We start from the raw sequence: 549,557 nt of genomic DNA, 5'->3' as shown, positions 1-549,557 counted from the left end.
AAAGGGGAGAACAGATGTTGGACAGGCAGACAGCAATATCTGTTGTGCATCACTAGGCATTTGCTTCTGTGGTTATGATTTTAAAGAGCTGGTCTCCTTCTTTCTCTCTTTTCTCATCTCTGAACCTCAATTTCCTCATCTGCCTTCTGCACCTTGCAAGGCTGCTGTGATGATCAAGTGAGATAATGTGTATAAAGTACAAAGTGCTGTGTAAACCTTGCATCTGAAGAACATGAGTTTCTCTACCACTGCCAAGGGATAACTCACTCCAGACACTAGTTGTTGTTTGCAAAGTTGGTGTAGTTCTTATAAGACTGGAAACCAGAAGCATCTCATCACTAGGATGGGTTCTTCTGACCTCTATATATAACAAAAAATGTGAATTCAAATTTAAAGCATATTAGGTGAACATGAAAAAATGGTTAAAACCATAACGAGATACCATCTCACAACCATTAGGGTGTCTGCTGTCAAGAAAACCCCGAAACAAAGCAGAAAGTAATAAGTGTTGGTGAGGATGTGGGGAAATTGGAACCCTGTGCATTGCTGGTGGGAATATGAAATGGTATAGTCACTATGGAAAACAGTATGGAGGTTCTCAAAAAATTAAAAATAGAACCACTACATGATTTAAAAATTCAATTTCTGAGTATATTTATCTCCCAAAGGATCAAAAACAGAATCTCAAAAAGATATTTGTATACCTGTGTTCATAACAGCACTATTCACAACAGCCAAGAGGTTGGAAGTGCCCATCAATGGATGAATGGATAAACAAAATTTGTGTTGTAAACAAAATATATACACACACTCATAATGGAATATTAGCCTTAAAAAGGAAGGAAATTCTGACACATGCTGCAACATGGATGGATTTTGAGGACATTATGTTAAAGGAAATAAGTCAATCCAAAAAGACAAATACTGCATGATTCTGTTTACATGAGGTATCTAGAGTAGTCAAATTAATCGGAACAGAAAGTAGAATGGTGGTTGCCAGGGGCTGGGGGAGGAGGAGATGAGGCATTGTTGTTTAATGCACATAGAGTTGAAGTTTTGCAAGATGAAAAACTTCTGGAGATTGGTTGTACAACAATGTGAACACACCTAACACTACAGAATTGTACGCTTAAAATGCTTAAGATGGTAAATTTTGTGTAATGTTTTTACCACAATAATTTCTTTGTAATGAAATAAAAATTTAAAAGTTTGATAACATGCATGCAGTCCTGGATAGTAAGTTGGGAAATAGGCATTCATATCCACCCCACAAACAGATAATGGCACTTTAAATGTGCTTTCTTTTGTGGATAGTGGTTTGGCAATATCTCTCAAAATTAAAGGTAGAGGAAGGAGGAAAATCAGAGGAGCATTATCAAAGAGGAAGTCCACAGGGCTTAAAAGAAGGGCTGTCAAATAATAGGAGCAGGCAGGACCCCATGAACAGCACTGGAATCAGTGTCCAGAGACTGCCCAGCCTCTGCCCAGCAGGTGCCATTTGCAGCCAACATTAGGAAGTTTAAAGCAAAACATCCCTTGCCAGTGGAGAAAACACTGAATCTTTCCAGTACTGAGGGTCTGTATTACCTCTCCTTCTCATGACCATCAGGTAAAAGCCTCCTACCTGTCATGTGCTGATCATCTTGATAGGACTGCCATTTACCCATGCCCTCAGATTTTGCTAAGCCATCTCTTTGACATCCATATTAATCAGGGTAGGCTAGCTAACAAACAGACTCAACATTTTAGGTGTTAATGTAGTAGTAGAACTTTATTTCTTTCTCACACGAGGTTCAATGCAGGTGTTCTTGGTCAAGCAGCTCTCTAGAGCAGTTTTCCTCCAAGCAGTGAGACTCTGGGATTCAGGCTTCCTTCATCTGGTGGGTTTGCCTTGCTTAAGTCCTCCTCAGAGTCTTCCACTGGAACTTGTAGATTCAACCAGACAATGAGAGAGAGACCATGAAAGATTGCATGGGCCATTTTAGGGGCTAGGCTTGGAAGTGGAGTTGTACATTATTACCACCTATATTCCACTGGCAAGACCCAGTCACATGGCAGCACTTGTAGTCTTCTCGTGTGATCATGAAGAAGATGAGATAATAAGAACACATAATGTGTCTGCCATAGTACCTTATATGGATGGACAACCCTCTTTATAACAGCCTGAACACTTAAGCCCCTGAAACAGAGGGAATGTCTGGATACCTGGAGGAACATGGTGATGAGTTCAACATCCCCTCTGTCTCACAGCTATACTTTGTTGGGCTTATAAAAACCATCTTGAAATGCTCCCAGCCCATCCCCAACTGCCACTTGTGTTTATTCATTTTATAATCATAGAAAAAATGAAGAACTCATTTCCACTTGGACAAAACCAACTTTTCTCCTCTTCCACCCACCATAATTTTATTACAGAGACCACATTTCCCAACAATTACAAAGAAACCCTCAAACATACTACAATGAGTAGAGGAATGAGAAACAGATCCCTGCATCAGCTTAGTCCTCTCCATGGAGGAATTCCCCCCAAGCCAACATATCCAAATTCTACCTATTAGTTGGGGCACATCCCAAGACATAAGTAGCACTTATTTCTTCTTTACTTCTTTTCTTTCTCCTTCTTCTTCTTCTTTTTTTTTTTCTTTTTGATAGAGTCTCACTCTGTTACCCAGGGTGGAGTACAGCCTCACACTTTTGGCCCCAAGCAACTCTTCCACTTCAGCCTCCCGAGTAGCTGGGACTACAGTTGCGTGCTACCATACCTAGCTAATTTTTTAATTTTTTGTAGAGGCAGGGTCTTGCTGTGTTGCCTAGCCTGCTGTCAAACTCCTGGGCTCAAGCAATCCTTCGACCTCAGCCTCTCGAAGTGCTGGGATTACAAGACATGAGCCACAGTTCCCACCCTCACTGCTCCAGCCCAGAGAGATCCCATCCCTTTCTGCCTTACTTAACACTGATTGCTTTTGTTACCATCATTTGACTTTTGGTTATCATTTGTATTGAATTTCACATCTTAATGCAACAAATATCTCCTAAGCACACTTTGTTCCAGACTAGGGGATTCAAAATTATAAAGAGAAGCAGCCTCCCTGGAATATGCCATCCCGTGAAGGAGGCAGATGAGCGTGCTGTAGAGTGGATGTTTTGGTGCCATCAGGTGTACACAAAGCATCTTGGAGACTCAGGAGGGCAGAGAGTCCTTCTGAATGAGGATAAGTTGGTGCCTTTGAATCTGGACTTTGAAGAGTGTATAAGACCTTAACAATATAGTTTGGGGAGAGCATTCCAGGTGAAGACAAGAATGAGAGAAGGCACCAAGGTAGGACTGTGAGGGGAAATTTCAAGAGAAGCAAGTTATCCTGTATGGCTGGAGATAAAGCTGGAAAGATGAATATATCCGCTGGGATTCTTTTAGCTGCAAGTAACAAAAGTATGTCTTGACCAGGCTTAGGCAACGGGGAAATGTATTTTACACAATGGAGTCCAGAAGCAGGGGCTTTTCAGAGCAGTTCGGTCAGGGTTCCTGGTCTGTTTCTTGGTTCTTCTCTCAGTTCTCCTTTGACTTCATGGTGGCCATCCTTGTGGTTGCAAGCTGGCTGTCAGCTGCACCTGGGGCAAAAGGTGTTTGCATTGAAAAGCAGAGAGGGAAAAAAAAGTAGTATATATTTCCCAGAAGCCCCAAGCAAACTTCTCCTCAGATCCCATTGACACGAAGTAGCTTAGGACTGCCCATTCCTGAACCCATTACTGACTAGAGACCTACCTTGAATGGTACAAACAAACTGCATGAGCAAAATGCAAGGTCAGGCATCATCCATGGTGATTCCTGTAAAAAGCTTAGGCCAGACTGTGGAAAGCCTTGAAACCCAGACTCAAGAATCTGTGTGAAAAATAAAAGGCATGGGTAGGGGGGCATTGATTGTTTTTCAGGAGAGAAGTAAACAGAATTGAGTTCAAAGAATAATTCTTTGGCTATCTTGATGGGAAATGACCAACCACAGGGGAGTGGATGTGGAAGAACCATGTGCCCCTCCCTTCCTGGCTTCTTCTCATCAAAAGTGGCTCCCAGGGAAGAAGCTGCAACACTCACTCACACCATCTCTAAATGACTGATGAGGTATATGATGCCAGTGGGAATGGAAAGGACGGTTTTGATGGAAGAAACAGTCCCAGACAGTACTGACAGGGTGATTGTGGAGGGGGAAAGGAAAATTATAAATAATTCCAAAGTTACAAGTTTTGATGACTTAAATGTGCAATGCCATGAATACAAATATGGTCATCTAGAGGAGAGAGCGAGGTGGTTTCGAATCCATAAATCAGATGCATGACTAGTAGTCATGGTAATAAATATAAAATTGTGCTGATAGTAGAGGAATAATAATGAAAAGTAAAACCCAGAACAGTTGGTATGTGCCAGGGACATAATAGATACTTAGTAAACATGTGTTGCTCTGAAATATGTGTGTGCATTTGTATACTTATATACATAGAAGATACACATTTACTCCTTATGACAATCCTATTAACTGAGGCACAGAGTGATAGAAGTGAGTTATCCAAAGTCACACAACTGCTAAGTAGTTAAGTTAGAATAAAACTCAAGCATCTGACCCAGGGTACCATTCTCTTAGTCTTTATAACAAGAGCTAACATTCATGAAGCACCTGCTAAGTGACAGTACTTTATATACCTTCTCTTTAATCCTTAAGAGTCATCTCTATAAAGTATACAACATTCCCCCTGTTTAAGAGAGGAGGATTCTGAGGCACAGAGAGGATAAGAGACTTGCCCAGAGTCACAGGTAAGTGGCAGATGTGGGATTCACATTGCAGAAGGCATGGCTCAAAACACACACTCCATGATGCCATGAAAAATATAAATGCCCCCTGGAAACTCAAGATCTGTATCACTCATCTCATCAATGAAATATTAAACTTCCAGCACTTGAAGACCAAAGCTTACACATTTTGGGTACACTGTTGATGAGCATGGGACCTAGCACCTAGATGCCTGGAACTGATAGAATTTCTAAGCCTCTGGGAATCTCTGCATATAAGGAAAAACTGAAACTACAGTGGGAGGTTCCTGCCCAACTGGAGCATGAAGCTTTGAGGAGATGGAAAGGCCAGGTGGATAAGAGGCCAAGCTTAAGAACAGATGTTCTGAGTCCAAATCGTAGCCTAGCAACTCATTGCTAGGGAGCCTTAGGCAAATAGCTTAACCTCTTGGAACTTTTATTTCCCCAGCTGTAAAATAAAGATAATACCAACAAACAGCTCATCTCAAATAAGATGAAGCAAGTAAAGCATTGGGCTCATTGCCTAGAAGATGGCAAAACTTATTACATGGTAGCTGTATTGCTATTATTGTTCTTGCTGTTGTTGTAATTTCTATAAAAGAGTATAGAAGACAAACAGCCCAAGTGCCAGAAAAAAAGATTCTGCTGTTTATACTTCATGATGCTCCGATCCCTCAAAACCTTCACACAGCAGCTGCCTCAGCCTTCTAGTTTCTTGGCAGGACTCTTCACATCAGATTAAGAAAAGCCAGCTGCTATTCCTGGATCACAGGAGGAAGGGAAAACAGAGGTGAGGAAAGCCTGCCCACCCAACGCCCTTTTCCTAGGCCCTTTGCAGCTCCCAGAAGCCCCAGCTCTACCACCTGCCCAGCCTCCCAGGCACTGGCCCTGGCACTGCCTGAGATGTCACTCTCTGCCTAGTCACCTGGTTTGCATTTCAGAGAGTGACCAGTAGCTATTGGCTGCTGCAGGTTCCAGCTGTTAATACCATGACCAAGAAGCAGTGGAGTTGTGAGCTCAGTGCTGGCACAGGACGGCTGCTTCCCTTTCCCAGAGGCAGGGAACAGGAAGGTGGGGAGAACCCAGTGATCTGTGAAGCCCTGGGAACCATAGCATAGGGTGCTGGCTACCCCAGAGAGGTTTCAGATCTTCCAGACCAAGATGCCTAGCTCCTTGGTTAGCCTTGAGCCAGATGCCAGCTTACTGGCTGGGAAGAGATAACTTCCTCTCAGCAGCCAATGCTCCCAGAGGCTTCTGGAATCTGCCTCAGTATACAAGTGCTTAGTCATGGACATTAGAGCTAGCAAAGCCCTCAATCCGACCGTCCCATTTTATAGATAAAGAAACTGAGGCCCAGAGGGATGAAGGGACAAGTTTAAGATGCACCATGAGTCAGAGCAGGGCTGGGGCAGGAACACTTGTGCAAACAATGAGCCTAGGGCTTTTTTTATTACTCAAAGCCACAGAGCTGCCCCCGCACTCCTACCTAAAAAGGGCTGGATCCGGTGATCCTAAAAAGGACTGGATCCGGTGATCCAGTTGGAGCCTAGGACCCCAATACACAGAAATCCTCTCCAAGTTCCACACACCTTTGGAAGAGGACTTGCCAAAAGCAGATGATAGGCAAAAATAACGGCAAAGAAAAGTTTGCTTTGGCATGGAAAGATGTTCACCCTACAGTGTTAAATAAAAAAGAAACAAATTCCCCAAGCAGCATTTATCCTATGATCCCATTTGGATAGGGAGCACACATGCATAGAAAAAAAGACTGGAAAGAGAAGAAAAACAGTTACTCTTAGGAAGCAGGATTACGGGTCATTTTCATTTTTTCTTTTGTCATGCATATTTTCTAAATTTTCTACTTTGAGAGTGTTTATTTCTGAAACAACAATTTTAAAAGGATATAAAGTAAGTAGGCAAGTGCCAGGGTCCCCAGTCACCCTCACTCAGACAGGCTTGGCTTGCCACAGCTCCCAGGACAGACTGCACCCATTGCATAAGGCGGGAGCATTTTTCTTTCCGGTGAAGCCTAAACAAGCTCAGACCTGCAGTCAGGCAGCTGCAGCTGTGGTTTTGCTGCAGTCTGGGAACAGCAGCTCCAGTGCGGGGCACTCCTGGGTCTTCAATGTGCACCAAGGAGGAAAGGCTGGATGCCGGACCCCAGTCTTACAGCTGGCTCAGCTGAGAGTGTGTCTGGCAGGTGGGGGCAGAAGCCAAGTCTGAGGTCTGAGATGCGGGATGTGAAGAAGAGGGAGATAAAGCCTAGTTGGCCCTCAGGAAATCTCCCAGTCCCAGGCCGCACCCTTCAGGAAACCTCCTAGCCCAGTTTTATCTTTCAGGCATGCACCTCTCTCATTTTGCTGCTGCTTGTCCAGTATGATCCAAAGCCCTTGAGACCAATGCACCTTTCTGTGTTATCCCACGAAGGTGATCTGCCATGTGGGAACCTCCCAAACTTCTTTCTGACTACAAGCCAGAGAATCAAGAGTCTTGTCACCAGTACCACAGAGCTGGGGCAATGACAGAACCATTGCCCTATGCCACGTACCAAATGAGTACGAAGCACCTGCCCCATGGTGTGGCTGGGATCTGCTATTTCCTGAAGCAACATGTCCTGAACATCAGCTGATTGACGTTGCTTCCCTAAAAGGCTTGAGTATGGCAAATGCCGTCATCACACACTGAAGGGGCATGTCCATTAGGACGGTTTCCCTCGTCCTATAACAGAGGGTCTTGCAACCTTGTCACACAGTGGTGACAAACACAGAAGGAACAACTAGGTCCAAGAGCATCACAGAGGAGATGGAAAGAGGAACTGAATCCTAGCTCTGCTCCTCACTAATCTGCCTTGTAAGCTGGTGATGGAAGCCCCTGAGCCTCAGTTTACTCATGCATAAAATGAGTCTCAGCAGTGCTGGTAGAATTAAGTTAATCTCAGCCTCTGCATCAGGGGTCAGCCAACTACAGCCCCCTGGTATCTGTCTTGCTGTTTGCTTTTGTATGCCCCTCAAGCACAGAATTGCTTTTTCATTTTTAAATGGCTGGAAAGAATCAAGAGAAGAGAAATATTTCACCATACATGAAATATAATTCTACCTAATTCAAATTTCAGAATCCATAATAAAGTGTTACTGGGACATAGTCATGCCCATTGATTTACGTATTGCTCATGGTTGTTTGTGAACTACGATGGCAGAATTGAGTGGTTTTGACAGAGACCAGGTGGCCCGCAAAGACTAAAATATTTACTGTTTGGCCATTTACAGAAAAAGGTTTTCCAACCCATCATCTAATAGTCCAGCAGAGAGCAGAATGTTAATAAGCATTGCTATCCCTTCTCCTTGGGGCCTCATCATCTGCTTTTTAAGTCCTCTCTGCCAGGCACTTTTTTTTTTGTCATATTTAAAAGAAAGGGTCTTCACAATGATTATCACTGCTTTGAGAGGGTGGAAGAAGAGGGAGAGCCTTCCTCATTGTGATCATCAGGCTTCAAGTTGGAAGACCAAATTGCAGAGGTTAGATCTTCATTCTGCCATCAACTGGTGGTGTGACCTGGAGTAAGTCACTTCACCTCTCTGAGCCTCAGTTTACCTCACCTATAAAATAGGATAATGATAATTGCTAATGTTTACATATCACTTGCTGCATGCTAGACATTGTTCCAATCACTTACATCAGTAGTTTATTTAATCATAGCAGCTCTCTGAGGTAAGTACTATCATCACCCCACTTATGGGCAAAGAAAACTAAGGCGCAGGGAGGTTATGTGGGTGGCCCCGGGTTTCATAGCTAGTCAGAGATGGGATTCAAACTCAGTCTGGCTTCATCACTTGGGTGCTTAAACAACTACATTCTAGAGCCCAGCATACTTCATAGACCTACTGCAGGATTCAACAGATATAAGGAATTGGAACCCTTTTTAAATTTATTTTTTTAATTGACAAGTAAACTTTATGATTACAGCATGATGTTTTGGTGTTTGTATACATTGTGGAATGGCTAAGTCAAGCTGTTTAACATAGGCTTTGTCTCACACACTTACTTTTTGTGGTGAGAACGCTTAAAATCTACTCTCTCAGCAGCTTTCAAATATACAATATATTGCTATTAACTATAGTCACCGTATTGTAAAATAGATCTCTTCAACTTATTCATGTTGTCTCACTGAAACTTCATGTCCTTAGACCAATATTTCCCCAATCCTCCCAGCCCCCAGTCTCTGGTAACCCCATTTCATTTTGTATTTCTATGAGTTCAACACTTTTCTTAGATTAGACGTTGAGTGAGGTCATATGGCATTTGTCTTTCTGTAGCCTGGTTTATTTCACTTAATATAATGTCATCTAGGTTAATCCATGCTGTTTCAAATGAAAAGATTTTCTTCTTTTTTAAGGCTGCTGTGTATTTCATTATGTATATGTACCATACTTTAAAAACCCATCCACGAGTCTCCATGGATACTCAGGTTGATTCCAAACCTTGGCTATTGTGAATACTGCCGCAATGAACATGGGAGTGCAGATAGCTCTGACTGATTTCATATTTTTTGATATATACGCAGTGGTGGGATGCTGAATCTTGTGGCCACTCTATTTTTAATGTTTTGAGGATTCTTCATACATTTTTCAGGAGTCTGAACACTTTTTAGTGACCTGTCAAGGTCTATAGCTATGTAAACTTTTTTCATCTTGAATGAAGAAGGATCAAGTTTTCAAATCCCTTACTAATGGTGGCATTTCCGACAGTGTGGCAGCATCTGAATGGAGAGGCGACATTTTTGCAGCAAGTCCTGCTTGCATGGGTTCTATTTCTTCACTCTCCAGGGGTAAGAGAAAAACAAACAAACAAACAAATCTGCCCTCCTCCCAAAACCAAAGCAATGTCTTATTAAGACCTGTTCTTAGTTAAATATTTGATGGATAAACAGGAGCTACCTTTCTCCTTATGTGGTCAGGAAGCTGGTGACACCTTCCCACCTTGGCTTTGGGTCTCCTCCCAGTCACTGCTCCCATACCATCTTGGTGAGATGGCCATCAGACAGCCCATGCTCCTCAGCCAGGTGTGCTGGTCTTGGCTCTGCTCGGCCCCAAGTTTAACTGAAGCCAAATGCTTCCAGTAGTTTCATTTCTATGCATCTCTGAAACTGTGGCTAAGTTCAGCTAGCCTCCTGCACACGTCTTTTTGGAAGAAACCTGAAACGGGTTGCTCACCCCCCTCCGCCCCCCGCCCCCCGCCCCCATCACCTGCTGGTCCTGCTCCTCCATGTCTCTCAGGCTGGATGAGGCACACCTTTCTGTGGAAGCCGTTTCTGGCTCTCCCTCCAGTCCAGTCCTCATTATTTCTTCTGTACATTAGCATTTGGGCAATAATTGAGTGTTAAGTGTTGGGGCAGGCTCTGTCTTGCTTTTTCGTCTAATTGATCCACTTGAGAATGTCTCGCCTGTGCTACAAGCTCCTGTGTGGCTGGGAGGGCGGGGAGGTGGTACTAAGGACACAACATGCATGGCAGAGGGTTAAGAGCTTGAGCTGTGAGGTCGAAATCCCTCTATCTTGTCCTACTGTGGGATCTTGAGCAAGTTACTTAACCTTTCTTAGCCTCTGTTTTCTCATGGGCAAAGTGGAGACAGCGCCTACCTTGTAGGGTTGTGGTGAAGACTTAGTGAGCAAATACGCAAAGTATGCAAAAAGCCATACTAGTGCTTGGCAACTATCAAATACTCAACAAAAATGTGCTATTAGGATTTCTGTCCCTCTCTACAGGTACCTCACCTTAAGGTACCTCAGGAATGTGATAAAAGCTTTCTCTACATGCTCCTGTAGTGTTCTGCACCAGGGCGCATCCTGGATTCACCCAATATGTACTGAGGGTTTACTAAGTGCCAAGGCACTGTGAGAATGCAAGGATCTCACAGTCAAAAGGAGGGAGGTGAAAGACAGAAACAGATGTGTCCACTGGAACCAGGGGTTAAGTGCTCTGAGACCTGTGGGATGTGGGAAGGGATCTTCCAGCTCTGGAGAGGATGTGGTGGTGGAGTGGGCAGGGAGCAGGGAAGATCTGCCAAGGGAGATAAACTTGAACTGACTCCTGAGTCATATGCAGGCCTTGGAGGCAGGTAGGAGCAGAAACAGTGGCGGAAAGGCATGACACAGCACACCCCATTCACACAGCCCCCTCCATGAGCCTCCATGAGGCCCCGCCTTGGTGCCCAAGCTTAGTGCCCCAGTGCCAGCCCATGGGGGAAGGATGAATGCTCCTTTTGGCATCTAACATGAAGGCTATTGCTGCCCAGGACTGGGCTGGAGGAGGGAAACTCTGTGAATGCCACAGCTGGGAGGGAATGAAGGGAAAGGGAAAGTGCCAGGGACAAGGCCAGGGCCTCTCCTTCCTAAAGTAGTTCAGAGCAACTCCACCCTGAACCAAGCCAATGTGCTACTGGCAGTCAAGAAGGCCCCACAGGAATCAAGAGCAAGGAGGGACCATAATAAGGCCAACCTTCCCAATCCTGCTGCAGAGGGAAAGGAGCCAGCTAGGCCTGACTGGGAGAAGAGATTATTTCAGGGAGGTGCTGCCTTAGCAGATGAATGATGGAATTCCTTCCTGATTGCGGGGAAAACCACCACCACTTCCTCTTGCAAGAATATGATGAGAACAGAGCAGTGGCTACTAATCAGGCCTCCTGGTTCAGAATATGTTCAGTTGCTGTAATGCCTGGGACCACAGCACCTTCTCTTCCAGTTCTTTCTCTCACCAGAGTGAGGCTTGGGGTAGGGGTTGGGGAGCAGAAAGGATTCTGGAGAGGAGAAAGCACTGAAGTGGGAAGCAAATCCTATTCCAGTCTTGACCAGTAGTGTGAACTACACAAGTTTCAACTCTCTCTGGGCTTCCAGTTCCTTATCTGTATAATGAGACACTTACTTTCCCTACTGTTGGCTTGGAGGAATGAATATGATATGAAAAAAATATCAAAATGTCTTAACTGAGAATGGTTGGTTAGTTATCTTCACTAAATGTGACTTCTCTGGAGGTGGGGGCTGCTTTGTCGGGGTCACTGTTGCATGCCAGTGCAGAGCATGCCTTCCTAGCATGTTTGGAGGTGATTCTGCGTGAAACGGCAGGGGTGGGAGGAAGTCATCTTCAGGTTTCATCAAGTCCCCCTTCCCTGTTCCAGCCTTGTGATCACCTACAAGGCCAGAGTGAGACTTGGTCCAGAGTGGCAAAAGGGACCCCAGCGGACAAAAGCAAGGTGCCTAGGAACTCAGTGCTCACTTCTTCCTTCTGTTCTGACCCATGAGGCAAAGAATTATAATTGCTTCTGCAGTAGCCATTTTGCCTTCCTGATTAACAGAAATCCAGTTTTGTCTGAGTTGTCAAAGTTTAGAGCCAAAAGCTTTATTTCTCAGCACCCTTGGATCCAGAGCAGCCATGGGACACAGGTGTAGCCAAAGAAATAAAACATTAGGTTGAGATTCTGGAAAACCTCTGACAGGTTCATCTAGTGTTTTGCCATTTGTTCTTCCTCTTGTTCCTGCCTGGAATGTAGAATTGATTCCTGGAACTTTAGGAGCCATCTTGCCACTATGAGGACAAGAACCATATGCTAAGGATGACCGAGCAAAGGCCCTGATGGCATTTTTGAGCTGCCATATAAGCATGGATCACCTACTTCTGGAAGCATATAATCTCTCATTGTTAAGGTCACTATTTTGTGGGGGACATTCAGGGGGTAGGGGGTGAGTAGAGTTTACTATTATAGACAAGCACAATTATAACCAGTATATCATTTCTTCCAAAGATTGGGTCAGTGCCTTTCTCACCTCTACCCCCACATCAAAGGACTTACCACACAGCATTTTAAGAGCCAGTTACTTGTAGGTACTCCCCACCAACTGCAAGCTCAGCCCATGGGGGACTATACATTCTGCATGATTGCTGTTGCATGCCCCAGAGCACCACAGTTTCTGGAAAACATTAGCTGCTCTGTGCTTTTCTTGAATCCATAAATGAAAGAACACTTTGAGCTCTGATTCCAGCAGATATAGCTAATATTGGGTTTCAGCTGACATGTGGAAGCAAATACTTATTGAGCACCTTGTACAAACATGGCATCATGTAATCTTTCTTTATTTCTGTCCTTTAGTGAGGGGAGTTCTACTGTCCACATTAACAGGTATCTGGAATCCTCTCCCTCTTCTGTAAATAGAGGCATTTCCATACATCCTCTGAAATCTAGGCAGAGGCACCCCAGCCTCAGTTCTTGAATTCTGTGTACCTACAGGCCCATCACCATGTGTAAGCCACCAAAGCTTGGAGCTTACGCCTTCTGAAGGAAGGCCAGAGCTGTTCGTTGGCTCCTTTTAGGCACTGCTGGAGTCGAAGCAGCTGGGACACAGGGTCCCATGTCCTGGGGCTACATAGAGCAGGGGGGCCATGGTCCTGATCCACAAAATCATTTTCCCTCCCAGGCCTCCAGGCCTGTGATGGGTGGGTCTCTGATATGCCCTGGAGGTATTTTCCCCATTGTCCTAGTGATTAACATTTGGCTCCTCAATACTTATGCAAATTTCTGCAGCCAGTTCAAATTTCTCCCCAGAAAAATGGGGTTTTCTTTTCTATTGCATCCCATCAGGCTGTGAAGTTTCCAAATTTTCATGCTCTACTTCCTCTTGAATGCTTTGCTGCTTAGAAATGTCTTCTGCCAGATACTCCAAATCATCTCTCTCAAGTTCAAATTTCTACAGACCTCTAGGGCAGGAGCAAAAGGCTGCCAGTCTCTGCATAGCAAGAGTGGCCTTTACTCCAGTGCCCAATAAGTTCCTCATCTCCATCTAAGAGCAACTCAGCCTGCACTTTATTGTCCATATCACTATCAGCATTTTGGTCAAAGTCATTCAACAAGTATCTAGGAAGTTCCAAACTTTCTCACATCTTCCTGTCTTATGATCCCTCTAAGTCTCTACAAGTTCCAAACTTTCCCATATTTTCCTTTCTTCTTTGGGGACCTCTGAACTGTTCCAACCTCTGCCTGTTACCCAGTTCCAAAGCCACTTCCATGTTTTCAAGTACCTTCACAGCAGCACCCCACTACCCAGTACCAATTTACTTTTCCCAGTCTGTTCTTACACTGTTATTAAAGGCATATCCAAGACTGGGTAATTTATAAAGGAAAAAGTTTTAATTGACTCACAGTTCAACATGGCTGGGGAGCCTCAGGAAACTTACAATCATGGCAGAAGGGGAAGCAAACACGTCCTTCTTCACATGGCAGCAGCAAGAAGTGCCAAATAAAAGGGGGAAAAGCCTCTTATGAAACCATCAGACCTCATGAGAACTCACTCACTATCATGAGAACAGAGCCATGGGGGTAACCAGCCACATGATTCAATTACCTCCCACTGGGTCCCTCCCATGACATGTGGGGATTATGGAAACTAAATTCAAGATGAGATTTGGGTAAAGACACAGCCAAACCATATCACTCTCTGACCAAGAGACATAGGTGGGAAATTCTCCAAATATAACAAGAGGGTTTAGATGCTGGGCAGTGAAACAGAATGACAGATGTCCATTTTGCTAGTTTGAGGAAAGTAAACATTATATAATTTTCATTTCCTTAAAAAATTCTATTTTCACACTGCTATAAAGAAATACCTGAGACTGGGTAATTTATAAAGGAAAGGTGTTTTAATTGACTCACAGTTACATATGGCTGAGGAGGCCTCAGGAAACTTACAATCATGGTCAAAGGGGAAGCAGACACATCCTCCATGGCAACAGGAGAGAGGGGGAGTGTTTGAAGGAGAAACTGTCAAACACTTACAAAACCATCAGATCTTGTGAGAACTCACTCACTATCACAAAAGCAGCATGGGGGAAACCACCCCCACGGTCCAATCACCTCCTACTAGATGCTTCCCTTGACACGTGGGAATTATGAGGATTACAATTTAAGATGAGATTTGGATGGGGACACAGCCATACCATATTACAGACATTTAAAAAATAATAAATTTACATGTTAGCCCCAAAGGAGCCAGTGTTTCCTTGGCATGAAAAGTGCTTTCTCAAAGTCTCTGCATCTTGGGGAGTCCAAAAAAATTGATTGTGTAGCTTTGAACATTTTAATAAGAAACTAGTATGTGGATACTGGGTAGAAACAGTAGACCTTGTCTAGACTAGCTATCTGGATTTTAGCTCATTATATGTTCACTTTTGAAATTTCACTAGTCTTATCTATCAGAGTTTTAGCACAAAACAGATCCAAAGGATGATTGAAGAGAGAGTTAAGAGGAGCTATTACAAAAGTATAGACCTCCTTAGAGGAAGCAAAAAAGAGATAATGAAATACCCTGGGACTAGTAAGGACAGGATCTGTTATGATTATGTCTGAAACAGCAAAGAGAAGAAGCAAACCCAGGAGTCCTGCATCTGACAGAGGGCAAGAAGGTGCTGGTGATGTACCACAACATATACCATCAGTCCGCCTGACTTTAGCACCACAGGGTGGACAGTTGCACACACTTTACCTGAGTCCCACCTCAAGAGCAAAGATAGATTGTTCAAGGTCTTTCTTAATTGTGCTCCTTGGGGCTTTTTCCAAAGGTTCAGAAGGCCACTTAGCCAGCACAGTTACAATGGAGAAATTCGTGGAATATATGTCTCCAGGCGCAAACTCAATAGGTAGGTGGTGGAAGTGAGTGGATAAATGCCCGGAGCCCATCAGCCTCTGTGGAAATCATTCTGGGGCACATGCTCGTAATTCCTCAGGGAGCCCCCAAAGTCACTGCACCCCAATTGCCCACAACAATAACCAGATCATTTATAAACACTCCATTGGCTTTTCTTTCTTCTTTCTGCTCCCTGAGTCAACCTCCAACACTCAAGTTGCACTGCTTTCAAAAGAACCCAAACTAAGACACAGAAAATCAACTTTTGGCAGAGCAGCTCAATCACTGACAATCTGCAGCTGAACCTGAGGAATAAATAACCCTATATATCTCCTTCTACCCTCTGATATCCTGCCAGTTCCTCTCAGAAACCAGAAGTGAAAACATCTCGTTGATGTGGTCTGCAGAGACCAGTCTCCCAGGGCCCAGAGGAAGACCGAGAAGGGCAGAGAGTAGATTGGGAAGAGCAGATAGTAACTCTTCATCCTAGCCCATCTCTTTTGCCTTTTGGCCTCCATAAAGTCCCTCAAACACTGTATCATGTCAGGGTGAGTTCAGTCACATTGTCACCTGCAATCTAAAACTTTAATCACCACCTGTGCTCTTCTTAGAAGGTAGTGGGAGGAAACATAGGCAAAGATATAATTAACATAAAATATGGCTTCTACAGACCCTGTTTCTGTGCCTAGTCATTGGGATTAAGGTTATAACCATACTTTCCTTCTTCTACTACCCATTCTATGCTCTCCATACCTTCTGCCAGCACCCTGGTTGAATATGGTCCTTTACCTGTTGTGACCCAAACTTTCATGGCCACAGGATATGAGTCCTGGGTGGTACTCTCTTAATTCGGAAGCTGTAGTTTTCCAAATGATCGGGATTACAAGACAACACTACCAGAATGCACCTCTGGTCTTTTATGTTTGAAATCTTCCAAATTTGTAACATAGTCCTTGCTTCCATTGCGCAGCAGCACCCAAATTCTTCCTTGGTAATATAGAGACTCTCTTTTCTATTGGTTCAAGGATAGGTGCTCATAATGGCCAGAAGTAGGCTCAGCTTGTAATTTATTAGAACCATGGCTGTGGTCTCTAGAGGAAGCATTCTATCCCTGGGCATTAGGTCCTTCAAACCCATTGAACCAAAGGACACAGGAAACAGAGGCAACAATTTTTAAGTTGGTCATTTCTTAAAATAGTGAGAGGGGACACTTTTACCTCTACCCCTGGTTTTCCAGACTTGTGCATTCTCTGGATACAGGAGATGGTACCACATGTTGGCTGTTAGCCATATACTGCAGACTGTAGGGTAGCACCCAAACCTCACAGGGTGTTGCCTGCCAGAAGCATAGCTGAGGCTTTAGCAGGCTATTGTGCTTTTATTTCTAGGGTGATAGGTAGCCTCTAAAGTGGCTCCCAGTGATCCTTGCTTTCAGGTGTCCTTGCCCTTGTGTATTTACCTCTCCTTGAATGTGGGCTGGACCTAGTGACTTGCTTCTAATGAATAGAATAAGGCAAAAATGAAGGGATGTCACTTTCAGAGATTAAGTTACAAAAAGACTCTGGCTTCTGACTTGCTGCTCTCTCTGACTCTCCTGCTTGCTTGCTCTGATAGAATCCAGTTGCTCTGGTGTGTGTTGCTCTCTGGGGAGGTCTACATGGCAACAGACTGATATCTCCAGCCAGCAGCCAGAGAGGACCTGAGGCCTGCCAACAGCCACATGAGTGAGCTTGGGAGTGCCCACTCCCTTAGTCAAGTATTGAGATCACTACAGCCCTAGCCAATGTTTGCAGCCTTGTGAGAGACCCTGAGTTAGAGGTCAGATGCCTGACCTACAGAAACTGGAAGATGATGTTTGTTGTTTTAAGATGCTAAGTTTGGGGTAATTTGTTATGCAATAATAAACAACTAATACATAAAACCAGCTCCCTATAGATGAGAGGATCAATGGAAACACCAGGGAATTCTGCAGTCATGAGCCCCATGCTACACTTTTGTTGTTGTTATAAAATGAGCTCCTTGCTTGGCACCAATGTTGTGTGGAATATTATGGCAATAGATAAAGCCCTCAATACAGCCCCCAAAAGATAGTGCTGTTAGAAGCATTGTGGGTAAGGAAAGCAAATTCTGCAAGTGACGTAGATATATTTTCCTATGAAGACAAAAACCTTGCCTTCTCCATAATAGGAGGGATCCGATGAAATCATCTTGCCACCAGGTAGTTAGCTGATCCCTTGGGGAATGGTGCCACATTAGAGGCTTATACTGGCTTCTTTTTTGTAGCACAGCAGTCTTAGCAATGAGGATAGCCTGATAAGCCTTGGTAAGGGTGTGTCTTTTTGTTATCTACATGCATAAATACCATCCATTTTTGCTGGCATGAGCACTTTGCACATGGAATACGCACACAGTTATCTAAAAGAGAGACTGACATCTCTTAGACAGATCATCTTGTCCATCTGATTACTTGGTGCATTATCTGCAGTAAATGCCCTCAGTAGGTAGGTATGTACATAGGACACAGTCATCTTTACACTTAGTATCTATTCCCAGGGATCCATATACAGACTTCTCCCCAGACCTCCTTGTCACCAATCTTCCAATTCTGTTCTTTCCATGTCCTTGGACTTCCGAAAGTTCTACCCACCTGGAAGATTCACCACTACCACTATTTTTTAGGGCCACCCCGAGTAGGTCTGTAGGTAGTGGCCAGTACTTCTGGTTGGTTCCAGAACACCTCGTAGACCCATGTATAAACTGGTCTGTCATTGTCATCAGAAACTTCTCATGAACCATAGACATGCTTTCAAGGCAAAGGAGTAAGTGTCACGGGAGTCTGGGCCATCATCTTACCCAGGTTACTTGCGTCATTCAGACCACAGAGGCTTTCTGATATTCTATTTGTATTCTCAGTTGCATATTTAAAACTTTTCATTTGTTCTTTTCTCTATGAATATTCTGTAGGGTTTTCAGAGGTAACAAGCTCACACCATAATTTTTGCAATCATCATTGTCACCAGATTGACTAAAGACCCATGGCTCCTGATCTCAAAACATAATGCCCTTCATGCATATTCCACACCATCCCATGCCAAAATGAGTGATGATTTAAGTAATCGTAAGCCTACTGCAAACCACTATAACAAATGCCCCTCCCCATACCACAAGATACAGTGTGCTTATGTGTGCTTAATGAATGTGTGAGCAATCCAACCTCAGAATCCCATTTTGAGGGGTGTTCTCTGGGCTACTTCCAGTACCATTTACTGTAAGTGTCCTGGCAGGAAACAAATGATTCTTTGATAAAAGGGATTAGGAGAGCCTAATGATGGCATTAGTTACAAATGTATGGCTGGGATAGTAAAGAACGCCGGGGTTGACAAATGAGGAAGCCACGGCACTCCTAAGTCTGAGGAGAATTAGAGCGTGGAGTGGTTCCCAGAACCTAGTAGATCTCTAGCTGTAGGGTCCGCCTGCTTTGGTAGAAGAGCACAGCCATTGCCAACATGAGGTCTGGTGGGAAGGGAGCTGGGGAAACAAATACCCTGACCACACTCTCATCCTGCCTTCCAATTCCCTCCCTTGCTTGCCATTGGTCAAATCCAACCAGAAGTCAGAGGGCATGGAAGGTTGGTGATGCAGTACTCAGATATCAGCCTGCAGGGCCACAGAGCAGATGGGCAGGGTGGCAGCTGTGTCTGGAGGGCAGACAGAGACTGTTCAACAACACTTCTAATCTTACCACAGACTAATTTATCCTCCCAAGAAGTAGGAATGGAGTTCTCCTAAAGGTAAGGAGCTTCATTTCTATTGCCATCTCTGTTGGGCCTTCAGTATCCTCATCTGTTAAAGGATACACTGGATTAAATTTCCTGCTTTCCAAGCTGTCTCAGTACCAGTGGGTATATGGGCCTAGGCAAGAGTGTGCTAAGGATAGAGGTAGACTGTGATTTTTCCTCAAAGATTGTAGATGTGTGGTTGCCATAGCCACACATTTTAATGGAAAAGGTTCATTATTTCTTTAAAAATATATTATGAGATAGAATACAATGTTCTCATGGATTATTGAAATAAAATGAAGTTAGAGTAGTATAGTTTATGTATCAACCCCATTCCCTCCTAGGGAAATATGTCACTGTTATCTGCTACTAGGCCAGTTTTGATGGGGAAGTTTGAGAGGTGTTAGATGATTCCTAGGAGCTCCCCCATATCTGATAGCCAGAGCTTCTTAGATTCAAACTTCTCCCGGCCCTGGGGTTCCATTCTCTGAGAATCTGAATTCATTTTTCAAGTGGTCTCAAGTAGAAAGGCCCACTTAGGAAAGTATGAAGCTCCCTCAAATATGTGTCTGAGTTTGAGTCCACCAGACTTCCAAGTCCTACCTGGAAATACCATAGAGGAATGCGCTGTTGCCCTTTGATTGGCTTTCTAGCCAAGAGCTGCTCCCTGGAGGGCTGCTGGTGCCATGGAGGGCCAAGAGCTAATTAGAAAAGTATAAAGAGTAAAGGGCAAGAAGACACTGGTATCTGGGGGTGTCAGAGCAGAATCAGAAGAGGACACAATGAGATGAAGGTGGGAACAGAGAGAAGCTTGACAGTTGGTCACGGGGGTGTAGAAAGAACCATGGAGATGGTGGAGTTTATTTTAGGATTTGCACTGAATTTTGTTATTGCTTCAACAGTGCAAAAGGAAACAGACCTAAATCCATCCAGCTTACCGTTATTTATTGGCTCTGTGTCAGGTGCTGTGCTAAGAACTAACAAAAGCACTGGGATCAAGATAGATGAGACCTTCAACTTGCAGGCACTTACATTCTAGTGGGGGAGAAAAATAAGGCAGAAAGAAGCAGATTGATTTAGCAATTCTGATACTGATAAGCAGTGTGAATAAAAGATGCTATGGGATAGGCAGGGATTCTTAAACTTTCCCTGTAAAGGCCAGATGGTAAATATTTTCAGCTTTGTGGGCCATCCATCTCTCTTGCGGCCACTCATACATGGAACTCAACTCTGCTGTTGTAGCCCAAAAGTAGCCATAGAAAATGTGTAAATAAATGAGAATAGATTTGACCCAAGACAACAATTTGCCAACCTTTGAGACAGAGCAAGCTGGCTGAAAGTGGGGCAGATGTCAAGCAAGGAACCTTGGGGACCCGAATGGTGAGAGGTTAGTCATGGGTTACCTGGGAGATGAGCATCTCAGGTAGGACAATGAACACTTGCAGAAGCCCTGGTGTGAAGGGGCTCAGCACATTCCAGGGTCAGAAAGAAGACTAGCCATCTGGAGTATATGAAATAAAAAATGAGAGAAGAATGAGGTGATAGCACTGAGGTAGGATGCCACTCAGCCTGGATTCTTTCCAAAATATGACAAGAAGTCACTGGAGGGTTTTAAGCAAAGTGATGACCAGAGAGGCCGGGTTCTTGTCAGAAAGATGAAAGAAAATAGCAATTTTCCATTTACAGAGCACCTAGCTAGTGCTTGATACATGGAAGTACCTAATATATCTTCTTGTGTATTGCTTGATAAAGCACCATGCTTCCAAGGGGTCAGCAAACCCTGGAATAGAAGAGACTCTAGAAGATATCTAGCTCACATCCCCTATTTTATAAATAAGTAAATTGAAACCCAGAGAGGTTAAATGCTTTGCCCACCATAAGTCATCAGATTGGGACTGGAACTCTAAGGAGAGAATTTCAGCAGAGAAGCGTGCCCAGATGACAAAGCATTTGTTGTGTGAAGGACGGGATGATTTTGGATCCAGGATGGTGACATCATGACTATGTCAATATTGGGTCCAGTGCCACGTGGACTCAATGTGAGAGTTCTAGGGAAAGACAAGCTGTGAGAAAAATCTGAGCAGTGAAGATTTCCCATTGTCATGGAGCTGAGCCTTGAGTGCACAGAGGAAGCCATGGGTATGAGGGTTCTCCCAGTGGTTGCCAGCTAAAGAATCATGGCCATGAGACTCCACTGAGGGGCCAGAGGTGCACAAGAGGAAAATGGCAGGCACCAAATGGAAATGGCAAGGGCTTATTTAGGAGCATATTTGACATACCCCTAAGAATGCTCAGAAATACTCGAGTGACACTTTGAGAAGAATTGAAGTATGAATAGCAAGGGGGCCAGTGAAACATGATTTATGGCTGTCTACTGCACCCCACCTTTGCCACCCAGACTCATGTCCTCTCGGGGAAACACAAGTCATGTTTCAAATTCATGTGAGACTGTATGGGCCCACATCCTGTCCATCCAGCAAATATATCTGTCACCACCTTAAGTATTTATGTATTACCTCTTCCAAAATATTGGTTATTCTTGGAGCTAATACAAGTAGTATTAATGACCCCAGGTCTGTCCCAACGCAAGCTTTGGCAACCTAACACACTGGTCTGGGCAGCATGGTGAGAGATGGAAGGGTCTTACCCTTCCTGTGGAATATAGCGGGCTGGGCAGCAAGAGGGCTATGCTCAGTGTCCTGAAGTCAGATTTCAAGAGATGAGGCTCCTACTGAAGCAGGGAAGTGGTGTCTCAGCAGATTAAGACCCTGCTGCCTTGCTGACCAGGACAGCCTTCCTCTCACCCCTGGGCTAGAGCCCTAAAATCTTGTCTCTTGCACAGCAAAGCTATCTTTAATTTTTTTTTTTTTTTTTTTTTTGAGATGGAGCTTTACTGTTGTTGCCCAGGCTGGAATGCAATTGTGCGATCTCAGCTCACTGCAACCTCTGCCTCCCAGGTTCAAGCCATTCTCCTGCCTCAGCCTCCCGAGTAGCTGGGATTACAGGCATGTGCCACCATGCTCGGCTAGTTTTGTATTTTTAGTAGAGACGGGGTTTCTCCATTTTGGTCAGGCTGGTCTTGAACTCCCGACCTCAGGTGATCCGCCCGCCTTGGCCTCCCAAAGTCCTGGGATTACAGACGTGAGTATCATTCTATTTTTAGAATAAAAAACTGCTATGAACCATACTTTCCATTCTTCAGGCCCTTGCCTGGGCTCTATTTCTAGTGACCAACTGGAAAAATAACTCTCATTCTGCACGGACATACTTGAAATTTGGCCAGTGGTTTTACAGTCCACTCCCTGGAGAATTGTTTCCCAAACAATGACAGGGCTGTGCTGTTAGGAGAATGTCATCCTGTAGTTTGCAGAGAGAATGTTAACCTCCACAGTGCCAATCCCACTACCTTCAAGCCACAGGGAAATTTGAATTGTATTGCTTCTCTCAAAGATTCAATTACAGACTTGGGGCTTTCTGCTAATGAAGATGATGAAACTTCAGGTCATGTAAATAAGAAAAGTTGAAGTTCCCAGAAAAGAGTGCTGGCTTTTTCGTGACTTTTTCCCAGTGGCTTCTATTTCTAACGGGAATTATTAGCCATGACAGAAGAGAGGCTTGATCCTTTACTGTAAACAAAACTGGACATGAAATGTGCTGAATGAACCTGAATTCCTCTGACTAGATAGGAACTAAGCCTGCCCTGGGAAAAGGTGGGACGAAGACATGGAAACCGACATTGGTGTAAGCATTAGGAGATGTGTGTTCATAGTGGGACTGGTGATTCTAAAGCCATTAAAGGGCATCAGTTTCGTGAGCCTAATATGATAATTTCATACCTGGGATTATTCAAATTGCTTTGAATGTGCCTCCACTCTTAGGAGATGGAAACTGTACTCTCTTTCTGAGGATGACTCATCTCTAGTACATTCCATGAAAACGGACAATGCCTCTGGAGGGCCTAGGGCCTGGATTTTCAAACTGCAGTGCATGTACCCTTGGGATTACACAGATTATGAAAGATACACAAAGCTTAGAAAAACAGGGTGTATGTTTCCAAAACATTCACTTTACTTGCAGATAGGTGGTTTAAAAAGAATGTTAAGATATATAATGTTTATGACCACTAAGTGTGTATTCAAAGTCTTTTCTGTATTGGGAAAATGTCCTACATTGTGAGCCCTGCCTTCATAAAGTAGAAATTGGAATTTACTATTCCATCCTCTCTTGTAGTTGGGCTATAGGCTGGGTCTTAGGCAGTACCATGCAGATACAACCACTAACGACTTCAATTCGGTCAAAAGCAATATGAGGAAGGAGCCTTGAGAAATCTGTTTGGGCAGCACTGTGACAAAGCCACACGCAGCAGTAGCAGAGCCTCTGTATCCAGTCCCCAGTGGGATCAGAGCAAGCACCTCTGTCTGGGGCAGGCTGGGGTGTTTGTGTCCAAGGCCAACACCACTGGACATTTGCTGGGGCAGCCCCTGGGGACTGGCTTCATCATGTTTCCACTACGTGGGGAACCCAATGCTTTAGATTTCCTAGAAGATCCACGGTTGCCCTTAAATTCTTGTTCTGCCTGAGCTACCTAGAATGGACTCCATTATTTTCAACCAAGAACTAACTGTAAATGATTCACATGAACATATTATGGAATCAAATTCAAGATTCACATGTATCTTAAAAATAAACTTTAAATGTCAATGAAATTTCACATTTGTGTCGGACACTTTGGGCTAAACCTTTTTACATATTTTTTTGCTTGTTAGGGGCATTTTTGGTGGAAACATTTGAACATTTTTGGCCTGAGGTATATGCTTATGGAAAAAAAAGGAGAAATAGGGATTAGGTAGGACAAAGGGAAAAGTTAAAGAGAAAAAGACAAATAAGCAAATGAAATATTTGTGCACATAACTGCCTGCCTTAAAAAAGTCCAAGACATACGTTATTCCATGTGATCCTCATGTCAACTTTGTTATTGTTCCCATTTTACAGATGTGGAATCTGAGTTTGCACAGAGAGACTACAGGACTTGGAGGAGAATATGTAGGTGGAAGACAGCAGCGGCCAGTATTGAAGCAGAGCCACCACCATCAATTCTGATTATTTTCCCATTCTGTCACACAATTGGAGAGGTGCTCTGTTTTCTGGTCTTCTTTTTCCAAAGAGTACAGGAAACAAGCTCAGAAAGCAAGAATCAAAGTGTTTCTTTCCTGCCTCCCTATCCAATGTAACTTCTTTCTAAAACTTGGCCCTACCACTCTGTCGAGGTCAGTCTGACAGAGGTGGCTCTGCTTGTACCTTGTGGGGTCACATATTGAAATCCTCCTCCCCTGAACAGCAGGCCTCGATGTCTGCAGCAAAGTGTAAACAGCCTTTGGCCAGATACAGCAGCTCCCGGGGTGCTGCTGGCTTTGGCTGGAGCAACCTTCTCCCTCCTCCCTGCCTGTCCCTCTCATTATACAGTGTCACAGTGGCCTGGGTTTCACACACACCGGCCTTTTTCTGGAGTAACACATGCCAGAGGGGTCTGGAAAAGTAAACTGGGCTGCTGAGAAAACATCATGACTTTTTTAAAAAACATTTTAATTTTTATTTTAAGTTCCAGGGTACATGTGCAGGATGTGCTGGTTTCTTACAAAGGTAAACATATGCCATGGTGGTTTGCTGCACCTATCAATCCATCACCCAGTATTCAGCCCAGCATGCATAGCTATTTTTCCTAATGCTTTCCCTGCCTCAACCTTACTGCTGGACAGGCCCCAGTGTGTGTTGTTTCCCTCCCTGTGTCCATGTGTTCTCGTTGTTCAGCTCCCACTTATAAGTAAGAACATGCAATATTTGGTTTTCTGTTCCTACATTAGTTTGCTGAGGATAATGGCTTCCAGCTCCATCCGTGTACCTGCAGAAGAAAAGATCACAGTACTTTTTATGGCTGCATAGTATTCCATAGTGTATATGTACCATATTTTCTTTAATGCAGTCTATCATTGATGAGCATTTGGGTTGATTCCATGTCTTCGCTATTGTGAATAGTGCTGCAATAAACATATGCATGCATATATCTTTGTAATAGAATGACTTAGATCCCTTTGGGTATACACCCAGTAACAAGGTTGTGGAGAAATAGGAATGCTTTTACACTGTTGGGGGGAATGTAAATTAGTTCAACCACTGTGGAAGATGGTGTGGCAATTCCTCAAATATCTGGAACCAGAAATACCATTTAACACTGCATGACCTTTTGGAAGCCAGTGTACCACCACATGGCCTGTGCTCACTGGGGCAGCTTGAGGCCAGGCTGGGAGAAAGAGAAGAGGAGAGACTCAGCCCTCCTCAGGGCCTGCACCCAGAGCTTCTGGCCAAGGGGCATTAAAGCCCAACTGGCACAGTATGTTCAGACCATTATAACAAAACACCATAAACTGGGTGGCTTATAAACAACAGAAATTTATTTCTCACAGTTCTGGAGGTTAGGAAGTCCAAGATCACTGCATCAGCAGATTTGCTGTCTGGTGAGAGCCCACTTCCTGGCTGATGGACAGCCAATGTGTTGCTGTGTCCTCACATGGCTGAAAAGATGAGTCTCTCTGGGGCCTCTTTTATCTATTTATTTATTTATTTATTTATTTATTTATTTATTTTTATTATACTTTAAGTTCTAGGGTACATGTGCACAACGGGCACGCTTGTTACATAGGTATATACGTGCCATGTTCATTTGCTGCACCCATTAATTAGTCATTTACATTAGGTATTTCTCCTAATGCTATCCCTCCCCCTGCCCCCACCCCATGACAGGCCCCGGGGTGTGATGTTCCCCCGCTGTGTCCATGTGTTCTCATTGTTCAATTCCTACCTATGAGTGAGAACATATGGTGTTTGGTTTTCTGTCCTTGTGATAGTTTGCTCAGAATGATGGTTTCCAGCTGCATCCATGTCCCCACAGAGGACATGAACTCATCCTTTTTGTGGCTGCAAAGTATTCCATGGTGTACATGTGCCACATTTTCTTAATCCAGTCTATCATTGATGAACATTTGGATTGGTTCCAAATCTTTGCTATTGTGAATAGTGCCACAATAAACATATGTGTGCATGTGTCTTTATAGTAGCACGATTTGTAATCCTTTGGGTATATACCCAGTAATGGGATCACTGGGTCAAATGGTATTTCTAGTTCTAGATCCTTGAGGAATCGCCACACTGTCTTCCACAATGGTTGAACTAGTTTACAGTCCCACCAACAGTGTAAAAGCGTTCCTATTTCTCCACGTCCTCTCCAGCACCTGTTGTTTCCTGACTTTTTAATGATTGCCATTCTAACTGGTGTGAGATGGTATCTCATTGTGGTTTTGATTTGCATTTCTCTGATGACTAGTGATGATGAGCATTTTTTCATGTGTCTGTTGGCTGCATAAATGTCTTCTTTTGAGAAGTGTCTGTTCATATCCTGTGCCCACTTTTTGACGGGGTTGTTTGTTTTTTTCTTATAAATTGGTTTAAGTTCTTTGAAGATTCTGGATATTAGCCCTTTGTCAGATGAGGAGATTGCAAAAATTTTCTCCCATTCTGTAGGTTCCCTGTTCACTCTGATGGTAGTTTCTTTTGCTGTGCGGAAGCTCTTTAGTTTAATTAGATCCATTTGTCTATTTTGCCTTTTGTTGCCATTGCTTTTGGTGTTTTAGTCATGAAGTCTTTGCCCATGCCTATGTCCTGAATGGTATTGCCTAGGTTTTCTTCTAGGGTGTTTATGATTTTAGATCTAACATTTAAGTCTTTAATCCATCTTGAATTAATTTTTGTATAAGGTGTAAGGAAGGGATCCAGTTTCAGCTTTCTACATATGGCTAGCCAGTTTTCCCAGCACCATTTATTAAATAGGCAATCCTTTCCTCATTTCTTGTTTTTGTCAGGTTTGTCAAAGATCAGATGGTTGTAGATGTGTGGTATTATTTCTGAGGCCTATGTTCTTTTCCATTGGTCTATATATCTGTTTTGGTCCAGTACCAGGCTGTTTTTGTTACTGTAGTCTTGTAGTATAGTTTGAAGTCAGGTAGCATGATTCCTCCAGCTTTGTTCTTTTTGCTTAGGATTTTCTTGGCAGTGCGGGCTCTTTTTTGGTTCTATATGAACTTTAAAGTAGTTTTTTCCAATTCTGAGAAGAAAGTCATTGGAAGTTTGATGGGGATGGCATTGAATCTACAAATTACCTTGGGCAGTATGGCCATTTTCACGATATTGATTCTTTCTGTCCATGAGCATGGAATGTTCTTCCATTTGTTTGTGTCCTCTTTTATTTCACTGAGCAGTGGTTTGTAGTTCTCTTTGAAGAGGTCCTTCACATCCTTTGTAAGTTGGATTCCTAGATATTTTATTCTCTTTGTAGCAATTGTGAATGGGAGTTCACTCATGATTTGGCTCTCTGTTTGTCTGTTATTGGTATATAGAAATGCTTGTGATTTTTGCACATTGATATTGTATCCTGAGACTTTGCTGAAGTTGCTTATCAGCTTAAGGAGATTTTGGGCTGAGAGGATGGGGTTTTCTAAATATAAAATCATGTCATTTGCAAACAGGGACAATTTGACTTCCTCTTTTCCTAACTGAATTCTCTTATTTCTTTCTCTTGCCTGATTGCCCTGGCCAGAACTTCCAACACTATGTTGAATATGTGTTGAGAGAGGGCATCCCTGTCTTGTGCCAGTTTTCAAAGAGAATGCTTTCAGTTTTTGCCCATTCAATATGATATTGGCTGTGGGTTTGTCATAAATAGCTCTTATTTTGAGATACATTCCATCAATACCTAGTTTATTGAGAGTTTTTAGCCTGAAGGACTGTTGAGAATTTTGTTTAAGGCCTTTTCTGCATCTATTGAGATAATCATGTGGTTTTTGTTGTTGGTTCTGTTTATGTGATGGATTACGTTTATTGATTTGGGTATTTCGAACCAGCCTTGCATCCCAGGGATGAAGCTAACTTCATCGTGGTGGATAAGCTTTTTGATGTGCTGCTGGATTCGGTTTGCCAGTATTTTATTGAGGATTTTTGCATTGATGTTCATCAGGGATATTGGTCTAAAATTCTCTTTTTTTGTTGTGTCTCTGCCAGGCTTTGGTATTAGGATGATGCTGCCCTCATAAAATGAATTAGGGAGGATTCCCTCTTTTTCTATTGATTGGGATAGTTTCAGAAGGAATGGTACCAGCTCCTCTTTGTACCTCTGGTAGAATTCGGCTGTAAATCCGTCTGGTCCAGGACTCTTTTTGGTTGGTAGGCTATTAATTATTGCCTCAATTTCAGAACCTGTTATTGGTCTAGTCATAGATTCAACTTCCTGGTTTAGTCTTGGGAGGGTGTATGTGTCCAGGAATTTATCCATTTCTTCTAGGTTTCCTAGTTTATTTGCATAGAGGTGGTTATAGTATTCTCTGAAGGTAGTTTGTATTTCTGTGAGATCGGTGGTGATAACCCCTTTATCATTTTTTATTGCGTCTATTTGATTCTTCTCTCTTTTCTTCTTTATTAGTCTTGCTAGTGGTCTATCAATTTTGTTGATCTTTTCAAAAAACCAGCTCCTGGATTCATTGATTTTTTGAAGGGTTTTTTGTGTCTCTATCTCCTTCAGTTCTGCTCTGATCTTAGTTATTTCTTGCCTTCTGCTAGCTTTTGAATTTGTTTGCGCTTGCTTTTCTAGTTCTTTTAACTGTGATGTTAGGGGGTCGATTTTAGATCTTTCCTGCTTTCTCTTGTGGGAATTTAGTGCTATAAATTTCCCTCTACACACTGCTTTAAATGTGTCCCAGAGATTCTGGTATGTTGTGCCTTTGTTCTTATTGGTTTCAAAGAACATCTTTATTTCTGCCTTCATTTTGTTTTTTACCCAGTAGTCATTCAGGAGCAGTTTCCATGTCATTGTGCAGTTTTTAGTGAGTTTCTTAATCCTGAGTTCTAATTTGATTTCACTGTGGTCTGAGAGACAGTTTGTTGTGATTTCTGTTCTTTTACATTTGCTGAGGAGTTTTTTACTTCCAACTATGTGGTCAATTTTGGAATAAGTGAGATGTGGTGCTGAGAAGAATGTATATTCTGTTGATCTGGGGTGAAGAGTTCTGTAGATATCTATTAGGTCTGCTTGGTGCAGAGCTGAGTTCAAGTCCTGGATATCCTTGTTAACCTTCTGTCTCATTGATCTGTCTAATATTGACAGTGGGGTGTTAAAGTCTCCCATTATTATTGTGTGGGAGTCTAAGTCTCTGTGTAGGTCTCTAAGAACTTGCTTTATGAATCTGGGTGCTCCTGTATTGAGTGCATATATATTTAGGATAGTTAGCTCTTCTTGTCGAATTAATCCCTTTACCATTATTTAATCGCCTTCTTTGTCTCTTTTAATCTTTGTTGCTTTAAAGTCTGTTTTATCAAAGACTAAGATTGCAACCCCTGCTTTTTTTTTGCTTTCCATTTGCTTGGTAGATCTTCCTCCATCCTTTATTTTGCGCCTATGTGTGTCTCTGCACGTGAGATGGGTCTCCTGATGGGTCTTGACTCTTTATCAAATTTGCCAGTCTGTGTCTTTTAATTGGGGCATTTAGCTCATTTGCATTTAAGGTTAATATTGTTATGTGTGAAGTTGATCCTGTCATTATGATGTTAGCTGTTATTTTGCCCGTTAGTTGATGCAGTTTCTTTCTAACATCAATGGTCTTTACAATTTGGCATATTTTTGCAGTGGCTGTTACTGGTTGTTCCTTTCCATGTTTAGTGCTTCCTTCAGGAGCTCTTGTAAGGCAGGCCTGGTGGTGACAAAATCTCTCAGCGTTTGCTTGTCTGTAAAGGATTTTATTTCTCCTTCACTTATGAAGCTCAGTTTGGCTGGATATGAAATTCTGGGTTGAAAATTTTTTTCTTTAAGAATGTTGAATATTGGCCCCCACTCTCTTCTGGCTTGTAGAGTTTCTGCCAAGAGATCAGCTGTTAGTCTGATGGGCTTCCCTTTGTGGGTACCCCGACCTTTCTCTCTGGTTGCCCTTAACATTTTATCCTTCATTTCAACCTTGGCAAATCTGACAATTATGTGTCTTGGGGTTCCTCTTCGCGAGGAGTATCTTTGTGGTGTTCTCAGTATTTCCTGAGTTTGAATGTTGGCCTGCCTTTGTAGGTTGGGGAAGTTCTCCTGGATAATATCCTGAAGAGTGTTTTCCAACTTGGTTCCATTCTCCCCGTCACTTTCAGGTACACTAATCAAGCGTAGGTTTGGTCTTTTCACACAGTCCCATGTTTCTTGGAGGCTTTGTTCATTTCTTTTTACTCTTTTTTCTCTAACCTTGTCTTCTTGCTTTATTTCATTAATTTGATCTTCAATCACTGATACCCTTTCTTCCACCTGATTGAATCGGCCATTGAAGCTTGTGCATGCGTCATGTAGTTTTCATGCCATGGTTTTCAGCTCCATCAGGTCATTTAAGGTCTTCTATACACTGGTTATTCTAGTTAGCCATTCGTCTAATCTTTTTTCAAGGTTTTTAGCTTCCTTGCGATGGGTTTGAACATCCTACTTTAGCTCAGGGAAGTTTGTTATTACCGACCTTCTGAAGCCTACTTCTGTTAACTTGTCAAAGTCATTCTATGTCCAGCTTTGTTCCCCTACTGGCGAGGAGCTGTGATCCTTTGGAGGAGAAGAGGCGCTCTGGTTTTTAGAATTTTCAGCTTTTCTACTCTGGTTTCTCCCCATCTTTGTGGTTTTATCTACCTTTGATCTTTGATGTTGGTGACCTAGAGATGGGGCTTTGGTGTGGATGCCCTTTTTGTTGATGTTGATGTTATTCCTTTCTGTTTGTTAGTTTTCCTTCTAACAGTCAGGTCCCTCAGCTGCAGGTCTGTTGGAGTTTGCTGGAGGTCCACTCCAGATCCTGTTTGCCTGGGTATCACCAGTGGAGGCTGCAGAACAGCAAATATTGCAGAACAGAAAATATTGCTCCCTGATCCTTCCTCTGGAAGCTTCGTCTCAGAGGGGCACCCGCCTGTATGAGGTGTCAGTCGGCCCCTACTGGGAGGTGTCTGCCAGTTAGGCTACACGGGGGTCAGGGATCCACTTGAGGAGGCAGTCTGTCCATTCTCCTAGCTGAAACACCATACTGGGAGAACCACTGCTCTCTTCAGAGCTGTCAGACAGGGATGCTTAAGTCTGCAGACGTTTCTGCTGCCTTTGTTCAGCAGAACAAAGGTGGAGACTATGCCCTGCCCCCAGAGGTGGAGACTACAGAGGCAGCCGGCCTTGCTGAGCTGCGGTGGGCTCTGCCCAGTTCGAGCTTCCCTGGCCACTTTGTTTACCTACTGAAGCCTCAGCAAAGGCAGGTGCCTCTGAGGCCTCTTTTATAAGGACACTAATCCTATTGATGAGGGCTCCACTTGCATGGCCTAATAATCTGTTCCAAAAGGCCCCACTTCCTATTACCATCACCTAGGGGGTTAGCATTTTGACTTATGAATTTTGGGGGTCATAAACATTCAGACCACAGCACAAAGCCTTTTTGTGAGTAGAAAAGAGAAGGTGGAAAGGAGATGAGGTGAGTGATGATTCGAGTGTCCAAAACTCTAATGTTAATGATTATGTCGACCATTCATTGAGTACTTACCATGTGCCAGACTTTCTGTTGGGCACTTTACACACTCATTCAATCTTCAACAAAACCTGGAGACAAGCATTATTATTATCCCTGAGTGTTTCAGATGAAGACCCTGAGGCTTATGGCATTTGCCCAGAGTCACACGAGTAAAGAATGACAGAGCAGAGATTTGAGAACAGGTCTTGCAGATGACAAAAGCTATATTAGATTAAGTTCTCAGCCTTTTGAGTTCTCATTGGCTCACAAAACAAATAGACCTTCTAGAACAGAGTAGTAGAGTGAATTGAAAATCTTTTGTCTCCCCACAATTGTCTGAGTAGTAAGCATCTAAATCCAAGTGGAACTTATCAGCGAGACTACTGAAGAGTCAGCCACAATACTATCAAATGTGCTTTGAGAGCTCTGCCCATCACTCTATAGTTCCTGTAGGCTCCCAAGCTGTCAACAGATTAACCACATTCATACCAGACAAACCTGGCTGGTTGGATTTTATTTCATTGTCCATACAGCACCAAGTCAACATGGGCTCGTACTATTTCATGCTTACTTTCAAGGCTGGGTTATGGTCTCACATCCTCAAACCCTTTATCACTCTGTAGGTGGAAGGCGGAGTACTTTTTGTCATTGTACATGGATTTTTATTCTCCACACCCCACCCCCCCCACCCCGTCCTAAGGATTATCTTTCTGACTTACACGGGAGGAGTTGAAGTAGATACAGAGAAAATATCATTCTCTTTTGTTTGTCAAAAAAGAAGAGTGACAACTTGGAACCTCCTCTCTTGAGATCAGTTCATCTCTTTGTCCCTCAGCCTCAGAAGAGGAAGTGGGAGAGGGATTTTTCATATAAGACATGCAAATGGCCTAGTTCATAGGTCTCAAACTACATGCTATTTATGGAGCCAGACAGAAATCCAGACCTTCAGGGTTACAAATATGTGGCCAAAGCATACATTGCTAATCAATCACAGCACTTCTCTGCACCAGGATGTGGCTCTCAAATGTTCCTGGAGTGCTGTAAGCAGTCATTACCAATCAATCAAGAGAACACAAGAGAAAAAGTATATTTTAATGTGAACCAGTCCTTGGGCTTCTTATGGATAGGAATCCTACCTTACGAAAACATTTGATCCCCGTTCATCATAACCTTACAAAAAGTAATTGGGATAGCCCTCAATGTTTGTCGAATGCATAAATGAATGAAATAATAAATTAATGTAGCTATTTAGACAGATGTTACTAAGTCTCTTTCTGCTGGGCACCATCTTCTCCTCCTGGGCATTGGCCTTTGACTAAGATGCTGAAATCATCTGGGTGCTGAACTTGTAGTTCGTTCACAGAGATCCTCTCTTGCTACAATAGCTTTTATTGTTATATTTTTGAGATGGGATCTTGCTCTGTCACCCAGACTGGAGTGCAGTGGTATGACCATAGCTCACTGCAGCCTCCAATTTCTGGGCTCCAGCAATTCTCCCACCTCAACCTCCCAAGTCACTGGGACTACAGCTGTGTGCCACCATGCCTGGCTATTACTTTTTTTTTTTTAATAGAGATAGGATCTCACTATGTTGCCCAGACTGGTCTCAAGCTCCTGGCCTCAAGCAATCCTCCCACCTCAGCCTTCCAAAGTGCTGGGACTATAGGTGTGAGCCACCACACCCAGCCTGCTGCAATTGTATTACTTTTTTTTTTTTTACACTAATCTTAATGCTGTGGAGCTTGTGTCTCGGCGTCCTATGGAGCTGTTACTGAAATAATCCTTTCTACCTACACCTTGCCTCTACCTTCAACTGTAAGAGTCAGACAATAATCTATTGAGCCTAAGCCAGAGGACCCATTAGAATGACAGACACCGGGGTGGATTTTCTCAGCCTCTCTATGACTAAGTCTTTGTTCCCTGGCCAGCCTTCTCTCCTTGACTTGTTCTTGCCTTAGGACGTTCTCTTCCTGGAGGCATCACATGCAAATAGCCTTCTAACAGACCTGCCCAGTCAGTTTCTCAGAGCTTCCTAGTCAGATTGAATGTCAACAGTGAACACAGTTTAAGCCCAATCTATGAACCCTCCCTCTTTACCCTTACATGAAGAAGACCATTTTTACTAGTTATTGCTAAGTAACAAACCACTGCAAAATTTAGTGACTTAAAACAACAACCATTCCTTATTTCTCATAATTCAACAGGTCAGCTGGGTGATTCTGCTGATCTTGGCTGTACTTACCTTGTGCTGTGGCCAATTAGTGAAGTGACAGGGAACAACTGGTCTAGAATGGCCTTGGCTGAATGTGGCTCTCTTCCGTGTGCCTCTGACTTCCTTCCAGCAGACTAGCCTGGGCATGGTCTCATGATGAGGGCAGAGCTTAAGGAGGGCAAGCAGAAATGAACAAGTGTTTTTCAAGCTTCTGTTGGAGGTTAAAGCAAGTTACATGACTAAACCAAGAATCAGTGTGGGAGGGTACTACCAAATGGGTGGCCTCAGGGGAGAATGAAAAACTGGGGCTGTTAATGCAATCAACTTACCTCACCATGAAAGGGAATGTTAACTTCATTAGTGCGAAACATTTGAAGTAGACCCAGTCCCTCTCTTATGATGAGGAAAGTTTGAAGCCAGTGACAATCATGCTTCAGATGAATGTCTCAAGATCAATAGCAATGTCACAAGACCTATCGCAAGCCCTCAGTTGAATCTCTCTGGTAGGGAGCCATCTTCGGCCTTGGTCAGTCTGACAGGTGTCCCTCTAGAGCCTCAGCAGAAAAAAACAAGAATGAAGAACTTTCCTGGATAGCCCAAGCTGCCCTTAAAGTCCTCAGTCACTTCCTGTCTGTGTCTCAAAAGTACTTCCTTTGTATCCACAGTGACACAGAAAGCTGACCTCCCATTGTTCCCAGACTCTTAGCTCTTGTACCAAACTTGGCCAGCTCAATCTGGATATCCCTCCACTTGCTTAGATTTCCACAGCAGCTGTCAGCATCTGGTGGTTTTGAAGCTGTGGGTATCGAGAGTGGGAGTGACAATTCATTTTAGTGCTTCCAGAAGCTTACTTCCTATCTGGTTCCAGCTGCAAGTCTTCAGCCAATGCAAGTTCTCAGCCTCAACCTCAGCAGGGAAAACATTCAGAAAACCCAGATGATTTTATCTTTCTGAATGCTTCATTCCCCTCACTCCCCCATGGAACAGCTGAGTCTTATTGGAGATTTGATCATTCTCATGGGATGGGCTTGATGGCCCTGCTAGTGTGATTGTCTGTAGCAAGATTGCAAATTGGCAATCACCTTTTGGGAACCATTTCAATTGGAGAGCTCCAAAAAAAGTAGTTCTTTGTAGGTTTCTCCCTTTTGGGTGGGGTCCTTGGTTCAAAGATAGACAGTAGGATTTTTTAAATCTCCTGTTTCTCAGGTGGGCTGAACCAATTCCGGTTGCCTTTCCCACTAAAGGGAAAAAGATGTCAACTCACATGTCTTCACACAACACTCCAGGTAATGACTTTAATTGATAAGATTTAGCAACTGAAATGAAAACTATTTACCATCTTGGGTCAGACTGGACCAAAGATTCTAAGGTAGAAATGAATAAACCTAGTTGTTATGGGTTGAATTGTGTCCCCCCAAAATTCATAAGTTGAAGTCCTACTGCCAATACACCAGAACATGGCCTTATTTGGAAATAGGGTCTTTGCAAGTGTGATTAGTTAAGACGAATTTATAATGATGTAGGGTGGGCCTGTAGTCTAATATGGTTGGTATCCCTATGAAAAGGGGAAATTTGGGCACAGATACACAGAGGAGAACATCATATGAACACGAAGACAGGGATCTATAAGCCAAGGAATGTAAAAAATCTCCAGCAAACCAGAAGCCAGGGAAGAGTCATGGAGCAGATTCTCCCTCACAGCCCTTAGAAGGAACCAACCTGCAGATACTTAGATGTCCAACTTGTAGACTCCAGAACCATGAGACAATAAATTTCTGTTGTTTACGTCACTCTGTTTGCTGTACTTTCTTTTTTTTTTTGAGACGGAGTCTTGCTCTGTCGCCCAGGCTGGAGTGCAGTGGCGCGATCTCGGCTCAGTGCAAGCTCCGCCTCCCGGGTTCACGCCATTCTCCTGCCTCAGCCTCGCTGGGACTACAGGTGCCCTGTTTGCCGTACTTTCTATGGCAGCCCTAGAAAACTAATAAACAGGTCAAAGGGAAGCTTGCCTATCGGGGGCTGATTATTTCTAGGAGGCTCAAAGAGTCAGGGAATTTTAACAGAAAAGTCAACTTGGAGACCAGATAGACAAGTTCTTTCTCCTCAGCCACACATCCATTTTACAAATAAAGAAACCAGAGCCCAGAGAATTTGCAGGCATTGATCAAAGTCACTATGCCAGCTGAAGTCACAGCTGAGATTTAACTGACTTTTGACTGTCACTTCCCCAGTGCCAAGTTCCATACACACTTTAGTCATTTGCTTACATATCTTTTCCAACTTACCATGATGCCCTGAGAGCAGGGACCAGAGGCTTAGAATCCAGTACGGTGCCTCACCTATAGCAAGCCCTAAGTAATATTTGTTAATAATAGTTAATATTTCCAGCATCTACCACAAGGGTAATCTTCATGCTGACCCAAGAAATGGTGCTTTTCCAAAAGCAACTTCTATAACAGACAGAGAACAAAAAGCAAGGCGTTCTATGTGTCAGGCTGCAGACAGCAACTCCCAGTGGACCTCAAGTTATCAAGACCTGTCCACAGTCAGCCTGGGCCAAGCGGCCTCTTCTGCTGACAATATGGTGCTCAGAGAGGAGTAAGGCACTAAGCAGTGCCTGCCAGCCTCCTTCTAGCTCTTGGCCATCTCCTTCAGCAGCTACAGATTTATGTCTATTCAGCAACTAAGGGTCTTAGATGCTTTTTAAGGGCAGGGACCTTCTAATTTATCTGTATATTTTCCACACTTCCTGGGGCCCAGGGTTTGGCTCACATCATGGCAGATGTCCAATGAATGTGTGTTGGCTTGGGCCAACCTCCTATGCAGTCGCCTAGCTGTTGAGCAAAAAGAAAGAAAAATTTACCAGGTATTAAATTGCTAAAAATATACCTTTGGGGGAAGTGTCATGCCTTGTTATTTGTAATTCTTCCTTCGAAAGCTGGAAAAGTGTTGAAAAGAAATCATCATCAAAATGATACTTTTCAACATGTAAAATGTTTGCCCAAGTTTAAAGAACAAAGCTTCAGTCAGTCCTGTCTCTGCAGGAAAATCTCTCATAAGCCACACTTAAGATGTAAATTTTACATTATGCTTGATTTTCCATAATAAACAAGTGCCTTTAAGAGCTGAGGTGTGAAACCCATTTTATACAGAGAGCAAGTTCTAAAGATCGTGATTATATAAAATATATTTATGAGGTGATGTTATACTGAGATCAAAATCAATTTTTCATGTTTTTATGGTTGGAATGGATTCTGAGGAACAGAATGCAATTTTTAAAAAATTGAACTGATAGGAAATCAGAATTGGCTTCATTCATGACAGTTGTGCAAGACCTGCTTAGATTGGAAAGAGGGAGTCACTAGAGGCCATTTGGTCCAGGACCAGAGCTGGCTACATAATGGTGGGACCTAAGTGCAAAGTGAAAATGAGGCCTAGCCATGGCAGATAAGTTAGTTTCTCCTTCCCACAGCCTGTCTCTCCTCAGTCTATCTACAGTGCCCCTACCAAGGGATTGCAACCTCCACACCAGGACACACCTGTAACCTGGATAGGAGTGGGTGAGAAGGCCCCATCCAGTTGCCTTCCAAATATACCACCGTGCTGTCAGCCCAGGGTAGGGACAACACCGCCATGCTCTTTCCCAGGATGCCATGGTGTGCATACCCAGCAGAGCCTCTCCCCACAACTGCTCCCAGGCCCCTGCAGAGGGTGTGGGCAGAATGTTGCCTCCCTGTCTGCCAACCTGACCTAGTAGTCACCCTGAGGGAAGGGTAGCAAGTGTTGTGGAGCAGAGGGTGGGGAGTAGGTAGAGTGGAGCCTGGGACACTAAGGGCCCAAACAGAGGGTGGGTAGGAGGCAGGACCACGAGTGAGCTCCTTTGTCCCATGAGACTCCTCTTACAAAATACACATTGAAAGATAAATTAAGAATTGTGCATTAAACCCCAAGCAAGGCCTTCTGAGCAGAGGTCCCTGTGCAACTGCACTGGTTACCTGCCCATGAATCTAGCCCTGCCTGGGAAACTTGAATAGGTGCTCAGTTTTTCACGTGGGCTTCAATATATGTGTTGGTCACATGCTGAGTGTGCAGTGATTGGTTCAATGCTATATAAGAGCTTAGCCAAATGGGTTTTGTAAGATCCTTGGTGGGATTGCAGGGGGCAGGGTGTGGTTAGGAATGCTTTTATTCTTGTTTCTCTCAAAGCACTTAGAAAGGTGCTTTTGACCATAATGCACTAACAAACATCTCATGAATCATTTAAGTCACAAATTGAGATGCTGAGAGATAAAATATTCTGCTACACATATGTTGAGTTGAACCCCAGTTTTAATTGCTGCAATATAGACTTTCTGACCAAGAACCTTTGAGCATCTCTGGTAGAAGGAGTAACTTCAAGGGGCAACATGGGAGAGGAGAACAAGAGGGAGGTTTCTGAGAAAGATGTTTGCTGGCTCCGAACCTCAGCTCACATCACTAATACATATGCATCATAAAGCAATTTCGATTCTTCAGGGAGAATTAGGTAATGATGTACACTTGGAAATTATAAGAAAAATGGAGCCACGCCTTAAATGTTGTGGTTAAAGACTAGAAACCACAATCTCTCAGCCCCTTACTATGGAGACTCCTTGAATAACAGAATCCTCTCCTGACTCCATGAATAATTGCCTGGAAGAGGGAGCAGGAGATGAGGGCTTTCCATTCAGTACATTTCAAATACCTATCCGGTGGACTCACTGGCTCCCTGCTGTTTGAAATCCTCATGCCAAACGGCTGCTGGGAGAAGTCACGAAGCCATGGATGGAAATAGCCCTGCCCACTGGGAGAAAGAGGATCTTGGAGGGCTTTCTTCTCATCCTCTTACAAATACCAATGAAGCATTTTTGCACCTCTGCCAGTTGCTATGGATACCAAGTGGGGAACACATGTAAACATTCGGCATGCGTGAGACACGCTGAAGTCCGCCAGTGCAAAGGTGGTTCCTCTTCTCCTTAGCTTGTCCCCTTTCTGGCTTAGAGCTGCAGCTTGCAGCCACATCAGTAAGCCCTGTAGTTTCAGGCCTCAGCGTGGCTCATTTTTAAGGAACTCATTTACCATGAGCCACTGGGAAATACCCTGCATTTAGGGTCATGAGACTTGAATTTGAAATACTTTCCTGCTAGTTCTTTAGTAGTAGAAAGTCACTCTACCTTCCTGAGCCTCCACCTTCTTATCTGCAAAATAGGGGAAAGAAAGAGAAGCAACTCATATGGGGAGGAGAGTGAGAACAAACACGACAGTCTTTGTAAAGATGAAAGCACTTGTCATGTTTGGGAGTGCTATTATGTAATTACTGGATGTTCCCAAAGGCTTGTCAAACTGTGGTTGGATTTTGACATTGGCATGTGGAAACGGGCCTGCTCACCTTCAGAATTAGCAGTTAGACCCATTGCTCCCTCTTAAGGTTTGGTGTGGATGCCTCCACCCCACAGAGAGGTTAGAGGAGGAACCCCGACCTTGGGGCTTGCTACTGGCACCTCTCCTCCCAATTTCTCGGGACCTCTAGGCCAACAGAGGCCCCATCTCACAGCCTTGCATCCAAATGAGAGAACAGCTCAGCCGCCAATCTCTTCCTACCTGTGAAAACACCCAGGTGTTTTCTTGTTACATAAATGCACTCTCAAGGTGAAGAAGGCAGCAGATCCAGCAGCAGGAACCTCCCTAAAGAGGCGCAGAGGGCCGGGGAGTGTGTGTGGACAAGCCCTGGTGTGCATTCCAGAGGCAGCCCCTCTCTGGCTAGCTGTGTGGCTTCTTTTGGGGTGTGGGAGGAGGGGCGGAGCCAAGGATTGGGTGTAGTCCTCCCTGGCTGACTGTGGCTGCCACCCACCATTGGAGAGGTCTCAGAAGGTTCCTCCCTATCTCCGTGGTAACCCGACACTGTGCTGTGGTGAGAAGAGGAAACTGCAAACAGAGTTGGCTCCTTCCACCAGACCCGTTCTGGAGTTCTAGATTTCTGCTTGTGGTGTGTCAATCATTCAATCAGACCTAACAGCAACTCCAGATTGCGGCTGTCAGAAGCCGTGGCCTCGCACGCCTTTCCTGGGCAACACCATCAGTCCACCAGGGCAGGCTGGACACATGGAGCCTGCGACTCTCCCCTGCCCAGTCCAGCCCCTGCTCCACTGCTGAGGAGCAGAACTCACCACATAGGAATGTGAGCAGCCAGGATGGGAGGGAGGTGAAGGATGAACGGGGAGCTGGGGCCAAAGAAGAGCCCAGCCAGGTCAAGAATTCCCCCAGTTCTCTTCCTTTGACACTCCACCCTCCAAATCGCACATCTGGAAGGAAAAATGAATCCCATATATATTTCAGAATTTCCATGAAGTTGAGAAGGGAGCACTATGGCATCTTGCAGGTTTTTCTGTTTTGCTTTTATTTTTATTTTTTTTTTTTTTGAGGTGGAGGCTCACTGTGTCACCCAGGCTGGAGTGCAGTGGTGGAATCTTGGCTCACTGCAAGCTCCACCTCCCAGGTTCAAGTGATTCTCCTGCCTCAGCCTCCCGAGTAGCTGGGATCACAGGCGCGCACCACCACACCTGGCTAATTTTTGTATTTTTAGTAGAGACAGGGTTTCACCATGTTGGCCAGAATGGTCTTGAACTCCTGACCTCAAGTGATCCACCTGCCTTGGCCTCCCAGCATCTTGCAGATTTTTGTTTGTTGTGTTTGCTTTGCCAGGAAAAGGAGGAGGTGAAAAGGGAGCCTTGAGGGAGAGAAGACATGATATTGACCATAACAGGTAGGAGGGGCTGGTGGGAGCTGGGAACATTCATTTGTTTAATTAGTCAATATGATGTGAGTAACCACTAAGTACCGAGCTCTGCTTTAAAGATTGAGGGGACAGCAATGAAGACAACAGGCTCCTGACCTCATGGAGCCTCCATTCTAGTGGCAGAGGCAGGCAATAAAAGTCACACATTTATTTATTTGTTTATTTTTTATTATTATACTTTAAGTTCTAGGGTACATGTGCACAATGTGCAGGTTTGTTACATATGTATACATGTACCATGTTGGTGTGCTGCACCCATTAACTCGTCATTTACATTAGGTATATCTCCTAATGCTATCCCTCCCTCCGCCCCGCACCCCACAACAGGCCCCAGTGTGTGATGTTCCCCTTCCTGTGTCCAAGTGTTCTCATTGTTCAACTCCCACCTATGAGTGAGAACATGCAGTGTTTGGATTTTTGTCCTTGTGATAGTTTGCTGAGAATGATGGTTTCCAGCTTCATCCATGTCCCTACAAAGGACATGAACTAATCCTTTTTATGGCTGCATAGTATTCCATGGTGTATATGTGCCACATTTTCTTAATCCAGTCTATCATTGATGGACATTTGGGTTGGTTCCAAGTCTTTGCTATTGTGAATAGTGCCGCAATAAACATACGAAAAGTCACACATTTATTTAAACAACAAAAATACAAGTAAGTAAACGATATTATGCCCACACACATATACATGAAGCAGAGCAAGAGATAGAGTGGAAGAGGGTTTGCAATCCAAGACAGGATAACCTGGGGAGCCCCCACATTGAAGGTGGCATCTGGGTTAAGTCTTGACAGAAGAGGATGTGAGCTGTCATGGTGTCTGGGGAAAGAACATTCTGAGACCAATCAAGAGTCCACTGAGGCTGAAGCAGTAAGTGAGGGGGTGGGAAGCGGGGAGGCTGGAGTGTGAAGTGCCAGGTCAGGGAGGGCCGTGAGGGCCACTGGGCTTTTCCTCTGAGTTAAATGAGGAGCCATGAGAGTTTCTTAAGTGAAGAATGGACACGATTTGACGTCTCTTTGAGGGTCACTTTGGCTGCTGCATGGAGAATAGAGGCAGCATTGGGATGGGGGGTGCTACTGAATCTCTGAAGTCTGATCTCACTGTCAAAAAGGGGAATTGGAGCTGGGCACGGTGGCTCACTGTAGCTCACACCTTTAATCACTCCTTGACTCTTTGGGAGGCCAAGGTGGGAGGATCGCTTAAGCTCAGGAGTTTGAGACCAGCTTGGGCAACATAGTAACACCTCATCTCTACTAAAATTCAAAAAAAAATTAGCTGGGCATGGTGGCACATGCCTGTAGTCCCAGCTACTCAGGGGGCTGAGGTGGGAGGATCACTTGAGCCTGGGAAGTTGAGGCTGCTGTGAGCCCTGATGGTGCCACCACACTCCAACCTGGGTGACAGAGCTAGACCCTGTCTCCGAAAAACAAAATGCTAGGAGAAGGACAGGAATTGGAAGGTTTTAGAGAGGTTGAAGACCAGAGTGCCACAAAAACTTTCTCTTATGTCATCAGGACTTATAGAAACTGGAAATACTTTGGGCGTATTCAGTGTTAATTAATGGTGTCCACACACCCCCTAAAATCATCTTGGTTATCACCAGTAGTTCATTTCCCACTGCTTGGAAAATGTGGTCTAGAGAAAGGCCAAACGTTCACCACACAGAGAGACTATAAGTTTGTCTGCCCATGGAGGTTCCCTTCAGGTGGCTGTTATTCAGATGTGACTTAAGAGACCCTAAGTTTGACCCTCTTAACTGTATAGCTTGGACTAAAATTCAAAATGTAAGCTGTTTTATTCAAATGCAGTGGGGTCACTAATTGATTTACACACTCTCAGCTGTGCGAAAATATGCAGCTTCTTTGTTTTCTGTAACTGATCAAATCTTCCCTGTGCGCCCTTAACCCTGTGGAGAAACGAGGAAAAGACCAGACTTACACAATCAGGGACTCTTGGTCTCTTCCAGCATCCTTAAGTTCCCCAACGTTAGCACCTGTTTCTGTGGTTGGTGGGAGTGGCATTACCATGTGACTATGCATGTGGGAATCAGGTCCTATGCTAGTTCCCCTGAGGTGATCCTGGTTTAGGCCCTCCATTGGCATGCAATGGCATTCATAGCTGTGGAACACTGACAATGTCATTGTCCCTAGAAATCAAAGTCCTTGATCTCAGTGGCTTCCACTTCCCAACCTCAGGCCTCTACATTTTCAGCAATCTCCCTTGAATTTCCCTGACCTTTACCGGGGCCTGTAGAAACATAGGGAAACATCACATTGCTGTCTATGAAGGTTCCTCTGTCTGCTAATGCTGCACTATCTCATTCAAGCCATGTTAGACATGGTGCCAAGACAAATACGAGGCTTCTCCTAGGTGCTTTCAGCCTCCTCCAGGCCATGTGTGGGAAAGTATGTCACTTGCCCAATGTTCTTAGGTTCCTAATACCTTTCTAAATGCTTCTATAGCCCGCCCCCAACAAGGCTTGACCCCAAGGAAGAGTGGAGGCAAGACCCTAATATTTGAAGGTCACACTCTGCCTCTATTTCTTTCTCATTCACAATCTCTCTTGGGCAGGAAGGACTGAACTTAACCTTTTGTCCCCTTCCTTTCTGGTAAGAACTTTCCCCATAAAATTTATTTTCTTTTGTTAAAATGGCACCCATTCTGCCTGCTTCCTTGAAGCCATGATAGTGTGTCAGATGTGCTCTCAGGGAAGTGGCCAAGAAGGCAGAATTAGGAAAGCAAGAGGTTTCTTGGGTGTGTTAGTTCTGGCTGCTGTAACAAAGTATCACAGACTGGGTGGCTGAAACAACAGAAGTTTATTTTTCACAGTTCTGGAGGTGGAAGTCTAAGATCAGGGTGCCAACATGGTTGGGTTATGGTCAGGGCCCTCTTCTGGGTTGCAGATTCCAACTTCTCATTGTATCCTCCCATGGTGGAAAGAGTGAGAGAGCTCTCTGGGGTTCTTTTTTATAAAGGCACTGATCCCATTCACGAGGGCTGTACACTCATGACCTAATTGTCACCCAAAGTCCCCACCTGCTCATACCATCACCTTGGAGGTTAGGATTTCCACATATGAATTTTAGGGGACACAATCATTGAATCAATTGCATTGGGAAATGAAGACAAAATGGGGAGGAAACAGGATTGGACTGCATGAGCCTCAGAGCTCAGTGCAGACCTGACAAAGTTTTGGCTCACTTCATGGGCATTTCGAAAACAAATATTGCTCATTTGAGGAGCCCCATGTTGAAAGAAATGGCCAAGCCATAGCAACCCCTCTGTGCTCAGCCCTTCTCTGGGGGCTGCCCAAGAAGAGGATGGCCTGAGCTTCAAAGATGAGACAATGCTAAGGTGCAAACAGCTGGGGGCTGCAAACTAACTGCACTCCTTGCAGCTGAACAGCAAGTTCTTTCTCAGAGGGAGATCCTCATGGGTGCCTCCAATACTGTCACAGTGGTGGAAAGGTCACTAGAGAATGATTGGTAGGGAAGAATAATGAAAATCCCATCAGTTTAATGTTTTGTAAGTGTTTTTTACATATTGCCCAAGCTTCTAAAGTCATCACTGAGCATAATCTTTGCCCACATCCTCTTCACTGCAGGTGAGGTTTATCCACTGTGACCACAGCATACAGCAAGTTACACAGATTTGACTTCTCTTGAACCTTTCCCAAGAACATCTTCACAGAATATAGTGCTGGGGTGATGCCTGAAAACTGTGAGCGTGGTTCTCACAGAGTCTTCTGCTTTTTATCTCAGAGATTTCCATGAAACCCAAAAATCTCCATTTTAATTTAATGTTTGGAACCAGGAAGTGCCCAGCAGTTAATCTAAACCTGTTTTTACCACGACAGCATTCTGTGTACTGCCCGGGAAATGTCAATGGTTTGTTGATACCAAATTAATGATGCATATCTCTAGCAAAGAAATCTCCAGTGAGTCAGAAACCAATCGTCAAACTGTCCGTCCACCAGGTTTCCTTCCTGTGAGTCACTTTAAGAAGGTTGACTTCTTCTTTCTCTGTTTCCAGCCTTTCTCTGGTTTAATCAATGAGAGTTAAAGCCATATGATAATTCTTGGAAGTATTGACAGATGTGACTGGTCCTCCCTCCTGGACAAGCCTTGAAATGGAAGTGATAGAGAGGAGATAAAAGGAGGTGGGAAAGGAAGTATGTAGACAGAGGGAGAAACAAAAAGGACCAGAGGTCTAGAAATTTCTTACTGCCCCAGAAGTTAAAACATTGTTTTGTTAATCATAATTTATCACAAAGGTGGCCAGTTTCCGGGGAATTGTGTTGCCAGACAAAATGCGGGACTCTCACTGAAATTAGAATTTCAAATAATAAATAATTTTAGTATAATTATGTCCAATGCAATATTTCAGACAAACTTACATTAAATTTTTTTCTTTGTGTATCTGAAATTCAAATTTAACTAGGTGTTCTGTATTTTTATTTGCTAAATCTGACAACCATATCTGGGAGATATTTTAATTTCCATTGCATTCCTTTTGTTGATGAGTGTGATGAGCTACTATATTGAACAGGAAGTAGAGAGGATAGCGCCATCCTCTTATTGTCTAGCAGAAAGATCCAGGTTATTTGGACTTAATAGTTCCTTACTCCCGGGGCAGTCTCTGCCTTCCCAGCCCCACTCAGCACTGAGCATTTCAAACTGACCATTGGCTGAAACCCATCAGCCAATCATTGAAACTGGACTTGCTGTCCTTGCTTTGGAATTGTCTATATCTATTATAAGGTGCGCTTGGATTTCACAAGCCTAATGAGCCTCATTCTTGCCTTAATCCTCCCCATGTTTGTCCAATCAATAGGAGAGATCTTTTGCTTTGGTTTCTGCCTACACCTGGGGTCTTGGACTCTAGACTATTCAGATACGGTCTTGACATCCTGCCTAAACCTTGCCATTTCCTTCTTTTCAGTGGTTTCCCTCAGTCCATGATAAACATATCACTTGGAAACACAATACTGCCTCCAAGCCTCACCATCTTCTAGGACAGAGGTTGCCAAACATTTTCTGCAAAGGGCTAGATAGAGTATATTTTTGGCTTTGCAAACCCTGCAGTATCTGTCACAACTCCTCAATTCTGTCATTGTAACATGTGAACAGACATGTGCTTCTGTACAGCATTATTTATCAACAAGTAAAGCTGTGACAGGTCACGGGCTATGTTTGGCCCAAAGGCCAAAGTTTGTTAACCTCTGTTCTAGAAGAGCCTGGGATCTTGCCTTTCTTGCCAAAAAGTTTCCACTTAGTTATAGATGCTGGCCTATTAGCTCAAGGAGCCACGTATTGTTTACTTAATGTGATGCTGATGGCCTCTCTATGACTCCATCAGAGACCAGTCCTATTTTACAGCCTTGGCACCCTCATCTTGGGCTTGGCAGTTCCAAGCTTTCTTCTCTTCCCTCTACCAGCTTCTGAGGTCCCTGCATGACTTGCTGATGAGCACACTCAATAAGCCAACTTCTACTTGTTTCCACACTATAGCTAGGATCCACTACCCCCTTTATTTCCACAAATGCTACCTTACTTTGAGACTTAGTTGCCAATGCTTTGGACTGACTCTGTCTCATCTTTGTACTTCTACCTGAGAAATCTTCAACTGCTCATCACTGCTGATATGATTTCCTTTGCATAATAAGTCCATGAAACTACCCACCAGTGCTGAGAATGGTTTGCCTTATAATAGCTATGGATTTAAAGAAAAACCCTTCTCTCTCAAATGATTAAAAATACCTTGCAGTAGGACAAAAAACCAAACAATGCATGTTCTCACTCATAGATGGGAATTGAACAATGAGAACACCTGGACACAGGAAGGAGAATATCACACACCAGGGCCTGTTGTGGGGTGGGGGGAGGGGGGAGGGATAGCATTAGGAGATATACCTGATGTAAATGATGAGTTAATGGGTGCAGCACATCAACATGGCACATGTATACATATGTAACAAACCTGCATGTTGTGCACATGTACCCTAGAACTTAAAGTATAATAAAAAAATATATATATATATATATATACTTTGCCGTAACCAGGCAAAGGCAGCTAGTACACGGCTATAGGGATACATGTAAAGCACTTTAGCATGAAGAAAAATCAACATTATGAATTGTATTAATGTTGTTCTTAAAAGTAATTCTATGACCTTAGAACAACATTGCAATGGTGTGAAAATGCAAAGCAGATTTTATAAACAACCAAATATGTGTATGAATACATCCATTTATTCACAAGGGCAGGACTTTGGAACCCAATGAATGAATTTCAAAAATAAAATTTTAAATTAGGAAAAAACAACAATTTTGAAACCAAGTCCACACAAATCTATAAAAATAATGTTGATTGGCTACTGTTCTGGGTCAGTGTGACCACTTTGACTACACATCCTTTTAAGGGATAAATATTTCTCACAAAAGTTAAGTGCAATTGAAGGCTTTGTAAGCCAAATCCTATTTTAAATACAGAGAGCTCATTTTTTAATTTTGGAGATGTCCTTCCCTCATTTTAAAAAATATGTTTTTAATTTATTTTCTTACATTATAACAGATTTTCAATAACCATTATATCTGTAAATTGAAACTCTCTATACCTTCCTAGGAAGAATCTGTTTTGAGTCATCTGAACTCCTTCAAACCAGTCAACTATTACAATTTAATTATGATGAGTTTGGAAAAAATCTAAAACCATCAGATATTTACATTACTGCCATTTTGTGGTTTGATTATAGCTAATTGCATTACACCAGTGCTCCGCAAATACTGGTGAATTGAGGTAAATGGCTATGTAATAATTGTGATCAATGGTCAAAACTTTATTAACACACTTTTTAACAGGTGTATTTGGGATAATCATTATACAATAGACTGCACATATTTAGAGCATACAATCTGATAAATTCTGACATAAGTATAAACCCATGAAACAATCACTACCTTCAAGATAATGAACATATCCATATACCCTAAAAGTTTCCTTATTCCCCTTAGTAATCCCTCCCTCTCATGTCTTCCCATCCGTTCCCTACCCCATCCCCATGTAACCACTGATCTGCTGTCACTATAGATTAGTTTACATTTTCTAGAATTTTATATAACTGGAATCCCACACTATGTACTCTTTCTTGTCTGGCTTCTTTCATTCAGCAAAACTATTTTCTCCATATTAACGTGTGCATCAATCATTCATTCCTTTTTATTGATGAGTAATATTCCAATTTGTTTGATAACTGTTTTAAATACAGTTTGTGCATTCATCTGCTGATGGGCTTTTGGGTTGTTTCCAGTTTGGGGCTATTAGAAATAAAACTGCTATGAACATTCATAAATAAGTCTTTATATGGTTGTATGCTTTCATTTATCTTAGGTAAATACCTAAGAATAGAATGACTGGGTCGTATGTTAGCTATGTGTTTAACTTTCTAAGACACAGCTGAACTGTTTTCCAAAGTGTTTGTACTACTTTACACTCCCTCCAGCCATATCTGAGAGTTCCATATATGAGAATCCCAGCTCTCCTACATCCTCATTAACATTTGGTATGGTCAGTCTTTTTAAATTTTTGCCATTCCAATATGTGCCCATATTAGGTATTTCTGATGTAGTTAGGCTTTGTGTCCCCACCCAAATTTTATCTTGAATTGTAATCCCCCAGGTGTTGAGGGAGAGATCTGGTGGGAGGTGATTGGGTCATGGGGGTGGTCCCTCTCATGCTGTTCTCATGATAGTGAGTGAGTTCTCACGAGATCTGATGATTTCATAAGTGTTTGACAGTTCCTCTCTTACTCACTCTTCTCTCTCCTGCTGCCATGTGAGAAGGTCCAAGCTTACTTTCCCTTTGCCTTCCAACATGATGGTAAGTTTCCTGAGGCCTCCCCAACCAGTCAGAGCTGTAAGTCAATTAAACCTCTTTCCTTTATAAATTACCCAGTCTGGGGTATTTCCCTATAGCAATATGAGAACAGACTAATACAATTTCATTATTACATTTCATTATGTAATTTGCATTGCCCCAGTGACTAATGGTGTTAAGAACTTTTCCATGTGCATATTTGACTCTGATGTATTCTTTGGTGAAATGTCTTCCCAAATATAAAATTTTTTAAATTAGGTTTTTTTGTTTTCAGTTTTGAGAATTCTTTATATATTTTGGATCCAGATATCATAACTATATAATTTGCAAATATTTTCTCCCAGTCTGTAGCTTGTCTTTTTATCCTCTTAACAAAGTTTTTCACAAAATGTTTTTAAATTGTTGATATAGTCCAGTTTTTAAATGTTTTCTTTAATAGATCATGCTTTTGGAATTCTTTGCCTAGTTTTAGATCCCAGATACTTTCTCTTCTGTTTTTTTCTATATGTTTTATAGTTTTATGTTTTATATTTAAATCCATAATCCATTTTCAGTTAATTATTGTATAAACTATGAGACTGAAGTTGAGGTTGTTTTTTTTTGTTTTGTTTTGTTTTGTTTTGTTTATGCTTATAAGTGTCTGTTTCTGCTTTTTGAAAAGACTATCCTTCCTCCATTGTATTGCTTTTGCACCTTTGTCAAAAATCAGTTGGTGCATCTGTTTAGGTCTACTTATGGGTTCTGTTTCTTTGATCTGTGTGTCTGTCCCTCAACCGTGTCATACAGTTTTGATTACTATAGCCAGATAAATAGTCTTGAATTGGAGTAGAATGATCGCTGCCACCTTATTTTCTTTTTAAAAATTACTTTAATTAGTTATGTTGCCTTTTCATATAAATTGTAAAATAATCTTGTCTGTATTTATAATATATCTTGCAGGGTCTTTGATAGGAATTGGGTTAAACCTGTATGTCAATTTGAGGATAACAGACATCTTTACCATGTTAAGTTTTCTGATGCATGAACACAATATATGTCTGTCCATTTATTTAAGTCTTCTTTAATTTCTTTCACCAGGCTTTTGTAGTTCTCAGCATATACTTCTTGCAAACATTTTGTTGGATTTATACCTAAGTACTTTACTTCTTTTTAGCAATTGTAAATGATATTGTATAGTTACATTTTATATCCACATGCCCATTGCTAGTTTGTAGAGATAAAATTGTCTTTTCTTTTTCTTTTCTTACCTTCTTTTTTTTTTTTGAGACAAGGTCTCGATCTCACCCAGGCTGGAGTCGCAGTGGCACAATTTCAGCTCACTGAAACCTCTGCAACCTCTACCTCCTAGGCTCAAGTGATCCTCCCACTCAGTCTCCAGAGTAGCTGGGACCACAGACGCTTGCAGCCACACCTGGCTATTTTTGTAGAGATGGGATTTCACTATATTGCCCAGGCTGGTCTCAAACTCCTGAGCTCAAAGCCTTCTGCCCACCTTGGCCTCCCAGAGTGCTGGGATTACATGTGTGAGCCACCATGCCCAGCCAAAATGGCCTTTCTATGTTTATCCTGTATCCTGTAACCTTGTTGAACTCATCTTTCAGTTCTAGGAAGTTTTTGTAGATTCCCTCGCATTTTCTACATATACATTCATGTCATAAGGACGATTTTACTTCTTCCTTTCCAATACATAGGCCTTCTATTTCTGTTTTTTGGGGTTTTTTTGTTTGTTTGTTTTTGCCTTAATGCACTCACTAGAACTTACAGTACAATGTTGACTAAAGATGATGTTGAATAAGGGTGGACATCCTTGCCTCTTTCCCAATCTTAGGGGTAAAGCATTCAGTCTTTCACTATTAAGTACAATGGAAGCTGCAGGTATTTTGTAGCTACTCTTTATCAAGTTGAAGAAGTTTCCCTCTCTTTGTATTTTTCTGACAGCATCATGAATGGGTATTAAATTTTATCAAATACTTTTTCTGCATGATTTTAATATGATCACGTGATTTTTCCTTTTTAACCTGTTAATATGATAGACTACATAGATTTTCAAATACTGAAACAGCTTTGCATCTGTGGAATAAATCCCATGTGGTCTAATCTATAATTCTTTTTACATACTGTGAATTCTATTTGCCAATATTTTGGTAAGGGTTTTTGTATTTATATATATGAGAGATATTGGTCTGCAGCTTCTTTGTTTGAGCTGTCTTTCTCTTGTTTTGGATCAGGGTAACACTAGCTTCAGAAAATGAATTAGAATGTGTCCTCCCACCTCACTTTTTCTATTTTATGGAAGCTATTGTTATTCTTTTTCAAATGTTTGTTAGGGTTCTTCAGTGAAATCATCATCAATGTGTGAAAATTTCTTTGAGAGGAACAGTTTTTATTTTAATTACTAATTCAATTTCCTTAATATTTATAGTGCTATTAAATTATCCATTTCATATTGGATAGTTGTGGTAGTTTGTGTTTTTTGAGAATTTGGTCCATTTCATTGAAGTTGTTCAATTTATATATGTAGATTTGTTCATAGTATTTCCTTATTGTCTTATTTATTTATTTATTTTGAGATGGAGTCTTGCACTGTTGCCCAGGCAGGAATGCAGTGGCGTGATCTTAGCTCACTGCAAGCTCTGCCTCCCGGGTTCACGCCATTCTCCTGCCTCAGCCTCCCGAGTAGCTGGGACTACAGGCGCCTGCCACCACACCCAGCTCATTTTTTGTATTTTTAGTAGAGATGGGGTTTCATCATGTTAGCCAGGATGATCTTGATCTCCTGACCTTGTGATCTGCCTGCCTCGGCCTCCCAAAGCGCTGGGATTACAGGCGTGAGCCACCGTACCTGGCCCCTTATTGTCTTTTTAAGTCTGCAGGTTTTATAAAGATTTCTCTTGTTTCATCCCTGATACCAGTCATTTGTGTCTTCTCTATTTTTTTCTTTATCAGTTCTACTAGAAGTTTGTCTATTTTATTGATCTTTTCAAAGAACAAACTGTTTCAGTGATTTTCTCTATTGTTTTCTGTTTTCCTCTTCATTAATTTATGCTCTTTATTATTTCCTTCTTTCTGCTTGCATTGTATTTATTTTTGTTCTTTTTTATTGAGATGTGAGTTTAGATGACTGATTTGAGGACATTTCTCTTTTCTAATGTATGCTTTTAGTGCTATAAATTTCCCTCTCAGTACTGCTTTGGCTGTGTCCCACAAATTTTGATACTTTTTATTTTCATTTTCATTCAGGTAGGTGAACAGTTTTTTAAAAATTCTCTTGAGCCGTCCTTTTTGATCCTCTTTCTAAATAACCAAGTTTATTTAAAAGCTTGTTATTTAGTTTTCAAGTGTTTGGAGAATTTTCTGTAACTTTCTATTGTTTTTAATTTCATTCCATTTGGGCTAGAGAACACACTCAGTATGATTTCAACTCTTTTTAATTTGCTAAATTTTGGAGGTTTTTTTGTTTGTTTGCTTTGTTTTTATACACTAGGATATGGCTTATCTGGCGATATATTCTGTAAACACTTGAAAAGAATTTGTATTCTGCTGATGTTTGGTAGAGGGCACTATAAATGTCAGTTCCATCCTAATGGTTGATGATGTTGAGTTCTGTTGAGTTCTTCTATATCCTTGCCAATTTTTTGTCTAAGTAGTCTATCAATTGTTAAGAAAGGAATATTGCAGTATTCAACTATAATTGTGAATTTGTTTCTTTTTTTTAAATTCTATCAGGTTGGGTAATTTTTATTATTCCCTCTTCTAGTTCACTGATTATTTCCTCTTTCCTCTTTATTCTGCTGTTTAGCTCATCCACTGAGTTTTTACATCAATTATTGTATTTTTCAGTTCTAGAATTTCCATTTATTAACTTATTCCTTCTATTTCTTTGCTGAGACTTTCTATTACTTTCCTGAGACATTCTAGTTTTACATTTTTTCCAAGTATGTTACTAATTGCCCCTTGAAGCATTTTTATGAGGGCTACTGTAAAATAATTGTAGATAATTCTAACATGTCTATCATCTTGATAAGGGAATCTATTGTCTGTTTTTGTCTTGTTCCATTTGAGATCCTGGTATGACGAGTGATTTTTAAATTAAAACCTGAACATTTGTGGTGTTATAAGACTCCGGATTTTATTTAAACCTCTGTTTTCACTGGCTTCCTCTGACATTGCTCTGGCAAGGGAAAGAGGATCACCCCTCATTACTGCCATGTGGGGACAGACGTTCATGTTCCACATTTAACCTCTATGGACACTCAAGGAAGCTCCTCATTACTGCTGGATGGGGGTCAGTGTTTTAGCTCCCCAGTAGGGCTCCACTCATACCTCCCTGGCTGGAAGGAGTATGAATGCCTTATTACCGCATCTCCCATGGCCTCCACTGATGCCATGGGGAGAGTCACACTACTGCTGTGACAAAGGTCCTGACCCTGCACTAGGCATCCTCTGACATGACACTATTTGGGGAAAGAGGGAGGGAGAGGCACCTCTTCACTGCTGGGTGGAGGTAAAACTCCAGGCTCCCACATAGTCTCCACTGATACTGTGGTGTGGATACTTCTTCTCGCCAGGCAGGAATAAAGTCCTGATTTTCTATTCAGCATTTTCTGACACCACCCTGGAGGAATGGTGGAGGTAAGAAATAGTGTTGCGGCCCTTATTACGGCCTAATTAGGGTAGAAATCTAGAGTCCCCATTAGGCCTTTCCTGGTATGACTGGAGATGGGGCTACAGTGTTTTTCTTGTTGTTGTTGTTTTGTTTTTCCCTGTTGTGTCTGACTGGAGTAGAGTGGTTCTGGTCTAAAGGTCCTCTGTCTTGCTGGGCTACTCATTTCCTGTTCCTTGGCTAAAGAGAACAGTCTTTTGTTGTGGCTTTTTTTGTCTGTGCCCATTGGCATTTCTAGGTTATCATCTTCCTTATTCCCAAGTCTGGAATAGCTGCGGCAAAAAGAAAGCCCAGGAACCCAGAGAACTCACCATTGTTTTGTTCCATGGTCCCTAAGTCCCCAGCCAATCTACATTCTTCTCTTCCCTTTAAAGCCTTTCTACCTTTGTTTTATATATAATGTCCAAAGTTTTCCATTGTACTTAGAGGGAAAAAATAGGAAAACATGTATCTACTACATCTTCTTTGAAGCAGAATCACTCATTTGGTTTTTAGGGAGTTATTCTCAAATTTTATTGTGAAAAATAGTATGTTCCAGGAAGCAATATTTTTATCCCAGGTTTAAAAGAATTAAACACTGACTTCTGTTTTCTTTTCTTTTTTTCTTTTTTGTTTTTTTAGCACAGGGTTTCACTATATTGCCCAGGCTGGTCTTGAAACCCTGGGCCCAAGCAATTCTCCCACCTTAACCTCCCAAAGTGCTAGAATTACAAGAATGAGACCCCATGCCCTGTGGAGACTTCTGTTTTAAAAGCAAATAGTTAATTCCCAGTTTACTAATCTTTCTTTTTCTTTAATAAAGCTTTCATATTGGGTTTTCTTTAAGTATTATATACTTGCACCCAAAAAGAAAGTCCTCTCAACAACAATATATTATAGGAGGTCACTTAACAACTGCACAATCACTCCCCAAGAAGGTTCTTTAAAATTAGTTTGACCATTGTGGAAAACAGTGTAGTGATTCCTCAAAGACCTAAAGACAGAAATACCATTTGACCCAGCAATCCCATTAGAATACCCAAAATAATATAAATTGTTCTACCATAAAGACACATGCATGCATTTGTTCATTGCAGAACCATTTACAATAGCAAAGACATGGAGTCAACCTAAATGCCCATCAGTGATAGACTGGATAAAGAAAATATGGTGCACATATAGCCTGGAATACTATGCATCCATAAAAAAGAAACAAGATCATGTTCTTTGCAGGAACATGGATGGAGCTGGAGGCCTTTTTCCTTAGCAAAATAACATAGGAACAGAAAACCAAATGCTGCATAGTTTCACTTATAAGTGGGAGCTAAATGATGAGAACACATGGACATGTAGAGGAGGACAACAGACACTGGCTGGGGCCTATCAGAGGATGGAGGGTGGGAGGAGGGAGAGGATCAGGAAAAATAATTAATGATTATAGGTTTAATAGCTGGGTGATGAAATAATCTGTACAACAAACCCCTGTGACATGAGTTTACCTACATAACAAACCTGCACATGTGCTCCTGAACTTAAAATAAAAGTTAATATAATAATATTAATAATAATAAAACAACTATTGGTAAAATTAAAAAAAAATTTTTATGCGACAACTGTTGTTCAGACATGGTATCTTCCCCAGATGAAGTAGCATGTTCCAACAACAGCAGATTCTAGATGAGATTCTAGGTGGCCAGGAAATACAGGATGATATTTCTATTAAGACACAAAATTGTTCTATAGTGGAACACCAGCCCCTTTGATTTCCCCAAGTGGACTGTCCACTGGCTGCTATATTACCTACGGTGCTCAGCAAGCTCTTTTCCCATTTCTTTGAACAACAGAGCTTATCAGTCCAACCTTGTTCTAATTACTTGCTACCAAGTTTTCACACCTAGAGGCACAACTATGTACTAATGAAACTTTGGGGTCAGATGAATTCAAATTTGAATTGTATGACTGGTCTCACTCCCACTCTTGTGGCTACAGATGGGCTAGATCCCGTGACTGAGCAAAAGGGGAGAGAGAAGGAAGTGGTTTCTCTCAAAGATAAAGTGTTTATCTCTGAGCAGATAAACACAAGCCCATTCTGTACTAGATCAGGAGAGAGAATGTTGGTTCAAATCTAAGATGCAGAGCAGATTGGTTAAGGACTAAGTTAGTTGATCATTTCCTAAGACAAGACTAGGACTAGCAGCAAAGGTGGTATGGATACTATCAAGATGAGAGGAGAAGTGGACAAACTGAAAACTAGTTCAAGGTCTAACTTTACAAACATGACCTACCCACTGTGGCATCCCTCTTACGCTTAGCCTGATGTGCTTTGGTAGAGGAAGCACCACCCATATGAGTCTGCATTTGCCAAAGGTGCCTTAGAAGAAAGGGAAAGAACTGGAACAGGTCAGCAAGTCCCATGCTAATGGGACTCATGTCAAGCTGGGTCAAGTTGGGGTGTAGATCTCTCATTGAGAGCTAAAGCATGGCGCTAAAATAAGGGAAAGCAGAGACATAGAAAACAATCAAATCTGAAGAAACCAGAGGATGGAGATGGAGGCTGTAGAACAAGGTGGGAATGGAAGCTGGTGGAGAACAATAAGGTAAGGACCTGATCAAATCCCTCAACCATCAGGGGTTGCTGCTGGTTTGGATCTGTGGACAAGTAGGACTATAAATGTGGCTTGATCTGGTGGGACAGTTTAAAATACCAGGAACAGGAAAAAAAAAAGATATACTTTGCAGACCACCTTTCTACCCTAACATAGGAAAGCTTTAGTTTCTCTTTCTTATCCTGGTTTACCCAAGAATGAACTTAATGGTTCCATGAAAAGGATATGTACAGTTTCTGTTGATCTAAAATCAAGTCAGGTTTAGATGAAGTCTCTAAAGAGCCTTTGTCACACTTAGAACTCCAACCATGTGAGGTCAGACTGGGGAGGCTAGGGGAAGGCAACTAGGGTTTACAGGTCTCTCTAAAATATGATCACTTACCCTTTCCTCACCATGCAGAGCCTTAGTTACCAAAGAGTAGGAAAATGGCCACGTGTCTGGGTTGCCACAGAAGAGGATTTGTGGCTTGAATCCTATTAAGAGGAACTGAGAAGTCATAAGCCTATGGTATAGATTTCATTCTCTTAGTCCAGGGAAAACAATTTAAGAAGGGCAAGTATCAACCTCCATGCCTTTATTTGGACCTCCCAACATCTCTTTCAAGTAGATGACATGATCCACTTCTCCCCAAACAAGTGCCTAATAATGAGCTTTAGACCATTCTCTCAGGTACAATGTCACAAAGACCTCCTCAGACATGGAAAAGGGGATGGGGCAAGGAGAGAACAGCTGTTCTGTAGACAACCAGTAGTGCCTGTTGCTGGGGCGATTGGGCTGTCTTTTTGATTTATTTCCCGAATAGAGGCAAACTCACATCATTTGAAAGGCATCTTAGGAGATGAAATCTGCCTCCATGAGATCATGGATATTGTTGATGTCCTAGCTCAGGAGTAAGCAATTCCATTTTAAACTCTTGCTGTGATGTGACTCTCCAAAAAACATTTCCTAAGTTACATGTAAAAGCAAGTCATTAAAAAAATGCAGCTTGCTTTTATTTCTATGTTTAGCCTGCAGTTCATCAAACCTCACCCTCTGGGCTAGCAGCCCGCAAATATCTCATAGCACTTACTAAAGTGTGTAATGATTTGATGAATTTGTTTATTTCTCTGCCTCTCCCTCCACCTTTACTGTAAGATTCATCTGTCTTGTTCACCATTCTATCTGAAGCATGTAGCACCAAACCTAGCCATAGTAGTCATTCAATAAAAAGGCTGAATGAATAAGGGAATGAATGAAAATTTTGGATTGGTAAATTGCAAGGCCTCTCTTTAGAGCAGAAGAGACACCTAGCACTAGCAACATCTTTACCAAATTTTTATTGAACACAAAGGACTATTTTTAATGCTTGCCCCTGTAGGTCCTGCTGAGGATCCCTGGTGCCCAGTAGGGAACACCGTGAGGAGGAGGATTAAGAAAGGCACCCTTTCCACTGATTTGCATCGCCATTTGTACATGGAGTTTGGCTACAGCAAAATCCGTTGCTATCTCACCAGCTACAAGAAGCAAAGAACGAATTGCAATTCATTTTTGTGCTCTAGGACCCGGTTGAGGGTAAGAGAAAAGAAGTCTTGTCTTTCCAATTCTCCAGGGATCTCAAACTCCTCATTTTTTATTGCTGTGTACCAAGCTCCCAGAGGTGACTTAAAATGAGCTCCATCCTGAAACAGATGAAACACTGGCTGCATAAGTACTGCCCCAGCGTTAAGATGTGTGGTCTTTGGACCACTTTTCCTCCTGGGCAGAAAAGCAGAGTAGAGTCCTAGTGAATGTGAGAGGATGAAAGAATGGGAGGGCTTCAGAAAGGTACTAGCCAATCAAGGCTCTGATGATCATGGAATAGTTATATCTGTTCAGAAAGAAGGAAAAAGGGATCAAGCTGAGAGTAGGAGGGCATGGGTAGGGAAACCAAGTGTATGGAAGAATCCTTTAAAAGAATGACAACGAAGGTGGGGAAATGAGTGAGTATCTGGACAGCAAGCCGGGGGACCAGAAAGTTGAGTACAGTAAATGCTATCTCTGCTACTGTTGTTTCTCCAGCTTCTCTGCTCTTCCGTGAGTGCTTTCTGTGGCTGGGATTCCCTCAGGTGAGTCCTGGGGAGCCTGAGTGGTGACACGAAAGCTGAGGAAGGGAGAAAACTGGGAGGTATTTCAAGAGCTTCTCCCCCCACGCTCTTGCTTCATTTCCTCCTGCAATCTAGTTTCAGGACTAAAGATCCACTGAGGAAAAAGATTCAGATTGCCGTCTTCCAGGGCCCCAGACAGCCAATTTTTCTCTTTGCACAAACCATAAGATCCTGTATGGTTTTTATTAACCTCCCAGCAGGGGCCCTGCTCATTTGATGATTCATTATAAGGGGAATGGAAATCGTTAGAAAAGATTTTCAGCTAATGGGTAAAATGTGTGGGGCAGCTCCTAGCCAGGCTGCTGCTGCCTCAGAGTTCACTTTCTTTCGGTGGTCAGTCTCTAGCTCAGTGTGGAAAGGACACCCTGCTTGCCTAGAGACCAGGCTCTCTTCTGGGGAGCAGAATACCCTGGGCTGGACTAGCATGAGCAGGCTGAGGGTGCTTGGAGAGCCAGTAGAGGCATGAAGACGCTTATCTTCTAGGTTGCTAGTTCAAATCTCAACTGAGCTGAGGACAGGGAGAGGAGATGTTCACTGAGGATGTTTGCTTGTTTCCCTCACAGAATGGTTGGTCTCCAGTGAGGATCAATTTCCAGGACATGGTGTTGCCTCATTTATCCTCACACGTTAAGGAATCAGCTATCTGGGACAAGGCAAAATGGGGTCAATTCCTTCACCATGAGGATATTCTCTTCCTGCAGCATAAGCAGGATTTAGGGCAGGGCTGATCTCAGAGGACCAAGGCCCGGATGACTTCTCTTTTCTGTCTATATCCTCTCCCAAGGTGATCTCATCCAATCCCATGGCTTTAAACACCAACACCCAAATTTATATCTTCAGTCCCGACTTCTGCTTTTCAACTTCAGCTTCATTATCTACAATTGCCTCCTTGTCATCTCCATTTGGATATCTAAACATGTGCAAACAGCCTTCCGGAACCTTCTACTCACACCTATTCTACCCATATCTCAAGAACGTCCTTCTTCTAGTTGCTCAGGCCAAAAACCTCGACTCCTCCATTTGTCTCACAACCCACCTCCAAAGTGAATCATTTGTCAGTACCATGAAACATGTCCAGCTCTCTGCCATCTCCACTGCTATCCCCTGGTCCAAGGCACTGCCGTCTAGCCTTTGTCACTGTCATGGCTTCCTAGCTGGTCTTCTTGCTTCTGCCCCACCTGTCTTCTGTCTATTCACACCCAGCAACCTGGGTGACTCTTAACACTTAGGTCAGGTCATGTCACTCTTCCCATTCACAACCCTCCAGCACCTCCCGTCTAATGCAAAGGAAAAGCCAAAGTCCTTACAGTGGCCACAGAGGCTCTGATGATCTGCCCTGGCCCTTCCCTGTCTGACTTCATCTCCCACGGCTCTCAGCTTTGCTTTTTCCCCTTCTGCCACTCTGACCTCCTAGCTATTCTCACCTCAGTTTCCCTCCACGGGAGTTCCCTCCCAGATATTCATGTGGTCACTCCGTCTTTTCCTTCAGGTCCCTTGCCTTTAGGTGAGACCTTCCCTGACCATCCTCCATACAACAGCAAAATCATACCTCTGGAACTGGTCATCCCATCACTGCAGCATAAAGAATTCTCTGTGGCATTCCCTCATCGTTCATGTATGCTTTTATTCTTTTATGTGATGGTCAGTCAGGTGTGGCCATAAGAGGAGACGCAAGAGAGGTTCAGGGAAACAAAGTTTATTTACTCACAGGTCCTAGAGACAGGAGACACACCACTCCATGGAGAACCACATGGGGAAGGCCTGGGGCAGTCAGGAGGCAGAGGATGGAAGAAAGGGAAATGCATTAGGCCAGAGCCTTTTGGGGGCTTTCCATGGGAAAGGCAAGCAAGGGGGGTAAACTGTTCAGAATTGGCTGGTTTGACTCTTTCCAGCAGGCTTTAAACTCTAGGGGTGGTGCCTAGTTGCCTGATACCTGGCTCTGGGATGATTAAGGCAGATGGATATTGCCTCTTGGGGAGACATGGGCAAAATCAATGAGCTATAGCTCTGGATTCATTAGTTTGCATATCAAAAGCTTATGCCAGATGAGCATTTTGCTACCTCTTAAGAATCAGCTAGGCCTAGGAGGGACAGTCTCTCCCCAGCCAGAACAGTTTTTAAAGATGTCAAAGCATCATAATATACAAAGTTAAAAATACTTACAATACAGTGTATTCTCCATCTCTACCACAATGTAAGTTCCATGAGAACAGGGACTTTTTCTGTTTTGTTCACTGTTCTATCTGCAGTGCCTAGAATAGTGCCTGAGATACAATAGTTGCTTAATAAATATTTGTCAAGTGAATGAATGAATGAATGAATGAATGGATTTCTAATCTCCCCCCACCCTCTGATCCCAGGAGCACTATTGTTTCTGGAGCCACCATTTCAGCTTCCTTAAAAATAAAGGAAGGCAGGGCACGGTTTGATAGTTTTATTTGAAGGCAGAGCTTTTAATGACGTTATAAGGACAACATTAACCTTAAAAAACATCTATCAAGATCCATTAATTTTTTTTTCCATTTTGCCTGACTCATTTGATGAGAACAACAAGTTCACATGCAGTGAGGAAATCAGATTTAGGAAGGGTGTCAGAAGCAGGGCGGGAGAAACATTTTATTGTTTACTGAAATACGGATCACCCTCTCCTGTTTCATTTTATTAGATAAATCTTTTTTTCTTTTCTTTTTTAAAGTAGAGAATACATACAGAAAAGTCCACAAACCTTAAGTGAATTACTGATGAATTGTTGCAAAGTAAACACACCCATAGAAACACCACTCAAGTCAACAAATAGAACATTGTCAACACCCAGAGCACTCCCTGTGCCCCTTATGGAATCAGATGACATGTATTCTTCTGTAACTAGCTTCTTTCATTCTACATGATATTTATGAGATTCATCAATGTCATGCGTAGCAGTGGTTAATTTATTTTCATTGTGTACAGTATACCATTTTATGAATATACCACAGTTTATCTGTTCTATTCTTGATGAACTTTTGGTTGTTTCTATCTGGGGCTCTTATGAATAACGCTGCAATGAATATTTTTGTGCATGTCTTTGATGAACACAAGCTCTCATTTCTGACAGATAGATACCAGGAATGGATTTGAAAGGTTTTGTACAGACTACATTTAGGTTTAGTAGATATGCCAAACTTCTCCCTAAATGATTGTTTTATTCTAAGTTCTCACCAATGAGAGTTCCAGTTGTTCCACATTCTTACCACCATGTAGTATCATCTGAAATTTTAATTATTTTCATCATTGTGGGTGTATAGTGATACCTCAATATGATTTTCATTTGTATTTCCCTGATGACTAGTGAGATTGAGCACCTTTACACGTGTTCATTGGCCATTCTATTTCTATGAGGTGCCTGCTCAAGTCTTTTGCCTGATTTATTTTCAATTAGGCTGCCTGTCTCCTTTTTTTTTTTTTTTTTTTGTAGAATTCTTTAATTTCTTAATTTTTAAATTAGAGATGGGGTCTCACTATGTTGACTAGACTGGTATCAAACTCCTGAGCCCAAGTGATCATCTCACCTTAGCTTCTCAAAGTACTGGGATTACAGGTGTGAGCCATTTTGCCTGGACTAAGAGTTCTTTATATATTCTGAATGTGAATCATCTATCACTTATATGTACAGTGAATCTCTTTTCTCCCTCTATGACATCTTTTAAAACATCTTCTTAATGGTATCTTTTGATGAACCAACATTTTTAATTTTATGAAATTTAATGTATAAATATTCTTCTTTATAATTAGTACTTTTTTTGTGTCCTTTTTAATAGTATTTGCCTACCCTTAGGCCAAGAAGCTATTCACCTCTATTAGCTTCTAGAAGCTTTCATGTTTAAAGCTACAGACCAAATAAAATTGATTTTTTTTTTTTTTTTGGTATGGTGTGAGACAGGGGTTGCGTTTCATTCTTATTTCCACTCAGATATCCATTTGACTTAGCACCACCTATTGATTAAGACCTACTACTCTGAGGTGCCACCTTTTTCATAAATTAAGTGCTTGTATATGGCATGAGTCTGTTTCTGGGCTCTCTATTCTGTTCCATTGTTGCATTGTTCTTTGTTTGTTGTGCTGATGCCACATGGTCTTCATTACTGTAGCTTTACAATAGATCTTGATGTGTGGTCAAGTACATCCTCCAACTTTGTTCTTCTTTGATGTGAGCTTAGCTATCCTTGGCTCTTTTTTTCACTACCTTACTTTTACGTAGGATAGAAAGCATTTTTTTTTCTTTTTGAGACAGAGTTTCACTCTTGTTGCCCAGGCTGGAGGGCAATGGCAGGATCTCAGCTCACCGCAACAAATGCCTCCCGGATTCAAGCAATTCTCCTGCCTCAGCCTCCTGAGTAGCTGGAATTACAGATGCCTGCCACAATGCCCAGCTAATTTTTGTATTGGTAATAGAGATAGAGTTTCACCATATTGGTCAGGCTGGTCTTGACCACTCCTGACTCCTGACCTCAGGTGATCCGCCTGCCTCGACTACCCAAAGTGCGAAGATTACAGGCGTGTGCCACTACACCTGGCAGAAAGCATCTTTAAAGGTAAAGTGTCTTCTCATTTTGAGGTGCCCTCACATCCACCTAGACTGCCATCTCTGGACATCATAAAGTCATATCCCCACACTTCGTTCTACAAGTGGCCCCTAGCATAGGCCTCACTGCCATTCCAGGCAGTGCCTGGTACCTGGTTCTTCTCATCCTCCCTGCTTTATCTCCACTGGCACTTTCCTGTGTGCAGCAGATTTATGCACCACAATACTCTGCAAGTTTCAGCTACTAATACTACCTCTAGTATTTCTAATAATAAATAAAATGTATTGTGTTCTGACTGTGTCAGGCATTGTGATTAGTGCTGTGCCTGAATTACCTTATTTAATCCTGACTACCACCCTAGGAAGTAAATACCTTTTGCCTGCCCCTTAAGGATTTACACTATCCTCTCAAGTATCCTGATTTCCCCACTCATTTTTTTTCCTTCTCTGTTAGTTTCAATGTTTCCATAGAATATAGCTTTTCTGAGCTAGAAAGGACCTGAGAGACATTTGATTTGACAAATGAGGAAATGAATGCCCAGAGAGAGGATGGATTTACCTCAGGCCTCCTCACCTCATGATTGGCAGAAAAAGGATTAGAATTCAGGTCTCTTGACTACAGGACAATGTGCTTCTCTCACACACATTTCCCAGGTTCAGCACCCGGCAAACAGACTAGTCTCCTCCTACCCAATTTACTTCCTTCCTGTTTCCATTTAAATTTCTTCAGTCTTGTCTATGATGATAGCTACTTCCACTTCCTCAACTTCTGTTCTCTCTTTGACCTCTCCAATCTTACTTCCTCACTGCAACTGCTCTCACTGAGACCACCCATGACTTTCATGTCACACAGCCCTGTGGCCTCCCCTCTCTCTCATCTTCCTTAACCTCTCAGCTAGCCTCGACCCACGTGATTGTTCCCCTCTTTTTTTTTTATTATACTTTAAGTTCTAGGGTACATGTGCCTCACAAACATGGTTGAAGGTGATTGGGGAGCAAAGTAACATCTTACATAGTGTCAGGCAAGAGAGCTTGTGCAGGGGAACTCTCATTTATAAAACCATCAGATCTCGTGAGACTTATTCACTACCATGAGAACAGTATAGGGAAACCACCACCACAATTCAATTATCTCCACCTGGTCTCAACCTTGCCATGTGGGGATTATTACAATTCAAGATGATATTTGGGTGGGAATACAGCCAAACCATACTGATAGCTCCAATCCTGACTTTGCTCTTGAGTTCTAGGCTTTGAACTTCTTACTCGATATCTTTGTTTGGATGTTGTTGTAACTGGGTTTTCTATAGAACAAAGCCTGAAGCAAGAATTAAGGTGCCAACAGTTTAACTGAGAGGTGCAAGTTCAAGGTATTGCATGTAGGAGTAAAAGGGAAGGGAGGTCAGGGAAGGTACATAATACATGTATTGTGACATGATGAATGATATGATGTGGTAAGCCACATTACCATTTTGGCTACCACTTCACAGGGAGCTGCAAAGAGACCCAGCAGGTCACTTGGAATTTGTGTTCACTCAGCATGTGGGACTTCTTCAGAAGAGTTACTGGAAGATATTGAGAAGGGAATGAAGAATGTAGCTGGCTGGCTCCATTTTGGATCCCATTGTCCTTTGGGATTTACCCTTGAAGAGCTAACTGTATACTTCCAGTATGCATAATCATTATCATAATATTTATTCCTTTACTATGCATGAAGCCACCTTGTTGTGTGATGTTTTATTCAAGTCTGAAAGTGAAAAAGTGACCCAGAGCTGATAGAGGCTTGGCCAGGAGAGAGAGAAAGAATGAGGCTATATAATGTTTGTGGCTCAATGCAGATGTCTATTAGACATTTCAAACTGAACATGACTAAACAGAACTCAACTTCCTTCTCCCAGCTGAACTGATTTCCTCCTCCCTCATAGTGTTTCTCATCTCAGAAAATGGCACCCTTTTCTCCATTGCTGAACCTGGGTCAATAGAACTATCAACTCGGGAGGAAGCCCCTGAAATAGCCTGTGAGCCAGTCCCCTCATTACCTTCTTGTTTCCTTTCTACGTATTTGTCACATAAAAAGAGTGAACTTTTATTTTTATTTTTTTAAGACAGGGTCTCCCTCTTCACCCAGGCTGGAGTACACTGGCGCATTCACAGTTCACTATAGTCTCAACCTTCCAGGCTCAAGTGATCCTCCCACCTCAGCCTCCTAAGAAGTTGGGACTATAGGCATGTGCCACCATGACTGGCTAATTTTTGGATTTTTAGTAGAGACAGGGTTTTGCCATGTTGCCCAGGCTGGTCTCAAACTCCTGGGCTCAAGTGATCCATCTGCCTTGGCCTCCCAAAGTGCTGGGATTACAGGCATGAGCTATAACTTGGGGCCAAGAGTGACCTTTTAAAAGGAATGCAGGAATGTTCTCTTTAGCTTTGGTGCTCTGTCCCATCATGTAGCCCTGAAATCAAATCACTAACTAAGAAAGGCTTTCCCTGACTCCACTATTGAAAAAGCCTTCCCTCCCATGACACTCTGCATTACCCTGTTTTATTTCATTCTTAGTACTTACCACTCTCTGAAATTCCCTTTTTATGTATGTGTAATGTATTGTCTCTCTCTCCCACTATAATGTAAGCTCCATTTAGGTACAGAGGGTCTATTATCTGTCTCCCTGTATCCACAGCACCTAGTATAGTCCTGGGTACATAGGAGGGCCTCTATAAGTGTTTGCTGAATGAATGAGTGATAGGATGAACTGTAGGTGAACTGAGGGATTAACTGTGTGGCAGGGAATATATATGTTTGCCTGAATTTTCATCTGGTTAGGTCGTTCTACAACTAAATTGAGAGCAGGGAATATGGGCAAATTGAAGGGTATTATTTAGGTCCTGCTAGAGTTCAAAGTGAGCTTAGGGATCAGTTAACAGCCTTTCTCCTGCCCCCAGTTTTTAAAATTAGACTTTTAAAATTGAGATAATTATAGATTCACATCTAATTTAAGAAATCATATAGGAATTCCTTATACTCTTCTCCAGTTTCCCCTAGTGGTGTATCTGGTAAAAAAAAAAAAAAAAAAAAAAAAAAAAGATGTAATATCACAACCAGGATGTTGACATTGATACAATAAAATACAGTGCATTCCTTCACTGTAAGGATTCTTCATGTTTTCTTTTTATAGCCACACACACCTCCCTCCTGACACCACCTCCTTAACCCCTGACAAGTCCTAACCTGTTCTTCAGTTCTACTATTTTCTTATTTCAAAAACCTCATGTAACTGTTTGAGATTGGCCTTTTTCACTTAGCACAATTCTCTGGAGATTCACGCAAGTGGTTGCATGCATCAATAATTCATTCCTTCTTATTAATGAGTAGTATTCCATAGTATGAATCTGTCACAGCTTGTTTAAGCATTTGCCCATTGAAGGACATATGAGTCATTTCCAGGTCTTGGCTATTTTGAATAAAGCTGCTATACATATTCAAGCACAGGCTTTGTGTAAATATAAATTTTTATTTTTCTGGGATAAATGACTAAAAACAACCCAACCATTGTTGGGTTGTATATTTATTTAAGAAACTGCATATTGATTTATAGGGTGGTTGTACCATTTTATACTCCCACCAGCAATATTTAAATGATCCAGCTTCGACACATGCTCACCACATTTGGAAAAATCGAGGAGTGTTATTTAGATCCTGCCGGAGTTCCAGGTGAGTTTGGGGATTCCTTAACAGCCTTTCTTTTCCCCCAACTTTTAAAAAAGACTGATGTTCCATCCCTAGTTTGGCTCAGATGGCAGATTACATTAACGATAAAAGCCAACCACCATCTAGATAAAACAGTCCACCAAGCCAAGTCCACCATTTTCCTTTAGGACAACAAGAAAGGAAACTCATACACTTTCTGAACTTCCTAGTTAACTGTAAATAATGTCAGAAAAGATGAACCATGCTTTGAGGTTTTTGAGGAGAGTATGTGGCAGGACTCAGGCCGAGACCTTGATAAACCATAGGATACCACACAGGCCAAATCAGGCAGGGAGGAGACACCTTGTATCAGTCCATTCTCATGCTGCTATGAAGAAATGCCCAAGACAGGGTAATTTATAAAGGAAAGAATTTCAATTGACTCACAGCTCCGCAGGGCTGGGGAGGCCTCAGGAAACTTAACACTCACGGTGGAAGGAAGAGCAAACATGTCCTTCTTCACATGGCAGCAGCAAGAAGGAGTACAGAGTGAAGCCAGCGGGGAAGCCCCTTATGAACTCATTCATTATCACAAGAACAGCATGGAGGCAACCGCCCCCATGATTCGATTACCTCCCACCGGGTCCCTTCCATGAAGGGGGATTATGGGAACTACAATTCAAGATGAGATTCAGGTGGTGACACAGCCAGACCATATCACACCTTGACCATGTTTTTTATAAACTCCTGGTAGAAGGACTTTGCAGATGGAAGTGGCAACAGCAGAAATGCATGTCTGAATGTATATTACCTTCCCTGAGCCCAACCCGGATTAAAGGCTGCTTCTAAGAGGGAAAAACTTAGTTTTAATGTTTGGAACTGGGGTCATCCTGGAATTTTCTTTTTTGAGGGGCTTCAGAAGACAAAATAGAGAGGGAGAAAAATCTGTCTTCAGCTCCTTTCATGGTGGCCCACAGTGTCTTAGCCTTGTTTCTACTTTCTCTGGGTGTCTAGCTTCTCTGGAGCCCTCCCTCTCTTCCTCAGCCTTGCCCTTCTCTCATCTTCTCAAAGTCATCTGTTTTCCAACACCTTAATGATTACTATTTTATTTAACATATACTTATATAGTGATTGCTATTTCCCAGGTATTGTCTTATGGTTTTATAAATATGAGCTTCATTAAAACTTATAACAATCCTATGAGGTAGAAATTATTAATTTCCCAATTTCACTGATGAGGGAACTTAGGTGCAGAGAATTCAGGGATCTTGCTCATAAGTGGCAAAGATGAGATTCAAAATCCAGGCAATTGCTCCAGAATCCATGCTCTTAATCACTACGGTATGATGACTTTCTATGACTGACAAATGTGCTTTAAAACAGCAGTCCCCAACCTTTTTAGCACTAAAGACTTGTTTTGTGGAAGACAATTTTTCCATGGAGCAGGGGCAGGGATGGTTTTGGGATGATTCAAGCACATTACATTTATTGTGTACTTTATTTTTATTATTGTTTCATTGTAATATATAATGAAATAAGTTCACTCATGATTTGGCTCTCTGTCTGTTGTTGGTGTATAAGAATGCTTGTGATTTTTGTACATTGATTTTGTATCCTGAGACTTTGCTGAAGTTGCTTATCAGCTGAAGGAGATTTTGGACTGAGACAATGGGGTTTTCTAGATATACAATCATGTCGTCTGCAAACAGGGACAATTTGACTTCCTCTTTTCCTAATCGAATACCCTTTATTTCCTTCTCCTGCCTAATTGCCCTGGCCAGAACTTCCAACACTATGTTGAATAGGAGTGGTGAGAGAGGGCATCTCTGTCTTGTACCAGTTTTCAAAGGGAATGCTTCCAGGTTTTGCCCATTCAGTATGATATTGGCTGTGGGTTTGTCATAGATAGCTCTTATTATTTTGAGATACGTCCCATCAATACCTAATTTATTGAGAGTTTTTAGCATGAAGGGTTGTTGAATTTTGTCAAAGGCCTTTTCGGCATCTATTGAGATAATCATGTGGTTTTTGTCTTTGGCTCTGTTTATATGCTGGATTACATTTATTGATTTGCGTATATTGAACCAGCCTTGCATCCCAGGGATGAAGCCCACTTGATCATGGTGGATAAGCTTTTTGATGTGCTGCTGGATTCGGTTTGCCAGTATTTTATTGAGGATTTTTGCATCAATGTTCATCAAGGATATTGGTCTAAAATTCTCTTTTTTGGTTTTGTCTCTGCCAGGCTTTGGTATCAGAATGATGCTGGCCTCATAAAATGAGTTAGGGAGGATTCCCTCTTTTTCTATTGATTGGAATAGTTTCAGAAGGAATGGTACCAGTTCCTCCTTGTACCTCTGGTAGAATTCGGCTGTGAATCCATCTGGTCCTGGACTCTTTTTGGTTGGTAAGCTATTGATTATTGCCACAATTTCAGATCCTGTTATTGGTCTATTCAGAGATTCAACTTCTTCCTGGTTTAGTCTTGGGAGAGTGTATGTGTCGAGGAATTTATCCATTTCTTCTAGATTTTCTAGTTTATTTGCGTAGAGGTGTTTGTAGTATTCTCTGATGGTAGTTTGTATTTCTGTGGGATCGGTGGTGATATCCCCTTTATCATTTTTTATTTTATAATGAAATAATTATACAACTCACCATAATGTAGAATCAGTGGGAGCTCTGAGCTTGTTTTTCTGCAACTAGACAGTTCCATCTCGGGGTGTTGGGAGACAGTGACAGGTTATCAGGTATTAGGTTCCCATAAGGAGCACGCAACCTAGATCCCTCACACACACAGGTTGAAATAGGGTTGGCATTCCTATGAGAATCTAATGCCACCACTGATCTGACAGGAGGCAGAGCTCAGATGGTAATGTGAGCAAGGAGGAACAGCTGTAAATACAGACGAAGCTTCAGTCGGTCACCCAGGGGTTTGGGACCCCTGCTTTAAACTATTCTGTTTCTCAAGGCCTTTGGTATTTTGGAAAGGCAAAAAGCCTTCCGCTGAAAGAATGAAACATTTGGGACTTCAGATGGCAAATGACAGGTCTATCTGGGGCCACCCCTGCCTTCCAGGTGCCCATCATCCATATCATATCCTATCACCCAGGCTGAGGGTTGCCCAGGACACCCTCACAGAAGAATTTAGTGCATATAGCAGCTCTATCTTGTGCAGGTTATTTCGAAGAAATGCAACTGACATTTAGGAAATGGAATTACTATGTGCCAGAGATTGTGCTAGGAGGTGTACTTGTGCTATATCATCATCCATGTAGGGCAGATAGTATTAAGTCTCTCTTAAATAAATTAGGAAATCGAAGGATCAAGTGGTAAATGGGTAGGTAATTAACATAAGTCACACAACTTGAAATGGCAGTCCCAGGTCTGCCTGAACCCAACACTTGGTCTCTTTTTACAACACAAACTTGATTATAGAAAGGTTAGAGCTTCTAGTTTTGTGTTCTTTATTTTTAGTCACAATGCCAGTTTTGGCAAATGACAAGGTAAGAATAGAACCTTCCATTTCCTTGCCCATGAATCAGTTACTCCCCCAGATTTTTTCATTTTAGACCATGGCTCTACCACTAGCCTAGGGGCCCAAATAAAAAACTCAAGACTTGGCCTTTCCTTCTCCCTTACCCTGTCTTCTGTTTTTGCAGTTTATCATCAAGTTATGTCAATGCTATCTCCAAAGTACATTATGAGCCCATCTATTTCTGTGCATCCCCACCAGCAGACCCGAGTCCAAGCCTCATCATCCATTGCCCAAACTACATCAACAGTGCCTTCCTCTTCACGCCTCGTCCACCCTACAATTTATCTTCATAAGATGTGTATGCTTTTCTTAAGATGTGCATTGGATGTTGTCCCTTTGTTTTTAAGAGTTTTCCAGCTGGATTTGATGTCACTTTCCCATGCTGTCACTAATCCCCAGCCACAACAGAATGGGTCACACTCTTCTGCACTTTGGACCCTTTGCCCATGCCAGAGTTATCCGCTGACCCTCTTCCCATGGCTGTCACCTCTTCAAAAAGGTCCACTGAACCTGAAGTAGATGTCCTCCCTCTATTAAGATTCAACGTATCAAATCCACCCTTTCAAAGTCTTAGACTAGCACCTGGCATACAGTAAGTACTCAATTAATGTCAGCTTTTGTTTTTGTTTTGACCGTCGTTATAGTGAATATTCTAAAAATACATGCCTAGGTGATTAGATAAATGGAGCAGGGAAGAGAAATCACATCAATATCTGGGCCCCCAGGGCTTCTAAGAGAGGCAGCTTAGATATATTTTAAGGAGAAACAGTTTAGGCTTCTAAATCCTCCTTCCTGCCTTAAAAATAAATGTTATTGGTATGATTGTCACATAGACAAGTACTATGTGCATAATGGAGGCATGTTTTACAATAGTAGTATAAGATGTATTTTAAAAAATACAAGAACACTTAAACTATATTTTTAAAAGCAGTGTTCAGACCTGTCTGATTGATTTTCCTAAACAGGTTTTGCCCCAGCTCTTGCAGATCCTCATCAAGTTTTTTCTGACTTAGCAACAAATATCTAAAATAAAGTTTATCTTTTCAATTTCCAGTCTCCTTGCTGACAAAAAAGGAAATGACTTCTGAAGACATGAAAAAAAAAAAACAGGGTGAAGACAAATTGGGTTAGAATAACCCATGACCTAGATCATTAGACTTTGACTAATGAAGAACTGCCTTTTAACAGAGTTAAAATTGACAGCACCATGGCCTCACACCCAACAGGGTTTGAGGCTGGACCCTTCTTTGACAAACGATGCCCTGATTTACGCGCAAAAATACCCATCACAGCATTATTTATAATATTCCCTGTCCAATGCTGGGGACCTAGTTCAATTAGCTATAGAACAGCCATTTGATGAAATATTATAAAGCTATTAAAATAATAGGGGCAAAGAAATTTTAAAACATGGGGAAAGCCTTGATGTTGTAATATTAAATGAATGAAGGAATTCTATGAATGAAACTCATTAAAACATGTCTTCACAGTAGCTGCATTGATTGCACATTTACTATCGTTCAGGCATCTTTTCCAAATGTGATACAGGAGGGCAAGCTTGGAAACAAGACGGGAACCTCTTGATCCATGGCACAATGCTGTCGACCCCTAAGTTCTTCCTCTTTATCTAAACCCAGGTTTGGAAGTACACCAAAATATTAATACTATACATCATTGCAAGCTTTCCTTCTTTGATCCTCTGTATTTTGTAAATGTTCCAACACCTTTTAAAATACACTTTTGTTCTCCTTTAAAGTCTCCCTGAGAGCTTCTAGAAGGCAGCTGCTGTGGGCTCACATCATCCATCCTTCCCCCCGCAAATGTGTAAATAAAGAAACACCTCTGTGCCTTTAAATTATAACAGGCTAAACTTTCCCCTGTAAGTTGATACTCAGACCAGAAGTCTGTGGGTAGGAAGAGTGTTGTGTTTTTTTGTTGCAGCTTCTTTTGGCTGATAAACTAGCACTTAAGTGTTTCCCTTTTCCAAACCCCCAAATGACAAGTATCTTTGTGGTAAAGTGATGGCCCAACTGTCATGGCCATCATAAACGGTGCTGAGGACACTTATTTTTAGTTTACTGTCTAAGGAAGCACTAGGCTTGCTAACCAGAGACCTTGGGGCCCAAACCCCTATGATCCCCAGAACGGAGCTTTTAAAGAGAAAGAAAGGTGAGGCAACCAAAGCTCTTCGGCGGAGCGCAAGCTCCTTTTCTCCAGATGGGCCAGAAAGACAAGGCAGAGATCTTACTTTTGGTGAGAAGACTGTAATCCTCATTTTACATAGTATAATTTTACCAAAGATGCTATGAAACAGAAACATGTTGATTCTATTTAAATAAATGTAAACTCTGGCAGCCTTGGGGAGCCATTACAGCAATGAGGCTGATGACAAGAAACAGAAACACTTCTGCAGACATCTGTTCCTGTGGTCTCCTCAGCAACCTTTTCTCCCATCAGCTAACACAGCTTCATTATTTCACTGAGGAGCTGCTATTCTCTTTGGCATTCACTTTTAAAGCAAGGTGCCTCACCTTCCCTTGGTCAAGTAATTGGCATGTTACCAAGTGCATTAATTCGTTTTCATGCTGCTGATAAAAGCATACCAGAGACTGGGAAGAAAAAGAGGCTTAATTAGACTTACAGTTCCACATGGCTGGGGAGGCCTGAGAATCGTGGCGGAAGGTGAAAGGCACTTCTTACATGGCAGCAGCAAGAGAAAATGAGGAAGAAGCAAAAGTGGAAACCCCTGATAAACCCATCAGATCTCCTGAGACTTATTCACTATCATGAGAATAGCATGGGAAAGATGGGCCCCCATGATTCAATTATCTCCCCCTGGGTCCCTCCTACAACACGTGGGAATTCTGAGAGATATAATTCAAGTTGAGATTTTGGCAGGGACACAGCCAAAGCATATCATTCCACCCCTGGCCCCTCCAAATCTCATGTCCTCACATTTCAAAACCAATCATGCCTTCCCAACAGTCCCCCAAAGTCTTAACTCATTTCAGCATTAACCCAAAAGTCCACAGTCTAAAGTCTCATCTGAGACAAGGCAAGTCCCTTCCACCTATGAGCCTGTAAAATCAAAAGCAAGGTAGTTACTTCCTAGGTACAACAGGGGTACAGGTATTGGGTAAATACAGCCATTCCAAGTGGGAGAAATTGGCCAAAACAAAGAGGTTACAGGCCCCATGTATGTCCAAAATCCAGTAGGGCAGTCAGATTTTAAAGCTCCAAAATGATCTCCTTTGGCTCCAGATCTCACATCCAGGTCACGCTGATGCAAAAGGTAGGTTCCCGTTGTCTTGGGCAGATCTTCCCCTGTGGCTTTGCAGGGTACACCTTCCCTCCCAGCTGCTTTCACAGACTGGCATTGAGTGTCTGTGGCTTTTCCAGGCTCACGGTGCAAGCTGTCAGTGGATGTACCATTCTGGGGTCTGGAGGACAGTGTCCCTCTTCTACAGCTCCATGAGGCAGTGCCCCAGTAGGCTCTGTGTGGGGGTGCCACCCCACATTTCCCTTCTTCACTGCCCTAGCAGAGGCTCTCCATGAGGGCCCCACCCCTGCAGCAAACTTTTGCCTGGGCATCCAGGCATTTCCATACATCCTCTGAAATCTAGGCAGAGGTTCCCAAAGCTCAGTTCTTCACTTCTGTGCACCCACAGGCTCAACACCATGGGTAAGCTGTCAAGGCTTGGGGGTTCCACTCTCTGAAGCCACAGCCCAAGCTCTATGTTGCCCCTTTTAGCCATGGCTGCAGCAGCTGGGTCACAAGGGAACCAAGTCCCTAGGCTGCACACAGCACAGAGAACCTGGGTCCAGGCTACAAAACCACTTTTTCCTCCTGGCCTCCAGGCCTGTGATGAGAAGGGCTGCCGGGAAGGTCTCTGACATGGCCTGGAGACATTTCCCCATGGCGGTAGGGATAAACATTAGGCTCCTTGCTACTTATGCCAATTTCTGCAGCCAACTTGAATTTCTCCTCAAAAATAGGATTTTTTTTTCTACTGCATCATCAGGTTGCAAATTTTCTGAACTTTTATGCTCTGTTTACCTTTTAAAATGGAATGCTTTTAATAGCACCCAAGTCACCTTTTGAATGCTTTGCTGCTTAAAACTTTCTTCTATCAGATACTCTAAATAATTCCTCTCAAGTTCAAAGTTCCACAAATCTCTAGGGCAGGGCAAAGTGTCGCCAGTCTCTTTTTTAAAACACAATGAGTCATCTTTGCTCCAGTTCCCGACAAGTTCCTCGTCTTCATCTGAGACCATCTCAGCCTGGACTTTATTGTTCATATCACTATCAGCACTTTTGTCAAAGCCATTCAACAAGTCTCTAGGAGGTTCCAAACTTCCCCACATTTTCCTGTCTTCTTCTGAGTCCTCCAAACTGTTCCAACCTTTACCTGTTACCCAGTTCCAAAGCTGTCTCCACATTTTTGGGTATCTTTTCAGCAACTCCCCACTCGACTGGTCCCAATTTACTGTATTCATTCGTTTTCCTGCTGCTGATAAAGACATACCTGAGACTGGGAAGAAAAAGATGTTTAATTGGACTTACAGTTCCACGTGGCTGGGGAGGCCTCAGAATCATGGCGGGAGGTAAAAGGCACTTCTTATATGGTGGCAGCAAGAGAAAATGAAGAAGAAGCAAAAGTGAAAACCCCTGATAAACCCATCAGATCTCATGAGACTTATTCACTATCATGAGAATAGCATGGAAAGACTGGCCCCCATGATTCAATTTTCTCCCCCTGGGTCCCTCCTACAACACATGGGAATTCTGAGAAATGCAATTCAAGTTGAGATTTTGGTGGGGACACAGCCAAACCATATCACCAAGCAAGGCCAATTGACTTTCTCCAGAAAAGAGAATCCCTGAGTAAAGTGACATGAGGAACCACTAGCTAATGAATAGTTTATGAATGTCTCCAACGTAGGTTTCTAATTTCCTGTCCCATATGCAGCCAGATTCTTTAGCTTTTTATTTGATTCTGTGAGATATCCTGTAGTCTTCTAATATGTATGTGTGTATGGTACAAATATGTGTATGTGTGTTTTAATTTTCTTTTTTAAAATTAGCTAAAGTTGGTTTCTTTTGCTTGGAATAAAAAAGAATTTATCTAAAATGAGAGTCCCAACATATTTCACTGCCTATGCAAATCTATGCCTAGCTCTGAACCAGAGTTCTCCTCCTCACTAAATATTTTCAACTTAGGGGTAAATGGTCCCTCCTTCTTAAACAGGAAGTGTGTAATGCTGAACTTTATAAAAGCATTGGTGCTTTTTTTTCCTTCCTTTTTCTATGAATGCAAGCTTCTTACCACTTCCTAACCAGCAGCAGCCTCAGAGGAGTCCCCCACCACAGACAGAAGAGGGAGCAAGGTCCTCCCCATCACCTGAGTCTCACATGGTTCTAGGACCCCATGGTTCTTGAGCTGGAAACCAGACCCCAGTATCGACCTCTCAGAGACTGACAACCCCTGACAGAGGTGCCTCAGACTCCATGATAGAAATATTGGATGTCAAAAGCAATGCTCTCAACAGCACAAGGTTCTGTCAAAGACAGTGCAATGAGAGCCAGCTTCCCCCACCCCTAATAAAACAGGGCCTCCTCAATCCCAGTCACACACAGAGACAGCCTCAACATACATGCCAAAAGGATGGACAATGATACTCGATCACCACCACTGCCATTGCTGCTGTTACTTTGTATGAGATGAGCAGAGCACTCCAGTCTGAATGTTTGGGTGCCCCCACATTCATATGTTGAAAGCTAATTACCAAGGTGATAGGTAGGAGCTAATTACCAAGGAAAGGAGAGGAGGTGATGGTTAGGAGGTGGGGCCTTTTGGGAGGTAATTAGGTCACGAAGGTGGAGCCCTTATGAATAAATTAGTGCCCTTGTAAGAGGCCTTGAGAATTGCCTTGCCCCTTCCATCCTGTGAGGACACAGTGAGAAGGTGTCATCTATGACAAACTGGACCCTCAGCAGAAAAAAAATCTACCCACACCTTGATCTTGAACTTCACAGCCTCCAGAACTGTGAGAAAGAAATTTCTGTTGCTTACAAGCCACCCAATCTATGGTGTTTTGTTATAGTAGCCCGAATGGTCTAAGACAATGGACAATATCTCATATCTACAATAGTATAAATATATTTTCAAGCATCTTTTACTTCACTTATGTATTTATATATCATAATCCAGTAAGGCAGGAAGGGCCAACAACATTAGTCCTATTTTATGGATTTGGAAAATGAAGTACATGCCAGTACTATCATGTTAGATCTTGCGTTACTACTGACAATGACGATGATAGTCATAGATGTCAAATTATCAGATCCTCTCTCCAGAAATCTTTTAATTTACTCATTATTTTTAAGAGATATAGTCTTGCTCTTTTGTCCAAGCTGCAGTGCAGTGGCACAATCATAGCTCACTACAGCCTCAAACTCCTGGGTTCAAACTCCTCCTGTCTCAGCCTCCCAAGTAGGTAGGACTACAAGCTTGCACCACCAGACCCGGTGATTTTTTTCTTTTTTGTAGAACAAAGGTCTTGCTATGTTGCCTATGCTTATCTTGAACTCCTGACCTCAAGGGATCCTCCTGCCTTGGCCTCCCAAAGTGCTGGGATTAAAGGCATGAGCCTCCTGGCCCTGAAATATCTTGAAAGCACAGCAAGAACAATAAGAGTTCATATTTATTGCACGTCTCCTATGTGCTTTGAATGTATTGAAGTAGATGCAATTGTCCTTATTTGAAAGTTAAAGAAACTGAGGTTCAGAAAGATTAAGTATATTGCCTACGACCACATCATTAGTAAGTGATTGAACCAGGATGTGAATCCATGCAGTCTGACTCCAAAGTCATGCACTAGACTAATAAGTGACACCTCTGTTAGCCCATTTTTTAAAGAAAACTCCATTAGAATATGTCAACAAGACCCTTAGATCTTGTTCTTATAACATTTATAGCACTTTTTAGTCTGAGAGTAAACATCATACCTGCTGAGGACAGAAGTGGCTCTTCACTAATATTTTCAGCTCAGAGTGAAAAGGTGGGAGAACTCAAAGAGAAGAGTGTTTAAGTCCATCCCATAGTCCTAGATGGCTTAAAGGACTTGGGTAAACACTCAGCTGTGAAACATTAACAAAGCTCCCAGCCTTGGTGGGTTGCTTCACCTGGGTATGCCAGGCCAACAGAAGTATCTGTAGTAGCCTGGAAAATATCAAGGATCTAATAAATCAACTGATGCTGAAAACAAGCTTGACTTCCTTCCGCAATGTGTATCTCTGCCATCGCAGTCTTCACAGCACGGCAGACACTAAAATGTGACAGGAAACCCAATCGTCTAGCCTAGCGAGTTATTTTCAAAGCGTTGCTAGGGTGATGGGGAGGGAAGGCACATCACAGACAGACAGAAAAATCAAAGGTTTGATAAAACTTGGTGTCATTCAAGTGATATCCACAGACATTTGAAAGGTGCTCTGCTCACATGGACAACGTGGAGGAAATTCAAGGACGATGGTCATGACAGCCTCCATCCTCTTTCAGCACCTTCTTCCCTTGGAAAGTCCTCTCTCTGACATTCACGGCCTCAACCACCATCCATCTCCAGTGCTGTTCCCCCACCCCGGAAGTGCCTCCCATATAATTCTGTCCCGCTTCACTAAATCCCTGGACTGCTTTTTTTTTTTTTTTTTTTTAATTAGAAAAGGAATTTTAAAATTCATTTTTCCCCACAGCTGTTTAGTCCTTCAAAATATTAGTTACTAAATCAAAACTGATGAAATAATTTATGATTTATATGCTATTGGGTGATAATGACTTAATAAATTAATACTGTCAGAGAACTTTTGAAATTTACCCTAACAATAACTAATGGAATTTTCTAGCTCCCTGGGAGGGTGGTACGGTGGAGATGTTTAGTGCTTCCTCTCATCCCATTCTCCTCTCTTTTTGGAAAGGGTCATGTGCCTGTGGTCTGTGTGTCACATGTAGACCAAGGCATTTAATTGCCAGTGAGTGACCCTCCAGTATGCTCCCTCTCTGCTATGACAATGGTGAAGTTTTTTTGTTGAAATGAAGGTGTTGTTAGGTTAAAGCAGCCTGCATCACTGAGCCACCATGTGGAGGCAAGTATCTTAGAGAATCATTCCAGGCTACAATGGACTTTGGATGAAACAGTAATAAAATTCCTTTATGTTAACCCACCAACATTTTTTGGTCATTTTTTATAGCAACATAATCTAGCATATTCTGACAGATAAAGCTAGTAATTTTTGATCACTTCAAATCACAATCCACAGTTTGATTCTGATAAAAGACAAAATTACTAAAAATTACTTAATTAACCAATCAAGATCTACATAACTAGATTTGTTGTGTAGATCTTAATTGGCTTTAATTTGCCATTCTAAAATTGGGCAGCATGTCAGACCAAAAATGCTCTGCCTCACCACATGTGCAGGTTGTATTTCTCTCCAGAGAAAAGGCAGTGACATACAAAAAAATGGAAGTGAGGTACAGAGGCAGACTGATTGGTTACAGCTTGTGTCTGTCTTATTTGAACCTAGTTTGAACAGTTGGCAGCCATGATTGGCTAAAGCTCAGCTGCTGTAATTGGCTGAGAACAGTTTGGCAGCTGTGATTGGCTGAAGTTCAGCTGCTGTAACTGGCTGAGACTCAGCTATATGTTACAAAGGCAAATTCCTAAATTAGGTTTTCAATTTGTTTACATACTAAATTAGGTTGTAGTTCATTACGTAAGACTTGGAGAAGGCTTCTTAAGCCCAAATTTAGTTTAACAGTTCCTGTCTACTGTTAGGAGAAACGTGCTCTGCTTATTAGCTGTGTGGCTTTGGACGAGTTATTATACTCCCCAGAATGAGTCTATGTCTTCCTCTGTAGGTAGCTGGTCCTTTTCAGCTATAAGATTCCACTTAACTGGCAATCCAAAATTACATGGTATCTGCTCCCTAAAAATAACTATTGTATGCAAAGACCAAGCAATTTGTCCCCAAACAAGCAGAGATGTTTAACCCAAGCCAAATACTTTTTACCTGTCATCTCTCTGAACAGGAGGGTCAGGATCCCAGGTTGCCAGTAAAAAAAGCACATGTTTTAAAAGGTCTGAGATTGAACTAAGAGGCCACACGACATCTCATTATCCTCTAGAATTGGTCATTCTGCGCCTCTGAGTTATCAAGATTTATCAAATTAGAGCTGTTCAATTTGGGAATCAGGTAGCCTTTCTCAAAGTTTGTTTTTTGTCTTTGGGGAAAGTATCCGTTAATGTATGAAGACAAGAGGGTCACATGTGAAACAATGGTTCACAGCCCTTTTAACATATCTCTTCAAAGCAAAAGCTTTTCTTGGATGTATGTGTGGTGTGTGTGTGTGTGTGTGTGCGCTTGCCTGTGCACACGTGTGTCTGGTACTATTAGCACCCACTGATCTAAAAATGCAGTATTAGAAAAACTATTTTAGTGAATTGTTATTTATATATTTGAAAAATAGCACACATATTATTCAATATATTTAGACATATTATGTATTCAGGCTACAGGCAATGTTGGGCATGTGTGTATATTTGCAGATCTCTTGCAGTAACTCTGAGACTTCCCAGAGGCTATTCATAGCCACAGGCTGGGAATAGTATACTTCAGGAGTCTAGGAGCATACTGCAACCTATATTTGGTTGTCACTTCCTTTCCCTCATCCCCAGCCTCTTGTTCTCAGGGAAGCAGACGCTAAGGCAGAATTACGAGTGCATAAGGCTTTGGGGGGAGTAGCAATTATGAAAGGAATTGGGAGGAAATAGGATTGGGCATGGGAGAGCCATGCGATCATGATACAGTCTTTATTAGACTAACCTGCCTAATTACCTTTTGGAGCCAAGTTCCCACCGGACAGAAATAGTCAAGCCCTCCCTTCATGTCCCTGCTCAGTCATGGGGCCATTCTGAACAGAGTATGAGATGGGCTCAAAAATTGCTAATAGGTACACTGTCTGCTGACTACCCTCTTAGTAGCTGCACAGTGAGACCTTTCTTGAAGAGAAGTGATATATCTCCATCTGCCATACCCAACATTTCCCCCTAATGCTATAAGGTAATTTTGCCCCTTAAGGTTATTCATGAAGACAACATAACTTTACAAATGATAGTGTAATGTGCTTTTGGGAAACAGGCCATCTCTAAACCAGCAAAATAAGAAATAAAATCATAGCCAAACATGAGCCTAATTGCATTGGCCAGTGGGCAAAGTGCTCCTAGGATATGGGATTGCATTTAGTTTAAGCAGACTCTCCTTCTGCAGAGGGAGCTATCTGAAATCAGAAATAAGATCAGAAAAATGTTTGCTGCAGGGATCTGGTTATACTGTGCAATGCACATGGTCATGAGTATTGACTGTTCACTGCAGGGAAGTAAACTGTGCAAGAAAAATGAAGCAATAAGGGAAAACAGGAAATGGCATGGGGAAAACAGGTTCTTTTAGGAAGAGGAATCCATTCCAAGTGTCAGACCCAAGCAGCTACAATCCTTTCTCTTAGCCTGGGCTGCGACGGTGAACAGGTGTTTAGCATGTGCCATGAAGAACAGCTAGAATGAATACAGCTAGTGAGAAATTCTATAAGATTTAATTGAAGAAAGGGGAGGGGGGATGTGTTGTTAGTCCAATTTCAATCACTGAACCAGCCACTCTCCAAGGATGCATCTTTCAGTAGTTTCCACAGTGGTTTCCAAACAGGAGTTTACACTGACCACAGACAGCAGAGGAGACAGCAAATGAAAGGGGAACCCTGGAGGACTGGACCATCCGAACCCTGCCTCTAGCCCTCCTGCAAAAGAGTAGCCCATCTTGATCTGTTTTACATGGTAAGATTTTGTGTAAGGTTACATCAAATAAAAGGTTAACAGAAATAAATGAGCCTGATAACTACAGTTTCCTAGTCTCACCTAAACCTGCTGGAATAGAATCTCTTATGAATTTGTATTTCTAAAAAAGCTTCTTAGCTTTTTTAGAAAAGCTGATAGAAGAATGGCTAGACAGATGACATATGGCAGATGTGATAGAGAGGTGGGGGACAGAGAGAGAGACAGAGAAGGCATGAGTAGATAGATAATATTCATTTACCAATATACTAATAAACATATACACAACATATACACAAAATAGATACACAACATATACACAAAAATAGAAAATGTAAAAGGATAGCTTAAAAAATAAATATAATAGAAGCTCTAGTATTTTCTCTTGTGTCCAAGGGATCATCTTGATTTTCCCTAATGTAGGCACAGCTTACATTAGAGGATTCTCACGGTATTGAATGTGATAGAAATAATACATGGAAATAAGGGAATGACCTACCATGACTTGCAGATGTAAATCCATCTCACTGATTTTTAGTGGCTTCTGAGCCACTGAGATAGTGGCACTCCCCATCCTAGCCTATTTCTTCTTCTGTGCTAGGGGTAGAGGAAGCGGGTAGAAAGGATAGCAATTGTAGTTGATTACTACAAGCTGAGAAGAGGGTACTTGTTTTTCTTTTCCCAACAAGATGATTCTTTCTCCCACTTCCCTTTAAGCACACATAAAATCTAACATAAGCACAGTTGAAATTCCAACGATGAGCTCCGTTTAATTCCCAATGTTTGGAATAATGAGTGGAATAGCAGATGCTTTAGTTGGTGAAATGCCCTATAGCTCAACTCTGAATGTCAATCATGGAAACAAGTCACTTATATGTGGGAGAATAACTAGTGAAGGACCAGTTTGAGGGGCATTCACACTGAGCAAGGTGAGCGGATATCAACCAAGGAGATTTCAAGGCTTGAGCAAGTAAAAGCAAAGATCGCCAACACCCTGTGGCATTTGAAGGCATGAGACAGACACCAGATGTGTTTGTGTCGCTCCTGTGACTCAGCTTCTATTTCAGCTACTGATAAATAAAGGACCATTTCCAGGTATGCTATGTTTGGTTAAGCCCTAAACTTGGACATAAGTATAGCCCTAAGGTTACCGAAACTACATTGCTTTAAACCACAATTATTTCACGTGTTGAGCTGAAAAGAAATTAAAATTAGAAGCATGAAAAAAATGAAATGAATGTCTCTGGGTTCCCTATGCAATCTTCAAATCTCCCTTCACTATCGACACGGCACTGAGTTCTGCTTCCGCTTTGATGGCTCCTTCTGCCTCAGAGACCCGCTTTCGGTACTATGTGTTTTCCCCAATGTGTTTTCCCACTTTTCATTCATTCACATTCTCTCTCTCTCCCACTGCTTTCCTCCAAATACCCATATGCCAATCTGTCTTTCCAACTCCACCCCCAGATACATGTACAGACTTTGCCCCAAAGACTCCCCAGTGAGCAATATCTTTTTCTGGGGATGGTAAGCACTGACTCATTGCCTCCTTCTTACCACAGTTTCCAAAACACAGTCTTATTTCACTCTTGTCTCTATGCAGATCTCGGTAGGTCGGGGCCACGATGTACATAAACAGACTCTTGATGGGTGATTCCCTCCTCATCTTTCGATCTCTCACTCTCTAGCCCTCTTCTGTTTTTATTTTTTTATTATTTTTAATTTTTGAGAGTACATAAAAGATGTATATATTTATGGGGTACATGAGATATTTTGATGCAGGAATGCAATGTGAAATAAGCACATCATGAAAAATGGGGTTTCCATCCCCTCAAGCATTTATCCACTGAATTGCAAACAACCCAATTACACTCTTTAAGTTATTTTAAAATGTACAGTTATCATTAAGTGCAGTCGCCTTTTGTACTATCAAATAGAAAATCTTATTCATTCTGTTTTTTGGTACCCATAATCCTCTTCTGATGCTTATCCTCCAAAAAATTCTGAAGAAAGCAGAGTTTAAGGAACTAGAATCCTTAGAATTTGTTTTTTTTTTTTCTGCATCTGAAAATTTTGGTCAACAAAGGAAAACATACTTCTGCTACTAAAATACAGACTCCAAGACTCCTAGAGAAATGGCATTGACAAAAACAGACAATAGTGCAGTCAATTCCATCTTACCTTCACCTGGGCAGGGAAAATATAACCTAAGGAGGAGCCAGGACTTTTCTAGGAATCAAGTAACTGGCATGGTTCTCCCAGGCTCAGTGAGAAGCAGCAAGAGATTTAAATGTGGGTAGCTGAAAAGGAGCTAGGTAATTCATGTCCTTGAATAGGCAGCATGTGAAGGTTTTCAAAATTTTATGTTAAGTGTAAACATATTTATTCCTCTATCAGGTCCATGCCAAGCAGTACCTTTAGGATATGGTGGGGTAAGAGTTACTCATTTGAGGATGACGTTACAAATGAGATAGGTGATATTCAGCAAAATCAATCAGATTATCGTCTTTGGTTGTTTTCATTGGGTCTTCCTACCTGCAGACACTCTCTTTTCTCTGATTAATTCTTTTAATCTTTCCCCATCTGCAAAATCATTCTTGGTGACTCAGAATTAGCTTGGGATGCTCCCCCATATCCTGCCTCTTTGAACAAGACTGAGCCAGTTCCCTGTCAATTTCCAGCACTGACCCCAGAACACTCTCAGGTTTTATCTCTACCAAGATGTGCATGGCTCTGTGACTCGGGAAGCATTATGGCAACCTTTGCCTTTAAAACTTCACAAAGCTGTTGATGGTTCTGCAGCAGCCTTCCTGAAGGAATTTATTGAGGATTTTTTTGGCCCGCCACACCTTCATTTTCCAGAAGAGGAAATTCCTTCTTGTTTTCCAGAACTTCCCTATGTCTTGGTTTAGATTTTAGAAAAAAATGTTGTCTATAGCATTTAGCAAAGGATTCTCATCTAAGAGAATTGTAACGCCACTGAAATAAAACAAAATGAACAACAAAATAGGGTATATGGGACAGTCCCCTGTGAGCAAAGTAGAGACATTTCAACTGAAATGATGCTGATGGGGCTATGGCTAGGACGGGGCCCCTGGTGGCAGTTTGCTTATTGAGTTACCAGGTCTCAAAGAAGGACTTGCATTCCATGTGGCCTCCACATGGCTTCCAGATAGTGCACTGCAGATCAACTAAGGTTCTTTATCAACGTGTTCCATCATATTTGGGAACTAGCTTCTGACTCTGGGTAGTTTCCCAGCAGTACAGAAGCCTGTTTCAGGGTTGACCCATAAATACTACATAAGCCCAGTGCTAGACAGTCCTTCTGATCCAAGGAACCAGAGACAAATCAATCCCTTTTCTGATGCCTTTTTTCCAGAACCTTTGAAGGATGCAGACCTTAAGGAATCAGGACTTCCAGGATCCAATTTTCTTGTGCATCTCAAGACATTTATCAGATAAAGAAGGAGCATTTTTTGCTGTTCAGTGAGATTCCAGGGCACTTAGTCAAATAGCACCATAAAAACAAAAGGTATTATGTACCATTATTTCCAACTTACGTTCACTACACGGGCAGGAAACTCAAAGACAAGACAAACTTTCTCTGAAGAAAGATTTTATTCATCACTCAATTAATATGATTTGTATAGTCCTGTAGACCTGACAATAAACAGTCACCAATGCCCACAATTCCTCCTATCTCCTTGAAGAGCATTGGTCATACAAGCACCTCTCCAACCTTTTTTTTTTTCCCTAAAACCAGTTACTTACGTACACCATTGAGACTTTCTAGGGTTCCATTTAGAAGAGTCCTGAGAAGGAGTAATTCATCTCACCCACATGGTATGATCTAGATTCTTTAAACACAAGCAACAGAAATCAACTCTAGATTAACTGAAGCAGGAAATAAATCTATTGGAAGAATTCAGAGAAGTTCACAGAATAGACAGGAAGGCAGGAGAGCGAGGCTTGGAAAAATGCAAGAGCTGAGCTGCTCTAGGGAGTTAGGGAATAGCAAACACGATCAAGATCGTGTGTTAAGAAGAACATGTCTAAAACATGTTGAGGATGCTGCCAGTGCCACAGCCATTATCTCCTGCTGCTGTCACCACCATTACTGATGTGCCACTATTGCTGCAATGATCCTATTTCCATGTATACCTGCAGCCTTGTGTCACATTGAAAAGATTCCAAGTCCTACATATCCAAGTATCTGATTGGCTAAGCACAGGTCACTAACCAACACTGCCAGAATTCAGGAGAAGAGACAAGTTTCCTCTTCCCAACTTCTATACCAGGAAATAGGGCACTGGGTTTTACCAACACAAAACACAATAGGGTAGGAAAATCTCCCCACATAGAAGGAGTAGAATGGTGGACAGCCAAAAATAGAAAGGGGAGGGAACATCCATCACATATTTCAGTTTTGTCCAAAAAAGTCAAACCTGTAGTTCATTCCTTAGACAACTGTATCCAAATCCTATTCCTTTTTGCTCAAAGGATCCAGTTTTGATCTGTAGAGTCTATCCTTCTCACATGATTTGGTTTTCTTTGGCAAATTCTGTCACATTAAATACATTGTTTGTGGTCACATCTATTTATTCCCTGATAAATAGGAATATGTGTCTATTTCTTCCAAGAAAGATTTGAGGTGGCTCACAAATTTTAATATTCTGAAAAATGAAAACAGATTGTAGCAATGGGAAATGCCCTTGTACTCTGTGTGATGGCTGCTTCTCAGTGTTTCTAGGATAGAGGAGCCCAACAAAGAGGATGGAAGTTGCCTGGGCTTTTGTATTCTCTTGGTGGTCAAAGGGGCGTGCTGTGCTGATGGGTAAGCCTTTAGGCAATGAGCTGTTGGGTTGGTTGGGTCTACAGATATTGGGAATAGCCAATGTGTGTTCAGGAGAAGCAAGAACTATGCTAGTAAAGGGGTCTACAGTCAAGCTAGGGGTTGGCAAGATGACTAAGGGGGAACCACAAATGGACAGGCTGGAGGAGGAACCCAAGCAGGCTGGCTGGTGGTTGATAAGTCATGGCTGAAACCAAAGAAACTAAAGGGTGAACTGAGGTCAGAGGACAAGGCTGGGATTTCACCTAGAATATACGACTTTTGCTGACAATCGCTTCTGCCAAGTGCTGCCTCTTAGAAAGGCAGCTGGAAGTCATCCTTCCAAGGCTTGACAGAACCCAGAACACCCAGAATGGCAGCTGTGAATCTTCCCTACGTATTCCTCTTTAACCAGAAAAAAACAATCAAATGCTGTTTTGAAATGGACCTTCCAGACATGGAAGTGTGATCAAAAGAGACCTGGCTTTTGTCTGAATCCAGTTTTCTTTTCTTTCTTTTTTTTCCTGTCTTTTTTTATTTCAGACATCAGTGTTACTTGTCAATAAATCCAGCTTTTCTATCAACTAGTTGTGTGACACTGGGCAAGTCAGATTTCTCACGGCCTCAATTTCCTTCTATAAAATGAGAAGGTTGGGCTAAATATTGCCTAAAGACTCTTTGAGCTTTAGAAATGACTAGACCACTTCTAGTTGCACACGTGTTCATGCACATACGCATGCAGACACAAACACATCAGGGTGATTCTAGAATTATCTCCAGGGAGAAAGTCACAGAACATGATTCTTGCTGTGCATCTCCTTTTCCCCTGAAGCTGGTTCTGGGAGACAGGAACTTCCTCAAAAACCACAGCTGTTGAAATGGCCCCAAGGGAGTTATACTTAATTCCTGTTTCCTCACATCCTGAATGTGAAGCCTAGAAGAACTGATAATGGGGTTAGTTCCGCCATATTGCAACCACCAACTGAAAGGGGGAAAACCATGCTACCCAGTGACTTACTCAGTAGTGGATAACTGTAGCCAGAAATAACAAGTCTGGCCAGTTCATAGCTCAAGAATGCATAGTGGCAGCCCAACAAGGATTTCCCTTTTTCCAAGACAAACCATGTCAGCTCTGATTAAACTCCTGATTATGGCTAAATCCCTCTCCTTTACTCATATTATTCTTCCCAAGATTGCGTTCCATCATCAGGTGTTGATTTGGGAAATCTTTGAAATTATTCAACCACTCTAAGTGACATGCAATTAGCAGCCTCTTCAATGAGTGATTTACTGCCTTTATGCACCAGGCACTGTGCAAATTGTCAGAGACCCCACAGTGAACAAGCCCTGTGGGACTTACAGTCTAATATGGTAGATGGAAAACATGCAAATGGGCACAAATGCATATATAAATACAATGAAGAGTATGAAAAAGGAAACCGGGTACTGGGTATGATGGAGAATAATGGGGTGAGGGCAGGTGGGAACTTACTTGCATTGGGTGATCCGAGAAAGTCTCTCCATGAAGGTGATGTTAAAGCTGAGATCTGAAGAATGATAAGGAGCCAGTTTTGTGACATGCAGGATGGGGTAGAAGTAGTATGTAGAATGTGTGTGTGTGTGTGTGTGTGTGTGTGCACGCACTCATGCACGCACACATGCACATTGAGGAGAAGGAGAAGAGACAGATTTTCTGCCACAGGGAAGAACAAGTTGGTAGAAAGCTCAACTGACTCCAGAGCTGAAAGAACTCCCATATGGGTTAAGCAAAAAGGAAGATACTATAAGATGAGACTGAGTTTGGCAGAGGCCAGATCACACAAAGCCTTTGTAAAAATCGGTATTTTCCCTACATTTTTAATAAATCTGATAGGAAAGTATTAAGGCATTTTAGATAGATAGAGGAATAACATAATCTTATTTCCATTTGCTGCTTGCTTTGTGGACAATTAAAAAAAAGAAATAAAAGTGGAAGCAAGAGGACAGGTAAGAGATTAGTGTAGTTCAGGCAAAAGTTAATGACGTCTCAGACTAGGTTAGTTATTCTCAGTTCCTAGGGGACACTTGGCAATGTCTGGAGATGTTTTGATGATCACAGATGCTACCAACATCAGCTAGGTAGAGGCCAGGGATACTGCTAAATATCCTAAAATACACACACCAAATAACTATCCAGCCCAAAGTGTCAACAGTGCCAAGGTCAAAAAACTCTGGACTCAGCGATGGCAGGAGAAATGGAAAGAAGCAATTGAATTCAAGATACACTGCGAGGCTGAAAGGACCAGGAATTCTGAATAGATTACATGCGAAAGTAAAGGAAACAAAGAACCTGAAGATGGCTTTCAGATTTCTGTCTAAAGTAACATCTCATAAGATTATATTGGAAGGATATATAAAACAATTTCTGTCTAGTAGATAGATTTTAGTTCTCAATCTACTGCTTATCAATTGTAGGTTGCAAGATACAAAACTATGTATTTATACCTCCATTTTCCCATCTATAAAATGGGGATGACAATGAATCTACTTCAAAGTATGTGATAAGTATCTATTATCCAATCACGTAAAGTGCTTCAAATAGGCCTGGAATGTAGCATATCACTTACTTTTGTTGTTCTTTACTATTGTTATTATTAGAGTGAGGATGTCATTACAGCTATCAAGGTTGGATACATGAATTTGAGAGTGGTCAGATGGCATTTAAATCTTTGAGATGAGTGTATAGACAGAGGAGACAAATTGTCCGGCACTGAACCTTGGGTACTCTACTGTTAGGATACTGAGGTAATGAGAAGAAACAGCCTAGGGGACTGAGCAGGATTAGACAGTTAGGTGAGAGAAAAGTCAACAGAAGAAAGCATTTTGAGGAAGGTTGAGTAAGAAGAGTATCTCTTGAATTTCCAGGTCCTGGGTAACTCCAACAAAAGCAATTTCAGTTAAGAAGTGGAGATGGAAGTCAGTCTGAAATGAGTTGAGGATTAAATGGGAGAAAACATGGAAACAGAATATGTGGGAGCTTTTTATGAATTTTGGCTAAGAAGAGTAGAACAGGTGGAGGACTGTTCAGTTAATAAGGGATGAAACTTTTTGTTTTGCTTTTTAGAGAAATACCATTACATAATATTTACATTCTGATGAGAATATTGTAGTAGAAAGGAAACATTTATAGCTATCAGAGGGAAAGAAGGCGGTAAGACATCAAAGTCTTTGAGAGGACAGGAGGAGATAAGAGAGGCTAGCCTCTGGTGGGAAGAGGAGCACTTTGTGCTTTGCAACAGGAGGCAAGTAGCAGATCAGTGCCACATAGAGAGGTTTGTTGTTTTTGTATTAGGGAAATGGAGGTGATACATGTCTGGCCACTTTTATTTTCTTAGTGAGGTTTGGGGAAAAGTGCCCCCAGAGGTAAGTGGAAGAAAGCAGGATGTGTTTTGGGTACAAATAGTCACCTTGAAACTGGAAAGGCTAGATTTCTAGAGAAAAATGGTAGGATTGTTAGACATCTTTTGAGACTGATGATCATGAATGCTATGTGAAACCAATGAACTTCATTCTTTGGTTTTCTCTTGCAATGTCCAATTGTTCAGAAGGTAGAGAAGAAATAATTCTCCTCTCATTCTCTTTGACAATGGAATTTGGCCTTGAGAGGAAGACAGATGTTTAAGTCCTCAGAGAATGAGGTGTGACCAGCAGACTGAGGATTGAGGGCAGAAAGGAAAGAGGGTACCGGTAGCAAGGAAGTATACATTCTGAAGGGGCAGGAGGGACGCGGAATGAGATCTGGCACCTCCTCCACTTCCTGAACCTGAAGTATGTGAGGTGTGAGCAAATAAAGAGCCTCTAATCATGAGACTTGGAAGTCAAGTGGCGGACCCAGGCGCTGCCAGGTCCTCATTAGGGCAATGAGATGGAGTTCAGAGAAGAGGTCATGCCATCTTCAATCCCCATTGGTGCAAGGCAAAGTCTGTTCCACTATACAAGGTCAAGCCTGCGTGGTTAGAGCTTCTCTTATTCCCACTCCTCCATTCCCTAATTTTAGTGCAGGGGGAGGATTTTCAAAAATTTTCAGACTAAAAACAACGATTGAGCAAGCTAATTAAGTGGTATGAGTGGTTTCAACAAAACCCCACACTTAGCGGCCAACATGGATTAAGGTGGAGGCTGCTTTTAGGTAATCCACATTGTTTTTCAAGCATCCCCTCCAGCAGTCAGGCTCAAAACACATGTTAAAGTTTTGTTTTAAGTACTCTTGGTTCAAAACACCTTTATAGACATTATCAGAAAAAGAGAAGTTGTCCAACTAACCCCAAGTTTGCTATGCCCTTTTAAATCTGATCCTCATCCTTACATATCGCAGATACTCCAAAGCTTTTCATAGCAAGTGTCCAAGACCAGGGATAGCACTGTCATAATAGTTAACATATGTTGAGTGACGACTGTGTCCCAGGCATTGTTCTAGGCAACGTTCCTATATAATTCTATTTAATGTTCAGAAAACCTTTATGAGTTTTTACCCATTTTTCAAGCTGGGAAAATGAGACAATGAAGAGTCAAGTGACTTGTCCAATGTCACCAGCTATAAGGGGCAGCGATAAGACCATCTGCAGTTTGCACTTGTAAGCATTTGGCTATACTGCTGTAGACTGCAAATATGCAGCACTCATACATTTACTCTCCTTTCCTCATCCAGAGCAGACACCACTGGCCATTTACACAACAATCCTACCAAGCTTAATCACTAATCCATTGATCTGTGAATTCCTACAAGTTGATGAGTGTGAGCACTAGAATGGAAATCTCTTTGCAGTTCCCTAGACCCTCCTTCTTTGCTTTCTGTTCTGCCTCAAACCTTGTCTCTGCTCTACTCCAAAGACTGATTCTACTCTCACTCTGGGCCTCCACACTTGATGTCCTGGTCTCTTCCCAAGTTTGACTCAGGCTAAGATTTAGCCCCAGGCCCCTCTTGCCCTTTTCCTGGTTCACTCGTCATCACATGCCTATCATGAGCTGGCTCTGTGATTCAGTCAGTGTTGATTTGTATCTGAGATGCAGAGATAATGTAGTAGCAATAGGCAGGACAGAAAAGCAAGCCTCCATAACAAACTCATTTGAAGAATCCTAAGCTTTGCACCATCAATACAAATTTCTGTGTGAAAACCATAAAGACAGAACTAACTTTACATGTTGAATCCATCGAGTCAAGTAAACTTTTAAAAGAAAATTTTAAAAAGAAAGAAAAAGAACTTTAGATGTGGTGTCAAATTCAAAAGATCTTATAGTTGGAGATATACCACTGAATGATTCTGTCAACGTCCTTTAAAATGGCAAAAAAAAAAAAAAAAGCCACCTCAATTTTAATCAACTGAATCATGAACACAAGGAAATTTTTTAATTTTGGAGGAATACTTACTATTTGTTGGGCATCAAAGATGCTAGATGGAGGGTTGAAAAGCTATAGGTTCTAACTAGCTGTGCAATACTGGAAAATCACAGTCTTTCTGAGCTATAGTTGGTCTGTGAAATGTAGTGGTTAAATTTAGGGCCTCTCAGTCCTCTTGCAGTCCCAAAGTTCTGGGTCAATGCAGTTTTTATTTCAGAAGCTCTTGTCCTTATCTGCTTTGTCTTCGAGGAGTCACTAGAGGTGCCCCAAATGGACTTGCAAGGGTCCTGTTCATTTCCACAGGTGGGAACCACGTAGAATCCTATGTTACTTTCCTTCTCTGCTCTGCCCACTATTTTGCCCACTGCTGTTCCCTGTGGGGTGCCTGGAGAGCTGGTTTTGTGGGGTCTAAAGTCTATTACCCATCATTACCACCACAGCCATTGGGCATTATGGGACATTAACATCCTCAGGATGCCAAAGCTCTTTTAGGGATTGTACGCTGTAGTGTTGGAACCTGAAGCAGGGTTGCCAAGCTCTGCCAAAGACCATTTGCTCAGAGGCACATTTGAGATGCTGTGACAACTTTCAGGGGCACCACTGAAATTCTTGATGACTTGTCAGTCTCTTCTCTATTTCCGCCCAGAACACCACGGGCTGCCTAAACACCCAAGTCCCACAAAATATAGGACTGGTCTAATGTGTCCCTGGAAACTATTGAGACAAACCCATTATCTGAGAAGCCAGGACGAGTTATAATTAGAAGCCTGATGAGTCAGAGCTCATGGGCACTAGCTCAGAAGCCCTCACTCATAAGATGACACATCAGCTTGACGTCCGCTGGAGCTCATCCTGGGCGTCAGAATTCAGCCTCGTACAAGGATGGAAGGAATCGGCTGGAGAGGTGGGAGAGTCGCTGAGCACAAGGACAGGCCTGCTGGGCCCAGCCTCTCGCCAGGAACACAGAGCATCTCACACAGGAAGCCCAGGCAAACTGATACAAAATTTCACTAGAAAAAAAAAAATTCCTTTTACCACACACAATTTCTCTTTAATTTTTCTTAAGGTGCTGCAGTTGCTAATTTAAGCCTTTCACATAATTTCCCAATATTGACTTAAATTTATGATCTTTACCACACATCCTCCCCAGCCTGGTGGATTCAGAAAGAGTAAGGGGGTTAAAATCCTATCTCCATTACCTACTGGCTTTGTGACTATGATAAATCCTGTCAAATTTTCCAAACCTTAGTCCCCTTATTTATAAAATGGGTTTTTTATGAGGATGAAAAAATAATAATACATGCAAAGCACCTGGCATACGATCTGCACAATTCATGATCAATAAATGTCAGTTTCCTTCCTTCCTGGTAGAAGTCATCAGATGGTACTAACTCTAGGTTTTCTGTCTGACACAGAACACACCCTTCAAAGTGCTAATGCTGTTCCAGCTCAGCAGACACCTCGTCTCGGGAAAGCCATTAGAAACCCCCAAAATACTACATTTTTCTCCTGGTAAGTAGCTCACTTCCCACAACCACTTTGCATAAAGTGAGCTCAACAAATGAGTCACGCTGCTTGCAGAAGCAAATTCGGGAACCACACCCAAAACAGAGGCATCTTGACTTTTCCCAAGAAGCTGTCATTATCACCAGAAAGAGGGTTTGGGGGACCTATAGTTAGAAAACCTCAAACTCCCAAGCTACCTCTGAATTCATGTGCAAACCTAAGAGCTCATTTTTTTTTCAAGGATTTTTTTTTTTATCCACAGCATTCAGTGACAGCTGAGAGTCACTGGCCATTTATGATTATTTACTTTTTGAAAACTTCTATCATAGCATTTAAATTATAATTATGATTTTCAAGAAAAATTTCAAGAATTTATTCATTGCATAAAAATAGACACAATTTCATTTAGACCAACCCTTTCTGACCTGCAGGCTGCAGGATAAAGTAGACAGTGCATGGGATTATAGTCAGAAGACCAGGATCCAAGTGATGGTTTTGCCACTTACTGAATGATTTAGGGCAAGCTTCTGAGACTCAGAGGTTTATCCATAAAGTGGAAAGAACTATATATATTGTATGATTCAGAAATAATGAAATATATGAAAGTACATGGAAAACTTAATGCAATACAAAACGTTAGATTTTTTTAAAAAGTAATCTTTAATCCTTTATATTTACCCAATAGTCCTGGTACTAATTTTTTTGAATTAATTTTGTTGGCTCATTTCTGCATCCTTCTAAATTAATGTATATATTTTAAAGCTATTGGCTTTCAAAATGAATGGAAAACTCTGCATTCATGATTGATTGGCTAGAATAAAGACTGTTAAATAGTTTTGAATGATTATATGTCTAAAAATTTTGTTTTCCAATGTGAGATACCTTGTTTGCCAAAATGTCCACATTGTTCCCTTCTCAGTACAGAGCTCTTTTTAATGCTACTGTGCAACTCTTCCCCATTCTTTGAATCTGGGCTGGTTTGTGACCTGCTTAGGCCACTATAATGGCACAAAATTGACGCTGTGACAGTTCTGAGTCTTGGCATCAAGGGGCTGTGCACTTCCAATCTTACTCTCAGAATCTTGCCAATGCCACATGGATGAGTCTGGGCTAGCTTCTGGTTGATGAGAAACATATAACCTCATTACCAGAGACTTTAAACCCACTCAATAAATAGCTAATAGCCATACATGTGAGTGAGGCCATCTCAGATCAGGCAGCACCAGGTTGACCTATCAGCTGAGCACAAACACATGACTGAGCCCAGCCAAGATCAACTGGGTCAGACCCTAAGAATCAGCACCATCCCCTCATTTGTGAGTAATGATTGTTTAAGCTACTATATATTTTTTTTTAACACAGCAACAGATTGACTGATATACAAGGTTTCTATATCATTAAAAAATGAACTCCTCATAACATGCCAGACTAAGGTAACAGAAATGGGGTCCCTCCCTTTATAAACCTAAAGAAATGCTGGCTGAAATACATGGCCAAGTTCAAGAGACATAAAGGAAATCTCCAACGGCAAAATAAAGAGAACTCAAACATACTATATGGCAGTAAGCAAAAGCGGATATTGTCGCCTGTGGGCACATAACTTTGCACATGGTTATAGGCATTAGTGACTGGGGGACAAAGTTTTTTTTATTGTTATTATACTTTAAGTTCTGGGTTACATGTGCAGAACGTGCAGTTTTGTTACATAGGTATACACGTGCCATGGTGGTTTGCTGCACTCATCAACCCATCACCTACGTTAGGTATTTCTCCTAATGTTAAACCTCCCCTACCCCCCCACGCCCCACAGGCCCCTGTATGTGATGTCCCCCTCCCTGTGTCCATGTGTTCTCATTGTTCAACTCCCACTTATGAGTGAGAACACGCAGTGTTTGGTTTTCTGATCTTGTGATAATTTGCTGAGAATGATGGTTTCCAGCTGCATCCATGTCCTTGCAAAGGACATGAACTCACCCTTTTTTATGGCTGCATAGTATTCCATGGTGCATATGTGCCACATTTTCTTAATCCAGTCTATTATTGATGGACATTTAGGTTGGTTCCAAGTCTTTGCTATTGTGAATAGTGCCACAATGAACGTACGTGTGCATGTGTCTTTACAGTAGCATGATTTATAACCCTTTGGGTATATGCCCAGTAATGGAAGTGCTGGGTCAAATGGTATTTCTAGTTCTAGATCCATGAGGTATCGCCACTCTGTCTTCCACAATGGCTGAACTAATTTACACTCCCACCAACAGTGTAAAAGCATTCCTATTTTTCCACAACCTCTCCAGCATCTGCTGTTGCCTGACTTTTTAATGATCGCCATTCTAACTGGTGTGAGATTGTATGTCATTGTGGTTTTGATTTGCATTTCTCTAATGACTATTGAGGATGAGCATTTTTTCATATGCCTGTTGGCTGCATAAATGTCTTCTTTTGAGAAGTGTCTGTTCATATCCTTTGCCCATTTTTTGATGGGGTTGTTTGCGTTTTTCTTGTAACTTTGTTTTTAGTTCTTTGTAGATTCTGGATATTAGACCTTTGTCAGATGGATAGATTGCAAAAATTTTCTCCCACTCTGTAGGTTGCCTGTTCACTCTGATGATAGTTTCTTTTGCTGTGCAGAAGCTCTTTAGTTTAATCATTTATCAATTTTGGCTTTTGTTGCCATTGCTTTCAGTGTTTTAGACATAAAGTCTTTGCCCATGCCTATGTCCTGAATGATATTGCCCAGGTTTTCTTCCAGGATTTTTATGGTCCTAGGTCTTATGTTTAAGTCTTTGATCCATCTTGAATTGATTTTTGTATAAGGTGTAAGGAAGGGGTCCAGTTTCAGTTTTCTGCATATGGCTAGCCAGTTTTCCCAACACCATTTATTAAATAGGGAATCTTTTCCCCATTGCTTGCGTGTCTTAGGTTTGTCAAAGATCAGATGGTCGTAGATGTGTGGTGTTATTTCTGAGGTCTCCGTTCTGTTCCATTGGTCTATATAGCTGTTTTGGCACCAGTACCATGCTGTTTTGGCACCAGTACCATGCTGTTTTGATTATTGTAGCCTTGTAGTAATGTTTGAAGTCAGATAGCGTGATGCCTCCAGCTTTGTTCTTCTTGCCCAGGATTGTCTTGGCTATGCAGGCTCTTTTTTTGTTCCATATGAAGTTTAAAGTAGTTTTTTCCAATTCTGTGAAGAAAGTCAGTGGTAGCTTGATGGGGATAGCATTGAATCTATAAATTACTTTGGGCAGTAATGCCATTTTCATGATACTGATTTTTCTATCCATGAGTATGGAATGCAAGAACAAACAAACAAAACCTTTCTAATGTCAAAGCATTTTCCCTTTCATATCTTTCTTTAATGGTATATTTGCAGCTGTTTCCTGTTAATCCTTTGTCTGTCTGACTTCCTTCTTTAGGGTGATGGGATCCTTAAGACAAGCACAGAGTATGTCCTGCTGTGGTGTCCTGCAGGACAGGCCACACTCTGGCCCATTAACGGTGTTTGATGTGACGATGCACATGAGCCCATGGAGGTCTGTGCCTCAGGCCCCGTGGGTGTTTGCAGGTTGAAGATGGAATGATACACGCCATCTCTGAGATTTTTATTTGCTCAGACCTTCCCCTGTTCTGGCCCAAACCCACTTAATTCTGTCTAATAAGTGGTGGTGGGTTTTGGGGGGCCTAGTTTGTTTGTGTCCTCTCTTATTTCCTTGAGCATTGGTTTGTAGTTCTCCTTGAAGAGGTCCTTCACATCCCTTGTAAGTTGTATTCCTAGGTATTTTATTCTCTTAGTAGCAATTTTGAATGGGAGTTCACTCATGATTTTGTTCTCTGTTTGTCTGTTATTGGTATATAGGAATGCTTGTGATTTTTGCACATTGATTTTGTATCTTGAGACTTTGCTGAAGTTGCTTCTCAGCTTAAGGAGATTTTGGGCTGAGACGATGGGGTTTCCTAAGTATACAATCATGTCATCTGCAAACAGAGACAATCTGACTTCCTCTCTTCCTATTTGAATACGCTTTATTGCTTTCTCTTGCCTGATTTCCCTGGCCAGAACTTCCAATACTATGTTGAATAGGAGTGGTGAGAGAGGGCATCATTGTCTTGTGCCAGTTTTCAAAGGGAATGCTTCCAGTTTTTGCCCATTCAGTATGATATTGGCTGTGGGTTTGTCATAAATAGCTCTTATTATGTCGAGATACGTTCCTTCGATACCTAGTTTATTGAGAGTTTTCAGCATGAAAGGCTGTTGAATTTTGTCGAAGGCCTTTTCTGCATCTATTGAGATAATCATGTGGTTTTTGTCATTGGTTCTATTTATGTGATGGATTATATTTATTGATTTGCGTTATGTCGAGCCAGCCTTGCATCCCAGGGATGAAGCCAACTTGATTGTGGTGAATAAGCTTTTTGATGTGCTGCTGGATTCGGTTTGCCAGTATTTTATTGAGGATTTTCGCATTGATGTTCATCAGGGATATTGGCCTAAAATTCTTTTCTTGTTGTGCCTCTACCAGGCTTTGGTATCAGAATGATGCTGGCCTCACAAAATGAGTAAAGGAGGATTCCCTCTTTTTCAATTGATTGGAATAGTTTCAGAAGGAATGGTACCAGCTCCTCTTTGTACCTCTGGTAGAATTCAGCTGTGAATCTGTCTGGTCCTGGACGTTTTTTGGTTGGTAGGCTATTAATTATTGCCTTAATTTCAGAACCTGTTATTGGTCTATTCAGTGATTCAACTTCTTCCTGGTTTAGTCTTGGGAGGGTGTATGTGTTCAGAAATTTATCCATTTCTTCTAGATTTTCTAGTTTATTTGTGTAGAGGTGTTTATAGTATTCTCTGATGGTGGTTTGTGTTTCTGTGGGATCGGTGGTGATATCCCCTTTATCATTTTTTATTGCATCTATTTGATTCTTCTCTCTTTTCTTCTTTATTAGTCTTGCTAGCAGTCTATCAATTTTGTTGATCATTTCAAAAAACCATCTCCTGGATTCATTGATTTTTTGAAGGGATTTTTGTGTCTCTATCTCGTTCAGTTCTGCTGTGATCTTAGTTATTTCTTGTCTTCTGCTAGCTTTTGAATTTGTTTGCTCTTGCTTCTTTAGTTCTTTCAATTGTGACGTTAGGGTGTCGATTTTAGATCTTTCCTGCTTTCTCTTGTGGGCATCTAGTGCTATAAATTTCCCTCTACACACTGCTTTAGCTGTGTCCCAGAGATTCTGGTATGTTGTGTCTTTGTTCTTATTGGTTTCAAAGAACATCTTTATTTCTGCCTTCATTTCGTCATTTACCCAGTAGTCTTTCAGGAGCAGGTTGTTCAATTTCCATGTAGTTGTGTGGTTTTGAGTGAGCTTCTTAATCCTGAGTTCTAATTTGATTGCACTGTGGTCTGAGAGACAGGTTGTTGTGATTTCTGTCCTTTTACATTTGCTGAGGAGTGTTTTACTTCCAATTATGTGGCCAATTTTAGAGAAAGTGCAACGTGGTGCTGAGAAGAATGTATGTTCTGTTGATTTGGGGTGGAGAGTTCTGTAGATGTCTATTAGGTCTGCTTGATCCAGAACTGAGTTCTAGTCTTGGATATCCTTGTTAATTTTCTGTCTCATTGATATGTCTAATATTGACAGTGGGGTGTTAAAGTCTTCCATTATTATTCTGTGGGAGTATAAGTCTCTTTGTAGGTCTCTAAGAACTAGCTTTATCAATCTGGGTGCTCCTGTATTGGGTGCATATATATTTAGGATAGTTAACTCTTCTTGTTGAATTGATCCCTTTACCATTATGTAATGGCCTTCTTTGTCTCTTTTGATCTTTGTTGCTTTAAAGTCTGTTTTATCAGAGACCAGGATTGAAACCTCTCCTTTTTTGCTTTCCATTTGCTTAGTGGGTAGATCTTCCTCCATCCCTTTATTTTGAGCCTATTTGTGTCTTTGCAAGTGAGATGGGTCTCTTGAATACAGCACAGCAATGAGTCTTGACTCTTTATCCAGTTTGCCAGTCTGTGTCTTTTAATTGGGGCATTTAGGCCATTTACATTTAAGGTTAATATTGTTATATGTGAATTTGATCCTGTCATTATGATGCTAGCAGGTTATTTCGCCCATTAATTAATGTAGTTTCTTCATAGCATCGATGGTCTTTACAATTTGGCATGTTTTTGCAGTGGTTGGTACTAGTTTTTCCTATCCACGTTTAGTGCTTCCTTCAGGAGCTCTGTAAGGCAGGCCTGGTGGTGACAAAATCTCTCAGCGTTTGCTTGTCTGTAAAGGATTTTATTTCTCCTTCACTTATGAAGCTTAGTTTGGCTGGATATGATATTCTGGGTTGAAAATTCTTTTCTTTAAGAATGTTGAATAGGGGCCCCCACTCTCTTCTGGTTTGTAGGGTTTCTGCAGAGAGATTTGCTGTTAGTCTGATGGGCCTCCCTTTGTGTGTAACGCAGCCTTTGTCTCTGGTTGCCCTTAACATTTTTTTCCTTCATTTCAACCTTGATGAATCTAAAAATTATATGTCTTGGGGTTGTTCTTCTTGAGGAGTATCTTTGTGGTGTTCTCTCTATTTCCTGAATTTGAACGTTGGCCTGCCTTTCTAGATTGGGGAAGTTCTCCTGGATAATATCCTGAAGAGTGTTTTCTAACTTGGATCCATTCTCCCCGTCACTTTCAGGTACACCAGTCAAACATAGATTTGGTCTTTTTCCATAGTCCCACATTTCTTGGAGGCTTTGTTCATTTCTTTTCACTCTTTTTTCTCTAATCTTGTCTTCTCACTTTATTTCATTAATTTGATCTTCAATCACAGATATCCTTTCTTCCACTTGACTGAATCAGCTATTGAAGCTTGTGTATGCTTTACGAAGTTCTCATGCCATGGTTTTCAGCTCCATCAGGTCATTTAAGCTCTTCTCTACACTGGTTATTCTAGTTAGCCATTCATCTAACCTTTTTTCAAGGTTTTTAAGCTTCCTTGCAACGGGTTAGAATATGCTCCTTTAGCTGGGAGAAGTGTATTATTACCAACCTTCTGAAACCTAATTCTGTCAACTCGTCAAACTCATTCTCTGTCCAGTTTTGTTCCCTTGCTGGTGAGGAGTTGTGTTCCTTTGGAGGAGAAGAGGCCTTCTGGTTTTTGGTGTTTTCAGCCTTTCTGTTCTGTTTTCTCCCCATCTTTGTGGTTTTATCTACCTTTGGTCTTTTTGGAGACCTATGGAAGGGGTTTTAGTGTGGATGTCCTTTTTGTTGATGTTGATGCTATTCCTTTCTCTTTGTTAGTTTTCCTTCTAACAGACAGGCCCCTCAGCTGCAGGTCTGTTGGAGTTTGCTGGAGTTCCACTCCAAATCCTGTTTGCCTGGGTCTCACCAGTGGAGGCTGCAGAACAGCAAATATTGCTGTCTGATCCTTCCTCTGGAAGCTTCGTCCCAGAGGGGCACCTGTCAGTATGAGGAGTCTGTCAGCCCCTACTGGGAGGTGTCTCCCAGGCAGGCTACAAGGGAGTCAGGGACCCACTTGAGGAGGCAGTTTGTCTGTTATCGGAGCTTGAATGCCATGCTGGGAGAACCACTGCTCTCTTCAGGGCTGTCAAGCAGGGACGTTTAAGCCTGCAGAAGCTGCCTGCTGCCTTTTGTTCAGATATGCCCTGCCCCCAGAGGTGGAATCTAGAGAGGCAGTAGGCCTTGTTGAGCTATGGTGGGCTCTGCCTAGTTCGAGCTTCCCAGCTGCTTTGTTTACACTGTGAGCATAGAACCACCTACTCAAGCCTCAGCAATGGCAGATGCCTCTCCCTCCACCAAGCTCCCGCATCTCAGGTCGATCTCAGACTGCTGTGCTAGCAGCGAGCAAGGCTCTGTGGGCATGGGACTTACCAAACCAGGCACGGGAAGGGATCTCCTGGTCTGCTGGTTGGGAAGACTGGGAAAAGCGCAGTATTTGGGCGAGAGTGTACCACTCCTCCAGGTACAGTTACTCATGGCTTCCCTTGGCTAGGAAAGGGAAATCCCCCAACCCCCTGCACTTCCCAGGTGAGCTGACGCCCTGCCCTCCTCACTCTCCATGGGCTGCACCCACTGTCCAACCAGTCCCAATGAGATGAACCAGGTTCCTCAGTTGGAAATGCAGAAATCGTCTGTCTTCTGCGTCGATCTCCCTGGGAGCTGTAGACCACAGCTGTTCCTATTCGGCCACCTTGGAACTCGTCCCTTGCGGGGCAAAGTTTTAATGCACACACGGCAGAACGATGATGGCCAGGCTCGCATAGGGGGCCTGCTGCTTCTGGCACTACCACTAACCACACAGTTTTGTTCAAATCAAACAACTGTTGTAAACTCTTTCAAGGAACTCCTCCCAGAATAGCACTGCAGCCCCAAATCCAGCTCACACCACTACCAAGGCAGGCGGCACAGCTGCCGGTCACAGCTTGTCCACATGATCTCCTGCTCCTTCTACTTCTCTAACTGTTAAACAGAAACTCAGACCAAGAAACTTCAGTACTCCCCTATCCTCTAAACTCAATCCAAATGGCTTCTAGAAGTCCAGTGCGGCCAGGAAAAAGCAGGTCTTCATCAAATTTTATACCATACCTTATTTTATTAATACAGAAAATGTTGAGAATCCTTAGTTTGATTGGAAAACATGTAAAGGTTTGACCAGATGATAAATGCCAATATTAAATCTGCTGGAATTCCGTGTACAGAATGAAGAGACAATACCAAAATTAGTTAAAGACATAATTTCTTTAACTGTGGCTTAAGAAACAATGAACGCTTAAAACCCTACCTTATGAATAAGAATAGATTTTATCTTATCTAGTGATAAAGAATGAGATGTGGAGTGGAGGTTCAGTTTTATTTGGTTTATTAAATCTGTAAGACCACAGAAGAGGCAATATAAAAAGCTTCCATGATTCTATTTATATGTACATTAGAAGGAATTTCCAGATGTTACTGTAAATCCTCAATATATTGTTTCAGCAGTACTAATTTAATGTCAGTATACTTTAGTTTTACATTAAATTATCACTGTTCTCTTGGGAATTGGATTCTTTTTTTTTTTCTCTGAGGCTTTGGATTTGACATTGTATTTGACTTTATATGTGGTAATTGACATGTGTCAGGACAATGATGAATTGGAAGCTACCCCAAACTCACACATCATAGGTAACTGTTGCTTATAGACTTTTAAAGCCAAATGGTAGACATTTCCCATTGCTTGCTCCCATCTAACAAAAGCGATAGGTTCATTGAGCTATAAAATTGTACTTATAGTTGGTTAAAAAAAGATGTAAGCCATCATTTTGTACAAACAAGCTACAACATTCTACTAATAAAAACAGAAGCTCTGTTTGTCAAAATTTACACACACACAACAACTAAACTATCAATTTTTTTCCACAAGGCTAATGTTGAATTAGAAAAAAATCTTGACATAATCATATGAGATTTACCTCTTCACTGCCCATAATCAATCAGATATTAGAAATTTTTAAACCTTTGAATTGTTTTGGAAATCAACCTAAGTGTCCTATAATGTACTGAACTTTTATTTATTTACTTATTTTAAAATGAGAACTCTAAATTCAATTTAATTTAAAATCAGTTGGAAACCTTTAATTAAAGTATACAATAAATGGAAAGTTCCCAAAGTGTAGCTCTTGAAGATTTTGGAGAACTGCCATTAATAGAAACAAAGCTAGTAAACAAGAAGACACTGAAATATATTCTTATTTGCGAGGCTGAGGCAGGCAGATCATCTGAGGTTGGGAGTTTGAGACCAGCCCAGTCAACATGGTGAAACCTCGTCTCTACTAAAAATACAAAAATCAGCCAGGCATGGTGGTGGGTGCCTGTAGTCCCAGCTACTTGGGAGGCTGAGGCAGGAGAATCACTTGAACCCAGGAGGTGGAGGTTGCAGTGAGCCTAGATCATACCACTGCATTGCAGCCTGGGCGACAGAGCCAGACTCCATCTAAAAAAAAAAAAAAAAAAGTATTCATATTAAATCAAAGTGTTTCTAAACACATAAAATAGTGATCAAATAGTATATGAGATTTTATTAGGAAAATTAGTCATTGAGCTTCAAGTATCTTGACATCTAGGAAGAATATTTTGATGGGCTTCTATTGTTAATTAATTAGATAAATTAGTACTCTGTGCTGGAATAAAGTAAAATTCAGAAAACCTACCATTTTTCAGCATCTAAATTTGATAAAGCACTTAAAACAGAGACAACCTTTTTGCTAAATTTTGTTTTTAAAAATATTTGTGGGGGAGGCGAGGATAGTTAATGTGTACAAAAAAACAAAGAATGAACAAGACCTACTGTTTGAGAGCACAATAGAATGACACTAGTCAATAATAACTTAATTGTACACTTTAAAATAACTTAAAGAGTGTAACTGGATTGTCTATAAAATTGAATTGGATTGAGGGGATGGATTGAGGGGATCATTCTCCATGATGTACACGCTTATTTCACATTGCATGCCTGTATCAAAGTATCTGATGTACCCTGTAAATATATATACCAACTATGTACCCAAAAACATTTAAAAAATTGTCAAAACAGTTACTCTAAGTGGAACAGTATCTGCGAAATATTTAGTTTTATCAATACCAAATACAGAATTGAGAATATTCTCCATCCAGCATAAACTGCCCTGATCTTACCAGTTACCTCAGCATCTGTAAAACTGGATATTTTCTCAATTGAAAAACATACTTTTTGCTACAAAGAAGAGTCAATTGATATATCAATAATTTTAAATTTATTAGTTATAGATTATAACTTTGAAGATCTCAGGAACTTTATTTTTTAAAAAACCACAAAACATTAAAACATACTAAAAAATAGAATCTTCAGAAAAATATTAATGACTCAGTACTAGAGCTAAAAATGGCTCAGAATGAATAGGTGAAGAAAAAAAGATTTTTAGGACAGTGAAACTACTCTGTATGCGTAGATACATGTCATAGTGTATACACGTTATTATACATTTGTCCAAATCCATAGAATGTATAACACCAAGGGTGAATCCTAATGCAAACTATGGACTTTGGGGATAATGATATGTAAATTATTTTGATCAGTTGCAACAAATCCATCATTCTGGTGGGGGATGGTGCCAATGGCGGAGACAATGCCATATGTAGGAGCAGGGGGGATACGGGAAATCTCTACCTTCCACTCAATTTTTCTGTGAACCTAAAACTGCTCTTTTAAAAATCTGCTAAAAAATATTAAAGCATAAAAAAGTGCTAAAGTTATGACCTAATAAATGAATTTGCAGAAATGCAAGCGAGAAAAATTTTATGATCAATCAAGATACCACATTAATAAAGTACTTCTACTTTTTGTATTGTATAAAATTCAGACACTAAAAATAACATTTCTGTAGGTTTATTTTGTTACTTACGTATCACAATTACACATATTACATTTTATAAGTAGTAAAATTTTTTAAAGAAAAAAATAACTAAGAAAGTGATTACAAAACAAGAATAATTTCTGATTATATTATTTTAATGGTCATATAGCCAATATATAGGCGTTTAAATTTTATTACATTAATGTACAAGGATATATAATTTGGCTTATTAGAAATTATTTTTGAAAATATTTTAATACGATAGTTTTTGTCATTACACTAATATAACAAAATCTTTCTCATTTGACAAATATTTCAAAAATATATAACAAATTATTTTAGCATTCCTTCTCCTCTCAAAAGCATGCTGTCACTCTGTTTTTGAAGACAGTTAAAAGAATTCCATTTCTGAACACTGTTAAGAAAAGTGGGGGAGTCCCAGCAGAGTTTTGGGCAAAGGCAATGGAATAAACATGGCATTTCTGAAAAGAGACACTTGCAAAGGCCCAACACTCGCAAAGCATACCAGGCATAATGTAAATAGGAAAAAGAAACTATTCCGTTGATTCAGTTCATTTGTAAAAGGAGTTTTCCCAAGGTAGATCACAAACAAACCAGTCCATGTGAATCACTTGCAGAGCTTTGAACCCTGAACCCAGCATTCTGAGAGTGGGAACCAGAAATGTGCATTTGAAAAGACTCCCCAGGCAATTCTGATGAGGAGCCAGTGAGCCTGCTGAACCAGGTGACTACTGACATCTCTTCTTTGAGTGACTTTCGACCATCCCACAAATGTCTGCTCGACGGTGTCCTGGAAGAGCTGGGTCATGGCTCTCATTACACACTACTCAGCATCATACACCAGGTTGTATCACACATCTCATTCACACTACTGAGCATCATACACCAGGCTGTATCACACTTTGTCCGGACTTCATGAGTCTTCCAGTACAGTGATGGGACGTAGGTTTTCTAGACTTGCCTATGGGCTTCTCCTCTTTCCTAATGAAGCTTCCACTCATCCAAACGTCCTTTGAGGAGGAAATTTATCCAACTCACTCCACTGCAAAAGCTGGAGAACTGACAAGATTCTTCCTGACCACTTCAGTGGCTATGATTATAGGCAGTATTGTGGTTTTCATTTGCAAAATGAGGAATAAAGCTGCAGACATTTCCAGTACTAGAAATGGTCTGTTTGTAGCATGAAGGTGCATATTCATTTCTTTTTCTTTTTTCCTGACCCTTAATCATTTATTACATTTTTCTCCTGTTAAACAAGCTATATAGGCTGAATACAAAGAAGTTTGAAAACACAGAAAGGTAAAAAAATTAAATTAAATTAAGATCATCTGAAATGTTAACTTCAAGAGAAAGTTAACAACTGTGAGCATTCTGGTTTGTATATTCTTGCAGTCTTATTTAATTAATTGCATTTATGTACTTTAAAAAAAGTAGAATTATATTGTATATATGGCTTTGATTTCTTAAAAATTAACATTGTGAACATGTGCAAGGAGTGTTTCTTAAATTGCTCTTTCCATTGTCACTTTTACTGGAGATTAAAGTCTCAAAGTACATTTTTTGACTTAGCAGAGGGAGAGCTGAGATGTCTCATTAAAGCTTGGCCGAGCGCCTTCTGTTACTGCTTATTTACATAAGTAGCTTTCCTAAAATCAACGGCTCCCATGAACAAGACATATATATTAATGCCTCACAGTCCAATATATGATGAGATAAATGACCACTGCTTCCTTATATAATGCGCACACACTTGCCTGAGACAAGTCAGCTGTTCTGAAACACAAGATTAGGAAATTCAATTTCATGTATACATTTCCATGAATCAAAAGTCAAAATCAAAGGACAACCTTCTGTGTTACAGTGAACTCTGGAAGTAAGTGTAAATAAGATAATAAGATATGCCCTACTTTGTTGTCATCTTTTTTTTTTTTTTTGCTTTTTGTTTTTTGTTTGTTTTGAGATGGAGTCTCACTCCGTCACCCAGGCTGGAGTGAAGTGGTGCAATCTCGGCCCACTGCAACCTCCACCTCCTGGGTTCAAGCAATTCTCATGCCTCAGCCTCCCAAGTAGCTGTGATTACAGGCGTGTGCCACCACGCCTAGCTAATTTTTTGTATTTTTACTAGAGACAGGGTTTCACCATGTTGGCCAGGCTGGTCTTGAACTCTTAACCTCAGGTGATCTGCCTGCTTCAGCCTCCCAAAGTGCTGAGATTACAGGTGTGAGCCACTACACCTGGCCAGCTATGCCCCACTTTGAACAAACATTGCTAGAATCTGGAAGAATCTTCTGTTAGCCAAGGATTGCTTTTGAGGTTCACTCCAAAAACTGAGCTACCACCGGGGACAAATGGTCTCATAATTTTGAGTGTGTAAAGTGCAGCGATTCCAGCTCATGAGCACTAATATAATTTTGGAAACAATATACCCACAACAGGCATCGTCTAGAAAACTAACAGGATCTCTTTTCCACTAGAGTGTATTGTTGTTGACTAAGTGTTTTCAGTTATTAAGCTGGAAGAGACATGCTGGGGAGAATGCTTTGGAGGAACAAGTAAGCACAGAACACAGAGAATCAGGTAACTTATTATTTCTCACCTTTCTCTTTCCTTTGTAGATAATTAGCAAACATTCCTTTCTCCACCTTATCTCTTTGTTGAGGTCATATCAGCAATTATCTGCCCTCTGGTTTATGCAAAACTACCTGAATAAGTCATAATTCAGAAGAGCTTATCAACTTTCTTCCATGTCCCGTTGCCCAAAAATAATCAGCAATGAAATATCTCAAACATACAGAAAAATAGAAGTAAACAAAACCACCTAGATTTATGAGCAGTTCACTCTCTATCTACATGCTTAATATATTTTTAATAAAGTCTTCAGTCATCACTGCCACATTTACAAGAATACTTGGCCTTTTGGCTTGTCTTCTGAACATATTTTTGCATGTAAGCCTTTTACATATTTCTCTGAAGTGGTTCGAAATCCATCAGCTCGATGGTCTTTATTGTTTCAATATGGCCCAATCCACAGGGCAGAGCATATGACTGGTGTGGTGGTTGCTGCGTGGCTTTGAAGTCACACGGATTTGAGTTCCAGTCCCTGCCTACTAGCTGAGCAAATGTGGTCAAGGGTCTGTGACTGAAATTCTCATTGATAAAGCAGGGATAATAATACCTACCTTGTTGTCGAGATGTCATGAGGTGATGTAAGCAAAGCATCAGAACAGTACCTAGCACATAGTAAGTGGTTATCATCAGCTTGTGTGTCTGCTGTATATGCTGAACTGCTTGAGTCCATCTCCAATTGAAGCTGTATTTACCAGGATCCACTCAACCACTACCTTGATCATTAACACCTCCTTATTTGTGGACTCATGAATACAAGGCACTTGCATCTGCGGGGCTTCAAACTTAGCCCAGTGAAATGGCAGTCTTTTTTAGTTTTCTAAACACCTGGAGGTGACTTTTTCCCTGCCTCTGACTTTAAAAACATAATGAAATTTTACAGAGTTTTATAGCACTGAACTTTATGTAAAATCAAAAGAGCCCGTGAAATAAGAGAGCAATTGGTTGTAAGCAAGCCCCTTCATGAACATGGGCATTTTTTTTTTAACGTCTTTGTATCTGTGAGCATCTCCTTCTCTTCCTATCCTTAAGTGTATTATTTGTCATGAAAGCAAAGTGCTTTTAAAAAATTGTGTTTGATTCCATGGTTCCCAACAATGGCTGGACTTCAAACTCACCTGTGGTGCTTAAGATTATATATCTGTATACTTTTGTTTAAAATGAATATTATAAAAATTTATGTTTAAAAATATGTGTGTATATACATACATAGTTACATACACCCAAGGCACATATGTGCATGTGTATACATAACATATACACATACATACATACACGCACACCACCACCAAAGCCCCACTAAAAAAATACTGGAATCTCTGGGAGTAATGGGGGCAAATAGGAGGAGTTAATGTTCAGGTAAGGCTATTATGGACCCATTGTTGAGAATCACAGTGGGTTAATTACTTGAAACAGTACCTATCTAAAGGACAGTTAAAGATTTTGGTATTAACCAGAAAGTCTTTTTTTTTTTTTTCTTAAATAATTTTGCAGGCAAGATGCTGCTGTTACAAGTTTTCTGTTCTGAATTATGTCTTCCATAGGAATGAAGCATCCACACAGTCCATCCAAGCATACTGTGAATCAAAACACATGTCATAGCTGGAACGAAAGCATTAGGACCATCTAACTGGATTCCACTGGAATGAGTCTCTGTGAAACCATGCCGAAGTCTTTGTAAACAACCACCCTAAAGAAAGCTACATGAAGAATAGCCAATAACAAAAGCACTGGATTTAACTCAATTTTGTGAAAAAACAAAAAAAACAAATATGATGCACACACTCTATCCTTTTGTGAACAAAATGCCACCAAACATTTGAAACTGGCCTAAGCATACATTGACATGTTTGACATGAAGCCCAGCCTTATTGATCAGCCTTTCCAATACCCCCCGCCCCCCATTCTTTATTCCCAATAGATACATCTTCTCACAGGTAATTGGGCAGAAAAATGCTTATTGACTGATCTTGAAAACTTCAATGCATCTAAAGCTGGAGAACATTCAAAAACCATGCTTCTCTTTATTTATTTCAGTTTCCATGGCAAGAGGAAAATAAAAGGCAACTGTTTTGAAAGCAACAACAGTAAACGAAGCAACATCTCTGGCAAGCAGGCAAACCTTAAAGAGTAAAAGTTATAAATCCCCATGTAGACAATACCTTGTAGGTATACCTTCCCCCAACCACGGGGATGACTCTTAATGGTGCTGACTAGGTATAGACACCAACTTGGGACCAGTAAGTTATTCTTAGAAGGTGCTAACTTTTGTATTTTCTTTTAGGTTCTTGCTGCTATGTTTCTCTTTCAATTGACTTCCAGAAATCAGACAGTGAAATCAATGGGGCTTTCCAGGCCACTGAATTCAAAGTAATCAGGGCAGGGTCAGAATGCTGATTGACTGTTTTCAACACACAGGGACCTGGAATTTGGGTTCTAGCTCTATCCCTCAGCACAGAGTCAGCAGACACAATGCCCTAGATGGTTGGATTTTCTAGTGTCTGTGACAGGCATCTTCAAAGCTGATTCCTCTCCCTCTGAGAAATCAAGGCCACCACCTTTAACTACTGACACAGTAGTGTACTTCCCGTACTGCAACCTCAGTCCCTTTTGTCACTTTTGCTTTGCATTCAAGTGCCTTGGCCAGTGTTAACTGCAGCACTTTGATTTCTCTTTCTATAAAGACTATCAAGTACCAAGTCATTTGTTTCTGCAACCATGTAACCCAAGGACATATTCTCCTGGATGAAATTCCAAGACCCCCCCCGCCACCAGAAGTCAGTGGAGAATAGGCACAGAAAAGATGATGAAGGTCATAGTTTCTAATAATTTGTTTTCTTTTTAAAAAAAATTTTTAATTTTTATTTTTTTGAGACAGAATCTCACTCCGTCACCCAGGCTGGGGTATGGTGGCATGATCTCGGCTCACAGCAACCTCTGCCTTCCAGGTTTAAGTGATTCTCCTGCCTCAGCCTCCTGAGTAGCTGGGATTACAGCCGCATGCCACCACGCCCAGCTAATCGTTTGTATTTTTAGTAGACACGGGGTTTCACCATGTTGGCCAGACTGGTCTCGAACTCCTGACCTCAAGCGATCTACCTGCCTTGGCCTTCCAGAGTGCTGGGATTACAGGCATGAGCCACCAAGCCCAACCAGTTTTCTTTCCTTTTTTTTTTTTTTTTTTTTTTTTTTTTCCTTTTTAAGGGAGGGGATTCCCTCAGTGGGTTTACTTAGAGTGAAACGGTATCTTGGCTTTGGACTTGCCCCTGCCTTCATTCATGTGGGTACTTTTTATTTAACTTTTCATTGTAGGTAGGCTCCCCTCTACCTAAAAAACCAAAGGGAAAAACCCCAATTCTTTAATTTACTCACATCCTGTTACGCTTTCACAAGCTGTTCATTTTCATACCAAGCCTCATCTTCTGCTGCCAACATCCTAGTTTGAAGGAAAGGGGGAGACAGGTCAACTGGTAGTGGTCCTGTCCTCAAAGGGAGAGAACTCCTGGGTACCTCTTTCCAGCAGCCCTAGGCTATTTCAAAATGTCAGCAGGTCTAATCCTAGAAGAAAACACCATTTACTTCTCAACCTGCTGGGGCATGGTGAGGTCTAAACAATACATTAACCAACAAAATCTGCCAGTTCCTGAGAACTGCCAGAGAACTGCCTGAGAACTCAGAGATAAACAGTAAGAGGTATGGTCAACCTTCAGGGGAATGAAGAGACTATCTCAATGCAGCAAAAATAAAGGAATTAATGTGCTCTGCAGCTTTAGAAAGGAACTCTCCTTCCTGGGGGTGCCTCCGTGTCCCTGGCTCTAGGAGACTACCTAACCAGCAAGGTTGATAGCATGACCCTGGCTCCACTGAAAACTTGGGCCTATAGACTGTCTTATTCTAAAGGGTGCTTTTTAATTCTAATTTTTTTTTAATTTTTATTTATTTTTTTTTGAGACAAGTTCTCACTCTGTTGCCCAGGATGGAGTGCAGTGATGCCATTTAGGCTCACTGCACTTTTGACCTCTCAGGTTCAAACAACTCTCTCACCTCAGCCTCCTGAGTAGTGGGGACTACAGGCATTCACCACCATGCCCGGCTAATCTTTTTTTTTTTTTTTTTTTTTTTGTAGAGACAGGTTTTTGCCATGTTGCCCAAGCTGATCTTGAACTCCTGGGCTCAAGCGATCCACTTGCCTCAGCTGGGACTATAGGTGTGAGCCACCGTGCCCACTCGAACCACTGGTCTTTTAATGTTTTCAGCTCCAGCTGGCAAACCCATTACCTGCTCTTCCTAGGCAGCATCCCTTGGTCACTATCCAGCCATCTGTTACTGCCAAAGCAAAAGTCCATGGCCCTCGAAGTGTGGGAACTCTGGCCATCGGCTACTTATCATTTTGCCCTCTGAAATCCTTATATTTCTTTCTGAATTCACACACTCAGAATTGGCAGTATATTCTTAAGCTATGAAGTCCTCCACTATATGCCCATCCCAAAAACCTAAGCGAGTAAGATTATTTAATCTAGGAAATGGTTATTTACTCTATAGAAATCTGATCTTCTCATTGCCCAATAACCATGGAATGCTGAAGAGTTGCCTCAGATGGCAGGGAGCCTGCATGCTAGCTCACACACTATCCCTAATAGCCATTTAATTTTGGGAAAAGACCCGTCTTTTCTCTGGACTTTAGTTTTCTCCTCTTTAGAAATAAGAAGCTGGTTAGCCAATCAGTCATGTCTCTTTCAGGTATATGTTCTACGCTTTGCAACTGCAAAGTTGACAATCTGAGAATGTGTGCACGCCAAAGGGGCTTAAAAAATAATATTATCTAACACTTAAGCACTTGATGTGTATTAACTCATTTAATCCTTCAATAACCATATGAGGTAGGTATTATAATTATTACCCCTATATTTTAGATGAGAAAAGAAGAAATAGAGAGAGGTTGAGTAACTTGACCCATTATCCAGTAGTTTTAAGGCTGGGGTTTGTATTTTTAACCACCATATGCAGGATAATGGGCAGATCTGAGGACTAAGCTTCCTTGACGTTTGCATGCTTAGAAGGTTACAGAGGGAGTGTGAGAATCACAGTTAATCTGCAAATCAATGGTATATACCGAAAATCAGGACAGGGGCCAGAGTGTCCTCACTGTTACCTGTTGGATTCCCTTGGCATTATTTAGTGCACAACATTACCATAGGAAAATCACAAGCACTTTTATGGCAATGGTGTAAATTAGGAGGATTCTGACAGTAAAGCCCAGAGTCATTCCAAGATAAAACGATCAGTTTGGGATCTCTTGGCCACCTACTGACCTGTCAGTGTATTGAGGCAGTTTGGGGTAGGAAGTATGTCAAATGATACTGGAGGAGGGAATACAAGAGGCCGGGCAGAGAGTGACTTATTTATTAATTATCTATTTATTTATTTTTGGTTGAGGCAGAGTCTCGCTATGTTGCCTAGGCTGGTCTCGAACTCCCACCTTGGCTCCCAAAGTGCTGGGATTACAGGTGTGAGCCACCATGCCCAGCCCCAGAGAGTGACTCTTGACTAGTTTGGAGAAATAAACTGACTTCAAGGGTCTTCAAAACACAGCCACTTGGAGGTCCTGACTGCCCTTTTCTGATCTCCAGCATGAGCCTCTGCAGAAGCAAGTGCCTTTCACTGAGTCTGACCCTAGCTGAGTGAGATCTTTGCAGAGGAAAGGACAACATGCTTATTTTTTTTAAATGGGCCCATAAGAACCCCGAAACCAAACAAGAAAATCAGGAAAGTTTCTTGTTAGTCTACTACAGACAGGTAGTGATGAGAACTTGGAATACTATCTAGATTCTGAGCTCATTGCTCTAGGGCCCAGGGTCCCAAATGGTGCCTCTTTTCAATGCTTATTTACCATAGTTTCATAGAAACATGACCAAGTGTCAGTTAGTTCTTTACCCTTCGGGTTTTTTCCATCATTAATCCTCTTGGCACAGGGTGGGGCTGAGCTGGGAACAATATCATATAACTCTAGTTGCAGCTGTCCTTATGCAAACCAGCATATCCGCAAGTTACCATGACCTTTTGGGGGAAACCAACATAACAGTGCTGGTGGACACAGCTTCAGGCTGCTAGAGGTCACTGATATGTACCATTGCAACTTGGAAGGAATTCCATATATTGATACTTTCTTTGATTCTATCAACCAAACGGCTTTGTGGGGCACATGCTATAGTACTGAATGAAATACCTTTCTTTCCCTTGAGCCAAAAGCACATAATAAGCTATAGATTCTTTGCTGCTATGCCATTGATTTACCTACTGTACTTTGTAACCCAGGAGGGCTATGAATCATCCTTCCTAATTTCAGCTTCACAAAACAGGTTGCTTTTAATACAATCTCTTCTTTATCTAGATTTATTTGTTCTGAACCCTAACACATTCTTAGGGCATTATTTCTTACTGAAGACAACTCTCCCTTAGTGTTTGTTTAATGGTAATTTTTTATTCAAGTTCTTCCTGGGTGTCCGCTTGCCCTTTAATTTTCTTTTTCACAGTGCTTTATATTCCTAGGAATACCTGAGTCACAAGTGGTCAGATTGCCAGCATTCAGCAATCCCAGGCAGGGGGCAGATTTTATTGCCTTTCTCTCTTCTCCTCCACGGGTTGCTCAACAGTGTTAACATTCTGATTTCTTTTAGGAGTGGAGCTCCAAGATAATCTCTTACCCTGCCCTTCTTACTCATTAACTTTAATTTCCAAAAAATGCCGCCGATACCATTCAAACACTAGTTCAGGAATTACCACGTGCTGGGCACTGTACTGGGTGCTGGAGATACTGAGAAGAAGAAACATGATCTGTTCTCAGGAAGCTCACAATATGGTGAATGTGATAATTAAGGTCATGATTAAACAAAGCAGGAAGTACTCCAAGAAAGGTGAGCAAGGCATTACAGGTATGCAGAGGATTGCTTGACCCAACCTGGAAGAATCCAGAAAAACTCATCCAAGGCTGGGCACAGTAGCTCATGCCTGTAATCCCAGCACTTTGGGAGGCTGAGGTGGGCGGATTGCCTGAGGTCAGGAGTTCAAGACCAGCCTGGCTAACATGGTGAAAACCCATCTCTACTAAAAATACCAAAAAATTAGCCAGTTATGTTGGCGTACGCCTGCAGTCTCAGCTACTCGGGAGGCTGAGGCAGGAGAATCGCTTGAACCCCCCGGGAGGTGGAGGTTGCACCGAGCCAAGATCATGCCATGCACTCCAGTCTGGGCAACAGAGGGAGACTCTGTCTCAAACAAAACCCATCCAAGAGCCAAGAAGAGGTTATGCTTGACCTGAACCTTAAAATACAAGTAGCTGTCATTTTGGGGGAGTCCAAACAATGGATGGGTTGATGTGGATACAGCAAAGGACATAATTAAAGAGTCATGGCCAGATCATGAAGGATTTTGTTCCTCGGGCTAAGAAATTTTAGCTTTACCTTAAAGTAGAGGAGCTACCAATTCCGAGCTACAGCGAGGAATCGTAATATAGCATTGTATCATGTATGAAAGGACAAAATTCATGCTACTTTCCTAAAAGTAAGATTCTGTGTCCCCGTTTGCTTCATCTAATATTGCTTCTTGGCCCCAGCAATAGCACACAGAGCACCGGAAAACTAGTTCAGGCTTATCACCAATTCCTGAAGCCAGTCTACCTCTCCAGGACACTTAGAGCCATGACCTTCTCCAAGCTCTCCAAGATCGCTGTGCTTGTTGCATATTCTGGTCTGCAGAAGGTGAAAGGGTACTAATCATCCTAGAAGCCTTCCTGGAACAGGATCTCTTTGCCTAGGGTCATAAAATGAGGGATCCAGATGGTACAGGGAAGTGTAAATGGCAGTTGGAGATGGGACAACAGTAAGTGCAGAGGCAGAGACACAGGTCAGCAGACCCCACATGTGACATGTCAAGTACAGGGAGTAGGGGAAGAGGTGGGAGACATGGTACAAGAAGTCAAAAGATCCACTGGTTCCCTGTATTCCATGAAAACGTTACTGTACAGAATATTACACATTTCCAAGTTGGAGACACTAAAATACAAAGGTACAAATTGTCTAAGCGCAGATATGAGGCAGTGGCAAATTAATAAAACAAATCACATGCCTGTTTCTAACCTGTTTACCATGGCCAAGAAGAGTCTGTGAAATCAAGTTAGACATTCTGTCTTTGAAATCATGCATTCACAGAACTTATGGAAGCTTTCAAGTGGAAATGTCTTTACTCTTTAAAAAAAAAAAAAAAGCTCAAGTAATGCCCTAATCATCTCTTATTATTGTTTGTATCTGCAGGATTTGGAAACTGCTCAGGAAAACAACTGGATTCCTAATAATCCCTGAACAATTCTTTTTTTTTTTCTTTTCCTGTGGACATTAGCCTTTTAATTTTTCCACAAGGAATTCTGGGCCAATTTAACTAATAAATAATAACAGAATTTTCTAAGTGCATGGTACTTTTGCTTTATCTGATTTCATGGCTTTCCTGTTCCATGACAACCCACTGTCTTTTCCCTCACATGTATGTTTTATGATGGTTTTTTCAGGCATTTGAAAAAGCTTTAACACTTTCACTCAAGCTAAGACACCTCAATTTTCATTAGTGACTTTATTGTCCAGGAGGTGTTACAGAGACTACCAAATAGTTTCAAAATTACTTGCTCAGTCACGATGCCCACAGTTGACTCTCAGCCTAGCAAAAGAGAAGAAAAGAAGTTCTTGTGTTTACTGTCCTGAACATACCCTTATGCTAGTATGCAATCTCCTCAGGTCCCCTCAATTAGGGTCACATTTCCGTTTTACAGTGATAATGCAAGAGACTCTGGGTACTGTTCAATGAATATAGGTTTAATGTAATATATGTATTTCTGCAAATATATATATATATATAAATGAGGATTTTGTAAGCACCATTTAAAATTACCTGAGGGGCATTTTCTAAGTAACTGTGAGTCTTTTTGTAAAGCAAAAGCCCTTTTAAAAAATAACATCATTCCTTATTTCATGTGTTCTAAGTTCAGGTTTTCATGGACTAATTTCAAAAAATGATGGAGGCCACCATTCTTTTTCATTTGTTGAGTAAGCTTTACACCAACACAAGAGGCCATCACGCTTTGCCCTTAAGCTTTACTTAACAACGATATTTGAGCATGTGGGCTACTGAGACAGAAAAGTTCCCCCATGAGTCAGCAGCCAGCCCCAGCAAAAGATTTCATGGTCCCAACTAACTAGCCCACAGCCTTTCATATTCAGTTCTGCTTTCTCAGTGGTCTCTAGGAGTCTAATTTCTGGTTAGGAACTGAGAAATTGGGTTGATTTCCACTTCCGTAGGATAGCAAGATATCCGCAGGATGTCAAGGGGGCTGGGCCAGTACCCCAAGTTAGCAGTAGTGAAAAAAGTGGCTGAGCCCCAGGATCTAGAGCACATGAACTCTTTCCCACCTCAAACCCCCATTCCACCCTCTACCCCATGAGGTCCCAAAGGAGATGAGCAGAGAACAAGACCTGGCAAAGAGAGGTTGTTAATGGAGCTCCGACCTCAAACCCTGATGTCTCACCTTAGACTCATTTCCAGGAGTGGGGCCCTGGGTTTCATATTTTAAAAAGCATGGCATATTGGCGTATGTCTCCCCCGACCCCCACCACCACTGCCATTGGAATGCCTAAGGCCAGTGGTGTGCTGAAGCTGGCTTGTACCAGCTCGTGAGAGCTGATTGTTAAACTTTTAAGAACTTTGCAAGCTGATTATTAAACACAGCTATTACTGAAAGCTAAATTATATAAGCTTAGGATTCAATAAATTATACCGGAAGCAAAGATAATAAATACCCAAAGCTCACCACTTCCTATTCATTTACTATTATCTATGTTCTTGAGGTTTTTACCTCTATTGTATCTTTAATGGTGGAAATACTATGTAATAATGGAGAGCTATGCATCTCTTCCTAATTCTACACTCAGTAACATTACATTGGAAGCTTGAAATCAGAGCATTTATACCACCGAAATCAGCAAATACTACAAATCAGGGATTGATTTATTGTGGATTGTCTCTAGACTTAAGAAAATAATAGAGAAAAATGTAAATAATGCAGATTAAACTTAAAAATGTCATGTTTGTAGTTGGTACACTATGAATAGCACAAAATTTGAGAAAATATTCCAGTATTTGAAAATTATCTGATTCAGTAGAGAAAGTACTCTCTTCATGGACAAACATGTAAACTTCTGTGTCACTGTTGTTTTAACTTTTATCTTATTCTTTTGTGTAAAGGAAAATGTCAACCAACATTTAGGTCAGTAACCTACTTATTCATCAACTGCAATCATAGTTTGGCTGCAAATAAAAGCGTTCTATAAAATCAGGTAAAGCATTCCGTGATAACATACAATAAGGAGTATTGTATGTTCTATAGTTCTTAGTAAGTCATATATTTTACTCCTTGTAAATCAGTAAAATTTATAACAGACTTATAATTGGTTATATATCCATATGCATTTCTTCTCCAAAGAGCTGGTTGTTAAACATTTACCGGCACACCACTGCTTAAGCCAAGAACAGAAACAGGTTAAACAGCCTCCTGGGCTTCTATCCCATAGGTTCACACCCTTATCTCAGCCCTTTAGTTTACCATTCTCCTGTCAAGAAGAAAACAAAGAATAGAAACCTTTGTACAATTAAATCAAAAGGAAAAGAAATATTCCCTAAGATCTAAGGCAGATAATTTAATCTGCCTAATCCAGCCCTTCCTAAGAAGGCTGCCTCTCAAGTAGGAATGGCTTGAGGCTGATGTGACCACACCTGCCATGTGGAAAAGCTGAGAGCAATAATAACAGATGGCAGACTTGGCACTGTAGCCTAATAAATATTCTCCCTTTTAATGAGTCCACATCAGATGGCTCCTTGGGGGCAATGGGGGAGAAGCAGGGAACAAAAGCAGTTTCTCTTGCTTCCTGGTCGGATCTCGTACATGTTTGGGGGTACATAACAAAAGATCAGTGAGCATTTCTGCCTTCCACCAAATGGAGTACACATGAACATCACAGCTTTGCGTACAATTACTTTAAAATCATCAATACTTGTATTTGAAAACATCTTTGTAGACTTGGAACCAACCCAAATGCCCATCAATAATAGACTGGATAAAGAAAATGTGGCACATATACACCATGGAATACTTTGCAGCCACAAAAAAGGATGAGTTCATGTCCTTTGCAGGGACTTGGATGAAGCTGGAAACCAGCATTCTCAGCAAACTAACACAGGAACAGAAAACCAAATACGGCATGTTCTCACTCATAAGTGGGAGTTGAACAATGAGAACACATGAACGCAGGGAGGGGAACATCACACACCAGGGCCTGTTGGGGGGTGGGGGGCTAGGGGAGGGATAGCATTAGGAGAAATACCTAATGTAGATGACAGGTTGATGGGTGTGGCAAACCAACATGGCAAGTGTATACATATGTAACAAACCTGAACGTTCTGCACGTGTATCCCAGAACTTAAAGTATAATAAAACAACAAGAACAACAAAAAAGAAAATCTTTGTAAAGTGAAATAAAACCCAAATACCAGACAAATACATGGAATCTTGAAAAATCCTGTTACTCAATGGTGTTGTTTGGTCTTTAGGCCAATGCTAATAATCAACACTAACCACTAAGGAGTGTCCTTCAGTGCAGGAAAAAAAAATGCAGTGAAACTTTACATTTTCTTTTTAAATGGCCAGCTCTGTCTCTCATCAAATCAGATGACTGACTGACCATATTATTCTTGAGCTCCTGTGCACGTACCTATTCAATTTTTCTACATACTTCCACGAAATTTATGTTCTATATTTTTCATGAAACATACCATGAGTATTTTCCATGTTGTTAGTCTTATTCCCCCCTGCATGTTCTCCTTAATAATTTTTCTCTTGAAAAAAGCAAAAGTCCACCAAATATCTGTTATCTGAGTATCATAAGGTAGAAACCTTAGGTAAAAAGTCATTCCCCAATTAAAGGGAGTGCAATTTTTCATTTATGAAAAAACACAACTGGGGGATATTTTTAAAAGGAGGCTTCAGGTTAGTTGCTTTTGAATGTCTTATTTACCGTATCATAAAAAATAAATATACAAGATGACTTATCTGGTCTCCAAATAAGAAATGAGTCAATGCTACGAGCATAAAATGTTCACATATCCACCCACCATAAAAGGGAAACTGGCCTCAGAACATTTTACAAAAAAGCATAATGTTATGGGCTAGTCTTGACAAATAGTGCTTTTACTTAATCGAGTATGTTTTTGACAGCTAGGCACAGAACACTCCAGCAAGATTCCCCCAGTCCCTTAAAAAAGGAATGCATTTGGTGGGGGTCAGACTGACTCATTGAAAGGGTTGGAGCAGGGAAGAGTGAGAAATCCAATCAGCCTGTCATCCTTACAAGGTGTGAGCCTTGTGTTAATACTGTACAAAATAATTGTGTTGGTGATAGTAAGGATGAGGGAACAAGTGACATACTTTAAACTTGCAAAATAATCTGGGGAAAACCAAGGAGGTACTTCTACCTCCCAAGCTCTGCTAACTGCATAGAAAGAACATGTACTTTCAACCACAAAGACATTTATTACATTTTCTTTTTAAAAATTTATTACTTTTCCTCCTCTGTAACTTGTCATCCCAGACCAAAACTAAAGAACTCTTTGGTCATCACCCAATAACATGCCCTTTAAATAAGAACACTGAGGTATTATTTTCCTGTTTGACTCTTAATTAATTCACACCAGCTACCACCCCTTCATGAATCAGAAGGTTGAAGGAATACACTATACATTAATATTAAAATCTAAAGGAAACCAAATGTCAAATTACTGTGGTTTTAGCCACAGACTTATTTCTATGGCATGTGCAACCCCTGTAGAAGATGCTCCCGAGAAGTTCAACAGGCTGTGTTCACTATATCAAAAGAGAACTATTACCCAACTTATAAAAATCTTTTTAATGTGCTGAACTCCAAAATTTCCTAAGAAATAGATGTTTTTAGAAAGGAGACTTGTGAGGCTCTGGGGCCAGGCTGCCTGCCTTGAAATACGGTCACTGCTACTTATTAGCTGTGTAATCTCAGATTTAAGTTACTTAATGAACCTTCTGTGAAATATTGATAATACTAATACCTTTCTGTGAAATACTGATAACACAACCTATCTTATTGGGTTTTGGTGAAGACTTAATGAGTTAATAATATGTATAAAGTATTCAAAACAATGTCTGGAATACAGTAAGTTAGCTATTAGTATATTATATTTTCATGGTCAACATATGTATAATTTGAAGAAAAGGTCTTTATCTACTTAATGAGAACCAAGTAATTAGATAACTATAAAAATATCTACCTAGAAAAAGTCCTATAATTTCCCAAGTAAAATACTTATTAATCTATGTTTACCAGTTTTTCCATTTTTAAGACTTTTTACAGCTGGTCATGGTGGCTCATGCCTGTAATCCCAGCACTTTGGGAGGCCAAGGCAGGAGGATTGCTTGAGGTCAGGAGTTCGAGACCAGCCTGGGCAACATAGCAAGACCTCATCTCTACAAAAAATTTTAAAAACTTGCCAGGCGTGATGGTACGCACTTGTAGTCCCAGCTATCAGGAGGCTGAGGTGGGAGAATCTCCTAAGCCCAGGAGTTGGAGGCTGCAGTGGAGCTATGATCACGTCACTGCACTCCAGCCTAGGCAACAGAGAGAGACCCTGTCTCAAAAAAAAAAAAAAAAAAAGAAAAAAATTTAAAAAGCCTGGGCGCGGTGGCTCACGCCTGTAATCCCAGCACTTTGGGAGGCCAAGGTGGGCAGATCACGAGGTAAGGAGTTTGAGACCAGCCTGGTCAATATGGTGAAACCCTGTTTCTACTAAAAATAAAAATTGGCACATGCCTGTAGTACCAGCTACTCGGGAGGCTGAGGCAGAAGAATCGCTTAAGCTGGAAAACGGAGGTTGCAGTGAGCCGAGATCGTGCCACTGCACTCCAGCCTGGGCAACAGAGGGAGACTCCATCTCAAAAAAAAAAAAAAAAAAAAAAAACTTTATGAAGCTATTACTCTCAATATTTTCCAAAGTTGCAAGGACTCATTTGCGAAATGAGAAAACAAAAACAAACACACAAAAGCCCTGTACCCCACTGAATCTTGAGTTTCCATTTTGTCCAAGTCATAGTCTCCCGTATTCTCAGTTCATAGGAATAATGACTTCCAGCATTCTCCAGTAAAAATGGCTAAAATTGCACATTTTTAAAGGCGGGATTAGCGTTTGCTCTCAAAATAGGTACATCGACAAAAGTGTCCATTCTCATTCTTCTAAAGTTGTATCAAACATTGAAAGTATAAAGAGAATACCTGAAACTCATCATGACATTCTAACTAGTATTTAACAGGTTAAGGCAGAATACTTTCTTATTAATTTACCAATAATAGACAATTTGGTGTCAAAATGAAATGCCCACAAATAACATAAGGTATTTAGTAAGTAATAAAATCTACTTAACTGTGGGAGCTATGCAATTCATGAAGAGCTACATGGTACTAGCAGGTGAGTAAGTTGGCTTCCACACCTCAAACATTCATTTTGAACTAATAAAGAGCATATTAACTTGATTTTTAGCATTAAAAATACTGAATGTTAAAAATAATATTTGATTTTCACTCACTCCTATAGTTTTGCAAGTTAGCTCGAGAGTCCAAAGATGCTTATGATTCTCTGAAAATAAATTTAACAGATGATCCCCTTGAGAACAAAACAATGAGCGTCAAGATATGTAAAGATGCATTTGCACACACAGGACACCTTCAAAAAAAGCAGGGGCCAGGGAAGAGGTAGGAGAGTTGAAGAATTAAAATACATTTTGATTAGACAACGGTAAGTGTCTATTCCTCATCTTTCTTTAGGACGGATGACTTAACAAAGAATATTTTCTTTGCGAATAGTAGGGTGTAAATAAAACTTTCTCTGTACAACTAACATGCCATATGAGTAATTTTCCTTCCAACTAAAAGTTTCTAGGCTTTGTGGGAATTAGTTATTGTTGTGATATGTACACACAGGTATTGAGCCAAGGTCCTGGAAAAATGAACTGATGAATTTATGTATTTGGGTGTTAAATATTTGATTACTGAAATTAGGGAAACCAGACAAAAAGTGGGGTGGGTTATACTCAGTAATGCAAAAAGCTGGTTCAAATGTCACCTAGTCAATGAAGCCATCTTCTCAACTATGCACATGCTTTGATTATAGAATCTGCTGAATTATGTTTGGGCATGTAAATATCACTTACCTATAGTTTAAATTGATTGAGGGTAAAGGCTGTTAGCTATGCACAGCAGATATTCACAACTGTTGAATGCATAATATATTTCAACATTTTACTTTTGCTTTACATTTTAGTAAATGTCTCACCCAGCAAATCAGGTAATTTACTTAAAACAGTGACAGTATTTTCAAAATAATATCTCTAGCTTAGATAGATTTCTACCCACAAAACAGTTCTAATATAGACTGCTATACCTTACTAAGCTATCCTATCATCTGGTATTATTCCCAATTATAAGATTACATTTTATTTCCCAGCCTCAGGTTGGGCTTTGTGCTAGTTATTAATTTACTGTTTCTCAGCTTCAAAATGGTGGACATCCAGTGGTGCTTTGACCCTGCCTTTTGCCCAGAATAGCAGCCCCAGCTTGGCCTTATCAATACCTTTGCATGGTCTTCTCAACAGACACCACATACCCCAGGCCGCAGTGGTACCCTGACCCTCAGCGTGCCAGCTGAGGCTTACGTGTGCCCTGGATGGTTGCTTCCCCTTCACTGGACAACTATGAACAGACCCAACCTGGCGACCCAATGAACTTCTCCACCATAAACTACTGAACCCTAACTGATTAGACCATGACTGATACAGTAATCAATATAGAAGCCTGAGGCCTCAGAAATGAAAACTAAGGTAACCACTTTTGGTCTTAACTGGGACAAGAATCAACCTATTTATTGAAAGTAGCAGCTTCTAGGTCATTTTTTTTTTATACCTAGAGGCACTAAGCCCCATCAGCTTCTATTTTTCTACTTAGAGGTACAAGTGATGACACTTAACATTAGTTACTTCAGGTTAAGAGCTGTCCATAATGAAAAAACAACAACAAAAAATCCCTCAGTACTTTCTGCACACTAGAAAGGCACAAAGAGAGCCACTACAGAGAAAATATGAATTAATTTTAAAAGTGGTTAGGTCGTAAACACATTAGCTTTAATACAGAAGAACAGGAACTCAGGAACTTCAGTTACCATAGGTGGAAAATACTCTTTGCATACAGAACTTTCAGCCGCAGCAGCACAACTTAGAAGGTGTATATTGCAATGCAGTGAGCTTGAGCTTTGGTGCTGCACAGATCTTGGTTCAAATCCCAGTTGTCGTACTTTTGAGCTTTGGCCAATTTACATAATCTCTGAATTTGTATGTGTAATCTCTGAGATTCTATGCGGGAGGTAAATGTTACATCATCCATGATGATTGATAAGTAGCATACACTTCCTGCCTATAACTGAAGAAATTAAAAAAGATAAGCAACCAGTACAGTGATTAATTTTCCCCCTTGCTTCCTCATTTTATAGGTAAGAATACTGAGGCACAGAAATAAGGTTTTGCCAAGAGCGCAGTAACTTCTAAAGCTGAAACTAGCCTTAAAAGTCTTGATTTTAAGAGTATGCAAACTTGGGAAACAAAGTTACATACAATCACCAGTAGTTCCACTGGGAAGAATAACTTAAGTTATGGTATTAAGTACCATCTTATAAGTTCCTGATATACCATTCCCCATCAGACTGATGAGCTACTAAGTGCAATTTATGAGATTAAAAATTTAAATTTAACATCTTACATTTCCATAATACTTTATGCTTTATAAAGTGATATAATCAATGTTATTCCACTTGATCACAAGAGTCTTATATTTAAAAGGCTCATCTTTTAGTAATAGGAGTAACAGAATTTCATAAACTAAGAAATTTTAAAATATACATTTTAGGTATTAAAAAAAGCAAATCATGACTAATTAATGATTTTGCTAAAAGTTTCTCAACTTTTAATGAAAACCCATTTTCCTTAATGGTATGTATCATACAACAGAGGTTAAACTGAGAGATTCACAAAACATTCATTTTCCCAGGAAGAAAGCTGCTTGGACTTGTTGCAAAAAAAGCAAAGATACGGATAAAATGTGAAAATAGAATTTATATGATCAAAGAAACAAAAGACTGCTATTGAGAGGCTAATAATTTTTCAAAATACATCTGTAAACCTTACAGTTTCAATTAAATGGTGTTTCAATATTACAAGTCTAGACAAACCATATCCTCCCTCCAACCCTGTTTGCCCCCCATCTCCTGAAACCAATGGAGACACACACACATTTTTGTAATATAAAACTATGTAAAAGGATTTTATAGAAAGACTATTGCCTTTTCCATTCACAAAAAGTTTAAATGTCTACTGAAATACACTATTTGCTGTACATAACTTACTGGAATCTTATTCGTTTTCATATTGGTGAACGTGAGCCATGGAGGACTAGTGTTTTGGATGGGAAATTCTATCACTGTTCCTGCATTATCTGACTGAATACATCTACCCCATATATTCATAAGACACCTCATAGCATGGTAACATGCCAACTTTTACCCATTTCCTCCTTCTTTAAAGACACTGACCTAGTGCAGATCCTAATCAACTTATACTTTCATTATGGCAAAATCTTCCAGTTCTTTTCTGATGACTGCTATCCTCTCCCTGTTTTGACCTACTGACTTGCACATTATGGCCAGACTGATAAAAGTAAATCTGCACTGTTACTTCCTTCTTCAAAAATCAGTAAAAGTTTCCCACTAATAGCATCCCATTTAAATTAATGGTTAATTCTTACCGGCCATACACTTGATTCTTTCACTTCTTCACTTCACCTGAGACAAAGTCCATCATAATGCAGTATGTGCGGGACACGTTTTCCTTGAAAACTAAGATTTAAGTGCCAATTTAACTTTTCTCCCACACTTTCACTACAATATATTAACTTACAGCACCACCTATCTTTCAATAAAAGCTTAACCAAGAACTAGATTTACATTTAGCATAATGCCCTTAGGCTGGCTGATACAATTTAGTGTAAAATTAAGTCCAAAGTGCAAAATATTTTTTAAAAATCTAAAAATAAAAGTTTCATTCGACATTATATAAAATACCCATTAAGAGTATATATAAAGTTCTCAGTAATGTTTAAAACCAAGGACTCTGGCCAGTCGTATACCAATGACTTAAATTTAGCACAAAATAGTGAATGTAACTAAAAATTGCAATCAGCGAGCAGAGCCAGTTTGACTTATAAATTCTAATATTCATTGATATTTTCACATCCAAGTGTTAACTGGAATGTGTGTTGCCTTTTCCTTAGAAGTACTCCCAATATTTTGGTCATTTTTTCTGTTCAAACAAGAAACAAAAATGAAGAGGCAGAAATTTTTTTTATATCCTCTCAGTGTGATACCTATCTATTTTAAATAAATTAGTAGTATAATGTGGAAGGGGCCTGGTAGTGTAGCACACAGTTCAAACCAAGTATACCATACTCCTTTCTCAGTGTTATTCTTTGATCTCAAACTACAACAAAATTCTTTTTAGAAATGAAAACTTCCTTAATCTAAACCACCTCATCAGTATAGAAATACCAGAGACAATATTTTTGGTCAGAATGAACAAGCATTTGTACCAGAAGCTGAGAAGTCAAACCATGAGAGGCAGGTGATTATATGAAAAGCCTGGTTGTGAGGTCCATGAATTAAAACATCTTAAATTTATACAGCGATTTCCCTTGTACAGTTCAACTCTCTAAGGCAGGCTGAGTAAATATTAATGCCCATTTCACCTATAGGGAAACAGATGCACTACTGCTTATGTACGTCAGTTCATGAAAAGCAGAACTCTGAGTCAGGCTTATTTATGGCTGCCTCATCATGTTCTGTTCCTCAGATATAAAAATTAAAATGAACAAACAAACAACAACCACAACAAAAACAACGGCCTAGCACAGTAGCTCATGCCTGTGTAATCCCAGCACTTTGCGAGGCCAAGGTGGGTCGACTACTTGAGCCCAGGAGTTTGGGACCAGCCTGAGCAACATGGCAAGACCCTGTCTCTAAAAAAAAAAAATAGAAAAATTAGCCAGGCATGATGGTGCATGCCTTTAGTCCTTAGCTACTCGGGAGGCTGAGGGAGGAGGATCACTTGAGCCTAGGAGGTCGAGGTTGCAGTGATCTGTGATCCCAGCACTGCACTACAGCCTGGGCCACAGAGCAAGACCCCATCTCAAGAAAAAGTAGTAATAATAATAATAATTTCGATTAAAACTGACCTTGGAAATAATGTAACATAAAAATTATTTTGAAAATAGCCTTTGGTTATAATTTTCAGTGTAACTGTTAATATGACAAAAGTTTTGAAGACTATTTTTTTTAAATGGCTTGTTAAACTGAGTTGGATAGTTGGATTAAGCATTTTCTTAACAATTAATACACCAGGGTGCTAATTATTTTAGAAGGCTCTTCTGTTAGGGTTTATAATTCATCATGTCATACCATACAACTTGTACTATATTAGCCTTTCTTCTATTGATTCATGTCAGCTGACACTAACATAAACCTTTTTGTGACAAGTTAATTAAATTACCATTCATTACCATCCAACTTAAATATAGTTATCTTGACAGTTATAGCAGAGCTGCCAAAAGAGAGAAACAAACTCTTCTAAACTTTATAATAATTAGTGAAAATTTCATATTAGTGAAATAAAAAGGATAGTTCTCATCTGTTTGGCTTCATAAGTCTTCTATTCTCTTTCCAAAGTTTTACATTTCCTATCAGTTACTTTCCTAATGTCATACTAATTTTAAATTCCGTCTTTTCTCCTGTAGAGCCCTTTTAAAGGTGTTCTAGAAAAACTACTAATCAACTTCAAGGTTTATTGAACTTTTGTGTTTTAACATTTAAAATACAATAGAAATGTTTATATTTTCTCACATTTTACTGCACAATACAAAACTGATTTAAATGCATTAAGAAACAACATTTTGTTTTTAAATAAACACTAACAAAATGTTTGGCAAGAGATAACACAATTTATTTAAATATATTCCGACTCAAGATGAAGGCAAGCGGTTTACCTAGAAAGGTTTACATATTTTAGCTATAGTTTTTCATTGAACCATTTTTTTGAAATGTCATTCTTTTCATTCATGCTTCTTTTATCCTCTTGCTTTAGAAGTTCACAGTGTTATATAAGTGAAAAACAAGACAGATAGAAACCACCCTAAACATATGGCTTTATGTACATAAAAAATTCAATAATGTTGCCATAACCCCTAATACAGTGTGATCCTTATTTATTTATTATCCAGAATAAACTTCTGTACCTATTAAATTCTTCAAGTATATCTAGAGCAGTGCTTGTAAAAGTGAGGTCCCACTGCTAAGTTAATGGCCATCTCTTTGAAGATCACTTCTACCTTCAACATAATTATGGTACAGTTCTAATAGTTTTTTTAATTTTACATGTATCATACATTCTCAAATATTCCAAAATGCTCAAATGAGCCAAACATATACTTTGATTTACATCTAGTTTAATATTCCCTTTATACAGCACCAGAGGTTAAAAATGGATCTGAGTAACCAAATATTCTCTTTCCTTTATTAGTTAGAGTTTATCATCATTTATTTCTATAACATTAAACCCAAATTGAAGATGAAGACACCCTGGGTCAAATGCTTTCACCTTAAATAAATAAACATTTCATCCACTTCATACTTAAATACCAAGTTGTTTTCCTATAACATATGTTTCTTGGTAACAACTACTGAATCAACTAAGCTGAACACCAACTTCTTATCTTTGAGGACTAGGCAAGTCGGATAGGATTCTCTAGGTTTGCTTTAAAACTTTTAAGAAACCTGGTTGCCAGTTCGTCATCAACCACTCGACTGTCACTTGACATTGTGACTGTTATGAGCTGGCGCTGCTGCAGTTTGGCATTTCCCTCTTCATCCTCAGTGAGCTTCAGCACAGGTCGGAACCTCCCAACCGCCAAAATGCAGGCCTGAGGAGGGTTAATCACTGCAGTAAATTCGTCGATGCCAAACATCCCCAAGTTGGAAATACTAGGGGGAAAAGAAAAAGCTCTGAAGGAGGCATGTCCTTAATCAAAGTCCCCTTTCCGTGAAGCACATATTTTATATATTTTACTAGGCAGTGTAGTAAGGCAAGAAAAAAATATATGAGTAATGAAAAAAGGAAACATTTAGTATTTACAAATAAATTAATTGTGTACACAGGAAAAATGAGACTATAGATAACTAGTAAAATTAATAAGTAAATTTAGTTAAGTCATCAGATAAAAGGTCAATATAACAATCCATTTTATATCGAGTCATGTCCCACATAACGAAGGATCACATATACAACGGTGGTCTTATAAGATTATAATGGAGCTCAGGAATTTCTGCTGCCTAGTGGCATCATAGCTGTCATAACATCATATTGCAATTACTTTATTTTAAAAATAAATTTAGTGTAGCCTAAGTGTGCAGTGTTTATAAAGTCTACAGTAGTGTATAGTGATGTCCTAAGCATTCACTCATTCACTGATTCTTCCAGAGCAACTTCTAGTCTTGCAAGCTCCATTCACGGTAAGTGCCCTAAACAGGTGTACCATGTTTTACTTTTTACATTTTTACTGTACATTTTAAAAATGCTTAGATATGTTTAGATACCCAAATACTCATCATTGTGTCACAACTGCTTACGGTATTCAGTAGAGTAACATGCTGTATAGGTTTGCAGTCTAGGAGCAACTGGCTATATCATACAGCTAAGGTGTGTAGCAGCATGTACCATTTAGGTTTGTGTAAGTACACTCTATGATGTTTGCATGATTTGCGTAAGTACACTCTATGATGTTTGCATGATGAAACTGCCTAACAATGCATTTCTCATATCCCCATCATAAAGTGGCACATGACTCTACATACAAGTTGCTATAATTAGAAAATAAAAATTTAAAACAATACCATTTATAATAGTATCAAAAAACAAATACCAAAGAATAAATCTAATGAAACATATACAAGACCTCTACACAGAAAATTATAAAACATAACTGAAAGAAATCAAATAACTGAATACACAATGGTTTCTACCATATTCACAGGTTAGAATACTCAATACTGTAAGGATGTCAATTCTCAAATCATCAAAAGACTTAATGCAATCCCAATCAAGAAACCAGCAAGGGGTGTGTGTGTGAAAAATGGCAAATCAATTTTACAATTTATTTGGAAATACGAAAAGCCAGAAGACAATCTTGAGGGTGAACAAAATTGGAAGACTTCATTACCAGCTATCAAGAGTTATAGCTTGGTGGTAGTAAACAAAGGATAGACAAACAGGCCAGTGGAAAAAAAATAGCACAGAACTAGACCAACACATATATAATCACCTTTTCAATGCTATGAAAAAGGAGAAATCAATATTCAATACATGATGCTGTGTAAATTTAGTATCCATATGGGGAAAAAAGAGCACTTGAAACTTCACATTATATACAAAATCCAATTTCAGTTGAATTGTGATCTACATGTGAAAAGTAACGTAAATGCTTTTAGAAGATAACACAGAAGAGTAACTTCATGACTCTGAGATAGGCAAAAATTCCTAACAGAAAATGAACAGTACCAACTACAAAGAAAAATACTGATAAATAGGAATTCATTAAAACTCAGAACTTCCGTTCATTTAAAAAAATCACCGAGAGAGTCCCAAAGGCAAGTCACAGAGTGTGAAAGCTATTTGAAACAATATATATCCTATAAAGGTCTGTATATCCAGAAATAAGAACTATACATCATTTTTTTAAATGGACACCAGATTGCAGTGGGTACTTTATCTCATGAATTACCAGATACCCAAACGGCTGATGAGTGAAAAGTACTCAACATCACTAATTTGCATTTTCCTACAAAGAGTACCACTACACACCCCAAGAATTGTTAAAATTTAAAACCTAACATTATTAAATAGTGGCAAGAATGTGGAGCAATGGGAATTCTCAGGACCGTTGGTGGAGGTGTAAATTTGTATAACCATTTGGAAAATTGTTTGGTAGTAGCTGCTAAAGCTTCTAACTTAGGAATTCTACTTTTAGGTCTATACAACAAAAAATGTACATACATTCACTATAAGACACTAATAAGAATGTTCATAGCACCATAATTTGTAATAGCCCCGAACTGGAAGCAACGCAAATGCCCACCAACAGTAAAATGAATTCTGGTATATTTATACAATAGAATATTATATGCTGCAATAATAAATAAGTGGTTGTTTCACATAGCAATATAATATTACAGACATTAATATTGGGGGTGGGTCAGATACTAAAGAATACATAATATTTATCATTCCATGTTAGTCAATGTCCAACGAACGTTTAGTTCAACACTAATAGGTTCCTACTAGCTTTAATATGAAAGCCTGACTAGTCTGAAGAATTTTTTCAGATATTCTATTGTCTAAATAAAGTATTTTTAGCTTAAATTTTAAAAAATATTTCAGATAAATGAAAGGCTGACAGGGACTTTATAAGTCTTACATCTATCTGTTTGATGCTATGGATAATTAAGAGTTTAAATTTTACCTAAAAGATCCTCCTTGGTATTCTTCAGGCAACAATTTTCCATCTCTTGCTTTCTTTGATAGAGCCTGAGAAAAATACAAACAGAATAGGACAACCAACAAAATGTTATACAGTTGATCTTGTCACTTGAAATATTTGTACATCATATACTCTCATCTCTGATATGCCTTGATTTGATTTTGTTACCTATATAAAAATAATTTTCTCTAATTATAAGAACAAACAAGAGCACAGATAATTCAAGAAACTAAAGCTGTTAATCAAAACTCTAGAAAAATCACTTCCTTTAACAATTTTTCAAATGTGGGAATTACCCTGTGTACCATCAATTATTATGCAAAATGCTTTAGAGTTTCCTATATGCAAAATGAAATTTTCTATTTTGCCTATAAAACTTTATGGTAAGAAAAAAAATACAAGAATCCATTCTGGTCAATCTAGTGTTTTTTAGTTTTTTTTTTTTTTTTTTTTTTGAGAAGTCTCACTCTGTTGCCCTGGCTGGAGTGCAGTGGTGTGATTATGGCCTATTGCAACCTCCATCTCCCAGGTTCAAGCAATTCTCTTGCCTCAGCGTCCTGAGTAGCTGAGATTTCAGGCACCCACCGCCACGCCCAGCTAATTTTTTATATTTTTAGTAGAGATGGGGTTTCACCATGTTGGTCAGGCTGGTCTCCAACTCCTGAACTCAAGTGATCCACCCACCTCGGCCTCCCAAAGTGGTGGGATTACAGGTATGAGCCACCATGCCTGGCCAATCTGTGTGTTTTAAATAAATTATCCAATGGCAACCAAAGTAGTATACCCACAATCCCACAACCAACATTCCGTTTTTATCTTTCAGAGTTTGCTTCATCTTTATCCACAATCTCAACCCCACACAATGGTTATAAAAAATAAATTTTATATTTAATTGTTCAATATTATATGTATCTTCTGTGTTGTCAGCCTTCAGAAATGATTTTTTAATGTTTGTTCCTAAAGACTGCACCTGCCTAATTTACTTGGTTATTTCCCAGTGTTATAATTTGGTTCACGGTTTCTTCTGAATTATTTCAGGTAAATTTTCAGAAGTGGAATTATAGTGCCCTAGAGAATAGACTTCTTTTGGTTCTTGATCCTATAGCTAAATCATTTCCTGAATGAGCTAGTCCAATTTACACTGCCACAAGGAATATAAGGATGTACTTGATTCATATCACTCTTGACCACAGCGATTTCTAAAAATCTTACAGAAGACAAGACAGATGACATATTAGTTAAATTTTCCTCTCACTTGTACTTGGAATTAACCACATTTCTGTTAATTTTTATTTTTCAGTGCTTAAAAGCAAGGGAACAGAGGTTGAGTCATCATATATAAAAAATTAATAACGAATTAACTTAAGAGGAAGGGTACAGAAAAATGAGGTCACTGTCATTTGGGTAGATAAAATAAATGTGGAATTTACTTAATATTTTGTATTACATAGGCAACATAGGCACTATTACAATCACAGTTGATAACTAACTTTAATTCATAGATGATTTAATTTTTTAAAATTGAAAGTCTTTAAAAATATCAAAAATCTAAAAACACATTACTGTAACGTACTGCCAACAGAAACAATTACAGGTGTATGCTATTTGGATGTGGTTATTTATAAAACTATTTGGATTCAAGGTAAAAAATGAGATGAATTTTGACTTATACAGTTCTTGGAATAACGGGAGAGAGAATAATCTATAAAAGCATTTTTCCTCCCTTAAGCAATGTAATTGTTCACATGATTTGAAAAGACACATATATGAACTTTAAAAGGCATTTTTTAAAGGCAGATGATCTCAACATATCCTGATGAACTACCACACAATTACCACAAATGAAAAAAACTCACTTTAATAAGTAGATTGCACGCACACATACTAAAAACAAAAACTCTGTAGATCCTAAATACATCAACAGGAAATTCCTGTCAGTGAACTCTAGTAAGTCTGAAATAGGTATGGAATCTGAGAAGGATCGTTGGTTTTATAAATTTGTAATCATCACTGGGATCTCCTGGCAATGTGGACTCAAAATCAAAGTACATGTTACCTGAAGCATCCAGCTGAAAGAATAAAAAATGACCACTAAATATTTCTACAATACATCGAATGCCTTGCTATTCATTAAAAAAATTTACTGGGTACTTATAAGGTAAACTATGCCTCTGCCTTTTAATACTGTTATAAGTAATGAAGAATTAAGAATAACACAGGATCCAAGGTGTGTCACTACATTACTTTATTCAAGGAATACCAACTTGAACTTGGCTGGGGTATGCCTACAGCCCCCACAGTGGCATCCTTGGGATTACAGAGGGTCAAGAAGTAAATGCGTAGTACAGATATTCTTAACTTGGGGTTCATGGATGAATCTGCAGAGAGCCACAAACTCTTGAAAAATTAATTTCAATGAAACAAGTTTTACTGAAATTTGTTTTAAAATAAATTCACCAAGCAACTACTGTATCCCAAGCACTCTTCTAGAATTAGATAAATGGCAATGGACAGTGAACATCAGACAGTAGGGAACACAGAAGGGTGAACAAATAAATAAACAAGGTAATTTCAAAGACTAATAAACCATATGAAGACAATAAAACAGGGTAATGAGATAAAGAGTGTTAGGAAACTATTTCAGCTACAGAAGCTGCAGAAGGCCTAAGAAATTAGCAACTGAACTGAGAAACCAATGATGAAAAAAAGCCAGCCAAGTGACGATCAGAGGGAAGTGTGTACTGGATAGTATGTCTCTTAGTGAGAATCCAGAGCTCAACCTGTCCATGATCCCACAGTCTTTTCAAAAAGACTACTCCTGCCTCACCAGGTAGAGAGCCTTGGTTTCTTTGCTGCAGGTTCTCTTATCCACTGCCTACTTGCTAAGACCACAACCTCACATTCCTCGGGGAATCTTCACTGCTTCTTTGGCAGAGTACTCTCCCGTTTGACTCAGGTCTCTTCTTTCTTAACCCTTTTTTTCTCCCAGTTGCATACAGTAGTCCCCCCTTATCTGCAGGGGATACTTCAAAGACCCACAGTAGGTGCCTGAAATGGCAGATAGTACTGAACTCTATACATGCAGTCATGTGCCGCATAAGGACACTTAAGACAAAGACATAAATATATGACAGTGGTCCCATAAGATTAAAATGGAGCTGAAAAATTCCTATCACACAAATACGTACCATTGTATCACTATTTCCTTATACTATTCAGTACAGTAATAGGCTGTACTGCAGGTTTGTACCATACAAAGCCTAGGCGTGTAGCAGGCTATCCCATCTAGGTTTGTGTAAGCACACTCTATGGTGTTCACACAATGACAAAATCGCCTAACCATGCATTTCTCAGAATGTATCCCTGCTGTGATGCATGACTGTACTATTTTTTCCTACTCATACACAATTATGATAAAGTTTAATTTAAAAATTAAGCATGGTAAGAGATTAACAATAACTAATAATAAAACAGAACAATTATAACTCTAAAAATCATGTGAATGTGGTCTCTCTCAAAATAGCTTGTACAGTACTCATCTATTTTCAACTGTGGTTGACCACGGGTAACTGAAACCACACAAAGTGAAACCTTGGATAAGAGAGAACTCCAATATTTCAAATTCCAAACCAAAAGATTGGTCTTACAGACACAGAAAACCAATGATTGTACTCCTTTTCTTCTACCTGGTGAATCAACTAATTATGGTGCATTTGGTATAACTGTTGAGTCCTTAGCTATTCTTCTTGTTAATTTCTGAAAATCCAGGAGCTGCTTCTCAAGTTTCTTTTTTTTTTTTTTTTGACAGAAAACATTACTGATTCTAGAAGGCTGATAACCTGACCTCTATAGTCATACAGTAGTTATGTAACTAGTATGTGGGAAGCAGCAAAGCTGAGTGGTTGGGAGGAGGCTCTAGTCTACAGTCTGATTGGGTTCAGATGCTGGCTACATCACTTAATAAGATTTGGGGCAAATTATTTAACCTCTCTTTTTTCCCATCAGTTGCTTCATCAACCATATCAAATTATTATCTTGTACTTGATAGGGTGGTTTTAAAGAGGATTAATATATATAAAAGGCTTACAGCAAAAACTGGTACAAAGTATGCCCGCTGCTATTATTGTTAGAGTTGTTAAAACATTAAGCAGTACAAATACTTCTAGAACTTGCATGTCTTTAAACAAGAGGATTACAAATACTATATTCATATATGAATTAGTTTTTTCTCTCTGGTCGGAGCAGATTTTACCCTGGAATTAAAATCATTCTAAATTTTATCTGTTTAAATACATAAACATTCTACTTTTTAAATAAGCCATAGTACAAAGCTTGATGTAGAAATACTGACGAGACTCAAACTGTATAAAATGGCACTACTATTCCATAAATGTAACATTTACTGTCTACCCTTTTTGGGGGATGCGGTAAAATATAACCACATTAAAGCACAGGACAGAAAATGCATTTATTACCAAAGGTGACTCACTACTATACGTGGACACTCAGGCAGATGCTGTTTTTTGCACAGTAAAGCTGAATTCAATATAATCTTGCTTAACTTGGAATTGAGTCAAAATCTATATTGGACGTGAAGAACACACACACACATACACACACACACACACACACTCAGGGTTTCTACTTGGTGCATACTTATTTTTAATGCCTATTCATCCACAGCAGCTAAATGAACATATCTCTATAGAGCCTATCTAAAATATTTAGTTTTTAAGCCACCGTTTAAACAATCCAACATTTAAGTTTTTAAGATAATCATGCTTACAAGATAAACCACTTCAACAAAAAACTAATTTTGCAGGAGCTCAGATCTCTCTCTCTTACACATACACACACACACATAAACTTTCTTTCTCTTTTGCTCTCTCTCTCTCCTGTAAACTACAGAACTATTATGTTAAATAGGCCATGCAAGGTGCCTGTTTCTCATGAGAGGCCTCAGTGTGCTTCAATGTCCCCTTATTTTTTCCGAGTACAACCAAAGGTGATTATATTCATCAGGTTGTTATGCTCTGTACCATGTGACACACTGGCCTGGCATGACAGACCTGCCCAGCAAGAGTACTTCATACAAGAAAGTACTACTTGAGGACCAAACCAAACCCTCCTTTCTGGTAACTTTGCGGGAGAAAAAGACAAAGGGGAGGTAAAGAAGTGAATGATTAGACAGGAAAAAAGAAAGGTAAACAGTAAAAGCAAGGAGAGAGGTGGTATAATAGAAAGCTCATTAAGCAGTGGCTCTAGAATCAAACTGCCTGGGTTAACTAGTCCTCATTGCCACTGCTTTCTAGCTGTATTGCCTTGGGCAAATTTATCAAAGTTGCTAAAACTGAATCTCCTCAATTTCATGGAGAAGTTAAGGTTCCAATTGTACTGGGTTAATAGGATTAAATGAAGCACTTAGCCCAGTGCCTGGCATAGCGTAAGAACAAGAGTGAAGAGAGCAGGGTGGGAAAGAGAAGCAGGTAGAATGAGAAGCTAACGGGCAGCCATAGCTCAGCAAACCCTGAGTCCCTGTTGGGGGTTACAGGAAATGCCCAAGGCCCGCCAGAGACCACTACACTCCAAAGTGGTATGACTGCCCTTCCCATTGCTGTGAGGCCCAACTGAGAGGCTGGTGAGACTGCGTTCTTACCTCTTAAACTTAGAGTCTTCAGGATGCAAGGAATAGAGAAAGCTAACATAACTACTTACGACTTATGTATTATAGCAGTAAATTTGGTAAATTGCTCAGAATCAAGGAAATCTTCCTATAATGGTTAATTTTTAAAATTTAATGTATATAAAAATAAGGAAATTCTAGCTCTACAATAAAGTTCCATAACATTATAATAGTACTTTATATTTTACAGGTTGTTTCAACACTTAATCTCATTTAACCTTCACAAAAACACAGACACAAATATTCTCATTGTCGCTGAAAACCCTTGATAAACACAAGGAACATACTATATCTCAGTAAACCAATCTCTATTACTTTGACTTTTGAACTGACCAAATAAACGCTACCTTTCTTTTTTTTTTTTTTTTTTTGAGATACAGTGTCTTGCTCTGTCATCCAGGCTGCAGTGCAAATGGCACAATCTCAGCTCACTGCAACCTCTGCCTCCCAGGTTCAAGCAATTCTCATGCCTCCGTCACGCGAATAGTTCAGATAATAGGTGTGTGCCACCATGCCCAGCTAATTTTTGTATTTTTAGTAGAAATGGGGTTTCGCCATGTTGGCCAGGCTGGTCTCAAATTCCTGACCTCAAGTGATCTGCCTGCCTCAGCCTCCCAAAGTGTTGGGATTACGGGCATGAGCCACCATGTGCAGCCTCATTTTTCAATTAACAATTGCATTTTTATCGATCAAACACTTTCTGCAAATCTTTTCAAAGAGGAGGGAAGAAAGACCTAAAAATATTGATTCTAGTAGGTTCACCTTTAATTATATCTACCTCTAAAATTCCAAGTAAACTCAGTATTTATGGGTATGCTTTTAAAACCAGATTAACTTGCACTTATTTCTTTTGAGCAAGAAGGTCTACACATTTATGTACTGTCGGCTCCCCAAAGAAGTCTTACGTTCTACCTCATATCTCCCTTATAAATATACAAATTGTTCTACCACTATACATACAACAGGTCCTTGGCAAATGGAAAGATAATCACTTACCCAAATGAATCAGAAATTTTCGATGCAATCACTTTAAGACTTGTGATACTTCTGTCAAAAAATACCCTTGGAAATTACTGAGGCTGTCAAAGCTGCCCTACTGCCTGTGTTCTTGCCTATTCGATGTACTATTTTTTGGTGAAATAAGATTCCTACACATTGGAGTTACAAAAACTGCTTTTCAAGAAATCCTGAAAAAATAAAGTAACTTTGCCTCTGGAACATTACGTCCATTTCTTTTTTGAGATGGAGTCTCATTCTGTTGCCAGGCTGGAGTACGGTGGCGCAATCTCGGCTCACTGCAACCTCTGCCTCCTGGGTTCAAGTGATTCTTGTTCCTCAGCCTCCCGAGTAGCTGGAATTACAGGCACGCGCCACCACACTCAGCTAATTTTCGTATTTTTAGTAGAGATGGGGTTACACCACGTTGGCCAGGTTGGTCTCAATCTCCTGACCTCGGGATCCACCCACCTCGGCCTCCCAAAGCGCTGGCATTACAGGCGTGAGACACCGCGCCTGGCCGCTAAGTTCTTTTAATGGTCTCAATTTTAGAGAAGAAGTAAATACACTTTAAGAATAAAATGTTATTAATATTGAGGTCCATAGAAATACAGTTTCAGCTTAACTTCAACTTTAAAACCTACCTGATATAGCATCTTTATGGCTGAATTCTGGACTTTGGAAAATAAAGCTTGTCTTTAGCATGAAGTTGTTCCCTAATTTGTTTATATATTATCTCTTAATTTTTGAATATTAAATTTTCTTACAATGGGTCATACTTGGATAAAAACTTTAAAAACCTATATATATGTGACAATCACTTGATGAAATAACTCTCCCCTTCACACACACAAAAATCACAGTCTGACTAGATTACGTCACAACTTTATCAGAAAGTAATTATCCAAAAGTATATGCTAACATTTTGAAAGCACACTCTTTCTTAAGACATACCTTTACAGAGTCAGCAATTTCCTGGATACCTTTAGCAGCAGCATCTTTTATGATTGGAGTAAGTAAGCCTTTATCTGTTGCCACAGCCACTGAAATGTCAATAAATGGCAGTTGCTTTGGGCCCTCTCCATCCCAGCTTACATTAACATCTGGCATTTGCTAGAAATAGAAAAAGAAAAATGTTACTAAAAAAGCAGCTTTAGACCAAGGCGGTTACAGAAAAATAAAATCATTGTGCATTTTCCAAAGTGAACATAGCTAGATAAGAGAAAATAAATAAAAATTTCGTTTGAAAAAATGGTATGGAGTTCTGTGTCAATTATCTTTTATGTTTGCCAAGAATAATTAAACATACCACCTTTTTGAAGCAAGTTTGAAGAAATTCTGATGAGGTACATGTTTTGATCCTTTATATCATGGTGGGGAAAAAGGGCTTTCTTTCCTGATTGCAAGAAGTTATTTAATGTCTGTTGTACTTCCTACCTCATATGATAACGAACATGATCTTGAGGGGAGGAGGAGAGTGGAAACAGGTAATAATATTAGATCACATTATTCCTTACTTTCTAGCCCAGCTCTGGGATATATATCAGCAGGCCCTCAATACATGACATCCCTATTTAAAAGAGATATCTGTTCCATTGGTCTATATCTCTGTTTTGGTACCAGTACCATGCTGTTTTGGTTACTGTAGCCTTGTACTATAGTTTGAAGTCAGGTAGCGTGATGCCTCCAGCTTTGTTCTTTTGGCTTAGGATTGACTTGGCAATGCGGGTTCTTTTTTGGTTCCATATGAACTTTAAAATAGTTTTTTCCAATTCTTTGAAGAAACTCATTGGTAGCTTGATGGGGATGGCATTGAATCTATAAATTACCTTGGGCAGTATAGCCATTTTCACAATATCGATTCTTCCTACCCATGACCATGGAATGTTCTTCCATTTGTTTGTATTCTCTTTTATTTCATCGAGCAGTGGTTTGTAGTTCTCCTTGAAGAAGTCCTTCACCTCCCTTGTAAGTTGGATTCCTAGGTATTTTATTCTCTTTGAAGCAATTGTGAATGGGAGTTCACTCATGATTTGGCTCTCTGTTTGTCTGTTATTGGTGTATAAGAATGATTGTGATTTTTGCACATTGATTGTGTATTCTGAGACTTTGCTGAAGTTGCCTATCAGCTTAAGGAGATTTTGGGCTGAGACAATGGGGTTTTCTAGATATACAATCATGTCATCTGCAAACAGGGACAATTTGACTTCTTCTTTTCCTAATTGAATACCCTTTATTTCTTTCTCCTGCCTGATTGCCCTCGCCAGAACTTCCAACACTATGTTGAATAGGAGTGGTGAGAGAGAGCATCTCTGCCTTGTGCCAGTTTTCAAAGGCAATGCTTCCAGTTTTTGCCTATTCAGTATGATATCAGCTGTGGGTTTGTCAAAAATAGGTCTTATTATTTTGAGATACGTCCCATCAATACCTAATTTATTGAGAGTTTTTAGCATGAAGTGTTGTTGAATTTTGTCAAAGGCCTTTTCTGCATCTACTGAGATAACCATGTGGTTTTTGTCTTTGGTTCTGTTTACATGCGGGATTAAGTTTATTGATTTTCGTATGTTGAACCACCCTTGCATCCCAGGGATGAAGCCAACTTCGTCGTGGTGGATAAGCTTTTTGATGTGCTGCTGGATTTGGTTTGCCAGTATGTTATTGAGGATGTTTGCATCGATGTTCATCAGGGATATTGGTCTAAAATTCTCTTTTTTTGTTGTGTCTCTGCCCGGCTTTGGTATCAGGATGATGCTGGCCTCATAAAATGAGTTAGGGAGGATTCCCTCTTTTTCTATTGATTGGAATAGTTTCAGAAGGAATGGTAACAGCTCCTCCTTGTACCTCTGGTAGAATTCGGCTGTGAATCCATCTGGTCCTGGACTTTTTTTAGTTGGTAAGCTATTAATTATTGCCTCAATTTCAGAGCCTGTTATTGGTTTATTCAGAGATTCAAGTTCTTCCTGGTTTAGTCTTGGGAGGGTGTATGTGTCGAGGAATTTATCCATTTCTTCTAGATTTTCTGGTTTATTTACGTAGAGGTGTTTATAGTATTCTCTGACGGTAGTTTGCATTTCTGTGGGATCGGTGGTGATATCGCCTTTATCATTTTTTATTGCGTCTATTTGATTCTTCTCTCTTTTCTTCTTTATTAGTCTTGCTAGCAGTCTATCAATTTTGTTGATCTTTTCAAAAAAACCAGCTCCCGGATTCATGGATTTTTTGAAGGTTTTTTTGTGTCTCTATTCCCTTCAGTTCTGCTCTGATCTTAGTTATTTCTTGCCTTCTGCTAGCTTTTGAATTTGTTTGCTCTTGCTTCTCTAGTTCTTTTAGTTATAATGTTAGGGTGTCAATTTTAATAATGCGGCATATCTACAACCATCTGATCTTTGACAAACCTGACAAAAACAAGAAATGGGGAAACGATTCCCTATTTAATAAATGGTGCTGGGAAAACTGGCTAGCCATATGTAGAAAGCTGAAACTGGAACTCTTCCTTACACCTTATACAAAAATTAATTCAAGATGGATTAAAGACTTAAATGTTAGACCTAAAACCATAAAAACCCTAGAAGAAAACCTAGGCAATACCATTCAGAACACAGGCATGTGCAAGGACTTCATGTCTAAAACACCAAAAGCAATGGCAACAAAAGCCAAAATTGACAAATGGGATCTCATTAAACTAAAGAGCTTCTGCACAGCAAAAGAAACTACCATCAGAGTGAACAGGCAACCTACAGAATGGGAAAACATTTTTGCAATCTACTCATCTGACAAAGGGCTAATATCCAGAATCTACAATGAACTCAAACAAATTTACAAGAAAAAAACAAACAACCCTATCAACAAGTGGGCGAGGGATATGAACAGACACTTCTCAAAAGAAGACATTTATGCAGCCAAAAGACACATGAAAAAATGCTCATCATCACTAGTCATCAAAGAAATGCAAATCAAAACCACACTGAGATACCATCTCACACCAGTTAGAATGGCAATCATTAAAAAGTCAGGAAACAACAGGTGCTGGAGAGGATGTGGAGAAATAGGAACACTTTTACACTGCTGGTGGGACTGTAAACTAGTTCAACCATTGTGGAAGTCAGTGTGGCGATTCCTCAGGGATCTAGAACTAGAAATACCATTTGACCCAGCAATCCCTTTACTGGGTATATACCCAAAAGATTATAAATCATGCTGCTATAAAGACACATGCACACATATGTTTATTGTGGCACTATTCACAATAGCAAAGACTTGGAACCAACCCAAATGTCCAACAATGATAGACTGGATTAAGAAAATGTGGCACATATACACCATGGAATACTATGCAGCCATAAAAAATGATGAGTTCATGTCCTTTGTAGGGACATGGATGAAGCTGGAAACCATCATTCTCGGCAAACTACCTCAAGGACAAAAAACCAAACACCGCATGTTGTCACTCATAGGTGGGAATTGAACAATGGGAACACATGGACACAGGGAAAGGGAACATCACACACCCGGGCCTGTTGTGGGGTTGGGGGAGGGGGGAAGGACAGCATTTGGAGATATACCTAATGTTAAATGACTTGTTACTGGGTGCAGCACACCAACACGGCACATGTATACATATGTAACTAACCTGCACATTGTGCACATGTACCCTAAAACTTAAAGTATAATAATAATAAAAAAAAAGATTTCATCAAATGATGAAATGCCTGGAAACCCTGCCTATTAATAATCTTGCCCTGTATCACAGGTGAAAATGATGCTGAAAAACAGAAACTGAAAACAAATTTCTGTTCTCAAAAATTCTTTGTTTTCTAAAGAAAAAGATCCAGGCCTCCTGGTATGTCATTTAAGCATGGCAATATACAATTTGATTCCACTCTATCTATCCCATTTTACTTGTGACCACTCCCCTGAGATGAATTTTCCACTTGGCTCACTGTCATGCTACGCTCATTTCCATTGCAAGGCTACCTTCACATTGCTTTTCAATTGCTCTTCCATTTTTCCATCTTTCAAGGCTGAGTTCCTTCACTCATTCAACAATATCATTATGTTAAAAGAATAAAGTCCCAAACCCTCAGAAGATTTGAAATTCTTCATAGACAACACTAAAGTAAAAGAGAAACTAAACAAAACCCTCATGAATGAAGAATATATGGCAAATAAATTTAATTACAAAATGTAAAGAAGACTTATGGGACACGGTCAAAGTTGCATTAAAAATCTATTATCTTAGGGCAATCCACTCGGGTCCCCTTCCATGCTGTGGAAGCTTTGTTCTTTTGCTCTTCACAATAAATCTTGCTGCTGCTCAAAAAAAAAAAAAAGAAACTATCTTAAACCTTATTAAAAAAAATTAAAATGAATTACACATTAAAGTTCTGACCAAAATGAATCTAAGGAAATGAAGGAAAAAATACATAACAAAACAATACAAGCTAAGAATATATAAATATGCAATAGAAGTGAGATAGAGGTCAGAATAACCCCAGGCACTGAGGATGTTAAAATAATTATAAGAAACAAAATGACTCTAGGCTAGTAAGTTTGGGAATCTAAATTAAATGAGTGATTTTCTGGGAAAATATAAGCTTTTAAAATTGATTTTTTAAAAAAGCTGAAAATTAAAACAGATCAGTAATTATGGTGAAAGAAAAAAAAAAAGGGAAAGCTGCCAAGATCCCCTCCTCAAAATAGAAGCAGGTTCAGATATTTTTACTGGTGAATTCTATGAAACTAGAAAATATAAAAAAATTTATAATATTGAAATGTGTACAGAGGAAAGAAAAGAAGAAATAATCCAAATTCATTTAATGAAGCCAATGATTAGGGAAAAAAGGTCTGATAATGTTGGCACAAAATTTAAATTACCACTACTTATGACTCTGGATACAAACATTATCCAATGAAATATTAACGAATAGCTTATGCCCATTAGAGATTTATTTAAGGAGTGCAAAAATGATTCACAATTAATGATATCAATCACAATAATAGTCAATTAATTAAATCATTAATATAATTCAAAATATTTCATCAAAAGAGAAAAGTTATATGAATAATTAGATACTGCTGAAAGGGCATGCTTTTTAAGTTCTGTATTAATGTAATTTTCAGAATACAGAGTGCTAACCATTACACCATGGAACCCTCATTAATGTATTTTTCAAGAAATAAAAAGTTAATTATAAATGTACTTTAAATACAGTCTGTTAACAAGCAGTGATCCCAGAAAATAGCCTCGTTACAGAAAGGAGGCATGATGAAAAATAGTGCCAGGCAGGAAGGCAGGAAGCCTGGGTTCTAGATTTACAACTCCAGCCAGCTAGGTTTACATCACCTCCACTGAACTGCAGGCTCATATGTTCACCTGCCTTCCTGCCACCTCCACTGGAATATCTGTTAGGCTCCTCAAATGTAACATGTCTAAAACCAAACTCTAGATTCCTTAACCCAAAGCTATACCCCTCCCAGTTTTCCCAATCTTAGTACATGGAAAACTCATTCCTCCCATTGCTTGGGCCAAAATGCTTGTTTCTCTTTCTCACACCCCATATCCAATCCATCAGCAAATCCTGTTGGCTCTACTTTTGAAACATAACACAAATCTCCACTTCACCCTAGCTCCATTTGCTACCACATTTGTCCAAGCCACTGTGATCTTCTAAAGCCTCCCAGGGGAGCTCATCGTCTCCTCCCTTGCCTCTCCACAGGCTACATTCTACACAGCACCCAGGGCAGCCTCTCCTTTTCGTTTCTGAAGTATAAGTCAGATCACATTAGTTATTTGTTCAAAACCCTCCAAAGGCTTCCTTCTCACCCATAATAAAATCCCTAGTCCTCACCATGTCCAACAAGGCCTCATGTACTTGGGTTCCCCTTCATGCTCTCCCACTGTTATTTAAATCTTATCTCCCACCTCTCCATACTAGGCACATTCCACCCTCAGCACCACATCTTTGGTTAATGCGATCCTCTGCTTGCAGCCTTGGTGTTTGCTGGTCCCTCTGTGTGGAATGCACTTTTACCACATACCTATGTGGCTCACTCCCTCTGTTTTCTCAGGCCGTATCTAAATTATCGCCTTGTCAGAGGGGCTTCCCTCGCTTCCCTTTTGAAAAATCACCCCTAGTTACTTTGTCCCCTTATCCTTTCTTTTTCTCCTCAGCACTTTCACCATCTGACATATAATAGTGTTTGTCTCCTCCAACTAGAATGTAAGCCCCAGGGACAGCAGAAATCAAGTAAGCTTTTGTTTACTGCTCTATCTCTAATGCCTAGAATAAATGGTTTTCATCCTGCTCTAATTCATTGTGAGCCCTTTTGATTTACAGTTTCTTCATTTGTAAAATGAGGGAGATCAAACGATAGGATATTTTTAGCAAGACAATTATAAAATTTTTGTGATTTAAAAATAAGAGTTCTATTTGTCATTGTAAAAATTCCACGACATGAAACTACTTAAGAAGACAAAATCATTTGAAGTCTGCTACTTACTTTAAGGGTAACAGCTGCTGCCTTGATGATAAAATCATTTACTGATACTTTAATGTCATCTGAAAGAAAAATAAGGTTAGTAAAATTAGTATTCCTAATATAACTTTAACATTGACCATTACAACTTCAAACTTGTAAATTATGGAATGTACTGACAAACAATGATAAAAAATTACAAGCTTTTGTTTGCTTAGTCAATAAGGTTCCCATGATTAGAAAAACTTGCATTATATGAGGTCCTGGATCAATAATATTAACCATGAATGTAAGTTTACTTCTGGGCCTTGGTTATCAATTTTTTAAATTGCTTAGATATCATACACAAGAACCTGAAGGACCCATTACAAGCATAATCAGAAAAAAAGAACTAACTCCTATGTCTCGAAAAAGACAAATGATCTCTCTGTGGTGTGTGCAGTCAGGAAGTTTACAAGATGATTCATTTTCTTCCTCGTTCTTTTCAAATACCCTTATTCTCTGTATGCTTTATAACATACTGATTATACTAGAACAGTGATACATGTAGGTACTTTATATATAAACAGTTATATATACACATATGGGAAAGTGTTCGAAAATTTCTTTTTACTAATGGGGTGTAGGTGAAAAAAAATTTAACTGCTTTTTAACTTAACAAAACAGGATATAACAAAAGCCAAAGATGAAGCAATGCTGGCATAGGTCCTAGTGTGATTAATAAAATGAGGTTCTCCATCCATAGTTTTATGGTGAATGCATTTGAATCAATTTCTTTCCAGTATACATAATGATTTTAAGATAAAGCTGGGGTCCTCCCACTTCCTACGAGCTGATCATAACTAAAGTATTTGTTTATGTCTTTGCATTTGCCACTGGGTATAACAGTGTTAGAAAATGTAAACAACACTTGATTCTTTCTTGCAAGAGCTTATAGAAAAAGACTCTAAGATCTAGATCTAGTCAGTGGTATGTGGCAAAAAACCTATCCTATTACTAAAGTATCACGGAATTTTAGGTGAATAACAGCTCATTCCAAAGGCATCCTGGAGACTACAGAAAGGGATTAGATGAATTACCATAAACCTAAATACTGTCAAACTGTCACGATAACTGTCAGCTGCAAAGTATCAAAGCTCCTCTAATTCAGAATTCCAGAAATATATAAACATTTTTGCTTAAAACCCCTTTAGGAATAGAAATATAAATGGACTTACAGTGCTTACAAGCTTTTAATGATAACCACATAGAAAGATTTGGTTTGTACAAATTCAAATGTAACAGTTCATGAACTTACTCTGCTTACCTTTCATGGCTCTCTCAGCTTTCTCTTCACTTTATCTACTTACCCACAGGTATTCACAGTGAAGACTTCTAAAACCATCTGCCAGCTAATGACCCCCAAACCTACCACCTAAGTCCACAGTCCTCACTTAAAATTCTGTATTCAGCATACTCCCACATTTAGGAACATTCTTGAGTTGAATGAAATATATTCTTTTACTGGCTCCTATGTCACTATACTCTCCTGGTTTTCTTCCACTTTCTGCCCACTCACTCATTTTTATTCCTTTCCTCTCAATGTTGGCATCTCCCCAGGCTAGAAGTTCCAGTTCCAATTCCAAGGTTTTGATACCATTTATATAATGATGACTCTTCCAAATTCTACCTCTAATTCTGAGATACTGAGGCTTCAGACTTGTATATCCAACTTCTCACATGAAATTTCTACTTGCATCGCTTACAAGCATCTCAAATCTAACATGTGTAAAGTAGGTTTCTCTTTGAATTCCTTTATTTTTAACTCTTTATAATGGAGATTTTCCAAACATATTGAAAGGAGATGCTGTTACATTTACTGAGTAGAAAACAGTTTGTAAGGTAATATCAAACATTCTCATTTACACATTGTCAAGACAGAAAAGCAAAGTGTGAAGCATGCATACAGAATGTTATGTATTGTAACTTTATATGAGAAAGAGGAGTGAAGATAGATAATGTGGGGTGTAAAGATTTTTAAGAAAATTCCTAATTACCAAGGTGTACCAAAACTGGACCATGCAAAGATAATAAACTAATCCATATCTCCTCTGAAATATTACTGTTTTCTGCCTTATTAGAGTAAGAAAACAGGAAAGTGATTCCCATATTAACCTCTATATCATGACTAAGCAAGTATGATCTGAGAACTACAGGAGTGTTTCCAGGGTTCATTTTTTAGAAACTTCTCACTTTCTTTAAAATAGCTTTCCATTTAGTTCCTTGAACTTTTAAAAGCTCTCAAGTTGTCTTTATATGAAATCTTGAAACTCTGTATATAAACTGATAAAAGTCCTGCTTTCACCTGGGATGTAGAAAGTTGCAAAAGAAAGCTGTTCCCATCCTGACAGGGTGAAAGAAAAAGCAGGATAAATTACAAAATCGTAACTTTTCTTGAGCTCATTAGGGAGCGGAGGTTACAAAGCAAACAGGTGAACTGAATGCCAAAGAGTGATAATCCACTCAGAGGAGAGACAAACACAGGAAGTAAATACCCACTGTCAGAGTACAGGAGTAAAGAGGGCAGAGTATGGTACAACATGCATAAACAGATGGCGACTAGCAGCAGAGAAATGGAAACTAAAAAAACATTCAATTGGAAATCCAGAGGGGAAAATCCATGCTAACCAAGATAAAAAATATATATTTTGCTAAGCTTTGCAGACACAGCTAAGAAATCAGTGAACTTGAAGCTAGGTAAACAAAAATTATCCAATATGAAACATAAAGAGAAAAAAGAATGAACAAAAAAAATAGAGCATTTAAGAGCTTTGGGCAATTCAAAAAGTCTAACATTTAAAATTGGAGCCCCAAAGAGAAACCACATGGAACAGAAGATATCATTAAAAATAACTGGAAATTTTTCACAATTAAAGGAAGACAACAAACCATACATCTAAGAAGCTGAGAGAAACCCAAACAGTAAATACAATAGAAAAAAAAATCTAGGCATACAATAGCCAAATTGGTAATGCAAAAATCTTGAAAGCAACCAGACAGGTGGAAAACATCATATACAATGGAACAAATATTAAGAACGGCAGCAGACATTCTAAGACAGAAAATAAAGAAATAGTATCTTTATTTAAAGAACTGAAACAAAACCCCTATTAACTGAAAAATCTATATCCAGCAAAAATAATTCTTAAAAATGATAAAGATATATCCATTAGGGTGACTACTATCAAAAACCAGAAAATAACAAGTATTGGCAAAAATGTGGAGAAATTTCAACCTTTGTGCACTTCATTTTTGTTTTTGGAGACAGGTCTTGCTCTATGAGCCAGGCTGGAATTAAGTGGTGCAATTATAGCTCACTGTAACCTCCAACTCCTGGGCTCAAGCAATCCTCCCACCTCAGTCTCCCAAGTAGCTGGGACTACAGGCATATGCCATCTGCCCGACTAGTTTTTCAATTTTTTTGTAGAGATAGGGTCTCGTTCTGTTTCCCAGGCAGGTCTCGAACCCCTGTCCTCAGCCTCCCAAAGTGATAGGATTACAGGGATGAGCCATCATGCCTGACCCATTGGTGCGCCATTAGTGGGAATGCAAAATGGCACAGCCACTAAGGAAAACAGTATGGTAGCTCCTTAAAAAATTAAAAATAGAATTATCATATAATCCAGTAATTCCACTTCTGGGGATATACCTAAAATATTTGAAAACAGAGACACAAAGAGATATTTGTACAGCCACGTTCACAGCAGTATTATTCACAATAGCCAAAAGGTAAAAACAACCTAATGTATTTATCCATTAACACATGAATTAACAAAGTAGGGTAGATACATACAATGGAACACTGTTCAGCCTTAAAAAGGAAATTTTTATACATTCTGCAACATGCATGAACCCTGAAGACATAATGCCAAGTGGAATAAGCCAGTCACAAAAGGACAAGTACTATATGATCCCACTAATATGATGTACTTAGAATCATCAAATTTATAGGAACAGAAAGAAGAATGGTGATTGTCAGGGGTGGTGGGAAAGAGGAATGAAGAGTATACAGAGTTTCCATTTTGCAGGATGAAAAACGTTCTGCAGATGAATGGTGGCAATGGTTGCAAACAATGTAAATGTACTTAATGTCAACGAACTAACTGTACACGGAAAATGGTAAGACTCATGTTATATATTCAACTACACTTTAAAAAATTGTTTTAAAAAGGAACAATGTGAAAGACAAAATAGACTTTTTCAGACAAAAACTGAGAAAATTTATTGTCAGTCAATCTGTACTATAAGAAGCATTAAAGGAAGTTCTTTGGGTAGAAGTATAATAGCAGACAGCACTTTAATTCTATACAAAGAAATGAAAAAAAGTACAGATAAATATAAAAGACATTTTTTCCCTCATTTTAAAACTCCAAAAGAGTTTATTTGCTAAAGCAAAAAACATTAAACATGTATTCTGGGGCTTACATCATATATAGAAGTAAAACATGACAACAGCAGTACAAAATATGAGAGGGAGGAAGTGCAAGTATATAGTTATGAGGTTCTTATATTAAACATGGAGTGGGGTGTAATACAATTTGAAGCCAGGCCGTGATAAATTAAAGAATTACATTGTAAACCCTAAGAAAACCATTGCAAAGCAGGTAAGAAGAGAAAAAAGAAGATAAAATGAATAAATACAATAGAATGATAACAAAATAAGTAACCAAAAAGATAAGGAAAGAAGAATAAAAGAGGTGGGACAAAGAGAATGCAAAGAAAGAACAAAATGGTAGATTTAAATCCAACTATCCCATTAAATGTGAGCGGTCTAAACATCTTAAGAGACTAAAGAATTGGATAAAATAGCAAGAACCAACTACACGCTGCCTTCAAGAAACCTACTTAAATAAACATATTTACATTTAAAAAGTAAAAAGATGCAAAAAGATATACTATAGAAACACGAGTCAAAGAAATCTGCAGTGGCTACAGATGTGATAAAGAAGGCTTGAGGATAAGGAATATTACAAGGAATAGATAAGGACATGACATAATAACTGGTCTGTTCAAGAAAACAAAATTCCTAACTGTGTATGTGGCCAATAATAGATCTTCAGGATACATGAAGCAAAAACCGACAGAGCTGAAAGGAGAAACCACAAATAAACAATTATAATGAGGAATATCAACACTGCTCTCAAAAGACATAAACAACACTATTAACCAGCTTGGCCTGACATTTATAGAACATTCCTTTGCAAAAATAAAAAAATTCTTTTCAAGAACACATACCAAGACAGACCATACTACAAACATAAAATAAATATCAACAAATTTAAGAAAACTGAAATCATATAAAGTGTGTTCTCTAAACACAATGTAGTTAAGCTAGAAATCATAAAAGAGAAATGAATAGTTCTCAAATATTTTGAAATTAAGTGCACACTTACAAATAACTCATCGATCAAAGAAATCACAAAATAAATAAATGAGAAAACATTTTTAATTGAATAAAAGGAAAAATAATGCCAGGCGTGGTGGCTCACACTTGTAATTTCAGCACTTTGGGAGGCCTAGGTGGGTGGATCACTTGAGGCCAGGAGTTTGAGACCAGCGTGGCCAACATGCTAAAACACCGTCTCTAGTAAAAATACAAACAATTAGCCAGGCATGGTGGTTTGTGCCTGTAATCCTAGCTACTCAGGGCACTGAGGCGTGAGAATCATTTGAACCCAGGAGGCGGTGGTTGAAGTGAACCGAGATCGCACCACTGCACTCCAGCCTGGGTGACACAGCAAGACCCTGTCTCAAGAAGAAAAAAAAAAAAAATCAACATTTGTGGGATACAGCTAAAGCAGTGCTTAAAGATAATTCAAGAGTACTATATGCTTATATTAAAAAATAAAGGTCTCAAATAAATGATCCAACTTTTCACCTTAAGAAACTAGAAATAAAAGAGCAAAGTAAACTGAAAGCAAAGAGAAAAAAAAAATAAAGAACAGAAATCAATGAGATCAGTATCACAGAAATACTAGATAAGTTAATAAAACCAAATGCTGGTTCTTTGAAGAGATCGAGATCAACAGAACTGATAACCCTTTAGTCAGAGTGATCTAGAGAGTAAAACACACAAATTACTAATGTCAAAAACAGAAACATTACTTCAGATAAAATGACAGTATAATAAGGTAATGTGGTGAATAACTTTATGCCAATAAATCTGGTGACTTAGATGACACAAATTTCTTGAAAGACACAAACTACCAAAATTCATTCAAGAAAAAAAAAGCTGCACCCATTTTTAAAATAAAATTCATAGTTAAAAACCTTCCCATAAAGAAATTCACTAGTGAATTCTACTAAACAATTAAAAAAGAAATAATACCAATTGTATCCAAACTCTTCCAGAAAATAAAGGAGGAGGACATGTTTTCCAACCCATTCCACTAGATAAGATAACAAATCTGAAAAAATGTCTCCAGAAAAGAAAACTACAGGTTAGCATTTCTCATGGGCATAGGTGTAAAGATTCTAAACAAAATTTTAGGATACAGAATCAAACAATATATGAGAAGGTTAATCATTAAGTGGATTTTATATGAGGAATACAAAGTTGATTCAACATTTGAAAATCAACCAATGTAATTCACCTTATTAACAGACAGAAAAAGGAAAAGTTATCTGAAAAGATGCACAAAAAGTATTTGAGAAAATTCAACATCTATTCATGTTTAAAACTCTCTGCAAGTTAGGAATGGAAATTCTTTCAACCTGAAAATAATATTCTACAAAAAACCTATAGCTAACATAAAAGACTGAATGCTTTTCCCCCAAAATCAAGAACAAGGCAAAAATATCTGCTTTTACCATCTATATTCATTATACCAGACAGAGGTCCTAGTCAGTGCAATAAGACAAGAAAATAATATAAAGGCCATATAGGTCAAAAATAAAGAAATAAAACTATCAGTTCATGCTAAAAAATCTGTATGTCTCTCAGCAACCTTATTTATAATTGATTTTTGGAAGAAATATTACAAATTTAATAATCTGTAAATGCATTCTGAACAAGAAATATAAAATCAAAATTTGTATAAAGAAGAATATATAAGATATTTATAATCTAAAACATCCTTAAAAGTTTTGGATTTTAAACTTAATGAAATATTGACTGCTTTGTTTAAATACCATACCAAAAAATATTCAAAACAAAAAATAACCATTTGGTCTACACAACTCATTCATGTGTTCTTACAAAAAAATTGACCTATGTAAATGCTAAAGCACACCAAAACATTAAGCCCACTTTTGCTTTTAAAAAAACTAACCAACCAAATTATAGTACTTCAGATTTCAGTATCCCTTATCCAAAATACTTGGAACCAGAAGTGTTTCAGATTTCAAAATTTATTCAGATTTTGTAATATTACATTTACTGTTTTGGCATCTCTAGTCCAAAAATCCAAAATCTGAAAAGCTCCAATGAGGACTTCCTTTGAGCTTCATGTTGGCACTCAAAAAGTTTCACATCTTGAAGCACTTTGAAGTTTTGGTTTTGGGTTGCTCAACCTGTATTTTTAAAGCTCAGTATGTAACAGAGAATTGAACTCAGTAATTGCCTGCTAAATAAATGTTAACTAACTGTACATTATTCAAATATGACAAAGAGGAAATAAAAGCAAGGTAGAACAGAATGCTTTTTTCTGCATAAAGGCATCTGTGATTTATTTAATACTGTGGAACCAATTCACTTTTTCAAGGAAACCATTGCTAATTTTTTTCCTCTAGCACAAATATACCCAGAGTAGAGTGCAAGTACATTATGAAATTGAAATTAAAAGCTACACAATGTAGCTTTTAATTTTATAATTTTATAAAGGATTTCATGAAAGTTAAGTTAGCATGTGTTTTGTATTAAGTAAATTCAATTTTACTAACCTTTGACCAGATCTTGCCTAACTTTTAAAACAGCTCCAAGGTCACAGTCAGCAGTAGCATATGCATGAGGTACAGTACTTTTAGATTCAGTTAATCTCTTGGCAATAACTCTTCGAATATTGCTGGCGGGGATTTCAGTGAATGTGCCCTGCAAAAAGACAGCAACCTGTCCGTTAAACCACAAGTGGAATAGAAAAATAAAACAAAAAACAAGCAACTTTATAAATGAAAAGAAATTCATTCTCAATGACCTAACTTATTAATTAAAGATTAACACAAGAAAAGCACTATTAAAATTCTTAGTATAAGGGAAGAATATAAAAAATCTGAGACGCTTTGGTTTTATAGCATATAACTACAGAAAAAAGTAATAAAATTCATGTTTCAATTGTGAATGGGATATCTTATGTTACTATATTTAAGATGATAAGAAAGAAACCTACCAAATAATGAACAATTCCTTCACAGGTGTGTTTGTGTGTGTATATATACGTACACACACACATACCACACACACACAAGGAGCAATATATGTGTGTGTACATACATACACAGAGAGAGAGAGGAGAGAGAAGACAGACATAGACATACACCATCTGTAAGCAGCTTTTGTTACAAATATCACTTAATAAAACTGAAATGGGCTGGGCACGGTGGCTCACACCTGTAATCTCAGGATTACTTTGGGAGGCTGAGGCAGGTGGATCATGAGGTCAAGAGTTCAAGACCAGCTTGGCCAACATGGTGAAACCCCATCTCTACTAAGAATACAAAAATTAGCTGAGTGTGGTGGCGCGTGCCTGTAATCCCAGCTACTCAGGAGGCTGAGGCAGCAGAATCACTTGAACCGGGGAGACAGAGGTTGCACTGAGCCAAGATCGCGCCACTGCACTCCAGCCTGGGCGACAGAGCAAGATTGTTTCGGGAAAAAAAAAAAAAAGAAAAAAAACCACCTGAAATAAAACAGCCAATAAATCAACAAACCAACTATTAATATATAGTTGCCCTTTGACTTATGATGAAGTGACACTCTGATGAACCCATCGTAAGTTTAAAATATCATAAGTCAAAGTGCATTTAATACACCTAACATACTGAACATCACAGGTAAGCCTTAGCATAGCCTACCATAAATGTGCTCAAAACATTTACATTAGCCTATAGTTGGGCAAAATCACCTGGCTACACAGTACACTGCAGAGCAGTGGTTGTTTGCCCTGATGATCACATGGCTAACTTGGAGCTGTGGCTAGCCGCTACTGCCCAGCATTGCAAGGAAATACTGCACTGCTTTCTACTGAATGTGTATCACTTTTACACCATCGTGAAGTCAAAAAATTATAAGTCGAACCATCTTTTCAAGTACACATGGAACATCCACCAAGACAGGCCATGTTATAAATATAAAATAAATCTCAATAAATTTGAGAAGATTGTTTTAAAATGAAGTGTGTCTCAAAGTGTATTCTCTAAACACAGTGGAGTTAAACTAGAAATCATGAAAGGTAACTGAAGGGTCTTCCAATATTTTGAAATTAAATTCACACTTATAAACAACTCATGGATCAAAGAAATCACAAGGGACATTAGAAGATTAGGGACCTTCTATACAGGCAATTCAATTATTTCTATTTGGATTTGTAATTTTTAAAAATAACATGAGTATCTTATTTCTTACAGATTCATAATAGAAAGTATGAATGAGATAATAAAATATTCCTATAACTTCACTGTAGTTTTTCCATTCTGTTCCTTGGATCTCTCAAAAAAGCATGACAGATTTTAAATTATATCTAATTCCTTTCTTGTCCTTCACTCTATTTTGGGATTTCATTACAATCACTTCAAGATAATACAAAGCAAATGAAAGTGCGGCTGATTTCATTTTTACAAATATCATTAAGAAATTAAACATTTTATGTTAGCAAAGTACTTGGTCAAGTAGAATAAATGCTCTCTACATACCATAAGAATTTGAAAGTAAGGTTTACCTCCTTAATTTGAATAACTTTTTTTTTTTTTTTTTGAGATAGGGTCTTCCTCTATTACCCAGGCTGGAGTGCACATAGCTCACTACAGCCTCAACCTCCCAGTCTCAAGTGATTCCCCAATCTCCACCGCCTGAGTAGTTGGACTACAGGCACACACTACCACATCCAGCTGATTTTAAAATTTTTTTGTAGAGATGAGGTCTCACTATGTTGCCCAGGCTGGTCTTTGAATGCCTAGGTGCAGGCAATCCTCCCACCTCAGCCTCCCAAAGTGCTAGGATTACAGGTGTAAGCCACCACACCCAGCCTTGAATAACCTACTTTTAAAAGACATATGATTGAATTATACATATTTCATAGTCCATATACATTATATAGTCAAAGAGTGGACTATACACTCAATATACATAGTATCTTATCCAACTGCATGTCCTTAAAGAGCAGGTTATTCAAGTATGCAGTATATTAATCATTAATGGATATTTAAAAATCTGTTTCCCATGAAAGTTGTACTGTTTTCAACTCTTTTAAAATATCATATGGTATATAGTTCTCCACTAGGAGTACACATTTATCTATTTATTTTTTTAAGTGCCCATTCGATTTTAAATAAACTGGGCTATCCTACATTTCTTCTGATAGGAAGAAAATAACCTGAATAGGAAAGGCACAGAGAGGCAAAATGGAGTAATTTGAAAACAAAAAGGGGCTGTTATACTGCATGCATCTGAGAAGGAAAGAATGACTAGCTACATAGTTCTTCATAGTGAGATTATCAATTCCCTAGTTAAAAAGTAGAACATATCCACAAAAGGGAGCTAGTGTCAGCTACTAATTATTAGTATCACACTTAAGACATGAAACATGAGATTGTAGAGAATATATATGTTACTGAAGTTGTGGAACTTGTGGTAACTTTAAATTGAATTATAGTTCTAATGTTTATTTGGAAGTTAACACACAAACAAATTTTGGTTTCTGATAGGAAATCTGTAAAACAAAGCATTTGGAGTGTTTTATCCTTATCACTTAGCTACTATTGAAACGGATTAATAAAACTAATCTGTTTTAAATCTACTCTTAAAACACATAGTAATTGTTCTTATTTTCTCTCTCACACTTGAATCTGAAAAATAAAAATCTAGGCCAGGTGCGGTGATTCACACCTGTAATCCCAGCACTTTGGGAGGCCAAGGCGGGTGGATCACCTGAAGTCAGGAGTTTGAGACCAGCCTAGCCAACATGGTGAAACCCCGTCTCTACTAAAAATACAAAAATTAGGTGGGTGTGGTGGTGCGTGCCTATAATCCCAGCTACTCAGGAAGCTAAGGCAGGAGAATCACTTGAACTTGGGAGGCAGAGGCTGCAGTGAGCCAAGATTGTGCCATTGCACTCCAGCCTGGGTGACAGTGCAAGACTCTGTCTCAAAAAAAAAAAGAAAAACAAGAAAAAGAAATAAAAATCCACTTAGAGAACACTACCACTGCATTGGGTTGTCCAGGAGTTGATACTGGTGGGATCACAGGCCGGGGATAAGATGGTCCAGCTGTGGCCTGTAGGGGCGAAGGTGCTGTGGGAGTGGCTGTGGGGGCTGGAGTTGGTCTGGACTCGGTAATCTTGCCCGTTTGTTTCAACTGGACAAGTTTGAGAGCATCCCTGGAAATAAGAGCAAAGTAGATAACCATAATTAGCAATAAGGAATATAACAGAACTTTCAGAAAACGCAGGTGAGATGTGGAGAAAAGATACAGAAATATACAGATGTCAAGGTTATAATTAAAAACCAGTAATTTGAGCTAGAAAATTAAATCCTGTCTCTTACCTGGTCTGCTGACCATTATTTGTCACGTTCTAATATTTGCATATTTTCAAAAGCCAAACAATTAAAATGTTATTAAAATTGGGCATAAGTAGTGATTTTTAAAAAGGAAATTAGTCTTTTTTTCTGTGCAGTGGACGTTATTTGGTAGATGAACAATTAATTAAACCACTCTCATCCTTTATACTCATGAAATAATATTCACATGGCATTCAAAAAGTGTCAAGTTTATTGTAAATATGGCTTTCACCAGGATACTTCCTACATCATTGTTCACTTATTGTTTATTCATTGTTTATTATAGTGCAAATCAGCTTATTTATGACCAGGAAATCAAACCATTTTTAATTTTGCTAATATGCCATCAGTACAATCTAATATAACAAATCTAACCTATGATATCTTTTAGAATGAAAAATAACTAGTTACAGACTTGCCTTTGTATTACTCTGTAAAACAAAGGTATTTTTGTCTTGTAAGAGGATATAATTAGATTACTAAATATGCTAAGCCCTCAACTCACTATGCTAAGTTACAGTGGTATTAGGCAATATATTTTCTTAAAATAATTTTTGGAACATTTTAATATCCAATAAGTATTTTGGAAAGTATTTTTTCCAATTTAAGAAAAAAAATTGTTTTATATAATCTAAAAAGAACTTCAGGATGACACAAAATCTAAGGAAAAATTATTTCTCAGTTAATATTTTGGTATTATTTTTCCAAAAATTTGATGAAAGATAAAAGCTAGCACCTGTTGAGCATATTTGAGAAGACCCCTTTACTTATGGCAACATGGTAGGAAGAATTCTGAGATGGCCCCAATATTCCTGCCCCTGGTGTACATGCCCCATATCATCCCTCTTGACTGTATCTGGCCTGTGAATATGATGGATGTCACTCCCATTATTAGGTCCTATTATGTGACAAAATTGGTGGCATTTTATAGATATATGAGGCTCCAAATCAGTTGCATTTGAGTTAACCAAAAGGCAAACTACCCTGGAGAGGGCAGATATATCAGGTAATCTCTTAAAAGAAATTAGGCCTTCCTGGAAGAAGAGACTTGAAGTAAAGAGATAAAACTGCTGGCCCGGGAGAAGCAAACATGCATGTTGTGAACCGCCTATGGAGACCACGCATGGCAAGGCCCTGCACGTGGCCTCTGGGAGCTGTCAGTGGTTCTTGGCTGAGAGCTAGAAAGAAAACAAGGGCCACAGTCCTACAGTCCCAAGGAACTGCATTCTGTCAACAACCACATGAGCTTGGAAGAGGACCCCAAGCTTCACATGAGTCCCCAGCCTTGGCCAACACTTTGATTTCAGCCTTGTGAGACCATGAGTTCAGAACCTGGCCATGCTATGCCAGGACTTCTAACCTATTGAACTGTTAGAAAACAAACAGGTATTATTTTAAGCTGGTAAGTTTACTGTAACTTGTTATGCAATAATAGAATATCAACACAAGCAGGAACAGTCTAACTGGGGTGCAAAAATCTGTATCGTTAATGCCCGAATACATCTATTTAAAAAAAAGGTTGCTGACACTAAATTGACACATTTTTAGCATAACTATTACTTATTAGCATATTTAGTAATATGTAATATTTAGTTATGCTAATAATATGCTAATAGCTAGCTAATATTAGTTATGCTAATAGCTAATATTAGTTATGCTAATAGCTAATATTAGTTATGCTAATATTACATATTTAGCATAACTATTACTGCTACTTTATTTTTTAAAAAGCAGTTTAGTTTTATCTCTGTAGTAATTAAGGTTCTTGGGTAGGTTAATCATAAAGAAGCAAGAACAAAATTGCTTCTTCTTGCTCACAAAAACTTGTATTGCTGATTTTATTTTTTTTTTATTTTTTAAAGAGTCTCACTCTGTCACCCAGGCTGGAGTGCAGTGGCGCGATCTCAGCTCACTGCAACCACCGCCTCCAGGGTTCAAGAGATTCTCATGCCTCAGCCTCTTTAGTAGCTGAGATTACAGGTGTGCATCACCACGCCTGGCTAATTTTTATATTTTTAGTAGAGATGGGGTTTTACCATGTTGGCCAGACTGGTCTCAAACTCCTGGCCTCAAGTGATTCGCCAGCCTTGGTCTCCCAAAGCACTGGGATTACAGGTGTGAGTCACTGCACCTGGTCTTTTTATTGCTGATTTTATACTTACATACCTATGAAGTATAAATCTTAATTATTGTTTAGTAACAGCCAATGATTTAGTTTTTTGTGAGGCAGAAAATGGTTTTAATGATTTCTGCACATTAAATAATCAGACTAAACTTGGAGCATTAGGTAGACATTAAAAGCTATAAAAATTAGGAGAAAAATATACCACACAAATTCATTCTGGCCACTGGCAGAAATAGGCAGATAGGCAGAGGATGCTCTGGAAGTTAACTCAGGTACAACCTTCTCTACTGGGTTCCCTGAGAGAGCAATTCATTTGGGTGTGACATGAATTCATTTTGAAAATACCACTAAAACACACTAGGCACTTGCCTGTCATACTTACCTAATTTTTGATGCTGTGTGATGAATACAAACATTACTACAACTATGATTTAGGACACAGATGTACCAAAGACATTGGGGCTGCAGGCAAAGAAACTAAATGTGTTCTGCTTCTAATTGTGGCCTCGACACTGCTTTCTTAAAACAGTCACATGTACAAGCAAAGTCAAGTCTATATTCTTTGGTACAACATGTATTCTGAGCAATGCTTGTTTTAAGGCAAAATTAAAATAGCAGCCCTGATACCCAAGATTTTCTTCACAAATACAGTGGGCTGGAGGCATTTCCTTCAGCATTTGGAACTGATTTTTCTACCCAGACTTTTAGTGGACATGGTATGGAGCATGTCCTCACCGTGTCAAGAACGTGTGTTGGCTGGGCACAGTGGCTCACGTCTGCATTCCCAGCACTTCGAGAGGCTGAGGTGGGAGGGTCACCTGAGGCCAAGAGCTTGAGACCAGCCTGGGCAACCTAGTGAGAAACCGTCTCTACAAAACTGTTTTAAAAATTTAGCCAGGCATGGTGGCACACCTGTAGTCCCAACTATTTGGGAGGTTGAGGTGATAGGACCACTTCAGCCTAGGAGTTCAAAGCTGCAGTGAGCTATGAATACACCACAGCACCCCAACCTGGGTGACAGAGTGAGAGCCTGTCTCTCTCTTAAAGAAAAAAAAATTCAAAACGTTAAAAAATAAAAAAGTGTGCTAAGATATTTTGGGGACAGCTATGCCAAAGCCTGCAATTTTTCAACCATAGCAGAAGACGACATTAGGCTAAAATTTTTTCCAAAGCTCACCTTAATGATAAACTTAAAATGCAGGCATTTTTAGCAGTATAGAAAAGCAAAAATCCTCAATAATATATGCTTTCAGGATCCATTTTTCTCATGAAATCTTTTGTACTAGTTCTTATTTTGAAGACCAAAGGCTGATGCCTTTCTCGTGGAGAGTTAAGGAATAAAGGCAGGGAAGAGAAAAGGGTAACAGGGTAGAAAAGATGGCAATAATACTAAAAGCCTAACTCTTTAATACTGCTTCCTTATGGTATTCAGGAGATAATACCATTTTGTTCTTAAGAAATGTTTCATTAATATTATAACTTTCAACTCAGGTTTAAAAAAAGATATTTGCGCATCATATATGTATTAAGCACACATGGAAAGAAAAGGAAGGAAGAAACCTTTATTTCTTTATTTTACTGCTGTCACACTACTGAACACCATATTACCAAATTTAAGAGGCTTTTCTTAGATCCTACCATCCTTGACTTTTCCCACATTTCCCAGGTATCCTCCAACTCAAGGATTTTAACCTCTAGTTTCCCTATTGATGATCTCAATTATAACTATTGCTTTATTATCTACCAAATCTACCTCTCTAATCCCCAACTATCTCCTGAGATACATCTTCATCTCATTGATCCCAATACCTACATGGCTTCTAAGTCCTGACAATAAGCTTCAAACATTACTAACTCCACCAAAACAAATGCTTCCCAAATCCATTATTTCTATTTATGGAGACCAAACTATCATCACCTAGACCAGATCCAAATTCATTCCCTTACTTGTTGCTACTCTGGCCTACACTCCACATTTAATCTGCAAAGGCTTCTGGACTTTATCCTTACAATGTTGTCTGTATCAGGGATCTCCCTTTTAGTTCTTCTAACCACATTCAAGTATTCATTACCTCTTACATGGATTACTTTAGGAGCCTATTAATTTATCTCCTTATCTCATCTTTTTCTGCTCCAGTTTATCTTACACAAATTTGCAGAACTGATCCCCCTAAGGTGCAGCAATCATTATTTTACATTTCACCAAATCCTCAAAGATTAATGAATTAAATACAGACTCTTATTCCTAATCCTCAGAATTATGAGCAAGGCAAATCTACTTTGTTATAAAAATAGTTGCTTTCTCCCATTTTTACAGAGAGTGCTACTAAGGCACAGACTGGTAGAGACTAACAAGATTAAGATACCAACAGTAGACACAAATCAGGATTGGTGTGGGGAAAAAACTGGGATTAACTGGCAACCAAGGTTCTTAATTTTAATTTTTTACAGCTAAGTGTAACTTTTAAATCCTTTAACTAAAAATCCCATGGTCTGGGATGTTGCCTTTCAGTCAGCTCTCAGGACAGCTGATTTCCAACTCATGCAGTGTGGCACGAACTTCACAGTATGTGTGTGATAGAACCACATACATTCAGTTAACAAATTAGTAAGAGTGTAATACACATAAATGAGGATATCTAAGAATTAAATCTATATACTGCTTTCAATAAAATAAACACCCAACAGTAAGCCAAAGCTTTCATGAAGAGTAAAATAACCCAGTGGAAAAAAGAAAACATTGCCTGGCCCAACACTGCCACTTATAATTTAACAACCATTGCTCTCTCTCGACTTACAAAAATTCTGGCCAATATTATTTTTTATTTCCTATCAATATTAGATAAATATGGAATGAGTACATTGCTTTAAAACATAAACTCAATTTGAAACATTTACTATTACTGCCAATAAAAATGTAGCACATAACACTACTGAAATCTTACATTAGTTCATAAGCCTATTTGATTAATCTTTGTCTACCCTACTAGACTAAGTTTCAACAGAACAGGGGCCATCTGTTTTGAAAGACACAAACATTTAAACTAATGGAAAGACACAAACATTTAAACCAGTGTTGCAGAACAGAAAGACCCATCATGATAAAGATGTCAGTTCTCACAAAGTTAATTTAAAATGTGATACAATCCCATAAAAATACCCCTCACTCCTACCCATGGAGCTAGACGAACTGCTTAAAATTCATTTGGAAGAATAATAAAATAAGAATGAACTAAGAAAACTGATTTAAAAAAAGAGCAAAGCTATTGTTATCAGATTTTAAAGCATACAATAAAACATTTCTAATTAAAAGTGTGGTACTAAAAAAGTATGGTACTAACTCATGGACAGATGGATCAGTGAAATAGAAAAGAAAATCTAAAAAGAGACCAAACTGTATATGGAAATTGCTTTATAACAGCACAAGTGAATAAAATTCAAAGGGATAATGAAAATAATTTTTTAAAAATATATTTCCTTGTTTTAGAAATGTAAATGTTATTGCATGATTTCACATATTTAATACTGTATAAAGTTTCACTGTTCTACGCTCTAATTTTCTGCATTTATTACCACTTCTAAGGATCTTGCTTAGTTACCAAATTAGAGCTGTTCTTCAGTAATGCTATAATTATTCAGAAAACAACTCTTGCATAGAATACAATTTACAATGATAAAAGCAATTAAAAGTACAAAAGAAGAACAGTGTACCTCCTTTTAAATCTTAAGACTGAATAAGCTCTTTTTATTTTCTTTCAAAAAAACATGATCATAATAAATAATGGAACTGGTTATTACAAAAAGCAAACACATACTCTTTAGTGAATATCCCCCGAGGGCCAGTGGCTGTGCCCTGGCTAGCATCCAGTGAGTGTTTTTCCAGAATATTGCGGGCAGCTGGACTTAAACGGAACCTAAGAAAAAAATATGAAGGTTAATAGAACCAATTAACACTTACATTTGATTCAAATAGATCTAAATGTCAACAGTTTCGCAAATAATTAAAAAAAAATCTTATAATAAAGCTAAAATGACTCCCACAGATGGTCACAGTCAAATAATCTGTACCAATTTGGTTTATTTTATTCTTTAAACACTTTCGTAAAAATTTAGTTACTATTTCTAAATATGATTTTAATAAGAATAAATATTAATTAGGGGAAAGAGCTGCTATTTCAACTAATTACTTTCACATGGGTGCTCATCACAACTACCAATTGTTTCCTTCGTATATTTTGTTCTATCATTTCTTCATATATTTTGTATTGTGGCAAATGATACCTAAAATTTATCATTTTAAGCATTTTTAGGTGTACAACTGAGTGGCATTTAGTACAATCACACTATTGTGCAACCATCACCACCATCTATCTCCAGAAATGTTCATCTTTCCAAATTGAAACTCTGTATCTATTAAACAGTAACTCTCCATTCCTCCTTCCTCCCAACCCCTGGTAACCATTCTCTTTGTCTCTGTCAATTTGACTACTCTAGGTAACTCACATAAGTAGAATCATACAGTTATTTGTTTTGTGACTGGCTTATTTTACTGAGCATAATATTCTCAAGGTTTATCCATGCAGCATTTATCAGAATTTCCTTCCTAAAAAGCTGAATCACATTTCATAGCATTTTGGACTTATGAGTTGTTTCTACCATTTTGCTACTGTGAATAATGTTGCTATGAACATAGATGTACAAATATCTCTTTCCAGTCTTTGCTTTCAGTTATTTTGCATATATATCTGGAAGTGGACCTACTAGATGATATGGTAATTTTAATTTTCTAAGAAACTGCCATACTGTTTTCCACAGTAGCTGCAGCATTTTACACTTCCACTAGGCAACAACAAGGGTTCCAAATTATCCATGTCCTTGCCAACACTTGTTATAATCTGGGTCTGGTTTGGTTTTTGTTTGTTTGTTTGTTTTGATACTAGCCATCCTGAAGGGTATGAAGGGGTGTCTCATTGTGGTTTTGATTTTCATTTCCCTAATGGTTAGTGACGGTGAACATATTTTTCATGTGCCTGCTGGCCATCTATGTATCTTCTTGGGAGAAATGCTATTAAAGTTCTTCACCTGTTTTTTAATTGGGTTGTTTTGCTGAGGTTGAATTGTATGTATACACAATTATATATATTTATTATATATATAGGATACCTCAGATTACATGACTAATGGTATATCTCTTGTATGCAAAGTAGTAAACAAATTACTACATGGTCAGATAAAGAAAATAAGCCTGATTAGTACAGATTAAAACAGGCTGGATCTAGAAATTAAAGCTAAGAGACAGAAACAACTGTGGAACTTGCTGCATTTCAGGGAAGTATTAAATAACTCTGATATGGGCCCAATGTTACTAAATCTTTAGATTTTTCAAGAGAATCTGAAATTTTAGATTTTTATATAGGATTAGTAACCAACCAACCAAAAAAAAATTTTTTTTTCATTCACTGTGTGCCCAACAGTATGCAGAGTTCACAGGTCAGTAGGTTTTTAACCTACACAGTGGGGCCTGATTCATGCGAGTCTCTGATGATGACTGATCTTAATTAGGGTACATACTATTATTATCTTTGCAAGGGCAGAAGACCATTAGTTAGAAAGCATCAGTGAGACTGTCTTCCAATTTTTAGGGTAAATGAAAGAGGAGACAGTAAATGGGAGTCAAGGCAACAGAGTCAGAAACACTGCACTAGGAATTTAAAATCAGTACTTCAAAAAGCAGGCCAGGCGCAGTGGCTCACGCCTGTAATCCCAGCACTTTGGGAGGCCGAGGCAGGCGGATCATGAAGTCAGGAGTTCGAGACCAGCCTGGCCAACATGGAGAAACTCCATCTCTACCAAAAATACAAAAAAATTAGCCAGGCATGGTGGCACATGCCTGTAATTCCAGCTACTCAGGAGGCTGAGGCAGGAGAATCGCTTGAACCCAGAAGACCGAGGTTGCGGTAAGCTGAGATTGCACCATTGCACTCCAGCCTGGACAATGAGATCAAAACTCCGTCACCCACCTCCGCACGCCCCCCCCTAAAAAAAGCACTGTGGATTCTTTTCTGACAATGATAAACTAAAGGAAAAAATGTTTAAGAATGAAGAGGTCTACTTTATGAAGATCTTTTTCTCGTAAAGAAAAAGTAATGTTGTATAATTATATAGAATACTAAATAAATGAAATGTTAGAATTTACAGAGTTCTTCTATTAAAGCAATGTAAAACTAAAGTGAAATGATGTGTATTAAGTTATCTGTTTTGTTACAGAACAGACAAAATTGAGCTCTAGTCTGTGCCGGAAAGTCATAATGCAGACTAGTTTGAAAACGAATGCATGTTAAAACATGAATTCTATTTTATATCAGATAGACATTTGAGCTTGGAATTCCTGTAACAGTAATTAGAACTCCATAAATGGGAACAGAGTATCAAGTTTGGTATATTGAATACCATTTTAGACTTCTAAAACCTAATTCAACCTCAACATGGACACATACTGTTTGGTTTTCCATTGTGCAAGCAGGGCTTTTAGAGTACCTGGAACATAGCAGATATTCAGTAACTATTTATTTACTGAATGAACAATGATGGTTAAAAAAAAAAACACACACTCTAAGGTCTGAGTGTGCTGAGAACAGCAACTTCCTACGTGATGTACAACGATGTGCGAATATGATAATGATTACAATTCCATAAGAACTGCCATAACTTTTTTTTTTTACATCATCCTTTGAATAAATATATACTCACCGTAGTGTCCCGGGTATGTGTTCCTTCTTGACAGGGATGGAAATCTGTGGTTCTGGTGAGGGGCGAGGCTCTGAAGGTTTTGAAACTGGTGGTGGAGGACCTACGTCTTTGGGAATTTCAACATGTTTCCAATCTTCTCCTTCTTCTACTATCAAACCAATTAGTGAACCTAGCCGTATATTTTTACTTCCTTCTTCAACCTATATTTAAAAAAGAAGTAACTGTAGAGAAGTAAAACCCCATGACTGCATTAAGTAGTTTGTTCTTTTGTTGGGTAATTCTCCCCTTAAGATATCTTAATTTGAGCTAAAAGCTGCTTCCAAGACAGTTTGCCTCTGCCTTCCACCTGTCACCTTCTCCACTTTCTCCCACTTATGCCTTCCTTCACCATTCTCCTCTTCCCACTTGCTAATGCTACCTTCTGAAATAAAGGATAAATCTAGAATGTATCCTCTTTCTGAGAGCCTTCAAATAAACATGTAAGATCCATCATTATCATCTTCTTTTTGATGTCAATACAAATCCAAACAGGAGCCTGTGGCTACATATCTTAACCATTTGTCTTTCCCAGAGAGTTTCTATGCAATGGCTTTAGAATTCTAAAAGCTCAGAAGGGATTAACTCCCTCAACTTAGTCCAATCTACTAAAATTTACCTAATGCAAGAATCTTTTCAGTAAACTTAGTCTGAAAAGATGAACATTCTAATGTATAGATAGAACTGGTTAACTATTCCAGTTAATGTTAAATATAGTCTACTTCTTTATATTTAATTATTTCCCTGTATATCTATTTACAAAACCTGAAAAATAAAATAAAACCTCATGAGTTTTTTTATAAGTATATCAGAAACACAGTGGTGTCTCAGTTAATAAAGCATTTCTTCCACAGATAATGCCAATTAAACACTTAAATAAAATCAAAGATAATGTTTTTAAAAGTTAAGTATATTTTAAGCATTTCAGCAGCATTAATTTATAAAGAAAGGGCTAATTCTAATTTACTTACTAAAAAGAAGTCCCTAGAAAACCTTCAAATAACAATATTTTATAAGTTCACTCCTGGAAGAAAATGTCATTCCCTTAAAATCTTCTATTATTCCCTTTCAATTACTCTAAATAAGGTTCATTAGCTGTATTTAATGAACAATAGAATGATAGGCTGCAGGACGTCCACTAATACAGTAATGGTAAGGAAAAGCATAACTTCTAGAATGAGTTTGACATATCAGAGTAACACTAATTTCAATGCTTACTGGTATGTTCACTATCGTTAATAAGGCATAAGTTATAAGGGGTTAGGAAGCTAAGTTTACTAATTACTGATGAAGAAGAAAAGCAGCAATGCTTTCATGAAGCAAAATACATATATATATATATGAAATTAGTATAGAAAGCTGAATAGGAATGTTTAATGAATTACAAGCTATGGAAGAATACTAAGAAAGCCAAGAAAAATCTAGTTGCTTAGTTGTTTGCCACATACTAAAAAATTTTGCTTCTGCAGAGTTCCTTTTTCTTTACTATGTCAAAAAGATGAGTTAAGATTATTATTAGACCAATATTTTTCTTCTAAAAGTGTTTAATTACCTGCTTGTGAATTGCTAACTCAAAAATCAAAGTAAAATGACTAATTTTCTTTAAAAATGTATACAAAAAAGCACTGTTAAGTGACATGAAGTCCACTTGATGTTAATTCCTTTCAAAACTGAATCAGAAATAGGATCAATATCCAAGTACAAAGAACATCATTCAAATGTAAAGCATTAAAAAAAGTTTTGCTTTAAAAATATCAATAGATTTCTAAAATCTGAGTCAGACAACTGTACTACATCTGAAAGTGGTACCTCACCTTCTGTTTCATTTACTGTAAATCATATAAATGATTCCATATATACTCTACCAACGTAACATTGACACCTTCACAAGTAGGCAATAAACAGCATTTATCATCATTTCAATTTTTACCATTATCTAAATATCAAATAAAATTTATTTTTAACTATTCACATTTTTTTCTATTTAAAAAAGTGACACCATGAAGCATGAAACCCAAATACAATGGACAAGGACAAGTGATATACAACCATACAACTTGAATATATAACAGAAGATAAAATACAGTTGATTATAATTCCATTTAAAGTCATTAAAATCTCTATATGAATTTAAGATAATTTCTTCAACCTTTTCTATTCCTTTGGTGCAGAGATCTTTCAGAGGTGTGCTAATTTCCTGTAAGCATTTGCTTACACTGTAGTAGGCAAATACTCAAAACTGGTGTAGACTTAGTATAAATACGTAAATAATACTCTTTGCAAAACTGTTTAAAAACCAAGCAGGCCTCTGTTACTGTTCCCTTTCCTCTCTGAGCTACCTCCATGGTAGCTCATGGTACCTCCATGGATACACTCTGCCCTACCAAAGCATCTGGAGCTAAGGACACCTCAAATGCCAGAGTTTTCTTATGCACTCAGCTTACTTGACCAAAGCCCTCTCTTACTCTTCTGCCAATGATTTCTTAATATTAAATGCAGGGTTTTTACACATAGCTCTATCAACTTAGAGCTCATCGATACTGAAATATTGAATGTTGAGTCTATCATTTCAAATATTAGCCTTCCCTCCCAGTTGTGTACAGACTTCCTGAGTTTCAACGCTGGCTCCACCACTTACTAGTTATGTGACCTTAGTAAAGTTTCCTTATCTCACCATGCTTGTTTTCTGAGCTGTAAGATGCAAATAACAGTAGCTACTTCACATTGTTGTTATGAGGAATAAATGAGTTATATGTAAGGCCCTTAGAATAGTGTCTGATAGCTAGTAACTTGTTTTCATTTTCATTGTTAAAGGCATTATTATTGCTGTTGTTATTGCTGTGGTGTTTTCCTTCAAATTATGGATTTTTTAAAACAATACATTCAACATGGATCAAGATTAGACTACAGGGGACTGACCCCTTGGTATGGGTTAGAAATTCATGCTTAAAGGCTTAGCATGTGGCTGGCAGCACTAAAGGGCAAACATCAACATATACGATAATGGGTAGTAAGGTCTGTGACAAACTATTTCTTCATAATTCTCAGACAGAGGCTGAATTCTATCCCTCAAGCCCAGGTCACTAGTGTGAGGCTTCTGTACCAGAGACATTCTCACATCTTAACCAATCAATCACCTGCAAATGTGCTACAAACAGCTCACCTAATCTCATCTGTGTACACAGGGATATGAGATGCAAAACATTTACAGCAGTATGTCCAACAGAGAAATTGAGAGGGCTCATTCCATTAAAGGCACAAGTAAATATTGTCTGTTTTAATTCTGATATTAAAATCAATATATTAAGTAATTATTTAAGTACTTTTATTCTTTAAAATAGAGCAGTTTGAAAGCTACCTAGTGACTACTGACAGAGCATGTGCAGCAGTGAGTGGAGATGACCTGAGTCACGTGACTGACTTATCTGGTTCATCACTATGATTTTCCATCATGGTGTGAATCATTATACAATTTTGAACTGTTTTGATTCTTCAATGTATACTGTTTATCTTATATGAACAATGAACTTTGGTTTATAAGGAAGTACATAAGAAATACTGAAAATGAGAACAAACCAATGATAAGCTAAAATACAGAGGGGAAGAAGAAACATTCATTAAGCCCTTGAATAACAGTTGTCTGGCTTTCAAGTGCCAAGCACTGTTCCAGCACAGCATTAACTCATTTAATCCTAACAACCTTCTGAGGTAAATACTATCATTATTCCCATTTATAGATGAGAAAATTAAGGCACGAAGAGGTTATGTAACTTGCTCAAGATCACAAGACAAGTATGTAGCAGAGGCAGGATTTAAATGTAGTCTAACATCAGAGATGGTATCCAATATAATCGCTACCAAATCAATAATTTATCAAATCTGTAAATTATATCCAACTGATCAAAATTATCATGCAGCACCTCAAGATGGTGTCTGTATTTTAAAAAAACAAGTTTAAAAGGTATAAAGTGGATGTAACAATTTAGCTTTTGATTCATGGGGAATATAAACTATCTTTCCTCACAATCTGTCATAACTATTTCAATATGAAAAAATTAGAGTTGATAGCAGTAGCATGCTGTTTTGGTTACTGTAGCCTTGTAGTATACTTTGAAGTCACGTAGCATGATGCCTCCAGCTTTGTTCTTTTGGCTTAGGATTGACTTGGCGATGCAGGCTCTTTTTTGGTTCCATATGAACTTTAAAGTAGTTTTTTCCAATTCTGTGAAGAAAGGCATTGGTAGCTTGATGGGGATGGCATTGAATCTATAAATTACCTTGGGCAGTATGGCCATTTTCACAATATTGATTCTTCCTACCCACGAGCATGGAATATTTTTCCATTTGTTTGTATCCTCTTTTATTTCATTGAGCAGTGGTTTGTAGTTCTACTTGAAGAGGTCCTTCACGTCCCTCGTAAGTTGGATTCCTAAGTATTTTATTCTCTTTGAAGCAATTGTGAATGGGAGTTCACTCATGATTTGGCTCTCTGTTTGTCTGTTATTGGTGTATAAGAATGCCTGTGATTTTTGTACATTGATTTTGTATCCTGAGACTTTGCTGAAGTTGCTTATTAGCTTAAGGAGATTTTGGGCTGAGACAATGGGGTTTTCTAGATATACAATCATGTCGGCTGCAAACAGGGACAATTTGACTTCCTCTTTTCCTAATTGAATACCCTTTATTTACTTCTCCTGCCTAATTGCCCTGGCCAGAACTTCCAACACTATGTTGAATAGGAGTGGTGAGAGAGGGCATCCCTGTCTTGTGCCCGTTTTCAAAGGGAATGCTTCCAGTTTTTGCCCATTCAGTATGATATTGGCTGTGGGTTTGTCATAGATAGCTCTTATTATTTTGAGATACATCCCATCAATACCTAATTTATTGAGAGTTTTTAGCATGAAGGGTTGTTGAATTTTGTCAAAGGCCTTTTCGGCATCTATTGAGATAATCATGTGGTTTTTGTCTTTGGTTCTGTGTATATGTTGGATTACATTTATTGATTTGCGTATCTTGAACCAGCCTTGCATCCCAGGGATGAAGCCCACTTGGTCATGGTGGATAAGCTTTTTGATGTGCTGCTGGATTCGGTTTGCCAGTATTTTATTGAGGATTTTTGCATCAATGTTCACCAAGGATACTGGTCTAAAATTCTCTTTTTTTGTTGTGTCTCTGCCCGGCTTTGGTATCAGGATGATGCTGGCCTCATAAAATGAGTTAGGGAGGATTCCCTCTTTTTCTATTGATTGGAATAGTTTCAGAAGGAATGGTACCAGTTCCTCCTTGTACCTCTGGTAGAATTTGGCTGTGAATCCATCTGGTCCTGGACTCTTTTTGGTTGGTAAGCTATTGATTATTGCTACAATTTCAGATACTGTTATTGGTCTATTCAGATTCAACTTCTTCCTGGTTTAGCCTTGGGAGAGTGTATGTGTCGAGGAATTTATCCATTTCTTCTAGATTTTCTAGTTTATTTGTGTAGAGGTGTTTGTAGTATTCTCTGATGGTAGTTTGACCCTCAGAAATAACGCCGCATATCTACAACTATTTGATCTTTGACAAACCTGAGAAAAACAAGCAATAGGGAAAGGATTCCCTATTTAATAAATGGTGCTAGGAAAACTGGCTAGCCATATGTAGAAAGCTGAAACTGGATCCCTTCCTTACACTGTATACAAAAATTAATTCAAGGTGGATTAAAGACTTAAACGTTAGACCTAAAACCATAAAAACCCTAGAAGAAAACCTAGGCATTACCATTCAGGACACAGGCATGGGCAAGGACTTCATGTCTAAAACACCAAAAGCAATGGCAACAAAAGCCAAAAATTGACAAATGGGATCTAATTAAACCAAAGAGCTTCTGCACAGCAAAAGAAACTACCATCAGAGTGAACAGGCAACCTATAAAATGGGAGAAAATTTCCGCAACGTACTCATCTGACAAAGGGCTAATATCCAGAATCTACAATGAACTCAAACAAATTTACAAGAAAAAAACAAACAACCCCATCAAAAAGTGGGCAAAGGGTATGAACAGACACTTCTCAAAAGAAGACATTTATGCAGCCAAAAGACACATGAAAAAATGCTCATCATCACTGGCCATCAGAGAAATGCAAATCAAAACCACAATGAGATACCATCTCACACCAGTTAGAATGGCGATCATTAAAAAGTCAGGAAACAGGCCGGGCGCGGTGGCTCACGCTTGTAATCCCAGCACTTTGGGAGGCCGAGGCGGGTGGATCATGAGGTCAGGAGATCGAGACCATCCTGGCTAACACGGTGAAACCCCGTCTCTACTAAAAAAATACAGAAAAATTAGCCGGGCGTGATGGCGGGCGCCTGTAGTCCCAGCTACTCGGGAGGCTGAGGCAGGAGAATGGCGTGAACCCGGGAGGCGGAGCTTGCAGTGAGCCGAGATTGCGCCACTGCACTCCCACCTGGGCCAAAGAGCAAGACTGCGTCTCAAAAAAAAAAAAAAAAAAAAAAAAAGTCAGGAAACAAAAGGTGCTGGAGAGGATGTGGAGAAATAGGAATACTTTTACACTGCTGGTGGGACTGTAAACTAGTTCAACCATTGTGGAAGTCAGTGTGGCGATTCCTCAGGGATCTAGAACTAGAAATACCATTTGACCCAGCCATCCCATTACTGGGTATATACCCAAAGGACTATAAATCATGCTGCTATAAAGACACATGCACATGTATGTTTACTGCGGCACTATTCACAATAGCAAAGACTTGGAACCAACCCAAATGTCCAACAATGATAGACTGGATTAAGAAAATGTGGCACATATACACCATGGAATACTATGCAGCCATAAAAAATGATGAGTTCATGTCCTTTGTAGGGACATGGATGAAACTGGAAATCATCATTCTCAGTAAACTATCACAAGGACAAAAAACCAAACACCGAATGTTCTCACTCGTAGATGGGAATTGAACAATGAGAACACATGGACACAGGAAAGGGAACATCACACTCTGGGGACTGTTGTGGGGTGGGGGGAAGGGGGAGGGATAGCATTAGGAGATATACCTAATGCTAAATGACGAGTTAATGGGTGCAGCACACCAGCATGGCACATGTATACATATGTAACTAACCTGCACATTGTGCACATGTACCATAAAACTTAAAGTATAATAATAATAATAATAATAAAATAAATAAATAAATAAACAAACATTAAAAAAAGAAAAAATTAGAGTTGAGAATATCTTCCATTTAATAGAACTGCTCTGAGCTCTGAGAGGCTATTTTCTCAATTAAAAATATCACGGTCTAGACAGAAGAATCATTTGAAGCCTCTACAACTTCAAATTTCAACCATAAACTTTCAAACCATTAAAAGGCAACTTTGAATGGGATTGTGGGCAACTTAATGAAAAAATAAGGGTGGGGAAGGGGTATCTAACGAATACAGTAATATTTAAAAATGTATTCTTTAGAAAAATACCAATGACAGTATTTGAGTGAGATAAAGTGAAGAAACCAACTGAAGAAGGTGAATAGTACCGAGAATAATTATTCTGCTATTTTTAGTATTCAGATGATCAATTAAAAAACCATTTTTTTAAAAAAAATTTGTTTTAATATCCATGGATGCTATTTTTTAGAAAAAATTCTACTTTTGAAAATTGTTTTGAATAATGGTCTATCAATAAAAATCTATCAATAAATATATTGCTAGTCAATAAATACATTGCAAACATTACATAAATGTAAATAATTTTGACATCTTATACCCTTTTCATCCTCACAAATATCCTAATTGGTGTGCCAAATTATATAGCAACCCCAAATACACTGGAAGCCAAATTAGAGAACCTCTAATAAACCCTCCAAATATGTCATCCTAAGATTCTACTTTATTAATTTATCATTTAAAACAGCTGCTGTTCAATTTGCTAAATACTAACTTTAAGAATAAGCTGATGAACTGATCTTTAAATGTATAATAACTGAAGTATTTTTGTATCAAAATTTACTAGTTTTGACAGGGCATGGTGGTTCACGCCTATAATCCTAGCACTTTGGGAGGCCAAGGTGGGCAGATTACTTGAGTCAGGAGTTCAAAACCAGCCTGACCAAATTGGAGAAACCCGTCTCTACTAAAAATACAAAATTAGCTGAGTGTGGTGGCACATGCCTGTAATCTCAGCTACTTGGGAGGCTGAGGCAGGAAAATCATTTCAACCCAGGAGGCGGAGGTTGTGATGAGCCAAGATCGTGTCCAGCCTGGGCAACAAGAGCAAAACTCCATCTCAAACAAAAACAAAAACAAAAACAAAAAACAGAAGAAAAAAAGATTTACTAGTTTGTCCCTGATAAAATTGCAACATCTTGTTGTGAAGAGACTCCCAAATATTATCCAAAAAGCATGTGGAATAATAATAAAGCCACAAAGGCCTAAAATATACAGTCTTTTCTTTGGCAAGAAAATAGCTGTGCCACCAAAGCCACTATCAACTATATGCACTCCCACTCCCAACCTTTTTCAGAGCATAGGGGCCAGATGAATTGGCACTGCTGACCCACTGACATGGTTAGCAATTTGAAATGTATTACTAAGCAGCTAAGTGGAAAAATGCTATCAATTCTGGAAGATTTCCACAGCCAAACAATCCAGAATTGGGGCCAAGAACACAGTTTGCCAAAAGCACACATAATAAAATGTAGCTGGGTTTATTACATGGTAATTCAAGCAATCTGTTTCAATATGCTGCATAAATTAGTCAAGAAAACTATTTTTGGTATGAATATTTATATTTTCCTAGTTACAAATGTACAGAAATTTTAGGCTTTGATTCATATTCCTACAAGGAAGTTAACTGTATTATCAACATGTTTCAACCTGGAATGTTATATCTAGTATCTAATATGAGAGATGACAAGTAAAGGAGTTTGACATATTCGAAGTTAAAAATACAACATAAGTGGCTAAAAAAAAAAAAAAAAGGAAAAGAGGATTTTCTAGAAAGAAAAACAAATAAAAAATTGTCTCTAGATTTGCACCTAGTTAGAGTATAGCATTCTGAAGTGTAGTCTTTGAATAGAATATACAAAGGAAGGTGTTACATCTATGCTCAAAGCAGAGGTAAGCTGGTGGCTCAGAAATAAAAACACATCCACAAGGGACTGCTAATAGACATGCAGCTCATCTGTACAAATTGAACTCCAGAGGCACAAATGGATACTTATTATCCAGTTGCAACCAACCAATACAAATTATTAGGCAAACATACAGACTGACTTGGGGACTAATGGTCACCAAGAGCTGAGGAAACAGTTCTAATAATGGGAAAAGTAACATTTATTGAGCAATTGGGTAACAGGTCTTGAGATGAGCATATATGTACTCTCTCAATCTTCCCTACTGTCCTATGAAGTAGGTATTATTATCATCTCTACTTTAACATGAAGAAAAAGGCACAGGGGATGAAGAATTTGCTTATCATTACGTAACTAATAACTGGCAGAACTTTTTAGATATAACATGAATCAGTCAGCGGGGTGATTCCAGAGTCCACAGTCTTAGATGCTCCACCATACTACCTAGTAAAGGTTCTGGAAGTTAAGAAACAAACACGCTGGTTGGCTCAATCAGGGAATATACCACACAATGCTAAATAGTCATGTTTCTACCATATGTAGCTCTACGCATTTTATTTCACTTACTTTTCACATAAGCTCTAATATTCCATTATAAAAATAACGCACATTACAGAAAATTTAGAAAATACAGAAAAATAGGCTATTAGACCTTAACTCTAAAACATTTTAAACACTTGAACTAAAAATGTATTATGTAGTAGACAATACACATTAAAAATAAGGAGGCAAAAATAAAAGGTAATTTTACTACAATGAACTTTCCACTCAAGAAATCTTCATCCTGTTGAAGAAAATTAAAATAAAAACTTACCACGATTTTGGCCAAGATTCCATCATCACTTGCATCTAAGGTAACCACAGCTTTGTCAGTCTCAATTTCACATAATGCATCTCCAGCACTCACCGCTTCACCTACAAAACAAGACTGGGTTTGTTTTGTTTTTTAAAATATAAATATTACTATGTATATATGTACGTATGAATAAAACATAAATAAATACCAAAATATTCCGTAGCTATTTCTGGGTTGTGGAAATACAAGTAATTCTCATTATGTGTGGGTGTTTGTGTGTGTGTGTGTATGTGTATGCTTTGCTGTAATTTCCAAAAGCTCTATAATGGACATAAATTATACTTGTGATAATAAAAAAGCTATTACAAAGATTACTGAGCATGTAAAAATGAAATCAACCTTAAAGACATCAGCAACAAATGTGTATCCACCTCTGAACAAATCAATTCCAGACTCCATATCCCCCTTACTTTTTCAAACATTTTGACTATATTCCCTGAAGAAAAGTTTTACAATTAACAGTACTTCTGGGTTCACATCTTAGGGCAAGTTCAAAAAACCTGTTGGCAGCACACAGTATAAATGAATAAAGCATATAAAGCATAAAAAGAGAAAATCAAAGACACAACTGAAGTCAAATACAGATCATTTCTCTGCAACAGAAAATATCTGGAAACTCAAAAATATGGAGGAAGACCTGAAGTTCCAGGCTTACTAGCTTCTGGATTTAGGAGCAGGTTTGGAGCAAACAGGGGAAAAGAGGTACAACAGTTTCCTTTGGGGATTAAAGGGAACTAAAAGTAGTCTGTTGGATATAGGGGACTCAAATCAGATTCACTATTTGGAGCTAGGGCTAAGTCAGGGTTCTTCTACTCATAATGTGAGGCTGATAAAATGCACAATCAAAACCTGTTGACTGAGACTATGATTTTAATCAGCAACCATGGGTCTAGGAAGGTGGGGACCAGAATACTGCCTCAGTACCAGGAACAAAGTCAAGCCACCCTCTGGCTCCGGGGCTGTATCTGCCAATATCCCCAATATCAATTGCAAAATTCCTTGGATGGTGGCAAGGATCGAGGGGGGACTGCGTAGGAGGGAAGACATTAAAACATAAACTTTCCACTTAAAAGTAAATTGCACAAGAAAGTTCTGAGACACACGAAGAAATCAAAAGCTAAGAAAGCAAGCCACAAAATCAGTAATTGTAACAAAAATTCTTTTCAGAAGCAATTTATTTAGTGCAATCTGTCAAAGATTGTAAAATAAGTACTTGAGGACATCCAAAAACATAAATGAAAGTAAAAGAGCCATCACAAGAACAAGAAATTAAAAAAAAATGGTATCAGGTAGAAATAAAAAAACGAATTAGAAATCTTAAAAATGAAAAATTAAGTAATTGAAATAAAAAGAAACAACAGAATATATTCTAGACAGGGAATAGTGAAGGTATGAATTAGTAAATTGAAAGGTAGCACTAATGAACTACGCAGAATTTCATACAGGCAGACAAAAAGATACAAACATTAAAAACAAAAAACAAAACAAAACGAAAAAACAGAAAAGAGCAGTTAAGTGACAAAGACTGAGGCTGCAATGTTTGCTAATGGAGTTCTGAGGGAAGACACTGGAGGCACTGGTGGAGAAGCAATACCTGAAGAATTAGTGGCTGAGAATTTCCCAGAACTGGAGATGTATACTCTCATCATCAAAGAGTTTTGAATGAATTTAGGATAGGTGTACTGACTAGCAGGGGGCATACGGATCTGTGTAGCTTGCTAAGAATGTTCTAAATCTTGATCTAGGTGGTGGTAACATGGGTATACATGTATACAAAATTTAATTGAGCCTAAAGTTTATGCAAGTTATACCTTGATAAAAACTTAAACAGAAAAAAGAGTATTAGACTATATAAACATGAATCCATATTAGATACAATGTAAAGAAACCGCATTCTATCAACGATAAAAACATAATCTTTTAAAAATCTATCAAAGGGGAAAAAAAACAGATTACCTCAATGGAAAGACTGAGAGTACACTTCTCAGCAGCTGCAACAGAGGTCAGAAAACAATGAAGTAATATCTTCAAAAAACTGAGGAAAAATAACTGTCTAGAATTTTGTATGCTGCCAAACCATCATTTGAGAATGAAAGAGAAGTATTCTTTAGATATATAAAGGCTAGGAAATTTTACCACCTATTAAAGATCTCTTTAAAAAGCTCTTACAAGATGCAGTTCATCAAGAAGAAAAGTGGAAGCAGATGGAACCCATGGGCTATAAGAAACAAGTTATTGTGAAAATTACTAAAATGTTAACTACTAGTATTTTTAAAGTAATGTTTGAGGGTTTAAAAAGTGTAAAACTCAAACTCTAAAAAATAATAAGATAGGTAAGGAAATGTTTAGATGGTAAGGCATGCTAACAACTTTGATATATTCAGCTGGTGCAAAAGTAATTTTATTTTTACCACCTTACTTTCAAAAACCCCAATTACTTTTGCATCAACTTATAATAGGAGAAAAATACTGAATAATACTAAACTTTATTGGCAAAATTTAATTTAAAATTTAAAAACAGAAATATAATCTACAGCATTAGAAAAACAGAGGAAAAATAAGAAGTTGATTATCTAACTGAGGGCAGGCACATGGAAAGAAAAGGCAAAGGATAAAAACAAAAATGCACAAAAAATGGTAGAAATAAGTCCCCATGTATCCGTAATCACAATAAATATAAATGGATTAAAATCACCCATTAAAAGTAGAGATTATCAAAATGGATATGAAAATAAAATCTAGGTAAATGTAGCTTACAAGAGATAGCCCTAACACAAAAACAGAATAAAAAACAAGGGGATAAAAAATATGTAACATATAAATACACCTCCTCACACACCAAAAATAGCTGGAATAGCAATATTAACAGGCAAGCATCATAAGAGAATATGAAAGAAAATCTAAAACACTAAATTAACAAATATGCTCTGAACGTTCACAGTACAGAAAGTACTTCATTGTGTACCAAGATGATCAAATTGATAGTTATATCTTCAGGTTAAATAGTTCAGAGACACTAATATAAGTTATTTTTAAAAATAAATTGATATGTTAGATGATATTTATTTACCACCTAAAAGGTCCTTTGTCTAACTCCAAAGAGATGTCCCTAGTCAACAAACATTTATTAAAAATGTATTGGGGTGGCCAGGCGTGTAGGCTCACACCTGTAATCCCATCACTTTGGGAGGCCGAGGTGGGTGGATCACCTGAGGCCAGGGGTTCAAGACCAGCCTGGCCAACATTGTGAAACCCCGTCCCTACTAAAAATACAAAAATTAGCCAGGAGAGGTGGCAGGCACCTGTGGTCCCAGCTACTCGGGAGGTTGAGGCAGAAGAATCACTTGAACCTGGGAGAAGGGGGTTGCAGTGAGTCAAGATCATGCCATTTCACTCCAGCCTGGGCAACAAGAGCAAAAACTCTGTCTAAAAAATAATAATAATTATATAAATATATTTTATATATATATACACACACACACACATATTTGTATTATATATTTATATATTACATATAAAATATATATACATATGTAGGCACTGAGGATACAGCAGTGGACAGTAATAACAGCAAAGATTTAAGATTCCTGACCTCAAGAAGCTTGCTTAATATCCATTGACAAGTAAACTGGAAAATACAGCAGGATAAGGTGAGGTCAGGATGCTTTGGGAATGTTCAGGAGGGGCATCTAATTCAGTTTTTGTAAGGTGAGAAAAGGCTTCCTAGAATACAATGACCACCTATTCTGAGCCTGAAGAGGTGAGGAGGAGACAATCTGTAAACAGGCAGTGATCCAGGTAGAAGGTAATACACTTATAGCCCTGGAGGCAGAGAGAACAGGAAACTTCAGAGAAACTGGCAAATAGTATGCGAGAGAAGTGACGAGAGATTAGGCTGGTAAGATATGCAGGAAGAGACCAAAAATGACCTTTGTATGTCATAGAGAAAGCTACAGTGTCAGATTATATCATCTTACATACTTCTTTAAATGTTTTAGTGGTTAAAACAGATTGCACTTCAAAAGGGAAAAAAAGCACACCCTCAAAGATTTCTGCTATAATCACGGGAAAAACTATAGAACTAGTAAACCCAGCAATTAAATACCTCTTAGATGCCTAGAAAACAGACTCTAGCCACAGAAAAACAAAATGATGCTATATCATCATTTGTGTTCATCAGTATTCAAATTCCAACCACACTTTAAGAACTACAGATTCGACTTCAGCTATATAACTTTCTCTGAGTAACTTGACCTACATAATTTTGTTCATATTCCAGATTCCTATAGTAGGTCTAATTTATTTAAAAATCACAAATTGCATATAAAATGTTATATTACTGCTAATTACTTTTTTAAATTGTGATTTCCTCTATTTACTAGACTATGAGCTTCTTCACAATACGGACAGGACACTTAAATGTTTTATATTCCCATCCCCATTCCTCAGGTTTCATGGCCAATGCACCATACCCAATGAATTTTAGATTAAAATGCTTTAGAAAAAAACATGATAACTTCACGAATCCTTATTTCCTCATAAGGTATACATCAAATTATCTTTTACATTTCTTTTGCTTCTAACATTTGATTTGTAGCATGCTTCTGATATTTAAAAAGATAGCCTTTTTTTCTTTTTTAAAAAACTATATCTATTCACATAACACAGACATATATGTTAGCTAGATGAGAATGCCAAGGGAGAGGGTAGAAGAGAAAAGCAGGAGGAGAGAGAAGGAAAAAAGGAGAGGACAAAAGAGAGGGAGGTAGGGAAAAGAAACACAGAACACTTTACCAATAAATCACAGGGAAGTTTTAAAAACATAGTAATATTACGTATGGAAGCATTACCCCTAACTCATCACAAAACCAAAGTTCTATCTTTCAATAATCAAACATCATGTAAATGCCAAAAGAAAACTCTGAGAGCAAATAATGAGCCATGAATATTTCAAATCTACTGAGTTTCAGCTGTGATCAAAAATTTAGTGCTATAACTTAGAAAGACTCCTTGGCAGAGTAGTTACAAGGAACCTCTCCTAATTCAAATATGAGTTTGATTCCAAGCTCTGACAGTTACTAGTGATCTTGACCAAGTTACTTAATCTCTCTGACTCTCAGGAAAATTTTAAATGTATAGATATATATTTTTTAAGTCATGGGGCTGGAAGTGTTAATGCTTCACATACATCTTTATGTAACACTTTACAACATCTCTAGGTAAAAATAAAATGTTAGCTATACAACCATTTTGAATCAAGACACATTTATTCCATATTCTGTCATGTCTACCTGAATCAAGATACGGTTTTTTTCCATATTCTGTCATTTCTACCAGAATCAGGACACATTTATTCCATATTCTGTCATTTCTACCAGATCATCCAACAAACATTAATGTATAAGGCACTGTACTAAGCACTGGGTATGAAAACAACAAAAAGAGAAGGTTCTGTCCACAAAGAGTTTAAAGTGGAGAAGAGTGGAAAAGACTCAGCAGCTAGGATAGAGGGTCCTGGACAGCGTGAGATGACAGATGGCTTCTCAGCTGTCAGGTTCATAGCTGACTGATTGAAGAAAGAGATGGCAGCCCTGGAGTGTTCCTGCACCATCTTCTCGTGGTCCATGGCAGTGGCGGAAGAGGAGCGGGCCCAGAGCGAGAGTGCGGGCCCCAGGAGGGGCCAGAGCAGAGGCCCACCCGGGGGCCGCTCCCCAGCACCGACGCCAGCATCATCGTCCTGTTCCTTTGTCCGATGGGCAGCTGCCAGAGCTGAGGACTGAAGTATACGGAGGCTTCCCTTTCTCTTTTTAAATTCTAGATATTAAGCATAGCCTTGGTCAAACACAGTTAATGGTGATGTTTATTTTATTAATAGAATAAGTCCTGAGGCTTTCACAAAATAATTTTGTTCTGCCAAAAATTAAGAATAAAAGTCTTTACGTAAAAGATGTGTGTGGTGGTGGTGGTGGAAGAGAGCTAGTTTTTATCTGTAAGACCAAGTTATCAGATTAACATGAACATTAAAGAAAAATTCCTCTTCTTAGTGCTATGTTGAACCATAATGATAACAATAATCAGAAACAAAAATAATTCAATTGTTGACTCTACAAGTATTTACTAGCTGCCCATGTGAATGACACTGTGTGCGACACTATGATAAAAATAGTAATAAAATAAGACAGAACTGCTTCAAGAAGTTCCTAATCTGATTGAAGAACAGTACAACAAGCAGGCAATGACAATCCCATCCAATTAGTACCTACAGCAGAATGGGAATGTAGAGGAGGGACCCCTAGTCAGTGTTTGTCATCCCTTTTCACTTCACACACACACAAAGAAGGATAATATTTGCATGGCCAAAGACCTGAGGCAACCTGGTTGCTAGGCCAGTTGAGGTCCTGCCCTATGGGGTGAAGGCATGAGTAGGAGAGTTTGAGAAGGGCCCAGTTAGACAAGGTCAACCACCCACACATCCCTCTGGCTTCTTAAAGTCTAGTAGCTACTGTATTCGACAGTTTAACACAGAACATTTCCATCACCACAGAAACTTCTATTGAATAAAACTATAATCTATAATTCCATTCACTAATTTAAAAATTCTGATATAATACAAAGATTTAGCAATAAATGTAAAAACGCATAATGATGGAATATAATTTAGTAACAAAAGGAATGAACAGCTGATAAATGCTACAACATGGATGAACCTTAATCATGCTAAATCTGAAAAAATCTAGTCACAAAAGACCAAACATTACATGCTTCTATTTATATGAAACATAGACAAAAGGCAAAACTTTAGAGACAAAAAACAGATCCGGATTGTCTAGGGATAGAGATGGGAGGAAAAAAATGACTGCAATCAGGCAGCAGGGATCTTTTTTGGGGTGACAGAAATGTGTTCTAAAACTGGATTGTGGTGATGGCTGCACAACTCCATATATTTATTAAAAATCATTGAATACTTAAAATAGGTAAATGTTATGGTATGTAAATTATACCTCAATAAAGCTGTGAAAACCATAGTACACCAAAAAAAGGAAGCTATTTGTGAAATGGACTTTTCAAAATTTTCCATTTTAGCACCACAAACATATACATATTGCCAGAAATAACGGAACCAAAGTGTCTTCTATAGTAGAATCCAGAGACCCATATAACTCTCTAGTGGCATCTAGTGATATAGGATAAGGCTTTCTTCAAAATGGTTTTATTTCTGAATTTTATACAGTAACAGTATATTAGACAAAAACTATTTGAAATACAAAAAAATCCCTTGTCTCATGACATAAGGAATACCGCAGCAACAAGCACCACTGTTAAGCATGCTTACTACGTACATTCTAGGCACTGTGGGTGTGGCTAAGTGCTTGATGGAATTATCTTAGCCTGGTTTTGTTCCATAGTGCTTCACGGCAGAGCAGAAAAATCTCAAATATTCTGAGGAAAAAAAACAAGGTTTTTCATAACCTCAAATATTCTCTTACAAAAGGAGAACAAGAATTTTTTTTCCTTTCTGTTATTTTAACAGATTTGACAGTTCAATTGATGAAAAAATAAACTAGGTGCAGTTTAAACTGAAAATATCTGAAGCACATGCCCCCTCCAAATAAAAAACTTGTAATAAAAATGCCAAATGATAGCTCAATTGACCTTTCAAAAGATTTTGAAATTGTGGGTGTTACCTAGCACTTTCAGAGCATTTTCTGTACTAATTTTATGATATATAAGGTTTTAGTCAATCCTCAGACTGAAATGAAGTACTCTAATAGTCATTATAAAACTTATTTTCTTAGAATCATGAGTTCAACAAAGACGGAAATAATTTATATGCTATAATACTGCATATTTCAGTTACTTAAAAAAAGAAAATAAAAATGAGTTATCATAGAATTATAAATCCAGGATATTCCGTACCTTAGATTTCAGCTAGTTCAACTCACTCCCAGGTAGTTCATGGCAGAGGAGGAACCCCAAAGGAAAAACCATGATTCCTGGGCCAGAGTTTTTTCTTTGCACCCTTACCTCCTTGGTGTAAAACGCTGCGCGCATGCAAGTGCACACACACACACACACACACACACACACACACACACCATTAGTAAAAGAAGCTGTGAATCAGTCTCAGATCTTTGAAAAAACTTAATGGTTTTTAAGACTGAACTGCTGTCCATTGAATGTTCTCAAATACTTATCTAGTCTTCGCTTAGAAGTAAACTAGATTCATAATTCGATGCAACACTATCATTTTTCATGAAAAATATCAATTTTCTTAATGCATAAAGGTTTAAACTCATTGTTTTATGGTGACCATACATTTAAAAAGATCTCAAAAATCAAACAAACAAAAAACAGTTAATAAGAGAAAAAATATATGAAAAGTATGCTGTCAGAATATAAATTTGTTTTTAATATAAAATGAATGGAGCAAGTTATCATAAATGTACCAAGAACCAGGCATACTTAAACATATATTGACACCCATGTATACAGTAAATAAGTGTTAATGAAAAGCAGCCAATTATACTCAAAAGATCACAAATCACAAAGGTGATGAGCTTCAAAAAGAAGCCAGTGAACCACTAAGAACCAAGGATTAAGATTGCTCTCAATTATTTACTGTGTTTTGGCAAAAACAAATTTCCCTTCAGTTGGCAGAACACAGAATTTTAAGAGCAACCTTCAGGGAAACATGCTCCAGGGACTTAAAATACATCCTGGCCTGTCCTACATGAAAATAGCATATTGTAATCAAAAGGAAAAAAGAACAGAATAATGAGACCATATGTCTGCTGGCTCTTTATCTTACTGCTCATATTCTAACGGGTGTGAATAACTTATTAGATTGCCAGTGAGCTGGAAGTCTGAAAGATAAATGTGGCCCAAGAATCCCCTCATCTGCTTACCTATAAATTCTCAAAGTGTGAAGAAAGTTAATCTTTTTAAAATAATCCCTAAAAGACTGTTCTGTGTCTGAATCATTATTTAATGACACCAACACCCTGTCATATCGAATATGGAAATAGCCAAAGCTCTGTAATTCATCAGAGAAAAGAAACCTAAAAACACATTCCAACTGATTACATTATTTATAAAGGTAAAACTTTCTTAGATACTGACAATTATTTTAAAAGATAGCAGCAGCCATGCAGAGCCAATTGCTCTAAATGCTTTCCAATGGGGTACTGGCTCTTTCATTTACATTACACATATCTTTCTTAAATTCTAGAAAATTCTCTGCCATGTTTTTCTTTGAAAATTACCTCTTCCCATTTCCCTCTTTTTTTCTTCTTCTGAAATTCCTATTGGGTTATTGAATAATTTTCATTTTACCCTTCATATGTCAACTTCTCTTTCATATTTTCCAGTGCTGTCTCTATGTGCTACATGCAACCTAACTTCCTCTAGTCGTCCTTCTGTTCACAAATTCTTCATTCAGTCCTGTCTAATCACACTTCAGCCCACCCTTGAGGTTTGGGGGGTTTTAATTTGAGAGACTATATTTTTCATTACTAGAAGTTCTGTTTATCCTTTTCAAATCTGCCTGGACTTTTGTAATTCCAATTAACTGAAGTTCTTGGGATCCAGTCCTGCTGCTTGTTATGCCTACTGACTTCACTCCTAAAAGACTTCTTCCACATACGTTATTAAATGTGGGATTGTGACTTTTGGTGAGACTTTATCTGCAAATTCTGTATGGTTTGGATTAGAAGCTGTATTCTTCCAGAATAATGGCTTCTACCAGGTAACCCAGGGAGGCGATCAGCCCAGGACAACTTCACTTCTATCTGTGGGTTCCCAGAAAATGCAAGTTCTATAAATTTGACCCTCAGGAGGACTCTTTAGGGGAGTAGGCATTCTTATTCCATATAGATTCAAAATCATTTTGCCTGTTATCACATGGCATTAAATTCCATCCACATGCTGATGACTCTCAAATTTCTGTCTCCAAGTCAGACTTCACTCCTGAACTTCAACTCCTATAATCAGTTATCTATTGAACACCTTCCCTTGAATGCCTCATATGCATTTCAAATCTTACCATATTCAAATTTTAATCTGATTCTTGATTTCCCTTCCTTGCTCCTTCCACCCACCCCGCCACCAAAAAAAAAAAAAAAAGTCAGCAACTCCAGCCTTCCAGCTCAGCCCTAGTGGTGCACATGGCCTCAACTCCCATTCACCACTCCAGATGTGGGGACACTTGGTGATTTCCTTTCTCTGCATTCCAGCACCACTTAACATTGAAAAGATTTACTTATAATATTATATCCGATAGAGAGCAGATGCTTTACCCCATCTGTTTAGATTATCACATTGATTAGGAGTTCTCAGTGTTGGCTTTTCAAATGAGAGCAGGAAAAGGAGGCTACTTTAAATTGCCTACAGTTATCTCCTCATACCAGGTTACTCTTAGGGTCTGTTCCTTTCAACGCAATGCTACTAATAGGGCTCAGAAAAGTATGTAGAAACCACTTCCTGCCCAGGCACAGTGGCTCACGCCTATAATCCCGGCACTTTGGGAGGCCAAGGTGGGCAGATCACTTGAGGTCAGAAATTCGAGACCAGCCAACATGGTGAAACCTTGTCTCTACTAAAAACATAAAAATTAGCTGGGCATGGTGGTGCTCGCCTGTAGTCCCAGCTACTTGGGAGGCTGAGGCACAAGACTCACGTGAACCTGGGAGGTGGAGGTTGCAGTGAGCAAGATCGGGCCACTGCACTACAGCCTGGGTGACAGAGTGAGACTCTGTCTCAGAAAAAAAAAAAAAAAAAAAAAAGAAAAGAAAAGAAACCACTTCCTATTAAGAAACCATGAATGTGGATCTATTTTGGCTTTAGGATAAGGACCCTCACAGACTGATAAACTGCAGATTGGCATTCAAGATCCTTCCAATAATCTATCTGATCTTACAGCCATTATGTCCCCAATGCAGCCAGACCTACCTGCTGTTGCAAAAGTATGTCTCAGTGACATCTTTCTTCCAAGAGTTTACCCATGTTTTTCTAGCTGGAATGTCCTTCTCATTATTTTTAAAAAGCCCATTTATTCTACAAGGACCAGTTCAAATACTACCTCATCTGCAAAGCCTTCTTGGATCCCTGTCATGTACCCTGCTTTTGGCTTACTTTCCCCTCTGCCATTACCTTTACTAACTGACCACTTACAGCACTGCAGTTCTATTCCAATTACGATGTTAGTCATTATGGGAAGCACAAACATGAACAAACTCAGACATATTCCCCACTGAGGAACAGAATTAAGTAATATGCCCAAACAGACTTGGTTGGGTCTATCAAGGACCAGTAATGTTCATTTGGATAACCTCACTGCACCATACCTCCTAACCTCCATAGTGGCTCAACCCACAGCAATTTTTCTTGCCTTTCCTTACACCCCAGACTCCCTCAAAGAAGTGAGGCCTTGCTTGTCCCAAACTCCCCAGCTCATTTGGCTAGTGTTCTCAAGTAAATACTTGTTAGCCCTCTTCCTGATCCCCACATCTGTCATTAGTGGCAAAAGTGATGCTATGAAAGGCTAGACCTTCTAGAATCACAACACAGCTCTTCCAGACTCTGGTGTCCTGCCCACTGCCTAAACTCTTTTGATACTATTTTACAAGCACTAGACTGGACCACTCAATACCAACATTTGTATGAGTGACATCTGTGCCTACTAAATCACATTAGGATACCCTGGAAGTCCTTGCCAGGGCTAGTCTCTGGAATTAGACAAGTCCTCCCCAGACCATGTTATTCATTCTCTACTTGCACTTCCCTTCTTTCTTTCCCTTTTTAACACTTGATTCACCATTGCTCCAGATGACGCATAATAATGGCTGTGGGGGACTCATTCAGTCACCTCTAATTTCTCTATTTTTCTGTCTAACAATCCCTAATAGGTACTGTAGACTCATCCTCTTTCCTCCACAATAGTTTAACCTGATACAGAATGAATCAAGCACAGAGAAAGACAGCTACATAGGGTGCTAAAAGAGGTTATCCAGTGGCCAATACCTGGAGGGGAGACTCTACCACCACACATGGCAAAGGAAAAAGGGGAAAAGAAAAGGAAAAGAAAGTAGCTGCCAGAAAAACAAAAAGCCCAGCTTCCTTCACATTAACTGTTCCTCTATCCTTCTGTATAAGCACTGTAACATACTCACCTCTTTTATTCATAGTCTTTATTTTCTAAGCACCATATTAGGTACTTAAAATCTGGCAAAATGGTTGCCAGAAACAGTGACATAATACAGCTTTATAGATGGTATTGTATCAAATATTCTCTTAATAATATCAACATTCCAATTCATCTGGTACTAGTTTCTCATCTCAAATTATATCCTGAAAGCACTATGCACAACCTTTAAAAAATATATTAAAAAAATTTATATATAAAAAATAAATTTTGAATTATACAAAAGTGGTAAGGAAAGGCAATGAAGCCACATATACCTTTTACCTCACTTATACAACTGCCAAGTGATTCATGACCGATCTTGTTTCAGTTATACCCCTCCCTACCCTCTCAACCTCAACCAGGGTTATTCTGAAGCTAATCCCAGAGATACTGTCATTTTATTCGTAAGTATTTCATCTCACATCTCTTATAGGTGAGATTTTTTTTTTTTAATAATCAAAATATAACCAAAATATTATTAAACCTTTAAAATTAATAATTCCTATGCTGGGTGCGGTGGCTTATGCCTGTAATCCTAGCACTTTGGGAGGTCGAGGCAGGAGAATCACTTGAGCCCAGGAGTTCAAAACCAGCGTGGGCAACACAGGGAGACCCTGTCTCTAAAAAAATACAAAAAACTAACCAGGCATGGTGGCGCATGCCTGTGGTCCCAGCTACTCAAGAGGCTTAGGTGGGAGAATCACCCTGAGCCCAGGAGGCTGAGGCTGTAGTGAGCAGAGATCGCGCCATTATACTCCAGGCTGGGCAACAGAGTGAGACCATGTCTCAAAAAAAAAAAAAAAAAAAAAAAATCCATAATATCATTAAATATCCAGCCAGTTTTCAAATGTCCGCATGTGTTTTGTTTGCTTGAATCATAATTAAAATTAGGTCCATACATTGGCACTGGTCTCAAATCTCTTGTATGCTATAGGTTCCCCCACCTTCCTCCCCCGGGCTCTTCCCTACCACCCTGAAATTTATTGGTTGAAGAAACTGGCATACAGAATTCCTCAGTCTAGCTTTTGCTGATATACTTCTCATGGTGTCATTGAACACGTTATATTTTCCCCTGTATTTCCTGGAAAATGATAGAGCTACAGGCTTGAACATATTTGGTTCAATTTTCTGGCAAGACTACTTCACAGTGGGAAACATGTAATATCTGGTTATCTCTCTTTTTGTGATGTTAGCAGCTATTAATGATCACTGGCTATACTATTTTACCAGAGATTGCAAAATGGCAATACAGTGATGTTCTATGATTCTTCTATCTTTTAACAACTGTGATATGCTAATAATGAGAAACTTCTCATCAATTACTTGGTTACTCAGAGCTACGGTTCATATAGCAGAAGAGGTAGAGAAAAATGCTTGAGTCTTTCCATTTATTACGTTTTCAAAATGAGTTAATTTCTTAGCACCCTCTAAAGCTAACCAATTATTATTAATTTTTTTTCTTTAGTATTACTGTGAACTTAGGATTCAAATATATTTAATGTATTGAAATATATTAAATATATTATCCTTATTATCCTTAGTGATCCTCAAACTATCTCATCTCTGGCTCCTGAGTCCTTTAAGATGCCCTCAGGAGTTTCTGACAGCTTCCTTGCTTTCTGAACTGACAAGATATTAAAAGCTCATCTGCACATCTCCTGCCCTAGGCCTGCAAGTAGCTACTCTCCAAGGAGCCTTCATTTACTTTAGTGGGAACTGATATTTAGAGACAGTCTGGGTTCTAGGGGTGCTTACTGCGACTGGATTGGTCCTTGTTTCCAGGCATTGCCAGGGGAAAGAGCTAGAAAATTTACCATCACAGGGTCGTTCCTAACCTTAGAAACTTTTACCTGTTTCTCCTTTAAACTACACTAAAAGTCCAAGTTTCCAATGATATTATCTTAACCAGTCATTTGCTTTATCCCATAAAATACACACAAAAGCCTTAGAATAACAATACCAACATAACAAGCATAATACGATTACTCTAACAGTTGAGGATTATACTTTTGGAGACGCTTTATCCTTCAGTTATAATCTATTAGGGCCATATAATCAAACATCTGACATTTGAAATAGTGCCTCTCTGTATGGTTATGTAAGCAAATTGAGAGAGAGAAAAAGAGAGAGAAAAAAATGAATTAGAATCACCTGTCTCGTTTCAATCTTTAGGGCTCTTTTACACTTTAATTTTGTTTTAAAATTGTGCAAGATATGTATATTGTCCCAAAGTCAAAGAGACAAAACAAGATATATTCAGAAGTCCAGCTTCCAGTTTCTCCCCCACACGGTTCCCTCCATTACTCTGTAGATAACCAACTATTGTTGTTTTTAAAGTTTTATTTTATCCTTTCTAATTTCTTAAATATTAGCACTGCCACCTCTTTCTTTGATAAATGATATATACTATACTCACTTGTCTGTACCTTGCTTTTTTTCAATGAAGATCACCCCATAGCAGTATAAAGAGATATTCCTCATTCCTTTTTACAGGTGTAGATACAGTAAAAGTTATTCAACAAATCCTGTACTAACCAACATTTGGATTGTTTCTACCTTTTGCTATTTCAAACAGTGCTGTGATAAACAGCCTAGTGTGTGTTTGTGTCTATTCTTATTTTTGCTGGTGTAACACTGAGACAAATCCCTCGAAGTAGAGCTGCTGGGCCAAAGGGTAAACATAAATGTAATTTTTCTAAATAGTGCCAAATTCTCTTCCCTAGTATTTACACCATTTAGCATTTCCTCCAGCAATGTCTGAGAGTCCTGCTTCTTCCCTTCCCTCCACAGCATCATCAAGAGAACAGCTTGTCGAACTTTTTAAGTACTGTCAATATAATCAGTAAGAAATGACATTTCAGTAAAGTGTCTGCGTATTTCTTACCAGTTGAAAGGTTAGGCGTCTTTTTCTACGTGTAAGAGTCATTTGCAATTATTTTTCTGTAAACTATCTGTTCATGTATCGCCCACTTTCTTGTTGAGTTGACAGTCTTATCGATTTTTTAGGGATATTAACCCTTTGTGATAGAAATCGCAAATACTCTTGTCCAATTTGTCACTTCTTTTTTTACTTAACTTGTATTTTTAGCCATATAAAAGTTAGTACTTTTACCATCAAATTTTATTTCCCATATTATAATCTGGATTTTGAGTTATAGTTAGGGTGTTTATTCCACTTCCGGGTTCAGAGGAATTCAAGACTTGCATAGTTTCATTTTTATACATTAAGTGTATAATTCATTTGTAATTTATCCTTCACATAACATAAAGAATAAATCTAATATTGTCTTCCTTTATTATATACTTAAATTCCATGTGCAACTGCATCTATTTCTTTATTCTCTACTCAGCTGCACTGGTCTGTCTTTTAAGCACCAATCCCAGAGTTTTAATTAGAAATGCTTAATACTATATTTCAATAATTAGCAGGGCTACAACCCTCCTCCGCTGATCTGCTTTTGAGGGTTTTCCTTATATTCTACTTATTTGTTCTTTTCAATAAAATTTATGATGAACTTGCCTACCTCCCAGAACACACACACACACACACACACACACACACACACACACAATCATGATAAAGTTATAAATTAAGGAGAATGTCAAAACTATGATGTTGAAACTAAAAGCTAGGCATAAGGACTAAAAGTTGGGGAAAAAGCCTTAAAATATTTTTTACCATTCTGTGCTTGTGTAAGGATATATGCTGAACCCAGAAAACCTTTGCTGCTTTATCATGGGAAAATTTTATTCAACCAAACTTACATTAACTACCAAAGGAACACAATTTATTTAATTTATATCACATACTGTATAACAGGACAGATTAGGAAAAAAAAAAACAAAACAAAATAACCAAATAACAAAGCACACAGGACATTAGGAAGGTACCTCCTCACCTTCCTTTTTCAGCCATTTCACAATGTTTCCTTCTTCCATTGTAGGAGACAGTGATGGCATTAGTATCTTAATGGGATCACCTGAAATTGAAAAAAAGGAAAGATGAGCCACAACAAATAATGCACCTCATGAGGCATCAATATAAGTTCAAGTAAATTAACGTCAAATTCAATTTGAAAAAGAAGGTATTCCAAAGTCTAAAAGATTCCCAACTGGTAAACTAAGTCTCCAGTAAATTGTATGGAAACATAAAATTCAATTTTTTATAACCACAAAAGTGTTTTTTGGGATATTTTAAACTCTGTTTTCATAATTCCCCAGTGTTCTATGCATCTTCTCAAGCCAGGTGCTTATAAGTCAAAAAAAAAGGAGAAAAATTGATTTAGGATTGATTTAGGTTTCACCTCCTCCTTTCCCTTTTGTTTCTGCAAAATAGATTTACAGGTAAAATGACCAAAGAAAAAGCCAAATAAAACAACAACAACAAAACAGCAACAACAACAAAAACACGGTTCTGATGATCGACAACAGAATAATCAAGATCAGACTTTAAGAAACTGGCTGTTTTTATTTTCATCTAATATTATAGTATTCAAGATTCAAAGGTTCCTACTAATAAGTATGAAAGGAAACGTTTGCCTTGTCAAGGATGATCAGAATTTAAATGGTTAAATTAACCTCACATTTTGTTGCATACCACAATTCAACTGGGGATCCAGAGAAGTAGACCTCAAACCAGAATGATCTCCCAATGAAACATAACTACATTTTCCTTAGGTATCGAAAAAGCAAACACTATGTATTTGTCCGGCTGCACTTCCCAATCCACCGTCCAGGGTTACATTCAAGAGCACCATGGCTTTTAGATTACAATTTACTAATAAAATACCATGGTAACAAATACGTCCATCCCCTATAGCTTTCCATAGACCCTATTCTCTCTTCAGATTACTCAACTTTCCAGACCCAAACAAGCAAAACACTGTAGCATAGCTAACATATTTCAAATGTGGAAGAACAGGGCTTCTTTTGTCTCCCCTGATGTTTTAGGGTTAAAAGCAAGGAAATTGAGCACTAATGTTAAATGAGAATAAATATTTCTCTTGGGAAGCTGAATAACTTGTACTGCATTTTCAAATGGAGATTTCCTATGGCTTCGTGATAAAGGCGCTTCCACCTCTTTGAAGTATTTAAGAGAAAGTTTCTGTACCTCTCCACTTTTCCTTCACTCTGAAGGTCTGGAGAAAGAATGCAAGCATGCATACCTGCCTCACTCTCTTCCTTATTTTAAGAACTTCCTGATCATAGACAACCTGCAGTTTCCTATCAGCTCCTCCATCCACGTGCTAGACACACACGGCGCTGCCTTTCAAAAGCAGCTCCACAGGCCCCACCTCTCTGTGTTCTTGCCATCAGGGCCCACCAGGTATGAGGCAGCAATTCGGATATGCGTGTTTGCTTTGTACACACACAGTCTCCCTCTAAAACAGAAAGTTCAAAGTCTAAAGTGGGGTTGTACTAAGAAGCCCAGTCTTAGAAGGCCACAGATCTAAGTCACATTCTCCAATCCAATGTAACTATCAGCATTTGATCTCTATCTGTCTTACCCTTTCTCTCTCTCAACTGGCACCAAATTCTAAGAAGGCTGGAAAAGTAGAATTATCACTCCTAATGCCCCAAAAATGACACAGCCCAAACCAAAGTCCAAGTCAAACACGCCCATTTCATCAATGAGAAAACCACAATCCAGACTGATTACAGGATGCGAATCTTCATGCTAAACTCTCAAAGCTGTGCTAACTTTACATCTCAATGTTCCTTACAAATATGGATCATCAATTAATTAATGGTTATTGATAGCTTATATTCACTCAGAAATCCAAATATAGCAAACCAGACATATCAGATCCATGTGAGCATTCTTCATATGTCTAATCAAATATCCTTATAAGCCTTTTCCCCACCTTGAACATGCAGAATTCTTGTATTAAAACACCACTTTTGCCGAGGTGGGCAGATTTGAGGCCAGGAGTTTGAGACCAGCCTGGCCAACATGGCGAAACCCCACTCTATTAAAATTTAAAAATTAGCCAGGCGTGATGGCACACGCCTGTAATCCCAGCTATTTGGGGGGCTGAGGCATGAGAATCACTCGAATCTGGGAGGAGATGGTTGCAGTGAGCCAAGATCACTGCACTCCAGCATGGGCAACAGACCAAGACTCTGCCTGAGAAAAACAAAACAAAAATACCACTTTTACTACTGACAATGAATATTTCAAATGCATAAGAGAACAGGTTATCTCTAAGTGCATTATATATGAAAAACAGGAGGAAAAATAGCCACAATGAGTTTCCTAACTCCTAATTACGAAACACCGTTATTTTGGAAGACACTGAAGAACAAAGCCATCCAACTCCAGTCCACCATGACTCTCAATAACTGTAGCTGAAACAGTTTCACTGAATTCCCAAGCTACCTCTAGTTGAAATGCTAAATTATAACTAGAAGATAGCTTTCAAAATCTTTGCATTTTTTACTTAGTAAAATAAGTCCTTGTGATTAAAATATTAAATAGGTAAAAAATAATGCAAACTACTAAATACAACCATAATGTTTTGTCTATAAAATGCTGGAGAACTAAATTCTTGAGTGAACTAAAATTAGGGAAGTGCACTTGGAAAACACACATACACACATACTCTCTTACACACAGGAAAACTTATAACATTAGTGATGCATCTCCAAATCCAAACCATAACAATCCTACACTTAATTGCAAGAATTCTTAAAACGTGCATAAAGCTTAACACACTGAATGCATTTGGAGATAACAGAATGAGCTTTCTAATCCTCTACACTATGTGGTGTGTCTACTGCCTTTTTCTTTTTTACATGGCTTGATGAAAAAATCAAAAACAGTTGCTTAAAGAATGTACTGTCAGCCTGAGCCTCAGCATTTATTTTGTTAAGCTCAGAATAACAAACTCACTTGTTCTGGGGAAAAAAAAAAAAAAGGAGGGGGGTGGGCAAAAAAAAACTCTTATCTTTTAAATAGCACCACGGTAAGAGGCCAGCCTCTTTTCGAAAACAAAGGCTTAAAAAAAAAAAAGTCCCAATGTGTTCTTTCTATCAAAAAGTTCAAGCCAGGCATTATGAACAGAATATTTCATAAATATATACATATTACATTTATATATCAAAGAGTTCCATTTCAAAGAAGCAACTAAATGGACCTCAATGCTTCTATAGCCAGATTCCAATTTACGACAAATACTAACTTAATTCTCTTAAAGTCTCTCTCCAATATTTGTATGCTTTGGTTCCAGTTGTCACGACACAATTCACATTTATTTTATGATTCTATCTCCTGCTATAATCTCTCACCTAAGAGACCTTCACATTTCCATTACTCTTGACATTAAGGACTATATTATGAAACCTCTGCATTTATTATTATCTTTCAAGTTACCACATCAAGAACCTCAAAAATTTTCATATTTTAAAAATAAAAAGAACATAATCGTTCCTTAGTCACCCTTCATGAAATGAATTGAAATTGCTTATCTGAATTATGATAATACAAAAATTCTGTAGTAGATCATTATCTTTACTCTGAAATGAAGGTGACAAAAACCAAAGAAAGATATTTTGGACATCTCCATTATTCAATACTATCTCTTGATAGATTACACTCGCTTATTACGGAGAGTTAAATGTGCAATATATTTTGTAGTTATTCTAACTAATCTATCCTCAGGCTTTCATGCTAGAAAAATCATTTCATAAGCATTAATGTGTTAATAAAAGTACATATTTCATTCTAGCATACCCTCTTTTGATTAGAACACTATATGGTATCTTTTCCAGACGTATTTTTCTGATGGGAAAGTAATTACACAATCGTAAGATAAACTTGAAGTGACAGGCCTGCACATAATTAATATCTGCCCTTTATGGCTGCTGTCAACTCTACTAAGATAGTGTAGACTTTTCTAGACTCCTTGGAATGGAATTTTATCCTTTACCTAATATTAATTAATTTGCATTTGAACTTATATGCAGACTCCCTCCTTATTCCAGTAAGCTGTACATTCTACCATTCTCTTGTCAAATTAAGAAGGCCTTAAGATATGCACCAATTACGTTTCCTAGTATTAGTTTCCCACAACTACAGGTAAGTAGTTTGCTGCACTCATTACACAAGTTTTTCAATTAGTATTCACAAAGTTCTCAAAATTTAGTTAAAATTTAACGTTTTGTAGTCACTTCAGTGTTCTGCTCCTTCTTATAAAGCTAGCAAATTATATCTAATTGGCTTGTGAAGTCTACCCTTCCACAGCAGTTACAAAACATTTTTAAAAATTTTTAAATGACTATTGTAATGTATGTGGTCCAGTACTTTATATTTAAACTTGCTGATTTTAAAAGTAAAGTCTCATGACTCATAACTATTTTACTCTTTTTTTACATCAACAGAATGACACAATACATTAAAATTTTTTGCTTAGCTTATTGCTGTTTTCCCTGCCATTTCTGCTACATGAGCAATTTACCAATCACTGAATTTTACAGTAATCCCTCTAAGCAATTCCTGTATTTCCTCAAATGGGCTCTTCCAATTTTTCTACAGCATAATTCTGACTTCAATTTCAAATATGGTACACTAATCTAATTCTAGTTTCTTCTTCCCTAAAGTATTTCTTTTATCCTAAGAACAAAATGCTCATACTTCAGCAAACTCAATTATATCAAAGCTTTAAATTGATGATTGATTCATGAATGCTAAAAGGTCTCTAGATTAAAAAAAAAATTTAATACAAGCAAACTCTTAAAATACAAATGCAGAACAAACTGCTTTATGGTTAATATGAAGCAGATTTAAGCTCCATTACTCTGACTAAAGTAATTAAGGGAATTCAGCAGTTTACATATGGTACAGCTTAAACATCATGCTCTAGTTCATTTATAGGCTCTAGTTCATTTATAATCCAAGCATGCAAAAATCATGAAATGAAGATAGACCAAATGAAAAAGTAAATTATCCAGTACTTTCTTAGTGTGGCTCCCTGTCTCTAACATTAATTTGCTTCTTCTCTAATAGGGAGAGAGACTGTTCATTTAATCACTTCTCATTCCAATGTCAGAACACACTAAATAAAACGGAGCCTTCAAAATTGCTGTTCAAATGAAACAATTCTGCCATCTGCAGGCTGGATGAAATAAGGCAGAATAAAGTAAAAGTAATTTAAAAATCAGCACTAGGCACAGAGTAATATTAACACTTGGAATAAAGGCAGTTATAGTATTTTTTGTTTTAAAGGATCGTTTGTCATATAAGTCTTCTTTGTTCAAATAGTTATTTTGGTGTGGTACTGGAGTAAAAATAGACTGAAAATGTCAATGGACCACAACAGAAAATGAATGCACAACAGTTTGTGTGAAAACAGCATTTACAGGTCTTGGCATGCTAACAAACATAAAAAAGATAACCCATAAGCAATATATAGGTTGAGTATGCCTTATCAGAAATGTTTGGGACTATAAGAGTTCTTAATTTCAGATTTTTTCAGATTTTGGAATATTTGCATTCATTATTCTTACTGGTTGAGCATCCCTAATCTCAAAGTCCAAAATCCCAAATGCTACAATGAACATTCCTTTGAGCATCACCTCTGAGCATCATGTCAGTGCTCAAAAAGCTTTGGATGTCAGATTTTCAGATTAGAGATGCTCAAACCTGTATATGGCATCATCCAATTACTACCTGCCCAGCTTGTACACATACAAAGATTGAAATGAAATACTCCAAAATGACAATAGTAGTCATTCTAGCTAGTGATATTACTATAAGGGCTTTTTATTTCTTTTATTTCTGATAACCTACATTTTCATACATGTCTACAATAAATTTATCCAATCTTACTTCCTCTTTCAAACTTAACTAACACTAAGTTTAAAAATGTGCTGTTTGCTTTTGTTAATTTTAAGCAGAAACCCACAAGGACACAGAGAAAAGGAATAACAGCATACAATTTTGGAAGCAGAAAAGTAAATAGATACGTAATAATCAATTAAAGAGACCCTAGAAAGCTGTATCCTAAGCCAGGGAGGATTTGGGTGGCTGCTGTTTGAAAAGTAGCTAGATACCTGGATCCCCTCTCTTAATCCAGTGGTAGGTAACAACCCTACCCTCATTCAACAGAAGACTGAAGCTTGTTTTCTCTGCAGAGGGCAAAAAGAAGAGCTTGAAGTTCAATCTACATAGCTGAGGATATATAAAAACTGCAAAAATAAGTTAAGTGAGAAAGTATCTGATGTGGCTGACATTACAGAAAACTGTGTGGAGAAGCTATTACATACCGTGAGATAAATTAGAAATTATCACAGAAAAAACTAACTAAAAATTTAAAGGGCAGCAATAACTGCAGCAAAAAGAAAGCTAACAAACAAAATATGGGACAATCCTCAATTGTGCATAATATTTGTTTAATGTAAACACTGAATATTTGACCAAGAATTACAAAATAATTTCACTGGGGAGGGAAAACAGAGGGCGGCACTGACCGGCAGTCATCCACAGAAAACGGCTAAAATAGAAACAGAGAGATGGGCAAATGCCAGAAGAAAGTTAAGAGACAAAACTAGTTACTTCTAAGGAAGACTGGGAAAGTTGGGTGAGATGGGGCAGAGATCCACTGTACTGTTACAAGCCTTTCAGTACTATTTAAACTATATGCATGTACTATTGTGCTAAATGAAATATTTTATTATTTAAATATTTAATTTAAAAAAACTCAAGGAGAAGCAGAATACCACAGTGATTTAGAGAATAGGTACTGGAATCAAACTGCCTAGGCTCTAATTTCAGATCCACCACCTACAAGTTATTTATTCTATCTATGTCTGTTTCCTCTTCTCTAAAATGGTGCCATAAATAGATTTTTGTAAAGAAATAAGGTAGGCCGGGAGCAGTGGCTCATGCCTGTAATCCCAGCACTTTGGGAGGCTGAGGCGGGTGGATCACATTAGGTCAGAAGTTCAAGACCAGCCTGGACAACATGGTGAAAGCCCGTCTTTACTAAAAATACAAAAATTAGGCTTGGTGGCACATGCCTATAGTCCCAGCTACTTGGGAGGCCTGAAACCGGGAGGCAGAGGTTGCAGTGAGCCGAGACCGCCCCACTGCACTCCAGTCTGGGCGACAGAGTAAGGCTCCATCTAAAAAAATAGAAAGAAAGAAAGAAGGTAACACATGGGACTTGGCAAAGAATAAGTCTCAAAAATGTTAGTTATTTATTTTTGATGGGCAGCATAGAAACAATTAAGAGGGTATATTCTGGAGGCATCCAGATAGCTGGCTAGATGTATCACAATATCCTATTACATTGTAAGATGTCACAATATTGTAGAATATCACAGTTCCTTCTTGGAGTAATGAGAGATGCATTCACAGGTTCCTTTCACCTTCCCAGCCTAAACTTGAAGGTTCCCTTTTTACTCTCTCCTTTACCTTATTCAGCAGTGTTCTCATGACTAAAGTACACTAATTCTTGATCTCTATTCTAACTACATTTCATACTTGAAAACCAACCTCTCATTAAAATCACTGGCAAATGTTTTACCTTCAGTGCTCATACTATTCACTTCCAAAGCTAAAAGCCAAATCAGGCATTCAACAAATGCCTACTGAACACTTGTTATCCTAGCCCTAGACCAAACCAGATTCTCGACCTCAAAAGGATTAAAATTTAGATGAGAAGATAAATACACAAGTACTAGACAGTAGTAGATAAAAATGCCATTAGACCATCAAAGAATTATGAGAGCTGAGATTCTACCTGATGGAACACTGGAAAACAACAACAAAAAAATCTGTACTAGTATTACTTAATATCTATTAGGATGGCTATTATCCAAAAAAAAGCTAGGAAATGACCAAAATGTTTATGGAAATAGTCTCTAGACTAGGTGGTATTTACAGACAAATTACAGGGAGATCTGAGTCCTCTGGACTCAGAATTATATATAAAATTGTGTATGTATGCACTTTCCTGAAGAAGTTAGTGGTATAGCTTTTATAGTTTAACAGATTTGTTCCCCTCCAAAAACCAGGGCTAATATATTCCCAAGAAATCTCTCCTGAATTATACATTTGCTGATCCTAATTTTTCCCTAGGAATGTTTCATATAATAAAGTCCTTGATTTATACAGTAACAGAAAGATATCAAGCAGATCACTAGCTATAGTAAATGTACTGCCTACCAAAAAAATGAATCACCCATATACCCCATCTTGTTCATAGAATCTGCTGATTCTATATTATTATACTTCTACTTAGTATCCAATGGCACATTAGAAAAGAGGTTAGCCAGAATTTTTAGATAGCATATGGTGTAGAATGCATTTCCTTTGAATGAAATAAACCAAACATTTTAGAAGAGATTTCAGCTTGGAATACTGTCCTTCTTGGTATTAAACTATAAAATTAAAATTCTACATGAAGTTCACTTTACTTTGCCATCTTGGGAGAAGAGCCAAAAGAAATTACCATTCCATTTACAGCCTAGCAAAAGAATACATACACACACACACACACACACACACACACACACACAACGATACTTTGGGAATTTACACATTTTGTCGTAAAAGGCAAATTAAGCTCAAGACAACAACAAGAAGGTATATTTAAGAGTACATCACCTTAGAAATTTACAGATAGGAGAAGTCAATATATACTCTAACTCTCTTAAATAGTCCTGCCACCCTTACACGTAGTCAAGAATTTTGGTGTCCTTAATTGTTCTAAAATGATAGGCTGTCACAGAAATGCTAGTCTACAATGCGGTTATTACTATGTCTGATTTCATTTTTTTAAAAAAAGCAAAAATGTTCATTTAGGATGTACACACGGTGAACTTTAAAACGTCAGCATGCTGACACTGTTCTGCTGAAATCTATAATCAAGCTATCACTTGATACTGAGGTAGACTATGGTTAAGGAAACAGGCATTGGTGTCAGATCTGGGTTGAAACCTGAACTATCTACCAGAGTATAGTATTAGTTGTGAGTATTAAATGAGCTGATTCATGTAAAGTGCTTACAAGGGTGCATAGTATATAGTAAGCTCTCAACAAATGCTACTTATTATTCCCAAACCTATCCCCAAATTTCTTTCTTGCTGGTAGCTCAACTTTGTTCAGCAATATACTTTTCTTGTGCATATGTACTCAGAGTTAGTGATTCCACACCCATCCCCTTGATTAGCCAAAGTCTATACATTTTTCACACAGTGAAGTCAAGCCAGTGCCTAACTTAAGAAAGGGCATACGACCCAATTCTGGTCAATACAATATAAGAAAATTCTGCTGTGGTAACAGAAGATGTTTCTTGTTCTGCAAAAAAGACATCCAAGAAGAAAGGTCCTCTCTTCTTCCTCTGGATGTCATCACGTGCACAGTTCCAAAGTGGTCATCCACTTATCCACTAACCTTGGGTAAAATGCTAAAACCTCTCTGAGTCTATTTCTTCTCCCGTGAAACCTGGCAAACCTTTGCAGGGTTTTTATGATGGTTAGAAGTAATGCAAATATAGTGAGAGCTCAGTATGTGATGGCTACTTCTAATACCCTGCTTTCATAGACAGAATAAAATCCTTTAAAACAAGGTAAACATATACAAAGTATTTCCTGATCATCTAAATCTTCTTAGTCCCTCCTGTTGCTGCCTGTAGTAAGATCTCATTTACCCCTGTCCTATTTTCTTTGGATGGGCAAACATCTCAGCTGAGTAGCCTACAAGTGCTTTGCTTAGATGATACACTTTGCTTGGTCATTACTTAGCGCAGAAACAATTAAAATAAATAAAATAAAATAAAATACTGCATTACTGGCCTATTTTAGTCAGATGGTCATAGCAACAGAAATGTCAATCATTGATTCTCAACTACTTTCTTAAAGAAAATGTCCAAATCGTAGCCTTCGAAAGAATCAGCCTTGCATGCCCTGTAGCACAACTGGTCTACTTTGGGTCAGTTTCTCTATTCAAGGAATTTGAAAGGAGATTACAGAAATGATGGTGAGCACTTAAACAAAACTGACAGCGCATCGTGCATAAAGGCCTGAATCACCACTGAGGCAAGGCAAGCTGACACTGAGAAAGAAAAGCCAGGAGTAAACAGATTGATAATTGCAAGTCTGTACAGGAAAACAAAGTAAATAAGAGAAAGAAGACAAATAATATGAGCCCTAGAAGAAATAGATGGAATAATTATGGTTTCCCCATGGCCCTGCAGCATTTTATAAGTGATGTTCTATCCTTTTAATAAATCCTACTTTTACTAGAGCTATTCTACATGTTTCTGTTTCCACAGTTAAATGAGAATTCAAAGGAGAATATCAATCTTATCAGTGTATAAGCACTTAATAAGAACCAGGCCTAAAAGAGTATCCGTGTTTTGGCAGAAATACCATACCATTAACTCTATCAAAGAAGTTCCCTCTCTCCTGGTTATAGCACTGCTGTCAAAAACTCAGATGCCTACAAAAAACAGGCAGGTGAGAGAAGAGGACTAGCATCTTCAGGTTTTTTCTTTAGATTCTGACATCCTTTATTTTCATATTAAATGGATAAGCATTTTCCTCCTTTACACATATACACAATATCTGCTTTCTCCCATTTTTCTTGGTCTTTTGTCTTCTGCCTTCCGTAGAGATAAGAGTACAAGAAAAAAAAATGACAACTAGAGGTGATGCAAATACCAAGGGACATTCAGCCTTGCTAAGATGTAATACAGAGTAGGCGGCATAGTGACAAAGTAGGAAGCAATTTCCTACCTAAAAAGAACAATCATTACTCAGTGTTAGATAATTGTCACCACATAGGATTTAACTATCAATTTTAAAGAGAGAACAAAAATCTAGATTTCTCTGTAAAGTCTCCTGATTTTAAAATTTTGCCATAAGTTTTTCTGCTAAAACAATGTGGGTCAGTTCCCTGGCTGCCAACTTGGAATCCTACTGTAGGCTCTAGTGTTCTTTTATAACTTCCTAGATTACTAGCTTCCTTAGATATGTTTATTGAACATCTATAATATGTATTGCCTATAATTATATACTAGGCAAATCGCCACCAAGATTGAACCTCAGTTACTTTTCTATTCACAGGTTATTTTAAATTCAACATGTTATTCTTCAGAGACAACTTAAAACCAATACTATTAATTAACATCTTACCAATTATATTCCAAATCATGCTACCTACTCTGAAAGGACCACAATTTAAACTCTCTGAAGTTAACTGTCTAGAGTAGGTTGAAAAACTGTTTACAGATGCTGTGTCAATTATATAATGATCACTCTGGTCTCTGGGTCTTTGTTTCTGCTGTTCCTTCAGCCTGTAAGGGCTGTCACCTCTTCCTCTAAGAAGCTGCCTTATATATTATTTCCTGATCATTTCAAACTTACCCCCTCTGAGCTTACTGTATACACTATTGAAATCATACCTTTATTGTTTATGTCCCCAAAGAGACTACAAATACCTTAAGGATCAGCCCTATATAGAATTTTGGATTGCATGTCCAGGAGCTAAGTATGATTAAATGTGCCATGTGGCAAATACTGAGAATCTGTTTGATTCAGCTGGCCACTACTTCCCAAGCAGGGTACCATGTGCCTGGCACCTAATAGATGCTAATTTCTTCACTCATTCTTCAATAATGTAAGTGGTAAAAAAGATAGTCTCTGCATTCTCAATAAATCTGTTGAGAGAATGATACAAATTAAAGATTTGTTAAACAAATTAATATATGTATATAAATATATACATGCACTTCAGTTCATCAACACAGTTACATGTCTTTAGGAGACTCAATTTCTCTAAGCCTTGGTGTTTTTGTCCAACTAAATGCAGATGATGCCAACTTTACTAGGTTATGTGAGAAGTGAATGAGAAATTCTAGAAAGTGCTAAGAAAATGGCATATGTCATAGCTCATAAAAATGCTGCCAGCACCTCTTAAGGAAATTAAAACTCCAAAGGTAGTTCCGACTGACAAATTTTTAAAGATATTTGTGTGAAAGACGAAACAGTTCAATAAATGTACTTAATTTATATAGTTTACAGTAATCCAAATAGTTGTTTAGTTTTATAAAACTACAGTTTCTACCAAGCTCAGAGAAAAAACACCACCGTAAATTCACAGTTTGTAAAACAAATAGTTCAAGGATTGCCACGTGTTTTCGGCATGGCAAAACAAAAATCTGTATGTAGGTGAAAGTCAGAAGCGGATATATTTTGGCTCGGTATTAGGAAAAAAGTCCAACACTTCCAAATACTTAGTATTTCCAAATACTTTCCACAGCTTCACATGCAGAATGCCATGCCTCAAAAGGTTCACGTCCTAATACCCAGAACCTATGAATATGCTGTTACATGGCAAGAGGGAATTAAGGTTAAAGATGGAATTAAGGTTTCTACTCAACCTTGAGATGGGGAAAATATTCAGGATCATCCAGATGAGCCCAATGTAATCACAAGGGTCCTTGTAAGTGGCAGAAGGCAGAGGGGAGTATTAAGAGTGACGTAATGTGATAAAGACTGAACCAGCCATTGCTGACTTTGAAGCCCATGAGTCAAAGAATCTTAGAAACCTCTAGAATCTGGAAAACTTAAGGGAATGGGGTCTCGAGCCTCCAGAAAAGAATGCAGCTCCTACCAATAGCTTGATTTTAGCCTAGTTAGATCCATTTTGGACTTCGGACCTCTAGAACTATGAGATGTGAATTTGTGTTGTTTTAAGCCACTAATTTCTGGTAATTTGTTGCAGCAGCACTAGAAAACTAATTTGGCTTTCCTTGAGATGCCATGCCTTCTTCCTGACAGATGGTATTCAAACTGGGGTAGACAAGTTGTTCATGGTATATGTCTAGGGGATAGGGAATAGGTAAAAAAGCATCATGAGGATGCAGATAAGGATTGCTTGCCTAACTGAGTTTCTAAAGGCATTAAACTGGGCCTATGTATACTTTTTTTTTTTTTTCTCCTGAGACAGGGTCTCACTCTGTCACCCAGGCTAAAGTGCAGCGGCAGGATCATAGCTCAATGAAACGTCTAACTCCTGGGTTCAACGGATCCTCCTGCCTCAGCCCCTGGAGTAGCTGGGATGCCAGCACGCCTGGCTTTTTTTCTTTCTTTTTTTTTTTTTAAGTAGAGACGGGGGTCTCACTTTGTTGCCCGGGCTGGTCTCCAACTCCTGGGCTCTAGCAATCTTCCAGCTTCGCCTCCCAAAGTGCTGGGATTACAGGCGTGAGCCACTACGTGCACATTTTTGTGTGTGACCATTTATGGTACTTCCTCTGTACAGAGAGTCTGTAACATTTTCAAAGATTCTCAAAAGGATCTGCTTGATAAACAAGATTAAGAGCACTCTTCCTAGATTATATCCAATACTAAACTTTTAATATTCCATGATTTTCTAAGGCAGTGAGTCTCAAAGCTCATTCCATTAAATGTCAAAATAAAACATCAAAACTCATCCAACATTTGTAAAATGCAGATTCCTGAGCCCCACACCAGACCAGACCGAATCTCTAGGAGCTGGAAAAAAGTTTAATTTCAACAAACTTGGAGGAGGGAAGAGAAGGAATTCTGCACACACTGTTAAAGCACCTCTGCTCCAAGGAATATGTTATGAAACATTACACCAAAAATGAAATAAATTGTTCCCATTAAGGAACCTTTAGGAACCCCAATACACTCATCTTACCATATGACTTTGTGTGATTTTTTTTTTCTGAGCCTAAGGTAGCTCAGAATATGAAGGCAACGTCTACTAGACCTATTTAAATTAAAATTCATTCTGTAGAGTGCCAGGAACGATGATTGGCAGGTAATACGTCACACTAAAAAACGTCAGTCCTATTCTCCATCCCCGCCTCCCTCCAACCTTCTCCCAAAATAAGGAAAAATAATACCCGGCCTGCCATTTTGCATACTGTTAAATACTGCAAGAATTGTGTTAACTGCATCAATATCATTACTAAACAACAATTTTCTATAATAAATTTTTGGTATGATTTATCTCCTAAATGTTTGCTCTTTCAAGCGAATATTTGCTTGAAACATTCTCCTGGACCTTTGTCTATCGTGATGCCGTAGGAATTTACAAATTTAAGTCTTCCACGAGTCATGGCGTGGGGTAAAACTCGACTGGCCTCAATGAAAACACCTCCTAACAGAGAGAGGCCTAGAGAATAAGTAAGAACTCCCAACAGTGGCTTTTCAATCTCGGCAACCTTGGGCAGCTTTTTCTCGTCCGAGACGTTTGACAACCCTAAAGAAACCTGAGCCTTGATTGGAAAGGGGGCTGAGGGAGGAGAGTTTGGGAACCCTCTCTGCGCCTCACAAATAACCCAAATTCCAAGGCAAGGTCACAAAGCCATACAAACCAGGGGGCCTAGGGCAGAGTCGAGTTCTCTCAGCTGCCAAGAAAGCCCTTCACAGCATGCATTAGGCCAAGTCGGCGGACCCCAACCGGAGAAAGAGGAAAGGGAATAAGGAGCCCGCGCACCTTCACACCCAAAAGCAGGCCCTCAATCATAACTGCCCCTGTCCCAGGCCCATCACTCAGCTACACAGAGAAGCTGAGCGAGCCCCGGCCACTCACCCCGAAGCCACTGCGTGCTGTGAAACCATCTCCAATTAGCTCCGCGGCTTACAGACCACCCAAGAGCCCCCTTCACCAGCCCTACGCTTCGGCGGCCGGGGAAGCCCACAAGATAACGCAGCAGCCGCGGATCACAGCCCAGCCTCCAGGAGGCCGCCATCTTGACGGCCTTCTCACTGGCTGCCCGCAGCACAGCCTGATGTCCAGCATCAAGGCCCCGCCTCCCGCATGGTTGGCCACGCCCCCAGACGCTAGCGGTGCCTTTAGGTCTCTCAGACTTGAACCCCCGCCCCCCAACCCAGCCCCGCCTCCAACCACGTTGGCCTTGCCTCCCGGGAAGTCAGGTGCGCCGCTGGATATCTCAGCCGGCGGGGCCTTACCAGACCCCGGCCCCCGCCCCGTTCGCCCCGCCCCCGGGCTGCCCTCAGCGCCGCCTGATTGCATTTGCGGCCTCGCTGCCGTATCCCAGGCTAAGCGCCGCGCGCAAAGCCGTGCGGAGATTGGAGGCCGCGCGGGTCCCTGGTCTGGGCCATGTCTGGCTGTGATGCTCGGGAGGGAGACTGTTGTTCCCGGAGATGCGGCGCGCAGGTAGGGGCGGGGCCACCGGTGCCCGGTATTCCCAGGAGGAGAGGCCCAGGCGGGACCCGGCGGCTGGAGCTGGGCGCAGGGTAGCGGGCCGGGCGTTTAGCTGCGGGGCGGGGTTTCGGGCCTGGCCGTTCGCTACCCCGGCGCACCGCGACCTTGGCGTTCGGAAGCAAGGCTGCGAGGCCCCAGGAGATCAGTGGTCTCGGGCGGGGCGCTCCGATGGCGGGAGCTGGGCGCCAAACGTTGGAAAGAAGCAAATAACTGAGAGAGGAGAGCGTTTAGGTGACCTCACCGGGTATTTATCAGGAAGGCAGGCCAGAGAAGGAATCGTGAAGCACCGAAGTGGAGCTGGGGCGAAGACCGCGCCCCCCAAGCTTCTTTTCTGCGCCCTGACGACCAGTTAGGCGTTTGGGGGGACGTTTGGCACTCGGGAGACGTTTGCCGAACCGGAGCTGTGCCTCAGCTGCCAGCGCTTTGCCTTTGAGCAGTTGCTCCTTGCCTATCTCCGTTTAGATGAATTGTGGGATGATCATGGGAACGATTCTTCCTTAAGCCGAAGTCAAAGGGAAATCCACCCTCACGCTGCATGTAGTTTTCGGTCATTTACACAAACCAACAGTTTTATGGAGCGCCTTCTACACGCTCAGAGATAGGGATACGTAAGATAAATGGCCCAGGGTCTGGAGAACTAGACGAATAAGCAGTTTCAGCACAATATGATAAACCCCACCTAAGAGGCAGGGAAACCCCTCAAAATTAGTTTCCTTATTCCCCCTATCTTATTCCTCCTATCTATATCTTTCTTAGGGTTGAAAATCCTAATTAAAAAGTAGTAACTCGCGGGAGATTTCATTGCTAAACATTTGTCAACCACTTTCTTGTTTGAATAAGTGACTTCCCCAAATTAGCAAAGACGACTCTGAAAATAGAATGCTGCATAGGCAAGATTGGATGAGAGAGAGAAGATCTTGGAGACAGGACAGGTAACTGGAGATCGTTCCTGGGCAAGTGTGTATGGAGAAGTGTCCGTACCCTCAATCAGTAAATCTTAGTGTAATGTCATCAGAATGAGCATCAAAGAGAGCCTTAAGGGACCCGAGAATAAACTAGGATTCTCAAACCAAACATGGCCCACAGACAGCTTGGTGGACAGGCATGTTTTTTTTTTGCTGCACTCAATGTTCATGAAAAATTTGAGCCAACCTTTTTTTTTTTTTTTTTTTTTTTTTGACACGTTTTGCTCTTGTTGCCCAGGCTGGAGTGCAGTGGCGTGATCTCAGCTCACTGCAACTTCTGCCTCCTTGGTTCAAGCGATTTTCCTGCCTCAGCCTCCCAAGTAGCTGGGATTACAGGCGCATGTCACCACACCCAGTTAATTTTTGTATTTTTAGTAGAGACTGGGTTTCACCATGTTGGCCAGGCTGGTCTCGAACTCGTTATCTCAGGTGATCCACCCCCCTAAGCTGCCCAAAGTGCTGGGATTACAGGTGTAAGCCACCACGCCCTGCCAAGCCAACATTTCAAAATCCAGAATCATTTCAGCTTCTTTTAAAACCTCAGAACACATGGTGACATTGGGCCCTTATTTTTTCATGGGATCTGGATTGCGGTTACTAGTGAACACCACCTTTACAGAGGGTGCTGGCCAGGTTACCACAGCTTCCACTACTCACACTGGATTTGCATATCTAGTTAAATACATGAGCCCCTCTAGATATTTGTATTTGTCTGGTTTTGTACAAATACATAAAAACAGCAATAAGAAAAGTTTTAAGAAGTCATAAAATTTCATTGTAGTTTTAGGGGGTCATGGGCAATGGAAAGAGACAGTCTCTTTGGCCTTAAGGAAGGGGAATGTTCAACTGTAAGTGATTAATTCAACGAATATTTAGTGAGCGCCTACTATGTGCCAGGCATTGTGGATTTATAAGTGCAAGCTGCATCTGGTTCCTTCTCCCCTAGAACATGCTGTACAGTGGAAGAGACAAATTAGCAAAGAGACAAAGATGGTATGACAACATGACATAGTTTGACATATGACGATATGACTTAGATGGGAAAGTTCAAGGTAGTTTAGGAGTATACACTTGAATGGGTTAGAGAATACCTCAGGAAACAGTGAAAGTATCTACTGAGGCCTAAAGGATCAGGAAGACATAACCACATGCAATGAAAGTAAGGATATTCCAAGTAGGGGAAGTAGCATGTACACAATCTCAGGGTTGTCCTTGATTACAGACATGGTGTGTTCCCATATTAAGTTTGGTGTTCTGGAACATAAAGTAGGGGCCAGAGACTTGAGATGAAGCTAAAGAGAAAAGCTAGTGAGAGGTAAAGCCGCTGGGCTTCTGGGTCGGATGGGGACTTGGAGAACTTTTCTGTCTAGCTAAAGGATTGTAAATGCACCAATCGGCGCTCTGTGTCTAGCTAAAGGTTTGTAAACCCACCAATCAGCTCTTTGTAAAATGGACCAATCAGCAGGATGTGGGTGGGGCCAAATAAGGGAATAAAAGCTGGCCACCAGAGCCAGCAGCGGCAACCCCCCTCGGTCACCTTCCAGGCTGTGGAAGCTTTGTTTTTTCGCTCTTCACAATAAATCTTGCTGCTGCTCACTCTATGGGTCCGCACTACCTTTATGAGCTGTAACACTCCCTGCGAAGGTCTGCGGCTTCATTCCTGAAGTCAGCGAGACCATGAACCCACCGGGAGGAACGAACAACCTGCGTGCCACCTTTAAGAGCTGTAACACTCACTGTGAAAGTCTGCAGCTTCACTCCTGAAGTCAGCAAGACCACGAACCCACCAGAAGGAAGAAACTCTGAACATCTGAACGAACAAACTCCGTACACACCATCTTTAAGAACTGTAACACTCACCGCAAGGGTCCGCGGCTTCATTCTTGAAGTCAGTGAGACCAAGAACCCACGGGAAGGAACCAATTCTGGACAAACTAGGACCAGACCTAAAGGGCCTGTTAAGCAAATCTTAGATTTTTAAACTAAGGGCAATGAGATAATCAGCAGGATGACTGAAGAAGGCCTGGGGATTGCTGGCTAGAGTTAAAAAGACCAGAGGCATGGAGACAGACTAGGAAGCCGTGGCAGGCATCCAAGCAAGAGATGCTGTAGGTCTGAGTGAGGGAGTAAAATCAGGAGGTCTTGGTTATTGATTAGATGTGTGTAGTGAGAAAAGAAGTCAAGAATGACTTTTAGGCTTCTGATCTAGTGATTGGGGCCTGGTGGTCCACCAGAAAGAGAATACAGGAGGAAGAAACAGTTTATGATGGGTGTGTTGTGGACATGTTGAGTTTGAGGTACAGCCTCAGCATGTGGTACTATACACTGAGTGTATTTAGCAGGGTTCTCTAGAGGGACAGAACTAATGGAATATATATATAAAGGGAAGTTTATTAAGCATTAACTCACGTGAACCCAAGATCCCGCAATAGGCCGTTTGCAGGCTGAGGAGCGAGGAGAGCCAGTCTGAGTTCCAAAACTGAAGAACTTGGAGTCCAGTGTTCAAGTCGGGAAGCATCCAGCACGGGAGAAAGATGTAGGCTAGGCCAGTCTCCCTTTTCACATTTTTCTGCCTGCTTGTATTCTAGCCATGCTGGCAGCTGATTAGATTGTGCTCATCCAGATTAAGGGTGGGCCTGCCTTTCCCAGCCCACTGACTCAAAATGTTAATCCTCCTTTGGCAGCACCCTCACAGACACACCTAGGATCAATACTTTGTATCCTTCAATCCAGTCAAGTTGACACTCAGTATTAACCATCACACTGGGTATTGCTTTCAAGCTAGGAGAGAGAACTGGATTGGAGATAAAGATTTGGAAGACTTGCTCACCAAAACCTTCGCTCTCAAGACCTGTGTATTTATATTATTCTGTCTTTGATAGACACTCTTTTCTGAACACATATTATAAAAGATATTATATATCTTTTCTGAACACTCTGTAGCCCATTCAATAATTTTTATTATCATTTGCAGTAACATCCCCAAGTGACTTATGTTTCATGTACTTTCTTCTTGTATTCTAAAGATTCTTCAGGCATCAAGTGTATTATTTTCGGGTCAGACTCAGCTTATGACAATAATCTCTGACCTGGTTTTACAGCTCTGAAATTAAATCCCTACTGACTGGCCCTTGAACTGATTTTTTCTAACATCAGCAAAAGTCAAGGAGTGTTTCCCTAAAAAAGAAAGCATTTACTCAGAAACCGTATATTGAAGTCCAGGCTGAAAAATGCAAACATGAGTAAGTTGTTCCTATTTTTCAGAAACTTGGGCAGTTGCAAATGCATATTTATAATTAATATATACCAGTAATGGGCAGTGGGGCATGGGGGGAAAGGATGAAGTTCCATTAGGGGATGACAAAGTATTTTGCAAGTATAGAGGGAGGGGAAGGTCATTTCATACAGTGACTCATGGAAGACTTCATGGAGAATATGGCATTTTAGATTGGCCAGATGGAAACCAAAAAGAAGATACTAGGGCCAGCATATGCCCTGTTTTAAGAGGTAGCACTACACAACACTGATCGTTTTTGCTATGTGGGAGTATTATGGGCCCATTGTTTAGTTTTGCTTTTTTAAGGGAAACTGGAAACTCAGATTTTATATGAAATCTCTTGATTTTAAAATTTAGGCTCAGACTCTTTCTAAGCATTGCGTAGACCAAATAAACAACTTCCTGTGAGCCTGAAGCAGTCCACAAAATACCATAACCTCTGATACAGGACTTTTTTTAATGTAAGAGATATGATGTTAATGCAACCAACGTTTATTGAGCAAAGCACTGTGGTAGGTATAGCTATACCAAGAGCCCATTCTCTGCTTAGTTGCAGAGAAAAACCAGGTAGGGACTACTTCTATTTTTTTAATTTTACCTTAACTATCACAGTGTCCTATATATGTTGACACTGAACAAATATTTTTTCTTTGATATTTCTGCAGCACAAGTACATCCAGTACCTTGCCCTTTTTTTTTCCTTGACCTCATCACTGCTGTTCATCTTTACCGCCCCCTCACTCTAACATCCCATTCCCATGGTCATATCCTTCTCTGCCCAACCCCTACCCTTTTACCATACACTTTTTTGGGTATATTCAACTATATGAATTAGTGTGTCTACAAGTATTCTGGTGTCTTACTGCAGCTGGCCTCTGAGTAGCATGTGACAGTCCTCTGGGGAGTTTCCTTTTACATTCCCCTAAGTAGCTGTTCCAGAACCTCATCATTTCACCTCATCCTTTACCCCACACCTGTTTCAAAGGTGACCTTGCCTCCAAAATCACAAAGAAACTGAAAGCTATTAGGTGTGAACTTCTTAATGTCTTCCTCTTTCCACATGCAGTATAATGTAAAGGTTAAGGACCAGGATCTAGAATCAGACTGCCTGGGTTCAAATTCTGGCTCTGCCTCTTGCTATCTTGGTGGCCTTGGACAAGTTACTTAATCTCTCTTAGTACAATAGGGTTGTTATAAGGATAAAGTAAAGTATTCCATATAAAGGCTTTAGAAAAATGCCTGGCACAAAATAAGCACTCTATAAAGAAATGTTAGCAATTCTTATTATCAGTGGTATTATTACATATTTAATATTACATTGTTAATATTATTACATACTTACCTGCATCTTTACCTTTCCTCCCATTCCTGTTTTTCTAATGCCAGCTTCTCTATCTCGACAAAGGCTGACCTCTTAGACCTCTGCTTTCCTGTATGTTTAATCTTTCCCTGTCTCCTCATGTTACCCGTTAGCATGTAACAGAAAACTGTCTTAATTAACCAGTTTTTCCCTTCTTTTTCCCTGTCTAGCCCTTCTTTATAGCAACACTATTGAAAGAGTCATTAGAACTCCATGCCTCCAAGTTTCATTTACTTCTAAATGAAAGTGAGTGAAGCTCACTGCGATCTTGCTTCCACACCCAGTCTATTGAAACAGTTGTTACTTAAGGTCGTGGTTGACCTAATTTACATATGGAGTTGGCCTAGCCAAACCTTTAGCCAGGATGAACCCTGCCACCCATTTCTTTGGGCTGGCATTGAGCAGCTGAACATTGCTGGAGAATATTGCACAACTTTGTTGTCTGGCCTTGCTTCATGATTTCAACCTCAAATCGTCACTTACTGCTGCCCAACAGCCCATCTTTGTTTCTCTAGTAGTTCGGTGTTCCACTCCCAAAGATGACTGTTTTATACCTTTTATTCTCTTGTCAAGCCTCTCATACCCTGTTGCCATACTCAGCTGATGACTTTGTTTATACTGAAGACAATAGAAGTCATTAGGTAATGAACTTCCTCACCTTCCTACCACAAAACCTACCAATCTGCTGGAATGTGAACCCAGCTTCTCTCATTTCATGAAAGGCAAGAAGCCCAGTTCCTCCACTAGAGCTCAGGATCTCCAAGCCCTCTCACCTTCTATAATTATTTCTCTCCTTCTCCCCGTGTCTCCTATTAGGAATCATTTCCTTTCTGGTAAGACTGTTGTCATCAGCTTTCAAGCCCTTCCACATCTTGCCCCTACAAATTTATCTTCCGCCACCCTCAGCACTTCCTCACTCTGCTCTAGCCAACTGATCTTCCGCCTGTGAAGTACTTGCTCACTTCAGAGCCTTCACACCTGCTGTTTCCTCTGCCTGGAGTACTTGCCTCTCTCAACACAAAACCTTGCACACACACACGTACTCATTCATCACACACTGGCTTAGTTCATGTCTTTTAGGTCCTAGATTAAATGCCACCTGCTCAGAGAGGCCTTCCTTGACTGCGTTAATCAAAGTTGATCCCTGCCGTTTTTCTCCAAGTCCCATGTTTCTTTCCTGCTTGGCACTTTTTACAGTTTATTTATGTATTCTGTTTACTTTTTAAAAACTCCTCCCCAGAGTGTGAATTCTTTTAGGTCAGGCCCTGGGAATTCAGGTCCAGTTTATAGCTGAATTCCCAGGGCCTAGAAGAGTGTTCAGCACATGGTAATGTTTCTGACCCACATCCCAGGGAACGATATCATCCACTCAGCTACTCAGCTGACCACACACTTGGGAGTCTTTGAAGCCTTCGTTTGTCTCCTTCAGTTTTCTCACCCCAAGTCCTTCATCTTCCAAATGCATCTTCACAGTCCCTTCCTTCCAGCTTCCTTTTTAAACTCTTTCAGCAGCCTCCCTGCTCTTCTGGGCTTTTGCTTTCTTGACCACTGCCTTTCAGCCTCTTTCGTTTACTGACACTGTGCAAATGTTTCCAAAACAGACTCTTATCACATATCTTACGTTTCAAACTCTTTGGTGGTTTTCAATCATCCATGAAATATAGGTCAAAGCCCTGTGCATAGCATAGAAGACCCTTTAGACTCAGCCTCCCTTTTACCTCCATCCTGCAGAACCTAATTTATAACCACTTCCAGCTACTAAGCATTCTTTCTGACTGAAATGCCCTTTCTCCTCTTCACCTACCCAGCATATACTCCCACCGTCCTTCATTAAGACAGATATAAGAAATACCAACATAGAACAGACTACTGGTGTTAATTCAGAAGTCTGGAGATCACTGATCCAGATTATTAATAGAAGGAGACTGATGCCCAGAAAGTATCACTGACTTGCCTTAGGGCACACAGCTAGTGGGGTCCAAGCTAAAAACAGGCTCCATGTCTTCTGATTTCTAGTCAACACTTGACTGATGAGGAGGAGGAGGGTTTTTAAGTGTGGTGAAGGTAGAAGAGAGAGCTGGGGCATTCAAGTAAAGAAAACCAAGATGCATAGAGAGACAAGTGCAACAAGTGTGCAGAATGAAACGAAGACCAAGGACAGAGAGAAAGTATGACTCATCTTTACTGTGCCTGCATTCAGTCCCTTCCTGAGCCCAGTGTCAGGAAAATAAGTGAAAGACTTTGAAACAAACAAAAAGAGTATTTACTGGGTATCTTGGAGTTATTATTATGCTATTTTACAACTCTCAGTTGTGGAATCCTGGCAGTTAACGCAGGTGATTGTTGTTCATGGAAATGCAAGTTGTGTTCAATGGAGATTCATTTTATTGTTAACCTGTGGACAGTATCCAGTTTTGCTAAGTCAGGATTCCTCGTTACTTATATTATGTATGTTTTGAATTCTCCTTTTGAATCAGTTGTAACATCTTACTAGTTTCCCCATTTATTGATGAGTTACTAATCTCATGCATGTTATTTTATACTTGTATGAGAGTCTTCCAGGAAAACCTGTATCTGAGGAATATATGCCTATATTTGCTTAAGTTGAAAGAAAAGATGGGGGAGGGGATTAGAGCCATTGTTGGCTGTGAGTAGTATCTCGGAGACAAGCCAGGCTGATTTCCTTAAAATAACTAGATTGAAAAATTGGAAAAATTAATACCAAATCAAAACTTGTTAGACATTAATGATTTTGATATATACAAAATGCTGTTAAATGTGTTTCCTCCTCACTGTAGAACCTCTACTATAAATAGTTGATTGTAATCAATCTTTAGATACACATTTCAAAATTATTATTATAACTGAAAACCAGATCTAACAATAATAGGAAAGTAATATTGACATTCAGGAGAGAACTAGATACCAATTGAACCTTTCCTTCTTGTCAATTCTTGTTAAAATATATGTTCTGGTAGTTACTTTCTTCTGGACAGTTTAAATGACTTCATTTTCACCAAGTATATCTCTGTTGGTGCCTGCTAAGTGATAATCTCTTTGAAATTTTAATTTTATGGGTCTCAAGGATTGAAAATGTATTAACAGCAGCTGCCTTGTCATTGTTATTGCTTTAGCTTGAAGCTGGCTAATTGCTGTAATATCGCAGCACTGGAAAAGACAAAAGAGAAAGGGGAGACCTGTAATAAAAGACCATTTTCTGTAATGTGTGCTATTTGCTGTGCAAATTGATGGTTTTAAGGGTTGGAAGACTGCAGGAGTCTTCCCATTAGCTGTACTTTAAAATGTAGTTAAAATATCACTTATATCCCTAAATAAGGAAGTAGCAAATTATACAGGCATAGGTAATTTGGGCTAGATTTCTTAAGGACGGATATAAGAAATACCAACATAGTTTTTCCTTAATAACTCCTGTAATATTCCCTTCCTGAGGAGATGTCACCCTAACTGCTGTTAGGGGGTTTTGGGCAAGAACTCTTTCTGGCTACTTCCTGCCGAAAAGGGACATCAAGTGGGGAACAACAGCTAGGGCTCCTCCTGGGGTTGATCTAAGGGTCCTCGGAAGAATGGCACGTCCACGTGTGGTTCGGTTTGCAGCACCATTTGGATTGATTGCTTCTAGGCAAGAGGAAATGATTTGAGTTATAGTATTGAGTATGCAAGGTCCAAATATTAATACAAGACATATAAGTAGGAGTGGACTTAATAAAGGAGCTAACCAATTCCATAAAGAAGACTAGAATTCATTAAAGAGGAATTGTAGCCACCCGGGGCTGAAGCCTGCGTGTTCTTGTAGCCTCTTAATGATTTTGATTTGATCTTTAGGTAGCTGTAGATTTTCCTCTGCTTTACTAGAGGTGTTAATCCAGAAGCAGCATGTTTCATTTATAAGTGCACAGGTACCTCCTACTTCAGCTGTGAGGACGTCTAAGCCCCGTCTATTCTGTGCTGCTACTGTGGTGAAAGAGTCTGTAGATTGCTGTCGTGCCTCTATGGTACCTACAGTTGCCTTCCACCCTTGTTGCATCATAATAGAAATAGTAAGTACTGATCTTTCAAGGAGAGGGAAGCCCGTAATCCAGACTAGACCTCTGGCTATAGAATTTCCCATTCATGGTTTTTCTAAGATGGGATTGTCATGTGCATGCCCTCCCCAGTCTGCTCTTTCAGTTAAATCTCCCTATGAGGGCATAGAAATGATAGATCTCTTTCTCTGGTGTATTCAAGATAGTGTAGTCTCTAGAAAAGAGCCTCAATTAGGGATGACTCCAGATGATGCTGCCATCTTGGTAGAATTTAAAAATAATAAGTCAGGAACTAGTGCTACTATAGTACAAGTTCCCTTCCAATGCCTTGGGAGGATTAAATGTATCCAGGAGCCACAAAAAAAAAAGTAGCCCTGTTCCTTGAAGAGACAGTTCTAAATTGTGGCTTGTGAGAGACACCGGCAGATTTTTCTGATATCTTAGAAGTTTCCCTTCTTTACATATAATAGGGGCATCCTTGGGATAAGGATATCCATATTTACAATATTTACGATGCCATTTGGAATTCGACATGTCAAGTGAGAAGCGTCCACCTGACAAATGGAGTTTCGAAAAATTAGAGACATAATATGCCCTGGCCAGTATCTCAGATGATCCTGTGGCAAGGGCTGTCAGTCCAGATGCCTCCAGTTTGCCCACAGATCTGTAAGCCGCTACTATTAGCAAACATGATACAACGGTCTGGAATTCCATGAGGGGGCATGTTTGGAAAGGCCCATCTGTTATTCTTTACAATATAGTCAAGGTGGTTACTTAGAGCATGCCACTCCCATCGGGGCTTCCAACCAGAATGAGAGGCTAGATTCTGAAAGCCCCCCAACTAGGGCTTCTAATCCTTTTAGATCACCCTTGTTGCACTCTCCTCCCTAAATATTTGAACTAACATCAATTACAAGTATGATGTTACAATATTTGAGATCTCCCAAGCATGGTCCTTCCTCGCTGCTTTTAAAGCAGAGAGAGGCATTTGCTGTTACTCAGTCTTGTCCCAGCCTGAGGATGTGAAGCTTATCTTCAGGCAGAGTGTTCTCCGGCACTGGGAGCAGAGTGTTGCTCCCATACCATGTCCAATTTATGCCTGCTAGGTCTTTAAGGGTAAAGGTAAAGCCAATAAAGGGAATCCTAAAACAGTGAATTCTGGGTCATTGTAAGTTTCCTTAGCGTCACTGAACTGAGCAAACCACTTAGGACAGACCCAACAATTAGTCTTGTTGTACAAATGGACCATGGCAGATATTGCAGGAGCTAAAGGGTGTGATGTATTACTAAGTCCGATAAAAAGTCCTAATAGACTGAGTGATAGTAAAACGCTCATGTTTACTTCCTTTTCATAACTGTTATTCCTGCTATGAGGATAATAATTAAGCAGAATGCTACAGTAATTGAGATTATCTGTCTGATATTCCACCCTGAGGGTGCTACAGCATATAGTCCTACTGCAAATAGTAGAGTGAGTAAAACAATTCCTGCAAGGGTGGCGTAGTAAATAATTTCCATCAAAAAGAAGTTCTAATATTTGGCAGCGAATCTCAAAAGGAGAGGTGGAAATGGCAAGAAGTATTTGGTGAGGTAGGGGTGAGACTAAGATAAGTAGTTTTCATTCAGTTACTTTTGTGATTTTCAGCTTAAGATCTCCTCTTTCTTTATATTGATATTCAAGGCATTCCTCTGGGTTGTCAGGGGTTGCTCCCTCAGGTCTCCAGGCTTTGACTCCAATATAATGTATCCAGGAGTCGATTCCTGTAACTTTTATTGCCTAGGGGCTTGAAAGAAGAACAGTGTAAGGTCCTTCCCAGCCTGGGCTTAGGGAGGGAGAGAGAGAAGGGAGAGCCTTTACAAGTACCAAATCTCCTGGGTTAAACAGAGGTGGTCCAGTTTCCTGGGGTTGGGCTTTTGCTAGTCGCTTCCTGTTGGAACTGAGCCAGAGAGGTTACATGCTTAACTAGCTCAGAGGTTTCCCAATCTAACAGAAAATCATTGGTAAGAAAAGGCCATCTGTACAGCATCTCAAAAGGGCTAAGACCTAATTTTGAAGGGGTATTTCTTATTCGTTAAGGCCATGGGAATAAGAGTGACCCAAGGAAGGTGAGTTTCTTGGGATAATTTTCAGAGGTGTCTCTTGATAATATCATTAGTTTTCTCCACCTTTCCTGAGAATTGGGGTCTCCAAGCACAATGGAGATGATATTCTATGCCTAGTGCTTTTGAGACCCCTTGTGTGACAGCTGCCTTAAACAAGGGCCCATTGTCACTTTGAAGGTACTTCGGTAGACCAAAGCAGGAAGTTATTTCATTAACTAACATTTTTATTACCTCAGAGGCTCTTTGTGGATGGCATGGAAATGCTTCTACCCAGTTAGTGAAGGTGTCTACCCATACCAGCAGGTATTGAATGCCCTTTGTCTTTGACATGTGGGTGAAGTCTATTTGCCAGTCTTCCCCTGGATAACTTCCTGTTCTTTGGGTTTGAGGAGGAAGGAGTCACATTTTCAGGGGATTATTTTTAAGACAGACTTCACAGGTATTAATAACTTGCTTGACTGTTTTTGGTAAGTTCTCTCCTGAAAACAATCTCTGGGCACGTTGATAAGTTTTATCCTTTCCCAAGTGAAAACCTTGGTGAAGGATTTTAAGGATTTTCCATTGGCTGGAGGCTGGCAAGTGGTGTTTGCCATCCTCTGACTGTAGCCATCCTGAGGACTAAAAGGTATACCCTCGAGACAAAGTGGTCCATTCTATTTCTGTAGGGGAGTACTGAGGTTTAATTTCTCTTATGGAGCCTTCCCAGATTAGAGGGGTGTGAAGTGTGTTGATGTCTTGAGGCTTCCTTGCCACTGATTTAGCTGCCTGATCAGCTAATCTGTATCCTTCGGCTACCTCATCTGTTCCCTTTTGATGTCCCTTGCAATGCATCACTGCTATTTATTGTGTAAGAAAAACTGAGGATAATAACCTGTTAATTTCCTGGTGATATTTTACAGGCGGTCCATTGGTGGTAAGGAAATGCCTTTCCTTCCAAATGGCAGCATGAGCATGGAGAACCAGAAAAGCATACTTGGAGTCAGTGTAAATGTTAGCTCTCTTTCCTTTGCTTAATGTGATTGCTTTTGTAAGAGCTATTAGCTCAGCTAATTGAGCACTTGTGCCTGGAGGGAGAGATGCACTTTTGGTGACGTCATTTAGAGTGACCATTGCATATGCATACTCCTTGTTCTACAAAAGAGCTCCCATCTGTGGAGAGGGTCCAGTCTGAGTTCTCTAGGGAAGTTTCCCCAGTATCTTCCCTTGCTGCATAGGTCTGTACTATGACTTGTTCATAATCATGCACAGTTTCCCCAGTTTCCTTGGGGAAGAAGGTGGCTGGATTTAGATGAGAACAAGTCTTTAATTGGATGTTGGAACCTTCTAACAGCAGGGCCTGATATGTAAGGAGTCGGCTGTTAGCCCAAAGGCTCCCCTGTAGAGTGCAGTAGTCCTGCCATGTTATGTGGGGTGTAAACAGTTAAATCATTTCCCAGGATTATAAACAGTTAAATCATTTCCCAGGATTAGTTTGGAGGCTTCTGGGACCAGTAGAGCCACTGAGGCAATGGCTTGGAGACATGCTGGCCATCCTTTAGCCACCAAATCATGTTCCTTACTTAGGTAACCCATTGACTGTTGAGCTGGTCCTCGGGCCTGTGTTAAAACTCCCAGGGACATTCCCTTCTTTTCTGACACATACAGATTGAAGGCCTTCCCTACAGGAAGGCTGAGGGCTGGCACCTTGAGCAAGGCTTGCTTTAGCTGGTTGAAGGCCTTTTGAGCTTCAGGTTCCCAGGTTAAAAGATGAGTTTTAGCTCCCTGAGTTTCTTTTATGAGGTTATATAATGGACGGGCTATTTCACCATACCCAGGTATCCATAGTCTACAAAATCCTGTAATGCCCCAAAATCCTCTTAGTTGCTTGAGGGTTTGGGGGTGAGGGAAGGAGGAAATAGGCTTAATCCTCTCTTCCCCTAATACTCTGGTCCCCTTGGACAGTACTAATCCTAGATACTTCACTGAGGTTTTGCAGAGCTGGGCCTTGGATTTTGAAACCTTATATCCTCTGTTAGCTGAGAAGTTGAGAAGAGCTTCGGTGCCTTCCTGAGAAGCTTCCTCAGTTGGGGCACAGAGCAGAATATCATCAACTAATGCAAGACCCTAACTTGAGGATGAGAGAACTCAGAAATGTCTTGTGACAGTGCCTGTCCAAACAGATGAGGACTATCTCAAAATCCCTGAGGCAGCACCGTCCATGTTAACTGGGCAGTCTGGACGGAAGGAAATCCTCAAAGGCAAACAGGTGTTGAGAATCAGGATGTAATGGTATGCAGAAAAAGGCATCCTTTAAATCTAGGACTGTAAACCATTTAGTTCCCTCAGGTATTTGAGTTAACAGGGTATAGGGATTAGGTACCACTGGATGCATTGGAACTACAGCTTCATTAATGAGGCAAAGGTCCTGAACTAGTCTCTATTCCCCACTGGGCTTCTGCACTCCTAATATTGGGGTGTTGCAGGGGCTATTAAAGGGTTTGAGGAGGCCCTGCATCTTTAGGTTATTAATAACGGCTTCTAGCCCTTTCCTAGCCTCTGGGCTCAGGGGATACTGTCTCTGGTTAGGAAAAGAAGTGAGATCCTTAAGATAGATCTGGACTGGCCTAGTGGTTATAGCTCGACCTATCCTTCCTTGAGTTGCCCACACTTGTAGTTTAATGTTAGCTTCCATCGGGGGAGACAAAGAGTTTGTCCTGGGGCTGTATGGATGCTGGCCCCCATGCAAGCTAGACTATCTCTTCCTAATAAAGGAGCAGGACTTTCAGCCATGATTTTAAAAGCATGTGTAAATAGTAGGTCCCCCCATCTGCAGGTAAGAGGTTGAGAAAAATATCAGGTTAGAATTTTTCCTGAGACACCCCTTATAGTCATACTATGGGAAGAGGGGAGGCCTGGATTAGAGGAGAAGAGAGAGACTGGCTCCAGTATCCAGAAGGAGATCTACCTTCCTTCCTTCCTTTGATTTCCAGAATCACCCAAGGTTCCTGTGCTGTAATGGCAGTCTGAGTCGCTGGAGCTAGGGGTTTGAGCCCCCGGGACCCATCAGTCTTGCTGGACCATCTGTGAGACTGGTTCTGAACCCAGTGACCTCCGTCTCTGGGGGCAGATCTGTCTCCAGTGGTCTCCGCCACAGGCTGGACAGGGTCGAGGTGGCTTTGTCTTGCTACCTGGACATTCTTTCTTAAAATGCCCTGATTTGCCACATCGATAACAGCTAGTGGATGCACCTTGGGGATTCTGGACTTTGCAAGCTTGCACCACTGCTACTAGAGCCTCTGTTGTTTTCCTGTATTTTCCTTTCCTTTTATTGGGCTTCCTCCTGATCCCTATTGTAAAAGACCGAAGTGGCTTTCTTAGGAGGTTTTCTAGGGTACTATCTGGCCCTATAGCTTGCTTTTATAGTTTCCTTTTAATATTGGGAGCTACCTGTGTAATAAACTTGTCCTTGAGAATGAGCTGTCCCTTGATTGAATCGGGATAAATAGGTATGTTTTATTAGTGCCTCTCTCAGCCTTTCCATAAAGGCTGTGGGATTCTCGTTTGGTCTTTGGTCTATCATGGACAGTTTAGAGTAATTGAGAGGTTTGGCCCTGGTTTTCCATGGGCCCTCTAATACACACCTTAAAAGTGCTTCCTTTTCCATTCATTTCCTGAGTTACTGGTGTTCCAGTCAGGGTTGTCTACCAGAACTGCTTCCTTTCCTAGTAGGAATGGAGTTTCCACTTCTTCCTCACCTTCCCTATCTCCTCTTTGTCTCCTCGGTTTGCTACAGGAGGCATGTTGCTCATCTCCATATTTTTCTGCTGCCTGCAGAACTTTCTGCTTTTCAGCTTCAGTGAGGGTCTGACGTAGCAGCAACGTAACATCCCTCTATGTGAGGTCAAATACCTGAGTTAAATTTTGGAAAATTTCTATATACCTACCTGGGTTGTCAGAAAATCGGCCTAAGTCTCCCTTTATTTGCTTAAGGTTCTGTAATGAAAGGGAACTTGAACCCTCATGGCACCATTCCCATCAAGCACTTCCTGCAGCAGTAAGAGTGAAATGGGGAGAGTAGGATATACTGGAAATGGTGGAGCTAGAGGAGCTGATGGTACAATTGGAGGGGGACTGGAAGCATTGGGACATTCAATAGCTGTCTCAGATTGCTCCTTTGGAACCTACTTTAGCTCTGGGAAAGGCCTATGGGCTTGCCTGCCATGGCTGGTAAAAGAACTGGGTCAGTTGTCCAGGACTTGTAAAGGTCTGGGTTTCACAGGGCAAAGAAAGTCTATACATAGGGGACCTCAGTCCATTTGCCCTTCTGTCTATAGAAAAGATCTAACTGTTGGATGACATTAAAATCAAGGCTCCACCAAGCAGGCCAGGTTTGTCCATCTCCAAGATGATAAGAAGGCCATGCCCTTGTGCAATAGACTATGAGGCATTTTTTCTTCAAAGTCTCAGGGTTGAAGCAGTCCCAGTGTTTTAAAATCCACTCCAGGGGACCACATGCTAAAGATGATCTGTTACCCGTTTAGAAAGAGAAGTGAGAATAAAAGTGTCCTTTTAGTCTCCTTCCTTTCTGTATATGACCCAGGGTGGAGAAGAAAACAGTGGGGGCGTCCCCCAACTATTTTCCCTCGCTAGTTCCTAGGTCCCACCTCCCTGTTAAATGTGCTGCCCATGACTGTAGGTGTGACCCTCCAAGCCATGGCACCAGAGGAACTAGACTTTTGGGCCTAGTCGCACTTCCCCAAGCAGCTCTAGTCCTCTGCTTATATTTCCCTTCAACCTCCTAGACTTCTGCGACCTGTGTACCTCCCTAAAAAAAACAGATCTCAAGAAAAACTACGTAATTGGGCAAGGCCCCTTTAATGGAGGGGGTATGCTAGATTGAACTCTATATCCTGCTATTATGGCCCATGCTAAAGCATTTACCCTTAGAAAAATGGTTCCGGTTAACTTCTGGACTTAAAATCCCCTTACTAGCTCAGTACTACCTTAATCAGAGACAGAATAGGTGCCTTAAAGGAACGTAGGAACCAAACGGCCATTTTCCTGCTGATGGGACAATATTGAGACTAAAATTTGGCCACAGAAGACATTTAACTCCTATCTGTTGAAAGCAGAATTTTCCTGTTCACAGAAGAGGCTTAGAGCCCGATTTCTAGTGGTGCAAAAGGAAGCTGCAGTGTTACCATAAAAGAAAAAAAAATGTGCCTCATGAAGATTTCTGTTTCCACTAGGTGGCACTGTTGGTTTAGAAATACTATTTGCTCGAGGCCGGGCTCAGTGGCTCACGCCTGTAATCCCAGCACTTTGGGAGGCCGAGGCAGGTGGATCACTAGGTCAGGAGATTGAGACCATCCTGGCTTGTAATCCCAGCACTTTGGGAGGCCGAGGCAGGTGGATCACTAGGTCAGGAGATTGAGACCATCCTGGCTAACACGGTGAAACCCCCATCTCTACTAAAAATACAAACAATTAGCTGGGCGCGGTGGCGGGCGCCTGTAGTCCCAGCTACTCGGGAGGCTGAGGCAGGAGAATGGCGTGAACCCGGGAGGCGGAGCTTGCAGTGAGCCGAGATCACGTCACTGCACTCCAGCCTGGGCGAAAGAGCGAGACTCTGCCTCAAAAAAAAAAAAAAAAAAAAAAAAAAAAAACCAAAGAAAGAAATACTATGTGCTCGCCAGAGTAGTAGTAGAGAGACCTGGAAATGCCATGCACTCTCCAGACCAAGGGCAGAGAGAGAGACGCTCACTCTGGGTGGGAGCGGGGAGGAGGGGGAGGAAAGGAACCCTCTGTTCCTAGAAGATTGCAACAGCATTCCTGAGCTAAACTCCTGGTTACTAAATTCCCGCACATCAGAGAGAGAGAGAGACTGTGGATAGAAAAAGAAGGAGAGTTTTGTGACAGGATAGCTGGGGATTCTCTGCCAAAACCCGAAATGGGCTGTTGGAGGCTGGGTCCGACCCAGAGGCCTTTGAATAACGCCAGGGTGTGTCCTGGCCAGAACTTTCCCAGCCTCACGCGATGGTAAGGTTTCCCCGTGAAAGGAAACTGATTCGAAACACGGCCGACACTCCCAATGACCCGTGGGTATTGAGGGGGGTTCTCCGTGTTCTCCACCAGCAAGCCTAACATCTGAGGCCTTAGAATGGCAGTCGTGATAAGCATATTTTTAACCAGCTGAAGGATGCCTGTTGATTGATTTGATTTGATTTTAAAATAGAGGCCAAGAGCCCCTCAGAATGATAGAACAGATTTTAAGCTTGCTCCTATACTCACCATCCGATGAATGTTGTACCTCGGATTCTTGGCCAACACACCAAAATGATATGGCTCTGATAACTGAAGGAACACCAGGGCCCTTTGTCTCGCACCAATTTAGATAAATAACATGGACACACGTGGAGTGGTTTTAAGGAATGGAGAGTTTAATAAGAAAGAAGAAAGAAGCTCCCCTGTACAGAGATGGAGGGTGGCTCCAAGCAGAGAGAGAAAACCCCAAGTGGAGCGGGAAAACAGTCGGTTCTATTAGGAGGCTGGAGGAGGTGGTGTCTGATTTTCATAGGGCCCAGGGGATTGGTTTGACCAGGTATGTCACTCAGGTAGCCCACGAAAAAAACTAGCCTTCCCACCCTAGCCTTTTAATATTCAAATACAGGCCACCATGATGTTCTGCACACGTGAAGATATCTGGGGTGGCCATGATGCTTGACACACATGGTGACAAGAAGAGGGTGGGAATCACCATATTGGATGGACCCGGTTTCTAATGGCTGGCATTTGCACATCAAAGCTTGCTATCCTGGCCCTTTAAGCTGCTTTTCTGCTAGAAAAGAAATGTTTTTGGAGCTGCATTATTAAAAGAAAAAAAAAAACCTTACTAAGCTGCATTATTAAAAGAAAACAAAACCTTACCAACCTTACCCTCTCTGTCTAAAATAATTTCTTAATAACTCCTATAATAGTTTTGCTATTTTAATTCAAGAATTTTCAGCTCTTTAAAATGAAAAGGAAACTGACATTGTGTCAGATTTCATGCTGACTGCATTATGTCCATTGTATCTCATTTTAATCCTCACAGCATTTTCATTGTGTGGATAAGTAAACTGACACCCAAAGTCATGTAGGCAATAAATCCAGTAATGTGGATTAGACTTTTAAGTCAGCTAACTCCAAGTCTAAGTTGAATCAGAACTTTTAGAAATTTCTAGATTCTCAAGTTTTTAATTTTATATTTTGAAGTTTACTCCATCAGTCATCATTTGTAATACTTAAAATGAGTAAGTAGAACATTAGCACTAAATCTGGGGAAAAACACCACAATTTCAAGTATTCAGCTAAGTAGCTGAGAATTCAACCTGTTAAATAATGATCGCTTTTTGAACTCAAAGATGTTTTTCCCCCTTTACCCAGTGACCGGATCTGTAAAGGCATGCTTCCTTGTTGTGATTTTCTCCACAGTGAATCTCATTTTGTTCACTGTTACCTTGAAGGTAGACCTCAGTGGGGTCTCCAGTTTATGTGGGGATTTTTCATTAGGTTTCCTGGAATTGATCAGGCCCTGGGTTTTGTCTCATGCTTCTAGTGGCTTACATGGCTATCAAAATTGAAGTTCAAGGTCACCAGAGTTTTGCAATACCTTCAGGAACATTCTGGCTTTGGCGCTCACTTCTCTCCCAGGTAGTCTCATTTTCCTTTGTTGTTGTTGTTGTTGCTTTATTATGCTTTTAAGTTCTGGGATACGTGTGCAGAACTTACAGGTTTGTTACTTAGGTATACACGTGCCATGGTGGTTTGCTGCACCCCTCAACTCATCATCTATGTTAGGTATTTCTCCTAATGCTATCCCTTCTCTAGCCCCCCATCTGCTGACAGGCCCTGGTGTGTGATTTTCCCCTCCCTGTGTCCATGTGTTCTCATTGTTCAAATCCCATTTATGAGTGAGAACATGCAGTGTTTGGTTTTCTGCTCCTGTGTTAGTTTGCTGAGAATGATGGTTTCCAGCTTCATCCATGTCCCTGCAAAGGACGTGAGCTCATCCTTTTTTATGGCTGCATAGTATTCCATTGTGTATATGTGTCACATTTTCTTTATCCATTCTATCATTGATGGGTATTTGGGTTGGTTCCAAGTCTTTGCTATTGTAAATAGTGCTGCAGTAAACATACGTATGTGTCTTTATAGTAGAATCCCAGTAATGGGATTGCTAGGTCAAATGGTATTTCTGGTTCTAGATCCTTGAGGAATCGCCACACTGTCTTCCACAATGGTTGAACTAATTTACACTCCCACCAACAGTGTAAAAGCATTCCTATTTCTCCACATCCTCTCCAGCATCTATTGTTTCCTGACTTTTTAATGATCGCCATTCCAACTGGTGTGAGAGTCTCATTCTCATTTTTTATGGCCCCTGTGAAACTTTACTTTCTTGCCAGCTCAACAACTTATTTTGAAATATTTTAAAAAATAATTTATTCAGCATTTGTACTTATTTTTAAGATAAGGATTGTATATTATACTGCCCAAAATGGAATTCATTGTATTTCTTCTTCATTTATTTATTTATTTATTTATTTTTGTTTTCATTAATTTAAACCACAAAAAAGCAGGAGAAAATGGTGTGGGCTCTTTTTTCTAAAGAAGTAATCATTGGACTTATAAAAATAACACTTGATATTTATCTGTCTGTATACACACACATACACTCATAAACACGTATCTTCATAAAATGGGTTAAGCAAGTATTAATTGAGGTTGTTTCTTAGTGTTTTTTGTAATTTGCTTCACTTTATTTTCTATAATGAGTATATATTGCTTTTTCAATAAGAGAAACTAAAATCATTGTGGGAAAAAGGACTTTTTTGGAATAAAAATACAATTGAACCAACACACAGAGTATGTGTTGAACATGTAACTATCATAATATCTCATGTATATATCATCAAACCTAGTTAAATAAGGTGTTTTGTGTAAATAAATCTTCTGGAGAGACTGTTCCTTCAGCATGAGATTCTATTTTCTTTCAGCCATTTCAGTTGATGCTTTGTAATGTATACTAGGCATTTCCCCACCTTGTTTTTGCAGCCTGTTCCTTAGTGTTGGACTATATGGCCCTATACCGAATACTCCCAGGTTGCCAAATAATGTAGTAGATCCACTTTCTAAACATTAAAAACAAAATATGTTTGTAATAGTTTTTTCCTTCACTGTACTCTTTCTATAGTATGTTTTCTTAAACTTTCTTAAATTGGCTTCTTATTAGAAACACCAGCTGGAATAGTTACTTGATAAAATGATGTCTGTTTTAAAAATCATTACCTTCTTTTTAAGGACAAGGAGCATCCAAGATACCTGATCCCAGAACTTTGCAAACAGTTTTACCATTTAGGCTGGGTCACTGGGACTGGAGGAGGAATTAGCTTGAAGCATGGGTAAGTTTCTGGCAGCCTTTATTACTGGGAACTCTCCATTTGAGTAGACCACAGCAAGTCTAATGTGTTATATCCAAAGAACAACTGATGATCAGTTTTATGTGATACTGAAGGTCTTTAGTTTCTAAATGGACAAGTGGACATTTGTGTAACTGAATGGAAGCAATGTACAAAAGCTGCAGATATGTCAAATAGCTAAAGACTGAAGATCCACAATTTCAAATCACAATAACTTAATACTCAGTTTTTGAGTACCAGAGTTAAATAACATGCTACCAAGTATGTTCATATACCTGAGATTCTAGAGGATCCTCTCTAGGTAGATAGGATTTGTTTCAAAGGTTCAGGTACTTTGGTTTTTGAAACAGAGTCTTGCTCTGTCACCCAGGCTGGAGTGCAGTGGGGCGATCATGGCTCACTGCAGCCTTGACTTCCCAGGCTTAAACAATCCTCCTACCTCATCCTCCTGGGCAGCTGGGACTACAGGCATGTGCGACCACGCCTGGCTAATTTTTTCTGGGGTTTTTTTTTTTTTTTTTTTTGTAGAGACTGGGTCTCACTAAGTTGCATGGGCTGGTCTCAAACTCCTAGGCTCAAGCAACCCACCTGCCTTGACCTCCCAGATACATATTTCAAAGTCACTTAAATACAGATGACTAATCATTAAAAATCCTAATAATTATTTTTTATTGAATCAAAAGAACGGCAGTATGCTTTCTAAGCACCTGTATCATTAATGAATATAGTGCCTGCTAATCTGTATTCCTCAGAGGACAAAACAAGATGTACTGGACTTAAATTGAAGCAGAAAGGATAAATAGTATTCAATTGCTCATTGTATTTATTTAGTGTCATTTATTCAAGAAGATGAAGAAATAAAGTAAGTATTAGTAACTGTGAGTAAGAAGTAACTTGCTATCAATGAAATTAAGATTATAGAATCTCATTCAAGGATTTCCAATACAGGATTAATCTTTTTTTCCTCCTGAAATGTGTTAGGAATATTATTGTCTGGAGGTTGTGTGTTAAATTGAGTGATGTTGATTTATTACTTCATTCTAATTCACTTTCTTTAACAAAATTGGATTATTAAAATATTTATGTGCTGTTGAATATATATAGTCATGCCCCCAAGGAGGCTGCATTGCATATTAAGGAATGGAATGTAAAATATAATCAGAACATTGGGAACAAAAGGGATTCAATGGTACACCACAAGATGATGCCATTATAATTTTATCTGCTTTAAATTACTGAGTTAACTCATGAAATTTTCATTGAACATTGGGAAATGACAAGAGGTTCCTCTGTTAACAACTGGCACAGTTAGGGATAAAAGTATGCTCTCAGTCTAGTAAGATTATGTTCCATATGGTAGATCAATAAATCCATCTGTGCCTCCTCTCTTACCATCAGCCTAGTTGCTAATGTGTAAATACAGCATTGCTCAAGCTTTCACATTATTTTGCCAAAACTTTCAAGATGGCCTATTCACAGCAAATCCTACGATAACAACATTTATTCTTGTTTCATGTATCCATTTAGAAGTTGAGTCCCAGTAATATAGTTTCCCAACTGTATTATTTATAATAAATCATATTCTAAATGCTGTCTTTAGTTAACTGCTTTTTATTTGCATGTTCAGAAATAGTTTGTGTATGTATAAAATAAAGCTTTCTACCAAATGAGCTAAAATAACCATTTCCAACTGGCTCTTTAAAAAAACTAGCAAAGTTAAAAATAGGTGAATGCAGGACTCAAGATGAAATATTTTTGATCAAAAAGACATAAAGGACTATGTTCTTTCTAGTAGAATTTTACTAATCCATGCACTACCATTTTATGTGACCACCATAAACCACTCATTGGCGCATCTTTTAAAATTAAATGGGCTTTTATAGCACTAAAATCAGCTCATAGGAAATTTTCATCATATATGTGAAATGCTTTATCCTTAGTTCTTAATGGGTGTGGAGGTCATGGAAGGAAAGAGCCACAGTCACATGGCACTGTATTTGGAATCTTATTAAATTTGTGCTTTACATAGTAAAATGAATATTTTGTAGTAAAATGTTGGTTTTTTTCCCTAATATTTAAATGACTTAATAAGTCACTAGCATTATCAGCAATACTATTCTCATGTTGTTAGTGAAAGTTTGGCTCTTTGATGCTTAGGGCAAATAAATTTGGAATAAAATGCAAACGCAATAAATTATGTTTCCAGAATAATACAGACAATAAGCTCTTTGGGAACATAAAATGATTTACTAATTCCAAGATTTGACTGGACCATTCCAGCTTATGCTACAAGTATGTGGTACCAAAAATTAAGTCAGAAGAAGGAAATAAATGACCAAGAAAATAATAGTAATCAAGGCAATTCCAGGATACTCAATAGCTACTGTGTTTAGGTTGGGTCGCTATCATTCAAATTTATAATTTCCTGTTTTCACAGAGTAATATTGACAGGTGTCAGAGAGACTGATCCTGTTGCATGTGATTAGGACTACAATTAATAAAGTCACATTGTAGACAAAATAATTGAGGCACTATAAGATTTAAATTATTTTTTAACTGACCAGAAAGCAAATAAAAATAGAAGCAACTGAACATAGATGTATTTTGACCTCTTGGGGTTTGGCCCTTGCTTACCACAGTGAAAATGCAGGAGTACAGAGAAGTATATTCCAAAATTTAGTAACTTGAAATTCAAAATGCTTTCTGTTTGTGGCTTAAAGCACCAAGTAGATATTTCACTTTAATATTTGGCATGTTTCTATTCTAAAAAGCTCTGTCATTTTTATATTTTTATCCAGATATCTCTTTCTTTGTAGGTGTAAATATATTTTTCTAAAACATTTGGCTAATCTTTTAATTACCCAAAGTTCATCAAAGTCTAAATTAATTTCCATTTTACAAAGACATTTACAACATACCAAGTCACTTGAATAAACAGAGTACCCTTGGTTTTCCTACTTTATAGATGGGTTTTACTTACCAGCAGACCATTTTGTACTTTATTTGAGTCTATTCCCAGGACTGCATAAATTTCTCCCCACATAAGAAGACCCACAAGTCCACTTATCTGTGGAGGTGAGTGGACCATGTACCATCCTAGAGCTTCTTCCATGTTACACAAGGACACAAGATTTGGATCACTGGTATTCACAAAGAGCCCTTGTTAATAGTATGATCCCAACCCATTCTCACTGGTTGCAGAGGAATGTCCCTTTATGTTATCCTTATGTTGCAGAACTCGGAAACAATAGCCACTTCATGAAAGCAAATGCTCGCGTGCAGCTAACAGTGCATTGGATTTCCACTCACATTATCAGACATTTGTTTTCTAGACTTTATCAGTGGAACCTTAAAGAAACTTTGATTTCACCTTAGATTTTTATCGGTTCCAAGCCTACAGGTTTATTAGCAACCTGAACTTCAGCAGCTTGGTATATAGGCCATCATCCTCATTTACACTATGAAATGTTTGATATTTGTTCAATATCCCTGTGTCTGTGCCTTACTAGCAGAAACTAGAGCATGCAGGTACTGGCATTTTCTTGGTTTGCATATATGCAGTAGCTCATTAATACTCTCTGGCAGCAACTGAAACTGGTAAGTTATCAAAGATATCCAGCGAGAAGAGAAAAAACCTGATATGTGAGCCAAGGGACGTTTGTTTAGTTGTTGTTGAGGGTGGAGGGAATTTAGAGAAGATTTGAAATTAATTTCCAAATCAAATTTGAGAGCACCTTGTGGTAAATGGTAGTCTATAGCATCTCCCTTAGTCCAACATCCTGTAACAAAGAGATCTTCACATGTAGCCATTCTGATATTTTGAACTCTTTGTAGTTGTTTTAGCTTTATTACTAAATTTTTTTCCAAGATATGTATGCTTTTCAAATGGGAAGCATGTGATTCTATCCAAAAAGTAGCCCAGTGTTAATACAGTAATTTAAGAAACTGTCCAGCAGAGGTCTCTGAACTTCATGGTTTAAGAAGAGCATTTCAAACAATAAATCAAACCTGATTCTTTGCATGACAGAAATATACTTCTATTGAGCATATTTTCCAGATTGGATTTTAGAATAACTGTATTTCACATAGGTTAAACTCTGCTTATTCATGTTTAAAGACGCTGAAAACTTATGTTTTCAGATTTTTATTCCCCTAACAGGATAAAAGCCTGGTTACCACCAACTTTGCACTATAAAAAGAATAAATATATATGAAACGTAGAAGACAAAAGCAACAACTAATATTCTACAATGCCACCAGCACTACAAAGGCATTGATGTAGTTTGGCTTTCTTTCTATGCAGCCAAAATCCATAATTAAATCAAGCAACTGGCTGTATTGCTTGATTTATAAAGAACATGCATGATTGGACTGCAAACTTTTCTTTGTGCAAAAGCAGGAAATAAATAAATACCAATTTGTATGTTTTGTGTTGCCAGCGATGAAATCTACATTGCTCCTTCAGGAGTGCAAAAGGAACGAATTCAGGTATGGTAATGGGATTCTTTAACCTCAGTGTCTTTTCTTCTTAATTACTGTTTTATGAAATGGAATTAATTTTAAGAGAAAACATTCATTTTATCATAGCAATTTGAATAACTAATCAGCAAACATTTATTGAGTAATTATTAAATGTTTTGTAAGGTGGTAGATATCTTCCATACAACCGGTGTATGTTTTGAAATCTCATTCAACCTATAGGGGGCAAAAGTGAATAGTGCAATCTTAAATCACAGTAAAGAGCAATTATAACTTTGCAGCTTTATAACACTACGATCTTTATCAGGCTGGTGGAATAATCAGATTGATGGTCTCAGATGAACCAAATTAATTCATATTTCCTAATAGCAAAGTTATTCTAATTTCAGGATTTCAAGTTATGAAACTTTGTTTCAAATTTTGAGAAGTCTTATTCTGTGTTAATGCCAGAATAATACCCCAAATCTAGTTAAAGCAAACACATAATTATTTAACTTCTAATGCAAGAAAAAAAAGAAAAGCTGCTTTGTTAATAAAACATTTGTATTGTAGTTTTTTAATAAATCCTGGCAGATAAAAGCTACAGAAATACGCATGCTTTACTGTATGTGGATCAGATACCCATCAACAGTAGACTGGCGAAAGAAAATGTGGTACATATATACCATGGATTAGTATGCAGCCATAATAAAGAACAAGATCATGTCCTTTGCAGCAACATGAGTGGAGCTGGAAACCATTATCCTAAGTGAATTAATGCAGGAACAGAAAAATCAAATACCGCATGTTCTCACTTACAGTGGGAGCTAAACATTGAGTACATACAGTCACAAAGAAGGGAGCAATACACACTGGGACCTACTGGAGGGTGGAGGGTGGGAGGAAAGTGAGGATGGAAAAACTGCTGTCAGTTACTATGCTTATTACATGGGTGACAAAATAATCTGTACACCAGACTCTTGTAACATGCAATTTACCTATGTAACAAACCTCCACATGTACCCCTGGACCTAAAATAAAAGTTAAAAAAAAAAAGAAAAACCTGTAGATCTACATAATTTCTTAAGCTTTAAGAAGAATATACCTTATTGAGATTAACCTTTCTGAGTACCATCTAAATTTCTCAAGGGTTAGAAAAATTACTCAAAATTTTGCTTTTATCTAACAAAATGTGGGGAAAAAAATTTTAACACCCATCTTTGGAATGTCGATTTCTTTATATAGACTTTCTGAAATACAGTTGTGAAATTATAGGGCAAAGTTGAGAAGCTAAATTGTTGAAATGACAGCAGTAACATCATTACATAAATAGTAATTTTCCATATCATTTTTTGTCTTCAAATTTTTTTTAATTTTTGGGATTTGTATTAAACTTCTGAGAATATTTTTACTAGTAGAAATCACTGTTTTATTTCTCAAAATTGCTAAATTATTTTGAGAAACTATAATTATATATTTAAAATGTAAGTTAAATATATGCATATATTAGCACTCTATGTATATGTATACTAAATATACACACAAGTATGTATACTATAGATAAACTTTCTTGTATTCTTATGTATATGTACACAAGAAAAGGAACATTTCTAATTGATATTTTACAAGCCTTCTTTTTTTCTTTTTTTCCCCTCTATAAATAGCCTGAAGACATGTTTGTTTGTGATATAAATGAAAAGGACATAAGTGGACCTTCGCCATCGAAGAAGCTAAAAAAAAGCCAGTGTACTCCTCTTTTCATGAATGCTTACACAATGAGAGGTATGCAGAAAATATATTCAACATAAAGAATATTTGCAGAGTAGGCTCCTCTAAATAATGGTAATTATTATTTCAGTTAACATTTCTTGGATACCCACCATGTGCAAGAACTTGAAGTGCATGAACTTACTCAGTTCTCACATCAACCTATGAGGAAGGTCCATTATTCCACTTACCCTCCTGCCTACTACCAACTTATTCCATGCCAGGAAAAATAAGCCCATAACCATATGTAAATATAAGTATAACTATATGGACTTTTTTTCTTTAAAAGCTATAATTCAGTCTTCATTGAGCATGCGGCTTTCTTCTTCCTCCTTCAGGAGCAGGTGCAGTGATTCATACCCACTCTAAAGCTGCTGTGATGGCCACACTTCTCTTTCCAGGACGGGAGTTTAAAATTACACATCAAGAGATGATAAAAGGAATAAAGAAATGTACTTCCGGAGGGTATTATAGGTATTTTTTTTTCCTTTTTCTTAAATAATTTGAAAAGAATTCTTCCTTCTCTTTGATAAATAGAATACTGATCATTTTATGCATATAATGAGATGTCGTGGGATCTGTGTTAAATAATACTCCATTTAATATTACACTTCTAGACCTATTCTCATGACACGAATGGGATGTCTTCCCTCCTCTCCCGCCCCTACCCCAGCCATGGTAAATTATTAGTAATATGAATAATGAAATGTTTGTTTAAACTGAAAAAAATCTTGACTGAGATCTCTATCATGATGGAAAGATTATGTTCCTGTATTGAGGCAGCCAAAGATATCTTCAACTTCACTTTGTCTTCAGAAATTTGACCAGTGACTACAGTTTATACTTCATGGTGATTTAATTTAGTATTTCTGGAATATTTTCATATTTATGTAAGTTTTTTTAATAAAGTAGATCTCTATATTTTTAGAATTTTTCAGTGTTTAAGGTGAAATGGATAGTAAGTATAGATTACCATTCTAGATCAGTTTAAATAAATTCATCAGTCCACAAAAGTGTAGTAATTCTTCATAATTCTAGAATATAACGGCAGGAAGAAACATGTTCTCAGTGTTCAGGGACAAGCTAAGCATTTCATTTGAGTTTATTAGCATTCTCATTCCTGAACCTTCACTCTTAATTTCCTAAAGGGCTTGATTCTACCTTGCCTTGTTTAGAGGAAAACGGTGCCAGTTTTACTAAAGTGTTATTACCACAATATCATATTCTTACTGCATGTAATGGAATGTGCATGTTTAAACTAGTGCACTGAGAAATTGATTTGATTTCAGTTAATATTTATTGTGTGCTTAAAGCATTCCTCAGGACTGTGAAACACCTGTTTACAAAAGTTAAATATTTAAATTAAGAGAAGTGTACATACTGAGGAAAGTAGAGCCCCAGATTGCCTCTTCCATATCTGGGGCTGAAGGAGAGGCCTTATGGGTACTATCAGTTTCATATGAATGTTATTGTTTTGGTGAGGAAATAAAAATAGGTCAGAAGAATCAGTTTTTCTGAAAAGAGTTTGGAAAAAGTAAGGTAGAGGAACAGGGCATAAGAGAGAGTCTTTGCAATTTTGTGGAGAGGCCAAGCATGGTGGCCCTTTGCAATTCTGTTGGAGTCTAGCTGGGAAATGAGTAATAGAGTCATTAACACAGCTCAGGAGGCAGTGTTATTTTATCTGAATTTGAAGAGAATCCTGAGTCTAATCAAAAGAAAGGCAATGAAAGCTGGATGAGGTAAGAAAGGATGGAGTTTAAAATTCTCTACTGTATTTTTTTAAGTTTATCTTTTATATAAAGAACAGCTTTAAAATACAGTCACTTGTCACTGTGGATGGGGATATGTTCTGCGAAATGTGTCACTAGGTGATTTCATCATTGTGTGAACAGCAGAGTGCATACACAAACCTAAATGGTATAGCCTACTGCACACCCAGGGTATATGGTATAGCCTAATGCTCCTAGGCTACAAGCCTGCATAGCAGGTTACTGTACAAAGTACTGTAGGCAATTGCAACACAATGGTAGGTATTTGTGTATCTAAACATAGAAAAGGTTTGGTAAAAAAAAAATATGATGTAAAAGGTAAAAAGTGGCACACCTGTCTAAGGCCCTGACCATGAACGGAGCTTGCAGAACTGGAAGTTGTTCTGGGTGAATAAGTGAGTGAGTGGTGAGTAAATGTGAAGGCCTAGGACATTACACTACTATAGACTTTATAAGCATTGTATGTTTAGGCTACACGAAATTTATTGAAAACATTTCTTAATAATAACCTCAGCTTACTGTAACTTTTTTAGTTTATCAAGCTTTTACTTTTTTTTTTTAACTTTTGGACTCTTGTAATAGTACCTTAAAACACACATTGTACAGCTATACAAAAATATTTTCTTTATATCTTTATTCTATAAGCTTTTTTCTATTTTAATTTTTTTTAACTTTTTAAATTTTTTTTGTTAAAATCTGAGACACAAACACATATATTAGCCTAGGAGTACACAGGGTCAGGGTCATCAATATCACTGCCTTCCACCTCCACACCTTGTCTCAGTGGAAGGTCTTCAGGGGCAAGTAACATGCATGGAGCTGTCATCTCCTGTGATAACTAACAGTGCCTTCTTCCGGAATACCTCCTGAAGGACCTGCCCGAGGCTGCTTTACAGTTAACTTTTTAAAAACCATATAAGTAGAAGGAGTACACCCTAAAATAGTGTTTTAAAATTATAGAGTAATAAATACATAAACTACTAACATAGTCATTATCATCACGTATTACATACTGTAATAATTGTATGTGCTGTACTTTTATACAGCTAGCAGCACAGTAGGTTTGTTTACACCAGCATCACCACAGACATTTGCATAATATGTTGTGCTGTGACCCTATGACAGCTATGCGGTCATTAGGCGATAGGAGTTGTTGAGAGCCAAAAAGGCCAAAGGGATCGTGATCAACTCAGCATTCCACTGGAGGCTATATGATCAAACAGCAAACTGTTTATCATGAATGCAGGATGTGAGCAAACTCACACTGCGCCTGCCACCAAAAGGTTTGCTGAGGGACATCACTCCCTGGCACCGGGCTCCTTGAAGTTATCCATTGAGAAATCTAGAGCCTATTGTTCAAAGGATGCAGTCTTGCAAGCCTGCTGTGAACCAAAGTGGCCGACTGACAATTGCCCGACAATTGCCCCCCATTTCTCGTTATCTCTTTTACCAATAAATACGGAGGGCTGTGTACAGCTCGGGGCCCTTGTCCACTAGAGGCAAGGTGCCCCCGACCTCTTCTTCCAAACGTACTCTCTTGTTTTTATCTTTTATTCCCACGTTCGCCCCCTTTGTTCAGTCCACCAGGTCTGTGCAGGTATAATGGAGTTTTTCAGCTCCATTATAATCTTATAGGACCACCATCATATCTGTGGTCTGACATTGATGTATATGTATATACCTATATATGTGTATATATATACCTTTATATGTATAGTTATATGTATATATATACACCTATATATGTATAGTTATATATACATGTATAACTATACATATATAATATACATATATAGTTATATAGGTATATATATACATATATAGTTATACATGTATACCTATACATATATAGGTATACATTATATAGGTATATATAATATATATAATATACATGTATACTATGTATACATATATTATAGTTGTATAATGTATACATATACATAACTTTATATTATAATTGTACTCCCTTTCAGAAGCAATGTCTCTATGGTACAGTGAAAACAATACTCTTTGAGGGTCAAAGGGCTATCCTGGCTCTCTTTCTCATTTAACTTGTCTGGATCAGTGTCATGTTTGTAAAGTGGGAGGACTGGCTTGAATTCGCTTTCAGTTCTTACTTTGCTGTGAAATTATTTTGCTCCTGAAAATATTTCTGACTATTGAGTGCATGCTAGAGAAAAATATGTTTATGGTTCTCTCGGCCAATATTAGGAAAGATTTGAGACTAGCAATTCATTCCTTCAATATTTAAGGATACTTTTTTCTTTTTTTTTTGAGACTAAGTCTGGCTCTGTCGCCAAGGCTAGAGTGTAGTGTCTCGATCTTGTCTTATGCAACCTCCGCCTCCCAGGCTCAAGCCATTCTCTCACCTCAGTCTTCCGAGTAGGTGGGACTACAGGCATGCACCACCATACCTGGCTGATTTTTGTATTTTTTGTACAGATGGGGTTTCACCATGTTGGCCAGGCTGGTTTTAAATTCATGAGCTCAAACAGTCCATCTGCCTTGGCTTCCCAAAGTGCTGGGATTATAGCTATGAGCCAATGCACCTAGCCATAGTTAAGGATAGTCTATAATTACCTCTGTTTTACTTAAGTGAAGTGATGGGCAACTCTATACTCTTAATGATAATGGTTGGCCAAGTTATCAGTCACATGATGACTACTTAGTCTGTGCTTGCCCTACAGTAGCAATTGCAGAATACTTTAGCTAGAACTTTTTTTTTTAAGTTTTTAGCACTATAGAAGTAGTGAAAAAGCAGATGTTACATTAACAAAACAAGAGAAATTCATGTAAAAAGGAAAGCTTATCTGAGTTTTTGCAAGAATAGACTTAATTTTGCCAGTGACAATTATGTGTTTAAATATTACATTCTGATTTCATCACATGTATTTCCTGAGAGGACAGTGGAAGTAAAAGAAGTTCTAATGCTACAGATTTGAGAATGTTCTGAAAGCGTCGTACCTTTAAGAGTTATCTCCAGAACATTCTTGCTGTCCTAGTGCCACAAACCATGCTTGTGTTTTTTGATTTGCCTATCTCAGATACTTTGGGATTCTGCAGAAATGAAATACAGTGATTTTGTATTAATTGGGAAATTCTTAATATATAATTCAATTTTTAATCTTTTCTATGCTTCTGATTCTGAAATATATCATTTGCCATCTCCTTGTATAAATATTATGATTGTCCCTGCTTCAAGGAAACATTTATATGATCTTGATGATTTCTTTGTTAGGTTTTGGTATATTTTACAAATTTCCACCACTTAGGCTTAGGATTAGACCAAGCCTGCCACATTCCCAAGGTACCTTTTGATAGAGATGTTTATACAAGGTACACAGAATAACACGCAACATCCTGTTCATAATTTGGAGTGGCTTTTCAGACACAAACAGCATGTCTAACTGGTTACTTGAAAAAATTACATGTTGTATACATATCAATGCTTGATTTGTTTTAATGGAAAAAAATGGCTTGTTTTGTCTTACAGATATGATGATATGTTAGTGGTACCCATTATTGAGAATACACCTGAGGAGAAAGACCTCAAAGATAGAATGGCTCATGCAATGAATGAATACCCAGACTCCTGTGCAGTACTGGTCAGACGTCATGGAGTATATGTGTGGGGGGAAACATGGGAGAAGGCCAAAACCATGTGAGTGTAAATCAGAGAACATGGGGAACAAGTTACCACCCGCTAAATGTGAAGGAAAACAAAGTATGTCAGTTGGTTTAAATTTAAATTGTTTATCATTATTTGTAGATACTTTATTTTTATTATGTATCCATTCATGAAGAAGTATTGATTGGATGAGCTGTTGTTTGGCAAGGCTCTAGGAATGTTGATAGAGGAAGAAGACACAGATCCCAAGTTACAAAAGTTCTATTTCAGAAAGTGACATCTAGTTTAAAAAAAATGTAAATTTATGTAGGCAGTATATTTTAAACTCTCTTTTATTTCCTGAGAGGTATGTAATATTGTTGCATGACTTAATATGATTCCTTTCTGTGTTTTAAAAATGTTGAGGGAAAAATAGAATTTTGGCCTAGAATTGAGAGAAAATACATACTAGGAACAAAGCAGAGTTAACTGCAAGAGAGGAGAAATGTGATTCTTTAGGATTGGAGAACTCTGTTTCGATAAACACTGGTTCTTTTTGCTTTTTCTTTTACAGGTGTGAGTGTTATGACTATTTATTTGATATTGCCGTATCAATGAAGAAAGTAGGACTTGATCCTTCACAGCTCCCAGTTGGAGAAAATGGAATTGTCTAAGCCAAAAGAAAGTCTAATTATATACAGAGATAAAGCTAAACGTAATTATTATTTAAATGAAAGCTATTTTTTTAAATGAATTGAAATTTTTCATGATGCTACTAATTTGCCACTAAATACTGCAAATGGTCACCCTGAATCTCTTCTGACATTGGATGTTATTTGCTTATATTCTTATAATTTTAAATGAGGGCACAGTGAAATGAAAATTTTATACTCTATGTTTCTGTTTATTTTTAAATCCTTAACAGCAAAATATTTGCCTTTAATTTCTTTTTTATATATACTCTCAGAGAATTCCTCTTAATTTTTAAAGATGCTGGTGATAATAAAATTCATTAGAAAATTTCCTCATTGTGGAATGAGCATTCTCTTGTTTTAATGTTGGTGTCAGAAAATAAATATGAAACATTAAGTCCAAATTTATCCCTCAATGTTAATGTCAAAATAATTTTATAGATTTCCCCTATTAGCTTTAGTGTTTCCCTGTGGTCTACAACAGGACACTCATTTTATATTGGGATCAGTTGTGAAATTCAGGTCAGGTGGTATCAACTCAAATTCCCTTAACCAAACAAATCTTGATCAAACCGATGATGTAATCAGAAAGTCCTTTCTTTAAAATTGTTTTAAATTTTAGGTTTGGGGGCCCACATGAAGGTTTGTTACATAGACAAACACATGTCACAGGGGTTTGTTGTACATATTATTACATCACCCGGGTATTAAGTTCAGTATCCAATAGTTATCTTTTATGCTCTTCTTCCTCCTCCCACCCTCCGCCATCAAGTAGACCCCAGTGTCTGTTGTTTCCTTCTTTGTAGTCATAAGTTATTGCCATTTAGCTCCCACTTAGAAGTGAGAACATGCAGTATTTGGTTTTCTGTTACTGTGTTAGTTTGCTAAGAATAATAGCCTCCAGCTCCATCCATGTTCCCGCAAAAGACATAATCTTGTTCTTTTCTATGGCTGCATAATATTCCATGGTGTATATGTACCATATTTTCCTTATCCATTCTGTCACTGATGGGCATTTAGGTTGATTCCGTGTCTTTACTCTTGTGAATAGTGCTGCAGTGAACATTTGTGTGCATGTGTCGTTATGGTAGAATGCTTTATATTCCTTCAGGTATATACCCAGTAATAATAGGATTGCTGGGTCAAATGGTTGTTCTGCTTTTAGCTCTTTGAGGAATTGCCATACTGCTTTCCACAATGTTTGAACTAATTTGCACTCCTACCAACACTATGTAAGGGTTCCCTTTTCCCTGCAACCTTGCCTGTATCTGGGTTTGTTTGTTTTTTCTTTTTTTTTTTTTTTTTTTTTTGTGACAGTCTTGCTCTGTCACCCAGGCTGGAGTGCAGTAGCACCATCTTGGCTTACTGCAACCTCCATCTCCTGGGTTCAAGCGATTCTCCTGCCTCAGCCTCCCAAGTAGCTGGGATCACAGGCATGCTACCACCCCCGGCTAATTTTTGTATTTTAGTAGAGACAGGGTTTCGCCATGTTGGCCAGACTGGTCTCAAACTCCTGGCCTCAAATGATCCGCCCACCTCGGCCTCCCAAAGTGCTGTGATTACAGGCATGAGCCACTGCCCCCAGCCTGTTTTCTGGATTCTTGGCGGAGGTTCTTCCACTGGGGAAAAATAGTTTTAGCCACCTCTGGTTAATTTCATTTTCCTCATTTTAAAATGCAGCTAATGAATAAGATAAAGTATGTGGAGGAACAAACCACAATGCTTAATCCAGTGTAGATGTTCAATAAATATTAGTGTTTTTTAAAATCCCTTTTAATCCTCATAATAGTCTTTTGAGATAGATATTGTACCTATTTTCTTAGATGAGAAAATTGAGGCTCAGATAGGAATAATAAATATGTAGAATTTAAATAAGAGAAAACAGGTAAACTTCTTAACACAGTACCTGTCATATACTATGTATGCACTCAAAATATAAACTTCCTTTCCTAAAAACCCCTCACCTAGCTATCTTCAAAGTAATTGTCATGCAGGTAAACCATTTAAACTATACAGCAGCAGCAGCACATCTCCAGTTGTATATTTCTTTCCTGGGAGTGCAGAAAAGATTGCAAAACCTGCTTTAGAGGTAGGGGAACAGCTGGTGGAAGGCTGTATCCCCTAGTTAATATCCTTTTTTTTTAAGAATATGATCCCTCCTGTGTGACTGCTAGGAGCCAAGGTCCAAAGATGAATACAAATCCAGGCTGGGAGCTAATCCTCAGTGCCTGCCACATAGGTGTTCAGTGAATGAGGGAGGGGGAAGCAGGCATTCTTCTTCACATGCCCTTGTGATTGTTGTTCTCTCAGTTATTCCAGCTTCTTTAAATAAGAGGAAAATTTGGTTATGAATGCAGGATTAAACTGCTAAGAGATCTAGATCAAACACATTTTTTATTTCATTAAGTGCAGGACATGCCATTCACTCTCAGATTGAATAAGGGACTATCATTTGTTTCTCAAATGATTCTAGAGGCTTTTGGTCCCACCCAACTTTCTTGTGAGAGATACTTCAAAATAACATAGTTCCCTAGAGAATGTCCCAAAATCCGAAAGGTAAAGTCATAATCTTAAGGAGTGTTTCATTTTATATCTCAATTTGTTCAAATACCTCCCTTTTGAGAAAATTTTGCCATGTCTCATCAGCAGTTCTAGTCAAGATGGTCAGATGTGGAACTAATAATGTTGACATCACTATTCAAGAGGCAATTTGAATTCTCCCACCAAGTTTCTTTAAAGCAGGACTACAAGGCCCAGCACAGTGGCTCACGCCTGTAATCCCAGCACTTTGGGAGGCTGAAGTAGGCGGATCACCTGAGGTCAGGAGTTTCGAGATCAGCCTGGCCAACATGGTGAAACCCCATCTCTACTAAAAATATTTTAAAAATTAGCCAGGCATGGTGGCAGGCACCTGTAGTCCCCTCTACTTCGGAGGCTGAGGCACAAGAATCACTTGAACCAGGGAGGTGGAGAGTGCAGTGAGCTGAGATCGCACCACTGCACTCCAGCTTGGGTGACAGAGCAAGACTCTATCTCAAAAAACAAAACAAAACAAAACAGATTTTGGTTTCCATTTCACTGATCTGTAATTTATAAGCACTGAATCACCAAGTTTTGGATAATAATCACTGAAATGGGTATTCTTTTGTGGTCTTAAGTTATAAACACAAATATGCTCTTAAAGTATATTTGGCTTCTGATATGAGTATTAGGGACTTAGGGTTCTAACAAATTTTAATATGTTCTACTATTTTATTCATACTTTTAGTAAGTACCTTTTACTTTTCCTACTTCATTATTGCAATAAGGACCACATCTTTGGAGATGAAACCAGGAAAATTTATATATATATATACAGTAGAGCTTTGAAAGTTAAGTAAAAATTTCCAGTAGTCAAAATTATCATAAAAAATCCTTTAAAATAACCCATCAAATATAGTGCTGTATATGTGATTTGTGAACTTAAGATTATTTCATTTATTCAGTAGTGTTTATCCACGTCCTCAAATAATCATGTTTTGTTTCTTTTGAGGATGTTGATCAAGTCATCACCAGCCTTTTATCTTGAACAATGTGTTTTAAATCATCTGCAAATTTTTCCATTGGTTTCACAATTGTTCATTGTCAGTTTCAGGTTTAATTGCATCTATTGCTTTTAATACAAGCAAAGGAAAAGTACTATTTTCCTGGTATACAATCCCTTTAGGTTAACTTTAAAATAACTCAATACATTGTGATTGGAACCCACTAGACAGTTAGGATCTGTTCTCTTTACTCATGCATGGTTAAACTTTTCTGTTAATAAACATGTCTTTCCCATGCTCTAAACATAAAAGTGTTATATGTGTATAATCTTATGCTCATTTAGGCTTGCATTGTTTGATAAAAACTGGGTGAAAAGCAAAATACCCTAGACACCACCCCCACCAAAAAAAACTACATTAGTGTAAGGAGTAAACTTATGAAACAGTAAGTTGTGCTGTGTTGGTGTCAAATGCTCCTAGTCAAAGCCTTGATGACCATCTGTAAGCTTATCTGTTTGATATAAATGATCTAAAGGACACCCAAAGAAGGTTCCAACAGGCAAGAGAATGGAGTAGGCATCCTCAGGGTGCTGAATATTTCTGCCCATGGCTGGGTAGGAAATCTTTATCCCTCAAGGGATATTACTGTAAACCTTCGTTAGCAAGTAAATATCAATAAATGTTGAATGAATGACTCTTGGTTCTCCAGCAATATTAAATGGGATTGAGGAGTAAAAAGAAGTGTCTATGTAACCTCCTCCAAATTCCATTGTAAGAGAATTGAGCCTAAGAAGAATGAATGCCATGTTAACTTTTATGTTATGGGGCATAATTGGTTATTGTTGTTAATGGAGTAGGACTGAGAAAGTCTTAAATTCCTGTTTGGGACAGAATAGAAGGGGTGGTTAATAATGGATGGGGTGGTTAATAAATAAATCAGTAATGTATTACATCTTAAAGGAAGGAATTGGGAAGAGTAGGATTATAAAATCTTGTTGAGCTTCTCTGATATCTCTTTACTAAATGTCTTTAATTTGTGTAAGTCTTCCCAGTAGCAAACTATGAATCACTTTATACATTAACTGTGTTTAATAATTGCATGAAATATTATAGTTTAGCAAGCAGTTTCACCCTTCTAGTCATCTTGTCAGCAATCCTGATGTCAGTGTTATCACCATCCACCAAAAAACATAAGCTTCTAGTGAGACAGGGCCATGTCCTATCTATTTCCATAGCCCTGTGCCTACGTGTAGCAGACAATCAAAAAATACTTGCTTTTTGAATAAACCCTCATGTTAACAATGAGACACAGGTTCAGAAAGGTTAACTTGCTCAAGACCTGTGAGCAGGAGAGCTGGGAATTTGTCCTAGGCCTTTGGCTCTAAATTGTATGGCATTTTCTCAACCTGGATGAATGAATCCCTCTCAGCAAATGCACATCTATGCATTTTATTCATGCATTTTGAAATTACTCAAGATAATAAACATAGGGACATTTTCAGGTTGATTTATCTGTTTTTATTCCTTATATAAATTTCAGGCATATTCTCTCTAACATTTTAGTAAAACTGCATACATATTTTAACAATATGCATAGAGGTGATTAACATCACCATGTTAGAATATTAGGATGTTATCCATCACACACCGGGGCCTGTCGTGGGGTGGGGGGAGGGGGGAGGGATAGCATTAGGAGATATACCTAATGTAAATGACAAGTTAATGGGTGCAGCACACCAACATGGCACATGTGTACATCTGTAACAAACCTGCTTGTTGTGCACATGTACCCCAGAACTTAAAGTATGAAAAAAAAAATACAAAATTTAGCCAGCTGTGGTGGCATGCACCTGTAATCCCAGCTACTTGGTAAGGTTGAGGCATGAGAGTCGCTTAACATGGGTAAGGTTGAGGCATGAGAGTCGCTTAACATGGGAGGCGGAGGTTGTAGTGAGCAGCCGAGATCACACCACTGCACTCCAGCCTGGGTGACAAAGTGAGACTCTGCCTTAAAATAATAATAATAATAATTTTACCACCACTGAGATGATCTTGTGACATACTTTGTCCAACAAAGTGAGGCAGAAGTGACATTATACAGTTCTGATCCTGGGTCTTGGGAAGCCTGGGGTTTCTGCTGTGTTGCAGAACCCTGCCCAGCCATCCTAGAAAAAAAAAAAAAAAAGAACGTTAGGATGTTATCAAAGAAGCAATTATTTCTCTATCTCCCTCTACGATTTTTAGGAATGAACTTAAACCGATAAGCCTGCACATTTCTGCTCTTTCCGCTTTGTTGTAGCAGTCTTTCACAGATATGAAGACAGTGATGACCCCTGTTTAGTGTAGCTTAAAAATGTGTTGATTCTGCTTTAAATTAAAACCTCTAAAGGCTTTGCACGTAAGTGACACTTTCCAAAGGCACTTTCAAAGCCATTTATAGGATTTCAGGTATAATTCTGCTCTTTAAATCTCCTTGTTTTTAGCAATTATTGCAGTTAATTTAATTGTATGACATCTCTAGTGCTCTTATCACACAATAGAATGAATTAAGTCATTTTGATCAACATTCATCAATGTCATATCAGCAATCAATGTGTGCCATTTATAGAAACACTCTGAAAAAGACTTCCTTCCTTTATCTTCCTAAATTTCAGAACTTTATTCTGATTTTCTCCTTACCTCTTTTTATCCAGAAAGCAAAACTGAACTTCTACTTCAAGTGGCTGGCTCCCTTTGCAGCCAAGAATGACATTGTTTAAAAATCTTGCTATGTTGTGACAGCTGGCACTTTGAAGGATATTACTTTGGCCCATAGTAACTTGGTAAAAATTGTTACCATTTAGCCATTTACCATTGCTTGATTCTGACTCATCAAGCTTTCCAATCAATGTGATTTTTAAGTATAAGCCTTAACTATAAGCCTTAATCTTCAATAATTCAATGCCATTCACATATTGTTCAGGCATTTTTCCTATTTATTTAAGAAATGAATCATCTATAGTTCCAATATGAAATAAAAAAAACTCTACAATAAGCCAAATCTAAAATAATACATGTCTATTATCACTCATAATCCTTGTTAATGCTTTCACACCCTAGGACTGAGGTTTTCCTTCTAGTTTTTCTTCCCTTCAATTCCTTCTGTCCATTTATTCTTAATTTGAGAGATTTTATTTGTTGCCTTATAACCTTCTTCTTTGCCTTTTTCTTCTCTTCCTTTTTATTCTTTAAACATACATCTTTTGTTTTTTTCTTTTAATCTTCTGTCTTAAGCTTAGACTTTCTCACCTGACACCCATTTTCTCAGCATATGTTAGTGAAACGGGAGAGTTCCCTGATCCCTCACAGGACTTATGACAGAGGTGTCGCTCATGTGCTCAGCCACTACAGGCTCGAACTCCTTTCGGGAGGGCGAGCACACGGATGGGCGGGGGCAAGAGCTGGGGCGGGGCGAGTGCTTTTGGGCTCCAGCCCCAGTAGCGTTTAGGGGTGTGTTACAATTAATGCTCTTTTAGTAGTTGCCATTTGTGGACGGCTAAGTGTTAAACCAGCTCAGTAGAGAGTCAGGGTGACAGCCTTTTACACCCTGCCCTCTTGGTACCTGGATCCTTGTCCGGTGTATTAGTCTGTTTTCACACTGCTGATAAGACATACCGGAGACCAGGCAATTTACAAAAGAAAGAGGCTTATTGGACTCATAGTTCCACGTAGCTGGGCAGGCTTCACAATCATGGCAGAAGGTGAAAAGCGTATCTCACATGGCAGCAGGCAAGAGGAGAGAACTTGTGCAGGCAAACTCCCATTTTTAAAGCCATCTGATGTTGTGAGACTTACTATCATGAGAACAGCAGAGGAAAGACCCGCCCCCATGATTCAATTATCTCCCACCAGGTCCCTCCCACAACACGGAATTATGGGAGCTACAAGATGAGATTTGAGTGGGGACACAGAGCCAAACCATATCATCCAGCGTCCAGGAAGATTCAGGTCACTCAGACTTGAAGGATGGTGAGTGCAGGGATTTTATTGGGTGATAGAAGTAGCTCTCAGTGGGATGGATGGGGAGCTGGAAAGAGGATGGAATGGGAAGGTGATATTCCCCCAGAGTTTGGCTGCCCCACAGCCGATCTCCTCTCTGACTGTCCCCAGCTGAACTCCTGTTGATGTTCAGACGCTCCTTCTCTTCTCTTCTTCTATGCCATGCCACTCTGCTGCTCTGTCGTTCTGCTACTCTTCTGTTCCTCTGCTCGTGGAGCTTGGGGTTTATGTGGGCACAGAATAGGGGCATGGCAGGCCAGAGTGGTCTTAGAAAAGGCAACATTTGGGCGTGAAAACAGGGATGCCTGTTCCCATTTAGGTCCATGGGTTTCCAGGCTTGAGGGTGGGGCCTTTGCCAGGGAACTGCCCTCTTCTACCTAGTATTTCCTCGCCTCCTGCCCATATCATTAGCATTTTTAATAATTTTACATTGACCTTGAGCAGAATCACTTAACTTTCATTTTCTGATTGGCATTTTCTAAGGGTCTTGTAACTCCAAATTTCAGCAAATCTTCTTTCGTACTCAGTACTTGTTCAGTGCTCAAGTGTTGGTACGTAGGTAGAGGTAAGCTGCTGTTGGTGTCTACCCAGTTTCCCTCACTCATAGGAGCCACCTCCACTCACCCACATCCCTTGAGGCTCTGGGATGATGTCAGTCACAGTATTCTGCCTGCCCTCTTGCTGCAGCCATAACCACGTGACCCGGACCTGGCCAGTCGTGGCCAGTCATAGCACACCATTTCCCTGCCTACAGAGGGGTTCAAAGTCTTAGGTTCCTAACTCAAGGAGAGGTGCCAGGACCCAACTCCACTGCCAGATAAAGAAAGCCTGTCTGTGTTTGAAGAGAATGAAACCAACACACAAAGAAAAGTATAAAAAGCAGAGCCAAGATATAGAAATATTTCTACTACAGCATTTTAGTACTTGGATTTAGCAGTACCTTTGGATTCACCTTCAGCCTTTTGAGTCAGAAGAGATGAACAGATTTGCTTTTTTAAAAGTTATTTTGAGATGATTTATTTCATAATAGAGTCTTACACAATGTCTAATAGTATATCAAACCAAATGCTATGCAATTGCATGAAATAAAAGGCTAACTCGCATTAATCTTGATGAGACTCAAGTCTTTTATGTATATTACTTCATACAAAATTGGTAAATAAAGGAATGATATTGGTACATTGGTATAATATGGAAATTGCATGGATTCATACACAATTTTTCTCAGCACATTGTTTTAAAGCAATTAGGGCAAGATTTCTTATAATTAATGAGAAAGCTTTAAAGATATATGAAAACATTTTGGAAAAAAAGCTGAAAATCTGCAGAAGTTTATTCTTTATTGGGAAAAAAAGCCTCATTTAGTAGCTTTAGGGACCTTCAGTAATTTTCATTCAGTTAAGCTATCTGGAACAGGCATGGATAAAGACACTAAGAAGATATTTCTAGTTATATAAAACAATGGATTAGGAAGCCTACAGACTGGATACGATTTTAAAATTTGATGAAAATTGAATTTTTTAAAAGCAAATGCCTTCTAATACTTACATCTTAAAGGAGGAAGCACAAGTCTAGGAAATTATAAGGAAGCAAATGATTAACAGCCATGAAAACTAGAAGAAAGCTAACTGTGGTAACATTTTTATTAGTAATATTTTTATTGGTATTCTGGTTACATAGTTCATAAGTTTTTAGTGTCTTCCTGAACCTTGTCTACTCCATTTGCCTTATTATTTTTGGTACAGCATAGATTTTTCAGGAACACTTATATGGCGTTAGAGCAGCAGTCCCCAACCTTCTCGTCACCAGGACCAGTTTTGTAGAAGACAATTTTTCCACAGATGGGGGCAGGGGGAGTGGTTTCAGTATGAAACCGTTCCACCTCAGATCATCAAGCATTAGATTCCCATAATGAGTGCACAACCTAGATCCCTCACATGTGCAGTTCACAATAGGGTTCCCACTCCTATGAGAATCTAATGCCACCAGTGATCTGGCATGAGGCGGAGCTCAGCGGGTAATGCTCGCTTGCCTGCTGCTCACCTCCTGCTGTGTGGCCCGGTTCCTAACAGGCCACAGACCAGTACAGGTCCACGGCCTGGAGGTTGGGAACCCCTGTGTTAAAGCATTTATATTACATTTATATACACCCATACTCGTTCTGAAAAGGATTGAGAATCTCTGAAGATACAGAGAGGAAAATCAAACTGTGTTTTCATTCTCTCACTCAACAACACAGAAAACTTCTGTGACCTCTGGTTACCAAGATGGATGTCGGGGATTTTTCCCCACCAGCAACCAATTCTGCAGCAGACACCATCTGCTGGGTGTCCTCCGATCCAATTTCAACAATATCTAACTGGAAACAGCATCAGATTCCACAGGTTGAAGGTTGAGTCCCAGAAGGCTGCCCTCCACTTCCAATGCCTATTGCAAGCCCCAGATTGTGACCTATGCTTCTGACTGACCTGCTGATAAATTGGGATATCCACCATTCCCTCCTTGGGTTTAATTAGCCTGCTGCAGTGGCTCACAGAACTCAGGGAAACATGTTTACCCGTTTACTATAAAGGATATTACAAAGAGCACAGATGAAGACATGCATAGGGCAAGGCACAGGGGAATCACGTGCAGAGCTTTCATATCCTCTCCAGGCATGCCATCCTCTAGAAGCCTATACTTGTTCAGGTATCTGGAAGTTTATCCAAACTCTGTCCTTTTGGGCTTTTATGGGTGCTTTATTATGTAGGCGTGATTGATTAAATTGTTGGCCACTGGTAATCAACTCAACCTTCAGCCCCTTTTTCCCTCCCTGGAGGTTAGGAAGTGAGGCTGAAAGTTTCAACCCTCTAATCCTGCCTTGGTCTTTCTGGTGACCAGCCCCCATCCTGAAGCTACCTGGAGACTGCCAGCCGTCAATCATTATCATACAAAAAGACACATCACTTTGAAGAGTCCAAGGATTTTTAGGAGTTGTATACCAGGAAACCTGAGACAAAGATAAAATATATATTTCACAACATAGGATAAGATAATATTAAAATTTACATAATAAGATGTGGGAGAAAAGGGAAAGAAAGGAAGAAATAGAAATACAGATATTAAAGTTGAAGGGTGAGATTAAAGCTAAAACAAAATTAAAGCCATGTGTTGGTAGATAAACTATTCAGATTTTGTGCCAAATAAAGTGGCAATTCCTTAACAAACCAGTTTATTACTATTACTATTTATCTCATGCTGAACAGTGTCATTGTCTGGGGTAAATATCCGAGATTCATTGTCTCATGGTCATGGAAAACTAGGACATGGACACACAAAGAGTGAGGTTCAGAGCGGAAGTTTAGTAGGTGAAAGAAAGAGAAGTGGGTTGTCACTTCTGTGGTGAAGTGCAGGAGGTTTTATAGATGACCTATATTGAGTAGGCGGTGTTTGATTTACATGGGGCATGAAAGATTGGTCAGACCAGGTGTGCCATTTGCATAGCACATGAAAATCTGGCTGCCCCCCACCTCCACACTAATATTTTATTATGCAGATAGATTCTCTACCTGGCCGGCGCCATGTTGCCTGTTCCTTTACTGCACATGTGGCCACAAAGAAAAGGGAAGATGGAGCCTCCATGCTGAACATGCCTGGGCCTGGGTAGCCCTTTTCTATTGGCAGAACTGCTGGCATTCACTGTGCAAGTTTCCAGCTTGCTTATCAATGTCTGCAGTTCAATTTTTCAGGCTTATTTTTGTTAGAAATTATTTGGGGGCTCCTTTTTGTTAAAAGGGGAATCTTGCTGAGGAGTCTTGTGCCCTCATTATCTGCCTAATTTCTTTCTAGCTCCTGTATCGATGCTAACAGGTTGGCTATTTGGGGTTAGATTTAAAAATAAGAGCATAAATTTGGTAGGAGAATTTAAATATTTTTACTCCTTTGGTTAACAAGAGATATGGTAGAGAAATTATTTAGATCTGTGAAAACTCTTATTTCCACTTTTTTTATTGATTTTTCAGCCTAAATTCATGTGTGTAATAAACATGTATATTTAACACGATTTTAAAAATTCAAACTGTACATATTCAAAATCTAAAATATATCCTTACAGTAATTTTTCCTCCCACCCTGTTCTGGTCACCCACTTCCTCTCTTTGGAGGCAACCACAGTATCAATTTCTTGCACATCCCTTCACAGATGGTCTATGCAAATATAAAAATATATCTACACATATCTGCCTTGGACACAAGGATTCACCACCCAGATCCCTTTTCATGGGAGGACTTATTGCTTCAACTCTTAGGAGTGCCGTCAGCCCCATTCAGAGATCTCAGCTGCAGATTTGCTTACCCAAGGCCATGCCCTTCCCAGGGAAGCCCATATCCAGTGACTGAGGGAGCAGGAATATGAGGACTCAGCCATTTCAGCCTGATGCTGGACATGTCTGATGTGCCAAATTTAGTTCCAGAGCTCTCCCTGGGGCAGCTGAGGCTCTCAGGCCTGTATCGCAGCTTGACTGCTCCTCAATTCGATCCTGCTTCTGCTTCCTCCCTTTCACAGGCAGGGCCACCAACAGCCCCGGTTTTCCTAGGACTGAGGGGGTTTCCAGGATGCTGTATTTTCAGCGCTAAAACTAAGGCTGTTTCAGGAAAACTGGGACAAAGGAGTCATCCTATCCACCTGCGTTGATACCAAGGACATCACCTAATAGTGACATCCTGCATACTAAACTTTCTCTCAGAGGCTGCTTCCTGGGGAACCTCAGCCTGTGACAGTCAGTAGCAAGAGTGGTCTAAGAAAGTAGGTGATAAGATAGCTTTGGAGCTGAATATCTTACCACCAAGTTGACACTGAGGACCCCATCTAGAGGTGGGTGGGGTAGATAGCCCCTGGCATAAGGTGATGGTCCAATTATTGAAACTTTCACCAGTGGTGAAGTGGGATAGCACACTAAGGAAGAGAAAACACCAATACACACCATATATCAGGCATTTGAAAATTATGGAGGAAATAGTCACAACAATGACAGTGGGAGTGGATGATTACTGTGATTGTTGCTTTGTTAAAGATAATGAAAGGCTGAGAGTGATTAATGGGCAATTAAAAGTGAAGAGTGGAAGCAAGAGGGCTTCCTTGATAGCCAAGAGATTCTTCTGCAGTAGGAAAGCAGAGAAAGCTGAAGAACAGGCTCAGGTTTTAATCATCAGAATACCTGAGATTCAGAATGTTATACTCCCAACTAAGGCAGGTCTACCATGACAAGGCCAAGGCCCTTTTTGGGAAAAAATAGGACTCTGACACAAGGGATGGGGAAACCAGCATTGATGGCTCTGAAAATCTTTAATGCTCAGATTCTTGCACTTCCCAAACCTGCAAAAGTGAATTCCCTCCCTGTTAAGAGCTAGCACCCCTTCCTTGCCTCTCCAGCTCAGGGCAACATGTAATGTCCCCAGCATCTGTTTTCACTTTCCCTTCTGGCCACTAGGTGCATAACGAGGGTTAAGTCACAGAATAACCCAGCCAGGGTTGCGCTAGGTCTGACAAGAAAGGAAAGAGTCCCCAAAGAAGCTGCAATGCCTAACTAGCAGGTACCAGCAGGCACCACGGGAGGTCCATGGAAATGAACCCCAAGAGTGCTCAATCAAGAAAGCTGGGACATAAGGCTGGTTATGAAAGAGTTTATTTATTTTTCTAAAATACAAGATTTAACACTTAGGCTAGGATCCCAGCAGGTGGGCCCAACCTGCTACATAGATGGCTCCTAGAAGTGTGGCAAAAGCAAGGACCCATGCTGAGTGAAACTAAGATATAAGAATTTCCATAGCACATGGTGGAAGAATAGATTAAAAGATGTAGGGAAGTGGGCAGGCTGGAGTGGATGTACAGTGTAAGGCCAGATAGCACACTAGATTATTACAGTTCATGGGAAGGCCTGGACATGCTATTTATCAAGGCTACAGAAAGCATTGGTGAAAGGGATCCCAGCATTACTAAGTATCCCAGGTGAAAGTAGGAGAGATCATTACATCATTCAGCTTACAGGTACGAATGGTGATAAGACCCCAAAACAATAGAAATCAATAGACACCTGTCAGCAGCTTTTCACCATCAAAAACCAGGTGATACAATTATTTCATAATGAGTGGTAAGATCAAAATCACAGCCAAGGGGGCCTCATCTGCAGAATTATATAGATGATTAAAACAACACAGCTTCAGGTTGGGCACGGTGGCTCATGCCTGTAATCCCAGCACTTTGGGAGAGGTCAGGAGTTCGAGACCAGCCTGGCAAACATGGTAAAACCCCTGTCTCTACTAAAAATACAAAAATTAGCCAAGCATGGTGGTGCATGCCTGTAGTTCCAGCTACTCAGGAGGCTGAGGCAGAAGAATTGCTTGAACCTAGGAGGCAGTGGTTGCAGTGAGCAAAGATAGTGCCACTACACTCCAGCCTGGGTGACAGAGTGAGATTCTGTCTCAAAAAAAAAAAAAAAACAACCCCAGCATCCACAGGACCAAAACAGAGAGACAGTCAACAAAGGCACCCCAAAATAAACCTTACAAATATTCAGAGGCCTGGCACTCAACTTGTACCTTGAGAAGAAATCAAGACTAGATGATCAGGAGGCTGAGTGCAGTCACCCCAATAAAAACACAATCTCTTATCCAGTTTTGTGACCTCAATTGTTATAGGGACCCAGAACCCACTGATGAAAAGAGAGGATAGTCTCCAGATAAAATGACTTTGCAACACCATGGCAACGCAAGAGATATTGATTCAGTCCTCTCCCCAAGGGGCCTATGTATAACTCTACATTGGGGGCAGAGGGAATACCCAAGCATGTGATTACTGTTGGACGTAGAATATGAGGTGATATTGATAGCTGGAGACCTGAAATGTCATCTTGATCCTCCCTATTACAAGATAATCATATGAGACCAGTTTACAAGTGGACTATTGACTGAGGTCTAGCTCACAGTGGGCCTACCTACTGATCATTTCCAAATATATAATTGGAATAGACATAGTTGATAGATGGTGCAGCTCCCACATTGAATCCTTGGCCTGTCAGGTAAAAGCAGCCTATCATAGCAGAGAAGGCCAAGTAGCAGCCTTTGAAATTTCCATCTACTCCCACCTTGCCCCCAGCCAAGCTACTAAATACAAAACAAATTCATATCCTGGGAGGGATGACAGAAATTAATGCTACCCTTAAGCATCTAAAGGAGGCCAGAGTAGAGATCCTCATTTTATCTCCACTTAATTCACCAGTCTGGACCCCTCCAGAAATTAGATGGATCTCCTGGAGCATGAGAGTAGACTACACAAACACAGCTGTAGCTGCTGTGCCAGATGTGGCACCTGTGCTAGAGCAGGTGAACATGGCTTTGGGTACACAGCATGGAGCCAGCCATTTCTATCAGAAAAAAAGATCAGAAGCCAGGTGTAGTGGCTCACACTTACAGTCCCCACTGCTCAGGAGGCTGAGGCAGGAGTATCACGTGAGCCCAGGAGTTAGAAGCCACAGTGAGCTATGATTGTACCACTGAACTCCAGCCTGGGCTATAGAGCTAGATCCTGTCTCTTAAAAAAGAAAAGACCAGAAACAGTTTAGTTTCATGTGAAATAGGCAACAGAGCTATAGTTTTCTCCAGGGCTGTGTTAGTTCTCACTCTTGTAATATAGTCTGAGGAAATTTGGGCTTTCTGAGTATCTCGCTGGACCTCATATTGATCCACTACATTGATGACATGGCGCTAAATGGCTGAATGATCAAGAACCAGCTAGCATCTGCTCCAGAGGTGGGAGGTAAGCCCTAGGAAGATTCAGAAGCTCAACATCAGCGAAAATTTTAAAGATCCAATGATGATGGGCATGCTAGCATATCCCACCCAAAGTGAAAGACAGATATTACATCTTGCGCTCCCCATTAGGAAAAAGGAAGCACAATTCCTTGTAGACCTCTTTAGGTTCTGAAGTCAGCACATTTCACACTTGGGAATGCGGCTCCGGTCCATGTGCTGGGTGTCTTGAAAATTACCATCATTGAGGGAACCCAGAGCAGAAAAGGGTTCTACAGTAACTCCTGAACATTTGAGCCAGTGACCCAGAAGACCGTATGATGTTTGAGTACCGGTGGTGGGAAAATATGTCATGTTAGTTTATGGTGAGTCCCAGTGGGACAATCGTTATGCAGATCCCAGATTTCTGGAACAAAGCCATGCCATCTGCAAGGAAGAATTATTTGCCTTTTGAAAAACTCTAGTGTGCTACTGGGCCGTAATAAATATGGAACTTGCCTCTGAGATACCAAGGGTGATGGTTAATTTTATATGCCAACTTGGCCCGGCGACAATGTCCAGATATTTGGGCAAACATCAGTCTAGATGTTGCTTTGAAGCTATTTTTTAGATATGATGGACACTTAAATCAGTAGACTTTGAGTAAAGCAGATTACCCCCATAATATGGGTGGGCCTCATCCAATCAGTTGAAGACCTTAAGGGAAAAGTTGGAGGTCCCCTGAGGAGGAAGAAATTCTGCATTCACACTGTCTTTGGATTTAAGATTGCACAAGATTGCAACATCAGCTTTTCCGTGTGTTTCTGAGAGCCTGCCGGCCTGCTCTGTAAATTCTGGTGGTGCCTGCTCACACAGTCACATGAGCCAATTCCTTACAATAAATCTCTCTATTTCCCCACTCTGTCTGTGTGTGTGTGTGTGTCCATCTATGGGTCTGTTTCTCTGGAGAACCCTAACTAATGCACCAAGTGACCCTGCATCCAGAACACGCATCATCATGAACTGGGTTTTGTCAAACCCAGTGGTCCCCAATCTTTTTGGCACCATGGGCCAGTTTCATGGAAGCCAATTTTCCCACAGATGGGGTGAGGGGGATGGTTTCAGGATGATGCAAGTGTATTACATTTATTGTGCACTTTATTTCCATTATTATTCCATTGCAATATATAATAAAATAATGGTACGACTCACCATAATGTAGAATTGGCAGGAGCCCTGAGCTACTAGATGCAACTAGATGGTCCCATCTGGGGGTGATGGGAGACAGTGACACATCATCAGGCATTAGATTCTCATAAGGAACATGCAACCTAGATCCCTTGCATGCACAGTTCACAATAGGGTTCACACTCCTATGAGAACCTAATGCCGCTGCTGATCTGACAGGAGGTGGAGCTCAGGAGGTAATGCAAGCAGTATGTAGTGCAAGCCAAAAATGGTCAGCAGCTGCTCTACACATCCCCTCAGGGGTGGCCTTGAAAGATAGTGGTCAGGGAAAAATTCTTCCAATGGAAAGAGTTCAAGAGATGAATCTGGTCACCCACTTTGTATGGACGAAAGAAATGGCCCAAAGTTATAGATTCATTGGCAGTGGCAAATGGCCTGGCTGGCTGATCAGGGGCCTAGAAGAAGAAAGATTGGGAAATTGGAATCAAATTGTCTTAGGGTAGAAAGTGTGAGAATAGATATTATAGCAAGCGTGAAGTACGAAGATCTTTGATCACATGTTAATGCCCACCAGGAAGCACATAGTACAGAAATAGTATGAAGCAATTAGGTGGGCAGGGTGACTCAGCAGGTAGAGGTCATCCAGCCTCTAAGGCTCTCTCTGTTCATTCTTCCCACAAGAAGTCATTTGATTATTTCAGACTAAGCAAATGCTCAGTGAACCACACCCCTGGTAATTACGGACAACCACCAACTTTGGCATTTACAGCCAAGTTTCATGGAAATATCTGAGCACTCAAAGCAGGAGGAGGCAGCCAGGAGACAGATCTGGAGGCCCTGCTAGGATTGTGACTCTTCACAACTATGTGCTCATTCTTCTTCCATGCCTACACTTCACCTGGAATTAACTCTTCCCTGGGCAGCTAACACTAGCATGCATTGACCCAAATGAATGTGGTGGTATTGTCACCCCCAGATGAGCTACTAGTTGCTTCAGATCCAACCATCTTTTATCCATGTCTACTTAGCAAGGACTCCAACCAGAGGCTGCACTGGGACCCTCTCAAAGAAGCTCAAACCCATATCATTGGAAGGAGTCAGGCTGCCATTTTCCTCTGTAGAAGGTCTATATCCCAGCTTGGTAATAAAGCCACCTCCATTGGGGAAACATGAGAGAGTCCAGCTGGTGTGGTAGCCCCAGTAAATTGCTGAAACCCTCAATGGCTTCACCAAATTTTTACTACCATTTCACAGCAATAGCAAGATACTAAGGAGGAAAGATCTAGTAGTTACCTAGGAATATGTATCTGGACTTCAGGAGAGTATCTGAGAATTATCAGCAGATCTGTAGTTCATGCATCCATTCATTTGACCATCTATTAAACATCTACTATGTATCAGGCACTCTGCAAGATGCTAAGAATTTGCCAGTGAATAAGATAGATCGGGTCTCCATTGTCCTGAAATTCAGAGTCTGGTGGGATGTGGAAGTGTAAATTGAAGCCCTGGGTACAGGTCATCTTTCCAAAGGTGTGAAGAAACACTAAGCTTTAGGGCACATTCTGGAATGCAAGAGAGAGAAGAGGAACTAACAAAGGAAATGGAGAAAGAGGAAGTATGTGGAAAACTGGAGGAGCATAACATTTAGTTTAACTTGTGAGAGTTTCAAAAAGAAGAGAGAATGTAAAATATCATCTGCTGCTAAAAAGCAAGAATAAGACTGACGGGAAAAAGTGCAGTATAGTAGTGTTAAGTACATGGACTCTAGTTTCAGAAAAGCCTAACTTTGAGTCCTACCTCCACCATTTATTGGTAATGTGACCTTGGTCAAATCTCCTTTAGTGGGGACAAAAATGCCTCCTTTAAGGGTTGTTTAAATAAAATAATATATGCAAAGTGTCAAGTATACTGCCTAATAAACAGTAGTTTGTTTTTTAAATTTTGTTTTCTGTTTCACTCTTGAATTTGGCAAAAAGGAGAATTGGTGTACTCTAAGAAATTTGCCTAAAGTTCTTTAACTTTAAAATCCAACACGCGCTTTCTCATATAACCTTCCAGTGTTTGTTAATCTCAGACTAACAGTCTTCCACTCTGTGTCCCTCTGATAAGATGTAGAAAGGGCACAATCAAAGGGGACTTTAGTTATAACAAATTAGGGCTACAATTTGGTGTTCAGATGCCTCTACCTATTAATTTAGAGAATGCGGTCCGTCACACAGTTGGAAATTTAAACGAAGTATATATCTTGGTTCTCACAATTCAGAATGTGGGGCTGAGCTGGACTCTGTCTGTCCCACAGTGTAGCAGTCAGATAAATCAAGCATCAGATTCAACCCAACTCAGAAGTCTTAAGTTGGAATCTGTTTCTCCCACAGTCAGTGTAACATTCAAATAAATCAAGCATCAGATTCAACCCAACTCAGAAGTCTAATTTGGAATCTGTCTCTCCCATAATCAGTGTAACATTCAAATAAATCAAGCATCAGATTCAACCCAACTCAGAAGTCTGCAAAATATTTCCTCTTGCCTTTAATTGGACTTTCAAGACAAGGACAGTAGCAATCTTAGAAAGTTCCAACCAACCTAGATCCAACAGCATAGATTGCCCGGCCTGGGGAAGACAACTGAAAAATGAAAGCCAGATGTTAGGGGGTTAAGGAGAAGACCTTGAGGAGCCACATAGACTACTCCTTGAAGAAGTTTGGAAATGAAAAGACAGACACGGGAAATTCTGTCTACGCCACTATCAATTTCAACTGAAGCCTAGATCAATTATTTCAAGTAAGTCCTGTTTGATGAGCTGGTTTCTCAAGCAAGCATTCTGTCTCAGCTGTACCCCAAGGCCTGGCTTTCTCATGTTCCATAAGCAGAGAGGATCATAAATCCTGCTGAGATGTCAGTAGGGAAGACTCCGCTTTCTAGCATGCCCAGCCTGCAGATAATGATCTTGACTAGAAAAGTGTAAGGTGGTTAAGAGCAGTTAAGGCACCAGGTCACACTGTACTTATTCTGGGAAAAGATCACTCTCTCTGTGCCTGGGCATAGGCAAACCAAGAAATCACTGGAAGTCTCATTCTCTCCAAGAACATCAGGTATGATATCAGGCCCCACTCTGGAATGCAGGTAGGGCAGCATCTAGGTTAGTCTGTGTGGATTTGGCCTTCCTAGATCACTGACAGTTTATGGATTAGTCTTATGGTCAGGTAATTTTCTTCAAAAAGGGATCAGTCAGTGACAAGGGGCGAAGGCTCTGGTTTGGCTCAAAAATCTAAGGACCTCCCCACAGCCCAGATCTGTTATAGAGCACCTTCTATTACACCCCAGTTGTTTTTAACTCTGACCCAATATACACAAACTTCTCTGACCCTCATGAACTGGTGGAGACCAGACTTTCCATTTCTGCCCCTCTCACTTCCAACTCCTGCCTCTGTTTGCTGAAGTGGCTCTACCAGCTGATGTCCACGTAGCTGGACTTTCCTTTGGCCCATTGTGTGTTCATATGCACCAGCCAGGGGGGTTATGGGGACTTCCAGAATGCTCTTCCCAATAGTCGGAAAGCATGATGGCCAAGTGTTTATGAGGATATCTTGCTGATGGATTTTAAAGTCCCTGAAAGCTTAAGATCCAAATTCTAAGTTACCCTACATATTAGTCTCATTGACATACAAAGAAATTTCAAGGGGAGCCCTGCCTCCTGAGTTCATTGGCACCTGGTGTAGGTCACTGGCTGGCCTGTGACAGGTAAGCCTCTCCAAGTGACATGATTGGGTTTTCTCACAGATTTCCATTATTGGATTTAAATTTAAACAAAATATTCTGGGCCAGGCATGATGGTGTGTGTCTGTAGTCCTAGCTACTTTGAAGGCTAAGGCAGGAGGATCACTGGAACCCAGGAGTTCAAGGTCACAGTGAGCTATGATTGTACCATTGCACTCCAACTTGGGTGACAGAGCAAGACTCTGTCTATAAACAAACAAACAAATAAATAAATAAACAAAAATGTTCTGACATAAGGTTCACCAAGTGGGGTGGACAGAAATAAATCAGACCATTTGACTTTTGTTCATTCGTTCAGCACATACTTGCTGAGTATGCTGGACTCTGTGCTAAGTGCTCCAAGTGCAGCATAAGCAAACCAGTCAGGTTCCTGCCCTCATAGATCTGGAAGAAGTTAGTAAAATAACCTTAGAAGTAAGTGAAAAAGTAGAAGTGCTACAAGAGAGAACTATGAGGTGCTATGAGAATGTACTATCAAGAAGTTGGACCTGGTTTTGGTGGTATAAATAGTGGACTTAAGGAAGGGATATCTTAAAGTTTAATGGCCAAGAACACAGGAGACATTGGCAATACCTTATATTTGGCAGCCTTACAAAAGTCTTAGCTATGGTCAGCCTCCTCTATTCCTCTTACATTGCTTTATGTTTCCCTCTGGATAGAAAGGGAAAAGTAGAAAGTATCCATATAGGTTTAGGGGACAGGGTTTGGTTAATAAGTAATCCAATAAGAGAACATGATTTGCTAATTTACTAAATTCAAGGACAACTATGTTAACTGCCACTTCCTTTTATTTATTATCATTATTATTATTATTATTATTATTATTTTTATTTTTGAGATGGAGTCTCACTCTGTCGCCCAGGCTGTAGTGCAGTGGCGCCATCTCGGCTCACCGCAAGCTCCGCCTCCCGGGTTCACGCCATTCTCCTGCCTCAGCCTCCCGAGTAGCTGGGACTACAGGCGCCCGCCACCACGTGCCCGACTAATTTTTTGTATTTTTAGTAGAGACGGGATTTCACCGTGTTAGCCAGGATGGTCTTGATCTCCTGAGCTCGTGATCCACCCGCCTCAGCCTCCCAAAGTGCTGGGATTACGGGCGTGAACCACCGCGCCCGGCATTAACTGCCACTTTCTAAATGAAAAACTCTCAGGTAGAACTATCTGAAATTTACTATATTTAACTTTTTGCCTCATAAAAGCAGCAATTTCATCTGGTTCAGGCTAACCATATAGAGACTTCTGATAAAAAAAAAAAAAAAAAAAACCTTAAAGTGCTGATGCTGAAGAACAAGACTGACCTTAAACCATAGAACAAGGGACCATGCCAAAACAGGCTTTTTTTCCTTTATCTTTTTTTTTTCTTTAATACAGGGGTCAGTAAAACTCTGTGGAAACAAAAAGGTGTAGCAGAAAGACCACTAGATGGGTGTCAGGAAACTTTGACTCTAACCCCAGCAAGGCCACTCGCATTTTCTCTGTGATTTTGTGTAAGTTGCTTTCTGTCTCTGAGGCAATAGTTCCTCATCTGTGAAACTATAGGGCTTGACCTATGATATTTAAGGCTCCGTTCTTTCAAGACTCTTCTTGCTCCTTGCTACTGTAAGACAGTAAGACTTAGAGTAACACAGCTCTATAATCCCCAGCTTAGAATACAGCCATTTCTCATTTCCGATCCCTCGCCATATGGACAGGTGCAACCAAATGACAATACGGCCCTTATCTGCCTGTCAATCACATGTGCTAGTCTCCATGTGGACCAAGACAGAGATAGGATTCACCTTGTTGATCAGATGATTTGTGAGCTACTGCTTTATCCAGAGTATGTATTACATGTTGAAATTGTAAACATTCAGTAGGAAATCATTTTGAGGACATTACCCAAAGCATCAGAAGAAGAATTGATCTAACTACAGGCTAAAGCAAATCCAAATAATTACTACTCATTTTGGTTTTTGCCCTTCTTGAACATAGAGATGGTATTGCTCAGCACTTAGAAACTGAATCCAAACAGCTGGGGAGGGAATGCTTTCTGAAGTCCAGTTGGGCTGCCAGCACAGATCATCTCCATTCTGCTGACCAGCAGGACCACGTGCCAGCAGCCAAACCTTTAAGTCTCTCAGCATAAGAGCAAGTGGTAACGCCAGGGGTTTTAAGCCTGCAAAGAGTGATTACCTGAAAGTGAGGTCATGATTCAGGGGTTTGACTGCCAAACACTGCTGACAAAGACACACTCTTTTCCCTGACAGTACAGAATCATATTACTGCACACGCAAGTGTCTCACACCTGGGAAGGATGAAATTACACTGAGCTTAATCCTCCGAAACCAGCCCAACAAGAAGTCACTTAAACATTTAGGATAGGTGTTGTCTCCTGGCAAAGAAAATACTGCAAGGCAACCGGGCAGTTTTTACTAATGAGAAGGGCCTAGACTTGTCAGTTGAAATAATCTTTGACCCTTGATTCCCTTTATTAATTATTCCTTGAGAGGTCTAAACATAGTCTCTCTTAAGTGGGCACTCTGGTCTTTTGCATCCTTATTAACTGAGGAAATCAGCCCTTCAATGAGGTTACATAAGCATATTAAACCAAAGCAGACAGATACCAGATACTTCACTAAAAATAGGTACATAATTCATTCCTTTCAGCAAAAGCTTTGCTCCAGTTAGGGTCAGCGAAGATTACTTACATGTTGGAATGTGTCAGGGGACACATACTCAGGGTTGTAAGCAAACTGAGGCCAGACAGGAGTTTCACAACATTTATCTCTGGGTTTAATTAAACAAAAAGGCAGCATTGGGAAAGGCGTGTAAACATAAGTCTTCCAAGGAGCTCCAATGCACATCTTTCCCTAGAATCATGTTCTCTTCCACCTGCCTGTCCTGCAGGGAGGCTGGTGCCTTGGCTCCACACCAGCAGGTGGGAAGAAGCAGTAACCTCCTGAGCCATCTTTGACCTGCAGCTCCAGCGTATCATGGTCAAGTTCTTCACTCTCCTCCCTCTTCCCAGAATCCTAGTTTGGAGTGTTATGGAAAGTTAAATCCATGAAACATATATCAACTGACCTTCCTGCCAAATGCAGAACAATGCAAGAGGGTGCAGTCACCAACATTTTAAAACATATAAATAAGAAGTAGAAGTGCACCATCCCTCTCTTCTTAACTGCAATGTTTCCTTTCCCAGAGGCGACCAATGTACCAATTTCCTACACTTCTTCCAGAAGTCTTTAATGCACTTTCAAGCCTATATGTATATATTTCCTTAAATGCACACTCACATACAAATGGTAACAAACCTAACCCATCATTCTGTGCTCTACTTTTTTAAATCAGGTGTTGAAGATTCTGCCACATTGATACATATCAGACAGACTTGCTCTTTAAAGACACCAAAGTGACTGGGCACGATGGCTTACATAGGTAATCCCAGCACTTTGGGAGGCTGAGGCAGGAGGATTGCTTGAAGCCAGGGGTTCGAGACCAGCTGGAGTGACAAAGTGAGACCCCACCTCTTTCTCTTTAAAAAAAGACAGCAAAGAATTTTATGATATGGATGCACGTAAGAGACCTAATCAATTATTTAATTTTATTAGTTTAGGTTTGTTCCTCAATGTTTTGCTATTACAAATAATGTTATAACATACATATCATTGTAAGTATATCATACCCATGTGTGAATCTACCTGCAGAATAAATTCCCAGGAGTATAACTGTCAGGTTGAAAAATATGTACATGTGTGATTTTGGTAGATACTGCTCAATTACAAACCTCATAGAGGTTGTGCCAGGTCACCATCCTACCAGCAATACGAGTGGCTGTTTCCCCAAACTCTGGCCAGGCCAGGGTGTTACCAAATTTTCAGTCTTTGCTGAACCAACAGTGACAATGATATCTTATTCTTGTTTTCATTTGCATTTCTCTTACTGTAAGTAGGCAAAGCACCTTTACTAATGTTTAAATGCCTTTTTTAAAAAAAAAAATTCTGTTTCGGTGCTTGTCTCTTGATTTGTTGGTCTTTTTCTTTAATCTTGTAATGATTTGTATTCACACTTAGTACATTAAGAAAAACGGACTGTGCTGTGCAGTACAAATATTTTATTCTAGTTTGTTGGTTGACTTGTGACTTTGTGGCATTTTCTTCCATTCATATTAAAATCGTTTTTCTGCATAGTTAAAGTGATCAATATTTTCTTTCATTGAAGGGGTAGAAGTGGAGGGGAGGCAACCAACATTTAACAGACCCAAATCAAAACTGACCAAAAGCCAAACTCCTTACAATGATCAACAAGATTAGATTTTCCTTGGTTTCCTTTCATGTCCCATCTCTATCAATCCCCTCTAAGCAAAGTAAGTTCCAGCCATATACACTATCTGCATTTCTCAAAACAAATATTGGTACATATTTGTTTTATCTATATAGACTATACCATAGGCTTTTCTTTCTACTTGGAATGCCTTTCCTTAATCCTGTACTCCAAATGTATCTGTTGGACAAATTTCTATGCATACAAAGCAATTGAAATATCACTTCCTTAGTGGAGACTTCCCTGCCTATTTCATCTGAACTGTGCCTAATTAGTTATGAAACATTTTCTGAACCCCACTAGTACTGATCATATGGTTTAGTTCATAACCTACAAACCAGCAGTATGGGCTCTGGGGCCAGGCTGGTTGGGTTCAAATTTCGCCTCTGCTACTTATTTGTTGTGTAAAGGACCCTAAGCAAATTACTCAACTTCTCTGTGTCTCAATTGTCCTCATCTGCAAAATGGGGATAATGGTAATGCCTCATAGGACTGCCTCGAGAAATAAATTCATAAGAGTGTTAAACAGCATCTGCATTGAGAATAGTGCTGACACACAGAAACTGCTTATTAAATAAATAAAAACTTGTTGAGCCCAGAAGCAGTCTGAGCAACAGATAGTCAACAGCCAGGAGGCAATTGTGCAGCAACTTATCTTCTTTCCTGCCTACCTTCTTTTCGAGATTGTGAATGTCTTGAAAGAACAGGCCAAGTATTTTGCTTTACTCAACTTCATATTCTAAGCACCCAACACATGGTAGTTTCATTGAATGAATGAATAAATAAATAAATGATTTTCCATCCAAGTATCTCACTTTAGTTGAAATATAGCATAAATACATATAATAGATTCAAGAAAGGCCTCAAAATAAAAATATACGAATGTAAGTTGTCCATAACACAAGTAAATGTGAAGTCTCTCTACATTTGGTTGCTAAAGAAATAGTCAAGGAGCCCAGTGGATTAGAATAAAGAAAAGGGAATTTCCTTTAAAAGTTTAAAGCAGAGAAAGAACATGAACTGTATAGACAATTACAGAGAGTATCCCAGGGAAGGGAAATGACCCTTACCCAGAGCACTTGAGGGTCCCTAAGTCCTAGGCAGCTCCTCCCATATCTTATGAAACATATTCAGATGTACACACATCCAATATAATTTGGGGGCAAAAAAATGTAGTTTTTTTCTAATTTGGTTTTCAAATTATTTTTGTATTAGTAATTCCTTTGATTCAAAATTGGTTATGATTTCTTAGCAATCATTGGGTACCTGTAAGACGATTCAAGTGAGAAAAACTAATCCACAAATGCTTGCACCTATAATGAGATGTTTATGAATACTTAATTTAATAATTGATGAAATTAGCCTATGTCATAATTTGCAGCTATGTCACTACACATTTAAAAATTTTGGTATCACATTGTTCAATGGAATCAAAATATTTCTTCTTTATTTTTCTCCTCCAGATCTCAAGTATTTTAACCATCTCTTGAAATGTTCTTGGGCCTCAGCCTAGGCACTATGCCTATAGAAACTAATGGATAAAGCAACCCTGCTTCTTTAAAGGCCTGGAGGCAAGTGCAATCACGTTTAATGCTGAATATGGCAAACTTATTTTCCCTGTTGAAGCCAAGTATCTGTGTGGAGGATTAGTTGGATGCATGCTTCCAAAAGAAACCAGCTGTTCTTGTAAGTAAAGGCCTGCTGAAAGAAGAAACCAACCTATTTAGCTTGGAGAATATGGGGGCACAGATTGCCTTTTCCCATCACCTGCCAGGAACACCATGCACTTATTTCATCTCAATGCAAGATACAAGATCTAGGATCCAAAACACTATTTTCTATCACAAAGCCAGTTCTCACACCTTTTTCAGATCAAATGTTCCAGCCTCTTCAGAAAAGCTTAGAAAATAGTCTTTCTTTCACTCCCCACCAGTCTTCATTGTGACATATGTTGCATATCATAACCCTTGGTACTGGATGAAAGCTCCCAATCTGAATCAAGAACAGGTAAAGGTAAACAAAAAATTGAGGCTAAAAGAATCACTTAACCTGAACCACATGGTAGGAAAAGCATGCTAGAATGGAATATCCAACCGGCTATGGACATTGTTTTTGGCAGACAAATGAATGGCCCCATTATAAAGGCATCAGGGTTGGTGTATTGTCCAACTCTAGGGGGCAACATTGAATTGTATCCTATCGTTATGGTGCTCCCTGGAGTTCTGTAAACACATAGGTCTGAGAGTGATTATCACATGCCTATCTTATCCAGGGAAATAAGGAGCAAAATGGCCCAGAAGAAGAGAAAGAACATTCTACCAAGTCACACGTAACCTACCAACAGTCCACAACTGCAATTGATTTCATGCCCAACTCTTGCTACACCTAAGATTTGCATAACTTAGTACTGGGGAGGTTTTGGGGGAAACCAGAATTCCACCTCTGAAGCCAAGCCAAATCTTCAGTGACTGGAGACTGGGAAAGCTGCCTTTTTCAAATTTAGTTTGTCTTTCCCAATAGCACTTAAAGGACAAACGTGTTCTGTTCTGCATCTTTGGAACTCACTATTCATGGTTAAGTCATTGCCTTTGAGACTTTATAAGGGCTATTGGCAGTTTAGCTTTACAGTAAATGTAGTGTAATTTACACAATAAAATGCAGTCACTTGTTTAATTACTTACCTCACCTATTGGGACTTTTTCTCATCTCTCAGGTCACAGTTTTTACTTAGGGCCATAACAATGGGGTTGACATTGGTATGAAACACTTTTGAACCCCCCAGAATGAAGACTTCTTAACTGCACCTGAAGAGTGACTCGCCAAAAACAATGAAAGGTGTTTCACAATCTGAGTGGGTGAACTTCATCTAACTGATATGTAAATAAAGGAGTGGCGGGTTAACAGCTCAATACGCAGAAGCGGCCTCTCAAGAAAGCTTGGCTACTAGAAATGAAGGGCAACTTCACTCAAATCCTGTGACACTGTGGAATTTAGGCACAGCAAGATGCTTGGGCCTGGACCAATGGAAGGACAAAAGGTTCCTTTCTCTCTCTGCAGTTCATCCATGTCCAAAGAGAGAGAACACCAGGAGGTGGGACTTCTGAGTTGATTCTAAATCTTCCTGTGTAATTCAAGGCGTGTGTGTGTATCTGTGTGTGTGTTTTCTGTTTAAAACCACCAGAGAAATATAGATAGTCCCTGAGAAGAAAAGATTAATATGGCACCTTGGCCTTGCCCTTCTGGCTCACATGAGGGGGATAGCCCAGTAGACCAGCTTGGCCCAAGGGAGCAGAACCGCCCCAGATCCAACCACACAAAGAAAACAGAGACCTTGAAAGAGGAAAAATAATATTTGTGGCTATTAATGAAATCACAATCACAATAATAATTCTAATGTCAGTAGCTAGCACTTGCCCACACTTAAACATGGAAACTCAGATTCTGGCAAATTCTGCCCACTTTCCAAGGCTTTCTGGGAGTCCCAGGTGATGTTTTATAGGCATTTGCACACAGCCCTGTTGTTTTGCACTCCAGCCTCTGTGTTGAAGTCTGATACCTGAGAGTCCCTCTATGTCCTTCATAATAATTCTGGTATCAGCCAGAGCTGTGTCTCTTGGTAGTCTCAGAGCCAGTAACTCAAAAGGAGCCAAACTGACATTTATCTTCCTACCTGGGCATCAAAGCATTCCAGATCTCATGGGGTCTGCTGTGAAAACAGCTGCTTCTGCATCTCTTTCTCTCTGGGAGGGTTTAGACAGGAGTCAAGGAGCCAGACTCATCCATTTGGGAATTGATATCTGCGACAGATGATTCTTTTCTTTTCACCTCATCCCTTTCCTTACCATTTACTCTCCCTCCACCCATTCTGTTTCACTATATCAGGTAAACCCCAATAATCTACACTTTAATGAGCCCCCTTCCTGGGGGGAGCACAGATACCACCTCTGAGAAGCAAAGATGTATTCATTAAAGGCTGTATGGCCTCGTGGCTGAAGCTGTGAAGTCAGACCTGGATCTCAATACAGGCTCTACTCCTTCATACTATCTCCTTGAGCAAGTGACATAATCTCTTTGTAGCCTGGTCTCCTTGATTACCAAATGAAGACAGTAACAGACTTAGCTCATAGGATTGTGGTTAGAATTCTACAAGATCATTCATTGATTACTTCCTTGTATAAATACCTTATTGAGGATCTGTAATGTTCCAAGTACTATTCTAGGTGTTAGGGATACAACATAGAACAAAACATACAAAATATCTGTCTTCATGGAGCTTAAGTTTCAGTTAGGGAGATAGACAATAAGCAGGAATACAATAGAATAAAATGTTGGGCGGTGATACAGTCTATAAAGCATAAATCTGATTAGGGATGGAGAGGGATGGCAGGGAAAGTATTTGAGAAAAGATAGTAAGATAGTTAGGAAAGCCCTCTTTGACAAGGTGGCATATGAGCAAAGATCTGAATGAAAAATAATTCAGCACTTTGGGAGGCCGAGGCGGGTGGATCATGAGGTCAGGAGTTCAAGACCAGCCTGACCAACATGGTGAAACCCGTCTCTACTGAAAATACAAAAATTAGCCAGGCGTGGTGGTGTGCGCCTGTAATCCCAGCTACTCATGAGGCTAAGCCAGGAGAATCGCTTGAACCCAGGAGTCAGAGGTTGCAGTGAGCCGAGATCACGCCATTGCACTCCAGCCTGGGTGACAAAGCGAGACTCCATCTCAAAAAAAAAAAAAGAAAAGGAAAGAAAAAGAAAAATACTTAGCGTATTTCAGGCATAGAATGTTTAATAAATGGGACAATATTACTTTCCAGGTTCTCATCTTCAAGATGCTCATAGCCTATGTACCTGGAAATGTGGCAGTTGCTTGACTTTATTTTAAAAAATACATCCCTAGGTCAGGTACCGTGGCTCATGCTTGTAATTCCAACAGTTTGGGAGGCTGAAGTGGGAGGATCACTTGAGGCCAGGAGTTTGAGATCAGCCTGTCTCAAAAAAAAAAAAAAAAATCTCTGAACAATATTTTAAAAACATCATCACGTTTCACAAACACAACTATTTTTATTTTAAATATTGCTTTTCATTAATATAATTCTTAGTCTCCCATCCCTGATCACCTTGCTACTTAGTGCCAGACCAAGGTGCAGAACTAGATGTTTGGGGTTTTTTGTTTTGTTTAACTTTTATTTTAAGTTCAGGGGTACATGTGCAGATTTATAACATAGGTAAATTTGTGTCATGGGGATTTGTTGTACTGACTATTTCATCACCTAGGTATTAAGCCTAGTATCCATTAGTTGTTTTTCCTGATGCTCTCCCTCCTCCCACTCTCCACCCTCCAAGAGACCCAGTGTGTGTTGTTCCCCACTATGTGTGCATGTGTTCTCATCATTTAGTTCCCACTTATAAGTAAGAACATGTGGTATTTGGTTTTCTGTTCCTGTGTTAGTTTGCTAAGGATAATGGCCCCAGCTCCATCTATGTCCCTGCAAAGGACATGATTTCATTGTTTTTTATGACTGCATAGTGTTACATGGTATATACATACCACATTTTCTTTACCCAGTCTGCCATTGTTGGGCATTTACGTTGACTCCATGTCTTTGCTATTGTGAATAATGCTGCAATAAACATACGTGTGCATGTGTCTTTATAATAGAATGATTTATTTTCCTTTGGGTATATACCCAGTAATGGGATTGCTGGGTTGAATGGAATTTCTGTCTTTAGGTTTTTGAGGAATTGCCACACCATCTTCCACAATGGTTGAACTAATTGACACTCCCACCAACAGTGTTCAAGTGTTCCTTTTTCTCCACACCCTCACCAGCATCTGTTATTAATATTTTTTGACTTTTTTAATAACAGCCATTCTGACAGGTGTGAGATGGTATCTCCTTGTGGTTTTGATCTGCATTTCTCTAATGATCAGTTGGACTTTTTTTCATTTGATTGTTAGCCACATGTGTGTCTTCTTTTGAAAAGTGTCTGTTCATGTCTTTTGCCCACTTTTTAATGAAGTTGTTTGGTTTTTTCTTGGAAATTTAAGTTCCTTACAGATGCTGGATATTAGACCTTTGCCACATGCATAGTTTGCAAATTTTTTTCCCCATTCTGTCACTTGTCTGTATACTCTGTTGATAGTTTTTTTATTTTTATTTTTTTCTGTGCAGAATCTCTTCAGTTTAAATCCCATTTGTCAATTTTTGCTTTTGTTGCAATTGTCTTTAGTGTATTCATTATGAAATCTTTGCCTGTGTCTATGTCCTTTATTGCCTAGGTTGTCTTCCAGGGTTTTATAGTTTTGGGTTTTACATTTAAGTCTTTAATCTGTCTTGAGTTAATTTTGTATATTGTATAGGGAAGGGGTCCAGTTTCTGTGTGTGGCTAACCAGATATCCCAGCACCATTTATTGATTAGGGAATCCTTTCCCCATTCCTTGTTTTTGTCAGGTTTGTCAAAAAATCAGATAGTTGTAGGTGTGTGGTCTTATTCTGGGACAGAACTGGATCTTTTGACCTCTGGTTCACTTTCTCACAAAAAGCCTGTCAGTACCTGAGAAGGGTAGCAATATACTTTCTAGAGTGGAGTTACTGTTTGCTTTTGGGGAATCTGGACAGTGGATGGGAAAGGGAGTAAGACATATTGAGTAGGCAACACTGTATATCACTCAGGAGCATACTTCTCTTGGTTGGAAAGCCAGCATGGATGGTATCACTGCAGAATTATCTCAAACTACTTGGGAACCACTGAAAGCTAATATTGCTGTAAAGCTCTTATTTTTCTAAAGTATGTTCCTTGAGCATTTATTCCATGGGGTTTCATGTTCAAAATCTTGGGGAAACATCACAGACTAAATTTATCTTCTGGAGATTCCCAAAGCATCTTAACAAATTAGATTAAAGGACTTAAGTTCTGCAGCAAAGATATCTGATTAACCTTAATTGATCCAAACTTCTTTGACTACAGAATCCTTTTCTCTTTTGACACTCATTAATGTGAACTTCTTGAAATGCCTCTATGAAGACACTAAATTTGAATCAAGTAAGCACATTTTAGAATTCTGGAATCTTACAAATAGTGCAAAAGTAGGCAATCAGTAAACAGGAGGTAATTGAAAGAAGTTCTTATCAGATACATATTCAGCTTATCAAACTTCTATATACAAAGGAGTGTTCTTGTTTAAGGTATCACAGGGGCACTGGCATGCAAAGATTTCAGAACTCAATTTGTGGGGACTTATTTTCAGAATCTCAACTTTGGAGACAGAAAGTAATCTTAATGAGTATTTTTAACACTTGTTCTGAACTATGTTGTCAAGAAACACCCATAGTGAGCTTTGTTAAAATGATTTTTAAAAACACATTGAAGTATGATAGATTGCAAATGATGTTTTAAAAAGCAAACTAGAAAATATTCAAGGTTGTCCATACCCTGTGGTTTCACTTTTATCACTCTACACTCCAATATCGTTTCCTGAGTGGGAAAGAGGGGTGGAGTTATAGCCAGCCTGCTGGGAACTGCATATAACCTGCTCTTATGGGTGCAGAGGGACACACCCTTGGGAGTGTGTCATGTATATAAATCTTATCTGTCATGTCTGTTATCTGATGGAAGAAAGTTAAGAAATGCTGAAGCAACACAAGCCCTACATTTTACAAATAAGAACATGGAAGCCTGGAGAGCAAAATAACATGCCTCGGTCGTTCGGACAGAAAAAACACAATAGAACTAAGACCCAGGTGTCCTGTCTCCTGGCTCTAAACAACCTGGTCTCTTCTGAAGCATCTGCCTCAGGTCAGGTTCCCTAGAAGCAGAGCCTGAGATGGAAATTGCAGTTTAAGAGATTTACTGGAGAAGTGTTCCAGACCCCACTCAATCTAGGATTCTTCTGTGTCACCCCATACAAAGATCAGTATTCCAGTATGGAGTATGCTACCTCCTAATCCCAGAGATGCCTGTCAAGCATTGCGCTTTTTTCTTATTTGTGTAAGGTGTAAAGCACAAAAACTTTTTAGATAGGATAACCCAGCATGCACAGAATAACCCATAACCCAGCGTGTTCAGATCACTAAACCCCTAAAAACTTTACTAATGTAGTGAACCCCTGAATCTTTTTAGTGTTTTTCTGTACAAATGCTATCCCTTGAAGCATATGTATCCTGCCAAGGCATTCAGATAATTTTCCACTTCTCATCTGGCTTGGTTAACATGATGACATCAAATATAGTGGGCCAATGTAAAGTTCTGCATAATCATCCGTTGGTCTAGGTCTCTTTGGACTATTTCATGATAGAGAAGGCAGGAAACAAACATAGCCCTGAAGCAAAACATTGCATATGCACATCAACTGCTTCTGATCCTTATTTCTGATGGGCATTTAAAATATTTGCCAGGTAATAGCTTAATATTATGGATATGAGGACATGTTAATCTGCAATTGGGGGAATTACTTGGTTATGTTTATAGCAGTACGTTGTTTTCCCCTATGATCCAGTTTTTTTTAGGGGCCAGGCTGATATATTAAATGAGGATATTGCAGATCCCACCACTCCTACATCCTTTATGTCTTCAAGAGTAGCACCAATATGCCATCCCCTCTAGGATGCCAAGCAGTTTCGTATCCTATCTTGACCAAAGGGTGAAGTTTTGGGGATTTTCACACGGCCTTTCATACCACAATTGCTTTTACTTTACAGGTCGAAGAACCAAAGTAAGTGTTCTACCAACTGCTAAGAATGTTCATTTCACTTACACATTTGGGAGCTGGGGTCATGATCACTGGGCAGATCCATGGCCTCTGTTTATCAACTGTGAGACAAACCTGGGTCAGAATTCCACTTGTTACCTGACTTGCATAAGCCCCTACCCTAAAAGCGGTCATGAAAGCACTTTGGGTTCTCATGTAACAGGATCATCTCTGACCTGATCTAATAGCATCTGAAAGAACTGGGTATTCCTTTTCCTTAGTGTCTAGACATGGGTCCCTTTGGGGAAGGACTTGCTGAATCACTATGGTATATACTTGTTATGATGCTGCAGTGTCTTTTCATGTGGCAACTGTATTAGTCCATTCTCACACTGCTAATAAGGACATGCTCGAGACTGGGTAATTTATAAAGAAATAAGCGTTTAATGGACTCACATTTCCACACGGCTGGGGAGACCTCACGACCAATGGCAGAAGGCAAAAGAGGAGCAAAGGCACATCTTGTATGGTGGCAGGCAAGAGAGAAGTGAGAGCCAAGTGAAAGGAGTTTCCGCTTATAAAACCGTCAGATCTCATGAGACTTATTCACTACCACGAGAACAGAATGGAAGAAACCACGCCCATGATTCAATTATCTCCCACTGGGTTCCTCCCACAACACGTGGGAATTAGCTGCAATTCAAGATGAGATTTGGCTGTGGAGACGGCCAGACCATATCATGGGGATCCAACCTTTCTGCAGTCAGTGGGTTTTGGATCTGAGAACTGACTTAGGTCTAGAAACTGGGCAAGAGATCCTGTTTTCCATTGGGATGGCTGACCTCAGCGTTCTGTTCATCTATTCTTAATCTCATTTGATTTTACACTTTAAGTGAATATTATTAGCTACAATCTATCTTGCCCCTAGGAATAATATGACCCATTAGCCACTTTCATTGATATGTATAGGTCAGGCCTCCTTGGGTGTCATTTCAATATTGCTGCCTGTTACAGTAATTATATCCACCTTGCTTCTGATGGTTGAGAGTTACCACCTGGCCTCTGCTATTCCAGGCCCAATTATTCTCATTGACTCCAGGGAGGCTGGTTCTGGAATAGCATCTTCTACTGTCAGCCCCAGCCTAAAGATAAAGCCTCTATAGCACTTCTCAGTAGTCCTGGTATCCACCCTCAGCCACTCCCAGTGCATTCCTTTTCACCTTGGTAACTAGTGGAACATAGCTGGTGAGTTTTCCAGTATTATATAGTTGACCCATTCTAGCATGCTCAGTTCTCTGAAACTTTCAATCCCTTCCTTCTCAGTCTTCCAGGCAATCTAGCATCTCTATCTCATTTATTGCAACAAATCACTTTTTCTAAGCTACTAACAACCACCCCATCAGTATATTAGGCATCTTTCCTGAGGTCCTTAACCCTACCTTGACAAACGTTCCCTTATCTTCCCACCTTCATCCAGCATCCTCATGATCCACTTCTAGGCCTACTCATCCAGCTCCTGCTGGCATATATTAACCCATTCCTGCACCTCCTTTGGCATATAATTTCTCTCCTCCCCTTGCAGGCCTGGTACCTCTCTAGTACTTGGTGAGACTTGACCTTAAGTCTTGTGTCCAGAAGAGAATGTGATGGCTGATCCTAAGAAGATAAGACATTATAAAGCACCTGCCTTATTTGAGGTCTTAGTCTTATCTAGAAAATGGATGGGGGCTCTATCTTCCAACAGGGGGAGTGGGCCATTTATGCCTGCCAAGAAGGTTTGGAGAAATCTGAAATGTGGGGGTTCTAAGGTTCTCAAGTGCACCACCCCCAATATCTGTATCCTAAGTCTTAGGGCCCCACTCTTTTCCTATCAGGCTCTTGACATTGGCATAAGATATTTGCCTAAGCTGAGAATTCAACCTGTTTTGAAGCTCTGCTTTCCTTACTATTAGAAAAGCAATCTGCTTGCCCTTCAGCTCTGTCCACTGTCTGGCTGCAGGAGATGAGTGTCTGTAAGTGTCATCAAAGGGGCTCTCTGTTTAAAATTGATGATTAATACATTTGAGCTTTGCATTTTCTCTTTTCAATGAATCAATGGCACTTAACACCAGTCCCCTAGTTCCACAGTCCTAAATTTTCTATTTGCTCCATACCTCTCAAATGCCAGAGACATTGTACTAAGCAGTGCATTCCCTTCTACCTGCATTCTTCCTCAGATTACCAGAGTGAAGTTCTTAGCTAATGTACAGCATGCCAGAGAGTATCAATACTCTATCTACTGCCAGGAGGGGTCCTCACTGTCATCCAGCCAGTGAGTGATCCACCCCCAGGATCCCATACCTTAGAGTCCATTTCCTATGACCACTATTGGCACCAACTGTCTTAGGTAGGTCTCCCCAAAAGCAGAGCTTGAGGTGGAGATTCTTGTAAAATTTATTGGAAAAGTGTTCTCAGCAGATTGGAAGTAAGGGAAGCAGAATAGAGCAAGGGAAAAAAAAGCTAAGTAAGGATGTGGTCTCAGCTGAAGACCCTCATCAGTCTGGTCTAATAGAAAGCTCTGGAGCACAAATTGCAGCACATAGTTAGGCACGCTTGAGGCAAAGATGTCAGCCTTTTGTGTCCCTGTGTCAGTCATTGGCTACTGGCTGCTCTCGGGGGGTAAGAACCTAGTGGGCAGACACCCTTGTTCAGCAGAGAAGTCTATGAAGAAGGACAGCTGCAGGTCATTAGTAGACTTTACTCATAGCCCCTGGGGGATGAGTGAACAAGCCAGGCAGCCACAGTGTCCACTACAGATAACTTCTGTAATGATAACTCCTAGTCCCTTAAGAGTAGACTCGATATTAGCAGACAGCCAAAAAGTTATTTGGATCCAACCTGGCAAATAAGATTAATGAACAATATAATATTGTTATGTGTTTTTCTTAAATACAAATAACATTTTTTAAAGGTGATAACAATGCTTTATACAAAGACTTTCCTCTTTTCTTATGTGGTTTATAAACTATTTTGCGTGTAAGTCCCATAAAGGAGTTCCACATACTTTTATCGAATGGTATTATCATTAGATTAAGTGTCTAAGTGATCACTCTGCTGTGGGCAAAACTCACTTTTATGCATAAGCTCATGAATGTGTGCATACAAATCAGATCAATCTCATTAAATAAAAATCTTAAAAAGGAGCAAACAATTTGCACTAAGAGAAATATGTGTTTATAAATATTTTTAAAATGGTATTTGACTTCTCTAGAGATTTTCAAAATGCCTAGGAGGCACTTTTCTATTTTCTTTGTGTTTGCAAAAATACCTCTGAGGATTAATTGACACAAGCATCAAGCATTTGGGGTGGAAGTATGCACGGGAGTATACATTTTGGAAGATAATTTGGAGATGTATATCACAATTCAGAAAAGAATTGATATGTCCTCAACCCAATAATTCCATTCCTAAGAACTGATTACAAAGAAATAATCCATGATCCCAACAAAGCTGTATATTCAGGGACATTCAGATAGTGTTATTTTATATTGGTGAAAAATTAAAAACTTAAATGCCCAAAAATTATAGAATGAGTACATAAATTCTGGAACATGTGGTCCAGATGTTGAAATACTATGCCTTGAAGTTGCCTTGGCTTAAATTCCAACTCTGTCCTTCCCTAGTTGTGTAACCCTGAACAAGGCAATTAACATTAATTAATTTTTTAAAATGGAGATTACAATAATTTCTATCTCAAGGGGTTGCTAAGAGAAAGTACTTGGAGCAGTGTCTGGCTCATAGAAATGTTATCACAGTTGTTTATACAAATACAAAGTATACCTATAATATGATCTCAAATTTTTACGATTAAACACAGTCATATGCCAAAGACTGGAAAAAAAATTTACTGTACACCGAATATCTTAGTCTTTTTGTGTTGCTATAAAGGAATTCCTGAGGCTGGGTAATTCATAAAGAAAAAGCATTTATTTGGCTGATGATTCTTATGGCTGAAAAATTCAAGATTGGGTATCTGTAGCTGGTGAAGGCCTCAGGATGCTTCCATTCATAGTGGAAGGTGAAGAGGAGCCAGCCTGTTCAGAGATCACCTGGTGAGGGAAGAAGCAAGAGAGAGAGAAGCGGGAGGTGCCAGGCTCTTTATAACAACCAGCTCTCCTGGGAACTAATAGAGTGAGAACTCACTTACCCCCAAGGGAGGACATTAATCTTTTCATGAGGGGTCAGCCCCTATGACCTAAACATCTCCCACTAGACTCCACTTCCCAATACTGCCACAAGAGATTTGGTGGAAACAAACTGTAACCAAAGCATAGCATTAAACCAAGGGTTCTCAGACATCTTGCTCTTAGGATCCCTTTACGCTCTTTAAAATTACTGAGTATCTCAAAGAATTTTTGTTGGTGTGAGTTGTATCTACCAATATTTACTGTATTCAAAATTAAAATAAGGAAATTTAAAACAGGAATACAGAAGCACACATGTTGTTAGAACAATGATGTCATCACATATCATGTAGCTTCTATAAGACTTCACTGTATACTCACGACAGAATAAGAGTGAACAAAACAGATAGGGGCTTGCTGTTACAAAAATAATTCTGACCGTGTGGACCCCTTGAAAGAGTTCCAGGGACCCCCAGAGAATGTTTTGGTCACACTTAGGGTCTGTAAAGCATCTGACACACAGTAGCCAGTCAATATTTGTCAAATGAGCTCAGCTCTTGAGGATGTCTCTCAGGTACTCCACCCTGCTTAGCCACCGCCCCAACCTAGGCTCTGGCCCGGGCCAGTCAGTCTGGAGCTTCCCTGTTGCCTGAATTTGAAGGCTACTAGCAGGACTTTGTGGTGCTCACTGCAGAGATCACCAGCAAGATTGAGAGGGTCCCCTGACTCCTGCCTGGGATATTTGCTTGAAGCCACTATCTCTGAACTTATGCCCCACTTATCTCCTAAAATCCCAGTTGCTTCCAGACGAGGTACATGATGTCTTAAAGAAGTTTATGAGTCCAAGTAAGGGAATAAGAGGAGAGAACGAAGGGAAGATATATATATAGATAGATAGATAGATAGATAGATAGATAGATAGATAGATAGATATAGATATAGATATAGATATAGATATAGATATAGATATAGATATAGATATAGATATAGATATAGATATAGATATAGATATATAGATATATATGCCACTGAGCTCTCCTGCCTCAGAGATGTTTGTGGAGCCATTGGCTTATGATGGCCTCATCACTTCATGGTACATCAACTCTGCTTCATTCCATTGCACAAGATGGTCTTGATTTTTATTGTTATTGCTGGAGATTACTTCCTTTGAATTGTGTCAGAGCCTCAGAACGTCAGGACTTGTGCTGGATTTTTGCTCATTTTTAATCGTAACCATTTTAGCAGTAGAAACATTGGTTTGTTTGGGCTAATAGCTTTTGCACTGGGAAGTTGTTTTATAAAGTAACAAAGTCATCCCTTTGCAAAATTGTAAAAACTGTTTCCAAGAAAACAGATTTTGTTACAATTGAGGGTGTTTTTTTTCCTTTATGTTTTAATGTAACAATTCCTACCACATAGAAGAAAACATGGAACTAGGTGCCTTAATAATAAAGCCATGCCTCTCCTTAGCTGAAGTTTAATGAGAGGGGGAACACAGCAGCTACATTACAATAGAGAGGAGGCTGCATTGCTGGCACTGGAAAAATGCTACTGACTCGAATAATAGTAATTCTTAAAAATGCAGTGGTTTCCCTCTTAATAACTTGTGCTTGCTGCCTTTGTAATCTATTTTTAATTGATAAATAGAAAAAGATGGAAAAAATCCATGTAGTTATGAATTTCAGATGTGTGTTTGGGGGACTACTGGAAATTAGTATGTACAACCATGGCAAAAACAATGTGATTTAAAGTAATTACAATAGCTCTCTCTGGAAATCATTAGTGGTTGTAGCACTTGAGTAAAATTGACCCAGAGGAGAGGAACTATAATTTGTTTGAGGAAAGGAGGTTACAAATTGGATGAAACTTTCCAGCCTAAGCAATTCATCCCACAACATATTGCCTTAAATTGAAGTAGAGTGGGCAGATCTATTGAAATAAAGCTTACTCTCTGCTGTGCATGTACAATGTATTAAGGTATTACTTCCAAAGAGAATAGAAAAGATTGAACATTTTAAAATTTTATTTTAAGGAGGAAATTTGATTACTCCATGATATGCTTTAAATTATAAAAAGACTTTGCTCTTAACAAAATTGTGTCAAATGAATCAACGTGGCTGGGCGTGGTGGCTCACACCTGTAATCCCAGCACTTTGGGAGGCCGAAGTGGGCAGATCACAAGGTCAGGAGACGAAGACCATCCTGGATAAGACGGCGAAAACCCATCTCTACTAAAAAATACAAAAAAGTAGCCGGGTGCGGTGGCGGGCGCCTGTAGTCCCAGCTACTCGGAAAGCTGAGGCAGGAGAATGGCATGAACCCAGGAGGTGGAGCTTGCAGTGAGCTGAGATCGCACCACTGCACTCCAGCCTGGGCAACAGAGTGAGACTCTGTCTCAAAAAATAAAAAACAAAAAAATCAATGTATGAGCAAGCGGTGTCTACAAACGAGCAAGGAGTGTTATAATAATAGTATCCACGCCAAGTGCTTTACACCATGGCACTATTATCCCTGCTTTATAGACAAGAATACAGAGGCTCAGAGAGTTTCAGCTCCTTGGCTGAAGTCACCAAGCCAGGAAGTAGCAGAGCCCATATTTGAACTCAGGTTTGTGTGAGCATAGAGTTATTTACCCAGGTCTATATAGCTCCACTGTCTTAACAGGCTTGTATGATTTCAGGGGTGCTAGGGGGGTTCCCACCCCAAGAAATGCTGGGAGAATCAACTCGAACACTGATATTAAAATCCCACCCTTAGAAATTCCTGCCCCTGACTGAAACCTGTAAAACTTAATTTTCTAAGCATAGGTTACACTGTTTCTGGGGATGGGGGAGACAGGCCTGGAGTAAGAGGAGAAAGGGAAATCAAGAGGCTGGGACCCAGCACGGAGGCGTGGATAAAGGCCACGGCAACATGAGGCTGGAGGGAATTGAGGACCAACACCCTTCTTCTCCTTCAGGTGTCCCGGCAACTAAAATCTGGGAGCCAATGGGAGGCAAAGCTCCTCAATGGGCTAGACTGACACCAGTGCTGCTTGGGAACCAGGTTTGGGAAGGATGGAAGCAGCAGATGGGCTCAGTCTTACTTAAACCTGAAGTCTCTATGAAGACCTCACTCACCCAAGACGCTGGCTTTCAGCCCCCCAACATCTCAGCAGAACTCCAAGAAGTACAACATTCATTTGGCTTCCAATGAATGCAAGCAAAATGGAGTTTCAGGACCATGGCAAAAAAAGTCTTCTGGTGAAATCAGAACATTCTACATAGAGAACCTGAGAACAGGGGAGGAGGCAGAAGTGGGAGCCAGGCTGAGGCAGGAGAAAAGACAAGAAGAATGTGACTGAAAAATTAATGGAGTGACCAGAAAGGTTTTTGGGGTGTGTGTATGTGCGTGTGTGTGTGTGTGTGTGTGTGTGTGTGTGTGTGTGTGTGTTTCTACCCATTGCAGGAGGAGAATGCATTTATTTGGTGAAAAATGTTTGCTGGGTGTATACTGAAATGCTACACTGGAGCCTATACATACAGAGTATATGGCTGGTATGTTATACCGGCCCTACCTCCTGACCTTTGCATGTTTTGTGTCCTCTGCCTGAAATGCCTTTTACATTATCTACCTGTCTACTCAAATTCACCCTTTAAGACTCAGCTCAGAGATGGTCCTTTCCAGGAAGCTTCCTGTGATTCCTCCTGCTCCCTCTCTTAAATTTCTACCCAAGTATGGATTATGCTGCTGAGTATTCATAAGATCTTTGCCCTTAGTACACTGGCCTGAAGTAATCCATGTCCACGACTGTATTCCTGGCTAAACTGACATTTCTTGAGGATCATGTCTTATCCATCTTTGTATCCCTGGTACCTGGCACTTAGTAGAAGCTTAGTAAATATTCATTGCATTCATTGTGTTGATTCTCCATACCTCCCTCTCCGTACCACTGACTAATTATGGACATTTAATGAGAGGCAACTCACATAGGATAAAGAACATAGTCTGGGCATCAGACCTGAGTTGCAGTCCTGGTCCTACCACTTTCTAGATCTATAGCCTTGGGTAAGTTACTCAACCTCTCTGGTCTTTGGTTTCCTCATTTGTAAAATGGAGCTAAACTCCCCCATCTTGCAGGGCTGTTGTTAGGATTTGATGAGCCGATTTAATCCCTGACACAGTGGATGCCCAGTAATTAGTTGGCATTCCTTTTAGTGATAAGTTGTAAAAGGTTAGGCAAGTGTTGGCAGGGCTAGGCAATTGCCTGGCCTTGATGAGGAGTAAAGTCTACTGCCCTCTAGGGGCTGCATGAGTAACCTGGGCCTCACTAGCATGGTGTGCTCTACTCGCAGGAGTCCTTACTGGTCCGTGAAGGGGAAGTGGGGAATCTGTCCTAGAACACAACCCACCACTACACCACTGCCTCCTTCTGGGGCTGGCATTACACTCAGCCAGGCTAGAGAGGCAGCTTTTGGTAAAAAGAACATCAAAGTGGCAAAGACACAGAGATGGCCTTACATAACAGGAGTGGCTGTAGGAGGTGACCCCTATGCAGTGAACACGTCTGACTGTTCCCTCCTCTCCTGAAACACAGCCATCCTACGGTCTCTCCATCTTCAGCAGGAAAAATGACCACAACACTGAAAACTGGATGAAAAGGAATGGCTGAAGTCAGCTTAAAGGCCAAGGAAGGGAAATGGTCAGGTGAGGGAGAACAAGTAGAATAATTTAGAGGACTCAGGGGCCTATAAGGGTTGTGTGATTAGAAAGCCCCTGCAGAAGAAGGAGGTTCCTTGAGGGACCAAGTGAGGAGAAGGCCTTCAACTGGTGGTTTAGTTAGAATCTGTTCCAGGTGCCATGCCAAAGGTGAGCTCCAAGGGATCACTGTGTTCAGCTTCAGACCAAAGGAAAGAACAGTTCTAGATGTTATGGATTCAATGTTAGTTATCAGTGAAGCATCGTCGGTAATGGGCTGTGCCTTCCTGCCCTTCCCATGTTAAAAGCAAAGTCAAGACATTTGGCAGAGACTGCTGACTATTCTCTGATAACTCCTCTGTCCTTCTTTCTGAGCTATAGGCTTGGAATGCAGATGTGATGTCAGGGGCTGGAGCAGCTATATAGGACCATGAGGTAGGATCATTAAGAGTTAGAAGGATTCATGGTATTTCAAGACTGTGGGTTTGTCATCTCAGCTGGCAAAACCAACTGTGAAAGGGAAATAAACTTCTACCTCTTGCTTTGAATTTTCTGTCACTCATAGGCAAGCCTGCTCTTAACTGATACAAGGAGCTCCATAATAGTTTCAAAGGCCCCAAACCTCCATTTTTCTGGAAAAAAGCCATGTAGACTAATGAGGTTGAGTAACAACTATTGAGTGCTTACTATATCCCAGTCATTGTCCTAAGTACTTTAATGTATTAGTTCATTTAATCCTCATTATAATCCCATGAAATAGGTGCTTTATTATCCTTGTTTTATAGATGAAGAAATGGGCATGAGATATATTAACCAGCTTGCTCAAGTTCACATACTAAGTAGTAGAACTGGTAACTAAACCCAGATCACCAGGCTTTAAACCCAGACTCCTAACCACTGTGCTAACAAAAATACAATCATATCAGAATTCCAAATCAAATTAGTTTTGGTTGTTCTCTGTCTTGTTTTCTATCACCCACAGTTGTTTTGTCCTTTGTTATTTTCAAAATGAGGGAATAAATGCATTATTTATTATAGCAGCTTGGGAGAAACGTTTTTGAAATGATGCCCATAATGATAATGGGAGAGTGGGGGCAGACTGATAAAAACAACTCCTTTTATCATTTGGGTACATCTACTCTAAATTGGTGGTCACCACATTATCTATATGGCATGCCCCTACCAGCATAACATTTTGGGTCACACACACACAATTTTTGAAGTGTGTGTGTATGTGAGTGCATGCATATGCATGCGCACACGTGTGGAATTCACATGTATTGCTGTAGAAATAGATTCTTGTGGTGGACACTGTGGTGCTCTGCCTAGACCCTCTCTTTAGAGTTAATGCCACCACCTCCCAGCAACTGGAAATATTTGTTGCCAAAGCCTCACAGCTACATTCCTGATTGGAAACTGCCCTTGGCTATAACAAACAGCTCACCCAAGGCCATGTACTCCCAGAGGGTGGCTTGTAGCCAGTGACTGACTGATGGGGATATAAAGACCCCACTCCATTGCCTCAATGCAAGACCACTCTCAAGGGCTATCACAGCCCCGGAGCTCCCGGTAGGGTTTGTTGAGACCTCTGTTGCATGTGCATTTTAGGTCAGCTTTCTCCTATGCCCAGTACTGCCCTCCTCACTTCCATATAGTGGCAAGTTGATACAGTCCCAAGTGTACCAACTGGGACTACTCCCCAACAAACCTGCCTGCAACTCTATGTTTCAGAGTCTGCTTCTATGGACCCAATTTGGAGATTATAAAACATACTCCTAGATAAAAATTCAAACAAGGATGACATTAAAATAAATATAACAAGATCTAATATTTTCTATTTATCTCCCAGTAGTTGTCTTGTACACCCTTAGGTTGTGCCTATCTGCTTTGGGATGATTCCCAAAGATAACTTTGAACATAGGTCACATTAATCCCAGCCCTGAGATGGGAGGTAGAGGTCAAAGAGGAGGACCACACAAAAGAGGAAGAAGAAAAAAGAGCCCTTTCATCCTTCCCACCTAGACAAGTTTAGATTTTCCCAGCATGGGTATCCACAGCCCCACTTCCTTTCCCTTTGAAACATTCATCACTCATTTGATGACTGTCTTTCCAAAAGATCAAAGATCGATGAGGTCAAGACTTACATCCGTCTTGTACATGACTGCAATTAATATCCAACAGTTCCTGGCATAAAATAAGTGCCTCAATAAATATTTGCTGACAGAGGGGTGAGGAAGTTTATCCAGATGTGTTCACCCCTCACTCTCTGCTCCCAGTGGTACACACAGGCTGACCCTTTCCCCACAATTTCAGTTCGGCAGGTCTTAGAGGCTGCCCTGAATCTGGTGGGCCCTCCAAAGAGGCATAGAAGGAGGATTCATTGATTGTTTCAATTGTTTGTTGAGAACCTACTGTGCATCAAGCAACCTGCTCTGCCCTGGGGATCCAGTGCTGATCACAGACACAGACACTCGATCATAGACACAGATACAGGATCAGCAAGAAGTCCCCGATCTTGTGCAGCTTTGAGTGTGGGGGTAGATACTCATCACACAGAGCACAGAAATACAATGGGGGACAAACTAAAATGAGTACCCTAAAGGAAAGAAGGGGTATGCCCTGAAAATGGCATAGTCTGGTGTGCATTTGGGTGGTGATGGTGGTGGTGTTGGGGTGAGGATGGCAGGAGAGTGCCCTCTGAGCCAGCTTCCCCAGGAGAGAAAGTGATCCTTGAGTTTCAGCTGATGATTTGCTTAGCTGGAGCAGGGTTTCTCAATCTCAGCCCTAATTAATGCTTTGGGCTGGATCATTCTTTGAAGGCAGGGGAGGCTGTCATGTGCCTTGTAGAATCTTGAGCAGCAGCCTTGACCTCCACCCACTAGATGCCAGTAGCACCACCCACTAGCCCCAGTTGTGACAGTCAAAATGCCTGCAGACATTGCCAGATGTCCCCTGCAGGGCAGCATCACCCCCAGTGGAGACTCACTGAACTGGGAGAAGAGGCTGGAGAATGGAGAAAGGTGGGAAGGGGAGAGGTATACAAGGAGAAAAGAGAAGCATTGCAAAGGTCATGGGGTCAGCTGAGCTACTGGAGGCTGGAGAGGGCCAGGGTAGGGGCTGGCAGTGCACTCTGAGAGGCAGACAGGGCCAGACCCTGCAGGCTGAGAAAGAAGGAAATGAGTTGTCTGCTCCTTGGTAAAGAAAACAGAAACATTCAGAGAGAGGGTGAGAGCCTACAGGACTATGACAGGATCTCATAACTGTAATCATTGGAATCCAAAAATTAAGAAATAAGCCTCCATAAATCCAGAGCCCTGAGACAATATTAATGGAACTTGGTTAGCACATGTAGCCCATCCAGCCCGCTCCCAGGGCTGACAGGGGATGATAGATGAAACTGAGTGGGGTGCGAGGACATGCCAAAGGTGCTGTTGAATAAATCAGCTGACACTCCCCTGAATTTGCATTGTTAATGGCAGCACCTAAACCCCAGTGTTTCTGCAGAGACTTGTCCCGCTGCTGCCTTCCATCTGAAACGTCCCAAGTGAGTTGGCTAAGGGCAGCAGGGTGTTGAGTGATTAAGTTTGAAACACATTTTATTTTTTGAGACAGGGTCTCATTCTGTCACCCGGGCTGAAGTGCAGTGGTGTGACCACAGCTCACTGCAGCCTTGACCTTTCAGGCTCAAGCAATCCTCCCATCTCAGCCTTCATAGTAGCTGGGACTACAAGTGCGCACCACCTGCCTGGCTGATTTTTAAATTTTCTTTAGAGATGGGGTCTTGTTATGTTGCTAGGGCTGGTCTCAAACTCCTGGGCTCAAGCGATGCTCCTATTTCAACCTCCCAAAGTGCTGGGATTACAAGTGTGAGCCACTGTGCCTGGCCTGAAATACATTTTAGAATCAGCCTGGAGCTGGAAGTTGGGTAAAAGGTGCAAAAGATCTGGCAGGTGTTGTGCAGGCTTGGTGTCCTAATGAGCACCTTACAGGGCCCCTAAGGCAGAATTGTCCTGGAATGGGACAATAGGGTCTCCCAACTGGCCATTGAGTTCCCAGGCATTCCACCATGAATTCTTTGCTAAACGGTGGTGACTTCCAGTAACGAAGTTACCCTCTTTGGATCTTGCTTTGCTCCAAAACATGTTAAAGTAAGTCTTCTCTTTGGCAGGGGGTAGGGAATACTGAATAACGGAATCATCTAGGGAGCTTTTTTATTGTACAACCCAAGTCCCATCCACTGCTAAATTTCTCATATGCTCTTGAAGCACATGGGAAGGGCTGTGTTTTTCAGGATCAATGTTGCTGATTCTTCCTCTTGTCTCAAGTCCAATATAGTTTGAAAGGACACTGTCCCTACATTTGTCTTTATTTAAAATTTTGGTAGTTTTGTCCTCCTGATTTGTTTTGCATTTGTTTTGTTGCTGTTGTTCTTGTTTGACATGGGGTCTCACTCTGTTTCCTAGGCTTCGGCACAGTGGTGCAATCATAGCTTACTGCAGCCTCAAACTCCTGGGCTCAAGTGATCCTCCTGCCTCAGCCTTCCCAGCAGCTGGGACTACAGGTGCATGCCACTGCACTCAGCTAATGTGTTTCTATTTTTTATAGGGACAGGGTCTCACTTTACTGCCCAGGCTGGTGCATTAGTTTTGATCTCATAAAATATTGCATTAAAATATTATTTATCTTGATGACTGAGTTTTTCAGTGCACCTTAAATTATTTTATTTTATTTTAAATTGTTGTAAAATATTTCTAATATAAAATTTGCCATCTTAATCACTTTTAAATGTACAGCTCTTGGGCCAGGCATGGTGGCTCATGCCTGTAATCCCAGTACTTTGGGAAGCCAAGGCGGGTGGATCACGAGGTCAGGAGTTCAAGAACAGCCTGGCCAACATGGTGAAACCCCTTCTCTACTAGAAATACAAAAAATTAGCCTGGTGTGGTGGCAGACGTCTGTAATCCCAGCTACTTGGGAGGCTGAGGCAGGAGAATCGCTTGAACCCAAGAGGCGGAGGTTGCGGTGAGCAGAGATCACGCCATTGCATCCAGCCTGGGTGACAGAGCAAGACTCCGTCTCAAAAAAAAAAAAAAAAAAGAAAAAAACACAAAAGTTCAGCTTTCGGCAGTAAGTACGTCCACACTGTTGTGCACACATCACCACCATCCATCTCTAGAACTCCTTACCTTCCCAAACTGAAAGTCTGTGCCCCTTAAACAATAACTCTCTGCTTCCCCCTCCCCTAAGTCCCTGGAAACCACCATTCTACTTTCTGTCTCTATGAATTTGAAAACTTTAGGTGCCTCATTTAACTGGAATCATACAGTATTTGTCTTTTTGTGATGGGCTTGTTTCACTTAGCATAATATCTTCAAGCTTCATCCATGTTGTAGCATATGTCAGAATTTCCTCTTAAAGGCTGAATAACTTGATAAATAAAATATATATCCATATATGGAATGTATGTATATACATGTATGGTAGGTATGTATGTATGTACATATAAATATATGGAATCATATTCCATATATGTATTTACATTTTATTTATCCATTTCTGTGCTAAGGAACACTTGAGTTGCTTACATCTTCTGATTCCTATGAATGATGCTACCATGAACATTGGTGTAAAAATATCTGAGATCCTACTTTCAATTCTTTTTGGTATATATACAGATATGGAATTGCTAAATTATATGGTTATTCTATTTTTGATTTTTTGAGGAACAGCCATACTGTGTTTCATAGTGTCTGAACCATTGTACCTTCCTATCAACAGTTGTGAAAGAGTTCCAGTTTCTATGCATCTCAAATGCTGTTATTTTCTATTTTGTTTTTTAAAAAATGGTAGCCATCACGGATCACGAGACCAGGAGATCGAGATCATCCTGGCTAACATGGTGAAACCCTGTCTCTACTAAAAATACAAAAAATTAGCCGGCTGTGGTGGCAGATGCCTGTAGCCCCAGCTACTTGGGAGGCTGAGGCAGGAGAATGGTATGAACCCAGGAGGTGGAGCTTGCAATGAGCAGAGTTTGCGCCACTGCACTCCAGCCTGGGCGACAGAGCGAGACTCCGTCTCAAAAAATAAAAAATAGTAGCCATCAGCCAAAATGCCCATCAATGATAGACTGGATAAAGAAAATGTGGTACATATACACCATGAAATACTATGCAGCCATGAAAAGGAGTGAGATCATGTCCTTTGCAGGGATATGGATGGAGCTGGAAGCCATTATCCTCAACAAACTAACACAGGAACAGAAAACAAAACACCACATGTTCTCACTATAAATGGGAGCTGAATAATGAGAACACATGGATACAGGGAGGGGAACAATACACACTGGGGCCTGTCAGGGTGGCAGAGGGGAATGAGAACATCAGGATAAATAGCTAATGCATGCGGGGCTTAATACCCAGGTGATGGGTTGATAGCTGCAGCAAACCACCATGGCACACCTTTCCCTATGTAACAAACCTGCACATCCTGCATATATATACTGCTAAACAGTGGTGACCTCCAGTAAGTAAAAGTTAACCTCTTTGGATCTCAGCTTGCCCCAAAACATGTTAAAGCAAGTCTTTTCTTTGGCAGGGGGTGGGGAATAAAAAAAAACCTTAAAATAAAATAAAATTTAAAAAATATTAGCCATCTTAATAGGTGTCAGAGGTAGTGCCCCCTTACATTTTATAGCCAAGGAGGGGGCAGTCTCACTTGACTCACTGCAGTTCCAGCCCTGCCCCTTAGGTATAAGTCATCACCCAGTTGAGCCTCTGATCCTGACAGACATGTTTTTACATCCCTCACTTGGGCTGATGTAGGAAAAAATACTGTGCCTTTGGATTACAAGTTTGGCTCTACCACTTACTAGCTGTGTGAGTCTGGGCCAAATATTTAACCTGCTTGTGTTTAAGTTTCCTTACACACAAATGGAGAATAACTGTATTTACATGATAAAATTGTTGTGTGGAGTAAATGGATTAATATATATAAAGCTCTTAGAAATAGTAAGCACCACATCTGTTTAAGTGGTAGCTGCTATTATCATAGATCTCACCTGCTATGTAGTTGTTTTTATTTTTTTAAGTAAATATATTATTTTGGAATAATTTTGATTTATTAAAAGTTGCAAAAATAGTATAATAAGTTCCCATATACCCTTAACTCAACTTCATCTAATATTAGTATCTTATACAAGTGTGGTACATTTGTCAAAACTAAGAAATAAACATTGGAACAGTTACTATTATCTAAACTACAGGCTTTATTCACATTTCATTGGTTGTTTCACTATTGTTATTTTTCTGTTCCAGGATCCAAACCACATTGCACATAGGGTGTAGCTTTCTTGCTTGCTTTTCTTTCTGTTTGTGTTTGCTATTTTCCTGAAGAGTGGTTTTGGAAGCTGGACTTTGAAGGCCCTCAGATGTGGCATGGTTCTCTATTCTGCCACAATCTTTTGCCATCCCCTGTTGCCATGAGCCTGTTTCACATGCCTGCAGTTACCTGCCTGCCCCTGGAGACCTGTGAATCTGTAATCCCTGGATTAGCTGATGGCTCAATGCTTTCCCTCTGAGAGACTGTAATTTGATGATTCTGAGTCTCCAAAAATCCTTTATTAAAATTCAGACACTCTCAGGTAGCTAGTCCATGTAAACAAATCCACAGCTACATATCTTAGTAGCAAACTGTTGATGGTGAAGAAGGTCTCACAGGAATAGCTGGTGAAGAAGTGCTTGGAGGTGAGAAGTTAACAGGGGGATGGAGAGGTGCCTGCTAAGGAAGGCTGCCAGGCATTGATGCTAGACTTATCTATCTCACATTTTGGAGTGGGCCCTGCTTGAGATAGGCCTTGATTCATGCCGCTCAGCTCTGTGACCCCATACCCAAAAGTGCTCCCTGGTTCCATGGGTCTGTGAGCCCAGTGGAGCCTACCATGCTGTTGGTCATGGACCATTCCCAGCCACTGCCTCCCCACTTCCTGGAACATGGGAAACTCGAATTTTTGGTGGTGGACGGGAAAAAAAGACTAGAAAAAAACCCAGCCCTACACAATTTATTAAGGATTTTCTCTCTGTCCAGGACAATGCAAAGTGCTAATCAGGGATTTGGAGGTGAAGACCTGACATCTAAGTGACAGCAGCAGGGGTCTTTTCAATCTTGTGTTTGACTTAGATCAATAGGCTATGAGCCGTCGAAGTTTATTTTCTTCTCCATATCTTTACATATCTGGGTTTGTACATCTAGAACTACATGTCAGAGTGGCTTCTCTTATATCTGAATATGTGAAGAAGTCCACTATTGACCAATAGTATGAATTATGAGAAAAAGATGAGACGGCTGATTTTTAAAAAGTAATTGTAAATGTTCCCCTAACTTAGATTCTTGCTATTGCTTGTGGGTGAAACTTACAAGCTGCCTCCAATGTGAGCCACATAATTTCTCCCTGCCCTCACCCTAGTTCCTTTCTTGGTGCGATAGCAGTTAGGTAACAGAATGGGTCACAGAGACCTCATTTTGAGTACCGACTCCACCGCTAACTGGCAGTGTCACCTGGGGCAAGTTACCCAGCCTCTTGGTGCCTCACCTTCACCAGCAAAATGGGGATAATTGTCGCACCTGCCTCCTGGGGTTCTTGTGAGGTTAAATAAAAGGCAGATGAGGCAAAGCATACCAAGAGCTAAGTGCAATACCTGGCGTGTAATGAGTTCCCCACAAGTTTGGCTCTTGTTATTTAGAATATCAAGGGAAAGGCAGCATAATCATTTCCTAAATAGCAGCCAACATAAAAGCAAGGGAAAGAGAACAAGTGAGAATGAAGAGGAGCGTTCTTGTGGAGTGGGGGACATCTATGTGGGCTCGGCAGCTTCCACACAGAACACCTTGCTACTTCTGACAAGAACCGTGTGACTGTCTCCATCTGCCCAATGAGGAAAGTTAAACTCAGAGAGCCCAAATGACGCACCAGCAACCACACAGCGAAGATGCAAGCTGGCCTTGAAATACCGGAGTGGCATAGTTAGGGAGCACTAATGCTGGTGTCAAGAAACCTGGAATCCATCCCTGCATGCCTGCCACCTTGGACCAGCTATGTGACATGAGAGACATCTGTTAAGTTCTGTGTCTCGGTTGCCTCATGTGTGACTGTACCCAGTTTGTGGTACTTTGTTATGGCAGGCCTAGGGAATGAATATCACACATGGGGATAATAATAGTACCCCACAGGGTTATTGCGAAGATGAAATGAGTGCGTGTGAGTGTGTGTGTTGTGTGTGACGCACGGTAGTTACCAGTAGTCTTTATAAACGTGTGAGAAAAAAAAAATACTTGGGAAATTCAGACCCTCTGAGTCTAATCTACTCTTTGAATACAGAACTAAAAGAAACACCCATCTTTTACCCCTTTTACAGAGGAGAAAACTAAGCCTGAGAAAATAGAAGGTTTTTTGTTTCAGTTTAGGAACTAAATTAGGGGGAGGAGTTGTGTATGTGTGTGTGTGTGTGTGTGTGTGTGTGTGTGTGTGTGTGTGTGTGTGTGTGTGTGTGTTTTAAGCACCTGAAATAAAAACACAAAGAGACAGAACAGCAAGGCCAGATGGGATAGAAGCTAGATGGAGAATCCACAAACATGCGGAGGATGAGAAGGTTAACAAAACAGTGATGTCATTTCTGACAGATAACCGGAAAGAATGGAGGTGGTGCTGTCAAGCATCTCGGAGGCCTCCGGGCAGCGCGCCCAGTGCCAACAGCAGCCTGGCCTAGCATGCAGCCATGTGTCTCCACGGGCCTTCAAACCCAGCTCAGACACTTCTGGGGACATTCCGATCCAGCCTCTTGAGGGAGATAAGCTGTGTGCCCCTTTCTTTCCAACTGACTCCCCATTCAGTTCCCAGTCTCAGCCACCCCACCCCTGTGCAGACTGGCCAAGAAGGGGCTGTCTACAATGAGAATGTCTTTCCTGAAAGCGGAGGGCTGGCTTCAGATATGCTGTCACAAACCTTGGTCTTTCTTTCTGCTTCCATTGCTGGCCAGGTGGTTCTGTTTGGCCTGAGCTGGTACATAGTAAGTAACCCTGGGGAATGGCTCCATGTCAGACGCTGGCAGGAAAAGACAGAGGGGAATGCACAGGCAGGAGAAGCTTCCAGGGATGGGGAGACGGGGGGCCCCAACGGTTGTTGTCTTTGGCCCCTTCCAATGCTTTTCCTGCCTTGTGAAGACGTCTATGTCTAACCCACATGTAGTACACCCCCCAGCTTCTGCCTTACATTCCCCTCCCGTGAAGATATGAGGTCACCTGCTGGGCTCTTTCCTGTGTATCTGAGTATAGCTGGCAGGTCATTTGATATCTTGTCTCCCTCTCCTGCAGGTGACCTCTGAATGGCCTCAGGTTGGGGGCTGAGACTACAGAGGCTTGTGGGCAGAGTGTGCAGCTTCTACCTGCAGTGGGTGGAGAGCAGCTCCAGCTCACCTTTGCAGGTCCCGAACCAGATTTTCCCAGCTGGTCCTCACTTTGTGTTACTTCCTGCCTCTCAGGAAAGACAATTCATGAAATCTTTATGCTTTGGTGGAATGTTGGTTGCAGAGACATTCATAGAGCAGCAAAATAGCCTTTTTTGGATGAAACTGTGACCTACTTCAGGGTTCTGGAAAACAATCTCTTGCCTTCATGAATGCTGAGAACATACAGTATAGACAGGGAAGTGCAGTAGATCAGAATGAATAATAATCTTTTGAGGAAAAATTTGGGAGATCTGCCTTATTTTTTATTTTAAAAAATCAAGTTATGTTACAAGTGGCAAAATTCACCCTAAATTCAGACTAAAAAGTGTAGTTTTATGACTTTTCACAAATACACACATACATGGGACCATCATCACAATTAAGATAGAGTAGTATGGTTCCAGCTCCAAAACGTTCTCTTGTGCTCCTGTCATGGGGAGAATTATGTCCCCCAAAACTCCTATGTTGAAGTCCTAACCCTCACTACCTCAGAATGTCTCCTTTTTTGGAAATAGGGTCTTTATAGAGGTAATAATCAAGTTAAAATGAGGTCATTAAGGTAAGCCCTAACCCAAAATGACTGATGCTCTTATAAAAAGGGACATTTGGACACAGACACATACAAGGGGAACACGATGTGAACATGGAGGCAGCCATCTTCATGGCTGGAGAGAAGAAGAGACACCAAGGAGAGGAGCCTGGACAGATCCTCCCCTTGCAGCTCTCAGAAGGAGACAACTCTGCCAACATCTTGACTTTAGACTTCCAGGCTTCAGGACTCTGAGACAATACATTTCTGTTGAAGTCACACAGTTTGCGGTATTTTGTGATGGCGGTCCTAGGAAATGGATACAATACCTTTATAGTCAATCACCTCCCCTGGACCCTGCCCCTGGCAGCCACTGATCAGATTTTTGCCCCTATAGTTTTACTTTTCCCAGAATGTTATATAAATGGAATCACACACATACTGTATGCGGCCTTTTGAATCTAGCTTCCTTCATTCAGCACAGAGCTTTTGAGATTGATCCATTTTTTTTCTTTTTCATTCCTTTTTAAAATTGCTAAATAGTATTCCATTGTATGGATGCACAGTTTATCTACCCACGAGTTGAAGGATACTTGTATTATTCCAGGGTTTGGTTGCTGTGACTAAAGCATCTATAGATGTTCACATATCAACTTTTTTGTGCGCGAATGTAGGTTTTCATTTCTCTTGCATAAATGTTTAGGGGATTTCCTGGGTCGTATGATAAGCAGGTTTAAATTTGTAAGAAACTACCAAATCATTTCCAAGTGGTTGTTCCATTTTTGCATTCCCATCAACAGTGTATGAAAATTTAAGTGCTTCACATCCTCATTGTACTTCATATTATCTGCTTTTTGGTTTTGCCAACCTGCTAGGTATACACAGGTATTTCATTTTGTTTTTAATTTGCATTTTCTTAATAACTAAAGATGTCGAACATCTTTTCATGTGGTTATTTGGCATCCATGTAACTTCTCTTGTGAGGTATCGATTTAAACCTTTTCCTTATTTCTAATTGTGTTGTTTGTTTTCTTATTATTCAGTTTAGACAGGATAAACATCCTTTATCAAATGTGTATTTGGTAAATACTTTCTACCAATTGGTGTCTTATCTTTTTATTTTCCCAACAGTATTTTTTGAAAAGCAGATGTTTTAAATGTTTATGTAGTCATTTATTGATTTCTTTTCTTTGATGGATAATGCTTTTGTTGCCATATTTTTAAAAATCTTTGCTTAACCCAAGGTGACAAAGATTTTCAGAACATTTGCTTTTCATCCTGACTCAGTGGCTGATTCTGCTGCTAGACAAGTAATTTATCCTTTCTCAGCCTTAGTTTACCCCTCTGTGAAATGTGAAGATTGAAGTATATCAGTGTTTTTCAAACTTTTTGAAACCAAGGGAACCTACTTTTAACTGAGATCATACATATACCCCAGGATATAAAACAAACATAAGTGTACCTGGGGCCCTGACCTCCTGCAGTCTCTTGAACTGCGGTTCCCTACCTTTCATATTACATAAATCACCTGAAGACCTTGTGAAGGTTTGATTCATAGGTCTGGGATAGGCTGGGGTTCTGCAGTTTTAACAAATTATCAAGTTCTAGGTGATGCCTACCGCTGGTCAAGGGACCTCACTTTGAGTGGCAAAGCCCCAGAGTACTTTCTAAGCCACAGGGGGACGTCTGCTTTTGTCGACATAAGACTTGGGAGTTTTACAATGTGTTTCTTCCAAGAAGAGCAAAGTTCTTCCATATCAGTAATTCTCTTTTCCTCCCTATTGTCTATCCTACTATTATCCAAGTCACTGAGAGGTACACTGAGCCCAGGTTTGAGCCAAGATCACTGGAACCTGGCAGAATCAGGTAGAGAAGAATACTACCAGCAGCTGGGGACTAGCACCACTGTGAACTGTGTGGTAACGTCATTGTAACATTAAGAACTTCTGTTGCATCAGAAACAAGGGAAAGGGCAAAGGAAGTTTTTGGCTGTAACTAGAAAGTTTGAGTTCATGTTAATGTCAGGTATAGTCAGCTCTAGGTGTTCAGATGATATCATTAGAAACATGGCTCTCTGAAAGTTTTAGTTCATGCTTCTCTGAATTGGTTTCACTTCCAGGCAGGCTCTTGACATGCCAGGGTAAAGAGTCCATTCACTGGTCTAAGCCTGCATTCCATCAGCTTTGCACCATCAACAGAAAGCTCTTTTTTTTCCCCCAATAGTTTCTACAAAATCCCTACATTTGAGTTTCATTGACTTAGGTCAGGCTGCATGGCTATGCATTTAACAATGACTTCAGCCAGTGGGACTGTGGCATGTAGTGATTTGATGGTCTAGGCCTAGATGATGCCTGGACCCTGGGGTGAAGTTAGCTTCACCTGAACCGCATGCACTTAAAGTATGGAAGAAAAATTTCCCGAAAGAAAGGGGAATGCTCTTTGCTTAGTGGGCAAACAACAGAGTCCACTACAGCCATTATGATTTTATGTGTATGAAAGGCTATGTCTTTGTTGTTATTCTTATTTATTTATTTATGTGTTAAGAGGAAAGGGGAAACAAGATATAACTCAGGTGACCAGGAAACACCCTCCTTGTGCCTTTGATGTCACAATTCTTTCTTAGCACTCAAGTTATTTTCCTTCTCCCATTTTCAGTGCAGCTCTCTCACCTCCAACACTCAAGATTTTCATGCCACCTTTCCCAATCAGATAAATGTATTTGCATTTCAATGCTGGAGACGTATATTACCACCCATCCCAGGATTTTTTGGACTTTAAGTGAGAACTGCAACAGAGAACAATGCTTGACACAAAGCAATTGTGAAACTAAAGATGGAATTTCCAGTATTAGGGTTTTCTGTTTTGTTTTGTTTGGAGAAGAGGGTCTCTGTGGTTCTGCCAAATCATGCAACTGGTTTCACTGACCCAGGAACATGACCAAGGTCATAGGCTTCTGGCCCTAGAGCAATCCCCTCTGGCTGAAGGTGGCAATAAAAGCAGGTGGAGTCACAGCTGGGCTAATTAAAGGCAATGTCAAGACTGTCTCAGGAAGAACCTCTAAATAGAAGTGTGGGTGGCAAACCTTGCTTAATTATCAACGTGAAAAGCCTGTAAATTGAGACCTCAGGAGGGGAACATTCTTGCTTTGTTTCTGGCAGATAGAAAAGGCTGGCTGGGGCCTGATAGCCATCAACTTCAGTCATTCAGGTGGTTAGGAACACCCCCCAACTGTAGGCCTGTAGGCAGGCCTACACAACGCCCCAGCAGGAGTAGGATGTCTCTGGCTACAAAAGAACCAGTTCTGGCCTGAGATAAGCAAGTTTCTTGTGGGATCTAGTTGATGTTCTGTAATGTCAGTTTAGGCTGATAGGGTATTTTATTGAATGACACAAATTCCAGCTTCAGTAACAGTACCTCAGTGTCAATGTGAATGTAAATAGATTGTCTTATAAAGTGAGAAAATATGTGCACAGTGTCACCCCTCCGGTGAACCTCTGCCCTCCTGAGCATATGAGCTATGAGACCACACTTGGCACCTGTAGGCACCTCTCACTCCTTTACCCAGCACACACAATGACCTCCTTTATATGCCGCCTGCCAGGCTGCATGGGAAGGGCCCTTGGTGTGCGCATTTTGACTACAGTAATACTGTACGTGGTAATCATTAACCTGAAATGGCATTTGCGATGATGAGATGGTGCTGTGTGCTGCTCTCCTTCATCTCTCCAGCAAACACAATGTACTGACTCTAAAACAGGTACGACCAGTTGCTGCCAGGCCCTCAAAGACACAGTGTTCTACTGTGGAATTAGCCATACATAATGGGCCCATTGAATCAGGCAGCAGGCACTTTCCTCTCTGGGCTGCACAGATAGAGGAGTTGGGCCTAGACCCCAGGGACTGGTGGGTAGGTTTGGGTTTCTAAATGGGCTTTGTTCACTCACTGGAAGAGAAAACTCCAAAGCTGAGCACAAAACCCAGGGAACTGAGCTTAAAGCTTCCAACGGATTCCCTCAGTGGGAGTCAGGGGCTGAGTAATACCTTTGGTGACTTCATAAATAAAACAAGGTTTCTCACCTGAGGGCCTTTCTGCATAATGGCTTTGTTAGGTAGGGACAGGTCAGGCTTTAAGAGTAGCCGGGGTTGTGGTGAGGGAAAAGGCACAGAGGAATTAGGTAGTTTACTCAAAAGCACACAGCTAGCGTACCTTGGGACTGGAAGCAAGACAGTTCTCCTGATTCTTGTATTTTGGCCTCTTTGGAGGCCCAAGGAGGAATTACCTTTGCTTGGGAAGTTCAGTTCCAAGCAAGGTTCCTTCCTTACACTAGGAGTCTAGGCATTGTTGTTCCTTCCTTGTGTGTTCCTTCCTAATAGTTACTTGGATGGAGGAGGAGAAGCAGTGGCTATGGCAAACTTGGAATAGGAGAAGGTGGGTCCTAGTCTGGGCCCAGCGACCTCTAACTCTGTGATGGTAGGTAGAATCTTTCAAGTCTTTGAACCTTGGTTTCCTTATCTCCCTGAAGAGAAAGCCAGAACAGGTGATCTCCAGGGTCAGCCACAGGATTCACGTTCCGTAGATAGCATTCCACCAAGAGCAGGAGATCTCTGACCAGAAGCTGCTGAGAAAGCTTCATGGGAAGGGTGGGGTGGGGGTGAAGAGGCCAAAAAGGAAAAGGAAGCACTTGAAAAGCACCCCACTAATATGGGGCTTTTACCTTCTTCCCAGTGACTTATGAGAGCCCTCCTGAAAATGGTTAAGTGCTAATGAGGATCTTGGAGTTTGTTTTATTTAACTCTTTTCTTTTCCAGACCCTGGATTTTCAGACCCAAGTGACTTGCCCATGGCCACAGAAGAACTGGTGGCAGATCTGCTTCCTATCTGTAGCTCTTTCCACTGCTCACATGGCCACTTGTGTTCAGCAGCTGGTGACTAGACCAGCTCTCAGTTGGCAGCAGCATAGCAAATACAGACTCCTGTGGACATCTAGTAATGCTGTGATATGGATGATTGAGCCCACTCTGTGCTATGCACATTACCTACATCAGCTCAGTAATTTTAAAATTCAAAGCCTATGACAGGTGTGTTTTCCTAGGTTCAATATAAATATGTGGGAAGTAGAGCTGAGAGGGTGATTTGCCTGAAGTCACAGGTTTAAAATTTGACAAGACATCCAGGACTAGCATCAAAGACCCTTAAGTTCAAGTCATTCATCAAGGGGGACTGCCTTTGGTTTCTGCTCTTGGCTCAAACTAACTGAGATATTAGTACTTCTACAGCCTCCCCATCTACCTGCCTCCAGATATAGCCGAACCCAAGGTGCAGAATCTATTCACCTAACCATTGCACCATACTGCCCTGCTAGGGAGGAGTATGTTGGGCCATGGACTCTGACTCAGAATTATGGAAATATTCCATAAAGATAGTTTTTTAATAATCTCAGCATTCCTGATTAGAAAACCAGTTGGCCAACAGGGCACCCTTCTAGGGAGCCGTGGCTGTCCTTGGTACACTGGGAAAGGGTCCTGGAGACAAAGCCCAGTTCTCCTCTATGCCCTCCAGCTTCTGAGAAAGGGTTTCTTCTCCTTCTGCAGTGTTTATAGGCAGGCTATACACTGGATCTGGCCAGTGGGTGACCTCCCTCACAGTGAGAGTTTGTCTAGAAGCCTCCAAAGAGGGAAAAAAAAGAAACCTTTGTAATCACTCTCGGGCTCCAGCTGCTAAAGCAGACAAGAAAGCAGCCCCAAGATCCTGGAAACTCTTGCCCAAAGGAGATCCTGTTTCAGTGTCTTTGTGTGAAAGTTGGTGTTGAGGGGACGGGGGAAGATGGAAATGCTGGAGTGATTAGTGCTTGGCAATTCTTATGTAGGGGCAATTGTCACCTACAAAATGGCCAGAGCAACTTCAAGCACTGTTTGCTCTCTTGTATGGAAGAGACTAATTCCTGAGATAACCTTCAGAATTGATAACTGGGGAGTTTGTCTGTTTTCCAAATGGATAGGCCAAATCCGGCCCTAGGAGACTTAGTAACTGGCATTCTGTCCCAGAACCCTGGGGTGGAGGCAGAGAAAGAAGCCAACTTGCCTGATGTGTTGCCAAGTGCCTCCCTCACTCTGGGTATCATGACATCAGGTCATCTAATGTGCCTCCTGTGACATTCGATTCTAGGAAAAAATGCCTGGCTTTGTCAAAGAGAACTAGCTGACCTCAGGAGAGAATGTACCCAGAATCACGTGGCCCCTTGGGGCAGACCTGAGGTAGAGTCCCTTCAGTTTCACAAGCAACTGACTCTAACTTAAAGTCACTGGTGCTTGTGGATCCAAAGCTCATGAAACATGGTCTATGAGGTTTTTGATTTGTCTTATACTGATTGTGCCCTCACCAAGTGCCACTGCTAAAATGCCTCTTTTTCAGGGAAGCCTTCCCATAACCCCCGTCAAGATGAGGTCCCCTGTGATTTTATTCCTGGGGTTCTCCCTGGCAGTCCTAATCCCAATAATAATTTAAATAATTATTTGCCCAATTATTTGTTTAATATCAGTCACCTCTCCCAAGCTGTCAGCTGTACAGAGGAGGTTTAGTGTCTGGCTGATTCATCAGGACCTAGTATAGTCCTTAGTAGCCATTTAAGAAACATTTGTGGAATAAAGAAGGAGGGGACATAGAGACTATTATATTTACCAAAGGATGAGAAAATGTTGGAACTAGAATTTCCAGGAGTGATAAACTAACTTGTCCAAGGTTACATGGCTGGGTAAGAAGACATCTAGGACTAGCATGTAAGAGCCTCAGGGTCAAGTCATTCATCAAGGGAATTACTTTTAGTTTCTGCTCTTGGCTCAAACTATATGAGATATTAGTTCATCTGCAGAATCTCCCCATCCCTCTGCCTCTAGATATAGTTGGAATCAATTCACTTTTCTGCATTCGCATTTCCATAAACCACTATCATCTCTTGGCTGGAATTCAAGAGTTTCCTAGGTTTTTCAAATGCTTCCCTGTCCCTCCTTTACCGTCTTCTAGACAAAAAGATTGGGGTGAGCTTTTAAAAACATGCAGCATATTGTACCATTCCCCATCTTATAGCCCACCAGTGGTGTCCGTAATGTAATCACAGTCACTCCTTACAAAGGCCACAAGCTTTATATCATCTGAACCTTGTGTCCTTCTCCAAATTTCTCTACACTCTTGCATTCACTAGCTACACTCCACCCATGCTGACCTTTTTTTCTTCTGTTGCTCAAACATTTTAAGTTTGCAGTTTCTTTTGGCTGGAACACTTTCTGGCAAATCTGCACATCTTTTTCACACAATGTCACCTCCTCTGACCATCCTGTATAAAGTAGCTCTCCTGTGCCGCCACACTACTCTCTGTTACATTTTTCCATTTTGGTGACTCCAAAGCATATATCACTCTCTGAAATCATCTTCTTTACTTGTTTTCTTGTATATTATCTGTCAAATCATACCCTAATGTGACTGCCAAGAATTTGGGGACTTTGTCTTGTACACTATTGTGTGTCCAGCACCTAAACCAGCACTGCATATGTATTTATGGAATTGGTTGTGCAAATTAGTGTGTAATCACATCTATATAATTGGAGATGCTACAATTGATTTTTTTCCTGAAGGTGATGACAAAAAGCGAATGCATATAAAACCCTAGAATATATGCTTGGACAGGGAGGGCACTTGGGTAGGTCAGCTGTTCCCCAGATTGGTCAGCATCAGAATCACCAGGAGAGTTGGTTAAAAAAAAAAAAAAAAAAATAGAGCTTCCTGGGAACCTCTCAGCACCTACTGGATCAGAACATCCAGGGCTGGGTCATGAAGTTGCTGCCTATCGACAGAGAGTGGGCCAGTTTGGAAAGTCACTAAGTGATAGGATCTGACGCCAAGTACATGTTCCTGCCTTTGAATCTGTATCTGCACTTCTGGGAAATAATCTTAACCACAGAAAAGACTTTGTGTACAAAGATATTTATCTCACTTTGTTTATAGAAGTAAAAATTAAAAAACAAATGCCCCCAAACAGGAGAAGTGATTAAGGAAACCATGCACGATATGATATCATGGTTTGATGGATATTAAAATGAATGCCTATGGGGAGGCTGAGGCAGGAGAATGGCGTGAACCCGGGAGGCGGAGCTTGCAGTGAGCCAAGATCGCGCCACTGCACTCCAGCCTGGGCGACAGAGCGAGACTCCGTCTCAAAAAAAAAAAAAAAAAAAAAAAAGAATGCCTATGAATATGTTTCTGCATGGAAAAGTAGAGTTTCTGACTTTATGCTAGAATGTAGAATGGTTTGTGGGTTATAATCATGGTTAAATGCACAAATTCTGGGAGCTGACTACAAGGATTGAAATTCTAGCTCTGACTAAGTATGTGACCTTAGGCAAGCCACTAAACCTCTCTGCACTTCTGTTTTCTCACCTTGAAAATGGGGATAATTATAGCATCTGGCCGAAAGTGGTATTGTAAGGATTAAGTGAGTTAATGTATGTGACATATGAGGCCCTCTAGAAACATTAGGTGTTATTATTATATATGTGGGAGAGGAGGCTAGAAAGAGTTATATTAAAAGGCTTAGCAATAATACTAATCTTGTTGGATAGGAGTAATTTTTCTTTTCTTTTCTCCAGTCTTCAAGAGGTGGTTCTATTATCTCCATAATATGTTAAGTATAATGACAATCAAGTCTCCAGCATTGGGATGGGGAGTGGGGACAGAAGAAGACAAATGCACAAAGACTCTTTGCACATATAAAATTTCATATTAAAATATAAAATATGAAGTTAATAAAGATTATAGCAACTACTTTTACAGCACCTATTTGCCTAAGTTGATCCAGCCACTAAGTAGCCAGGCTGCATTTACAACCTAGAACAGTCTGATTCTAGACCATATGCTCCTTGCTCTGAACCACATTATTTATCCAAAAAAGTGAATTTACATCTTCTCTTCTCTTTCCTTACCGGTCAATACAATTGAGGGGCTTTTAGCTATTCATGTATTCATTTACTCACTGAATGCCTACTTGCAGTGTAACAGCTCTGCCCTGGCACGCTGCAACTTCATACATAGCCACATATGCCACACAGCCAGACAGTTAAACTTCAGCTTATCTGAGTCTTGGGAAAACGTCTGTGATCCTCTTGGAACCCCAGAGTATGTGAGGCTTATGAAGAGCTGCTCTGAGGTCATCTGCCTTCTACCTTTCTATCTTCCCAGGGAGACTATCTCAAAACCCATCTCATCACTTCCTGGGTACTGATGACGTATGGGGCTTTCTGCCACATTCTTCTCAAAATAGAGCTGTGGAATATAAAACTACTTAGCTGCGGTCTAAAACCACATAGCTCCTTGATATAGTTTGGCTCTGTGTCCCCACCCAAATCACATCTTGTAGCTCCCATAATTCCCACATGTTGTGGGAGGAACCCAGTGGGAGATAATTGTATTATGGGAGTGTGTCTTCCCCATGCTGTTCTAATGATAGTGAATAAGTCTTATGAGATCTGATGGTTTTAAAAATGGGAGTTTCCCTGCACAAGCTCAGTGCTCTCTCTCTTTGCTTGCTGCCATCCATGTAAGACGTGACTTGCTCCTCCTTGCCTTCCAACATGATTGTGAGGCTTTTCCAGCCATGTGAAATGGAAGTCCACTAAACGTCTTTCTTTTGTAAATTGCCCAGTCTGGGGTATGTCTTTACCAGCAGTGTGAAAACAGGACTAATACAGTAAATTGGTACCAAGAGTAGGGTACTGCTGAAAAGATACCCAAAAATGTGGAAGTGACTTTGGAACTGAGTAACAGGCAGAGGTTGGAACAGTTTGGAGGGCTCAGAAGAAGACAGGAAAATGTGGGAAAGTTTGGAACATCCTAGAGACTTGCTAAATGGCTTAGCCCAAAATGCTGATAGTGATATGGACAATAAATTCCAGGCTGAGGTGGTCTCAGATGGAAATGAGGAACTTCTTGGGAACTGGAGCAAAGGTGACCCTTGTTATGTTTTAGCAAAGAGACTGGAGGCATTTTGCCCCTGCCCTACAGATGTACAGAACATTGAACTCGAGAGAGATGATTTAGGGTATCTGGCAGAAGAAATTTCTAAGCAGCAAAGCATTCAAGAGGTGACTTGGGTGCAGTTAAAGGCATTCAGCTTCAAAAGGGAAGCAGAGCATAAAAGTTCAGAAAATTTGCAGCCTGACAAAGCTATAGAAAAGAAAATCATTTTCTGAGGAGAACCTCAAGCTGGCTGCAGAAATTTGCATAAGTAACAAGGAGCTGAATGTTAAGCCCCAAGACAATGAGGAAAATGTCTCCAGGGTACATCAGAGGTCTTCATGGCAGCCCCTCCCATCACAAACCTGGAGTCCTAGGAGGAAAAAATGGTTTTGTGGGCCAGGCCCAGAGTCCCCAAGCTGTGTGCAGCCTAGGGACTTCATGCCCTGTGTCCCAGCTGCTTCAGCTACGGCTACAAGGGGCCAACATAGAGCTCAGACCATGGCTTCAGAGGGTAGAAGCCCCAAGCCTTGGCAACTTCCATATGGTGTTAAGCCTGTGAGTACATAGAAGTCAAAATTGGGGTTTGGGAACCTCTGCCTGGATTTTAGAGGATGTATGGAAATGCCTGGATACCCAGGCAGAAGTTTGCTGCAGGGGTGTGGACTTCATGGAGAACCTCTGCTAGGGCAGGGCAGAAGGGAAATGTGGGGTCGGAGCTCCCACACAGAGTCCCTACTGGGGCACCACCTAGTGGAGCTGTAAGAGGAAGGCCACTGTCCTCCAGACCCCAGACTGGTAGATCCAGAAACAGCTTGCACTGTGTGCCTGGAAAAGCCTAAACACTCAAGGCCAGCCCATGAAAGCAGCTGGGAGGGAGGCTGTATCTTGCAAATCCATAGGGGCAGAGCTGCCCAAGACCATGGGAACCCACCTCTTGCATCAGTGCGACCTGGATGTGAGACATGGAGTCAAAGGAGATCATTTTGGAGCTTTAAAATTTGACTGCTTTTCTGGATTTCAGACTTGTATGGGGGCCTGTAGCTCCTTTGTTTTGGTCAATTTTTCCCATTTGGAAGAGCTGTATTTACCCAGTGCCTGTGCCCCCGTTGTATCTAGGAAGAACTAACTTGCCTTTGATTTTCCAGGCTCATAGACAGAAGGGACTTGCCTTGTCTCAGATGAGACTTTGGACTGTGGACTTTTGAGTTAATGCTGAAATGAGTTAAGATTTTGGGGGACTGCTGGGAAGGCATGATTGGTTTTGAAATGTGAAGACATCAGATTTGGGAGGGGCAGAGGTGAAATGATATGGCTGTGTCCTCACCCAGATCTCATTTTGTGGCTTCCATAATTCTCATGTGTTGTGGGAGGGACCCGCTAGGAGATAATTGAATTATGGGGGTGGGTCTTTCCTGTGCTGTTCTCGTGATAGTGAATAAGTCTCACAAGATCTGATAGTTTTAAAAATGGGAGTTTCCCTGCACAAGCTCTCTCTCTTTGCCTGCTGCCATTCATGTAAGACATGACTTGCTCCTCCCTGCCTTCCACCATGATTATGAGGCTTCCCCATCCATGTGGAACTGTAAGTTCATTAAACCTCTTTCTTTTGTTAGTTGCCTAGTCTCAGGTATGTCTTTATCAGCAGCATGAAAACAGACTAATATACTCCTCAACTACCAGGTATCCCACAACTCACGTAGTCATCAGGCCCCTTTGGTTCTAATGTTATCCTCTTTGGCATGTGGGACAAGGATCACAGGGGCTGGTGCCTTTGGTTCATCCTTCTCTTCACTGTCTATGTAGGTAATAAACTGTCTAAATCCCAAAGTGGCTCATTGTACCTTTACCTGTCGAATCACTCAGGCCTTACCCTTGGCTTTACCTTTTCCTGTGGGGTGCATCAGTGAATAAAACATACAGTCTCTGTTCTCATGAAGCTCACATTCTAGTGGGGTCACAAACCACCAAAAAAAAGGTCCAATAAATAAGTGAAGTCTATATGATAGAAGGTTATATGGGAAACAGAAGTAGAGACGGGTAAGGGGGTCTGCAACTTAAGGTAGGAGGCAGATGGCTGTATTAAATAGTCAACAACATCCATCTCATTGAGGACATGAAATCTAAGAGAAGATTTGGAAGAGTTGAGGGGTTTAGCCAAGGACATGTTTGGGCAGAGGAAAGAACTAGAGCAGATGTGCTGGAATGTGCAAGAAAAAACAGGCAGTCAACTATGGCTGAAACAGAATGAGAAAAGGCAGGCATAGTAGGAGCAAGTGAGCAAAGAAAGGAACCGATCCAAGAGGTAACAATGGACCAGATACCTCAAGGCCTTGTGAACAGTTTTAAGGACTTTGGCTTTCAATTGAGGAGATGTGGGAAGCCATTGCAAAGATTGCTTTTAACGTTTTTATTGAAAAATAAAAGATACAAATAGAGAAAACTACGCAAAACAAATGGATAGCTTAGTCAGTTATGATGGGGCTGTGCTCTTCGAACCACTTCTCAGATCAAGAATTAAATTTGCCATTCTCCCCAGAGGCCGTTCCATGGGCTGTGTCCCAAACAGAGTTCACTGCCTCTGCCCAAATGTGACCACTAGTCTAACTTTTATACTAACCATTTTCCTGGTTTCTCTATGTTTCATCACCCAAGTTTGCAGCTCATCTCTAGTCACTGTAGTTTAATCTTGATATGTATTTGAAGTCTCTTTTAACCCATGGGTATTTCTCTATCCCTTTCTTTTCCCTACCATTTATCTGTTGAATTACTCAGTCAATTTGACCTATAGTTTTTCTCATGCTTGATTTTGTTAATCATTGTATGGTTTGAAGCAGAGGAGTGATATGATCTGATGTAGAGTTGGAAAGAGTCATGGTGCCTATTGTGTTGAGATTGAAGGGCAAGAAGGGTGCAAAGAGATTACTTAATGGGTACTGCCGAAATTCAGAGAGAAATGATGATGTGGCTTAGACCAGAGTGGTAGAGGTGGAAGACACAAGAAGTAGTCAGATTTAGGAGATATATATATATATATATCTCCAGCCTGCACATATACCCTTGAAACTAAAAGTATATATTAGATTGGTGCAAATGTAATTGCAGTTTTTGCATTGTTGAAATTTGCCATTTGATATTGGAATATATATCTTGAGGTATGTTCCTCCTATACTCAGTTTGTTGAGGGTTTGTATCATAAAAGGTGTTCAGTTTTATCAAATGCTTTTTCAGCATTTATTGAAATAATCATATTGTTTTTATACTTAGATCTGTTAATGTGATATATCATGTTTGTTGATTTGCATATGTTGAACCATTCTTGTATCCCTGGGATGAATCCCACTTGATCATGGTGAATAATCTTTTTAATGTTTTGTTGGATTTGGTATTTTGTTGAAGGTTTTTGCATCTGTCTTCATCAATGCTATTGGCCTGTAGTTGTCTTTTTTTGTTGTGTCCTCTGGTTTTGGTATCAGGGTAATGCTGGCCTTGTAGAATGAGTTTGGAAGTATTCCCTCCTCTTTAATTTTTTTTGAAGAGTTTGAATAGAATTGGTATTAGTTCTTCTTTAAATGTTTGTTAGAATTCAGCAGTGTAGACATCAGGTCCTGGGACTTTTTATTACTTTTTTGATCTCATTACTCACTATTAGTTTGCTAAGGTTTTCTATTTCTTCATGGTTCAATCTTGGCAGGTTGTATATGTCCAAGAATTCATCCACTTCTAGGTTTTCTAATTGTTGGCATATAGTTGTTCAGAATAGTCTAGTGAGTCTATTTCTCTGGTTTCAGTTGTTATGTCTCCATTTTCATTTCTGATTTTATTTGAGTCTTCTCTTTTTCTTAATCTTGCAAAAGGTTTGTCAATTTTATCATTTTCAAAAAACCAGCTTTTCATTTCATTGATATTCTGTAACTTTTTTAGTCTCTGTGCTATTTATTTCTTTCCTTCTACTAATTCTGGGTTCATTTTATTTTTGTTATTCTTTTTTGAGGGGCATTATTAGATTGTTTATTGGAAGAATTTCTACTTTTTTGATATGAGCATTTATTGCTATAAACTTCCTTCTCAAAACTGCTTTTGCTGTATCTCATAGAGTTTTAGTATGTTTCATTTACATTTTCATTTGTTTCAAGAAATTTTAAAATTTCCTTCTTAATTTTTCATTGATCTGTTGATCATTCAATAACATGTTCTTTAATTTCCATGTGTCTGTGTATTTTCTGAGGTTCCACTTGTTATTGATTTTTAGTTTTATTACATTGTGGTTAGAAAAGATACTTGGTACGATTTCTACTTTTTTGAATTTGCTGAGACTTGTTTTGTGTCCTAAGATGTGGCCTATTTTGGAGAATGTTCTATTTGGGGATGAAAAGAATGTGGTTTTTTTGCAACAGTTATGTCAAATGTTCTGTAAATGTCAGCTAAACCTATTGGTGTAATATGTAGTTAACTTTGATGCTTCTTTGTTTTCTGCCTGGATGACCTACCCATTACTGAGAGTGGGGTGTTGAGGTCCCCTACTATTATTGTATTGCAGCCTATCTCTCCCTTTATATCTGTTAATCTTTGCTTTACATACTTGGGGGCTTCAGTTTTGGGTGCACAGATATTTATAATTATTATATCTTTTGCTGAATTGACCCCTTTATTATTGTGTAGTGACCTTCTTTGTCCTTTTATATAGTCTTTGATTTGTAGTCTGTTTTATATGATATCAGTGTAGCTACTCCTGCTTTTGTTTGTTTGTTTCCAATAGCACAAAATAACTTTTCTCACACCTTCATGTTCAGTCTATGTGTGTCTTTATAAGTGAAGAGCATTTCTTGAAGGCAGCATATAATTGGACCTTGGTCCTCTGTCCTTTTAGCCACTCTATGCCTTTTAGCTGAAGAATTGAGTCAAATTTACATTCAGTGTTATTGATAAGTAGGACTTATTATTGTCATTTTGTTGCTTGTTTTATGATTGTTTTGTAACTTCTCTCATCCTTTCTTCCCTTGCTGACTTCCTTTGTGATTAAGTGATTTTTTTCCTGCTGGTATATTTTGATTCACTGCTTTTAACTTTTAGTTAATATACAATAGATTTTTACATTGTGGCTATCATGAGGCTTACAAAAATATCTTATAGATATAACAAGTGATTTATTAAGAAGACAACTTGTATTAGATAACAAAGAAAATAATAGAAATAACCCAAGAAAAAAGAGAAAAAACACTATAGTTTAACTTCATCCCCCCCCACATTTTGATTTTTTATCATCTCAGTTTACTTTTTTTTTTTTTTTTTTTTTTTTTGAGACGGAGTCTTGCTCTGTCACCCAGGCTGGAGTGTAGTGGCACGATCTTGGCTCACTGCAAGCTCTGCCTCCCGGGTTCACGCCATTCTCCTGCCTCAGCCTCCCAAGTAGCTGGGACCACAGGCGCCCGCCACCATGCCCGGCTAATTTTTTGTAGTTTTAGTAGAGACAGGGTTTCACCGTGTTAGCCAGGATGGTCTCGATCTCCTGACCTTGTGATCTGCCCGCCTCGGCCTCCCAAAGTGCTGGGATTACAGGCGTGAGCCACCGCGCCCGGCCCAGTTTACATATTTTTATATACCCTATCTCTTAACAGGTTGCTTTGGCTATTACTGGTTTTGATAGATTTGTCTTTTGGGCTGTATACTAGACTTACAAGTGGATTGCACACCATGATTACAGTATTATCATTCTGGGTTTGTCCACGTACTTAATTTTGCCATTGGGTTTTATAATTTCAAATATTTTCTTTTTGCGTGTTAGTGGGTTTTTTTTTTTTATTTTAGACTAAAGAACTGCCTTTAGCATTTCTTATAAGACAGGGCTGGTCGTGGTGAATTCTCTCAGCTTTTGTTTGTCTGGGAAAGACCCTGTCTCTCCTTCATATTTGAAAGAGAACTTTGCTGGATACAGTGTTCTTGGATGACAGTTTTTTTAATCACTTTGAAAGTGTCATTCTCCTCATTTCTGGCCTGTATGGTTTTCATTGAGAAGTTTTTTGCCAGATTAATTCAAAGTTCCTTATATGGTCTTTGTTTCTTTCCTCTTGCTGCTTTTAGCATTCTCTCTTTGTGTTTGACCTTTAAGAGTTTGATTATTATGTGCCTTGGGGTAGTTCTGTTTGGGTCAAATCTGTTTGGTGTTCTTTGACCTTCCTGTACCTGAACATTTATCTCTTTCTCCAGTTTTGGAAAGTGTTCAATTATTTCTTTGAATAAGCTTTCTACCCCTTGTTCTTGCTCAACTCCCTCTTGAGTAATGATAATTCTTAAATTGGATCTTTTAACGTAATTTTCTAAATCTTGTAGTTTATCTTTTTTCCTTGTTATTTTTTATCCTCTGTGTATTTTCATATAGGCTGTCTTAGAGCTCACTGATTCTTTCCTCTGCTTGATCAATTCTGCTGTTGAGATCCTCTAATAAATTTTTCTGTTCAGTAAATGTATTTCTCAGTTCCAAGATTTCTGTTTGATTTCTTTTTATTGTTTTAATCTCTTTGTTAAATTTATCTGATAAATTTCTGAATTGCCTTTCTGTGTTGTCTTGGAGATCACTGAGTTTCCATAAAACTGCATTTTGAATTCTTAGAGAGTTCATATATCAGCATCTAGTTAGGGTCAGCCACTGGTTCTTTGCTTTCTTCATTTGGGAGATCATGATTCCCTGTTTTTGCTGTTTCTTGTTGATGTATGTCTACATCTTGCAGTGAAAGATTATTTATTCTAGTCTTATTTGTCTTGCTTGTTTTGGTTTTTATTGGATTCACTTGTTTAGAAATTCTTTGTAATTTACCTGTTAATTTATTTCCCCCAACTAGGTTGCTGTCTCATTTTAGATACTAGATGGTTTCTTAAGCCCCACTTGTCTTGGTTCTAGTAAACAACCAGAGTGCTGCCCATCTTGAATGACGGAGGTCCCAAAGGTTATATTCCAGTAGTATGGAAAGGTAGGCTAGGAGCTCATGCCCAGTGGTCCTGTGGAACAAATCTCCTACAGTATGGTGCTGCTGAACAACCATTCTGATTTGGTGTTTCCTTTGGCTGAGTTACAGAGCAGTGTTTCTAAGCCTGGGAATCATAGTCCCTCTCCTTTTCCTTTGGCTATTCCAAGGCTAATTTTTCCTTCAGGTACTTGCAATGCTTCCTATGGGTTGAGGCAGGGGCAAGTCCACGGCCAACAAACCCAAGATAGTGGAGAAGCTGGCTGTTCACCTCAATCTCAATTTTTTCTAGTGTAGAAACCATAAATCTAGGAAAAATTTCCTGCATGCTTGGTGCTGAGCAGATTGAGAAAACGGGCATCATGGACATGGAAGTCTGATTTTCTTACCATCTGCTTGGATTTTTTTTTCAATCTTCTGTGGCTGCAGGAACTGTCTCATTCTTACATTTAAGTTCTGGTATATTGCTGGTGATAATCTTTGAACTCTATATTTGTTTTAGGTTTTCTTTGGGGAGTTGGGGAGGAGTGAAGCCGGCTTGCTTTTATGCCATCATTTTGGAACCAGAGTCCAAGGAAACTTTTTGAGGTGATATGTATGTTATATATTTTGATTATAGCAGTGGCTACATGACCAATATATTTTTCAAAACTTACGAAAATGTATTCTTTAAAAGGGTGAACTTTATTGCATGCTAATTATACTGCAATATACCTGAGCAAATGAAAAATAAAACAGTAGGAAAGGAATTGTAGTCATCAAAAAGAGACAACTCTCTCAAGGAGTTTCCTGAAAATGAGCGCCATGAAATGAGACATTTGCTGGTGGGGGAAGTCAAGTCAGAGTTCACTTACTTCAGTAAAGGTTTTAAAATTTGTTTTGTAATTATTATTATTTTTTTGATGATGGAAGCATGAGCAGTGAATTCATTGGTTGATGGAAATTATACAAAAAGGAGAGAAGAGAATTGCTGGAAAGATGTCCTTGAATTGGTGAGAAAGAATGGGATCTAGAGTGAAGGTACTGGCTTCGTTATCAAGCATGAACAATTTTCCAATTGTAACAGGAGGGAGGGCATAACATGAGGTTCTAGGTGCTAGCGGTTGACAGATGTTGTGGGAATCTAGAAGTTCTCTTCTTATTGCTTTCATTTTCCCTGTGAAGTAGAAAGCAAGGTCAACAGCTAAGAGAGGCTTTCTTCTTTTAAATGACTAGTCGCTAACTTGAACCTGACACTTCTCTCTGCCTCTCTAGACTATAAGCAAGAATGGAACATTTCTTGCATGATTGTATCACCAATGAATGCTTCAAGTGCAATCAATAGACTAGGTAATTGGGCCACACAATGTTAAGCAATTCCATTTCTTGTTGTCAATTTTTTTTTTCTTCTTCTTCTTCTTCTTTTTTTTTTTTTTTCCTTTTTTGATGGAGTCTCGCTGTCACCCAGGCTGGAGTGCAGTGGCACAATCTTGGCTTACTGCAACTTCCACCTCCCAGGTTCAAGTAATTCTCCTGCCTCAGCCTCTCGAGTAGCTGGGACTACAGGTGCACACCACCATGCTTGGCTAATTTATTTATTTATATTTTAGTAGAGACGGGGTTTCACCATGTTGCCCAGGCTAGTCTCAAACTCCTGAGCTCAGGCAATCCATCTGCCTTGGCCCCCCAAAGTGCTGGGATTACAGGCGTGAGCCACTGTTGTCAATTTTTGAAAAGCTAAACTGACCAGCAACTTTGAGGCCAGGTATTCTTAGCTAAATATCTGTAGTTTTTTTTTTTCCTGCAGCTTTTGTCTTCCTTGTTTGTCCTTTATTTGAGTGTCTATTTTCTCTACTAAAAAGGTGTGAACTGTCAATGTGGGCTAAGCCCAAGAGGTCTCTGACTTTTGAATCTGTCCTGCCTCTTATCTCCAGATGGCTGTTATTATATTAATGGCCTTCTCAATCCCTAAGATAAACTTGATTTTTCACCCCCATAACTTACTTTTCTTTGTGTTTTGTATCCCCATCTCAGTAAATGCTATAATCCTGTACTCAGTTGCTCAAGCCCATAAGTTTGGAGTTATTTAATTTCCTCCCTTTATCACCATTCCCCATTTCCTCCATAGTCAGGCTATCAGGAGGTGCTCTTTGTTCTTTTTTCAAGATGTCTCCAGGAATCAGTGAACTGTTCTCTTCATCTCTACTTCCCATAACTTAAGCCAGACCGCTACCATCATCTTTCCACCTGCGCTGTTAAAATCATCTGTAATAGGCTTTCTGCCTAAGCTCCCTGCTCTCATAGAATCTATTCTCCACTTTGACACACAGAGTTCTGTCTGACCTGAATCTTAATTACTTCTCAAACCTCCTATCTTGCTGTCTCTCCTTGCTTATTCCTGCCTAACTGCACTGATCTGTAATTTATTTAAACCCACCATATTTTTTCTAGCTCAAAGTAGTATTTTCTCTGTCCTTTGACCTGAAATGTTCTTCCCTATGCTTCTAAAATGACTGGCCTCTTCTCATTTTCAAGGTCTCTGCATAGTTGTCACCTCCTCAGAAAGGCCTTCTCTGACTACTTTATCCAAAGTAGGTTTTCCCAGCCCAACTTCATCATCCCTATAACACTCTAACGTAGTTGTTTTGCTCCTGTCCCCAACAACCTTTTTTAGTCTTTTTCTTCACTGCACTGAGAAGCTGAATATGCAAACAGACAATGACTAAACCATATATAAAAGTAGAATTCTGACTCAGAACCTGCAGCAACCTGCCCAGGAAACCAGCCTCCTTATCTGCAATAAACAGTTCAGGAAGCCAGCCTGTTATAAGTCAGACTTGCAGGAAGCCAGATTGCTATCTTTAATGACAATTCAGGAAGCTAAAAAAATAACTCATGTAAAAATTGGCCCAAAATGGCCAAGACTTGATTAAAAACTGAAAGCTTCCCTAAGTTTTATTCCTACTTCCAACTTACCACCCACCAGAGAAAACCAAATATGCTCCCCTATCCAATAACACAGGAAACCCATTTCTAGTTATCCTGCCTACAGCTTCCCATGCCAATAGCCTCCAATCAGGGCACACCTGAAGCCTTCCATTTTTTCCACTACAAGGCTTTCCCATTCCCACTCCTCTACTTGCCTTTGCATTTCTGCAAAAATACAAGTGACAGTGGCTGATCCTCTTGTTCAGAATAAATTATTTCTCAAGCTCAGAATAAATAGCCTTTGCTTTTCTCATTTGGTTGGTATTAGTTTATTTCCACAAGAATAGACCATGCCTTGCTTATGATTGCATCATCAAGGCAACAATGCATGGGACCGTAATATTCACTCAATAAATGCTTGTTGAATGAATGAGTGAATGGAAGTCAAAAATCATTATTAGTTGGATAGTCAATCCCTTCCCAGCCTAGCTTCAAATGTATTCCTCACTACATCCACTCTTACGTTCTCCAAGCACACTTTTCTTGATCAAATGCTCATGGTTTATTGCCTGTTCTCATGGTGTATTCTTTTCTATAATACAACTGAAGCCCTTTCTTCTCTATGAAACCTTATTGATCACCCTAACCTTCACTGACTTTTCCTTCCGAATTTATACAGCACATGCCACCTCATTTGGTATTTAATTTCTTTCAGTTCATAGGGTGTCTTTTCTCCTGGGATTGATGGTTATACTTTTGTACCATTTGTTGTGGTACAATGATAAGAATAATGATAGTTACAATAGTTTTATAACAACCCTGTGAGATATACACTATTACTATTCTCGTTTTGTAGATGAGGAAATTATAAAACTGAGGCACAGAGAAACCAATTCTCTTGCTTAAAGTAATGAATTAGTAGGAAGTAGAACTGAGGTTTGAATTCAGTTCTGCCCGACTTCTTTACTATATATACTCAAAACTGTATATTGTATAAACTACCTTCTATATGCTGCGCCCATATTAGGTCCTCAATAAATGTTCCTGAAATTAATGAAATAACCCAGTTCAAAAGTTGCATAAACAAAAGAGAGATGGAAGCAGAACTCCGTAGGTTAGTTTCAAAGGGTTAAAAGGAGCAAGGGACATGGGGACTACAGTACTTAAATTACTGACCCCCACATTCTAAGTTCTAACCTTTGTCTCCTATTGCGACCCTAGGACAATTCATTTTGTCTCCAAGGCTTCATCCACCTCATGTCATATTGTTACTTTGACCTGTCTTGAGTCTGGTTCTCTAGATGGGTCCAAAAAATGGCTGAAGGATGTTTAGTGACAAAACTCAGCAGTTCTTTTCCTGGTGATATACGTCACCAATATACATCGATTCAGCCACGCTTTTTGAGCTGTGGTGCTCAGTGCTAATGAGGATGCCAGCACCAACCAAAGAACATGTCCTCTAGCAGTTTGTAATAAAGAACCATGAAATTCAGTGAAGACATAGACTTTCCCTCCCTCTTCTGTATCACAGTTAGGGTTAATTGCTAATTCATGTGGTATAGATTCCCACATAATTTTGAGTACACATTAGGTCGAATGGTTGGAAAAATCCTTTTGACCAGCTAAACATGAGATGTTCTAATGCCATTGTAACTACAAAATTGTCATGAACCTGTCTCAGAAAATACTTGAAAGCACTTGGAAAAGGGGTTGTTGGATTAAGCAAATATGAATGTAGTCTGTGTTTGGGAACATCTTTGAAGAGATCTAGGTGACATCAAGTCTGTTCTGGAAGCATGGAAGATTGTGATGTGTGGTGATTATAATCCTATTAGCTGCTGCAGTGAAATCCATGAGATTACCATCAGCACATCCAATTCATTAAGTTTTGTCTCTACCAAATGAGGAATAACCCACTTGAAGTTCAAATTTACAAATTGTTAACTTCGTCATCACAAACAGGTTGACACGAGTTTAGAGTTTGGGGGAATAGAGTTGCTGTTTTATTTGGCATGAGATTAAGAGAGTTGAGGAGAGATTTGTTGCTGTCTTTGGCAGAAATTAAGAGACAATGTTTTTACCATAGTTTGATGACAACATATTGAATTATCTCCCATGCTTTAGGGTCTCATCTGAGGAAAATTTTAATGGTTCTCAGTGTTTTTAGTTTGACTCTTGCTGAGACTAATACTCATATAACTACCCATTGGTCAAACTGGGAAAAGAGGTGAAGGCAGCAGTGTATGTTTGTGGGGTTGGGGGTGGTGGGGTGGGTTGGATGTGGATGGTGACTTTAGGTTTATTGACTTCTCCTTTCAGTCATACCCCTTGTCTTTGGCAGCACTGTGGTCACATGCCAAGTCAAGTTTGGCAATTTTTATTTCATTCTTTTGATGGGCTGGGAATAGAAAAAGTCATTTCCTATTGGTTTGTCTCTGAAAACCTGAACAGTCCTGGTAAAAGCTTGGTACGCTTCTTGGAATCCTGGGTGTCAATACTTACTAAATGCCTTTGCCCTTCCCCTGCGGTTACTGATTAGATTTGGTGGAGTGGAAGGAAGTGAGGAAGTGGAATTTGATGGTAATAGCCTTTGCTGCCTGGCTAGTCTCACACCTCTCAATCACGTGAAAGTGCACGTCTTCTTTGGGACCAACTGGTGTGTTGGGTTGCCTATGTTTAAAAAAAAAAGTCTTCACCTTTCTACTTGTCTGGACTCAAAGGTAATCCTAGAACGCATTAAGATGAGGAAAATAAATATAGCCTTTATTGTAACCCAGTGTAGGACAAAAAAATCTGCTTGCTTACCAAACAATAAGTGTATGTGTAGTTTTCTTAGCTTGCATATTCTCCATATTTCTCTGTTAATATTTAATATCTGCGAGAGTAAAGCACCCTAGTCCATCAGTAACATACAAAGTCAAACCCCATGGGTGGGAATCTCTGGGAGACTAGGACATTTTTAGAAATCAAATACAGGAGTCACAGAATAGTAGTCTTGAAAGAAAAAACTGATGGCTAATAGATTCTAATGGAAAAAGGCCAAACTGAAGCTAGTGCTGATGAATAGTGCTGTCAAGGTCACATGACTTTTCAAGGCAAACCGAGAATTCAGTGAGACTCCCAGAGCTTCTGGTTTGATGTTTGAATGACCACATGTAGATTTGGAGAAAATACACATATCTTTTATGTAAAATCTGATGTTTTTCAACATTTCCAGGTTGACTGGAATCTTGCCCTGCTCTCCTGACTTGTATGTGAATGTATGTATATGAATCAGGGCACTCAGGTGAACCACTTTAATCTGGAAATGTTAAAAAAATCTTTCGTAGAAGTAGAGAAAAATTAAATGATCCAAGCCTCCACTGCAAGTTTCAATGTGTCATGATTTTCTGTGTTTTCGCTTGTTGAAAATGTTCTATCTCCAAAGAGCCTTCTCTTGGTTAGAGACCTAGTCAGGGCCACTTGGATCAATTAGCTGTAAAGGAAGAGCTCACGTGGTCAGTGCCTTGAGGCTGAGATATGATACCAGTGAAACCTCTCTCAGGATGCAGCTGAAGAGATTATACATATGGACAAATGCTATACGGGAAATGGCTGTTATCTTTTAGCCTACTAATATACTATTACAACGCTAGGACAGGGAGCAGATCTTCAATCACAGAGTCCCCAGCAGCTAGCAGAGTAGGTCCTCAGTAAGCACTAGCTGTGGGAATGAATAAACCACTGACTTCACTACATTCTTTACATATAGTAGCCAAGCAAAGGGCAACAGAGTTAAGGGGAAAGAACAAATTTAAAGAAAGATCATCTCTTTTGACCCAGAATAGTGATAAGCTGAAAAGTGTTCTTTAAGAATATCACTAGTTCTGCCTCCTTGTTTAGAGATTCAAGTGGGCTTCTCTTTAAACTAGTTCTTCAGACTTAATTGATGATCCCCTCTGAGCCTTGTTGTCTTCATTTGAAAATGTAATTGATACAATATTTCCCTCATGAGGATTAAGTGAGGGAACGTAGGTGAAGCACCAGAAATGTCTCAGGTTTGTGGAAAACCCTAACTAAACATTATGATATAAACTTTCTGTCCCGACACCCTTTTCTGTAAAATGTAAGTAAAGCACTTAGCATTGTGTCTGGAATATATTACATGCTGATTTATTATAATCAATTATAATCAATGCATATTACCCAATAAATGATGATGGATATGGCTTTTTATTTGTGTTTACATGGTTGAATAGATTCTTTGTTTATTTCTATTTTTAATTGTGACCGTAATGGCATACAGCAAAAGCAGTGCTTATAGGCAAGTTTATGGTGTTAAATGCCTACATCAAAAAGATAAAAAGATCTCAAATTAACAACCTAATGTCATGCCTCAAGGAATCAGATGAACAAGAACAAATCAAACCCCAAACTAGCAGAAGAAAAGAAAGGACAAAGATCAGAGCAGAATTCAATGAATTGAGACAAAAAAAAGACACAAAGGATCAATGAAATGAAAAGTTGATTATTTGAAAGGATAAAAAAATTGATAGACCACTAGCAAGATTAACCAAGGAAAAAAGAAAGAAGCTATTAACAAGCACAACCAGAAATGATTAAGGTAACATTACAACTAATACTACAGAAATTCAAAAGATCATCAGTGATTACTCTGAGCATTTCTATGCACACAAACTATAAAAACCTATAGGAAGTGATAAATTCCTAGAAACATACAATGACCCAAGATTGAGCCAGGAATAAATAGAAATGCTGAACAGATCAATAATGAGTAGTCAAACTGAATCAGTAATTTAAAATCTCCTGACAACAACAACAACAAGCCCAGGACCAGACAGATTCATAGCCAAATTTTACTAGACATATAAAAAGAGCTGGCAGCAATCTTACTAAAATTGTTCCCAAAAATCAAGGATAAAGATTCCTCTCTAACTCATTCTATGAAACCACTATCACCCCCTATAGCAAAATTAGGCAAGAGCACAACAACAAAAGCAAAGTTACAGACCAATATCCCTGACAAACATAGTTGCAAAAATTCTTAACAAAATACTAGCAAACTGAATCCAGCAGCACATTAAAAAACTAATCCTCTATGATCAAATAAGTTTTATCTCTGAGACACAAGGCTGGTTCAACATAGGTAAATCAATAAATGTGATTCATCATATAAACAGAACTAAAAACAAAAACCACATAATCATTTCAATTGATGCAGAAAAGGCATTCAATAAAGTTCAATATCCCTTCATGTTCAAAACCCTCAATAAACTAGGCATTGAAGGAACTTACTTCAAAATAATAAGAGCTGTCTATGACTAATGCACAGCCAATGCCACACTGAATGGAGAAAAGTTGAGAGCATTCCCCCTAAGAGCTACAATAAAACAAAGATGCTTACTTTCATCATTTCTATTCAACATATTACTGGAAGTCTTAGCCAGAGCTATCAGGCAAGAGAAAGAAATAAAAGTCATTCAAATTGGAAAAGAGTAAGTAAAATTATTCCTGTTCATTAATGACATGCTCTTTATTCTAGAAAACCCTAAAGATGCTGCCAAAAGAATCCTAGACTTGATAAATGACCTCGGTAAGGTTGCAGGATATGAAATGAATGTGCAAAAATCAGTATCACTTCTATGAATCAATAATGTTCAAGTTGAGAATAAAATCCATAACTCAATCCCATTTCAATAGCCATAAAAAATACCTAGGAATATGTTTAACCAAAGAGGTAAAAGATATCTACAAGGAGAACTATATAACACTGATGAAAGAAATCACACATGATAGACACAAGTGGAAAAACATCTCATAAGCATGGACTGGAAGAATTAATGTTAAAATGACCATACTTCCCAAGGAAATCTACAGATTCAATGCAATACCTATCAAATTACCAATGCAATTTTCACATAATTAGGAAAAACAATACTAAAATTCATATAGAACCAAAAAAGAGCTCAGATAGCCAAAGCAATCCTAAGCAGAAAAAACAAAACTGGAAGCATCATATTACCTGACTTTAAATTATAGTACAAGGCTAGAGTAACTGAAATAGCATGATACTCATACAAAAGTAGACACATAGATCTATGGAACAGAATAGACAGCCCAGAAATAAAGCAACATACCTACAATTAACTGATATTTGACAAAGTCAACAAAAAAAAAATGGAGAAAGGACACTCTATTCAATAAATGGTTCTGGGATAACTGGCTAGCCATATGCAGAAGAATAAAACCAGACTCCTATCTCACACTGTCTACAAAAGTTAACTCAAGATGGATTAAAGACTTAAATGTAAGACTTGAAGCTATAAAAATCCTAGAAGAAAGCTTAGGAAAAATTTTGTAGGACATTGGCCTAAGCAAATAAATTATGAGTAAGAGCAAATGCAACCAAAACAAAAATAGACAAATGGGACTTAATTGAAAAGCTTCTGCACAGCAAAGGGAGTAATCAGTAAACAACCTACAGAATGAGATAAAATATTTGCAAACTATGCATCTGACAAAGGACTAATATTCAGAATCTATAAGAAACTCAACTGAACAAGAAAAAATAAATAACCCCATTAAAAACTGGGCAACATGAACAGACATTTCTCAAAAGAAGACATACAAGTGGCCAACAAACACATGAAAAAGTGCTCAACATTGCTAATCATTAAAGAAATGCAAATTAAAACCACAATGAGATACCAGCTCACACCAGTCAGAATGGCCATTATTTAAAAGCCAAAAAACCTCCACATTTGTTCTTTTTGCTTAGTCTTGCTTTGGCTATGCAGGCTCTTTTTTGGTTCCATATGAATTTTAGGATTGTTTTTTCTAGTTCTGTGAAGAATGATGGTGGTATTTTGATGGGAATTGCATTAAATTTATAGATTGATTTTGGCAGTATGGTCATTTTCACAATACTGATTCTACCCATCCATGAGCACGGGATGTGTTTCCAGTTGTTCGTGGCATCCATGATTTTTTTCAGCAGTGTTTTGTAGTTTTCCTTGTAGATGTCTTTCACCTCCTTGGTTAAGTATATTTCTAAGTATTAAATTTTTTGCAGCTATTGTAAAAAGGGTGCAGTTCTTCATTTGATTCTTAGATTGGTCACTGTTAGTGTATAGCAGGGCTACTGATTTATGTACATTAATTTTTTATCTTGAAACTTTGCTAAATTCATTTAGCAGTTCTAGGAGCTTTTTGGAAAGAACAAATCTGGAGGCCTTACATTACCAAACTTCAAGCTGTACTATAAGGCCATAGTCATCAAAACATCATGGTACTGGCATAAAATAGGCACATAGACCAATGGAACACACTAGAGAATTCACAAATGAAGGCAAATACTTAAAGTCAATTGATCTTTGACAAAGCAAACAAAAACATGAAGTGGGAAAAGGACAACCTATTCAACAAATCGTGCTGGGATAATTGGCAAGCCACATGTAGAAGAATAAAACTGGATCCTCATCTCTTACCTTATATGAAAATCAACTCAATATGAATCAAAGACTTAAATCTAAGACCTGAAACAATAACACTTCTAGAAGGTAAGATTGGAAAAATCTCTTCTAGACATTGGCTTAGGCAAAGACTTCATGACCAAGAACCCAAAAGCAAACACAACAAAAACAAAGATAATAGATGGGACTTAATTAAACTAAAACACTTCTGCGCAGGAAAAGAAATAGTCAGGAGAGAAAACAGACAATCCGCAGAATGGGAGAAAATCTTTATAATATATGCATCTGACAAAGAACTAATATGCAGAATTTACAAGGAACTCAAACAAATCAGCAATAATAAATAAATAATACCATCAAAAAGTGGGATAAGGACATGAATAGACATGGGGGGGATTGGAAGGCATTTTCCAGGGAAATTTTGAATACCTGTAATTTTCACCATATACACTACCTTAGGAACCCAATCTCTGTATAAAGTATATTGAGAGTCCCTGTGATACACACATGTATAATATTAGTCATGAGTGAAAGGGAATGGGAGAGTGGGAAGAGCTCATGACAACCTTTTCCCACTACTAATAAGAGCAAATAGTCAAAATATTTATTTAGTTCTGTCTTTGTGCCAGGAACCACATTAAGCACCTAGCTTGGATAATCTCATTTAACATCCACAGAAGTCCTGTAAGGTAGATATAGTGGAAATCATCCTTCTTTTATAAGTGACAATAGTGAGGCATGGAGGAGTGTTGTACTGTTCTAGATCATACCACCAAGTGACAGAGCTGATATTCAGACACAGGTGGTATGTATGTCCCCTGAACTGAGCTTTCATCCACTCTATAAGACTTCTGCATATTTGGGAAGCAACCTGGGGAAGGTCTCCCTAAAAGTGGGTCAGAATAAACACATTGATTTGCCTTTTCCCCCTACAGTGTATTAAAAAGCTTAAATACCATACTGAGAACAATATAAGTTAAGATAATGTGAGGTAGCATGATTGAAAGCCTATCATGTAGAAGAACACATTGTCTCTCTAGTTTTCATCAGAACCCTGCAAAGTAAGTAATTATTACTCTAGTTTTACAGGTTAGGAAATGAAGGCTCTCAGGATCTTGCCTAAGATCACACAACAGGTAAGTGGCTGAGGCAGGACTGGAATACAAGGTCTGTGCTCCTTGCAGCACACAGCCCTTTCTTTACAGGGAAGCAGCCCTTTGCAAGAAGATGCATTCTCATCTGCTTCTAGTTATCCAGTGAGCACAGCAAGACCTTGACTCTACCAGCAATATTGATGATAATCTGGGTTCCCTTTGCTCATCTCTGTGCCTATCTCTTAGTTGGTGCCACATGGGGATTTTATGAACAGCATCATAAAATTCATAAATTGCTTTGATCTCCTTTCAAACAACACACAAGGTTTTCCTGGCTGACCATGTCTTTGGCCCTAGTGTGACATCAATTATTTGCTTGAAGTCCTAGAAGTGATAACACAATGGGAAGCTGTCTTCTTTCACTCTCATCTTCTGTGTTGACTTACTTTCTTCTCAAAAAGCCCAGAGGTAGACAGAGAAATAGGAAATCATCTATCTCAATGGAAAGACCTACTAACTGGTTGCAAAAGCCAGAAGTCAAGAACTCTCCTTTTTCTCTGCCCCTTTTGTTCAGTCCATCAATAAGCCATTGACCTCTAGACCATCCCCATCCTTCCATTTAATGTCATCTAAAAATTCAGGACATCATGATGTCATGCCTAGAGGATAACTAACATCCCGATATGTCTGGGACTTTCTAGGTTTTAGTACTGCAAGTTCCACCTTCAGGGAACCCCTCAATTGAAGGCAATCCAGGATGGTTGCTCACTTCACTGGCCTGGTGTTTTATAGTAATCTCCAAATAGGTCTTTCAGTTCCCAGGTTTGCTTGCCTTTAATTCTATCTCCACCCACTAGCCCACACTGCAATCTTTTAACTGCATAGATTATCGTGTCATTCTCTGTTCTTAAAATCCTGCCTTCTACCAATCTAACTCTTTACCATGGATTACAAGGTACTACATGATTTAGTCCTTTGGTACTTCTCCAAATTCAACTCATTCCATTTTCCCCTTTACTATGCTGTCTGTGTCAGTTGCTCAACTGTGCCAGGCTCTTCTCCTTCCCAGGACCTTTGTACTTACTGTTCCCTTTTGCCAGCTCTTTGTATGTGCACATTTGTAACCATGTAGATGTGTGATTATTTGATTAATGTCTACCTCTGAGAATTAAAGATCCTTGACTCCCTAGCTCATCACTTAATCCCAAGGGCCTAGCACTGGGGCTGACACCTAATAAAGTTCCATGAAGTATTTATGGAATGAATTAGTGAAAGAATAGATTAATGAATATAGGTTTGTTAGTGAAACTGCTAATGGGATTTGCTACAGAGATTTGGTGGTCTGAAAGGCCACTAGGACACAATGAGCAAGGCTCCATGAGGCTGGATGTGAGGCAGAGGCCAGTACATGAAAAGCTTCTAAGGGAGTCAAGAAGTTGGGACATTGTCCAGAAGATAATGGGGAGCCCTAGAGATTTTGAGCTAGGGAGTGACATAATCACATTTATATTTTAGAAAACTGAAGTCAGGTAGGTAGGTAGGTTCCCACTTGTGAAGACATTTCTTTAACCCTGGGAGGAGGCAGGAATTAGGGTGTGCATTTGCAATGGGTCTTGCAGAGCCAACTGAGTATGACTGCTCCCTTGGTTAATTTTCTGGAAACAATCAGCCAATTATGAATCAAAGGCCTCTGTAGCTCCAGCCCAAAACTAATTGTATTTTTAAAATGTATTTAATCACAAATTAGAGATTGTGTAAAGGGCTTAATTGATGTCAAGACTGGCTTCCAAAGGGAGCAAGTCAGTAGTGCTATTTGTCCAGGATTGAATTTTATAACATATTGCACTAAGCTCATACTCAGGGAAGCAATGACTTCTATCCACTCTGAGTACTTTGTAGCCAGTGTTCATTATATCAAAGGGGAGTAGAAAAGCAGGTGCAGTGGGTGAGTGAGTGTTAACTACAGTAAATACATAAGAGTTGGAATGCTGCCACAGAAATAGAGATGAAGCCCAGGTCAGGAAGCAAGAGTTAGGATCAAATAGCTCAGTATTCTCAGAAATCAATCAAAATTATTGAATAGCTATGCAATCTTGAACAGGTGACATTAATTCTCTGAAATTTACTTTCCTTATCTGTAAAATGAATGGGATGTCCTATGATCTCCTAGTTGTACATCTCCCTTCTTTGTGTTATATTTTTTATGTGTATAGTAAGTTACTGCTTTTTTCATGTATCAACTTCTGTGATATAGAGTTGTATAGCTGCCTCTGTCTCCACTATTAGGTAGAAGCTCCTTAAAGGCAGGGAATGTATTTTTTTCTCACTTTTGAATCACTCAACAGTACCTAGCTGTATTAGTCCATTCTCACACTGCTAATAAAGACATATTCATAACTGAGTAATTTATCAAGGAAAGAGGTTTAACTGATTCACAGTTCAGCATGGCTAGGGAGGCCTCAGGAAACTCACAATTATGGTGGAAGGGGAAGCAAACACATCCTTGTTCACATGGCAGCAGCAAGGAGAAGTGCCAAGCAAAGGGGAAAAAGCTCCTTATAAAACCATGAGAACTCACTCACTATCATGAGAACACAATGAGGGTAACCATCCCCATGATTAAATTTCCTCCCACCAGGTCCCTCCCACCACACATGGGGATTATGAGAACTACAATTCAAGATGAGGGTTGGCTGTGTCCCCACCCAAATCTCATCTTGAATCAGGCTGCATATCATTCATTTCACCCTTGGCACCTCCCAAATCTCATGTCCTCACATTTCAAAATACCATCATGCCCTTCCAACAGTCCCCTAAAGTCTTCACTCATTCCAGTATTAACTCAAAAGTCCAAGTCCAAAGTTTCATCTGAGACAAGGCAAGTCCCTTCCACCTATGAGCCTGTAAAATCAAAAGCAAGTTAGTTACTACCTAGATACAATGAGGGCACAGGAATTGGGTAAATGCACCATTCCAAATGGGAGAAATTGGCCAAAACAAACAGACTACAGGTCCCATGCAAATCCAGTAGGGCAGTCATTAAACCTTAAAGTTCCAAAATGATCTCCTTTGATTCCATGTCTCATATCCAGGACTTGCTGATGCAAGAGGTGGATTCACATGGCCTTGGGTAGCTCTGCCCCTGTGGCCTTGCAGGGTACAGCTCCCCAGCCAGCTTCTTTCATGGGCTGCTGTTGAGTGTCTGCAGCTTTTCCAGGCACACAGTGCAAGCTGTCAGAGGAGCTACCATTCTGGGGTCTGGAGAATGGTGGCCCTCTTCTCATAGCTCCACTAGGCAGAGTCTGTAAGGGCTCCAACCCCACATTTCCCTTCTGCACTGCCCTAGTAGATGTTGTCCATGAGGGCTCTGCCTCTGCAGCAAACCTCTGCCTGGACATTCAGGCATTTCCACACATCCTCTGAAATCTAGGTGGAGGTTCCCAAACCTCAATTATTATCTTCTGTGCACCTGCAGGACCAACACCACATGGAAGCTGTCAAGGCATGGGGCTTGCATCTTCTGAAGCCATGGCCTGAGCTGTATCTTGGCCCCTTTTAGCCATGGCTAGAGTGGCTAGGGTGCAAGGCACCAAGTCCCTAGGCAGCACACAGCAGGTAGGTCCTGGATCCGGCCCAGGAAACCATTTTTTCCTACTAGGTCTCTGGGCCTGTGATGGGAGGGGCTACCATGAAGAATTCTGACATGCCCAGAAGACTTTTTCCCCATTGTCTTTCAAATTTATGCTTATACAAATTTCTGCAGTTACTTATGCAAATTTCTGCAGCCAGCTTGAATTTCTCTCCAGAAAATGGGTTTTTGTTTTCTACTGCATCATCAGGCTGCAAATTTTCCAAACTTTTATGCTCTATCACCTCTTGAATGCTTTGCTGCTTAGAATTTCTTCTGCCAGATACCCTAAATCATCTCTCTCAAGTCCAAAGTTTCACAGATCTCCAGGGCAGGGGCAAAATGCTTCCAGTCTCTTTGCTAAAACATAACAAGAGTCACCTTTGCTCCTGTCCCAACAAGTTTCTCATCTCCATCTGAGACCACCTCAGCCTGGACTTTATTGTCCATATCACTATCAGCATTTTGGACAATGCTATTCAACAAGTCTCTAGGAAGTTCCAAACTTTCCCCATGATGGCAGAAAGGAGAAGTGTTGAGCAAAGGGGGAAATGCCCTTTATAAAACCATTGGATTGGCCAGGTGCAGTGGCTCATGCCTGTAATCCCAGCACTTTGGGAGGCCAAGGCAGGTGGATGACAAGGTCAGGAGATTGAGACCATCCTGGTTAACACAGTAAAACCCTGTCTCTATTAAAAATACGAAAAATTAACCTGGCATGGTGGCAGGTGCCTGTAGTCCCAGCTACTGGGGAGGCTGAGGCAGGAGAATGGCATGAACCTGGGAGGCGGAGCTTGCAGTGAGCTGAGATCCCACCACTGCACTTCAGCCTGGGCAGCAGAGCAAGACTCCATCTCAAAAACAAAACAAAACAAAACAAAAACTAAAAATCATTGGATCTTGTGAGAACTTACTCACTAATATGAAAACAGCATGAGAGTAACCACCCCCATGATTAAATTATCTCCCTCTGGGTACCTCCTATGACACATGGAAATTATGGGAACTACAATTCAAAATGAGATTTGGGTGGGGACACAGTCAAACTGTATTGCTAGCACAATATCTTTGACATAGTAGGTGCCCAATAAATGTTCTGTGAATCTAATTCAGGGTTCATTTCATCTCCAGAAGTCTACAATTATGGGAATTCTAGCTCAAGTGGTAAGTATAAGGATCACAGCATGAGGTTTTCCCAGGCATCCAGGAAGTCTCTAAACTCCACAAGCACCAGCTGGCCATGGTTTCCATCTAAGCTCAGGGGTCTTCTTCAAGGATAGCTTGGTTTTGGTTTCTCCTTTCTCTCTCAGCGAGGCTGGGTCAAGAGCTTTCTTTCTGGGCCCTGGTAACATGATTTGCATACATTTATCTTCACACTAACCACATTATGTTGCATTTGTATTGATGTTCCTGTCTCTCCCATTAGGCTGTAGCCCCAGTGGGAAACAAGGCTTGGCTCATTGTAAGCATCCAATGTAGATAACTCTGGGGACTTGTGGTTAGCTTAGTGATGTACAAGCCTGTGCAAAAATTTATTGCCATCATTGAAGTTTCCCCCTTGATCTTGCACTCAGGATGACAGGAAGGAGGATGACACTCAAGGTAGGATGTCATCCTCCTTCCTTTCTGTCTTCCTGCTGAGTGCTTCCTTGCTTTCATTCCAGCAGCATTTCAGAATCAGTATAGCCTCACATTCAACCTCCTCCAACCCCTCTAAAACCTCTTTTATTCTTTGCTAAAGGCTTCATCACTGAAACTCTATGTCATTGTTAACATTTGCCTTTGAAAACCACCCCCTACAGCCAAGTAGTTGTCAAGATACTTCAAGAATATACCCACAGTGCTTTCGTCTGTCCTGGCTTCTCCTTTCCCACTGCCCTGGTTCAGGCCCAATACTTATTTTAATTCTTTATTATGGAAAATGTTAAGCATATACAAACTAAACAGGATAGTATAATGAACCTCCATGTGCCTATCACTCAGTTTTTATAATTATCAATATTATGCCATTCTGTATTCCTGGCTCAATTATTTTTATTATTCTACAGTTATTTTCTAAGTAAGATAAAATTTATACAGAATTTACACAGCACAAATCTTTGTGTGCAAATTTGACAAATGGAGGCGTCTATTTAATCATGCTTCTATCATGATCTAGAATATTTTTATCTCCCAGTTTCTTTGTGTCCCTGCCCAGCCAATCACTCCTGTCCCCCAGGGCAACTGCTGTTCTGATTTTTCATCTTAGATTAGATTGGCTGTTCCCGAAGTTCATATAAATGGAATAATACAGCATGCATTCTTTTCTGTTCAGCGTCTTTCACTGAGCATAATGTCTGTGAGATTCCTCCATGCGGTTTCCCGCATCCATTATTCTTTTTTTAATACTGATGAGTAGTATTCTATCGTAGAAATAAATTATAATTTGTTCATCCATTCTCCAAATGATGGACATTTATTTGAGTTGTTTCTGTTTTGACTATCATGAGTAAAACTATAATGAACATTTATGTACAGCCTTTACATGGACCTAGGTTTTCATTTCTATTTGATACATCCTACATGCAAAATTGCTGAGTCACCACATTAGTTTTTGTCTGGATGGCTACAGTAATCTAGCTGCCATTTCTGCCATCTGATATCGGCCCACAAGTCTGGGCATCACACCATCTTCCTTTTCCCAAAGCAAAACTCTATCCATATCAAAGATCGACTTAAGAAGTTCTAGTGGTCCCTCCTTGTCTTCAGAGTAAAGTTAAGATTGTCTGGCCTGGCATTTATAACCCCTGCAACCCAACTTCAACTTTCTTTCCCCATATTGATTTCCTGCTTCTCTCTCGATATTCTGTGGAAGCTGGGGACATGGTCTCTGATCCTAGGCTCTTATAGGAACATTGTCTAAAAGGCATCATTTTACTTGACCCCGTAACACATGGTAGTGCCTAGCGCACAAGGGGACCCACACCATCTGTTGACTGGGCTAGTCAATGCTCCTCAGCCCCAGGGGTGTGGAGCTCACAGCTCTCAATGCAGAAACAGAGAAATGCCTGTAATGTCCCTGTGGCTCTCACTGCATCTTTCGAGAAGGGAGGCAATTAAACCAGGCAAGATCTCTCCAGACAGTAAGACTCTGTGATTCTGTGAATTTTACTAAATCCTCTGTGTCCAGAAATTCCATCTGGCTCATACCACTGATGTACCAATGGGAGAGTCTGAGTGGAATAATAAAAATAACACAGGAACGAAAGTCAGTGGTCCCAAGTTCTAGTCTCACTTCTACCATTTACTGTGTATTCTTGGATAGGTTCATCCTCTTAGCCTCCACTGCCTCCACTGGGAAACTGGGAATGCAAGTAAGGGGTGACCTTGATGATCAGTAAAATCAAACCTAAAATCACCCGATGGGACTGGATTTCCCAACATATTAAACTAGATCTGCCATTTCATTTTGTTGTTGTTGGCAGGTCTCTTTTCCCTTTTATGTTCTCTCTGTGAATTCAGTGCTGCCTAAGTACAACCCAAGCATTACTCCTTGTCCCCAAATCATCAGTGGTAGCAGCCAAAGCACAGTTAAAACACTAACTGCCAGCAGGACCTCACTCAATGGTGGTAAGAGTTGGTATCTCACAACATGTTTGCCTAAAGTAGAGACATCTGCTTGAGAGTACACCACTGCTACAGGACACTCTACAAGTTGGAGAATATCCACATAGCACAGAATGATTACACCATTGGCAAGAATCAGGCTGCACTGTTTCATAAAGAAAATAAAATGACCCCATTTCAGACACTTAATTTTTCTTTGCCTCTATTTGCTCAACTACAAAACGGGAATAATGAAATATCAATCCTGCAGGCTTTCCTAAAAAGAATAGATAAAAGAACAGATGTAGAATGCTTAGAAGTATATCTGACACACAGGAAAACTCGGTAAATATTAGATAATTATCATTATCATTAATGCTAATATCCACATCTTAGGGGACACAGAGGACTTGGAGAATGTGGACTCCACACTATAATTTGCAAGGCTTCAAGGTGCTTGGCATGTTCACCAAATGATTTCATTTCCTTATCCTTAGAAACATGTTCAAAATGGAAGCAGTGTCTCTAAGCGTCAGTAGCCTTTGTTCTCTGTTTTCTTGGAAATTGAATTTTTAAACTAGAAAGCTCATCTCTTTGAATCTGCAGTCCCTTAGTTCTCATCCCTGGATGTCCTCTATGGGTGACAGCAGAATTGACAGTGGGCTCCTTGTACCTTCTTGGGAAGAAGAGGAGTGAACGTCATACTCTTGGGAGGACAGAAGCCGAATGCTCCTGTGAGTGCCCTTCATGATAAGTGAAGAAAGGAGCAAAGAAAAGAAGAGAATGGCAGCAAACAAAAGCAAGAATTGTTCAAGAAATGAACCCTTTTCAGGAGCCTTCAAAGCCACTCTTTCACAAAGCCTGGCAGGGAGACAGTAACGAGCCTGGGTGAAAGCCAAGCATGGACTTAATTTATTATTGCCAAACTGTTTGTTGCCTTTATTTGCCAAGACTTACTAATTGAACTTTTGTTGATCTGGCTGCCCCTCTGGAGAATTGGAGCTATTGTTACCTGCTCTGTGAGTCCCGTGGAATGTGCCAAAAAATTGACCCCAGTTGCAGCTCATTTCCCTTCCTGGTTCAGGCTGCTTTTTCTTTCATGAATGTTTTTGTTTTGCTTTTCAGGTTCCAACCCAGAGTAGGTGTTTACACTGAATTAGTATGAATTTCACTGACCCAAAGGAAAGATTCCTGTTGAGAGGCCAGAGAGGACCCCCAAAAGGCCTATATGGAGACCCCCTTCCTAGACCTTCCCTTCATGCCCCAGCAAGTGGTACCCACACTCAGCTTCTACTACTTAGGGAAGGGAAACTCTAGACAATTGATTCTCAAACGTTTGTCCCAGGAGCGGCATCCGAATCACCTGAGAATTTGTTAAAAATGCAAATTCCTGTGCCCTACTCCATGGCTCCCAAACCAGCAACCTGTGTCTTAAAAAGCCTTCTAAGTGATTCTGATGTACACTGAAGCTTGAAACCAGTGCCTTAAGCCAGGGTTTCTCAATCTTGGCCCTACTAACACGTTGAGCTGGATGATTCTTTGTAATGGGGGCAGTCCTGTGCATTGTAGGAGGTTTAGCAGTATCCCTGACTTTTATCCACTAGAGGCAGTAGTCCCCCACCCCCACCCCTACCCCAACATGATATCTGAAAATGTCTCTGGTCATTGCCAGAGGTCCTGGAGTGAAGGAGGTAAATTCAGCCCTGGTTGAGATAATAGACAAACTGCTTGTTGTTTCTCCGGGCTCTGGGCTTTTGCTCTCTCTGTGCCATAATGGCAAAAAACTGCCACACGGTCTGTGTGGCTCCTTAGCATGAAATAATAGGCACAAGAAGTGGTAACCACAAGGCAGCTTCCTAAAAACAGATGGAGTTTTTTAACATTGATAAATCTTTCTTTTGTATCCAGCCCCAAGCAAGCACACATTACTTTCATTTTAAGAGCAAGTTCTCTTTCTCAGATTGCTTGGTATATTCAAAACAAAACAGAAAGCCTTTGGAGTTTGGCCTCCTCCCATCTGCCTATATGTTTGCTACCCCCAGGGCAGAAGAGACAGAGGGACTAAGTTCAGAGGTTCATATACCTATGTAGTGCAGACTGATGTGAATGCTGCATCTGCTGATCTTCCCTCTCACCATCAAAGTAGAAGATTTTCTTGTGCATTTCAGGACAAGTGTGTCCCAGTGCTCATTCTAAAGGGTTTCCAACTCTGGGTTCTTAGTGTTGGTGCATTTGCATTTGAAGGGTACCCAAACCAGAAAGTTTGCTATTAGACTTCATTCCCACCACTATCATTTCAGGGTTTTGACAATGCTTCCACTTCAGGAAGCTGGACTTGGCAGAAATCAGCCAAACCTAAACTCAAGTGTTCATATAAACACCAGCTGAAGATCACAACTCATTTGTTAATTTAGTTGGAATCTATTGAGCACCTACTATGTACTAGCACTACGCCAGATGCCCAGGATATACATAGAGAAGCATACAGCCTCAGCCTTCGGCGAGCTTGTTGTGAGATAAAGGTAGAAGCCATTTCAAACAGAATGCAGTCTTTGATATAACAGGGAACCATAGAGCAACATGGAAATATGCTTCACTGTTGAAGCTTCAGTGTCTGGCTCATAGTAGAAGCTTAATATATATTTGTTGAAAGAATGTTAGAGGGGACCTGTCCTACACAAACTGAAAAGATTAAAAAAAGAGTCTTGCCAAAGAAAGTAGTACTTAGGTTTCCAAAGAAAAAGCAAGAGTTGGCCATGCAGAGAATGGAAAGGTAATTTCAGATAGAGACAGTAGCAGGTGCAAGGACGATGGCATGGGAATATGCATGATAGCTTAGGGTGGACTTCAAGGTCTGAAAGAATTGTCTGAGGAAGTGACTTCCTGGTTGTCTATTGCTGTATAACAAACTACCCCAAAACAACCATTTAGTTTTGTTTGTAATTTTGTGGGTAAGTAATGCAGAAATGCTCAGCTGGATGGTTCATCTCTCGTTTACTTGGCATTACCTACGGCCACTGGGGCTGAAGATTCACTTTCAAGATTTTTTTTCACTGACATTTCTGGTGCCTTGGTGTTTCTTGGCTTCCCTTCCTCTCTACATATTTCATTATCTCATTATCCAGGGCTCCTCCATGTGGCTTCTCATGACATGGCAGTCTCAGGGTAGCTAGTTTCCCCCAGAGTAAATAATCTTAGAGTGAGTATTTCAAGAAGCCCAGGTAAAAGCTACAAAGCCAGTGGGGCACGGTGGCTCATGCCTGTAATCCCAGCACTTTGGGAGGCTGAGGTGGGCAGATCACGAGGTCAGGAGTTCAAGACCAGCCTGGCCAACATACTGAAACCCCATCTCTACTAAAAATACAAAAATTAGCCGGGTGTGGTGGCACCTGCCTGTAGTCCCAGCTACTCTGGAAGCTGAGGCAGGAGAATCGTTTGAACCCCGGAGGCAGAGGTTGCAGTGAGCCAAGACCACGCCATTGCACTCCAGTCTGGGTGACAGAGTGACACTCGATCTCAAAAAAAAAAAAAAAAAAAAAAAAAAAGCTAGGAAGCCTTTTGTAACCTAGCTTTGGAAGTTCCAGAACATACTCCTGCATTCTTATGATCAAGCAAGTCACTGCAGCCAACCCAGATCCAAGGGGAGGGGAGTAAGAGCCCTTTACCTTAGTAGGGGAATGGCTTGCCTACAGAAGGAGGGAGGAAATTTGATTGCAGCCATCTTGGAGGAAAGCTTCCTCATGTGGGTTGCAGGGGTTGAGGAACTTGAAACTAAAGAGTCAAGCCTGAAGAACTTGGAGCAGCAAGCTAAGGAGTGAGCAAGGTACCCTGAATTCTGTGAGAAGCCATGGAAGAGTTTAGCATGTGAGTGGTCTGATGGGATCCATTTTAGAATGATCTTTCTCTGCCAGCTGTGAGAATGGAGGAAGTGGGAGAAGACTACAGGCAGGGAGGTAGCCATGAAATCTCTATAGCTTGAAAGAGCAAAAGTGACTTGAGGGACTGAAGACTGGGGATGGGAGAAGGGGTGTCATAAGTGAGACTCTGAGGAGCATTCAGTTATCTGAGGGCTCTGACACCTCTCCCAACACAACCAAACCAAACATGTTCCCTTCAAAATGAGAGAAGAAAGGCCTCATTTTCCATTCCGGGAACTGGATGAGGGGTAAATGGCAGCTGGCAACTAAGCTTGCCCTCTGTGGCTTAATGGCAACACCTTCTCAGGTTTGTTCAGAGCTGCCACTGAGGAAAACAAACAAGATTGGTGTGAAGACCATTAAAAAAAGGCCTCAGAACAAAGACTCCACTTGGCAGCTGTTGCTCAGAGCTGAGTGAAAGAAACAAAAGAGTTTGTTGAGCAAACATGAAAGGAGCCTAATTGATGCAATTAAGGTGAAATTAAATAAAGGAAGGTTTTAGCCCGAAGTTCATGGAAAATTTTTCAAAGGAGTGTCACTGGAATAGTCATTCAGGGCTTTTAAATAGAGGGAAGCACAGGATGTGGGAAATTGGCCTATTTGACCCTTGGGAATGAAGCAAATCAAGTGTGGTGATGTGGGCTACACATGTACGACTGTTTGGCCCTGGCTGCCCCATCTTGGGCAGGGAGTAGGCTGGGGTTGGGTGCGACTGGGGAGGGATGAGACAGAGGCAGCCCAGGGGGATCATCTTTAACAAGACCACAGTGTCTTGCTATCACATCACCCCATTTTATTTATTTCATAATACTACTATCTGAGAGTATCTTGTTCATTAGTCTTAGTTGTTTACTATCTGTCCTTTTCACTTCAAAACACACACACACACACACACACACACACACACACACACACACACACACACACACACAATGGAACTCTAGGTCTTCTTGGAACACAATTTCCAAGATGCCCATCTGGCTGTGTTGTCATCCCCAAATGCTGACACCCAAAAGCAAACATCTGTACCTCACACATGATCGCAAGCACTGCTCAGATGTCTCAGAACTGTGCCACAGGAAATTAATACCTGAAATCAACCCAAACAGGTCAATTTATTTAACAAACCAGTTACACAGGCCCTACTATATGCCAGGTACTCTTTCAAGCACTTTACAAATATTAACCATCTGGTCCTTGTAAGGACCTGTGAGTCAGGAATACGCTTGTCTGCATTTTACAGGTGAGGAATAGGAATAGAGAAGTCAGACTGTGTCTGAGGCACTAAGTGGAAGAGCCAGGACTTGAACTCAGGTACTGGACTCCAGAGGCCACACTCTCAACCCCTACACTAGGCCCCTTTGAATTGTAGTCAAGGCAGGATTCATGGACCCAGAGTATGAAATCCACTGGGAGCAGTGTAGCAGCACCATCTGAATCCTTGGTCTGGTTCCTTAGCATCTCACTCTCATCGGCTTTGGCTGCCAAGCACAAAGCCCACCCTCCTGCACTGATTGATGGTGGATGAAAGGAGACATCTAGAAACGCTGAAAACACATCTGGATGAACTCATGTATTATCAATAATTAGAATGTAGGCCTTTCACTGGGAGGGAGGAATCCATTGCAAGGAGGCCCTATCCTTTTATTAGAAAATGCATAAAATTTTAAAAATCTGATCAGGGAAAATTAGGGGCTTTGAAAGAGACAGGGAAAAATATAGGATGAAAAAAGCATAGAATTATAGAGATAAAAATATTACAAATAATTCTAGTTTGATTTTCTCATATCACAATGGCGAAAGAAAGACCTACATTAATAGTTGTTGAATGTAATGTTTATTTAAAATGCCAAGGGACTCATTTGAAATGTAAATTCTGGTATTACTCCTAAGCATCCACCAGAGATTATGAATCAGTGAAATATCTGATTCATGAATTCTGGAGTGAGGCACAGGAATCTGTCTTTTAGTGACAGATTCAAAGACAGGAATCTGTACCTTATCAACTGATTTTTGAGTCAAGCTTTTTCTACAGAAATGCAAAAATGTCTTTTTTTTAAAAAAAAATCCCATGCTAGTCAGTATATAGTGGTATCTCAGTGTGGTGTTAAGTTGTATTTCTGTAATAACTAATGATGTTCAGCATCTTTTTTTGAGCTTTTTGTATTCTATGTATCTTTGGTGAGGTTTCTGTTTCAAATTTATTGGAAGTTCTCAATTAGGTTGTCTTCTTACAGAGTGAAAAAGTTCTTTACATACTTCAAATAGATGTTCATTATAAGGTAAATGATTTATTACATTTTCTCCCAGTCTGTGGTGTGTCTTTTCACATTCTTAATGGTATTTTCAGAATGCAAACATTTAAAAATTCTGATGAAGTCAAATTTAGAAATGTTTTTCCTTTTATAGATTGTGGTTTTCATGCTGTATCTAAGAACTCTTTGCCTAACCCAAAGTCACAAAGATTTTTTTCCCTATGTTTTCGTCTAGAAATGTTATACTTTCAGTGCTTACATTTAGATCTATGATTCATTTTTAATTGCTATTTTATGTGCAGAGTAAGTTAGCATCTAAGTTGATTTTGCTACATATGGATATCCAATTATTCCAGCTTCATTTTTAGAAAAAGACTATTTTCTCATCCATTGAATTACCTTGGCATCTTTGTTGAAAATCAATGGATCATAAATACACGGGTTTGCTTCTGGATACCCTACTCTGTTTTACTGAGCTGTATGTCTATACTTATGCCAGCACTACACTGTTTTGATTCTTGAAGGTTTAATTTTGAAGTTAAGTAGTATAAATTCCCCAACTTAGTCTTTCTCTTTCAAAATTGTTTATTCTCTTCTATGTCCTTTGCATTTTCATATTAATTTTGGATTAGCTTGTTAATTTATACAAATAGATCTGAAGGAATTTTATAAAATTTGTGTTGAGTTTACAAATCAATTTGAAGGGAATTACTATTTTAAAAATACTGAGTCCTTCAAGCTATGAGGAGGGTGTGGCTTTCAATTTATTTGGATCTCTAATTTCTCTGAGGAATATTTTGTTGGTTTGAGTATTATGTTGTACTATTTATGTTAATTTATTCCTAAGTATTTTGTTCTTTTTTGATACCATTATTAATTAAATTATTTTCTTAATCTTATTTTTGGATTGTTCATTGCTAATAATATAAAAAGACAATTAGACAATTAGTTGTGTATCTTGAGTTTGTATCCTGTGACCTTGCTCAATTTGTTTACTTGTTTTAATAGTTTTTTTTTCTAATACAAAGCCACCTGTCTTCAAATAAAGGTCATCTTACTTCTTCCTGTCTGATCTATATGACTTTAATTCCTTTTTCTTGACTTACTGCACTGGATGGAAACTTCAGTACAATGCTGAAAAGAAGTGGTAAGGGTGAATATCCTTTCCTTAATCCAAATTTTAGGAGAAATGAATTCAGTCTTTCACCATTAAACATCATGTTAGCTGTAGGATTTTGTAAACTATTTCCAGCTTGCTGAGATTTTTATTATGAATAAGTGTTGGATTTTGTCGAATGCTTTTCTGAGTCTATTGAAATGATCATATAATTTTTACCCTTTATTCTATTAATATGGTGTACTATACTCATTGAATTTTGGATTTTAAATAGACTTTACATTCTGGGATAAAATCCACTTTGTCATGATAATTCTTTTAATATGTTGTAGATAAAATTTGCCAATATTTTGTTTACATAATGATTACATTTGTGAAAGATATTGGTTTGCAATTTTTTTTCCTTATAATTTATTTGTCTGACTTCAGTATCAGGGTAATAATGGCCCCATAAAATAAGTTGCTAAATGCTTTTTATTCCTCTACTTTCTGATAGTTTGAGTAGGACTGGTATTATCTTGACCTTAAATGTTTGATTGAATTCACCAGTAAAGTCATCACTCTGGTCCTGAGTATTTTTGTGTGTGGAAGAAATATTTTAAATTTTATTACGTTATATTATCTACTTAGATTTAGTATTTCTTCTTGAGTCAGTTTTGATAATTTATGTCTTTCTAGAAACGTGTTCGTTTCTTCTGTGTTGCCCAATTTAATGCCATGAAGCTCTTCATAATATTTCTCATAATATCTTAATTTCTGTAGATTCTGTAGTGACTGTAGTGTAATGATTTTATACTAGACCTTAATAATTTGTGTCTTCTCTCTTTTTTTCTTAGTAAATCTGGTTAATGTTTATTAATTTTGCTGATTTTTACAAAGAATCAACTTTTGGTGTGACCAATTTTTTTTCCCATTTTTTTTCTAGTTCATTGATTTTTACTCTAATCTTTATTTTTCCTTTCTTCAACATACCTGATTTTATTTCCTTTCTTTTGTGTATGGGGATACAATCTTAGATTATTCATATTTGAACTTTTTTGTTTAGACTATATATATTTAAAGTTAAAAACATATCTTAAGCATTGCTTTAGCTGCAATCCATAAATTTTGTTACACTGTGTTTACATTTTCTTTTAGCTCAACATACTTTTAAATTTCATTTGTGACTTCTTCTTATACCTATAGGGTGTTTTGAAATGTGTTAACTTCTGAATAGTTGGAGATTTCCAATATTTCTTTCGATTGCTGGGTTTTAGTTTAGTTTCATTAGGGTCAGAGAGCATACATCTAATAATTTTGATTCTTTTACATTTGTTGAGACTTTTAAATGGTGTAGAATATGGTCTATCCTGGAGAATGTTCTAAGGGTGTTTATAAAGAATGTGTACTTTACTGCTGTTGGGTGGAGTGTTCTATACATATGTGTATGTTGGGGTGCAAGGTGAAGGAATGAAATGATAATTAAGATATAATTCTTGCCTTTTAAAGTTGTTTCATTCTTGCAAAGTGGTGGTTTTCAACTCAGGGCTATTTTGGCCCCCTGCTGACCTTTGGCAATGTCTGGAGACATTTTTGGTTATCACTAACTACTGGGGTCCAGTGCCACTTGCACCTAATAAGCAGATTCTGCTAAACATTCCACAATGCACTGGCTAGCCCCCCACAATAATTATCTGTCCTAAAATGTCAATAGTCCCAAGGTTTAAAAACCTTGCTTTAGAGGATATAAAAGGGACTTAATTATAATTCAAAGCTTCAGAGGATAATTTTCATGCTATGCCAATTGCTGTACTGTGGCTAAAACTGATCAACCCTTTAGCAATTACCACACCTCTCACATGTTTGTCTGTTTTTCCCACTAGACTTTGAACCTCTTGAATGTTGAAATTTACCCAAATATTTACGATGGTTGAAAGCACAGAGACAAAGTTGGATTTCAATTCTATTTCTGTGCTCGCCAGGTGTGTGACTTTGGGCTGGTTACTTGACCTCTCCAAACCTCAAATTTCTCAGTTGTATAATGTGAATAATGCACCTACCTTATAAGATTGTTGTGAAATTTAAATAAACTCATCAAGGAAGGTACTTGACACAGTCCTGACACATATAGTCATTATTTTGTTATTGTTATTGTTATATCCAGTACCTAGCCCAGTGCCCTGCAAATATGTACACATAAGCAAATGAGTTATTGAGTCATCTTCCCTTACCTTCCTTACCTCCACAGCACACACAGGCTATACAGAGTAATCCTGACTGAGATAAAACCTGTCCCTTTCTACTCCCGCTCCTTACTTTCTGCAGAGGAGACCACCTATGGCTGTAGGAGATGGACAGGAGCCCAAACAGGACAAACAAGTGCAAGGCAAACATGGATTGACCTCAGTTTCACCCTTCGGACTCCCACTAACCTGATATGAGATAGTCACACAGGAGGCACTGAGGTCATGCCCCAAACAGTCCCATGATCTGTGCACCCAGCATCACTCTGAGCCAACTCCCTTTGTTTTGCTTCAGAGAAGCAGTTCTTTCTTCTTAATGGCCACAAAGCCTGTCACGACACTCTCCACCCCATTCCTGAGTCTTGGGCACTTCACACTGGGAGTCTCTGTCTGTTGGGCAACCCTTTTGATCAATATTAAAGGCCTTTGGGTCCCTCCCTAAGTACCTCATCTCTGTTCCCATCTACTTCTGAGTGACTTGGCAAAGATCACATCTGTGAATCAATTTGCTAACTTTTAAAGTGGTGGTTGAAGGTGAAGCTTTGCCAACTTGATATCTTACTATGTTTGCTTTTGATGGAGGAGTCATAGTGAAAGAAAGGACACCTCCAGCCCTAACAGAGCCCCTTGGTGTATAAAGAAGGATTCACATGGTACCAGAGAACCTAAGCAGCCAGGAAGACACAGAGCAAAAGCTGAAGTTGAGAAGAGAGAAGGGTTCATTCAGTTCATTTAACACAGGGCACTTGCCTCCATTTTACTATCTGGTTCCTACTGTGCCCTGAGGTTGGTAAACAAAATATGGAGACTTCCTTTTTATCAACATTTATTTATAGGTCACTGATCGATGTCCTCAACCCTCATAACCGAAAGAAGCCATTTTTGCCTACACACTTAGTTTCTCTGTATGTTTACCTAGAAGCTTGCCTTCTCTAGTGACAGGATACAGCAGAGATCAAGACTAAGCAAGGACAAAGTGACCTGAATCTAAAGAAATAAACGTATATGCAGCAGAAAGCATTGGGGATAGAGTGTTTGCTTTATTTTTAAAAAATCATGAAAAGGATATTCCATTTGCTATTAACATTAGAGACTTAGAACAAACATTTCTACTTTGTTGAATTCTAATATAAAAATAATTATACCTACTGAATGCTGAGTTTGTGCTGGACACTGTTCTAAATACTTTACATGTATAAATTAATTTTATTCATAATAATTAATTTTATTTAGGTTTTATTCAAAATAGTTAATTTTATTTCATAATAATGAAAATAATAATAACTACTAGCCAGTTGAACCCAGCAGCATATCAAAAAGTTAATGCACCATGATTAAGTAGGCTTTGTTTCTGAGATGCAAGGTTCAACATACAAAAATCAATAAGTGTTATTCACTACATAAACAAAACTAAAAACAAAAACCATACGATCATCTCAATAGATATAGAAAAAGTTTTCTTTTCTTTTCTTTTTTTTTTTTTTTTTTTGAGACAGAGTCTCGCTCTCACCCAAGCTGGAGTGCAGTGGTGCAATCTCGGCTCACTGCAAGCTCCGCCTCCCAGGCTCACGCCATTCTCCTGCCTCAGCCTCCCGAGTAGCTGGGACTACAGGCACCCACTACCATGCCCGGCTAATTTTTTTGTATTTTTAGTAGAGACGGGGTTTCACCATGTTAGCCAGGATGGTCTCGATCTCCTGACCTCGTGATCTGCCCGCCTCGGCCTCCCAAAGTGCTGGGATTACAGGCGTGAGCCACCGCGCCCGGCCGGAAAAAGTTTTCAATAAAATGCAACATCCCTTCATGATAAAAACCTTAAACAATCTAGACATTGAAGGAACACATCTCAAAATAATAAAAGCCGTCTATGACAAACGCACAGCCTACATCATACTACATGGACAAAGCTGGAAGCATTGCCCTTGAGAATTGAAATAAGACAAGGATGACCACTCTCACCACTCCTTCTCAACATAGTACTGTAAGTCCTAGCCAGAGCAACCAGGCAAGAAAAAAAAAAAAAGACATCCAAATAGAAAAAGAAGTTAAACTATCTCCCTTTGTTGACAATATGATTCTATACATACAGAACCCTAAATAATTTGCCAAAACACTCCTGCAACTGATGAATGACTTTAGCTGTAGAGTCTAGCTAAACTAAACAGCCTCTGACAGCAAAAGAAATTACCAACAGAGTAAATGGACAGCCTACAGAATGGGAGAAAATATTTGCAAACTATGCATTTGACAAAGGCCTAATATCCAGAATCTAAAAAGAGCTTAAACAAATAAAAAAGCAAAAAAAAAAAAAATCCAATTTTAAAATGGGCAAAGGACATGAACAAACACTTCTCAAAAGAAGACATACAAGTGGACAATAAACATAAGAAAAAAGGCTCAGCATCACTTGCCATCAAAGAAACACAAATCAAAACCATAATGAGATGCCATCTCACACCAGTCAGAATGGCAATCATTAAAAGTAAAAAAATAACAGATGCTGGCAAGGCTGCAGAGAAAAGAGAACACTTATACACTGTTGGTGGGAATGCAAAGTAGTTCAGTCACTGTAGAAAGCAGTTTGGAGATTTCTCAAATAACTTAAAACAGAACTACCATTTTATCCAGCAATCCTACTACTGGGTATTTACCCAAAGGAAAAGAATTCATTTTATTAAAAGACACATGCAGTTTTATGTTCATCATGGCACTATTCACAATAACAACGCCTGTAATCCCAGCACTTTGGGAGGCCGAGGCGGGTGGATCATGAGGTCAGGAGATCGAGACCATCCTGGCTAACAAGGTGAAACCCCGTCTCTACTAAAAATACAAAAAATTAGCCGGGCGCGGTGGCGGGCGCCTGTAGTCCCAGCTACTCGGGAGGCTGAGGCAGGAGAATGGCGTGAACCCGGGAGGCGGAGCTTGCAGTGAGCCGAGATTGCGCCACTGCAGTCCGCAGTCCGGCCTGGGCGACAGAGCGAGACTCCGTCTCAAAAAAAAAAAAAATAAAAAATAAAATAAAAAAAAAAAAAACAAAGACATGTAATCAGCCTAGGAGCCCATCAACAGTGGACTGGATTTTAAAAATGTACATATACACCACGTACACACCCATAAAAAAGAATGAAGTCATGTTCTTTGCAGCACTGTGGATGGGACTGGAGACCATTATCCTAAGGAAATGAGCACAAGAAAAGAAAACCAAATAAATGCTGAATACACATAGACATAAAGGTGGGAGCAATAGACACTAGGGACTACTAGACAGGGGAAGAAGGGAGGGGGAAATGGACTGAAAAACCACCTACTGGGTACTATGCTCACTACCTGAGTGCTGGAATTATTTGTATTCCAAGTATCAGCATTACAAAAGATACCCATGTAACAAACCTGTGCATGTACCCCTTAATTTATAATGAAAGTTGAAATGATTTTTTAAAAATACCATTTACGATAGTATAAAAAATAAAGTATCTACAAATAAATCTAATGACAGATGTACATGACTTGTATGCTAAAACTATAAAACTGATTGAGAGAAATCATATAAGACATAAAAAGGAAGAAATAATATGACATAAAAAATGAAGGAATATAACTTTTTTATGAATTGAAAGACCCAATATCATAGTGATGTCAGTTCTCAAATTGATTTATACATTGAATATAATTCCAATCCAAACACCAAACGATTTATGAAATTTATGTGAAAATTTAATGGGCCAAGAACAGACTAGGCAATTTTAAAGAAGAAGAGGAAAGATGGAAGATGTACTCTATCAAATATTAAGACCTGTTATAGATAGATTGATATTAGTACAAGGATAGACAAAGAGGCCAAGGGAAGACAATAGAGAATTTAGAATTAGACCCCCAGTTAATTTCCCAAATATGACAAATGTTATACTACAGTACAGAAAGAGAAAAGATAGGGTTTTCAAAAAATTCTGCTGGGTCTATTAGAAGACCAGATACATGGATAAAAATGAATCTTGAACTCCTCTCCTCAAACCGTAGACAAACATTAGTTCCAGATAAATTTTCAGATGTAGGACTTGAGCTACATTTTAGATCAAATGGACCTAACAGACATGCACATTCTTCTCAAGCACCCACAGAACATTCTCCAGAATAGATCATATGTTTGGCCACAAAACAAGTCTTAACAAATCTAAGAAGATGGAAATTATGTCCAATATCTTTTCCAACCATAATAGTATGAAATTAAAAATTAGCAATGAAAGGAATTTTAGAAAATTCAGAAATATGTGAAAATTTAATAGCATGATCCCCAAAAACCAATGGGTCAAAGAAGAAATTAAAAGGAAAATATAAAAATATCTCAAGACAAATGAAAGTGGAAACACAATATAGTAAAATTTATGAGATGCAGCTAAAGCAGTTCTAAAAGGGAAATTTACAGCAATAAATGCCTATATAAACACAATAATAATCTCAAGTAAACAATCTAATGTTAGACCTGTAGGAACTAGGAAAAGAAAAAAACAAACTAAGCCAAAGACAGTAAAAGAAATGAAATAATAAAGATGATGGCAAAAATAAATAAAATAGACTAGAAAAACAATAGAAAAGATCAACAAAATTAAGAGTTGGTTTTCCAAAAAGATAAACAAAATTAACAAACCTTTAGTTAAACTAAGAAAAAAAGAGAAGACTCAAATAAATAAATAAATGAAAGGGGAGACATTACAACTGATACCTCAGAAATACAAGGAGTCATGAGACCACTGTGAGCAATTATATCCCAAAAAATGGAATAACTTAGAAGAAATGAATAAATTCCTCAACACAAGCAACCTACAAAGACTAAATGATGAAGAAACAGAAAATCTGAAAGAAAAAAACAACCCACTAACAAACAAGGAGATTGACTGAATAATAAAAAGTTCCCCAACAAAGAAAAGCCCAGGACCTGAGGGCTTCACTGCCAAATTCTACCACACATTTAAAGAACTAATATTAATTCTCGAACTTTTTCAAAAACTGAAGTAAAGGAAATACTTCCAAACTCATCTTATGAGGCTAGTATTACCCTGTTACCAAGGCCAGACAAGGACACTACAAGAAAAGACAGGCTAATATCCCTGATGAACATGGATGCAAAAATACTCAACAAAATGCTAACGCACTGAATTCAGCAGCACATTAAAAGGATAATTCACCACCATCATCAAGTGGGACTTATTCCTGAGATTCAAAGATGGTTCAACACATGCAAATCCATAAATGTAATACACTGCTTCAACAGAATGAAAAACAAAATCCAAATGATAATTTCAATAGATGCGTAAAAAATATTTGATAAAATTCTGCATCCTTTCTTGATAAAAACTCTCAAAATTAGGTGTAGAAGGAATGTGCCAGATAAAATAAAGGCCATATATAACAAACATGTAGATATTATACTCAATGGCAAAACGTTGAAAGCTTTTCCTCTAAGATTAGGAACAAAACAAGCATGCCTACTCTCACTATTTATAGTCAACATAGTTCTGGAAGTCCTAGCCAGAGTATTTAGGCAAGAGAAAGAAATAGAAGGATCCAAATCAGAAAGGAAGTTTTCTCTTTTTGCAGATGATATAATCTTATATACATAAAACCCTAAAGACTCCATCAAAAAACTGTATACTAACAAACAAATTCAGTAAAGTTGCAATATACAAAATCAGCACATGAATATCAGTATCTTTTTTTTTTTTTTTGAGACGCAGTCTTGCTCTGTCACCCAGGCTAGAATGCAGGGGCATGATCTTGGCTCACGGCAACCTCCGCCTCCTGGGTTCAAGTGATTCTCCCGCCTCAGCCTCCCGAGTAGCTGGGATTACAGGTGCCCACCACCACAGCCGGCTGATTTTTGTATTTTTAGTAGAGATGGGGTTTCACCATCTTGGCCAGGCTAGTCTTGAACTCCTGACCTCGTGATCCATCTGCCTCGGTCTCTCAAAGTGCTGGGATTAGAGGCGTGAGCCACCACGCCCGGCCAAATCAGTATTATTTCTATACACTAACAATGAACTATCTGAAAAAGAAATCAAGAAAATAATTCTATTTATTGTACCTACAAAAAAAATACAATGCTTAGGAATAAATTTAATGAAGGAGGTAAAAACCAGTATGCTAAAAACAAAGAAATATGATAAAAGAAATTGAAGAAGACACAAATAAATAGAAATATATTCCATGTTCATGGTTTGGAAGAATTAACATTGTTAAAAATCTCCACACTACCCAAAGCAATCTACAGATCCAATGCAATCCCTATAAAATTTCTAATGACATTTTTTCACAGAAATAGAAAAAAAATCCTAAAATTCATCTAGAACCACAAAAGACCCCAAATAGCCAAAGCAATCTTAAACAAAAAGAACATTGAAGGCATCACATTAACTCATTTCAAAATCTACTGCAAAGCTACAGTAATCAAAGCAGCATAGTACTGGCATAAAAATAGATATGTAGAACAGTGGAACTGAACAGAGAGCCTCAGAATAGATCCATGTGTTTACAATCAATTGATTTTTCCACAAAGATGTCAAGAACACACAATAGGGAAAATACAGTCTTTCCAAAAAATGGTGCTAGAAAAACTGGAGATCCACAAGCAGAAGAATGAAATTAGACCCTATCTCATACCATATGCAAACATTAAATCAAAATGGATTGAGCATTTAAATGTAAGAACTGAAACTATAAAACTACTAGAAGAAAACAGGGGAAAATTTCCTAGACATGGGTCTAGGCAATGGGATTTTATAGTTTTGACCCTCAAAACACAGGCACCAAAAGCAAAAATTGACAAATGGAATTACATCAAACTAAAAAGCTTCTGCACAGTAAAGGAACAATCAACAGACTAAAGAGACAACCCAAGGAACAGAAAAATACACAGATGATCCCAACTTAACAATAGTTCAACTTTATGATGGTGCAAAAGCAATATGCATTCAGCAGAAAGTGTATTTCAGTACAGTATTCAATAAATTGCATGAGATATCAGACACTTTATCATAAAATGGACCGTGTGTTAGATGCTTTTGCTCAACAGTAGGCTAACATAAGTGTTGTGAGCATGTTTAAAATAGGCTAGGCGAAGCTATGATGTTTGGTAGGCTAGGTGTATTAAATGCATTTTTGATTTGACAATATTTTCAACTTACAACAGGTTTATTGGCATGTAACCTCACTGTAAGTCAACAAGCATCTGTATATGCAAACCATGCATCTGATAAGGGATTAATATCCAAAATATATAAGAAACTCAATGCAAGAAAATAAGTAACCCAATTTAAAAATGGACCTATGACCTGGATAAATGTTTCTCAAAAGCAGATATACAAGTAGCCAACAGATATATGAAAAAATGGCTAACATCACTAATCATCAGGGAAAAGCAAATTAAAACCACAATGAGATAACACCTCATGCCTGTTAGAATAGCTATTATAAAAATGACTAAGGATAGCAAGTGTACATGAGGATGTAGAGAAAAGGCAACACTTAAACATTGTTGGTGGGAATGTAATTTACTACAGTCATTATGGAAAACAGTATGGAGGTTTCTCAGAAAATTAAAAATAGAACTAGCCTATGATCCAGCTATACCACTACTGGATATATATCCAAAGGAAAGAAAACCAGTATGTCAAAGAGATATTTGCACTCCCATGTTTATGGCAGCACTAGTCACAATAGCTAAGATATGGAATAAACCTAAGTGTCCATCAACAGATGAATGGAGAAAGAAAAGGTGGCATATACACACAATGGAATATTATTCAGCCATAAAAAGGAAGAAATCTTGTTATTTACAGCAACATTGAGGAACTGGAGGTCATTATGTTAAGTAAAATAAGCCAGGCACAGAAAGACAAATACCACACGATATCACTTATATAGAGAATCTTAAAAAGTTGAACTCACAGAAATAGAGTAAAATGGTAGTTACCATAGGTGGAGATGGCGAGATTTAGGAGATGTTGGTCAAAAGACAAAAAATTTCAGCTAGACAAGAAGAATAACTTTAAGAGTTCTGTTGTATAACAAGGTGACAACAGTTTTTATTTGTCAAATAAAAATGCTAATTTGTCAATTAAATAAAATTTTTAAATGTTTACATCTAAATGTGAAAAGGTAAAACAATAAAGCTTTTGGAAGAAATCGGATGATAATATCTTCATGACTTTCAGGTAAGCAAAGATTTCTTAAACTTGATACAAAATCAGCTAATTACAAAAGAAATAATTTATAAATTAACATGTTAAAATTAATAAAGTAGTTAAACTACTTCAGAAAACTGTTGAGCCATATCTATAAAGTGATCATAAGTATAACATATGACCCATCACTTCCATTCCTAGGTGTACATCCAAAAAAAAATATGTTTTTATGTGCATCAAAAGATATGTACAAGAATAGTCTTTGTAATACTATTCATTATAGCCCCAAACCAGAAACAACCCAAATGTCAATCAATAGTAAAATGGATAAATGCATTTTGGCATATCCACATAGAATTCCATATGAAATTAAAAAGAAAGCCCAATATGAGTGGATCTCACCACATAAATTTGAGTGAAAGAAGAATGAAAATTGTCAGATTCTAAATGGAGTCACTCAAGTCAAACCTGGCAAAATGGAGCCAGGGAAGGCCATCAAGGGAAGGTTCTCATGCATGATTTGCCTAGCAACAACAACTATCACAAGAAATTTTTTCCATACTGCAGCGACTATGTGAGTTGTGCAAGGACAGCTAGCAGCACAAGGACAGCTAGCCACGTACACAGAAACACTTGCCTGACAAATTGTTTCACAAGCCCAATCCAAAACTGCCAAAGGTCTAACTGCAACTCCAAGATTACAAGTCCTACCTAGCAACTATTGGCATTCGCCGATCAGAACTCAGCTCTCACAGGGCACTGCCAGTGCAATGAAGTGTCTTTTAAAACAACAGGTAAATCTCCTCTTTCCCCAACAAAATCCTAACCTTTTTTGTTGTTGTTGTTGTTCTCTGGACATACCAGAGGCCACCCTGCTCCATATATACATCCCGGATTACAGTGCTACTTCTCGTAGCTTATTCCCAAACAAAACCTTTCCTATTTAGAGATTCATCTCTCTATGTTTTTTATGTTGACTGAAGCCAGACACACAAAAAAGTACATCGTATATAACTCCAATAATAAAACGTTCAAAAAGGTGCAAAAAAATTGTTTTAGAAGTCAAGATACTGGTGGGAGAGATTGTATTTGGAGGGGAACCTTAAAGAGAAGTTCTGAGTGCTAGTAATATTGTTTCTTGATCTGGGTTACATGAGACTGTTCACTTTGTGTGACTTCATTGATCTATGCAGCTGATTTGTGTACTTTTTCGTATGTATGAATGTTAAAATCCAGCAAATGGTTTTAAAAAAAGCCAAGAACTTGCAAGTCAAAAGCTTTTGTTTTCATAACCATCTTCTCTAAAGTAAGCCTAGTTTCGAAGGTTAAAGCTGAACATTGACTCTCAGGGCTTCATCTTTCCCAGATTTTGATCTTAGATAAGTCACTTAAACTTCCTATGCCTCAGTTTTCTCATCAGTAAAATGGAGATAATAATAGCACTCATCTCATAAGATTGCTGGGAATATTAAATAATAGGTATAAAGTGATTGGAACCATGCCAGGCACTTAGGAAAGACTCAATAAAAATAACTTGATGTTGTTTCTGCTATTTTTTCCCAATTCTCTTCAGGCAATGGATGATTCTTGCTTGAGGAAGTAGAAATAAGAAATCACAATATGCATGTTCTGAAATATCATCTTGCTACATCTATAGAAGCTGAGACTTGGTTTTTACAAAGTCCTCTTGCCACATGTGCTTTGGACATAATGCAAATGGAAAAAAAATAGAAAACGGAAAGCTTGTGCCCTGAGGGAAACTCCCCTAATCAATGGAACCCCAAATTAGAATGAAGTGTACTTTCCAATGATCTCTTCTATAGAAACCATGGCAATAAGTAGGTCACTCAAAATGAAAAAAATTTCTTGGTCTTAGTGAAAATGCTTCAGTGAGGCAGTATTTTTGCAGAGTATTTCAGACCCCTGATTTCTAACCCTTTCTCTGCTCTTTTTGGAATTCTAATCCTTAAAAGCTAGCCCTGTTCTTGTGTTTTCTTGGATACTTACCAAGTTAATCTTCCAACATTGAAGAGTATTATGAATGTTAAGCTGCATGAAAAGGAATAATAATTTTGTCCTACCTGTAAGACTTAGGGTCACTGCTGGCTTTATAAATTCGTGTGGTTTTTCTTGGCAGCTACCTAATAGTTTTTCTAGCCACCATGACTTTAACCCCACATTACAGCATCATTGAGCTATTTATTCAGTTTAGTTCAGTTGGCTGAGGAACTGTGCCAGAAACTGCTATTAGGAAGCTAATTTTATTTACCCCAAAGCAACCAAAGGATTCTCAAAATGGTTTTCACTGCATTTTTTTTATTCTTAAAAAAATCTCACTTTTGCTTCTCTTGTTGAAGTGAGATAAGGAAACAAATTTCCAAAGAGGTTAAGTCACTCCATAATAGTAGGTGATGAGGACAGAACTGGAATTCACCATAATCCTCACCATCTCTGAGACGTTAAGATTTGAATTTAAGTTTAAAAAAATAGTGAGGTAAATGAAGAGTTGAGAGTCCATTTCAGGTGAAACTCAGAGTAAAAGTGATTTTGTGATTCTGCAATATATCATGTACAGGTGAGGGAATGTGAATTCCTTTTGGATTAGCATAGAATAGATGCAGCCTGGATAAGTCTGGGGACCATCACTGCCAGACATGGGAAAAAGTTATCCCTAAGGTGCTTTAAACACAAACACTAAGTCCTTTAATTTTTATCCAGCTTCAAAAGCTAAAGCAGGTTAATAAGGATTGTTAAGCTCCAGGGGTGAGATTGGAGTTGAGATTCCATAGACTTGGCAATAAGAAGTTGTTTTTAATGGTAATTTGTGGAACATGCCCAAGAGACTCTGGGCTGCTAGCGCCAATAGGCACAAGGGTTGGGGATATAAACAGATTTTTCTCACCAGCATTAGGCATTAATGTTATGCCAGTTATGGTGACTCAGTTCCCTACATTCAAGCAACTTATTTTCTTCCTCCTGAAGACTTTTCTTTCCTGTAATTTTATTCATCCCCAATTCTTCACTATTAAAAAGTGTGCAAGAGGTTCTTTTGATGTTTGTTTCACTCCAATCAACACATATTTCTTTCAAGTATCAGAGTGAATAGACTTCCCAAAACATGAGGAGAAATGAAACTGATCTTTGGAGTCTTTAGGAACTACCACTACTCCTTGTCCATAGATGGGTCACAGTGAGGAATGTTGACCCCAGTTTGCCTGCCAGACATTGTTCTGTGCAATAGGGGAAAATTGCTAACCTAAATTCACATAGGAAGCCAATATGTATCCCAGAACATGAATTCTAAGGCAAATAGAACTGGATTTATTACAAAATGTGCAACTTTCAGAAAGCAACTGAACATCTTACAGCCTCAGTTTTCTCTTCTGTAAAATGGATATGATAATATTTGCTTCATAGGGTTACTATTAGGAATACATAAGATCATGGATATAAGGTAGTAAGTGAGTACTGTCACTTTGTAAGCACCAGTTTAACATAGCTACTACAATATAATTATTAATTCTTTTTGAGGTGGTTGTGTGGCAAATTAATAGAAATTGTTTCATTTTACAGGGGTGAAGTGGACTGTGTTAGAGAAGAATCATTTCTGTCAATAAACCAATTTAGCCCCAGATCAGGAGAGAGAGCTCATGTCTCCAGGTTCCTCATCTTTTACCTTGGAATGGAGCCAAAACCTGGAAGGAACTTTATTCTGCCACTAATGATAGCTCCAACCCAGGTTCCTGAGGGCCCAACTTAACTGCTTTTCATCTCTGAAACCAGATCACAGTCCCCATTTTCATTTTCTAATTACCCAGTGGGCCAATTTCTACTGTTATTTCTCCTGGGGGTTGGCAAAATCTGGTTTTAAACAGTTATTCTGGGGCGGCAGGAACACCGCAGCTCTGCTCCCGACAGTACCCCACCCTAGCTGACACATATGTACCCTGCCATGCTGCCACAGCTGCTGGCACACACAAGCAAACACGGACCCCACTGCCACTGGCCCAGTGAAGCACTTTGGCCAGCACCACTCATGAGAGTGCAGTGGCCGCAGACTGGGAACACTTTGGCCTCTCAAGCACAGCAGGTTTTTAACCAGAGACCAAAGCTGGGGGCCCAGTACTGGCCCCAGAGTTAGAACATACAGCCCAGGAGTGCTGAGCTGAGCCTTGGCCCCCTAAAATCTTCCAGAAATGAAGTCAGTTGACTGAAGCCATCTTATACTACAATTAAACCCTCAAGAGCATCAAAAAAGATAAAAGCCAAAAATTCATCCAAAGGACAGCAACTTCAGGGAATATCAGCTCACAAAGATGAGAAATAACCAGTACGAGAACTCTGGCAACTCAAAAAGCTAGAGTGTCTTCTTCTTTTTTCTTTCTTTCTTTTTTTTTTTTTTTTTTTCCTGAGATGGAGTGTTGCTCTGTCACCCAGGCTGGAGTGCAGTGGCACGATCTTGGCTCACTGCAACCTCCACCTCCCAGGTTCAAGCAATTCTCCTGCCTCAGCCTCCCAAGTAGCTGGGACTACAGGTGCCTGCCACCATACCTGGCTAATTTTTTGTATTTTTAGTAGAGATGGCATTTCACCGTGTTAGCCAGGATGGTCTCGATCTCCTGACCTCATGATCCGCCTGCCTCGGCCTCCCAAAGTGCTAGGATTACAGGCGTAAGACACCTTGCCCAGCCGCCAGTGTCTCTTCTTATCTCTAAACAACCACACTAGTTTCCCAGCAATGATTCTTAACCAGGCTTAAATTGCTGAAATGACAGAAATAGAAGTCACAATATGGGTAGGAATTAAGATCATTGAGATTCAGGAGACAGTCAAAACTCAATCCAAGGAATCTAAGAAATACAATAAAAGAATACAGGAAATGAAAGATAAAATGGCCATTTTAAGAAAAAACTGATCTGATAGAGCTGAACAACTCACTTTATGAATTTCATAATGTAATTGCAAGTATTAACAGCAGAATGATCAAGCTGAGGAAAGAATCTCAGGGCTCAAAGACTGGTTCTCCAAAATAACTCAGTCAGACAAAAAATGAAGGAAAAAAAGAATAAAAAATGAAACAAATCTCTGAGAAATATAGGATTACGTAAAGAGACCAAATCTATAGCTCATTGGCATCCCTGAAAGTGAGGGAGAGAAAACTAACAATTTGGAAAACAAGTTTGAGAATATCATCCATGAAAATTTCCCCAACCTCACTAGAGAGGCCAACATTTAAATTCAGGAAATGCAGAGAACCCCTGCAAGACACTATACAAGATGACCATCCCCAAGACACATAGTCATCAGATTCTCCAAGATCAAAAAGAAGAAAAAATGTTAAAGGCAACTACAGAAGGGACAGGTTACCTACAAAGGGAACCCTATAAGGCTAACAGCAGACCTTTCAGTAGAAACCCTATAAGCCTGAAGAGATTAGGGGACTATATTCACCATTCTTAAAGTAAAGAGATTTGAATCAAGAATTTCATATCCCACCAAACTAAGGAAATGCTGGGCCTCCACCACCCTGTCTCTCAAGCAAGATCAGCTGGAAACCGGGGGAACTTTTCCCTTCAGCAAAGATGTAACCAAAAGGATCCCAGAAGCCCGAGTGAACACCTTGGATACCTACAGACCTCACCACCAGTTTCCCTGCATTCCTCACAAGCACTAAGCCCAGCTGAGGGGGATGCCTGGAGGCCACATATCTCTGTTTCCCCTGGAGAAGGAGCTGACACTGTCCCCTTTCCCTTATGGCCCATATGGCTACTGTGCTTCTCCATCTTAGAGCTGGAAGTAAGGCTGAAGTGTGTCTTGCTCTGCGGGTGATTAACCATGGCTCTCCTTCACCCCCAGGCTAAGCCACCACCAAACCACCCAGCCTGGTGGCTGACATTCTCCAGCTAGCTGCAAGCAGCTGTTACATCATTCCTCATAAGGCCAAGCAAATGTCCAGCCACTCCACCTACCCCTTTGCCTGCCCTTTCAGTCTGGAGCTGAAGTGGTACCCTGCCTCCTGAGAAACAAGTACCTTGGTCACTCAAAGCAGTCATGCCTTCCTGATACCTAAGTTGAAGTAATGCCCTGCATCCCAGGAAATGGTGCCTGGGCTGTCCAGGCTTAAGCTGAAGCAGTACACTGCGCTTTGGGGAATCAGTGTCCTGGCTGAGCTGAGCAGTTGTGCATTCCAGGACTGAGCTGATGTAGTACCCCCACATAACAGGAGAACAGAGCAGTGGCTGAGATGAGACAACTGCCCTACAGGTCAAACAACTTTAGTATACAGATGCCCTGGAGCTGGACCAGCCTTCTAGAGTCTGAGCTGCTGAGACGTCCCTCTTCCTGGGAAGTGGAGTCACCTCTGTGCTGTTCCCTGCTCCCCAGGGCCTGAACAATAGCTGTACTCCACCATTCTAGGGTACTTGCTAGTACTGCATATGGTCCCACAGAGTCTGGGATGTGGCCAAACCCCAATATCCCAGGGTCTAGAGTCACTACTATATGGTGCTACATCCTTTAGGACCCAAGTTGCCACTGAGCTCTATTGGCTCAGGTTCTCAAAGTAGTCATACACTGATACCCAACTCCAAAACCTCCAGAGGACGCCTTCCTTCCCAGAGTCAGGCCAGTGTTGTGCTCTGCCCTCTAAAGGTCGAAGGACATTTATAAACCAGCCCCCTAGACTCAAGCTGCTGGGGGGAGGGGGGTGGGCAGGAAAAGGGGTGGTACTCTGAATCACAGATCTTAGCTCAGTGGGCAACCTACATCCAAATCTGCCACAGAGAGCAAACCTGCACCTCAAGATCCAGGTGCCACAATGGGTTCATGGGACCCTGAGCCTAGGACCCTGGCCCCACAGCAACTGCAAGCACCTGCACCTGGAACCCAGTACTATTGAGGCTGTCTGTAGACCATGTCAGACCTGACACCAATAGGGATCTCCTTGGCTAAGTCTCTCCATTGTGGGGAAAAAGAGAATAATAAGAGAAAACCAAAAGCCCTTGACACCAAGGACATTAACAACCTATGCTGCTGCTGCTACTACTACTGACACAGACTTTTACAACCTAGGCCACTGAAGTGTCCACAGTTATGGCTGACATTGCACATAGCTGAAGAAGCTACACAAAGACCATATCACTGTATTCATCTGGAAACAAAGTCATCACACCTTTCCCAACCAGCATACTACAACACATCTGCAAGTGGAATTGTTTCTCTATAAAAGACTATAAAGTTTAGAAGTGGTGATTGTTCCACCAGATGCACAGACATCAACATTGGAACACAAGAAACACAAAAAACAAGGAAATATGACACTACCATAGGAAGATAATAGCTATGTACCAGACCTCAATAGAAGGAAAATCAACAAACTGACAGAAAAGGAATTCAAACGCATGATCTCAAGGAAGATAAATGAGATAAGGGGAAAAAAAAAACCAGACAATTTAATGAAATAAGTAAAACAATTCATGACATGAACAATAAATTCAACAAAGAGATATAAATTATAAAAAAAGAACCAAACAGAAGTTCTGTGGCTGAGGAACTGAACGAATAAAATAAAATACAATGGAGAGCTTAAATAACAGACTTGATCAAGCAGAAGAATCTCTGAACTTGAAGATAGGTCATTTAAAATTTACCAGTCAGAGAAAAAGAAAAAAGAATGAAAAAGAGTGAAGAATGCCTCCAAGCCATGTGGAACACGACTAAATGAACAAATTTTTATAACATTTATGTCCCAGCAGAAGAAGAGAATGGAAAAGGCTTAGAAAACTATTTAATAAAATAATAGCTGAAAACTTCCTAAAGTCTGGAAAGATTTATGAACATCCAGATCCAAGAAAACTCAAAGGTTCCCAAATAAGATCAATCCAAAAAGTCCTCTTTGAGACACAGTATAATCAAATTGTCAAAAATCAAAGACAAATAGAGAATTCTAAAAATAGCAAAAGAAGAGCATCAATTCACATATAAGGGAATCTCCATTAGATTATGAGCCTATTTGTCTGCAAAAAAACTTACAGACAAGGAGAGAATTACACGACACATTCAAAGTACTGGAAGAAGTAACTTGTCAACCAAAAACTATACCCAGCAAAGCTGTCCTTGAGAATTGAAGGAGAAAGAGTCTTTCCTAGACATGCAAAAACTGAAGGAATTCATCAACACTCGACCTGCTGTAAAAGAAATGCTCTAGAGAATCCTACATCTGGAAGTGAAAAGATATAATCACTATGATGAAAACATGCAAAAGTATAAAACTCTACAGAGCAAATACACAAAGGAGAAAGAGAAAAGAAGCAAAACATATCACAACAGAAAAAGACCAAATTACAGCAGTAAACAATGAGTGCAGGAAAGAACAAAGGAATACAAATAACCAGCAAACCACTAACAAAATGACAGGAATAAGTCCTCAATTATCAATAATAATCTTGAATGTATTAATATTAATAAAAGGATTAAAGCATGCACTAAAATATATATAGAATGCCTGAATGGATAAAATATATAACCCAACTATATACTGCCTACAAGAAACTCACTTCATCTGTGAACACACAAATAGACAGAAAGTGGAAGGATAGAAAAGGATATTCCATGCAAACAGAAACCAAAAATGAGCAGAAGTAGCTGTACTTATATCAGATAAATCAGACTTTAAGTAAAAAATTGTAAAAACAAAGACACTCATTATATAATCATAAAATGATCAATTCAACAAGAGGATATAGCAATAGTAAGTATATATTTACCCTATACCAATGTACCAAGATACATAAGGCAAATATTATTAGATCTAAGGAGAGAGAGCCCAAGACAATATTAGTTGGAAACTTCAATATCCCACTTGCAGCTTTAGACAGGTTATTTAGACAGAAAATGAATAAGGAAACATAGAATTTAAACTATAGTTTAGACCAAATGAACCTAACAGAGATTTACAGGACATTTTATCCAAACGCTATAGAATACACATTTTTTTCATCAGCACATGGCGCATTCTCTAAGAGAGATCACATCTTAGACCACAAAACAAGTCCCAACAATTTTTTTAAAATTGAAATTGTATCAAATATTTTTGTCTGACCACAATAGAATAAAGCTAGAAATCATTAACAAGAGGAATTTTTGAAATTATATAAACACATGGAAATTCAACAGCATGCTCCTGAACAATCAATGGGTCAAGAAAGAAATTTTAAAAGAAATTTTAAAATTTATTGAAATAAATGAAAATAGAAACACAACATACCCAAACCTATGGGATACAGCAAAACAGTATTAAGAGAAATTTTATAACAATAAATGCCTACATTTAAAAAGTAGAAAGATTTTAAATAAGCCAACTAATAATGCATCTCAAGGACTAGAGAAGTAAGAACAAACCAAATCCAAATTTAGCAAAAGGAAAGAAATAATATCAGAGCAGAAAGAAATGAGATTGAGACTAAAAAATTACAAAAGATCAACTAAACAAAACATTGGTATTTTGAGAAGATAAACACAATCCAACAAACATTAGCTTAACAGAAGAAAAAAGAGAAAATATCCGAATAAATAAAATCAAAAATGAAAAAGACATTACAGCTGATATCATAGAAATACAAAGGATCACTGGAGACTGTAATGAATAACTATACACCAACAAATTAGAAAACTTAGCAGAAATGGAACATTCCTGCACACTCACAACCTACCAAGATTGGACCAGAAAGAAATATAAAACAGAATAGAACAATTACAAGTAATAAGATTAAATCTGTAACAAAAAAGTATTCCATCAAAGAAAAGCCCAGTGCTTCATGACTTTACTCTTGAATTCTACAAACATTTAAAGAACTAATGTCAATTCTTCTCAAACTCTTTCAGAAAATTGAAGAGGAGGAAATTCTCTGAAACTTTTTTATGAGGGCAGCATTAGCCTAATATCAAAAGCAGACAAGATCACAACAAAAAAAGAAAACTAGAGACCAAAATATCTGATGAACTTAAATGCAAAAATCCTCAACAAGATATTAGCAAACCAAATTCACCTGCATATTAAAAAGATCATTTACCATGATCAAATGAGATTTATATCACAGATGCAAGCATGGTCCAACATACACAAATCAACAAACATGATACGTCACATCAACAGAATGAAGGACAAAAAACATGATAATCTCAACAGATGCAGAAAAAGCATTTGACAATATTCAACATCCCTTTATGATAAAAACTCTCAACAAGTTAAGTATAGAACAAACATAACTCAGCACAAGAAAGGCCATATATGACAAGCCCACAGACAACATCATACTTAATAGAGAAAAGTTGAAAGCTTTCCCTCTGAGATCTGGAACCAAGACAAGGATGCCAACTCTCATTACTTTTATTCAGCATAGTACTGAAAGTCCTAGCTAGAGCAATTAGGCAAAAGAAAGAAATAAAGGGCATCCGAATTGGAAAAGATGAAGTCAAATTGTCCCTGTTTACAGATGACATGATCTTAAATACAGAAAACCCTAAAAGTTCCATGAAAAACTCTTAGAACTAATAAATGATCAGTAAAGTTACAGAATACAGAATCAACATATAAAAATCAGTAGTGTTTCTATACACCAACAACAAAGTAGAGAAAAAAGCAATCAATAAAGCAATCCCATTTACAATAGCAACAGAAAAATAAAATACCTGGAAATAAATTTAACTAAGTTGGTGAAAGATCTATACAAGGAAAACTATAAAACACTATGAAAGAAATGAAAGAGGATACAATAAAACGGGAAACATTCTATGTTCATAGATAGAAGTAGTATTGTGAAAATGACCAGACTAACAAAAGCAATGTCTACATACTCAATGTAATTTCTATCAAAATACCAATGAAATTCTTCATAGAAATTTTTAAAAATTCTAAAATTCACATGGAACCACAAAAGACCCCAGTCAAAGCAATCCTAGGTAAAAAGAACAAAGCTGAAGACATTACACTATCAGACTTCAAAATAAACTACAAAGCTATAGTAATCAAAACAGCATGATACTAGCATAAAAAGTACACATAGACCAATGAAATAGAATAGAGAACAGAAATAAATCAATATATTTATAGCTAACTAATTTTTGACAAAAGTTCCAAGAACATTCATTGGAGAAGCAACAATCTCTTCAATTAATGCTGCTGGGAAAACTGAATATCTATATTTAGAAAAATGAGAGCCAAGATGGCCGAATAGGAACAGCTCCGGTCTACAGCTCCCAGCGTGAGTGATGCAAAAGACAGGTGATTTCTGCATTTCCATCTGAGGTACCGGGTTCATCTCACTAGGGAGTGCCAGACAGTGGGTGCAGGACAGTGGGTGCAGCACACCATGCGTGAGCCGAAGCAGGGCGAGGCATTGCCTCACTCGGGAAGTGCAAGGGGTCAGGGAGTTCCCTTTCCTAGTCAAAGAAAGGGGTGACAGACGGCACCTGGAAAATTGAGTCACTCCCACCCTAATACTGCGCTTTTCTGACGGGCTTAAAAAACGGCGCACCAGGAGATTATATCCCGCACATGGCTCGGAGGGTCCTATGCCCACGGAGTCTCACTGATTGCTAGCACAGCAGTCTGAGATCAAACTGCAAGGCAGCAATGAGGCTGGGGGAGGGGCGCCCACCATTGCCCAGGCTTGCTTAGGTAAACAAAGCAGCAGGGAAGCTCGAACTGGGTGGAGCCCACCACAGCTCAAGGAGGCCTGCCTGCCTCTGTAGGCTTCACCTCTGGGGGCAGGGCACAGACAAACAAAAAGACAGCAGTAACCTCTGCAGACTTAAATGTCCCCGTCTGACAGCTTTGAAGAGAGCAGTGGTTCTCCCAGCACACAGCTGGAGATCTGAGAATGGGCAGACTGCCTCCTCAAGTGGGTCCCTGACCCCTGACCCCTGAGCAACCTAACTGGGAGGCACCCCCCAGTAGAGGCAGACTGACACCTCACACGGCCGGGTACTCCCCTGAGACAAAACTTCCAGAGGAGCAATCAGACAGCAGCATTCACGGTTCACAAAAATCCACTGTTCTGCAGCCACCGCTGCTGGTACCCAGGCAAACAGCATCTGGAGTGGACCTCTAGCAAATTCCAACAGACCTGCAGCTGGGAGTCCTGTCTGTTAGAAGGAAAACTAACAAACAGAAAGGACATCCACACAAAAAACCCATCTGTACATTACCATCATCAAAGACCAAAAGTAGATAAAACCACAAAGATGGGGAAAAACAGAGCAGAAAAACCGGAAACCCTAAAAAGCAGAGTGTCTCTCCTCCTCCAAAGGAATGCAGTTCCTCACCAGCAATGGAACAAAGCTGGACAGAGAATGACTTTGACGAGTTGAGAGAAGAAGGCTTCAGACGATCAAACTACTCCAAGCTACAGGAGGAAATTCAAACCAAAGGCAAAGAAGTTGAAAACTTTGAAAAAAAATTAGATGAATGTATAACTAGAATAACCAATACAGAGAAGTGCTTAAAGGAGCTGATGGAGCTGAAAGCCAAGGCTCAAGAACTACGTGAAGAATGCAGAAGCCTCAGGAGCTGATGCGATCAACTGGAAGAAAGGGTATCAGTGATGGAAGATGAAATGAAGGAAATGAAGCAAGAAGGGAAGTTTAGAGAAAAAAGGATAAAAAGAAACGAACAAAGCCTCCAAGAAATATGAGACTATGTGAAAAGACCAAATCTACGTCTGATTGGTGTACCTGAAAGTGACAGGGAGAATGGAACCAAGTTGGAAAACACTCTGCAGGATATTATCCAGGAGAATTGCCCCAATCTAGCAAGGCAGGCCAACATTCAGATTCAGGAAATACAGAGAATGCCAAAAAGATACTCCTCGAGAAGAGCAACTCCAAGACACATAATTGTCAGATTCACCGAAGTTGAAATGAAGGAAAAAATGTTAAGGGCAGCCAGAGAGAAAGGTCAGGTTACCCTCAAAGGGAAGCCCATCAGACTAACAGCAGATATCTCAGCAGAAACTGTACAAGCCAGAAGAGAGTGGGGGCCAATATTCAACATTCTTAAAGAAAAGAATTTTCAACCCAGAATTTCATATCCAGCCAAACTAAGCTTCATAAGTGAAGGAGAAATAAAATACTTTACAGACAAGCAAATGCTGAGAGATTTTGTCACCACCAGGCCTGCCCTAAAAGAGCTCCTGAAGGAAGCACTAAACATGGAAAGGAACAACCGGTACCAGCCACTGCAAAATCATGCCAAATTGTAAAGACCATCGAGGCTAGGAAGAAACTGCATCAACTAATGAGCAAAATAACCAGCTAACATCAAAATGACAGGATCAAATTCACACATAACAATATTAACTTTAAATGTAAATGGACTAAATGCTCCAATTAAAAGACACAGACTGGCAAATTGGATAAAGAGTCAAGACCCATCAGTGTGCTGTATTCAGGAAACCCATCTCACGTGCAGAGACACACATAGGCTCAAAATAAAAGGATGGAGGAAGATCTACCAAGCAAATGGAAAACAAAGAAAGGCAGGGGTTGCAATCCTAGTCTCTGATAAAACAGACTTTAAACCAGCAAAGATCAAAAGAGACAAAGAAGGCCATTACATAATGGTAAAGGGATCAATTCAACAAGAAGGACTAACTATCCTAAATATATATGCACCCAATACAGGAGCACCCAGTTTCATAAGGCAAGTCCTGAGTGACCTAGAAAGAGACTTAGACTCCCACACAATAATAATGGGAGCCTATAGCACCCCACTGTCAACATATAGACAGATCAACAAAACAGAAAGTTAACAAGGATACCCAGGAATTGAACTCGGCTCTGCACCAAGCAGACCTAATAGACATCTACAGAACTCTCCACCCCAAATCAACAGAATATACATTTTTTTCAGCACCACACCACACCTATTCCAAAATTGACCACATCGTTGGAAGTAAAGCTCTCCTCAGCAAATGTAAAAGAACAGAAATTATAACAAACTGTCTCTCAGACCACAGTGCAATCAAACTAGAACTCAGGATTAAGAAACTCACTCAAAACTGCTCAACTACACGGAAACTGAACAACCTGCTCCTGAATGACTACTGGGTACATAACGAAATGAAGGCAGAAATAAAGATGTTCTTTGAAACCAATGAGAACAAAGTCACAACATACCAGAATCTCTGGGACACATTCAAAGCAGTGTGTAGAGGGAAATTTATAGCACTAAATGCCCACAAGAGAAAGCAGGAAAGATCCAAAATTGACACCCTAACATCACAATTAAAAGAACTAGAAAAGCAAGAGCAAACACATTCAAAAGCTAGCACAAGGCAAGAAATAACTAAAATCAGAGCAGAACTGAAGGAAATAGAGACACAAAAAACCCTTCAAAAAATTAATGAATCCAGGAGCTGGTTTTTTGAAAGGATCAACAAAATTGATAGACTGCTAGCAAGATTAATAAAGAAGAAAAGAGAGAAGAATCAAATAGACGCAATAAAAAATGATAAAGGGGATATCACCACCAATCCCACAGAAATACAAACCACCATCAGAGAATACTACAAACACCTCTATGCAAATAAACTAGAAAATCTAGAAGAAATGGATAAATTCCTCGACACATACACCCTCCCAAAACTAAACCAGGAAGAAGTTGAATCTCTGAATAGACCAATAACAGGCTCTGAAATTGTGGCAATAATCAATAGCTTACCAATCAAAAAGAGTCCAATACTAGATGGATTCACAGCCGAATTCTACCAGAGGTACAAGGAAGAATTGGTACCATTCCTTCTGAAACTATTCCAATCAATAGAAAAAGAGGGAATCCTCCCTAACTCATTTTATGAGGCCAGCATCATCCTGATACCAAAGCCGGGCAGAGACACAACCAAAAAAGAGAATTTTAGACCAATATCCTTGATGAACATCAATGCAAAAATCCTCAATAAAATACTGGCAAACTTAATCCAGCAGCACATCAAAAAGCTTATTCACCATGATCAAGTGGGCTTCATCCCTGGGATGCAAGGTTGGTTCAATATATGCAAATCAATAAATGTAATCCAGCATATAAACAGAACCAAAGATAAAAACCACATGATTATCTCAATAGATGCAGAAAAGGCCTTTGACAAAATTCAACAACCCTTCATGCTAAAAACTCTCAATAAATTAGGTATTGATGGGACGTATTTCAAAATAATAAGAGCTATCTATGACAAACCCACAGCCAATATCATACTGAATGGGCAAAAACTGGAAGCATTCCCTTTGAAAACTGGCACAAGACAGGGATGCCCTCTCTCACCACTCCTATTCAACATAGTGTTGGAAGTTCTGGCCAGGGCAATTAGGCAGGAGAAGGAAATAAAGGGTATTCAATTAGGAAAAGAGGAAGTCAAATTGTCCCTGTTTGCAGACGACATGACTGTATATCTAGAAAACCCCATTGTCTCAGCCCAAAATCTCCTTAAGCTGATAAGCAACTTCAGCAAAGTCTCAGGATACAAAATCAATGTACAAAAATCACAAGCATTCTTATACACCAACAACAGACAGAGAGCCAAATCATGAGTGAACTCCCATTCACAATTGCTTCAAAGAGAATAAAATACCTAGGAATCCAATTTACAAGGGATGTGAAGGACCTCTTCAAGGAGAACTACAAACCACTGCTCAAGGAAATAAAAGAGGATACAAACAAATGGAAGAATATTCCATGCTCATGGGTAGGAAGAATCAATATTGTGAAAATGGCCATACTGCCCAAGGTAATTTACAGATTCAATGCCATCCCCATCAAGCTACCAATGACTTTCTTCACAGAATTGGAAAAAACTACTTTAAAGTTCATATGGAACCAAAAAAGAGCCCGCATCGCCAAGTCAATCCTAAGCCAAAAGAACAAAGCTGGAGTCATCACGCTACCTGACTTCAAACTATACTACAAGGCTACAGTAACCAAAACAGCATGGTACTGGGAATGCACATTCTAAATTTCATTAAATAATCCATATTTTCTTTAGAATGTTACATCAGTTTGCACTCTCATCAGTGTATATCAGTATCTGTGCATGTAGGTTCCTACCCAACAAACACTTGTATTACACAGCTTTCTAATTTTTTCAGTCTATTCAGTTTAAAGCGATATCTTATTGCTTTAACTTTCATTTATTGACTATTAATGATTTTGAGCATTTCTTTACTTCTCTATAAACTTTTAAATTTCTTGTGTAATTGTTCATAAGAAATTATGTTCCTGTAGGAACTTCTCTTTTCTTACGGTAGAATCACAAGGATATCATTTATGCCTTTTCCATTTTAGATTTTGAAAGAATCTTTATCTTGCCTATCAGCTGCCTATTAACTTTGTCTGTAATGCCCTTTGTTAAAAAGAAGTTCATACTTTTGTTCATAAACTCTTTTCCTGGTCCTAGATTGCAAAGATTTTTTCCCTAATAACTTGATGTTTTATCTTTCATATTTAGATCTTTAATTTTTCTGGAGTCTCCTTAGATGGGGATACTGTTCTAATTTTCTCCACATGGTGAATCACTTTCCCCTACTCCATCTCTAAACAATCTGGCTGTTCCTTATAAAATTGCAATCTTCCCTTATGCCATATATTAGGCTCCATGTACCTATGGGTCTGACTCTTGCCTCTCCCCCCTGTTTCATGAATCTGTTTCTCTGCTTTGGTACCAATATCAAACTATTTTTCATTACTACCAGTTTGTAATTCTTCTCAATGAGGGGTAAGGCAATTCTCTCCTTCTTCTTTTCTAAACTTGACTTAATTAATATGGATCTCTCTTCCTCCAACATTTTGGAATACATGTTTCAAGTTCTTCAAAAAGCCCAGCTGGGATCTGACAGCCTTTAATTTATAGATTAACATGGGAATAACTATTACCATTAAGATACAAGGTTGCCCATTCAAGAACATGGAATATTTCCATTTATTCAGATCATTTTTATGTTTTCCATTAGAATGTTAAAGTTGTCTTCATAGAAGTTATGCATATCCTAAGTTAAATAATTTGTAGATACCTTATAATCTTTGCTGCTTTGTGTATGTCCCTTAATTTGGATGAGGCTTGGGTTCTGGATCTTGCTGTGTCACTGATTATGCTGCATGATTTTAGGCAAGTTATTCACTGCTTCTCAGTACCAGTTTTCTCACCCATTAAAGGACCGGATTGAAGTTTATGTTCTTCATGGTAACACGGGTAATAACAATAACAAACCCAGATTAAAGTTTCATAATATGCCAGCCACTGTACTGGGCACACTCCCTGCAGATATATCGCCTGATAGGAAGGTGACTACATGTACAGCACTTAGCATGCCTGGTACATTGTAAGCACTCAATACATGGTAGCAATCATGGTGATCTTGCCTATTTAAAATTGAGAGTTGGAATCTTAGAGAGGTGAAGCAATTTGCCCAGGCTCACACAGCTGGACTGAGATGTAAGAAACACTAACACCTGGAGATGATTCTCTTCCAAAGCAAAGACTCTGTCAGCCCTACGGTCTCGAAGGATTTGAGTTACCACCTCACAAATGCTGGTTATCTTGACTTCTGGAGCTCATGCCAGACTCCTGAATACCAGAGGCCATGAATGACGTCCAGGGCTTCATTGTGCAGCTAGGGTTACCATCAGCTCTGGCCACATGCGTTTGCTCTTGTAAAACATCTTTTTTCCTAGAAGTCCAATGTGTTCCTGGATGTCGCTGGCTGATAGTGGAGTCAGATAACAGCCTGGGAAGGCAGCCGATAATTACAGGACAGGAAGTGGGTGCCATCCAGCCAGCTGGATGAGAATCAGCACCTCTCTCAGAGACTGTGCATGAAGATTGAGGTGGGTACGGTGGAAAACTCATCTCTCTCCTCTCCCCAGAAGCCAGGGCAGGCCTAGCCCATAGCCAGGTAGAAGAAGGGAATGCTGTGAGAGCTACTGATTGATCATCCTGCTTCCAGATTCTAACCCCTCTGCCAAGAATCTTCCGAATGTGACTGATAGGGAGCCAACTTAAACTAGTGTAACTAAATACAGAAATGTTACTGGCTTAAGGAGTAGAGATGATTTTAGGTAAGATGGATCCAGGATGTTAGAATTATTTCACTAGTTCTCTTCCCTACTCTCTCCTCCCCAACCCACCTTTCTTTTCCTCCTTTTTTCAGGCAAGCTCTCTCTGAAGGAGGAAAATACAGCCACTGGCAGCTCCAGGGATGTCTTCCTTAGGGCAGGGTCTCTTTTTCAGTAACCATCTCAATTTCTGTAAAGGACTCTGATTAGTTCTGCGTGAGTCAGGGGTCCGCACAAAGAAAATGGAAAGTTGGGCCATGTGATTCAGTCTTGTAGAGTGTGAAAGAGAATTTCCCCAAAGAAAGATGGAGGGCCAAAGGGAAAAAAACGTAGTCGATGTCCACTGCCCTTCCTATGCTATTCCCCAAAGATCTGGTGGGCACATAGAGCCCTAGCTGACTCCATGACCTATTTGGTATCATTTCCTGCCATCCCCATTCTCCTACTACCCATCCTGTGCTCTAGACACTGGTTCACGTGCTATTCAACTGTTTGAATAGCACATCTTCACATCTCTGAACCTCTGTGCTAGCTGTTCCTCTGCCAGAATGCAATGTGGTCCGTTCCTTCCTAGAACTCTCTCTCTCTATGTTCGCCCCCACCCCCAAGCAAATTAAGTACCTTCCCACAGCAATATATGCCAGTTTATTCTATCACATAGTAATTACTTTTCCAAGAAGTTCTTATTTGTCTTCAGGCTAGACTTGAGGTTATTGAGAGAAGGAATTAATAGTGTCTGATTCATCTTTGTGCAAGTAAACGTGACTCTATAGCATACACTATTTATTTACCCAGTATCCACCTTCTCCTTCCTTGCAACTGAACTCTGACTTGGAGGACTTTTTGCCCAGCTAAATGTTCACTAGCTCAGCCTTCCTTGCAGCCAAGAATTCACATATGACACAGTTCCTGGCCCATGAGATATACATTCATGCATTGCTTAACAACAGGGATACATTCTGAGAAATGCATCATTGTGCAAACATCATAAAGTGAGCTTACACAGACATAGATGGCATAGCCCACTACACACCCAGGCTATATGGTACATCCTATTGTTCCTAGGCTACAAACTTGGAAAACATGTTGCTGTACTGAGTACTGTAGGCAATTCTAACACCATGGTAAGTATAATATTTGTGTTTCTAAGCATAGAAAAAGTACAGTACAAATACAGTATTATAATCTTATGGAACATTGTTGTATACGTGGTTCATTGCTGACTGAAACATTGTTATGCAGTGCATGACTATAACTGGACATCTGCTTGGATGGAAGGCAGTCTCTGAACAGCTTTTTTCTTTCTCATTAAAAGAGATCACATAAGTCTGGCACTACCTTTCCCCCACTCCTTCCTGCCTTATGTATGCACTTGGTATTTGGGAGTATGACAGTCATCTTGTAAACAAGAGGAAAAGATCAAGAGAATCATCTTGGCATGATGGAGGTGCTCAACTTATGCCTGCAACCACCTGCCTCCTGATGTTAAGTCAAGACAATTTTTTCCATCCTTGTTGTTCCCCTGTATTTGGAGTAGCTCAAGTAGTATGATACTCTCAGTTTTGTAAGAGTCATTGTGGAATAGGGCACCCAATCTGATTCCAAGATTTGAGAAGTTGCTTGTACACAAAAGGCACACATACCTGATTTGCAATTGTAGCTATTTAATAATTAAATATTTTTCCATGTATATGTGTTATTTTTAGTATCTATTAATTTGTTAGCACATAAATGTTATGAAGTTATATGAAACTAACTACTTAATATAACTGTGAGAATTTTTTTTGGCTTAAGACACTAGAAAGTTTACTAAGACAGAGTATACCTTTAACTAAGAGTGTTCAGAAGACCCTGACTTAAGTAATAAATGAATAAACATAAAAGGGAGGTTTACTGGTGCAGAGTGGAATGAAGAGGTCATTTGAGGAATAGCAGAGTGACTCTCCTTTGTTCTTCCTCTTAAAAAGGAGAGGCCTCCTCTTTATAAAGAAATCTTTATTTTTTTAGAGATAGATAGGGTCTCACTATGTTGCCCAAGCTGGCCTTGAACTCCTGGGCTCAAGCAATCTTCCTGCCTTGGCCTCCCAAGTAGCTGGGACTACAGGCGCATGCCACTGTACCAGGGCATGATTCTTCTTTTTTAAATGCCAGATTGTAATTGCCATATTACTTCCCACTGTGTTTATGTAACCGCGAGCTTCCGCTGCACTTTCTGCATTGAAAGAGTTTTCTAGCTTCATTGGCACCTCACAGTTTCCACTCCCACAGCCTTCTGGGAAGCATACCTCCTCCACAAAGCCTCTCTTGACTAGGAGGAAGTCTCATGATTTTTGTACTTTCCCCTTCATCTCAAACGCAGCATCACGAGCTCTTTGCACAGGCAGAAATGATAGGCTGGTGAGCTCAGCGGTATGAAGGATCTTGCCTCTCATTAGTGATTGTGTGTTTTTCCTTCTCTCTAGTGTAGATGTCTTTGTTTCAGACTATAAACTCTTAGGTGAGTGCTTGAATCAGCCAAAAGCCAACCTCATTTTAAAAAATTTGACAACTATTTGTTGAGGACCAAGTATGTGTCAAGCACATCCTTTTTGATGATGAGTTTGCCACAGACAGCCCTTGCCTTCATCTTGGCAGCCAGGGCTCCGTGAGGTGCTCTGCACCAGTCTGGGGGTACCATTCACATAGACATTTGCAGGGCATCCAGGACTTCTGCATCATGGCAGGCCTCCTGACAGATCTTTCCAATTTCTAGTGAATATGAGATAACCAAAGGCCACTGAATAAAGCAGTTTAAAGCTTAGGCTTTGGTTCCAAATTCCATCTCAATCATTTACCTGCAAGTTCACTCAATGCTCTGAGCCTCATTTTCTCACTTGGAAAAAGGAATTCTGGAGCCTCACAGAATTATTTTGAGGGTTAAATAAAGAAACATATACATAATGAGCTCTCAACACAGTAGTTGACACATATTTATATGTATATATATATATATAAAATGAGGATATATATGTTTTATATATATAATAAGGGAATATATATTTAACAAAATTAATATGCTGGGGGCTTTTGGGAACAGGCAAAATTTCAAGATAGCAGCATAATCTCCGTTAGTCAAGATGTTTACTGTTGTATCTCTAGCCTAGTCCAAGGCATAGCACATAGTAGGTGGTCAAAAAATGTTCGATAAGTGAACTTAGTAAGTCTTACATTTTCATAACTCTTTCTACATTTCAAGACATGATCACATCTGAATTTTAATTCAATTCTGGTGATAATTGTGAAAGAAGGCAAATAAGGTGGCCTTATACTGATGGAGTTATTACCAGATTTTTGGCACTGTGCTTTACGTGTATTATTTCATTTAATACTCGACTCAGCCTTTGAGTCCCATTTTATAGATAAGGAGACTGAGGCTTCAAGAAGCTAAGTTACTTGCTCAAGGTCACCCAGCTAGTCAAGTGACTGAACTAGGATTCGCCATTCAGTACATACTCATTCGGTTCCCACTGCGTGGCAGCCAGAGCTGAGGATTTCGAAATTCAGAGGTCAGGAGACAGAGACTCTCCTTAGGTAGCAAGTGAACATTTTTCTTGTCAAAGTTACTCTGCTGTAGTTTTTGCTGGAACATATTCTGGATCAATCCTGAAAATGGAAAAAAAAAAAAATAAATAAGCAGCAGCTCATATTGTTTACACAACATGTAAGGATTTCACATCCACATGTAAAATTAGTATTATGATTGCACAGTGTGGGAAACATCCAAATGAAGCATTTAGCCAAGACCAGTCCATTCAGCATGTTATGACAAGGGGTAGGCTTGGGCCAGGAGCCCTGCTGCACGTACAGAGATGTAGGGAGTTGAACAAAAGTGCAGACACTAGAATCAGTCTGGCTGGGTTTGCGTTCTGACTCCATTACTTTTCAGCTTGAAGGAGTCACTTAACTAGCCTGGGATTTAGTTTCCTCATATATAAAGTGGGATTGTGAAAGTAAGTAATTCACAACATGGATGAATCTCAAAAGCATTAGGCTGAGTGGAAGAAGCCAGAACAAAAGGCTACATACTATACAATTCCATTTATGACATTCTAGAAACAGCCATAAAACAGATCAGTAGTTATTTGGAGGTTCATGGCAAGGGGGTGGGGTAGGGGGCAGTGACAGGATTGACTATATAAAGGTGCATAAGGGCACATTGTGGAGTGATGGAAATATTTGATATTTTGGTTGTGGTGTGGCTATATGACTCTATATACATTTGTAAAAACTCATCATCTTGTACGTCTAAAGAGTGAATTTTACTGCATTTAAATTATGTCTTGATAAAACTGACTTAAGAAATACAAGTAGTTCATGGGTTCTTGCCACCACTAAATTAAATAATGTCTGTAAAGCACTTGGAATAGCACCTAGGAGAGAGTGAGCTCTCACTGTGCATTCGCTCCTGTTACCAAGTGAGTTCATTCAAGTTTGCATGTCTCTGAAATCCAACAAGAAATCTTCAGAAGGCAGGATGAAAAAAACTGAAATGTTTTTCATGAATTCTTAACATAATATTTATTACTCAATAGGAGATGGTGAAGGAAGTCAAGTTCATCAGAATAAATGCACAATCTTCTAATGTACCATTAAAAATTCACCAACTATCACCAATGTGAAAAATAGAGATGGATAATGAATTAAAATGGTATTTAATCTATACTGTTCTCTGGCTGCGTGTAATTACTTACTTAAAAATATCAAAAGAAATACCGGGACCAGTCAAGAATGCAGGCTACTCTTTCTCTCACTCTTTCCCCAGAATCAGTCCCCCAAAGTTGCATGATTTCTACAATTTTTGAAATCTCTGCAATTTTTTTGGTCCCAAAACTCTGGCATTAGCCACTCCAGCCACTCTGGGCATGATCCAGACATAGCAGTGAGATGGCCTTGGAGGTGTTGACCTGTGCATGAACCATTGTCCTGCAATCTTCTCCTCATAAGGTTGAACTTCTGGGGCCTGAGGTTGAATCCCAAGCTCTGCCACCAACTGCTGGATGATGTGGAGCAAGACTCCTATGTCTCTGTGCTTTAGTTTTCTCATCTGCAAATTCCAGGAGTAAGCCTAGGTGATCTAGAACTGCTTAACAAGCCAACTTCTAGAATTCTGCAACCTCTGGAATCAGGAGGCAAACATGCTTTGGTTCTAATCTTAATGTGTACCAGTAATAAAAATTCTCTGGGCCAGAATTTTCTTGTATGTAAGATGGAATAATAATAATACCCACCTCCACAGGCTCTCTGTGAAGAGCAAATGGATGATGTATGCGAAAGCTCCTAACAAAGTTTCTGGCCCCCAAATTGTACCTTTCTTTCCTCTCATCTTTTACTCCGTTCTTCCTTGCTGCCACCCTCCCTCTTCCCTATGAGTATAATGGACTCCCACATAATTTTAAAAATTTATATTTTTGTTCCATTTATCGAAAAAGCACATCTGGTCTTGAACTTGCATATTCATAGTGTCATATGCCAAGTACTATTGCTAGGTGAAAATGCTGGTTATTCATTAACAGAGAGTTTAAATACGTTTTTAACTATGACAAAGGTAAAATAGCTCAGAATGCTAAAACTGACCTCTTGCTCTTTTAGATACTTAAGTTGATTATCTAAAAGTTTCTTTACCCCTGTTTTTCACTTCATTCATTCATTTGTACATTCAACAAGCAATTTTTGAGCCCCTCTATATGCCTGACACAACACTAGGGACCAGGGATACATAAATGAATCAGACATTGGCCAGGCGTGGTGGTTTATGCCTGTAATCTCAGCACTTTGGGAGGCCAAGGTGGGTGGATCACCTGAGGTCAGGAGTTCAAGACCAGCCTGGCCAACATGGTGAAACCCCGACTCTACCAATAAAACAAAAAGGGCTTGGTGGCACGTGCCTATAATCCCAGCTACTTGTGAGGCTGAGGCAGAAGAATCGCTGGAACCTGGGAGGTGGAGGTTGCAGTGAGCCAAGATTGCACCACTGCGCTCCAACCCCAGCAGAGCAAGACTCCATCTCAAAAATAAAATAAAATTAAATAAAATAATCAGGCATTGTCCTTAAGTTCCAAAAATTGCCAGGTGAATGGAAGGAGGCACAGGGGATATGATAGAAGTCTGTTGAGGATACATTAGGGGCCAAAGAAGGGCATAGTGGGTTCTTCCAGAGAGCAGTCAGGAAAGCCTACACGGAAGAGCTGAGGCTACACTCAGGTCATGGCAGATGAGTAGATGTTCATCAAATCAAGGTGCTGAAGAAGGAAACAGCATGCAGAGACAGCAGGATGCACAAAGGCCTGAGTGTGTGCAATAGCCTTGTATAATCTGGCAAGTGCACTTTGGTTGGGGTGGTGGGAATGTAGGGTACAGAGTGGTGAACTCCATGAGAGAAGAAGCTGGGAGTCCTAGAACAGTTCTCTTTGAGCAAATGCTGACCTGCTCAGGACAAAAGGACATCAGATGCTGCACAATTGTTGGTGGCAACAGAAGAACAACTCACCAAGTCCTAACTCCATTGCCCACTATTCACACCGGCCGGCCACAGCTCTGTTGCCTGCGATGGGTCTGGAAACACTTCTCTAGGGTTTTCCTGGGACTCTACAACACTTGGATTGATTTCTTTCTGTATCAGGTCATACTCCTTAGAGGCAGCACTAAATGGAAGGCATTTGTTTAAATTCTGATACCTTGATTGAATTTTTCTTCATAACAGGACCAGATTTTTCACTGTCTGCACATTCATTGCTCAGGCACAAGATTAAGAAATAAATTTGTTGTTTATAAGATGAGGACCCACAATATTCAGTAAGGAGAGATGAGTTGTCAACAAGGGAATCAAGAGTTATCAAATGTCTAAAATGTGCCAGATGCTTTTTAACTTTTTCACAACCCAGTGTGGAATTTAGATATTTACCCCTCTGATTACAAATTCATACTCCTTCCACTTATACCACCTTGCCTCCAAGGTCTCTTCTCAAAGAGCCTTTGCTTCCAAGGAGCCAAAAAGAAAGGAAAGTGAGGAGAAGAAAGTGGTCTTCCCTTCTCCTAATGTCTTATGGAGGCTGCTGATAAACAAAGACCCAGAGTTCCAGTTTAGATTTATGTGAGGGAAAAGTCTAAGGCTTGGAGCTAATACAAGAGCATAGCTAGACTATCTTGGCTACCTACAAAGTTGGGAAAAGCACCACAGACACTTTGGCTCCTAGTATTAAGTGGAAACATGAAGAGAAAAGAGTTCGCTTACAGATATAGTGAAGTTTTGGAACAAAGATAGATAGAAAAGAATGTAGCAAAAGAAACAAAAAAAATTTCTTCTCTTTCAGAACCTATTCCTTTTGCCTATTTTGCAAAGAGAATTTTCCCCCATTAAATGGTATCATTCTCCTTATTTTGTCTACCTTTTTCATTCTTTCCTAGATTCCTTTCTTCTATATTTCTTTATTCCTTCTTTGCATTCTCCCTTTTCTCCTCTCTCTTTTTTTCTTTCTTGGTCCTTCAAGCTCTTTCTTAAAGTTCAAATTGAAATACCAGCCTTAATCCCTGGGAAGCAGCTCTGTTTTCCCTGCCATGGCATTGCACAACTTGTGGTGTGGCTCGCTGCCACCATTAGCTGTGCAGTGAGGTTTTATGTAGCCAGGGAACATCTTGTACAATGCAATTTTTTATCAAAACCAAATAGCATAACAATGCATACAGGGCTTCGTTCACCTCAACTTCATAAAGATTTCACTATGATAAAAACAATGAAGTTGACATCTAAAATCCATCTCTCTTTGAAAATAAATGGCCCCAGTGCCTCTCCCTTCCCTCTCCACCCTTCCCAGGTCCCCTTCCAAAGCCCCCACTTGCTCACCGACCCCCCCTTCTTATCATCAAGTGCTTCCTTTGGCTTCCAACTGTTCAGGTTTCACCAGTCTGGTGACCCATTAGGACAGGGTTGCACCACAATGGGGTGAGGCTAGACGAGAGGGGAGGAAAAGTCCTGCGTGGAAAGTCCCAGTGAAGCTGGGTTTGACTCCCCTACAATCATAGCCTCCATAATCCTGGCAAAGTAGGAACGACTTAGAGATAAGTACAGTCAAGTGTCACTTAATAACGAGGATTTGTTTTAAGAAATGTGTAGTTATGTGATTTTGTCATTTACACACATCATAAAGTGTACTTACACAAACCTAGATGGTATAACCTACTACACACCTAAGTTATATGGTATAGCCCATTGCTGCTAGGCTACAAACCTGGACAGCATGTTGCTTTATGGGATACTGTAGGCAATTGTAACACAATGGTAAGTATTTGTGTATCTAAGTATATCTAAACATAGAAGCAGTACAATAAAAATGCAGTATTATAATCTTATGAGACCACCATCATATACACAGTCCCTCATTGACTGAAACGTCATGACTGTATTCTTATTGCAGGGATCAGGACAAGAGTCACAGGCAGGAGCATCTACAGAGCTGAGCAAGTTTCAGCCCCTGGTTCAAGACGGGCCTGGCCCTGCCCATCAACATAGAGGTATCCTTAGCCAGGAAACTCCAAAGAGAGGAACAGGATGCACTTAGTCAAGATCAGGATGCAGTGAGTTGAGAATGCACTAATTTGAGAGCCCAGGATTCATGGCTCAGGCCAGGTTGTCATGGTATTAGACCCCCAGAAGGCAACGATAAAGGACAGGCTTTTCTCCCCACCAATTCCTTCCAAGTGATCCCCAACAATAGGGCTAAATGGGACTCAGAGCTTTCTCTACCTTGAGAGAATCCTTGCCTTAAACTCCCAGAAAAGCCACAGAGCTCCCAACAGGAAGGTTTCACACTGTGTCCTTGAGCATGGAAACAAGTTCTTCAATGCCAGATAGGTAGGAGGGAGGGCTGGAAAAGGAGATGGCTTGCTAAAGGCCAAGAAGAATAATTCCCCAGAGAGAAAGTCCTTGTTCTCTTTCCTACAACACAGGCTAAAAATTGAACCCCCTACCTGCCTAATTCGTGGATACCATCCAACCATTCATTCACTTATTCATTTGTTCAAGAAATAGTCAATGGGGTTCAACCACACATTAACATGATTTCATTACTCTGGGAGGAATGAAATTTATGCCAAAAAAAAGTGCCTGCTTTCATCGAGAGGAATAAATATTTAAAATAAATAAATACATAAAATCCACTAATGATAAGCCTGATGATGGGTTTTGCAGGTTTTTTGGTTTAAGAAAAACAGGGTATGAAAAAGAAATGAGCATGGGGAGTATGTGGCTACTTTAAATTACGGTGATCAGGATGGCTTCTTTGAAGAGGTAGCATCCAGGTGAGACCCACATGAGTAGGAGGCAGGGAAGGGCATTCCAGACAGAGGGAAAGGCAAGAGCAAAGCCTCGGAGACAGGAGCAAGCCTTGCATGTTGGAAAAATGCAAAGAAGTTTTGTTGAGGCTGGAGTGGGGTATCAGAGGAGTGGAGGGTGTGCAAGGAGGTTGTGGAGGCAGGGACCACCTCCAGCCTTCCTCCTGCCCTCCAGGCCACTAGGCCCATCCACAGTTCCCTGTGCCTTTACCCAGTGGCTGGGTTGATCCTGTTAAAGTTCTATCTGGGGCTGGTTTGGAGGGCCTCTGGCTTCTACTCTGTGGAGAGGCCTCTTGGTTCTATGCACCCTCCCAGGAAAGCCCCAGCCCCTTACCTCCCTGCCCAAGCATCAGACACAGAGATTAGTGAGTGATTTCTCTGGGTGTCAGCCCTTGGGTGTGAGATTTAAACCCTTAATTCCAAACCATTACAACATGGGTATCCAATTGCCTCTGATGACTTCAAATCATGATTTGCTTGTGTGTGCCAGACATTTTGTCAACGAAGGATTTCTCTGCCGGCTTCAGTTTTAAGTGAGTCTGCTGTTTACTGAAACTCCAGCCTAATTAAAAACACCCAGACAAATGACAGAATGAAAGGGCATAGAATACCTCAATGAAAGTCTCCGTGAAAGGGTTTGTGGGCTCATCTAAGGAAAAGGAATATGAAAGTGTGTGTAGTCAAAAAATGATGAGTTCATGTCCTTTGTAGGGACATGGATGAAGCTGGAAACCATCATTCTCAGCAAACTATGGCAAGGACAAAAAACCAAACACCACATGTTCTCACTCATAGGTGGGAATTGAACAGTGAGAACACATGGACACAGGAAGGGGAACATCACACACTGGGGACTGTTGTGGGGTTGGGGGAGTGGGGAGGGATAGCATTAGGAGATATACCTAATGCTAAATGACGAGTTACTGGGTGCAGCACACCAACATGGCACATGTATACATATGTAACAAACCTGCACGTTGTAAAACTTAAAGTATTATAATAATAATAATAATAAAGAAAGTGTGTGTAGTAGGGGACAGAAAAGGGACGCTGTTAAGAGCCTGAGCTCTGGACTCTGTCTGTCTGGGTTCGAATCTTGGCTCTGCCACTTGCTAGCTGTGACTCTGGGCTGATTACTACCTTCTCTGTGCTTCAGTTTCCTCATCTGTAAAATGCAGAGAGCAACAGTGTCTTTAGTGTTGTGATGATTAAAGGAGTAAATACATAGGAAGCACTTAGAGCAGTGCCTGGCAAATCATAAGGACTCAAAGGTTGTTCACTTTTATTGCTATGGGTGTGTCGTAAAGCTGATGTGGTCCTAGCTTTGTGTTCGTAATGGCTCAGTTCAGGTGGTTGGAGCTGGAGGCACTGGAGCTAAGACTGTGGGCTCAGGGCCTCAAGTCCCTAGAATCACACCACACTTCCAAATCATTAAGCTCACACACACAGGCCTTTGGTCCTAGAGGGAAAAAATACAAAGATGTAGACAGTGCATCACAAATTCATTCTTCCTTTTGGAGAGAAAAGCTCCAGGCCATGGTGGTGCATGAAAGATAATGCCTGGCGCTGTGTGAGAGAGGCTCTGGATGTGGCGCACTGACTCACTGGGCCACCAAGAGAAATCTAGTTCCCAGAAAGTTAGGTCTAGGTCTGTGCTTTCAAAATTCAAAACAAAAAATTTTAAGCAATTGACCCTTTAATTCAAATGAAATTTCACCAGGAACCTCAACATATAAAACTGATAGAAGAGTCAAAGAACCCCAGTCTCTCAGTCACCCCCTTTCTTTTTCTGACGGTCCCCGAAAGAACTGTGAGGAACATGATTTTAAAAAGACACTGACTTAACTATCAAAACCCCAAGAGAAGAAGTGTGCATCAATTCCCGCAGTTATATACCCTCTAATACTTCTATTAATTAAATTAAAAAATAATATATGTACATAGTTTAAAAAAGTAAAAATCATCTCAAAAAGCAGCAATGTCTGCTCTACTCCTTCCTACTTTTAGGTTGCTCTCCCCAAACGCAACAACTCTCAACCTTTTAAGCCGTTTCTTTGGAATTGACCTTTCTTTCTTTAAATAATATGGTTATACTGCTAGTTCTGGATTTTTCCATTGTAGACATTTCTCTTTTGTTACTCTATAGTGGAGGATAAAATTTATCTCTCTTCATCACCTCTATTTTGCTCTTCCTATATCTCTCCACAACATGACACTTCCCCTCCCCTATTCACTCATATATATCAACTTTTTGTTAATTCAATATTTGCTGTTTACATGATAATATCTATGAAAATATTGTTCACAGATGAGCCACATAATGTACTGTGGTTAGTTTTCCTTTCGTGAACATTTTTTCCTATTTTTCCTCTGCTTGGTTTTGTGTACCTACAATTAATTAATCCCAAATTCTCACATAGGGCTATAAAACTCCTAATGAAGTCAAATCTACCATGTAACTAAAGAGTTTCATGTTTTTTTGAGGGGGGGTGCAGTATATCCCTCTTGGAGATGCTTGGTCTTCCTCCCATAGTCTAGATGGGTTGCTCTGTAAGTCAGCGGTGCTGCTATTATTCTGGTCTTTCTTTTGCTATCATCCTAAGAATACTCTGAGCTTTTCTCTTGAGTTAAATACCAGGATCCTGGATTCCATGGTTTAGTTTATTCCCCCTGCCCCCACCCCACCCCTATTTTTAGGGAAGTGCATCCTCTAGTATCTTCCCAAGAAGAGCTGTTTGGGAAGTGACTATTTGTGGAGACCATGCATGTCTGAAAGTACTTTTATTATATGTTCACCCTTGATTTATGGTGGGCAGGTCAATCTTCTTCTTTATTATCAGCTTAGTGGCACTTGTTAGACCCATGCATTTTGGTCTTTGTCCAAAAGTTGAAGAATAGTTGTGTATTTAACCCTACACATGGGGCAGGATCCTCCAGCTCACTTGTGAGAGGACTCCTGGAGACATAAATACCTGATGCTGCGTGTGTGACATACAATCTACAGCAAGATAAGGCAAAGATAATTAATACCCTCCTCATCTGCCATCATGTTTTAACTTAGCAAACACTTGCAGAGTACCTGTACTCTGTGCCATGTACTGTGATCAATGCTGGGACGTGTTTAGGATTGAGATGATTAATTAATATATATTTATTTTGACAGGTTCACATGGAGCCCTCAGGCCATATGGCAACATTAAGACTTTTCTGTCAAGCTGCTCTCTTCAACTAGGTCAGTTTCCCTCACTTCAGTCAGCAGAAGCCAAACTCAATAGATAAGCCTGCCAGGAAAAGGACATAACAATGAACACCAGCCTCTTGCAGGTGTCACTCAGCACACAGTACAGAAGACCTATTGTCTAGAGTTGAGGGGCTCCGAGGGGTCAGGCGAAGCTCAGCCTCAGCTTCTCAGACAGTGAATGTGCCAGAAACTCTGTGCTCTGCTCCAGGCGAAGTCCATGGAGCTTCTGGCAAATGGCCCATTCCTCCTAAGTGAGCCCAAGTGGAGGGGATCTCAGAGCAGGAGAACAGGATGAAAGATAGCAAGAACAATGACAATAATAATAGTTGTTTTTATTGTTGCTACTGAAGCCAGAAGAGATATCCCACTTTATCTTATTATTGATTTATTTATTTATTTATTTGTTAAATTTTTTTGAGACAGAGTCTCGCTCTGTCACCCAAGCTGAAGTGCAGTGGCGATTATAGCTCACTGCAGCCTCAGCCTCCTGGGCTCAAATGATCTTTTGACCTCCTCAGTAGCTGGGACTACAGGTGCATGCCACCATGCCTGGTTAATTTTTGTATTGTTAGTAGAGACTTGTCATGTTGCCCATTCTGGTCTCAAACTCCTGTGCTCAAGCGATCCACGCACCTCAGCCTCTCCAAGTGCTAAGATTACAGGTGTGAGCCTGGTCAGAGAAATATCACTTTAATGTGATTAATTGGAACACTAGCACTGTGCTAGGGACTCAGCAACATTAAGACATAACACTCACTTCTGCTTTGGTTCCCACAGATGTTTTTCATTAGCAGTAAGTGAAATTTCAAGAAAGGAATCGAACAAAAGGTAAAGATTACTGCAGTAAAAAATGCAGAAAAAAATCTTTTCTGACCCTGCCACACTACTGCTAGAATTTATCCCAAGGACATAATGAAAGATGTGAGATGTTACTGCTAGAAATTATGAAGTAATGAAAGGTCTGAGAAAAGATATAGTCTTAAAGATATTTGCTGAAATGTTTCTATAAAATTAAAACATGAAATAGTTTAAATATCCTTCTCATTAAAAATTTGGGTAGTATCCTCATTCAATAGAAGACAGTCTATTTTAATGACTATGTAGTCATTAAAAATATATTCTAGAAATGTATTTATTGATGTAGAAAGACATATGTACAAATACATATATGTGTATACACATATTTTGAAAAATATCTGATAGCAAAAATACCAACATAATATATTACATATTATTTTTATACATATACCTATACATCTTCAGAAAAAGATATGAGGCTGGGTGCAGTGGCTTATGCCAGTAAACCCAGCATTTTGGGAGGCCAAGATGGGCAGATCACTTGAGGTCAAGAATTCAAGACCAGCCTGGCCAACATGGCAAAAACCATGTCTCTACTAAAAATACAAAAATTACACAGGTGTGGTAGCACATGCCTGTAATCTCAGCTACTAGAGAGGCTGAGAGAGGCAGGACAATTGCTTGAACCCAGGGGGCGGAGGTTGCAGTGAGCCGAGATTGTGCCACTGCACTCCAGCCTGGGTGACAGAGCAAGGCTCTGTCTCAAAAAAAAAAAGAAAGATATGATAGGAAAACATCAGAACAGTTAAAAGAGGTTATCTCTGGGTTGGTGGAGTAATTGTCAGGTTTTTTTTTTCTTTTTTCTTGCTTATCTATATTATCCATGATAATCTGACTTTACTTTTGTAAGAAAAAAAAGAGGTATTTTAACTATCTAGGATAAAGAAGAAAGGAAGGGCTTCAGCAAGCCAAGGACAAACCTTGAAGGTGGCTCTCCAAGGTGTATGGAGAAACTATGTGTGTGTATATATATACACACACACACACATATATACACACACATATGTATATGTATACACTGTTATGTGTATATATGTATATATACACATATATGTACATATGTATACATGTATATACATATATATGTATATATACACATACATATGTATATATACACATACATATATACATATATATGCATATACATATGTGTGTGTGTGTGTGTGTGTATATATATATATATATAATATATATAAAATGTTGGCTTAAACAACAGAAATTTGTAGTTTCATGGGCCTAGAGGCTAAAAGTTCAAGATCAAGGCTTCCTTCTAAGGTGTGAGGATGAATCTGCTCCATGCCTCTCTCCTAGCTTCTGGTGCTTGGCTGCCAGTCTTTAGCGTTCCTTGGCTTGTAGGTGTATCTCCTCGACTTCTGCCTTCGTGTTAACACAGTATTCTTCTCATGTGCATGTCCATTTCTGGGTCCAAATTTCCTCTGTCTACTGCTTCCACATCAAAGCAAAACCTCTTCTCAATGGAGTCTGTTTTCTTCCGTGTGCAGGATTTGAGGGTAACTGATTCACAGTCTCCCTATTTCCTCCTGACTTTTGGTCAAATGGTACCATGGTGATTTGTTTGGAATCCCATTTATATATACATACAGTAGTGCTTCACCCAAGAAGTTCCAAAGTGATGTTTCTCCTGCACATAGAGGTATCCCTCCATGGTGTAGGAACTGATGGTCTTGTGCTCAAGGGGATTTTCCTTCATCTTTTTCATCAGTGATTCCTGGCCTGTGGCTTCCGACTTTTTGGAGCACGGACTTGAGTAGACCTGGCTTCAGATGGCTAAGAGATTAAGTTTTGGCTGCAGCTATAAGGGTCTAGGCTGCCCACATAAGGTTGGTGTGTCAGGGCTTGGCTTTTGCTGTTGCAAGAAGCATCCAAGCATCAAACTTGGAGGTAATAGAGAGGTCATCTCCCATCAGCAACCTTTACAAAGATGCTGATCTGGTAGATGAAACTCTTTCTTAGTGCAGATTATAAAAACCTTGCCAATAGTCCTTAACTGTATTTCATCTGCCTTCCAGTTAGCTTATAGGTTAGATGAAACCATACTCATGGCTGTGCAATGTGGTGCTATCAGAGTGCTAGCCTTCCACTTGTAACACAGTTTGAAGTCAGGTAGCGTGATGCCTCCAGCTTTGTTCTTTTGGCTTAGGATTGTCTTGGCTACACGGGCTCTTTTGTGGTTCCATATGAAATTTAAACTAGTTTTTCTAATTCTGTGAAGAAAGTCAATGGTAGCTTGATGGGAATACCATTGAATCTATAAATTACCTTGGGCGGTATGGCCATTTTCATGATATTGATTCTTTCTATCCATGAGCATTGAATGTTTTTCCATTTGTTTGTGTCGTCTCTTATTTCCTTGAGCAGTGGTTTGTAGTTCTCCTTGAAGAGGTCCTTCATATCCCTTGTAAGTTGTATTCCTAGGTACTTTATTCTCTTGGTGGCAATTGTGAATGGGAGTTCACTCCTGATTTGGCTCTCTGTTTTTCTATTATTGATGTATAGGAATGCTTGTGATTTTCCATGTTGATTTTGTATCCTGAGACTTTGCTGAAGTTACTTATCAGTTTAAGGAGTTTTGGAGCTGAGATGATGGGGTTTTCTAAATATACAATCATGTCACCTGCAAACAGGGATAATTTGACTTCCTCTCTTTCTATTTGAATACACTTTATTTCTTTCTCTTGCCTGATTTCCCTAGCCAGAACTTCCAATACTATGTTGAATAGGAGTGGTGAGAGAAGGCATCCTTGTCTTGTGCCGGTTTTCAAAGGGAATGCTTCCAGCTTTTGCCCATTCAGTATGATATTGGCTATGGGTTTGTCATAAATAGCTCTTATTATTTTGAGATATGTTCCATCAATACCTAGTTTATTGTTTTTAGCATGAAGGGGTGTTGAAGTTTATCAGAGGCATTTTCTTCATCTATGGAGATAATCATGTGGTTTTTGTCATTGGTTCTGTTTATGTGCTGCATTACATTTATTAAATTGCCTATGTTGAACCAGTCTTGCATCCCAGGGATGAAGCCAACTTGATCATGGTGGATAAGCTTTTTAGTGTACTGCTGGATTCGGTTTGCCAGTATTTTTTTGAGGATTTTTGCATTGATGTTCATCATGGTTACTGGCCTGAAAATTTCTTTTTTTGTTGTGTCTCTGCCAGGCTTTGGTATCAGGATGATGCTGGCCTTATAAAATGAGTTAGGGAGGAGTCCCTCTTTTTCTATTGTTTGGATTAGTTTTAGAAGGAATGGTACCAGCTCCTCTTTTTACCTCTGGTAGAATTCGGCTGAGAATCCATCTGGTCCTGGGCTATTTTTGGTTGGTAGGCTGTTAATTACTGCCTCAATTTCAGAACCTGGTATTGGTCTATTGAGGGATTTGACTTCTTCCTGGTTTAGTCTTGGGAGGGTGTATGTGTCGAGGAATTTATCCATTTCTTCTAGATTTTCTAGTTTATTTGCATAGAGGTGTTTACAGTATTCTCTGATGGTAGTTTGTATTTCTGTGGGATCAGTGGTGATATCCCCTTTATCATTTTTTATTGTCTCTATTTGATTCTTCTCCCTTTTCTTCTTTATTAGTCTGGCTAGCAGTCTTTCTATTTTGCTAATCTTTTCAAAAAACCAGCTCCTGGATTCATTGATTTTTTTGAAGGGTTTTTCGTGTCTCTATCTCCTTCAGTTTTGCTCTAATCTTATTTATTTCTTGTCTTCTGCTAGCTTTTGAATTTGTTTGCTCTTGCTTTTCTAGTTCTTTTAATTTTGATGTTAGGGTGTCTATTTTAGATCTTTCCTGCTTTCTGATGTGGGCATTTACTGCTATAAATTTCCTTCTAAACACTGCTTTAGCTGTGTCCCAGAGATTCTGGTACATTATGTCTTTGTTCTCATTGGTTTCAAAGAACTTATTAATTTCTGCCTTAATTTCATTATTTACCCAGTAGTCATTCAGGGGCAGATTGCTCAGTTTCCATGTAGTTGTGCAGTTTTGAATGAGTTTCTTAATGCTGAGTTCCAATTTGATTGTGCTGTGTTCTGAGAGACTGTTTGTTATGATTTCTGTTCTTTTGTATTTGCTTAGAAGTATTTTACTTCCAATTATATGGTCAATTTTATAATAAGTGTGATGTGGTGCTGAGAAGAATGTATATTCTGTTGATTTGGGCTGTAGAGTTCTGTAGATGTCTATTAGGTCTGCTTGGTCCAGAGCTGAGTTCAAGTCCTGAATATCCTTGTCAATTTTCTGTCTCATTGATCTGTCTAATATTGACAGTAGGGTGTTAAAGTCTCCCACTATTATTGTGTGGGAGTCTAAGTCTTTTTGTAGGTCTCTAAGAACTTGCTTTATAAATCTGGGTGCTCCTGTATTGGGTGCATATATATTTAGGATAGTTAGTTCTTCTTGTTGCATTGATCCCTTTACCATTGTGTAATGTCTTCTTTGTCTTTTTTGATCATTGTTTGTTTAAAGTCTGTTTTATCAGAGACTAGGATTGCATCCTCTGCTTTTTTTACTTTCCATTTGCTTGGTAAATATCCCTCCATCCCTTTATTTTGAGCCTATGTGTGTCTTTGCACATGAGATGGGTTTCCTGAATACAGCACACTGATGGGTCTTGACTCTTTATCTGATTTGCCAGTCTGTGTCTTTTAATTGAGGCATTTACTCCATTTACATTTAAGGTTAATATTGCTATGTGTGAATTTGATACTGTCATTATGATGCTAGCTGGTTATTTTGCCCATTAGTTGATGCAGTTTCTTCACAGCGTCAATGGTCTTTACATTTTGGTATGTTTTTGCAGTGGCTGGTACTGGTTTTTCCTTTCCATATTTAGTGCTTCCTTCAGTAGCTCTTGTAAGGCAGGCCTGGTGGTGACAAAATCCCTCAGCATTTGCTTTTCTGTAAAGGATTTTATTTCTCCTTCACTTATGAAGCTTAGATTGGCTGGATATGAAATCCTGGGTTGAAAATTCTTTTCTTTAAGAATGTTGAATATTGGCACCCACTCTTTTCTGGCTTGTAGGGTGTCTGCAGAGAGATCCGCTGTTACCCTGATGGGCTTCCCTTTCTCTCTGGCTGCCCTTAACATTTTTTCCTTCATTTCAACCTTGGTAAATCTGATGATTATGTGTCTTGGGGTTGCTATTCTTGAGGAGTATCTTTGTGGTGTTCTCTGTATTTCCTGAATTTGAATGTTGGCCTGTCTTGCTAGGTTGGGGAAGCTCTCCTGGATAATATCCTGAAGTGTGTTTTCCAACTTGGTTCCATTCTCCCCATCACTTTCAGGTACACCAGTCAAACGTAGGTTTGGTCTTTCCACATAGTCCCATATTTCTTGGAGGCTTTGTTAGTTCCTTTTCATTCTTTTTTCTCTAATGTCATCTTCATGCTTTATTTCATTAAGTTGATCTTCAATCTCTGATATCCTTTCTTCTGCCTGATCAATTTGGCTACTGATACTTGTGTAGGCTTCACGAAGTTCTCGAACTGTATTTTTCAGCTCCATCAGGTCATTTATGTTCTTCTCTAAACTGGTTAATCTAGTTAGCAGTTCCTGTAACCTTTTATCAAGTTTCTTAGCTTCATTGCATTGGGTTAGAACATGCTCCTTTAGCTTGGAGGAGTTTGTTGTTACTCACCTTCTGAAGCCTACTTCTGTCAATTCATCAAACTCATTATCCATCCAGTTTTGTTCCCTTGCTGGTGAGGAGTTATGATCCTTTGGAGGAGAAGAGGCACTCTGGTTTTTGGAATTTTTAGCCTTTTTGTGCTGTTTTTTCCTCATCTTCATGGATTTATCTACCTTTGGTCTTTGATGTTGGTGACCTTCAGATGGGGTTTTTGCATGGTCATCCTTTTTGTTGATGTTGACATTATTGCTTTCTGTTTGTTAGTTTTCCTCCTAACAGTCAGGCCCCTCTACTGCAGGTCTGCTGGAGTTTGCTGGAGGTCCACTCCAGACTGTTTGCCTGGGTATCACCAGCGGAGGCTGTAGAACAGCAAATATTGCTGCCTGATCCTTCCTCTGGAAGCTTTGTCCCAGAGGCACATCTGCCAGATGCCAGTGTATATGAGGTGACTGTTGACCCAGTGACTTGAGGAGGCAGTCTGTCCCTTAGCAAAGCTCGAGCACTGTGCTAGGAGATCTGCTGCTCTCTTCAGAGCTGGCAGGCAGGAAGGTTTAAGCCTGTTGAAGCTGTGCCCACAACCACCCCTTCTCCCAGGTGCTCTGTCCCAGGGAGGTGGAAGTTTTATCTATAAGCCCATGACTGGGGCTGCTGCCTTTCGTTCGGAGATGCCTTGCCCAGAGAGGAGGAATCTAGAGAGCAGGCCAGGCTACAGCAGCTTTGCGGTGCTGCAGTGGGCTCCACCCAGTCTGAACTTTGTTTACAAACAATGGCTTTGTTTATTTACACTGTGAGGGGAAAACCACCTACTCAAGCCTTAGTAACGGTGGATGCCCCTCCCCCCACCAAGCTCCAGCTTCCCAGGTTGACCTCAGACTGCTGCGCTGGCAGCAAGAATTTCAAGCCAGTGGATCTTAGCTTGTTGGGCTCCATGGGGGTGGGATCCACTGAGCAAGATCACTCGGCTTCCTGGCTTCAGCCCCCTTGACAGGGGAGTGAACAGTTCTGTCTCTCTGGTGCTCCATGTGCCACTAGGGTACGAAAAAAAAAAAAAAAACTCCTGCAGCTAGCTGGGTGTCTGCCCAAACGACTGTCCAGTTTTGTGCTTGAAATCCAGGGTCCTGGTGGTGTAGGTATCCAAGGGAATCTCCTGGTCTGCAGATTGCAAAGACTGTGGGAAAAGCATAGTATCTGGGCCAGAATGCACAGTTCCTCGCAGCACAGTCCCTCATGACTTCCCCTGGCTAGGGGAGGGAGTTCTCCAACCCCTTCTGCTTCCCAGGTGAGGCAACAACCCACCCTGCTTCTGCTCACCCTCTGTGGGCTGCACCCACTGTCTAACCAGTCCCAATGAGATGAACTGGGTACCCCAATTAGAAATGCAGAAATCACCCACCTTCTGCATTGGTCTCACTGGGAGCTGCAGACCAGAGCTATTCCTATTTGGCCATCTTGCCTGGGAATCCAGGCTTTTTTATATATGTTGTTTCCCAATCCCTGTGACTCTTCAGGCTAGATGTTATCTCTGTTTTTCAAAAGAGGAAACTGAGCTCAACAATTTGCCCATCACCTCATGTGAAGGAGCAGAGCTGGGATTGGCATCAGGTCTGCATCACTCCAGAGCTCATGTTTCATCTTGTACACAGGGCTGCTTTCAACCCCTCCAGTCCTTCTGTCTATAGCTCACATTCTAGCATCAACTAGATATCTACTGTTTACTGCCTTGTGGACTCTATTGTCTTTGGCTGTGTTGGGCTGTGTCCCTCTTCTTCCAAATCTCACTGAGTGCCCAGCAATGCACTGGACCAATGTGGATGAGTGAAACTGAAGTTCAGAACTAGTGAAATCATTTTAAGGTAAAATTGTAGCTTTTCCCCATCTTCCACCTTGCCCTCCAACCCTACCCCATCATCTTGTATTAGCTTCGCACTGGGAGTTGAGTTCCTAAATTTTCATGGTAAAATTCAAAATTCTTCCAAAGTTTGGGGTTATTCTTTAGGCAGTAGTGGTGGAGGGCACCCAAGATCTCCTCTGGTTGTTTCCTTACCTGCCTATCCTGTCTTTTTACCCATTTCTTCCCACCCCAGTCTTTGAGTCCAGTCATCCAGGCCTGCCTCTCGTTCTTGAATGTTCCAACTCCAAGGCTTTTTCCCCATCATGTCTCCTGCCTGGATTATTACAGTGCCTCCTCTGTGTCAAACACTTAATAAATGGCTGTTGTGTAAGTTATCAAATGGTGAATGAATGAATAAACACCTTCCACTTCAACTAGTTAAGTCCTGCCCTGCCTCTGAGGCTGAGCTTGGTCACATGTCTTTGTGAAGTCTTTCTTCCATCACTCCAGCCCATATGTGTTAAGTGTTCTTCATCTGGAATGCTTAGCACACATGCAATCCACAGTGCTGGTTGATCACTCAACATGCACCATCTTGTATGTTTAAGGTGTTTTGTGCACATGCCCTGCTCTATGGAGGTAAGAGATGTGTTTTTTGCTGACTTTGTAGACAGAGAGTTCCAGATTTGAGTTCCAATTCCATCGCTTGCCAGCTGAGTGAATTTGAAGAGGTTGCTTAACCTCTCTGAAGCTCAGTTTCTTTATCTGTTAAAAAGGGACACTGCCTGCCTTATCACTTGCTTTGTAGGCTAAGTGGCTTTTCTTTTGAGGGTCAATGAGTCAAATTACAAAATAATGTGTAGAGTATCATCCCAATTTCATAAAAAGAAGCATTTATTTTCTCAGACTTACATACCTACAGGTTTGTTTGTGTGTTAGTGTAGATAAAGTCTGAAAGGACACATTCTAAACATCAACACTTATATTCAATCCCAACCTTTCTCTTCTATATAGTAGTTACTTGTGTATATGCCTGATTTCTCTTCCCCAAAATTGTAAGAACCTGAGTCAGAAACTGACTTTATCAGTCAGGGTGGGCTAAATCATGCAGTGGTAACCACCTCAAAATCTGAGCTATCGAAACAAAAAGATTATTTCTCACTTTCAATACATGTCCACTGTGAGCCAGCCAACAGATTCCACACACCACAATCAGTAAAGATGCAAGCTGCCAGACCCCACACCATCTAAAACGTTGCCAGGTAGCATGCTGCAGAGAAAGGAGAGAAGGATAAAGCATTTGTTCTCAGCTCTTGGCCAAAGCAAGTCACATGGCCACACTGAACTTTGAGAAGGCAGAAACATACAATCTTCTTCTTATGTGCCTAGGAGGAGTGAAACCCCAGACTTCTGTGAAGTGCTTAACAGACTACCCCACTGACTTGACTTTGTTTCTCTACACCCAAGATGATGCTGTGCACGTAGTGGTCACTCAGGTAATATAGATGATGTAAGGCAATGCAACAAAATCCAGGTGCTACTTGAGGTTCTGAAGAAAAATATATAAAAATAACTAAGACTTAAGTCCAATAAAAAGTGAGGGAGAGAAATATATGCATACTCAAGCAATCACAGTAGTAGACTGGCACCAATGCTTTAGTATTATAAAATAAACCCAGTGAAAGTATATTACTTTTCTATTGCTGCTGTAACAAATCACCATAAACTTAGTGGTTTAAAACAACACAAATTGATTATTTTACAGCCTTGTAGGTCAGAATTCTAACACAGATCTCAACAAACTAAAAACACAACTGTTGACATGCTGCATTGCTTTCTGAAGGCTCTACAATCTGCTTATTAGATTGTTGGCAGAATTCAGTTCCTTGTGGTTGTGTGACTGAGGTCCCATTTTTTTGCTGGATTTAGCTGAGAACTGTTCCTAGTTTCTGGAAGCCACCACATTCCTTCACTCATGACCCCCTTCCTCCATCTTCAAAGCCAGCAATGGTGGGTCAAGTCCTTCTCATGTCACATGTCTCTGACCCACTCTTCTGCCTTTCTCTTTTACTTTTTTTTGGACAGAGTCTCCCTCTGTTGTCCAGGCTGGAGTGCAGTGGCACAATCTCAGCTCACTGCAACCTCCACCTCCCAGGTTCAAGCGATTTTCCTGCCTCAGCCTCCTGAGTAGCTGAGATTACAGGTGCACATCACCAGGCCTGGCTAATTTTTGTATTTTTAGTAGAGACAGGGTTTCACCATGTTGGTCAGGCTTATCTCAAACTCCTGAGCCACCATGCCCGACCCTCTTTCACTTTTAAAGATTTGGTGATTAAATTGGGACCACCTGGATAACCTGGGCTAATCTCCCCATCTCTAGGGCCTTAATCTTAACAATATCTGCAAAGTCCCTTTCGCCATGTAAGGTACCATATTCACAGGTTCCAGGGATTAGGGCATGGATATCTTTGGGGGAAGGGCATCATTATTCTTCCTACCACTGTTTAAAAAAAAAATATATATATAATATGTATACACACACACTATATATGCATGTATACATTATATATACATATATAAATTTTACTTATTTATTCACACTTCACTGAGATTGAGCCAAGGAGGGAAAGAGTCATTCCAAATGGGAAGACCAGGGAAGACTTCAGCTGGGCTTGAAGGATGTGTAAATTCCAACAGGCAGAGATGGGGGAATGGGCTGTTGAGGGGACTCCAGGCTGAGGGCTGAGCATGCAGAAAGAGGATGGGAAGTCCCTGCCAGGTGTGCCCATGGCAAGGGGAGTGCAGCCCTGGGACATGGGAGAGGACAGGACAGGAAGCAGAGGCAGGTTTGACTGGGCAAGTTTGGTGAGGCAGCATGTCGCTGGAGAGAGGAAGGAGCATGGGGGCTGTAGAGTCAGACCTGGGTCTGAGTCTCAGCTCTGCCACTTGGCTGTGTAACCATGGGCTTACTTTACTTAACCTCTGTAAATCTCAGTTGCCTCCACTGTGAAGTGAAGCTGCTAGCAATAGCACCTATATCTTAGGGTTGTTGGGAGACTTGACTGAGACAATTTAAAGTGCTTAAAATTTAATGAAGGATGCTATTATTGGTATTACCAGCCAAGTCCTTGGACCACGATTGGGTCACCTGCCCTGAGGGGACAGAATCTGGGAGAACCAAACAGGCGGGCTGCGGGCGAACTCTGCCAGCCTCCTCTTCTTACCTCCCATGCCAACTTCACGGATTTTGTGAGTTTCCCACATCCACAGACCTTTATGGTACCATGCAGGGAGAGCCTTGCTCCCTCCATCCACTGGCAACTTGGCCTGGAATGGTGCTTAACCATGAATGACAAAGGGACAGTACCAAGACCAGTCCTCAAATAAAATCACATTCCCAAGTCCTGAAAGAGGGTTTGGGCACCTCTTCTTTCCCCAGATGTTTTTGCCAATTTTTCTTTTTTTTTTTTTTTTTTGAGACAGAGTCTTGCTCTGTCACCCAGGCTGGAGTGCAGTGGCGTGATCTTAGCTCACTGCAAGCTCCGCCTCCCAGGTTCACGCCATTCTCCTGCCTCAGCCTCACGAGTAGCTGGGACTACAGGTGCCTGCCACCATGCTTGGCTAATTTTGTGTATTTTTCACAGAGACGGGGTTTCACCATGTTAGCCAGGATGGTCTCGCTCTCCTAATATCGTGATCCACCCGCCTCGGCTTCCCAAAGTGCTGGGATTACAAGCGTGAGCCACTGCACCCAGCCTCACATTTTTTTTTTTAAATGATGCAAGGCAGTCTTCACTTTTCAATCTACAAGTTTTGGGCCCTAAATACAGAAATGTATGTTGCACATAATTGAATTGGGGTCAAGTGTTCAGAACGCATCTTCAGAGAATTGCAGGAAGGGCACAAATGTGTGTGTGTGTGTGTATGTGTGTGTAAATAAAGCAAAAGCAAATATCCTTGCAGAATTATTGATTTTTATACAATTTGTAATTATAAGCTGAAAAGCATATGAAAAAGGAAAAACACATGTGTCAGATTTAACCAGCAAGTATCCATTTTCTTTGAAGAGCTACAGACCTAGCATAATCCCTGCTAAGTCAACAGAACAGGTCGTGGAGCTTTAACTGCTTCATACAAGGCAGGTGGCAGGCAAGAGCAATACCTTTATTCTCACCACCCACCCACTCCACCTCCACTGTAGTTTCTTTCATACTACCAAAATAACAAGTAGTTACTTTAGAAAGTACAGACTACTAAATAGGAAAAAAGTAAGGTTTGTATACAGACCCACCTCCCAAATAAAAGTGCAATTAATATTTTATAATGTCTATTTCATTTTATCTCCATACAAATACATTTCAATCTAACCCAAATAGAATTACTTTGCACATACTATCTTGAGAAAATGAATATTTATTAAACACCTGTTATGTCACCTCCCTGAACCCCAGTTTCTTGCTCTGTATCTCACATGGTATTTGTAAACCAGTAATAGAAATGTAAGCTAGCAGATAGTAAATATTCAATACATGTTAACAATTATCATTATCATAAACAAGAATCATAATTATTTTTATCTTGCTTAATTATCACAAAAACTCTGCCAAATTACAACAGACTGAGGCTCAGAGAATTGCCATGTTGATCTACATAACTTTTAAGGGGTGAATTCAGGATGTGGAAAGATGAACAAAAAGAGAAAGCCCATTTTTCATAGATGTTACCTTGAGAATCTTCAAGTCCTTCAACTCCAGTTACTGACAAAATCCAGGATAAGACAGTTTGCTTCAGAATTGTCTCAGTGCATCAGCTAAAATGATTTGTAGCCAATTGGTTCCATCCTTAAAGTTCCATCCTTTGAAGAAGGAGCTGCAAGAAAACCACTATTCAAGATGGCTTTCCAAGATCCTAGGCTCCCCCAGTCCTGCCTGGCCCTCTTGATTTCCAATCCCAATCAATTCCTTTTTAATAATCATAGTTCAAGCACAAATAAGAAGTAATCCAGGTTACTGCTAAACCTTGTAAAGGTTTTGGGATTAGCCATTGCATCCCTGTGCCTCCTTAACCTCTCATGAGAACACATAATTGAGAACTTAAAGCTCAGCTGTCGTTGTCTTCCATCTGCACTTTATTGGTCTTTATTCATTCGGTTCCTCAAGCCATCAAGCTAGAGTGGATTAGGCAGGATTCATCCCTCAGGTGGTCACCTTTGCTGCTTTGCCTCACACGCAGGCACACACAGGCACATGCGCATATGTACACACACATACCACACCACACACACACACACACACACACACATATACACATACATGCATTCAGCTTTCATGAGTCATAAGTTTGAGCATCCCAAAATCCGGCACCCTATGCTGGGCTGGCCCAGATCACACCAGGGCAAATGTTGTTTGGCACACAGTTTAGTTGTCTAAGGGAATGTGGATTCAGGTGGAATTAATTAAGAGAGAACTAACTTCCAGCTCTTTATTAGTGTGTTGCACCTGCATCCTAGTGGCCAGCTCCTCTCCAGTCCCTAGAGAGGGAACTAATGACTAAGCCAGGGCAAGACAAGGGGTTTAGGGACAGAGTCAGCAAGACACTCAAGCTACATGGCCAGGGTGGTGTGAGGAACTTCTCCCTGAAAGGCCCCATTGCTAAAATAGCTTGTCTAGTGATAGTGACAAATGCCTGGAATTCTACCATTAGAAATTCATCCCCATGGATTAAAGTTTTGGAGCTGCAGAAGACCCTCTGTTAAAACGCACATACCTCTGGGGAAATGAATGCAGTCATGTTAATCAGTAATGCATTAATATAAACTATTGTATTAGATTACCTCCTGTTATTTAACATGGTCCTTAGGGATCCAGGACACATAAGTTTGGGTGAGAGGCTTAATCAAAGGAACGTGGAATGCCAAGGAAGGCAGTATGAGAGCACTGGGCTCTGGGAAGGAAGGGGCAGAGGACATGTCTGACTTTACATCTTGGTTACCACTGGCCAGTGGCCTGACTGGGCTGCAGCTACTGCTGGATGAACTTAGGCAGATCCCAGGCCTGTCTCAGTGACTCAGCCACACCCTGAAGGTAATCAAGGTGACCTACATCTACAGGCAGCTGGTGGAGGATTAATTAATGACTGAAAGGGAGCCTGAAAACACCAGGTCCATTGACACGCAAGGCATGATTATTAAGTCATTAGGAGGACTGGCTAATTATCATTTCTAAAGTTGCTGTGAGTTTGTCATAGATGGCTCTTATTATTTTGAGGTATGTTCCTTCAATGCTTAGTCTGTTGGGGTTTTTTTTTTTATCATGAAGGGATGTTGGATGTTATCAAAAGCTGTTTCCGCCTCTTTTGAGATGACAAATGGTTTTTGCTTTTGATTCTGTTTATGTGGTGAATCACATTTATTGACTTGTGTATGTTGAATCAGGCTTGCATCCCAGGAATAAAGCCTACTTGATTGTGGTATATTAGTTGTTTGATGTGCTGTGGATTCAATTTGCTAGTATTTTGTTGAGGATTTTTGCATCAATGTTCATCAGGGATATTGGTCTGAAGTTTTCTGTTTTTGTTGTGTCTCTGCCAGCTTTTAGTATCAAGCTGATGCTGGCTTCATGGAAAAAGATACGGAGGAGCCCCTCTTTCTTGATTTTTGGAATAGTTTCAGTAGGATTAGTATCAGTTCTTCTTTGAATGTCTGGTAGAATTTGGCTGTGAATCCATCTGGTCTAGGGCTTTGCTTTGGTTGGTAGGTTCTTTATTACTGATTCAATTTCAGAACTTGTCTTTGGTCTTTTCAAGGTTTCAATCTCTGATTCAATCTTAGAAGACTGTGTGCTTCCAGAATGTTTCCATTTCTTCTGGATACTCTAATTTGTGTGTGTAGGGTTGTTCATAATAGTCTCTGAGGATCTTTTGTATTTCTGTGGGATCAATTGTAATATCACCTTTGTTGTTTCTGATTGTGCTTATTTGGATCTTCTCTCTTTCTTTTTCTTTGATAGCTAGGGTCCATCTATGATAAACTCACAGCCAACATCATACTGAATGGGCAAAAGCTTGAATCATTCCCCTTAAGAACTGGAACAAGACAAGGATACCCACTCTCACCACTCCTATTCAACATAGTACTAGAAGTCCTAGACAGAGCAGTCATGCAAGAAAAAGAAATAAAAGGCATCCAAATAGGAAACCAAGAAGCCAAACAATTTCTCTTTACTGACAATTATGATTCTATGCCTAGAAAATCCTAAAGACTCTGCCAAAAGACTCCTAGAATTGAAAAACCACTTTAATACAGTTTCAAGATACAAAATCAATGCACAAAAATCAGTAGCATTTCTATACACCAACAGCATCCAGGGTGCACGTGGAATAAAAAACACAATCCTACTCAAAATAGCCACAAAGAAAATGAAATTATCTAGGAATACAGCTAACCAAAGAGGTGAAAGACCTGTACAAAGAGAACCACCAAACACTGCTGAAAGAATTCAGAAATGACACAAATGAACAGAAAACATTCCATGCTCATGGATTGAAAGAATCAATGTCATTTGAAATGTCCATACTGCACGAAGTAATTTAAAGATTCAATGCTATTCCTATCAAACTACCAATGTCATTCTTCATAGGATTAGAAAAACTGTTCTAAAATTAATATGGGACCAAAAACAGCTCAAATAGCCAAAGCAATCCTAAGCAAAAGGAACAAAGTCTCACATTACCTGACTTCAAGTTATGCTATAAAGCCACAGTAACCAAAACAGCTTTGTATTGGTACAAAAACACATAATGGAACAGAATAGAAAACTCAGAAATAAAGCTGCACATCTACAACTATCTGATCTTTGACAAGGTCAACAAAAACAAGCAATGGAAAAGGATACACAATTCAACAAATGGTGCTAGGATAACTGGCTAGCCATATACAGAAGAATGAAGTTGGACTCCCACCTTTCACCATATACAAAAACTAATTCAAAATAAATGAAAAAAATTTAATGTAAGACCTCAAGCTATAAAAATCCTGGAAGACAACCTAGTAAATACTCTTCTCAACATCAACCTTGGCAAATAATTTTTGACTAAGTCCCCAAAAGCAATTGCAACAAAAACAAACACAGACAGTGGGGCCTAATTAAACTGAAGAGCTTCTGCAGAGCAAAAGAAACTACTGACAGAGCAAACAGACAATCCCTACAGAATGGGAGAAGGTATTCACAAACTGCATCTGATAAAGACCTAATATCCATGATCTGTAAGGAACTTAAGCAAATCAGCAAGCAAAAACCAAATAACCCCATTAAAAAATGGGCAAAGGACATGAACAGACACTTCTCAAAAGAAGACACACAACTGGCAAAAAAATGAAAAAATCCTCATTATCACTTATTATCAGAGAAATGCAACTCAAAACCACAATGAGATAGCATCTCACACCAGTCAGAATGGTGATTATTGAAAAGTCAAAAAATAACAGTTGCTGGTGAGGCTGCAAAGAAAAGAGAACACTTACACACTTTTGTTGGGAATGTAAATCAGTCCAGCCACTGAAAAAAGCAGTCTAGAGATTTCTCAAATAACTTAAAACCAAGCTACAAGTCAACCTAGCAATCCCATTATTGGATATGTACCCAAAAGAAAATAAATCATTCTCCCAAAAGACACATGCACTCATAAGTTCATCTCTGCACTATTCACAATACCAAAGACATGGAATCAACCCAAGTGCCCATCAATGTTTGACTGGATAAAGAAAATGTGGTACATGTACACCATTGAGTCATAAAAAATGGAGTTATAAAAATACACTATGCAGTTATAAAAAATGAAATCATGCTCTTTGCAACAACATGGATGGAGCTTGAGGCCATAATCTCAAGCAAATTAATGCAGAAACAGAAAAACAAATGCCACATATTCTCACTTATATGTGGGAGCTATACATTGATCACACATGGACTTAAATATGGAAATAATAGGCACTGTGGACCATGAGAGGGTGGAGGGAGAGTGAAAAAAAACTATCAAGTGCTGTGCTCACTACCTGGATGACAGGATCTGCACTCTAAACTTCAGCATCATGCAATATTTCCATTTAGCACATCTGCACATATATCCTTTATAGCTAAAATAAAAGCTGCAAAAATAAAAAATATAGTTGCTGATGGAAAAGGATAACTATCTGTTGCTCTAGATGGGGAAAGCATGGAGAATGGTGAAAAAGGATAGGGAAGGTAGAAGGCACACAGGTCTACCCCTCCCCACTTGCTTTCAGCCTGTGTTGGGAAGCTGGATTTTTCTGCACCCAGAGTAACCAACCTATAGGGCGCTAGTGGCATGTATTGGGTTGTACAAGGAGCAGCAGTTTGTAATTGTTTTTTCTAGGCTGCTAGCTGGCACTACCTGCCAATTTGACCACCTAAGAAATGGGAACACCAAACACTAAAGAGAAGAACTGGTCTGTGATGACTCCACACATTTTCTTGGGTGGTCCACATGATAGGTGTGCCCAAATGTTCTAGAGACTAGATAGGGAGGGAAAACACCAGCAAGGCATGGCTAAACTCAGCCATAGATAGATGTGTGACCTTGTGGGTGATAGTTTCTTAACCTCCTAAACCTCAGTTTCTTCATCTACAAAACTGGGCGTCACAAACCCTATCTCAGGTTTTCCCTCCCAGGATTGATGTAAACATGGACTGAGACAACAGATATGGAAGTTCTTTGTGCAGCATAAAATGCTATTTGAATATTATCTCTATTGTTCCAGATGCCTCTGCTGTGTCATTTAAGGAAGCCTTGTTTGACCCTATGGGTCTTACCCAACAGTCTGCCACAACATCTATGAATTTGAGCATTTGTCAGCATTTTCATTAAAGAATTTTCCCACTTGGAGGTTCATCTTTAAAGTGCCTACATACTAGTCAACACAATAACAAGATAGACGAGTATGAACTGGTTCTTCAGATCAGCCAGTTGTCCAGAAAGTTGCTGAGGATATAGGATTTGGGATGGGTAACTTTCGATGGATAGGATGGAGAGCTCAAGGAAACAGTGCCAAAAAGGTGCAGAAGGAGGAATCCTGTAAAGAGAAGGGTGAAAATAGAAAGAAACATATTGTTGCTATTGATTTTAAGGCTTTCATACAGTTCTTTCTAGAATGGAATTTTTGTGCTTATTTTCTCTCCTAATTCTCATAGCAGCCTGGTGCCTATTCTTTCCTTTTCACATAGACTAAATTGAGATCTGGAGAATTTAAATGACTTGCCCAATGGTACATGGCCCTTAGATCTAATATGTAGTGGAGGCAGGACTCAAATGCAGATCCTGAGTCTCTAAATCCTGTGCCCTTTCCACCACACTCTCGTACCCACACTTCACATTTTACTTGAAGGGAAGAGTCTTTTCTGATTTGAATTTACCCAGCCCCCAAGGCTTTATCTTTCCTTCTTTTGGAGAGTAACTGAAATGTTTGAGATGCTCAGTAGGTAGCTGGCACCTTTCTTCTTCCTTCTTTTCTTAGTGGGTCACTCCAGTATGTTCAACAGAGCAGTAATAATAGCTAGCATTCATAAAGCATTACTATGTGCCAGGTGTTTTGCATATGCTATACCTCATTCTCACAGCAATCTGTAAAATAGGTCTCATATATTCAGTCTACAGAGGCAAAGACCAAGGCTTAGAGAATATAAACAGCTTGCCCAAGGTCATATAGTTGGTAAACAATTGAGCCAGAATTCAAACCCAGTTCTGCCTATCTTTAAAGCTCATGTTAAGAGGCATTGTCATCAATACACAAAAGCTACCAAGTGTTGTCTTTTTCTTTTTTTTAATAGTTATTTACAAATTCTCCTTTACATGAATGTTAAACTGTTATAAGCCACCTTTACTCATAAATAATTTTATTCATGTTTTCTTGGGGCCTATGAGCAAGAGTGTCTCTATATTATATACCTAGAAGTAGAATTTGTGTTTCCTATAGTGAGGAGCATTTTCAACTTTACTAGGTAAAGCGGTACTGATTTACACTATTACCTGTGCACAGGATAGTTTGTATTACTCTACTTCCTAGCCAACACTTGCATTGTGAACATTTTACATTTTTTCCAACTTAGTAGTGTGAAATGGTGTCTCATTGTGGTTTCAATATGCATTCTCCTAACAACTGATAAGGTTAAGTCTCTTTCTATAGGTTATTAGCTATTTGTGTTACCTTCTTAATGAAATGCCTATTCATAGCTCTGGCTGCTTTTCTATTAGGTTTTTAATTTTTTTCTTGATTTGTAGAAGTTCTTCATATATTAGATAATCTGGATACTAATTCTTTGTAGGTTATACATATAGCATATATTTTATCCTGCTTTGTGGCTTGTCCTTCACTCTATAATGCCCTTTGGTGAACAGATTTTATTATAATATGTTGAGTCAATCAACTTTAAAAGGTTTTGTTTACATTGGATTCACCTGGGTAATCCAAGATACTCTCCTCTTCTCTCGATATCCTTAACTTAATCACTTCTGCAAAGTTCCTTTTGCCATGTAAGGTAACATAGTCACAGGTTCTGGGGAACAGAATGTGGACGTTGGCAGTGGGGGGATTATTCTGCCTACCACATGTCACCCTTGACTGAGGACTTGGGAAAGAGGAAGCCTTGTCTTCTTTGCCAAATCACCCAGAATGGTACTGACATCACGATGAGTTGGGGACAGGAAAGAAGCAAGTCACGGCTCTGGTGCTAAGACTTTCACTGTTTTTACTGATATTTAGTAAATTTTCTTAAATAAATGTTGCTTTATTCGCTGTATAACCTCCAGACAATTTCTGAGAGTTTAAATGGATGGTTTTTAAAATAATTTTCTCCAGTTATGGTAGTTTCACTGGAGAGAAGTTCTTCAAATCCCCTCACACTGCATCTCCAGAAGTAGAACCTCTCAAGCAAGTTCCTGAACTTAGTTTTGCTGGGTATGTAAGTGGAGGTTGATATTTACTTCCTGTCAGTGTGCAAAGATATTCCTGTGCTCTGTCTTTCATTATTTCTTTTCAGAAGTTTAATCCTAGTCTAATTGCTTATAGATTACCTGTCTCTATCAATTATCTTCCTGGTTGTTTTTAAGACTTTCCCTTCTTCCTAGGCACTGTGCATTTTACTGCAATGATTTTAGCTATTGATTTTCTTTATATTTACTCTTTGCAATTTGTTGAACTTTCTGAATCTAATTGATGTATTTCTTAAAATGTGGGAGATTCTTAGTGTATGTCTTCTCAATATTGCTTTCTCCTAATCTTTTTAATTTTTTTTGCAACACCAATTAGACATATATTAGCTTCTCTCAGTGTATCACAAACACCATTTTCCCCTTTCAGCCTTCCATGTTCATTAATATTTCTTTTATATTTTCTACGTCTTGATCTCTGTATGCTGCATTTTGGGTAATTTATTCAGATCTATCTTCAAATTAAATAATTAACTCTTCAGCTAGGAGATATTAATTTTTATAAGAATATTGATTTTCATTACTGCATTTTTTATTTCTGGAAGTTCTATTTAATTATTATCCAAATCTGCCTAGTCACATTTTTCATCATATTTTCAATGTACAATTTCTATTCTGTATCTATGAGTCAAGTATTTTCAGCCTTTGTAGGCCTATTTTTCACTTATAGTGGTTTGTTTTCTCATATATATTTTGATTTTACTTATATGATCATTAAAACATTACCTATGGATATTCTTGTGGTTGGTTTTCAATGGCAATCCACTAGAGAGGGTTAGTGTTTGCTCCTGCCAGTAGTTGAAAGAACTAACTCAGGAACAACTAATATTTGGTTTGAGGTGTTTTGTAACAAACAGAGAATATGAATTAGAATCCAAGCCCATAGGAAGACTTACTTGTAGATATGAACCCCTGAGGAAAACAACTTTTCCCTCTATCCAGAGCCAAAGCTAGAAATGCCTCCTTCCTTGCCCCTCTTATTGGGTGTATCTTTTTCTCATAGATGATATTTCACTGAAGGAGCAGCCCTCTCGGGATCCTAATTTTATGTAAGAATCTCTCTCCCTACTTCCACTTTGAGCATTCTTCATCCCTTATCCCTTGTCTTCATTTGTTACAAATGCAGGTGTCAAAAACAAACAAGTAAACAAATATAGGTTATAGATTATTGGAGAAGTTGACAGACTTAGTGCTAACTTCTCTCCACGGTTTTATATTTCAACTTTGCATTTAGCATCTGATATGGTTTTACTGTGTCCCTACCCAAATCTCAACTTGAATTATATCTCCCAGAATTCCCACGTGTTGTGGGAGGGACCCAGGGGGAGGTAATTGAATCATGGGGGCTGGTCTTTCCCATGCTATTCTCCTGACAGTGAATTAAGTCTTATGAGATCTGATGGGTTTATCAGGGATTTCCAATTTTGCTTCTTCCTCATTTTTCTCTTGCCACCACCCTGTAAGAAGTGCGTTTTCCCTCCTGCCATGATTCTGAGGCCTCACCAGCCAGGTGGAACTGTAAGTCCAATTAAGCCTCTTTTTCTTTCCGGTCTAAGGTAGGTCTTTATCAGCAGTGTGAAAACAGACTAATACAGCATCTAAGAGAATCTCTTCTCTTGTAATAGCAGCTAATAGTTGCTTAGAAGAGTTTTATCTTATATTTTATCTGGCACTTATGTTTTTTCTTTTTTCTTCTTGCTTTTTTTTTCCAGAGGATTTTTTTACACTATCTAGTCTTTTATATTGCTGAAAATATAAATCCCCATAATGTCCTTTCCCCTCTTTTCCTTCTTGTAAAACCCCCACTTATCTTTAAATTCCTTGGTGAGATGTTGTCTCTTCTAGGGGACATTCACTGCCCTACTCCCTCCTGAAGCAGAATACATTAGTCCATTGTCTGTGTTCTCACATACTGGGAATGTGGCTTTAATAAAGATCTCTCACATTTTTTATTACAGTTATTTCTTTATCTGTTACCTCCTACTGTTCTGCAAGATCCAGTCAGAGTGTTTTAATTATCATTTTACATTCAGTGTTTAACAAAGTGCCTGGCAGAAAATAAACACATAAGTGGATATTTATTGGAGTTTGTAAAGGAAATGAATAAAACATCATTGTTTGCAAATGAGGTCCAAATTCATTTGAATTTCATTCAGGTACCTCCACATTCTAACTGCAACCCACTCTTTCAGCCTTATCAATCAATTAATGCATTGTTAATTAACATATATGTTATTTATTAACTCATTCATTCATACATTTATTTATTATCCAAAGTTGTTTGTTTTGTTTTTTTTTTTTTTGAGGCGGAGTCTCGCTCTGTCTCCCAGACTGGAGTGCAGTGGCACAATCTCGGCTCACTGCAAGCTCCGCCTCCCGGGTTCACGCCATTCTCCTGCCTCAGCCTCCTGAGTAGCTGGGACTACAGGCGCCCGCCACCACGCCCAGCTAATTTTTTGTATTTTTAGTAGAGATGGGGTTTCACCGTGTTAGCCAGGCTGGTCTCGATCTCCTGACCTTGTGATCCGCCCATCTCAGCCTCCCAAAGTGCTGGGATTACAGGCGTAAGCCACTGCGCCCAGCCTATTATCCAAAGTTTTTTTTAGAATGCCTATGTTGTGCAAATTTCCATGTTGAGTAGTTGGAATATCGCCATGAACAAGGTGAATATAATCTTGCTCTTCATGGAATGTACATATTAGCAAAGGGGGACAAATGTTAACAAGTTATTGCATTATTAATTATTTAATTACATTGTGATAAGTATCATGAAGGAGAGATAGAAGCCCTGTGAGACACTTGGCAAACTTTTGTGGTGCATGGGTGGGAAGAGCATCTCAGCAAATAGAATAGCTTATAGGAAGGCCCCTGAGGCCAGAGCTAGCACAGGGAACTCACCCACTCCTTCCACTCACTCTGCTACAGCAGCACTGAACTAATCATTATCCCCTGAACAGAGCCACAGTGATGCCTAGGCTCAACTGTTCCCTCTGTGTGATTTCTCCTTATCACTCGCCTATCCCCAACACCTCTATCTGTCAAAATGTCAAGAACTTGTTTCTTTCCCAGAGGTTTTGTCCATGGAGGCTCCCTTGGTCTGGAATTTACTTTACTGCCCTTTGCATTTTTATTTTAGCGTATATCTCTTCATTGTCTATGTTTGTGAGCTACATGAGGGCAAGTGATATGTTGTGTTCAGCTTGGCAAGATCCTGCCATGTGGAATCCCAGTTTAACCACAATTTACTTCTGTGGCAAAGTTACAACCAGATTGTGCCAGACTGGAAACTACAATGACATCAGAAAAAACTTCAAACTTGTTTACCAAGAGTTTTAGAAAAATCAGCATTGCAAAACCACAAATTCATGGGGTTTCTGACAGGTAGCCAAGACCCAGGACCTTTTTGAGCTTCCTTTGCACTGTCAACCCACCGACTAGGCATGAAATAAAAAGCCCTGAGCTATGTAACTTGATTTGTCCATGTTGAATAATGCCAACTGTCCACATCTGCAGGCAGGGAGTCAGTGTGGTATGGTTAACCTTTTTCTTGCTCCTTCCATAAGGAATGAATTCCAAGGAATATCTGCCCCCAAACCATGCCAGGTTGCAAGACAAGGTATCTAGAGTTGGGGGATACTCAGGTGAGCTCAGAGTAAGAGTTAAAATAAAGGTCCACATTCCATATCTCTAAATACCTGTATTTAAAATGTATAAATTAAGCTCACATACTATTAAATACAATTGTTCTACCCCCTACCTTGACAAATACACACTGAAAACAACAGAGAAGGGCGGGTTACAATTTGGAATTCTCTAGCATCTTGCAACATGGAGGCTCAGGAAGAACCATCCCCTACCATGCTCCAGGAATTCTCCCTCCTCTCTTCCTACCCCTGGCTTCATCCTGCACCAAGAATGTCTCGCATGCACACATGTGTAAATATCCTAGCCCACACATCCAAGCTGCATCATACCTCTGAAAAACTGATGCCCCTTGGCTACCTCTCCCAGAGATGCAGGAGATTCATCCTCAGGAGAATAGACCCAGAGAAGAGGTCTCTGTAGGCCCTTGAAGCATGTTCAAGGCTATTTGAGCAGGGAACTATTGGGTCTGGAAGCATGGCCTTGAAGGAAGGATATGAGCTCCTGGTGAGTCCTTTCCTTTGGTTTCATGGACCCTTCACCTTACAGGGAGAGTCATAGCCAGAGAAAGGCCAGAGTGGAGCCTTCAGGAGGGGTGCAGTCAGCAGCCAGTAGGGATCATACTTGAGCAGATAGTCTGCTAGAAGTTGCTTCATCTTCCAAATGGTCCCTAAAGTTATGTCCCTAATAGCACAAACAGTGCTATTCACTCTACTTAAGGACGTTGAGGTCTTCTATTTTCCGTAGGATAAAATCTAACATATTTTAAAATTCCCTCACAATCTTATTCAAACTACTCTCTGTAGTCTTATCTGCCATAATCCAGAATATCCTCTACCTTTTACTGGTCAAACTGAATTACTTGTGAAAATTTTATGTAATCATCCATAAAATTTCTAATTATGAAATCCAGAGGTCTTTCTGAATACATCAAAAGCCAAAAAATGAGTTTTTGACCCAGAAATTCCATTTTTAGAAATTTATCCTAAGGAAATAGTTAAGGATGTGAGTAAAGATTTTGCTAACAGGATGTTCAATACAGTGTTGCTTAAAATACTTTTATTGACATGAAGGGAAAAAAGAGCCTTTGCTCTGGTAGTTTCTTTTTTCTAGAATATTATTACTGCCTGGAGAATGTTATCTCTACATGAAGAAAACATGACATAACTTTCACTTGACCAAATAAGAGTACTGTTAATGACTTCCACCTCAGTGTTTCCACAGTACTTTTTTCAAATTTCCATTTTCTTACCCATCATGGGAGTAACTGGCTGTATATATGTCTTTTTCTTTTTTTCTAGGGTGGGCGCTTCTCTGGGCAGAGGCCTCTTATGCATCTTTATCTCACCCTCATTCTCAGCTGATGATCTTTCTTTCTATTTCACAAGGAAAATAGAAGCATTTGGAAGAGAGTTCCTGCATGTTCCCATCACCTCCGGCCACCTGCATCTGAACTTATATATCTTTCCTTCCCTCTTGCTCTTCTCCATATTTTTATACAAGGCCAATGCTCCATTTATACTTTAGATCTCTGCCCTCACCACTCAAGAACTTCACTCAACAATTCTCCCCTCTCTCTTCTACATTATGAAATTCGACCACTCTATTGGATATTGCCATAAATATACAAATATATTGTCTTATATTCTTTTTTAAAAAACTCTCTCCTGGACCTGCATTCCTATCTAGTCTAGTCACTGGCACATGCTCTTCTTTACAATATAATCTATTCTAGCTGTCTCTTAAGTCTAAGTTCTGTCTTGGAGGCTTTTGTCCCATACCAAGGTTACCAATGACCTCCACATCACTAAATCCAGTGGTCAATTCTTATCATCTTACTTGTCCCACGGCAGTGTTTGACATGATTGATCACTCTGTCCTAGGCAAAACAATTTCTTCTAGAACATCACATTTGCCTGGTCAGTCTTTCCCAGGCTCCTTTCCTGGTTCTTTCTTATCAGCCCCATGCTTTCAATGGTTGAACAGCCAGGGCTTTATCCTCAGACTACTTTATTTACACTCATGCCTTCCTGAAGTGATCTCATCCAGTTTTATAACTTTCATGTCATCTTTCTGCCAACAACTCCTAAATTTGTATTGGTAGCTCAGACTTTGCCTCTGATCCCAGTCTTGTATACCCACCTGCCTACTTAACATCTGCATTTGAATGTCTAATAGGCATCTATCTCATTCATGTCCAAACCTGAGCTCCTTTCTTTTTCCCAACCTGCACTCACATCTTCCCCAGCTCAGGTACTGGCAACTTCATCCTTTTATTTTCTCAGGCCAAAATCTTTATCATGCCAGTCTCCTCTTTTTTTTTCATATATCACTACAAATTACATATATCTTCAAAATATATCCAGAGTCTGGTGACATGTCTAATCATTTATCATCACCTTCACTGTGATGAACCACTAGCTCTTGTGGTTCAAGCCAACATCATCTCTCACTTGGATTATTATAATGGTGACCTTCTTGCTTCTGCTCTTGGACCCTGCATTTCCTCACTCCCACCACCACCCATCTTTATCAACTGAGCTGCCAAAGTCAACTTCTTAAAACCTTATATTATAAATAGGGTTTATAAAACAGAGCTTTGTATCTCATTTAGAGTGAAAGCCAGAGCCTTCACAATGGCCTGCAGGCCCTGTTTGATGGGCTCTATCACCTCTCTGCCTTCATTCCTCCTTACCCTGTCTCTCTCCTGTTCTGCTCCAGCCACATTGGCCTTCTTTTAATTGAATCCATCAAGGGGGCTCTTGCCTCAGAGCCTGTGCTCCTGCTAATTCCTTTGCCTTAAACATTCCCCAGATAACCTTGTGGCTTGCTTCTTCACTCCTACAGACAGTTGTTCAGATGTCATTCTATAATTGAGGCCTTTCCTAATAGTCCACATGAAATAGTAGCCTCCACAGATATACACACCACCTTTCTCTGTAACTCTCATTCTTTTTTCCTTGCTTTATTTTTTCCTCCATAGCATTTACCACCATTGGACATGTTGTATATTTCCTTTTAAAAAATCAGTTTCCTATCTGTCTCTCCCAAATAAAATGTTAACTCCACAAGGGCAGGGCTTTGCCTGTTTCATTCACTGTTTTATTCTTGTTATCCTGAATGGTGCTTGGCATATAGTAAACATTCAATAAATATTCATTGAATGAATAACTGGTGTGTAGGACATCATACACCATCAGGTAAGTTTGAGTGTACAGAAAGTAGAAATAATTTTACAGTGTATGCCCCATACATTCAACACTTAGATTCTATCCTAAACATCTTACATCTTACCATATTTGTTTTAACATATATTTATCCATCTATCCATACTTATAGTCATCCATCAGTCTCTCTTTTTTGACACATGTCAAAGTAAATTAACTACTGTTCACTTTCATCAAAATAATTCAGCGTGCATATCATTAACTATAGTTCTGTATTTATTTACAGTATTTTCTCTTGAAAGAAAAGTTGACATATAACAAAATGCCCAAATCTCAAAAGTACATTCACTACATTTTAGCAGATGCATACACATGTTTAATTGAAATACCTATCAACATGGAAAGTGCTGCATTCACTCCAGAAAGTTCCTCCGATCTCTTCCCATTCACTCCAGCCACTGAACCCCTTGCCATGTTTCTGATATTTTTCACCTTAGCTTGAATTTACCTAATTTACCTAAATGAACCCTGTAGAAGTTCATATAAATGAAATCATACAGTATGTACTCTTTTCACACAGCATCTTTTTGAAGTTCAACTAAGTTGTTGCATGTAGCAGTTGTTTGTTACTTTTGATAATAGAGTAATATGAATGTAGTATTTCATAACGTGATTATAGGTCAGTTTCTTTATCTATTTTCCTATTGACAGACACCTGGGCTGTCTCTAATATTTAGCTATTAAGCTGCTATGAACACTGTTGTATAAGTATTTTTGGGGGCGCTTCGCATAGAAGTTCAGTAATTCCAGCACCATCTATTTAAAATAAAGTTCTTTCCCATGGGCAATTGGATTGCTTTGGTACCTTTGCTGAAAAATAAGATAACTGCATAATTGGAAGTCTGTTTCTGGGCTCTTTATTTTGTTCCATTGATCTATTTGTTGATTCTATAATGAGGTTGAATGGTGTTACCCCCAAAACATATGTTGAAGTCCTAACCTAAACTCTAACACCTCAGAATGTGACCTTATTTGAGAATAGGGTTGTTGCAGATTTTATAAGTTAAGATGAAGTCATACTGGGGTAGGGTGGCCCCTCATTTAATATAACTGGCATCTTTATAAAAAGATGGCATGTGAAGACAGAGACACACAGAAAACAGCCATGTGATGAAGAGGCAGATAGCAGAGTGATGCATCTACAAGCCAAGGAACACCAAAGACTGCCAAAAACTACCAGAAGCTAAGAAGAGGTAGGAAAGAATTTCTCCTTTAGAGCCATCAGAAGGAGCGGGGCCTTGCTGACACCTTGATTTCAACTTCCAGCCTCTAGAACTGTGAGACAATAAAGTTCTGTTGTAAAAAACGCCCAGTTTGTTTTGTGGTACTTCGTTACATACTCCTAGAAAATTAGTAAAATCCTTATCCACATACCATAGTCTTAATTACTGTAGCTTTACAATAAGGCTTCAAACTTTGCATAGGTCCTACAAGGTTGATTTTTTCTATGATTGTTTTGGACATTCTAAGTCATTTGCATTTCCATATATATTTTAGAATCACCTTGTCAATTTCTACAGGAAAGCCTGCTTAGATTGAGACTGGAATTGCATTGAATCTATAGGTTACTTGGGGAAAATAAAATCTTAATAATTAAATTTTTTCAATCTATGAACATAGTATATTTCTCCACTTACTTAATTCTTCTTCTATTTCTCGCATCAGTGTTATAGTTTTCAATGTAGAAATCCTACACATATTCTAGTCTAATTATAAAAATGTTATGTTTGTTAATGAAGTTGTTCATAAAATTGTATCTAAATTTTTGTTTTCTAATTATTTCCTTCTGATTTATCAAATATAATTGATTTTTGTATACTATTAACCTTTCATCTTGTGACTTTGCTAAGTTTACATATTAATTACAATGGTCATTTTATAGATTTCTTAGGATTTCCTATGTAAAAATGCTTCATCTGAAATGCAGTCTTAATTATTCTTTTTTACTGTTTATGACTTTTATTTATTTTAAATACATATATTATCATTATATGAGGTCTGGATAGTAGAATTCATTCTCTCAGTGTTATGTGGGATCTTTAAAACGGTGACTTCTTATGTGTTTACTTGCCTTTGCTAACATCTTGAGATTCTTCTCGGGCAGGCAGGAGCTTTTCTCTCCTTGGTATTTCACATAACTTTCCTTGAGCTGCCTTGTTGCTGCCTCATTTTGCTTCTATTTAAATTAGAGGATCATAGTGAAAATTCTCAGAAATATACCTGCTCGCATTCTTTCTCCAGCATTGATTATTCAGGGAAGTGGTGAGATTAAGGAAGATGATGCTGAGTTGTCGTAGGATTTTCTCTTTCTTTTCTTGTTGCTATCTTTTAATTTTTTGACATGATATTATACTCTTTCTTTGTATAACTGATAAATTTTTATGCTTCTTTCAAAACTCCTTTTCTTTATTTTGTGAGGTATTTGAGGGAGGATGTTCTTGTGATATGGCTTAATTTTTCTACCTTTATCAAGAATTTTCACGCTTAATCTTTAGAGCCAAGACCTCAAATGCAAATGCTAAAGAGACTAAAACACAACATAAATGAATGAAATTAGCTGGGTGGAAACTGTGGAAAATGGAGATCACAGAGTTTGTCTAGAAAAAGACATCACTACACGGCTCCTGTGAAATGTTGCCATGTTGGAATGTGGCCAAGGCTTAACGATTTTTGAAGAGAAGCTGGAAATTAGATTTTTAAAATGTGATGTTAAATGTCTCTATTTTTAAGAATTGGTGACTAGTTTAAATTTTAAAAATATACTGAAGGCAAAAATAAATATCTACAGACTGGATAGAGTGGGCAGGCTATCAGTTTCCTTTGGAGAATCACTTCATAGAGGGTTTAGTTAGTCCTTTGGTGCTATTGTAAGGTAGAATGGCATTTTAACCTAGATAGAAAATTCTGATGCAGTTCCACAACAACAACAACAACAACAACAAAACCGGTAAAGTCAATCAGAGAACAGTGATCTAGGGTTTAGTATTGTAAAAGGAGACAGAATCTGTACTTTAAAACATCATATCTCCCTAATTCTCCAGTATTACCTGCCTTGGATGGCTGTAAAGGCGGGATTTAAAGCCCATTCTTTTCCTCTTTTGTGGTTGACACAGTCATATTATCCGTCAGAATTGGTTCAGGAGAATTGCAGATAGAGAAGAGAAAACATTTTCTCCAAGCCTGGATCCAGGGAAACCCATTGACTTACTGAGACTAGTACACACTCTGCAAAAGGATCAAGAGAAAATGAATGGTAGTAAATAGGTGTTTGCACATTCGGCTCTGCTACTTATCCATATAGTCAACCCTTATGTATATTTAACTTCTCATCTGTTCATTCATTTCATCCACCAATCTCTCCACCCACCTTAGACCCCATTAATATAAAATTGAAAACTTTTGAGTGGTTCCCAACCCTGATCATGCATCTGAATAAGCTAAGAAACTTTTTAAAATAAGACATACAAGACTTACACTTCTGAGCATGGATAATTTACTCTCCCACTGTAAATAACTAGAAAACTGTACCATATATATGAGATCATTGGTTTCAGATCTTTGGCAGCAGACAGTGCATAAATGTAATACCTGAGAGAAGAGAAACAAAAAAGATGATTCCTATGAGTGTCCTGTCTTTCTTGAAAAACATTCTAGACTACAACACAGGGAAGGAGATCATGATAAGTATGCAGTGGTCTTGATGAGTTTTTGATACTGGAGTTCAATAAAGCTGAGGTGGTTGGAAGTTTTGTGCTAGAGTTCTGAAGAGAAGAAAGCTTTACAGAAAAAGAGCTACAAAAATATGAACAGATATCTGTATTAGTCTGTTCTCACACTGCCATAAAGACATACCTGAGACTGGGTAATTTATGAAGAAAAGAGGTTTAATCAACTCACGGTTTTACAGCCTCTACAGAAAGCATGGCTGGGGAGGCCTTAGGAAACTTACAATCATAGCAGAAGGTAAAGGAGAAGCAAACGGATCTTACGTGGTGGACAGGAGGTGGGGGTAGGTGGGGAAATGCCACACACTTCTCAAACAACCAATCGCATGACAAATCAATCATAAGGCACAACAAAGAATAAGTCTGCTTCCATGATTCAATTACCTCCCACCAGGCCCCTCATCCATCACTGGGAACCACAAATTGACATGAGACTTGCGTGGGGACACAGAGCCAAATTATATCATCCTGTCCTGGCTCTTCCCAAATCTCATGTCCTTTTCACATTTCAAAACATAATCATGCCTTCCCAACAGTCCCCCAAAGTCTTAACTCATTATACCATTAACTCAAAAGTCCAAGTCCAAAGTCTCATTTGAGACAAGGCAAGTCCCTTCTGCCTATAAGCCTATAAAATAAAAAACAAGTTAGTTACTTTCAAGATAAAATGTGAGTACAGGCATTGGGTAAATACTCCCTTTCCAAAAGGAAGAAATTGGCCAAAACCAAGGGGCTAAAGGTCAGATGCAAGTCCAAAGCCCAGCAGGGCAGTTGTTAAATCTTAAAGCTCCAAAATAATTTCCTTTGACTCCATGTCTCACATCCAGGCCACACTGATGCAAGGGGTGGACTCCCAAGGCCTTGGACAGCTCTGCCCCTGTGGTTCTGCAAGGCTCAGCTCCCATGGCTGCTCTCAAGGGCTGGCATTGAGTGCCTGCAACTTTTCCAGGCTCACGGTGCAAGCTGTTTGCAAGTGGATCTACCATTCTGGGTTCTGGAGGATGGTAGTCTTCTTCTCACAGCTCCACTAGGCAGTGCCCCAGTGGGGATTATGTATGGGGGCTCCAACCTCACATTTGCCCTCCTCACTGTTCTAATAGAGGTTCTCCATTTGGGCTCTGCCCCTGCAGCAGAATTCTGCCTGGACATCTAGGTGTTTCCATACATCCTCTGAAATTAAGGCAGAGGTCTCAAGTCTCCACTGTTGCCCTCTGTGCACCCACAGGCCCAACACCATGTGGAAGCTGCCAAAGCTTGGAGTTTACACACTCTGAAGCAAGGGTCTGAGCTGTACCTTAGCTCCTTTTAGCCATGACTGGAGCTGGAGCAGCTGAGACAAAAGGAGCCATGTTCTGAGGTTGCACAGAGCAGCAGGGCCCCAGGAACAGCCCATGAAACTATTTTTCCCTCCTACACCTCCAGGTCTGTGATGGGAGGGCCTGCTGTGAAGGTCTCTGAAATGCCCTAGAGGCATTTTCCCCATTGTCCTGGCTATTAATATTTGGCTCCTCCTCTTTACTTATGCAAATTTATGTAGCTGGCTTGAATTTCTCCACAGAAAATGGGATTTTCTTTTCTACCGCATAGTCAGGCTGCACGTTTTCCAAACTTTTATGCTCTGCTTCACTTTTAAATATAAGTTCCAATTTAAGAGCATCTCTTTGTGAATGCATATAAGCATATGTTGTTAGAAGCAGCCAGGTCACATTATTGAACTCTTTGCTGCTTAGAAATTTTTTCTGCTAGATACCCTAAATCGTCTCTCTCAAGTTCAAAGTTCCACAGATCCCTAGAGCAGTGGCACAATGCTGCCCATCTCTTTGCTAAAGCATAGCATGAACGACCTTTACTTTATTTCCCAGGAAGTTTCTCATTTCCATCTGAGACCTCATCAGCCTGGACTTCAATATCCATATCACTATTAGCATTTTGGTCAAAACCATTCAACAAATCTCTAGGAAGTTCCAAACTTTCCCTCATCTTCCTGTCTTCTTCTCAGCCCTCCGAACTGTTCCAATCTCTGTCTGTTACCCAGTTCCAAAGTCATTTCCATATTTTCAGGTATCTTTATAGCAATGCCCCACTACTCAATATCAGTTTTCTATATTAGTCCATTATCACACTGCTATAAAGACATACCAGAGCTTGGGTAATTTATGAAGAAAATAAGTTTAATTGACCCATGATCCACAAGTTGTACAGGAAGCATGGCTGGAGAAGCCTTAAGAAACTTACAATCATAGCAAAAGGTGAAAGGGAAGCAAGCATGTCTTACATGGTGGGCAGGAAAGAGAGAGAGAGAGAAGGGGGAAGTCCCACACACTTTTCAAACAACCAGATCTCATGAGAACTCTATCACAAGAACAGCAAGGGGTAAGTTCACCCCCACAATTAAATCACCTCCCACTCGGCCCCTCCTTCAACACTGACAACCACAGCTTGACATGAGATTTGGGTGGGGACACAAAGCCAAACCATATCAACACTCTCTTGACTATTCCTGAATACTAGGATTCACATGCATAGAGTTAAACTTCTTGAGTTGGGTCAAAGAGTAAGTAAGAATCTATGAGAAGAATGGTTCCCAGAGCTTACATATACAGAGGAAGGGTTCCACCTTCAAACAGAGTAGAGAATTCTCACTGATCACTTTTTACATTCAGTAAAGATCCCCAAAAACTTATTAATGAAGCTACAACTTATTTGAAATTAAATGATTCTTAAAATAAAGGCTATGCTAGATCCACCTTAATAAGCTTAAAAACAAAGCTGAAAAAGATAACACTGAATCACAAGAAACCTAACTCCCTATCAGAAGAAAACCTTACTCATTAAAGTAAAGAAAAACAACAAAATCCAGATATTGGACAACACATAAATCATATTATCCAGTAAAAATGTCTTAGACATTGCAAGCAGGAAAATGTGATCCATAACCAAGAGAAAAATCAGTTAACAGAAACAGACCATAAATGACAAAAATGATATAATTAGCAGAAAAGAACATTAAAACCACTATTTTAACTATGTTCGGATATTTAAAGGAAAACATAAAATAGTGAAAGAGGAATGTAAAATATTTTTTAAATCAAATAAAAATTTTAGAAATAAAAACAATATCTGAAATAGAAAATTCATTGGATAAGATTAACAGCAGATTAGACACTTCATAAGAAAATATTAGTGAGCTAGAAGATGGAACAATAGAAACTCTTCACAGTGAATCTTACAGAGAGTAAATATTGAAAAGAAATAAAGTCTCGGTAACATGTGGGACAATATTAAGTGGTCTAATATTTAAGTAATTGGAGTCCTATAAAGAGAAGAAACGGTAAATTTTTTTTCAAGAAATATGGCCAAAATATTTACAAATGCAATAAATCTCAGATCCAAATACTTCAATGAAACCCAGAAAGACAAGCACAAACAATACAAGACAAAGACATGTGGTACTCAAATTGCTGAACACTAAAGATGATCTGAAAAATCTTTAAAATATGTATACATACTATATGCAAAGAAACAAAGATCAGAGTGATAGTAACCTTTTTGTTAGAATCTAGGCAAGTGAGAAGAGAAAATAGCATTTTTAAACTCTGAAAAACTTTTGATAACCTAAAATTCTAAGCCCAGCAAAAACATCTGTCACATATGGAGATAAAGTAAATATATTTCAGTCAAAGCACAGCTGGTAAGACTTACCACCATTACATCTTCATTATAAGAATTGATATAGAAGTTCTTTGAGAGGAAGAACACTAATACAATAAATAAATTTGGATATAAATTAAGAAATAAAGAGAACTGAAAATATTAAACATGTAAGGCAATAAAATACTTATACTCTATTTTTTTATTTTGTTAAAAAACAGCTGTCTGTTTAATGCCAAGGTAATATCAATGTGTTGTGGATTTTACAACAAACAAAAATAAATTCTATGACAATAACAAAGAACAGTAGGAAAGAATTTGCAGATTATTATTGCACATTTTACATTAAGCACTGAAAGTATAAATAAAAGTTAAAACAGGAATAAATAGTAAGATAAAACTAAAGACAAATTTAAATAAAAAAATTAATTAAAAGAAGATAGGACATGAGAAAAAGAAAAGAGCAACAATGAATACATGGCATGAATGTAAAACAAATCATAAGATAATAGACCTAACAACTATCAAATTAATAATTGCATTAAATGTAGGTGGTCTAAACACTGCATTTAAAAGGCAGAGATTTTCAGAATGAATAAGAAAGTAAGAAAAAACTATGTATGTACATATACATGTATATATTTTTTCCTATGGCACTAAGTTTTGTTAAAGATTTCATTCAAGTTAAATTTCTAGGAATTAAGGAGTCCTAGGTAGAGGGCACAAAAGCTTATGAAGCCCTTAGATCTCATAGTGAAACACTAGCTCAGGTTCTTTGGTGGATCACTGTCTTGTCCCAAGTACAGATTATTAAAAGGATACTGCTTTGGCCCCACAGGCTGGTAGGTAGAATAATTCTCCACTACATAGAACATAAAGTTCATGAAGGTCAGGAAGCTGAAGAGATTATTGAACATGATATTCCAAGAAACAGGGGTGGAGGGCCATATCCACATGGTTCCTGATATACTTGTCCAGATGCCAGTGTATCAGTTCACCCCAGTTCAACCTCAAGTCTTGGTGGTCCCAGTCAAACCACAGATCCCTCTCCTACTGTGAATGGTCAAAGAACTTTGAGTAGTTACCATACTCCATGCCATCATCCAAGTAAGGCTGATAGTCTTCCACACACATATTATACTTCTTGGCAGCGGTGGCCCATTCTTCTGGGGTCTTGGAATAGAACCCCAGGGGCATGTCCTTGATCATGTGGAAGGATGGCCATGCACTCAATGACACCACATTCTGGGTTGCCCTTTGTAGCCACTAGATTCCCAGGACCCCTGCCCTGGCTACTTCCAACTTCACCCAAAATTATATTAGGTCTAAAAGTAACCTAGGTCAAATAAAAAAACACAGGGCTAGTCACGGTGGCTCACGTCCGTAATCCCAGCACTTTGGGAGGCCAAGGCAGGCATATCACCTGAGGTCAGGAGTTTGAGACCAATCTGGCCAACATGGTGAAACCACATCTCTACTAAAAATACAAAAATTAGCCAGGCATGGTGGTGTATGCTTGTAATCCCAGCTACTCGGGAGGCTCAGTCAGGAGAATCACTTGAACCCAGGAGTCAGAGGTTGCAGTGAGCCAAGATCGTGCCATTATACTCCAGCCTGGGCAACAAGAGTGAGAATCTGTCCAAAAAAAAAAAAGGCAGGTAAATTAAAATAAAAGGATAAAAAAATACATCATGAAACATTAGTCAAAGATGTCCAGAATGACTATATTATAATCAAACAAAGCAGACTTTAAAATAAGGAATATTACCAGAAACAAGAAGAGACATTTCATAGTGATAAAAGGGTCAATTTATCAAGAATAAAAATCTTAATTTTAGTGAATACATCTAATAAAAGTTTCAAATACAGGATGCAAAACCTATATTTGAAACTAAAAATAAAAGAAATTGACAAATCAACAAATATAGCTGGAAACACTAGCATTACTCTCACAATAATTGATAACAAAAATAGATATATCAGTAAAGATATAGATGACTTTTAAAAGGCTATTAACCAAACCTGTCCTAATTGACATTTATAGAACTACACACAACAGCAGAATATGTATTCTTTTCCATTGTTCATAAAACATTCACCAGGACAAACCATATTTTGAGATAGAAATCTGTTTCAATGAATTCACAAGCATTGAAATCATATGGAGTTGTTCTTTCAACAAGATGGAATGAAATTAGAAATTGATAACAAAGACATCTGCATAATGCCAACTTTGGAAACTGAACAGCATATGTAAATTAAACAATACATTTCTAAGCAATTAATGGGTCAAGTAAAAAATCATAAAGGCAGTTAGAAAACATTTTAACTGCATAAAAATGAAAACAAAATATGAAGACTTTAAAGCTGCAGCTAAAGTAGTAATAATAAGAAAATTTATATTATTAAATGTATACCTTAAAAGAAGAAAAATGTGAGATAGTTTATCTAAGCTTCTACCTTAGTAAGCTAGAGAAATAAAAGCAAACTAAACCCAAAATAACAAGAAAGAAGAAAATAATAAAAATAAGACAGAATTCAATGAGAAAAAATAGACAAACTATAGGGAAAATTGATTAAAACAAAGCTGTTCTTTGAAAAGAGTATTGAAGTTGACATATCTAGACTGATCAAGAACAAAGACAAAAGGTACAGATTATCAAGAAAATGAGCGGGCAAAGCAAGATGGCCAAACAGAAGCCTGCAACAATTATCCCCCCACCAAAGGAACACTAAATTTTAACAACTAACTACACACAAAAAAGCACTATCACAAAAAACAAAAATCAGGTGAGCAATCACAGTACCTGATTTTAACTTCATATTGCTGAAAGAGACATTGAAGAGGGTAGGAAAGACAGTCTTGAATTGCCTATGCCACTTCTCCTCCACTCCCTGGCAGTGGCCACATGGCATAGAGAAACAATCTGTGCACTTGAGGCAGGGCAAGCACAGTGACTAGGGGTCTTGGCATTGAACTCAGTGCTGCCCTGTCACAGCAGGGAGCAAAACCTTGCTTGGTTCAGCTGGCACCCACTCACAGAAGGAGCATGTGGACCAGCCCCAGCCAGAGGGAAATTGCCCATCCCAGTGGTTGGAACTTGAGTTTCAGCAAAACTTGCCACTGCAGGCTAAAGTGCTCTTGGGTTCTAGGTAAACTTGAAATGCAGTCTAGGACACAAGTACCGCAATTTCTAGGCGAGGCCTAGTGCTAAGGCTGGACTTACAGCCAGTAGACTAAGGCAGCACGTGACCTAGGAAGACACCAGCTGGGGCAGCTAAGGGTGTTGCTTGTGCCACCACTTGTGAAACCCAAGCTTGTGAAACCCAAGCAGTGCAGCTTGTAGCAATGATAGTAACTCCTTCCTTCTGCTTGAGGAGAGGAGAGTGAAGAGTAAAGTGGTATTTGTCTTGTGTCTTTGATACTAGCTCATCCACAATAGGATAGTGCACCAGGCAGAGTTGTCAGGCCCCTATTCCAGGCCCTAGTTCACAGACATTTCTAGACACAACCTGGGCCAGCAGGAAACTCACTGCCTTAAAGGGAAGAACTAATCCTGACAGAATTAATCACCTGCTGACTAAACAGGCTTTGGGCCCTGAGTAACGAATAAGAATACCCAAGTAGTACACCATGGGCCTTGGTTGAGACTCTGAGACATGCTGGCTACAGGTGTGACCCAGTATATTCCCAGCTGTGGTGGCTAGGGTGAAAGATCTTCTGCTTGAGAAAAGCAGAGTGCAAGTAAAGGAGACTTTGTCTTGAACTTTAGATAACAGCTCAGCCACAGTGGGGTAGAGCATGAAGCAGGCTCTTGGGGTTCCTGAGTCCAGGCCTAGACTCTTAGACAGAATTTCTGGACCTGCTCTGGGCCAGAAGGGAAGGACATAAGCCTGGCTGGCTTCCTCACTTGCTGACTGTAGGGCCCAAAGAAGGCCTTCAGTGAACATAGGCCATAGCCAGGTAGTGATTACAGCAGGCATTGGGCACGACTCAGTGCTATGCTGGCTTTAGGTCTGACTCAGCACAGCCCCAGTGGTGGTGGTCACAAAGGTCACAAAGGTTCACCCCAGCCCCAGTTGGCTTAGCACAGAGAGAGAGAGACTCCATTTCTTTGAGGGAAAGTAAGGGAAGAGAACAAGAGTCTCTGCCTGATAATCCAGAGAATTCTTCCAGCTCTTATCCAAAACCACCAAGGCGGTACCTGTACAAGTCTACAAGAACCACAGCAATTTGGGGCTTGGGGACCAAGTCTCTCTGAATAGCTGGAAAGCCTTCCCAAGAAAGATGGGCACAAATAAGCCCAGACTGTAAAGACTACAATGAATGCTTAACTCTTCAATGCACAGAAACTGATAAACATCCACAAGCATCAAGACTATACAGGAAAATAAGACCTTACCAAATGAACTAAATAAGGCACCAAAGAGCAATTCTGGAGAAAGAGAGCTATGTGACCTTTCAGAAAGAGTATTCAAAATAGCTGTTTTGAGGAAACTCAAAGAAATTCAAGATAACACGGATAAGAAATTCAAAATTCTAGCAAATAAATTTAACAAAGAGATTGAAATTGAATAATGAAAAAGAAATCAAGTAGAAATTCTAGAGTTGAAAAATGCAATTGACATTCTGAAGAATGCACCACAGTCTCTTAATAGAAGAGTTGATCAAACAGAAGAATGAGTGAGCTTGAAGACAGGCTATTTGAAAATACACAGTCAGAGGAAACAAAAGAAAAAGGAATGAAGTATACCTACAAGATCTAGAAAATTGACTCAAAAGGGAAAATCTAAGAGTTATTAGCCTTAAAGAGGAGGTACAAAAATATATAGGTGTAGAACGTTTATTCAAAGTAATACTGTCAGAAAACTTCCCAAACCTAGAGAAAGGTAACAAGGTTCAAGGACAAGAAGGTTATAGAACACCAAGCAGATTTAACCCAAAGAAGACTACCTCAAGGCATTTAATAATCAAACTCCCAAAGGTCAAGGATAAAGAAAAGTTCTTAAAAGCATCAAGAAAAAAAAAATTATACAATGGAGCTCTAATACATCTGGCAGCAGACTTCTCAGTGGAAACCTTGCAGACCAGGAGAGAGTGGCATGGCATATTTAAAGCGCTGAAGCAAAAAACGTTTTACCCTAGAATAGTATATCCAGCAAAAATATCCTTCAAGCATGAAAGAGAAATAAAGACTTTCCCAGAAAAACAAAAGCTGAGAGAGAAATACTAAAGGGAGTTCTTCAATCTGAAAGAAAAGAACATTAATGAACAATAATAAATAATCTGAAAGTACAAACCTCACTAGTAAGAGTAAGCACACGGAAAAACACAGAATATTATGACAATGTAATTGTGGTGTGTAAACTAAACCCTAAGTAGAAAGACTACACAACAAACCCATCAGAAATAATAACTATATCAACTTTTCAAGACATGGTACAATAAGACAAAGAGAAACAACAAAAAGTTAAGAAGTGGGAGACAAAGTTACAGGGTAGAGTTTTTATTAGTTTCCTTTTGTTTGTTTGTTTATGCAATCAGTGTTAATTTGTCATCTGCTTAAAATATATCATAGTATTTGCAAGCCTCACAGTAACCTCAAGTAAAAATCATGCAATGGATATTCAAAAAATAAGAAGCAAGAAATGAAAATATACCACCAATGAAAATCACCTTCACTGAAAGGAAAGCAGGATGGAAGAGAAGAAGGAAAAGACCACAAAGCAACCAGAAAACAAATAACAAAATGGCAAGCATAAGTCTTTACTTCTCAATAATAACATTGAATGTAAATGGACTAAAATATCAATAAAAAACTATGAAGTAGCTGGACGAATAAAAAGCAAGACCCAATGATCTGTTGCTACAAGAAAAATATTTCATCTATAAAGATACACATAGACTAAAGATAAAGGATGGAAATATAGTTCATGCCAATGGAAACCAAGAAAAGAGCAGGAGTAGCTATACTTATATATCAGACAAAATGTATTTCAAGGAAAAACTGTAAGAAGAGACAAAGAAGGTCATTATAACATGATAAAGGGCTCAATTCAGCAAGAGAATAAAACAATTTTAAATATATATGCATCCAATGCAGTAGCACCCAGATATATAAAGCAAATATTATTAGAGCTAAACAGAGAGATAGACATCAATATAATAATAGCTGGAGACTTCAGCACCCCATCTTCAGCACTGGACAGACCTCTCAGACAGTAATTCAACAAAGAAACATCACAGTTAATTTGCACTATAGAAAAAAATGAACCTAATTAATCTTTACATATGATGTTATCCACTGGCTGCAAAATACACATTCATCTCCTCAGAAAATGTACCATTCTCAAAGAAAGACCATGTGGTAGGTCACAAAGCAAGTTTTAAAACATTCAAAAAATTGAAATAATACCCAGCATCTTCTCTGACCAAAATGGAATAAAAATAGAAATCAATAACAAGAGAAATTTTAGAAACTATACACCCACATAGAAATTAAACACTGTGCTCCTGAATGACTGATGGGTCAATGATGAAATTAAGAAGAAAATTGAAAATTTTCTTAAAACAAATGATAATGGAAACACAACATAGCAAAACCTATGGGATGCAGCAAAACAGTACTAGGAAGGAATTTTACAGCTATAAGTGCCTACATAAAAAAAACTTCAAATAAACAATCTAACAATGCATCTTAAAGAACTAGAAAAGCAAGATAAAACCAAACCCCAAATTAGTAGAAGAAAAGAAATAATAAACATCAGAGCAGAAATAATAAACATCAGAGCAGAAATAAATGAAATTGAAATGAAAGAAACAATACAAAAGATCAATAAAATGAAGTTTGTTTTTTGAAATGATGAATAAAATTAATAAACCTTTAGCCAGACTAACAAAGGAAATAAGACAGAAGACCTAAATAAAATCAGATATTAAAAAAGGAGACATATTGTTGATAATGCAGAAATTCAAAGGATTATTATGGCTACTATAATTCTTAGGCAATAAATTGGAAAACCTAGAGGAAATGGATATATTCCTAGACACATAAAACCTACCAATGTTGAGCCATGAGGAAATCCAAAACCTAAACAGACCAACAACAATTGACAAGATCAAAGCCATTAATAAAATGTCTGCCAGCAGAGACCTGGGACCTGATGGCTTCATTGCTGAATTCTACCAAACATGTAAAGAAGAACTAATGCTAATCCTACTCAAATTGTTTTGAAAAATAGGAGGGAATACTTCCATACTTCCAAACTCATTCTACGAGGCCAGTATTACCTTAAAACCCAAACCAGACAAAGACATGTTCAAAAAAAGAAAACTACAGGCCAACATCTCTGATAAAAATTAATGCAAAAATTCTTAACAAAATACTAGCAAACTGAATTCAATAATATATTACAAAGATCATAATTACCAAGTGGGATTGATTTTATGGATGCAAGGATGGTTCAACATTTGCAAATCAATCAGTGTGATACATCATATCAACAGGATGAAGGACAAAAGCCACATAATCATTTTATTTGATGCTGAAAAAGCATTTGATAAAATTCAACATCCTGCCATGATTAAAACAAACTGAAAAAACTGGGTATAGAAGGATCATATTTCAATATAATAAAAGCCATATATGACAGACCATCAGCTAGTATCATAGTGAATGGGAAAAAAACTAAAAGTCTTTTCTGTAAGATCTGGAGCAAACAAGGATGCCCACTTTCACCACTATTATTCAGTGTAGTACTGGAAATCCTAGCTAGAGGAGTCAGACAAGAGAAAGAAAGAAGTAAAAGGCATTCAAATTGGGAAGGAATAAGTCAAATTACCCTTGTTTGCAGATGATATGATCTTATATTTGGAAAAACCTTAAGACTCCACCAAAAAAAATTAGAACTTGTAAACAAACTTAGTAAAGTTGCAGGATACAAAATCAACATACAAAATTCAGTAGCATTTTTATATGCCCACAGTGTACAATCTGAAAAAGAAATTAAAAATAATCCCATTTATAATAGCCACACATAAAATTAAATAACTAGGAATTAACTTAACCAAAAAAATGAAAGATCTCTGTACTGAAAACTAGAAAACACTAATGGAAGAAATTAGAGAGGATGCCAAAAAATTGAACGATATTTTATGTTCCTTGATTGGAAGAATGAATGTTGTTAAAATGTCTATATTGTCACAGGATCCTTAGGATGTTGCTTTGCCAGCTGGAAACCTCTGTGGCCAGTGGCACCTTTGCCCAAGTTTTGCTTGGGCCCACTGGGCTCATTCCACCCATTCGACCTGGCAGACTGCGCTGGGCTTTCACTACCAGCCTGGATACCATGCCTGCCAAGGGTAAGCCAGGAATGGTGTGGTGAGGCTTGCATGAGCAGCGAGTACAGGGTCTGGCCACTGCACACAGCCAGACACTCTGGCTGCAGTGGGGCAGGCAGCTCCAGGCACCAGCGTAAGCACTGTCTCCCTGCTGCAACTGGACCAGACATACCGCAAGCGGCTTCCACTGTGGTCACTGGGAAATGTGGCAGCACCCAGAAGCTTGGAGATGCCAGGAACCACAGAACCCCAAAGAGGGTCTCACAGCCCTGGCTCAGGGAGCTCCTATGTCTGGGCTCCCCAAAGGGCCACAGTGCTTCTGTCCTTCTCTCTTTTCTCCTTCTTGTTGCCTGCAATGTGGCAAGCGAGGGGAAGGTGTGTTCCAGCACTGTTTGTGTTACAGCTCTTTCAGCCCTGCCATTTAGCAGGTCCTGAGTTCTTGTCCCATGTCCAGGAAAAATAAGAGATGTGGACTACTAGAGGGTGAGCAAGGTGAAGTGATGCTTTACTGAGTGACAGTACAGATTTCAGGAGAGCCAAAGTGAGTACCTTCTATGTGCAGGCAGGTCATCCCAATGAGTGTGCAGCCCTCAGCAGAGAGGAGATCCAGAGTGGGTAGCTCCTCTCCACAAGCAGGTCATCCTGTCATCTGCCCGAGTCTGACTGAATCCAGAGATTTTGTGGGCTTCAGAGGGGAGGAAGTACAAGCTGACTGGTCCATGGGTGGCCATGGGTGGGCCTGGAAAAAGCACAATAAGTTCTCACTCTGGTCCACAGAACTAGTAGCCTGGCCCCCAGGCTTCAGGCCATCCCTGGCTTAAAGGTGGAGTTTCACCAAGGACCTGCCCATTTCCACCCAGGAGCCTGTCTGCCTCCTGCCACCATTCATGATGCCCAGGCTGTTCATGCCAAGGGGAACCTGCAATCTTGTGCCAAGTCACCCTCAGCTACCCTAGGCTTCAGTAGTAGGGGATTTGTGTGTCAGTACCGGCCTGAGTGCAGGCACACCCAACCAGGTAGTGACAGCACCCAGGCTCAGCCACAACTCTACTCTGAAATCAGAGTGGGTACCAGGATTGGGAAAAGCCCAGGCAGTGGGAGCAGGCACTTCTGAACCTGTTGGGGTAGGAGGATTTTCTGTGTCCCCAAGACCACAAGGATGCCTGGGTCAGCAGACATAGCTGGGCAGCTACAGCTGCACCTGGGAGCACGGGGCTCCCACCCCACCAACTCGGACGGGGGTGGGGCTCCCACCCATTCCTGGCTCCCACGGGCCCCACAGAGCAAACAGCCCTGCCCAGGCCTCCTCTGCTGCAGCCAGTATCTTAGCAGCAGCCACTCCAGATGGGCCACTGCTGCCATCAATAGTACCAAAAGCAATCTACAGATTCAATGCAATCTTTACAAAAATACCAATGACATTCTTCACAGAAATAGAAAAAACAATACTAAAATTTATATGGAACCACCAAATACCCAGAATAGCCAAAGTTATCCTAAGCAAAAAGAACAAAAATGGAGGAATCACATTACCTGACTTGAAATTATAACCACAGAGCTATGGTAACCAAAACAGCATGGTACTGTCATAAAAACAGACACATAGACCAATGGAACAGAGTAGATAACCCAGAAATAAATGTATACACCTACAGCGAACTCATTTTCAACAAAGGTGCCAAAAACATACATTGGGGAAAAGACAATCTCTTCAATAAATGGTGCTGGGAAAACTGGATATCCATATGCAGAAGAATGAAACTCAATCTCTAGCTCTTGCCATCTATAAAGATCAAATCAAAATGGATGAAAGACTTAAAGGTATGAAACTATTACAAGAAAACATTGGAAAAACTCTCCAGGACATTGTTCTGGGCAAAAATTTATTGAGTAATAACCCACAAGCACAGACAACTAAAGCAAAAATGAACAAATGGAATCACATAAAGTTTAAAAGCTTCTGCACAGCAATGAAAACAATCAACAAAGTGAAAAGACAATCCACAGAATGGGAGAAAATATTTGCAAACTGCCAATCTTACAAGAGATTAATACCTGGAATATATAAAGAGCTCAAACAACTTTATAGGGAAAAATATAATAATATAATTAAAATGGGCAAAAAATATAAATAGACATTTCTCAAAAGAAGGCATACAATGGCAAGCAGGCATAGGAAAAGGTGCTCAATATCACTGATCATCAGAGAAATGCAAATCAAAACTACAATGAGATATAATCTCATCTCAGTTAAAATGGCTTATATTCAAAAGACAGGTAATAACAAATGCTGGCGAGGATGTGGAGGAAAGAGAACACTTATATACTGTTAGTGCGAATGTCAATTAGTACTACCACTATGGAGAACAGTTTGGGGGTTCCTCAAAAATCTAAAAATAGAGCTGCCATATGATCCAGCAATCCCACTGCTAAGTATATATCTAGAAGAAAGGAAATCAGTATAGGGAAGGGATATCTGCACCACCATGTTTGTTGCAACACTGTTCATAGTAGCCAAGATTTGGAAGCAACCTAAGTGTCCATCGACAGATGAATGGATAAAGGAAATGTGCTGCATATACACAATGGAGTATTATTCAGCCATTAAAAGAATGTGATCTTGTCATTGCAACATGGGTGGAACTGGAAGTCATTACATTAAGTGAAATAAGCCAAGCACAGCAAGACAAACTTTATATGTTCTCATTTATTTGTTGGGTCTAAAAATAAAAAACAATTGAACTCATGGAGGCAGAGAATAGAACGATGGTCACTAAAGTCTGGGAAGGGTCGTGGGGGCTGGGGAAAGAAGTAGGGGTGGTCAATGGATACAAAAAAAAAAAGTGGTTAGAAAGAATGAATAAGACCTAGTATTTGATAGCACATCAGGGGGACTATAGTCAATAATAATTTAATTGTACATTTTAAAATAACTGAAAGACTATAACTGGTTTGTTTGTAACACAAAGGATAAATGCTTATTAGGATAAATACCCCATTTACCACAGTGTGATTATTACACATTACATGCCTGTATCAAAGTATCTTATGTAACCTGCAAATATATACACTTACTATGTACCCACAAAAATGTATATAAAAAGAATACAAAATGAGACATTACTGCAAGTCCTATAGATATTAAATTATAACAAGTAAATATAATAACCAATGTATACTAATAGATTTATTTAATCTTTTAAGATTTTTAAAAATTATATATAAATATATTTATATATTATATATATTTTTTATATATTACATATATATATACTTGGGGTTTTTTTTTGAGATGAGGGTCTCGCTTTGTCACCCAGGATGGAGTACAGTGGCCTAATCTTAGCTCACTGCAATTTCCACCTCCCGGGCTCAAGCAACCCTCCTACTTCATCCTCCTGAATAGCTGGGATCACAGACACTTACCACGAAACCTGGCTAACTTTTCATATTTTTTGTAGAGACAGGGTTTTACCGTGTTGCTCAGGCTGGTCTTGAATTCCTGAGACAAAGAGATGAGCCTGCCCCAGCCTCCCGAAGTGCTGGGATTGCAGGTGTGAGCCACTGTGCCCAGACTATTTTTAATATATTTTTATTTTTATTATTATTTCAATAGTTTTGGGAGAATAGGTGGTGTTTGGTTACATGGATAAGTTCTTTAGGTGTGATTTCTGAGATTTTGGTGCACCCATCACCTAAGCAGTGTACATTGCACCCAATGTGTAGTCTTTTATCCCTCACCACCCTCCCACCCTTTCCCCCAAGTCCCCATAGTCCATTATATCATTCTTAAGCACTCTCATAGCTTAGCTCCCACTTATAAGTAAGAATATATGATGTTTAGTTTTCCATTCCTGAGTAAGTTTTTTAAACTTAGATTAAAAAGTACAAGTTCCTTGAAAAAAACACAAATTATTAAAAATGCCTCAAGAAGAAATTTTTAAATCCTCACAGTCCTCTATCCATTTAATAAATTGAATTTATAATTTAATGTATTTCCACAAAGAAAATGCTGAGCCCAGATGGTTTCATTGGTAAATTCTAACATATAAGAAAAAAAATTATGTCAATCATAAACACTCTTTCAGAAAAAGATGAGTAGAAAATACCTCCTGATTCTTTATATGAAGTCAATATTACCCTCATTCTTAAAACAGAGACATTACGAAAAGAAAAGAAAATGCAGCATATAAATACATCTCATGAATATAGACTCAAAAATCTTCCAAAAAATTCTAGCAAATTAAATCCAATAGTAAATAAAAAAGACAGCACATTATGACTACATGTGATTTATCCCAGGAAAAGAAAATAATGCTGCAGAAAATACATCTATTGACACAGAAATACACTTACAAGGCCAGGCGTGGTGGCTCACACCTGTAATCCCAGTACTTTGGGAGGCCGAGGCAGGTGGGTCACGATGTCAGGAGTTCGAGACCAGCCTGGCCAGCACAGTGAAATCCCATCTCTACTAAAAATACAAAAAATTAGCCCGGCGTGGTGGTGGGCACGTGTAATCACAGCTGCTTTGGAGGCTGAGGCAGGAGAATTGCTTGAATATGGGAGGCAGAGGTTGCAGTGAGCCGAGATCGCGCCATTGCACTCCAGCCCAGGAGACAGTGCAAGATTCCATCTCCAAAAAAAAAGGGAGAGAGAAATACACTTACAATAAAACTACAGGAAAATATCAGGCCACAAAAAGTGTATCATGCTACATAATCTCTTTGAGGAGAAAATTCATAAATGTGTACAAATAGAAAAAAATCTCAGTGACTTCCCTAGGTTTGATGCAACTATCTGATCCAAACCTAGAACAATGTTTTATGTAAAAATAAATAATTAAAAAGATATAATTGAGGTCAAGAAACAAGAGTTACCAAGAACATAAGTGTAAAGTTATGAGAGTGGTTGAAACCAAACATGCACAGAGCTCTGTGTCCTGAAGCACCATGTAACAGCTGAGAGTCCACCACTGTGAGCTAAGGAGAGTAGAAAAGTTTCATGTAAGACAGTATTGTCTGCATCATTGCTTGAAAAGAGACTTCTCTCTCAGTCCCTGTCATCATGAAAGGAGGCTGACCTGTGTGTCTAGAACAGACATGAGCTTGTGACCTAAAGATAAACTAAGCCACCTTAGGTTTGTTTTGGGTTGACTTCCCCAGAAGCGAAGTCTGAGATGAGGTGATCAATTTACTGAAAGCGTTCTTTCAGGAGAAACCCATAATGGAGTGAGGAAAGCAGAACAGTGTAGAAGCAGCAGCTAGGCATATCATTTTAGGAAAAGCATGATCCCGCAGGGAGCTCTGAAATTTAAAATGTGTCAAAGATTGTCTTGTCCAGAAGAAGGAGGGAGAAGCTCTTACACTCTTGCTTCAGTCAGTCATTGGCCATATGCCAACTCCCAAAGTGAAGTTGTGAATCCTTCAGAAAACAAAAGATAAAAAACTTCTATCAGTCAAAGATAATCTTTTAGAAAAGAATACAAGTGTGATCTATTAGCAATCAACACCCAGAGCAGCTGGGTGGGGCACCAACAGCAATAGCATCTGCTACAGTGGGTGGTTCTATCTGTGATATCCTGACTTATGGTAGGAGCAGGAGCTCCAAAATGCCATTACAAAACTTGATTCTAAATGGTAAGGCTTAGGAAATCCAGGCAGAAACAATCACAAAACTACAAAAAACAGAGTGAACACAGAGGTTTGTGTGTGAGGTAACAGGAATAAAAATAAAACACTAAATAAATCAATAAAACACTCGCACACAATGATATTTTATACCAAAATCCACTACACATAAAGAAATCAAATGCTAACAAAGATAGCAAAAAAACCAACAATCAGGACACAGATTCACTCCAAATAAAATTAATGTTATGCAGCAATCTGACAAAGACTTTCAAATAAGTTTTCTTAAGACTCTCAAATAACTAAAAAAAAAAATCCAAGGAAGAAAAATAAATAAGCAACAAAAATGAAAATGAAACAGGAAAAATAGGAGGATGAAAAAGAATAAGTTTCTGGGTATGTACCCAAGGGAATAGAAATCATTCTACGAAAAAGACACATGCACACATATATTCATTGCAGCACTATTCACAATAGCAAAAACATGGAATCAACCTAAATGCCCATCAACAGTGAACTGAATAAATAAAATGTGATACATATATACAATGGGATCCTATGCAGCCATAAAAAAGAACAAAATCATGCCCTTTGCAGCAATGTGCATAGAACCAGAAGCCATTATACTAAGCAAAATAATGCCAGAACAGAAAACCAAATACAGCGTGTTCTCACTTGTAAATGGGAGCTAGACATTGCATACACATGAACACAAAGAAGGGAACAATAGACACCAGAGCCTACTTGAGGGTGGAAGGTGGGAGGAGGGTGAGGGTTGAAAAACTACCTGTTGGGTACTATGCTCATTACCTGAGTGACAAAATAATCTGCACATCAAACCGCTGTGATGTGCAATTTACCCATGTAACAAACCTGCACATGTACCCCTTCGAAACTAAGACAAAAGGAAAAATGAAATAGAGACTAAAAAAGATACAAAATATTAATAAAATGAAGTTGTTTTTTTAAAAGGATAAACTGCTAGCTAAGGCACCAAGAAAAATAGAAGACCCAAATAAACAAAATCAGAAATGAAAAAGAAGACATTACAACTGATACTACAAATACACAAAAGATCATCATAGATTATTATAAATAACTCTACACTAACAAACTGAAAAACCTACAGGAAATGGATAAATAGTGGACACATACAACCTACCAAGATTTAACCAGGAAGAAACAGAAAGCCTGAACAGACCAATAATGGGGAATAAGATTGAATCAGTAATAAAAACTCTCTCAACAAAGAAAAACCCTGGCCTGGATGGCATTACTGCTGAAATCTACCAAACTTATAAAGAAGAACTAATGCCAATTCTTCTCAAGCTCTTCCAGAAAATTGAAAAGGAGGAAATTCTTCTACACTCATTCTATGAGGCCAACATTACCTTGATACCAAAACTAGACAAGGGCACAACAAAAAAAGGAAAACTACAGGCCAATATTCCTAATGAACATAAATGCAAAAATCCTCAACAGAATACTAGCAAATTAAATCCATAATGGCATCAAAAAGATAATATACCATGATCAAGTGGAATTTATCTAGGAATGAAAGGATGGTTTGACCTACACAAATCAATGAACATGATACATCACATCAACAGAATGAAGGACAAAAACCACTTTTTATATTGATCATTTCAATATACGCAGAAAAAGCATTTGATAAAATCAACATCTTTTTATGATAAAAACTCTAAACAAATTAGGCATAGAAGAAACAGACATCAACATAATAAAAGCCATATATGATAAACCCACAGCTAACATCATACTGAATGGGGAAAAGCTGAAAGCCTTTTCTCTAAGAACTAGAGTAAGACAAGGTTGCCCATTTTCACCACTCTTATTCAACATTGTGTTACAAGTCCTAACTAGAGCAATCAGGCAAGAGAAAGAAATAAAAGGAATTTTAATCAAGAAAGAAGAAGTCAAATTGTCCTATGTTGCAGATGATATGATATAGAAAAACCTAAAGGCTCTACCAAAAACTTCCTAGAACTGATAAACTCAGTAAAGTTGCAGGATACAAAATTAACATACAAAAATCAATGATGTTTCTATACACCAGTAACAAACTGTGTGCAAAAGCAATTCCATTTATAATAGCTACAAAAAATTAAAATACCTAGGAATAATTTTAACCAAGGAGGTAAAAAGCATCCTTTTTGTAGTAAGACTACAAAACACTGTCTAAAGAAATTGAAGAAGACACAAAAAAATGAAGAGCTACACCATGCTCCTGGGTCAGAGGAATTAATATTGTTAAAATGGCCATACTACCCAAAGCAGTCTACAAATTCAATGCAATCCCTATCAAAATACCAATAAAATTAGTGACAAAAATAGAAAAAAATCCAAAATTATGGAAAAGCAAAAGAGCTCAAGTAGAAAAAGCAATCCTGAACTAACAGAATAAAGCTAGAGGTATCATACTATCTGACTTCAAATATACTACACAGCTATAGTAACCAAAACAGCATGTCATGAGTATAAAGATAGACACACAGACCAATGGAGTAATATAGAGAATCCAGAAATAAATCCACATAATTACAGCCAACTAATTTTTGACAAAGACACCAAGAACATGGGGGGAAGAACACCCTATTCAATAAATAGTGCTAGAAAAACTAGATATAAGTATACAGGAGAATAAATATTAAATCCAAAACTATTTTAACGACAGTAATAGATTATGACCACAAATAGTTTATCTTAAGACTACAAGGATAGTTCAACATCAGGAAATTAACCAGTTATGATCTAAACTATTAGATGCAACGATAGAACAGCATATTATCTCGATATGTACAGAAAAAGCACCCAATATAATTCTCCATTCATTCATGATTTAAATATAAAAACCTCTTATTAAACTAGGAGTAAAAGTAAACTTCATCAGATTAATAAGCAGTATCTATTAAACACCTGTAGCAAACATCACACTTAAAATGGAACGCTTTAGAAGTATTGTCTTGTCAGGAACAAGACCATGATTCTTTATTGCCCCTTCTATTTAACTCTGCCTTGGATACCTAAGTTAATCACACAAATCAAGAAAATAAATAAATTTAAAATTGAAGTCAAATCTGTTCTTATTTTTAGAAGATATGGTTGAATTACATAGAAAACTTGAAAGTCATTTTAAAATATATGAGAACTAATAAAATAACTTAGCAAGATTTTTGAACATTAGGTCAACATATCAAAATTAGTAGTTTACTCATAAATAAGTAATAATTAGAAAAATGGAATAGAAAAAATTCCCACTTACAAAACTGCAAAAATATGCAAAGCATTTAGGAATAAATCTAAAAAAAAGTGAAAGTTTCATGATGAAAATTATAAAACATTATTAAAAGAAAGATCTAGATAAATGAAGATATTTGCCATAGTTATATGTGAGAAGACAGAAAATCTTAAAGACATTAATTATTCCCAAATTAAATTGTTAAAATCAATGCAATTCCAAATAAAATTTTGGTAGGGTTTCTCACTCAATTTCACAATTTGATCCTAAAAAGCATGCAAGAGAAGAAAGGGCCAAGAATAGAAGACAAAAAGCTGGACGAATTATGAAATATGCACCTGGCATAGGAACAGATCAATGAATAATTAGAACCAAATAAAGAGCCTAAAAACAGACCTAGCCATATGGGGAAATACACTATAGATGAATATGGTGTCATCAAGTATAACAGAATGAATAGATTATTTAGTGAAAGTTTGGGAGAGTTGATTATTTATGTAGAAGACAGAAATTAAAATTAACTCCCTGCACAATTAAAATTAACACCATACACAAAAAGGTTCTGGATGAATTAAAAATCTAAATGTGAAAAGCAAAAACTGTAAAATTTTATAACTGAGGAGCATGTATGTATGACCTCAGCATAGAAAATATTTATTTCTTAAACACAACATAAGTACAGGCCATAAAGGAAAACATTTAAGGTTAAATACATCAAAATTAATAACTTCTGCACAACAAAAGATATTTCAGTCAAAATAAAAGGTTATCTATGGTATAGATACTTACAAAGTATATAACTAGAAAAGATTCATCTCCAGAGTCTGTTTTTAAAAATGCCTACAATTCAAGATGGCCGAATAGGAACAGCTCCGGTCTACAGCTCCCAGCGTGAGCGACGCAGAAGATGGTGATTTCTGCATTTCCATCTGAGGTACTGGGTTCATCTCACTAGGGAGTGCCAGACAGTGGGCGCAGGTCAGTGGGTGCGCGAACCGTGCACGAGCCGAAGCAGGGCGAGGCACTGCCTCACTTGGGAAGCACAAGGGGTCAGGGAGTTCCCTTTCCGAGTCAAAGAAAGGGGTGACGGACGGCACCTGGAAAATCGGGTCACTCCCACCCGAATACTGCGCTTTTCCGACGGGCTTAAAAAACGGCGCACCACGAGATTATATCCCACACCTGTCTTGGAGGGTCCTACGCCCACGGAGTCTCGCTGATTGCTAGCACAGCAGTCTGAGATCAAACTGCAAGGCGGCAGCGAGGCTGGGGGAGGGGCGCCCGCCATTGCCCAGGCTTGATTTGGTAAACAAAGCAGCTGGGAAGCTCGAACTGGGCGGAGCCCACCACAGCTCAAGGAGGCCTGCCTGCCTCTGTAGGCTCCACCTCTGGGGGCAGGGCACAGACAAACAAAAAGACAGCAGTAACCTCTGCAGACTTAAATGTCCCGTCTGACAGCTTTGAAGAGAGCAGTGGTTCTCCCAGCACGCAGCTGGAGATCTGAGAATGGGCAGACTGCCTCCTCAAGTGGGTCCCTGACCCCTGACCCCTGAGCAGCCTAACGGGGAGGCACCCCCCAGCAAGGGCACACTGACACCTCACAGGGCAGGGTATTCCAACAGACCTGCAGCTAAGGGTCCTGTCTGTTAGAAGGAAAACTAACAAACAGAAAGGACATCCACACCAAAAACCCATCTGTACATCACCATCATCAAAGACCAAAAGTAGATAAAACCACAAAGATGGGAAAAAAACAGAACAGAAAAACTGGAAACTCTAGAAAGCAGAGCACCTCTCTTCCTCCAAAGGAATGCAGTTCCTCACCAGCAACGGAACAAAGCTGGATGGAGAATGACTTTGACGAGCTGAGAGAAGAAGGCTTCAGACGATCAAATTACTCTGAGCTACGGGAGGACATTCAAACCAAAGGCAAAGAAGTTGAAAACTTTGAAAAACATTTAGAAGAATGTATAACTAGAATAACCAATACAGAGAAGTGCTTAAAGGAGCTGATGGAGCTGAAAACCAAGGCTCGAGAACTACGTGAAGAATGCAGAAGCCTCAGGAGCCTATGCGATCAACTGGAAGAAAGGGTATCAGCGATGGAAGATGAAATGAATGAAATGAAGCGAGAAGGGAAGTTTAGAGAAAAAAGAACAAAAAGAAATGAGCAAAGCCTCCAAGAAATATGGGACTATGTGAAAAGACCAAATCTACGTCTGATTGGTATACCTGAAAGTGATGAGGAGAATGGAACCAAGTTGGAAAACACTCTGCAGGATATTATCCAGGAGAACTTCCCCAATCTAGCAAGGCAGACCAACGTTCAGATTCAGGAAATACAGAGAACGCCACAAAGATACGCCTCGAGAAGAGCAACTCCAAGCACCATTTATTAAATAGGGAATCCTTTCCCCATTGCTTGTTTTTCTCAGGTTTGTCAAAGATCAGATAGTTGTAGATATGCGGCATTATTTCTGAGGGCTCTGTTCTGTTCCATTGGTCTATATCTCTGTTTTGGTACCAGTACCATGCTGTTTTGGTTACTGTAGCCTTGTAGTATAGTTTGAAGTCAGGTAGCGTGATGCCTCCAGCTTTGTTCTTTTGGCTTAGGATTGACTTGGCGATGCGGGCTCTTTTTTGGTTCCATATGAACTTTAAAGTAGTTTTTTCCAATTCTGTGAAGAAAGGCATTGGTAACTTGATGGGGATGGCATTGAATCTGTAAATTACCTTGGGCAGTATGGCCATTTTCATGATATTGATTCTTCCTACCCATGAGCATGGAATGTTCTTCCATTTGTTTGTATCCTCTTTTATTTCCTTGAGCAGTGGTTTGTAGTTCTCCTTGAAGATCTACCAAGCAAATGGAAAACAAAAAAAGGCAGGGGTTGCAATACTAGTCTCTGATAAAACAGACTTTAAACCAACAAAGATCAAAAGAGACAAAGAAGGCCATTACATAATGGTAAAGGGATCAATTCAACAAGAAGAGCTAACTATCCTAAATATATATGCACCCAATACAGGAGCACCAAGATTCATAAAGCAAGTCCTGAGTGACCTACAAAGAGACTTAGACTCCCACACATTAATAATGGGAGACTTTAACACCCCACTGTCAACATTAGACAGATCAATGACACAGAAAGTCAACAAGGATACCCAGGAATTGAACTCAACTCTGCACCAAGCGGACCTAATAGACATCTACAGAACTCTCCACCCCAAATCAACAGAATATACATTTCTTTCAGCACCACACCTATTCCAAAATTGACCACATACTTGGAAGTAAAGCTCTCCTCAGCAAATGTAAAAGAACAGAAATTATAACAAACTCTCTCTCAGACCACAGTGCAATCAAACTAGAACTCGGGATTAAGAATCTCACTCAAAACTGCTCAACTACATGGAAACTGAACAACCTGCTCCTGAATGACTACTGGGTACATAACGAAATGAAGGCAGAAATAAAGATGTTCTTTGAAACCAATGAGAACAAAGACACAACATACCAGAATCTCTGGGATGCATTCAAAGCAGTGTGTAGAGGGAAATTTATAGCACTAAATGCCCACAAGATAAAGCAGGAAAGATCCAAAATTGACACCCTAACATCACAATTAAAAGAACTAGAAAAGCAAGAGCAAACACATTCAAAAGCTAGCAGAAGGCAAGAAATAACTAAAATCAGAGCAGAACTGAAGGAAATAGAGACACAAAAAACCCTTCAAAAAATTAATGAATCCAGGAGCTGGTTTTTTGAAAGGATCAACAAAATTGATAGACTGCTAGCAAGACTAATAAAGAAAAAAAGAGAGAAGAATCTAATAGACGCAATAAAAAATGATAAAGGGGATATCACCACCGATCCCACAGAAATACAAACTACCATCAGAGAATACTACAAACACCTCTATGCAAATAAACTAGAAAATCTAGAAGAAATGGATAAATTCCTCGACACATACGCTCTCCCAAGACTAAACCAGGAAGAAGTTGAATCTCTGAATAGACCAATAACAGGATCTGAAATTGTGGTAATAATCAATAGCTTACCAAAAAAAAGAGTCCAGGACCAGATGGATTCACAGCTGAATTCTACCAGAGGTACAAGGAGGAACTGGTACCATTCCTTCTGAAACTATTCCAATCAATAGAAAAAGAGGGAATCCTCCCTAACTCATTTTATGAGGCCAGCATCATTCTGATACCAAAGCCGGGCAGAGACACAACAAAAAAAAGAGAATTTTAGACCAATATCCTTGATGAACATTGATGCAAAAATCCTCAATAAAATACTGGCAAAATGAATCCACCAGCACATCAAAAAGCTTATCCATCATGATCAAGTGGGCTTCATCCCTGGGATGCAAGGCTGGTTCAATATATGCAAATCAATAAATGTAATCCAGCATATAAACAGAGCCAAAGACAAAAACCACATAATTATCTCAATAGATGCAGAAAAAGCCTTTGACAAAATTCAACAACCCTTCATGCTAAAAACTCTCAATAAATTAGGTATTGATGGGACGTATTTCAAAATAATAAGAGCTATCTATGACAAACCCACAGCCAATATCATACTGAATGGGCAAAAACTGGAAGCATTCCCTTTGAAAACTGGCACAAGACAGGGATGCCCTCTCTCACCACTCCTATTCAACATAGTGTTGGAAGTTCTGGCCAGGGCAATTAGGCAGGAGAAGGAAATAAAGGGTATTCGATTAGGAAAAGAGGAAGTCAAATTGTCCCTGTTTGCAGATGACATGATTGTATATCTAGAAAACCCCACTGTCTCAGCCCAAAATCTCCTTCAGCTGATAAGCAACTTCAGCAAAGTCTCAGAAAACAAAATCAATGGACAAAAATCACAAGCATTCTTATACACCAGCAACAGAGAAACAGAGAGCCAAATCATGAGTGAACTCCCATTCACAACTGCTTCAAAGAGAATAAAATACCTAGGAATCCAATTTACAAGGGATGTGAAGGACCTCTTCAAGGAGAACTACAAACCACTGCTCAAGGAAATAAAAGAGGATACAAACAAATGGAAGAACATTCCATGCTCATGGGTAGGAAGAATCAATATCGTGAAAATGGCCATACTGCCCAAGGTAATTTACAGATTCAATGCCATCCCCATCAAGTTACCAATGCCTTTCTTCACAGAATTGGAAAAAACTACTTTAAAGTTCATATGGAACCAAAAAAGAGCCCGCATCGCCAAGTCAATCCTAAGCCAAAAGAACAAAGCTGGAGGCATCACGCTACCTGACTTCAAACTATACTACAAGGCTACAGTAAACAAAACAGCATGGTACTGGTACCAAAACAGAGATATAGACCAATGGAACAGAACAGAGCCCTCAGAAATAATGCCGCATATCTACAACTATCTGATCTTTGACAAACCTGAGAAAAGCAAGCAATGGGGAAAGGATTCCCTATTTAATAAATGGTGCTGGGAAAACTGGCTAGCCATATGTAGAAAGCTGAAACTGGATCCCTTCCTTACACCTTATACAAAAATCAATTCAAGATGGATTAAAGACTTAAACGTTAGACCTAAAACCATAAAAACTCTAGAAGAAAACCTAGGCATTGCCATTCAGGACATAGGCATGGGCAAGGACTTCATGTCTGAAACACCAAAAGCAATGGCAACAAAAGACAAAATTGACAAATGGGATCTAGTTAAACTAAAGAGCTTCTGCACAGCAAAACAAACTACCATCAGAGTGAACAGGCAACCTACAAAATGGGAGAAAATTTTCGCAACCTACTCATCTGACAAAGGGCTAATATCCAGAATCTACAATGAACTCAAACAAATTTACAAGAAAAAAACAAACAACCCCATCAAAAAGTGGGCAAAGGACATGAACAGACACTTCTCAAAAGAAGACATTTATGCAGCCAAAAAACACATGAAAAAATGCTCATCATCACTGGCCATCAGAGAAACGCAAATCAAAACCACAATGAGATACCATCTCACACCAGTTAGAATGGCAATCATTAAAAAGTCAGGAAACAACAGGTGCTGGAGAGGATGTGGAGAAATAGGAACACTTTTACACTGTTGGTGGGACTGTAAACTAGTTCAACCATTGTGGAAGTCAGTGTGGCGATTCCTCAGGGATCTAGAACTAGAAATACCATTTGACCCAGCCATCCCATTACTGGGTATATACCCAAAGGACTATAAATCATGCTGCTGTAAAGACACATGGACACATATGTTTATTGTGGCATTATTCACAATAGCAAAGACTTGGAACCAACCCAAATGTCCAACAATGATAGACTGGATTAAGAAAATGTGGCACATATACACCATGGAATACTATGCAGCCATAAAAAATGATGAGTTCATGTCCTTTGTAGGGACATGGATGAAATTGGAAAACATCATTCTCAGTAAACTATCGCCAAGAACAAAAAATCAAACACCGCATATTCTCACTCATAGGTGGGAATTGAACAATGAGATCACATGGACACAGGAAGGGGAATATCACACTCTGGGGACTGTTGTGGGGTGGGGGGAGGGGGGAGGGATAGCATTGGGAGATATACCTAATGCTAGATGACGAGTTAGTGGGTGCAGTGCACCAGCATGGCACATGTATACATATGTAACTAACCTGCACAATGTGCACATGTACCCTAAAACTTAAAGTATAATTAAAAAAAAAAAAAGACTACAGATTGGGGCAGTGTACACCGCTCGGATGATGGGCGCATCAAAATCTCACAAATCACCACTAAAGAGCTTACTCATGTAACTAAACACCACCTGTTCACCAATAACCTATGGAAATAAAAAATTTAAATAAATACATTAAACTTCCAAACACCCCATCTCCAAATACGATCACATTAAGGGTTAAAGCTTCAACATACGAAACTGGGTAGGGAACTGGGTAGGGAGTGGGGCACAGAATTCAGTTTATAGCATCCCCCAGGTCAGAAATAAATAAATAAATATAAACAGGCAATTCACAGGAAAGAAAACCTGAGAAGACAATAAATATATGAAAATGTGCTCAAACTCATTAATATCTGCAGAATGCAAATTATAACACTAATGAGAAAACATTTCACATCCATCAAATTTATGAAAATTCAAAAGTTTGGCAATGCCAAGTGTTGGTAAGGATATGCTGGTAGGAGGGTAAATTAATACTATTACTTTGAAAAACAATTTGGCATTATCTAGGAACTCTGAAGATGCTCATACTCTCTCCAAAATAGTGTTTTAGAGAAACTCTAACTCTTGTGCATGAGGAAACATGTGTAATAATGTCCATTGCAGCTGTTTTCCTGGGAGCAAACATTTGGAAATGATTTAAATATCTATCAATAGAAATGAATAAATTTCAATATATTTTCTGGAATGGAATATGTTTAATGGAACACTTAAAATAAATGTGGAAAACTTCAAATTGAGAGAACAACAAATACTAATATTGATAAAACACACACTGCAGAATGATACAGACATAGGACCATTCAGATAAAATCTTAAAATGTGCAAAATTTTGCTATTTACAGTTTAGGGATGCATACATAGATAGTAAAAGTATAAAATAAGCATGAGTACTCAGAAGAGAAGCAGAAGAATAGGACCGGCGCAATGGTACCCTGTGGTCTCCAATTGTATCTTTCATTGTAACTCTGTTTCCCAAAAAGAAAGAAAAACTCTATATATTTTCTATGTTTGAAATATTTCACAATTATTTTAAAATCTAAAAGGAAAACTAAAATTAAAGTTTTAACAGATTTCTTTTCCTTTTTCATCGTTGTGGTTGTTCAGAAAGGCCAATTCATTTTTTTCTGAATATAAAATAATTAGGCTTTCTTTTTATCTGAATATTGTGTGACTGTGTGTGTGTGTGTGTGTGTGTGTGTGTGTGTGGTGTAGCACTTAATTCTTTAGTAATAACAATGAAAGTTAGCGTAATTGGAAAATTTGTTTCTCCATCAATCATTTAGAATGTTTGGTGGAAAAGTGATTTTTCTGGACTATGCAGATAACTATCTCATCAAGGCCTTGACATGTGTGGACATGACCTCACCCATGGTGGTTTCCAGGATTTGGATGGGAACCAGTTTCCGCCTATTTCACCACCTCAGGAGAAATGCGAGGTATTCTTCCCGGGGGCACCCAGTCAGCGCTGCATCTACCCGAGAGTCCCTGCCCAGCCATGCAATCATTTCTGAAACTAATGAGATCAGCAGCTTTTCACGAAACCATGAGTCATACCTATTGGTGAGGCTTTCCAGGCTTGAGGAGTGCCTTGAAGTGCCGGCTTCACCAGATGTTCTGGCATCACCAATCCTTCCCCTAATTCTGAGTGCCACATCTGACCCACTGCCAACGGTCACAAGGTCGCCAGCGGCCAAAAATCACCTTGGGCTTCAGGTAAGGACCTGTAAAATCAAGGCAATACCAACTAAAATTCCAGCTGGATTGTTTTCAAGGAACTTGATCATCTAAAATTTATATTGGTTCACAAATTACCAAGACAACATTAACTTTAAGACATATTAGAGACTGATAATGAAAACAGTGTGGTAATGTTTCAAAAACAAATTAGCCAACAGAAGAGAAAAAATTAGTGTCGGACAAATAGATAATAGATTACGCATTCATTGAGAGACACTTTGTTTAATAAATATTGAGAAACTAGAAAACTGAAATTAATGAAATCCTCATTGAACTCCTTAAACAAGGATAGATTCTAGATTAATTAAAGGCCTAAATGTGAGCTATAAAACTAAAATAATTAGAAGAAAATGTAGAATATTTTTGTGACCTAGGGGCTTGTGGCAGGGAAAGAGAGAGCATCAATAAAACTTCCAGAGCACAAACCCAATGGCAATGAAAAAAAACCCTTGAAAGATTTGACTATAACAAAACTGTGGATTTTTGTTCATTGAAGGACATCATGAAAAAAAAATAGGGGAATGACAGTATTTAAAAGGAAAGTGAGAGAGCACCTCAGAAGATATTTGTAATCTCTAAAACCAATATCTAAAATATTCAAACAAATTCAATAAATTTCCCCAAATACAATAGCCCCAATAAGAAAATAGAGGGTATGAAAAGACAATTTGAAGAAGAGGAAACACAGAAGATTACTTAGTATATTAAAGTCATTCAAAATTACTAGTAGTCAGAGGAAAGCTGTTTTTAAATGTAATGTTTTCAATTGATAAATAAAAAGTATATATATGTATGGTGTACAAAATGATGTTTTGAAATATGTATAGATTTGTGGAATGGCTAAACTCAGCTAGTTACCATATATTAGCTCCACATACCATTTTTTGTGGTAAGAACACTTAAAATCCACTCTCTTAGCAATTTTCAAGTACACAATACATTGTTATTAACTATAGTCACCGTGTTTAGAGAAAAGTAATTTAAAACAAGGAGATATCACTTTCTACCTTCTGAACCAACAACAATCCCAAGCTGGACAGTGGAAGTGTTGATGAGGATGAGATGCCACAAGAAAGTTCATTACTGTGGGTGGGAGTTAGGACCCAAAGATTCCAGGTGTACATCCCAACGAATTCTTTACCCAACCCCACAGGAGACCATGTACAACAAACACATTAAACAGAATGGTCACCCATGGTAAGAGGCATGGAAACTGGAGTGAGTAGGAAAATAAAAGACAGTACATAAACATGTAAAATTTAAAAAGAAATGCTTCAGGGCCTAATAATAATTATGTTTCATAAATTGTGGAGTGTGATCACCTCTGCAGCTGAGAATATTCTTGCCCTGTAAGTGCTCATTATCTCATGGAGAAAAATATACTACACATGTCAAATAAATTTTATATATATATATTATATATATATATATATCTCATATATATAAGGAATTATGGTGTCTGGTAAAGAGATGTCCAATATACAGATGTTTGTAGTAAGCCAGGCAAACTGTGATAAAAAAGCCATAACACAGAGTGTATTACAACATAATGTAGAGTGACCAACATCTACTTTTGCAAAGACTGAACTCATTATAATTCTTCCTCTGGGGGTATGTTAATGGCACAGTTTACACAATGGAAAAATCTAGGCATAAATTGTCTGAGACAATGCATCCTAGATGCATCTGTACAGATTTATGGAAATGCATTAAGAGTACCTAGTTTTTTGCAATTTTCATCAGCAAATTGAACCACACATTGATAATGAGAGATAGCACTTTGAACACATCGCCTATTGTCTGTAATATCAATAAAACATTTGTTATATATATTTTTCTATGTTTCTAGCCTTTATGAACACCCTGTAGAAGAGCACAGTACCCAGAGAAAATAAATAATTCCTATGTTCTTTTTCCCTCCATCTCTAGAGTTTCTCACCCACCATGTTTTAATGCTTGCTCCTACCTTATTTATATAGTGAATATATTGAAATAAAAGAAATGCCACGAATAGGAGAACAATCAAGCCCATCATTTTTCCCACTTGAAAGAAAATTATATGGTCATTAAAAATAACATTAAAGTAGAAGAAGACTGAGAGCACTAAGGAGGAGATGAGGCATCTTGGCCAGGAATACAGACAGATTTAAGAGCAGAGCTCAGGTTTTCCCTGGTGAGTCATTTGGTTGGTATCCTCAATGCTTTATCCCAACTGCATACCTCTACCAATCCTTTGGGAATTCCAAATGGCCATTGACAATAGCAGGTCACGCATGGAGAAAAAAAAGAAAATAAAATATGTTTTCAAAACTGATTGGGTAAAGGCATAGAGATTTGTAGAGGTATAAAAAGTAATCCTAGATTAATACAACTAAGTTTCATTTATGCTAAGGTGCCATTAATTGTAAGATCCTCCATATTTCATGTATCATTAAGTAAGAAAAAACACTTTCAATTAAACTATCACATAATATCATCCTTGAAAAAATAGTAATACATGTTTAGCAGCCTGGCAAGCCTGGATTTACATCCCAACTGTTCCACTTTTAGCTGTGTGGCTGTGAACAAATGAACTAACTTTTCTAAGCCTCAGTGTTAGCCTTTGTAATATAAAAACAGTAATAGTACCTACTAATTTATGTGGAGATTAAATGGGATAGTGGATCTCATATAGTGTTTAGCATGGTGTCTAGCACATACTGATTATCAATACTTAAAATATATTAGCTATTTTAATATTAAAGTTTATAGTAATATGCAAAGTGCTTAGGGTATAATGATAATGAAAAGACAGGATACAAAATTATGCTGTAATTTAATCTCAACTACGTTTTAAAAAAGTAATGCATAGAACAAGGGCTGGAAAGAAATATACAAAATTGTTAGCACATATGTTAAGACATAAAATATATACTTGAGAGGTAAAACTATCGATATTTTTCTATTTTATATTTATTTTTTTCTCGTTTCCTAACTTCTCTATAATATTAATTTTAATGAGAAATATGTATTTTTATGACTTACTCCTAGATCCTTCTTTTATACCCAAATACCACTATTGAATGAGTAAACTAATGCACCCCACTGTAAGGTAAATAAATGTGCCTGTAAAACATCCATCCTACCACTTCTCATTCCAGCCCAAGGACAGATCTCTCTCACAGAGTCCTACCTGAGAGTCCCTCTCAACACATTAGTTTAGCTCTTTCCTTCTTTTGAAATAGTATGATGGGTGAAGCCTATCCCTGATCACATCAGTTATTTTTTCCCAGGATATTTACATGTTAATAATGATCAAAACTTTAAGCAAAAGACAAAAAACTCAAGGTAGAATTCTAAGTGGCCCATATTTGGGAAAGGAGATTTAGAAGGAGAGGTTTTTCAATCCCAACAACTTCATTTTCCTTTACCAAAAGATTGTAAGATTAATGACAGGGTACCATGTCTTAAGCTTATGGTGAAAGTCCAGATTTTCCTAAATAGTCAATAATGTTAAATACTCTACCGCTTGTGCTGGTCAGGAAACATGTTCCAACCTTGGTTTTGCCTCCAGGCTCCCTGAACTCATCTCTTTTTATATTCCAGGCACCTGGCTCTCAACACACTCTAAATCAATTGATTGTCAAATGATTGATTGCTCCTAGCCCAAAAGAGACTTCTTTCTTTCCAAGCAAAGCCATGATTCCCCTTGCTCTCAGACCTCATTCCTCACCTCCTTAATCTACCTTAACAGAATGGCACAGTGCAGGTGGCTGACAAGTGAACTAATTTTCTCAGGCATGTCCTAAGAACCAGTTTCCAGGGAGACAGAATGCGTGGTCAGTACCATGCCATGCCCATGCTTTGGAAAGCCACTGGAAATGACTGGTAGGTGAGTCATGTAGCTTTGTCACTGTGTTTGTTTACAGGGACCAAAGCTATATTTGTGTTTAAGCATGAAAATTAAAGAATCCATCTCAGGAAATAACCAGAGGCTCATATTACTGCAAAGTACCTGCAAAATGTGCTGTGTTGGCTGCAGGTGGAGGTATTCGGGCCTTTGAAACTCCACTAGAAGATAGCAGGCATCTGTTCCCCCATAATGGGTAGTTTACAAAGGGATGTTTACCTATGAAAAGGCCGAAGCAAAGAGGAGATTGTGTCCTTCCACATACTCAGAAGGAGGGATGGGAGGCGGCTCTAGGACAGCCTTTCAAATTGTTGGTTGATGTGGTGGAGAACATGTTTCAGAAAACTTGCATTCAAGTTCCGCTTCTGTCACTTAATGGCCATGAGATCTTGGGTGAGCCTCAACCTGCCTGAGCCTAAGTTTTCATCATTTATAAAACAGGGACAATAATTATAGCATGTTGAGATGAATAATTGAGACAACTTACATTGAGCTCCTGATATGTAGTAGATGCTCACTAAATGTTTCATTCCTTATTCATTTTCTTTCCGTTTTTCCAGGTGTAGAAATGTAGGCTTAGAGAGACACTACGATTCCCCCAAAGGTATCACACATCAATGAATGGTGAATGACAGTCATCCTTTCTCTGTCTGAAAGTGAAAAACCTGGAACTTTAGATTTCAGACTTGAAACATAATATATTTTCTGAAAATTCTTTTTACCATCTCACCTACCAATGCCAGATGGTAGAGCAGGCAGTTGGGACTGACATTGAGGAGGGGAGCCAAGAGAGGAGAAATCTCTACAGAAAACACTTGCTGAGAAATCTCTTAGCTCTGTGGAGTGACATCATCCTCCCCAGCTGGAGAACCAGGTGAAGGCAGCATGTGGGAGGGTCCAACCCAGCATCATTGCATGTGGATGCTCACTGTAGTCATCACTCATGGCTGACCCAACACCATGTCATTGTAACAACAATAACTATAATAATGAAAACTCCCACTTACTGACTGTTTCCTTTGTATCCAGTTACAGGCCAAACATGCCCACCTCGTAGGTTTGTTGTGAAGATGCACTAAGGCAATGTATATAAAACACTTAGCAGAGCTCCTGGCTTCTAGTAAGTGCTCAACAAATGGTAGCTGCCTGTGCTTTACATATATAGGCTCATTTCATCTTTGTAACAACTTTATGAAATGGGCATTACTATCTCTATTTTACCAATGGTGATGCTGAGGCTTAGGTGGATAAAGGAACTTGCCCAAGGTCAAAAATCTAGAAAGCAGTCAACATATAACCCATATATGTTTAAAGCCAAAGCCTGTGCTTTTAGCCATTAGGATATACTGGCTCACAGTCCTGCTTGTGAAAGTTGTGACATGCTGAACATTCTTGGTTTAATGTTGCCTTGGTTTGTCCTTTCCCCAGAAACCTCCCATGGGCACAAGCCCTGCAGCTGAGCCCAGCTGGAGGGAAGCGGATGCTGTATTATACCAAAGGAGGTCTGGCTCCATGCTCACTCTTCATTGCCAGGAGCCTGAGATGGAAGACATTGGCTCAGAAAGAAAGACATTGGAGTGAGCTTTTATAGTAGGGAGCTTAGAGGTCACCTAATCACCAAAAGTCAGTGGACTTGTTTGTTTGTTCCAGTTTGATTTGGTGTCATCTTGCTTTGGAATGTTTTGTTCCAATGAAATTATATAGGAAAGCTCAAAATGTAAAGCCACAGTGGAAGCACTCTGTTGAAAATGAGTGGGAAGCCCAGAGCCTCATCCCTTTTGAGAAGCCAGGCATCACCTCCTTATTCTAGAGGGGTGGCCAAGCACTTGGAGACTAAAGGACTGTGGCCTCAGCATGTGCACAGAGACAGCCTGGGTAGTGGAGCGGACATGGGGCTTTAAAGTCAGACAGCCCAAGGTTCAAATCTCATCTCTGTCTTTTGTGAAGTGTGCAATTTGGTAAAGGAAGATAGCTTTTCTGAACACGTCTTATTGAAAAATAAGCTCTGATCTAAACCTAAGAGGAGAAAAAAAAATGCAGTAATAGATGAAAATATCTTCAGACAGCAAATGCCACTCAGAAGACAGGAACAACTATAAGGCATGAGGTCACCAATTTTGGTTTTTGTTTTGTCTTTCTGGTTTGTTTTGTTTTTGTAGAAAGAAGAAGAAACTTTTTAAGGGTTAAAATGAATAAAGAAAGAATGCCTTAAGATAAGCAAACACAATTACAGAGGCTTAAACGTGCACATCCTTGCCTTGATTCAACATTTACTGTATGCCCAGAAGCGTGTGGTACTGGGATGGAATAAGCAATATGACCTACTACCTGCCTTGGGGGCTAGTGTACCTAACAGTCACAAACACACACACGCGTGCACACACACACACAGAGGGAAAAATTTCAAACTCTTCTCAGTGTGGTAAATTAGGACACCGCAGCAGCTTGGTGTCCTCAATCTTGGGAGTCCCTGTGCTGGTTCCTGTTAGAGCCAGAAAAATACTACAAGTTTCTCATATGGGGCAAGCTTTGTCTAAGGTCTCAACAGCTCAGGACTTAGACTCTGTTTTTTCTGGATCTGGTTTGACCCTGAGATTCATTTATCAGCCTCTGCCTTGATTTTCCCACTCCTGGTATAACAGGATGACTTGAAAAGCCTTTCTTTTCTACCATGAGTGCATTTTCCACCCCTAACCTTGTCTCTGGAAAGAAATACGAGGATCAGAATGCAATAGCTTTTAAAAGGGCACTTCCCTCCAGGTCTCAGATATAAGCTTTCTTAGCTAATATATTGAAATTTATAGATAAAACAGGCTCAGAAGGGAAACAAATGTTCCCATAGCTTCTGGATACATAATAAGCCAGGATTATTGTCTCTTAAGGAAAATAGGCCCAGTCATTGCTGGTGAAGAGGGACCAAACCAAGTCAGGGAGCCCAGAGGCTAATGCTCCTGCCCCTTCTGGCTGAAGGCAGGATGTGGGGAGGAGAAAGAACTGGGGAAACATTAAGATCAAGGCAGATCAAACATTAAGACTGTATTAGTCGTTCTCATGCCGCTGATAAAGACATACCCGAGACTGGGTAATTTATAAAGGAAAGAGGTTTAATGGACTCACAGTTCCATGTGACCGGGGATGCCTCACAATCATGGCAGAAGATGCAGGAAGAACAAAGGGACTTCTTACATGGCAGCAGGCAAAGAGGGCATGTGCAGGGGAACTCCCCTGTGTAATATCATCAGATCTCTTGAGACTTATTCTCTATCACTGAGACTTATTTGCTATCATGTCTTTCCCATGCTGTCCGATATCATGCTATTGGTCAGCATGGGAAGACCCATCCCCATGATTCAATTACCTCCCACTAGGTCCCTCCCATGACACGTGGGAATTATGGGAGCTACAATTCAAGATGAGATTTGGGTGTGGACATAGCCAAACCATATCAAAGACTGAGGCTCATTAACAAGGAAGAGACAAGTGTGGGATCTTGGGAAAGTTACTGAATATCTTGAACTTAGGATGAAAAACCAAATATATGTGCATTAAATTATTCCAAAAATATTTATCAAGCCCCTATAATGAGTATGTTATTAATAGCATCTATTACTGCACAACAAATTATCCCAAAACTTAGCATCTTAAAATAACAAGCATTTATTTTCTCACACAGTTTCTAAGGATCAGGCATCTGGGAGCTGCTTAGCTGGATAGGTCTGGCTCAGTGTCTCCCATGAAGTCACAGTCAAGCTGTTAGCTGGGGCTCCTGTCATAAGAAGGCCCATCAGGGCTGCAGAATTCACTCCCAAGATCACTAATATGGCTATTGGCTGGAGGCCTCAGTTTCCTGTCATGTGGGCCTCTCCATGAGGCGGTTCATAGCATGGCAGCTGGCTTCCCCCAAAGTGAATAATCTGAGAAAGAAAGAAAGAGAATGTCCAAGAAGGAATCCTCAATATCTTCTATAACCTAATGTTAGAAGTGACATACCATTGCTCTGCCATATTGTATTAGCACAAACCAAACCTGGCACACTGAGGGAGCAGACTATATAAGGATGTGAACACCAGGAAGCAGGCATCACTGGGAGGCAATCTCAGAGGCTAGTGACACCAGAGTGATACAGTCCCCAATCCCCTTGCCCTGAAACAACAAAACACACCATTAACCCTTCTAACTTAGACATTTTAGAATTCTAAGACTTTATTTAGCTAAGTGAAACTATCTTTCACCCAACAAGATCAGAAAGGCAAATATTTTTGATAAAATCTAGTAATAGTATGATTATTTCTTCCATTTATTGAGTGCTCGCTATGTGCCAGGTAGTGGGCAGACTTTACATGGATTATCACTGGGCTCTCAGCTACTTGGCAGCAGTGAGGTTTTCTTGCTGGTTCACTGTCAGAGTCCCAGTGCCTAGAATAGTACTGGCACACAGAAGTTCTCAATAAATATTTATTGACTAAATGATACAATTAAACCTTCAAAATAACCTTGCGAAGTGTTATCTCTCTTTTACAAATAAATCAGAAGATTGTAGTGGCTTGCCCAAAGTCATAAAGCAAATACGTGGTAGAGTCAGGCTTGGGATGCAGGTCTATGTAGTTCCAAAGCCTGTATTCTTATCCATCACACTCCACCGTCTCCTTTGTTTCTACTGTATATCCTGACCAATGAAAATATAAAAACAAAAGGGCCTGAGGTTATATCAGAAGTATATAACTTCATAGATGCTTTACAATAAGCTATTTCCAATCTACTACAGTTTGAAAAGTTGATTCCCTGTTACTTGTTATCAAGGTAATATAGTAGCCAAGGATGAGCACTATTGCCCTGGAAGGAAAGGTAAGTGATAGATCCCTAAACACACACACACACTCACACACACACACACACACACATTCAGATTTCCACTCTGCATGAAAGACCTGTGAACAGATAACATTGTTAATATGTAACCGTTCCAAGTTTTCCCCAATCCCTCTGCTTGCCAATGATGGCTTTGATTTTGACTACTCAATGTCACCCCAGACTTCATATTTGGAGAAGAGTTCTTCCATTGCCAGAAGAGTCTTCCAAATGTTGGGATCAGAATCAGAAAAGGAATGGAAGCAGGAGAGAGACAGGAGGACAAGGTAGGGTTGGAGGAATAAATCTTAAGAAGGAAATGAGAATTTCTGAGAAGCACAAGAGAGCAGCTATTGTGAGAAAGTGGATAGGAGAAGAAAAAAATATGTCAAAGAATTGCTATGAATGTTTATCCTTTACAGGTTTTTACAAACACTCAAAGAACTTGAGTGGTTTTGAAGTCACTCTTTGGTTTCTGAACAGCGTTCTTTGATCAAGACAGTGCACTGAGACTAGATAATATAGGATATAGTATTGAATAATTACACACAAGAACCTTACCATAAGAAGAATTTCATAGACGACAATGGAAGCACCACACTGAGATACCGCTGAAGTCAGAAAAAAGAGAGAGAACATGGAGAAGGTGGGAACATCCTGCTAACAGGTAGTGTTTAATATTCTCTGCTTTAGAGAATATTAATAGATCCCAACTATGAAGTTATGATGATATCAGGGTGCTTGAAAAAAGTGTATATAGGCTTAAGTAGCAAACTGCAGAGCCCCCGAATTTTATACTAGTCCCAGTTCTGATTAAAGAAATTGAAGAAGATACAAGTAAATGGAAAGATATCCTGTGTTCATGGATTAGAAGGATTGATACTTTTAAAGTCTCCATACCAACTAAAGTGATCTACAGATTCAATGCACTCTCCATCAAAATTCCAATGACATTTTTCACAAAAAGAGACTAAATCCTAATTCATATGGAACTACAAAAGATTCTAAATAGCCAAAGCAATCTTAAGCAAAAAGAACAAAGCCGCAGGCTTCACACTACCTCATTTCAAAATCCACGACAAAGCTATAATATAATAATCAAAGCAGCAGAGCATTTGTGTAGAAACAGACACCAATGGAACAGAATAAAGAGCCCAGAAATGAATTCACACACTTTTACTTAATTGATTTTCCACATAGCGACATACAATGAGGAAAGGACATTTTCTTCAATAAATGGTTCTAGGAAACTGGATATCCACATGCAGAAGAGTGAAATTAAACCCACATCTCACACCATATTCAAAAATCAACTGGAAATAAATTAAATATTTCAATGTAATACCTGAAGCATAAAACTATTAAAAGAAGACATAGTGAAAAATCTCCATGACATCTAGGCAACAATTTTTTTTAATATGACCCCAACAGCACAGGCAGCAAAAGCAAAAATAAACAAATGAAATTACATAAAAAATGAAAAGCACTGCACAGCAAAATCACCAGGTGAAAACATAACCTATAGAAAGGCAAAAAATATTTGCAAACCAGACATCTGATAAGGGGTTAATAGCCAAAATATATAAGGAACTCAAACAACTCAATAGTAAGAAAACAAAAGCCCATTTAAAAACAGGTAAAAGACTTGAATAGCAAATTTTCAGAAGATATGCAAATGGCTAACAAGTAAATGAGAAAAATGCTCAATGTCACTAATGATCAAGGAAATGCAAACTCAAAGCACAATGAAATATCATACCACACCTGTTAGAATGGCCATTATCAAAAAGACAAACAATAACAAGTGTTGACAAGGTTGTAGAGTAAAGGGAACTGTTGTTAGAAAGGCATATTAATGTAGCCATTATGGAAAGCAGTGTGGATTTTCCTCAAAAATTAAAAATAGGATAACCATATGATCCATGATTTCACATGTGTGAAATCTAACAAAGTCAAACCCATATAAACAGAGTAGAATTATGCTTATCAGAGGTTGGCAGTGGGGAGGAGGATTGGGGAGATGCTGGGGAAGAAAGAAAAACAAAGACACTGAAGCAACTTTTTAAAAAAAGAGTCAGAAAAACAATAATCCATACCTTTGACCCCCAAATTTTACTTTCAGAAATATCTCTTTGATCCAAGTGTGGAAGTACATGTCTATAGTCCCAGCTACTTGGGAGGCCAAGACAGGAGGATTTCTTCAACCCAGGAGTTTGAGGCTGTGGCACACTATGATCATGCCTGTAAATAGCCGTTGCACTCAGACTGGACAACATAGCAAGACCCCATCACAAAAAAAGAAAGAAATATTTCTTAAGAAACAAAACATTAAGAAATATAAAGATTTATGAAAAAGAATATTTATAAAGGTTACTCAATTAAAACATATTATGATACAACCTATATGTCCAATAAAAACATAATGATAAATAAAATAACAAAAACAATCACTTAAGAAAAGGAGAACATAAATAACTTTTATTTACATATTTGTACTTTTGTATTTTAGAAATATTCTACAACTGGATGTGATTTACTTTCATGGTATGGAAGGAAAAAATGTTTTGTTTTTAAAAAGATAATGAGTCCTAATAGCAACAGGACAGATTCAGTTTGGCTGTGAAGAAATATGGCTAGATGGGACAGAACGCCAAGCCCTGGTTACAATAGTTAGGTGGTGTAAAATTTTTATTTTGGGGATTTAAGAGGAAAGTCTTTGATGGCTGGGCCAGTGTAGTCAAGAAAGAGCTGAGGAAATGTATACCCAGAGATGGAGGAAAGAAGTGAATAATCTTTTTGGGTTCTTTCCAAAAAAGAATAAATATTCTTCTTCCTAAAGAACTCCTTTTAGTATTTATTTTACTTTAGTTGTGCTACTGACACATTCTGTTTGTTTTTGTTTGTCTTAATCGTCTATTTGGCTTTAATGTTTGCTAAATATTTTTTCTGGATATAGAATTTTAAGTTGGACTTTTTTTCAGCAGTTCAAAGAAGTTATTCGATTATTTCCTGGATTCTGTTGTTTCATAAGAAAATTTATATTATTTTATCTTTTTTTCCTCTGCCTATTTTAAAGATGTTCTCTTTGTCTTTGCTTTTCAGCAGTTTTACAAGGAAAGCCTGAATGTGGTTTTATTCTGATGTTTTCTTCTCAGAGTTTGCAAGAATCATTAAACCTGCGGGGTTTATTCATTTTGCAACATTATATCCCATTAGCTCTTCAAATTTTGCTTCATCACATTCTCTCTTCTCATACTGGAACTCAAATTATACCATTTTTAGAAATATTTACTGTGCCTCATATATCTATTATACTCTTCAGTGCTTTTTTAAATTCTTTTTTAAATCCTTTGTTTCATATGGATGTTTTCTATTGGCCTATTTTTTCAGATTATTACTTCTGCTTTCTTTTGTATCAAATCTTCTGTCAAATCCATCTATTGAGCTTCTCATTTTAGTTATTACATTTTTAGTTCTAAAATTTTAATTTGATTGTTGCTTTTAAAATCTAACTAACTGCTAAAATTCTGTATCTTTTAATATATTTTCTTAGTTTTTTTGTATTTTTCTCAAACATGTTAATCCTAACTATTTTAAAGTTCACATCTGATCAGTTCAACACTTGGATCTCCCATGGGTCTTTCTATCGGCTAGCTTTTCTCTTGAATTTGGTCACTTGGTCCTAGTAATTTTTGATTGAATTGTGTATGAGAAAGACTCTGAATAATGTTATCTTCCTCCTGAAATGGTTCATCCTTTCCTTTGCCAAACAGATAGATTGGGGACTATCAACTTTCACCAATCAAGGACAAAGCTGATTTGAACTAGATTTTCAGTTACAGGTAGGATCATCTTTCATTTATCTCCTCTTCCTGGAATTCTCAATAAGAGCTTGAGGTGTTAACTGGAGATTTTTCTGCACAGTTGGACCTGAATTCTAATCCTCATCCCTTTGGTATTCTGAGACTACCAAAATTGCATTCTGTTTTTCAGAGTCTAAGTTTGTTCGTCCCCTGCCCCAAGAAGTTTCAAATTGACAAATACTAATGGTAGGGAAGCTGATATGATGTTGGAATCAGTTATCCAGCCCTTTCTTCTTACTGACATTCTGACCCTTCAAATTTTTTTTTGTCTCTTCAGCCTCACGAGACTATCAAAATTTCAGTGGGTTTCTCTGCCCTCTTAGTAGCTACCCCTTGCTTGGGCCCTCTTTCCAAATCCCAAACTAAAAAATTCCCAAAGACAAAAAGTCACAATGTCCTTTCACATTTCTGCATGACTTCCTCTTCTTTAGAATTTTGTCCCCTTGAATCCTGGTTGCCATAGCAGCTGTCAATGCATTCTTGGCTTCCTTACATTTTTCCAGCTCCAGATAAAAGTTCCTGTAAGGAAATAGCTTATGCTCTAAGAGGCAAGCCATCACTATTATGTTCTATTCCTCCTTAACAAGAATAAGTCTCCTTGTAGCAGCATTAGAAAAAGCTAAATTCACAAATATTGGGTCATATGCCCTCTGTTCTTTGACCTCTGAAGCTTTGTTGCTGTCATTTTCTCTACAGAACTGTTTTCCATAAGCCCGTCACCAGCTACCTTCACAATTTTACGAACTAGAGCTCTTCATTTTGTAATCAACAGAAAACTTATACTATCTAAGTATGTTCTTATTGTTCTTATTGGCTGCTGTAACTGAAAAGTTCAATAATAGGGGTTACTTCAGGTCTAACCTGATCCAGGAGTTCATGATATCATCAGGGACCCAGCAAAAGTCCTCTGAAATTTGGTTTGTCCTAACCCTTCTCAATGTATTGACTTCATCCTCAGGCTAACTTCTCTCATGGAAGGAAGCAAACAGATAGTTGCAATAGTTCTGGGATTCGCATCCTCATATTATTCAGTCTTGAGGAAGAGAGTTCTATGTTCCAACATTTCCAGCCAAAAGTCCTGAGATTCACTCTGATTGTTCCATCTGAGGTCACACCATCTGAGGTCACATAGATAACCCTCACCAAGGATGCAGAAAGATGTGATCTGCTCAGCCTGGGTAGTGGTTCCATGTCTGGAGTTGAAGAAAGAGCTAGTTTCCTCAGAATCACATAGTTCCCCATATAAACTGAGAACTCGCAGAAAGAGAGAAGAGAAGAATGTAAACTCAGGAGGAACCAAGAAGAATTCATTACATTATGAAACCTGGCCAACCAAGAGGTGAATCCAAATAAAGAAGTACAAGATGAGTAATAAATGTGAAAGAACAGGTAGCAAATATTTGACACACATAGATTTAGATCTAAGACTAAACAACTTTGGGATTTTGGTCCTGATTTTGTCAAAAAGAATAAAAGTATTTAAATCTCAGTAAAATAAAAATGAAAATAGACTAACCCAAATCAGTAAGTAGGGAAAGGAAAATATGAAAAACAACACGAGAGTTAATTTTATCATCTTTTACAGCAAGGAGCTAACCAATCCTATCTAAAAATGAATGGATTTTGTAAAAGCATAATTACCCCAATATCAGTCTTTTCATAATTTTATTTTTATAAACATACACATATCTCTTGAAGATACCATATATTAAAAGAACATTTATTTGAATTGACTCCATATCTTTTTCTTCAAGTTGAGTTCAAGTCAAATTGGCTAATTTTTAATTCTTAAATAGCATGTCAGTTTGTATTATTATAAAATTATTTGTCTGTACAATTATTCTTTTTAATGAATAACTAATGTATTAATATGACTGATACAAAGTTTTGCAAATCTTGATTCACTGCACCCTCTCAGTTTCCACCCCTCAATCATCTATCTTTTTATTATTCTAGAAGCCTCGAAAGTTGTCTACCAAATGTATACAATGATTCTTTTAGTTGTGAGATTTGTAGTATATATTTTTTAACTTCCTTTGTATTTTCTATATTTCATTTTTTATAATGATCAGACATCAGGTTTTTTAAGTTATAATATTAGAAATGAAAATGATTACTGCCTTTTAATGGAAATTAAATTCCATGCTTTGGGGGAGGATTTCCTGGCTGCCAGGACCAGAGATCACCTTTCTTTTTTCTGCCATCTTGTATCCTAACTTTGCATCACTCACACACCAAACATACTCCCTAAGACCAACACTCTTAGTAGACATGTAGGGTATTCCTGTTGCAGGAGCTCCCTGAGAGTCCAATCTGTGATTCCATCATTAGCATTGCTGGGACCAACCAGACTCAAGAAAAGGCAACATCTCTCAAGAGTTTTGAATTTCAAATTACACATGGTGCCCCAGGGACCTGTTTATTTTTGTGTTTTTGGCAAAAGTCTACTTCCTTCCTGTTTCTAAGAAAGCAGACTCAAAGAAAGAAGGGACTTCTCTTAGCTGTTCAAACCTCAGGCAGTGCTTCCTTTAGCAGTTTAGGAGTTTCACTGAAAGAAATGCCATTGCTTGGGAGCTGGGTTCAAATCCTAATTCTGCCACTTGGGAAATTTACATAATTATTCTGAATCTCAGTATCTTCCTCCCCAGGGAAAGATGATAATAATGACAGCACCTTGCTCATAGAGTTAAGTGAAATACAGGTAAAGTGCGACACTTTGTCTGACACAGAGTAAACACTTAATCAGTATCAGCCTTCATGGTTACCTGTGAGCCAGGTCCCCAAGAAGCAGTGTTAGCAGATGGGGATACAATTCTTAGATCCGAAAGGACAGCATCCCTTGGAATTGGCTAAGTATGTCCAGGGATCCAGGCTCTGCTGATTTTTTCTCCACTCCCCTCCCACCTACTCAACCCTAAAACTCCACTAGAGATGACTCAGCATTCACTTTAGCTCCCAATCCGTTCTAGGGGCATAAGGGAAGCCATTTTTAAATAGTGTGGCTGAGATATAAACATTTAAAGAAATGTTGGACTTGATTCAAACTTATTTTCATAAATTCCTGGAACTTTCTGTTTGGAATGGCCTGAGATGATCTAGTCCAATCTATTGATTTACAGTGATTTACAGGCAAAGAAACTAAGGCAATAGCGTTTTTAAAACTTGCGTAGGGTCCATGGCTACTTAGAGTTACAGCCATGCCTGGAAACCAGGCATACTGTCTCCCTGCAGTTCCCCGTTATTGATCATACTGCAATGTAATACCCTAGTTATTTGGTTCTCTTCCCCATAAGTATAAGCTCCCACTTAGAACCTCTGCTTTTTCATGAGGAAGCTGAGGCTTAAAGAGTTTAAGCCACTTGTCCAAGGTCACCCACCTTGTAAGTGAAGGTATGTGAATTAAAACAAGAGTTGTTCCAACTCAAAAGCCTGTGCTTTTTACTCTGTTAGCCTGTATTCCAGTTTCCTTACTAAAGAAAGAATGGAGCCAGGAACAGCGGCTCATGCCTATAATCCCAGGCATGGATTTGGAGGCCAAGGTGGGAGGGTTGCTTGAGTCCAGGAGTTCGAGACTAGCCTGGGCAACATAGAAAGCCCCTGTCTCTAAAAAAGAATTTTAAAATTAGCCAGTTGTGGTGATGTGTACCTGTAGTCCCAGCCACTCGGGAAGCTGAGGCTGGAGAGCTGCTTGAATCCAGGAGGTCAAGAGTGCAGTGAGCCCTGATTATGCCACTGCCCTCCAGCCTGGGTGACAAAGTGAGATCCTGTCTTTAAAAAAAAAAAAGAGAGAGAGAGAAGAATGAGCATCAATGGAGGCAGCATGGTGGAGTAAAACTGGAAGTGAGATGAGCTCTCATGCTGACCTACTGTGCGAACTTGGACCACTCACAACCTTGTCTTCAGTCTGTCTGGTGCAATATGGCAGCACCTAGTGCCGTGAACCTTGATTGTCATCAATTCATAGTTGAAAGTGTTGAATAAGTAAAGCACTTATTTCTTGCACCATGAAGCCATGTCCTTCACTTCTCCTTGCTTTCTCTCTCATAGGAAACCTTGGTGGAGAGTCCAGCATAGGCCCAGAATCTTGCAATCCACATCCAGGTGAGACGTGTCCTCAGGTCAAACCTAAGAGATGCCCTCTGTTTTCACAGCTTCAGCAGGGATCACTGATTCTATCTAGTGTGAATGCACTGTTTGTTTTCCTTCTTCTCTTTCTGTTTGCCATTGGAAAAGTCCATTAGTGCTGAGTGACATGACTAAACAGTAAAGGAGAGAACAGTTGATGTGTTAATAACTCTTAGGTAAATACCATTTGTTATTGTCACCGCTGAGGCTTTCAGAGAGATGGCACCATTCCTGGTCCTGGACTGTCCTCTTGTTGGCTCTGTCTTTCAGCAACCTGGAAAGACAGGTTTGGAGGGGGAAGGAGTCTGAAAGGGATAGGTGAGCAAGAAGAAGGAAGGGTATGGGAAAGGAACAGGGACTCTGAAAGAGACACAGAGAGCAAGAGAGAGAAGGGCAGGCAGACATACAAACATACAACACATAAACACACACACACATACACACACATACACACAGTGAAGCAGAGGAGAGAAGACAGAAGTGATGATTAATGGGATCTTTTACCAGATTCCAGGAACACTCTGTGTCCCTTCCTCAGAAGTGCTGGGACTTTTGCATCCATCATTTCTTAACAGCGCTGACATGGTCCCTCTGGTTCCATACATCGGCCCTTCCACCAATGTCTAGGATGTGCAGTTCTTCCTGCCTGACTTGGCTGTGGCCCAGAGGGAAGATGATGTTGGCTGGATTTGAGGAATCAGCACAAGAAAGTTGCGTGGTATCACCATGGAGTCCAGGAGGAAAAAGGAGCTTCCCTGAAGATGTCTCTGCTTTGAGGATGGAAGAGCCCTGTGAATATGGGGGGACCATGGCCAAGAAGATTCACATTGGGTGGGATTTTTGAAGAGGAAAGTGGGAAGACTGGTTTCCCCTTCTAGCCAAGAGCCTGGGTGACCTTGAGTTTGCTCTTTAAGCTCTCTAAACTCTTATGAGAAGAGTTTGTACCAAATAATCTTCCAGCTCTGGGGCTATGATTTTAAGGCAGATCAGATATCAAATCCTCTTTGAATCTTAGTCCTTACCCAGCGACGGTCAGTTATGCCCTTTAACACAGGGTAAAATGACTTGAAGACACCATGTTGACTAGTTATCATTGTATTCCCATACTAGACACTCTAAATATTAATACCTCTCTTTGGGTCATCATAAATTCAAAAATAAGTTTCTTACTTTGTTTAGTGCTTACTTATTTTCTTAATGCTTTCAAAGGAAGACAATAGAACATTATGTTTAAGACCTAAATTCCGGTTTCAGCCAGGCAGAGATTCAAATAGCAGCTCTTCCACATCAGCAGAATGAACTCAGGTACAATTCTTCACCTCTCTGAACCTCAATTTCCCAAACTTGTCTCGTGAGGTTAGAGTGAGGGTTACAAGAAAAAATAAAATCAAAGTGCTTTGCACAATGCCTGCACATATAAACCCTTTAAAATTATTAAATGCGCCGGGTGTGGTGGCTCACACCTGTAATCCCAGCACTTTGGGAAGCTGAGGGGGACGGATCACCTGAGGTCGAGAGTTTGAGACCAGCCTGACCAACATGGAGAAATCTCGTCTCTACTAAAAAAAAAAAAAAAATACAAAATTAGCCAGGCATGGTGGTGCATGCCTGTAATCCCAGCTACTCAGGGGGCTTAGGCAGGAAAATCGCTCAAACCCAGGAGGCGGAGGTTGTGGTGAGCTGAGATTGCACCATTGCACTCCAGCCTGAGCAACAAGAACGAAACTCCATCTCAAAAAAAAAAAAATTATGAAATGAACAGGGGCTAGAATCTGTTTGCTTGATTCCCACAACACTGAGAAGAAGGTATGTCCCCATTTCATAGAAGAAGAAACTAAGGAATGGAGAAATGACAGGTTCATAGTCTCCAGCCAGTTAGAGTTGAAGTCAGGACCAGGAAGAAAACAGTCTGTACCTCCCTTATATCATTATGAAGTTTCTTGAGGCTGACCTTTCAAGAGGCTAAACTTTGAGGCAAAGAATGGGGAGAAAGAAGGGGGCTGAGGATTTAATCTTGGGGAACACAGACAGAAGAATGGGAAGAGAAAGAACTGAAGAACGAATACTCAGGAAAGCAGAGGGCAAGAATTTCATTGGTGCGGAAAACAAGGGCTTAGATTATTTTCCAAAATTAAAGGGGGTAGGGTGTCACCAGTGTCAAAAATCATAAAGTCAAAAAAAGAAAGGCCTTGGAATTTGAAAATAAGCATGTCCTTTATTTATTTATGTATTTATTTATTTATTTATTCTACAAATATTTATGGGGTCAGGGGGACATGTCAGGCACATTGTCGCTCTAGGAACACATTGGCCAACATGGAAGTTTCTGGCTCCTGCTCTCCAAGAGCTTATGTTCTAGCAGGGATAAGAAATACTATAAAAGTAATGAATTTTGGGAGGTGGGAGACCAGAGTTTTATTATTACTCAAATCAGGTTCCCCAGACATTCGGGGAGCAGAGTTTTTAAGGATAACTTGGTGGGTGGAGGGAAGCCAGTGAGCCAGGAATGCTGATTGGTCAGAGACAAAATCATAAGGACTTGGTAAACTAATGAATTTTAAAAAATAATTTCAGATACTGTAAGTTCTGTGAAGATTAAATGTGGACAATATAATAGGAAGCAACGCGAGGTAGGTGGGCAGCTAAAGCAAGTACAATCAGGAAAGCAACGTTTTGAACTGAGACTGCATGACTAAAAGGAACCAGCCACATGAAGATCGAAAGTGCGTTGTCAGTATAGGGAACAGCTATAGGAAAGTTCCTGAGGCAGAAATGAGTTTGACTATGACCTCCAGTAGGGCATTGTCAGTGACTTGATGTGAACAGAGGCCAGATCATGATAGTAATGAAGGAGAATTGATTTATAAGGAAAGAGCGCCTAAGGGCAGATGACTTATGCAAGAAGTCGTTCTTGAAAAGAAGGAAGAAAGTGGTATTAGTGCCATTTATAGCGGAGTGGGCAGTGGCAACCATTTCTATTTGGGGACCTTTCATTTCCCTTCCCATTTTGGTCATCTTCCCTTAATGCCAATATTATCCACCAAAAAGCCACATCCTTGGAAAATTCATATTAATGACTGTAGGGTATTTTTGGGGTTTGGAGATAAGAATAATCAAATCCTCCCACACCAAGGCTCCACTGACAACATCAAACCTGTTTGTACTGGCAGCTACTGTCATCACTCCAGCAAACACAGTTATTTGCTTTGGATCTTTATTTTTTGTTCTCTACAATTCAGGGTCACCTTTGGTTTCTAAGGCTCCCAGGAATCTTATTTCACTGTTGGTTAGCTTTGATCACTATCCTTTCCACCCTTACCCGACCCTCCCAGGTCAGATTTTAGAACAGTACTGTCCTATGGAATTTTCTCTGATGATGGAAATGTTCTGTACTCCACTGTCAAATAAAATAACCATTAGCCATATGCGACTATTCGGCACTTGAAAAGTGGATCAGTGTGATTAGAAACTTAAATTTTAATTTATATAATTGTAAGTAATTTAAACTTAAATTGTCACCTGGGGCTACAGCCTGTAGTTTTGAGTAGATAATTCTAATGAGTTAAAATTGAGGAGGGTTCATAGTTTTCAAAGAGTCACTTTGCAAGGTCTTTGTGATTACTGAGAAATGCATCAACGCAGATAAATAATGCCCAGGTCAGTAAGTGAGGGATTTCTTCTCAAGGAGGAAAAAATGGAATATATTCAAAGCTGGCCAAGTTTGATGTGCAGAAATATTATCAGAAAACTTATTCGGCCCAAACATGAAAAATATTGCCTCTTCTGAGAAGTAATTTTTAAAGATTAGGAGTGTCCTAAGGGGTGCTGGTTTCATGAGGTCTCCTTTGATGAAAGGTGTCCATCGTCAAATAGGCTTAGGGAAGTGGGCACACTTTTTCCCTCTCTTGTAGATTCACAATGCACATTATCATAGTAAAAACTCTGAGAAGTCTTACAGTAACTAGCTCTGTTTAACTATAGAAACCTCTATGTGTGTGCATGTGTGTGTGTGTGTGTAAAACATTAGCGTCCTGAGAAACTAGAGAAATATTACTGGTAGAACATGGACTTGCGTTGGGGATGGTAGGGAGGAAAGAGGGACGTGTGTAAACAATGCCAGATCTACCCCTTATTACCAGCTGTGTGACCTTCAGAAAGTCACTTAACTTTTCTGATCTTCATTTCCCTCATATGAAAATTGGAGATAATATCTATAAATCCAGGCTTATATGAGAAATGAATATAATAATATATGTAAATAGCATTATCATAATTCCTGGGACAAGTGAATCTTCCCAGAGTAGTTAGCTATTATTGATTTCATGATCATTTATGAAATTATGTGACTAAATAGCTGAGGCTTTCTGGACCCAGGGAGAAACGTGCTATGAACTACTGGAGCTCACTTACTGCCTGGTGACATTTTTAAGTATTGTATTAGAGACCTGGATATAAGGGTCATCTTTTCTACCTTTCTTTATATCCAGCATTGAATGCCTTCCTGCAATCCATTCTCAAAACAACAGCCAGAAGAATCCTTTTAAACCAGAAGTTGGATCATGTCACTCCTCTAGTATCTCCATCACACGCATGCAAAGGAAAAACTAGAGCCTTCGTAATGGCCTCTATGTGATCTGGCCCACCAGTACCTCTGTTTCACCATTTCTTAACTATTGCCGGTCTACTCTGGCAAACAGACCTCCTCACTGTTCCCTGGGCATGATAAGGAACACACCCACCTTAGGACCCTCTCACATCACTTCAGTATGGAGCACTCCCCCAGTTATCTGTATATCTGTGTGGCTCCTTCCTTTAGATCCTTCAGTTCTTTACTGAAATGTTTCCTTCTTAACACTGCCTAAATTTACAGCATGCCCTTATTGTATTAAGTGCTCTAGCAGTCTCTGTTCCTCTATATTTCTTTACTACACATCCAATATGCTATGCTTTATTTATTTATTTGTGTTTTTTCTTGACTGTTTCTACTCAATACAACATAAATTTTATGAGAGCAGAGATTTTTGTCTCTTTCATCCTCTGCTATAATTTGGTGCCTAGAACAATATCTGGCACGAAGTAGATGCTCGATAAATGCTTTTTGAGTAAAGTAACGCAGAAGCTGTATGTGTTCTGTTGCTAGAGGCTAAGTGCATTTTCTCTAAGCCCAGCATTGAATGGCTTATTGAAGAATGAAACACGCATTTCCAGGCTGGTCTCTGTGGTTTTTATTAGTGTTTCCTGGGACCCATCAAACAAATAAACATATTTTGAAAAATATAATTCTTTGACAAAACAGGAATAGCAGGAATAGTTTGAATTTAACATAGCTTAAAGGGAAAGATTTCTGATTTTTTTTAAATAGTAGCAATAGAGTTGTTTCCACAAATTGTCAACCCAGGAGCCAGATGGAAAGAAAAACAAGAATTATGCAGATAACTACAGAAAGATTAATCCCAATTTAGTTAAACTTGTGAAGGCTTGTACGTTTCAGAGGTTCATAAGACACAGTCTCAACAGGAGTTTTTTTTAATAAATGCTCTATCTCTAGTTCCAGAAACTGAATTCCAAGAAGCTACACTGAGGATAATTCAGCTCTGATATTGTGATTACTGTGATGTTCTTTCATTCATACAGTAAGTATCTGCCCAATACGTAACTACCGAGATCTATTGCTTCCTACATAATTAGACAAGCTCCTCACACATATGGGCCCATGCCGTGCACATAGCAGGCACTCAACAAGTGTTTGCTTAACTACAGAAGAATAATATAATTGCCTTCCTTCTTAACTGTTTTACCTTTTTCTATACTTGATATATTTGAAAAACAACATGCTTGCAAAACTAAAATCTAACATGCATTACTAACTTTATCAAAAGATCCCTCAGTATTTTTCAAAAAGGAAAAAAATAATAAAAACCAATCCCCCAAATACTAAAACTTAGAACTGCTTTACACTTAAATAGCAATTTACATCATATTAACATATTCATAATCTTCATTGGTTAAAACAGGTCAAAGGTTTATTACTGGCTTCTCATACCAGATAAGTCTCACAGTTCCCAATAAGGCAACAGAATCCTCATCCAACATATATTGACTTGTGGAACCCAACGGCCTGTTTTGGTTTCATTTCAGCGCAAGTAGAAGGCAAAATAAAGAGTCTCACAGTAAAATGTTCATAGTAGATAATATGTCCTTGAAGGTTGTGCCGTTGTGCTCTTATTCCACTGAAGAAATGATTCACATCCCAATTATAGATATGGTCTCCCAATCAGAGGAGTCTTTTAGAAGACATTCATTCATTCATTGAACAAATATGTGTTGTGTACTTGTCCCATGCTAGGTAACAGGAAAATAATAGTGATTGATAAGACATAGTCCCTGTCCTCAAAGAGCTAACAGTCTAGCAAGGCAGGAACTTTGAGAAAAGACCAATGTGTTCAAAGGAAAACTCACAACCTGGGTCTCCCTTCTCAGATGGCACATTCAAGAAACTGTTGCTTATGCCCCTGGGAGCCAGAGCCTTACTTAAGTCTTACCAAGTCAAATATCTATCAGCCTCAGATGATTTGAGCCTGGTAAAGTCTTAGCAATAGATTTGCTGCCTCATGTTCCCATGAAAACCTAATAAGAGAGAGCCCTTTCAACTCAGGCATACGGGGGGTTTAAGGATAACATGTTTAGTGACCATGTGGACATTCAGCACAGGTGAGCTTCTCAAGTGAGAGCCATGTGTCCCCAAAAGAAAGGAGGGTTTATCCATAAGACTTTGCTCTCCCTTTCAACACTGTGGTGGGAAGTACTCTGTTACCACCCCAAGTTGGCATAGCTCGATTACTTTAAGTTCTCCAAGTCACGAACAGCACATAGAAAATGCAGCAAACTCAAGTCAAGACAATAGAGAGATATGCTGAGAACTTAATACTCAAGCCTTAATCAGGCACCAGATGCCAAGAAACCTTCACTCTCAACAAACAACACAATCCACTAATTATCTGTAGAATTGTTGTAGTTGGTACTCTTCACATTCACTTACTCCTTAGCAAAGATTGCTCTTGAATGGAAAGGTTGCAGAAAGAGCCAAAGCCAATTTGGAAGAAGTGAGAAACTTACAGGTTTGAGGAATGGTGAAGTCAGCGAAGGATCTAGCCTCCTTAGATGATGAACAGGCAAAGTCAGAGAAGGAACCACAGTGAGAGAATTGGCAGATGCCCCTAATAAAATCACACAACTCAGACACACACACAGACACACAAATATTCATGCGTTATACCCATTCAAGTAACTGGATATTTAATTCATTCTATGCAATGAACAGTCAAATGCTGGGAAGGCCCCATAGTTCTTTGGCCTTCTTGTAAAGCAACATATGTCTTTTCTGCAGGAATGTCTGAGTTGCACAGTCAAGATCGTTGCTGTTCATTGTTCTTTTTCTCAGCTCTTTCAGTAACTGTTACTTGACAACACTAAGTTAAACCTTTACAGAAGTGACCAAGCCAGGCAGAAATAAAAATGGATTTGGTTGCACCTTCAGAAAGTTATTCATGTGTGCTCCAAGATCACTACCTAGAATGGTTCTCATTGTAATTAGGACAAATTTTTAATTCTTCTTACTTCCAGCCTCATGAATATATTACAAACACTTTGCAACCTTTGAATATGAATTGCTCACCTCTACCAGGTATGACACTGTGGTAGGTGCTCTATTAGTTGATGAAGAGCACTCCTTCTTATGGATACATGTCTTCATTTGCATATTATTGCTGGAGAAAGAGAGGTAGAATAGAGGAGCAAGCCAAGGACATGAGAGAGCCAAAAAGAAAAGCTGCAAAAGGGATGAGAACATTCAAATCCATTTTCAAAGTGTCTACTTATTCCTGTGCTTCCCAGATTGCATGGCTCAATGGTAAGTCTCCAGGACCCCCAGAACAATTCCTCTATTGAAGAAGAAGCTTTTAACTCCTTGGTGACAATTGTGCCTGAGCTGAGTTTTCTGTTTATTTTTTTCATCCTTTCTTTCCTTTCTTAAAAGACAAAACAAAACAAAAAAAATTCCTCTGAGTACAAATCTAGGCAATAAACCGTTCACCTGGGATCAGTTCAGATGAGACAGTAAACAGATAATCCAAAAGACAAAAAATTATAAGAATTAATACCTGCAAAGAGGATTTTCCCTGGAAATTCTTTTCTTGGTGTTTCCTTCTACAATATAATTTTAATTCTGCTTTGTAATTCCAGTGAAAATGTCTTCTATTGTAGTTCCTGCTACATTACTATGCTTACTTTATCTGACATTGGCTCTCATCTGGGGTTCTGAAAAGAAGCTCCTCTAGCTATTTCAACTTATTGTCCCTAACATTTAAAACATAAAGATAGGTTGAGGTTGAAGTCTTGCTTTTGCTTCACTCTAAGGAGCTAAAAGACCTTACATATCTTTTTCTTCTGAGAATAAACCACCATCCTCATATTGACTAGCTAAACTGGTGGTTCTCAATCAAGGGCAAATTTGCCACCCCCAGGGAACATTTGGTGATGTCTAGAGACATTTTGCGTTATCACAGCTGGGGGGTTTCTGGTGTCAAGTGGTTAGAGACCATGAGTGGATACTGCTGAACATCTTACAATGCACAGGAAAGCCCTCACCACAAAGAACACTCCGGCCAAAAATGTCAATTGTGCAGATTGAGAAACCTTGGACTATAGGGATACAAGAGCAAACTCTTCAGCCATTTCCACACCACCGTCTCCTTTTTCCAACTTATTTTTAAGCACTTGGAGCAAAAAAGAACCAAGCTGGGTTCTCTCTTAAATAGCTAGAAGTGAGCAGACAGGGCAATTAAAGTATTTCACCAACCATCCAAAGGGGAGAAAGGAAGACAGCCCTGGCATCAGATAAACCATTCCTGAATGAGTATAAAGACCCCACCATTATTCTTCTTGCTGATTTAAGCATTCCAAGTCATGTGGTTATGCAGAGATTATAGCCAACCTTGGGTTTTGGAAGTCCCCATTCTCCACTCATTGGATCCTAAGGCTCAGGTTAAACTTCCCGGCATCCATCCACTTTGTCCTAACCATCTGAGACCCTGGAATTTAACTCAGCAACAATGTTCACCTCCCTTGACGAAGCCATATGGATGCTTATGTGAGGAGGATGCATCACCTTTTTCTAAATCATGTCACATACAAAACATTTAATGCCCTCTGATTTTGTTTTTCTTTCTCTTAGCAAGAAGCACAAGGCTACAAATCCTGTTACTCTTGCAGTGAAAAAGAATTCACAATAGAGGTGAAAAAAAATCACAACCACATACAGCATCATATTTCACAGAAAACTGTGTACGTTTTTTCCCCATATAGGACATACTTCGAAGTAACAAAATAATTTTTTTAATCGACCGTAGTGTTTCTTCTTCCCGTTAGAAGTAGTTTCTTGTTCCCCTCATGGTACATAAATATCAGAGAAAAGTAGTCTTTGAAATATTTACGTCCAGGAGTTCTTTGTTTCTGATTATTTGGTGTGTGTTTTGGTTTGTGTCCAAAGTATTGGCAGCTTCAGTTTTCATTTTCTCTCCATCCTCGGGCATTCTTCCCAAATTTATATACCAGTCTTCGTCCATCCACACGCTCCAGAATTTCTCTTTTGTAGTAATATCTGTAACAAAGGAGATTGCATAAGGTGACTGATCCGATGAAGGTTGCTAGGTAAATAATGGGTCGTACAGCCTTTTTGTTTTCAGAGACATGAAACTCCTCACCTCATAGCTCGGCTGAGCTTTTCATAGGTCATGCTGCTGTTGTTCTTCTTTTTACCCCATAGCTGAGCCACTGCCTCTGATTTCAAGAACCTGAAGACGCCCTCAGATCGGTCTTCCCATTTTATTAATCCTGGGTTCTTGTCTGGGTTCAAGAGGATGTCGCGGATGAATTCCCATAAGTGAGTCCCTCTCGGGTCTGATGAAAAGCAGAAAGGCAGGTTACTAATGATCTAAGTCACAGCAAAGATAGGGCAGAGAGCATTGAGTTAGGTCATCTTCCTGCAAGTAGGAGATACTCATTTCTCCCCTACTTGTCAGGGAAGATGGATCGCAGAATCACCAGATGTTGGACATTAAAAAGGTATTTAAGAATAAACTAGCACAATATTTTATTTTACAAATCAGGAAACCGAGGCACAGAGAACTTAAGTGACTTGATCAGGATCACACAGCTAACTAGTGACATAGCCAAGACTAAGCAATAGGTCTTAGGTCTCCTAAGCCAGGGGGAAGTTTCTTCTAGTTATTATCCACAAATTGCTTGGGGTTCACTTCAACCTGTTACTTCCCCAGAGAGCAACTCTCAACCACTTTTATCCAGTATCTCAACCAATTAAATTGCTTTGACCCAGCAACTGTGTTTCAGCCAAATGCAAATCAGTAAGGGTCTAGAATGTTTACTCCCAGAATAGATGAGGGTGGTAGGGAAAGGGGTGGTCACGCAGGGACTGGAGGACCCAATTTGAAAATGAAGCCACTACTGCAATAAGATTATCAACCAAATTCAACTTTACTCCCACTGAATTTTTGATGCCCCACCCCCACCCCACCCACCTTTCGAGGGGTTGCATTAATATGGTTTTGTGGGATTATGTGAAAGAGCAGATAAAGACATTCTAATTCCTCATAATTTCTGGATTATACCTTTTTTTTTTTTCTGAGACAGGATATCACTCTGTGGCCCAAGCTGGAGTACAGTGGTGCAATTACAGTTCATCACAGCCTAGACCTCCCTGGCTCAAGCAATCCTCCTGCCTCAGTCTCCCAAGTAGATGGGACTACAGGCACGTGCCACCATGCCCAGCTAATTTTTGTATTTTTTTGTAGAGATGGGGTCTCGTCATGTTTCCCAAGCTGGTCTTGAACTCCTGAGCTCAAGTGATCCACCCACCTCAGTCTCCCAAAGTGGTGGGATTACAGGCCTAGATTATACCATCTTGATTTCTTTCTGTGTTCCACCCACAATTCCATGTCTCTGATATTTCGTATATGTTCATAAGATTTTATTACTGAAGGAGACCCAACTCCCAAAGAGCAGTGTTGAATCTTAAGAAAAAACAGTCATTTCTTGGAATGGTAACTCCACAAAGGTAGGAGGCCAACATTTAGCAAAAGAAAGGATGATACATCTCAGCTGTTTCTTCTTATCTCGCTCCTCTTCCCACCCTTTTCTTCTGGGAGAGAGGAAATTGCCAACCCCATGCCTGCAAGCAGTTCTTAGGCACTGGGTGTCTCAGTTTTAGAGCACATATGACAGAACAGGGAGGAAATGTCCAGTGGGGCTCCACTTTGAGAAACAGCTGCAGAGGGGGCTTACTTTGCTAGCAAGTGATGCCTCTATTTTCTCACTCCACCCTGTTTGGGATGAAGACATGAAGGCAGCAGACAGAGGCGATATTTGCCAAAAAACTAGTGGCCTCCAGATGTGCCCGATGTGATGGGAAGGACCAAAGGCCATCTGAAAGCCAGCCAACTTACTGTGCTTTTTGGTGTGGCACTTGGCAGGGGGGTCTTGCTCCTTTTTCATATCAGGTGACTCTGCTAAGGAGAAAAATGAGAGGCGTTTAATTGACCTATTTCCTATAATTCTCTTTTTTATTCATGCATCCACTCATTTAAACAATATTTACTGAGCACCTACTGCATGCCTGGCACCTTTGAGTATGTGCTAGTGAACCAAACAAAACAGAGATGATAAATGCTATGGAGAAAAATGATGCAGGTTAAGAAATGGAGATAGATGTATGGACTTGGGAATAATTTGCAATTTGATACAAGGTGGTCATAGGAGACCTCTCTGATTCCACGACCTAAAGGATATGAGGGAAAAGGTCATGCAGAGAGCTTGTGCAACAGCCTTCCATGTGTAACATAGAAGTGCAAAGGCCCTGAGGTTGATGTGTGTTTGGTATATGCATGCTGTAAGAGGCAGAGAGGGAGGAGCTGAGGTTCTGATCATTAATCCCTTATGGGACTTTTAAGGACATGACTCTGAGAAAGATGGAAGCCATTGAAAGATTTAGATCATTGAAAAATTTGTGGTTTTTTTTTTTTAGCATAATAGAAAAATGTAAACATTTATAACAAAGGAAGATGACTTTTAAGCCAGAGGAGTGCCCTTTTTTGGCATGCAAAGTTACATTTTAATCAGCCTGACAAAGGCGCCATTGAGTGGCCCAAGCTCAATACAGAGGGCCACAGTGGACTATGGAAACACAGATTAGTTTAACAAATGACTCATTATGGCAACCTCTGCGACTATTACCAAAGAGGAGATGATGGAGGCGGACCTGGGAAATAAAAATTCTTCTCAGAAAGAAAACTAAATGATCTAGCCGTGTGTGTGTGAGTGTGAGTGTGTGTGTGTATATGTGTGTGTGTGTGTGTGTGTGTGTATTGGGAGGACCAAAGTAGATCTTACAAAGACTCTCACACTCAAAAATCAGCCAATTTTAATACAAAGTAGTCCCTAAATACAAGCCAATTATTTTAAGAAATTGGGCCAGTAAAACTGATCTCTTTCATGTGCCCTTCCTAAACTAGGGTCCACTGACCCAGTGTGGCCTTCAAGGGCCCCTGGACTGACTGAAACCATATATGAAGGGAGAGGGTTCACAGCATCCATTCAATTATCAGGAGAAGCCTATTATTCAAAAAAGCTATGAACTGCCAGCCATTAGCTCCTAATTAAATTGGTTAAGAAAAAAAAGCTACTGTTTATTGAGCACTTACTATGTACCAGGCACTGTACTAAGCACTTTAAATGAATCACTTTATTTAATTCACACAATAACTCTATGACACAGGTACTAATATGATCCACAGTTTTCAGCTGTGGAGGATCTGAGAAACAGAGGGGTCAAATGACTTGACTAGAGTCACACAGCTGGAATGTGGAGCCAGGATATGAACACAAACAGTTTGAATCCAGAAGCTTTACTCATAACCATGATTCTATGTCATTTCCAGAAATGGTGGCCGGCACATAATCTCCCTTTGCACATAACAGATTTCACACAAGCCTTTCTTGCCAAGAATCAGGTTCACTTCTGTAATGCTCTTGTTAGTAGAAAAGATAATTTCAATCTGACAATTCTATATTTCCCAACGTTCATGGGCCCTTTCAACCATCTTATCACCCAGCTAATCAAGACTCAGTGTTCCCAGCAATTTCTCGAAACGTCATGGCAGGATGGAGAGAGGGATTTAATAAGACCTCAGTAAACAAGAAACCTCTCATCCTGGTTAAGAATTTCTCTCCTGGCATTGTCACTAGCAGGGCCTGCACCTGACTTGGGTTTCTCTGAAATCCGAGAGGACAAATTCACAGGAAATGCAAGGAGACTTCACTCTCCCTCCCTGTAGGTTGCAGGGTGAGGTTGCAACATCCCATCAGGATGTGACAATATTGCGACAGGTCTGGCATCCACCCCGGTTTCCAAGTGATACATCACTCTGACAGGGCCACGTTGTACTGCAGACAAAGAGTGGCATTTACCCAGCAGGCCACAAGCAAAGCTCATTTTCAAATGACATCCAGGAGGGATGCAGGGCCATTATTTCAGAGCCAGGAGTTGAATTCAGAAAAATACAAGAGTCTCTCAGTATATTGGCCTCAATTATTGTTTGTGGGTTCCTAGTTGATCTAGAATCAGTTACTTCAGAGTTCAGGTGCCTTTGTGAATAAGACGAAAACCTTGGACCCTCTCCTCAGAAAAAAATGCACATATATGTACACATGAAATTTTGTCAACAATTTCAGGGGGCTGTGGCCCATGCAGCAGTCCATGGACTCTAAAACCTCTACACTAGATAAACCATGAGGAAATATTCTTTGAGTTGTCAGCCGTTTACCCAAGCTAGGCTCCACCCAGCTAGGAACGTTCTTTTTTTAATCCCCAAATAAAAATCTTTCCATCATCATAAAGGGGAATAAGCAGTCAAAGGCAAAAGAAGAACCTAATTTCTTCCAGACCTCTCTGCCTGTTGCAGTGTGCAGGGGTAAGCCGTGGAATCACTGGCCTGCTTTACCACTGATATCTTTTGATCTTTAACCTCTCTTTAATATGTGTCCTTCTTCTGCCCTAGGATAAAAGTCAAGACCTTTGAAGTTAGCCATGTGGTTAAGTGATTCATTCTTATAAAATAATGGCTTGCCCTGGAGAAGTTGTCCAGCCTGGCTTTCTCTTGCTTGGCTCCCAGGCACTCCAGGCCAAGGTCCTATCCAGTCCAGGCAGGGGCAGCAACAAGCCACAGGTTTGTGATGCAAGTGAGAGAGCGTGACTTCAGCTAAGCTGCTTCGCAAGAAGCAAAGATTAGAAGCATTTGCATATGATTCAGCTGTGAGCCATTTCTTTACGGGATATACAAATTTCAGTGTTCTAATAGACCGTGCCACCCTAGCTTTAGGCTCAACAAGTCAGTGGATAAACACATCAAGCCCGAGCTGGCATGACAGGCTGGAGGACTGTCGAGCAGAACAGGACACCGGCAGCGGGCATTTTATGAAATGGGCAGATGACAGAGAAATCAAAACAAAGCCTATTTCCCCACCTGCGTTTATCACAGAGGGCATCAGTTTACGCTGGGCCTCGCCTTAGCTCAGCTGGTAACTAGCATTAAAACATAGAAAGATATTTCACTGCATTCAATTACATGGGAGCTCGAAAAATAAAGACTCAGGCAAATGACCAAGGTTTTTCCGGGGTTCTGCTTCCATGCAGTAGAGACTATAAACTATTCTGAAAGAAACTGACCCATATAAGGCTGTAATTAACTATCCTACTGAAGGGCTATTACCCCAATGAATACACCAACCCCAGAGACTGCATTGATTCTTTAGGGCCTGGGTGATTGATCTCATTTTCCAGCCTGGGTTACAATCACAGGATAGAAATGGGGAGCTGCAGCAAACAAGGATCAGAAGGGTAAGGAGAGAAGATTCCTGAGCCCATCTTAAGAAGGACTATTGAAAAATACAATCGGTGGACTCAGGAGAGAGCGAGTTCCTTGCTACTGCAAATGCAAAAGCAGAAACTGGCCTCTAAGGCCCCTATTGATTTTGAGATTCTAGAAGGTGTAAGTCAAGATGTAGAAAAGAGGATGGCCCAGCTGTCAGGGCAGCAGAGCTGTAACTATGATGTTTTTGTTTCCCGGGTGCCTCAAGACCTACTAGCCCCTGAGGCTCAGGAAGTGGTTGGTTCAGCTTTATTCTTAGTTGGAATTTTTTGCCGTAAGTCAAAGACCCAAGTGGAAGGATGGAAGGATGGAAGGATGGAAGGATGGAAGGATGGAAGGATGGAAGGATGTGGGAGATGACACTGTAGGAAGTCGCAGAGGAACTCAGAGTGTGACTTGGGAGGTTTCCTCAGCCCTGAACCCCATGGTCTTGACTGAGTGGCAATGATTGCCACAGAAATTTTACCCCGGTTGGCTCAGTTCCCCCAGAATAGCAAATACACAGCCAAGCCTTGCCAGTGTTTGATCTATTCCCTAATTTTAACAAATACCTCAAGTGACACATAATGCTAAGGACCACTGGGGGAAGGAGAAGTCGAGAGCTATGCTGGCCTCAGCTCTTAATCTCAATTCCAGAAGCATTTACATTGGCTCCCAGCCCCATCTCATTTAAGGGGCTTGACCCAAACAAAACCTCAAACCAAAACCTTTCATTATTTCAGTTCTCAAAAGCAAAAACAAAAACAGAAAAAAAGAGGAAGGAAGGGTTGCAGACTAATTTCTTTCACAAAGACCCAATTAAATCCCATTTCTGAAGTTGCTCCAAATTTAATTCCAGGAGAGAGGCACTATCACTTGTGACTGATGTCTAAGTGCCATTTCATAGACCCAAAGAGATCCACAAGTTCATACTCAGATCACGGGAAACCATAAGATCCTCTTTCAACCATTTCCCACACTGTACACGCCAATGCACCTATTTGTAGGTGGGGGTGGTAATCTGAAATCCCCTCTCCCAGACTCCCAACATCCCAAACTTCTCACCCAGTGTAACCTTGGTTAAGGAGCATGGATAGCCCCAGTTGCATCCAAGCTTAACCAAATGCAGCTAAAGTGAACGTAACTCATAAAATGCAGGTGCTCTGACTGATTAGAGAGCACTGATGAGTCATCGGAATTAGACTTAAAAACTGACAAAATAGTGTAACTGTGGGGATTCTGGAAGTTTCCAATGGCTACCCCTTCACCCAGAAACTATCACTACAGGTTCACGGACCTTTGAATTTTACTATGAGGTATTCTTTCTCTAAAGCCAAATGTAGTTTGTTGAAAATTAAATATAGCCTTATTTCCCATAAGTATACCCAAATATGAATAATTTTAGCAGCTATATTGCAAGAGTAAGTTTTCATTGAAAATAAAGAAAAGCCTAAACAACTTTTATTGTCACAACAGAGTGACTAGTTTCGTAGGAGACCAACATTTTGCCTAGAGGATCCCTACGGGTCATCTTCGATGTACAAATATTGCCTCAAAAGCAAACCTCGTCTAATGGTAACCCCATCCCTTTCCTAGCCCTTTAATTAGAAAGACTCCAGAAAGGCAGAAATGTAGAGTGTTGGTAATTCCCACTGATTCTCCCTAAGCATTAGGCATACCCAGCCTCAGATGTGATGACAGCTTACCAACAGGAAGGTGACTGGTGGTTGTCATGGAGATCTGAGCCCGGCAGAAAGTTTTGCTGTCCAACAAATCTGTGGCCATGAAAAGATAAAGGACATTTAGAGCACCCCCTCCCCCCACCTCACAATAGAACACTGTGGCTCTTAGACAAACTGAATAAGAATGTAAAGGGCCTTAAGTGTCAGGGAGTTAGTTACCTACTGTGCTACCATAGTTGGTGTCATATAAATAGTTCTCGTCTTTCCAGGTGTTCATGATGGAAGGCTCTACAAAAAATAGAGAAGGAGAATAGTCAGCGATCTCTTTTCCCCAGGGAGAAGAGGCTGCGTTTTCTAATTCATTGTTCATCAACAAAGTATGGGGGGTGAGGAGTGGTCCTCAGAGACAAGGGATATGATTCTGCTTCAGCTGCGTTACTTTATAATAATGTTGTCTAATTTTCCTTTCAGCATCCTCGGGGAAATGGCCTCATCCATGTGTTCTGTACCTATTGCATTTTTAGGGAAGTGAGAGAAGTTGCAAGAATGGGAACCTGTCCTAGACCAAGTGGTTCCTGGGAATTTTCCTAACCTGGCTTGGCTTTGTTCTGCATTCTACTGCATAATCACCAGAATATTTTTACCCTAGAGTGTGGTGGGGGGGAAGGCCTTGTTAGGGATTAATTTATTTAAATGTATAATAAATAATTAATGAGGCCTTGGGGGGTTAATGATATTTCTTTCAGGAAGAGTCTTGTCAATCTTATCACAGTTTCTTCCTTGCTGAAATCCAGAGATTTGTCATCCAAGTTGGGTGACAGCCCCCTCCCTCTAGGATTTTTCCAATTAGCTTAAAGGATGACATAAAATTCTCAAAACAAAACCAAGGAGAAGGGGTGGACTGTGTTACTAAATCAAACAAACACCTTTTAAGAGTGAAGCCCCACTGCCCCATCGCAGAAAAGAAGTGCTCTTGTACTCTGTCTCTCTTTCTCTTTCTTCTGTGTGCTGCGGTAAACACCTCTCACTTTGACTGACTCTTCAGATTTCAGATTCAAAGGGAACTCCCCTCCACCTACCCCAAATGGAGCTCAACTCCTACGCAACCCCCAGATCTGGGCTGGTCTCCAACAGAAGCATTTTGTTTCTTGGCTAGCCAAAAGCTGTAAGATCTCTCACCTCGTCCTCACCAGAAACTTCCTGCTTTCTCCTCACCGCAGACCTAGGTTACCCTCAGCTCCCCTCCTTGCTGGGTTCTGAGTTTTAGGGCCGGGGTGTAAGCCACTGACTGAGTTTCATTTTGTTTTTATAGCACAAATGATACAAAACCTGACTTACTGGCTAAGTCCTCGTGTTTACGACATAGGGATTTAGCCGGTATTTTAGCTAATAGCTACATGTTTGGACACCCCAAGCCCAATCTCTTGGGGTTACACCCTCTCTCCTTGTTGGGTCACCTTGTACACCTGTTGTTGTCTCTGAAAACAAACTGAACCAAAGAGGTATGGGGGTGTTGGCCCCTCTATGAGCTTCTTCTCCCCTCCTCCTAGGGTGGACCTTCTTCTCCACCCTTCCACTCAGCTTTTCTGAACTGGCAACACAAGAATGTCTGGATGGTCAAGAAGGAATTATCAAGTTATTTGGGACCTCTCCAGTATTACCCTGGCTCCTTCGGTGGGGCTATCTGACAGGTCAAGCAGGGGAGGGGGTGCCATCCTCCTGACCAAGTCCTGCATCCATCTCTAGGGCAAGGCCAGGCCTGTAAAGCACAGAACATCCAGATGGCCCATCCCCTGGCCTCTGAAGAGAAAGGCAGGGCTAGCAAAGCCTAATTTGCATGCTTAGCAGCTATTGCTTTTTTCTTTAATAATGGTAGGCCAGCCCACTTATGAAAGGGTAAATAACTGCATGGGCCAATTTTGGCCCCAAGTGACTCACAAATCACCTGCAGGTCAAATTCTGTCCTTGGTGACTGGGACACATCCTCAGGGAGGTCTATGGAAAGCTTGGTTGGCCCACGTGGCTCCCAGGCTCCCAGGCATGAACATGGGGAGTGACTTAGGAGCAATAGTTGCTGCACAGTTTTATGATGGCTCATGGACTTTGGAGGACAGTCTCCAGGAGAGAGATTTAGGACAGGGGAAAGGAAACGAAAATGAATGTAGATGCTATGGGACTGTAGACTCTGCTCAGAGCCCAGCATTTTGTCCTTCATATAAAAACACACCTAAGGCAGGAGCTGGGTTGCAGGTACCTTTGTACATCTCTGCAGAAGCTCCCCAGGGCCCCTAAAAATTTGTTAACTACAATACCAAGTTAGTATATTCACCCTTTTTGTGAAACACACACCCATCAAGGGAGGAGGGAGAGAAGAGGAGACATTGCCCCTTCCTCTTCTCTTTCCAAACTTGGCCACTCCCCTGACACTTTTTAAGGTGGGGAGGCCCACCATATATTCTGCTTTTCCTTGGCTGCTGGCCTGAGGTCTGGATGATGCCACAACCAGGAGTAGGAGGCAGAGAAGTGTGGCTCCCCATAAGTCTATAAATTGGAAATAGGTGGCAGTCACTGGTCGCAAGGGCAAGAATGAGATTCATGGTGGGGGTGGCCCATCAGAGACAGCCAGGGAAAAGGCCTCCCTGTGTTTCCTGCAAAAACTTGCCCCCACATTCTCTCTTGCCCTCTCCCAACTGTCCTCCCCGGAGCTTTGCCAGGCTAGGTTGGCTCCCTTTGTCCACTACTACTCACCAGTTTGTTCAGTCTTGACAATGACATTGTGTGTGGACTGGAACAGGTCACTACTGCACTGGCCTGTGAAGGACAGATTGGGATAGTCAGAGAGGGCCCAGATGGAGCCAGAACTGGATGCTTAAATAAGGACAGAACTGGCATCTTTGCAGAGCTTCTGCCATCCTACTGCCTGGTCACCTATGTTTGTTTATGGGAGGTGGTTTCTCTGTCAGCCTCTACAAACTCAAGCCTGCAGTCTCTGACCCCAGAAAATTGGGAATCTAAGGCACTACCTTAGAAGCAATTATTTGATGTGGTATAGTAAAGGCATTCAGTATGGTGGAAATAGAACTTCAGAAGCCCAGTTTTTCAACTACTAGCTATGAGGAAGGTGTGTGCACTTTACCTTTCTGGGTCTCAGTTTCCCCATCTGTAACAAGATTAAACTAGATAAGGTCACTAGATGACTTCTAAGGTGCTTTCCCATACTAAGATATGATATGAAAATGAAAATGTAGGGAAAAACCTTTTTAACTAGCTTGATTCTTCTTTGATTTAAAATCTAATCAATGCCATCATGATTACATCCAATCTGTGAGATATGTCTGGATAAAATGTGGTGACTCTTTCCTTATTTATGCCTCAGCACATGTACAAGCAGTACACATCACATGACCTTGTTTGCTTGCAACTCCTCTCCCATTATCATATATAAAAGCATATATATGTATGCTTATATATATATATATATATTTGTAAATGCATATGAATCTAGTCTGTTTTCTTCCCCAGACAGATTCTAAACATCTCAAGAACAGAAGCCATGCCTTTAACCTCTCTGACATTCAGTCTTCCCACCTGTAAAATGGGCACAATATTTACTTTGTCATAAAGTTATTAAATGAATTAATTCACTTACAGTGCCTAGTATAAGTAAATACTCAATAAATGTTAGTTGATAGAAGGTCTACACAAAGGCAAACAACAAAAGAGTGAGCAATCTGCCTGGACATTAGGAACTCAGAGGCTACAGCAGCATGCGATGAGACCAAACAAGTCATGGGAAGTCAGAGACAGAAGGTCTAAGATGGCCACAGCACCTCCCAGGCCTCCCTGCCTCAGACCTCAATCAGGGCAAAGCTTTAAAGGAGTGGATTTAATTGGGGGGTGGAGGTAAATATTTTTAATTCTTCAAGTGTAAGTCTGATCTTTTTGAAGATCCCTGAGGGTTATTTATAGAGCCTTGTTTGGTTTGATTCTAGTCAAAGAAAAAAGAGCAGCCACCAATGTGAGGTGGGTGGGAAGCAGGGCATGGCCAGGGAGCTGAATGACATCATCTAAAATGGCCACCGCAGCCACAAGCTCTGCTGCAAGGCCCCAGGTCCTCTTCAGTGTTGATGGCTGTTGCCAGGGTATGACTCTGGTTCACAGCCCTGGAGCTCATGCCGCCCAAGTCCCGGTTACTTGCCCAAACATGGGTTCTACCAAGACATAAATGCCTTTTCCAGTGCAGACAGGCCAACTCCCTGTTCTTAAATATTGCTACTTTTCAGGATGCCCATAGTTCTCAGAAGAGCTAGATTTTTACAGCCACTATCAGGGGAACCTTATGCCAGTGTCAAAACCATTCTGCAAGGTCAGTTGTCCACCCTACTAGGTCTTACATGTCAGTATAGGATATGTTCGTGTATGAATAATCTACCACTCAAAGACAACATCTGGAATGGTGGCCCATCCCTGTGCTAGGGGAAGCCTCAGAGAGACATCTGGGGCATTAGGGCAACAGAAATTCCAGAAACCACCACAGAAACATTCCCCATACACGTGTCTAGACCATATGTTCTAACCCTTTTTTTAAGTTACAGACCTTTTAAGAATCTGCTGAAGTATTGTGAGTTTTTTCCCCTCCCAAAACACAAACATAGTTCTAATTTCATATATCTTCTTACCACCCTTAGGACCCTATCTTAAGAACCTAGGTCTAGAAGGTTCTTTGTGTGTGTGTGTGGGGGGGGTTTTGTTTTGTTTTGTTTTTTGTTTTTTGTTTTTTTTTTTGTAACCATGATGATCTTTTTAACAAGCAAGTGACTGGACTGTTTGCAAAGGAAAGAAAACATTTTCCAAGGATAGTAAGTATTCTACGAATTCCTAGCCAGCTTTTGTCTTCTTGAAAATTATCACCATAAGGAAAGAATTAAATTACACTGGCATTTATAAGGGATTAGGCACACCAGGTACCCTATGCTTCAATCCTGTCCTTTCATCTTCCTTCCATTTCTCTGTCTTGGGACATGGTAATTTGGAGGTGAGACCACTCTTTCTTGTCCCTGACAAAGAATCCTGTCATCTGCAGAATCTCTATTCTTCCAGCTGGCTCCTAGCAGGGTAGGGAGAGACACAGAAAGAGAGAGTCACCGTTCCACTTCAGATGCTGCAAGTTGCTGTAGAGGAGCTGCCCCGCCGTCCCTGCCGCCCGGGTGAACTCCTGCAAACTCATGCTGCAGAGGTGCTCGCCGTTGATGTCGAACTCTTGGAAAGGGATACAATTGGCATCCAGCTGGTTGGTGTCCAGGAGGTGCTGGAGCCACTCCCACACCTGGTACTTGGTCCAGTACTGAGGATGAATTTCATGCCACTGGCCTCCAAAAAACCCACTGGAAACTGCAAAACAGGAAGCAGCCTCATGAGTGACCCCTGGCTGTTCCTGGCCATAGTATCTGACACAGGGATGTACTGTTGGCTGCCAGATATCTCAGAGACACAACCACAGTCCGTGTATGTGCCAGCATGGGTGATGGAGCAGAAGTGCATTTTCATGTCCTCCCTAGCCTGCTACCTACCCCTGGACACTGGATGAGGACAAGAGAGCTGAAGTGCTCAGAGCTCATCCCCCACCTCCCCCAAAGTAAAATATCATGAAAGCTAGAGCATTGCTATCATTTCAGCAATTTATTAGCTTATTGTCCATACCCAAATCGTTCTCTTCCTCTTCTCTCTCACTCACTCTCTCTCATTTTTTCTCTCTTATACATACACACACACACACACACACACACACACACACACACACACCACCAAACTCAGACCATTTTCAACTAAAAATAAGGCCTGAAATTAAGGTTCTTTTCTCTACGATGCCTTTGCTTTTCCTCAAAGTGGTCCAGATTATTGATCTACTAACTGGACTGATATCCCACTGCCCCAGCCTAGTCATTATAGCTATCATGATGTCACTTCCCTACTCAGTTACCTTTAGTAGTCCTCATCACCCACTGAAATTAGGTATAAAGCTGCCTAGCTAGGCATTGAGGCTCTTCACTAACTCTTCTTCAAGTAACCAATAACTTGTCTTTTCTCTATGCTGTTCTTTCAGCTAAGCTTGTGTTCTACCTCTCACTCCTGTTGAATTCCTACCCATCTTTCGAACTCTGACCATCCTGTAAAATCATTCCCAATCCCCCCAACTTGCTTCAAGGGCTCACTGTCCTCTTACCCTCCAGGAGACATGCTTGGTATTTCTAATGGCTTTGTCATGTTCTGCTTTTCTGTACAGGTCTCTAAGTGCCGTCTTATTCTCCTTTGTAAATTGTATGCTTGAGGTCACAGACTGTTTTACTTGTCTTTGTATCACCTAAAAAATGACCTCAGAGACTTTGTCATAGTAGATGCTCACCATATATTTATTTAATGGAATGTATTTTTGAAGAAGAAATAAGGTAGGCATCTGAGGAGTTGGGAGGTACGTTTAAAAGATGGTACATTCACAAGATGGTACATTCAGATGCCAATGAAGAAGTGCAGTTCATTAAACTGGATAAATATTGCTGAACCTAATATGTGCTAACCATCTGTATATGTGACTCATGCTCACTTAAAAAAACATTCCATAGTCTGCCCGAAGTTCTGCGGCAATGGAAAAGACAAACCAGCATCTGAGGGCATGTAACAGGGCTGAGAGAGCTTACAGTTCCCTTGGAAATAGATGTTGGGAAGGAACTCTCTTTCAGGAAAGATGAGTGAAAGGGGCAAGGGGCAAAGACTATTGCATCCCACCAAGCTGAAGCAGGGGAAATCCAACAGAACGTGACACATGGATATTCCAACAAATTCAAGGGTGGACCAGTAGAAGAAAATGTAGTGCAAGAAAACTGTCTCTAACTTTTTCTTCAAGGTCACGCCAGATCAGTTCTTCTCAAACGTGATCGTGAATCACCAGGGAATACTGTTCAAATGCCGATTCTGATTCAACAGGTCTGGGGCAAGGCCTGAGTTTCTGCATTCCTAGCAAGCTTCCATGTGATGCTGATGTTGCTGGTCTATCGAATTACAAGTAGCTAAAGGCCTCAGAAAGGTTTAACTCCCATAATGCCCATGGTCCAGCCCACAACACCCTCAGAGGAGAGACTGAAAGGGAAATGTTTCTGACCCAATCCCTCTTCTTCCTCATTCATTCAGAATCCATCCATGGCTTCCAGACCTCAGAAGCACTAAGAGCAGGAGGTCAAGTTTATCTAGCACACAGAGGTGACTGCCGTTAGTAATACCCACCACTCACAGTATGCACTTAGCTCCTCGTACCTCATGGCGAAACAAAAGCAGCCCCTGGCCCACAACGTGGGCTCTAAAGAGGAAGCCAATAGTCAGGGGTTGGGGGAGGAATGGAACAATCTAATCTAAAAATCTAATTATATGGAAATAGTCCCAAATACACAGACCTTGGGCTGGATCTTTCCATTTCCCCCAATTTTTGGTGCCTCACAAATAAAGCTGTTTAAGGATGGGATATATATTTTGTGGCTCCCCAAGTCTTTCATCTTTCTTTTTCTAAAATAATTGTGTTGCTATGACAGTACAGCTCTGGTTTTGACAACAAGAGGCACCAACTTTTAATAACCTAACAGCACATCTAGAATAATCTCATCTGCAAACTTGATACGGTCTAGATTAAAAGATAGTCCCTGCTAGTGTATCTTGTTCAAACTTGGGAGAATCAGGGATTTTTGTCTGAAGCTGACTGGGGAGATTCCGCATCAGACAGAGAACCCACCAAATTCCTGAAGTTTCAGGAGAAACAATAAAAATTCCTATGAGTTCACATCCTCTCTGCCATTCAACTGATCTCCTTTTCCTCTTCAGTCTCAATCAAGGCTGAGCTTTCTTTGAGGTCTCTGGAATTTAAGAAATAAAAGTGGCACCCCAGTTCTACTTCCTGCTGAACACATTTCCCCAGCTTTCTCCAGAGCAAGCAGGAGAAATGCTGCCTTCATCGAGAGGCCAGGGTCCTGGGGATGCCAAAGACTTCCAGTTTTATTTGGAATCCACTTTCTGGGTCCTCACAGGGTATTTGAGGCCCACAACAGAAAATGCAACTGCCCAGAAAGTGCAGCAGTTTGGGGGGACAGGTGACCGAGTAAGGGAAGCTCACCTGCTCACCCTTTCAACCATGTTTGACTAGGATTCCAAATTAAAAGAGGTGGAGCTCCACATGGATTAGCACTCGCTGCAGAATAACTCTCCCATTATCCTCCCACTTCTGCCTCCTCCCAAGCTCTGGTCACCAACAAACCATCTCCATATTTCAAAGCAAACTTGAACAGCAGAGCCTCTGGCAGGCAGATTAGCAGTGGGTGTGGATTGAGAAGAGGCCCAGAGCTCCCTAAACTCACTGCTGTTGGATGCACAGCTGAATGCCTAAACTGGAGAGCTCTAAATTGGGGTATGGGGTTCCCGATTCAGCAACAACTTGATTCAGAGATTCAACTTGATTCAGGGATTCAACTTGATTCAGGAAGCCACAGGCTTGATCACCAAACCCTCTATACGCCCCACCACCAGGTCCCCTCTTCTTCTAATAGACGTGTTCTAGATTAAAGCTCTAGGGAGAACACCTGTTCTCCTTACAAATCTCCTCTCCCCTTGCAAAGAGAGGCCACTGGAAGACGAAAAAAGAAAGATTGAACTGCTATAACCCTCTCCTTCCTAACCTCCATGCACGCGCACATACACACACACACACACACACACACACACATACCCTTTCTCTCCTAGCCTATCTTGATATCCCAGCAAAACACTATTAAAAGCTCCAACAGAGAGTCTTTCCTTTAGGCATCTCTTCTACCCCCCTTCACTGCCAGGCTGTCAATCTGGAACCTTGAATTTTGGGAGGAGGCAATAGAATATCTCAAACGAGCTTTTGTCTGGAACGCTGGGGGCTGGTAGGGAACTCCAAAACTGAGTTTTCTCCATTCCTTCTTGTCCCACATCTTCTGCTGTAAAGCCTATATTTTTCAAACATTAGGTTGTGAGAGGAATTAAAGCAAAGAGCCCACACAGCACAGCAGTGACACCAACACCCACAGGCCCTCTTACCATTGCACGTGGAGTAGCTGTCTGTCCAGGCTGGCGGCTGGTGAAGGAGGTTGTTGCCGGGGTTGAGATTCATTACACCACCTCCTTCCAGAATCATGATCTGTTAGGGGATCAAACAGCCTGTTCAGTCAGTGCCTCTTGGACAAATGTCATTGGAAAGTGCAGATCACAGAGTAAATTTAGGAAGAAAATAAAGAGAATTTGTCCTTCCACCCATTGCCTGCCACCCATTGCCAAAGCGTTTTTTGTAAAAGCAAAACTCACAGCAATTAAAAATTTCCAGGTTCAATTTTCATATGCATGAGGCAAGTTTTTACAGCCACCCATTCATAAATGAATAATCTCTGATCAGGAATGAAGCGGGAGGAAAATGCAATACCTGCTCCCAGGGCGAGGCTGGCTGGCATCCAAGCAGTTTTTTTTTTTCTTTTTTTTTTACAAAAGTGAAAATGCCAAGGAGATTTTATTTAAAGTATTTAAAGTGCAATTTCAAACAATGAAAATCCAAGCTGGTGGCAGCACAGCCCCAGCACCTGTGTGGGAGCTCGGACTGCAATCGCACCTGCACACCCAGTAACAAGTTTCCTCAGTGCGGGTATCTGCCACAGGCTGGGCTGGTCATCAAAGGGCCTCAGTCATATTTTAATAGAGCTCTTCAAGTATCTGGCTTTGTGATAATATCAGGAATCAGTTGGTTTCTCTGACAGACACTGCCCATTTCTGGTAAAGAAAAAAATTTTTCCTTTCTGGTAACAATTATAACCAGTTTTTTTTCTCCTGTTAGAGACCTGGAGAATTTAGTGGGTTTCCAAGCTGACCTAAGTCAAAGTGGCTTTCTCAGTCTGTGGGATCATTTTTTCAGTAAAGGACTTGGGAGAAGAGATTTCTTCCATGGGCCTGTTTGGGTTTATTTTATAACAATGCAAACATTTTACACTTCAGAAATATTGTCTTCAATTGTCCAGTATTTATAATGTCCCTATTCCCAAGCGGGCACCCTCCACCTTTCAGAACAGATCCCCAACCGTGTGTTCAGTCATTTAAACGAAGAGCAGCCTGTTTCCAGATCGCTATTGGGCAATACCCAGAGGCTGTAAAAGTCACTTGCTCTTTATAAAATGTTGGGGTGGGGAGAGGAATTCAGCTTTATAGCAGCAATTCATGGAAAATTTTCTGCTTGTTTTGGGGAAATTTTGCATCCTCGGGTATTACCAATGTCCACAGGATTACAATTGCCAACCCAGAGGATTTTCAGCCCTTGGCATTCCTTCCCCTAATTTAGCTACGGCTCCTCTTGTTCTGAGTAAGGCCTATTGGGGGAGAAGAGGGGTCTGCAAAAGGCATACGAATATATTCATGTATTCATTTATTCAACAAATATTTATCAGCCCAATAATGGGCTGGGCACTATTCTAGGTGCTGGGGAGAGAGCAGTAATTAAAGGTTGAACTAGGCTACACACAAACATGTATGATGATTATTAGCTTCATCATCACTGTTGCTTGGTAAATAATTAGGACTGAATCCAGCCTAAGTAGAAGGTGGAGAAGGAAAGACAGGGTAGGGATGATGGACATTATAACAGCAAAGAGCCACTGGGTGGGAAGATAGGAGGACTGGATTATATGTCCTGGCACCATGTATAGGAGCTTTGAAGCCAGAAGAGCTGGGGTCGATTCCAAGCCTTCCTACTTACTAGCTAAGGTTAGTACTCACCCAGACAAGTTACCTAACCTCTCTGAACCCCAGTTTTCTCATATGCAAAATGCAGCTAATCATACCTCGTCTGTACATTGATTGGAGATTAAATGAGTTTCTGTACCTCGAGCACCTGGCACAAAGTAGGGCACGAATACACGTCAGGTGTTATCATGAGGAGCGTCACTAGCTCTGTGGATAGCCTGAACCAGAAATGATGCTGGGCCTCAGTTTCCCCACTTGAAAATTTACAGATGGTGACTATACTGATCATAAGTTCCTTTTCTGAAAAGCTCTTTGATTCTCACCCTCAGAGAAAGAAAACAACCTCAAGTCAAACCTTCTTTCCTTTTTCATAATAACTGGGTATTTTCCCATCCAACTTTGTAGAGCAATTGCCCTAAAGCTAAGAAATCAGATTGGGAACTTCAAGACGAAAGAAAATCTCTAAGTCCCCAGACCGGGTGGCTGGTGGAAGGAGGGGGGCCCAGGGCCCAGTGTCTTGTTTGCTCAAGGCTGGGCTTGTTCCTTGCTAGCATTTGCTCAACCACAAGCAGTGGAAAGGTTACTGTTTAACCCTGAAAGGGCTGAAGCTCAGAGCCCAGCCCATTTGCATGGAGGGATTGGCCTTCCAGGCTTAGGGAGGACAGGCAGGGAAAGGCTTCTCTCAAATTCTTTCACAAGGATTTGCCTGCAGGGTTGTTTCAAAGTGGTCATTTCAGTGGCAGCACCTGCCTGGGCCAGCTATGCTTCCTGACAAGCAGAAAGCAGGGTGGCGTGGAGGCTGTGCACCCAGGCTTTGGAGCTGGAGAGATGCAGGCTCAGATTCCAGTTCCCCTGCTTACTGTGGGTGACCCTGAACCAGTGCCAAATCTGTCTAGCCGCAAACATTCTGTTCCTCACTTTCTGTACCTGATAAATGGGAACAACACCAAACTCAAAGGGCTGTAAGAATCAAATGAGGTCATGCACATAGAGAGCTTGGCAAGTAGTGAAAAAAAAAAAAAGAATTTAATAAATGTTGCAGAACAATATGGGCCAGTTCTCCACCTGTGGCCAAATGCCCACAAGCCCCTCTCCTCAGGGCCGACGTCATTTTCCACCATGACCTTCTGGAAACATCCAGAACTTCTCCCAACCCCCAGAGATGCCTTTAAGACTACAGGGTGGCAGCTGCCCCATCACCATCCTCCTGCAAAAAGATGGCCTGTGCATAGCCCTGCTCCCTGCTGGCACTCCCTTTCCAAGGGAAAGCAGCCAGCATGGTGAGGGGCCCTTTTTTACAGGGCACATTAAGTGGTTTCCACTCATAAAAGAGTTTGTGTGGCTTAACCCTTAGTGAGTCAGAGTTCGCTTGAGCTCACCTGGGCTTGTAAGCAAAGAAGGTCAGCATTTCCAACTGGGCAGGGAGCTGCAGGGAAAGATGTCCTCAGGGTGGGCACATGAGGCCCAGGGCCAGTGTAGCAGAAGGGCTTTGGCCGAGTCCTACCCTCCTCTGAGGCATAGTTTTTCAGGCGTAGAGTGAAGACACTTGCCCCAACAGCCTCACAGGACTGTTGAGATGGAATGAGATCGTGGATAACAAATGTGACTTGAGAATTGTAAAAAAACCTTATTATAACGAACTCACCCATACTCCCATATGCTAATGTAGACTTTCTGTAGTATATAGTAATTGCTTTCTGGGGTATAAAAAGCAATCCTTTTAATTAGAAAGTAGGGGAATTATTGAATGCTCTTATTTCAGCTCCCTACTTTGCTTTCAGCATAGCTTTCATTATTTTCCTTAAAAAAAAAATACCATCAAATGTGTGGAAGTAGAGACTTCAGAATCTGAGATTCCTGGGTTAGACTCTAGGTCCCATCTTTCAGCCATGTGACCTTGAGCACGTTAACCTTTCTGAGCCTCCATTTCTCGCACTGGTTTAGAAATGGGAGAGCTGGAGGGGGTTGCGGGGGAGTATTTGTTTCTCCTAAGCCTAAGGGCTGTTTTGAAAGATAAATAATTATAATGGGTCTAAAGGTGTCTTGTCTAGCCCCTGGCAAACATGTCCCCCATCAAAATCAGTTTCCTTTCCCTTCTTTAAACATTAATTCTCAAGGTGTTCCTCTAACACATTTTATTTCTTCCAGGACTGAATCCCCAGTTCAGAGCCTAAGTGAGAATGACTCCACCCTGGGAGTCAAAAGCAAGCTGGGAAAAGAACTCACTTCTCCCCATCTTCTGCTGGAGGCAGGAACCTCGGATGGGGAGGCAGAGGAGGAATCCTCAGCCACCCTAGGTAGTGGTTAAAAGCAGAGTTTCTCAACCTCTCCACCACTGAAATGTGGACAATCCCTTCTGTGGGGGCTGGCCTGTGGATTGTAAGATGTGTAGCAGCACCCCTGGCCCCTACCCTCTAGATGCCAGCAGCACCCCCTCCACACACACCATGTCCCTGAGGCAAAAACCACCCCCAGTGGAGAATACTGGTTAAAAGCTTGTGGAGGCAGACAGCTCAGGCTTTGCTCTTACTGACGTGACAAACTTAGGCTGTCCCTTAGCCTTCCTGGGTGCCATTTCCTCTCCCGGAGAATAGGCATAGGCTTGCTGGAGGGTTAAATGAGACAAGGCACCTCAAAGCCCACAGCAGAGTGCCTGGTACCTATAGAGTAATTGCCTGATCTGTGAAGGTTTAAGAGAATACACTGGGTATCAGAGCCACCTTTGTCTGTTCCCAGGTGGTATGTATTCTGGGGAGATTGTATAAATTATTACCTGAGCTATTACAAACTGCACACACAAAGAAAAACTATACCTCTTATTTCAAACTCAAAGAGTGAAGTGTGACCGGGTGCGATGGCTCACGCCTGTAATCCCAGCACTTTGGGAGGCCGAGGCGGGTGGATGACTTGAGGTCAGGAGTTCGAGACCAGCCTGGCCAACATGGTGAAACCCTGTCTCTACTAAAAATACAAAAATTAGCTGGGTGTGGTGGTGCATGCCTGTAATCCCAGCTACTCGGGAGGTTGAGGCAGGAGAATCGCTTGAACCCAGGAGTCAGAGGTTGCAGCGAGCCGAGCTCGAGCCACTGTACTCCAGCCTGGGCAACAGAGCGAGACTCTGACTCAAAAAGGAAAAAAAAAAAAAGGAGTGAAATGAAATGTAGATTATCCTGAGATTTTTTTCATATATATTTCCCTATCCTTTTTCATAGGTAGGAACAATTGGAGGGAAGTGTATTTGATTTTGAGACACTACTGATTGTCCAGAGGTTGACATTTTTCCCAAACTTCACCTCTTTGGGCAGAAGTTTGTAAGACTCACAGTTGTGGGGCAGAATCGTACTCTTTATTTGAAGAGAAGGAGCCCTGTGTGCTACCCAATAGACTGAAGAACTGGCAAGTACAACATGCCAGGCTTCTTGCCAAGACCTATTTAGCCTTAGGCAGCAAGTCCCCTACAATGTGCCATAAGCTCCCCTAAAATTATGGGCCACTGGGGCTTGGCCAATCTGAAATTCTTTTTGCAGCAAGAAAGCACTGTTCTGTGCTAAATGACCAGCCTGAGACATGGCGGGAGATAGGCCAGCCTCCGCATCTCACTTCTTTTAAGGGCAGTTTCAGGTACACACAAACTCCCGCAGTGCCCTGAGTTGCCAAGCACTTGGACTGCTTCTGTGCCAGCCACACAGAGACACATCCCAGCCCCATGCGCCTGCTTCTCCAGGCTTGCTTCGCCAAGGGCTTGCTTCCAGAAAAGCACCACCCTGACCACCATGCACAGCCTGGACCCATGAAGGGGAGCAGGGGGAACAGAGCACTTGGTCTAACCCTAAAGTTTAAGAGTCTCCTATTTTGGCTGCTGGTCGGTGGCAAATATGGGCATAGCAGAAGGTAAAGCCTAGCCACAGAGACTGAATCCCACTAAAAGCTGAGTTGAGAGGACACATTCAAGAGTGTGAGGAGCTTGAAAAGCAGCCTAGTAGTGCCGCATGTCTTTTTTTTTTTTTTTTTTTTTGAGATGAAGTTTCGCTCTTGTTGCCCAGAATGGAGTGCAATGGCGCAATCTCGGCTCACCACAACCTCCACCTCCCAGGTTCAAGCAATTCTCCTGCCTCAGCCTCCCAAGTAGCTGGGATTATAGGCATGCACCACCACGCCCGGCTAATTTTGTATTTTTAGTAGAGACTGGGTTTCTCCATGTTGAGGCTGGTCTCGAACTCCTGACCTCAGGTGATCTGCCTGCCTTGGCCTCCCAAAGTGCTGGGATTACAGGCGTGAGCCACCGGGCCCGGCCGTGGTGCCACATGTCTTGAGGGAAGCTCTTAAAAGAATAAGGGCTCATGATTCAAACGGCCAGGGTTGAAATCTTGGTACTGTGGCTTGGTGGGCTATGTTGACCTTGGAGAATTTCTATCCTCTCTACCACCTCAGTCTCCCCACATAACAAAATTCCACTTTGGAAGGTGGAGCTAATATGAGGACTAAATGAGATTATTTGTAAAGTCCCCAGCATAACGTCTCATATGTAGCAAGTGTCTAGTCAATGTCTATGCTTATTAGAGGGTCTGCCCATGAGTCTCTGTTTAAACTGTGTTGGCTGGCACTGGGGACATCCTTGTGGTAGGAGTAGACTCCTCAGAAGCAGGATCATGGTTGGGAGCCCCAGGCTCTGGAGTTACATGGCCACAGATCAAATCCTGGCTTTGCCAATTTCCTAATGGGGCAAGTTTGGACAAGTTATTTAACTTCTCAGGACCTCAGTTTCCTCATCTATAAAGTAGAGATGACATGAAAAGTGTTGTCGAAAGACAACAATGAAATGATACCTGTAAAATGCTTGGAAAAGCATGACACATAGTAAGTATTTGATAAATGTTTGCTGGTTTTTATAATAATCATAATCATACTTGTAGTTTTTATTTTATTGAACTCTCAAGGAGGAAATTGAGAGCCAAGTTCATTTCGAGCAAAGCTTCAAAGCTCTCTTATCTGTACAGTCTTCTCCAGTTCTGGCTGACTGGCACAGTGGAGCCTAGGACTAGATCTCATGCCTCCCCACTCCCTATTCCGAGAGCTGCTGTGTAGACGTACCATTATGGCTGAACTATAAACAGCGGGGCTTGGACTCTGCTTGCAGAAGCCATGATGTTCCCCTCTGGCTGGGCACAGTTCTTACCCAAAGGACGAAAGCCATCCCTCCTGTCCCTCTTCCTCTCACTAGACACATTGCCAAGGCTGCCAAGAACAGTGGTAAGGCATATGCTCCTAAGCTCTGTGTTGTCAAAGGCTTTGCACTCCCACATACCATAGCTGGTTTGGAGGTGCAAAAAAAAAAAAAAAAAAGACCAGGAAGAGCAGCATGTCTAAAACGCAAGCTCCTGATAGAGAACGGCTAAAGGTTTCTCTTTCCTCTGAGTCCCTTAGCACAGAGAATGCTCAAATACTGCAAAGAATAAGGTTTGCTACTTGGGAGGCTGAGGCAGGAGAATCACTTGAACCCGGGAGGTAGAGGTTGCAGTGAGCTGAGATCGCACCATTGTACTCCAGCCTGGGCAAAAAGAGTGAAACTCCATCTCAAAAAAAAAAAAAAAAAAGAATAAGGTTTCGGATTGGGGCTAGGGCTAATAGGGACAGAAAAGCAAGAAAAAACCCTGGGCCACTGGCAGGGAACTGGAACCACACATCCCAAGACCCAGGAGGCTCTGCTCAGCCTCGGGATTCCTAACAAGCCCAAGGACTGCTCCACTGGCCTCCCTTCTTAAATATACAGAGCGAACCTTCCAGAAGAGACCAACGCAGGCCAGCTTGGGCCTGCTCAGCTGGAGGGAGGTCTTTCTTTTGCTCAGTGATGGGGCTACTGAGACTCAGGATTAAACACTTTAAAAATAATAATAATAACTATATTATAGTAATTAGGACTTACTGAACACTTAAAATGTACCAGCTCTGCACTGCTGGTTTAAACAGATTATCTCAATCAATGCTCACAACAACTCTAGGAGGCATTATGTCATTTAACAGATGGCCTCTCTGAGGCACAGAGGAGTTAGGTGACTTGTTCAAGGTCACACAGTTTAGAAAGAATTGGAACTGGAAGAGAATTCAAACTCAGATTGTCTTGCAATAAAACCTGGGAACTGGGCCACTCTCTGCTGAGAAGAGGGTGCTTTGCCAGAGAAGACTCATTCTCACTTTGACTCCCATTCTAGACATGGTCACAGCATTCTCCCTGTGCCGTCTGCTGCCTTACACCTTTATCAAGCTTATATACAAATATATGTATATATATTCATATGCATGCATAAATACATACGTGCATATATAATGTAAATTATCCCCCTATGACTCAATAAAGTTATTTTAATTTTGTATTTGGGAAATCGACTGGTCCATAATTGTTTATGCTTTACCTGAATCAGACCTCAGGCCAGACAGCATGGTTTGCTCCTGCTGCAAGGGTGAAGGTACACTGGGAACCACCAGGGCCACGGAGCAGATCTTAACCAGGGCTTGCACCTGCATTCCCTGTCCCCAGCCCCAGGGGATTGAGAGTCAAGGCCACCATCAGCCTTCTTCCTAGCTCCCTTATTCATCCAACCACATTATCCCCAAACTGCCACAGAACTGGCTGCCATGTGGGCATTTTTACCTCTGAAGCCAAAGGAGCAATTAGTCCTTTTAAATAATTACTTTTGTGATGACAGCGATACCCACACCATTCTCAGTCCTTAATCAAAGTTACCAGCAGGTGAATTCACAGCATTTGCCCTAAGGATGTTGCAACAGCTTACTGACTTCCTGTTTCAATATGACTGTCGTTTCAAAGGACTACTCCCAAATAAGAGAAAAAAAAATCCATGTACATGTGAAAGGCAACTGAATATAATACATACAATCATTTGTGTTTTTACAAATGAATTGAATTGTGAATCAAGCTTGGGGAATGTATTTGATTCTCTTGGGATTACATCACAGATAATTTCATAGCCTTATAATGTGTTTTGAAACAGACATTTTTCACGTTCCCAGGGGCAACATCTGAGGTATTATTGCTGGGGTTTCAAGGGTTTTCATGACCAATAATGCAGCACTGGGAGGCCAAGTCTGGATCCATTATAGGTACACTTTATTGACTGTAAGCCATTTGGAAATATACATAGTATGCTGATCTTTATCAGTCTTGGTGTCAGACCCAGGCTAGGCAGCACATACTGACAGTGGCAGGCACTCAAGTTGATCAAAAGACAAGCTTGCCTAAGATGACCCCCAGGGCCTTTATCAAACCCATCAGATATGATTAAGAATAGGGCAAGCTTCAGATTGTAAAACATCACAGAGGCTTTTGAGGCCTCAAAAGAAACTTTGACTCTCCTCTTCTTCCAAACATTTACATCCTCCTGGTTTTGCTTGTTTTCTGTGGGCCTCTGTGGACAACCTATCACTGTATTATTTGCCAACTTGAAATAAAATAGGTCCTAATGCTCAGTACCCCCATGTTGTTAGAGTCAACAATGTTTGGCTACTGAAACCCCAGATCTCTAAACTAAAATCTGCATTTCTGAGAACCTCCCTTAACGAAGTCTTGAACACTCTCGCCATTGAGATTTTCTGGTCTATATAGACTTACCCACTTGCCTCCCTTCCCTTTCCCACCACAAGATGATCAACTCCAGGAGATACCAGCCTTGAAAGAAATGTCCATAAATGCAAGCAAGTCCTTATAAAGTTAGAGACAAAAGATTCAATGTAGAGAATTCAACCTCTAATCCATCTGCAGATAACCTACTATTATATTATTTGCCAACTTGAGGGAATTGCTTAGTTCTATTAATACCAAATGGTCAAATTCAACAATAATTGGATACTCAAAAGTATGAGTTCTGAAGTCCGAACAGACAAATCTGGCCCCAGAATATAGCGCTTGCAGAGGATCTCTCTGATGGTTACTTGCATCAGGAGCATCTCAAGGCTGGCCAAGCCACCCTAACCCCATCCCACCTCCATCTCAGTCCTTCAAAAGATTACTTAATTACCCTGGACTTAAGCCCTCATACAGAAGACAATTAGTCTCTCAGCTTTCAGCAGAAAGAAACTATTACCAAGAAATGCTTATCCGGCCATTACAATATTGTCTCAGACCCTCTGTAATTCATACATATTTACCAAGTGTCTACTAGATGCTGGGCACTTTGCTAGGTGCTGGCGATACAATAGTTAACAAAACATAGACGCTGCCCTACCCTGATGGACTATTCACAAGGACACGGCTTCCAAAATAATAGTGGCTCCTTCCAAAGTCATCTGAGCTCATTCCCCACCTCCTGTTGTGAATGGAATGGGGCAAGAGCAGAGAGAGCCGGGCAACCCTCTCTGGCATTTGAGAATGACCAACCTTGAAAAGAATTTCAGCTAGGCTTAAAAGCAGGACCAATCCTCTTCTCTCCGGCAACCCCATGCCCTTGCCTTCACAGAAAACTCTGACTAGGACGTGGAGTTGGCAGAGAGGATAATGCTTCTGAGTTTCACAAAGCAGCCTGAGCCAAAACCAATCTCCACTCAGGGCAGAATAAAGCAGTGGGTTGTCTGGATGGCTGAATGTCTCTCTCTGAGACAATGGTGTGTTTATGTGTAGGAGGGTCAGGAGCAGGTTGTTAACATAAAACCCACCGTAAACAGAGCTGTTAATTCAGTTGCTGGCAGGGGCTTCTGTTATCTTCTGAATACCTCCCAGAGGGTATAAGCCCTACCTTTTCATTTGAGTTGGCAGCAGAGTTATTTTTTTGCACCTGTTGCTCTGCTCCGATAACAACGCAGTTAAGCATTGATTTGTAGGAAAATAAACAGAAAAAAGCAAAGAAAGGCATCTGCCCAAACAGCCTGAGCTGGTTTGACTGAGTGTTCATGCCAATTTGTTTTTCCTATAAAAACCAAAGAAAAACCTGCGTTTTCAGTTTGGATGCTACATTTTCACTCCCTCAATATAAAAGGGGGTATCAAATAGGCCAGAGGGAGATGGCAAGGCTGAGAAGCCAGAAGACGTTGTACTTTTCCATTGGCTGGTTCTGTGAGGGCACTCAGGGGTGTCCATGGTCTGCAAAGTGACATGGCCAGCCTCCAGCCAGCCCAGGTTCAGATCATGAATCAGATTAACAAGGGCAGAGAAAAGACTGCTGGGATACGATCGAAACCAAAACCACACTCTTCTAAATGGTTGACTTCCAAAAGTCAATACAGTTTAGGGAGTAGGTGTAGTCTCTAGGTTACCTCCTAAAGTGGAGGCTCAGTGTACCCAGATCTCAGTCAAGCCTCTCCCCCAGACATCCTACATCCAGCCCTGGGCAAAAAGCATAATTTGAAAACCCCTGGTTCCCGGACCACAGTTTTCCCATCGCATAAATGAGGCTAGCCACACCTACCTCAAAATCGGGCTGTGTAGACCCACTCATCTCCTGCCAAGAGATTTGAGGCCTCAGGTCCCAGGTGGAAAGGGCCTGAGATGTCCTAGATGTGATTTCTGTCCTAATCCAAGCATCATCACATGCTCACTTCTCATTAATTTGTCAATGTCACATGATAAGCTAAGTCCAAAAAGGGCCACAAGGAGCTAAACAAATCGCCCAAATGGAGATCATGAACAACATTAATTAAGCAATGGCATCAGCACTCAGCCTTCAGCACACACAGTCAGAGGGAGCTTTTGAATATCTCTTTTTGGCCGGGCGCAGTGGCTCATGCTTTTAATCCCAGCACTTTGGGAGTCCGAGGCGGGCATATCACTTGAGGTCAGGAGTTCAAGACCAATGTAGTTAATATGGTGAAACCCCGTCTCTACTAAAAATATACAAATTAGCCAGGCATGGTGGCATGTGCCTGTAGTCCCAGCTACTTGGGAGGCTGAGGCAGGAGAATCACTTGAACCCAGGAGGTGGAGGTTGCAGTGAGCCATGACTGTGCCACTGCACACCCAGCCTGGGCAACCAAGTAAGACTCCATCTCAAAAATAAAAATAAAAATAAAATAATATAATATCTCTTTTTAAGCTTTGTAGAAGAAAGCACAGTCAAGGCAACATGCAACATTTCCCCAGACAAACACCTTGCCCCAGTGTTCTCCGGGCCGTTGGGGGTTCATTACTACCAGACCACTGGCTTCATGGGGGAGGGGGGCTTATGGCAGTGGGGCCTCAGAAATGTTGCCTCTCCAGGAGCATTAAGAACTGGGTGTTCCGACAGGGGAGGGATATGGCTGACTGAGCGTTCCCAGGCATTCTTGTTATGAGCAGCGTAGGGAGTGGAGTGCTTAGAACCAAATCGGGCAGCAGAAAAATAAAAGATTTAACAACACCCTTAGTTGACTGATAAATAAGACCAACTGTGCAGGAATGTAGGAAGGGTGGAGGACGGTAAGGGGTGGGGATTGGAGCCAGGGAGGGGTCAGGATGAACTAGGACAATGGATTTGACCATTTCAAGAGTCAAGTTTCCTCCTAGGAAAAGACCAAGATGTTCAAGTCAAGGAAAGAGCAACAGCCCCCATCTCAGAATCTTGAAGATTATATAATTAGAAAACAACAACAAAAACTATGACAGTGATAATAGTTCATATTTGTTGAGGGTTTAAATTGTGCTAGAAATAGAACTAGTCATTACATGAATTACCTCATTTAATCCTCACAATAACCCTGAATGTTAGTACTAATATAAGCACCATTTTACAGAGAGAGGTTAAGCAACTTTTCTAAAGACACAAAGCTAGCAAATGGACTGGATATATTATAATAAGTGTACTTGGGAAGGGGTGGGGAAAGCAACATAGTTCTTTTGAAATTACTTGAAAATGGATCCTTGTGTTTCTAAAGAGAAGGAGGATGTCTGTTAGGACGTTATACTTTTAATTTCAAAGTTGAGATCCTTTAAGCACGATTCCCACAACTTTTTCCACCAAATATAAACAGGAGACATATTGATCATCCTTGTACCCTAATATGGAAGCTCCCTTTCAGTGCAAATCAGTCTGGATGCTACAGAAACACAGTTCACAGCCACTCAAACCCATCTATCAGAACTTCAGTCTGGCTTCCTGTTAGAGGCCCCAGATTGACTCAGGGGTTAGGACTGGCTGTCTGAAGCCACCTCAGACTTATTAACCATGATAAAAGAGCAGTAATAACAGCAAGAAAAAAAAAACCTTGGGAAATGAAGGGTGAATTATGGCTCTTTTGGAAGAGCACCTGATGTCTCAGCCATCACAGATTGGTCCTGATGACAGGCTTGCTTGTGTTATGAACATCACTGACTGACCAGAGAAAGACCATGAATATGTTATTGGGGGAGCCTGAATTCCATCCCTCAGGCAAAGAAATCGAGGAAAAGTCTTCCCCTCTTCCACCATCACTACGTCCACATCCCTGTTTTGAATTTTGGAACAGTCTATAAAAACTTAGCCCTAAAACACCAACAGAACTTCATGAGAATTATTTCATTAGCATCCTTGCAGCTTAAGAAGCAAATAACATCTGAATTTTCTCACAAATTAGACGACCTCTCCTTTAGAAGAAGTAAAGTTTCCTTTTATAGAGATAATCATTCAATAGCAGGAAAGCTGAGTTTGTTTTTAGAGCCTTCCTATGAGAACACTAGACTCGTGGCACACCAGGTCTCATTTTTCCTTCCAGAACAGACTTTATTCTGTTTCTCCTGGCTCACTGGTTTACGTAGCAAGCCCTCTGTAAAATAAAATCATGAAAAACCCACCAGTATTGCCAGCAACTCCCTACCAGAAAGGTTTTTCAAGGGATTAAATCCCTTTCAGCCAATTATTCAGCCATCTTTCCAGTTGTTTGGAGGAAAGCTTTGGAGCTCAAACAAAACTGGAAAACTCACTAACTCAAAAACGACATCCTCCCTCCTCAACAGGCCATAGCTTTCCACCAGAGGTTGCGTAGCTGAGCCTGATGAAAATGAGGAGAGGGCTCTCCGCAGCAGCTTCCCAGACTCCCAGTCTCAGGAGTTGTCATACATTCCATTTCACCATAACCAGAGGCAGGACCAGCTACATCATTTGCAGAGCTCAGTGTAAAAGGAACATGCAGGGCCCTTTGTTCAAAACTTACGAAGAATTTTAAGATGGCAACAGCAGAGCCTTAAACCAAACATGGAACCTTTCTAAGCATGGGGCCCCGTGGAACTGCACAGGTTGCACACTCGTGACATCAGCCATCTCCAAAGGGTCAGTCCCCACTTTTGCCTTCACCTGTACCCATGTTTCATTACCGTGGGTGGGCAGGGGATCTCTTCTGTCTTTGTTCCATGCACTACCTCCTGAGGTCATTGGGAGGATTAAACTAAACATGACATTGAACAGGACTGTAACCACCTGGCTTACAGCAGGCACTCAACAAATTACCATTATCATTCTTATTATCATCTTCATTATGCCAAAGTCCCTTCACAACTCCAAGGCTACCCATAGGCAGGAACATATGGGAAGATCATATTCCCCTTTTGGCAGAGAACATCTATCAACTGGCGCTGTTCAGAAGTCATTTCGTTAGTCGTGTGTGAGAGAATGCTGTAAATGAGGTGTTCTTAACCTTTCATCTGTACGATGGATCTGTTTTGTAATCTAGTGAGGCCTACAGGCCTCTTCTCAAAATAATATTTTTACATGACAAATTAAAATATTATAAGATTTAAAAAAATTTATATTAAAAGACAATGTCAAAATACTTTTTAAAATAAATGTGTGATATCATATTATGTTGGTGCAAAAGTAATTACAGAGTTTTTTTTTATTTTTTAATTTTTTTGAGACAGAGTCTCACTCTGTTGCTCAGGCTAGAGTGCAGTGGTGTGATCTTGGCTCACTGCAGCCTCTGCTTCCCAGGTTCAAATGATTCTCCTGCCTCAGCCTCCCAAGTAGCTGGGATTACAGGTGTGTGCTACCACACCTGTATTTTTAGTAGAGATGGGGTTTCGCCATGTTGGCCAGACTGGCTGTTTTTGTAATTATTTTTAATGGCAAGAACCACAATTACTTTTGCACCAACCTGATAACAATATATGTGCTTCCTTGTTAATACATTAAATAAGAATATCTACCTAGTGCAGATCTAACTTGATATCAAATACCCACTTTTTGTGATATATGTAATAGGTGTAATAAGACATGAAAATGTGATTTATCCTGGTGATAGTCACAATTGCAGCTAATACTACCATGGAGTTTTGCCTACATTCATATTGAAAGAAAATGTTAAATTCTAGTTAGAGATTATTGAAAATAAAGACAATTTTTTTTTACATCCAAGTTCACAGAAACCCTGAATTTACCCTTGGACCCCAAGTTAGGGATCCTTGCTGTTTTACTAATAATAAGAACTACTTGTTCAATTCAAATAGGCTCTAGAAACCACATTTGCATGACCAGAAACCTCATTTGAATAATTTACCAAGAGGTAGACCCCAGAGTGTCTGGGCAAAAGAAGTAAGTAGAATTTTTTTTCCCAAAGCCTCTAGAATGCCCAAGATTCATGACCTCAGCATCAGTGGTCAGTAGACATCTGGAGACATGATCAAGAATTTTAGGGGTGGGCAACGGTATACTCACTCCTAAAAGCTAGTCATGTGAACTGCCTGGAGGAGAATCAGTATTTTCTGCAGGTCCCTACTTGCCAGGCATCAGGACACAAGAACAGGAATGTGCTGCATACCCAATCACCCCAAGTCACCCCAGGTCTCCCAGGACCTCCTTGGTTGTGGTTTGCAGTTGACTCAAAACAAGGTTCAATTTGGAGGTCCCCCCTTAATATGGTTCATGCATCTCCCTGCTACCCACCTTCCCAATAAAAACCCTATTGCATTTCTTTCCTAAGGTCACAGTGAAGAACCAATGTTGATCGCCACACACACACACACACACACACACACACACAAACCAAAATCCCAGAATTTAATATCCATTCACTCTGACCCAACAGAAACTCACTGAAAACACCCAAATTGAAGACTTCCCTTGATGTTCATTCCACAAATTACTAATTATTTACTCACAAGCTTTTGTTCAGGTGCTTTCACATTCTTTGTTAATTTAATCTTTACAACAGCCCAATGCAGTAGATGTTATTAACTCCATTTTCCAGATGAGAAAACTTAGATGCTAGAGCTTATATAACTCACTCAAAGTCATTCAACTACCCAGTGGTAGAGTCCAGCTTAAACTCAGGTGTCTGGACTCTAAGTCCAGTGTTCTTTACACCACATCTCAGCAGCTTCCAAGCCATAAAATCTCTTAGCCTCCTACCCCTTCAGATACACATGCAGTCAAATTTTACTCCATCAACATTCCTTGACCCACAGCCTTCTGCCTAGTGGAATTAAGATGACTAAAAGGTGAGCTAGCTGCACTCTAATTTTCTAAGTGGGCATGATCAAGACAGAGGCTGAATTTAGAGTCAAATCTAGAGTACACTGCAAAGACAAAGCAAGTCTTATCATTAGTCAGCCTCATGACTAGATGAAATGAGGCTGACTAGATGAAATCATGACAAGATTGAAAATTGCTCTCATCTTTCAGACTCTGCTCACCTTATTGTCCAGAATATATCATCAGCCCTACTGAGGAGATTTTTTTTAAGGTTCCTAAGAAGAAGCCTGGAATAACCTCCACAAGATGACCATATTCTCCAATCTCCATTGCTCTATTCAAAAAGTAGAAGACCCTCTTCTTATTCCAGGAAAAGCTCAACAGACTTTTGGGGGATGTTGTATCAGGCTAAGAAAGGGCTGGACAGGCAACTGAAATGTTTTGAAGCCACAGTTGGGCCAACAAGAGCCCAGCCCCCAAGATTATTTATTGTGCTTCTGTGATAGAAAGTGGGGTGGAAAAGCAGCTATGAAATTTGATGTTCATAATTGCAACAACATCAAAGAAAAAGGACATTGAGACAAGGTCATACAAAGATAAAAATAAGTTGTTATGGTAAAATGACAGGGTTAATGAGGTGGTCTGTTAGTCTAAAAATCCAACTACTATAATAGGCATTTTGGTTTCTTTTTATTTTTGGCTTTGTTTTAATCAGAAAGCACATTTTGTATGCACCTATACTGGCCATATTTTAAATAAGTAGGCAAGTACCCCTAGTAACAACTAAGATGCTAAAAAAACAAAACAAACAAAAAAAAAGAAGGGAGGAAGCCTCCCAGAGGCCAGGGTGTGTGGTGAGATTGGAGGAGGAGAGATAATGCAGACCAATTGACCAGAACAAGGGGCCCGGCCCCGTAAAACAAACCAAAGACAGAATGCGGTTAGGTGCTTGTGAAATAAGTTTTCATAGGAGTATTTTACAGGGTGTCTCTTTTAAAACAAGGTCAATTAAAACCCTAGGAGCCTCTTTAAATGGGCCACCCTGCTTGGCCCTGTTGCAAGTTCTGGTTTCTCCAGATACAAGGTTGACGCTTTCTGGGCACATCAGGGTCTCCAGGTTAGGCTGCTCAGTGGCTGGGGCAGCCACAGGGTCTTCCTCTAGGAGAAGTGAGTCCACATACGTTCGATCTACTCAGTAAGTCATGGATAATCAGTCAAGCAAGCTCATCAGTACCATACAAACTCAGTAGACACCACGAGTGCCTAAATGTCCATTTTCTGGCGGGCTGCTTTGGCGTTTTATAGAAGACACCAGTAGAGCACCTGCCCCTGTGCATAGGCTGTTCCCTGCCATCACAAAACAGTCTGTTTCATCCACTTCTACATTCCCACCAGCTTGAGACACATGAGGCAAATTGGCAAAGCTGGGATGTTGTCATGGGAGTGGATTCTAACATCCTTAATAAAGGCTCCAGGTGTCAGGTCTTAGTACCTCCACTAGTATAGCCTTTAGCCAAAATTCTGAAGGCCCTAAAGAATCCATTTAAGGGCTCTTGCTAATCTTTCCTGCCTCATCCTTAGAAGGCTTCTCCCACCTGTTCTCAGCTCTCACAGATTCGTGCTTATCCTGCTGACCCCCAGGTACTCCCACCACCCCCAATCACCACAGCCACAGAATCTGAGGGTTAAAATGGATCTTAAAGATGGTCAGGTTCAAACCCTTTTGCCTAGAGGAGGAAACTAAAGCCTGGCAAAGGGGAATGTGTGCTCTGGGACACACAGCTCTGCCAGTGCTAGACCAGGTCCCTAGACTGCCGTCCAGCACACCACCTCACATCCCGCCTTCCCTGCACTGTGCTCCCATCACTCCAAAGCTGGAGTTCAAAATTCTTCAAGGAAGACTCTTAAAGAAATATTTCCACCCCCCTCTGAAGAATAATAAACATTTTAGCAAATAACTCTGAGGGATCCCTGGAAATTTCTACTTCAGCACATCCTGGTTTCCGGACATCAATGTCATTTGGCTTGAAACTATGTCCCACCCTAAGAATAGCTGTGGTGAGGAGCCATTCTCCTCACTGCACTGTTTGTTTCCTGCACAGCTTAGTAGCTTGGCCCTTTGAAACCCCGTTCAATTTAAGTAAACACGTTTTTAATAACAGCAAGATTGTTTGCTCTTTAGAACAAATCTATTATTTTAAAATCATATTCTTAAAAATTAGATATGAAAAATGTCAAATAAAGTTAATTATCTATGCCCTCCTTTCAGTTATAGAGCAAGAGATTTAAGAGAACCTGGGCAAGGTGTGGCTGCCCTCCTGCCTCTGTCTTCAGATGGCAATCCCCGCCGCAGACCCGGCTTACCCAAGCTGAAAGCCACAGCGCCGCGTTCGGTTTCCCAGTAACAAAGGCAGGGTGAGAATGTGGTCTCTAGACACCCAGGCTGCAGTGGAGCCAATGCCTCCCAACCAGGGCCCCACCCACAACAGAAATGAGTGTCACGTCAACTCTACCAGAGAGCGATCTTAACAAGAGAAATGGGCTGAAACGGCAGCAAAATGGTATCCCTGAAAATCAGGTTCAAGCTTTAGATTGAGTTCCTTAAAACCACAACATTGCTTCTCAAGTGTGTTAGCAGATTCTGCCACGGGATTCTTGCTCACCACCCCACCCCTAACCCAGAGGTCTTCGTAAATCACATCTGTATGAAAGGGCATAGAGATGACTCCATATGGAGGAAGGGAGAAAAGACAATAACTTCTCAATAATTTGTACAAGCTTCTATGTCTGTGTTTGATACTGTGACATGAAGCAGGGGTCTTGCCCTGGGCTTTCAGAAAAGCAAGATGGTCTAACGATCACAACCCAGTGCTCAAATCCCCAAATTTGTGGAGATTGGGTGGGTCGGGGGCATGGGAAAGATATAGAGGAAATAAAATATCGCAAGATTCCAGAAAGCGAAATTCTACTTCCTCAGAAGTGAACTTTGGCCAAAAGCACTCACGTTCTGACCTGAGACCCGATAGGAGCTCCTTCCAGTTTCCAATTCGCTAATTGAATGCAACCTAGTAAACCTTTTAACCTCTCAGTTTCCATTTTGTCTCATACCTTCAAGGAGTCAGAAAGATATTGAAAGAAGATCAGGGTAAAGTTGGTCAATTAATGGGAGCATTTAGGGTACCCATAAACATGGAATCGCGAGTGGGAATGTAGGGCTTTCCTGACGTCCACAAAGGCCAAAGATACTTCCACTGGGAGATCACGATAGACTAATAGATTAAAAATGAAAACAATATGGCTGGGCACGGTGGCTGAAGCCTATAATCCCAGCACTTTGGGAGGCTGAGGCAGGTGGATCACCTGAGGTCAGGAGTTCAAAACCAGCCTGGCTGACATGGTAAAACCCCGTCTCTACTAAAAATACAAAACTTAACTGGGCATAGTGGCGAGCACATGTAATCCCAGCTACTCGGGGGGCTGAGTTGGGAGAATCACTTGAACCTGGGAGGCGGAGGTTGCAGTCAGCCAAGATCATGCCACTGCACTCCAGGCTGGGCGACGGAGACTTCATCTCAAAAAAAAACCAAAAAGGATTGTTTGAATTGAACAAATAGGTGCTTTTTAACCAAAAAAATAACAAATACAATTGAATTTGAGCCTTTTCATAACAAACGAGGCCTGAATCAAACACGTCACCCTACCCACACTACCTTGAGAGGTCTTGATGAAGGCTACCATCTTGCGCGGTCATGTAAGAGAACTTACAGCACAGCTGTTCCCTCAAAGTGACTTTCATTTAAAATGCCTCTGTAAAATATTTTGGAAACACGGTGAAGTATTGTCTCCATTACATTTATTATTTTTTCAAGTTCAACTACAGACCTCCAAATGACTCCCAATTCACATTCCATCATGGTTTTTAAATACCATTAGCCATTTGTGTGAAAATGGTGTTGTCTACATGACTCCATATTATAAGAAGATGGAATTGGTGAGTTATTTCATCATCCCAGAATTTTAGGTCACAAAAAGAGGAAAAGTGGATCCTCTGCAAACTTCAAATGCAGCTATTAAAGTCATCCTTAAAATCTCTTAAGAGCCTTTTCTGATAGTATCTCCTAGCCATGAAATTCTTCCTAATAACGTATCTTCTTCTTTTCTGTTAGAAATAAATTTTTCCCCTGACCCCAGTGGAATTAACACACAGTCACACAGAATCTCTAATTGCCCTTTTACACATTGAAAGACTATCAACACATCTTTACCTCCATGGCTGCAGAACCAACTCCTGAATTAGACTTCCATCAGTAAGTTCTTGGAATCCATTCACTCACTTTCTCCCTGTTACCAAGGTGAGTGCAGATAACCAGCAGAGACACCTGTGAACTTGAACCCAGAAGCATACACTCTCCATCTTAAAAACACACACTCCCACCATCCTGGGAGCATGGTAAATCAGCAAAGATGGACGGTGAAAATGTCGCTTTCTCACCTCAGCCTGATATTTACCAACAAGAAGTTAATTTCCCACTGTTCCCAGATCAGTCCACATTGGGGCTAACACTTCTCCACAATGTCCAAGCAAAATCAAAAGAATCCCTGTCTCAGAAGGCATTTGTTGCTGCTGAGTCACAACTGCCTGTCTGATCATAGTCTCCCAAAATGGAGTAAACAAAGGGTTAGTTTGTCCCCTTGTTACACAGTGAAGCCCTTTGCCAAAACTGATTGTTGTATTTTCTGGACAAAATGGAGTAAACAAAGGGTTAGTTTGTAAACAAAGGGTTAGCTTGTCCCCTTGTTATACAGTGAAGCCCTTTGCCAAAATTGATTTTTGTTTTTTCTGAATTTTTGTTTTTGTAGATATTCAGCTCTCCCCAATACCTCTGCCTGCCTTGGCTGCCTGGCCACTTTTTCCAGTGTGATTGTGTATGTTCTTGCCTATTTCTAGCCATTTTCCAGTCCTGGAACATATTAAAAACAAATTGGCCTTTCCATGTAGCTCATAAGTCAGAAAAATTACCAGCAGAAGACATCTCTAGAAAGCGAGACCGTGTACTCTGAGCCCTAACAGCTACTTAGCCAACCACTTCTTCTCTGAGCTATATCAGAGCCACCTATCTCTAGCTGCCTATTTGTTCCAGAAGAATTCAACCCAGGGGAATGGTTTTGCCACCCAGGCATAGGGAAACGAGGGGGCTTTTAAATTCACAGAGATTAGAAGTCCAGACAATGCAGGAAATTCACAGATAATATCCAAAGTAGCCAACCTGCCCTCCAAAATAAAATTCTGATTTGACCCAGTGAGGTAAGCCCAGGTAAGGTGAGCTTCACTTCCTGCCAGCCGTCTCCAAGAGTCTGTTCTAGTTTCATCTGTCCAGTTTAAAGCAGGCTTCTCTTTCCACTCAAGTGTTTGGATTCCAGATTCAAAAGAAGTTTTAAAAATCAGGACTTACCTCATTTACCTAAAGATTCTGGGTGGGAAATCCAATAGCTGTGGCTGTTGGAGGGGAGGCAGCAGGCTGCAATCTCACCAGCTCCTATAGGGATGGGGCACCACGGGTGTTATCAAGTCTGAGCCCTCATCAGAGTGAAGATAAATGCATATAACAATAATTTTAAATCATTTTGTAGGATGTTAAGCAATAAGCCACCAACCGGGAATTCCCTAAGTCACTTCCCCCTCTTCTGATTGGCTACCCAGCCCTTTAAAAAAATAAAATAAAGGATTACAAACACTGGCTCATTTGCATTTGGCCAACTCACACGTTAGTGTTCAAACAAAACAGGTCTAACCAGGTAATGCCTGTGTCTCAAGAACAGAGAGACAACCTGTTAATGGATGAGGAATTGATTTGGTGGTGACTGTTCTTTTCAGCTCAGAGGCTGTTTCAGGTGAAAAGCACCCTGCTCACCAAAGACACCATCGGGAAGAGGGAATGTAAAAGCAAAGTGAGTAGAAGTCCAAATCTGGAGGAGATGATGGTATGGAGGGGCCCTCTTGAGCACCTGTCTCATTTATTAGTCTGTATTTAGTCCACCCTGCTTTGGCATCAAGATCTTTTCCCTAGCTCTATAAGTACCAGGCTCTGAAGGGGCTCCCAGCAAGTTCCCTCTCCAGGCACCATGACTGCCTTCTTGACAGAGACTCTTGGCAATTCAATGGACTTTGAAAAGCCTATCTCCCCTGGCCCCAGGTAAGAGCCTTGAGAGGTTTGAAAGGGAAGGTCCTGGGAGGGAGGGTACCTTATGAGGAGATGCTTAGGTCAAGCAGTCAACTCTCAAATATGCAAGAGCTGATTATCCGGTTGGTGGATTATCTAGGTTCTTCACTTCCTCTTGACACTTACATGATCTTTTTTAAAAGGTTTATTGACACTCCCTATAAGAGTTAGAGATGAGAAGACCAAAATGCTGAAACTGGAAATAAAAAAGCACAGTTTGGACAAGAAGAAGGTGGAATATTAGGGAGGATCTACGGATTCAAATACCCAGGCAACCTCTATTCCCTTGGGCCAAGGGACATATGGGGAGTTACCTGTACCTGCTTCACTGGGTCACAAATGTACCTTCTCCCATACGGGTGAATGACTGCTCCTAGCAAAGAAAAATACCATCCCCCAACCATTAACTTTCTCTGTTGAACCTTCCAGGACACTGGCCTGGCATGAGCAAAGTGTCTAAGCAGATTTCTTTGACTCAACGGGCCTCCCTTTTGTGGGAGAGGGAAGGGAAGTTGAGATTTGGCAGAGATAAAGATTTTGTGATCAAAACCAAGAAGTTACTTGTGTTAAAAAGAAAAAAAAAGGTCTGCTTATGGTCAAAGGCTGACTGAATAGAATAAAAACTGGTTATTATATTAAGGGGGAACAGTGAGTGTGCAGTAGTATTAGTCTTTTCTTACTTATTTTTTCTAGTTTCTACACAAATTCAGAGGTTTCTGAAAGTGTAAAAGACTCAGTGGGAAAACAAGGGTGGACTTGGGAAGGTCTTGGAAGCTGGGCAGGTCTTGAAGAAGGGCTTGAGGCTTTGGTCAGTGCAGTTTAGGGGAGTTCTAATAAATCCCTCTGCCTCCCTAACCTGCCCCAGACATTCCCACCCTTCCCAACTGTTCAACCCTGTGAACTTGCCAAGGGCCCTGTGAAAATGCAAATGTAAACCCCGCCCCATATACACACTGATAAAAACAACAAATTTCATTATTTCCCATTATCACATTAGCCCCAATTAGTCTATCAGTTCCAGATCTGAGAGCAGGGCCCTGAGGGAATGGCCTGCTGGAGTTTTGCTTGAGAGACAAATCAGGCACAACCTGAAGTAACTACATTCCACCCACTGCAGGGCATTTGTGTGTAGTGATGGTGAAGGGGGGTGGGTGGCGGGGCACTCATGAGAAAAGGGAAGCATTATTGCTAGAGCCCGTGGGACTCCAGGGAAACAAACTTGGCCTTCTTTACACCATTGCCTGAGATTAACCTGAGACAGCAGGGTGGGAGTAGAAGGGCTAGGGTTGTGTGGTCAAGAGATAGTGAACTTCAAATGCAACCACAAAAGTGATGTGGCTCTCTGACCCAGTCCCAATCACCTTTAATTATAGGCCCTGTAATTTATAGCTGAAGAATTCTGGTTAAATCTCCATTTCTTTATCCACTTGTATTTAGTCCATTTTAGATTGGAGGGCTATTGAGACGAGTCATATTGGGGTAGTGATGGTGGGAGGGGAGGGAAAGATGTCACCTCATACTCACAAGCCACTTTATTTGTGGAGGTTTTTTTGTAAATAAAGTACCTAAAAGTGTGCCTGCTACTTGCTGGGTACTTATTAAGTATTGATTCTTCTTTTTACTTGGGTCTTAGTTGAACCTTCCAGAAGAAAAACAAAAATGAAAACAATACCCCTCACCCCCAACCTAAAAAAAAAAACACAAAAAAGCTAGAATTGCAGGTATATTGCATCCATACGGAAAGTCCTTTGGAGTTTGAGGTCTTTCACCCTACTGCCAACTTCAACAAGACAGTACTGGCGATAGATAGATAGATGATAGATAGATAGATAGATAGATAGATAGATAGATAGATAGATAGATAGATGATAGATAGATAATGATGGGATGAGATGGATGTCTCAAGGCCTTCTACTACAAGTCTCAGATATATCAAGTATGTCCTTTATGGATAAGAAGTTTAAAGTGTAATCACAAAATCATCAAACACAGCAGATCCTTAATATGGACACATTGTAAGTTCTCAAGGAGGACTCTGGCAAGAGAGACCTCCAGCACTTGTTCTGTGCTCCTGAATTCTCTGGGGGGCTGATAAAGACATAGCAAAATGAACAGAGTGATAAACAAAGCTGATTGTCTTTATTCTGTGGATGGGAAGAATCAAGAGAGAGAGGCCAAGCAGCTTGCCCTCAAATCAACTGAAACAAACTCTAGAAACCCAATTACTCTGCATAGAAATCTTCCTGGTTGTCCCTACAGGTCAAGGCCCTATCACCCTCTCCAACCTGTGCACAGACACAGAGCCCTTGAGTTGAGTCCTGTGCTGGTCCCCACAGAGGAAAAGGGGAACAGAGCAAAGCAAACCAGGTTGTGTGTGGTGGCCTGGAGACCCGGAGGTCAGTCGGGTTGTCTCCTAGAAGATCCATACTGTAAAACCAAAAACCCTAGGGATCTTAATTCCCAAATCAAGGCCAGGACAAAGAATCTCTTTAAGCCAAGTATCAAGCATTAAGGAATCTGAGTCTTAACACCAACACAGGCTGTGGCTACAAGATTAATGGAAGCTGTGTGCTTGCTTTGCAAGAAAGAGGATGCTCACACACTTTACACAATACCTTTTAACTAGAGGGCCTATATTTATTTTTGAAAGCAAGTGTGTGTTTGTATATATTTCTGTCTATCATCTCCTCCTAATGACGTGGTGTTACCTCCAGGGCAGAACACGGCATCTATTTAGTGAAAGCCGTACAAGAATATTAATGTAAGACCAATGGGAAGAAGAAACTCCTTCTGGTCTTGTGAAACTTATGGGGAGGGGGAATTAAATCGAGCAGAATATGATCATTTATTATACTGGTTACAGTCAAATAAGCAACAGAATTAATAAGTATCATTTTGCTTCTTAATGCTACTCCCCTCTAAAGGTCACATTTCCCAAATCTTTTGGTTTTGGATTAGATGAGGTTCCTGGGGATCTTCATTATCCTCTAAGGACAAGCTTTACGGTCTCTGAAGGGGGCACCTGAGTTCTGTTTGGGAGGTCACACGTTGACAGTTGTTCTAACAGGTTGATGTGACACACACCAGCAATGCCTCCTGACATTATGTCTGTGTGCCTGCATTCTGAGCAAATCCTGGCCCAATGGCATGTGCCACTGGCGTGCCAAGGTGGGGGCCACTTTGGTGCTGGAGGAGGGGAGAGTGGCTCACTCTTCCTGAGAAGAATGACCCACTGTGTACACACACACGTGCATGCCCACACACATACACACACAAAACTCAGGCATCTGAACATGTTGCTAAACTTACCCAAGCACCAAGGATGAATTTTCTGGACTCCTCCTCCATATTTTAATTAATATCAAGACGCCTCTATTCTTGCCTAAACTAATTTGCCCCTGCCCTGTTCCTTTGGTCTCGCCTGTATTTTATCAATCTCTTTCTGGCCTTATCTTTCCCCACAAATAGCTTTACACTGTTCCCTGACTTCAAGCCAACCTCACTGCTACGATAAGCATTTTGGTTCTTGAATCCAACTGTCTTAGTTTCTTCACAGTATTTCCATCAGGGTCTTCAAGAAGGCTCATTTCTCAGTCTCAGAAAGGGAGGGAAAATCATGAAAAAGGTGGCCATTTTCAGGCAACCTTCCTGTGGCCAGAATTTCTTCTTTTTTGTATGAGGAAGATTTCTTTATAAGTATAGCACTTAGGATTTTTTTTTGTTTTTCCAGGTATTATTCTTTTTATATTGACAAATAAAATTTGTATATATTTATGGAATAAAACATGACATTCTGACATGTCATATATATGTGTGTGTGTATATATACATAAACATATATATATATATATATACACACACACACACACACACATTGTGGAGTGGCTAAATTGAGCTAATTAACATGGGCATTACCTCACATACTTGCCATTTTTGTGTGTGGTGAAAACACAATCTACTCTCTTAGCAATTTGCAAATACATGATACATTGTTATTGACTATATTCACCATGCTGTACAATTAGATAGCAATTGTTTTAACATAAGAACTCTTTGTTTACTACCATGGAATCCCAAAAGTAAAAGAGATTAAAGAAATGCAGCCATATATGGACCGGAGGTAGGGCAGCTACAGCCCCACCCCCTTGTTTTCCCTTCCCTACCCTCATAGGCATCCAGCCTTCTCTGCTATATAGTTCTCCCTGCTGTGTCCTTTCTAAGCTAATGAAGCATCCAAATTACCTTTACAAATTCAGACTCCTGAGTTCCTCCACACATCTACCAAATCAGCAAACACCTCCAAGGGTGAGGTGATAGTGGAGAAAACCATCCATTTTGCATTCCTCATTTTCCATTCATATTTAGTAGGCTCCCACATTGTTCCACAGATGATCAACCAGAGAACTCACTCAAGAAGATATTTTGGTAGAGCCAACCTTGGGTAAAGGTCTCAGGGCCTGGCCTCTTTCACCCAGGAACCATGAGAGACAGCAAACTCAGGTCCAAGTAGAAAATGTATAAAATCTCCATCCAGATGCCTAATTATTTGGGATAACGTGTGGCATCTCAGAGCCTATTCCAACAGACTTACAAAAGCAAGGTGGCTCTGCTCCTCAGAAGCAGCCTGATGCGGTGAAAGGACATTGTTTTTAAAGCCAGACAGCCTAGGAAAACTTTGCCATATTTGCTCAAACTTTAGGTCTCAGTTTCCCTATCTGTTTATTGGGGATATTAACATACTCAGTGAGCTGTTTGGGGGGTTAAATGAGAAATAGTACAAAGCATTAGGAGATTGCATGGCACTTGGTGGGCTCTCTGGAAATGCTTATTTACTCCCTCCACTAAGTGTAGAGCTTGAACTCCAATACTTCCACCTTAGCAGGGAATGAAGTTTCATATGAGTGGCCAGAGAACTAACCCTCCATGTTTCTAAGAAAAAGTAGAAGAGGCCAGGCACAGTGGTGCGGCATCCTGTTATCCCAGCACTTTGGGAGGCTGAGGTGGGTGGATCACCTGAGGTCAGAAGTTCAAGACCAGCCTGGCCAACATGGTGAAACCCCATCTCTACTAAAAATACAAAAATTAGCCAGGCATGGTGGTGGGCACCTGTAATCCCAGGTACTCGAGAGGCTGAGGCAGGAGAATCGCTTGAACCTGGGAGGTGGAGGTTGCAGCGAGCCAAGATCATGCCATTGTACTCCAGTCTGGGCAACAAGAGCGAAACTCCATCTCAAAAAAGAAAAAAAAAAAAAAGAAAACAAATGAAAAAAGAAAGGGAAAAAGTAAGAGAAGGAGGTGAAGCCGGAATGGCATAGAAAAAAAGAAACAGAATAGTGACTATTCATATTCGTTAAGTTTTCATCTTTTCCCAGTGACTAGACTAAGAATTTAATTTGCATTACTTCATTTAAGCCTTAGAAAAACTCCATCAGATAGGTACTATTCATTTTCTCACTTTATAGATGAGAAAACCGAGCCTCATGAGCCTGATAAGTTAACATGGCCAAGGTTGCACAGTAAATAAGACAAGTAGCTGGAGCTCAGACCAGACAGCGTCATTGCAAAACAAGATCTCTTAACCACAATCCCCTCCAGAAAAGAGAAGCTTAGCAGCTGGCTGAAATTTGAATTACAAGATCTTACATGGACATGGAAAGTCAAGCTCAGTTCTGGAATGCAATTGGAAATGTGAATGTTTCTCAGAAGAGCGAGATCGGAAAGTTGAAATGAAAAAACAAAAGTATAAAATATACAAGCAGGTTTGGATCTTACAGAACAATGTTTAGCCCCTGCCCTTCAGAGCCAAATATTTAAAAAGCTAAATGCTCAGAATAAGAATCGAGGGGAAATCCATTGGAAAAGTTGTGACTTGGTCTTGCCTGGGAAGTCATGAGGCTCTTGTGATACAAAGGTCACTCTGCCACCCACCAGGTTTAATAGCACTGAGCAAGCTTAACACCCCAGGGAGATCCTTAGGCATTTGGATCCAGAAATAGAGCAAAGAGTTGCTGTGATAACAAAGGCATTAAATATGAAGGTCAAGGGCAGTAGTGAAACCTAATTGGGGTGAGGTTCACTATCAGTTTCTCCATCCTCATTCTTAGTATGCAATTGAGAGTGTATCAAAGTAGTATAAAATCAACCAGACTGCTGCCCATAATGCCTTTCAGATAGAAAGCAGGAGATCCAGACCAGTGCCTTTCAGATAGAAAGCAGGAGATCCAGACCTGCTGATGCCCATGGAAAGAATGCATCTACAAACCCCCTGGAAGTGATATTGGAGAGTTGACAGCACATCCATTGCAACTATTCAAAAAGACTCATTTGTATAAATAAATTATCCATTCAGTTCATTCAAAACATATGCACCTGCACACTGGTGGAATGTCAGAAAAGAAGCCCTTGGAATTATTTCTGAATAATTTCATACTCAGGGGAAATTCAGATGAAATCTCCCAATATGTGTCATGGCATGTCTATGACTTTTGTCCCCTCTCTCTCCCCCACCCCTATTCTTAGCAATCACATGTGAGTCCAGGGTTTGGAATTAGTCAATCTGTCTTCCTGGACAAGGAAATTAGGCCAAAAAGTCCTATTTTGAGACTTAGTTTCTTTTATGACAAGGCCCTAGGAAAGTTTGATGAGAATTTTGATTTAAGTTTAGAGGTTAATAGCTCTGAAATTCTAAGAACCAAAAAGTATTATGTAGGTGGGTGTACAGTAAAACTGAAATAAGGAAGTCTTCTGCAAACTGAGCCAAAAATCTGCATAGTCAATGCATCTGAAAACTTTTCGTGTGAGGATAGCCCTGCTGTGAAACAGACCAACCACACTCGGCTCACTTCCTTACAGTGGAAACATGGAAGCTATTAAGCTTGGTTATGCTGGAAAGAATGGGGTAAGAAGAGCAAGGGGAAAGAGACATCTCTGACAAGGGGAGTGGGAGAGAAGAGCATGCCTGGCTTGCTGTGGACTTTGTCAATTAATGCCAAAAATACTTTAAAGTCTTCTTAAGGTTTATGATCCTCAAATTCATCAGTCTGTGGCTCTCCAGGAGTTGCCAGAACCACCAGGGCAGAAAACCTCAGGGAGTCCAACTTTAGATCTCACAATTGTCTATGGTTGTGGTGGGGGATGGTGCTGTTGGCAAACATCTGATTTTTGCAAATCCATTTTCTTTCCAGTTTGGCAGGTCACCTTAACTTGGAAGTTCAATGCCCAGCTGGGAATAATATGCTTATTAGGGGATGGGCCAATGGTCTGTGAACTTGAGCCTTGGCTGGGGGTAACATTCTTTGCACAACCAGGTAAAACAAGCCTGGAAAGCCACAGCATCATGCCAGTGCAGGCATCATTACCAGGCACCCAGACCCACTGGGGGTCACTGCACAGCCCACAGCCTTACTCAGAGTAGACCTGTTTACTCTTTGAACTGCAATCCCTCCCATTCCTCAGAGCTGTTGGCAGCAAGCATGGGGGAGAAGGCAGAGCTGCTGGGAAAGAGGGCAAAGTGAGACCAAGAAGAGAAAAGACAGAGAGAGAGAGAGAGAGAGCAGTTCTTGCATATTTCATCCGGATGACCATTGAGAGACTTTGAAATGCCCCCCAAACTTGCGTTGATAATATTTCTTACCATGTTAGTCACAATTGCGCCAATGTTTTATGCACATATCTTCCACTCAGTACTTCCTCACGTGTGTAGTCTTCCCAAAAAGCAACTGAATCATTTCTTCTTTCAAAAATCTTTGTCGGTTCCCCAGTTGCTGGAGCTGTGGTCCTCAGAGGGAAGTACACCTACCTCATGTGGTAGGCAAGATGATTCTAAGTTCAAATCGTAATTTTTATTTTAACAGCCATGTGTGTTTGATATGAAAACAAATGTAAAGTTAAAAAGTAAGTCACTTGAAGGAAAAGTGTTAAATAAGTAATATAGGTAGGTACACAGACATGGCAAATATGGTGACAATGGAATGAGGGGGATTGAAATTTGGAGAAAAAAATGGCTTAACGACAGGCAGTCCAAACTCCCTGAGGGCATGGCATTCTCCATCCTCCACCACCTGGTCTCCACCGACATGTCCAGTCCTCAGGCCCTTGGTCTCCAACTCTACCTCACAGGGTCCACCCCAGGTGCAGTGGGCCCATGTCACTTCTGCACAAGCATTCTGTGCTCCTCTGCTTCCTGATCCCAACACGTGGTATCCAAACCGTTTCCAATGCTATTTCTCCATTCAGTCTTCCCCAGATTGCCTTCATCAGAATCTAAATCTCCCTGGACCATTGGTTTGTACTTGGAATTATTCAATAGTCTACATTCCACCAATGTTTCTGGAGTTTCTGCCATATTCTGGGCACTGGGGCTTCAGCTATAGAAGTAAAAAAGAAAACAATTCCTGCCCTCATGGAATGGAGATTCAGATGAAGCAAGATGACAGCATGTTTCCTATTCTGCCATGTGGGGCTGGTTTGGGCACCATTTTTCCACACCCAGCCTGGCGAACCCTGGCAGACAGCGCTCTTCATCACGGTCAAATACCCGGAAAGTCCTGACGTGACTCCCTCCAAGGACGAGGGCATTCAAACCTGCTTGTTGAACTGAACAAGCAGGTTGAATTGAAAAGACATCTTTGCAGAAAGAAACAGTGCAGAGTTGCTTCTGCCATTCTCTCTGCGTCCTCCTCTTCTCTCTCTTATCCCTATCCCTTTTCCAGGCCCACCAACCAACCCTCCACGGAGAGGCCGCATATAGAGTAACCAACTCATCTTAGACTTTCCTGATTTTAGCACTGAATGCCCCACATCCTAGAAAACCCCATATTCCCAGGCAAACCAGGAAGGTTGGTCAATCTAGATGCACACACATAGATTTTGCTCCAATACTACTTTCTCCAACAGCTATGTGTCCTTGGGCAATTACCTACCATCTCTGAGCCCCTATTGTCTCATCTACAGATGGAAATAATACCATCCCCCAAGGCTGCTGTGAGGATTAAAGATATAATGTAAGTTTAGGGAGATCACCTTGCACCATGAATGGTTGCTGTGATTGATACTGTTGGTAGACTGAGAGCAGTGCAAAAAGAGAGCACTGTGCTGAATCAAAGAACCTCTGATCTGGTTAATGCCTGCTGAGCAGTCATCTCTCTTTTGGAGGCTGACATGCCAATGGTCTTGTGGCCACAATGGACATAGTTTGGCCAGGGTCTCTGAATGGCAGGAAACAAGCAACTTGCTGCCAAAGTGCTGTAAACAAAACCCTCAATCTACCCAGCTCTGCCTTATTATTTTTATTAAGCACTTACTATGTGCCAGATACTAAGATCTCATTTAATCCTCACAAAGGCCCCACAAAGTAGCATGATAATCCCTCATCTTAAGATGAGGACATTGAAGCTGAGAAACATTAAGTAACTTACCCAAGGACACACTGCTGGGAGGACAGATAGAAACCATGTCTGCCTGATCTCAGAGCCTCTACCCCTAAGCACCACCTACCTATCCACAAGAAACATCCTCTCCCTGTGCCCCAGCAGGAGCTGACAGCTTTGCTCCCTTCCACATAGAAGGAAACTGGCATTTTACTAGGCACTGGGCAATCTGATCAGTCTTGGAAGAAAGGGGAATTAGCGGGCGAGCCCTTGCTTGCTGGGAGATGGTTTACCCTGAAACCCTTCTGGGTTTCCCAGAACCCTGAGTAAATATTAACATAATCTCATTACATTGCTCATTATATTGCTTCAGATTGAGGATAAAACATAGAAGCAACCTGGGCCAATGTACCCTTGTGGTTTGAACGGATTGTTTTTCAGTCCAACAGTCTAATTTATGCAGACGGCATTATGGAGGAAAGGGTTCCTGACTTGGAAACAGACTGGGGTTTTCATCCCAAGTCTACCACTTACTAGCTATGCCACTTTGGACAACTTGAGGCTCAGTTCTCCCATCTGTAAAGTGGGTGTAAGTTTGTCCCAGCATCAGCATTAGCATCCGCATCACCACTCCTCATGGAGTGCTTCAGTTTGCTAGGCACTGTACTTGCATCTTTGCATCAATTCCTCTCAAAAGCTCTTGGATGCAGTTACCATTTTTATCTCTATTTTATAGTTGAGGAAATCAAGGCATAGACAAGTTAGGAAGGTTGGGCCAAGGTCATACCTCTAGATAAATGACAGAGCCAGGTCTGAAACCCACCTAAGAACCTTGCTGTTTATCCCTGTGTACTACTTGTATAACCTGTGCTGTAAAGCTTTCATTGAGATGACACGTATGTACGTGCCTGGCTCATAGGTCACCTATGATAGCATCCTCTGTTCCGTAATTCTCTGCCACTGCTCCTTACGCATGCCTGGAAAGAAGAGAGAGGGGATCACCCTCTCCATGGGCGCACCCACGCCTTCCCAAACTGCACTGCTCTCCAGGGTGACAGCTAATGATTCACCAGTTTGGATAAGCACAAGTGAGCCTGCTAGTGACTCAGGGACATGCAGGGACCTACGAAAGAGCCTCTACCTACAGAACAAAGCCAGACAGCAACTTGTGATGAAGATAATTACAGGCTGGAATGGCAACACCAAGGCCAAGGACTGTCTAGTTTATATGGTAATTAATCACAACCTCAAAGGCTTTGAGGAGGTCTGGAGGCTCCACTGGGGACCAACTAGGATTTTAAAAACAAAAACAAAAAACAAAAAAACTTCCCCCAGTCCCTACTACCACACTGCATAATCTCCTTGCCTTTCCTCCCAGCATACGCCCAGGCCCAAGTCCCCCAACACTGCCCCCAACTAGCCCAGTATTCTCAAAAAGGGTGATAGGAGGGCATAGGGTTGGGAATGTGGTAGAGCTGTCAAATATACACAAATCTACAATGTCAGTTCAAAAATGGAAGTCATGATCCTTCGCGTTGTCCTGCAACAGGATAAAAATAGCTCATCTTTCATCAAGACAGAAGAAAACCTACCACTATCGTATCTGGTAATCTATAACACCACCCTCTATCTCCAAGTTGAACCCTGCTGTGCTGAAATCGAAGCTATATGCAGCATTTTGGTTTAAAGTCAGATAGACCTAAGTTTGTATTCCAGATTTGCCACATGTGGCTGTGTGACCTTGACCTTGGCCAAGTAATTTGACTTCTCCGAGCTTCTGCTTCGTCTTTTTTTTTTTTAATGTGGATCCTGACAGTGCTAACTCTATAAGGTTAAGAGGATTAAATTACATAACACACATAAAAGGCTACTTTTGTCAGTCATTTCATGTATTATTCCTATAATTCTGAATCCTCTCTCCTCCTTCCCCGGCACATAGCCATCTACCTTACACAATTTCCATTCATCACCATCTCCCTAGTGCTCTTGGCTTGATCCTCTGTCCCTGCTTATGAAAATTTTTAAATGGGCCAGTTGAATTGGTGACCAACTCCAATCTCAGTTTCCTAATTCTTTGGTCATCCCACTCATGCCAGCAGTGGGGCCTGTCTTCTTAGTGATCCAGTTCCAGAACTTTCCATTGGCCCCTTGTTTTATGTTGCAGAGGCTGGAGAGGCCCCTTTCGCCCTCCCCACCCAGGCCATCCCTTTCTGAGTGCTCACTGTCTCACCTGTACACAGCACCAGAGGTCATGGGATACTTCCATGGAAACGCTATTTGGTTGCCTGGTGTTTTGCATTTTGTAACACCAAAGGCCTGATAGAACCAGGATGTGGGACCAGCCACAGCTCGACAATGACAAAGACACACTTTTTAAAACTAACACCTCGACCTCTTCATACCTTCCTCCTCTCTCTGACTATCCTCCTTCCAAACACAACCGAGATCTGTGTGTCAGAACTTTCAATAACAACAATAATAATAATTTCTTGTGTCAGGCGCAAAACTCTCTGCTTAAAGTACGTTTCTCCATTGCTGCTAGATTTTATGTTTGGAAATGTGAATATTCCATTGAACCCTCACAGCCAGTTTCCCAAATACCCTAGGGCTGGTTCTTACCATTTTATTGGATAACCATGTCTCGGATGGCCCTACCTACTGGTGTTATATAAGAACAGGCTTGTCAGACAGAGGAGCAGTGTGATGAAGCAGGCAGTGGCCACATGACCATTTGAGGGAGGAGGAGCGTTTCATGGTTTTAAAAGCCTCAGCAAGGCTGGGCGCAGTGGTTCATGCCTGTAATCCCAGCACTTTGAGAGGCCAAGGCGGGCAGATCACCTGAGGTTGGGAGTTCGAGACCAGCCTAACCAACATGGAGAAACCCCATCTGTACTAAAAATACAAAATTAGCTGGGCATGGTGGCACATGCCTATAATCCCAGCTACTTGGAAGGCTGAGGCAGGAGAATCCCTTGAACCTGGGAGACGGAGGTTGCAGTGAGCCAAGATCATGCCATTGCACTGCAGCCTGGGCTACAAGAGTGAAACTTGGTCTCAAAAAAAAAAAAAAAAAAAAAACCTCAGCAGTCCAGACATGGTGGCTCACGCCTGTAATTCCAGCACTTTGGGAGGCCAAGGCAGTCAAATCACTTGAGGCCAGGAGTTCGAGACCAGCCTGGCCAACATGGCAAAACCCCATCTCTACCAAAAATACAAAAATTAGCCAGGTTTGGTGGCACGCACCTGTAGTCCCAGCTACTCCAGAGGCTGAGACATGACAGTCACTTGAACCTGGGAGGCAGAGGTTGAAGTGAGCAGAGATCACGCCACTGCACTCCAGCCTGGGCAACAGAGCAAGACCTTGTCTCATGAAAAAGCTTCAGCAGAGGTGGTAATGCCTGTGGTTGGTCCAGGCATGGAAGGCAGGCACTCTGTTTGTGGGAGGGTGTATTTGTACACTCTTTATGAAGAGCAATTTGGTAGTACCTACCAAAATTTAAAATGCTGGTATCCTTTGAGTCAGCAACCCTATTTCTAGGAATTTCTCTCATAGATATATGTACAAAAGACCAGAAAAAATATATGATGAAAAATTGCAACTAACTTTAATGTTTACCAAAAGGAAAATGCTAAATAAACTATAGTTCACCTAGACCATGAAGTAATATTAAAAAGACAGATCTATATGCCATGATGCTGAAAGATTTCCATGTAATGTGAATAAACAAGCTAAAAAACAAAGTTTATAATATGATTATATTTTTTGTTTGAATATATATTTTATATGTGTCTGGGCAGATATACAACAAAAAATTAATAGTTGCTGCTAGGGGTGAGATTGGGGGCAAGGTTCATCCTTTTTTAAATTTTATGACAGATATATTTGTTCATATTTATATCTATATTTATATAGATACATATTTGTATCTCATATGATAAAAATATTTCAAAGAATGGATTTCTCAGTTCCTCTCCTTCCATCCCTCTGGTAGACTGTTCCAGCAAAGCAGTTCCTAATAATCCCAAATAAACACTTATTCAGAGCTTTGCAGTTTACAAAGCAATTTTGAAAAAAAAAAAAAAACTTGTTCAAATATCACACCATCACCATGATTCCCATTTTACAGATGAGGAAACAGAGGCTCAGTGAGGAAAAGTGCTTCTGCCCATGTCAAATGCCTGGTGGCTGCAAGAGCCAGGACTGGAAGCTCAGGTCGTCCATATCTAGCACCAGGGAGCTTTTCCAGCCCTCTCCAACTGATACCTGCTATACCTCTTCCATGGCCAAAGTCAGATAGATCTTCTCTGGCACAGGTGAAAACGAGACCTGGACATGGCTTAGAAATTTGAGGGTGGAAGGGAGAAGAGCAGAGAGAGAAGGGGAGGTGCAGGGCATGGTGTAGAAGAAAGGTTAAAAAGTGGCTTGGCATTCTGTTCTACAATTAAATGCATAGGCCACCAGCAAACCAGGTAAGCAAGATCCTAACCGGGGCCTCCTTCCTATGCCTGCTCTGTTGTTTGAGGATGAGTCATTTGTCACCATCTTGCTGTGAGCTGCATGTGAGCTGAGCCTAAACACCAGTTTGGTGCTGCCCAAGACCACTATAGGGAGCTGTCCCCAGAGCCACAGTTTGGAGAAGAGGAGATCCCAGAGGCCTTCCTGGCCTTTCTATAATGTGCATCTCCTTGTTCAACACCCTTTGATGGCTCCCATGCCCTTTGGAGTAAAGTCCAGCGTCCATGATACTATTCACAAGGCCCTCTGTGACCTGGCACCTACCTATTTCTGCAGCCTCATCTCCAGCTGTCTCTCACCTGATTTTTACATACTGGCTCCTTTCATTTCCCCAAACAGGCAGGCCATTCTCCCATTCTCTTTCTCTCTGCTTCCTCCCCACATTATTGCATAGACTGCCCCACATGCCTAGGTACATTTACTCCTTGTCTTCCCTGGCTAACTGCTGCTCATCCTTAGACCCCAGCCCAAACACAGCTTCCCTGGGGGGGCCTTTCCTGATGAGCTCACCCCGCCACCATTCAGTCCCCACCTGAGTTGTTGCCTCTCTGCTCCAGAGTCTTCACCTCTCCAGCACATACCACACTGTGTGGTAACATCTCATGTACTTCCTCTCTCTTGAGCTGGACTATCACAGCAGCAGGGGCATTTTAGGAATCCACAAATATGTATTGAACGAATGGAGAATGACATGGTGTGGATGTCACCCCACAGCAGATGACAGGTATCAGACTTCAGCAATGGAACTTAGCCCCACCGGCTTGGCGGGTGTCACGTAAATCCCACTGCCTTGGTCCACATGGCCAGTTTCTCTCTGTCAATGCCTAGGAAATCGTAAGTCTTGAATGACAGGCATGTTGAAAAGGGCAGTGACCAATGGAAGATTGATTCATAGTGAGAAATTTCTGGCAGGTTCTAACCACAACTCCCTAGGGATAAAAACAGAACAACCTCAGGTTTACAAGGTGGTAATAGAACCAAAGGGCTGAGACCAGTGTCAAGAGGTCATTGAATTCATTCCCCTGCCTTCAGGCAAGGCTGGCTCAGTCACAGACCAGTGGGTGTTTCCTTATATTATTAGCAGGAGTAATTATTATTATTATTATTATTTTCATTAATAGCAGTATACCAAGGTTTTTATTAAAAATAAGCACTCACAGGGAACATGGTGGGTGCCTGCCTGCATCACCCTTCCCAATACTCGTAGAACACAGAATCTGGTCTCAACAATGTAAGGTCTGACTCCACCTCCCTCATGTCAGCATGATTGCTCAGTGGGAGAATTGAAGCAAGCAGGTTCTCATTTAGAAGACAGCAAAGAAAATGTTCCAGAATCAGGCTTTGGGCACTCTCTCTCACAACAGCCCAAAGCATATGAAAAGTCATGGGGCCACCATCAGGCATCCCCTTTGCAATTTATAATCGGCCCAGCCGTTTCCCTGTGCAGAGGGCACGCAGTTCAGAGTCCTGCCCATCCATGACCTCATCTGATCCTCACAGCAACACGTGCACCCAAGGAATGGGAATAAGTTGAAGGTGGGACAGGCTGTAGGTTGGGTCACCAGAGTTCTCAAAACTAAGTGGGTGAGTGGGCTTGAGTACAGAACGAAGGCATTCGATCACCAGTCGGACCCTCTGACTTTATATTCCGCTTCTCAGTCTAAAAAGAGTCCACGTAGTCAATAAATATGTGAACACCTACTATATTCCAAGTACTGTTCCAGAGTCTAGGAATAAAGCAATGAACAGATTTTTAAAAGACAAAACAAAACCAAAAACTCTGCCCTTGTGGAGTTTACATTCTGGTGCTGCGGTATTTATAAGCCACTTTCAGTAACATGGTTTTAGATAATAGGTGAACCTGGAATTAATCAATATTGAATCACATCATGAGAAATGTGTGCCCTTTCCAATTCTCTTAATTCAATCCTTCACAGACTTTAGAGGAGGTCTCAGTTGGCTGATATCACCCTTCAGTGAAAGGAGCATAGGCTGCAGGATCCAATGAGAAGTTAATTCCAGCCTTGGGTTTCATCCTATTTATTAACAGTTACCTTCTAGGTGTAGCCAGGGTTGCTAATTTTCCATTAAAGGTAGTGATATTATTGCCTTGTAAATAAATGCACATTCTTTAATAAGTGAGTCATTAAAAAAAAAGACCTAAGAGTCTAATAGGACAAGTGGTAAATGAATATAGCAAAACACTGGATGTTTAGAAGGCTTGAACTAGGTGGGGCCCTCAGCCTAGAAATAGCCAAGGGCACTTCTGCTTCTAAAGACCCAGAAAAACTAAGGTTGCCTCACTTTTAGAGTGGGATAATCTAAAGGTTCACTGCTTCTTTTCTTTGAGACAGAGTCTCTCTCTGTTGCCCCAGCCGGAGTGCAGTGGTGTGATCTCCGCTCACTTGCAGCCTCTGCCTCCTGGGTTTGAGAAATTCTCATGCCTCACCCTCCCGAGTAGCTGGGATTGCAGTGCACCGCCACACCCAGCTAATTTTTACATTTTTTTTAGTAGAGACAGGGTTTCGTCATGTTGGCCACGCTAAACTCGAATTCCCAATCTCAGGTGATCCACCTGCCTTGGCCTCCTAAAGCGCTGGGATTACAGGTGTGAACCACTGCGCCCAGCCACACTGCCTGATATTTTAATTAATCCCACCCCTGTCACCTTCATCTCTCCACCCACTCTCCAGCAGCCACTGCACTCAGTGCACACCATCTCCAGGAGGGACACCACGAGGGCTAAGCCTGGAGCCTGACAGCAAACACCCTACCCTTCCTCCTAGCCGCCAAGGATTTCTCTCTCTTATCTCAATCCCCACACTTTCCCCGAAGGCAAAGGTCACTGCAGGAAGCTCCCCAAAGTTAATTAGCCCTCATTCTCGGAAGCCAACAGCCTCCTACTCTAAATAAGGAAGAGCCGTCCAGTCCCTTTGAACCCGCGTTCTCCTTAGGTAAATGGGTTCTGCACAAGCTCATTATCAGAATCACCTGGGAGCTTTACCAAACTACAGGTGCCTCGCTGCCTACGACCAATTTGCTGAATCAGTCATTTCAAGATGGTGCCCGGAAAGCTGTATTTTGTGCCCCTTTGGAGAGTCCAATGTTCAGCCAGATTTAGAAGCTGATATGCTTCATTGGAAACAACTTCTCCATAGGCTCTTTATTTGGCCAAGTAACAACCACAATTATCTTATCAAGGCAGGAAGTGTCGTTTAGTACACAGGCTTTGGAGTTGAGCAAACCTGGATTCAAATCCTGGGCCCACCACAAGGAAGTGACCGAGTGGCCTCAGGTTAGCTGCTTAACAACCCTGTGCCTCAGTTGCCCCAGCTATAAAATGGGGGTATCAATGGCACCCACTCATCATCAGGTTGTTTGAAGGATTCCATAATCTAATGTGAGCAAAATGCTCTATGCACTGGCTTGGAGTAAAAGCGAAAAAAATACCAGCCATAGTTAATGTGGATTGGTTTTATCTTGGTAACCAAAGGAGACTCAAAGTGGTTTGCAGGGAAGACAAGAGGAGAAGGGGACAGAGAAAAGTGAGAGGGAAGGCAAGCTGAAATAATTTTTGATGTTCAGATCTTATTTGCCCCTTTCCCTTTAACAAGTGAGGCTCTAAGGCCAGAGGCCAGGATTCTAGGTCATTCCTCACCCCTTTCCCCACCTTGTGATCTAGAGATCCCACACTGGATAGGTGGCCAAAGTTGCTGAGTGACACACAGATGTGGGGCAGACATTCGCCAAGAGAAATCATCTGAGTGGACCATTGAGAAGGGCAAGCGAGGACCCCTGTGTAATGTTAGTATTAAGGGAGCTTGGGAAGGCCCTACTCTTCCCTGACACACAGCAGATAATCCCGTCTCCCCTCCACTAGCATACTTCTTTTCTTCATTTGGAAATGGAGGGCTCTTTCCTTGTGGTGGATGATCGGTTCACTCACTCATTTACTGGTTCCCTCATTCAGCAGATCCCCACTGATTGCCTGCTGGGCACCTCATCCTGTTCACATAGAATATGCTGCTGGGGCCGGACATCTCTGGCTTGCCTCCCGGTTTTACCGATTAGGAACCTGGGACCCAAGAAGGTGAAATGACTCAGCCACAGTCTCGCAGCCGGCAGGTGGTAGCACTGGATTTAGATCCAAGTGTCCTGACTTGCACTCCACACACTGCCTGCATGAAGGGCATGGCCAAGTTCTATAAGGAAATTTGTCTCTTCACCTCCATCATTCACCTGGCACAATGTCTGGAGCTCGCTAATTGTTGGCAGGTGGAATGAATAGTTTGAAAGCTAAATCTGAGAATGATTGTGAAACTAACACAAGAACAGAAAACCAAACACCGCATTCTCACTCATAAGTGGGAGTTGAACAATGAGAACACATGGACACAGGGAGGGGAATATCACACACCGGGGCCTGTTGATGGGTGCAGCAAGCCACCATGGCACATATATACCTATGTAACAAACCTGCATGTTCTGCGCATGTACCCCAGAACTCAAAGTATAATAAAAAAAAAAAAAAAGAAAATTAAATCTGTACTGAGCACAGAGCCATATAATGTGAAAAGGGCAGTGTTTCTCTAACTGTAATGTGTACACCAATCACCTGAGATCTTGTTAAAATCATGGTGCTAATTTGGGGAGTTTGGGGTCAGCTGGGGATTCTATAGTCCTAGCAAGCTTCCAGGTGTGGCTGACATTGCCAGTACCAGACCAGAACCTGAACAATGGACAGCACACTTTGAAGCCAGAGCGCCCAGATTCGAAGTCCAAATTTGCTACTTATCGGCCGTGCAGCCTTGAGCCAGTTATTTAAACTGACTGTGCCTTGGTTTTCTTGCCTGTAAAAAGAAGGGTGGTGATGATAATGGAGTACCTGCTTTACAGGGCCATTGGGAGATTCAAGTCAGGTAATAAGTGTTAAGCACTTTGTCTAGTGTCACTTGCGCATACAAGGCACTCAGAGGGCAGAAGGTGGAAGGAGAGCCTTCCTTGAAGTAAGGCAGCCTTCTTGCTTTCTGCCCCAGACCCCACCCCAGAAAAGTCAACGTATTCTTCTCCGGGATACAGCTAGTCTTGATCCAAACCATCAGACCACCCTTGAACAGCTCCTGAAAACAAAAAGGATGAGCTCACTCTAGCCAAAATAATCATCAGATCAGCCCAGAATGTGACCCCAGCCCCAGCTGTTGCACAGCTACGTGAGCCCAGCAGATGAAAATGTTCCAGCAGGCAGATGTGGCAGGGTGCTGCTTTACAGAGTTGAAGTTCCAGCTGGCAGTCGTTTAGATTTGTTTCCCCTAAAAGCCTCTTTCCTTGAGCACACTGACAGCAGAGACCCTGTCTGATTTATCTTGGATCTCTGCACCCTGCACAGAGCTGGCATAGTAAATGGGCCAAGCTGAATTCCAGGCCCAGACCTTAGAGATAAGGGAAGGGCTCCTTGAAAACTGCTCCTGTTTGTCTTCAGGGCTGAGGCATGGCTGAAGGAAAGGGCCCTAGGAGGAAAGGGGCAGCGGCTGCCACTGGACCTCAGCCTGGGATACTGCAGCCCCTTAGAGACTGTATGTCAGCTCTCTCCAGTGAACAAACTCAGTTTGATCGCCAGTTTCTCTGCGCGGGCCAGGTTCTGGCGTGTGCAGGCAGGGAAGCACTAACCTCTGGGTTGGGCATTTTCTCAATTGTTTCATTCTCTCTCTCTTATCTCCAGCTAGTTAGTGATTAACTGCTCTTTGAAAGTTTCCCAGCCTCCCCCGAGCTCCCCAAGAGCACAGGTGGCCACTGGGTTGGAGCAGAAGAACCTGACTGAGGGCCCAGTTCTCTTTGCAGGACAGGGAGGACCCAGAGGCACAGCCACTGGGTCATGGGCCCAGTGGGGTAAGGCCAAGAGGTTTGGCGCTGTGCTGCCTGCCAGGGGTTACTGGGAGGGCATCAGAGAGGCATGTCTGCAGGCGCCGGTTCCTTGGAAGTCTGTGGGTGAGTGGGTGGGGGTGGAGAGGGACAGAGGATACAACCAGGATCTGGGAGAGAGAGAGAAGCTTGACATTATCTCCCCACCACCAGGGGCTTTCTGTACAAACCCTCACCCGGGGCAGCTTTCATCAGATAACACCTACACTTACAGACAGCCCCCATACGTTGGAGCAACCACCTCCCACAGCTTTTTCTAGTAAGCCCCACCCCAGCTGAACCACAAAGGAGACCAGGTAGAAGAAGCAGCTGACTTGGTCAAGGAAGCACCATCCAGAACCTTCCAGGAGTCGCTGAACCCTTTCCTTTCAGAGTGTGGGCCTCTCCTTCATCTTTTCCTTTCTTTAACCCTGGGATTTTTTATTAGAGGTTTATAATTCCACAGAGGGACTTTCAGGGAGACCTGTAAACCTCTAAAAAATACAAACAATATGCAATATATGTTTTGGCTGAGTGTAGAAGCCCATCCTAGAAAAATGTACTTAGATATGTATTGGATTTTCAGCCCCTGCCCGCCTTCCTGTCTTGCTGCCTCTTCTGTGGGTTGCTCCCTCTCCTTCCTGGAAGCCCCTCTCTCTTCTGCCTGCCCTGTCACTGACCTAGGCTCTTGGCTGGCTCAGGGGAGAAGCAAATAAAAGAATGATAGTGGTCGGGGTTGGACAAGTGACAGTGGAAAGGAGGGATCATATTTGGAAACTGCTCTCCCCCTGTGGTCGCTTCAAGACAGGAGCAGGAAAAACCCGGGCAGGAGGCTTGATTAGAAACTAACCCCAGATGAACTCTCTGTCTGGTATTTCCGGTAGGGGGTAATGACACTTGCTTTTGTGGCTGGTTTGTGAAAAAGAATGGGTCTCCTCATAAAGGAGAAGAAAGAGATAATCTTATGAGTACTAGCCCTGGGAATTCAAAGACAGATGATGGGGAGGTGGGGCAGGAAGAGATTAATTTCAGAAGAATTATGACTATGGCTTCTCGACCTCTTGGCTAAGATCGAGTGCAGAAGAAGTATGACTGATGCATTAGTAAAGGCAACCAGAAGAGGACTGGGCAGCGTGCTCTGTTTGTTTTTGATGGCACCATATTGGCTAAAGGCTTTCTATCCTTTTGTGCCTTCGCCAGGTTTGTTAGAATGGCTTCCAGCGGCAACTACCAATAACTCCTAGGGGACCACCTCAAGACTGAAGGTGAGGCAAAGACTGTGGACTATGAAGCACCTCTTTGTAGCCCAAGTTGCAAGAGGAGCCTAGCAAAGGAAATCAGATGGCAGCAACGCAGAAGAAGCACATGGACGAATCCTCAGAACCCATAGTAGAAGAAACATTTGGGTTGGGTGGATTACCCTGACTTTCAGATATGATCTTCCCCTTCCAGAGGTTGAACAGGACCTTTCTAAAAATTTCCCATCTGCAACTTCAGTTGGCAAAGTGCCTTTGTTTCTTCCAGGGCTGAGTGGCCATTTTTACACCAGTAAAATTCAGAAAAAACAGATGTTTATACAACTGATTTCTTTTTCATTCAAGTGAAAATTACTTTATGTAGGTGAATCCCAGAGTGAAAGAAATACATATTCTTACAACTCAAATTCACTGCTAAAAAAAAGAAAGCACAGAAGGAAGTCAATAAAAAATGAGCATCATTAAACACATAAAAAGATGCTCAATCGGCCAGGTGCAGTGGCTCGTGCCTGTAATCCCAGCACTTTGGGAGCCGAGGCAGGCAGATCACTTGAGGTCAGGAGTTTGAGACCAGCCTGACCAACATGGTGAAACCCTGTCTTTACTAAAAATACAAAACTTAGCCAGGCATGGTGGTGCATGCCTGTAATCCCATCTACTTGGGAGGCTGAAGCAGGAGAATCACTTGAACCCGGGAGGCGGAGGTTGCAGTGAGCCAAGATAGCACCATTGCACTCCAGCCTGGGCAACAAGAGCAAAACTCCATCTCAAAAAAAAAAAAAAAAAAAAAAAAAAATGACACTCAACCTCACTGATCATCAGAAACACTAACACATGAGAAGCCACTGCATTTCCTTCAAATTGGCAAAATTAAAAAATCTGATGATAATAATTGTTGGCCAGGATGTGATGAGGAAGGAATTCCAACCCACTGCTTGTTCAGGAGTGTTGATTGTTATAAATACTTTGGAGAGTGATTTGTTAATATCTAGAAAAGAGGAAGATGCACGTGCCCATAATCCAGCAAATATAAGCCCATGGAAACTTTACTGCATGCTCACATGTACAAGGATATTCAATGCATCACTACTTGTCAAATGAACATTTGGAAGCAAAGTAAGTGCACCTCAGTAGGAGAATGGATACACACATTGTGCCAGCCATCACCATTTGTTATTTCATTTATTCTTTTATTCATTTTTCATTAAATATATTTCCATGAGTTTGTATTATTATACTATGTAGAGAATCACCTGGGAAGATTGTGAAAAGGGCCGAATTCCTGGTCCTACCCTCAGAGAGATTGAGTCTGGGAATGAGTCCAAGAAATGGGGCTCTTTTCTAAGTGCATGTGATACAACTGCATGTGGTCCTGGGTCACACCATATATAACCATTCATTCTGCCATTGGATTTCAAGTTGGATTACAAAACTTGCAGGGCTATGTGTGGCCCCTGTACTCATCCCTTACTGGGAAGGAGGCCTGGATTGCTGGAACATGGGAGCCTGAGAAACTTCTGGATCCTCAAGCATCAGGCCCAGAGGAAGACAGCAGAAGAGGAGATAAGGGGGTACAGTGAAGGGGAAAGGATAGGGAATGGGTCTGAGGGCAAAGAGGCCTAGAACAGCACATCTTCTGATCTTTTGCCCAGACACAAGTCTACCCACAGATCTTTGTTAACAAAATTTGTCTTGGAACTAAGAAAGCTACCCTCCTCTCTCCTGTCCCTCAGTAACACTTAATGATTCAACTCAACAGTTTTTTGTTTTTTTTTTAAGTCCCAAAGGCTAAGGTTCTAGATCTGGGTCACTTCCCACACATGACCAAGATTCGTGAGAAAAGAGATGACATTGAATCAAGCTTTTATCTGAACCTTTGGTCTATTTTTCCTTGTCCACAGAAGTAGGGAAGTAAGTATTCATAGGGAATTTAGCCAACCTTTGTCCAAACAGTTTAACACCAGTCACATAATTAATCAGATAGTCTGGCTTTTATAGCTATATCTAATATGCATGTATTAATTTTTTTCAAGGCCTTAGAATCTTTTATCTATATTCAATTGAGAAATGGTCTCTAAGCGTAACTTAATGTTTGTTTGATGAAGATGCTTTGGGAGTACACAGGAACCATGAAGAAATTTAAGGAACTGGAAGTCCCAGTTAATAGAGAGTCCTGGTTAATGCAGTGCTGATAAACAGAGAGTTGCTGTATATAGAGGTGGTGCTGTGGGCTTGTTTGGAAAACTGTTCACTTACTGGGCAGCTTACTTACCCTCACTTACTTAACCTGAAGGGAGAGAATCATAGAAGTGAGAAATGGAAGGAAAAATTAAGCCATCCTCTGTTTGACCCTCTTGTTGTATGCAAGGAGACTCTGTTCTGTAGAGGAGAAATGCTCCCCTGAGTTCAGCCAGTGAGGTGCCTGCAAGGACTGGAGAAAGAAAATGAGAAGCCAGGGTATTTCTCTGCTCCCTCTCTGCCCTGAGCATGCCTCCAGCAGCTACTACATTTCCTCCATGGCCCCAGCGCCCTCCAGACAAGCCCATCAGGGATTCCGGGAACACTATCTCCTCCCTTTCTCTTTTCAGCCTATGAATACTAGTGACTTTCTGCTCTTATTAACCTTTGAGCTATCTCTTTATCCCCTCTTTGGCATTGCAGCTTTTCTAACACTGGTGTGACCCATTCCCTGCATTAAATTCCCTCTGTTGAAGACACTTAGGTTTCTTCCTGATTAGACTCCAACTGATAGAGGAGGTGACTGGTCTTTACTTTCCAGACCATATTCATTTTACAGAAGAAAGAACAGATTTCTAGAAGTTCAAGTAACATGCCAATGTTGCACAGCTACCGAGCTAGCAACCAGTTGTCTCGTGGCCGGTGTTAATTTTCCTACAGTATTCTGGCTCTTCTCTCTCTCCCGTAGTCCCTACCAGCAAAGACATTCTTTCTGGGTCAAACTAAGGATTCATTTGCGTCTCATTTGCACATGATGAAAAGGTGCTATAACTACGCAAAGTGCACATCCAAAGGAGTTCAAGGGAGTATTCATTTCTATTTTGGTCTTTATAAGAATATTTTGCATTTGAGTCAACAAAGCTTTGTCAGCATTCTGTAAATCCTAGGGCAGCATTTCTCAAAGTCACAATTCCCTAAAGGGCATGAGGGTGCACATCTTAGTCCATTTACGCTGCCACAAAAGAATGTCATAGACTAGGCTACAAGCAACGGAAATTTATTATTCAGAATTCTAGAGGCTGGGAAGTCCAAGAGCAAGGCACCAGCAGATTCAGCGTCTGGTGAGGGCCCACTTCCTAGTTCATAGATGCCATCTTCTCACCGTGACCTCACATGGCAGAAGGGACAAGGGGGCATTCTGGGGTCTCTTTTATTAGGTCAGTAATCACATTTATGAGGGCTTCATCGTTATCACCTAATCACCTCCCAAAGCCACCTGGTATCATCACAGTGGAGGTTTAAATGTCAACATATGAATGAGGGGGGAACACAAAAATTAATTCTATAGTAGGGGATACTTTGGTAAAAACACAGATTTCCTGAACCCACTACCACCTACTGAAATAGAAAAATCTGGGGATGGGAACTGAGTGTATTTTTAGCTAGCAACACAGATAACTAGTATTAATAACTAGCAACCTGGATAACTAGTATTAATAACTAGCAACCTGGATAATTCTTATGAAAACAAGTTTTGAGGGCCACTGTTCCATTATGTAGAAAAACATTGTCCGTGTACACACAGAAGAAGGAAGGATCAGGAAGGTGACTAGAGAGCTGGCTTCTGGCCAGTCAAATAAAGGTCCAGCTCCTCTGGCTTCCATCCCCAGTCAGAGGTACCACTTACTAACACCCTGCTACGTGTCAGGCTTAGCACTATACATTGCAGGTACCTGGTTTTATGTACTCTTTACAGCAATCCTGTGAAGTGGCTACTATAATTTCCATTTAACAGACAAGATATCTGATTCTCAGATTAAATAACTGTCTCTGGATCACCCAGCAATGAGCCAAATTCCAACCAAGTTCTGCTTGACTCCAATGTCAGACTCTTCTCTATTCAGGTTGCCCCTTCCAGAACGGAGCCTGCTTCATCCCCAGATGATCAATGCAAACAATGATACGCTGAGTTGGCTCTGTGTGGTGTGTCCTAATCCTGTGCTCTGGGCAATCTGGTGTTTCCTTTCTGCTTGTTCTTGAACGAGACATTGGTGTATCTGCAAAGGGGACAGGTGAATGGTATTCCAATTCCCCCTCCTGAGACAGCCCCTGATGGGATGAGATCCTGCAAATGGAGCTGCCGGTGGTTTCTTGATTGTCCTTCCTAGTTTTCCCAGGAGCTCTTGGGAGCTCTTCTGCCCCTGCACTTGGCTCAGAAGCTTCCGGTTTTGCCCCAAACCAGTGGGAACCAATCAGAAAGCCTGAAGCGGCAGATGTCTGCACTAATCCATACAGGGAGGACCTGAGGGAAGCAACTAAGTTTTTGTTCTTATCACAAATGTTTAAAAAATCAACAACATGAACGGGCAAGTGTGCCACCACACAGTGCTTGACATCTGGATGATCTTGCATCATCTGAGCTGCCTTTTCTTTCTTTCTGACACATTGCTTTACGTGCCTGATCACCATTCTTTTGTTGACATTGCTGTTTGGATCAGCCAGCTGATGACACAGCCAGATAGAAACTGGCTGAGGCAGGGGTAGGGGTAGGGGATTCTCTGATCAAGCTGATCATTCAAAGGGTTGCAGAGAGGGCCACTGGCCTATTAAAAAAAAAAGTCCTACACTCCCCACATCTTTAGTGTTTTTCTTTTATGCTTCCCAACAGTTTGGGATCCCAACCTGCATGTTCATGTCTCAGTAGGCATTTGCCATGTATGTGAGGCTGCCTGGCTAGCTTTAGACAGCACAGGTTGAGTTCAAATCTCAGGTCAATCACTCACTAATTCTGTCTTCATACGTATGCTAAATAACCTCTCTGAACCTCAGTTCACTCATCAGTAAAACAGAGACAATAATAACATACTAAACTTTTAGAGCTGCTGGAGGAGAAATACTTAATTTCATATAAAGTAGTTATCACAGCACCTAGCTTGACAAGTATTTCTTGAATTCCTTCTACATGCCAGACACTATTCAAGGCACTGGAGATAATTGTGGTGTACAAATAAAACAGAGTCCCTGCCCTCAGAGAGCTTATACATTAGTTAGGGAGGCAGACAGTAAACAAATGGGTACGTTTATAGTATACTGTCACTTAGTGATATGTGATATAAAGCATGGTGAGATGATGGAGAATGGCAGAGGGGAGACGGAATGCTGGTTATTGGATAAGGTGGTCAGAGAACCCTCTGTAGAAATCACATTTGAAGAGATGGGATGAGGGATTAAAAGATGAGGGATTAAAACAGATGGGTATATGGGAAGAAGAGCATTCCAAACAGCAGGCAGAGCAGGTGCAAAGGCCCTGAGGCTAGGGCAGCTTTCCTTATTTAAGGGACAGTATGGAGGCCAGTGAGCACAGTGAGCCATGGGAAGAATGGGGTAGTTGAGGTTGAGGAAGAAGCCAAAAGTTGAAGTATAAGTGAGATGCAAGTAGGTAAGTTAACAGGCAGGTAGGTAAGACTAAAATCATTCACTTAGTCATAGTGTCTTTATATCTTGGGTGGAAGTCTGCTAGATACCATGAGAGACACAGAGATGAACAAGACAGAGGATTTATCTTTGATAAGCCTTGAACCATTAGTTTAGTAGAGGAGAAAAGTATCTAAATAATGAGATAATAAAATAATAGACACCATGAAAGAAATATGGGTAAGTCCTAAAAGCACCTGAAAGAAAGTTTTTGTCTCTCATAGCCAGTCCCTCCACCAGAAACGTGGAAAGATTAATAAAAGAGAAGGTATTTACATAAAGACTGTAAAACAACAGTGCTCACTATGCTCAAAGAGATGAACTTGAACTAAAAACGTTTTGGCAATCAGCTGAAACAAAATCATTGCAAATTTGAGGAAGAACCAAATAGGAATGAGAATTTTAACATTTAAAAACCCAATAAAAAATGAAAAAGTCATTCAGATAGGTTTAATAGCAAATTCAACACAGGTAAAGAGATAATTAATGAACTGGAAGGTAGATTAGAAGAAACTACCCAGAATGAATAAGAAAGAGATAAAACAATGGAAAATATAAAGGTGAGAAAAATACAATGAGCAGACTTAACATATTTCTAGGAGTCCTAGAAAGAGAAGTTAGAAGAACAGCAAAGTCATCTCCTAAAAATATGGAAAAAAGGAAGTACAAAAATCAGAGCAAAAATTAATGAAACAAAAAAATACAATAGACAAGATTTAAAAGGTAACAATTTTTACCTTTTAAATGATAAAATTGATAAACTTCTGCTGAGACAGATGAAGACAAAAAATGGGAAAGGCACAGATAACTCATGTCAGTAATGAAAAAGAGAACATCTGTGGAGAAAGGAGAACCCTTGTACACTGTTGGGAGTGTATGTTAGTACTGCCATCATGAAAAACTATTTGAAAGTTACTTTAAAAACTAAAACTAGATTATCATATGACCAAGTAACTCCACTTCTGGGTGTTTATCCAAATATTGAAATCAGATTGTCTAAGACATGTCCTTACTCCCATGTTCACTGCAGCACTATTTACACTAGCCAAGTTATGGAATCAACCTAAGTGTCTATCAATGGATGAATGGATAAATAAAATGTAGTATATACATGCAATGGGATAATTCAGCCTTTAAACAGAAGGAAATTCTATCATTTGCAACAACATCACTGAAACTGGAGAACATCATGCTAAGTAAAATAAGCCAGACACAGAAAGACAAACACCACATGTTCTCACTTACATGTGGAATCTCAAGCAATCAAATCCATAGAAGCAGAGAGTAGAATGGTAGTTACAGGGGCTGTGGGTGAGGGGAATGAAGGAGTGATGGCCAAAGGGTACAAAATCTCAGACGGGAGGAATAAGTCTTTTTTTGAGATTTATTGCACACCATGATAAATATACAGCTGCTTCTCAAATTATGATGGAGTTATATCTGGATGAGCCCATTGATATTTTCAACTTACTATGGGTTTATCCAGACATAATCCCAACATAAGTCATAGAGCATACTGAATGCATATTCCTTTCACATTATTGTAAAGTTGAAAAGTGATAATTCAAATCATCATAAGAAGTCAGGAACCACCTGTAGATAATAATAGTGTACTGTGCATTTTTAAATTGTGAAAAAAAGTGAATTTCAAATGTTTTCACCACAAAAAATGATGAGTATTTAAGGTGATGGATATATTAATTTGCTAGATTTAATTATTCCACATTGCTTTCATAAATCATAACATTGTTTTGTGCCCCATAAGTATACGCAATTATAAATTGTCAATTTATAAGCAAAAATAACATTATTACATGTGTTGCAGACATTAGAAAGATAATTAGAAGATATTATAAACAACTCTGTGAATTAATTTATAAATTTTGATAAAATAGACAAATTCCTAGGAAAACACTACTTACTAAAATTAACAAAAGAAGAAATAAAAAATCCTAATAATCCTATAACTATTAAAATCATTGATTTAATAAAAAATCAACCTGTCATAAAATGTTAAGATTTGATGGCTCAAGCAAATTTTATGAGATAAAGAAGATATAATGCCACACTTATGCAAACTCTTCCAGAAAATAGAAAAAATGAGACTCCCTATGTTATTTTGTGAGGCTTGAGTAATCTTGATACCAAAACCCAATATGAACAGTATGTGAAGGAAAATCACAAGCCAATTTTATTCTTGAACATAGGCTCAACAATTCTAAATAAAATATTAACAGGCCAACACCAGCAATATATATTTAAAAATACATCATGTCCAAATTTGGCTTACTTGAGGGTGCCAGTGTAAAAATTGCTTTAACTTTGGAATATCAGTGTAATTTACCAACTTAACAGATCAATTGGGGAAAAGTCATATAGTCATTTCAATACATGCAGAGACAAGCATTTGTTAAAATTCAACATCCACTCATTAATGGATTAAAAGTCTTAGAAACTAGAAAAAAGAAAACATGCAGGTAATCTGGTGAAGAGCTGCTACAATAAAACCTATAACAACCAGATTGTTTAAAACAAAACTCTGAAAATTTTCCTTTCGAGGCTGTGTACAGAACAGGGATGCTCACTATCACGACATCTATTCAACAGTGTCTAGGGACCCCACATGGGAAATGCAAGAAAGAGAAATAAAGACATAAGAAACAGAAAGGAAAAAATTGAAGTGTCATTTTTGTGGATTATGTTATTACCTACATAGAAAATCTATGGGAAGCTGTGGATAATTTTTAGAATTTAAGAAAGTTTCATAAGGTTACTCAATAAAGTCAATACAGAAACATGAATTAAATTTCTATATACTAAACACATATATTTGTAAAATGAAAAATATATAGCAATAACATTTACACTAGCATCTTAAAAATATCCAAAACCTAGGGGGAAATCTATCAAAAGATGTGCAAGAACTTTGCGCAAAACATTACAAAACACTCGAGAGAAATTAAAGAAGACCTGGAGTAAAAGAGAGAAATTCTATGTTAGTGGCTTGGAGCACTCCCTAATTTAAATGTCAGCTCTCTCTAAATGAAGCTATGGATTCAATAAAAGTCTCAGCAGGATTTTTAAAGAACTTAACTAGCATTTTCTAAAGTTTATATGGGATTGCCAAGGTTCCAAACTAGCCAAGACCTTCTTGAAGAAGAAATGGGGTAAGAGGACTTGCTCTACCAGGTATAGAGTCTGCTTATCTTACTGCAGTAATTAAGACTGTCATTTTCATTCAAAGATAGTTAGATGGAAGTGCACGTCACTAGCATTTTCCTGTATCTGGGTATTCCCTCCTTCCAGGCAAATCGCAAACAGCACGTCACAACCTTTTGCAGGTGGGTGGAACTCTGACTGGTTCTGACAAATAGGCTGTAACAAGAAGGGAATGATGGGTGATGCTTTCATTCTGGGTCGATGAAAACCTCATGGACCATTTCCAGTCTCTCTCCCCTGGATGGAGAGTACTTCCAATGGTGCAGACACTTCACCTTGCAAAGGGCGGTTGGCCTGATGCATCTCCTGCATCAGAAGTGAACTGCCAATGGAAAACAAAAATGACTTTAGTGTATTCATCAGTGAGATGTTGGGGTTCTTTGTTACCTGAAACAAAGCACAGCCTGTCTGATCCTGTTCAACTTATAGACAGACCAATAGACTCCAAGAGTGCCCAGAAAGAGATCTACCCATGTATGAACAATTGATTTTTCAACAAAAAGTGAAACTGCAAAGTAGTGGAGAAAGGACAGCCTTGGTCCAACTGAATATTCATTTGAGAGAAAAAAGTAGAACTTGTCTCTACTGCATGCCATACACAGAAATCAATTCTAGGTGGGTTATTAACCTTATTTGAAGGGCAAAACTGTATAAAGCTTTAGAAGAAAATATGAGAGAATTCTTTATGACTCAGGAAATGATTTCCTAAATAAGAAACAAGAATCATTAACCATAAAGGAAAAAATAGTTCAATTGTATTCTATTAAATTTCACAAGAAAAAAAAGTTTTGTTATAAAAGGAAATAACAAAGTGAATACCTAAATTTTAATAATTGTTATCTCTGGGTGATTACAGGCTGAATTTATTTTTCTGATTTTGCTTATCTCTTTTTTCCAATTATTCTCTGACGAATATGGATCTCTTTTGTAATTTAAAAAAAAAGAAAAAGAAAAAACTAGAAAGTTGTTAGTTTTTGTTTATGTTTGTAATTAAGAAGAGGTGGTAATCCCAGCACTTTGGGAGGCCAAGGCGGACGGATCATGAGGTCAAGACCATCCTGGCTAACACGGTGAAACCCTGTCTCCACTAAAAATACAAAAAAAAATAGCTGGGAGTGGTGGCAGGTGCCTGTAGTCCCAGCTACTCGGGAGGCTGAAGCACGAGAATGATGTGAACCCAGGAAGCAGAGCTTGCAGTGAGCTGAGATCGCATCACTGCACTCCAGCCTGGGTGACAGAGCAAGACTCTATCTCAAAAAAAAAAAAAAAAAGAGGCGCTGCAAAGTGAAGATGTGGAATAAGAGTCTTCCAGACTTTACTCTTTCTTGGTTGCTAACCCAAAAGGAAAAAAATCCTAATGGTGGGATTTCAGGCAGTGAGGAAGGCGGATGTAGGTGGGATTTGTTGGTCATTGTGGCCTTTTTCCATTCAGGCACTAGAACACCATCCAGGCATTCTGCTATCCCTTGTTTAAAACCTTTCTGCTGCAGATTCACAATCTCTACTTCTAGAGGGAGATGCCCTTGAGAGGTCTTCTCCCCTCTCCCTTTTCCATTTATAGTCTTCTTTCTTAGATAGAAATACATTTTGACTCAAGTGTCTTTCATAGGGCTTAACAGACCTGGACATGTGGCACCAGTGGCCCTGCCCCACGTGGCTGTCCATCTGGTCTCCCAGTGACAGACACTGGAGCCCTCTCTCTTCCTTTGGTCACACCACGCCAGGACCTTTGTAGAATGTTTATTAGGCACACGTTTGACTCTGAGCAGCTTGAATATAAAGGACTCTTAAGATCTAAAGCGCAAGCAAAGAGACTTATTTTGGCTCTTGGTCTTTATAGTTATATTGGCTCTTATTTATTTCTTAAACATTTATTGGGCACAGGTAGTAAACTCATCATAGACCATGGCTCCTGAAGCCCTGATAATTTAATACCTGATTTCTGGAGTCTGGGGAAACATGGAAGGTGTCCTGTAGGATGAGGCAAATTAGCTGTCAATAGGCAGAAATGGCCAGCCATAGAGAAAAGTGGGCTTTAAATGGGTTTAGATATTCAAAAGTGCCTCATGATGGTCAGAAAGAAGTCTCTGGAGTAAGGATGGGCATTAGTAGCCCCTATACTCATCTCCACCATTAGTCTTTATTGAATACTTACTATGTGCCAGAGACTGCTGGCCAGGTACTTTACATACATCATCTCATTTAATACTCACAGCAATCTTGGAACATATATGATATTATCCCCTTTTGGAAGATGAGGAAATTGAGACTCAGAAAAGGTTAGGTAATTTGCCCAAGGTCACATGGTTAGAAGGGGGTGGTGTTGAGCCAGGAATCCAGTCTGTCAGACTGGAAATCCTTATCTCTTTTTCTGACAGTAACTACTGCTCTGGGCAATGACCGTCATTTGTCTACATCTTCACAAGATATTTCCATTTCCATTTCATGCACTTTTGAGGTAAAACAGGATCATTGATTTATGAAGACTGTTTTTATCTGACATCCATTTCTTCAGGACGACTTTCTGCACTGCAGACATTTGCCCCCTGTGATGATGGGGTCCTTGCTACAACATGCTGTCACAAGGTCTAAATGAGATCGTGCATATAAAACATGTCGCTCAGAGCATGACACAGAGGAGACTCTCAACACACTAGCTTCCATTAGGACTGTCGCTCCCTCGGTCCCAGCACTGCCTGTTCCTCTTTACCTTTGCAGGTAGTGGGGAAAATATACAAGGAGACCTAGATTCTGAGTGTTTCTTGGACACGGGTGCTGGCAGCTTTGTGCAGGAGTATCTCTCAACATCCCTGGAGTCAACATTCTGAATGTCCTGTGTGATGCTGATATCACCAACTCTGTAGACCCTGAGCCTGCTCACTATCACTGAGCCTTCACGTCAAAACAGGAAAATGATGAGAGGTGACTGGTGCTCCGGTAAGAAACTCCGATAAGTTTCTGCATCAGATCCTGTACATGAGAAAAACTGTCATGAAGAGGCAGCACAGCATAGAAGCTAGAAGATCAAATCTGGAATTACGCAAATCAGGGTGTGAATATTGGCTCTGCTCCTTCCAGCTCTGTGACCTGGGGCAAGTTACCTAACCTCTCTGAGTCTCTGTTGCAGCTGTAAAGCAGAAATAGTAATAACTATTTCACAGCTTTATTAGCAAAAGTGCATGATATAGTGATGTTAAGTGCTTAACACAGAGCCTGGTCCACAGGAAACACTAAACAAATGTTTGTTGTTATTATATCGTTGTTAAAAGCAAAAAAAAAAATAAAATAAAATAAAAACCTGCTATGAGACTTGTTTTGCAGATTAATAAGCAATTACTTTAAATGACTTTTCTCCCCAACTAGCTAAGTCTGCTGTTTGATAGGTTTGAACGAATCAGTCAGCTGTTGAAGTCTCACTGAGCGCATGCAGCATGCCCTGGTGTGTATAGATGCAGGGGCTTGGCAGGCCCGGAGGCCAACAGGCTTAACAAGGTGCGCTAGCTGAACACAGCAAGATGAGATGATTGAAAAGTCTACTTGAAATGTTTAAATACAAAGTAACTTGGCAAGGAGATAGAATCAGGACAGCTGACCTGCTCTAGGCCTCAATTTCCCCATCTGCACAAGAAAAGGGCTGGACTTTATGTCGCTTTCTTGCGTCTCTGACCTTTATGAGCGAAAGAGTCTGATTCTGCCAGGACCATTTTAGCTGCCCTATGAGTGCATCTGGCAATTCCTAGTTCTGCATGGTCTGGTAAAACTTGGCATCTGATGCCCCTCTATAAGTCAGAGTTTTGCAGGGCTCATGCAGGCCCACCAGCTAGGGCACATCTCCCCCACCCCCAAGCCTCCTGAGGACACGCCAATTCCAACATCTCCCACCTCCCACCATACGCAATCACAGGAGACATCATTCCAACTGGAGTTCCCAGTCCACGAAGAAAAGAGAGATCTTCTCTAAACAGGGTCCTGTCTGTTTCCAGCATAAACCACCTGAGATGTTCAGAAGGAGAGTTCTTTCTTTCCTCCACAGCTTCGGAAAATCATTCTTTTGCACGTTCAGAGGGGGAAAAGTTGGCAACAAAACTTGACTTTTTACCAGAATGAAAACTTTCTTTGGGGTTAAGGAAACATTGCCATCTGGTGGCATAATATAGAAATAACTGGACAGAGTGATGAGTTTCTAACCCACAAAAGATGAAGTCACACAATTCCAATCAGAAAGAACTAGAAGGGTCCTTAAAGCTTAGATCCAATGCTTTTACTTTACTGAGTAACGGAACTATTGTATAGAGATGGCTTGTGAATTTCAAGACTAGAACTCAGATCTTCTCAACTTTATGTAATTCAGCTGTCTCTCATCTCCACAACTCACTCCACACCCCAACATATACACACCTCATACTTAGGACTGAAATGCTTTAATAATTCAGGCTGGCAGGACCACGATCGTTTTCATCCTGCATGTGCCCTCGTGCTTTTTATCAACATCATGGGAGGCAGAAGAGGGAGATCAGAGGCACTTTCAACTAGCAACCAGCTACAGGGTTTACAAAGATAAGGAGGAGGCCTATCAGAAGCCAGAGGAAGAAAGAATGGATTGATTAGGGAACTGAAACTTCTGTTTCATGTTTCCAGCTCAGGAGGCAGTGGGGCTTGCATTAACTCTCTAAACCAGCAAGAGCTATTTGAGCTAACAGTAGGGGATGCCTTCTGTTTGGGGATTTTGGATCCTGAAGATAGTAAGTTCAGTGACTTGAGTATAAAAACCCTCATTATTTATGCAAAGTGTGAAAATCTATTATTGTGTAAATTGAGCCACGTAATTATAGGCATAGTCATTTCCACCTCTTATATTTGCATATTGCTTTGCAGTTCACTACATGCTTCAACATATTTAAAATTATTTAATCTTTATAAACACCCTATGGTGGGAATTATTACTCATTAGTAATGAGGAAATAGAGGTTTGGAAAAGTTAAGCAACTTTCCTGAAGTCACAGCACTATCAATGGCAGCACTAGGACTTGAAAGAAGGGAGGAAACTTAATATTTAATCTACTCTGGGGCAGGTGAGATACAAAGTGCTTCCAAGGAAGCTATCAGTGGCTTCTCCCCTTGGGGAGTAGCAAAAGATCAATCACTCATTCTTTGTTCTTCCAACTTGACCACTGTAGAGACACCCAGTCTTCCTGCAGCTACCCTATCCAATTGTTATTTGCTTGACTGTAGGACGTACCAAAAAGCCATATGACATTCATGTTAATTTAAATTTGACTTGGAGAAATTTTTCCAAATATTACAATATCCTCTGAGGCACAACAGGACTCAGCCAGCAGTCCACCAGCCTGGGTCCTTGAGGCTGTTCGAAGGGCTTTTCACCCAGTCACCACCTGAACTATTTCCAAATAGCCCTTTTGTAATGCTCTGACAAAGAGGATTCTCTGTGTCTCCTTTCCTGGGTCCTCACCTCTGAGCATCAGGGCCTAAAGCCCAGTCCTCAGACCACTACTCTTTTGGATCTAATCTTTCTATAAGGGGGGTCACCTGGTCTCATGCCTTTAAATGCCATGTGGACACAGATGATTCATATACTGATACCCAGAACCCCAGCCTCTCCCTCTGCACTCCCAACTCATATGTGCAGCTGTCTACTCAACATCTGCATGGCAATATCTAAGGCCCATATCCAAACTCCTGGTTTTCTCCAACCCCTAAGTCATCCTTTCACAACCTCTCCCATCATAGTAAGTGGAAATTCCATTCTTCCAGTTTCTCAGGTCAAAAACTTTGGCATCATCCGTGAGTCCCTCTTTTCCTCTCATGAGCCAATCCATCTGTAAATCCTGTCAGCTCTGCCTTCACAGAATTTTCTACTTCTCATCCTCCATCGCTACCTGGCCACCTTCACCTGGACAACTGCAATAGCCTCTGACCTGGTCTCCTTGTACAGCAACTAGAGTGTTTCAAGACGTAAGTCAGAACATAACACTCTCTTGCTCAAAACCTTCCAAGGGCTTGACATCTTGCCCCGGTTGCTCCATGATCTAGCCCATTCCCCTCTCTAACTTGATCTCCTACCATTCTTCCCCTGTTCCCCCCTCTTTACCATATTGCTGCTTTCTGTCTCACCCACTCAACATGTAAGAAACTAAAGAACAGGGGTTTCATTCCATTCCATGCTGTAACCCAGGGCCTAAACAAAGTCTGGAGCATGGATGAGGCTCAATACATCTTTCCTGAAACACAAACGCCTTTTCCTTCAGCCTGGGTTGTTCCTTGATATCATCGATCCAGAGCCTGATGTAACTGCCTCCTACTGCATTTTCACCGTGGACCTTCTTACACTGTGCCCCGTGGTGAGGGAGTCCTGTGAGCCCCAGGGTCTTCACACCACCTTTCACACTCCCGGCAAGGCTGTGATGGGCATGCCCTCCAGGCTTTTAGCCATCTCTTCAGGGTGCGGTTTCTCAATGACCATGTGATCTTCCCATTGGCAGTTCCAGATAAGTACAAACAGCCGAATGGTGCCAGACAGTAGAGCCAACCAGGAACTGAGAGAACACTGATTCTGCTGATGCACCAGGTGTGCTCAGATGCCAGCCAAGACCACACAATTCAGGGGCTGACAGTTCTAGATAAGCACAAACAACTGAATGATTTATTGATCCCTTTCCCCAAGTCCATATAACATCTGCTTCAGTTACAATTGAGAGGTTTAAATAAGGAATGAAAGTGGAGGGGAAATAAAGAGCTAAAACTAAAAAGATTGAAAAGGAAAAAGTTTTGAGGGGTAATGAGGAGCATCAGGGTACACGCTTGGGTTGGTTGTTTGTCACTGAAGAAGACAGTAACCTTTTGGGGGGAACTAGGAATTCCAAAGACGTTCCTCACACCTGCAATGTTGCCAGACATTCAAACCCTATAACCTTTGGGTCAACAAGACTCCTTTTTTTAAAATGCAAGTGTTTCCAGGCCATTAATCATTTACAGCTTATTACAAATTGTTGCTGGCCATTTGGTATCAACCCTATTGTAGAAATAAGAGTATTGATGGGAAGCAGATGAAAGGGAATGGTACTCTGTGGGACATATGTTTTAAAAGATTAGTTTGGCAAAAAGTGGGGTCCCTGCGTAGCCAGAGGGCCATGAAAAGAACAAAGGATACTTTGGGAAGCAGACAGGCTGAGAAGAAAAAAAAGGATTATCTCCTGGAGACAGGGAAATGGCTGAAAAAAGAAGACAGCTGGGCACCAAAGGAAAGCAATAGTGCCAACTCATGATAACTGATTGTTAAGTTCTCAGAGATTTTGCAAACCACTTGTTAAACCCAGCCATTATTCGAAATTAAAATATAAACTTAAAATTAAATAAATTGTATTTAGAAACAAAGGTAATAAACACTCAAAACTTACCAGTTCTTAATTATGACTACATTTTACTATTGTCTATGCTCTGGAAGTTATTTATAGCCACTGTAGCTATAGAGTGAGAATACTCTATAACGGTGTACTTTACACATCTCTTCCCAACTCTATGTTTTGCTGTGTCATGTTGGTAGATAGAAATTGGCCATGATGGGAGTATTTACACCATGGAAATTGGCAGACACTACAGATCAAGGCTTGATTTATTGTTTTGTTGACCACCCAGACCAAGGCTTGGTAAATCTTATTTTGCAAAAGGCCAGATATTAAATAATTTTGACTTTGCGTCCATTAAATCTCTGTCCAACCTACTCGACTCTGCTTCTGCTATTGTAATACAAAAGCAGCCATATACAATATATAAAACTAGTGGACATGGTTGTGTTCCAGAAAACTTTATGTACGAAAACAGGTCAGGGGACCAGATATGGCCCCTAGACCACAGTTTAATAATCCCCAGTCTAGACTTATAAAAAGTGATGGAGAAATGCTAATAATGCAGGTTAAATTCTAAAATGTGACTGTAGCCAATGCATGGTGAATAACAGAAAAAGACTGAGGAAATATTCTTCCAGTATTCAAAAACTATTATCCAGTTCAACAAAAAGGTTGCTCGTGTTGTTAACAAACGATTGAAGGCCCAGTGTCTAGCTCTGCTGTTTCCCTTTCTTCTTACTCATTAACATAAAGGGAAATCTCAGCCCACATTCTTATCAGAATGGCACTTGTCCATCAATTGCAATAATAGATTGGATACACTATAGATACAAGAGCCTCAAACAAAAGTCAACAAGAGCATTCTGTGGGGATCAATTGGTTATAAGGAATTTACAATCAAGAGTACTGTATATTTTAAATTGTGATTACACAATCTTTGTATCAATAAATATTTACCAGCACACCAGGAAACACTACTTTTTTAATGTCCCTGAAGCTATTTTGTTAAAGCATCAGCCAGGTAGTACAGGGTTTTACAATATTTGCGGACGAATCATGGACCATCAGCAACATTTGTTCTTTTTCCATCATTCACCCTCTGCCCCATCTGTATGGCAGCTCAGAGAAGGTCTGTAAGGATCACAGCCCGACTTCCCCAGGCATCCACAAGGGACTGCCTAGTATAGAATCCCTGAGAATCACAGGGATCCACATGAGATACACTGCCTTTTCAAACTGAACCCCAAAGTTTCCACTAGAGACATACATACTAGGACCCTTAAGTTCCTACACACCACTCCTGGGAAGTAAATGCTATTTTCAAACCAAAATTGGGTATATGTCTGACAAAGGTGTTGCACATGTAAACTAAGCGTATTGTAGGAAATTTAGACCATGTGGTCATATTATTGAACACCTTATTTTCTGCCTCCATTTCCAATAAGCCCGTTTGTGAGAAAGTTTTAAAACATTGACCAATGAATTCATGGAGATCAATGATTTAGCAGAATATCTGAACTTAAAAAATAAGGATGATTTTAAATGTGTTATTATTCTTGAGGAACACAATTTCTAGCCAAAACAGAGAATCAGACCAGTCTAAGAGTGATGTTATTTTAAGTCTACTTCGGAAAATGCTGCCTAGATCCAGGACCATTAACGATACTGCTGCATATAGTGTGGTCAAACAGTCAAAACATGTAGCCCTAGAATTATGACCCTAAGAATTGTATATGATTCTATAACTTGCTCATGTTAAGTTTTGGCTTGGGACCCTGTTTACATTCCTATTGCCTCTATTAGGCTGTGTGCTGTTAAAGGCAATGACTATGTTTTGTTCTAATTTCCCAAATGAGTGACACCTTTCACAACACAATGTATAGCCTCCATCACTACACAAGAGAGAAACAGATTTTGCACAGCTGTTGGGGTGTAACTTAGCATCCTCAAACACTGCACTGGGACAGAAAAATGTGCAGGCACCTTGTTCATTCTCACACAGAGAAAGAAACGGGTTTTGTGTACCAAAAAGAGCAGCAGACTTGTCATGAGAGCTGGGTTCAGATGCCGGTTCTGACCATGAACAAGCCTCTTGCTTCACACATCCCGCATCCCTCCATTTATCCCCATCTCCAGGGATGCGCTTCAAGTTCAGCAGTCATGTCTCCCACGTCCACCAAGGTTGCATACAGATTCTTTAACAGCGTGCACAAATGCTTTATGGTCTTCTCCCTGACCCGGTCCCTGCTGCACTTTATGCCACACCATTCCATTCTTTGTTCCAGCCGCATTGGCCTTTCAGTTCTTCGTATATGCAAAGCCCCTTCCTGCCCCTGAGCCTTTGCTCATGCTGTTCCCTCCCTCTCTCCAACCGTAGACTTCATTTCATCTGGCTGACTCTTCCTTATCCTGCAGACTTAATGCACTGCTTCAGAAAAACCACCTCTGAGCCCCAGACTAGGACAGCTTATGGCCTTTATACATTCCCATAGCATCTTGTACTTCTTTTTCATGACACTTGTCTCAAATGTATTTAATAGACTATTTGTGAAATTATTTATTTAATATCTGTTACCCTTGGAAACAGACTAGGCTAGACTAGAAACTCCAAGAGGTCAGGGACATGTGCCTCTGCCCCCTGCGGTATCCTCATTTTCTAGCACATAGTAGATACTCAGTAAATGTGTTGAATGAATGGCTGGAGAAGTTTTATCTCTCTGAAACTCATTCACAAATGGCAATAATTCCCACTTCACAGGACCTTCATGAGGACTACATTGGATAACCCATGTAAAGCCCTTGCATGGTGTCTTCTATATGGCTGACAATAAATGTTTGTTGAATGACTATAAACACTGTAACTTCTAAGATGCCACCTCTTTAAATGAGTATGGTTTAAGGACTAGGTTAGTAATTAGCATTTGTGAAGGTTTCTTTATTAAGTGATTAATGCAACTTAAACCTTGGGTGTTGAAGCTAAGGTATTATTAAGACAGGTGTTGATTGGCATTTGCTGGGAATAGGTAGTCACCTTGTGCCAGACCAAGACACATAGAAATGTTGTCCTGGGGGATGGGTTCACCAAGAGCTCAAGAGACAGAACAGAGCTGTCTATGGTTGAGAAGTGCAAGGGGAATCCCTCATACAGATAGAGGCACAATGATCCTTCCCGGGTAGTGACTTTAATATTCATCCCACAACTCAAAAAATCATTTCTCTTTCATTGTTTCTCAGAAATGTCATAGGTAGTATGTTCAATCAAAGCAAAGAAATAAACTAAGAGACAGAAAGATATGGGATCCAGGACACAGTTGGTCTAACACAGGAAATTGGAGACCAGAATCCCCAAGATGATGGAGATAAGAAAACCTAGGAGGACAAGTGAGTGACCAAGCAGAATAGCCACCTGAGCAGGTTGAAGGGCTCTGGAGCAATGTCAACAAGGGGAAAAGGTAGAGCTGAGAAACTATCTTACTGAGAGAAGAGTTGGAGAAAGAGCCAGGAGATAGATTTTAGAAAACCAAGCAAAGGAAAAATGAGATAACTGTGAACTCCAGGATGAGATTGGGGTTGGGTGGTGAGGGTGAAGGAGGATAAGGAATTAAAGAAAAAAAAAGTAGCCCTAGCACATTACATAAACAATATTTACATAATCATAACATAAATACTGACCTGTGACTTAACTAAAAGAGTAATATTATTTCCATGAGGACAGGGAAGGTGAATTGTACATATAGGTGGGGAAGGTGAGCACGGTGTCAGGAAGACCCTGTAAGTGATCTAATCTCTATTTTTCATAGCAATAAACTCAACAAATAATAAATAAATAATACAAGGAGCCAGAAAATACATTTAGGCATGTTATTGAGAAATACAAAGACCAGAAACAACATCTGAAAGGACTGGAGCACAGGGCTAGGAGGAGGGGAGTTGGACCGCTCTTGTTTATTACGAACCTGTAGTACTATTTGAATGTTTAAACTATAAACATGTATTTCTTTGAGTAAGAAAAATAGATTTAAAAAGAACCAGGGTAGAAGTGTGGCAAACAGTGAGTGATTTTTATTTTTCTGTATTTCTCAGTTTTTTGAGAAATGCCCACCTTTACATCCCCGGCAACCACCATTCTACTTTCTGTCTCTATGAATTTGACCACTCTAAGTAGCTTATATAAATGGAATCATATAATATTTGTCCTTTTGTGACTGGCTTTATTTCACTTAGCATAATGTCCTCAAGGCACCTCCATGTTGTGGCATGTGTCAGAATTTCCTTCCTTTTTAAGACTAATATCCCATTGTGTGTATATACTACATTTTGTTCATCCATTCATTCATTGGGTTCTGCCAGATGTTAGCTATTGTGAATAATGCTGCTATGAACATGGGTATACAAACATCTCTCCAGGATCCTGTTTTCTCCATTCTTTGGGGTATATATCCAGGAATGGAATTGCAGAATTATATGAGAAATCTATTTTTTTAAAATTTTTTAAAGAGCCATCATACTGTTTTCCACAGCAGCTGCACCATTTTACATTCCCACCAACAGTGCATGAGTGTTCCAGTTATTCCACATCCTTGCCAATATTTGTTATTTTCTGGTTTTTTTCATAGTAGCCATCCTAATGTATATGAGGTGATATTTTAATGCAGTTTTGCATTTCCCTAATGATTAGTGATGTTGAGCATCTTTTCACGTGCTCATTAGCCTTATTTTTGACGTGCTGATTTCAACAAGAATCATGGCTCATATTGCACCTGTGTAATCCTCCTTTACTGCACCTGGCAGAGAGCATGGGCAATTAGGCACTAAAAATACTTAATGAAGAAGCAGAGAAGGGGTAGTAAAACTTCATGGTTAAGCACATGGATTTTGGAGTCTCCTAGACCTTATTTGAATCCCCATTCCACACTCATGAGCTGCTGGCTATACGATCCTAGGCAAGTTGCATCCCTCTGTGAGTTTGCTCATCTGTAAAACAAGGAGAGCAAAAGAGCTTCAGTCACAGTTGTGAGAATTAATTGAGATAATGCAGAATATCTGTTCCCTATTACGTCCCCTGTCCTATTCCTAGAGGAAAACATTTTTCACTTCCTTTAATTTTTCTTCTGGCATTTGCATCCATATTTCTAAATAATATGATATGCTGCTATTCTTTGACATGGCAATTTTTTAAACATTACGGTAAGTGAGGATTTAGGTCTCTTACACCCCACTGTGCCTACCCGTGCTTCCAAATGTCACAACTTTGGGTTAACTCAATAATCAATGTTTGCATTTTAATAACTATGTACATCTTCATTTTTCACCCATTAGTCAAGAAGTATACCATGATTTCGTTTCCTTTCTTGAATATTGTTTTTTGTTTTTCCAGTAGTTAACCATTGCCTTCTTTACTTTTCATCTGCTTGGGGTTTTTTTTCCCTTTTGCTCTTTTTTGGCAAATGTAACAACACACCTGTTACACACATTTTTAATACTACTTTCCAAATGTTTATGCCAATCAGATATTCATTTTGTTTTTTCCCCTGGTGCTGTCCCTTCTGAAGCTGTCCACTCCTTGTCACACTGGACATGCTCTCCCTGGGATCCCTCTGGCTGTGCCTCTGTATCATGTGATCCCCTGATTCCCAGATCTGATTTCTTCCACTTTCTTAAACTATGTCCTTGTTCTAGCAAAGTGTATCTTCCTGAGATACTTGCCAAAATTAGGTGCACAGGAGGTAGAATTTTAGAGTTATTATATGCCTGAGAAGATTTGAATTTTTTCTTTACAGTGGGTTTTTTAATTGAGATGGAAATTGAATTCTAGTTAAAAATCATTTTCTTTTAGCAAGTTTAAGGTATTGCTCTTTTTCTTTCACCATCCAGTATTGATATGGAGAAGTCTAATGCCATTCAAGGCCTTTGAATGGATTCCCTCTGGAAGATTTTAGGATCTACTTGTCCTAACATTTCACAGGATAGGTTCTGATTCAGTTCTTGAAAAGTCAATTTTTTCTGGGTACAAGATGGATTTTTATCAGTCTGGAGGCCCATGACCTTTTATTCTTGAAACTTTTCTTATAATATTCCTTCCTTTCCTCTATTCTCTTTCTGAGACTTCTTTAGTCACACACAATCTCCTGGGTTGATTCTCTGTTGTTTTTGAGATCTAAAGTTCTCTCATTTCAACATTATGTTCTAAATTCTGTTTAATTTTTTTAATTTTTATTTTGTCTTTTATGTCTTTAATTTCCAAGATCTCTTTCCTCTTCACTAATGAATCTGTTTCCATGGCAACTTGTACTTGTTTTAGGTATGCAATGTATTTTTTTATCTCTGCAAAGGATTAGAATTATATAAAAGTTTCTGTTTTTTAACTTAATTTTCATTTCCCTGCCATTTCTCTGCTCTTTACACTATCAGGTTTTTTTTCCTTTTTTTTTTTAAATTCTTTCATTAAAGTTGGAAGTTTCCTCAAAAGCGATCCTGTCTTTGATCTTTAAAATTGAGATACTAAATAACCAATTAAAACCCAGAGGTTCGTAGTGAGGGCCTGATCAGGGGTCATCTCTGGAAACTGATCAAGTGTTGAGCTGCATTTTACTGGAGAGCTCTAAAAAGTAAGAATCTGAGCTGTTATCTCTTGGATGAGTCAGTTTCTCCAGAAAGGGATCTTTCCATCTTCTGCCTGGAGCAGGGCAGAGAGGCTGATCTAAGCCTGGCTGCCAGCATTCCAGGAAGAGAGCAGGAGTCTCACCTGCAGACTCAAACCTCTTCTTTATTTTCTAGATGATACTGCACCCTGTACTTGGCTGTCTCTAGATCTCCCTCACCTAGAGAACAAAAAAAGTCTCCTGGTTTGAGACGAGAAAAAAAAAACCTCTTACATCAAAATTCTCTATATTCTGAAGTTCAACAAATCCCCCTGTTTACTGCTACCTGTAGTAGCACAAGCTGCGTCCAAGCCTCAGTCTTTCTGTAGTTCTTCCCAGTAAAGCGGCTTATTTCTCACTGGTTCCACATCCACCCCATTCCCCACACTCACATAGACTATTTCTTCTGCCACTCTGGTAAGTCAGTTGCCACTTCTCCGTATATTTTCCATATTCCAAAACTTGTTGAAATGTCTTGTTCAATAATGTCTCCTTTCCTCCCTTTTCCTTGGTGTTTGTTTCTACTCTTCTTTAAATTCAGGTAAAATTCACATAACATAGAATTCATTTTAGCCATTTTGAGGTGTACATCTCCATGGCAATTACTACATTCACAGTGTTGTGCAACCATCACTTCTATCTAAGTCCCAAGACATTTTCATCATCCCAAAAGGAAACTTCATACTCATTAAGCAGTCACTTCCCTGTCTGCCTTCTCCCCAGCACTGGGAAACTACCAGTCTGCTTTCTGTCTCTATGGATTTGCCTACTTTGAGTTTTTCAAATAAGTAGAATCATATAATATGTGACATTTTTGCATCTGGCCTCTTTCACGTAGCATGATGTTTATGACGATCATCTATATTGTAGCATGTATCAGTACTTCATTCCCTACTGTGATTCAATAACCATCTATTGTATGTATATACCTCATTTTGTTTAGCCATTCACCAGTTGATGGACCTATTCCTAGTCTTTTATTTCTTTTCTATCATGGGCGGTTGGAATCAGGAAGGGGAGGTGATAATGTGGGCGTTTGATCTGACACTTTAGCTAAAATAATGCTGCCAAGTATTAATGAAAGCTTTATCTTACCAACCAGACAGCAGCCTGACTTTCATTTTTCACATCTGTTTAGAAAATAAGCTCTGTGACAAGTCCCCAGTAGAGTCACCACCAAAAGGTTGTAGTCCATTCCATCAGTGTCACAAATCAAATTCTCTTTCTCTTCCCCGGCCGGGGGTCTCTCAATCAGTTGAAGAAACCCCCAAAAAATGCTTGGAAAGGCAATCCCAAATTGTTTGGAATAGCACGACTGTTTGCTTATTAGATAAGTATGTTTTATTCCCAAGAGTATTTATAATTAAGTATAGAACTGATAAATTATTTCAAATCTATAGAATAATATATTATCCTAAAGAATACTGTTAAAGAATATTTCATGTTAGGCCAGGTGTGGAGACTCATGCCTGTAATTCTAGCATTTTGGGAAGCCGAGATGGGAAGATCTCTTGAGCCCAGGATTTCAAGACCAGCCTGAGCAATACAGAGAGATTTTTTTGTAGAGATACTGTCTCTACAAAAAAAAAATGCATGTTAAAGATGCTAAGGGATAATTTATATATACTTAGTATTTTAAGAGCATATGATCTCATGCTACAGAATCTCACACTTTATGCCCTAAAATTGGAGGCAAGTAATTTTGAGACATGGGCAACATCCAGTTTGGAGAATTGGCATGAAGAGATAAGTATACATTCTTAGGTGTCACTGTTCATTTTCAAAACATCCCAGGTAGATACAATGTGGTCTGTAGAAAAAATAAAAGGTTATGAGATGCCTCTGTGTCAGAATTTGCTAAACAGATTAATCCCCAAGTCAATTCCTGGAACAAAAGCTTTGGGGAGGTTACATTAAAGTGCCTAACTCAGACTCTTGAATTTCTTAAAAATATAAAATCTGAAGCACTTCTGGAGAAGATGGTGCATACTTCCCTAAAGTCCAGCCAACAAGGTTAATGAAAAAAACAAGCCCCCGGGAAAAGAGCTTAAGGCAAATTCTTATTTTAACCCAACCTTACCTTTTGGCACTACTGGGCACAATGCTAACCGTCCTTTGTTCTGATCTTGGAAGAGAAAGTCTTTCCTCTGCAGCTTTCTTGGGATCCCCAGGCGACGGGGGATTCAACCCTTCTCAGGAGGCTTCTGTGATCATCTGGGACATGGAGGCAGCAGAACTGAGTGGAAGATTTCCTGGACAAGCATGTTCCAGGCGCCCCTGCCTAACCAGGTTTGGGCATTATCCCCAGTTTTGCACTAGTGTTATGCGTTTGATTCCTGCAATGTCTGTCCTCTCTCATGACAGGAAAGACACAGGTCACTTCTTGCATAAGGCTACAAAGGGTCATACTCTGTAGGTTTCTAGCACTCTTTCCATGGTCCCCAGGGGCTGAGAGGCAAGTCTCTTGACTTAAGGATAAAATAGTCGCTGGGAGATGAATGGCCCTGCAGTGAACAGAGATCTTAATCATCTACAGGTTTTGTGTACAGCAACCACAGTACTAGGCTTTACCGAGAGACAAAGACCCAAGAGCACAGTGGAGGGCACACCAGCAAAACAGATCAGCAAGGCAGAGAGGCCCGGAAGAAAGGCAGGGCGCAACATGTTAGTCGTCAGCATATTGGTCAGGTGATTAAGGTAAGAGTTCCTAGGAAAGACAAATGAAAATATCGATGTTGTAGTTCGGGTAGGAACTGTGAAAGTCTTCCCTTTCTGGTCATATTCATCACCCACAATGTGACCATCCCTGTAACAGTCATCATATAATCAGCATCATCATCAGTGCAGATAAACTAAATGAGTGACAATATGCATCATGCTATTCATCACGCCCAACACACCCATCCCTGAAACCATCATCGCAGCCTCACCATCTTTACCTTCATCAGCACCAGAATGTCTGAGGAAATGTAAATTCATGCATCATGCTGTGGTCTTCCACTAAAAGGGGAAGAAAAATCTAGATCCATCCCAGCCCTCTAGGAATGTGTTATTATCATTACTGTTATTATTGGCTAAAATGTATTGATGCTTACCACAGGCACAGTGTAAGAAACCTTACAATAACCTGTAAGGGGTTAATGCCCTCATATTACAGGTGAGAAGATAGATTCAGAGAGGTTAAGTGATGTTTCCAAGATCACAGAACTAAGGAGTGGTGGAGCTGGGATGTGGACTCAGGCTGTTCGGCTTTACAACCCACACACCTCACTGGGATATAATATTGCCTCCTACAGCCTCCTCCAGTGGTCTGCAAATTGGAGTATGTACAGGAGGATCCACTGAGGGGAAGATGAAGATATTAGAATTGCTATTCATTTTTAATTCTCACTTCATACTTTTAGTTTCTGTTTTATAATATACTTAATTTACCAGTGTGATA

The 549,557-nt window shown here is 40.1% G+C and overlaps 3 protein-coding genes, 6 long non-coding RNA genes, 1 other non-coding gene and 1 pseudogene across 56 annotated transcripts in view, besides 27 other annotated features; 4 read left to right on the top strand and 7 right to left on the bottom strand.

The window, feature by feature from the left end:
- Positions 5,442 to 6,641: an enhancer, noted in NCBI's record as "CDK7 strongly-dependent group 2 enhancer chr11:35137568-35138767 (GRCh37/hg19 assembly coordinates)". NCBI's record gives its function as "activates an origin of replication core promoter dependent on BRD2, BRD4, P300/CBP, MED14 and CDK7 cofactors, with strong dependence on CDK7, by STARR-seq in HCT116 cells {active_cell/tissue: HCT116}" and the evidence as "EXISTENCE:reporter gene assay evidence [ECO:0000049][PMID:35650434]".
- LOC105376627 (uncharacterized) lies at positions 24,808 to 39,829 on the bottom strand. Of its 3 annotated transcripts, none has more exons than XR_931194.2 (4): positions 35,776 to 39,829; positions 34,087 to 34,224; positions 31,878 to 31,933; positions 24,808 to 25,144 (listed from the first exon to the last, which is right to left on the bottom strand). It is a non-coding gene; the product is annotated as an uncharacterized LOC105376627 (long non-coding RNA). The 3 variants fall into 3 exon arrangements; XR_931193.3 differs by lacking the exon at positions 35,776 to 39,829 and adding an exon at positions 34,386 to 34,632; XR_001748184.2 differs by lacking the exons at positions 31,878 to 31,933; positions 35,776 to 39,829 and adding an exon at positions 34,386 to 34,632.
- Positions 32,761 to 32,870: an enhancer, noted in NCBI's record as "active region_4616". NCBI's record gives its function as "activates an Ori minimal core promoter by ATAC-STARR-seq in GM12878 lymphoblastoid cells {active_cell/tissue: GM12878}" and the evidence as "EXISTENCE:reporter gene assay evidence [ECO:0000049][PMID:35858748]".
- Positions 39,132 to 39,281: an enhancer, noted in NCBI's record as "active region_4615". NCBI's record gives its function as "activates an Ori minimal core promoter by ATAC-STARR-seq in GM12878 lymphoblastoid cells {active_cell/tissue: GM12878}" and the evidence as "EXISTENCE:reporter gene assay evidence [ECO:0000049][PMID:35858748]".
- Positions 39,632 to 39,751: an enhancer, noted in NCBI's record as "active region_4614". NCBI's record gives its function as "activates an Ori minimal core promoter by ATAC-STARR-seq in GM12878 lymphoblastoid cells {active_cell/tissue: GM12878}" and the evidence as "EXISTENCE:reporter gene assay evidence [ECO:0000049][PMID:35858748]".
- Positions 44,519 to 44,568: an enhancer, noted in NCBI's record as "active region_4613". NCBI's record gives its function as "activates an Ori minimal core promoter by ATAC-STARR-seq in GM12878 lymphoblastoid cells {active_cell/tissue: GM12878}" and the evidence as "EXISTENCE:reporter gene assay evidence [ECO:0000049][PMID:35858748]".
- Positions 55,471 to 114,959, top strand: LOC105376626 (uncharacterized). Of its 3 annotated transcripts, none has more exons than XR_007062653.1 (5): positions 55,471 to 55,981; positions 57,349 to 57,542; positions 92,397 to 92,493; positions 104,492 to 106,451; positions 108,044 to 108,581. It is a non-coding gene; the product is annotated as an uncharacterized LOC105376626 (long non-coding RNA). The 3 variants fall into 3 exon arrangements; XR_007062654.1 differs by having other exon boundaries at positions 104,492 to 108,436; positions 108,537 to 108,581; XR_001748180.2 differs by having other exon boundaries at positions 104,492 to 114,959.
- Positions 82,065 to 82,264: an enhancer, noted in NCBI's record as "active region_4612". NCBI's record gives its function as "activates an Ori minimal core promoter by ATAC-STARR-seq in GM12878 lymphoblastoid cells {active_cell/tissue: GM12878}" and the evidence as "EXISTENCE:reporter gene assay evidence [ECO:0000049][PMID:35858748]".
- Positions 86,184 to 86,253: an enhancer, noted in NCBI's record as "active region_4611". NCBI's record gives its function as "activates an Ori minimal core promoter by ATAC-STARR-seq in GM12878 lymphoblastoid cells {active_cell/tissue: GM12878}" and the evidence as "EXISTENCE:reporter gene assay evidence [ECO:0000049][PMID:35858748]".
- Positions 91,450 to 92,649: an enhancer, noted in NCBI's record as "MED14-independent group 3 enhancer chr11:35051560-35052759 (GRCh37/hg19 assembly coordinates)". NCBI's record gives its function as "activates an origin of replication core promoter dependent on BRD2, BRD4, P300/CBP and CDK7 cofactors, and independent of MED14, by STARR-seq in HCT116 cells {active_cell/tissue: HCT116}" and the evidence as "EXISTENCE:reporter gene assay evidence [ECO:0000049][PMID:35650434]".
- Positions 92,368 to 92,487: an enhancer, noted in NCBI's record as "active region_4610". NCBI's record gives its function as "activates an Ori minimal core promoter by ATAC-STARR-seq in GM12878 lymphoblastoid cells {active_cell/tissue: GM12878}" and the evidence as "EXISTENCE:reporter gene assay evidence [ECO:0000049][PMID:35858748]".
- Positions 108,721 to 108,770: an enhancer, noted in NCBI's record as "active region_4609". NCBI's record gives its function as "activates an Ori minimal core promoter by ATAC-STARR-seq in GM12878 lymphoblastoid cells {active_cell/tissue: GM12878}" and the evidence as "EXISTENCE:reporter gene assay evidence [ECO:0000049][PMID:35858748]".
- PDHX (pyruvate dehydrogenase complex component X) lies at positions 126,534 to 206,742 on the bottom strand. Of its 4 annotated transcripts, none has more exons than XM_011520390.2 (11): positions 206,724 to 206,742; positions 191,178 to 191,258; positions 175,056 to 175,156; positions 165,079 to 165,278; positions 162,144 to 162,242; positions 155,848 to 156,022; positions 152,376 to 152,523; positions 144,480 to 144,538; positions 137,934 to 138,092; positions 130,283 to 130,347; positions 126,534 to 127,748 (listed from the first exon to the last, which is right to left on the bottom strand). In XM_011520390.2, exons 2-11 carry the CDS (start codon positions 191,236 to 191,238, stop codon positions 127,490 to 127,492), a joined length of 1,326 nt encoding a protein of 441 aa, XP_011518692.1. In that variant the 5' UTR covers positions 191,239 to 191,258; positions 206,724 to 206,742; the 3' UTR covers positions 126,534 to 127,489. The 4 variants fall into 4 exon arrangements, with proteins under 4 accessions (XP_011518692.1, NP_001128496.2, NP_003468.2 ...); NM_001135024.2 differs by lacking the exon at positions 206,724 to 206,742 and adding an exon at positions 206,176 to 206,224; NM_003477.3 differs by lacking the exon at positions 206,724 to 206,742 and adding an exon at positions 205,847 to 206,044.
- MIR1343 (microRNA 1343) lies at positions 180,742 to 180,825 on the bottom strand. Its single transcript, NR_039836.1, has one exon. It is a non-coding gene; the product is annotated as a microRNA 1343 (primary transcript).
- Positions 205,743 to 206,042: an enhancer, noted in NCBI's record as "active region_4608". NCBI's record gives its function as "activates an Ori minimal core promoter by ATAC-STARR-seq in GM12878 lymphoblastoid cells {active_cell/tissue: GM12878}" and the evidence as "EXISTENCE:reporter gene assay evidence [ECO:0000049][PMID:35858748]".
- Positions 206,213 to 206,262: a silencer, noted in NCBI's record as "silent region_3254". NCBI's record gives its function as "represses an Ori minimal core promoter by ATAC-STARR-seq in GM12878 lymphoblastoid cells {active_cell/tissue: GM12878}" and the evidence as "EXISTENCE:reporter gene assay evidence [ECO:0000049][PMID:35858748]".
- Positions 206,283 to 206,622: a silencer, noted in NCBI's record as "silent region_3253". NCBI's record gives its function as "represses an Ori minimal core promoter by ATAC-STARR-seq in GM12878 lymphoblastoid cells {active_cell/tissue: GM12878}" and the evidence as "EXISTENCE:reporter gene assay evidence [ECO:0000049][PMID:35858748]".
- Positions 206,283 to 240,367, top strand: APIP (APAF1 interacting protein). Of its 3 annotated transcripts, none has more exons than XM_011520154.4 (8): positions 206,283 to 206,434; positions 225,807 to 225,901; positions 227,552 to 227,652; positions 232,110 to 232,158; positions 233,793 to 233,910; positions 234,234 to 234,369; positions 239,158 to 239,325; positions 239,846 to 240,367. In XM_011520154.4, exons 1-8 carry the CDS (start codon positions 206,422 to 206,424, stop codon positions 239,943 to 239,945), a joined length of 780 nt encoding a protein of 259 aa, XP_011518456.1. In that variant the 5' UTR covers positions 206,283 to 206,421; the 3' UTR covers positions 239,946 to 240,367. The 3 variants fall into 3 exon arrangements, with proteins under 3 accessions (XP_011518456.1, XP_016873364.1, NP_057041.2); XM_017017875.3 differs by lacking the exon at positions 225,807 to 225,901 and adding an exon at positions 210,549 to 210,689; NM_015957.4 differs by lacking the exon at positions 225,807 to 225,901.
- Positions 240,368 to 244,982: 4,615 nt separating this feature from the next.
- On the bottom strand, positions 244,983 to 430,068 carry LOC102723568 (uncharacterized). Its single transcript, XR_007062652.1, has 7 exons — positions 429,773 to 430,068; positions 407,855 to 407,968; positions 407,428 to 407,605; positions 395,438 to 395,598; positions 390,233 to 390,377; positions 368,055 to 368,204; positions 244,983 to 245,652 (listed from the first exon to the last, which is right to left on the bottom strand). It is a non-coding gene; the product is annotated as an uncharacterized LOC102723568 (long non-coding RNA).
- LOC105376624 (uncharacterized) lies at positions 247,384 to 267,241 on the top strand. 6 transcript variants are annotated; one of them, XR_001748178.1, is made up of 4 exons: positions 247,384 to 247,495; positions 261,626 to 261,741; positions 263,585 to 263,810; positions 266,020 to 267,241. It is a non-coding gene; the product is annotated as an uncharacterized LOC105376624 (long non-coding RNA). The 6 variants fall into 6 exon arrangements; XR_931183.1 differs by lacking the exon at positions 247,384 to 247,495 and adding an exon at positions 261,343 to 261,405; XR_001748177.1 differs by lacking the exon at positions 261,626 to 261,741 and having other exon boundaries at positions 263,585 to 263,748.
- On the top strand, positions 296,808 to 300,888 carry LOC105376625 (uncharacterized). The gene is made up of 3 exons (XR_931187.3): positions 296,808 to 296,877; positions 297,495 to 297,591; positions 297,930 to 300,888. It is a non-coding gene; the product is annotated as an uncharacterized LOC105376625 (long non-coding RNA).
- Positions 301,415 to 301,534: a silencer, noted in NCBI's record as "silent region_3252". NCBI's record gives its function as "represses an Ori minimal core promoter by ATAC-STARR-seq in GM12878 lymphoblastoid cells {active_cell/tissue: GM12878}" and the evidence as "EXISTENCE:reporter gene assay evidence [ECO:0000049][PMID:35858748]".
- Positions 326,648 to 327,196: an enhancer, noted in NCBI's record as "NANOG hESC enhancer chr11:34817013-34817561 (GRCh37/hg19 assembly coordinates)". NCBI's record gives its function as "activates a minimal SCP1, AML or CMV promoter by ChIP-STARR-seq in naive H9 embryonic stem cells {active_cell/tissue: H9 hESC(naive)}" and the evidence as "EXISTENCE:reporter gene assay evidence [ECO:0000049][PMID:30033119]".
- Positions 337,786 to 338,080: an enhancer, noted in NCBI's record as "tiled region #2558; HepG2 Activating DNase matched - State 5:Enh". NCBI's record gives its function as "activates a minimal TATA promoter and a strong SV40 promoter by Sharpr-MPRA in HepG2 cells {active_cell/tissue: HepG2}" and the evidence as "EXISTENCE:reporter gene assay evidence [ECO:0000049][PMID:27701403]".
- Positions 412,398 to 448,439, bottom strand: NDUFB8P3 (NADH:ubiquinone oxidoreductase subunit B8 pseudogene 3; annotated as a pseudogene).
- Positions 430,085 to 430,728: an enhancer, noted in NCBI's record as "NANOG-H3K27ac-H3K4me1 hESC enhancer chr11:34713481-34714124 (GRCh37/hg19 assembly coordinates)". NCBI's record gives its function as "activates a minimal SCP1, AML or CMV promoter by ChIP-STARR-seq in naive H9 embryonic stem cells {active_cell/tissue: H9 hESC(naive)}" and the evidence as "EXISTENCE:reporter gene assay evidence [ECO:0000049][PMID:30033119]".
- Positions 436,743 to 437,942: an enhancer, noted in NCBI's record as "P300/CBP strongly-dependent group 1 enhancer chr11:34706267-34707466 (GRCh37/hg19 assembly coordinates)". NCBI's record gives its function as "activates an origin of replication core promoter dependent on BRD2, BRD4, P300/CBP, MED14 and CDK7 cofactors, with strong dependence on P300/CBP, by STARR-seq in HCT116 cells {active_cell/tissue: HCT116}" and the evidence as "EXISTENCE:reporter gene assay evidence [ECO:0000049][PMID:35650434]".
- Positions 437,103 to 437,272: an enhancer, noted in NCBI's record as "active region_4607". NCBI's record gives its function as "activates an Ori minimal core promoter by ATAC-STARR-seq in GM12878 lymphoblastoid cells {active_cell/tissue: GM12878}" and the evidence as "EXISTENCE:reporter gene assay evidence [ECO:0000049][PMID:35858748]".
- Positions 441,298 to 442,497: an enhancer, noted in NCBI's record as "BRD4-independent group 4 enhancer chr11:34701712-34702911 (GRCh37/hg19 assembly coordinates)". NCBI's record gives its function as "activates an origin of replication core promoter dependent on BRD2, P300/CBP, MED14 and CDK7 cofactors, and independent of BRD4, by STARR-seq in HCT116 cells {active_cell/tissue: HCT116}" and the evidence as "EXISTENCE:reporter gene assay evidence [ECO:0000049][PMID:35650434]".
- EHF (ETS homologous factor) lies at positions 459,374 to 501,569 on the bottom strand. Of its 33 annotated transcripts, none has more exons than NM_001378041.1 (10): positions 501,434 to 501,569; positions 499,691 to 499,787; positions 479,935 to 480,034; positions 475,978 to 476,223; positions 473,581 to 473,643; positions 471,052 to 471,120; positions 470,857 to 470,925; positions 465,692 to 465,754; positions 463,934 to 464,129; positions 459,374 to 463,830 (listed from the first exon to the last, which is right to left on the bottom strand). In NM_001378041.1, the coding sequence occupies exons 3-10, from the start codon at positions 480,029 to 480,031 to the stop codon at positions 463,731 to 463,733; spliced, it is 903 nt and encodes a 300-aa protein (NP_001364970.1). In that variant the 5' UTR covers positions 480,032 to 480,034; positions 499,691 to 499,787; positions 501,434 to 501,569; the 3' UTR covers positions 459,374 to 463,730. The 33 variants fall into 33 exon arrangements, 31 of the variants coding, with proteins under 31 accessions (NP_001364970.1, NP_001364972.1, NP_001364979.1 ...); NM_001378043.1 differs by lacking the exon at positions 499,691 to 499,787 and adding an exon at positions 480,497 to 480,654; NM_001378050.1 differs by lacking the exon at positions 499,691 to 499,787 and adding an exon at positions 480,497 to 480,654 and having other exon boundaries at positions 465,692 to 465,751.
- Positions 471,769 to 472,018: an enhancer, noted in NCBI's record as "active region_4606". NCBI's record gives its function as "activates an Ori minimal core promoter by ATAC-STARR-seq in GM12878 lymphoblastoid cells {active_cell/tissue: GM12878}" and the evidence as "EXISTENCE:reporter gene assay evidence [ECO:0000049][PMID:35858748]".
- Positions 488,272 to 488,331: an enhancer, noted in NCBI's record as "active region_4605". NCBI's record gives its function as "activates an Ori minimal core promoter by ATAC-STARR-seq in GM12878 lymphoblastoid cells {active_cell/tissue: GM12878}" and the evidence as "EXISTENCE:reporter gene assay evidence [ECO:0000049][PMID:35858748]".
- Positions 503,269 to 503,668: a transcriptional cis regulatory region, noted in NCBI's record as "candidate enhancer chr11.1780 targeted for multiplex CRISPR interference". NCBI's record gives its function as "positively regulates LMO2 gene expression in K562 cells {active_cell/tissue: K562}" and the evidence as "EXISTENCE:mutant phenotype evidence [ECO:0000015][PMID:30612741]".
- Positions 518,746 to 519,040: an enhancer, noted in NCBI's record as "tiled region #12213; K562 Activating DNase matched - State 5:Enh". NCBI's record gives its function as "activates a minimal TATA promoter and a strong SV40 promoter by Sharpr-MPRA in K562 cells {active_cell/tissue: K562}" and the evidence as "EXISTENCE:reporter gene assay evidence [ECO:0000049][PMID:27701403]".
- Positions 522,334 to 523,533: an enhancer, noted in NCBI's record as "P300/CBP strongly-dependent group 1 enhancer chr11:34620676-34621875 (GRCh37/hg19 assembly coordinates)". NCBI's record gives its function as "activates an origin of replication core promoter dependent on BRD2, BRD4, P300/CBP, MED14 and CDK7 cofactors, with strong dependence on P300/CBP, by STARR-seq in HCT116 cells {active_cell/tissue: HCT116}" and the evidence as "EXISTENCE:reporter gene assay evidence [ECO:0000049][PMID:35650434]".
- Positions 527,686 to 527,980: an enhancer, noted in NCBI's record as "tiled region #2953; HepG2 Activating DNase matched - State 8:EnhW". NCBI's record gives its function as "activates a minimal TATA promoter and a strong SV40 promoter by Sharpr-MPRA in HepG2 cells {active_cell/tissue: HepG2}" and the evidence as "EXISTENCE:reporter gene assay evidence [ECO:0000049][PMID:27701403]".
- Positions 544,054 to 549,557, bottom strand: part of LINC02707 (long intergenic non-protein coding RNA 2707) — a 7,714-nt gene continuing 2,210 nt past the window's right edge. Inside the window, exons 2-3 of the long non-coding RNA XR_931181.3 lie at positions 548,196 to 548,329; positions 544,054 to 544,448 (exon numbers count right to left, since the gene is read on the bottom strand). This is a non-coding gene — a long non-coding RNA (long intergenic non-protein coding RNA 2707). The remainder of the gene's footprint in view (positions 544,449 to 548,195; positions 548,330 to 549,557) is intronic.
- Positions 545,946 to 546,240: a silencer, noted in NCBI's record as "tiled region #13672; HepG2 Repressive non-DNase unmatched - State 22:ReprW". NCBI's record gives its function as "represses a minimal TATA promoter and a strong SV40 promoter by Sharpr-MPRA in HepG2 cells {active_cell/tissue: HepG2}" and the evidence as "EXISTENCE:reporter gene assay evidence [ECO:0000049][PMID:27701403]".

This window comes from Homo sapiens, chromosome 11 (assembly GCF_000001405.40).
Source record: "Homo sapiens chromosome 11, GRCh38.p14 Primary Assembly".
Taxonomy (NCBI): Eukaryota; Metazoa; Chordata; class Mammalia; order Primates; family Hominidae; genus Homo; species Homo sapiens.
Note: the sequence above shows the minus strand (reverse complement) of the source record. Positions and strands in the feature narration are given on the sequence as shown.

What these genes read in the sequence shown, in the direction of transcription:
- PDHX (NM_003477.3), bottom strand. Translation starts at nt 206,006, where the DNA reads ATGGCGGCCTCCTGGAGGCTGGGCTGTGATCCGCGGCTGCTGCGTTAT. An exon ending in CGGGGGATATTCACTAAAGA is followed by an intron (nt 156,023 to 162,143) that starts GTATGTGTTTGC and finishes TCTTATTTCCAG; the next exon opens with GGATGCTCTCAAACTTGTCC. An exon ending in CAGCAGCTGTTACCCTTAAA is followed by an intron (nt 138,093 to 144,479) that starts GTAAGTAGCAGA and finishes TTCTATTTCTAG; the next exon opens with CAAATGCCAGATGTTAATGT.
- APIP (XM_011520154.4), top strand. An exon ending in TGCAAAAGGAACGAATTCAG is followed by an intron (nt 232,159 to 233,792) that starts GTATGGTAATGG and finishes CTCTATAAATAG; the next exon opens with CCTGAAGACATGTTTGTTTG. An exon ending in ACTTCCGGAGGGTATTATAG is followed by an intron (nt 234,370 to 239,157) that starts GTATTTTTTTTT and finishes TTTGTCTTACAG; the next exon opens with ATATGATGATATGTTAGTGG.
- EHF (NM_001206616.2), bottom strand. Translation starts at nt 490,072, where the DNA reads ATGGGGTTGCCGGAGAGAAGAGGATTGGTCCTGCTTTTAAGCCTAGCT. An exon ending in CAGCTACTCCACGTGCAATG is followed by an intron (nt 476,224 to 479,934) that starts GTAAGAGGGCCT and finishes CCTGTTTTGCAG; the next exon opens with TTTCCAGTGGGTTTTTTGGA. An exon ending in TGTCAAGACTGAACAAACTG is followed by an intron (nt 471,121 to 473,580) that starts GTGAGTAGTAGT and finishes TATTTTTTGTAG; the next exon opens with AGCCTTCCATCATGAACACC.